At 40.1% G+C, this 515,558-nt stretch overlaps 6 protein-coding genes across 36 annotated transcripts; 3 read left to right on the forward strand and 3 right to left on the reverse strand.

The window, feature by feature from the left end:
• Nucleotides 1–106,512: 106,512 nt before the first annotated feature.
• On the reverse strand, nt 106,513–408,165 carry DST (dystonin). Of its 19 annotated transcripts, none has more exons than XM_035542995.2 (103): nt 407,695–408,165; nt 407,416–407,450; nt 392,380–392,568; nt 375,198–375,405; nt 313,670–313,731; nt 293,845–293,934; nt 290,932–291,009; nt 288,209–288,301; nt 270,198–270,364; nt 253,769–253,881; nt 253,531–253,637; nt 253,022–253,141; nt 252,347–252,442; nt 252,138–252,265; nt 249,349–249,442; nt 248,847–249,001; nt 247,519–247,981; nt 247,303–247,431; nt 247,020–247,097; nt 246,741–246,902; nt 246,529–246,633; nt 244,679–244,774; nt 243,249–243,374; nt 242,665–242,817; nt 242,258–242,412; nt 241,904–242,030; nt 240,586–240,769; nt 239,440–239,597; nt 239,172–239,350; nt 238,775–238,913; nt 237,820–238,013; nt 235,422–235,584; nt 234,675–234,758; nt 234,477–234,584; nt 234,142–234,240; nt 226,869–229,628; nt 222,855–222,989; nt 220,191–220,279; nt 219,048–219,183; nt 212,587–217,920; nt 212,233–212,379; nt 211,851–212,066; nt 211,528–211,674; nt 210,224–210,457; nt 208,243–208,395; nt 207,581–207,814; nt 207,038–207,319; nt 204,684–205,229; nt 203,031–203,207; nt 200,229–200,352; nt 198,118–198,326; nt 197,540–197,857; nt 197,201–197,367; nt 196,332–196,488; nt 195,192–195,318; nt 192,732–192,794; nt 191,616–191,851; nt 189,756–189,885; nt 187,965–188,164; nt 185,992–186,487; nt 183,523–184,997; nt 174,097–174,258; nt 172,802–172,972; nt 171,352–171,518; nt 169,239–169,398; nt 168,662–168,988; nt 168,403–168,487; nt 167,055–167,296; nt 165,853–166,059; nt 162,096–162,215; nt 161,816–161,923; nt 159,865–160,083; nt 156,651–156,854; nt 153,526–153,757; nt 152,954–153,180; nt 152,129–152,251; nt 151,387–151,488; nt 149,326–149,427; nt 148,237–148,410; nt 147,274–147,429; nt 144,687–144,884; nt 144,064–144,192; nt 140,739–140,909; nt 139,212–139,367; nt 138,782–138,988; nt 136,997–137,116; nt 132,463–132,632; nt 131,753–131,912; nt 130,089–130,283; nt 128,769–128,897; nt 125,131–125,274; nt 124,097–124,285; nt 123,203–123,332; nt 122,236–122,399; nt 121,765–121,927; nt 120,280–120,434; nt 120,032–120,106; nt 119,158–119,175; nt 115,997–116,114; nt 112,576–112,775; nt 112,016–112,126; nt 109,155–109,278; nt 106,513–107,761 (listed from the first exon to the last, which is right to left on the reverse strand). In XM_035542995.2, exons 1-103 carry the CDS (start codon nt 407,873–407,875, stop codon nt 107,496–107,498), a joined length of 25,890 nt encoding a protein of 8,629 aa, XP_035398888.1. In that variant the 5' UTR covers nt 407,876–408,165; the 3' UTR covers nt 106,513–107,495. The 19 variants fall into 19 exon arrangements, with proteins under 19 accessions (XP_035398888.1, XP_035398886.1, XP_035398892.1 ...); XM_035542993.2 differs by having other exon boundaries at nt 407,389–407,450; nt 407,695–408,124; XM_035542999.2 differs by lacking the exon at nt 226,869–229,628 and having other exon boundaries at nt 407,695–408,124.
• On the reverse strand, nt 230,876–234,006 carry LOC126913240 (uncharacterized). The gene has a single exon (XM_050709736.1). It carries the CDS (start codon nt 232,729–232,731, stop codon nt 230,890–230,892), a length of 1,842 nt encoding a protein of 613 aa, XP_050565693.1. The 5' UTR covers nt 232,732–234,006; the 3' UTR covers nt 230,876–230,889.
• Nucleotides 406,078–432,482, forward strand: BEND6 (BEN domain containing 6). 7 transcript variants are annotated; one of them, XM_035543015.2, is made up of 12 exons: nt 408,218–408,382; nt 410,351–410,523; nt 410,650–410,841; nt 412,673–412,826; nt 420,668–420,896; nt 420,992–421,137; nt 421,644–421,742; nt 422,077–422,254; nt 423,578–423,795; nt 425,034–425,226; nt 427,034–427,172; nt 429,879–432,482. In XM_035543015.2, the coding sequence occupies exons 5-12, from the start codon at nt 420,701–420,703 to the stop codon at nt 430,144–430,146; spliced, it is 1,437 nt and encodes a 478-aa protein (XP_035398908.1). In that variant the 5' UTR covers nt 408,218–408,382; nt 410,351–410,523; nt 410,650–410,841; nt 412,673–412,826; nt 420,668–420,700; the 3' UTR covers nt 430,147–432,482. The 7 variants fall into 7 exon arrangements, with proteins under 7 accessions (XP_035398907.1, XP_035398904.1, XP_035398910.1 ...); XM_035543014.2 differs by lacking the exons at nt 408,218–408,382; nt 412,673–412,826 and adding an exon at nt 406,078–406,954; XM_035543012.2 differs by lacking the exon at nt 412,673–412,826.
• Nucleotides 432,483–434,899: 2,417 nt separating this feature from the next.
• ZNF451 (zinc finger protein 451) lies at nt 434,900–476,895 on the forward strand. 3 transcript variants are annotated; one of them, XM_035542957.1, is made up of 16 exons: nt 435,080–435,188; nt 435,432–435,515; nt 441,136–441,219; nt 442,078–442,203; nt 449,104–449,215; nt 449,964–450,114; nt 452,288–452,414; nt 453,799–453,952; nt 455,932–456,079; nt 456,655–458,306; nt 459,424–459,558; nt 463,216–463,346; nt 464,464–464,650; nt 473,342–473,410; nt 475,061–475,110; nt 475,751–476,895. In XM_035542957.1, exons 2-15 carry the CDS (start codon nt 435,435–435,437, stop codon nt 475,075–475,077), a joined length of 3,174 nt encoding a protein of 1,057 aa, XP_035398850.1. In that variant the 5' UTR covers nt 435,080–435,188; nt 435,432–435,434; the 3' UTR covers nt 475,078–475,110; nt 475,751–476,895. The 3 variants fall into 3 exon arrangements, with proteins under 3 accessions (XP_035398849.1, XP_035398848.1, XP_035398850.1); XM_035542956.1 differs by lacking the exons at nt 435,080–435,188; nt 475,061–475,110 and adding an exon at nt 434,900–435,014; XM_035542955.2 differs by lacking the exon at nt 475,061–475,110 and having other exon boundaries at nt 434,951–435,188.
• Nucleotides 476,896–483,287: 6,392 nt separating this feature from the next.
• BAG2 (BAG cochaperone 2) lies at nt 483,288–490,509 on the forward strand. The gene is made up of 3 exons (XM_035542954.2): nt 483,288–483,560; nt 488,681–488,790; nt 489,627–490,509. Exons 1-3 carry the CDS (start codon nt 483,394–483,396, stop codon nt 490,025–490,027), a joined length of 678 nt encoding a protein of 225 aa, XP_035398847.1. The 5' UTR covers nt 483,288–483,393; the 3' UTR covers nt 490,028–490,509.
• Nucleotides 490,510–496,304: 5,795 nt separating this feature from the next.
• Nucleotides 496,305–509,272, reverse strand: RAB23 (RAB23, member RAS oncogene family). Of its 5 annotated transcripts, XM_035543041.2 has the most exons (9): nt 509,120–509,269; nt 508,250–508,434; nt 508,087–508,162; nt 507,789–507,985; nt 506,892–506,977; nt 501,257–501,413; nt 499,701–499,783; nt 498,291–498,383; nt 496,305–497,421 (listed from the first exon to the last, which is right to left on the reverse strand). In XM_035543041.2, the coding sequence occupies exons 4-9, from the start codon at nt 507,941–507,943 to the stop codon at nt 497,282–497,284; spliced, it is 714 nt and encodes a 237-aa protein (XP_035398934.1). In that variant the 5' UTR covers nt 507,944–507,985; nt 508,087–508,162; nt 508,250–508,434; nt 509,120–509,269; the 3' UTR covers nt 496,305–497,281. The 5 variants fall into 5 exon arrangements, with proteins under 5 accessions (XP_035398934.1, XP_035398935.1, XP_035398933.1 ...); XM_035543042.2 differs by lacking the exon at nt 508,250–508,434 and having other exon boundaries at nt 509,124–509,265; XM_035543040.2 differs by lacking the exon at nt 508,250–508,434 and having other exon boundaries at nt 509,120–509,256.
• Between the last annotated feature and the right edge of the window lie 6,286 nt (nt 509,273–515,558).

Below are 515,558 nucleotides of genomic sequence, written 5' to 3' on the forward strand. Positions count from 1 at the left end.
TAATTTTGAACTCTTCAGGGTAGGCAAGGTGTCTACCATATTACTAGTAAAAAGGTGTGTTCTGAAACTTCTGTATGCTGGAAAATACTGTTCTCCAAATATACACCAAAACAAAATTCAGCATACCTAATGGAAGTGCCTCTTAGGAGAAGAAATAAGTAAATTGAAATAAGTAATCATCTGGATTTTTAGTCAGCTTCTTTGCTTTTCCCACTGCTTATAAACCATTCATCCCATTAAGATAAAAAAATATCCACAATCTCAAGGAATGTACAAAATCAATTTCAAGGAAACGCAACTGATACCTAGTATAACCCCCAAAAAATTAATAATGCAAAAAACATGATTATGCTATTAAATATCACATTCAGATCATGGATAATTACAATGTAACACCATACTTTGTTTTTCATATTACCTTACGATAGAATGAGTGAGAAACCAGATGTACTTTGAGATCTATGGGATAGGATATACGATGCACTGCTCCAATGATGCTATACAAATACTGGGATGTCAACTTCATTTAAATAGACTAAGTAGCAATTTCTTGTCCCAGCTATTGGAAAAAGGATCTGTTTAAACTATGAATTGCATGTATAAATACTAAGATTTTCTCACGTATTACATGCCTACTATAGTGTAAGTGGACAATTTGCATTTTTCAGACTTGATGATTTGTAAGTTTCATAATTTTAAAATCACTTTCAGCCTTTTCAGCAGCACATGTTTACTGAAGGGTAAGATGCACCAAATTGAGCAATACCAAAAAAGAACATATGAAATGAAATCTATGTGGGAATTTGACTAGCAGGTCACTATCACTAAGAAGCATAACTGTATTCTTTATCAGAAAAATATTAGCCTATAACTGAAATTAAAAAAACAAAACAAAACAAAACAAAACACCAAAAAACAGACTACTTTGCATTGATACGTATCAAAACAACACAATGTTGGCCCCAAAGAACTACAGAATCCCACAGATTCCTCCCACCAATACCCCAACAGAAAAAAGTCTAAAAAAATACTATGGAACAGCTTTGAAAAAGAAGATTGAGTATCACAACAGTATCACAACAGTACAATAACAAATTTCTGTTATTTGTCATCTCTGTGGTTGTCTAAATGGTTACTTACATAAAATACACAAAATTTATGCAAAAGGAAGATGATACTACAGCAATAAAAAAGAAGGGACTTCAATGTATCTTGACCAAAAACAGTACAGTGACTGCTAATATTTCACCTCTTTTTGAAAATAAAATAGCACAAAATCTACAAAATTATTTTAACAAGACACTCCCCACAACACAAAACTTGTACGTGCTCCCTGCCACAAGTGAAGGCATTTCGGGTTGCACAGGAATGTCAGGATGCTGCTCGCTTCCATAAACCCCTGAAGAAGCCATTAATGCCTTCCTTAAACTGCAACGCCCCCTTTCATCGCTGCTTATCTCTCCCCAAACATTTACCCACTGATCCCTTGAGAGATGAAGACCCCAGTTCAGCAGGAACAAGAGAAGCTACAGGAAGGAGGAAGATGCTCAGAGCCTTCAGCACCACGAGAAGAGTTGGCCTGGTGGGAGAGAAAAGAGCAGCTCTGAAGCCCTGCTCACAGCTCCTGTGCTCCTGAGGAAGGACCTTCAGACTCTCTAGCATTTCACCACGGAAGAGGTATGTGTGAAAGCAGCAATTACTGGCTGCTCTGGTGTACAGGGACGGTCAGGGAGTCTGGTTTAGGAGCAGAAGGAAAGGTCTTGTCAAAACCCCTGCAAATAGGAGATGAGGGATGTTACAGGGGAACTAGACGTAAGGAAAGGAAAATTCTCGGAGATGTGCTGTGGTGTGTCCCAGTCACACACCAAACAGAAATATGTTGTTCCCTGATTTTTTCAGTTCTGTGTTCTCCTTCTTGCTCCTTTCATTCATGGATGTATTTTAAACAGGCAAAACCTAACGGCGCAGCCCTCATACTATCCCGCTGTTCAGCTCTCATCAAGTTGTCCTTGTCCTATGCAAAACAAAAGTCCCAGCAGAAAAAAAAAACGAACAGTAGAACAAGAAAGCAAAAACATTAACAAGGTCCTCCTGGCCTCAGCCCCATGCACCCAAACAGCAAGAACTTTTGTTCACCATGCAGCCATGGCCTCTAAAAGTGGGGCATATCCGACCTCCTTGCTCCACCGATGAAAGAAACAATGCTGCAAATGCTTCACAAGCTATCAGGCATCGGTGTGGGAAGCACGGGAGGGAATTACAAGGCATGCATAATATACATCTCAATTCTCACACTGAAGAAATTTCCTTTCTTCACTGGTGAATGCTACAGCAGCCTTCAGGTTAAGTGTTTAACCTTGAAAGACATTAAAATAATTAAACTATTACATTAGAAGAAGATTTCTCTTGGTGAAAACCATTCTCCAACTCATGATATTTCTTAAAAAGAGTCATTAAAATAATTTGCAAAACAGGCTTATCTGATTTGCAGAATTAAATTGTATTCCCTTAGTGGATCAAATTTTCCATCTATTTGTGACAGTCCTTCTGTATTTCATTTACAACAAAACCTGAAAAATATGAGATACTGAACTTGAGAAGTTCATTATAAGTACAAAGCCAAATAAGTACATGGTAGTCCAAAACAGACTTACTAATAGAAACCAAAATTAAAAGGATAAACCCAAGACTTAAGCAACCACCCAATGAGGATTCCAGGAACTATCCAGCATTCAATTTATCTAAAGAAAATAATAATATAGCACTGCACTTTTAATAGTCAAAAGAGATGCCAAACCAACAACTCTAGAGACCAAACTTCTGTGTCTTGTCAACACAGTAATTACAGCACAGGCTACAGAACTGTACTTGAAATCACTTACAGAAAATTCTTGCCAAAGTACCTCACTGCTACCATGGAGAGGCCACCATTAATATCAGCCTAGGACCTCTCCACTGACATTGCCAAAAGACAAAATTAATCCCTGCTGATCGTGTCCTTTCCATCTTTCTCTTTTGGAAGAGAAACAGCAAGTTGCCTTTCTGAAAGGTGGTCCATGGAAGTGCTCCCTGCTTTCTTCTGTGCCCTGAGAGAGCTCTATCAGCCGCTGGGAGACGTCAGGGTCCTTGTGCCAACTTGCTGCTGCTGGAGCTTAGAAGCTGCCTCAGACCGCGTGGGGAAGCACTGAGGGGTGCTAAATGAGCCCCAGCCCTGCACAGGCAGAGGGACAAGGGACTGATTCTTGTTTGCTCCTTATCTTCTCTGTATCTGCAGGGAGCCAAACAGTAGGCAGGCATAGCTCAATGTATTACAGTGAACTAAGTGAAAAATTTAAACAAAAATTTGTTTTAATCTGTTTAACAGAAAAGAATATTTAAAATAAAAATTTTAGCCTTTCTACAAATTATCTGTTCACGAGTAAATTTGTGGTTTTGCCAAATGTAACCAGGAAAACATATTTATCATTTTTTCTTCCTACCTCTTTATTATACCAAACCAGTTTTAGTATATGGGAGATCGTGAAACAGCATTCTATACAGGACTGCTAAATAAATACACAGACATCGCATCCAGCTGAAGTAAAGGTTTGGGCACTGGGATTAGTAGTATTAGTAGAGAAGTATCATATACGTTACCATGCTTTCCAAAGCATCCCCCCCCCATGTCTCTTTCATTTTTCCACCGTAAGAGGGACAGTGTACCACACCCAGAGGCTTTGCAATTCTAGTGATGCACAGGGCAGCAGAAGCAAGCCCTTGGCTATCTCCCAGCTCCAGAAACCTGTTTAATTCAAAGCCACAAGGGCCTATCAGACATTAACTGAGAGAGGATACTGGGCTGAGTGGACATTTAGTGTGACTCAGTATGACCATTCTGTTCTTCACTGTAAGCTTTTTATCTTGTTTATTTTTGAGGTTGTTGTTTTCCGTTGCCTCTTTGATAGCAAAAGGGATGTTTAGAGTGAGTGAAAACAAGTTCCCTGGTGTAAAACAGACTGTCTTGCACAGAGAGATCCCAAACATCTTATGACAAGGCCTCTGCTCTGTGTTCGGATGGCAAAAGCAAAAGCATGCAACTCTCAAAACATCTTTGCTACACAAAAGTGCATAGAGGGAGGCTCAGACAATAGCATCTTCTGTATGCATACACAGCAGAAGAATTTCACATTGAAATTAAGTTTTCGGCAGGAAATTTAGGTGGCTAAGCAGGTTAGGCACGATTTCCACTCTGTATTTAAGGTGCCTAAAAGCAACACCTTCTGTGTCTTGAAAGGCAGCCTACTGATGCAGTCTTTCCACAGTAGCTTTCCAGTGCCCAGATAAGTATATCACTCTACTCTAGGAATACTTTCTGAAAAAACTTTCCATTTAGAGAAATTTGGAATCTTCCAGAATCAAAAATATTTGCTCTTCAGTGCAGTTTTGTCACTATTCAAACTGGGGAACAGAGAGAGAGATTTCCTTTCTCTGAAACCCTGGCTTCCCTGCCACATAAAGATTTCTTGCTCGAGAACTGTTACAGAGGAGTAATGCCTTTCTTCACTTCTTCCCATTGCTAGTTACTGCCTAAGAAAGAAGCCGTGAAGGGTATGATTTTAACCTTTTCCAGCATTCCAGGAAAATAATCAGACTAAAGGTTATGTACATTATCTCATCTTCCAAGTATAAATTAACACTTCTCTCATATTACATCACTGCACAAACATCTCTTAATTCAACTAGGGATCGTTAGGTTTGGCCTACAAAGGTACAAAGATTAAAACATTACAATAACAATGATTAAAAGGACATACTGGAGATTTTTTGTATTTCCAAAACTTATGTAATAACATAGAAATTGTACAGTGAGAGAAAAGCCCTGAAAATCCTGATTCATACGCATTAAATAATGTGGAAAAGTAATGCAGTATTGTATCACCTTCTTTTTATACACAGTCTGGGTTTTCAAAATTCATGGGTCTTACAAATAAAATGCTGGGGCAATTTCTATTTAACTGTTTATTCTTATTCCTAATATTATTAGTCCTAGGCATTCAAAAAGTCAATGAGGTCATTCCAAGTCAGTTACTTTTTAACAAATAAAACATCTGAATCTCTATATATTTCCACTTGGATTTCGGTCCCATTCTGCATTCATATTTTCCACATTGCTCCTCTACATTTATTTTTCGGGGGGGGGGGGGGGGGGGGGGGGGGGGCCACAACTGATGAGGTTATTATATTACAATCATTTAAAAGAAAAACAGCTTTGCCTGGGGAGGGTGAGGCTGTTACCACGATTTAGGCTCAGTTTAAACATAAATAGAAGTACGTAAATGCAAGACTGTACATCAATAGATAAAATCTCTTACAGTAAAAAAGTACATCAGTACTCCCATACCATTTCTTTCTATGTTGGAATGAACTATTTTGGTACAATCACTGGTATAATTACATTCATACTAGGACTGTTCCACAGCACTGAATACATGATTACAGAGTAATTCAGATGAGTTTTTACTAAGAGGGGTCAAGAAAGAGAATTGTGTGTGTAAGTTATATATACTGTGAGTTTTCTATATTGTTATTATAGTTAATTCTACTGCAACAAGAATGAAAAGTAGTTGTATAATGGCTTTTTTTCTGGCTAAGCAGTATTTATACTTATTTATATTATTGCTGTTATACAGACACATGCAGTTATAGTACACAGAAACATTTTATTTCCTAATCCTGAAATCAAGCAGAAAGCATTGGATGGACTCTCTTAACACACAGGTGAATGGAGATTTTATTTGGGCCCTTCCCCACGTTCCTACTTATCTTTCTTTTTACAATAGTGACAAGGGTATGAGGTGACTGCTTTGTTCCCCCTCTGTAGAAAAGCCTACCTGGTAAATAAACTAAAGAACAGAAGCAGAGCTGGAGAGACACATGAAAGAAGAAGCAAGGAGAGATGCAGACAAAAAAAGCCTACTGCAGCTGAGTACATCAAGTCCACGGCTGAAGCAGAAGGAGCTGTGCAGTGACAATGGCAAAGCGACCTGGTTAGCTGAAGGTGAATGTCCAAGCACCTGCAGAAAGTGAACAAATATTGGAGAGGTTGGATAAACTGCAGCAGACCATTCAGAAAGGTGAGTGAAGCCATTGTGCAGCAGGAAGGCTACGACTTGGTTGCCATCACGGAGACGTGGTGGGACCGCTCCCATGACTGGAGTGCTGCAATGCCTGGCTATCGGCTCTTCAGGAGGGACAGGCAGCACAGAGGGGGTGGTGGCGTGGCTCTCTACATTAGAGAATCTTTTGATGTTGTGGAACTCCAGGCTGGGAATGATAAGGTTGAATCCCTGTGGGTTAGGATCCGTGGGAAGGCCGGCAAGGCTAGCGTCCTGGTCGGGGTCTGTTATAGACCGCCGAACCAGGATGAGGAGACGGATGAGGAGTTTTATAGGCAACTGACAGAAGTTGCAAAATCGTCGGCGCTTGTCCTCGTGGGGGACTTCAACTTCCCGGATATATCCTGGAAACACAACACGGCACGGAGAAAGCAGTCTAGGAGGTTTCTGGAGAGCGTGGGAGATAGCTTCCTGACGCAGCTGGTCAGTGAACCCACCAGGGGTGGTGCCCCGCTAGACCTTCTCTTCACAAACAGAGAAGGACTGGTGGGAGATGTGGTGGTCGGAAACTGTCTTGGACAGAGTGACCATGAAATGGTAAAGTTCTCTATTCTTGGCGAGGCCAGGAAGGGGACCAGTAAAACTGCTGTATTGGACTTCCGGAGGGCTGACTTTGAGCTGCTCAGGACGCTGGTTGGCCGAGTCCCTTGGGAGGCGGTTCTGAAGGGCAGAGGAGTCCAGGAAGGCTGGGCGCTCCTCAAGAAGGAAATCTTAACGGCACAGGAGCGGTCTGTCCCCACGTGCCCAAAGACGAGCCGGCGTGGAAGAAGACCGGCCTGGCTCAACAGAGAGTTGCGGCTTGTGCTTAGCAGAAAAAAGAGGGTTTATAATCTTTGGAAAAAAGGGCGGGCCGCTGAGGAGGACTACAAGGATGTAGCGAGGCTGTGCAGGGAGAAAATTAGAAAGGCCAAAGCTCATCTGGAGCTCAACCTGGCTACTGCCGTTAAAGACAACAAAAAATCCTTTTACAAATATATCAATGCGAAACGGAGGACTAAGGAGAATCTCCATCCTTTACTGGATGCGAGGGGAAACCTAGTTACTAAGGATGAAGAAAAGGCTGAGGTGCTTAATGCCGCCTTTGCCTCAGTCTTTAGCGGCAATACCGGTTGTTCTCTGGATACCCAGTGCCCTGAGCTGGCGGAAGGGGATGGGGAGCAGGATGTGGCCTTTGCTATTCATGAGGAAATGGTTGGCGACCTGCTAAGGAGCTTGGATGTGCGCAAGTCGATGGGGCCGGATGGGATGCACCCGAGGGTACTGAAAGAACTGGCGGAGGAGCTGGCCGAGCCGCTTTCCATCATTTATCGGCAGTCCTGGCTATCGGGGGAGGTCCCAGTTGACTGGCGGCTAGCCAATGTGACGCCCATCTATAAGAAGGGCCGGAGGGCAGACCCGGGTAACTATAGGCCTGTCAGTTTGACCTCAGTGCCAGGAAAGCTCATGGAGCAGATTATCTTGAGGGTCATCACGCGGCACTTGCAGGGCGAGCAGGCGATCAGGCCCAGTCAGCATGGGTTTATGAAAGGCAGGTCCTGCTTGACGAACCTGATCTCCTTCTATGACAAAGTGACGCGCTTGGTGGATGAGGGAAGGGCTGTGGATGTGGTTTACCTTGACCTCAGTAAGGCTTTTGACACCGTTCCCCACAACATTCTCCTCAAGAAACTGGCTGCTCGGGGCTTGGACTGGCGTACGCTTCGCTGGGTTAGAAACTGGCTGGATAGCCGGGCCCAGAGAGTTGTGGTGAATGGAGTCAAATCTGGTTGGAGGCCGGTCACAAGTGGTGTCCCCCAGGGCTCGGTACTGGGGCCGGTCCTCTTTAATATCTTTATCGATGATCTGGATGAGGGCGTCCAGTGCACCCTCAGTAAGTTTGCAGATGACACCAAGCTAAGTGCGTGTGTCGATCTGCCCGAGGGAAGGAAGGCTCTGCAGGAGGATCTGGATAGGCTGGAGCGATGGGCTGAGGTCAACTGTATGAAGTTCAACAAGGCCAAGTGCCGGGTCCTGCACCTGGGGCGCAACAACCCCAAGCAGAGCTACAGGCTGGGAGATGAGTGGCTGGAAAGCTGCCTGGCCGAGAAGGACCTGGGAGTATTGGTTGATAGTCGGCTGAATATGAGCCAGCAGTGTGCTCAGGTGGCCAAGAAGGCCAACAGCATCCTGGCCTGTATAAGAAGCAGTGTGGCCAGCAGGTCTAGGGAGGTGATTGTCCCCCTGTACTCGGCTCTGGTGAGGCCACACCTCGAGTACTGTGTTCAGTTTTGGGCCCCTCGCTACAGGAAGGACATGGACGTGCTCGAGCGAGTCCAGAGAAGGGCGACCAAGCTGGTGAGGGGTCTGGAGAACAAGTCTTACGAGGAGCGGCTGAGGGAGCTGGGCTTGTTCAGCCTGGAGAAGAGGAGGCTCAGGGGAGACCTTATCGCTCTCTACAGTTACCTTAAAGGAAGCTGTAGTGAGGTGGGGGTTGGTCTGTTCTCCCACGTGCCTGGTGACAGGACGAGGGGGAATGGGCGAAAGTTGCGACAGGGGAGTTTTAGGTTGGATGTTAGGAAGTACTTCTTTACCGAAAGGGTTATTAAACATTGGAACGGGCTGCCCAGGGAGGTGGTGGAGTCGCCATCCCTGGAGGTCTTTAAAAGACGTTTAGATGTACAGCTTAGTGATATGGTTTAGTGGAGTACTTAGTGTTAGGTCGGAGGTTGGACTCGATGATCTTGAGGTCTCTTCCAACCTAGAAATCTGTGTGTCTGTGTCTGAAGTGGGTGTGCACCCACATCAGCAAGCACTGCTGCAGGACTTCTGCAAGCCTTAAGGTGACTAGCACTCCCAAGGCTACAAAAGGCTCACAAACACACAAGTTCCACACTGTAAAATTATTCCATTTTCTTCCCCCACATGGGATATCTCCTGAAATACCAAATGTGCCACAGTAACATCACATCTCATCTGCATTCTCACACATCATATGCTTCTGTGGTCCCTCGAGCACCCGCTAGCATGATCTGTTCAACATTTGCTGCTGCTCAAATGTTATTTTGGATTTCTTGCCCATGGCTCAGAAAAGGCACTAACAACTATTTCACGTTTATGTTTGATGTTTCATTCACCTATGCCACAGGTGAACGTATGCTACTGCCACATATTTTAATCCAAGCAAAAACAAATATTCCTGAAAGCTAAACAGTCCTCTTAAGTGGGATGGGCTGACTGTTCTTTTTCATATGCTTCAGCAAAGCACAGCAATCACACAGTCTCCTCCAGTTTACAGCAGAGAAAGTTTGTATTCACGTTCCAACATCTGAAATCACAGAAGGGTTGCATTTTAAAATCCATTTTTTTTCTGGCATTTTGCACTTGGCTTGATTTGCTCCCACTCCAAGATGACGCTGTGCCATGTTACAGAGATTAGTTATTATGGGTTAAAGAAAAAAGAAGTTTTACCACAGCACTTGAGCTGCTTGATTGATACACAACTGATTGAAAACAATATAGGATGGGCAACTTATGTAAGCAACCACCACTGGCAGCTCAGCATCCTGGCTGCAACAAATGAATTTGAGGTCTCCCTGGAAATCATGATGTCATCCTGCCTGTGAAAGCCCATGCTGTTTTCTCTCTCTTTATCAAGCAACTTGAGATTCCACAGAATTTTCCCTCCTTGGACAGATCCAAAGGAAACAAAACAGCTAATCAATAGGATAAAATCTGACACTCAAACTGTACAGTTGAAACTAAAGTCGGATATGATAGTAAGATTCTGTGTAAGAAATAGTTGAACTTACTCCTACTGGAAATCCAAAATTTCTAATTGTAAGTGTACATATGTATATGCATGTTTAAAAAAAATAAATAGAAAATTAATCCAAATGACAATTTAATCCTGGAACAATAGCCTGGGAGACAATTCTGTCTGCACTGAGGAATGCAGAACTTAATTGGGCCAACAAGTGTTGATAAAGGAAGGAAAATAGTCACTGGGGCACATAGGGCAATAACTCAAAATTATAAATAGTTTGGTAATGAAACCACTAGAGAAATTGGCTGAAGTCTGACAGAAAGGTACAACAATCTGTAATGAATGTTGATAGAAAGACGCATAATGGTAACATAAAAACTGAACCAATGCAAGTAAGAACTTCTAACGCAATTTAAAGACTAATTAGGATTATACCCAGTGAACTAGAGATACACAGAACTGTTCATCCACTACTGCCACGTTCTCAAAGTCTGCATAAAGCAAGCCAGCAAAGGATTCAGAAACATTGCCACTGCTGCCAAATTCAGCTGGGTCCTGATATGCCAGAGAAACATTTCTGCTTCACTCCTTCCTTTTCCCCATACTTTTTTTTCTTGTTTGGCCATCTTTTTGTTTTTGTTCTCTACTTTCTAAAAAGAGAGCTTAGGGTTGGCTTAGTTAAGACCCATTATTTGCAATGTGATGACTGCAATATTTTCAGTGAAATCAAGGAAGTAGCAGTAGGAAATACACAACAGGTGATTTAAAACAAGTTTGCTATGCAAAGAAAAGATTAAGTCTATGAGCTCTGTCTGTCTCTTTCAAGTAAGAGCATCAGAAGTAGGAGTTACATTTTCTGTCTTCCTGTCTTTTCCTTCTCCTATTCATTTGTTTTGTTTATCCCTCAAGCAGGTTTGGATTCCAACATCAAGCACAACAGATCCAACCCTTTACAGTTATTCGTCATCTTCTAGTTAACAGCATTCTGTGTCAAGTACTGTCAAATGTGGGAGGGGTAAAAATGACAACACAGAACTCTGCTTTAGCTGAAGGTTTCAAAACTTTATTTGAAATCTTAGCCCTTTCCGATTCTTTCACAGTCTTCCCTCTTTTCCCTCATTTCTGGCAGCATTCCATTAAAGGTAAAACAAATTGCCGTTTTGCTTTTTTTATTAATAGCAGTACATAGCCATGGGAAAAGCTGGCTAAAGTCTCAAGCTTCAGAACCTGATTTTTTTTGTTTTATTAAATGAAAGCCATTGTTAACATCTTTGTCTTTTCGGGACTTTTCATTCCACTGAACTTAGTACAACAGCCTTTAGACTACACAGAAAGGTATCGTGGAATAGATTGGCCTTTAAAACATTTTATTATATTTTAACATTTTGCCAATAATATGTAACTCACAAACATCAAAGCAAGAAGAATCATATGAGCTAAACAGACAAAAAAGAATTCTAGCTTTTCTAGTTCTGGTTCTTAAACTACAGTGGGTTTTCATTCATTTGTTTTAGCCTAGCCTTTTTCTTACTGAAAATAATGACAAGTCATCCAAAGGAGGCTGTGATTGCTGAAGGAATGGAAATAGTAGCAATTCTAGAACTATCAAACTTGAAATAACTCATTCTCTTCAGTGGAGCTAAGTCAGACCCTCTACATTTTAAACATTTTTTTGAGGAAGAAAAATTTAGCACATTCATGCTTAAAGAGGATAACATCTTTATAACATAAATATTTATTCTTTCTAGTATATCCAAAATTTGGTGCTTTAATAAACTCTTGCAGGTCCAAATACACTATGACCCCAGGCAAATCTTAAAACATGCAAGATTTACATGCTTAGCTACCTTCCACCTGCAAAAAGACTAAAGATACTCCAGTAAATATTTAAGCTCACTTTCTTTAAAATGTGATGACTTTTACAGCCTGTTATGTGAAGATAATCATTTTGATTACATTTATGAAGTTTAAGACTCCTTCCTGGTCCTTACCATATGTCTTTCAGTCCACCAGACAACTGAGGACACAGCAGCTGCGGAGTTGGATAAATAATGAATGGAAAACGCACACCAATAAGGTTTTGCAAAGGTGTAGGGTAAGGGGAAGGAAGGCCAGTGCCATCCAGTCCTATATGAACAGTGTTTCTGGGTAGCCCCTTCCCAGGAAACTCTTGTGTATCCCCCTCTGCTCTCAGCTTTGTTTCATACAGGTAAACAGCATTATGAAAAAAACATTCAGTACAAACCATACAAACCTCACCCTAGATGTCATAAATCACTTTCTGACAACACAAAAAAACAGTGTTTCCCAACAGCCCAGATGGGTTCCTGAGCAAGAAGCTGTTTTAAGTTGCACAAAGCACACACATTTAGTAGAGAAATGCTGTTTTAACACCCATACAGTTAAGTGAAAGTTCATCTTCTTTCTCAAAGCCGTTGTGTGATCTTGGGAAGGGAAAAGATCATCCAGGATATTTTTGTCACCTAGTTTGACCCCTATATGCATAAAGCTGTAGAAACTTTACAATAAACTGGATTAAAATGTGCTTTTTAGAAAATATATCTAATCTTTGTTTTAATGACTGAAGAGTGCATCCCCCCTTTCCCCACACCCCCCTTTTCTACTGTTGAACTACCCTCAATTTTAAGGCACGGCATCGTATTTTGAACACTTAAGAAACTGCACCATATTTCAACACTGAATTTGTCTGAACCCCCATCTGCTAGTTCTGTTTATGACTTTCTTAGCAAAACTAAAAGGTCCCCCTGCTTCCTTCTATCTACATGCATACACAATCCAAGCCACCACTCAGTCCTGTCCTTCATATACTTGACTCTCATAAGGTTCATACTGCAATGCTTGTTTTCCAAATGACTTCTCCTTTCTATTATTTTCCTTTGAGCTCTGTTTTTGACATCATATTTCTGAGGTGTTGACATAGAACAGGGTATAGTATTCTAACATACTTGCTATTGTAAGATCCCATAATTCACTGTTTCCACTCAAGTCTTGTACTTCACACGCTCAAACATACTGGTTTATTTTGCCCCAGCACTGTAGCAACAGCACACATTGAGGCAATTATCTACTGAACAGTAACAAAAAAAATAATCTCTGAAGTAACCTACAAAGAGTATACCTCTGACAAAGAATGATTATTAGGGATGATCTCAGACACATTATGAGGATACTACACTGTTCGTGTGTATCCCTCACTGTCTGCTAATCAACCTGTTTCTAATTATTTAAAGGACCTTATTTAAATGTCCTTTGCTGAACAAATGTAAGCAGTGTGGACGGAGGAGGGAAGAATGCTGCATAGCTACAAGTCTTTAAGAGTGAAATGATAGGAAAATAAGATCTCTGGGGGACTCCGTTGGAGTCTTGGGGCATGGGAAGCAGGGATGGGGAAGTTGCGTGCAGTCCTGGTAAATACTGTTCTGGGGCTGTGAGAGGCTAAATGAGAAATAGGAATAAAATTGGGGTATCTTTCTCTCTCTCCAGTCTGAATACAGAGAAAGAGGAGGGGAGATCTTAGTGCAGTCTGCAACTACCTAAAGGGAAGGCGTAGGGGAGATGGAGAGAGGCTCTCCCCAGAGCCAAGCAGTGGAAAGACAAGTGGAAACGGGATCATGCTGGAACAGAAGAAATGCCAACTGGATGCAAGGGAAACATTGGAAGAGGTGGCAAACTCTCCATCCTTGGGGTCATTCAAACCTGAACTGAATAAGGCCCAAGCCAGCCTATACCAAGTCTGCTTTAAGCAGGGCTAGGCTGGATGATCTCAGCAGGCCCAACCTCCATGTTCCTGTGTCTCTGCAATCCCTTTCCAGGGCCTCTCCTTCTCGCTCTTGAGTACAACATTCAGGCCACTTGCTCTTAAGCTGCATGACCCTCCATCCCTAAGGCACACTGCTCTTCTACAAGCCATTTGCTTTCCTGAGCTATTCAGTTTTAGGGCCTGTGAAGGTAAAAGAGCAGTGAGATGAAGAGCAGACAGGAGGAGGAAATGAAACAGGGTAAGGAAAGCAGACCCAGACAGCCCTGTTTCCCTGATGCCCCAGAGGGCAGAATTGGGCTCAGTAACCAGGAGACAAAGTTTGGCTATTCACTGAACACCATGCCGCAACACCTACACTATACCTTCCCCACCACATGCACAGAACATGCAGCCATATTCCTGAACATGAAGTGTTTACAAAACGTCTTCCAGTTTGACATCAGGAATGATAAAATAAACTTTTTAAAAACTATTATTATAATCACAGAATGGTTGAGGGTTGTGTTTCCAGTCCACAGTACCAGTCACAGCAACTCTCTAGCCTATACTTAGATCTTGTTCCCTTCTAGCGGTTTCATGTAGACTTCTGGCACGTTATTTTCCCTTCCTTAAACACGAAATAATTTCTTGATGTTAAATCCCATTATACAGGCCCAGCTCCCTAAGTCTTTCCTCATGTGAGAGTTGCTCCAGTCCCTTAATCATTTTAGAAGCCCTGCATTGGACTCACTCCAGTAGCTCCACGTTTCTCTTGTATTGGGGAGCCCAGAACTGGACACAGTACTCCAGGTGAGGCCTCACCATGGCTGAGTAGAGGGGGAGGATCACCTCCCTCGACCTGCTGGCAATGCTATTCCTAATGCAGCACAGGATGCCATTGGCCTTCTTGGCTACATGGGCACATTGCTGACCCATGGGCCATTACAGTACCTCAGAGATGGTCAAGAAGGAACTTATGTGCTCAAAGGCAATATGGGCCTTTTTAGCAGACTTCCACCAGCTTTAAACTTTCAAAGTGGCTTTTTATTGCCTGTGTTTTTTTAACAAGTAGTGGTGGCCTTCCTCCTTTCACAAGTATCTCCAGCTCTTGTCTTTTGCTTTTGAAAGGTCAGTGTTTGTATTCATGTGTGTTAAAGTCATTACATGTCTTTGTGCTGGATTTTTCTCAGGTGATAACTCCTAGTTGGCTCCTAGTTGGATACATAGTTCCACGTTCTTGTCTTATAATGAGCTATACCTTGGGGATGCTAGGGAGCGATTGCCCACTACCAATCTAGGAGAACCACAAATATCACCTCTCCCTGTGAAAGAGTCCCTGCACCCTGATATATCCATTTACCTCCACTAACTTTGCTTTCCCTTTTCTCTCACTCCAGACCATTCATGCTACTGGCCACTTGTTTAATCTTCAGACATTCAATAATGAGGATTTAATAGTACAATAGGAGCATATTTCCAAGTCACCAGGATACTGAGAAGAGACCTACCCTCACGTCAGAGGTGTTTACCATTACAACAGTGACAACAGTCAGGGCCACACAAGTTTGTTATGCACTTGGAAATTCTCAGAAATCTCAATGTTCAAAATTCTGGAAAATTCTTCCTCGGCTGCTGCAGACAATTCCCCACAAGCTGGCACTGCAAGGATGGAGCGGGGGTGGAAGGCAGCATCCTGTTCCATCTTGTCAGGTTACAGCACATGGGAAGAAGGCAAATTCCTTCCTCCCACTCTTTGTCTATGAAACAATCTTCAACATATGGGTCAGAGTCATCTAGGACCCGGAGATGATATTTCCTACCATACTCAGCAGTGATCCCAAAGAGTCATGAGCGCTTGTCATCTGCATAGGTTTCAACCAGGGACTTTTTTCTTCTTTTGAGCAATAATTGAATACGTTAAGCATCCTACCTCAAGCTATTCTGAAAGATTTTATCTAGTACAATATTATAGCCCATACAGTAACTAGCTGAAGAATTTCCTATTCTATCCCCTTCACACCTTTCCACTTGCATCTTTTCTGCTCAAAAGATCAGAACAAACAACTCTGCCCATTGTCTCCCTTTGGCATTATGTGGCTTAGAATTTGTTAATAATAAAGCTGTACTTCATACAGGAGCATCATATTTCTGAATCAGCTAGCTTGACTTAAATTAGCAACAGGTAAATTAAATGCCCCTAGAGGCTAGAGCAGTGTAGACAACTTTTTTATTTCAAAAGCACTCTCCAGAAATACTTTAGGAGTTCCTGTGTCCTTTTGAGAAGAGCTTGGTAAAATTATTAAAAGAAGGAGAATATAAAGAAACTAATGGCTCTCTCTGTCAGAACCATAGAAAGAAACTCTTTTATTTATCCCCAGAGCTCTCAACAGTACTTCTGAGCAACACTGAGAGGAACAGATTGTACCAAGGGACAAGGAATTTAACAAATTCTTTTAGGAAGATATCTCTCTGCTTTCCAGAAGAATGTTCACCCCTCCATTTCATATCTCACAGAATTAACCCATTTGTACTAACAAGATCCTTTTAACAACAAAATATAAGTACTCCCAGAAAAGTATAACGCTATGAATTTCTGCCATACAGTCTCAGAAATGTGCACAACATCCATCTTCAAACAATTTTTTGTTCATACCATACAGCTAATCACACAATAAACCTGGCTAAACAAGATGATGTTTCATAGTACCAATGTAGAATCATAGAATGGTTTCTGTTGGGAAGGACCTGAAAGATCATCTAGTTCCAATTCCCTGCCATGGCTAGGGACGCCTTCCACTAGACAAGGTTGCTCAAAGCCTTGGCCTTAAAACAATTCCAGGGACGGGGGGGCATCCACAGCCTCTCTGGGCAATTGGTTACAGTGCCTCACTACCCTCTGAGTAAATAATTTCTTCTGTATAAACAATCTAAATCTACCCTCTTTCAGTTTAAAACCATTTCTCTTTGTCCTATCACTACACGCCCTGACAAAGAGTCTCCTCCCATCTTTCCTGTAGGCCCGCTTTAGGAAGGCCACTATAAGGTCTCTCTGGAGCCTTTTCTTCTCCGGGCGGAAACACCCCAACTGCCTCAGCCTGTTTTCACAGGAGAGGTGCTCCAGCCCTCTGATCATCCTTGTAGACCTTCTCTCTGGATCCACTCTAACAGGTCCATGTCCTTCTTGTGCTGGAGGCCCCAGAGCTGGATGCAGTGCTCCAGGTGGGGTCTCACAAGAGCACAGTACAGGAGGACAATCACCTGCTGGCTATGCTTCTTTTGATATAAAATTTTATACTTAACTGACTCACAAACTGATGTGATCAACCGCTCAACTTTAACAACCTCATCTGAGAAGAAAAGAAAGAAAGAAGGAAAGAAGAAAACAGTCTCTAGGCTATTTCTACAGTATCCTGGATTGTATTATACAATATCTACAATATTCTACGATAAGTACCACATCCATTTTTCCACCTACATTAAGCAACTAGCTCTGATGACTTCACATACAAAGCAGTCCACATTAGAAGCTATTAGAATACAGTTGCAAAGTCACTTAATTCTTTTAGAGTTTAAATGAAGTGACCTAAATCAAGCAGTTTGTGAGACTATGTTAGATAAGAGTCTTACTATGGTGAATGAGTTAACTATAACCCTATCCTTCCCACAACACTGCATTTAGCAGCACTAACAGCACACCTCTCTCTTCATACTCTAGATTTAGACATTTTTCAAAACACTCTACTGCAGATTAATTTTCCCAAATCATTCACATACCTCAAAACAAACAAAACATATGTAACATTTTCTGTAGAGTCCACATCACCAAAGAAGGTTCCAAAAAAAGGATAAAACAACGTAGCCCACTTGCTAAGACCTATAACAAGTTGGTTACATAGCACATTGATGACACTGGATAGGCCTGAAGAGATTATACGTCATGCTTTCTTTTTTAGCAGTTATACAAGCAGGTATACAATACATTTCACAGATTAAAAGAGCAGTTTTTATATCTTCATAGATTCTAATATATGGTTTTCCAAAAAAGTGAAAGGAATTAAACATGGTATTATGCATGCCAGAAATTTGACATTTCTAAATAGGCCAGATGCATTTTCAGACATATTCCAGAGTTCATTCAAGTTCAGAAGGGCTTTCTTTTTTTTTTAATGTTATACTGATGCTCTTAGAAAAATGGTAAGAAAAAAAAAAAACAAAAACACACAAAATACTGAATACATATACAAGGGAGAATCCTAACATATTGTGTTCTCACTGCTCTCCAAGAACAAAAACTCCTGAGCATCACTTAGAGTGTTTCAGAGCAAAAAGTGTTTCCAAGGTTGATTCTGGCACTGGAAACTAAGGATTATACAGCTGGACAAAAACACTAAGCACGCAGTCTTAGTGACTTCATTTAAAGACTTGTGGAGATAAATTCATCTGTTAAATGTCAGTTCCAATTTTTATTTTTTACAGTAAATGGAAAGTCATGGTTTAAATGCATTACTAGCACAGATTCTTCAGACCATGGTGTTCCGCAGTCTCTCTTTTGGGAGTGATCCATTTTAACTATATCCAATCCTTAGCCTCCTGCAAGCATGTCTAAACAGTTTGGCCATTTATCACCAGAACACTACAGATGCTGGAGGTAACAATAGCAGGATGGTTTTGGTTTTTGTTGTTATCTTGGTATTGTTTTTTTGTTTTGTTTTTTTTTTACTTTTTTTTTGGCCCCAGTTAATATTTAAATACTTGGTATAAAGGAGTTAGTTACAAGAGGAAATGCTGCTGCTGCTTTTCATAGCAGAAAACAGAACCCAGACTCAGAGTTCAGTGCCTACATTTATGTCCTGGAATATTAACACAAAATCATGTCTTTGATTTGCTCTCTATGATGAACAAGATTTCTATTAATTTCTGTAGTGATATTAGAATATATCTATTAGCATGTTAATTGTTGGATTCATAAACTGTTATAACTATAGTAATCCAGTAGCATGAACACACAGTGTTACACACACACAGAACATGATAAAGAAGCAAAGAAAGAATGTTCTATACCCAACTTATCCAACAGAACACAATAAATAGTTTATTTTTGCCAACATACACAAATAGAGATCAAAACAGATCCAGGTAAAGAATTTCTAAACATATTCCATGTTATATCAAGTTCCCCATCCATGAAGTTCACTTCATAGTGAAAGTTTTAGTAGATTTAATTATTATGAATTAAAAAAAAAAAAGTTTAAAAATATATTAAAGCTTTATTTCTACATTACAGTCCTCTAACACTGTCCAGGCAAGAACAGGGTACTACTAATAGGTGTTGAAACCTCTAGCAGAAGGCAACCTTCTTCTTGTGAAAGGCAGTGTGGAGTCAGGCACAGCCTTTGCTGGGTAACTCTTGTCCAGCAGTGCTACAGAGCATCACTAAGTACGTGTCAGAGACACTTCTTCAATTTTGCTAAGAGATATTTTGAATAGAAAAATTCTAAAGAAGCTACCAAGCGTGTTCTTGTTTGTAGCAGTAGGAACAATGCATTCATGTATTTTACTTTTGCAAGTTTGTTCTTAGTACAGCCACCCCTGCCCCACGTCTGCCATTATCCTTAACAGAATCCTTAACTTTTCACATAGCTTTCATCTTTGCCTGGTAAGAAGCATAATCTCTACCATACATATATACACAGCTCATTTGGCCCAGTGTAAACGCAAATGCTTACTGAGTGATATGGCCTGCTTTCAAAGGTCTAACACCTAAAATGAATCAGAGTTCTCTGGCGTTGGCACATCTCTGTTATGCCACCAGAACCACTTTAGAAACTGAGAATACTGACACCTGTATTTATGGCTCTCTGCAGTGCTGGCAAAAAAGGTCTTGAAACATGTAATACCACCCATAACCCAGCCCTCACACCTCTCTTCTCCCATGCCACCTCTGGCCTGAAGCTCACCATTTAAACATTTGCCAGAAATGTTGAGGTAAATGGTTCAAACTGCTCCAGATAGATTGAGGAAGGAACTAAATCCAGGTCTTCTTTATTCTGGTTAATGCTCTAACTACATTAACTACATAGCATAAAGAATTAAAAAAAAAAAAAAAAAAAAAAAAAGAACACCTTTCTATTCAAGGAACTTGTTCGAAAAACAGGTCTTAAAAATTCCTGCTGGATCAGGATCCGCAGGTGAGACAGGGAATTTCTGCCTTGTAAATCTTTCTAGGAATCAGGCTTGTGTTACGTACCCTGCTACATGGTCTAGGCATGCCTACCATCAGACATGTAGGTGTGCAGGAATTTTTACTGACAGAAACTTAGGCATAGTGACGTCATTTACCTCTGGGGTTGAGTAGAAGCAAGAGTCTCTCTGTCATTTAAATGCTTGACCTAGGCACCCAAAATCAAAGTTACACATCTAAGTCCTTAGGTCTTTGGGGAATGATATTATCTAGACTCATTTCTGTACCTGAAGGCAATCCACAGGTAAGCCAAAACATACAAGTGATGCAGAATGCAGACGCTTTGCATTAGTTCTGTGCTTTGAAACAGAGAAGCAAAATCTAACTCAAGTGCTGCTTGCTGAAACTGCATTCCCAGAAATTCTCATTTCATGGAATAAACCTCCTCAGGTTCATTCTTACAATTGTTTCTGCGTTCCCATGTGTCCCACTGAAACCTGAAAAATCAAGTTTTTAACACTGTGACTTGGCAAATATCATTCATTTAACTTCAGATCCACCACTATGGCCCTCACTATCCACCCACATGTATGACCTGTTTGTAGAAGCTCACACAATCATTCACCCAAAGCACATAACTTATTTTAATTCTGTATGGATTTTGATAGTTCACTCATCAATGGTTCATTCATTACAACAAGCTAATAGTAATAATATCCCATATGCATCAAAACTTATAGAAAATTTTGTACAGAAATTAATACTAAGAGAAAGGTGGACAAACTCATTTTCAGTAAAGTTCAATGCATTTTTATACAGTAAAATATGTTATACTCTAAATTCTATGTTTAAATATTTAAAAAATATAAAATAAATAAGGCATTTAACCACAAGCTGCAAAACTAGCACCTGCTGGCTTAGACCAATCCAGTCATTATACATACACACAGTTTGCTCCCACAACTTAAAACGACTGCTGTTTCCACTCAAAAAGAATCCAGAATAAATTAATGATGATCTCATAAAATCTGCATCTGAACTGCAATTTGTTGTATTCAGGCATAAATTATTCCAATTGATTCAATGGGATTACCTACTAAATAAACACAGCACTGCCTGTACAACAGGACTTCTAAATAAAACAATTGAGGAAGTCATCAAACTAAGTGGACAAATTCATCAGCGATCAGTATTGGGATCAGCCCTGTTTAATATCTTTGTCAGTGACATAGCGAAATTGAGTGCACCCTCAGCAAGTCTGCCAATGACACCAAGCTGTGTGGTGCATTCGACAAGCTGGAGGGAAGGGATGCCATCCAGAGGGACCTGGACAGGCTGGAGAGGTGGGCCTGTGCGAACCTCATGAGGTTCAGCAAGGCCAAGTGCAAGGTCCTGCATCTGGGCTGGGGCAATCCAAAGCACAAACACAGGCTGGGTGGAGAATGGATTGAGAGCAGCGCTGAGGAGAAGGACCCAGGGGTTCTGGTTGATGAGAAGCTCGACATAAGCCGGCAACGTGCCCTTGCAGCCCAGGAAACCAACTCAATCCTGGGGTGCATCAAAACAAGTGTGGCCAGCAGGGTGATGGAGGTGATTCTTCCCCTCTACTCTGTTCTTGTGAGACCCCATTTGAAGTGCTGCATTCAACTTTGGGGCCCCCAGCACAAGAAGTACATGGATGTATTGGAACAAGTCCAGAGGAGGGCCATGAAGATAATCAAAGGGCTGGAGCACCTCTGCTATGAAGACAGGCTGAGAACTGGGGTTGTTCACCCTGGAAAAGAGAAGGCTCTGGGGAGACCTCATTGCAGCCTTCCAGTACCTAAAGAGGGTCTACCAGGAAGCAGAAGATGGACTCTTTGTCAGGGCATGTAGTGATAGGACAAAGAGAAATGGTTTTAAGCTGAAAGAGGGTAGGTTTACATTAGATATAAGGAAGAAATTATTTTCTCAGAGGGTGGTGAGGCACTGGAACAGGTTGCCCAGAGAGGCTGTGGATGCCCCATCCCTGGAAGTGTTCAAGGCCAGGCCAGACGGGGCTTTAAGCAACCTGATTTACTGGGAGATGTCCCTGCTCGTGGCAGGGGGTTGGAATTAGATGATCTTTAAAATCCGTTTCAACCCAAACCACTTCATGACTTTATGATTCCATTCTATAAACTGAAATTTTAAATAATGGCTATTCTATTTCCAGTTACAGAATGATATGCCAGGCCCTACCTTCCAGCTAATATTCCTTTCCATGGGAAGTACACAATCATAATTCAAGAAGTATTCTTTGATGTTCTATTCACCCCAGTTTTGCTACTACATTTACAAAATACAAAACTACTGACATTTAATACTATGAGAATACTGACTGAGTACCTCTAGGCATATTTTCAGAAACTATATTTGCCAGTGCAAAAAGGATGGTATTTAGAGGTACACAAGAGTTTAACAGTTATATAATTAGTTTGTGAATTCCAGATACTCTACACTATAAGCTAATTCGTAAGTTTCTTCATCACTTCAGAATCACTTTGCATAAAAATGTCTTCACCGTCAAAAGAATCAGATCTGAGGAATCTCTGATGTATAGTATCAACATCCAAATAAGTATGTTGAATATCATATACTGTTCTCTTAATTAAATAATAAATTGATCCACTGTTTGACTAAAATGTATTTTCACCCGAACTTTATTTCAAGATGTGCAATTATGTTCTCTGTATGGGCTGTGTAATGATTTACAATTAATTTACAAGTAACAGAATTTAGCTATAATAACAACTATATCATAATCCATAAGCCCTCAGCTTGGTGTCATCCGCAAACTTACTGAGGGTGCACTCACTTCCCCTGTCCATCTCACCAACAAAGATGATAGCATCCACATTTGAGTTCTATTTTGTTGTTAGTGCAATGGAGTTTCCAGAAACCACCATATAACAAAATTTTCAAATCATTTTGATTTCTGAGCAAGATTTCATTGTATGCAGTTGCCTATGAGGGCAGAACAATTTTTCAACGACGTCCTGTAAATACAGGAAACAAACTCAGAAGTGAATGTGGTCCAGTCTTGAGGAGCAGAGAGAATCATGTCTCCTGCAAAGTACAGAGACGTTTGCAAGTGAAATGCTCGGGACTGGACAGCTCCCAGGACAGTTTTGTCAGACGTCTTTTTCTTGCTACTGCCAGGTAGCATAAAAGCACAAACTACTCATTAACAGTAGTGATTACTTAGCATAAAGTACCTGTGCATTCACAAAATTAAAGTTCTCCTTTGCTGGTAATACTTCCTTTGATAGTAAATACTCTATTTGAATCCAGATCGAAAAAGAGAAAAATTGAATGCCTTTACTCATTAGGAAATCAAAATTAAGCTATTTTCTTGGTACTGCTTGATTTCCTCAAAGACAACTATGTGCTTCTGAAAAATTAGGTCCAGCTGTCCTCTCTTTTGAGCTCCTAAATGAAATCCTCTGCCTCCTAGCTTCCCTCCCCTTTTTGGCAAAACTTGTCAATGTTCATTTCAGCTGAGTCATGAGCACACCACGGCCATGTGGGCCTCTTTGCACAGCAAATGGACTTAATCACAGGGGCATACAATTACATTCCATCCTCCTCATTTCAAATTCATCAGGGAATAAGAAACATAAAACTCTATTGTCTAGGACCTTAAAAAAAAAAATCAATGCTATTCCTATTCAAGTCTTCCTCCCCTTCCCCACCCCTCATTCTTTTTCACAGTAGTAAAAAAGCAAAAAAAAAAAAAAATCCTTTATTGCTTTATCTTCTATTGTATTTCAGTTTATTTTTCAGCTTAATAGATTGCCAGCATTTTGATATATTATATCAACAACGATTTCTCATGATTTGTGTAAGTCTACATAGAATGTGGAGGATTCTCAATTTTACTTCTCAGGGATAGGAAGAATCACCTCCAACTCTCTTCTTGCCATTATTTCCCCATTGTTTTACTGTCAACTTCCAGCCAGAGCTATTCAAAATGTCATTTTATTTATTTGGCTGGTTTCCTTAGGGTTGCCATTTGATCCTCACTTTTCTCTGGATGTTCCTGAAGTACAGAAAGGACTCTGTTTCAGTAAGTGAAAGTTTTAGTTTCCTCTCAGTAAAGAAACATAATTCCCCACTATATAACACCTTTTAATTCTTGTATTTCCACCTAGTGGTTCTTTTGTTTTAAATTACTATGAAATAAGGGACTCCTCTCTTTACATAGCTCCATTTTCTTGGCTGCACTTTTCCACATGGTTTTGTTTCATGAGTTGACAGTTATGGTTTATCTCAAAATTTCTCTCACTTCTCTCATGGTTTATCTCAAAATTTCTCTCACTTCTCTCACTACCTGCCTAGATCTGCTCCCTCTGAATGGGAGGCCTTTTAAACAAAATGTGGTAACTCTGTGGAAACCATTTTTCTTGGTAAGGAACTTTTTCCAACATGCTGACACGCACTTCAATTCAGCTTCTATACCATCAAGAGTGATCTGCTTTATCTTGCAATCAAGTGCTATCAAGGCGAAGATTTTAAGAACGGGAGACTCCTGTGTCTGTCTCCCATAAGCAACCAATGCCTGGATTAAATGGAAGTGCAGTATTATATAACTTTCCCAAGGGTTTTTGACTTGGACATAAATTCTAATCTCAGACAGCCACTCCCCACAGAGTGCTTTTTTGTTTTGAAACACTTCCCACAGCTGAGAAAGGAATGAATCCGTGACCCTAACAATCCAACAATGGTCCACACTCATTTCTTCCAACTTCAAGCCATGTTTTCCAAAATTCACCCACCCTGTAAGTTATTGCACAGATGTGCCTTCCTCCTCTTCTCCACATATTACACTGTAGCTACACTTAGTATTTTCTCTTCTGCCTTTTTTTTTTAAATTGGGAATCTGATTCCATCTTCTTTACTTGCAGCGCAGAGAGGGGAAACAGTGGAAAACCAGGGTCAGAGTCCAAGTGCAAGAGGTAGGAACACGCTGAACTGGTCAAAGAGAGCCGCAACTAAAGGAAGAGATGTTCATTTTTGACAGCTGTGCTTACATCACTGTTTAATGGGAGTCTATCTGGGCCAGAGCTCCAAGGAGCCACACAGGACATCCCAGGTGGTTAAAAGACTAAGAAAAATAAATTATTACACTTGCAGACACTAAAGGCAGCACATCCTTTTCTAATTGCACCTATATTTGAACATTTTAAGTGTCTGATATCAGGAAAGGAATTAAAGTACCACTTTGTACATCTGCCTTCAAATGTACTCATTACACTTATGGTCTAGAAGGCTCATTGTAGGATCAAGTGGTCCTTTCCTGGCGTTCTGCGAATTTCACCAAAGTTCACACAATTTTGCACACCTGAGCAAAGCAAGGGTTATGCCACAACATTTTACACTGAGATCAATAATCTGGTATTTTAATAAATCATAATGTTTTTACAACTATGTAGTGTTATCTTGACCTCTCTACATATGATACCACAGGCTGTTGTGGAATTAGGGAAGCAATACTCAAAGGTGATAGGAATTGCAGTTACCTACTGAGATGAACAGAAGCACAAGGTATTCTTGATAATAGGCAGCTGGGAAGTCTTTGTGAAAGACTGAACCTATGGATACTTCCATTATTGCAGCAACTACAGCACCCTTCTCTTACATGTCTTCAAATCACCTTAAGTGGGCTCAGCAAATACAAAATAAAAATGCTGCAACAGCTTGGACTAAAAATAAAACTTTTGGAAATCGTTAACTCTGCTTAATGAAGAAAGTACAGATTGTTATAAAATAATTCGGAAAATACAAGCTGGCATGCTTTAAAAAATGTTGGCTTACTCTCGATCTAGAGCTTGGGGTTTTTTTCCAACTTTCTGTTGATGTAGGATATAAATCATTTCAGGCAAGTTAAAACATGTTTTATCATCAACATGGCTCTAAAGATTTACACAAAAGAAAGGGGAAAGTAATCAAGACATTGAATAACGCAACTCAATATTGTAAATTTGATAAATTGGACTAAACACAAAAAAAAAGACAGAGCTTTGGTTATTTTAAATGCTCTTTAAAATATACAAAAATGTTCTGAGCTAACCAAATATCAGTGTTAATGTACGCTTTAACCACAGAAGTTGGAACACTCTTCATACCAGCAACTCAATTTCTTCCCTTCAAAAGCAGCTTGGGTAAATATGCATTTCTAGCACGTTCCACAGATAAAATCTTTTAAAAAAAAATCCCACGAGTTTTGTCACACCAGCAGATGTACAGTATTCTACAGCCGTCATGTTCCATGTTCAGACAGACATGTTCAGAGCTATCCTAGAAAATCTTAACTTCCAAATTAAAACGTACAAAAATCCAACACTCGCTTTTTTGTTCAGGGCCCTTCATAGCCATACATAAACCTGCCCACATATTAGCTACTAGAACATTACAATTGGCAGATTTTACCTATACCGAAGAAGATGGGGATGGCAGAGCTACATCCCACATCACTAATGAGCACCTCCTGGTCACACAGTCCCTAAGCACTTCTGCCACCACTGCTAAGGATGGGTATACATGAAGCATCATCAGGAACTGCCATACACCTCTCCCATACATCTCTCTCATGTCAAGCAGGATCACAAGAGAAGCAAGCCTTGCTCTTCAAAGTCACTGAAGTGCTTCATCGCTGCACAGTCCCCATATCCTACCTCCTTTCATTGCCATCCCAACAGACAGAACAAGTGGTGCTAAAACCTTAAACCTCTTCCCAAAGTCTGGTAGGGGGGAAAGAATCACAGGGGCCAGTGAACAGAGAAAGGAAAACTGTTAGCTTCAGGAAAAAAATGTATGGCTGCAAAGGTACTGAGAGGCACCCACAACACGGGACAGTGGAGAAGACTTGACGTTAAACGACTTGCCATTAAAAGCTTGACAGGAGCCAGCAGTGTGCCTTTGCAGCCCAGAAGGCCAACTGCATCCTGGGCTGCACCAACAGAGGGGTGGCCAGCAGGTTGAGGGAGGTGATTGTGCCCCTCTGCTCTGCCCTTGTGAGGCCCCACCTGGAGTGCTGCGTCCAGGTCTGGGGCCCCCGGCACAAGAAGGATGTGGGGCTGTTGAAGCGGGTCCAGAGGAGGGCCGCAAAGATGATCAGAGGGCTGGAGCACCTCTGCTGTGAAGAAAGGCTGAGAGAGCCGTGGCTGTTCAGCCTGAAGAAGAGAAGGCTCCAGGATGACCTCACTGCAGCTTTATAATACTTAAAGGGGGCTTATAAAAAAGATGGAGAGCAACTTTTTGCTTAATCAGACAGTGACAGGACAAAGGGGAATGGTTTTAAACTAAAAGAGGGGAGATTTAGATTTGATGTTAGAAGGCAATTATTCATTAAGAGGGTGGTGAGGCACTGCAGCAGGTTGCCCGGAGAACCTGTGGATGCCCCAACCCTGGAGGTGTTCAAGACCAGATGGACAAGGCCTTGGCCAACCTGATCTAGTGGGTGGCGTCCCTGCCTATGTCAGGGGGGTTGGAACTAGGTGATCTTTAACATCCCTTCCCACCTGAGCCATTCTATGATTCTATGAAGTCGATGAGGAAGGCTAGTCTGAATGAAATGCATGAGGGAACAAGAGAGATCCTGCTGTCACAATGCTCCTACAAACCCTTCCTAAAAGCATCCCAAGCCCTCCTCGTATCTCTGTCCCCTTGTCAGAACCCAGAAGACTCCTGCTCCCCAGTCCCACACCCAAAGCCAGGTGGTCCTTCCAGCTGCCTCTCAACCCCTCCTGCCCCAATTCTTCCCAGCCCCTCCTTCTCTCCCTCCCCCCCCCCGAACCTCCAGAACCCACTCATTTTTACCACATCACTATTTATTTCTGTTTACATTGCTAAGAAGCTTCCAGCTTCTCTTTGTTATTAGTGCAGTGTCTCATGCCTCTAACCAAAGCTTCAGACCAAGCTACTGGAACTAATCATGGGAGAGAGAAAAATCTTGGAATGTAAAAGTCTGAATTATGAAGAGGCCTTAAAGTACTAACATACAAGGAGGAAATTTAGATTTCCTACGTGCTAATGCAGCACTCTTTAAAGGCTTACTTTGAACTTACAGAGAATTCAAGGAAAAATGTAAATCTCTCACTGGCATGAAAGGTAGTTTTATTCTTCACCACACCAAGTTCAAACAAACTTCCCTGCAATTTTTGCACGTTCTTTGTTAGAGAGAACATACCTCATTCCAGTGCCTGTGTGTTTTACTTAGAGCAACTATTAACTTCTCACTATTTAAACCCTGTTTTATTACAGCATAAAACACGCTGATAAAAAGATCAATTATTCAATCCAACTTTGAAACAAAATAAATCACACAAAATTCCAAAAGGTTGACATATGTTTACTTTGTACTCCTATTTCCATTCATAATATTATTCAGTGTGATCAACACTGCTCATCTCCCTGGTTTCTATCTGCTGTTAATCACCACTAGCGTGCCTGACATCTCCCCTGGAAAGCCAAATCAATCAGCACTGCTTTAAAACAATGTCTGTGCAGATCAAGGGCGACTTAGAACTAAGTTGCTTTATAAATCTCACAGTACCCTACTACCACAGAAACTAGAGAGAGGAAAAAAATCATAGAATCATAGAATATCCCGAGTTGGAAAGGACCCATAAGGATCATCAAGTCCAACTCCTGGACTCCTGGACAAAGCCTCTCAAGTCATTTTGTCTATGTCCACACCAGTTAAGTTTTCTCCTACCATATATTGTTTTTTTCCACAGCCAGTGCAGTTCTAAACGAAGCAACGTGAAGCAAGGCTCACCCTATTTTCCCACTCATGGGCAGTGAAGAAATGCCAAGTCTTGATTATTTTTTATTTAACAAGGCAGTACACATGGTAACAATCCAATAATCTCCTCAATTTTCTGCTTGTCCCTAAATTTCACCAGCAGAGCTGGCCACTCACCAGCCACAGCGCATGGCCACCACTGGTGCCTGAGGAGGTGCACTGGATCCTCCCTGGCACGGGATACACGGGGACCGTAACATCCCACATGCTACAGCATGGGCAAGCCAGGGCCGTGCTGAACCACAGATCTAGACCATATAAAACACTTGTAGAGGGTTTGTGTAGTGGGGGGAGATAAACTCTCTGGTGTTCTCCTTGTGACTCTAACCCTGGGATGGATGGCAACATTGCCTTCCAGTCTCTGTAGGCTCCCTAAAGACCACAACTTCAGATAGTGTGCTAATGGGTAAATTTCACGTTTCCAACACAAAACTTGGATCAGTGAAGCTTTGAAACGCATCAGGGCCTTCACAGCACTCACAGGACTTTACCGGCCTCTTCCCACAGCCCAGGGCCCCATGTCTGGGGCTCTCAGCCTCTGCCTCAGCAAGGCTGGGCTTCAGCTCCCCACAGCCTGGCCCTGCCCGGCCACAGGCCTTGATGGGCCAGGCCCCCAAAAAGGCCCATGTCATGGTCCAGCCTTGGGCTGTCCCCATCCGCAGCAGGGTGCCTGGGCTGCCCAGGTGCCCCCCGGCTGCCCTGGCTAGGGCAATGAGACTCGGGTGGTCCTGTCCTGACAGCCCCGGGGAGCCCCTGCTGCTCCCAGCCCTGACAAAACTTGTGATTCAGAGAAACTCAGACAACGCACACAACAGCAAACTGAAATTGGGAAAGCTAAAAGCAAGACAATGCATTTTATAAGCCATATTTTGATCTCTTCCAGCATTTTGAACTAATGCTACCCAGTGTCACCGGCTGCTCCCTCAGTGCGGATATGATGAAAAGCAAAGGGAGCAGCAAAACAGGAAACAGTAGAAAACCCTGCATAAATAGTGGCTCTTCTACAGGATTACCGGTTCAGCTCTGGTCATGCCAGCTCAAAGAAGATAAAAAATACATCTTGAAAATACAGATGACTAAGAGCATAAAAAAAGTCCTGTCTTATAAAGAGACACTGGGAAGATTAGTTTTATTCAATGCTTCTCTAAAGCAGTATGAGCAAAACACAGATGCATAAAGTAATGAATAACCTAGAAAGAAGGATTAGGCCTTGTCTGCTCTCATTCTCTTTCAAGAAAAAAAAAGTTATCCTTTTTTTGGTCCATGAAGCTAATTTCACAGGCCACCAGTAGAAGCAAAAGAATGCAGTAGAATTTTAACCAAAACTAATATGTAAGCTGATAACAACAACACAGTAAAAAAATAAAACTTGAGCAAAATAGAAAAAACCTCAAGGTACAGGAGGTAAGGGAAGAAAAACACAAAGAGAAATCCCTTTTCAGCTAGCTATTTCCATAATTAGTTGGGCTAAATTAATTGGACTGGGTAAAAAATCTTGTTGAATTCAGCAGGACAAACTACACTTTTCAAGTATGTTTTAAGAACTGAATTATAATGCAAGTAATTTCAAAAAGATTGCGATAAATTGAACCAAAGTACTTAAGTTTTGTCATGTAGACTTGCCAGAAACATGCTTGTGTTACCAAGGACCTGAAGGGAGCGATGCAATACAGTTTACAGAACTGTACTCTGGAATTGAGCTCAAATTTCCTAAACATTTACCAGTAAGCCAATTTACTGGTTGATGGTGCCAAACCAAGATGTTCTTTAGCAGATCATCCACCACTGTTCTTAGACCTCAGCTGGAAATGCGGTTTGAGCAGAAGGAAAAAGGATCACAAAACCTAGTATAATAGTTAGGCATGTGGGTGAAATACAATAAGCGGATTACCGAGTAGTGTTTACCTTATTAAGCTGCCTCTTAGAAATGCATGATTGTCACCAAAAGTGTGGGTTCACAGGCTTGCCTTCTGGTAGTCTCTGCCACGCCAGGAGCCTGTAAAGCTCCTGTAGAGGTCATGTAGTGTGTCTCTCAACCCTTGCCATGGTCACCCTTGCATTCAGCATTTCTAGTAAACATTTATTAGATCAGATCATAAAAACCTCCAGTGAAGAAGATTCCACACCCTATCAGGACAATCCAATGCTCAATTACCTGTGCAGTTAGAGAGGACTTTCCCTGCTATTTACCTAATCTCTCTTGCTACAGTTTAGCATGCTGGTTCTTGTTACAACTTCATTAGGTGTGAAGAGCAGTTTATTTCCCTCCACTCTGCAGCAACCAATTACACATCTGAAGATCGTTATCACATCTCTCATCAGTCTTTGCTTCCCTAGACTATAAAAATCCAGCTCTTTTGCTATTTTCTCATGGGTTGTTTTCTAGATCTCCTGACTAAACTGCCTGCTGGAGCTGTGGTGTCCAAAATCACATACCGTGCAGACACCAGACACTGAAGCTGTAACTAACTTAAGATGACATCATATGTCTACAACACGCTAGTTCAGCATCCCAGAATGATGCTTGTCTTGATTTTTGTTTAAATATAAACGCATATACAATTTGTAGGTTTCTTACTGACTGCTGCTCAGTTTCTGATCAGCAGCAACTCCTCAGTCCTTCCACAGAAACTCCGCTTTGCCAGTCTCTGTCACCTCATGCTCGGACATCACGTTTTGCACGTATCTGTAATATACCGTATCCTATCAGAGTCTTCCTGGTTGAAAACTACATTTCTTAAGGAATATACTTAGCACAATTTTCACAATTCTTCAAATACATATCTTGTGCCCATTCTTTAGTTCAGTACTATGTATTTGCAAGACATAAAATAAGCATCCCCACAATCAGTAAGGACTGGGGAAAACTTTTAGGTAAGCTTATTAAGCAAGTCTAATAAACCCACAATGTTTTCTCAGGCGCATGAAAGTCCGAAGACTTTCAGAATCAACCAGTGACTGGTTTTCCGGCCCGTGACATCCCTGAATCAGAGACCAGATCCTTTCAGCACTGTAAGTACCATGTACATCTAAGCATTACACAACTGTACAGGAGTAATCGGAAGTGGCCCACGGAGCAAATTTCTCCTTCTAGCTACAGAAATGAATATAATTGCAGTTATTACGAACACCTCTACTCTGCTCGTTATTGTAATGCCTGAACTCCCGTGCCACAAACTATCAAAGGAGCTTAAGTACATATACGTAAAGCCAGCAATCCATTTCACCCCTGTATCAGGATAAGGCAGATTTCTGTATGACACAGAACGATATAAGGTAACGTAAATGATTTCATCTTGTCCCAACTAGATGAGCAAGGGTATCAAGCCAGCACAACCTGCCCACAAGCACTGAAATCACACCGCGAACAAGCACACTAACACCACACCATCGACGCATTCCGCTCGCAGCTCCCTGTCAAAAAGAAGGCACGACACTTCATTATGTCAGCCCCACGGCTCGCTGCCTCCCACCAGCCCGCACTGCAGCGGGAGCAGCTGCCTCCCACCCCACCCCACCCCACCCTGTCTCCCCCCAACTCCACCGCGACCCCCGAGCCGAGGCAGCCCCGCGGGGGCTCCGGACTCGCCCCTGCCTCCCGAAGGGGAACCTCGCAGCTCCCCCCTCGGCCCCAGCCGGCCGGTGCCGGCCGCGCTGCCCCACCTGAGGCAGGCTCGGCTCGCTGCGGCGTGGCTCTGCCCCACGAGAGCTCGGCGGCAGCCCCGTCCCCGCGCCGCCGCCGCAGCCGGCCCGGCCCGCCCCGCCCGCTGCACCGCCCCTGCCCGCCTCCCGCCCGCCCGCCCCGGGGGCTGCAGGGGCCCGACACGGCCCGGAGAGCGGCCTCCGAGCTGCAGGGGCGCACCGGTTGCTGGAGGCAGCCTGGTGATGGCGCACCTCCTGTTTCAACAAGCGGGGAGTGTGGGGGGATGGCGGAGGGCTGGGTGGCCAGGGCCACGGAGAGCTTCAGCTTTCTGCAGTGCAGCTGTCCCACAGACCGCCTGTGATCGCCACGCTGCCCTTTCCTCAGTCCGTGGTACTGCCAGAGCTCAGATGAGAAGCCTTTTTTTCTGTTCATGCAAAACTATTGGCGCTTGTTACCCAAACGCCTCCTTCCCTCTTGGCCTCCTGTGCAACACACAGAACCGCAGAACGGCTGAGGTGGGAAGGGACCTCTGGAGCCCATCAGGTCCAGCCCCTGCCCAAGCAGGGCCACATGGGCAGGCTGCCAAGGACCACGTCCAGGTGGCTTTTTAAGATCTCTAAGGAGGAGATTCCACAGCCCCTCTGAGCAGCCTGTGCCAGTGCTCAGTCACCTGCACAGTAAAGATGTGCTTCCTGATGTTCAGGTGGCACCTCCTGTGCCCCAATTTATGCTCTTCCCCCAGATCTTTCAGGCTTGCCTAAAACCCGTGCCTGTGTACAAGTTTGTGTTCGTGCAGTTCAGCCAGGAGACAAATCTAGGTTCAAACACAACCTCGGGTGTGCTCTGAGATGTAGGCTGTTTTGAGGATCACTGAACAGCAGCATTTTTTGTGGATGAACAAGGCACTAAGTGTCCATGTTATACACCCTCATACACAGAGACACAGTCCACAAAAACATCTCCACATTTGGTAGACAGAGCTATCACCTTCCAGTTAACTGCAAATAGAAAAAAATAAAAAAATAAAAATAACAAATAAAAATCAACACTCTTGTCGTCTGGCTATCCAGACACAGCAAAGAAGCAAAAGATGAGTTTCATTCTAAATCTTACCCCAGAAATGCATCATTTAGGCACCTGGGAGGTACATCTTTGGCAGCAGCTCCTTGTTTCCTATTCTCACTCTGACCACACATTGAGAAAACTGATATACATTGCTTCATTTCTGAGCATATCTCAATTTGTGATCATGCAGTTTGATTGTTCTCAATGAACTCATTCAATTATATGCATATACATATCTACCTAAACACACACACGTCTTTTGTGTATATGTTTTTCATATTGAAAAGAAGAGCCATGAGAAGACAGATGTTTAAGAAATTCTGCATGTGAAATATCATAGAGTAGACAATACCTATTTTAGCTAAAAATGTTGAAAAATAAAAATAAATAACAACTATACCACTGACAGAGAACATAACAGCAAATGCCATCTCTAAGAGGGCTTAAATCTAACCAAATCAATATTTTTCAACATGTTGCACCTCTGGGCTGTTGTTCGTAGTAAGAGAACATCTCTACTGACATCATTAACATTTTCCACCCTGCCCTCAAAACCAATATATTGTGAACCCTTAAACATGAATCAATTGCAAATTTTTTGGTGTTCTGTTTAACAAATATGTTTCCTGGGAATTTATTTTGAAACATTGTAACACTATATGCATAAACTTTGCCTTTAACAGAATCTACAATGAAGCCTGAAAAATTATAGCAGTGGTCCCAACTACAATTAGCCATCATATGACTTAAATCCAGCAGTGATAACCCAGATTTCACTAATGATTTTGTTTTTAACTTAAAACAGTGAGATAGGAAAGTAAGTTATGCACAAAAGTGGATGTGAACATAGCCCCCAGTAGATTACTGTCATGCCATTACAATGTTTTTTCACCCATTAAGACTCTCCTACTGTTAAATTACGAAAATGGTGAATTTTGGCTGATTATTTATCAATAATATTTGATATTTAAAAGGGAAAAGAATAACATTGTCATGTAAAGCATAAAAAAGGTATGGTGTCCAATGGGATCATATGAAATAGAAATGAAATGAAAATCCAGTCTGAAATCTAAGCATGAACTGTGCACAAATTAGTCATTTTGAGGTCCCTGCTACATTCCCATCTTGCTTCGGGCAATCAGAAATTGTGTCATCCTCCTCCCACACTGTGAAAGTTCTCGATGTCTTTCTTTGTGTCAGGTTTCTGTGGTTTCAAATTAAGTTTCTGGTTATTCTACAAACAAGTTACAGTAGCCAAGTCTATGTCAACAGAAAACTTTCCTTGTGGAAATTCTCAAGAGTTATACTAAACCCATAATACCTAAATATATTTAAGATTCAAGTTTTACTCACTGAAATTAAGACAACTACATTTAAAAACCTTTTCTCACGTCTGTGTATCTCCTCCTGAAAAACGAATCACATTCTGCAGCCCTTATTCTTCCTTGCTAAAGCAATATTTTAATTTTGCTACTTTTTCCTCAGTGAAGTTTGAAAGGACAGAATATTACAAGTGAAACAGAAACATAGCTTTGCGGTTTTAACTGAAATGCTTGGAAAAGATAAAATATGCATTAATGTACAGTTCTTTATTGCATAGGTCTGCTTCTGTAACAGCTTGTACAGGAGTAGCTTTACTCAAAAGATGGCACGGTGTATTGGTGTGTGTATTAGTGTTTGCAGGGAATAGTCCTAAGGATGTGAGTAATGGGGGTAGCGTGACTCATCCATGTAGAAATCTTATGAAGGTCAATTCTCCCAAGACCCATCTCACCAACCACAAGTTCTCCACCTCCTTTTCTCACAGCAGCAACACAGGGTCCTCTCCCATGCCCTTTGGTGTGGGACTAACTGGTTGCATGACACGGTGGGGCAGGAAAGACTGGTTCATGAAATAGCATCTTTTAAATTCATCAACTGTCCTGTTCAATAGTTAAAAAATGTATCCGTTTAGATTATTTCCAAAGTAATACAGTGTTCAGGTAATTTGAAAGATTTACATAAACTTCTGCATTTGTTACTAGTAAGTACGTGTAAAACAGTGACATTTCAGTGTATTACAGAATACTAGGCTGGTATCAATTGTACATTCAAGCGTAAGGATATTTTCTACTGGTTTCAAATGTAATTTCTAGTTTTCAGATGTAGCCAGCACAAACTTTCTCTGTCAATGATTTCTTTACTTTTGGCCAGACTTACAACCAGCCAATAAATAGTAGGAAGCCAGCCAGGAACCAGTAGGCCCAGAGATAAGTGCTGATGCTGAACCAGCCAAATTTACAATTGCATATGATAATTTTCATGGGACCAATACTTCTGTTGACCTCAGCAGATACCTAATGAATAAAGAGCACTACACTCCTCATAAACATACGCTTGCCTGTGAATGGCAATATTTAGTAAGTGTTTAGGCTGCACAGGATCACACCTTGCATCCTAATGATGTCCACTGCATTTTAGACAGATATAACTTTAAACTGTATATGAAATCACAGTAAATTCACGAGTTGCAGTAATCACACTGCTTAGAATTTACACTATAGAAAACTAGCAATGCAAGACATTTACTTAACTCTGCTGTCAGCAACCACACCACATTCTTTAAATCATCTCTGCACGATCAGATTATTTTTTAAGGGACAGAAGCTTGAGAACTTGATTGCATACCAGCGGTTCTGTATTTTGCATTACCTCTCCAATAAATATACTTTGGTTTACCACATAGGCACAGCCAAGACTCTGAAATGAATTCTGCATTATCATGATGAGAGCAGGGGCTGGGGCTGGGAAAAGAGAAACTAGAGTTAATGCATGAGAAATAAACAACTGGAAAATAGTAGTTGGAGCTGAGGATTTGCAAAACAGAAGTTTCCACAATCTCTGTCATTTAAGCCATTGCTTAAAAAAGCTTGATGTTTGGAAATTTGTATTTCCATAGTTAAAGTGATAGCCCTTCACAGTTTAATGATGATAATGTAGGCAATATGGGCAATAGATACAAACACTTGAATTCGGTGCCCACTTAAAGAGCCCTGGCTCCCTACAAAAACACTGAGATTTCTGCAGTAGATGACAAAGAACATTTGCATTAAGTCTTTATCCTTCATTAGTACTACAAATTTAAGATGAAGTTACGTAAGGTGAGTAACCCTCATGGATTAAATAGCTCTTTTCAAAAAAAGAGGTAATACATTTGATTTTTAGTAAGTGTAGTCATTAACACAGAAGAAGGCAAGTATTTAAAATGCACAGAAACTTAAACTTGGAAAAAAATTTAGTCTTTGCCCTTAAGGCCTTGGCACATTTTACAGAAATCTTAGAGATTTCCATTCACAAAGGAAAAAAAAAAAAAAAGAGCTAGGCTCCCCTCTCCTCTCTCCCTTCTCCCCTCTCCCCTCTCCCCACTGCATAATATTGTATTAAATCAGTAGGCCCGTGTAAATCTTTAAAACTTTTCAGAGTACAACTCTCAGCATGATTTAGAATACAGACTCTGGTCCCAGGTATATAATTTTTGTATAGCCGTGATGTACAGAAAGTTCCCCCAGTTAAAATCACTCTGATTTGCCATTAAAAAAAAAAAAAAAAAAAAAAAAGTAACACTCACCATGGATAGAAGGCTACACATATTATACTCCACTACTTTACGTAGAGTAGGGAACTTCCAGCTTCAAAAGCTGTTCTGTAACTTAGGCATCCTGTAAACCACACCATGAGCTATTTTATCCTCTTGTGGATTAATGTAATCCATATTGACCAGCTGAAGCTCAGGTCTGAATTTAGACCTGCTGTAGGCAAAAAGTGTTTCCAATATATTTGCACTGGCTAAAACACAAAATTTTGCCTGTGATGTGATCATTAACGTAACAGCAGCTCAATAGCATGCTGGCCCCAAATCTGATTTTGATGTAAGAAGAATCATCCTAGGAAGCACCTCCACAAGGAAGTGCTTCGTTTTAGCAGTGGATTTCTATGTTGATGCTTTGGATATAAGGGGAAGAAAGCTCAGTCCTGCATCAGAATGCTAGCCTGCCATTCACAGTAGTTCTGGCTGGTGACTTCTGTACATAAAAAGCAATCACCAGCAAGTCAGACAAGCCCAGGATTTCTGACCTAGCATATTCCAGAACTGAAGAACAGGGTAGAGTTTAGAAAATACTGTACATAAAAAGTGTGTTTAAAAATTAGTCCTTTTCAATATTATTTTATAGGCAATTCTCAAAGTGAAAAGCCTGTAAGTTTAAAAAATTGCCTGGCTTGCCATTATTATTTTAAACAGAAGAAAGGATGAGCAATTCCTGTATCATTCCGCTTAAGAGATGACCTGAGTGTGGTTGAAACTGCTGCGTTGCCTGTGGTACCAGTAATTCAGAGGGCAACCTGCGCCCGGGAACTCCAAAGCCTGAGTGAAAATTAACTTTGTAAATGGCTTGGCAATAATTTTACAGTGAACAAAGAGAACGCGGTGCATGTGATGATAGCTCCAAGCAACAAATAGAAACTGTCACATAAAACTTCACAGGTTTCTTGTTTGTTTCTTCAGGGATAAAACAAGAAAGATTGCTAATGAAATTAGAAAATACTGAAGGACTTCAAGGTGCACGGACCAGAAGAATGAGAAAATTTGTTTTCTTAGCTGGCCCCAATCTACATGATGTTTACAGACAAAGTAGACTTCAGAGGCATTGGATGGAAGAACAGCCAATACTGAGGGGAGCCAGCTTACAGGAGAAGAAAATCTGGTGTCACTGTAAGACTGGTGACAGATTTTGGAAGGACCTTGGCAACCCTAGAGCTTCTTTCTGAGTTTCCTGTAGCACCGGAGACATCCATGGTTGGGAAGTGGCAGAGATGTTACACAGGTTGCTGACGTGCCAGAAAGAAACGGCGCTCAGGGGGGTTGGGCTGAAGAAATTGTGCTTAATACTAACCCTCTGCCACAGCAGATGAGAAGAGAAATGCAGCTTACTTTGCATGCTTCCTTTCACAACTGATTTGTGTGTATGTGTTGTTACGGTACTAACATTTCTAATCAAGATGTTTGGGTAAGGGATTTCATCCAAGTCATAAGATTCCCCAGAGCACTAATGAAACGAGCTTGCTTCTGGATAACATTTGAGCGCTCAAAGTCAATAAAAAGAAGTGTGACCTCCTTAAGCAATGGGCTTGCCTGCAGGGTAAAGAGAAAGAAATTCTCCCATTACTCTCGTTCTGAGGAATGGGTCAGAATGGAATTAGAAAGACAATAACTCATCATGTAAATACATCTGTAAGGTTAAGAACCGCTCTTTGAAATTGGGGCTGCTCTTTTCCAGAACTTTCATTCAAGCTAGATGAAGAATTTGAGACCTGAGAGAAAGGAATGGCCAGGAGCTAAAGGAAGATACAGCCACGGGGAGAGTACACAACAGAGTTGGTGGTTCAGAGCCACTTAGAAAGACTGAACTCAAAACTGGTGGGGAAACCCAGGAGTGAAAAAAGTCTGGGAACAGACCCAGCGGAAATGTCCATGGAAAGTAATGAAAGGAAGTGAACAGAGCAATTATTTTGTACCTTGTCTTCTCCAAGTATAATGAAGAGCTGAACAGATATGATGAGAATAGCAATGAAGCATAATTCATGGAATAGGAGCCCCACCCCCTCTGAATTTTCTGGTGTATCACATAGTAGTTAAAAAGAAAATAAATTTCATGCTGGAGGATGGCTAGAAGCAACAATCACCATGATCTTCCATGGTCACAATTGTATTAAACATCTGATACAGACATGAAGGGACATAAAGATTTCTGTTTACGGAAGTCTTAATTCACAGAGACATAGAGATCACCCACTTTATTCTACAAGAGACACTTTGGATAAAAGATAAGGACCAAAATATAGTTTTCATTTACCCAATACGTGGATATTCTTCAAAGTGGGGGAGGAGAGAGGATAAAAACAATTGTTATAGATAACCTATGGATTGTTTCAGTGATACAGACTGCCTTTTAGACTCTTGAAAGCACTAGGGACATTTCAGATGTTTGTAAAGAGTATAACTCAAGTCCCGAGGATCAAAAAACATCCTCACATCCTCAAATGACTTCATTTGTTCCCATAAAACATGGGTGGAACATCTGGTAGGAGTGGAAAGTACTCCACAACTTTTTAAAAGCCAGGGTTTAAATTTGTAAGAAATAATGCTCATTTACAAAAGATCTCACAGTTTTCCTGAGACAAAAAGTCAGCAATGGTGGGCTGGAGCCTTGTGTCCAAAAATATGGAAGAGTAAAATAATAGAAAGTTCCTACAGATGTGGGGAGGGTGCAGAGACTTCTACAGGGGCTTCATATGAAATTTTTACAGAGCAGAAAATACAAGCTACTCTTTTGGACTGGGAAACAGTCAGAAGATTAATCCTGAAGAATGAAGGGGCTTCAGAAGTATGCTGTGCTAGAACCATTCTAACTACTTGACATAAACCTGTGATAACTCAAAGGTTTTTGTTAAGTTTATACTTAAAAAAAAAAAAAAGTTCAATGGGCACAGAACAAACACTGTGAAAGCAAAAAATTAAAAAGAGCCATGAAAGTTCATTTATTTAGTTACTACGGCGATCCCCCATTTTTGTCATAAACTTGCTGGGTATAGAACTGACAGGTACATAGGCCTGGGATTCCTGCAGTGCCTCTTAGGACGCCTGTGAATTCACAAGCTGTCTAAATAAGCATTCAAATAACACTACAAGGCTAGAAAGTGAAAAGTAGTTATATAGATATTCAGCTACAAACGTAGTGAGAATAACTTCACCATGAAGTTGGGATGACTTCTAAGAACTTTGTGAAGTTACCTTGCAAAGTAGCCTTTCAGTGACACCAGAGAAGGCTTTTAGCTGACCTAGACAGAGGTACTACCTGAGCAGTCGTATTCTGTCTCCTCTAAGGAAAAGTCCACGAAGCAGATGGAAACATTCAAAGAATTTCAAGCTAGATCACATCAGTCTCAGTCCCACTACAGGCTAAACCTATAATCAAATACTGAACCCAACTCAGCAGATGACTGTGGCTGCTTGTGCCAGATGGAAGACTCTGTAGATTCCTAAGGGTTACAGAAAAAAAAAATCTGAAAAATAATTTTACATCAGTTATTAAAATGGTTAGTGAAAGTCAGTAAAAGTCATTCATTACTATTCATTCTTTAAAATGGTAGCTTAAGGCAAGATGAAGGCATGTAAATTAATGAATTATAAACGAGGGGGGAAAAAAAAAAGCTGTCAAGGAACCTCAGAAAATCATAGTTCCAGTCCTAAATGATTTCTACAAGGTGTTGGCCTAATTTGTTCTTATCTAGCATTATTTATTTACTTATTATTGCATGTTATGTCCACAACTCTTATTTTATCCACCTTGGACTTAAAGAGATCCATCTAGATAATTTTTTTTTTAATTTCCCAATTTTAAGAGCAATCAAATAGCCCTGTTTACTACACGCCTTCACAAATATCAAGTCAAAAGTCCATTTAACACTTTAAGAACCATATATTTTTCATATTAATTATAAATTAATAATATTTAAGTTCTTATAAATTATGTGTCCCTGTCCTTGAAACTACAGAAGCCAATGTGAGTAACGGCAAAGTCAGACATTGAAAAACACTGCATCTGTGCTAGAGAAAGAATTTATAAGAGTGAGATCTGGTCCTGTTTAAAATCTGTGACGGAACTGCCGTAGGTTTCCTTAGGGCTAGCACTTGAGACTGGGAGATACATCTCAGTGTCAGTAACTTGATTTAAATATAGGTCATATAGGTCCACTTTCTTTCCTACTTCTCCCTCTCTCTCTCTTTTTTGTTCGTTTGTTTTTTTAAGACTCAGAATCATAGAATATCCCAAGTTGGAAGGGACCCATAAGAATCATCGAGTCCAACTCCTGACACCACACAGGTCTACCCAGAAATTCAGACCATATGACTAAGAGCACAATCCAAACGATTCTTAAACTCCAGCAGGTTCGGTGCCGTAACTATGTCCCTGGGGAGCCTGTTCCAGCGTGCGACCACCCTCTCAGTGAAGAACTTCTTCCTGATGTCCAGCCTGAACCTCCCCTGTCACAGCTTGACACCATTCCCGCGGGTCCTATCACTGGTCACTAAACAGAATAGATCGGTGCCTGTCCCTCCACTCTCCCTTGCGAGGAAGTTGTAGACTGCGATGAGGTCTCCCCTCAGTCTCCTCTTTTCCAGGCTGAACAGGCCAAGTGACCTCAGCTACTCCTCATATGTCTTCCCCTCTAGTCCCTTCACCATCTTTGTAGCCCTTCTCTGGACGCTCTCCAACAGTTTCACATCCTTGTTGTACCGTGGTGCCCAGACTGCACACAGTACTCGAGGTGAGGCCGCACCAGCGCAGAGTAGAGCGGGACAATCACTTCCCTCGACTGACTAGCAATGCTGTGCTTGATGCACCCCAGGATGCGGTTGGCCCTCCTGGCTGCCAGGGCACACTGCTGGCTCATATTCAACTTGCTGTCAACCACAACCCCCAGATCCCTCTCTGCGGGGCTGCTCTCCAGCGTCTCATCACCCAGTCTGTACGTATAGCCAGGGTTGCCCCGTCCCAGGTGCAGGACCCGGCACTTGCTTTTGTTAAACTTCATGTGGTTGGTGATCGCCCAGCTCTCCAATCTGTCCAGATCTCTCTGCAAGGCCTTTCCACCCTCATCCAAGTCCACAACTCCTCCCAGTTTGGTATCATCAGCAAATTTGCTCAAAACACCTTCTAGTCCTACATCCAAATTGTTTATAAAAACGTTGTAGAGAACTGGCCCTAAAATGGAGCCTTGGAGGACCCCACTGGTGACCAGCTGCCAGCCTGATGCAACTCCATTTGTCATAACCCTTCGATCCCTACCCATCAGCCAATTGCTCACCCATTGTATGATGTTTTTGTCTAGCTGTATGCTGGACATTTTGTCCAGTAGGATCCTATGGGAAACCGTGTCAAAAGCTTTACTGAAATCCAAAAAGATTACATCAGCTGGTTTCCCTGGATCGACTAGATGGGCGATCTTATCATAAAAGGAAATCAAATTTGTTAAACAGTTAAGGAGTTCAATTTTTATGTTGTTGTTGTTGTTTTTGTGGGTTGTAAGTGAATGGATATATAAAATTAAGGAGCACATTGCTAACTAAGTAAACTTATTTCATATTCTAGCCTCCCACATAGAAGTCCTGTATTTACTAAAGTATAATAGAAGTTTGTGAGAAGTACTCCCATTGCATCGTACTTTGTCAGATTGTTCAAGATATTATATATTTACTTTCTAACGAAAATCCATTTATATCCATAAGTGCATATAAAATAAAAATCATGATTTCCAGTATTATAAATGACAGTGCTGGGAATTATTCAAGGTTTGCAATGTTTTTCCAGGAGCATATTTTACAACTAACACACACGCTTTTTATTTTTATTCCATTATTTTAATACTGCATATGTAAGCACCCAGATTTTATCATGCTCCTCCTGACAGCTCCAAGAAGCAGCCACCATAAGTTAATTTTATACTGAATACTAAATCCTAACAATGTCAACCACTTACTTACTTAATTACCTGAGCATGAAGACAGCTGTCAAAGTGTGATAAACAAAAGAATAACTTTATTACAGAAATTAGATAACAGAGATTTTTGTCAAAGGCCGTTATACATTTAAGTTAATCAGAAATATTCAAGAGGGGTCTACGATTCAATGGGTATTTTCAACACAGATACCTGGAACAATTCCATGGTAGCATACTTATGGAATCTCCAGAACTGTTAATTTTTCCCTCTTAGGTTGCCTAACACACACAAGTTCCCAGTAAGTAAATGGATTATTCCTCTACTTCTCTTTCAAAAGCTAAAATATCATCACAGAGCCAGGAAAACATGGAAAGCATGGAAAAAGGTAGGGGAAAAAAATCAGGAAAAAGTAAATAAAATTGAATTGCATTTGAGGAAATATACACTCCTGAAATGACATGCTGACTCAGTGCTGGAAGGCTTCTCTGGCTCCCTGGTGGCTTGCTGCAATGTCTCAATGATTTTCTGACTTCTTTTCAAGTCTTCTGGACCCTGGGTATTCCAGAGAACAGGCATGAATTTTCTTTCCAATTCTGTAATTTTAAGTGCTACTGCTCTAAGTATAATCGAGTCCATCCTGTTATTACTCAAGGTTAGGCAATAAACTGCTGCAATAAAATTGTGACTGCAGCATGAAAGCTGATCCCAGTGTCTTTAGGGACTTGATTTCTGGAAACTTAGCAAGTGGAAGGACAATTATACTTTCCTTAAAGATCAACAGATATTAACATTCTTCTCATCATTGCTGGGTACTGCCCTTTGGCACAGAGGAAAAAGATGACAGAGTATGTTTTGTGTGGCACTGAGCTGGTTTTGCCTGGTAGTTTTGGTTTTGTTTACAAGTATCATGGTAAACTGGAATCAAATAATTAAAAGGATGACAGCTGAGAAATAAAAACTCATTTAAAGAAACTTCAAAAAAAATGTTAGAATGGACCTTAGAGAAGAAAAGAAATGATTATGAGCTTCTTTTTATAAGGGTTTAGTTTAACGTTGCAATACACTGAATTCTACCGAAAGCCAAGAAAAGTGAAGGGATGGTTTTGCATATGAGCTAGGAAAAAAATAAAAGAAAAACAAAATAAACTAAAGGAAGAAATAAACAAAACACAAAATGCTGTTATGAATAAGCCAAATGAAGACGACTGTCATTACAACCTCTCAGCAGCCCCAAAGGGAGGGAGGAAAGACAAGGTGGTGAGGTGGGACTGCAGAATGAGTCATTCCAGGGTTGGTTTCTGAAAGGTCAGTGGGGAATGGGACAGGGACCAATCAGCATTAGTCAATTGCTCTGTGAGTTAACATTTCCCCCGCCCTGGCTTTTTTCTCGGGTTCCAGGATGTCCTTCCACTCAACATTTTTTATTTGGAAAATTTGGACTATTTCATTGGAAAACGTATATGCTTAGAGTGGATAGAAGCAGTTTTGTAAACCACTGCACTTCCAAAGCCCATGTCAGCATCATGCAATGTCACTAAAGCCATAACTTCTCCTGGACTAACAGCATTAGCCCATGAGTATTCTCTCCATTTTTTGTATAAGTTAATGATGTTCCTGTTTGGTTATACTTTGTGTTAAGTTGTTGTTTATTTAAATAGACAAAGGAATAACAACAACAAAATAGCACAAGCAAAAGATAATAATTCTGTGTTTTCTCTAAATAAAAAAATATTTCCGTCTCAATAGCTGAGTGTAGTGTGTCTTCAATTCCATTTTTCCTTAATACAAAAAGCAAGGATGAAAAATAAACATACTTGACAATGTGACAGCATTTGAATACAGTACAGCACTCCAAGTGTCCCTCGCAATATGTTCAAAATTCAACCCCCCACTAGGGTTTGAAACTTCCAACCACCAGCCCTACAGAGCTCAATGGAATATGAAGATGCATTCCCAGATCAAATTCTGACAAAATCAAATATTTTATAAAATGAAACTAATATCAAGCTCGTGTCTATGCTTCCCACCCCCCGACACCACCACCCCCCCCACCCCAAAAAAAAAAAAAAATTGTTAATTTCTGGATCCTCTATACTCTCTCAAAGGGAGAGAGTATCAAAATGGCATGGTAAGGGGACACAACTGACAAATACACCCTATTCTAGCATCTCTTCTGCAGCTGAGGAATCAAAAATCCATGTGAACTCATATGGATTTTTATATTTATTCATTTCTTCTTCCTCAGCCTCAGTTTTGGAAATTTGTTTTTTGTCCTAAACATAATTTTTTTTTTAAAGTATTATCATTCACCTGTTCAGCTTTTCCTTGCTAAAAATACAAATTGTGGATCCAGTAGAGATGCTGGTTTGGATGAAGGCTGACGTGAAAACACATACCAGGAAATAGACTCAGTGGGACCCTGCTCTAACAGGGCTGAACACTGCTGTGGTCCCCCTGTGCCACCGCCCCCAGAACTGAGGCTGACTGGGAGAATTGAGTCTGTCCAGTGCATTTGGACCTGATTAATGCGCAAGCCTTCGTTGAATGTGCCCAGAAAACTACCTTTCTTATTTTATTATCTTGCATAAAAATATATACACAATTGGAAAATATCATTTTCTAACCCTTACCGTTCTTGTCTGTTAGTACTAGAATGAGTACTGCTCAGTTTTTTAAAAAATAAAAAGCAACACTATTTACAGCTATCATAGCTGTTTGCAGAGAGCTTATTTTATTTACCAACTTCTACTGATCATCAAATATAGATAAATCAAGTTGAGCATAAAATTGCATATAGAATATAAATTTTTGTGTATTCTTCCATGCAGCTTCAGCAGTATCATATCTTCAGATTTAAACTCAAAGATTAGGTAAAATTTAGGTATAAGTTGTTTTCCCTAAAACTATATGCCAATGTGGTATACAACTTACAACAGTTATAAATACTTACATTTTCACAATGTTGTGTATATTTAGCAGGGGTATTCAAAGTGGAATAATAGAGCTAGAAGAAATTAGTTTAAAAAAGGGAGTAGGAGTCACGCCAGTGCAAGATTCAACAGTTTGTTTCCTTCATCCAATTCTTTGCAGAGATTTCGGTGTGCTGTTGAATAGCTTGGGCCTGATATAGATGACCTCATTTTAGTTATTATGATTTGGCATTCGTTGTCCTCTAAAGAAAGAATTCTAGAAATATGCTATTGGGAACTATCCTCACACTCTGAGAGGGTAAAATAAAAGCATTCCAGATCAGTCACCCCACATACAGTTAAAGGTAATCCTCCAGATGCTGAGTATGACCCGTTCCACCACATACTCTGCCCACCTGCAAGGCTGTTTTTTCAAGGGGCCGCTATCCTCACAGCCTCAGAATAAAAAAACACATAATAAAGAAGTTCTTGAACATTGATTTTAATAGGACAAAAACATTTGTGGGGACTAACCGTACTGGTTACTGCACCTTATGCTGGCCAGGCAGTGGAAGAAATCAGGACTGCCAGAGAGAGTAGAGAAGGAACAGAGGGAGATTTGAAGCAGGGTTATTTGGACAGCAGATGTAAAGGACAAATTTTGGCAACAAGGCTAAATCCACTGTAAAAAAATAAAAATAAAAATGGTGACAACAGTGGTTCTATTTCTTCCTTGCACATTTTATAGAGAAAGCATTTAAAAACAAAACAAATTCACAAGAACAAAAAATAAAATAAAAAAGAACACAGGAGGTGAACCAAAATATTATATCCTTTTAAACCCCCTGGATCTTTTGGGTGAGCCCTAGGCTTTCTGGGATTTACAGTGGATGGATTACTTATTCCAAATTATTTTCCAAAGAGGAATTATGTTCAGATGCCATAACAGGAGGTGTACAGACATGAGAAGCATACTGGATCGCAATCTTATCTTAGGCTGGTCTGCTTCTGACAGAATTACACGTACACAGGGAACCATGTAGACTGAAACATATATCTAGCAGAAAAAAATTAAAGATGAAAACTTAGCTCTTAGGTCTTGGTCACCTTCAAAGCCAACTAGTCCATACAAGCTCTGTCCCCTTTATCTCCATTTTCACTATGGTCACCCAAAATCCAATGAATACAGTTGCGGAAACTAACCATACCAGGTGGTTTTAATTACTATGAAAATCATCACCTGCCCTCTAAGTCTCTTAACTACTCAACCACTGTATTATAAGTGGTGCAACTCCTCCCTGGAGCTGGCAAACCTGCCTTGAGTTACAAACCCAGCAAAACAAAGGGACAGCGACTGGGTAAAAACAACCAAACCAAGGACCTGGATTACCTGGGAACATGTACTTTGGAAAAGGATCTGCATATCCTCAATACAGACATACAAGGTTTTTTTTAACTATAGCAACACTGAGAAGGTAGAAGACATACATCCTCATCACATCTCTTCCTGTTCAAAGAAGAAGCAAGACAACAGCAGCTGGGGCAGTGGGCCCAGTGAAGTCTCCAGCTTCAGCACCAGTGCTCATCCTCCAAAAGGTGCAGGAAGAAATGCATGAGATGACAAAGCAGCCCAGGTCCTTTCCCTCTCTGAAAATGCTCAGAGGAGGAGAATAAAAAGAAAGAAGGGACAAAAATACGAGCATGCAGAAGCTTCCTTCTGTTTATATATGGAAAGGGAAAAAGAGTTAAAAAACTTTCCTGTTTATTATCTCTTCAGATATGTTATTTTCAAATGCATTCAGTTCAGGTGGAAAATTCAAGTAGTGTTGCTAAACAATAGTTTAAATGTTGTCTAAACTAATCTGTCCATATGCTTCTATGATATGTTTGAGTATGTTTTTTTTCTGATGTACTTCTGCCACCCAGTGGATTACTCATATGAAAACTCCCCTTAGGGTTTATTTCAAAAGATTTCCTAGAAAAACCTGTTTTTTTGTATGATTTTGAGCAGGTAGCTAATGCGAGGTCTTCAGTGAGCAGCCACTAAGTGTGAGCTTCCTAGTGTGAGCAGCAGATTAAAGGGCTGATTGGTAGACCACGGAAAAGAGACCATATAAAGTTAAGTACTTTGGAACATAAATTTCAGGTTTCTGTTTCTTTTTTTTTTCCCCACCACAGTTCCCTTGTTCCTCAGTTTCACATCTATGAAGGAGACATGAAAATATTCCTTTGCCATATAATGTCCCATCAAATCAAACTGGCTCATCTTTGAGAAACATAGAAGCTACTCCAGCAACACCTGCCTGACAAAAGTCCTTTGGAAAGTAAACGATTTTTTTTTTCTAGTAGCAGCTCAAATATCATGAATTAAGAAAGCCTATACCCACTGACTGAAGTCAGCAGAAGATTGAAAACGTGTTCCTAAGGGAGCATCATCTATTCTGTACTCTGAGCAATAAACTGAAGCAAAGTTGTGTTATAAGAAATGTAATCAGGCTTGAACTGAGCTTTTCCTAACACTGGAAAATTTGATATTCCAACACTGAAAATAAAGGAAATTTTGCTGTAAAATAGCAATTAAATTCATTTTCCACTAAAAGGCTTCCTAAAGCTTGTTAAAACTCATGTAAATAAAAAGAATGGAAGAATCCTAGCCTTTGCTTTATCTTCAACAACAAATACCAGATGTAAAAAGGGAAAGCTTTACAGAAGACTCTGAACAAGGTCATGCTATGAAGTCATCACCTAACGCTGCAAAGCTTTACATATAACTAGCCATAACAGTTGTGCACACAACTTAGTGTTTACAAGAGTAGAACTCACAAGAGAGTTTATTACAAGTCTCTCAAATATTCACCCTTTACACAGGGATAGAGGCCAATCTATGGGATGATTTTTTCCTCACTGAAATAGAGAAATTGGAAATGTTAAACACTAATATTAAATTAAAGTATAAATACCTGTCCCTCTCACTCCAGTTCCCCTAAATGATTAATAGAGGACAGAACTTCTAGGAGAAATCATTGATAAACCTCATTGCATATTGTCATTTTGTTTATGTACATATAGATTCCTACAAAAGCTGAACCACACACAACACAATCTCTGACAGAGATTTCAGCTCACATCTCCTAAGCAGCCTGCCTGAAGAACCAGTTCAAAGTGAGGGGACAAGGATAAATTTCACCCGTGGAATGTGTTACAGGGAATTTTCTGACAAGAAGCTCAGTACCAAAACCACTGCCAGCATTCACAGGCATACTTACTCTGGAAACAGATATTGAGCATTGCTGACCCCTTGCCTCTCAACCCACATCAAGACTTCCTCACCACAGAGAACTGGAACAGCTGGCAATGATGACTGAAGCATCCACCCAGATTTCCAGCATGTTAAAAGGCAAATTAGTCTTGTTTATTGCACCAGTTTCCAAATTAATGCAATTTCATTTTCACTGGGTGTTCATCATTGGTTAGTTGAACAGGTTGTGATACCTTCGCAGAAAACAATAGTTACACTGCACACCTTGAAGTGCATTATACATCCATGTTAACAAGTAATTTTCTTCTTATTTTCTTCAGCCAACAATCACATCAGTCAGTTTAACTCATTTGTAACTTTTGCCTCCAAAGTGAAAGGAAATGTTTCTGCAGTATTGCTGAGGTGAGGTTAAAACCATGAAATACACTATTCCTGGGAAAAAAAAAAATAATAATAATTTAAAAAAAAAAATCGTTCTTAAGCAGTGGTAGCACACACAGTGGTTCAGGTAAGCTCTTATTAGTTGCTTCTCTGACTTCTGCTTGACCCAGAAATAAAAAAACCACAGAACAGAAAACACGTAACTTGTAATATATATATATATAGTTATATATATATATATATCTCCTGACCTGCCTCATTAAAGCAGCTTTAAAACACCTGCGCTCACCACCAGCCTGTCCCCTCTGCTGTACCTCCCTGAACCAGCCCATTGCCCATTTGCTCCTGTCCTCATAACTCAGTCACACATCACTTGCAGAAATGTGTCTCTGATTTGCCTTACAGACCTCAGGGGGAAGGTTGGGCATGGTTGTTATACTCAGCTTCCTCTCTCCCTTGACTTTCTTTCTGAGGATGTTAATAAGACCAGAACAGAGGGTTATCTGCTGGCAGCTAAAAGGGATTAAAGCCCCAATTTCCCTTTGTCCAGTAGCTTTAAGCTTATGCTTCATCCGGGAAAACCTTAACCCAAGGTGGGGAGAGAGATGTAGAGAATTAATTATCTCAGCAATTATTTTCACAGCAGACAAAGTAGTGAATGGAGGCTGGAGACCAGCCCCATGGAAAGGAATCTGGGGGTTCTGACTGACAGCAAGTTGAATGTGAGCCAGCAGTGTGCCCGGGCAGCCCAAAGGGCCAGACATGTCTTGGGGTACATCACATTGTACTGTGTGCAGTTTGAGGCACCACAACATAAGAAGGACATAAAACTATTAGAGAGTGTCCAAAGGAGGGCTGTGAAGATGGTGAGGGGTCTAGAGAGCAAGATGTATGAGTAGCAGCTGAGGTCCCTTGGTTTGTTCAGCCCAGAGCAGAGCAGGCTGAGGGGAGGCCTCATGGCGGCCTGCAGCTCCCTCACGAGGGGAGCAGAGGGGCAGGCGCTGAGCTCTGCTCTCTGGGGACAGTGACAGGACCTGAGGGAACAGCATGGAGCTGGGACAGGGGAGGGTCAGGCTGGGTGTTAGGGAAAGGTTCTGCACCCAGAGAGTGGTTGGGCACTGGGACAGGCTCCCCAGGGCCTGCTGGAGTTCAAGAAGTGTTTGAACAACACTCTCAGACACACAGTCTGATTTTTGCGTGGTTCCATGGAGTCAGGAGTTGGACTCAATGATCCTTGTGGATCCCTTCCAACTCAGCATATTCGATGATTCTATTTTATGAAGTAGCCTCAGCTATATGATCTTAACCCTTCCTGAGGCCTGTGACCCCAATGGCCCTGTTTCTTCAGATCAATCTGTATTACATTAACAAGCAGAAAGTGTGTCTTGTTCGGCTTTTACCTAGCAGGAGATGTTGTGGAGGGAGGAGGAAGTTTGGTGCACCTTGCAATGAAGCAATGACGTTTTCTTTTGCGTTTGCCTTGTTCCACACCAGGATTGTGGCAATTAGGCTGCTCATGTTTTCAAAGACCAATGGGAAGAACAGCTTTGATATTTTAACAGTGGTAAACAGTAAGGAAAAGGAAAAGGAAAAGGAAAAGGAAAAGGAAAAGGAAAAGGAAAAGGAAAAGGAAAAGGAAAAGGAAACGGAAAAGGAAAAGGAAACGGAAAAGGAAACGGAAAAGGAAACGGAAAAGGAAACGGAAAAGGAAACGGAAAAGGAAACGGAAAAGGAAACGGAAAAGGAAACGGAAAAGGGAGAGAGAGAGCAAAAAAGGAAGGGAGGGGAGAGGGAGGGAGGGAAAGAAAGAGAGAAGGAAGGAAGGAAGGAAGGAAGGAAGAAAATTCCAATATGAATGAACTCTAGCCAATGAATACAAAGTGGAGACAGGGTTAGAATGGTCCTTCTAGAGAAGCATGAACATTACAGTGAATAAGTACATATACTCCTGAATATGTGTACTTTCCTTACAGATGTAACTGAGAGAGAAAAGATTATAGAAGCGTTGAGGGAAAACAATCATTACACATTTTTATATTCTTTCTCCTTTAAAAATTTGTAGGAATGTAGTTCATAAACTTCATCTTATAGATAAGAAAATGGAGACCAGGATCTGGTAACAACTTGCCTAATGCTGTAATTTGCTGTATCATATCTGGTAAATGATAACCAGGAATGTTAACAGATCTTCTGCTTTCCAGTCCCACATTACAGGCTATAAAACATCCCCAAGATGCCTCCTTTCTGCTTCAATACATAGGTTGTTCCTCTCCTAGGTACACATCACCAGGAGGGACTTCTGAGGCCAGGGTCCTGTGAATAGCTTTGTGACCATTCCCAGGATTTGCAGGCGGAGCTGGGGGCTTGCAGCTGCTGTGGAGAACCAAAAACCGATTGGGGCTGAAAACAGTAAACTGTTTTATTCAAGGATGCAAGGGTACAAAAACTGCACTACATAAGCAGTGGAATTAACTGTTCATATATATATGTCCCATTACTCATCTAAATGCTCCAATCCAGTGCATAAGCTTTTTATTTTGTTGTTACTGGAATTCATCAGAGAGAAAATATATTCTTGTAGAAAATAAATGATCCGGCAAACAAATGCAAGTAGCCTTGTGAGATGAAATTGCTGTAAAAGTTAGAATAAGCCTGTTGCAGAGCAACCTCCTGGAGTTTATCTGGGCCATGTTTGCATGGAAAGCAGCACTTGCTGCTTTCACCCGTGAAAATAAGTATTACAAGCAAGAAAGAAAATCTCTGTCCTAGGACATCATGAAGTAAATAGTGCAAATGGTCACCTGAATGGTCAATATTGCTGTTGATTCCACCCCAGTATCCCAGGCAAAGAAATACTAAGGATCATCTGGGAAGCTGAGAACAAAGAATACCAAAAGTATGTATGCTTACCGTGGTCTCTTCATATTTATACTTAATGGCAGTTCTGTGTTATGGTTTAATTGGGGGGGAAAAATAAAGGAACCTGGCTTTGCTGGAAGAAAAAAGAGAAAGAAAAATCCTTTTTTTTTTTATGAACCCACTTGTTATTATTACCTTTAAATGTAAATGTGTTTTGTTCTTTGCATGTACGTGTACGTATTCTGATGTTATTTTCATGTCATCTTAGAAAATATTTTGCAAAGCAAAAAAAAATTTATTGTTGTTAGCCACTTAATCATCAAATTTCAAGAACAAAACTCTTGGGCCTTGGTTGTCTACGAAACCAACTAGTCCAAAACCTCTGATGCCTTTATCTCAATTTTCACCATGCTCATCTAAAAGTTAATGAGTACAACAATTTACACTCAAGGGGAAGACAGTCCATTGCTCATAAACTTTCAACTTGGAATTAATTGAGCAAAAGACAATGTTAAAAAAACTTTGAAGATATTCTACCCTTTCGTCCCTGTTTTCCAGGATAACCAAAACCACCATAAAATCCTTCTGGTCTACATTCCCCACCTCAGATACCTGTAAAACTTTATAAGGAAACTTCCTAGCATGGTTCAATATGTGTATTGAAGCCAGAGCACCAACAGATGCCTGCTTTACTAGGAGCAGTGCTTAAACTGTAACAGTTGAGAGTTGGCTGACCATGGTCTATTGTGTTGTGGATGAGGACAAGTCCCACAGGCAGCAATGGTCTGCATCCCCTCCAACAACTGCGTGTGAGCACATTATTTAATAGTTTTATTTCTGAACAGCGATGACGTGAAGCCAGTAGGGAAGCTGTTAAAGGATTCCCTGTTGTACTTGTAACTCCAAGTCAAAAAGGGAAGTTAGGAGGAGGTTGGAGATATAGGGAGAGACTTCTCCCTGCAGAGGAATGAAGCGGAAAATGCACAGCCGCAAAAGGTAGAGAGACAACACTAAAAACAGCTAAGGAGAAATTAAGGGATTAGGAAGACAAAGAATGTTTAGAGCAAGGAAATAACAGAATAAAGCCATTTAACATTTGTTCACAAGGGCAAAGCCAATAAAACCGAACGAACAACAACAAAATCCCAGATGTTTAACTGTGTGGCAAGAAAACTGAGATAACATTGTTTGCTTTCAGTTTGGCATTGTGGTCTGCACATACCAAAATGTGTTAGTGGGAATCAGTGCCATGAGGGAAGAAGTGTTAAAGGTAGATGAGCACTTCAAGCCTTAAAAAACCATTTTCTATACAGTTAGGTCATTAACATGTTATGTCTCTATATGAGGTGGTGTATGTCTATGAGGTGGCAACCCAAAATTTGCAAAGTGAAACAAACTTATTTTTACCTTTTTTCCAAATCTGCCATGCAATCCCTTACAATTTCATTCTACTCTCAGAAGAGTATTTTGTTTATTCTTGGAAAGCATCACTAAGAATACCTCATTGCAGCCATGGTATTTAACTTCTGATTCGTAAAATAAATCTTTTTCGTCTAAGGTTCATGGCACAGTAGGTAGTGGTCATCAGCAGAATAACAAAGATGTACAAAAAACTGTGAAAACAAGAAGAAATAGTCCAGACATTTTTGCTGCTGACTTTTTAAAATCTCCCCCTTCTTTTAGATAATGCAGTAAGGTTTTTGGCAGCAGCACAGCAACGAACATAACAACTCCAGTAAAAGAATTGCTTTGGAACTTACTCTTCTCTGGTATTCGTTGCTGTAGGTACCAGAAAATACCAATCAACTATACCTAATGAAATTATGATCCCTCACAGGTCCCTCAAGTAAGGGAAAGGCAAATTATGGTCCCTCAAGACCCTGCCCTTTTAGAGCAGTGGGAGATGAATGCTGTGGTTATGAGTCACAGTTTGCTTTCAGAGTTGTTGAAAATAATGATACAATTAAAGTTTTAAAACTGTTTCATATCATTTGGGGGTAGTTTTTAGAAAAAAAAATGTTTATTAAATTATTGCTCAGTTTGTAATAGCATTAAAGTGGATTTATCAAATCTTTTACTGTAACTTCATTGCATGTTTCTCTAAGCTAAAATTAACAGTAAAAATCTCAAGTTCTTGGTTTGGGCATTTTATTTTGTTTTGCAGCCTTCTAATTTCTTCCATAGCTATTCTCTATTTGTTTTCCCTGCAGGAAAGCAAATTCCCCTGTTTCATACTGAAGTCAGTGGAAAACTCACTTTGGCTTTGGTTCAGCAAGAACAAAATCAAGTATAATACTACACTAAAGAAAGTCTTTTCTGTTCCTTGTATGTCACGTTTCATGTCATTCAGTGCTCAACTACACTTGGATTTGCGAAGTGGGCCTATTTTTCTCTCCCACTACACTTACCTCTTGCCAAAGGTATCCAGGAATACCCTGACATCCTGGAGAACCAGGGGGTACGTTTCCACAGAGGGGATATATGCTGGCACATTTCTTCCTCAGACTGTCTGCAAAAGGTAAGATTTGTTCTAAGAATATTCTTTTACACAGTCCTGTCACATGAGTTGCTGGAAAAGGTAGTCCCTGTAGTTAAAGAGCATTAGAAACGTTAGGAAAATAAAGTAGAAGCAGTGGAAAGAACACTTCCATTAATAGCAAATCCCACCAAAACGCCTCCCAAATTTCCTGTGATTATCTGGTTAACAATGTTTGGCTGTACTGCCCTCTTCTAGCATCCAGCTAAGGCAAAAATGGTATTTGTAGACCAAATATTCAAGCACAATTATTTTTAAACATGGCTCTTCCAAAACTAAGGGATAAAATAGAAGAAAATGTCTGCACTCCTATCAGTTTGGATTAATTTCCTTGTAAAGTTAAATTCAGATTCGGTGAGCCAGAAATCTTCCCTAATGCATTTGCACTGACCTGAGGAATAACTATTTGCCCATTTTGTTCCCATTCTGATCCTTTTGCTGTGTTCATTACAATGATTTCCTTCTGTGTCAGCTCAGTTCTGTGTATCTTCTCCTTACCCTAAATATTTGGTATCAGACTGCCAGCTCCAGCAGCGCCTTTCTCCCCCGTCTGACCTTGGCATCCAGCCCTCCCTTTTCTGTTTCACCAATAGCATCTTCAAGCCCTTGCAGTCCTTTGCCTCCTTTCCTAAACAAATAGCTCACTTTTAGTAGCACTTTGTAAATTACGCCTTGCTGTAACACCATTGGAATAGTTATTTCCTGGCTTTATTCAATTGTTTTTTGCAAGGAGTTCAGACAGAAGATGAGTGCAACAGAAGGAGGGAGAAAGGAACAAGTGGATCAAAAATATTCCTTTACTTACAGTTCCTTCCAGTCCTTTAACACCTTTTTATCCCTTTAAAATAAATTATTAAAATTATTATTAAAATAAATTATATTATATATAAATAAATATAAATGCTGATATTGCATCTAATTTCACAAACTAATTACTTCCCCTCTGGTTTACATACCAGCTTTCAGTATGCAGAGTCGATATTTTACAGTTTATTAGCATCTTCATTCAGACTCAAGCAATCTACAAATTATCGATCCTGATGATGAAGGTGGGGGAGCTATGTTGGTGCCAGAATAATATAGGAAAACAATGAGTGTGAAAAGTTAATAAAAATCATGAACATGCAAAGAGATAAAACAATATTTTGCAAGTTGTATTTCTTTACAAACACGTAACAAACTATCATTTCATCTCTTTTACCATGTGTACCTGTAAGGCTAAATTCTCCCTTAAAGCTGGAAGAAAAATTCTTGCATATAAAACATTTAGAAATCTCCACAAATGCCCAATTATTTATTTCCGATATAATTAAAATCTTAATTATTCTGGTCATTTCCACTTTGAATGATAACGTTTCTTCATCCTTTTTCTAATAATAACTATCCTGATGGCATTTATTCAGTAGGATTCTTGAAAACAATACTTTCTTAACAGTTTACAAAACAAGGAAACTAGCTCTTAATGGACAACTTTAATTTATTAAAGTCATAACACTTTAACCTGTGCTATATTTACATATTTATTTCTATTATTCAATATATCCTGATGTATTTGATACCTTTCTTCCTATTACACATCTGAGAATAACAGATCACAAAATGTATTGTGTTTCAGATTTATTCTTAATTAGTGCTGTGTGCCAGAGATGAAGAATTCTTTAGGTCTGGTCCGCGTTTGTTAGGCTACAGACAGATTTCAATGGGTCATTTTCAAAGGGCAAGTGCTGAGAGTGGGCGTTAGTGGACTACAAATAGAATTAAACAGGCTGTTAAGTATTCGCAATTATATTACTCAAAACCAAGAGGTATCATTCAGACTCAGGCAGAAGATTCACACACTAAATGAAGGTGTTGCAAGTGTATCTAAGTCACCAATCCAATAATTATCTCTACAGTATTTTGACTCTTTTCACCTTATTCTCAAGTCTTGCCTTCATGCACTGCCAAAAATATCAGAAGCTGGCTGTCTGCACGTGTGTGCGCTAACAGGAAGGCATAGGTGTCTCTTGCTTGTTACTCATGCAATTACCAGATTTTCTGGAGGAAAAAAAAAAAAAAGAACATGGACATTGTGAATGCGCAGAGAACTGGGCCTCTCTGAACTTCTGTTTCACTTCTTGGTAAATAATAAAGTTTTCCAGTGATTTACAGCCAGGTTCTACATGATGCCCACACATCTCTGTCCAGCAATTGAAGTCAGGTTTCCTCTCAGCCGGCCCGCAGAAGAGCCAGGAAAACACAGACTTGGTGTATGTGTACCCCTTCTGCTCCACAGAAGCACTTAACACCGTAAAGGGGGTGAAGTACCTCAGTAGGACCTCAGACCATTGCCTCTGCTGACCTGCTCATCACCAGGCACCATCAAAAGACGTGGCAGTGAGCACACCCACCTTTTCTGCATGTCAGGGAGCACCGTGTTTGCAGAAGAATATATGCCAGAGCACTTTGGTATGGCTTGCTCATAAACAGTGCAAAATAATCACAGCAGCACTGAAAGATTTTTTCTCTAAAGGGGTGAAATAAAGAAAAATGTCTTTGCTACTATCTTGGGTATTTTATGGTTGTTGGTTTTGTTTGTTTGTTTGTTTCTTGCCACATTCACACATATTTACACTTAGAATTTGGAGTTGTTTCCAGCTAGCTGCTGATTTGTTTTCCATATCTGTTTACCTCTGAAATATATTTCCTCTCCGCTTTAACCCTAATTGCCCTGAGCTGACTATATCATAATAAAAATCAAATAAATTACTAATCATCAGTTTAAAGGAAAGCCTCATGACTAACTACATCTCTCGGTACCTTATTTTGGTGACTTCCCGGTACCTCTGCATAACATTGTAGAAAGCAGGAAAAGAAAGTGATGATCATTGTATTTCTTAGCTACTTGATGGCTATCCGTGTTAAGCTAAATCCCAAGTCTCACAGCTATTTGTGTTGATTACAAAACTGACTGACTTCTGTTGCAGTAATTAGTGACAATTCAAACTCCAACAGCCCCAGGGAGACCAGCCAGGCCTGGGCTTCCAGGAATTGCTGCAGTTCCTTTAGGGCCACTTGCTCCCTGTTCACATTTCGTATTTGTGAATCTGTCTCACTCCTGTGACCATCAGCTACCAAAGGAAGAAAACGGGCAAGTTTTGCTTAAGCAATGTTTCCTGTGACTCCCCCAGCGTATTTGTTTCATGTGGACTTTGTGGTACATCTCACAGTGCCAGCCAGTGTGCAAAGAAGAGGTAGCATCTGGTTTTGTCCACTCTTCTCCCTATTTCTCATAGAGCACATTCAGCTCTAAGAACTGCCCCAAGAGCTCTGTCTGAAGCCAGTGGCCATCTCCCCATCCAGAGAATGATTTTAGCCTGGTCTACAAAAATCCCAGCCAGACAGCTAATTACTCTGTATCAAGCACATATATAAAAATTGCAACATTCGTAATCATATCATGCACATTTAATCCCTATTTCATTTGTTATATGTTACACCGCCTACCAGTTAGAATGATTTCAGGTCAAAAAAACTAAAGTAGTCTTGCACAGATTTTTGGATAAGGAAGCTAAGATTCACTGAAAATTCATGTCTAGACTAAAAGAAAAAGCATACACCAATTCATGACTTCTGTGAAAATGAGACAGACTTCATTCCAGAAGAGACAATTCAGAACAGATCACAGAGCAAAACATCTCAAGAATCTGTTACTTTTGTCACGTTTGAAAAAAAAAAAAGTAAAGAAGTGTGACCATCTGCTCAAGAAAGATGAGCAACAAACAGATGACAAGTGAAAATTACTTCTTCCTCGAGCTGCCCAAGAAGCTGATTCTATCCAGAGTATTTGCAGACCAGCAGCCCTCTGCCATGAGCAACAAGTAAGGGCCCCCCACTGCAATGTCCAGTGGGAATTTTCAGCTTGTAGGGTAAAAGTAACCAGGGCTTGTTTACTAATGAGAAGGATGCATAACTTATTTATGATCCTGAAAAGCTGGGTGGAAGTAAAGATGCAGTTATGTCTAGATTTTCTATCCGTGTGAATCAGAGCTCCATAGGGAAGGACTGCTTTTCTTCTGCCATTGTGTTTGTAGACTCCAAACTGAAATGATGGACATGTTCTGAACTGCTTTCCAACATACATTAGTGATGGAAAATGCTTTGGCTCTTTCGCAAGCTATCAGAATAAATTTTAAGAGAAGAGTTTAACTCATAATCAAATATGGAAAAGTTGACTCAGAGAAAAATCCCAAAGACTGGGTAATCTAGGCTTAGTCACTGAAAGCTGTTTCTGGGCTTCTTTAGCATTTGCACATCCTTAGCATGGATGTGCACATCCATGGATGTGGAAATAGGTTTGCACATCCTAGAGAGCTACACTCCTTCCTAGTAACTCAGAGCTCTGTGAGTCAGCACATACTGACTTCTACTTTGTGAGTAATTTTCAGCCATACTTGGTATTTTCATCCTGCCAGCAGGCTACTGAAGCCTTTCTCCTGTCTTTCTGCTTGTGGCATGCAAGCAACCTTCTTTCCAGTGGCACAGCTCCAGCCTCAAACACAGAAAACGATGCAGATCTGTTGCCCTCTAGAAAGGAGGAAGGGAGCAGCAATGCTCTTGCAACAGTTTTTCTTCTTCGCATGACCACAAGATTATGAAATGAGAAAGTCCCAAATAATCCATAGGATGGTCTAATGTCTGCAGCTGTGATAGCCAGATCCCTGATTTCAAATCCATCCCCTAATTTGAGGTCTATAACAATGATGGCTACTAAGGAAAAAACCAAGCCAGAAGGCATGCCTCCATCCACTTGGTTTCCCTCCCTCGTGAATCAATGTCTTTTCCTCTGGACCTTCCAGCACAACCCTAAACCCACCACCCTTTGCCTCACTTTCCCTCCCTCAGATCTATTCCTCACTCACGAGCTGTAGCAAACACATCCTGAAGCATCCATCCCGGAGGTGAGCACCCACTCCCTGCCCTCCTCTCTGCCCTTCCCAGTCCCACTGCCTCCCAGAGAAGCCAACTTTGTGTCAGGCTTACACAAAGCATTAAAAAGGTGGATGCCCTACAGATATAAACAGAGTTAACTTCATCACACATCACACTTCTATCAACTACAGTAAATAAAATTGCAAGTAGATACAGAGCATGTCAGACCACACCAGAAGCACCAGTGGTGTACTGCATGTTGATACTGCTAGCAACAATGTCCCTTGGAGAAGATGCAACCTCAGGCCCTGGTCTTTAACTCCTACCCCACCAAGAGTATCACGGCCCATTGCAATGAAGAACCACACAATGTATTTTGGGTCACAAACTCTTGAACGAGGACATATCCAAGCTGGTAAATCCACCTGGCACAGTGTTGGCCTGCACAGATTTAACTCTGGTTCACAACCAGAAATCTGAGCCATACAGTGCTGCCTCCAGCCCAACAGATGCTTTTGTCTACAAACCCATCAATCACTTTGCATGCAGCCAGCTCACCTATCACTTCTAATTTCAGAATTAACATGAATGAACTTCAGATAGCTCTGCGCTGCTCCATAGCTACATCCACACTCTGCATTCCCTCGGTGCTGTAATTGTGAAAGCTTGCTTCCACTGTTAGGCACAGGGGCCATATATTAGCAACTAGAACTGGATTAGTTGAGAGTATACTGGATTTTGAGCTGTCCTATTTCTGTCTAGGATTTTCCTGATGGAAACACACATCACATATGTGATGTGTATATGTGTATATACATATGCACAAAGAAATGAGGAATGCATGCACATATATGTATGCTGTCTGCATGGGTAAACCCCAAACTTGTGGGCAGCATGAACCTACCAGTGCAGACAGACTCTGATCTGTGACTTCTCTGCTCATGCAGCCCAGTTCTGATGCTTCTTATATGCACAGTGCAAAGTGATCTGGCCTCACAACAGAGGAGATGCAATGACTTTGCAGAAGCTTTGACTGAGCTGCAGGAGTCAAAAAATCCCAGAAAAAAAAATGTTAAAAAAAAAAAGAAAATCTTAATTCTGAGTACACTTCCTTGAAAAAGGAAGATATGACTGAATGAACCTGAATATTATTTGCTCTGCTTGAGAGTTATTCTTTGTGTATGGATTTAATGATACCTATGATACATATTAAAATATTTATAGTACTGCCGGAAGGATGTCATCAACTTTTAGTATATCTTATTGCTTTGTAGTGAACATTGCACATTTTAGTATAAAATTTTAGTACCTTTATAGCTTGGAATCCCCAAACTCCCATAAACTCAAATACCCTTGATCTCCCTTACAGATTGAATAACAACTATCAATATTAGACACAGATGTGTTAACCTTCCCTAGAAATCTACACCAGTAGTGTAGCACACTGCTTTAAAGACCTCAATGCAACTCACATGTCTTTACCTTCCTACACTGCTTCCCATGTTACTTGTCTGGCATCTGCAGATTCACATACATGCACAAAATGCAGCCATGGTTGGAATAACCAGCAATACAGTACAGCAGCTCTGGGGAAGGAATGAAAAATGCTTCTATATCTAAAGAAAGAGAAAATTTTGGTCAGAATAAGCTGATTCAAGCCTCAATTGAGACAGAAAAGCAGATAATTAAAAACAACAAAAACAACAAAGAATGCAAGTAACCCCAGAGAAGTTTCCGAATTTCATCAGAAAAGGGGCACCAAGGTATCATTCTGTAAAATCCTGTAACACCAGTTCAGTATTAACTCAACAAGAAGAGAGCTGTCCTGATTCATTGGCACCACCACGTGCACACTGGGGCTTTTCCTACCATAATATTAGAACGCTGAAATTCATTTCTCAGTTTTGAAATCACTACTAGTGCCCCTTGCATTGGCAAGGAGACTTGCATTTTACTTTCTAACAGTTCAATTACAAATGAGCTGCAAAATTAAGGATTGTTGATTATGTTGTAACCTCTGATCATCACACATCCCCACTTTAAAGAACTATCTGGCCCTTATTTTCCTTCCCTGCTTTCTACCAACATTTTCATGATTTGGCACACAGGAAAAAGCAGCACAAGCAGCTGGCCCAGACCCCTATGTGGCATACTGGGCATCTGCTGCCTGACCAGCAGAACAGAGGGTGAATTCTCCTGATCTTTCCAAAAACATGGAGTGCAAACTACAGCCCTCTTCTGTATTTAGCCATCACTTTTCACAGAGCTTGTAAGAGCTTGTTAACTCTGAGATGTGTAGCTCTTTTCACGTTTTGTTGGAATTGGCCAATGGGACATGGAAAGATGACAAGAGTGACACAAAATCCTGATGTAGGAGACAAGTTGTACGATCAACCTTCTCTCCTTTCGCTCCAGGTTGTCATTATCCTCTGTTTCCAAGTATTCCAGATACTCCCTAAAGGGGAAGAAAGTCATTTATATTAACAGCTGCTTTCATTGATAACAATTTTATGGCTCTATTGTAACTGAAGACGATGACATTATGTTACATGTATTTCAACTCTGGACTCTAATAATGCACTTAAACTACAGGAGACACACAAAGCTATTGCTGGGAGAATTTACGACAGTCAAAGAACTCAACCCCTTTGAAAGAGAAACGTATTCATAACACGGAAAATGCTGGAGCATTAATCTGCCTGTCAGCCAAATTGCCATTTTTTATTTTGCTGATTTCGTATCATTTTCCATCCAATTACGTAACTTCAAGCCATAAGGAAATCATGCAGACTGAGTTCCTTATGCTAAGGTGTATTTTAAAATGTGTGTTTTAAAGAAGCTGTGCAAGGGATGTGTCTAAGGATATAGCTTTATATTATTGATAAAAGAGGTTTATGCACCTCTCTCAAGCTTATATATTTACCATTTACAGATAAAATATATTCATAAAGATTTAGGTGAAATAATGACATAGTGCCTTCTCGAGGTACACATTTTTTCTCTAAAAGTTAACATAAAAATATACCAAAAGAATATTTAGCATGCTTGGTTTTCCCACTTGTCAGGTCCTTAAAATACACAGCACAGAAAGCAAAAACTCCATCCATTATGCAACCTTCTCAGACCTTTCTCACCTTCAACAACTACTTTTCCCTAAAGAAAAAAATGTTGTTCTCATTAAGGAAATCAAAACAAAAGTTAGGCAGATAGCACTTGAAAACAAAAATCTATTAAAATTGTACAATTGTGCCAGGCCTCTGACATTTCCACAGCCTCCTGGGTCACCCAGAACTCCGCAAACAATTGCATCGTTTCACACTAAGTGAATTTTACTATTGCTGAATATTTTTCAGTGACTGCCCCAGAATGCAGTGTTTTCCATTCACCTTCTAGTTACACATAGAACATCTTCCTGGTTTACTCCTTTGCTCAATGCAGACATGAGGTGCTGTGCAAACAGGAACCATGGCACTTGCTCTGTTACTAACCCCTGCAGCAGCTCCAGCAAATATCCAAGCTAATAGTAAGGACTGAAACTAGAGAATCCGGCAAGCATGACAGCGAAGCATGAGAAACCTCCACATCATGAGTGTGCAAAATGTAACAGCACAGACAAGGTCACACAATGAGCCAGAGCCTACCATGACAGCAATGATTAAAACCTCTCAGCTTCCTCCCTGTGCTTTTTGATTTGGCTGCTAGGATGACAGCTCACACATAGTGACACCAGGAAGATTCAGCTTGGGATTTATTTTTTTCCCCTCAGAGAATCGAAGCATATATATTTTTTAATGAATAGTTAAAATCTCAAACCCCACAAGAGCAATCCTCAACAGGCTGTGGTGTTTGCTTCCTCCCCACCAAGAGGAGCCAAGCAAGGCCTAAAGAGGGCCAAGTCTCTAGAACCCTGGTGCTTTTCCACAGCCGGAGGGCAGAGGTGTGGGGAACTGTTTATAGTTTAATGTGGAACAACAGTGTACAGGCAATCCAAAAATTGTGCTGACTGACAGATTTTTACTTTTAAAGGGAGCAGCAAACCTGCGCTGGAGCCCAACACAGATGGACAGAGGAGCCTAAGCCCTGGTGTTATAGCTGTCTGCCCACCATACTCACCTCACATCTGGCTTGGTAGCAGAGAGCTAGTCACTCAGACCATGTGAGTGACAATATCTTGTTTTAATATCAGAATCAAAGCATATGGCTATAATATTTTTAATTCTGTCAGACTGTCCTTTCTGCCCTTGGTAGCTGCATTACAAGAAAAACGATTTGGAGGGGAATCAGCAGCACTTCCACGCAGACACAAAAAGCTTCTCAAGGACAGCAAGTCATGTTTTCCAGGCTACCTGGTGGCCTGGTGCTCCACGTCCACCCAGTCTCCCACCAACACACTCACATGCTGGGTTTCCAGCAACACTGAGCCCAGCGCTTCCTTCAGCCTGGCCACAGACACATTATTTACTTTCTGAATCATAAAAGGGAAATCCAAAGGCAGAGCTTTGCTGGCAAACGAGTTTCTGCAACTCTGAAGGCAGGAAAAGGAGAAGCAGAGAAGAACTGGCAGGTCTTCACTCCTCAGCATCTGGGAAGAAGGTTTCCAGGACAAAGGGTGGGCAGGCAGGGAGGAGGCGGGGAGGAGAGAAGAGCAGCCCCCAGCTGTGCCAAGCACAGGCAGACAGCTGGGGTTCGGCAACGAGCTCTCGGGAACTGGACTGGGTCCTGGGTTTGATTTGGATTTCTCTGTGCGTGGAATTGCAAAGCCTCTTTCTCCCAGAGGGCGTTAGAAAGGCTGGAAAGTCGTACAGCAGAGCTGCCTTTTGGCAAACACAGGGAGTGCAGTCACACAAACATCCCGGGGCTCTGATAACTTCTACATCAAGCAGGACCTCCTCCGTTACCACTGGCTGGGCACCCACACAGCCCTCGGGAGGTGACCCACATACCACCAGGCTAGCCCACAGGCCCAGAAGGTCTGCTCCATTCCCTCCAGGCAATCCCCTTCTGAACCCTGCCCAAAGGCAGCATGCACTTTGAACACCAGCCTCCTCTCAAAATATTGAGAAAAAAACATCTTAGTTTCCAAACGCCCTCACCTCATATGCTGTGTGAGTGGAGCCTGGAGCTTGCTCTTTCTGTATGTAATCTCATTTCAGCTGTGCAGTCGATAAGGAAGCTGGATGCTCTCAGACAGTGCAGAAAATTAAGAGGACCTGGAAAGCTAATATTAAGTAATCATCGGTGAAAGCAGTCATAGTGCTGGGAAGAGAGCGCAGATGTGCTGTGCAGGGAAGCACACAGCATCCTTCCAAGCAGGCTTTTTCTGCGTTACAGTGTATTTCAAGTTGCTTTAAGAGTATCTGGAGACACATAAAAGAATGCCTTTTAACTAGGAACAGGATGGCACCAATTAATAAACAAATACAGGAATCAAGCACAAAACAGATTGCTAAGCCTGTTCTGATCCTGTGCATGCAATATTTCAGCTCCTGTGGAGACGTTGCAAAGTCTTCTAATCAAATACCGAATATGAGGCAATTACATCTCTGCTAATCTCATTTTTTCAGCAGTAAATAAAAATCTCAATTGTAAAAGAAAATTGCAGTCAAACACTCACTGTCTGCAGCTTTGTCAGGGATGACACTTTTAAAAATCCACCGCCTAATTTTCATCTAACTAGTGTCTCTCCCTCTTAATTTCTTCCATTCTAGGAAGAAAAACATTAAAATTAGCACAGTAAAATACTTCAGAAGTGCTGGTTTTGGTTAGTAGCCACAGTACTGCATTTAGATACAGGAAGTCTGTCAGCACTGCACAGAATTCTGTAACCTGTCAGGGTGAAGCACTCAAGCAGGAAATCCTCTTTCCTTTTTGAACCCTGTGATTACCACTAGAGGGAGATGTTGATTAAATAATAGTTAGGTGTCATTAGGGGAAAAAAATAAAAAAATAAAAAGCTCTTACAAGATATAGTTACATAACAAGAAAGAGGAAAAACAAGTTTCCTACAAATAAAAAGCTCTATTATTTTGCCTCTAAAATAAAAAGTTTTTTTTTTTGTTGTTGTTTTTTTAATCTGATATCTGAAAGGTCAATAAATAAGGAAAAGAAAATAATCTACCTGGAGAGTAAAGGAGAAAAGCATAAACATAAAGAGTTTTTTGACACACAAATGAAAAACAGAGTACTGAATGTAACAAAAAAAGAGTGTATGCTTTAAGACATTACATGAGGAACAGTTAACATCAGAGATGATGGGAATATCTACGATTGTAAAAAAGCTTACTTTAGTAAGTAGTCCACTTGTGAGTGTCACCAGTGAGGCTTGCTGGTCAAGCCAGTCAGCGTCACCCAGCATGGGACACGGGGAGGAAGCCGCCTGGCTGAGGTGCTTACCCAACCCGAAGACTCATCAACCGATGGTTTCAGTTGCAAAATGTATTAATTTCTGTAAGCACTGATCTCCTTATGCATTGAGATAAAACTCACCTCCTGGCATGCAAGCAATAACTTTGCATTAGTTTCTCTCACGCTCAGTGCTGTCTTGTGCCAAGAACCATCAAAAGCTTTGTTCCAATGATGATGGCCATGAGCATGAGAGTTTTATCTGGAGTGGCATAGAAGAGACACAGAAATTGCCTGTCTGTCAGGACACAAATGATGATATGGTCTTTGCCATCAAGAATCACTAACTAGCCATAAATTTGTGGACGGCCATTCACAACCTCAAATGTCGCAACAATGGAGTACTCTGGTGGAAAGCCATTTGGGTGAGCCACACTGTATGAAAAATACAAGCAAGGCCTGTCAGAGCCTGCCTGCTGGCAAATACAGAAACGATCCATTCTGTAAATCACATTTCTAATGATTTTCACATAGCTATTTTGATGGTACTGTAATGCAGCAGAGAGACCCACATCAAGAGATGTTGAGAAATAAATTTTAAGATCAGTATTTAAAGGATTTGGCTCCATGAAGCTTCCTGATTCTAATTAGCCATGTGTCTGGGGACTTCAAAGAAGAAAAGGCCACTATCTGTGTTTTTATCTCAGGCAAACTTCTGCTGAAAACACCAGAGTAGCTCTTCCTGTGGGTCTGTGCAGCATCCAGCAGTGCTCTGCCAGCCACAAAGGTGACCAGGGTGAGGCCACTAAGAGCAGGTTGTACATCTCCCTGATCCTTTGAGGTGGGCTGCCTTCCAACACAACCAGGGGAGTGATCCTGAGGTGCTTTTATGTGTATTGACTGCACTAAACACCCTCCCACCCACCCAGGATGTAGGCCGTGGAAAGCACTTGGCACTATATCATTGTCTACCAAGACATTTTGATTAATACCAGTACTGTTTAAACCTCCTCACCTTCTCTTTTTAACAGTGATTTATTTATTTAGCAGTATCTCAACTCTCAATAATAATAATAAAAACAATGACAACAACAAAAAACACAGAGATCTTAATTTATAGGTTACCCAGAGCTTCTCCTACACTGCATGGTAGGATTTTGGGGATGGACTTATGTCCCTGAGTTTGATTCTTCAGCTATGCTTATCTCATTTCCTTCAGACTATCTGAAATCCTGAAGAAGCTCAAACACTGCAATTTGGGAAATACTTCTATTATTTTCATTTGTTTGATATGGAACCACAAAAATTAGCACTTGGTAGAATTTTTGGCCCATCTGTTTGACCTCAGTGGCCGAGTTGCTCTCTGGAGGAAGTTGCTATCTAGAAATGCTGCCAACAGAAAATTTATTTGTTGTGGTTATTTCCAGGCCTGTATCTTAAAATTATCAGGTTTGGCAACTCAAAGGAGTGAAGATACTGCTCTTCTTTCAAAGCTGGCCTGGATGCCAAGGGCATGCAGAGCCCTGGCAATGCCCACAGGGGTATTAGCTGCCCCAGAGGAAGTCCAACAAAGACACTGTTATCAACCTGTTTCCTGATCACCTACTAAATTTGGGAGTTTACGATGATTTGGAAAGGAGAAGGCAATCCCAGCTCCCCACAAGTTCTGAAGCTGCACCTAAATCATGTCTGATTTCTCCTTTGGGAAAGCTCAGTGAGATCTTTAAAAATTCCCTTGTTTTGGCTACCTGATGCACTCTATAGTAAATGTGCTCTCAAAACGAAAGACTAGTTGGAAGGTATGAGACATTTCCTTCCCCTGCTCTAACAATGACTTCTCGCCCTGGGAAAAAAACAATCTGCTCTTCACAATTGCTTATTTCATAGGTAATCAGAAGTAAAAAGGGAATGTTTTCTCAGGAAATGTGTTTCTTACCCAGCCACGTGAAATACAATTGCATCCACTTGGTTACTTTACAAGCAGGCTTCAGTTTTGTAAGCTTGGCTGGAGTGCCTCACTGCTGTTAGCTTTCAGACTATGGACTGTGACAGCACTGGATCTGTTGCAGACCCAGTCGAAGATGGACAAATGTATTTAGTGGATTGCTTTATAAAATAGCATAATCTTTAGATGCAGCACTCATATTTTTTTCTGTTCATTTTTGCCAGACAGAAAAGTAATTTAAGCTAAACTGTATCCCAAATGAAGGTTGTTCAGGGGTTCTTCTAATTTTGTATATGCACAAATGAAATAAATACACAGAATCACATTTGTAACTTTAAAAAAAAAAAAAAAACCTATTAAAAGTTTCTATCAAAAAGAAAAAAAAAGAAAAAAATTGTCATTTAGGTCTACTTTAGGTGTTCATTAACACCTTTAATGTTATTAATTTGTTGGACTATTTCCATTTCAAAATATCACATTCAAGTAATGAAGAAAAAGCATTGTTACTCCTCTTTGTTCTTCACTGTAACATATCTGTGTAACAAACAAAAGTATTTTCAGTCAACTCCAAATTAGAATTTATCAGCTATGAGGAGAAAAAGGTTCAGAGAGAACACAATTACGTTCACATATTGGCTAAGTGCAGGCACAGTGAAGTACTGAAGAGAATCACCAGGAGGACTAAAACAACCTGAAATTGCATTGTATGACCTTCAGTACATGTATCTATGAAAGAAACCTTTAACAGTTAATTCTGATCACTGTTGATGATAGTCCACTGCTAACAATCTCTTAAGCACTAGGCTTGCAGTGATTTCTATACCAAAAAGAATACATGTATGAACATAAAAAAAATAGCAGATATCCTTATAGATGCTCTTATTTAACATGCACTGAATCTCACTCTAAAGATGCTCTACCTCTACACTGAACAAAAAATACATAAGTCCTAAGAATATAAATATCCTTTCACTATATAAATTCAGTCTAGAAATATACTCAGCAATTCTTTCGAAAATTGAAGAATCATCCACCGTAAGAAAGCAGTAAGTAACATCTTCCATAGCTAGATTTTTAATGTTGTTAAACTCCTTGTAATTGTTGGAAAAGTAACAGAATTTCAACTCACTTGTACTTAGAACATTCCAGACAGCACACGGGATTAGTACAATTCAACCCTCCTTTGGTTGAAGTAAAGTTAAATATTGAAGGTGTCACTTAGAGTTTACTGTAAAATTCTGTTTTAAAAATTTAGCTTTCTGCTTTTCTATAGATCCTTACTGGATGATCAATGTAGTTATTTATTTATTTATTTCACATTGATGGTTTTCTCTTCCCCATATCTTGAATTTAATTATACAGACATTAGCCATAATTTTACATGGAAAGTTATGGTATTAAACAGATTTACTTCTTATCATTCTCACTGTAAGATCCAGCCCTAAAGCTACTGATGTCAGAGGAATTTTGTTCTCAACTTCACTTTAAAAAGATAAGACTCAAAATTACTCACAGAAAAACACATCTTGATTTATTATATCCTCCCACCCAGGCCTCCTACTTGCAAAGCAAACTTTTGCTTCCTTTAGGACTGTAGAGAGGTAGGGATCAGGCCCCTGGCAAGAACATGCAAGCTTCAATGAATAACCCAGATTCAGGCTCTCAAACTCAACGCGTTTCCCCGAGCCCCCTGATCAATTCCTTCTGTTTCTAAACTCTGTTAATGTCAGTCTGCAACCATCCATTGACAGACTTGCAGTGTTGTTTTTATGATGAGATCCCCACCACAAACGGCTACTGCTTCTACATACGTACATAAAGTTTGTATATGGACGTAGCTGTTGAAGACCAAAAGGAAGACTGATCGATGAGCTTTACAAACCCCCTCCAAAGCCTGTCGATAGAAACAGATCCTTCTGACGCTGAGACATGTTGGAGTGCTTCCAACTGGGTGATGCAAACTCTGCATCTGAGCCCAGCTGTAACCTGTTTAGCATCAAGCCTGCAATTGCTGGGTCTGGCAGCAGCCAACCTGCATTATCATCTTCCCCCATCAGCCCATCCCTGGCCATGAACAGAAAAAAAAAAGCAGAATAAGGGGATATGTGTGTACTGATATACACAAATACTTATCAAGGACAAGGACAGGAATATTAATATGCTGGTAGGATGTTGCAACAATAATAATAATATGCATAGTGCTTTAAATACTGATATTCAAATAAATAACACCACTGCAGCCATAGAAATCACTTCCTTAAATAAGGATCAAAGGACTGGGTCTCAAGTGCCATCTTTCAAAACCTTGCTGTTAATGTTCTATTAGTACATTCACTTACTTTTATGTACCTATATACTTAATACAGGGAGATGTTTATTGTATCACCTCAAAGCTACTAAAAAAAAAAAATCACTGTTAAATTATATGTAAATTTACATTAAAATAGAGCCCATTGCAGTACCTACAAACTCTGCTTTCTTGCAGGAACATGGGACTCCTAGGTTTTTGCTTCTCTTTGGAAGGTTCTTCTCCAAATGGGGTTGCCTGGAAAGTTTTATCAAGGCTGAAGGATATTTCTGGATTGCTTTTCTCCCATCTGCCCAATAGCTTTCAGATATATGAATATTTACTGGGAGGGCAGTGTAACTTAGCTTTGGTTAGTAGGTAAAAACTGCTCAACCATCCTCAAGGCTCCAGATTTCACACTTACTGAGTCTTCCTTAGAAGATTTTCATCTCCTCATTTTACCTGTTTGTAGTTTTGTAATGTTTCAGCAAGTCACTTACAGTCCAGTAGTAAAAAATATCTGTTGAACTAAAATCTAACAAAATATTTCTAGCTGCTACTTATATCTACTATAGAATTTATGGCTGTCTATTACTTAACACAAGAGTTAATAAAAGTCTTAAATCATTACAATAAATCCGATTGTTGCTGATAATTTTAAGGCATAAGTAAACACAACAACTATTCTCCTTATTGGAGGCAATTCTGTTCACACATGTAAGATTCTGCTGGACCCAATGAGACATTTTATAGTAACAAAGATGCAATGTTTTACAAGGACTTGGTAGGTCTGAGACAAATACATCAGCTGCAGATAGAATGGATTTTGGAGGTTTTTCTTCCAGCTGGTTCTCTTTGACTTCTACAGATACCAAACAAAAAAAGAAACAATTAGTGTCATAGCTGAGTGGCCCATCAGCAACCATTTATCTGTTTCTCCCTCTTATCCCACCTTAAGGAGTCTCCAGGGCAATGTACATGTTAGGCTATCCTGGGACATCAGGACAGAAGAATGGGACACACTATGTCTGACACCAGAAAGAACCCCAAAACAGGCCATTTGTGTCCGTCTCGGTGCCCCAGAAACCCCAACAAATGCTTGGTATTTTATTTACATGAGTATAAGAAAACTGAACAGTTGCCAGTAACCCAAAACATCATTTTTTGGGTGTTCCCTGGGTTATATTTTGTCTGCCTGGGGAACTAACTGCAGCACCAGGGCACCAGGTAACTCTCACCAGTACTTGGCTGTATCTCCTCACTCAACATCATAATAATTCCCAGAGAATACATGTGGTAGTCATTACCGTCAGCTTCCATCAAGACTTAAAATGCTCAAAAATTCATTTCTTCCTGGTAGACCAGATACTTTAGCATGTGATGTCCAAGCCTGTGCTTTCTGTGATAGCTGCCCATCCCTCCAAAAGGAAGAAAACAGCATTCGATCACGTGGTTCATCAGAAGCTCCCCATTCTCTCATCCAGGGCAGAAATCTCCCTCTTATTTTAACCAAATTTAGTGATAATGAACTTCTATCATACACCATCTACATCAAAACATAAAATCATTACAGAAAACAGAGAATTATTATGTTTAAAAAAAATAATACTTCCCTGATACTCCTGATTTACAGGCTTGAACTGAGTGCTTGCTGCATGTTGCACTCTCAGCAGTTACAAAGCTACAATGTAATATTCGCCAATTTCTTGACTTAAAACACTACAATTAATGACCTTTTTCTTTCATAGCATATTTGTCCATAGGTTTGAGGACTGTTATTTTGTCTCCTGTACCTCTTTAATGAAGAGAGAGAGATCTATTCTTCTTAAAATTATCAGTAAAGAGTACAACACATTTCCACAGATTACTTGTTATCTCAGGGAGAACTCCTTGCAAAAAGTTAGCAAAATATATCATTTGGAGAAGCAGTGAAGTAAAAATTGAATCAGACTATTGGCATGCCTTGGTCTAATTGTCAACTGAGATAAATCCAACACAGCAGCTATTAAGCAGCCTTCAAGCTAAAACTTTAGCTGAAACCTGTTCAGTAGTAACCCTTCCAGTTACAATACTCAGATAACAAATGCAAATCACATGAACATTTGAAAAAACCTTGGGACATCCACACATGAATAACTACCACCAGGTTTCAGGCTCTTCAGGCTTTGATCATCATGTGGTCAGTTTTTGTTGCCTGCTAAGAACCACACCTCATTTCTTTGGCTGTAAACAAACAGATTAATGTTTCTCATTCTTGCTTCCACATCCTCTGTTTCATACTGAAATGTCAGAATAAAATCTTCAGAATAAAATGTTCACCGCCAAACACCAAAACTGCCCCTTGCAGCCATGGTTCATCTGTATCTGTGTTCTGCATGATAAGGATGGAAACCTAATGAGTTTTGTAGTACTAAGGTTCCCGAGGAGGTCTTGTACACAATTTTCTTAAACTAGAAAATTTGCTGCACTATACATGGTGAATATCTCTTCCAACCATCTTAGCAAGCTGGTCCTCACGAATTCTGTTTACCACGTCCATGCTAGCCTGTTACTAGTTTGCGAGCCTTAGTTACTACTTCTCTTCTTTGCAAATACACAATCCTTCAACAGTTGTCCTTCCTCCACTTCTTATGAATTTTTTCCCCTTCATCTCCAGTGGCTGCCTCAATCTCCTATTTTGATAAAGTGACTCAAACTCACTACGGGAAACCATATCCAACCTCAGGGCTGCCTCATTTGCCTCATTTCAAAACTGAATTAAGCAATGGTCCCCCTCACCCCACAAGCTCCTCAAGCTGCTTTCTCCACTGAATCCGAGAAACCTGACTTCTAACAGAGCAAACCTAACTTCTTCAGGTAAAATATGGTGACTCAAATATGTTTGAAGTAAAAGGACCTCACTTCTCTGTGGCACATGTATTAGCAGGGGATTTTCTCTTATTGGTCCAGTGGAGGGCAGCAAAATATTTTCTAAAGAGATTCCTCATTTAATAGCTTAATCACTGAGCTGTCCCAACAATAGGTTTCACAAAAACCTTGAAAACTTTCGGTACTTCTTTGTTTGACTTATAATATCTTACATATTTGTTTATTTTAGTTGGAAGTTAAGCTTTTAGACTGTTTGAGACTATTTTTCACATCAGAGATCGTGCCTTAAAACAAACAACGCTTCCTGTATAAATAACTCTGTGGTGCTCCCATTCTTTCCAGGGCTAATGACATCCGCACTGGGAGAAGGAGGGTAGCAATGCTCTGCCTCGCAGCCGGCTAGTCCGCTCTCCTCTGGAAAGCTTGCATAAATTTACCAGTGGTTTAAATCCAACTTCGTATCTCCAGCACAGCAGTATTGGCACACTGATCATCTTGCATCATTCATTTGCTATGAGCGCACGTTATCTCAGCTCTTAGTTTAATATAAAGGGGAGTCAGCAGTACTAATGGAATAGCTTGGAGTCTGTGTCCTAAGCTGGAAGCCGAATTCAAAAAGGAAAATATTTTAATGTGCCTGTTAATGGATTTTATACAATTCTCTTTAGTAAAATCTGAATATCAAATATATTAATTTTACAGTGATGTTTCATGAAAAGTTACTGATAATAGTCTTCCACGTAGGAACAGATTGACTGCGGAAAGATTGCTGATAAGAAAATACAGAATGTCTAAAAGTCTTCAGTCTAAATCACAGGAGCTGTAAAAGGTCTTTAACTAAGGAGTGCGCAAGTGTTTTATAGGCCATAAACTATTCACTCTCTTTACCAAATGTTTCGGGCATTCTCCTGGAAATGAGATTTCCTACTGACTTTTACAATGACAATAAGGCAGAAGGCAGAACAAAGAAGCACAACATAATGATATGAAGTCAGGAAGGGAGCAAAGGAGGCTGTGCTATGCCTCCAGCATCTGCTCGTTCCCTACACGGAGCTGGCGATACCTGTGCCACAGAGCGGCTCCAGCTCTGGAGGTCACTCTGGCGGGAGCAGGGAGCAGATGCCAGTGTCCGAAGGGTGACAACTGTTGTACTTCTGGTGCTGTGTGCTCAGCAGTCAGCTCAAGAGCTCATGCTGCAGCACTGAGGAGCACAAAGGAGCACACATTGGGAATGGTGCAAACATTACAGTGAGAAATTCGAATCCTGCAGGTCATCTTTTTCCTGGCAAAATCCAGTGTACAACTTTAAAAGTGTATAACTATCACTTTTAGCACTTTTTAGCTATCAGGTAGCTGGGCGCAGGTATATACTGAGTGCTTAGACAATAGATTACACTGGAGAACCCCAGAAAATGGGCTGTAGGGAAAACATGATGACATTATTTCCAGTTATACCACAGGAAAATCAGAACAGGGTAGCCTATGCAAATCTAGCAACTGTCAGAAACAGAAAGGGTTTTGCTGTGTTTCTCACAAAGGTATCATCAGCTCCTGGTACAGGCAGACACTTGTCTGCAGGCAGTGAAAGCAAAGAAAATCATCATACAGCAGAAGTGCAGTTTGAACTGCAAAGAGCAAGGACAGCAGCTGAGGGATGCAGCAAGCTACCAAGGCTGTCCTGCAGGGTCATCATGCAGTAAACTCCAGATTATTTGCAGCAGGCTCTTTTGGGCAGGTAAAATTCTTTACAGCTCAGGGAAAATATAAATTAGACAGGAGATCTCTTATTGAGACATGTGATTTCAAACAGGAAAAGGGAAAGCACTGATGGAGGGCAGAATTTTATGCAGCATTATTCCTAAATTAATAAACTTCTGAGGTAGGATATTTCAATATAAAGCCAATTTGCAACTTCCTCTTGGAGCTGGATGACCTATCTGTAATAAATACTTATTGGATAGGATGTAACTGTATGTAGTACATCATGACTCACAACTATGCACAAAGTATCTGCATGTACGTATAAATTCTACTTTATGCTCACACTTGGCTTGTTAAGCTATTTTCATTGATACATGCTGTAGTAAATGTAATTACAGAAAACACAGTGCTCATAAAGCAAACCTTGGCACCAGAATGGAAATCTTGCAAAAGAAAACTGCTCTGCTGTACTGTATGCAAAGACTGACAGACTAACTGACACAGATCATGCAGCTTTCAGAAGACGGCAGAGGTCTGCTGAAGACCAAGAGTACAATCAGTGCAAGTTTCATCCAATGCAGTTGTTCTAAACTGGAAAACATTGATATTATTTCTAAAGCATATGGAGCTGTCTTAAGTAGTTGTTTACAGTAGTATTAATTGTTGTGGAGCCTGATCAGATGGAGATGTTGAAAGGAACAAAGCCGGAAAAGTGAAACAATAGCAAAGAGAAGGAGTGGTCCCATGCACACAATAAGCAGGTTCACAGCTGCTAAAAAGCCTCCCATGGAGCCTGCTCCCTGGGACTGAACTGTTTGGCCAACGTTGTCCAAGAGACACCAATGCAAACACTTGAGATGGTCTTTCCTTTCCAGGTTTGTTGGCTTCCCATCAGGTCTGGAGGAAACGCCCTGTCCTGCTCACAGCATGCATGTTCTCTCTAGCTTCTGTTGTGAGGTTCTTCCGAACTTCCAGCATTAGCTCCCAGGTGGCCCATCTCTGCTTGCTTACATCTAGTGCCTTTTTAGCACCACACTCCACTGAAGGGTCAGCAGCTCCTTCCCATCCTTGACAAAACACAAAACATTTGTACTGCAAGGATGACAGCACAAGATTTCTTCACAGCTGGAAACCTGGCTGTTGTATATTGCGGTGTCTCTTGTGTTGGCTATTGCCTGGACTGGTTCCCTAACACCTTCCCTGTCTTAAAACCCTAAATTACCTCACCCTTTTGCAAAATATGGGCAAAAAAAGGTAATGCCTTTTACTGTTCTCCCTGTTACTTGGCTCCACCTCTGCAACTGACTTACACTCATTGCTTTTTTCTTATACGTATCTTTTTTTGCCCAATATTTTTGCCAGGACACATTTAGAGCAATAGTTCTGACCTGTGATATAGCAAACTGACTGTGTATGTGCTTTAAAGCTCATCAGGGAGCTCACAAGCAGGTCTGGCAGGCCCAGCACACATAAAGCAAATTCTAAAAGCGTTAGCTGCTGTGCATGATCAACCTCACATCACAAACTCACCTATCTTTCTACCTGGAAATTTCCAGGCACAAACACAGAATATCTGCTAAGAGTCTCTCAGATGTATTTATCCCTGTAACTGTGGTTGTAGACAACAGAACAAGAAATATTGTCAGAAGTAACATGAGGGTGATTTATACTGTTTTCCTGCAATGAGAGATTAATACCACTGGGGAAAAAAACACACTAGGTACAATTGTATTTTAATAAGCACCTCATGGAGAGCCCAGAGACAAGCAGTAAATAAGGGACAAATAAGATGCTTCTTGCATTCGTTGGATGCTTGGGCAATGTAGCACAGTCCTTTTTAGCGAAATTGCTTGTATGGCAAGGGAGGGTCCAGCATGGTCAAAAACAGCAAGGTCTCACCAGGAGGCGAGGGAGACAGAGCTACTGCCCTGGTGGAACAGCACCTTCCTGTTACGGGCTCCATTTCCTGAATTATAAGCAAGAGTGGCAAAAGCTGCAGCTGGGGAAAAGAAAAGCAGCTTGCCAAGCATGGGAGTGAATGATAGCTGGACAGGAGGCACCTTGCAGCTGGGACAAATAATGTGCGTATGTGCAGGAAAGCAAGAAACCCTGCAGAATGGTGAGCAGAGAAACAGCAGACAATGCCAGTTCCGCAGGGGGCACGCATGCTAAATTATTGCCCCAGCCTCAAGGAGGGAGGGAGATAGAGATGCCTATCTAACTGCTTTTGTACAGGCTTGCAATCCGAACTGCAGAATGGCTCCTTTGTCTAGCCCTCTGGCTGAGGCTAAAAGCCATGAGGCATGCAGCCAGATGGCCAGGGCAGACTCTCAGGAAAAGGAGGAAAGCTTAATTCCTTAAATTTGTACTGATCCCTGAGGCTTAGAGAACAAAACTCCATGGAGCATACAGCCTCAGGGGATGATTTACAGACTGAGGTTCTCAGACAGCTAGAAGATACTTGCAAGGAAGGAGCAGAGATGAGGATGTACCTACCTGACGTGACATATATAGTCTTAGCTGCTAAGATTTGTCTTATGAGATATGCATGATTTCATAGTGCAGCTGGTGAATGGGATCTCCGTTTGCTTAACATGCCATGTGCATGCCAGCAACAAATCTAGTTGTAAAGGAAAGTCCAATATCCTTACAGTCCCCAGAGAGCACTCACTCAGGGAAAATCCCAAAATAGAAACTATATAGTGGGTGCCAGAGGCAGTGAGGCAGCGTAACCAAGAAAATGGATGAAAAACAAGTGCTGAGCTACAAAGAGGTATTTTTGTATTAACCCTGCCAAATGGATTATTTATACCCTAATCATCTGCTGTAGGTATGACTGAGCTTTTTGAAGGAGAGCTTCAGCCAGCTTCTCCAGTTTATTCAATGAAGCAGATAAGCTCACACCTTCAAGCAGTTCTGCTAGCCTTTCACTGCCTTTCTGCACATATGGGTTTTAGGATAATTCTTTAGGAAAGCAGAAGGTGGCAGTTCACAAAGAGATATTCTGGTTATGATGGGACATCAAGAGTGTCTAGACTATAAAGAGACGTTAAGAAGCAAAACTACATCAAGCACTGCAAGCATGTACCTTCAAGAAAGATGTCCGTGTTATGAAATGTTGATTGGAGGGCACATGGCCTGAAAAGGGGTGGAGATTGCCCAAAAGACTGGCCCTTGCTGCCCAAGGGGTGCCAGTGCAAGCTGAAACGTGGGCAAGGAAATACACGTAAGCAGGACAGGGTGTTCCAGCAATAAGACCACTACTACAGTGTTTCTTATTACAGCCTTTTCCCATTTGTTTTCATATCTTTGGAGAACAAAAGAAAAGAGAAAGAAGCTGGACTCAAGAAGTCACCTTGCTCACGTCAAGGCAAGGTCATTTCTACCTTGAGCAGCAGCATCTGGCCTGCTGCACCCACAGAGTGGACACCTACCTGTGGCCCAAGGCCTGCCTCATTTCACAAAGGTCTAGAGCCCTTCTTCTGCATTACCACAAGGCAGGTGTTGCTCCCCCAGTGACTGAGAAGCACCTAGCATGAGACAATGAGACAAGGCCCTGCCTTTCCCTCGTTAGCTCTGTTTGTGTCATGGTGGAAGAACAGTCGTCCTCAAGTGTCTCCTTAAGAGACTATGCAGCTCACCACAGCTCATCGCTGAACTAAACCCTTCCGGTCAGACTTCGGATATTTATACATACAGCATGCATGTATGTGTGTATATATGTACAGACATTTATTTTACACAATTCTAATGAGGGGATCCTACCACCTCCCAATACTCCTTACAAGAACCTCCAGTACTTTGCTATCCTTACCATTAGAACATTTTATTTTTCCCTGAAATTTAAGAGAAAGTTCCCTCACTGCTAGTTAAGACCATTGTTCTTCTTGTGCTTTCCCCACTGAAACAAAGAATTTATTCCCTTCCTCCTTGGAACATCCTTTAAACTATTTTAACAAACACTGTTATCACACCTCCCCTCAGTCTTCTTTTCTCTAGTCTAAACAGCCCTAGTGCCTTCAGCTCATAGGGCATGATTTTTCATACCCTTGTCATTCTTGTTGTTTGCTAATGGACTCTGTCCAATTGGCCACATCTTGCTTGAAAGTGCAGTGTCTGCAGAATCACATCTGAAACTTCACCAGTATGTTAAATACCGAAGTAGTTACTCCAAAGATCTCATTATTCAGCACTCCTGACTTTGCATCTCAGTGCTGAACCTACGTTTTTAAACTTCTTTATTTTCAGGTCTTCCCCGGGAAAAATATAACTGGGGATGCTACTAAGGTAGTTGGGGACTGTAGCACAGATGCCCAAAGAAGAAAATCAATGGTCCCGTGTAGGAAAACGGGCTAGTGACCCACGTAGACTTAGGAGAAGAGATATTACCTCTTACTAGGTGATACAGACTTGACAGCAAATTTAAGTTTACTTAGAGTAATATGCACCATTGCTGTAGAGCAATTATTTCACTACATTACAAGTGGCAAATTAGAGTATTTCTGTTACCATTACAATGCTTTGGGGGTTGGGTTTTACTTCTTCCTATCTTGCCACTATACCATTTCTTGTCTTCTTTTTATAAATTATGCCAAGTGAAAATCTAAGGAGGAAGAAGTACAAATAAAATTACTTATACACATACAAGTGTATGCTGAAACAGATGCCTCACAGTTACTTCATGAGGAAAATATCAAGACTATTAAAAAACTGTCACCATAACTGTAACAGAGAATTAAATAATATAATAGTTGGTTTAAGACTGAAGTTTAGTTATTCACTTTGACCAATTATCTAGTTAACTCTGGCAAAATCCACAAAGAGTCTTCACCCAGTGATATTTCAGATACCTTTCTTCAGTACTGTGAACTGCAAAATTACTCCACAGCTTGCAATTCTTCTATTTCTTCCAGTTTGTCAAGAAATTTAGCATCCAATTGCACTTTTTAAGTTTGGCTTATGATTGCCTACCAAAACTTTTTTTTTTCTTTTTTTTTTTCCCCCCAGGGCAGTGTCTGATTCATACAATCTGGCATCATAGTCCCTCCACAACTGCATGCTTGTCTCAACCAGCTCATCTCCACGATAAAAGCTTTTAAGCTTTCTTCCTTTCTTGGTTCCTCCCCTTTTTCTGACCCATCTCCAAAACTTCATTTTCTGGGGTGTAAAGAGTGTGCAGAATCTACGTAGTAATACCTAAAAACCAACCTCACATTATATAGACTGTCAAAAATATCCACTGCTACCAATTCAGCAACACTCAGAAAATTACCTATGTTTCGCTTCCTAAAGTGTCTTCATTTGCCCTTATGAAAAGGCAGATCTCCAACTTGAACTACTTCCACTTGTCAGTAAATTTTTTAGAGAATTTGCACCAGAATTGTAAGCTTCTATATATTTTTTTTTCATTCACCTTATGTCTCCTTCCTTTTCGGTTCCTTCAATGTCTACACTGCTTTCTTTCTGGTCTTGTTCACACTTATGCTGGTCTTGATCACATTTCTAAGTGGAGATTAATGAGGAGCCCAAGTCGGAATTAGCAAACAGGTAGGTTAAGCACCGCTGAGGGAAGATCCTTGTGGGAGGGAGAGGTAGGTACCTGCATTAGTCATGCCATTAACATCAACAGTCTTTAACAACTAATTTGTACCAGACTACTCCAGGAGCGGGTTAGATTTCTGCTTTTAAATGATTGCATACCTTTGCACTCCAGATTTAGATCCTGGCACAGTTACAAGCTTTACAATCTCTCCTTCTAATATTAGCTGTTTCTTCCACATTTTAGAGAAATATGTGAAGTTCACACAAAGCATACAAAGATCTTTCAAAATCAGAACACACATTAGCCTGAAGGGAACACCGTAGTGGGAAAACCCACCTATGTCTTGACTTAATTCAGGAGACTTGCAATAATCCAGAAGTAGACACAAAGACTAGTGTTTTAAATTCTTGGACATAACCAATCCTACTAGATTCTAGCTAGTACCAAAATAAAAAGAAAATAAAACCAATTAAGTAAACAAAAAGCCCTCTTTTCCTTCAAATATAAAATTAAACATATACCGCACAGAGAAGTAAGCATCTATGTTGAACAGGCTGGAGATTAAACTTTCCATAGCCAGCACACAGTATCAAGTCTCCTCTGAGATTTTACATAATTAAAATAAACTTCACCTAAGGAAATGAGGGACTACTCAAAAGAATGAAAAACCTAAATAGTATACATCTAGGTAGAAGGAAGAAGGAAAAGGAACATGCTGCGCAGACACTGAAATGGCTTGTGGAGCTGGCTCCAGCTCAGCACTGGCTGTGATGAGCCCTGCCAGCTCCTCCAGCAGCACACGTGTGTGTGGCCAGCTCAAGGCTGGCAGTGCACCAAGGCTAACACACCCCGAGTACTAAAAGTGTGTTACCACAACACCTACCTGGCTCTGAGGGAAGCAGCTGAGGTATGGATGGAGTGATGAGTACTGCCTACAGAGGTGTGCATGTTTGGCATAAGCCTCAGCACCCTTTACACCTGTCCTGGTCTGGCTGGAGTTAATTTTCTTCATAGTAGCTTGTATGGTGCTATGTTTTGGATTTGTAATGAAATAGTGCTGATATACCAGTGTTTTAGTTGTTGCCGAGCAGTGCTTACACAAAGTCAAGCTCTCTTTTGTTTCTCAAACTGCCAGGGAGTGAGTGAGTGGTTGTGTGGTGCGTACGTGCCGACTGGGTTAAACCACACCACACCATTCCATCCAAAGCAGTGCCCAGGAAGCTCTGGCCTGCAGCCAGCACAGGGGTCGTTATCTTGTGTGGGCACAACAGAGAGAACTGACCTGCTTCTGGGCCAACAGAGATCCTGAAAGAAGCTGTTCGTGCCACTGTACCAAGCTTCTTCAAAGGTAGCAAGTGTATCAATAGCAAAAATTGAAACCCAGGATTGCGTGGACCACAGAGGATGCCAACAGCACCGTAGGATGTACAGTCAGGTCATGCCCCAGCTTGTAATTTAACATTTCTACCCAACTTGTAGAGTGTACGGCAGCCAGCGTAAGCACTGCTTCGCAAGAATTTTCAGTGGTTTAACATAAAGCAGTATTGCACTCAGTCCTGTGATCCAAATTTGTCGTTGTTCTTGGAAAACACAGCAGCATACCGTGGGAGCAGCTGTTCTAATTGCTTCCTTTTATTACCATCTATGGATTCTTCTGTCAAGCTAACCTCCTTTACTGACTGGGCTTCTTTACAGCTCTTGACCTTCAGCTTTGTGAGGGGGTTTGAGACACCAGCTACATTGTCCACTTCTGCCACAGTCTATTTTTTACCACCCTCTGCCCTGCCTGGTCATTCACATCAGTTACCCTTTTCCAGAGCTCACCATGTCACACAGCCTAAACTGCCATTTTCCTGAAGAATGGTCCACACAGTATATTTTCAGCTTCAAACTGGCTAGTAGCCATTATTTTTATTTGGTTTTCCATGGTTGTTTGTGTTTTTTGTTTGTTTGTTTTAATTTCTACAAGGAAGAATGCATCTTTGGTGTGGTAGACATGGCAGAGAAATCTCCAAGGCTGTAAGAGATTGCCACCTCCTCCCTCATTCCCAGTACTCCGACTTGTTTTTACCAGTAATCTGTACCTAAATAATGTTTAGCAGCATATCTATAACACTTGTGGTGGAAAATCACTCCCCATGAAATATCTTCAGAAAAAAATAGCAGCATTAATGCACAAATAGTGCAGCATTAAGTCATTTATTGAACTCAGAGCTGAGTTCAACCGGTACTGTTTTTCTAGACTTTGCAGTGGCCAATGGTTAATAATCAGCCATTGAAATTTGTGTAGTATAAATTTTCTTTCCCTTGAGCTCTATTTTTATTTTTTGACCCTAGAGAGTAGACTTGTTTCAGATCCTCAGTCCAACATCATGACCGGATTCCAGCAGAGAGGATACAGCAGTCCCATGAGCCAGTAGTGGTGACCCTTCAGCCTCACAGGACTGTTTTCTTGGGCCACCACCCCTCAGCTTCAGCAATTTCATCTTTGTCCTTTGGATGCCAAGAGAAAAGTGGCCAAGCCTTTCAAGGAGGCCAATTTCTCAGGTTCATCTGCAAAGCCAGTGAATATGGGCTCCGAAGATGCTTCTGACAGGAAAGCTGTCCTCCAGCTGCAACATCCACATATACAAACCTGGCATGGGGACAGAGGACGAGAGGGCCAGGGGCAAGCACACAAGGCCTGCACACAAGCACCATGGTCTCTCACCATCTCCACCTCCACACACTGCTGTGTGGTCCCCTCCCCTCTGTGCCAGATGCCCCTGCCAGAGGCACAGGGGCCAAGCAGTGGGGACGGAGCAGGGCTGGAGCCAGGTTTCTGTCATAACTGACAGGGTAAGTGGTGCCTGCAACATTGTTCGGCTGCTGTGTGCCTCCAGCACTCTGGTTCCTTAGGAGTCCATGTGCCCATTGCACAGTTTGTGTGCCAGGACTTTCCTGGAAGTGCTTTTGTTGTCTCGGTTGAGGTTTTGCAGAGATGATGGCAGGGAAAGTGCTTGCTTTTTTCACTTCTAAAATGGAAATGCGTCAGGACAGAGCACACCTGGGGCAGCACAGTGTTAGAGAGGCATCTGCAGGAAAGGTGTCTTACTAATAGCCAGGCTCCCTAAGGGAAGGAGACATGCACAATTCTTGAGGCTGTTGGTACCAGCTGCATCTGGTGAAAGAGCTGGGGTCTCACAGGCATGAAATTCCCACAAGTTTTGTAAGAAAGATTGAATGTAGTGGGAAATCAGTGGACAGATCGGGTCAGCAAGCTTGGCAGTGAACAAGGAGAGAACGGGCACTGCGGGTGACTGCTGCTCAGCAAGGACAGGTCCAGGTTGGTTGGAGGGCAGCAGCTTGCCTTGCTCTTCCTTTGTGCAGGCAGGCAGGTCCAGGCTGTCCATCTGGCTCTCAATTTACACAGACTCACGATGTACACCACTGCTGCTCACGAGCAGTTCTGGGACATGAAGCTATTGCCTTTGCTGTAATCCATCTGCTGTCCTTCCAGTCCACCAGAACATGCTGGACTTCACCCAGCACGTCTCTTTGCAAACATCTGTGTGGTGAACACCAAAGCTGACAAGCAGCTCTTGGAGTTTGATGTGGAGATTAGCCTCCACAGGGACCCACCTGTGTTTGCCTGCTGGGATTTAATGAGTTTCTCCAGCAGGTCATCAGGGACAGAGCTTCCAGTTTTGTAGTGCCTGGACATGCGCAGCAGTGGCTCCTTCTCCCACACCCAGCTCTCCAGCATCTTTGATGGTGCCTCAGCAAAGTTGCGCTCCACCTGTGTCCTGCTGAACTTGGCAAACTCTGCCTAGGAGACATCCAGACCATCAACACAGCCAGCTCAGAGTGGGGAATCACTTAACCCTACAGGGGAGCACAGCAGGTACATGACCCAGGCACGTAGTAGGCTCCGCTCCCACTGCCCCAACCCTCTTCCTTCATTTTGGCTTGCTCAAGGCCTCACCACAGCTACAGGTCCGGGTATAACTCGCTGACGGTCCCCCCACAGGAGGTGTCCTTCACTGTGTAAAGCTAGACATCCTCGTGCCAGACTTGAGCCTTCTCTTCCAAGTGGGAGGTGAGCCCCAGTACCTCATGGGAGATGGCCAGCACGCCCATGGTGACCACCTGCATGGGAAGTACTCCTTCAGCAGATTGTTGTCCACAATGTACTTGGTCTCCTCCACCTGATTCACGTGGTAGCACATGTTCCGGGCATTGATCCAACTGCTGAACTCCAGGCCTCTCTTCTCACAGTTTCTTTTTCAGGTCCAGGATCATATCCTGTTCCTTCTCCCTGAGAGATTTCAGCTTCTGAGCTAGCTCACCCTGGAAAGCCATGGGAGGCAGGTTAGTGCCCAGGGGAGAGAGCAGCACACCCAGTCCAGCCCCTGTTCCAAGGGCTTGCGTTTGCACTTAGCACCTGAAAGCAATAGCATGGCATTTTTATAAGGCTGGAACTTTTCCAGTTTAGATAGGAGCCACACCAGAACAAAGCAAGAAGATAGAGTGAAGGCATGAACTTAAAAATAGATATAACAAAAATAAATAAATAAATAAATAGATAGATAGATATTAAATCTATGTTTGTGAAGAAGTCCTGATCAGAAATACAATTTGTTAGTGATCTCATAAAACTCTATCTTCACGTTTTTCACATATTCAGCTAGACAGCAGGTTGCAAACAAATAGAGAATTCCTCTCATGTGGCAAACCAGAAAAATGAACTAAAAAGCAGAAGTTGAATTTGAATCATGAGCAAATAACCCCCAAAAGCAAAACCGTAAGATTCCTCCAGTCAAGTATTTCCATTGCTAAGCTTGTGGAAAATTGCTCTATAATTAGAAAAAAAAATATGCTTTTTTTTTTTTTTTTTTTTTACTATTTGTGTAGCAATACATCATTTTTCTGATAAGAGCATTGAAGAGACCTAAGAAGTTTTCGTTTTATTTATAGATTTGCAGAGTAAAGTAGCCCAACCAACAAAAAAGTATTATAAAACCAGACTATTTTAAAACACAAAAAAATAATATGCACGAAGCTGAAAAACTGGTCTACCTTGCAGAGTTTACACTCCAGCTGACAGCTTGAGGTGAGAGGTGACTGAGAGATCCATGAAAAGGACTATGTGGGCACTACATTATTTTTGGAGAAAAAAAATCATTTGCAATAATAGTCTGGCAGGTTGAAATGATTTGTATTACAGCAGTACCCAGAGGGTCTCTTAGACTATCTGATGTGTAACATACTACATAGTGTTGTTTTTCTTTTTTTCCGTGGATCTTAAGTTATGTACTGAACAGTAAACTGTCATTTTAGCAACACCAACTAACTCAGCAAGATGGTCAGGATATAAACATCATTAGCCAAAGCATCTGCTGTTGGCCAGTGACAGACAGGATATGAAAACAGACAAGTTTTGATTTTATATTGTAAGGCCAACGGCCTGCATAGAGATATTAGTTTGGGTCTCAGGGGTAGTTTAATGCTTCCAGATTGTCCATTAATCTTCTTCTTGGGCTGTACACACTGGCCAGGCACAGCCACATGGCTGCTCTTCTTCCCCTCTGCAGCCAGCACAAAATGTCCCTGCTCTTCTGGTGGGGGTCCAGCCCTTGGTGTCCTCCCACTGCAGCTATCCCTCATACTGCAGCATCAGCATGTGATGGAGGACAATTCAGGTCCATTAGCTGCTTGAGAAGGAGAGAAAAGATGCTTTGGGATATCTCTCTGGAGTTTAAATCTTGCTAAATTTAGGCAAGTGGTCTGGGTGGGAAGGACCTGCCTGTGAGTGCCTACGCAGGTAGCTGCTGCTTTCTGTTGTATGGAGCAGTTGTTGGAGGCCCCCTTGTAGGAAAAGCAGCCTTGGTAGGTGAGCTCATTCACTAGGCGACTGGGCAAAGGGTGCTGCAGGGAAAAAGACATGGGGAAAGAGTGAGAGAAAGTATCAGCACAGCTCGAAGACTTCTGTCTATTTTAAACACGTGAAGATCAGATGAAACTAAGGATTCTTCTGAAGAAAAAAAAAAGTCTCTCTAAAACTATTGGAAGTATAAATCAGTCAATGCACTATATTGGATCTATAAAACATTATGAATGTGAGTAGCACAGTCAGAAAAATGACATGAGCACAATAATGAACACAATCACTGTGTACAAGCACAGCATGAGGATGGGAGTGTTTATCCCAGTGCATCAGGGCAGAACTAAGGACTCTGTAATCAGACTGAACAACAGGGAAAAATCAACTGAAGAGACCAAGTACCAAATCCAAAACACATGTGGCCCCCAGCTGAGAACCACACGCATGCAGCTGGCACTGCTGGAGGAGAGCGAGGCACCTTACGTGGAGCAAGGAAACCGCGCCGATGAGCAAGGCGAGCAGCTACACGTGCAGACGAGCACTGCGCAGTGGCAGCTTTCAGGAGAAATCACTGTACAGAGATGGGGAAGAAAACAAGAGCCAAATGAACTCTAAGACTCTGAAGTATAAATAAGACTGCAAATAAACCATAGTGCACTTGGCTGCTTGTGGGAGATGTGCTGGGATTTTCTGAGATGTTCTTTGGAAGAAAAATAAGTAACCCATCACCCATCAGCTGTTGTAGGCTGCTACCCAGCAGCGTCCCCTGCATGACATGCTGAGCACTGGGCCTATGGCTGTATACTGGCCAGAACTGGGACTGTTCCCGACACAGCTGCCATAGAGCAGCTCCCAACCCTCCCACTAAAACAGCTCTCCAAAACAGAAGGCTGCATCCAAACCAGCTGTTAGCATAGGATGAAGACTGCCCCCAGCTCCCAAACTGTGACCAGGAATTGTTTACAAGGGTAAAAGTTATCTGAGGCCAAAACCACGCCAGAGACCTTCCCAACAGCTTAACACTATGGATGTGACTGGCTACTGGTTCTCAGGCACTGCATAACTCTGGTGTAAACACAGAGAGTGACTCTCAGCAGAAGTCTAATTCCTGCCATGCACTGTATATGCTATAGTTCACCTATATACTAAGCTATATGCAAAGATCATATAAATCTTTCTTGGGAACTGCTATATAGGGACTAAAACAGTTCCTTAGTGGTAACAACCAATTTCAGCTACTGCATGGAGCAGTTACATTAACAGAAAGAGGTGAACTGGCAAATTCAGGGTTAATTTTTAATAGGTCTGTGTGGCTTGAAGAATTTCTAACCAGTAAATTTGACCCCTGGATTTGAGAAATTGGTAGAAACTGCAGCAAGAACTAGAATCAGTGGACACACTGCCAAATACGATAGCCTGAGGAAGAGCGTTCCTAGAAAAGAGGGAAGTCATGCCTCAACAAACTCCTAGAGTTACTGCTGGGGCGATGTACTTGAAGCAGTTCTCTTGGATTTCCAGGCTGCTTTTAACAAGGTCCTTCACAAAGAGTCCTAATAAACCCAGATTGGCATTAAGGAAGAAGCGAGATCCTTTATGAATTATTATTATTTTTAGGGGATGGAGGAGAAAAGGTAGAAATGAAAAAACAGCTTTTGCAGTGGAGTTATATTCTTGTAGGGACATGTGCCTTTCAATGCATTTGTAAATGGTATAGAGAAAGAGGCAGCTGAGCACAAACAAAAGTAAAGAGTTGTGAGGATATCACATAACCCAGTGATGAGGCAATACAACGAAAGCTGAGGTTCAACACTGAACAGCCAGAGGATGTCAGGGACGCAGTTTCCCATGTGGCAAAGAGCTTACAATCAGCATGTCATGTTAAGCAGCATTGTGAGGCTGGTAACTGACTACTGAAAACCTGGATAAATCTTGTTATTTATGTCATTTCTGAGGGTACCATAGAAGAAGGCAACAGCACAAGGCAGTAGAGCAGATGATAGCCATGCCCTCAAATCTATGACTTTTCTGGGCAACTCTGTAAGGGTACAGCTGGAAAAAATAAAGCATTTATAAATCTGGCACCATAAATAATTCTATTTTTAGACTGTTGTCAAAATACAATGCTTAAAAACATTAGTAGTAATGGAAAGTTCTTTATGAAACCCACCTCTGCCCTTATTCATTAGCTATGTCATTGGCTGCAATACGATCATTTTTCATGGTTTTATTAGATTGAATTGACTTAGGATGGTGAGATTTTAATCCTTTTCCTCTCTACTCTTCTCTGGTAAGATCTATGACACGTCACATGCTCTCATCGCCTTATCTCCCCTTATGTTTCTGATCCTACTTTTCCAAACGTCAGTTTTCTTTCCCCAGTCTCCGTGCCCTGCTAATGACCAGTGCTACTTTTCCTTCTGTTACATCTCTACAAGAAGGGATGGATTTCATATTCACAGGAAACATGACTTCCTAGTGGAAAATGTTTTTCCCAGTCACACTTAAGTAACAAAGGTACACCACCTAGTCAGGCAAATATGTTCTCTTGCATTTAAAATGTCTACCATATAACATTTTCAAGCTAAGTGGATTTTGCAGATACATGGAAATACTAAGCATAGCATCCAAATGCAGAACCATTTCTGTAGCTATTATTTCTGTACTTGGTGAAATGCAGAACTTCATTGCCAGAAATTACCATTGCTCACATTGTAACCGTGGAATCAGAGCTGACCCAGTCTTGAATAATTTGCAGCGAGATCCCCTTGTTTTTACAAACAGCTGAATCCTTGTACCCACTGAACTCTGCAGAATTAAAGTACATCTAGGAAATGTGCATAATGTAAAGACAGCAGAAATGTAAAGCGTCACCTGTGGCATTTACCCAATTTATTTGCTTTTATCCCGTATTACTCGGTGCAAGGAGAGATGCGGTAGTTATCCAAGATTCACTTTGGTATCAGAAAGCATAGGAGTGTACATAAGGCAAATTGGAGTGGAAAAATAATATTTTCCATTAGCAAATCTGAAAACAAGTGCATCTTTTGTTTTCTGTTGGAATAGGATCCAGATCAGACTAGCTTATGTTACATTCCTGGAGGGAGCATGCTGTTGTAGCATGTCATATATCAGATCTAGGCATGAACCCATGAAAACTAACACTTGCCACAGGTGTTATAAATTCTGCATCTTTTGTGTTCCAAGGGATTCTTTTTCCAGCTTTTCTGGTAAATATTATCTGACAAAGCCTGAAATCTAAAATCCCGTGCTTGCAGAGGAATGACACCAAGGGTGGCTACATAAGCCCCAGCAATGTGAAGCCCTCCTCACCTCCAGCACTGCATGCCATACCCAGCTGGCTCCTGTCCTGGCAGCTGACCAGGCTGCCAAGCAGTGCTAATTGGCATTTTAGGTTTTGTCCTGCAGAACTCTGTACTAAAACCATTCAGCACAGAAGCACTGCCAGAGTAAGCACCCTATCTACTCTGTACTCATGCCTTTCCACCAAGGCTGAGGGGCACTTTAACCAGCACTCACTTCCTGAGCAATCCAGTTAGCTCAGGTAAATCTTCAGCATTCCAGGAAGACAAAACAAACAAACAAACAAACAAACATATCAGAAGAAGAGCAATCCTGCATGCTGGAGAAAGTACCATCTTCCCCTACTCTGCACCTCCAAAAGAACTGATCTAGGATTACAAAATGCCTCTGCATGTAGCAGCAAGACATGAGATGTGTGTCAAGCACATGAAAAATCATCACCAAAATTTGACATGACAGATAAACATAGGAGGCATTAACAATAGCCAGTTTTTTCATGGGCTGCTTAGATCCCTTGGATAAGTGCAGGCACAAGATTAACCTAAAATTCTAGCCAATAGCTGATGTTATTTCAGCATTTTTCAAATGCTTCAACCAGAACCTTGTCAAAATAAATGGTGGATTTGTGCTCTATGTGCTTATATGGCAAGGTTGATCCACGCTGATACTATTACAGTGTTGTAAAGCATAAAATCTAGTTAATGGTTTCTGCCAAACCATGAATCAGTTACAAAATAATGACCTGAAGTATGTTCTTTTTTCCATTCTCTAATATTTCTTCACAGCACAACCCAAACAATTGCTCATAATTAAACTGATTGGAGGAGCAGACACTGGCAGGAAATACAGTGCTGGCAGGGGTCCGATAGCACTTCATTGTACTGAATTTAGAACAATTACATCAGTTCCTTTCATTTTGCAGAAAAAGAGGAGGGGGGCTGTTTTTTTATCTTCTGCTCTTCACAAGCAAAATCAATGTTTATCAAATCTCCTGAAGCAGATTTGTATATTTTTAATGAACAGCGGAAGTGCATCCTTTGGTACCCTGATGCTTTTGACCATCGTTGCTTTGCATTATTAGTCATAATCCATCAGGGTGGGGATTTTTTGTTTTTGTTTTTGTTTTCTAGAAAAGCATGAGTAGATCAGCTTTTAATAGTGGAAAAACAGAAAATGAAACGTTGTGCAGTAAGCAAGCAAAAATATTGAGTGAAACTGAAGTTCACATTTAAAAATACATTGTGACTTGTGAATTCCTCTACATCTAAGGATCAGAAGTCATACATATGTATTATAAATCAGCATAATTTCCCACAGCAGTAAAGGGGAACTAAAGCCAAATTTTGCTCAAGTGGACATGTCAATTTCCAATTAAATTCAGAGACCAAAGAGTACACTGTCAGTCTATAGCACTTCATCTCTGCCACTCCCTCATGGTCACTCTGCCCCTGCTCCACGTGGGGTCCCTCCCACGGGATGCCGTCCTTCCGGAACTGAGCCTGCGGGGGCTGCCCACAGGCAGCAGCTCTTCAAGAACTGCTCCCACATGGCTCCGTACCATGGGGTCCATCCCCCAGGAGCAAACTGCTCCAGCATGGGTCCCCCACCTGTGGACGGCAGCTCCCCCCAGCCCCCCTGCTCCTGCGTGGGCTCCTCTCCACAGGCTGCAGCTCCGGCCTGGGGCCTGCTCCTGCGGGGGCTCTCCATGGACCGCAGCCTCCTCTAGGCCACATCCACCTGCTCCACCGGGGGCTCCTCCACAGGCTGCAGTGTGGAGATCTGCTCCATGTGGGACCCATGGGCTGCAGGGGGACAGCCTGCTCCACCAGGGGCCTCTCCACAGGCCGCAGGGGAACTTGTGCTGCGTGCCTGGAGCACCTCCTGCCTTCCTGTTGCACTGACCTTGGTGTCTGCAAGGCTGTTTCTCACTCTCTCTCTCTCCCAGCTGCTGTTCCCCAGCATTTTTTTTTTCCCCTGTCTTAAATATGCTCTCACAGAGGCACAAAATAACATCATTATTGGCCTGGCTCTGGCCAGCAGCAGGGCCCTTATCTAACATGGGGGCAGCTTCTAGATTCTTCTCATAGAATCCACCTCTGCGGCTCCCTGCTACCAAAACCTTGCCACATAAACCCACTACATACCTAGAGAGACAAATAGTCAAAAGAACTCTGTAAAGCCATGAATCTGTCACTTGCCTTTCACAGCAGTTTGGTGCCCCAGACTAATCTTAAACCCCAGTACTTTAGAAACTTTTCTTTCTTAAACAAATGTAAAGACATCCGACTCTATTTGAGTACCTACACCTCTGTACATACATAGAAGCTGTATTTAGGAGGTGCTTTAGCAGAATGAATGCTCTCTTATTACATGGAGCCTTGTTTTCAGTTCTCACGGCTACTTGTAGAGAGTAAGAGGACCAGATGGCCCAGCAGTGGCTTCTTGCTCCCAGCAGAACATGTCCAACTTTGGGCTTGAACAGAGGTCAGTCACAATCCGGCAGTCAGTCAGTTACTCATGCATTCAATTAGAGAGATTTTCTCTCACACATTCTTGGAGATGTAGCACTTCCCATGAGTGGCTGTGAATAGATCTTTGAAGAGGTTCTTGCAGCATGAATGTACCTCTGTTTCTGCAAGCGCTGAATAGAGGGCAAATTTGGTTCAGAAATATAATCTCTATTAGTATATTTATAACGAGTGAGATCTGTGCATTCATATCTCATTCGTTACCCATGCAGACCTTGAAACAAAACCCAGAGCATACTTTGAGGGGAAAATAAATGGTGTTGTGAATGGAGCACTGTGCAAGGAATAGGGAAGATAGGGCTTGCAGCTTACCTTCAGCAAATGATTTTTTTATTATTATTCTTTTTATAGTCCTAAGCCATGTCTACTTGACTGACAGCTCATTGGAAGCCATAACTGTAGCTAGTGCTCCTAGCTTTGGTATCATGATGAATATCAAATATTATTAAGAATATGATATTGTATGTTCTAAAATTGATGGTAAAATTCACAGAACCAGAGAACCTCTGAGGTTGGAAGAGATCTGTGAAGATCATCTGTCCCAACCACCCCTGCTCAGAGCATGGCCAGCTAGAGCAGATCACTCAGGACTACTTCCAGTCAGATTTTGAACGTCTCCAAGCATGGTGACTCCACAGCTTCTCTTGGCAACCTCCTCCTGTGTTCAGTCACCTTCACAGCAAAAAGTTCCTTCTAAGTATTCTTCCCGTATTTCAAATTGTGCCCCTTGTCCTTTCCCAGGATATCACTGAGGCAAATCTGCCTCCATCTTCTTTATCCCCATCATCTCTCAATCAGATATTTATAAACACTGATAAGATCCCCCCTGAGCCTTCTCTTATCAAGTCTAAACAGCCCCTTCTCTCTCAGGCTTTCCATGTATGCTGCAGTCCCTACATCATTGCAGCTCTTGGCTGAACTGTTACATCTATGTCTTATACTGGGGAACCCAGGCCTGGACACAGCACTCCAAGTGTGACCACACCAGTGCTGAGCAGAGCAGAAGGATCACCTCATTGACCTGCTGGCAATGCCCTTCCTTACACAGCTCAGGAGGTTGTTGGCTTTCTTTTCCATGAGGGGACATTGCTGGCTTACAGTCAGCCTGCTGTCCAGCAGGACACCCAGGTCTTTTTCTGCAAAGCTACTTCCCACCTGATCAGCGCCCAGCCTATCCTAGTGCCTGGGGTTATTCCTCTGCAAGTGCAAGATTTTGCCCTTCCCTTTGTTGAACTTCATGAGGTTCCTATCAGTCCATTTCCCCAGCCTGTCAAGGTCCCTGTGCATGGAAGCACAACCCTCTGGTGCATTAGCCACTCCTTCCAGTTTTGTATCATGTGCAGAGCACGTCCCAGAAACAAAGAGACGTGATGTGGATTATAGCACAGGAACAGAAGTACATTTTGACCTTACTAGTAGATTCTGCTTGTATGGTTTGCACAGCCACAAAGCTGGTGAGGCCACCTAGACTTTAAGATGAACCCATTTCTGTGGGCTAACCATCAGCTCACCCATCAGAGGCACGATGGGGCCACTGCACAGAAAGGCCATTTGTCTTGTTCATGCTGCACCATGCTGTTCTCAGTCAGGAAAATAAATCAATTACACGGGAAAATGAAGGAAAAATAACAGCTGTTTTTGAGCAGAAGTGTGGCAGCTCTGAGATACAAGTAAATGTCAGCATTTTTAATTGGATTTTTTCCATTTTGTGAACAATCTCCTTTTGGAGTCTATCTTTCTGTATAAGAAGGAGTGTGCCTACTTTCTATTTATAACTTTGCTGGGAAAGATTCAGTGTTTTGATTTTATTAGAACGCTATTAAAACAGAAACATTCCAGAGTCCCAAACTGAAAGATAAATTCATATTCATGTTTGTGTTCCCTTCTAGCCTGTGTTCCCTAGCAGAAACACTTGATGGGCACAGTGTAGTGTTACTGCTTGACTCGTACACTTGCACCTAGCACATCCAACGTCTTCTCTATCAGATAATCCTCTACAAGCAAACAGTGACTTTTTTTTTTTAAATTAAGTATAATTTAACTTTCCAGGTAACTGAGGATGTGTTTCCTGACATGGAAGACTTAACTTAGGTTTCTAAACAGACATATTAAGATTGTGTTGGAAAGAGAGGGATGTTCTTTGCAGATTGAAGACTCGATGAGGAGTAGTGTACCGAACCAGTTTCCTGATCTACCAGCAAGTTTCCTGAGTATTCCCAGGCAAATTGCTTAATCTGTTTCTCCATTTCCTATCTGCAAAAGCAGCATATTCCTACTTCCCTTCTTTCTACTCTTAAGCTATCTATCTTGGTTATAAAATGGTAAGAGAAGGCCAGTACTCTGCAGAGGTTAGAATTACTAAAATAAGAGACCAGCAGTGCCACAACGTTCAAAAACGCATATTGACAACACTTCTCATACGGACTGAGCAATTCTACCCTGTAGACAGTTTTGGCACATGCTAGCTTTTGCAAATGCTCAAAGATGATGTTGTTTCTCTTTGGGCCACATTTTTCAGATAGGTATTTTTCTCGTCTCATCTTCTTAATTTTAAATATAACTTCGGAGCAAAACTTAGATAACATGATATCTCCAGCATAAAAGAAAACTTGGAAATGCACTGAATACTTATTCCTTTCCAGATCAACCACCAATTGGTCTCACCAGACAAAAAATAAAAAGTACTTCAGTACAATTTAAATTCCATTCTCAAGTTGAACTTTGTTTGTGATGTACTGGGAAGACATATGTATGAACATGAAAAAATAACCTAAGGCATACTATTGAAGATTAAAATTAGATCTGCATTTATCTGGAGTTTTTCAAAGCACTTACATATATTGACTCATATTCTTACATAGAGTTTCATTTCTTGTTTTCACTCATTAAAGGGAGAAGAAGTACTAAATACTCACTACAATTTTTCTACCCAGAACCATGAAATCCAAGAACAAGAATAACAGCCCCCTATGAGCAAGAAATGTCCTTTCTATTCTTGCCAACTCTGCTAGTCACCACTGTAGACACAGCCTTCAGTTTAGAGAGAGAGGAACGGTGCTGGCAAAGTGCCGTAACCACTTCACCAGAGGAGACAACAAAGAGCTAGAGATTTGAGAGAACAGTCACCATCAGAAGCACTGCACACAGAGTGTGTTTTATTATATTAATGTTTGTTGGAAGCATAGCATCACCAAAGCATTTTTGAGGCAAACCAGTGCAAGCCAGGAAACTATCGCATACCATATTTTTCAGATTTCCAGTAATTTGCCATTTATTTAACTACAGAATTATCACCAATATAAGTACTTTATATTGGTGCCTTACTGCACATAAGAACTGCATCAAGAAATACCAACTCAAGAAATGTCCTGAGAACTTTCAGCCTGAAACACTAGCCTGTGTCTTTACACCATTCTGCAACATCACTGAGCAAAGAATCTCCTGATGCTGTATCAGCCTGAAGAAGCACTGTTCATCTTCTTTACTGCCAGAACAGATCCCTGCCAAGTAAGAGCTATTGCAAGATATGACATTAAATCTGAGGCTCCTTGTTTTCTTCTGGCCGTTGTCTCCTTCTGAAAGGCAGAAGGAAAATCTTGACAGAAAACACAACTAAACACTGACTTAAAAAAATATAAATGAAACTCGATTTTTAGCCATCTTTCTCCAGGCCTGATGAAGTCAAGCCCAAACTCACCCCCAACACACCCAAAACCTCAAAATCAAGAGCATCGCTTTGTGCTACAGTACTAGCAGCTCATGCTTTGACTGACAGGTTCTGTCAGTTATTTCTTCCTGAATTGCATGCTTATTTCAGCTGTGAATTAGAATTTATGCTTTAATATACTTTATCATCCTTCACAAGAGCATTTTTTCACTGTGATATAGCATTCTTGGACAGGATACAAACTAGGACAAAACTTTTTGTCTACAGGCACATGGATTTCAGCCTTACTTCTGCTATTCTAAGAGGTATGAATAAATTATACTATAATTTTCTCTGACATGCATTGTTCACTAAATCTCTTCAGCGATAGACACAGCTGGTGTTCCAGTCTGGGACTACATATGTGAGTTTACACAGTATAATTTACAGCAAAAATATTTCCTTGCAAGTTAATATCACAACAACAAAACTGTGTTCTCCTCTTGGATTTTAATCCAATTGATTTTTATCTCTAACTCTACCTTTCAAACCATGTACACAGCCAGGTGCTGGACTACAAATGACCTCACTCTGGTAATCACATGCACATGCGCTTAACCTGAAAAAAGCAACAACAACCCCCAAAACAGAACTTGACAAATCAAGGCTGCATTAATGCAGCTGCCTAAAATAATGCCCATTCAACAGGTGTTTCTAAATGTTTTCAGTACTTTAGCAATTGTGCCTATATAATTACTGCATAGTGATGTATTTTTTCAGGGTTTATTTATTTTTTTTAAAAACAGTTGAATGACATCACTCTGCCTGGACTCAGACTCTCTGGAAAACATTTAATTACTCCACTCAGTTGAAAATGTTTGCCTTTATTTATGTAGATTTGGAGGCCACATCTTATACCCTAGAGTTTAATAACAGAAAATAGCATTCAGGGCCAGAGGCAGACTACTAATATATAAAGACATAATATAAAAATACACTCCTGTATAGAACAAGCCACGTATCTAGGACAAGGAAAAGATTCCCATCTCTGACATTTTGACAGCAAAAAACTTAACTCCAGGCTGGTAATCCACCTTTTCATTTTGCATTGCTATTTAGGAAATTCCTGAGCAATATTCTAGTACTACCAGTGTTTCACTAGAAAAGCTTAAAATAAAACAGAGGAAAACTTAGGAAAACAAAAGCATAGGTCTGCACTGTATACGTGTCTTCTCTGCCGAAACTAGTTTAATTCAAATCATGGTTAATAAAATTACAACAGATGGTTCTGCTCTTTCCCATACAACGGCATTTTCTGAAAAAAAAAATAAAAAAATATCTTTTTCAAAGACAGCTTTTCAAGGAATTCCTTTTAAATTTGGGGCAGATTCTAAGAAGAAAGGAAAAAAATCAAAGAACATACTACCTTCCATTTGGAGAAAAAATGAATGCATCTTCAATAGTCCTTTCAATATAAAAATTAAGAAGCTTTGTGTATAAATAAACACTACTAAATCAAAAATCTTTACCACACATACAGTCTTGCCTTTGATGAAAGATTAAAAAAGAACAAGCCATATCCTACAGGGCTGAGTCCCATTACTCAGTCACTCCTACAAGGTAAGGTACACCTGGGTGTTTTGATTAACAGCAAGCTGAATCTGAGTTGGCAGCATGCCCTGGCAGCAAAAAGGTCCAACCATGTCCTGGGGTGCTTCAGGCACAGCACTGCTAGCTGGTTGAGGGAAGTGACTGTCCCACACTGCTCTGGGGCGGCCCCACATCCAGTACTGTGTGCAGTCTGGGGCACCAGAGTACAAAAAGGACATAAAACTATTAGAGAATATCCAAAGGAGGGCTGTGAAGATGGTGAGGGGTCTAAAGGGCAAGACGTATGAGGAGCAGCTGAGGTCCCTTGGTTTGTTCAGCCCAGAGCAGAGCAGGCTGAGGGGAGGCCTCATGGCGGCCTGCAGCTCCCTCACGAGGGGAGCAGAGGGGCAGGCGCTGAGCTCTGCTCTCTGGGGACAGCGACAGGACCCGAGGGAACGGCATGGAGCTGGGACAGGGGAGGGTCAGGCTGGGTGTGAGGAAAAGGTTCTGCACCCAGAGGGTGGTCAGGCACTGGGACAGGCTCCCCAGGGCCTGCTGGAGCTCAAGAAGTGTTTGAACAACACTCTCAGACACACGGTCTGATTTTTGGGTGGTCCCATGGAGTCAGGAGTTGGACTCAATGATCCTTGTGGATCCCTTCCAACTCAGCATATTCTGTGATTCTACAAAGTAGCACAAACCCTGGTCTACTTCCCTAAAACAGCAGGACACACGAGGTGATCGGATGGTCCTACTTTCATCTCTTCCGAGAGTAACCAGAGCTAAGGACTCGCTACACAGTCATACATGCGCGCCTTCAGGAGACAAGATGATTTTTCCCAAATTACCACCTCCTGTACTCTTTCAGAAAGCCTCTGTGGAGGACACAAAGAGAAGATCCTCAGAGGAAGCAGAAGAGTAGCCAATAGCCTATGACATTATTGATATCTAATCCTAACTAATTACGTAGCTCATTTTTTGCAGACTTTGGTAGTTGCTTGCTCTATAGATTGCAATCACTTAGTGGTACAGCGACTAGCTGAAAGAAGAAGCCAGCCCTGAGCCCAACAAATACAACTCATGGCATTTAAAAAAAAAAAAAAAAGAGGATGCAAGGATCCAACTTGTGCAGAAGTTTCCTAAGGTCTGGCCAGGGGAAATAGGACCTCATATTGCTGGGGGTGAGAATGCCCAAATATCTCAGAAGTCTTGCACCCATGAAACTGGGCCAACAAGAAGCTGCCTGGACTCACACCTCCCTGCAGAGCCACCAGGTCTACCCACCATACAACATTTCATTATCCTCTACCCCTGGGAGGACAAAGTTTCCACTTGGGCTGACCTAATGGCATGGCTTCTGCAACAGAGAGTGTGTTTGCTGGCCATAGCCTCCTGCCCCTGTAGCTGATACAGCCTAACTGAGGATTTGGGCCAACACTGACCAGGGCTATTTTATGGGATGAGATCACAGCAATATTTTTGGAGAGTTATATGCACATCGCTGGAAACAGAGTGGAAACTCAGAGGTGAAGAGGAGCTCTCTTGTGTGGAAAGTTTTAGAGGTACCAAATACTAAGTGCTCATATGGGGCTGAATTTTTCACCAGTAATTAAGAGCTTTACCATTAACGAGAGCTGCATTAAAATTCTTTTGCATCATTAAGAACAGTCCCCTCCCCTAAAATCTGGAAAGATTTAATAAGACCACATAAGCCAGGAAAAAAAAAAAAAGAAAGAAAGAAAAAGGGGGAAAAAAAGGGGAGGAGAACAGAATAAAGATTATTTCTTCACAATTTCATCTCCCCAGCCCCCATAATTAAACAGCAGGCAAATGCAGTATATAAGAGGTAAAAAAAAAAAAATGCTATAAAAAAAAAAAATCACACAGAAAAGCCTGTGCTGGTTAAGTGACCACATCAGCCGACTTTTCAGACTGAGAAGTGCTGTGGTCAAGCTGATGCTCTTCCCCAGTATCAGCAGAAATAATGAGCAATCTCCTCCCGACCGGCCGCTGCTTTCCACGCGGCCGGGCCTCCTGGGCTAGGAGGCAGCTGTGCCGGCAGCCTACGCAGGGACTATAATAGCATCATTCTGCACCGCGAGGTTCAGCCTGAGTTCAGGAGCCGCAGCTCACACACCCTCGTTGCCATCTGGCTGGGGAAAGCATCACTTATGCTTTTGTTGCAGAGCGACACATACGGGCTGGAAAATTCAGTTTGCTCATTTTAATAGGAAATGCTACAGGGTTGCCGTACGGTTCAAAACAACTCGAGCAAGTATTTGCAAATATACTCTGTGAGGAAAAAACACTAACACAATGAGTGGAAACAGAACGCACTGCTAGCATTTTGCCATCCTTTTGAAAAATAAAGGCACTGGATGACTAATTTATTTGTGGTTTGTTTACTGCATCTCATTGTATTTTTACAGAGCAAATTAAATCTGCTTTAAAACGAATGCCTATGCTTTGCCCCTAAGTTCAAACATACTAAACTGCACCCTGAATTCATTTCTAACTGAATGGAAAGCTATTCAAATAGTTTTAAGTAAATATTCATTACACCCAGAACTTAACAGTTATTTTTATTTTTCTTCCTTCCAGAGAGAGAAATTTATGAATGGCCACATTCAGTTGTGCTTATTCAAGATGCAAATAAAGAAAACAAAACACGCTAGAGTAATGAATAGCTCATGGCTTTTTGGGAAAATCCCATTCTGTTATCTTCCTCCAATGCATAGGACACTTAAAAGGAAGAGAAACACGCCACTGTGGTATTCTTGTCAATGACAAAATTTTAAGTGGCTTGGATCTTAAGGACGTGTGTGGCCTGCCAGCATCCCATGAAAGAAGTGTTTGTTTACTGTGTTGCACATGGATCTAAGAGCTCCTGGTACGATGAGTTATCAGGGAACCCAAAGGAAATAGGATTTGCCTGTGCCTTGCAGAGGATGCACAACTGGCAGCAATACAGAGTGGGGGGGGGGGAATATGCTTGCTCATCCCTGAGTTTGCTGCTGAAGGATCAAAGGAATGCTCCAAAGTTCCTAAAATATTTCAGAGCAATAACATGAGTGGATTCTCTGCCCCTCTTACACGTTTGCATTTCCTAAACGTGACTAGAAATGGGGCTAAATTTTGGGATGCTTCATGATTTGCATATCCCTAGAACACACGTAGTCCACCCAAAGGGTGCGTAAGCGATAAAAGCCAGCAGCAGACCTTCCAAACCATTTGTGAAAAATCCCATCCCCTGCTACACTTGGCTAGAAATAAACTCATTAATTTGGGGTGGGATTCGTTCTACCAAAAGTTAGTTGGCGAGGGCTGAGCTAGTCACTGCGGGACCCTGGTAGTCAGCGGAAAGCAATGCGCGCCTCCCGGGAGGCGAGATGAATCACAGAAAGGCAGCGATGCTTTTTTCCAGAGCACCCTTCCAACAATGTGTGCTTCAGGAACTTCTGAGCCAGCGCTTGTAGCTGTGTGTTAAAACCTGTCAAGGGCTCCACAGCAGGCCTCTTTTTTTTTTTATTTTTTTTCCTGTTAAAACTATTAAAATCGCTGTCTCCTACACGGTCTTTCCTAGCTTTTAGCATGCTATTTACCCTCGTTAAGACCTTTCTTCTGATCCCATAAGTGTTTGCTTCAAGAACTCGTGGTGAACAACCTTGCTGAATTTTTTGGGAAGCCATGTGGTCTATCTCAACCTTTGTCCTCACTAACTGAGCCTTTCAAAGGCTTCCCAGGCAGTTTGTAAGGCGTGACTTCTCTCTAGAAGTTAAACCAATTCTTCCACAGCATATTTATTCAGGTTTCCACCAATACATCATTTATTGTTGCTTCTAACACTTTTTTTTTCAAGCCCTGACTGATCAGCAGGTCCCCAGATCTTACCAGAACCTTTTAAGAAAAGAGCTGGTATTGCATGTTAGATGCTTTCCAAACCTCTCCTACCAAGTCTGTACAAAATGAGGACTCCAGACAGTAGCTCAGGTACTTCACCCTTCAGTTCCTTGCAGCAGCCTTTGGTGACTACTATCTACCCCTGATTATTACCTTGTTTCACTGCTTTATTCTATTACACTTCTACCAACCCAGGCCTGAAGCTCTTCTGATCCACAAATGTAGAGTTCCTTAGTATAAATACAAGCCTATTTTTTTCCTCCTCATTTTGAGCTCACTTGTTTCCTGTCTCATCCTTGGATCATTGGCTTTTAAATGAAGGGTTATTACTTTATCCTATAAACTCATTGCCTTCAAAAACAGCCCAGACAACGCAAACTCTTCCATAGGTCCCTAGATAACCATTACTCTGCCAATAAAAAAGGGATTTGGAAGTGCCATGATCAAGCCCAAAAAGAGAAGGGAGGGGGAAAAAAAAAAGAGAAGTGTTGGATATTTTTCTAACCATTGGAAAGAGTGTAATGACCCCCACAAAAAGCTTCAAGTCAGCTTCTCCTGCCAGGACAGAGCTATCACCACTCGGCTTGCCTCTTCCCGGAGGAACAAAAAGCACTGTGGATGTTGACAGGGCCTGATTTATGGTTTGGGGTTCTTACTCATATTCGATCATCCAAGTGTTAAGAACACATCTATTAACTTGCTTGTACTTACTCATCCAGGATGCCAGCTGAGTTACACAATTCACCTTCATCACTCCTTCCTTAAACCTTCAAATACAAAAACACAGATTTAGCACCACAAGCTGCAATTCAGACTATTTAAACTATCTCACTTCAGAAGAAATACTTAATTATGAAACTACATCCCCCAAGACTCTTTTAGCTTCAGGTCAGATACCGCTTCATCTGCGGCAGCCAAACTCTGAACAAGTCCTAACAGAAGGCCTTACATCTGCATTAAAAAAAAAAAAAACAAAAAAAAACACTCAACAGTATCAGCTACCAAGCATTTTCGTGCAAGTTACACATATCTTAAGCTGCTGCCTCATCCATTATTTCTGAACAGCTCCTTTTTCCTCTGCAATATTCCCCTTCTTAAAAAACATAACTTCCTTCTTTTTCTACGGAGATGACTAACCTATGGGCACTTAACCTCCTAACACTATTGTCTTACAAGAACACTACTACCAGGAAAAAAAAAAAGGCAAGCAAACAACCCAACCATCCCTCCCACCTCTGTGCCTGCAAACAGGTTATTCAAATTCAGCAAAGAGAGCAATTTTCGTTAGGAAAGCACCTTTTCTTTGTTTTGCAAAATCCCACTCAGCTTGTGTTGAGCTATAAACCTCCTAACACCACCACTCCCCACTCCAGCCCACAGCAAGAGCAAACATCCAGCTAAATACCACTACCCTAGCACGAGATCAGGTGCTAACACACAGCTTAAGAGCTGGAAACACCTGGGAGCTGTTGGGGTAGCTGCGCTGAGATGAGGCAGGCCAGGTTTGTATTCCCAAAATGCTTATTTTCCGTCCCTGTGGTTATTTGTGCAATAGCACAGAGGGTGCTCAGCAGTGTGTCCTCTTGCCACATGCTGTGACCAATCCCTGCGAGTGCTGTGGCTCCTCTCGCACATGAACTCTTGGCCATGGGTTGTGTTGCTGTTCCTACAGGGTGGATCACAGAATCACAGAATTGAAGGGGTTGGAAGGGACCTCAAGAGATCATCGGGTCCAACCCCCCTGCCAAAGCAGGTTCCCTGGAGCAGGCTGCCCAGGTAGGCATCCAGATGGGCCTTGAATATCTCCAGAGGAGACTCCACAACCTCCCTGGGCCGCCTGTTCCAGTGCTCCATCACCCTCACCGTGAAGAAGTTTTTTCACATGTTGGTGCGGAACTTCCTGTGCTCCATCTTGTGGCCATTACCCCTTGTCCTGTCCCCACAAACCACTGAAAAGAGGTTGGCCAAATCCCTCTGTCTCCCACACTTCAGGTATTTGTAAACATTGATAAGATCCAACATAAGGGTGTGGCAGAAGCAGACAGTGGTTGAAATGCTGCTGCTGAGTACAGCATAGCTGCTTGCACCAGAGTTTATTTTTAAGAAATGCATTAATTTTTAATTTAAGATCACACATAACCTCATCCCTGTGCTTTTGTAAAAGGATGTGCTGCAGGCAAAGCCTGAATTACTGTCATCCAGTACATTAGCATGTAATTAAGAGGCTCGCTGTACATCAACACCGAGCGAGCTGAAGCTGCCGAGGCCACAAGGCATGCCTAGTTCTTCCACAGGTGCTTTCTTACTTACAGGTTTCGTCTGTATGTTTTACAATATCCTGTAGACACTCTCCCTTTTTGAAGGCAGCAAAACAGAAATGCAGAAAGATAAAAGTAACTGGAAAAGTAAAGGGGCTAAGAACTGAGCCAACTTTTCAAAGCACTAAATAAGCCTCATTCAGCGGACAACGTGGATCTCACAGCCATTTGTCTTCCAACCCTTCTTTCCTCCCCATTACCTCCGTACCATCACTTTACTGAAGAATCACAGAATTTCTAGATACAAGAACCTAGGCCGTCCTAAAAGGTTGACTTCATGATCGGCTTCTGATATGGTTGTGGGGCTGATCCTTCCTGTATCATTTATATTGGGAACACAGAAATAACATTTTTGAATTACAGGAAGGTGGAAACAGAATAGCACTGCTTTCTTTACAAAGCAAGTTCAATAAAACTGTGCTATTTATCTCTTACTGTGGTTTGACAGCCCTTAAATACTGCTGGTAGTGTCTCCTACCACGGAGAACTTGCCTGTTAGCTGAGACCTTGCCAATTCCATTTTCTTCCTTTCATGATGGGACCCTGGCCACTAGGACAATGTTCAGATAATCCACGTTTCCATGCATTTTATTCTTAGTGAAAGACTAATAATTAAGCACGTTCCCAGAACACAGTGGTACCAAACCCTGGAGCAGGGCTTGTCACCCACAGCTGTTTGCAATAGGAGCCCCACTTCAGTGAACTGCTCAACCTACTTGGGACGCAGAGCCCCACACTGATGGGGACTCAATCAAATCCTGAAGTTTGTCTTTGCGTCACGAAAGTGCAGAGGATCCGATATTTATTTTCAGACTTCTGTCAATGTCATTTTTATAACAGGAAACACAGTTTTAGAAAGCCTCTAAGTTTGGGGAATTCTTACTATCAATCTAAAGCATTTAAATCTTTTTTTGGAAGAAGGTAATTATGTAAAGTACCAGATCTTAAGAAAGATTTGGGCTTTTAACAGGAGAATTCCTAATCCCATTTCATTTACTATTAATCAGGTTTCCAAACTGGAACGATTCTCAGAAATCCATAAATTAGCTCCTCCACTTTCCCAGCCCCAACCTCCATAGTTTTGCCATAGACAACAAGTTACAGAAAGCGAGTTGGTCGTTCTTTTAGTCTACGCTGAATTTCTCAGAATCTGGTCACAGCTTTACTATTTCTGTGAAGTTACAACGTAGCAACAAGTAAATTCCAGGTAGCTGCATATTTTGTGAAGTATTATAAACATGTTTAAAGCTAAGACCAGAATATACATAGAGGGTGTTTCAGGTATATGCCAACACTACCCCAAGAAGGCCAAGCTCAAAGAATCATAGAATCACAGAATATCCTGAGTTGGAAGGGATGCACAAGGATCAAGTCCAGCTGCTGGCTCCACACAGGACCACCCAAAAATCAGACCGTGTGTCTGAGAGCGTTGTCCAAGCACTTCTTGATCTCCAGCAGGCTCAGTGCCATGACCTCATCCCTGGAGAGCTTAGGGAGCTGCTCTGTCCCTTTGGGATACAACAACTACACACCTATACTTCCAAGGCAGCGATTCAGAGCTGCCATCCCTACCCTTTTCTCTAGCGGTTACAAAATGCACCGAGAATGTCACGTTGGGCACCACCCCTCCTCCAGCCAAGGCAGCCATGCAAGTGCCTACATTGGACTCTTCCCCTCCTTCCTACAGCTGGCAAGTAGAGATGCTTCGATGAGCACCTGTAAAATGCAGATTGCTTCTCTACCCAGGGGTGCTGCGGGGTTCCAAAATGCTCTGAAGTCACCCTCATTTACTTTAACGTTGTGGGAGAGCAATCGCTGGATGAACAGCAGGGAGAGGAGAGATGAAACACGGAAAGGTTACAGCAGAGACCGATGCTGTAACATGGGGTAAATGCATGTGCCTGCTCCCAAACCTGCTGCAGCAGGGCTTATACCCACGCTGCTTGCCCTGTGATAGAAGCTGCGCGTCCCTTCACTGCTGCCTCTCCCAGTCCAGGTACTGCTGGCAGGCAGGAGGTGCCCCTGGTGCAAACGGCTTCAAGAGGTGACTGGGGCTCAATCTGAACCACGCAGCAAAATCTGTCCTTCATACACCCAGCAGCGGCTAAGAAAGAGGTGAAGAGCAGTGCGATTTCTTTCCAAACCCCACCAGCTGCAATCTCACTCAGGATCCCATCAAACTGCACTTTTCCTTTTAGTTCTCAGTGGAATTTCCTGCCCGTTTTCCACAAACACTTGTACAGCTCCTGCGTGCACGTTGGGGGAAATCCTGACACAAGTGGATTTTGATTGATTGATCCATATTTTGAGAATTGTTTTTCAGTTTCGTATAAACCAACTCTGGATTCAACTTCCGTGTCTGCAGAAAGCTCTTGTGAAAACCCGGAAAAAATCATCTTCGTAATACTTGCAATGAGTGTTAGCAGAGAATGTGGATGTCACTGTTACCTACATGCAATCAACTGAACTTCTGCTTCATTTTTAGCACGCTAAGGGACCAATCCTAAACCAGCCTTCCCCTAAAATTCCCAGGTACGGCATTTTCTGGTATATCGACAGTCAGATCTAGATTATTTGGTCTGGCATATTGGCCAAATTTTAAGTGATTTTTCTGATATTATCAAACATTTTGCATTTCTAGGGATTCTGTTACTACAGCACCTACCTAGCTCTTCTGTAGCACTCCTATTTGAAACCACATCCTTGTCAAAAAAACCCACTATTATTAATCCTTTCAAAAGGATCCCTGAATGGCAAAAATATTTCACTGACAAAAAAGTAGCCAAATTACTCTTTATGCCTTTCATACATGGTATATAAATGTCACAGTTTAATATGGAGAAAATAATTGTCACCACACAATAATTACAGATAATTTCATATGATCTGATATGTGCAGTTTAGTGTTTTATTAAACAAATACAGTAGCTAACCAAAATCTGACTGCAGATAATTGGAAATTACATTAAAGTCTATGTTCCTATGGCAATTATTGGTCATTTGAAATAATATATGCCCTAAATCATAATGCAGAAAATGATCTTCCTGTGAAATAAGAAATACAATAGAAATAAAGTTAAGGGACATGTTTATTTCAGAGCTTTCTGCAAGCAAAATTGCTTTGATACAAAATGAGTTCAATGATACAGTGCTACCATCCACTCAAGCAAAAGAAAACCTCACATTTACATGAATGCACTTTATATTGATATTCTCACAGAATAACAGTTCGAATATCCAGAATGTGTCTGGCCTCATTGAAAGCAATGGCACAGAGATGCTGCAAGGTATTGGAGTATCATATCACTGGCGAGTGCTTAATTAACTCTGTGAGTTCTCTGAGAGATGCTGTATAAATAAGGGTACTGTGACTGTGGTTTTGTATTCCTTAGTAGTTCGGACATACATCCTTTAGTGTTTGTTTCGTTAGCTCAAAATGTGTAATTCTGTCTTTTGGCTTTTTAGTTATTCTTTTTTTTTTTCTTTTTTAAAGAAAAATCTTGAGGTATCCTTTACTGTTAACTAATGACATAGTGATAGGCCTATTTTATTCAGGTTGCAGAGACTTACACTGTACATTCAGTACACTGTACATTCGGTAATTATTTTTAGTGTACTTTCTACACATTACTGTGTACAACTGTTAGTTTACATTAGAACTCTTCCCCCTTCTCACAGGATATGGGATAAACAAAAACAAATCTGACAAAAATTATACACAAAATAAGAAGACAAATACACAAATAAGGCCATCTGCAGAATTAAAAATCCACCTCTTGCAATATTTCACAATAATTTCTACATAATATTTTACATCTTATGAACTTAAATACTTAATGCAAAAGAAAAAAAAAAACTTTACGTAGCCAATCTTATTATCTCTTCAAGGACTTGTCCAATTTGCTGGCTAGTGGCCTTCTCTGGGGAGTTGGAATTTTGGAAGGCTTGGCTGATCCTGGCCGAGAACCTGCTCGGGGTGTCGGTCTGCTTGTAGGTGGAACAGTCTCTGACATATCTGAGCATACAGACTGGATTTCTGAAATATCAAAGTCAGATGCATCACTGCCTCGGCGGCTACTTGACCTGCTGCCAGCCTTGCTTCCTGCTCGGCTCCCAGGTCTGCTTGGAGTTCTTCTGGTTTCTAGAAAGAGAAAAGATACCCAGCAGCATTAGGCATAAGGATGCAAAAGGTGTGCAGGCCTTTCCTAGGTCTTTGGCAATCCCAGACAACTCTCATTGCACAAACTAAACTTCAGACCCCTGTCAGATAAGCTAGACAACAATCGAAATTCCTCTTGATATTAACAAACAGCATAAAACAGTACCTCCCACTATATCTCCCCCTAAAAAGAAATAAAAGCGTTCACTAAACAGCTAGGTCCTTTCTTCCTTATGTCATTTTCTCAACAAACTCCAAGAATTAAATATCTTCCGTGAACTCCACGAGTTCAGTATCTGGCATCTTCACGTATTCAGGTTTTCTGAATATATAACTTGGAGATGCAGAAGACAACCCCAGTTTCTAAATGTGTGCTTCCTTTCCTCCCCGCCCCCCCACTTTTTTTTTTTCTCCATCAAAACCATAAAGTTCAAAGCTGCAAGTAAACAAGGGAAGAGTTTACATGTACACATTCTCCCAAACAAAGGACTGAGTAAATGAGCTCTCAGCAAGCCTGCTAAAGTGAAAGCTTGCCCAGGCAATGTGCTGTGAAGAAAAAACCACAACAAAGAATCTTAAACAGAAAAACATTAATGTGGTTTTCCATAATTTTCCAATTCTTATTGGATCTTTTTTGATCTTGACAAATCTGGATCCCTGTATGTGCAAAGAACACCAAGTTAAAACTGAAATCTTAGGTGGCTCATTTTTTCCAATCACCCATAACTTAAAAGACTTGTACTATTTGAACAGGATTTTCCAGTACTGCTCGGTCAGCTCTGAGGAGCTGAAGACCTGAGGGAAAGCCAGTGGTGCTATCTTCTGCTCTAAACACCCAACCCTCCCCCTCACACAGAGCTGCTCTGAGGATCCTGAAAGAGCACAGCGTCACCACTTTCTATTTTTATGTGCTGTTTTAAAAATGTCTATGGGATATTCCATTAATAAGGTCATATACAGCTGCTCGCTGCCGTTCTTCTTTCAAAAGAAATGGACAAGTCATGATGAAATGACCCCTTTGCTCTATCACAGTTGAGCATAACTTGGATACTGTGAAGTGAACCTTTTCTTTTTAAGCAGTACTGCTTCCCTACTTCCTCAGACACACTGAGAGAGCATTGTCAAGAAGCTTTCAGTCACGAATTGTGACGATTACACGAGCCCTGTAAATCCAGGGCTGAATGTACCTGCTGTGCAACCATGTGAGTGGAGGACAATTATCCTGATTACCTGCATCCTTGGCAATACTTATGTGGAGACAGCAGGACTCATCACTCCTTCCCACTCACCTTCCTCACATCCTAACATGACTCATAAGTATTCAGGTAGAAACCAAAGCACGTGATAGATCAAGCTCTAAGGCTGAGACACTCACCTGCAAACTGAGCTCTAACTCTGGTAGCTGCAGTGGACAGGATGCCACTGTCTTCTCCAGAGTGGAAACTCTTCCCTGATAGGTATCCTGGCAGTCTGAGTTTACTTCCTTGAATGGGTGTTCCCTATTGGGGAAAAAAGAGAAAAAAAAGAAAGAAAAAGGTTGTTTCAATTGTCACGATTGAAGATAAGGTCTGGTATCAGGTACGTAGCTTGGAATGTAATCATCTTAACATTCACTGTGAATCTGAAATGCTGGTTTGGTCAGTACGAGCATTATTCATGACGTAAAGTTTTGAACATTCCTTTAGCAGTTAGTTTTTGAAATAGTCTAAACATAAAAAAAGAACACTAACAAGCTGCTTGACAGTAACTTTTTTGTCTTTTCTCTGTGTATTTGAATGCATATATAGAAAGAAAAATACTACCTTCTTACAGTTAGTCAAACACATAAGATTAGTTGATGGTATGTGACTTCAATTAACGAAGACAAGTCGCTGAAGCTTTACGTCTACATTGCTTGAATTTCCACCATTCTGACTCTTGCTATAGGTGGTGAATGCATGTTTCAACTTTATAAATACTTGATGGCAAAACAAAACTACCTGATTTCAAAAAATTTTGCCGCAATACAGAAGAAAATATAAGACTAATTCAAGAAGTCCCTGTTGTCAATACATTGCCTGAAATATCTGTACTCCACAGCTTAACCTTGCCTTTCTCATTTCTGAAATAAAGTGAACCTTGATTTACAACCAGCCCCAAACAAGAAGATTTTTCAGTGCCACAAGAATTAAATCCTCAACTCTTAGATCTCCAAATGCACAAAACATACTCGATAGGAGGTGGAAGAAAACCACAGTATTCATATTAATTTAATCAACAGTAAATATCTGAAATGAAGACACAGTGCAGTGACAAATCTGGCCCTTCAGGTGGCCCAGATCCCAGGACGTGTGCTCCGTGCCTTTGATCCCCAGACAAAGGTGGGGTACTGAAAACCAGGCCCCAGCAGAGTGAGCTGGGAGCTGCCTCGGGCTAAGCACCGAGAGGGGCCCAGCAGGGGCTGCCTGGCAGCTGCTTCTGGCCCTCTGCCAGCGAGGACCACTTCTGGCACGTCTGAAAAGAAAGAGCATATGGATACTACGGAGCAGACCATCTGCTGGCTCCGGCAGCGATGGTCACAATATTAAACTCTCTTTAAAGCCAAGTATAAATGCTTAGCAGGCTGCAAGTGTCCATCCAGCCACACCTTGGAAACCTCTGCTGTACGGAGATTACTGGGGATGATTAACAGAAAGGGAAATCTCATTACCCTGCTGAAGCTGCTGCACTAGGAAAGGCCTTGGGATAGAATCTCTGAGGCAAGAACAAAAAGAGATCAACCTTGTTCTTCAGCTTAGCCCTAAGCCCAAAGCCAATCTATGTGTAAAGCACACAACTGCTCAGAAAACTGAAAACACACAACTGGTCAGAAAACGTTGCAGAATGCCTCAGAAATTCTCTACAACCTACCCCAACCCCACCCATTCCATCTATAATCTTAAACCACAGTGTTTTACATAAATGAAACTCACTGAAACTACTGACAGTTAAAAGAGCACGTGAGAAATATGGTGCTCCCATTTGAAATCAGTGCCATTTGCTTTCGCTTCATGCTAATTCAAAGAATACAAGACACTTTTCCATGTCTGTGAACACTGAATATTTCTCACAAATCTTTGAAGTACCATCAATTAATCTTATAATTTAGTTACCAGCTAAGAGATGAAAATACAAGAATCTATTAGAAGCTGATAATTTTGTGCTATTGTTAATCATTCTAAGCAGCAGTCTTGTGCACTCGAAGTGATGTATACATCCAGACGCCTGCAGTGTGCACAAATAATGCACCCAGTCGCACAGGAGGAAGTGAAAAGTTCATTACGCATCTTTGAGCAAAGCCACGCACAGGTCATGTAAACTTAGCACTGGAAGGTGTCAAATGAGTAGCAACAGACATCAAAGTGCAGACTTGTGAAAAGCAGATACAGCAGAAGTGAGGGCAGTGCAAGCTTCTCCACATTAAGCCCTCTATCTAAACCAGGGCAAGAATAACTCCTACAAGTGAAAAGTCAGTTTGCAGCCTGCTCCAGCTGCAGCCTTTTCACTGGCTGTAATGACACGAGAGAAGACACTGGCTCCAAGCCCATTCAAATTTTTGGTCATTCAGCTTGACTGCCAGCACAACCCTAATTGCTATACTAGCAGTCTCTGTGTAAGTCATGGGCTGGAAATAAGACCAAAGCTCATTTCCTGTAAGTCATCAAATAGCTATCTTATTAGAGCTGGTCGTTGCCCCCCTAAACAAAACTTTCAGCTATTGGAAAGATTTATATATTGCCGTCAGTCTTTTGTGCAGTCTTGTTCAGAGAGATTGGGTAGTTCTCTAGTGGTTTTTGCATGGGAGATAATTTATTAATCTAATTCCTGAAGTTCATGAATATTACAGTACATTACACACTCAAAGTAAACAACTTAAGGAAAGACAACCTGTGAAGTATATGAACAGCTATGATTAATGATTAATAAATTGTAACAGTATGCAATAAACTGGATGAGTATATGTGGAGTATATGTGGTTTCCCTTTCTTTTATAATCATTTGCACTTTAAAAATAAATTAATTGAGGCTGATTTTTTTCTAGAATTCAAAAAGTAACAGAGAACAACAAAAAAAGGAAATAATTTGCAAAGATCTAAAATAAAAATGCATTAATATGCAAGGGATGTTGCAGCACTGAAGCACTGAAACTAGTGGTTGTTAGTGAAGTGACAGTTTTAGTGAAAGATCATTAGACTAGAATCTCTGTCCTTACTGTACCTCTGCAGATGACCCTTGATAGTCTGAGGATTCTGCTGGCTTAGAAGGAGTTGACGTTTTGCTGTTTGTCAACCATGGCTTACCATAGTTGCGTGTTAAATGATGGGGTGTCTGTATGAAACAATGGTAAATCAAAATATGAAGGACAGTAGATGGAAAACAATGTCATGGAGAAGGATACCCAGGCTTTCACAAGCAGATCAAATTTCATAGTAGAAATACAAACTAAGCAGAAAGTGTTGATGAGAAATGTTCTGAAACAAAGAGATGGCAGAGCTTATTTTTTGTATGAAATAATTTTTTTTTTTCTCTTTCAGACCTTATTCCAAAATTTCCAGGTAGCTCATGCAGCACCTTAAATGTAAAGAAACCTTCTGTTCCCGTGTTGCAAACAAACAATAGAGGAAGAAGACTGAAAAGTCTTCTCAGATCCTCCCAGAATATGAAATAAAATTGAGATACTTCTTCCCTATCACCTAGGGAAAGTACCAATATTGTTGGACAACGAAAAATCTATACCCCATTTGTTAGCCCATGCATTTTTGTATGTTTCTTCTTACCTTCGGTGTACTTGTAGCAACTGCTTGTGGGACAGCTGCCTGGCCAGCCTGACTCGACAGAGAAGTAGATCTGTTGGGAGAAGCTCCCCTTGAAGAGGGTCGTGATCGACGGCCTCGTGGTCGGAAAGCTGCCATGCTCTGACTGGCACCGTCTGCCAAAATGAACTTCTCACGCAGCTCCACGTTTGTCCTCCCTTTAGCTGCAGCAAAGAAAGATGTCGATTTAGTCAGATATGAAAACCAGTCGCAAGGTTGCTGATTGTCATGTTTGCCATGCCAATTCCAACACATTTTTACAATAAATAAAATGCATTACTACGCAATGCATTTATTTTGGACACAAAAGAGTTATGTGCAGAACTTGCTTATTCTAATACTTTATGCCAGCAGGAATGAACCACTGTCAAAGGAAGTCAGCGTGATAATGGAATGCTCAACGTGCTAAGTCACTGTTAATCAATCAGCTTTCAATACAGAGACACAACCTGATGAGCAGTTTTGCTAACTCTACAGCTATTCATAATAAATAATACTTGCTTGGATGGCCAGGAGAAATCGCTAAATTCAAATTACAGGAAAGCAGCAAATATATTTATTCAAAACTATGAAATTATGTAGTTTGGCAACATGCAATGGTGAACACAAAATCCAAACTATGAGGTAATTGGTGGCTAAGCACTCACACACACACAAACAGATATGAGAGAACGTTCTGCAAGAATAGATGCAGGAAATGTTAGCATTTAACTGCGTCAATGTGAATGACAATTGGTTTTGAAACACTCTTCAAGCGTGTCAAAAAAAATCAGCTCGCAAAGCACCAGCCCATGTAGAAACACATTAAGCTAAAAATGACAGGTGAGGCTTATTGTTAAAAGTATATATATTAAAAACGTGGGAAGGAAATGAAGAGAAAGGAGAAGAGGAGGAGACAAAGAGAGGGATTTGCCAACCTATAGTAGGCTGAGTGGTAATTGAAGAGTTTGATTCCGAACGTAACATTTTACTCCCGTGATGATGAACTAGAAAAAATGACACAGGACATGGGTCACATTAAAGAAAATCGTTAGCAGGAGAAGAAATCAAGTATAGCAGCTGCATATGCAAGAGACTCAGAGCACCAGGCCAAAGGACAGGACTCAGAGCAAAAGCTGTCTCTCTAAGTGCTCTGAGGTGAGCTCTCAACGTTCTCCTAGGGAAAAGGAAATAGTGCTTGGATAGACTCAACTGCACTCCCCAGTATACTTGTGTAACAAAGGTATTTATCTGCTGACATAAAGAAGCAATATAAGCTAAAACTCTTTTACATAACTAGATCCAATACACTTTAAGCTGTTTATGACAACAGTTCTTTGAAATGCGACTTCTTTGAATACACAAGAAGCTCTTGGTGGAAATGCAGGTTTGCTAGGCCAAGTGCTGAAGGAAAGGTCTGAACCTGCACCACTAAGATCAACGTCCACTTCGCATCACTGACTTCAGCTCAGTCAGGATGATGCTCCAATGTACGACTTCCAGCATCTGACTGATTTTACAGAGATCAGTATTCTTTTACACTCACTGTGTTGACTTACACATCTGCTCATATACTTCCCGTGACATAGAGGCAAAGTACAATAGTAAATACTACAGAGGTACGTAAAATACAAGGTTTGTTAAACAAGAGGGGAAGGAAGGGCCAGTGACTAAAGTACCAAAGGACTCTTTATCTGAGGATAGAGTAATAAAGAAATCCAATAAATTAACTAGATATTAATTATTGTAGCTTTCAGCATCAACCCAAGTAGGAATTACAACAGTCTACCCGTCAATAGACGTGAGAAAAATGTTTGCTATACATCAAAACTGACCAAGTTAACCCCGTCATAAAGCCTGACATTTTGAGAGATATTCATTTTCCACAGCCTTGCATTTTTGATCTAAAAAGCCATAAAGTAAGGATGGCTCTGCAGGCATAAATGACTCTGTAATAGCAGCAGATGCAGAATCAAGTGCTAAATTTCAGTTAGGCATGTGGTCTACCACTAATAAATGTAATATAACTGCTACATTTCTTTAACAAACAATATATGCAATAGGCTGGTAAGCAAAATAACTATTCTTAATACTGCTGAAAAGCTCGCAGATGTCACCAGCCAGTTACAACAGCTCTTTTATGATGCTATGACCAGAAGTTTGATGGGTACCTTTTAAGCCTGTGGACAAAGGTTTCTAGGCCAGAGTGGCGTACAATATCAGCTCTCATGGCATTCTGTCGTAGCTTCTTTTTTGTTTTTACATCCTTGTCTTAACATGGCAATTGATACAAATACAAGTTGCACACCCTCTTAGGGTCTATGTTGAGCTGTTTAGAAATCTCAGCTCCCAAACTGAATTTGTGTCAGACGGCTGGCACTTTATCAAAGTCTGCAGGACAGTTAATCTCTGTCTTCACTACTTTGCTGTTCTCCCCCTCAAACTCATCTGTGCTGTTTTCATGCTGTTACAAACACTGATTGCAATTCTACAGACCCCCTGAGAGGTAAATTGGAGTAAATTTAATGCTGCTACTTAAGAGGATAGAATTACCTAGTTACACCAAGTTAGTTCAGTCTGAATGCTGTAATTTCAATATTCTCTGCAATTTTACCATTTTGGCTATTATTTAACTTACATCTGTTCCATTACCTTCAGAAATGGCTTCTTTCTTATCTCCCCTTATTCCTCCAAGACTGGTACCAGACAGCCTACTTTCCCACTACAGAAGCAGGTTTTCCAACAAACTAAGACACCATTAAGTTTCTGAGTACTAGTACAACAACCCATTCGATACAATGCCCTGGAGTGTTTGGTGATAGAGCACTCCCTGCTTCCTCAGAACACAAGGTTCTCCTGATCAGAGCAACTTCTACTTGCTGTGTAGAGTGCTCAGGGCTCTGATAAGTGGTGCTGGGGAGAACACCAACGAGAAGAGAGGGCTACAAAGGCAGAGCCTAAAAGTGTGGGTGCAGCCACCAGCCAGAGCCGTTTTTTGTTGTCGTATTCTTTTTGATTCAACTGCCTTATTTTGATTTATGGCCTTAACATTTGTCTCTTGCTGAGAAGCTTTAATTGGATGTTTCTGTGTGTTATTTCTGCCAAGTCATACAAGCAGCTTACAAGCATAAACTCTACTTGGGCTAGGCTCAATTCTTAATTACATCACTCTAACACTGGGGAACTGCACCAAAGACACCACAGTTATTCTAGACACACATCAGTGCAAGTGAAGAGATCTTAACCATGGGATTTAAAGTTTACAAAAACAGATCATTATGGGACGTTTAGTGAGATGTTGTTTACAGAACTGGCATTTTATACAATTCAATCTCCTTGAGACAATGACTGGTGGCTGTATCCGAATAATTATCTGCATGTCCATTTCAACAGTTTTGTTACATACCCCTGCAAGGATCATTTTTCACTAAGAACTCATCAAGTGCCATCCAGCCACCTCCAACACGCACCATGACCGTACTTCTTAGGATACGAACAAGGCGTAGTTGTTGAGAGTCACCAAACTGCAAGAAAACCAAACAACAATCTCAGGATCTCAGTCGTTCAGATACAGTTCAATGCTGATAGGTTAAAAATCAGACACTTTAAAAAGTTTATTTTGATATTTGATTATTAGTAAATGCCAAAAATTCAAGGTTTATTTATGCAGATTATTAAAGCTGTTAAGGTTTCAAATCAGATGCTGCTGCGTTAATCCAAAGGAGACGGCAAGGTGGTAAGAAAAGAATCTCTGGTTTTATTTTATGCTTGATTCTCAAATGTCTGATTTCATACAGGAAGCACAATTAGTAACATCTTATTTAATTGGTTACAACCTGCATTTGTGCAAATTAACAAAGACCTATTTGTGTTATTTTATTGTTAAAATCTTAAGCAAACTCTTCTGCAACAGTCTAGTTTTTAATGATATCAGCTGAAAGGAAGGCAGTATCACTTGAAATGATCAGTACATGGGCTGGGAATCCAATGCATTGTGAGCGTTGCACTGTTCCATCAATTGACTCGTTATAGGGATTTTTTCAGGTATAGCATCGACACTGCTCACCTATAGCTAGCTACATGTGAGGAAGGGAACATTAAAGGAGCACTGAGTCATCTTTAGGTATCACAACTGTCCTTGGCTATAAACTCTCAGTCCTCTGTCTGCACATCAAGGTTGTTCACAGTTCAGGGATGTACAAAAAGCCCATTCCATACTATCTCTTGTACTAGCTGATTCTTCCTTTGGGCTGATGGCCAGGCCTAAGGTATGTCCTGCTCTTTAAACCCGTATACCAAACCTGTATGCAGTATCGCAGTTCAAATCTGAATCAAAGAAAGTGTCCAAAATGTTGACCCCACAATCTCACGAAAATTAACCAGAAGAATTCAGTATTTTTTAGCCAACACCACTAAAACATTTCTTTTGGTATCAGATCATCAGGCCAAGTGTAGTGCTCTCACACGCAAACATGCAGCGTTCTCACTGAAACCAACAGGAGACAACTACACATTTTTGGGACAACCTTTGACCCTCAGAGAAGGCTGCCGCGTAGTTCAACTGTACCTACTTGCTCCAATAAGGAGACTGAAATTCTTTAAAATGTAAATTACAAAGATGTACTCTCTACTTGTTAAATGACTTCAGTTGTTTGGTACTACTTAAGCCAAGGAGAGGGAATAAGTTTAAAGGAATATTACTTTTAGGAACCAAACAAAAGCAAACTTTCTGTTTAATTCGATAACAAAAAAATTTGTTATAAATAAGAACATTCAAATGATAATTATCTGTAAAGGCTTTTTAATAATTAATTCAATATCTGCATAACAAAGAATTGTTTTAAAAATAAAGATTAAAGAAGAAATGGCATCCAAATTGATAATGTTTACTTTCATTGGCTTGTTTCTAAAGAGAGTATTTTCTAGTGGTTCTAAAAATCCTTTTCCTTTTCCATTCTCTTTTTCCCTTTTCAAATTAATTCTTCATTTAGTCCCTATCAGGCAACTGTACCAAGGGTCAGATGCCACATCCTTTGGAAATTGCCTAGGCTGTAATTAATTCAGACAGTGGGACTTCTGGAGAATACCAGAGGTGTCTCTCAAGGCATTTTTCCTAATAGTAACTCAGTCTATTTTCTTCTCAAAACAGCCTGGACACCAACTTTCCTTGAACAATATTTAGCATCATTTCACGTAACTGAAAATCAGAGGTAAAAAAACACGAGGATAAAAACTTAAAGGAAGTCAAGTTTAAGCTACAAAAACCCCTACTCTTGATAGTAGCCATATAACATCACTGCCACTAGAGAAATCTTGGCCAACTTGCGGTAGGTGCTTTTCACTGTAACACTACTTTGCACCAGTAAGAGTTAGATGCTCTCAAAAAATGCTGTATTTTTCTCAGTTCTGAGAATACAGATGGCAGATAGAGGATTAACATAATTTCAAATAATCTTTTCAAATCAAGGCATGTTCTGTATGTGGAAAACATTTTAAAGAATTACTTAGATATATTGCTTGAGGCACGTGGTAAGACTATCCACCGCTCTTTGTGCTTTCTTCCGTACTTCAACAAGCTTTGTCAATAAATAAGAATGCAACTAAGTTTTCTCAGCATCTCTAGATTTTAAATGACTAATGCTTTTAACACTAGGATATTCAGAATGGATTCCACACAGTATTACCTTAATAAAAACATAAAGAAGAGTCTAATGAGAGCAGATACTGAGTGCCTAAGGTATTTCCATTATTACCAGGCAAAGATGATTTAACAGTTTAAGAAGCTGTGTGTCAGTATGTGCCACAGGAGTAAGCACCAGTTAGTGCTCCCCCCCACACTGTACATATAGTGCCACTGCAACCTGACTCACTGATCACTCAACTGACAAGAAGTATTCTTAAAAATAGGCCCAATCATTGTAGATTTGCTCTTTGAAAACACTTTGCAAAAGGGAATAGCCTAAACTGGAATAGCAAGCTTATTTTGCCAGTTTCCAAAATATGTATTTAATAATTCACTTGCGTTAGTTTACAATATACCAGCAATCAATTAGGTTCTTAATCAGTCTGCTTGATTGCACAGGGGTTTTATTAAAAATGAAAGCACTTTTCACCTTGAGTTGCGATAAATAACTGATATCATAGTGGCATATGTGCTTACTGTGAATGGCTTTTAATCTGATAGCCTAAAAAAACAAAACAGAGAATTTTGAGGCATTCCACTGTAAAACTGGAAACTGATGAAATAATGTTATTCTAAACTTGCAGTTTAAAAGCCCAAGATTTTTAATACTTGAATTACTGGTAAGGACCATTATCTGGTTCCTTTAAAAGTAATCTCCTTAAAAAGGAAAATGGCCAAGGAAAGCAGATGGGGGGTGCTGAACAGAAGAGATCCTCTGACAAGGAATGATCCATAGCATCTAAAGAAATACCACAGCTGACCAGCAATGAAGTAGCTGAAGATGAAAGGATGAGAAGACTGACCATTGCAAGCTTAAATCACTATGCGTTAGAGGAAGGGGGAGGGGGGAAAGAAACTTCATAACACATTCCACTGGTTTATACCTGATTTCCCAGGAAGAACTGATAAGAAATGAAAAATGGAAGAAAGACACGATTAGTTTACAGGAAATTCTCTACATGACTCTAGAACACATGCAAACGAACACATTAGACATTCTAAATAAAGTTTCTAGTTCAGAGATGAGCAGGTAGCTAGCTATCCGGAGACTGAATACTGAAGAATATTCAAGGCCTTTGTTTCCTTCCCACTGCTGTTTCTGTGGTCTTTTAAAAATCACCTGCAAGCATTTTAGTATTTCTTAGCCAAATATTGCATCTTTCATCTGAAATTGTTCTGGTTATTGAATCTAGGGGTAGCAGATCTTTCTCTACAATGTGATACTTTTTTACTGTGATCTAAAATTGTTCAGTAGATATCTAACAGATTTCTTGTACTTCTTCAGACGTACAGTGTGCTCCGATAAAATGACAAGGGAGGGTAAAAGTGATCAAACACACTTTTGTTAAAGATTTTTGAAGTACAACACAATACCACAGGAAAATATCAGTCACTATTTTTATGACACTAATAGAAAACCAGCTACAGCGTAAACACTTTGGGTATCCAGACAAAAAGTTTGCACTTTCAGGAGCTGTCGTATGTATGTATATACATGTATGCAGAAATTCCCATACATTGAAAATAGTTTCTGTAGTTTCAGTGAAAAATACATATATGAAGCAGCATTTTCCGTATTTTTAGCCTATATGTTCTAATAAGAAAGAATCACATAAAATTGAGACAAACTTACAGTAAGAAAACATATAATTGTCATACAAAATTCCTTTATATGAATATAGTTTATATCCTTGCAGAACCATATCATAGGAAGAATCTTTAAGCTGAAAAAACTAAGAAGGTTCTTAGGAGACTTACCCTGTACTTGTTATCGCCAATCTGTTCCACTTGAAACCGTTTTGCACATTTACATTTAGCTACCTGCCTTGTAACCTGAAAAAGAACACCACTGGATGATTATTTTACCACTAATGTCACATTTTCAAATGATTTATATAACTGGTAAACTTCAAATTATATGGGGGGGAAGGGAAGAAATCAAATTAATTCTTAATGAATGTGACTCCATTAGAATAGACTGCAATCTATGAAAACAGAGAATGTACCTCATCTTCAATTTTGTCAGCATCTGTGAGAGGCTTGTAAGCATCCTTGTTTGGATGAAGAGCTGCTACAAACTCGTAATAGTCAATATACCCATCACCATCTCTATCAAAAATATCTGCAACAGCACTCATTTCAAGTCGGCTTGTTGGGAATTCTGTAATACAAAAACAACAACATAGATAAATTGGCTTTTCTATTCCAGTACAATGAATGGCTTTATCAAAAATCTTAACAGGTTTTCAGGTATTAGGTGACTTTCAAAAGAATAAAGGATTTTTTGCGAAAAAAGGCAGGATCTCCAATAGATTTTGGCTAAAAATGAATAGCATAGTCTGCCTTAAAGACAGAAACAGAAGAGAGTGCACAGATTAAACTACGCACTTCAACATTTCGACCTTCGAAGTGCATATAATACCCATAGATTAACAAGATAACCTGTTAGTGAGGAAAGGTCGAACGAGAATTTCAATGATAATTAAATTTGGGATGCAAGGCCTTCCCACTTCAGAAACATGCATAGTGTGTTGTGAAATCCTTCTTTAGATCAAGTTCACAGCAACAGATTATTAATCCATACAGAGATTCTCTATGAAATGGTCAAGAAAAATTTTAAGTTGGTAAACAGGAATTAAATCATGAGTATTTAGCAGAAACAAGATTGTATCAACTGAGTTAAGTAAGTAAACTGTTTAACCTCTTGGTCGTATCAGGTTTTTCCCCTCAACTTCTGGCAATCCATGCAAAACATCAAAAAGCACACATCAGGACAGTATTAGCGCATTTACCAAAGCAGGGAAAAAATGCATCTACTGCTGTATTCTCCTACCACATAACTTTAATGTGAGATGTTAAAAGCAGCCCAATTCTGAATCTTCACTGCTCAAAGCAAAAAGTCCCCATGATTTGAAGATAAAGGATAACGTTGAGTAGTAGCTCCTTATCTGTTATGAGTCAGGCATATGAACATGGCCATGGTTCATAGAAACACTAGTTTCAGAAATTACACGGTTTCCTTCCGTAATTGAAGCTATTCCATGTTGGCAAGTACTTTAATAAAAGTCATAAAATCACACGAACTGGTTTTGAAGTTATCTGTAGGTTTTATGAGGTATGTTTTACTATTCTGAATAATCAATGAAAAGTAACTATCTGTTCAAGATAGTTCAAGTAATCTGTTCAAGTAGCTAGTGCATTGTGGAAACGATTGTCAGAGTCCAATAAACCAGTAAATATTAATTAACCAATAGTATAAATGTGCCATTTGTAATCTGATTAAGAGAGAAGATTCCCTAGAACTTGAGTTTCTACAATCTAAAAATATTTTCAAGTAAAATAATTATAGTTTAAATTAATCATACCTAATGACTTCAAAAAGGAATCCTGACCTTCTGACATGATCAACCCCATAGTGTACACCATACAGACAATAAGTTTTAATTAGATGTTTCTTCTAAGTTCATCTTTAAATTAATTTCAAAACTTACTTGAAGAAAGAATTCCATCAATAAATTCCTGTCTCGTTATCTTTCCATCCTGATCTTTATCAATCCTTCTAAAGAAGTCCATCACACGAGACTTCTTATGGTTCATCCATCGCATGTACTTTTTCCTCCAAATATCAAAATCAAAGTTGGCAAATTCTCTCAGCTTCATTAAAAAAAAAAAGAGAGAGAGAAAACTTCTTACAGTTGAAATCAATTAATTCAGAAAAACAAGGAGAGAGAGAGAGACCATCTGCGTTCTTTTAGTTAGTTATTTAAAATGTTAGTGTAGGTCCTCAAAAATCTTACCTCCTCACATTTAAAATGAGAATGACAATCTTTAAAGCATGTGTCAATGTTTTCAGTTAGCTGTATCATGCAACAAATACGGATGGTTTAAAGTATTGCCAATTTAACCCAGGTTAAACAAAATTATACAAAGAATATGTGCATTCTGTGTAGTCCATTGCTGACCTCTTCAAGTCTGTCCAAAGCATCATTAAGTTTTCTTCTTCTTTCCAAGGCCAGAAGCCAGACTTGCTGCCATTTGCTGACTAAAAGGTTTACCCGTGGATTTTTGGTTTCAATTTGTGCCTGGGCTGCTGACGGATATATGCCTGGTGTGGGGGAACGCTTTCCTGTTGAAACACGATAAAAAGTGTAAGTCTTACCCAGTTAAAACAAAACAAACATTCACACAAAGGGTACTTGACCCTCCTAAAACCACTCCTCCTTGCCACAAATAACGAGCCCAAATCCTGATATGATTCCAGCTAATGAGGTTTTCTTTAACATTGCTGGGGAAGGACCAGGGTGGTTTAAGTATTCAGCTTTTCTCTAGCCCATAGCAACTAGTAGTTGCTGCACTACTGAAACTGCACAGACTAAATAAATTTTTTGCAAATCCTTTACAGAGATCTGCAAAGTAATCAAGCTATTTTTTGAAGTAGGTTCCATATAGGTACAGGCAAATATAAAATGCAAAGGGTAAGTATATCTAAAAATACAAAAACCAATTTCCTCATTTGAAGATTTGTTCTCCATTCAACTCCACTGAACAGAAGACTTTCTACTTAGTTCCATATAATTTCACAGACATTAAAAACAAAATTTTGTCTACCTTTATGTAAAATAATTTGTTTGCACTTTTAAATAATAGTAGGTTGGCAAAGACTCGCTGTGTGCACGCTCTTGGAAGTTTACAGGAAAGTCTGAACACTATAAAAATAAATACTCAAGAAGTATAGAGCAAAATTTAAAAACAGAAGTGTGCTATGAGAAGTTCCCTCACAGTGAAAAATACAAGGTAATTAGAAAAATCCACCCTATTTCATTAGAATGTTCCATTGCTAATCAAACTTATTAGGTTATTAGTAATCAGTTATCTTTGTAGACAGAGCGATGGTGTATATGACCTGCCCCAAAACACTTCATTACTTACTTCCTGCTCTCCCCTTATCAAGGACAGGAATATGAGATTGTACAGGAGTGGGTTCAAGTGCCTTTCTTTTATAGGTCTTTGTAACTTTATCCACATCAGGTTGTTTTCTGGTCATTTCCTCCATGAATGTCTGCAATCAGATAGAGGTGGTTTTAATTAACAATACACAGAAGTGACCACAAGAATGTAAAACACATACAAGAGCAGAACACCAAAGTTACAACAACAGCACAGAAAGACTCTAATAATGCAACCGAACAAAAAAGACGGATAAAATAGAGGTTTTGTAGGTAAAAAATAATAATAACAAAAAAACAGCAGTGTTAGGACCGCTATGCCCTGTCTGTTAAAGGAAGTCTAAATCTATAAACAGTTTGTCAAACTGTGTATAGTGAGATGGTGTACAACACTTTTAACTCAGGAGTACTCCTCTACTGTCCAGACTGCAGCTCACATAAGTGAGATACTGCTGTGCCTAAGCTGGGCTAAGCTTACAAGTATTCACTGCACCAGCAGCATGCTCTTCATAAATGTATTTTAGATAACCAATCAGTAAAGCCACACAGCAACACTACTCCTAAGCCAGCAGCACTATCACATATTTCACATGGTTACTACTATCCTTGTTCTTAGAAGGAGTTATAAGTTTGCTTTTGGAACAATACAGCACTAAATTTTTTATTGGTTGTTTTCTCACATCTGTGTTGAATAAGCTCCAAGCATATAGTATGTGTAGTGAAGACTCAACTGAGTGTTTGAAAAATGATTCAGTGATTAAGAGAGAAAACAGCTAAGGAGATTTGCACTTAATTATGAAGGCTAGCTGAACAAGAGCATCTGTTTGAATGTGTAGGACGAACGTGTAGGACATATATGTCACTTAACATGCCTTACCTGATGTTCAGCTATAAGTGCTTTAACTTCCTCGATCTCCTGGGGGATAACCTCTTTATCTTTTTCAGTGAGTGTAGTCTCTGCCCACTGCAACCAGGACAGCAAAGCTTCCAGCAGTTCCTGGTTAGCAATAAGTCCAGCCAGAGCTCCTGCCAGTCTTTGCTGATGTTGTTTAGCCCATGCTAATACCTTGATACAAGAACCAACACATCAATATCTGCACATCTGAAATTCTTCAAAATGTATTTAAAATTGCCCTGCTAACCGTAAACTCAAAGCTTCCTCCCAGTGCTGCTGATATTTCAATATCAAAGGTGCTAGGTGTAGTGGCTGACCACTAAATGTGCTAGGCAACTAGAATTTCCAGTTCAACCACATTTTTGCACGAATACTGAGGTCTATGTATGGAAATAACATGCAGGAAATAACACATTCTGGTAACAGACTAAGAACTTGATCAAACCATACTTATAAGTTGGTAAATCATATCGGATCTGGGGTCTGTCTTCCTCGTGAACACTCCTGAAGCCATACTTTGCTAGCAGCAGTATTTATAAAGTTTTTCTTTAAACTTAATGAACACACAAAAATGTACTTTAGCAACTAAGAGTTTGGTGCACCCTCTGAGACTTACTTGTAGCCACTTGAATGATTTGGAAATCTCCTAGATTAAGAACATGCTGTATTCAAATCCTCCTTTAATGCAATTAGAAAATGCTTCAAGTTTGCCTTGTATTTTTTTTCCCTTTGTAACTTTTAGATTTCTCTTCTCAGATAGGAAGTGTCAGGCACTATTTAATTTAATACATACAAACAAAGGAGCTTGACCATCTGCTTTAATTCTTAAAGGCCTATAAGTTTTAAAATAAAACCTGGGGAAGTATGGTATTCACATTCATCATTGTGGGTATTTTAAATGTTTAGTTCTTAACAGCTGGATCATTTCCTCCCAGTACAACTACCATGTTAGTAGTCAGCTATGTTCCAATCAAAGATGAACTGTTGCAAAGAAGATGGCTTGAGATAGTACTGACCTCTTCAAACCTGGCTCTGATGATTGTTATCCAGTGCTTAATGGTGGTGATGGAGTCTGGGTGGCAGATAGCCAGGATAGCTTCTCCCATACCTGTTGCTTTATTCAGTTCTGCCTTTTTCTCTTCCAGTTTCTTCATAAACTCCTAAATCAGAAGTAACAGTTTCAATTAGGTGTTGGCAAAAGTTGAACGAGAAATCTGAATAAATTCTGCATAATCTGAAAGGCTCTGGATCAATCAAAGCCTGAACAGATTCAACAGACAAGAGAAAGAAGAAAAAAAAAAAGTTTCGTTTCTTTGAGAAAAATTAAAAATTGCTCCAAAAGCCTATTCCACACAAAGTATTAAATGAAGCTTTAAAATCTTTACCCCATCTTGCCACTCCACCATACTGTAAGTACTTGAAATACACATGCCCTTATTAAAAAAGAAAGAAAATCACGGCACTTCAGAAGTGCTGTAAATCAGCCATGCAACGGTTAGAATCATTACTGGCAACATTTCAGAAGACTTAGTTTGTCTGTCAGTTACAGTAATTCTTGATAATAAACTATCAGGCTCCTAACAGAGGCTGGAAATGTCCAACTATAATTACATGCTCAGACAAGATGACAGAGGACTTCAGGAGCAGCTATACTAACACAAATATGAAAAACTCAGCAGCCAAAGGGGAGAGACAGAGAGAACAGAGACAGGGACTGTTAATTAACCAGCTGTTTTCAGAGGTTCTGCCATGTGGGAAAAATCTTGTAAAAGCAAAAGGATGTTTACAGCTCTGACCATCCAAGTTCATAGCCATTGATGTTCCAAGGAAGTCTGGCAGAAGAAAGGGTGGCAAGATCAGAACTGAAGTGAGGGGGGAAAAAAAAAAAAAAACTGAAACGTTTTCCATCCTTTCTATAGTTCACTTTTTTCTTATTATTACTACAGTGGTTTTACAATTCTGCCTACTTTGTTATGTCTAAACATTGCGTAAGTTTGCATGTCTTTGTGAGCACTGAAACTGCCAACTACTCTCAGTGCCTGTTGGAATTGTTCTTATTTATATTTTAAGATCTTTAATTAGGCTACAGAATAGAAGCATGTCTCTGAAAGTTTAACTTAACTCTCTTTCTCTCCCCCACTATGGGTTATTTTAGATTCCAGAAATTAATGATCAACCAAGGCAGATCTTAGAAAATTCAAAGTCACCAGAACATTGTAAAAACTGCTTCTGCAAGTCATAATTACATTATCCTCTGCCACTACAAATTAACTATGAAAATATCATGAAATAAAAGTGTAAAAAAATCTCTTGTACCTTGTTCTAAATGCCTGGAATAGGTAGGCTGTGTATACAGGGATTCATTACTAAGTAATTTTGAGTTAAGTTTAATGTCAGAGTTTAAGACTCAATCACAATAGCAGTCCTCTCATAAAACGCCGTGAGTTCTTACAGTATTTCAGCTCAAAATGGTTTTGAAAAAGTTGAGGTGGGCTGTCGTGACAGATTACCAAAATAAACAAGGGCCAGGAGGAAAGCAGGCAATAGCAACACTTGTTTTCCCTGCACAATTCAATCTCACAATCTGCAACACACGTTAAGCTCTCCCTTGGTAAAGGATACCAATTGTATCGAACTCTGTGGCAGTCCAGTGATACAGACACATTTACAGGAGAGGAGATGGGATCCTCCTTACTAACTAATGCAGGGCATTACCTCGCTACACCTTTCAGTCCCTGGAGACAATGGTGAGTGATTTATCTCACCGGCTGAGATAAGTAGAAATCATTAAATCATTTGCAGTGTTCAAGGAAAAAAACAAACACCACCAAGTAATGGGCATAAAGATAGACCATTTGGATAAAATATGTTAATGAAGAAGCCTTTCAAGAGGTAGCTGGATACAAATGCATTAAAACTATTTTCCAAAAATCACAGAGTAATAAAACGAAGATACATTTCATATCTAGGCAAACAATATCACAGTAATCTAGTCTATTTTTTAGATTAATACTACAGCATAATAATACAGACATGTAGTATGATACTGGTTTTAAACACCATTTTCCTTTTTGTTTCCTCCTTAAAAGCTAATGTTAATAAGCTTAAGAGCAGAGACCACACATTCAAGCAGGACTTTTCACATACATGCTTACTGAGTGGCAAAGAAGCAGTGCCACAATCTTTCTTAGATTGACAATTTCTGCATTTCTATTATTTGGCCTTTAAAAAAGAAAATGTGGTTGGCAGAACTTCTTCTAAAGTCTACCAGAAAATTTTAAGTAGCACGCGGTCACATCTAACGCTGAGGTTGATTGCGCTGTTCTAAGTGATTATTCTCCCCAGCTGGACAGGGTTTCTCAGAGACAAACTCTGCTTTGGTTTGAGGCTCAAAGTTAGGCTTCAGTTTTGGCAGCACGATTTCACGCTTTTGTACAGAAATATTTTGTTAATTAGTCTACATTGCAAAGGGAGAAATTTAACACTCCATTACCACTAATGTGTTTTTTTTTTTCTAATGTTTCAGTTTTCTAACTAAGATTTCATTCAACTTTTTCCTCTGTACTAAGACAACCAAAAAATGTAGCAATGTGGAGGAAAGGCAGCTAACAGACCAATTTAGTTGCATCAGAGAGCGCGTTGCTACTGCCAACTTCCCCACATGGGCATACACTGACATCTACATATGTTTGCCAGCTAAAGAGTAGCACCCAGTTTTCAGGGCCCTAAATTAAATCTGAAAACTTCTTCAAAACATATGCTACTGCAATCTGAATACCTTCAAAATTACCTATTAAGAACAGTTAGGCAGTCATATTCTGCGTGCGCTCAGTGTACTGCTGTTCCCAAACTCAAACTGAACAGGATGCTTTTCCACTCTTCATTCCCTAAGTTTATGATGGTTACAACTTTCTTCATGGCAATAACAAACAAATCCATTATTATTATAATATGGTCTGTAACATCGTATGCGATTTTATTTTTACTTTACATTCTTTGTATTATTACTACTGCACTTAAAAGGAAAAGTTTTGCATGAAAAATGCCTACGTGTAAGAGAGGGAAAATACGAACTCTCATTTCTTTAGTTAGGCTCCTGACTTAGCCATTTTCCCATTTCATTACTGCAAAATCAGTTTGGTGACCTGTAATCTAGTATCTGCAGTACCTAATGCACTGCAATATTTCAGTACCTAATGTACATGAGGCATGACAGCATGCTGTTTCACCGTGACAGGAGGTTAATGGATGACAACATCATTCTGCTGACATTTACAAATGACCTTGAAAGTATATGGTCTTCTTAGCTCAGTGGTGCTAAAACGACGGATACACTTTTGCTATTGTAACAGCCTGTGTTAGAATTGTCAGGCAGCACACATTCCAGAGGTTTTGAATTTATCTCTAAATGATTACAGCAACTTCCATAATGCCCATTATTTTCATAACAAGCGAATATGACTCAAACAACAGCCCAACACAAGAATGGGCACCAAACTGTCAAATTCATTCAATTTCTAACTTCTCAATAGAAAGAGTTGCAAAAACAAACCTTGGATGCTGGATATGATTACATGAGGTAAACTTTGCCTCCTTTCCTTTACATTCTAGTAGATTATTAGAACAAAGAGACCCTCTTCACTTTCTTACTTACCCTGTGCTGGTCTATCAGGGTACGCAAGGCCTCTTCATCATCTGGAAGGACGCCGTGGAAGCGAAGAGCCTGCTCAGCCTCTGCCAGCCACTCCAAGAGGACATGAACAACAGAGTGGAATTCCTCTGCCTGTTAAACACAAGAAGTCACGGTCACTGATGAGGGGACCTGACAGACACACTGCAGCTTACACAAGGAGACTGAGCCCAGATCTGGAGCCATTAATCATGCAGCAGTACTGGCACATTAACTTTCCATTAAAAAGTCAGTGATATACGGTACTACATTTTCATAACCGTAAAAATATCTCATGCTTCCCAAAAAATTATAGGAAGCCTAAAAGCCTGCTCATGCTTTTAGCTATCTGATTTATAGTGTATTTGCAGCTCAGTTGAGAATGTCATGCCTTTATGCTGACAAATTACATGGGACGTGCTTTCATGGACCAGCTGGAGAGATGAGAACTGTATTTTCTGCATAGCCTAAATCACTGGTTAAGCAAAATTAACCGAGAGCCTGTTGGTGACTGACCCTTTCAAGGCTGGAAAGAACAAGAAAGTCGCACCTTCGGGCACAGCCACATTCAGACACAATCAGTGTTTGACATAGCTCAGAGTTGTTCCTACTGAGATACCAGGCAGCCGGGCGAACACAGTACCCTGGGGAAAGCAGGGCAGGAAATTTATACACAGTGGATACATCACTGTTACTGGAACCCCAAGCTAGCATCAACCCAAGCTGTATGTCTGTGTGAGCAGTGCAGACATAGGATCTCAGGTCTGCAACCAATACAGACGGACCTATTCAGCTGGGACTGGTACCTGCCAATACTGACATGCATAGACCATTCTAGTTCTTGAGTGCACTCAGCACGGCTCAATTTCTTCTGTAATTGTGCCAATGTAAACATGTTTCTAGTATATAAATTTACTTCTTTCTAATAAGGTACAAAGGGCGTAAGTATGACTGCAATCTCCAGCTTCCTGTGAGGCGGTCATAGTTCTTAATCAAACGTCATGCTTGTCTGTAACTTCAGTGATTTCCTTAGATGGTAAGGTTCTTGAAACATTTGGTTTTTATTTGTGGTATAGACTACTACTAATAGTACTAATAAGTACTAACAGGTATTATTTATGTGTTGTGGTAAAGGGGCAAAGACAAGGTAAACAATGCATGAGCAAGAAAATGAATGTTTTCAAATGAAATTAAACGAAATGGAATGACATGAAGTGAAAATGAAATGAACTTTTTTCAAATACACTGTGCAGTATTGTCTCTGCTTCTCACACAGAAGACGTGGAATCAGCAGCACTCTTTTACCTGTCGGAGAGCCTGTTCCAGTCGCGTTTGCTTGGATACTGACAGGGCACAAACTGTCTCCCACCGAGTGCTTAGCTCCTGCATTTGGACTTTGACCCAGGAGGAGTCATCACGACTGCCTTCTATCAGCTCTCGGGCAGAGCGCTTCAGAGCCTGGACACTGCTCGTTCTTTTTCCCAGTTCCTTCTGGAAAACCTAGGACCACCAAATACATTTGGAATGTTTAAATCATTAATGTAATTATTATAGATAATAATAACAATTGTAGAAAATAACAAAAAAAACAGCCTACTGCTTATAAGAAGAAATCAAAATATGCATTTAGTTCAGTCCATGTACAAGTGACACAATGCACAAGTTCTGCTCATTATATTTCATATGAAGATATTTACACACTGGAATATAGTAGGGAAATGTCAGGCAGATCCTGGGAACAACGCATCCTGATGCAATGCATGGGAAATCTAGCCTTCTTACCACACTGGCTTTAAACTCTTTATCAAAGCAATTGATCTGACACAGTGATGAATGTGCAAGACTGCCACAGCACAAAAAGATCAGATAAAATGCTAACAATCAAGGAGAAGGTTGAAAAATCATAAAAACAGAAATAGAACCTCATCTGGGGGTCAGACTGTAGGGCTATAAATCTGTACATATTCATATATTTATGTGAGAGTATGCTCACATTCATGGCTGGAACAAGCTCCATTTTCACAAAGGAGCCTCTTAAAAGGAAATAAGACAATACATAAATTGCAAATATCGTACCACTGACTACGATGTAGTTATGGTATCCACTTGGACTTCAGAAGCAATTCCAGCACATTTCAGGCTAGTTTTTACAGATAAACTGCGTTTCCAAATACTTTCTTTCCTCACAAGAGACAAAGTTGTCTTCTCACCAAGTAGTGCTTGGATACTGGAAGTCACGGGTGGAAGAACAGGGGGACCTTCATCCTGTAAGCCTCCCAGACCCCAGAGCTCTGACTGTGTCAATACCAGTAACTTCAACAGCCGTTTCCTCTGACATACCGAACTGGAACTGCAGAACTGCGATTCAGAGGCGCAGTCCTGGATCCCCTGTATGCTCCCTTCTCCAAAGACACTTCACTGACAACATACTGCAGCCAATGTAGGTTTCCTGGGATGGAATCTGGTTGTGTATGCCCACGCAATGCTTAAGTTGTGCAACTGCTTTTCTCTGTGAATATACAGCAGCTCAGCAGGTTTGAAATGCTCACTGCTGCCTTTTCAGAAAGGCTGCTGGAGTCACAACAACTGCACTGGACATTTGGTTAGCAGATGTACTGAATAAAACCCTTTCTCTTCTTCCCCAAAAGATTTCCAGTAAAATCAATTTTGACACTTCTTTCCATATACACACGTTCATAAATGCACAGTTGTGCTTTCTGACATATTCATAAATATACAAGATAGCAGCATTAAATTGAGTATTTCAAAGCTAATTGGTGCCAATGAGTTATTAACAGGTTTTTTGCTTCCAAGTGTGTTTTATAGCATTTTCCATTGTCAACATGTTTATGTCATAAATATATTCCATATTTCTAAAATTACAGAATAGCCAAAAAATGAATTAGCATTAAAAGACTACACTTATGAGCAGTCTAGTAATTAAAAAAGGAGAGTATATTCGGAATTACCTTGTGATTGTCAATCAGGTTCATCACTAAATCAATGTCTCCATGTACCGGCTGATCTTCTGCTAGCTGGGGTTCAATTTTGTATAACCAATCAATGAGAGCTTGCAGAGCATCAGTAAATTGTCCCGAAAATAACAGGGCTTCCTCTAGTTTATTTTGTCTGGGAGGAAGAAACGAACACAACAAGAAGAATAAACTTAGTTAAAAATCATAAGGAGAAAAGTTTTAGCATAAAATGATAACAAACAAGAGCTTTAAATCAGTGTTTCCCCTTTTTAAATAGTGGGGGAAAAAAATGAAAGCTTAGGTCTGCAGTGGGATGAACACAGTGCTTCTCTGGGCTCTGAACTGTCATAGGCAATGTACACGTTCTGCTGTCTCCGAAAGAGGCAACATTCTCCTGGCTTCCCCATGCTACCCTCAGACACAGTGGCTCCTGAGGGAGACACGTAGGAGACACCGCTCAAGTGGGAATTTACCAATTAGGTTAATGGGGCTTTATCCAGTCTGCACTGACCAGCACAAAGCAGGTTCCTCAAACAGATGAGGAACTCTCATCTGTTCCTCTCCCCCTCCCTCCCACTCTTAATTATGAGACACGCTAGCCACTCTGGTTTTACTTTTGTGCAACAGAAGCCAAAACAGAAGCCAGAAGAATTCTTGTAAGCCTCATTCTTATCTGCCGAATAATTAGATTGGCTTTCATTTACCTTTCTACTGATTTTCCACAAATTGTGTCCCATTTATCCCTTAGCTCACTCAGCATATCATCAAGTTTCAGATTGTCATCAGCCAAAGTAGTTTTCTCTTTCAAGGAGCGTCCAGTCCTGTTTGTGGTATCATATACAGAGTGTTTGGCACCAAGAGATTTCTGGAATTCCTATAAATATGGAAGAAAAAGAAAACATCCATATAGCAACAACTGCTTACAGTCCACAGTTAATCAAATTTTGCCATATTATTTGCAATGTAAATAATAAATGTTGCTGCAAGAAAATGTTAAGCTTAATACAAAGTTCTTAGTTTGCTAGTGCCATAGTGCAGCTGAAATTATACAGAGCCTGATGCTAGCTGAGGCCATGCTTTTCATCCCTCTCTGGGAATAGAAACAGCTCTACACCTACAGGAACAACTCTAGGAAACTCCTCCCCTCCATGAGTGATTGTTCCTGTCTTACCATCATTCCTAAAACCTAAATTTCAGTAAGAGGCTGCCTTGGCTGTTCAGAAGAATGTGAAAGGACTTCTAGTCTGGGAACTATGAACTGAGCACTCTTCATACTAAATTTAGATATTTTAAGATTTCAAAGTAGTCTAGAGCACCCTGGAGGCTACAAACATTACTCTGTTTTATCTCAGTGTGGGCAAGACAAAATGGGGAACTTCTATCCACGAGCATTTAACCCTCCTAAGACTGAAGCCTCCTACAATTGGGAAGAATTGTATGCCAAAATTACACAGATTTAGGTACAATAAGCAGCCAGATGGCATCCCAAACAACACAGTTTGGGCTGGAAGTCATGATCACAAACAGGTTACTGTAATCCGGGAACTCTGGAAGAGTGATGGTGACACAGCAGCTGCATTTGCCTGCCTGCTCTGACAGCTCCTTCTGCACAGAGCTTCCAGAAGCTTTGCACAGGCACAGAGGAACACACAGAAACTTCTGATACCAGCAGAAAGTCAACAGAATGACAGAGTAAATAATGAAATAAATGAACACTACCAAAAGATAAAGCTCTACACAGTAGTTTTTGAACGGTAGTAATGCCTGAAGTGCTTTAATTCACACCTTCATGAACTGCTAGTAGGAAACCAGTATAGCAAAAAAATCCAAACATCACTTTAGGAACTTCATATATATAAAATTTAATTTTTTTTTTTTTACTTAAGAAAAACAACAACAAAAAAGGAACGAAAAAATACCAGGCCAAAAGAGTTTTTGCTCAATGTTTGCTAAAATGGATTTTCACCTGATTCTCAGAGCAATGTTTAATATCATAAAATCCAGCATGGAAAGATTACCACTTAAAACTCTCAGTAATTTCTAAGGGCACATAAAGATTGCAAAGACTTCACACGGTCACTGCCAGCACATGCACGACTGCTCATCTCCAACTTGCAAGCTGTTCCCAGCTGCTCTGCACCAGCCTGTGCTGTGGTAGCTCATGCCTCTTTCACCAGCTTTCCTATCTGCTCACACAGTCATCTACTCATTTTAGATGTGAATTCATGTCAGGGAAAGCTCAGGTGCAGTGGAGGTGTGGGAAGTATGAGTAGGTAGGCATTGGATTATGACACGGGGATGATATGCTAACTTTACCTAGGGTGATTCAAGGTTCCTTACTTAAATCTTACTCGATATTTTGCACTGCACTGTCCTGATTTTATGGTTATTTCAGGATCCAGAGGGAACTGAGGATTAGAATCTATCAAAAAAAAAAAATCAGCATTTGTTTTGTAATCGAGTATCTCCCTATTGTCCTTTAATTTTCCTCATATAAAACAAGGAATCGTGTTTTAAGAAAGAATACAGACACCACTGTCAACCTAGAACTACTATAAAAATAAAAAGCCTTTTCAAAATTAAAATAACCAGATTTTTATAAGAGTTTCTTCAAAACAAATGACGCACATGTTAGTGCTCCCATTGTTTGATGGGGTTCATTAACTACTTAAAGCTACACACACAATGTTTCTTGATTTGCACAAAGAAACACAATGAAATTGTTGTCAGAGGAGGAGCATACATTAAAAACAGATTTAAAGGTGAACAAAGGGTTGCAGTCACTTCACTTTTTGAGACACTGCACACTCTGTACCAAATCTACTTTCATTCGATTTCACAGAGGTATAACTGAGAGTAGATTTTGGTTTAAGACATTGCAGCTGCCAAGAGCAGACAGGTAAGATGAATGAAATCTCAATAATTAATTATTTACTTTCTTCTAATGAAGACAGGACCATACAGATAAAATTAGTTAGGTTCACATAAATGTACTGTAAGGAACATTCAGCATTAGCGTAGGAATGGATTGGCTAACCTAGTAAGGGATTTTCCACACTCCTGACTTCTAAAAATGAGGAAAAATTACAGATAAACAGACCATGAATAACCCCCCAAAAGTCCCTGGCAATGCACTAGATATGAGTGAGAGAGAAAACATATCTTGGCTTTTCTCTTTCAGGGCATTTTTTTTTTTTTTTTGGCAGTAACAACTGGCAAAGAGCAAGTCCAAATCATTGCTTACAGCACACACACAGCACACATTCAGTTTAGACAGTAAAATCACTAACTAAATGGAGCAAGGAAACCTTCAAGGCTGGACAGAAAAGACAAAGACAGACAAAAGAGGGCATATGTGGGAGTGGAAGGAAAGGATTCAAAATACAAGGAAGGACATTGCAGTGTTGGGAGGTTTGACAGCTCATTAAAAAACAATTGAGTTGATTTCTTGGGGGGGGGGGGGGGGGGGGGGGTGTTTGAAGTTTAAAGTCACAGAGTTCACCAAACTCCCTCTCATACACATTCATCTTTTTCCTCCGAATAACCAGTTTCAATCCTAATGCCCCCGTGCTACCTTCCAGCCCATTCCTTATAATGAAGGAGAGTCACGCAACTTAAGCAGCTATTCTCTGCAGGTATGCTATATGAAAAGAAGCTGGAGAAAATCTGTCACTGAGAGAACTGATGAATCTGACAGCCTGTTTGAGGAAGTTTGGGCTCATAAAATGTACTGCTGCAGGTACAGAGAACAAGTAGGCTATCAAGTTTAAAACTTCAGAAGAGAGGAGGAGAATTAAGACAGCGTGTCAATCCCCAGGGCCAAAAAGGACCTCAAAGCTAAGTCACAATGTGTTCACCATACTTGTGAGGAGTTTGAACTTTATATAAAGAAGGAAAAAAAATGAGTGGTAGGATTAAAAGATTGATATAGTCAGACAATACAAGAAAGAAGATCTTAATAGAGATTTTTCTAAATCCTCAGAGCTGACTTCAAGTTCTGGCAACACCACCTACCCCAGAACAAACTGAAATTGCAGAGTTAGCATAACAGAATGTTATTGCAGGTTTTATCTAAAAGTTTTAACACCAAATGTAGGTAAAACTATTTTTGTTTGACCTGCAGCCAACTTTCCCATATAAAGTAGAATATTATTATCCTGTTTGATGAAAAATACTTAAATCATCATGGAAGCTGAGAGATGATAAAAATGTGAAGCAGACTGATGCAGTAACCAATCATTAATGCTCAGAGCAAAAACTTATCAGAGATAAAAGCAATCATCAGAAACTACACACAGAGCGTGTAGAGAGCTGAGATGCAAAACCTTGGGTATATTGTGTAGAATGAAACAATAGGAATAAATGCAGTACACTACAGTCAACATGAAAAGTGAAAGTAAATATACGCCAAAATCCAGAAAAATAAGTGATCTTTCAATACTTTTCTCTGATGAAACTGCTCCAAGATAAATCTTTAGACACAGCCTGTCTCTGAAGATTCTAGAAGTCACCCACTTGATCCTCCCTAATATATTATTTTAGGCTGTTTACAAAAGTAAAAATGAAGTAAAGACCTTCTCTGTCCTTCATTTTTTTCTGTCTGCTATAACTGTAGAGCTTCCTTCACTTTTACATCAGCTTTATTTGTTTGAAAAGCCATGTCAATGGCAGAAATTTTTACACTTTCTCCTCAGTAGTTGGGTTTGTGGAAAGGTGGTCCCGGAATTTTTAATCCTATACAGAGAAACTACCTTTTCTACTAACAGTGTCACTGTACTTTCTGGAGGATTTCATTAATACTTTCACTTGACTTAAAAAGCAGCTGTCGATCAAAATACAAGATTGTTTTTTATTTTTGAGGTTGTCCTGTAGTATTAAGAGGAAAATACCAAACAAAGTAACTGGATGGTAAATTTGTGTTGTAAGGACTGAAAAAAAAGCCTATAACCTCTTCAGGGATTCCTCTTCTGAGAGAGTATTACTTTCTCTTTTTAAAGTTTCCCTGGTGCTGTATTTTTATGTCTTTCCTCTTCATCATTAACCATTCTACCACAGACCAGGTTCTGTTAAGAGCTTCGTTGACTCCCCACCTGTAACATGCCACCATTTAATTCAATGCTAATAAACTCTTCATTGTAGTGAGGCCATAAGTTTATTTCCTTTGCTGACTGAACAGTACAAGGTTGAGACTTACTTACATCTCAATGGGCATCTTGCATTTCATCAGTCGTGACTCACCTTATGCTGCGCAAGCTGCATCTTTATTTTGTCAGGGTCATTTGCAATTTCAAGATCAGAGTCCAGAGATTTTTCAGATTCTTCCAGCCACTCCATAAGTTTGTGCCAGGCTTCATGGAACTGCAGGGAAGTGAGATTTGCATAGATGTAAAAATGCAATGGTACATAAAATAGTTCATAAACATTAAACCCTGCCCAGTTCTTTACAGGCCAAACAAGTACCCTGAAGACTTGGGAAAGGCTTGGTGTGATTCTTCTCCCTGGCCTCTCAAAGAGGGACTGGCTCAACCATCGGCTCTACTAGACTTAGCCTCCTTTTGCCCAGGAAAATTAGCAACTTTTTATGTACATGATGTGTATGCCTAGTGTGCATCTTTCACAGACACACTGGTAACTTCTGTTGATGTGTTGGTCATTTTGATTCCTACATTTTTAGTAATGAATACAAAATACAGCAAGAATGGATTTAGCTATTGCCTGTATGGGACAAGAGCTGTAAATCACTGGGGAAAACTGCCTGGATGATTGCCCAAGATTTTCCCTGAGACATTCATAAATGCTCTCATTATATCAAGTACTATCTTGACGGGCACAGAACAGATTCTTGATCTTCCTTCCTTTCTCAACAACAACAGTGCTTCAGGGAAGGAAGCAGGGAAAGACTAAAGATTCAACCAGCTTTCACAAAGTGGCAGCCCGTTGGGACAGGATTTTTCTAAGCCTGTCATTTCTCTCTCCATGTCTCTTGAAAATTTTTCTTGCCTGGGCTGCCTACACATGAAAGTACAAGAAACCAGTTCAGAAAACTGTTAAGTCTCTATGACCCTGGTGTTCAGGGCTGTGGATCAGGCATAAGTATTCCTCCCCTGCTCTGCACAGATAGTTGTTATCCTAAATGAATAAAACTCATTGTATTCAGCTCTGTAAATGGATGCAGGGGTTTAATTTTCTCTACTGTCCATCTCATTGCAGAACGGCCACGTATGTGAATGCACAACAGAAACTGCCGGAAAATGAATAATGTTTGATTGGTTTATGGCCTAATTTATTGCCCAGAAGAGTTCTTATTCTATGATCTGAGTGGCAGTAACAGTGAACATGAGAATGTGGTTTGGCTGCAAACATTACCAAAGCTCCATGTGATTAAAAAAAGCTCGAACTTCCTATTGATGTTTCAATATATTACATTCCTGTCACACATTTCGCATCTTATCATTTATGTTCTTCAGTGAGGGAAACATGAATCTAAGGAAAAAATGAATGCTCCCTGCTGAGGAGAAGTCTGTAAAAACCTCTCTGGGTTTGTAAGGAGATAAATGCAGAAATCTTGCCACATTGAAGATAATGGTCTAGTAACTACCAAAAGAAATCGAGGAAGTGATGCGTATTAACTAGGGCAAAACGTAAACCCAAGAAGAAAATGCAAAGCAATATTCTCACAGACTACTAAAAGGGGTTTGACATGTTCTTTAATAGCTAAGGGGTTGATTGTGTAACTTCTTTTTGAGGACAGATGGCACTACTAATCTACATCTGGAAGCCACACTGTAACTTTCCTCTTTCAGACCATCCCGTACTGCAGACAGAAGTCACTGCTCAAGTTGAAAATGAAGCTTTCACCTTCCAAACGAAGTGCTCCATGATCGAATCACTGAAATTGCTCCACTAACCAAGAGTCTGTTACACTAACCCAGACTTACATGAAAGTGCTTTAAAGCACTTCAAGAGTCTGGTTGTAATTTCAGCTAAGTTCAAAGAATTGTACAACAGCTGTTGTTCGATTACCTGTTTGGCTCGTTTCCTTGCATCATCCAAAGCTCTTCCCCTTTCAACTAAGCGTTGGACTACTTTTTCCCATCTACTCTGTACACTAATCAGCAGATTCTTAATAAGGACAACATCCTGTTTCTGGCTGAAGTATTTCAAATGGGTTCCAGTTTTGTCCAGTTCTATGATCTGATCTCGATGAGAATTCACCTCTGTGGCAAAAACCTTGGGGAAAAAAGTAGAAAATTACTCTAAATATTATGTTGCTCATATGCTGGGTAAACACTGAAAAAACAGTCCGATAAAGAATGATGTAGCAAGACTATAAAATGCAATTTTAAGCAAAATAAATGTTTCTGAGTGCTAGTGTTACAGGATTCATTTGAACATTGTTAAAGTATCTCTGCAGAACTGGAGAAAAACATTACACATCTGTTTCTTTAAATACCTTGTGTTCATCAATTTGAAACAAGACAGTGTCCAAGATAAGACTTGGCCGAGAAGCTGCAGTTAGAGTTTGCTCTGCCTGAGTAAGCCAGTTGATGAAATCTTGAAGTGAGTTGTGGAACTCCATTGCTAAATTAAGAGCTTCTTCCAGTTTGGTCTGTAAAGATAGGTCATATTTTAATAGTGTTTGATATTGTGCAGGGGCTTCAGCCAAGTAAACTATTTTAGTTTAGCATTTTGGAGTAAACCATTTTAATTTAGCATTTAGTTTAACATTTTAAAGCATTTTCCCAACTCAAAGTTTCTGAGTTTTGTATTATAAAATAATAGCCTGTATTTGAGCATGTTAAAGGAGATAGAAAAGTAACAGTGAAACTATGTATGATAGATGAGTGTAAAATACAGCACCTAGTAGTAGGATAAATTTTCTATGTTAGAACATTTCATCTTCTAGTAGTTAATCATAATGGGACATGTGGATTTAAAATTTTGTATGCAAAACCAGCAGAATATCAGAAATCTAAGGTGGCAGTACACTTGGAAGAGCCTCAAAGAGGTCATCTGATTTTTTCTCTTGCACTAAAGAAAGAACAAGTTTGCCTAGACCACTTCTCTTTAACAATGCACAATTGTCATTGTGGTTGCCTGAACTGAGACTACTTTTGGATACAGGGTTTTTTGTTGACTATGAAAGAGCAGTCAGATTTTCAGTTGTACTGCTGGCTCAGCTGAGCACTCCAACCTTACACCTTCCTGCAAGAAGGCACTCATGTTATGCATTAGTTAGTCTGACACTCTTCCATTATACAGTTACCTTAGTAGACATCAGAACTCTCACTTTAAAATATGGCTAAGCTGTGAGTGAAATATTTGTGCTTTACAAACGTCAGGGAGGGCTGTATAGAGAGTTTGAGTTCCTCTGTTTGTAATTATTGACTTTCTTCGTTGTTTGACTGAGGTAGAACAAATGCACTATACTTCGTGAAGGAATGAAAGCAAAATGAAATTAATAATAAGAAAACGTATGCTGCACATCAGTGAAATCATGGTATTGATCTACATTAGAGCAGAAGGTAGTCACTTGAACTAAGTGGCAGAAGGCCAAGTGTTTGGGATTTTTAAGAAAAAAATGGATAAAAGCTAGAAAAATTAACACAGCAATTCAGTACAGAGAAGGAAATAAACTTGAATAATCAAATAATTTTATTCCTTCTCTCATGTCTATGATAACTGTAGTAAAAACCAGAAAAGCCCTCACCCTGTAAAGTGAGTATCATCAGTATCAGTTAACATATTTCTACGGAACAACCTTCTGCCCTTCTCACCTGCCCTCACCCCCAAAGAAGGATAATAAACTTCTTGAATCCCATTTTTTCCCAGTACTTGCTAAACATACCAATGAATTCTGCAAAAATGTCTCTACAATTTCAGATCTAAAAGACCAAGCAAGTATGCATGTGTAAAAGGACAAAACATTAGCAGTCCTAAATACATGATTTACACTTGTATTTTTATGTAAAAAACATACTTTTCTTTCACTGAGCTTTGTTTGTACTGATTCCCATTTTTCTTTTAAGTTATTTATGTCCTGCTCAACATTTGTTTCGGCAGACTCTGGGCATCTTGCAAGCATCTGCTGGCCTTTCTGCATTAGACACTTATATGTCTCTTCTTTGGCTTCAAAGGCAGCACAAAGTTCCTAAATTAAGAAACCAACAAAAAATAAGTCAGGTAGACATTCAATACTCTTTACAAATGTTAGCATAGTATCTATTCCTCCCCCAACATTTTGTGGGTATGATTAAGACTAATAGAGGAAACATATGTAATTCATAAAAAGCCAAATGAGCAAAGAAAGGGCCCAATTCTTCAGGAAATGAGAACTTGTATTGTCTGTCAGATGTTTTTTCTGAGATCCAAAGCTTGGCAAAGAAAGTACTACGCACTTATCTCATTGCACAAGATTTGCTATAACTCTCTTAAGTTTGCAGTCCATCTGCAGCTGAAACACAAAAAGTGTCAGCATTCGCAGTGCACTGAAAGCGCAGACCTACCCACGCACCTTTGAAAGCAGGTGGGACAACTTGGGAGGGCTGCTTTATTGTACATCGTCTCTTTTGTTTTGTCTGTATCTTCCCTCGCTCACTAGGCAAGAGCACTGAAGACATCTTATACATATACAGAGAGCTAGAAAAATAACAGTAATAACTGTTTTACCTGCTAACTATTTGACTCACTGTTCTCTTTTAACCATATTGAAGATGAGGTGGCATGAGAATTGGAGCTCACGTATGTCCTTCTGACTCAAAAAGTCATTTTCAAAATTTGTAACAGACCTTTCAAAATGCACCAACAAAGTTGGTACAGGCTCCCAAGTGAGGAACTTCTTCAAGGAGATGAGCAATAAGTGGCTTGCAGATGGGAGGAAAAGTACTTCTTCCTCTTACTCCCAAGAAAAGAGCGTAAAACCAACATTTACTCTAGGGTAAGAGATACTGGACAGAGGGTTGTATCTGATTACAGAGGAGGGCGGCAAAGCAGAAAGTAGGTTGAATCATGAGCTAAGGCCAGAAACCTTCCTTCCTTTCTTCCTGCAGACCATGAAAAACTGTTGTCACCCAGCCTGATTCTTCCTATGTTCCCAAACTCAAATATTTCTGGTTTCCCTAACTCCCCAGAGCACCTTATTCTACTGCAGTGCAGGAACCCCTCAGAAGTCAACATAGGGAGCACATCACAAGTGAGACACAACATGGCAAGAGTGGCCTCAAACACTGGGGCTGGGCTCAGTCTGAGATGGGAGGCCTCTTTTTAAGCCCCTTTTCTGTTGGTCTCCTTTAACATTGCTTCATCTCTCTTGTATTCCTGGAGCTGCCCTAGCTGGAAATGCTACCCATTCGCAACTCTGTTTGTGAACTGATTACATTTGAGGGCTCTCTTATTCAGAAATGTAGAAAGAGACCTTATACTCAAGATGATGATTCATAACGTTATTTCCAATGAGAAGGACAACGAAACATAGAGCAAAATTTTCTTTTCGGTTTCAGGTCACAAATGAACATGGTTTGTATCCCTTAAGAGCGATTTGAATTTGGAAGTTATGACAAATTGTTCTCAACCTGACAACAGGCCTCAGCATTTCAGCTGCCAAAAAGCCGGAGAATTCACACAGAACTGCACAGATGGACTGAGTTTAACTAAACTGAAATCAAATCCTATTTTTTAAAGGTTAAATACATTAAAAAATAACATGACTATGTTTGCAGTTGTATGACAATCCACAGCATGGTATTTATCTGTAAAACCGTACAGTTAGCAAACAATTGTACATATAGGTTACTATTACATTCATGCTTATTCTAACAATATTACATTCAGTTTTAAGATTCCTTAACTACTCAACCTGTAAATGCAAGAAATATAGAAAACGGCTTATTGATTTGCATAGTAGAAGAATATACCCTAAACACCCTGAACTTTTTCAGGGAAAAACTTTTGGTCTGATTGCCCAGAGAGGTTGTGGAGTCTCCTTCTCTGCAGATACTCAAAACCTGCCTGCATGCCACCCCATGCAACGTGCTCAAGGTGATCCTGCTTGGCAGGGGGGTTGGACTGGATGATCTTCACAGGTCCCTTCCAACCTCAGCCATCCTGCGACTGTGTGTGTGATTCCAGGCCCAGGATGAAAAATGGAAAGAACTCCACTGACTCCCACAGGTTCTTGATTAGACAGCCCCCACCCTTGCAGGAACAAAAACAGTTGGTTGTTTCTTTACTTTTTTGATTCTGTGGTGTTTTTTTTTTTTTCAAAACACAAAATTAGAAGGATTTGAGGGAAGAGGGATGTCAAAGAATCAATGTTATTTCTGTGTTTTGTGCTTGTTTCCTGTCATTAACTGATTCAAAAACTATAAGTAATGTCCCTTCTCAAAAATAGTTTCTGCTCAATTTTGAAAAAAATGCCCCACATTTGTGGGCAACGACCTTTAGCATCATTCCAAAATAAAATCTGATTTATGAAGCTGTGACAATGCAGTGTTTTAATGGAAACTGTGTCAGGCATGTTAGAGCTCAAGGACAGTTCAGAAAATATCACTATTACATCTGAGCCAGGAGGTCAGGAGTTCAGATCCCTGGGTTTGGGCTTGTATCCAGGCCTAGCAGCACAGCGTGTTTTTATATAAATGGAGCACCAGGAGCCACCTTCCTCTGAGTTACCTCAAAACTTCAAGTTAAGGCATCCTTTATCAAGCTCTATGGTTCTACAGGGGAAAAAAATCCATAGGGTTTTTCTTATAAAGGAAGGAAGTGAAGGAAGGGAATAATTCAGGCATCCTGATCAGATTTCCATTTCTAATTAAAGCAGAGTTTATGTGACCCATTAGTCCTTATTACATCTGTGCTAATGATGATTTCAATGCCAGCTTTGGTTAAATAAAGAATAAAGGATTGAGCCCCTTAATTCAAGGTCCAAATGAATGTGGATCACTTTTAGATTCATCTGTGTATCTGAGAAAGAACATCTATTCTAGTTATGGGAACAGAAGGGAAAAGAAGCATACGAATTACCAAAAAATCTGTAAACACTTTCTGTTTTTGTTTCTGAAACTGTGGATGAAAAAAACTTCTTTTATTGTCTCAACACTATTAATGGCTCTGCTTTGGGCACCTCCCAAATTACTACTTTCACTACACTGAAAATAACAGTGTTGTTTTGAAGGCTATTAAATTTTTTTAAGATACTGTACAGACATTGTGATATATAGAACATGCTCTGTATTTACCATAAACACTCATGAAAGATAGTTAGCCCTGAAATGCAATTTGCAAAGCATTCTAATACTGATACTTACCATATGGGTATTAAGCTGTTCTCTTGCTGTTTCTGGTAAGCCTCCAACAGGTTTTGATGCCAACAGCTGACGTTCAGTGTCTGTCAGCCATTGCTGCATATCTTCAACTTCACCATGGAAACCTTGGGCCTAAATTACACCATATCATTTTAGAGCTTACTTAAATGTTTTCTATTCTAAATACTAACTCATATGCAGAAGTATACTGGCAACAGATTCAATCAGGTATTTGCAATAATTGGAGGAAATGAAAGAAAAAAAAGCAAAAGAAAAACAAAATTTAAGCTAACTGCATTTATCGTAAACAATAAAACAAAAATTATGGAAATCCTGAAAGAAGGCTAAATGAGCAACTGTGAGATCAATGTTTTCCCTGAATAATATACCTACACAGAAATTTCACCCTTTAAAAATACATAGGTCAAAGCTGAAGTCTTGATGCAGCACTACAAAAGACAACGGCCAGCTGTGGAAGACACAGTTGGTTCCAAACTTTCTCCAAATTTAGGAGTGTCTGCATTATATTTTTTTTATTTAGGCAAACTTCTAATACATGCATCTATGTATTTCACGTAAAAAGACACTTTTTCTGAGTTATCTCTATTTGATCATTTCCCGTTCACCTGGATCAAGGCACTGTCCAGCTGCTGTTTCCTTTGTTCTGTTTTTTCCAACACATTTTGCCAGCGCTGATTCAGAAGTTCCAATTTGCTCCGTAAATTACTTGCTTCTTCAACAGCACTTGATTCAATCAGGTCACTTCCAGCTTTCTTAACTGCTTCCACTGTAGACTGGTGAGCTAAAACATCATTTTGTAGCACCTACAATTGTAACACACAGCACCTATGACTGGCCATGCCGGTAAGTTATGGAAGGAAGACAAACATAGTAAACAAACTAGTTCTAACCCAGTGACATGGCAATAGTTTAAAATCTGCACAAGTATTAGCAATTAAAGCTAATAACTAATCTTACTTTACTCAATAGCAATAACAGACCAATCTGCCAAAACCCTGTATTTTATTGTTATATATTTGAAAAAATAATGCATTCTTTATGAATAAATAACTTCCTGAAATTATGAAAGCCTTCCGGCACTGCTAGTGAAGAATCACTTCTGAGGCATCCAGTATCACCTCACTTTCCTTCATTTACTACATCCTTTTCTTTAATAGCACTTTTCTTTGGTTTTGAGGGCAAGGTGTGAAAACAATGCTATACCTACTATTGCTGATTACTCTTGGAGCAGTAGGCTAAGAAGAGAGAAGAGAGGGGAGCAAGAAGACAACAATCTTCTGATTGCCACTATGTCTTTTCAGGCCTTTCAGGTCTACAAACAATTTCGTGTTATTACAGGCTTGCAGGACACTTCAACTGTCCTAAGAGCTGGGGCACGACTGTAATACTAACATGATAAAATCTCCTCCATCTGTTTTAAAACCTGTTACCACCACCCACAGTAAAACCACCAAGGACAAAAAAGTACAATTGGGAAAAAGACACTGTTTTCAGACAGATTTCATTAAGATTAATGGAAGGCTTTGAAATACCAGGAATAAAGAACAGAAAAAGAAGATGTGTGAAAGGGTTAAGGGAATGAAAAACCCTACTTAAAAAGCCAAACTTTGTGACTGCTCTGTTCCAGGAGATCTGGTTCAAACTTATCTCCATCAAAATGCTAGCATTAAAAAATAAATAAATAAATAAATAAAGCTAAATACGGAAGGACTTTTAAATAAAACATACAAAGCACCTGATAAAAAAGCAAGTCACAAGTAGTCCTGGTATCACAAGGTGCACAAATGTGTATCACACTTGCTTTAATTCTTCTAAGCTAAGCACTAGAAGGTATTTTGTTTTATTTTCCGGACAGGAAAAAAAAGGGGATATTCACACAAGCAGATGAATCTTATCCCTTCCTTCCTACTGAGGCTCACTAGGAAAAAGGTTTATTCTGTCCAAAGTTATTCAGGAGATGGATGTTTTTCCAGACTACCACAGGATGCACTACTGTGTGAACTTTCTAACCTATAAACTCTGTTTTACGAAACGGAAGTAGATTGGCTCATGTGTTTGCTGAACCCCTTCAGTACTGAAGGCAGATGAAGTCATAAATGATGTCTGGATGCTTCTCCAGTAGTAAAACACATATAAAAGGTTCACGGAGTGGAAGCTGAGTTTGTAATTATTATTATTATTTTTTGAAGGGCTTGTTTCTATCAGTAGTCACACAGGGCATGCATATATTTTACTCTGCCCAAGTTCCAACTGACTACCCGAAAGGCTGCAGAAGCTGCATACTGGCACTGACATAGATAATGAAAATGCCTTAATTATCTGTGTACTGTCAATTTCAATTTATTCTCTCTAAGCCAAAAATTAACTGAATGAGAATGCTTTTCTCATCATATGCAAGCCAAAAACTAAACGGCAGGAGAGGATTTATGAGGTTAGCATGAAATCTTCAGGCTTACATAAAACACATCATCATGAACAGCACTGAGCCACACAAACAAGTAGAGAAGATCTCTTGCTCTTTATATATACTCTTCAAAATAAATGAATAATGGAAATATTCTTCCATGGGCTCCAAAGCCACATTAGCTAGTAAATATACTGAAAAAAACAAAACAAAACAAAACAAACAACCAAAAAAACAACTGTCATCACCAAAAAAAACCCTATGTTGTATGTAGCAAGGAGAAAAAGATGAAGACATGGATATCCCTAAAATTTGCTAAGAGATTCAGAGCAGCATTCTCTGTTTTAGTTAGACCCAACTAAGATACAATTTTGCAAACTTCAGAGCTAAAATTCAAAGTATTTTTTTCTGACAAGAAAGAACAAAGCTGTATAAAGGTGATGTGTGTTTTGTAAGACGTGGTCTAAACAACTAATCAAGAGTGTATTGCTTCAGGAAGAGTAACAGGTTCAATGACTTTGGAGCTCCCTGGATCAAAGGTGAACAAAGGGGGAGGCCAGGGTGCGCTGCTCTTTTTGGCTAAGACCTATGCCACTTGTGTGGTATATGCAAGGAAGAAGGAATATAGAAAAGTAAACGAAAAGATGTTAGTTATTCTAAGCCTGAATTTCAGCATCTTGAAAATCTCTACAGAGAATTATTTATCAAATGCGAAGTTTTACTACAAGACTCATCTCTAAGATAAACTTCAAAAAACATTTCAGTTCATATTCATTATAATTACATACATGATGTTTGGCAAGTTCAATTTCAATAGCCTTGGGGTCTCCACCCACAGGTTTCTGTTCATTCAGCAAGTCTTCTGTATGTGTCAGCCACGTCAGTAACTCATCCAGGGCATGCTGGAACTGCCCCAAGGCTAACAAGGCACCTTCCAGCTTGTGCTATAGTAAAAATAAAATAAATTAACAATAAAATGGTTTCATGATGCTATTGAATCAGCTTAAATTACCATTAGTCACCGTACTCTGGAGTGGAGTCCATGCATATGATAGCATAAAAAACAGAGACAAACAGTTATCCAACACAAGGAACTGCGTTATAGTTAGAGCTGAGCTAGCAATTCCCTTGTAAAGCCTGACATCCTAGGCTTAAATTCCTGACCTCTTAAGTTCCCATGTAACCAGAGCAGAGTTAAGATTGAAGCTCTTCTCATCAGAGATATGACAGAAGTTTTCATCATTTACAGTGTAATTTAAGTATAAATGCATCTTGGTGCATGGTCTTCTTAAAACTTTTTCTTTGCAGTTAAATGATTCAATTTAGGGGAAAAAACACACTTCAAAGCACTGCATCTTCAACTCTTTTTGACAACTTAATGTTGTGTAGAGTAGTGAAACAGTACTAAGGTTTTAAGAAAAAGTGCTTGGTTCAGCAGCTATTAATGGTTTTGCACATATAAACATGTTTTCAACTGCTACTTAAGATGTCATTAAATAGCCAAAATGAAATAATAATGATTCGACATGACACTGCCAACAGAAGAAGTGACAAAAAATACTAAGGGTTGAAAAAAAAAAACATAAAAGCAACTCAGTAAATTATGAAATTCAAATTCCACTATACATAGTTCTGTAATTTCCAAACCAAAAAGACTAAATATGTAAATTGACACAAACATTATGCATAAGGAAAAGCTTTTCTCATAAATCTAAGTCATGAATGAAGCCCCCACCTTCAGGTTTATTTACCTGTCTATTTATAATTTTTTCTTCTAGGCTATCCCACATCAGTTTGAGCTCTGAGAGAGGGTCTTGAACAGTGTGCTTGTCACTTTCCTGTGTTACTTTCTTCAGCAATAGTTCTGCTTGATGGTTCAGTCTTTCCATTTCTATCTGCTGCTGATAAGCTTCTGTTTTAAATTGCTATGGTAAATAGAAAAGAATACAAATAAACATATCAAAAGTAATGATCTTGAGTATAGCACAGTACAGCAATATTTACAGTAATAATGCATCACTGTCAACTTTCATAAATCTAGGGGTTTCTTTTCCTGGGTCAAAATGCATATAAGATACTGATAATCCACTTGGTTCCAGCGAAGTGAAAATATGCAACGTCTTACTATCCCACCAGATATTGCTAAGTGTGAGCAGAGGATGACAAAGATTTCCAATACGAAAGTCCTCTCCAATGATCTCTCTGGTTTGTATATAAAAAATATTGTACAATTCAGGAACAAAACCAAGGACATCCCCCCGGTTATTATACATCTCTGCTTTTTACTTAAAATTTGTAGAACAAACTACCAACATCAGGAGTGTACTTAGACATAGATCAATACAGACAGGTTTCTAAGCCTGAAATTTTGATTTACAGCTTGCTGGATGTATTGGGAATGATGTGATATGGTTAAACATTTAGAGAAAGTCAGCACTGACAGAAGTGAAGCTCTGGAGGCTCTCTCATAGAGCATCAAGGAAACTGTTTATGTTGGAAGCCAGAAAATTTAAATGTCACAGCAAAAGAACTGTCTTCATAACCTTACAGCCTTTGAAAGGCAAATAATGCCATTACAAGTATTTTTCAACTATCTGAACACAGTCACAGAATAAAACATAGTCTCATCAAAATCTACTCCAAAGCCTTGAGACACATATTTTAAAATGTAAACTTTGCAATGAAACGTTATTTGCAATTTTCATAGTTACTTTTTTTAAAAAAACTAAAAATTGAAAATGAAAATTGCTTCTCAGTCTTGAAGAATGCAGAAAACACTAAACAATGCAGGAAAATTCAGACGGATGAAAATACAAATGAAATAAATAGCTAAGTCATACCTTAAGTTCCTCTGTTTGCTGCTTCACTGTCTCCAGATCTGTTCCAACCGGTGACATAGATGCTAACTTGATGCCAGCAATGTCTACCCAGTCAAATATTGCCTGAAAATCATAGCATGAAATTCAAGTGTGAGCAGAGAGAAATAGTATCATGGTTAAAAGCTGCAGTAAGTAAAATACCAGAATTTGTTTGACTTCAGAACAGTATTGCTATGCTCTTTGAAATAAAATAGTTGCCTTTAATGCAACCTACAACCTTGACAAGGCAAGGGATCAAATAGTACTCCATGTAGTGGTTACAAGAATGTATGTACTGCCAAACTGAGCTTCTGTGAGCAGCAATATTCCACCAGTACTCATGCTAAGTAGCACTTTACTCCTTGACTAAGATCAGCAATTTTTATGCACACTCTGAGAAGTAAATACAAGATCAACTCCCAGTTCCATGTTCCATACTCTTTTGGAGCTAAGATGGCAAGTTGTGGCTGAACAATATAACATTTTCAACTATGATTATTAATCATCATTAAGAATCGAACTTTTATTGAAGAACAATGTTATCTGTGTAAGGAACATGGAAGGAGACCCATTAAGTACACATTTGGTAGTAAGAGCCACAACTCAGCTTGACTGAGTCTCTGTAGGATGACGCAGTTAAATTTTCAAACAATAAATGAAGTGCCCACAATTCTGAGGCTTTGTGGGTACTATTTTTTTTCCTGATACAACACAGAACAAGCTCAAGGATTGCCTACTTACACATTACCAACAGCTACATACATCTGGGTAATAGTATAGGGAAAAAACACCTCTGCTAGGTCCTTTTTCCCCTGCCTGTTAACCATGATCCATGATGGAGAAAGGCTTAGCAGTGCTTGTCAGAGCTGCCTATAGTTGCCTGAGAAAATGAGAACTGCCCTCACCCAACAAGCTCAATAAGATAAGGCAACTGCAGTACAGCTAACAATCTGTCCACAACACTTTTCAGATTGTCTACTGCAACGAGCACCAAAAGGCATTTAAATACAGTTCTTTCACAAAGTACCAAGCCTGTACAATGCTCAGCCAAAGAAAACAAAAAACACTTAAACCAATGGCAATGTTCCTAATATAACCCTTCATGTTAAGCCTCTGCACAGCATGAATATAAGAGTACTGGGAGAAAAATACATAATGAGGTGCACTGGAAAACAGGCACATTGCATTATTAGTAAGGAGTGTTCTGCTGCTAGATCTGCACTGAACACACAAACAACTTGCTCAGTGTCATGTGAAACTGTAATTTTATATTTCAAGGATTCAATGAACCAAGACAGACGTTAATTCCATTGAGAAAAACTAGTTTTGCAAAATTTGATTATGTTTGGAATCTTTTAAAATGTTTCAATCTTCTAGCCATCCACTGACAAAAGATGAGAGATGTCGCTAAGCCAAAACCTACAAAGAAACCTGCAACCAAATATATAGCACATATAGACAAAAGATATCTTTACCTACAGATTTAAAAAGTGAACATCTGAAGATTTGTGATTAGATAAACTATACTATGAATTACTATAATAGTCCAGCAATGTTTTTTTCCTTCAAATATTCAAACTTACGTATTTAATTGACTAACAGTAAAGACAAGTTCTTTAACTGTCCTCCATTCAAGAAGAATAGCCACAATGAGTTTATAGACCTATATTCTATTCCTTTCAGATCATGCAAATGTGTCACAACTTGCCTATCATGTGAATGGCCTATCACAAGAAAATATGAGCGGGATTACTGTGAACTCGTGTGGTATCAGTAAAACTCTGGTCTCGTCAATAAACAAGGAGATTTTATCTTGGAATCTAAACATTGTGCAATGTATGAACAACATGAAGAAAAGAAATCAACAGATTTCATGTCTAATTTAAAAAAAAATAAGTAAAGATACCTGCCTGCTGAAGAAAATAGTCACTATAATCAGAGTGATACATTACGTGTAACCTACAAAATCCCATCACATTTTTAATACAACCACATTAAATCCTATTAACTCAAGACTGGGTTAAGTATATCACACCAACTTACCTGCAGTCCATCTTGGTACTGAACAGCTGCCTGCATGGCTTCAGCAAGTTTGTCCACCCGCTCTTTCCATGTTTTGTTTAAGGCATCCCAGGCAGAGTTCAGCTGCAAATAAGTGCAATTTGCTCCAATGAACAAAAATCATTTTACTGCCATGTAATTTACATTCACTAAATAAAAAGTCACTGCCCAGTAGCACCAATAAATTAACGAAGAACATTTCATATTCATTCCATATTAAAACTCTTGTTCTCCCTATCACTGCATAGTTAGTTTCCTTCAGACCATACTACATGTTTTGTATTACAGAAGCTGTGTAATTCAACACTGACTATATTTTTATTGATATAGGGATTATAGTGAATACGGGAAATATTAAGAAGTCATTCGGAGTTGCATCATTACAATGAAGGTAGCTTAAAAGAAACTTACATTACTTAACATGAGAGAAATCAAAAGTCCTTTGTAGTCATGTGAACAGAATTGTCTCAGTTAAGATGTCTTACTTGGCACAAAGCAAATACACATGCAACTTATTCTAACATTACTTTTGCAAGAAATAGTCATCTATTGTATTAATCAGTAAATATTTTTTACCAAAAAAAAAGTCTTCTACAAAAAAATTGAATCCATAAAGTAATAAAAGGAATTTATTTTCAGAATTTGTTGGGGGGGGGCAGGGAATACTACTTTCAGCTGAACAAGCATCTAACGTAACAGATTTAAGCATCTGCATTTTCCATACCTCATCTATACTCTTGTTGACAATAGGTTTGTCAGGCTCCCCACAAGCAGCTCTAAGTTCAGAACCAAGGCTCACAACTGTTTCTAGTTCTTCTTGCAATCCATCAATTTCTTCTTTAACAGCCTACAAAGGAAAAAAAAAATCCAACACTGCCAATACTAAACTTAATAATCTATGTAGAGCTTGCTTTTAAGATAGACACACCAATATTTGACTTCTGTTTCTTTAAAGTTGCCCGGACTTACAATTGGATGCTTGTATTTTAAGCATCCTTAACCAGCCACTGACCTTTGCAGTGTCAAAGTGAAATCAACTGACATCAGTCTAAATTATAACAATGGATAATGATGTCATTTTGTATGAGATGGGAGAAATAAACAGGAAGTTTTAAATTAGATTTCTTTAATTAGAATGTTTTCTTTTTCAGAGGTTATCATTCAACTTTCAAATTTTTAGCTATCAGCATAAATAATTACAGACTTGGAGCATAATACACACGTCTGTATCCCTTTCATTTAGACATTAGGTTTAACTCGGAATCTAAAGTATGTGTAACTTTTAAAAGTCTCAGTGACATGCGTATTATACATGTTCATACACAGATATGTAAATATAATGACAAGCACAAGTTGTATGCTCATTGCAATTAAGCATTGATACATATCATTTGCCATATACTCTTGAGATATCATTATAGTAAATTTCTATGTAATTATCCCTCTTTGTCTCTAAAAAAAATCTCCTGCGGTATTCCATAGTAACTCCATCTCTTCCCTGCATAGTGTGAATAGAACATTTTAAATCAACAAAATACTTTGGACTGACCTCAGCAGCTTCTTGCTGTTGCTTGACTACAGATGGGTCAACTCCAGGTCCCTCCAGTTCTCGAATGAAGTCCTGAGTATCTTTAATAGTAGCTACAAGAGCCATATGATCGCACCAAAACTTTTCAGCTAGTTCCATTACGTCCAACAATTTGGCCTCCCTTTCCTCAGTCAAGGTCTGGATGTCTTGCCAAATGAGGACCATTTGGTCTAGTTTATCTTGAACAGCTAAACAACAAAGGAACAAAATTACTACCTTGGCAAACAATTCTTGGCCATAAATATCTCTACAGTTCTACAGCAGAAACATATGTGAACATTTTAAAATTTAGACTTTAAAACTGTTTCTTTACAGGACTTTTTAAGATGTTAAGTGGAAACAACCAACAAGGCATTTAAAATTAAAACAAAGGTCAGGTCCACAATTATTAAAACAATGCCTTGCTTTTTTATATCTTTCACAGCTTCTTCAGAAGAACACAATCCCCAGATTAGTGAGCATCAAAACTGAAGAGCTTTATGTGATGCAGCTTCCTGCATTTCCACTACACGAACCTTTCCTCAGTCTACTACCTTTAGCAGATATATCCTTGTCTGCTCCTTCTGAGCGAGCAATCATTTCCTCCCCTCGCTGTTTAAGTGTCTCATAGACCGGCTGAAGTTTTTCCAGATCCATTGACACATTCTTATTTTCACTAATTTGCTCTTTAATCTTCTCAACCTCTGCTGAGATTGAAGGCGGCTGCCTCAGACGTTCAACTATGCGTTTCAGACTCTCAAGAGTTGGATCTATCTTGTCATGAAACTGGGAGGGTGGTGAAGAACAGAAGGAAGGGATAGAAGAAAAACATTTGAAAAACTGCATCTGAAAGTTCTCTTGGAATAAAGTACTTTAAAATTGACATATTTAATATCTCTTGTTATATACATGCAACTTGCAATACACCCCGGTGGCTCTCCCCCTCTTTTAATATCTAAATTAAAAACATGACCTTGCAAAATGGTACTTCCTCTGTATTTTAGTATGAAGTCTGGGTTTAGTTCAGAGACACTCCATCTGAAAATGCTTTACACATGGCAGCATCTACCTGCATGTAGTCCTGCAGAGTTAGAGCATTACTTTCTATCTTATTTTGGTCAGTCATGGCTTTCGGATTTCATCATTTTAGAAATATATTCACCTTAATATTAAACGTGTATTTCCATATCAGGACCAACATATCTCATATAACCACTGATTAAAATTTGATATTTAAGGTCATTCAATAAGACATTTGCCTGGTGCCCATGTGGTGCTCATTAGTGAGGCAAATGTGCATTTCTTTCTGCAACTAAAAGCACACAACAGCAAGTATTGCCTTCACCCGTATTTGACTCAGGTCAAATATGACTTGAGCCCAGGTGCCCAGAAACTCAGCTACATCTTTGTTAATTAGCATGGTTCATCCGTACTGGCCCAAAGTTAAGTTCTAATACATGTCTTCGGATCCATACAGATTGCTAAAACCAGCTCACCACCATGCCCTTTCCAAGTCACAGAAATCGGTAACTTGTGGGTAGAACTACTGATCCAGCAGGATCTACAAAGAGCACTCTTGACTACTCTTGGGAACAGTGCTAGAAAAAGTACAGCAAAACAGGGTTACCTACCCTACACAAACAAATAGATACAGCCTTTGTTTTCAGAGGAATATGGGCAAAACAAATGTAATTGCTTATCCCCAGTGTACAACCCGCTTCAAATCTGACTCAGACTAGCGTTACAGACTCAGACTGATGCTACCTGTTTTCACCAGAAGTGTGAATATCACACAAGCTCTCAAAATGCAATAGTACGTAAAGGTAAGCAGATTTCTTCAAGATTTCTGTAAAACTGATTGTGGCAACAAAACCTTACAGAAGTGATTCAACCTGAAATTAAATTGGCAATATCCAGGTCTAATTCTAGGGCACATATATTGCATTTTTAAATTGTCAGTGCACTCAGTGGGCCTCACTTTACTCTTCAATGACTGAGACAAGGCGTTTTAGAACTTAAAAGGAAGAAAGGGAAGTCATTATAACCTCTCATTCTGGCTCCATAGTTCACATGCTGCCTTTGATACATAAGGCAATTTAACATAATTTGAAACCTGAAGATTTAACTAATTATTCTTCCAGGACTGTCTAGACAAACACTGACATATCCACCATGCTATAGAGTATGGTGATACATATTTAATAAAAAAGAGATTATATAAAATTACATTCTGGACATTCCAATGTTTTGCTTTCTCATCTGTGGATACATTTATGTACATGAAATACTTCAAGGTTCATTTTATAAGTAATTAAGTGTTCTTTCAACATCTGATTCTAGCTGTTACCAAAGAATGCACTTTTATTCTTGCTTTCTGTACCTAGCCTTCTGCGCTTCTCTGTACTTAAGCTCTTCATGTTAACGTCTATCACATACAAAACAACAGATCGAATACTGAACAACATCTTGGTTTTCAAACGTGCAGCTGCAAATGGGGGGAGGACTGAGCATGTATGACAAAGAAAAACACTGAATCTAAATAATCAGGCTTCTTTCAGAGGTGTGAATAAGGAGGCTGTTTAGAACTACTGAAAGTACAATATAATAATGTCTATAACCAGGTCGAAAATAGGATGACATCTGATGTCACCTTTTTCCCTTATCTTCTTAGATTTTGTCTATAGTGGTTAGGAATACAGTGTTAAGTACCATGACCTATGAAGACAATTATTTAGAATGCAGACTTGATGAGAACTTTAAGGTCTATTTCTTGATTTAGTATTTTAGACCTGAGCAGAAATATAGCACTTAATTTCCAGCCAACAAAACAAAAGGGGAAGTTATCATAAAACAGCAGTACAGAACACAGTATTTTTAGTCAGGTTTTTGTGTTCATGTACACAGTTTAATGAGGTTGTTTTTTTTTTTTCTGAATTTGTTGTCAAATGAAAGAATTTCAGTTAGGATATAATGACAATTAATCTAATATCTAGTAATCTAGGATCTGATACCTAACAATACTCTATCAAGGTTCATTCCACAGAGTGATGAACGTAAGATGCACAACGGTTAGGGACTTGATCTGAATTGTCTGCTTATGATGACATTTTGTGAAGTCTAACTTTGCTCACAACACTTTTATGTAACAGTTCAAGCATAAATTACATTAAGTTCCTGTAGGGTCTACAATAAAGAGCAAATGCTGTTACCGCTGAAGTACCCTCTAGTTCCATCGGTAAAGGACTGTAACTAAAGCTGCCAAGTCCTAGATATAACTTTATTTAAGCTAACTGATTAATAGTGACATCAATATCAACTAACAAAGCATCAGCTAGTAACAGACCTGTAAAAAGAAACAGAATAAACTGAAAATCCCACATTTTTAGACTAAATGTTCCTTTTTTCTTTTCTTTTTTTTTTAACTTTGAAATTGAGAAGCTGGAACATTTTCAACTGCAACAGAATCATCATAACAGTGACCAATATATAAAATTATAAACCCTCAAAAAAAATTAAAAAAATCAGTGCCATGAGCCCTGATATGAACATTCACAGGCCATTTAGTTGAAAAATCCAGATAAAACAGCAGTTTAGTCTTGATACATACATATAAGATGATAATGTCTGTGTATCTTTCCATTTGAATGAATCCAATTATACTTTAAACTTAAACTGATACCTGGGTACACTGAGAAATGGCTTCATCCAGCGCCAAAGCTCGCTTTTTGACATCTTCCTTAATTTTACTGTAAAGGGTGTCAGCTGCCACATATTTCTCTTGGATAGAAAAACCTTCTCCTGGGCTCAGCTCCAGCAATTGAGGCCCGGTTTTGTTCATCTTATCTATATGAGGCTTGTGTTCAGCAATCAGCTCACGCAGTTGCTATAACAAACGAAACAACTTATCAGTTTCTTACGCTTACACCACCACATTACAGCTGTCCACACTTCTAACACATCCAGCTGGCAAGAAATTCCAAACAAATACCCGTCATCTTAATGTAAAGCACAAATAGCATCAAATAAAGTTAATGACTGCTCCGCCAGTGATGGCGCCCTTTCCAACACCGAGCTAGCCAGCCGTGAAACATCACAATTACAGATGCACTGGCAAGGCCCAGTAGGGCATATCCCTCCTCCTGTAGGGCTATCATTACGTGTAGGATGCAAGGTGCCAGCTATGCACATGATGCTGGCAACAGGCACTCCTCGTCGTTTTTAGAAGCTATAATGACAGAAATGGCAACCATATTCCAAACATTTGCATAACACCACTATGTTTATACATTTTCATGTTGACATTTGCTACTTATCACGAAGTCTTCCATTGAAGAGCGTCAGAGAAAGAGGTATTGACATTACAGGAATATTAATGCAAATTGTCCTTGACTTAAGAACAGGAAACTAGCACAAAGAGGGGGTCAAAGAAACCAGTGAAAAGGACAGAGGACAATGAAGACGGATCAGCAGAGAACAGTCAACCAGGTTTAGCAGTCTCCCCTCTGGCCACCAGACCACTCTGTCTTCCCAACAGTGCTGTTACTTCAAGGACACAACGTTTAACAAGTAATTAATATGTACATTACATGTGATCTCATCTACCTACTCACTCTCATCGTCCACCCCCGAAATAAGTCAAAATTGCAGTAAACTGGGTAGAGACTGGTGGGCCTGAAAGGTCACAAGGTAACCGTTCTGTCTTCTGACTTGACTACTTATTTTGGTTTTGTTTGCTTGCAACCACAGATGTGACAAAAGGGAAAGATTTGGAGGGGGGAGTAGCCCAACCCTTCCCTCCAGTTTTATTTATTTGCTTAGCTCATCCTTTCCTTTTCTGAAAAATCCCACTGCCTGTTGAGGCACTGTCCCTCTCAGTGCTGTGAACTCCACGCATTTCTAGCCTAGAGCCACTGCGCAGGAACATGAGAGGCTGCAGCAGGCACATGCTCTGCTCCTCCTAGCTTAGGGTTTGTTTAAATTAATGAAGACACAGAAAAGGGCTTGTATCAGTCTCAGTGTAAATAAATCCTCTTCTCTTCAACTGAGGTCCTTCCCTTAAAAAGGAATCCTGTTACTGGCTTGCTTCCTTGCTCTTGCCTAGAAGAGGAGAGGTTGGGAAGGTTGAACAGACATTGACCATGACAAACCACTGTCTCCTGATGAAGAAATAGCAATGAAAATACAAAAAAAAAAATCTGACTCCAGATACTTACTGAGAATGGAATTCTACTTGTATGCCTTGCACCAAGAAAAATAATATTGCTTAGCACAAGAGGAAAAAGCTAAACTAAGAATAGTTGTAAAGTTTTTAGAAAATCATCTTACGTATTTTATGTTTGTGCACAAATAGATCCCCAGAGTCCCCATTTCTAGGTGCAAACCTTACGATGCTGGTACTGTCACTCTGCCAAAAGCTAAATTCAAACCAATTAACTGCATGATAATATAAATATAAGTGAATATATATGAAATATAAGGGAATATAGAAAACTATTCATATTCAGAACCCCCTTTTTTTTTTCAGTATTACTACAAATGATCTGGTCTTTGCCATGATCTATGATTGGGTAAACAATTCCAGTAAACAAGCATTTCAGATCAGATTACGTGTTAAAATTGCCAGACATTAATCTTCTACTTAACCAAATCTCTGCTAATGGCATAGCCCAGGGAAAATGCAAAAATACAAGCCCAGATGAAGGGCCTCTCAAGCAAGCAGAATGATTAAAGTAGATGGGGACCAAACCTATAAGTAAAGTAGTGTGATTTGGTTCATGGTGACTAATCAAGACAGTTTGTAAAGCTCATATTATATACCTAGTGTTTGCAGAGAATGTTTGTTCTTTGTGGACACAAACGAGTGAACCCCATGTTTACCAGTGTATCAAAGTGGCACATCTTCATTCACTGGTCTCAGAGTAAACACGAATTTGAAGCCAGGCTTCACCCTATCTAACTTGAGTCACTTAATTGAAACAGCTAAAATTAGAAAAACCCACAAGTAGTCACTCTGTGCTCTGCGAGGAGAGCCAGGTACCTCCAGTAGGAATATGGGCTTTGCATGTGCTAAAATCTGCAGGCTTTTAACACTGGTGGGATAAACCTGATGCCATGTAATACTAGTAGCCATCTATGAAGCATACAGATTTTTATCCCAGCTGACTGATTATTCCTCTGTGTAAGAAAGCCCATATGGAGGCCAGCCCACAACAACATTCCCTCTATTTTGCGATGTTATGTTAAACAATTATTTCTTTTCATTATTACATAACAAGCATACTTTATGTGAGAAATGGTTATGGGGCTGGCTGGAGCCAAAGCACTGAATTCTTGGGCCTAGAATTATCAGTCTTTAGTTCCCAGGATATCAACAAAACAAATGCCACTTTTCAAAATATGTACATGAGGTCAATATACATGCTTACTTGTATACAGATTGTACACACAGACGTTTCAGTTTCAGCAGGCTGACAGCAGGTACTCTAGTTCTTTCTGTAGTCTCCTATTACCTTTTCTTGGGTCTTCCTACATCATCCAATTTCTGTTCTTTCTGTTTATGGGTTCAGTTTGTTCCAATACTGCTTACTTTTAAATACACTTCTAAGCTATCAGCTTTTGTATGCTCAGATCTGTCGCTATAATGGCATTTTTTCCCCTTTAGCCCTCTTCTATGGTTACACATTGTTTGCTGCCTTCCCAGACAATCTTGTTTGTGTGCAGAGTTTGGGTAACAGTAGAGGCATTTACTATTATTATTTTAAATAACTTTCTTCAATAGAAGTATAACTGTCTGGGTTATACGTACTCATTAGAGTAACTCCACAGTTCTAAGCAGAATACAACTTAGCCTTTCACACTCTGTTTTATTTTTTTTTAAACAGCAAAATTCTTACCCGATGCTCTTCTTGTTGTTGCTTTAAAGTTTCATATTCAAGGGCTGGTGCAGGAAGCTGAGAGATGATCATTTCTGTTTCAGTTAACCACGGCCAAAGCTCTTCATAAGTCTCCCAGAACTGATTAACCAGAGACTGAGCCCGTTCCAGCTGGAGGTTTCTCTCAGAGTTCATTTGACAGACTGTATCATATTTCTGCAACAGGCTTTCCAGTTTTTTCTGTAAAATAATATTAACAAAAAAAAATAGCAATGTCTGTCTTTCCACATGTCTATTACCCTGATTTCTAAACAGTCTTTGATAATTATAGCACCAAACCGCAGCGAACCAAACCTTAGTTTTGACTGTATTTCTACAGGGCCAGAGTGTTTAGAGGAAAGAATCAATATCATGGGAGATCTGAATTTGGCAGGTTGCTTTCAAATTAATTAAAATACATTTAACAATATCTGATATTTACAAACAACACCATTCACAGGACTTCCAGTCAAGCTGCAGATTATCTGACTGCACGTTGTAGCCCCAGTTCCTTACAGAAGGCACCCATCTTCAGCAGCACTCGGCAGAAGCTAAGTTTTCCACAGCATTTCTGAATCAAAGCATCATGAACAGTGCACAAAAATCTGGCTTTTGAAAATCTGATAAGAGAATAGGGCATGCTGTCCTGCTTGTAGCTTACAAACTTTCCACAGAAACCACATTATTTTCCAGGTTATCATACATTAACTAATGAGGACGTGTTGCCATTAATAATATGATGGAACTACAAGGTTTAAACATTACAAACCTACTCTGTTTGGGGATATGATAACAAAAGTATCAACGAGCTATACGTTCTTCCTGTGGAGGACTGCCCATGTTATCATTTCCATGAAATATAACATGCAGCAATGCATGTAAATACTAGCCTTGGAAAAACTAAACATATAAATAAATCATTGAATGTGAAGCAAAAAATATTTTTTGGCAGAATAAACTATCGTTTCATTTGTTATGTCTTGCATGAAAATTATGTATAGAGATGCTATCCAAAGGACAAAACAGCCTAACAAACAGATACATGGTATTTTTGACTAATGCATATATTCAATAGGGGCCCACCTAAAATTGCTCTCCCTTATGACTACATTTTAATAGACTGAATATCTCATCTATTTTAAATTCACTTAAGAGCAAATCAAATTTATTCAGAGATGCTGCAGCAGAGCACAATTAGTGAAGTACTGTTGGTCACTGGAAGGACCCGATTCACATAACATATCCAGGCACATCATTCACATAACATATCCACAACTTAGCACCAAAAAAAAATAATCCATTATAAAATGCCAGTAGGAAAGATCTGCATGTGTGTATGCACATGTATAGATACGTTTATATGTTCTGTCAGCCCCCAACCTCAGGCTCTGTGTGTACATATAAACAAATGCATAAGAACGCCTTTCATAGGCTGTGTTAGTCAACAGGATGGAATATTCTTGGCAAACAAGAACAAGGCTCACACTGAAATCATCAGAAATGAAAGTAAAGATTCACACTGAGGTGCCAGCCATTGAATGGGGCACAGAAATACACACACCCAGCCAGAGCTTCACAGACCCAAGAGAAGCGAGGAAGATAAACAGCCAGATTCCACACGCATCACCCCAGCTGACTAATACCTACTCACTCAATCATCTCATTGGCTAAAACACTATTTACCACGCCAGAGACAAATGGGGCTACAAAGTAATGTCAGACAGTGAAGTAAGTACCCAGTGCTTGCTCTTTGAACATCCTGAAGGAAGAATAGAGATACACGACAGCATTTCTTCTAGTGTTACAAACCTCAGACTAAAAGTGGATGTAATTAATGCTGTTTCATTAGTATTTCAAAGGATACATAATAGGAATCTTCCTACTTATGTATTATCTTCACGTCCACTGTAGCTGCAAACTTATGGAACTTTACCTTTATGGTCTGTTTCTCTTCTTCAGTGCATGTGTTCATTATCTTATCCCCAGATTTAACAAGTGCATCTATAGTATCCTTGTGTCGCAAAATCTCCATGGTAAAAGCCTTGAAACACAATAAGAACTGGTCAGCAATAAAAAATAAGAGTACATGGAGCAAAAACTATTTTTGAAGTGCATTATGATGGACAGAAAATTTAATCACACTAGTACATTTTCTAGATGGAGAGCGTGCTGGCCAATAATTAACGTGACAGTTGGAAATGCATTTCTTTTACCTTTTGAACTTGTAGCTGAGCTGTGGTCTGGTCTTGCTCAAGCCTAATATCACCCAGAGACATCAGTTTCTTTTCTGTTTCTCCAATCCAGGCAAGCTCAGCATCAGCTGCTTGATCAAACTAAATGCGGGAGACATGAATTGGTTCGGTGATTCTATATACGTGAAATCAGAATGACTGTTTCAAAAATTTTAAAGGAGATTAAAAAGCATACTTTTGAATTGGTAGAAAGATGGCAGTTCACTTTCCATATGAGTTTTTTATATAAATTAAATACAAAGCCCAAAATGGTTCTGAGGGATTGTAATAAAATCAGCTTAATTCATAAGCATGACAAAGCAATGGAAGTGTATTTTTCCAAAGCCTACAGCTCTCTTAACAGACATACGAAAATTAAAAGGGTTATGATTTCATAATTTTAACTGAATTGTTTCTTTTTATTCAACTTTCATGTCTTTACCATCTCTATATTTATTATTACTGCTCCTGTTGTAATTACCCTAAGAAATAGCTGTTTGATGGTATCTTTTTAATCTTAAAAGCTGCCTTGATATTAAAAGATTAAGGTGAAACAATCACAATTCAACTAAGTCAATGAAAAAAACCCACTGAATTCAGAGAAGACAGGATTTCATCTAAATCTAGACCATGGATTAAATTTGAAAATACTTTGGGGCATTTGGGTGCAGCCAGTCCTTTCACTAAAAGATTAACTTCTGAATCCTGTTAGTCAACACTTCAATGTTTCAAAAATTACCTTGAAGCACTAAGGTAATTAGAGGATTTAGAGGATCTTTTTCTTACTAATTTGAAAAGGAGAGTAAGAGATCCTGAAAAGAAGTACCTGGGGATCCAATTCTGCTGAAAAGTAAGAATTTACTGAGAAAATTAATAAGCACATACATATTGTAGTACTCAAGAGAGGCAGCTCTGATCTTCAGCCATGTTATGCAGGATGGTCAGATACACAAAACAATCACAGAAACTAAGAACTAACTACTATTTTTTTCTAAAACGCTGATCCCTGCTGCAATTAGATGAAGATTATCATAGCTCTGAGTTATTCTGAAAGTCTGTTAGGACATTTTAGGTCAGAACTTGTTACTTGTGTTGTTGACTACCACGCTTTCTTCAGAAGTCTCTTTCTGACCACACTCAGTCCCTCTTGTCTTTTAAATCTGATGGTCTGTGCATTTGTGGCTATAGAACCATGACAGCGTTGCTCCTGGAACAGAGCTGGAGTTCGCTTTAGCCACTAAATCACTCTTGTCTTAGTGGTTAATTATGAGTCACACAAAAACAAAAGAAGCAGTTCTGAGATTTCTTTCTTTATGAGTCAATCTTTTTCAGCCTTATTTAATCCATTTGTTACATGAAAGAGAGCACAAACATTCTTTTTCACTATATGTCATTTCTCATTTAAAGTAAAAGAAAGTAAGTTTTGTCCTAAATATTGTGACTTCCCAATAGAAAGGTATGTTCCGAAACAATTAGCACTGTAAACATGTAAACATGCACCAATGGTGTTTAAACCCTGACTTTAGAAACTGCATTTCACAACCAAGCTCTTTGGAAGCCCATCTATTTATGACCCAAGTAAAGGAAATGAACGTGATGTCAAATGTGTTACAGGTACAAACTAACTGCAGTGTGATTTGCTGAGGCCAAATATTGATGGGCATCTCAGTAATATTGATCAAATATTGAATGGAAATAATAAAATCAAGGCACGGCACTGAAACGTCCAGATTCCATAGAAGTGAGGAAGGACTGGACTCTAAACTCCATTTGATGAGGGTACAGGTTTCAAATTTGTGATGTGCACATATAAATAACATTAAGGAACAAAATGTGCAAAATTGGTGCTCTCTGAATCCAAAATTCAAAGAGATTTTTTTCCATTATGCCTGGCAGAGCTATTTTTTGAGAGCCATGACTTCATTTAAGTCACTATAAAATCATCTATTTCATCCCTACAAAGTTTAACCAGCCATAGTTCATAGGAAAGGAAGGACTGTCTTGTGAATATGGCAGCATTGTGATTTGCTCTCTGAATGTTTCATAAAGCATTCTTTGTGGCTGCTTTAGAGTAAAAAACAAGTAAGGCAACTGCAGAATATGACCTTCTGTTTCCTTGCAGCACCCTTTGCGCTGGGGTAAGATACTGACCAGTACCTTTAGCACTGAGAAATAAGGATGAAAACATGCAGCTGAATTTCTCTCTTAGATAATTCTATCCATTTGGGAGGATCTGCATTGGTTTATTAAGCTTTCAAGCCTCTGCTTACAACATGAAACAATATGCTTAGCCATTCATATAGCTTACTGCGTTTGTCACCTTAGCCCAGTAATGTCTATCAGAAAAACCACGCTAGTTCCATTGAACCCTCATGTTCTCAGTGGCTTTGTCCTCCACCCAGAAATTTTTAACAGTATAGGTACTTCAAGTAGCTGCAGGGTAAGCTTACAAAGCATCAGCTTCTCCAAAAATGTTTTTTATTATGCGTGGTCAATCTCTGAGCGAAATGGAGAGCGGCTTGTCCTTCACTGGAAACATGTTAAGCCACTTAACCATGGGATGTAGTACATGGGAGTATACTGGGGTGGTGTGAGATGGGCTGAAGTGGAGGTTAGGGGGATGCAGCAGTAGGGTGCAAGATGCCCTCGCAACACCAGCTAGTGGAGCAGCAGCTCTGGACCTTTCCATGCCTGGATTTGAATCTGCTGAACTGGTGCTAGGGGATGCAACGTACTCACACTATTCAGTAAGGTTGAAGGAGAGCCAACATCCACTCTTCTATCTCACCTTATCACCCACCAGAAAATCACCCTTCATTTTTGAGGGTTTAGTTTAATGAGATGAGATAATATTCAGAGCATACCCCTTAAAAAGTTAAACACGAAGTTATTTTTAACCTCGATAATAAGGAGATCTGAGTTACTGCCAGCCTCTTTCAGTCGGCTTTCAACAAACTTTGGAAGTGTCACACATGCTTTCTCCTTGTCCCATTATAACTATTTACAGGAACTATTAGGAGAGAGAAAAATCTCCACCGATATTTTTGTCTGAACTGTAGGCAGACCCTTGGAAATTGTGTCTCCACAATGCTTTTATAAGCACGGAGCTTAAATATGGGTCTATTTAGTTATGAATTTAGAGTGTCAGTTTTCAAAGTGTACCATATATATACATCTGTGTGTGTTTAGAAACTTTCACGTATTTAATAACTCAATTTTTGTGTCCCAAAAAGAAAAGTGTTGTGGATATGAGTAAAAGCAATTGTTATTTAAATTCTCCTGTGCAGCTTGGGATAAGATGATCCAGCTTTTAATTGTCAAAAGTACCAAGGAGCTAGATAATCAACTGATGCTTGAAGGTATGGCAACATTAGTGATCTCAATGTTGCATCCAGGAAGATTTGCTGGGGAACTGGACCGTATTTTCCTTAACACAACCTGGTCTGTGAAAGATATGAGCCATTCAGTTCTTACTCAAGCAAACTCCCACTTAAGAAGCCACAGGATAGTTAGAGCAATATTAGCTACAGGACTGAGGTTTGTGTCAACGGAAGTCAGATGATTACACCAGCGTACATTCTGGCATGCATACCTTTACAGTGGAGTCACATTCCATTCAAACAGGCCTTTTGCTGCTCGAGCACAACAAATGTTTGGCAGCGCTATTAAAGGACATCTTTTGTTCAGGTACAAGTTGCCAGAGACAATTTATTATGGCTCAAACCCCAGTTTTCCGTACCTGCTGGGATCTCAGGATGGCAGCGTCAATCTCATCCACCTTCTGCGAGATCGTGTCGCTCACTAATCTGTATCGCTCGTTGTCCTCTGTTATCATCTTGTCGAGCCCCTCTCTGGCCCTCCATGGCACCAGCTCCAGGAAGGCACTGCCGACTTCATTCAGGGTGTCCACTAAGGCTTTGTTGTTCTTTGCTTCTTTTTTCAGCTCCTGAAAAAGGCCATTTGAAGTAAATGTGCCAGCACATGAGCTGAACACACACACAGCTTGCACATGGTTTTTATTCTCTCAACTACCGTGTTGAGAACTGAAATGTGTTCCAGGCACACCAAAGGGATAAATTAGCACAATTATTTTCAGCTCAATTTTATGAGCTTTTTGATACTTGTCAGTTGTTTGACAGAAAAGTGAGTGATGCTTGAAGGTTTCTATAGAATAATCCTAAAAACATTTCTCCAGTCAATACGATACTCTGAAATTCTCTGGAATTTATTAGAGTTGTTAGTACTTAATGAAGCAACCAAATAACATAAAACTAACACATATTCTTTGCACCCTGCAACTCCATAAAGAACTAAATCACCACCAGAAGTATGAAATGAAGCAAAATATGATGAATTCAAGCGATTCCTGAAATGAGCAATGACTGGATTACATTCCAGTCAAATCATCATACAATCCTTCAGGAATGACATTTTCCTTTACAGGAAACCCTATTGCTGATTCATTTATTTTCTTTATATAAATATATATATCGGATATCTAATGGATTTTTTTTTAGCTTTTTTCTCTCAAAACTATCCAGCTTATGCTACAATTAAAAAAAAAACACTTATTGATAAACAAATTAGTAATATATTTAAATGCTGTCTTCTTTATACTTTTTCGGATTTTATCCATGTCATAACTAAAGAACCAAAATAACTTTGTTTGACAATTTAAGAGTTTTCCCAGGATTAGGCAGCTGCTCGAACAAAAAGGAAATGTTGTGCTTCTGTGCTAAAAATAAACCTCAGCCCAGTTTCATAAGTGATTATAACAGATGACTCTGGAAAGTGAGTTCGATTCTTAACTACTGCTACATTTAGTCAGATGAACTGATGCCAAATTAGTTATTCACAAAACAACTTCCTGCCAAACAGAAGTTAACACAAAACCTAGTTGAATCATTCAGCAATAAATAATTCACAGGTTCTAAAACCTACTTTTTGTCTTTCTTGTGCTTGGCTTAATTCTTCACCCTGTGGTATTTGAGTTTCATATGACAGTAACTCCACTTCCACTTTATCGAGCCATTTGCAGAGCTCCTCATGGGTTGAGTGTAGTTGACCTGCAAGCTGCAGAGCCTGCTCTAAGGTCTTGGACACGTCAGAGCTCAATTTTGTAATGTCTTTGTACCTCGCTTTAATGCCTTCCAGTTTATCTTGAATTATTACAACTTCATCACCTAAAATATCAGAAGGATGTTATTTCCTGTGAACACAAATCCTTAAAAGAAAAAAAAATCCCAAACATCAACCCACACCTATTACAGCAATCTCAATAATTTAATTTATAAAATGACCCAAACAAGGTGACAGGGCAAATCCTCACCTCTTGTAAATTATTCTACTTCACTAAAAGTCTACAGAGCTACAAAGTTTACCTCAATTCAGGATCTAACCTTCTGTGGTTTTTTGCTTTACTAAAGTTTCAGAAAGTAAGGAATGTGACCCAAAATTTAATGCAGATGTTCTTTAGAAAATCACAATACTTCTTATAAAGCCCCCCCTCAAAAAAAAAAAAAAAAAAAAAACAGATTATAAAAGTCACTGAAAATACTAAGAAAAAAATTCAACCGAATATTAACTACAGTAATATTTTATATCATTCTTTAACATGTACACTCTTTACCATCTGTTCAAAACAACTCAAAAGGCTAAAATAAACGCAACCTCCTGAAATGTATTAGTATATATTCAGTTTTCATTACAGAATATGCATAATGTTTAAGTGTGGAATAAAAAAAGGATTCCCCTCCTTCGGCTGTGTCTTACAGAGTTCAAGAACTATAAAAGTACTGGAAAATCTGGACAGATGTTGATCTACAGAACAGACACGTTGTGTACAACTGGAATGCAACTTTTCCCACAATATTAGCTCCAGTGGTCAAAGCTTTCCTCTTGCAGTAAAAGGTAGTCTAATATCTCATTCATCTGTGAACGGCTCCAGGGAATTGACTGTGTCCACTGCCAAACAGCCCTCCATTCTGAGTAATGCTCGTAACTTCCTATTAGGAATGGAATGCAGGTTCACTAAAATAATTTTCCACTAAAAATAATAAGGAATTCAAGGGCCAAATTCCCTACAAGCATAAATGGACTTTTGCTCACATACATTTGGTCCAAAACATAACCTACCTTGACCTCAAACCTTTATTAAAATAGACAACTGCAACCGCTTTAAGCAGCAAGTATGGACTAATATTTACAAGTTTGACTTTAATCTTCTCATAAGCACTTTCAAGTACAAGAAAAAAAGCCTGGTGAATTGTAATTTTCTAAAAGCTCTCACCTGTTGTTTGCTTGAGAAGCTCTAAGCCATTTTGTATAGCCAAATCAACATTTTGTTTTCTAAGAAGAATCTCCTCCTGAAGATCCTAAGAGGAAATGCAATTTGTGTAAGCATGGACATAATAAATAATACTATTTTTATGTGGAGTAAGCATGTTTCCATTTTAAATAAAATATATTAATGAAAAATAAATAAAACATGGATATGTAAATCATATACAAAACCAAACTAAATAATAAATGAACAGAAATCAAAATACCAGTAGTTCAGAGTGCTGTTTCTCAATCAGCTCTGCGTTGCAATCTTGGACTGACAATTTGCTCAGTTTATCATGGACTTCATTCAGCCAGTTCATCAATTCAACTTCGTCCTCCCCAAAAATTTGAGCATTGCAGTAGGCTTGTTGGAGAAGTTCAGACCTGCTGTTGCTCTTCTCTTGAATCTCAATGTATCGGGCCTGAGAAGAATCTAGCTTTTCCTGCACCATATCTTTATCTTCCCTGGAGCTCATAGTCTTTAGAGACTGACCGATACTAATGGCCTGATGTAAACTCTTATTGTGAGCTAGAACATCATCTTCTAGAGCCTATATATTTTTTAAATAATGAAGAATAGTGGAAAAGAAAATGAGAAAAACATAAAAGAAACGTAAGTGGAACTAAATAAAAACTGAATAAAAAAAGGACATACTGCCAACACAAACATACAAAACTCAAATTACAGAAAAAAATCAGTATGGTAAAACAACGGTACACCACAACAGCTTTCCTTTGTGCTGTACTTTACAGATGAGTTTAGAAAGAATGGCACAAGCAAATTTGTGGTTTGTATCTTACTTTATGCTGAGCAATCTGCTGTTGCAGTTTGGAGGCCTGCGTTCCAATGGGTTCAGCATTTGCAAGCCTCTTCTCTGTGGCGGTCAGCCACTCCACCAGTGGCTCCAGAGCTTCATGAAACTGCTGTGCTACCACTGAGATGCCTTCCAACTGGCGGTTCCTAAAAACAAGTTTTGTTTTTTTTTTTGTGAGGAAGTATATATTAAACAGTTAAAAAAAACAACACTTGAATCTTTGGAAACAAACAAACAAAACCCACAATTCTGTCTTGTTGTAGGAACTACAATATGAAATAGAAATATATGAAAATGAAATAGAAATATATCCAAAATAACCAATAAAAAAGCAAGGTGAACTAAACCCAAACAAAACCCACCTCCAAAGCTGTTTGAAGTTCTTATAGCTGATACGTAAGTTTTATAAGTAAAAGGATTAGCGCTGTATTCATATACTTTTTTTCTAGCGCTCCATTCAGCAAAATATTGCTTGATACCCAATTACGGTAGTTCTCAACTTTTAGCTGTCTTTAAGCATTAAGTTACATCCCCCTATCACAAGTTTTAAAGTTACTCAAAGGCTTTATTGAACCAGAACACATTATCATGCTTACTCAGCATTGTAAAATACCTCTTAACATTTGTTCAGTGATGTGAGCAGAACTACTTGGCTCTACTCTGTATCTCTTGTTCTGGATAAAAGCTCCCAATGAAACTAATGAGACAATGTTAAAGCACAGAGACTTGACCTCCAAAAAAAAAAAAAAAAGCAGTATCTAAAACATTTCTGTTCCAGATTATTACATTTCAGAGAAGACTCTAAATTACAGGAATAGTCTTCTCTACCACCACTGGTGGTGAAGAAATCTCCCTCAAACACGCTTTTAAGAGAGATTTTTCCTACATGAAAAACATCACAATATTGTCTTTCAACAGGGGATCTTATTCCAGGTAAAAGCTATGTTTACACATGTTTCACAAGGCTTATAAACAAGGGAGACCTGACAGACCTGGCACAGTTAGCTACAGAATGCTCACAGAAATACTCTATCTAGTTTTCAAAATCATTGTCAGATCTCCTTTTCATTTTGAGAGACCAGCCAAAGAAAAATGGAGACAAGCTTCCAACTAATACATAGCTTAGAAAAAACTGCAATTTGATTTTTAATTAAATATCACCAGACTGGGAGAAGAATATTAAATTAAACATGACATTACCCAGCTAATGAGTCAGATACCTTCAATAAATTAAAAAAAAAAAAAAAAAGGAAATAATTGTCTATTAGCGGTTGACTCTACTAATTAAATAATTTTATTATTTGTATGAGGCAATTAAAGAGGCTCAGAGTAAAGGAACTACAGAGAGGCTACCAGAAGGAGTAGAAGACAACATAGGTGAGTTTAGACTCATAGACAAATCATAAAATACCTAAGTGTCTGTATATGTGGATATTGTGTCTTTTTTTTTAATTGGAACTTGAATTGGACTGCAATCTCTTTAAGAGTGTTTCTGCATTGCTAGAATATATCTGCATAACTCAGTGGTCCTTCTTTTCTTGAGAACTAAGGCAGCTCAGCACCCTGCGTAAGTACATCAGAAACTGACAGCATGAGGGTTACTAAATGGTAGAAACTGACGACATAGATGACATCAAACAGCAAAAGAGAGGAAGAGTTGAGTGCCCCCTCTGTAGCAGCATGTCAGAATTTTTAAGTTTTGAGGTAACATCGTTATTAAGTGTCAAGTATGCACTTGATTCTATGCAAAATAGATGTGTTTTTTTTTAATCAAGAAACTTCAATTTAAATGAACCAACAGAGATAAAATGTTCAGAGGATACACATGCAGTCAATCCTAGCAGATTGTCACACCTTAGGCTAAAACATTATTAAAACAAATTAAACATTTGTTAAAAGCTTTTGCTCTGTTCAAGGCATGTCTCTCCACTTTTTCTTCAGAGGACCTATTATATCAACATCGAAACACAATAATGTTATGTATGAACAAGAATGATAGCAGTTAAAAAGATTTCACATTAGAGTTCCACTTGCTGCTTCTAACCATCTATTACGTGCTATGTCTATATTTTTCAAAGCTATGAAAGACTTTCAAATACCTTGTTTCAGCTTTACTGAGCAATGCATCCCATCGACTGTCCAGGAAACTCAGCTGTTTCAAGATTTTCACTTTATCAGCAGGTTCTGCTGACTCTGCAATTTTCTCCCCTTCACGCTTGATTACCTCAACAGTAGGCTTGCGGTCATCCAGCAACCTCTGGAGAAGCTAGAGAGAAAGCAATCAGACAGCAGGTTATTAAGGAACATTGTAATATCACAAGTGTAAAAACAGAAGGAGCTGGACTTCCTGAAAACCTCTTACAGCAAAAAAAAAATAAAATAGCAATGCTATTTTGATGGAAGTGTGATGCTACATTGTGATGGTGTGAATAACGCTAATCAAAAAAGAGAGATGCTCCCCTCCTCCCCACCCCAGATGCTCATTTTATTCTCCGAACCGTTTTGAGACAAACAGCAGATTCTCCAAACCCAAAAGACCCCCTTGGTTTCTGTGAGGTGATAACATGCGGCAACCCTAAAGAGTGAACATACAAGGGAAAAAGTTACATCTAACACCACTGAGGGAAACATGCTATCTAAAGTCTTTGATGCATTTTGAACATTTATGAGAAAGCTGCATGCTCTTCTAGATTTGGCAAAACAAAGGTAATTCTCATAGATATAGATAGGTGAACAGAAATTTAAAAAAAAGTTAAAAAATTCTATAATCTGTTCATCACTTGCTTGACATATCATGGAGTTCATTGATCTAGTCTAATAAATTATCTTCTTCCTCAAGAAAAAAATCCACTTCTGCCTCAAGTCTTCTGTGCCACTTCTCTCCCCATTCTCTAGTAACCTTTGGTAACACGACCATTCTCTCCTCTGCAGGGATCCCAAAATGACAACCTGTTTTGGCCACAGATTTACGTTAAATATCTGCATGGGAGATGGCCACACAGTCCAACCGCATGGACAGTGTTTCATGAGCTAGTGTGCTTCTTTTTTGTGTGACCATTTTGAAAATTCACAGAAGGTGATAACTCTGCAAGTGTTTTTATATTAGCCCAGGCCATTCCCCAAGAACACTCCAAATAATTACCAACAATGATCAAATCACAACAGGATCAAGATCCAAGTATTTATGTCCATAGCCTGCAATATTACCTTGGACTTATTACAATGAAAAACTTTCTATGTTTTATTTCCTACTTTTGAAATTGCCAAAAACTGGATTTTACGTTGTCTCTTTTTCCAGTGGACCGTTAACATTTCTTTCCAGAGGGTGCTGATAATTCTAACTAGAGCTCAGATTGCAGTGTCATACACTGTCCTATCCTCCCAGAAGACGAGCCCTTCTCCCAACCCTGGGCAGACCCTGGAGTACCAATGGATGGCTGTCTTAACCACCTCGGTACACTTGAAAAGATTTCATGCTTTGACAAAGACTGGGAATTTATTTTCATTGCTCCAGTGAAAAGAGAGAGACTCTGAACGGATTTTACTTACTTTCTGTTCTTGTATTTGGGCCTTCACAACTTTGAATTCGGCAGATGGTGGCTTCTGATTAGCCACAAGTTCTTCTGTATCAATGAGCCAGCTAAGCAGAGATTCAAGGGCATCCTGAAATCTCCCACAGTGAAGGAGAGCTTCCTGCAATTGTGCAGCACGCTGGGCAACCTGACGAAAAAAAGAACATCTGACTGTACTCGCCTCTTTTTTTATTTCTGTGAAATAAGCAGCCAAAATCTGCTCGACACCTGGCAATATCATTAACTTGTGCTCTCATTTTCATAGCTATTTGTAGCAGCACTATGGCACAACGTACCATTAATCTCTACAGTCATCCAAGGAAGAGAGGTTGACTCTCAGTAAACTAGACTGCTCTGGTAGTCCATTACAAGAGATGCTCCTGTTTTATATAGCTACAGTATTATGAAGTACACTGACAGGATGTTTGTGTTTCAGATGGTCTTTATTTTCCTTATAAAAAGACTGAGCCAGGCACCCAAAGCAGCAATTAAGGGGCAATAAGCCCTTCAAAGGAAAGAAGAAATAGGAAAGGAGAGGACAAATAGTGAAAAGGTGAATTGCAAGTGTCTGTGGTCCTGCCACATCACCCCTTCAGGAAGACAGAGAGCAGAGGAAACCAAATGTGGTTTCCACTACCCACCCTTGCCATTTTCAACAGCAGCTACTTCAGGAAGAGAAGTCTTCAAAGCATCGGGAAAAAGAAAATCTACAGCAAGTTTTCCAAAGCAGTGGTACCTTCCAATGGCTCAGGCAACCCTTAAGGTATTACAAAGGAATTGTGCCGCTAGTCACACAAAGCTGGGCTGTAGCAGTGCTGCACTCCACAGGTATGACCAGTGCACACAAATACAACAGAGGGAAAAAGCATGTGAACGAAGACTGAAGAAGAACTACTCAAAAGCAGCTATCTACAAATGACATTGCTACTTTTCCCATGTATGTGTCAAAACTCCTGCCTCTTTCACTGGGTTATCAAACTTCTCTGCTTTGCTTAAGCAGAAAGGAACACACAGCCCTGGAGGAATCTTTCCTCAATGAAAAACCATGAAGGACCTACAGAAAGTTTGACAAAACCTTATAAATGACAGCAATACCTCTGGCAACAAGAGATATAAATCTTATCCTTAGAATTACTGTTGAAGGTATTGTGTAAAGCAACACAATTCATAGTCTCACTGAATATTTAATTTCCTGTGTTTTGAGAGACATCAGTAAGTAAGTAATCAAAATATAGGACACGACAAAAGCAGAATAGTATACAAAATAATAACCTTCTTATTAAGAGTCTTCCACCGGGTGTTAACGTCTTCAAGGTCATGTTCAAGGTTCTCTGTGTTGGTACTTTTAGCAGCACTTTGAATAAGGCCTTGGCCCAACCAATTTACCTCCTGTTGCTTAACTTGCAGGGGTTCAATTTCTTCTTTCTGGAATACCTGCAGTTGGAAAAACAAGACACACGTGACTGTTAACATGAAATGCATCTGGTGCTTACATCACATTATGCAATAAAAAAAAAGCTGAGTTTGCTGAGGTGGTACCTAAAAGAAAGGAAACCATTCCTCACCACCACCCTCCTAAAAATAAATCAATAAATCTAAACATAACTGACTTAATCTAAACAGAATAAATGTAGTACACCGTTGAGGTAAAATGATGTACATTTCCATGAGTAGTTCTAGACAGGAAGGAAAGGGAAAAAGGGAGAAAGAATCAAGGAAAACAACTGAAGACAAGGAATGCATCTATCTGTTTAACTATCTGTCTATAAACTCTACCAAAACATGGTGCAGAAGGACTGTAAATTGTCCTTAAACAAACAAACAAACACCAAGACAGACATTTTTTTCCAAATTAGGGCAAAGACAAAACTTTCAAGTTAAAGAAGCAGTGAAGGAAGAATGATTTCAAGGCAGGTTTTATGAGAACATAAAGGTAAAAAGTGAGGAGGCAGTACAGATGCTGCTGAAACAGTATCACAGCAGACACCCATGAGAATGGTTTTTAATTCTGAGAGATACTCTTGCAAATTGCCAGGGCTTTGACCATACCCAAAGAGCAATTTGAACAGTTTTCTGTTTGCTTTATTTTACTCTCTCAGGTATTTAAGGCTTTTCAGAGTCAGATTATTACCATTAGCAACAGCAGCGTAAATCTCCACTTGTATTCAACTGAATGAGGCTGAGCTGACACCAGTGTCAATGAGATCAGAAAATGGCCTGAAGCCCCTGAATTAATTACACAGGCCAGTGAAAAATAACCAATGAATAAACAATGCTAAAGAATGGTCAACTTTTGACCCTAAATCCTTCTATTTCTATAGCAGCATTCAGTAACAGTTTTGGTGTACATTTAGAGCATTCAAAGCAACCTTTCTCAGCATCCTGAAAAGCAGAAATCACTTCAAACATACCAATGACTCCTCTTTTGCACCAAACACAGTATGGCAAGTGATTTCTTTTAAAGAGGCAGCCCCCAGGTGGCTGAGCACACTTCCAGGAGCTTGACAAGTCAATCTAGAAGCTAGAGCAAATATACTGAGTGCGAGGGGTAAAAGCAATTAAGCATCCGTACGAATTTTGCTACTCTGGACCAAAAAAACCTGAAAACTGTAGGACTGTGGTTCCACAGAAACTCACAGAGCACAACCAGCTGGCTGCTCCCAGAAAAGGGAAAATGCCCGTCTTTTTCTTCACTTTAGGGTAGGGAGGAGCAGAATAATCTTTTTACTGAGAATCGATAACAAATTCTTCTTTTACGTCCCATAAAGCCTCATCTTTTGAAAGCAATGCCCTGCCACAGAGAGGACTGATCTCCATAATCTGCCCTTTACAAACACAAGCGTTCTTTGCAAGGAGAAGCTTAAAATAAATTACAATTATTGCTGAGGCCAAAGTTTACCAGAACAACTTAGCAACAAAGTTTGAAGTATCTCAGATTTCAACCAGAGTGGGAAAAAAAAAATTACAGACCTGACAAAACACCCTTTACTTATTACCAAGCTTCGCTTTTTACTTTCTTACCTCACCCACCACTCACAAAACATTGTGAGACCTGGTGCTTGTAAAACGCTGCCATGCCGTCAGATCGACTTTCTGGCACGCAAATGCAAAAGAAGGCTTTCAGAACATGCGGTGAGCCTTTAATCTACATGCCTTGGAAACCACAACAATCTGATACTGTTGCTTATACCTTTATGAGTAAGGCGGCTCAGCCTGAATAAATGGGCTGTAGCTGCCCTTGAATGGCATTGCCTTTAACCACAGCCTGTGTAAAAACTGAACACGAACATCGGCGCGCGGTGGAGGCTCTCCAAATCAAGGGTAACAGACACCATCTGGACAATAAATAACCATACACCCAACAGCTGGAAGTAATCAGCCCTGTCAGCGATTGCCCCTCGTGCATTTTCGGAGCTGACCATCTCACCTATTTTGGACGTCTTGGGTGCGCTACGCCAATGACACTGACTGCTACATCTGCTGAATTAATAAAATGTACAACTTTTCCAACGACAGCCAAGCTTAAAGACTTCTGTAAACAACTGTGCTTAAGGTTGCATTACAGCTATTTCACAAATGGATTTTTTTTTTAATTACCTTATTAGACAACAGGCCATTGCAGACTGTATCCAAGGTTTCCTGGATGCCTGTAGTCCAGATATTGCCTCTACTTCTCCCTGGGATAACTTTTGGACAGTTTACAGTGCTATCTAATTCAAGCTGTTGAACAGAAAACGCCATTTCACTTGAGGCTGTATGTGCTGTACTTGATTCCTCTGGATCAGATAAAACCTCGTATTTTGCTAAATCCACATCACCAGTATTTACAGCACCATTCGTATAATAAGCATCTAACTGATGAGGTGCATCATCCACATAATCCCTCTCCACTGTTGTGGCTTGCGTTTTATTCTTTTCATGAACGTCATATACATTTTCCACTTCGTTTTTGTTGAGGGAAACAATTCGTCCATCACCTTGAAGAGGATCTCCATGTGTCAGAGTTCTCTCTTTGAAACTTTGTAAGTAAGAGTATTTCTCCCCCATCTCTTCCTGATCACTCTCACATTTGTGTGGACTGCTTTGTTTTACTTTTCCAGAGGGCAAAATGTCACATGAAGTCAATCTGCAGCTTTCTTTGACAGGGATACTGCTGCTTGCAAGCACTGGGGCTTGCTGCTCTCTGCAAAGAGCAGGGAAAAACGGTCTGAGCTGACCAACTGCCTGGATTTCTTCTGCAGAAGAGAAACTCTGTATTTGGGTTTGCTCCCCTGCTAGGAGTGTATCTTGTTTTTCTTCCCTTTCTGTTGGAGGGCTGCACAAACCAGAATCATCCTCTTCCGAGGTAAGTGAATTCGTACCCCATTTGCATTTGCCTGATTTAGCTGTATCTGACATATCAGCAGTTTCATTAAACGAGCATTCGCTCTTATTCGTGTAATCTGAAAAGTTGGGCGGAACGAACATCCTCCACGAACGTCGATGCTCCTTCTTTTCTGTGTGAGACTTGGCTTTCGGCAATCCCCCTGTTCGAATTATGTCGCTGTTCAGCTTGAGAGCATCGAAGATCATTTTTTCATCCAACTTGTTAGCTTCACGACTTCTGAGCTCAAAAACACTGGAAGATGTCAGGGCACCGTTGGAGCACAGAGTGCTGATATCCAGCGTCCTGTGACTGTAAGGCAAGGTCCGGTCCGTGAAGTGCCTCGAGGAGAGGCTGCCCTTGGAGCCCGAATCGATCTGCTCATTGAGCCGCACGGTGTCATAGATGGACCTCTGGGGAACGTAACAGTCTTCGATGTTCAGATCTTCATCTTCCTCCCCTTTGCCTACACACGGAGGATTCTGACGTAAACAGTCTGGCCTGCTAAGTGGCTTCCCCATTTTGAAACTGTCCACACAAGGGTACCACTATGCCTCCGCTTTCAGAGATACAAGGGAAACATTTAAAAAACCACTATCAGTCCGAAGAACTACAGTAAACTTGCCCTTAGCATAGGATGCATAGATACAAAATACACATCATAACTTATGAGGTGGTTAAGGTCAGAATCAGTGCACCGGTTTAAATGCAACTTTACCTGGATATGAGTTAGTTACTTTTTTTTTTTTTCTCTCTCTAAAATATAAAGTGCTTCAGTAAGAAACGAACAGAAATCTTCCAATATCACAGGAAAACCAAGTATAGCAAACCCCAGCAGCGGCTCAACCACTTAAAGCCCTCCGTGGAACATTCCACTTATTTTTTTCAGGTCAGAATTTGTCTCTTAAATCTCCAGATTAAGCCTTCCAAACGAACAAGCCTTACAGGAGGGAGCACATTATCTTCTGTAGGTGCCTGATTAACTGTAATCCATTTAACCGGCGTGCAGAAATCCATCTCCTTTATAAATAAAACATGGTACGGCAGCCCCAAAGCTCAGGCTCCGCAGCGGCTGCGGACGGTTCAGACCAAAGGCACGGAGAAAATCTCGGAGGAAAAAATAAGTTAAATCCAGAACGGCAAGAAGCATCGAAGAGCCCTTTACTTTTTTGGCAGCAGCTGTAAATAAGCCCGGTCTGAGGGGCAGCTCATTCTCCCCTCGTCCCAAGCTCTTCGGCGGCGCTCCCAGGAGCCACACGGGCAAGCATCGCGTCCCAGAGGCACGGCCAAAAAAAACCCCGGGGCTGCAAGCGGGAGGTGCTGGGCTGAGCTTCCCGACACCGTCCCGGGGAGCTGCACCCCTTTCAAGGCAGCGGCGGAGGGGAGCAAACCCCAAAGCCCAGCCTCCCCCCTTCAAGGCACGGCAGGTTTCCAGCAGCTCGCCCGCCCCGCTACGGCCCCTTCGCCCTGAGGCGCGGCGGCGAGGCGGCGGCGGCGGCGGCAGCGGCCCGGGACGAGGGACCCGGGCAGGGCAGGACGAGGGCCGCCGCCATCCAGCGGAGCGGAGCGGAGCCCGGCAGCTCCCCGGCGGCTGCGGGGCGGCCTCCCGCAGCAACGCCCCTCCGCCTTCCTCTCAGGCACCGTCTGCCCCCGCCGCCCGCCCCGCCCGGCCTCCCCGCACCCGGCGGAGAGAGGCGGTGCCCGGCCACCTCCTCCCCGGCCCCCCGCCGCCTGCTGCCCCCCGACGGTGACACCGGGGCCGGCACGGCGACAGGGACGGTGGCACGGCTCGGCCGGCTCCCCCCGGGCGGTGTGTGCCCCCCTCGGGCCGGGGATCCCGCCCCTGCCCACCGAACACCTCAGGGACGAGGCACGAGGCAGCTGAGGGCTGACGGCGCCGTCGTTTGACTGTGAAAGTTAAATCGGACATCTTTACGGATCCGCCCCCAATTTCACTCTCTACGGATCCCCACCATCACCACCACCACCACCAATTTCACTTTAATGTTTTTGAGTTCTGTTGAATGTTTCACACAGTTTTGTTCCCATTCGCCTCCAGTGTGTGACTCACAGGCACCAGGCTACGGGCATCAGGGGTCCAGCCGCCCCTCTGACCCAGCTTTCACCAGGATAAAAGCAAAAATGAACAAGTAAAACTGCTTATATGTGGAAGATGATTTTTACCAGACTGGGAGCAGCACAAAAGCAGTGACACAGGACAGAGGATCGGGTTTTGGACATTTCCATCTCTTGAATACTGCTCAGCGTTTTGCACGTAGCTAATAATAATGTACGGGATGGGTTGGGAGACCCACAGGTAATTCGCCACTGGTACCCGAGAAGCAGCCTGCTCCACCAGTATAAACCATCCCTTCATGGCCAGAGGCCTCCCTGCCTTGGGAAAGGAGCTCTCGGTGCAGTCAGGGCTCGGAGCTCAGTTTAAGGACAGCATATGGCACTCGGAGTTAAAACTTGAGGCAGGGCATTAGCAACAATCAGCCGAAGCTTTCTGAGTTAAGCAGCGAGCAGGATGCATTTTATGCAAGACACACAAACGGACCACACTTTTTGTTTATTGATTTCTTTGATATAGTCAGCTACGCATCGAAATATTTAAGTTTCATGCGGCAAATTCTCTCTTGCCCCATCTCACAAATTCTGCCTGCTCCATGAGCAACCAAAACTTACCAAAATTACGTCAAACAGAAACTCTCCTCTGGGTTCTCTAGCTAAGAATCCATACTATAATAGTAAGGATGAGCAAAGCATTTGCGAGGGCCTGTCATCCGTACTTACTCTCACCCCAAACGGTCACAAACAGATCCTTATTCAGTGCAAAGGGTGCTGTATTGTTTTACAGGGGCAGTATATTTGAAATCCATACTTTTTGCATTGCAAAATTGTTTTATTAACATTTAAAAAATATTTTACCATTTTTCACCATATCCACTGAAGGCTTGCATGAGATGCACCAGTCACCTTCAAAAGCAATCCTTAAATTAAAACAGCTTTCTTTTGCCTTTGCTTTTTAACACAGACCCTGAAAGTAGTAAATTCTGTGGAAAGTTAGTAGCTTATTACAGTATTTGTAAACCAGCTCACGGGAAATGCAACACTTCCAGTTTCTTATTTGAGCATACAGAGAAACCTCAGATTATTTTTTCAACATTATCTGCCTTCAAAGTGAAAATCAGAGGACAGACACTCTCTACACAACTAACATAAGCCAATTAAACTCTTAGCTCAAGCTCATTGGCAGGAATACTCAGGCTAGCTAAAAATTCCTATAAAGTCAAATTAGAAGGCAACCTCTTTAACAGCTACATCTACACTTCTTCTGAAAATAAAAGCAAAAATCAAATGAACCATATACTGATGAAAGCTGTAAGAGCTCTGTGTAGTTTTTTTACTAAGAAGAATACCTCTTTATGGCAGTACAAGGAATTGTGCAAAGGTTTCGAGAAGAAAGTAATTCAGCTTCTGGGGTTCTTCTGTCTCTTTTGGAAAACCTAGCTGCAATACTGCTCCAAGTGCCAACATCCCAGCACTATGTAGCTACCCAAACGCAGGGCTCTCCGTTCAGCCCCATTTGCAGAATTCTTTTGTATTTCACTTTTCAAGAAGGGAGGCAGACTCAGTGTAACTGAGCAGACCTCATTTACTGAAATTTTCTTTACTACCAGTATCTGCGTTACACAAAGACTTTGGGGGAGGGAACTTCTAATAAAGCTGAATTAATCTGTAATTAATTTTGTGTGTTTTACATTAATTGAGACAAATTCTTTGACTGATTATACTCTTCCTGGTGTATTTTGTGAAGTAACAGTCTAATGAAGTCTACTTTCAAATGAACTCCACCGGGGATTTTCATTTACAGAAAGCAAGTTTTATATCTGCATTGTAAATAAATGCAGTTTAACACTGACAATAACTACTTTCGATTTAACATTCCATCCTGGCTAGAATAAGTGGATTACAAAGAAGGAATATAAGTAAAACAAATATGGATGTGTGTACATAACAATATATATATAAAATACTACTCAAAGTCTGTTTATTTTTTTAAATAACTATGCATTTTAATGTCATGCCAAGAAGACGCACAAAGCTCTACTCTTATACATAAAAACTAGTCAAACCACAAAAAACACCTCTGGCCCATTACACGAGATCCTTCCCTGAAGAGACTGAAGACATCATGTGAATAAATCTATCTACCAAAGAACATTTTGCTTTACTCCTGAGGAACAGAAGTTGCTTGTACTTGACCACAGGAGCTAAAGACATAAGGAGCTAGACTGGGGTTTCGTGGCCAGAGCCACATTTTCAGGTTGTGTGTGTCTGCCTACGTGCGCAAACGTGTGAGCAAGAGCACCACGAGTGGAGCAAGACTGATGGGAGCCTACAGTTTGCTGCCTCGGGTAAAACTGCTCTCTGGAAGGACAAGAAGTATGAAGAGGTGCAACACCTACTGTCATTTTGCTGCCATACATGCCAGTATTGCTCACAGATTAGGAGAGGGATCACTGACCCCACGCTCCTCCTCTCAGCATGCCTCTGGTACCTACCCTCACCCAGTAACACTCCCTATTCTGTTCTCCCTATTTCCACTCGTCAAACGCTCTGCTTTTTATTACCGCACTTGCTCTTCCCTTCTTTGAACAACCCCTTCACCTCTTCATCTTGTTTACCTCCTGTTTAATAGCATTGTGTTTTCACTCAGAAACAACGGCATGGCCTGAAACAGTTGTTTCAAACAAAGTACACTTCTAAGCTTACAAATATCTAATATAAATACAATCCTGGAGCACTCATATAAACACACTGCTATCGCTGCTTTCCTTTTCCCTCTTCATTTTTTTTGGTCTTTTTACCATACAAGCTCTTTGGTTACAGCGACAGTTTTCCTGCACAGGCCAGACAAGGATCTCACTCCTGAATTTTGCAACTGCTGTACATCTTTTCCATTGACCTTACAAAGTACAACACCAAGACAATGCATAGGAAACTGCACTGACTATGTTATTTTCCAATTTCCCAAGTGTTTTACTAACCACATACAAAGATAAGCCATTTGTTTCCCTTTTAGATTGCGATAGGTTGGCATACGAATTTAACAGTCACAATCTAATGGAATCTCTTAAAAATGTAACCATTTGTTCCAGATTTCTGTCTCTATGCACTCTAGAAGATCATTTCAACCGATAGGAACTTTCAGCTGAAACTCCCAGATTGAACCTTTAGTTTTTGGTTTGCCTCTCCAATATGGTTTAGTCTAAACAAGCAGAAGGCACCCTCTGTTGGGCCAAGCATGTCATTACCTTTTCTCCAAGGCTGTCTCTCCACCGACATGGTTTATCAAATCACGTTGTGGAGGCTGGTTTTAGGATTAACTGCGTACTAATTTACAAGTCACACAAACATTTGAATCAATATTAGATTGGAAGGACTCCAAAGCGGCACATGATACTGAGTGCTACTATACAGCCAGTGGGAGATCTATGAGCTTTTTCAAGCACTGCTTACACCTGTGTAATTTATAAAATCTTCTCAGCGAGCACTGCAAATTCATTTCTTGTAGCCTAAAATCTGCAAAGATCTGCATTTCATTTCAGCACTAAAGCACCATTACAGTTTACACCCATTATCGCCGCGATGTATTTTTCTGAGCTGGACAACAGTCGCCAACTGGCATATTAAAAAAGCTATGCACAGAAGCTACCAAGTGCATTTTGGATAAGGATGCTACAATAAACTCCTTCTGTAAAAGGAGTATCATTTAACCTGAATTCTTCTTATCAGTATATTTCTAGGTAAGGATAGGATTTGGTGAGGTAAAACTGGACAGTGGTAAGGTGTTAAACCTACAAACACTGCTGCCTATACCCATAAAAAAAAAAAAAAGCTATTCAGATAAGTGAAGTGAATACGGACTGTGGTATGTGAACACCAGAGCCTAAAACTCACACCACATAGAAGAGGAAGTTTGTGTGATACATGGACAGCGGAATAGAAACAATATGGAGCTCTCAAAAACAGGTAAGGCAGATGGATTGCACAAAGAAGTAAGACTGGGAAGAGAGGGAGACCTGGGTTAAAGGGACTGCAAAAATTGGGTTGCAAAGACACCAATGTCTAGCAATCAACAGCAGAGGAAAGCTCTGGAGCAAGAGAAGATATCCCATTTAAAATAGACAAAAGGTGTACAGGTAGAACTGGCTGATGTGAAAGACTTGTCCAAGGTCTCAAATGATTTTACCATTTTCACACTGATATTGAAAAAAAAAATTGCATTGTGGTAAAACATGATAGCAGTAAGAAAGAAACCTTCCTACCTTGAACGTATCCAGCTGCTGATTGATGGTTTCTGTTTCCATTCCAACAGGACCTTGTGATTCTTCGTGCTCTTCAGCTCTCCCAAGCAGACTGGAAAATTCTTTTAACTTACTGTAAAACTCCTCAACACGGCTAATTGTACCTTCCACTTGATCTTCCCTGGCTTTTGCTCTGTCTAGGAGCTTGTTGCACTGTTTATTTAATGCTTCCAAGTCCCGTTTTATACCAACAAGATCAGGAGAAGCTTCAGCTTCTGTGGCTAGCATCATTTTACAGTTTTTATTAGCATTTTCATTATTCATTATAAGATCTTCCAGTTTTTTCAGGAAACATTTTATATCCTCTCTCTGTGATTGCAGTACAACAAGATCTCTCCCCACTGGAGCCATGCTATCAAGTTCATCATCAAACTCTGCAAATTGAGAGAACATCTCTCTGATGCTGTTTTGGAAATGGCCAATTCCCTGAAGTTTTGTCTCCAAGAACGAGCACCTATCTTCAACCTGCTGGTTCACTGCATTGTATTCCTGCTCCAAAGATTCAGCTTGGAGCAAAAGGTCAGAAACACCGGCTGAATCAGAAGCTTCTACCACCAGGTCTTGGGCAAGCTTTTTTACTGAATCAACATGAGGCTTTAAAGTCTGTAAAGCTTTCTGCTGGGCCTGCATCATTGTCAGGTGTTTGTTACTGAATGACTGAGGTCCAAGTGAATCATGAGCTTCCAGATGCTCTTTGGCACTTTTAAGCTGTTTTTCTGTTTCCTTGGATGATTCCTGAAACTCTTTCAGCCTTTGTGCCATATTTTCCAAGCACTCTCTCTTCTTATGCAATTGTTCTGTGACCATATTCACTTTCTGATTCAGTGCCTTAGTTTCTTCTCTAACAATTTCTTTATCTGTTTCACTTGCACTGAGCAAACTTTCAGCAGTGTTATTTAATAGCTCCACCATCCCATGGTGTTTATCCAGGTCCTTCTGCCAGGCCCTCACCTGAACAACAGAATTCTCTATTTCTGCAGGGTTTATGCCAACTTTTAATTCAGACAGGTTGCTTTGGCATTTCTCTATCCACGGCTGCAAATTTTCTACATGCTGCTTGTATTTGAGGGCTTTCTCCAGACAGTCTGTTAATTTATCTTGCCTTTCTTTTACCTGCTTATCCATTTCATCCCAGTTACTTCTGAGTGTGGCAATTTGGGACTGTAATGCTGCTTTGTCAGCTCCTTGAGTCTTCTGTAAGATGCTTTCTCCTTCTGCAACAATTTTTTCATACGAACCGATTTCGTTGGTCAGAGTCTTCTTAAAATCTTTCTGTTCTTCAATTAGGGACTGCAAGGTATCAAGTTTGGCTGATATAGGACGAGCCTGGTTCAGCTCTTCTTTCTTTTTATCTAGCCAGGCCTGGAAGTCCTTAGACATTTGCTGGAACTGATGAGAAGTGGCATACGCTGACTGAAGCTGCTGAACATGGTTATCTACAGAGAAGAGAAGATAGCACAGTAGCTCATTACCAGAATCTCCTAGTATTCAGTGAAAAAATAGTAATATTGATTTTATTATGAATGATCTTCAATGTGAGGAAAGCAGGTGCTTAGTATGTAGTGCTTAACTTGCCGACAACCAAGCTTCTTGCCAGGTATAGTCTTGTATCTGCAGCACAGCAGAGCAGCGAAGGCATTTGGACATGAACCAAACCAGCTGAGCTCAGCCAGTTTGTGTCTACACGAATCCCATTCAGGCAGATTTGGGGGGTAAAAAGCACACAGTCATGTTTAATGGTATTATGAAGTATAAGCAGAGAATATCAAGTAATCTAGCCCAGCAGGGTCTAACTCAGCCTGCAGGCGATACATGTTTTTAGGGAGATCGTTTGAAGTTCCTTGTGACCAGAGGAAATGAACAAGCTAAAACTGAGGCTGTTAGGAAGAAAAATGTATGATAGTGCTTGCACTGCATTACTTGCTGAGCTCTGTTGTTCACAGGATAGGAAAGGCGGCACGCTACCAGCTCAGTCTTCTCACAGGCAGTTGTATATCACTTTTATACCACAGCTGTATATTGCCACTACTTTTTGCCAAGCCGATCACTGGCGCATGCCTAAAAGTCACAATTTTAGCTCCCCCTCTACATCTACACAGTTAAGTAGTTCAATGAATGGCACCCTCTGTTTTGGTATCCAAATTCAGTAAGGATGCACCTGAAGGCAGATATGAGAAAATTAGCACTTTTATCGTGTTTCAAATTCTCTTCCAGACTACTCACTAGAGATATAAGTATTGTTTTTGCCTTTTCAAGGTACGGCGACTCTCTACAAAATTCTAATGTGCAATTGGTTAGGGTTTGGACTGAATAAAGAGCTGGCATTAGGCTCAGCTTACTCAACATATCACTACTGACTATAAAGACAAACATGAAAATGATGCTTAATTTTATGCCTTTATTGCTATTTCTTTTTAAATAAATACTAACCTGATTTTTGCTCAATATCCTTAAACGATTTTAGGATGCCATCTAACTGTCTCGTAAGTTCCGCTTTCAAATACTCTTCTCCAACCAGTGTTGACAGCTCTTCACAAAGAGCTTGAGCTGCATTTATATTCTTCATTTCCCGTTCTATTTCCTCCTTCATTTCTTTAGCAATTTCCAGTTGTTGTTTCACAGCATCAGGTTGTGTGCTCACAGCCAGGCTGCTGCTCAGTTTGCTATCCAAGGCACTTAGCTTGTCAGACAGACTTCTGAGTAGGCTTTGGTACTCTGTGCTTTTCACAATGGCTTGGTCAATTCGGTCACATCTGTTACTCAGCTGGCCAGTTAGGTTGTCCCATTTTTGTGCCACAGCTGCCAGTTGCTCTTTCACAGTCTCATGAGAGGGAGGATGTTCACCAGGTCTCTTCAGGATCCCTTCACCAGCCATAGTTAACTGCTCGTACTGTGGCTTTCTGGTGTCGAATTCCTTGAGCAGAATCTGGGAAGAAAGAAAATTGTAAGAAGCATTTACCTCATGAAAAAGGAAGCAAAATGCTTCTGACAAAAACTATGTTGAATTTGGTGTAGCTAAGCTCCCTTACTGAGTAATCCATCTCTGGGTTTAAAAAGCCAGTGAAATAATTGCATCTTCTGCACATAAATTAAGTGTTGTCTCTGAGCGTTTACATCAAAGAACAACAACAACAAAAGATCATCTAATGGAAATTCAAACAGTAGACACAAGTAAACAATGAATTTTGTTAATATTACAGCAATTAAGGAACTGTACCAAGTAAAATAATCACTATTTAGTTTCAAGCAGTCTTCTTTCCTAGACAGTTTTCACAATTGTCTTAAGATAGAACTTCAAAGAAGGTGTATAGTGACATAATATTGCAATGTATTATTACAGCACAGAGAATATTTGGATGATTCACAAAATGACGGAATGTATACTGTAAGACCTTTAAAGTTTATATCACTGGTTCCCAGTACTTTATTTTTTGACAATAAGTCAAACGTGCCTGTAGAAAAAGGGACAAATATCATGGTTTTACTTTACAGAGCGTTCCAAACCCTTTCTTTTTAAGTCAATGAGGTTTAACTTCTAAGGACTGCTAAGTGATACATGATAGTCTTATGCCAGCTGTCTACATTTCTGAAACATTTACAAACCGATTTTAAGTCATTTTCACATAGTGTTAGAAAACAGTTCACGTTTTAAACACTTTATTTTAATCAATATGGATACACCAGCTTTAATACTACTTTTTCAAAATAAGAATGTTATTTCTTGTCACAGTTCAAATTAACTGGCAGCAATAGAAACGTTTGCAATTAAAATCTATAGTTTCTTCAACTTTGTCCGATTCAACTTTCGTTTCTTTTGTCTGTGGTTTGCTGTATTTCTGTAGGCAAACACTTCACTTTTTCTTTATGTTTTTCATCTATCCTTCATTCTCTTGGCTCCATATGTACTCAATACTACATTTCACTTGCTTTCTTATTTTTATTAGCTATTGGCACTGTCAAGTGAACGAAATCTCAAAAAACTACAGCATAGACTGCATATGAGAACTGACCGCAAAATGTTACATATACACACTCAAATTAATAAAACTTCAAAGGACTGCCTTCATTAGACTACAGAGAAATCGCAGGACAGTTAAAACAAAAAATACATCTGAGGATCAGTATCTCCTCAAGGGTAAGTCCTGAACATTTTTTTCTTTAGCTGTTCTGATCTCTCTTCATTCTCACGGTAATTTTTTCTTCTAACTGCTGTAGTCAACTATAACTTAAGCTGATATTTCCTGATAAACAGATAACATAGCTTCTATTAACTGGGCTGTACTCTAAATGCAAAATACTACTTTCCAATAGCAAAAAACAACAACAACAAACAATGCACAAACCAACCAACCAACCACAACAAAATCTTAAATCATTAATGCATGTTGGCAGTCCTTACTCACCTGAACCTGTTGCTTTTGAGTATTCAGCATATTTGGATCGATTGACAGGGGTCCCAACACACTGACCATTAGCTCCTTTTCTACAAGCCAGTGCTTTAGCTGAGCTTCTGCTGTCTGGAACTGGGTCAGGTAATTTGAAGACTCTTCCAGTTTTTGTTGTCTCTCAGATGTAACTTGATTGAGCTCTTTCCACTTGGAATCTAACAATGATAATGGTAACATATTGCATGCATGCTCTAGCAGATGGGCTGTCAGACAGCAGACTATATACGAAATGTAAACAGAGCACTCTAAGAAGGCTTCTTGCTGATTAACTCCAGATGCCTCGTTGCAGTGACTCGGCAAATACATCTTTTAACAGTCAGATCCATATACACTTGGATAAGGGTCTGCAGTTTAGCACTGCCACATGCAGCATTTTTAGAACAATGAATACACAACATGCAATAAAATTAGATCAGAATATTACTAGGTGAAATACCACCACATTTAGGCTTTGATTCCAAATGACATAAAAGCTGAAGGGCTGTACTCACTTATAAATTAGGTGCCTGACTTAGGTCGACTAGCCTTCCTTTTTAGTAAGTGGACACAAATAGATACCTTTCCCAGGGTGAATCTAAGCCATAATTTAGGTTTCTGCTCTGAAATGCCTCCTGAAGGACCACACCTCTTTCAAATGTCTGTATTAGACATATGCCTGTGGAGATTAACTGCTTTATTTAGACTTCAGAACCAGGTACTTATGACAGGCAATGAGGATACTTCTTTACACAGGTATTTCAAAAGCGCTGTGTGAACTTAGGTTCACCTAGGCCAAACTATGATCTCTTCCACTTGTAGCAAGTGGCTTTCAAGGCAGCCATTGAGTCTCATGGTCTTTTAAGTTCCCTCTTCCCTCTGTGATACTGTCAGTGCTTGGTGACTCAGCTCTGGTGTTTTGCTAATGCTCCCTGTCCTTGAATTTAATGTCTGTTTTTTCATTTTCTTGTGCCACTCCACCATCTTTGATTCCTGTTCATTCTGAATTAATTCTCTTTCAGCATTACTCACATTTTCTTTGAGAAGAAACGTGCTACCTAAACTGCTACCTGCTACCTAACCTTTTGGAAGTACACTTTTAAAAAAGACAGATTTACCTTTACAATTACTGTTGGTGCAGCTATTATTATTATTGGTGTATGCCTATTAGTATGAAACACTGACTGACCTATGATTTATTTAAAATATGACAAACCTAAGAAGAGTTTTTAAAAGCTCACAACAATTACACACCGTATTATCTCAAAATCTATTGTACAAACATGGCAATTCCCAATTTTTTTACGGCAAAATTTATGAAGTCAGCTTTAGAAAATGGCAGAAAGCCATCAAAACCACAAAATGACAAAAGCCCCTAGTGTGTGGGACAGGCATTACCAGCAACTCAAAGTGTTCTTTATATGAAAATAGTATTAACTTAATTTGTTTGTAGCACTTTTTGTAAGAACAACAACATATGTATCTGGAGCAATAGCTGACCTCTCAAGTCTTAGCCACACACTGTCTGAAAAAGGTAAAGTCCTCTAAAACATGCAGCCAAGCTATAGCCTCTCTTAATTGCACTGATATAAATTCAATGTCCACCAACTTCAGTGGAATTATGCCAGATCCACCCTCTTGTAAAGGGAATTATTACCACAGAATTTAAGGGGTAGGAGGGAGCAAGTGTGATTGCTAATACATTTTAAAAAAATGTAATAAAACAACTTCTAAATCAGTCTGAGTTATAATACAGCTTTACTGAAATACCTATTTTATCCAATGTTTGTCTCCATTTGGGTGCCTCGGCAGAGTCGGGGTTCTTCTCCAACAGCTCTGTCACTTTGTCCTTTAGTTCCTGCACTTTATTCTCACTTTGCTTTAATTCAGTTTCAAATAGCTGTAAAATCAAATGGTAAAAAAATAAATGTAACACTAAAGATAAACTGCAAAGTATTTTTGAAGTCCATAATTCTGAGATACCAAGCATGAAAGTAAACCATAAATATCTAGCACTTATATACTGCTTTTCTGCTATGAGCCTCAAAACCCTTTCTAATGGCATGTATTGGCTGGTCATATTTTTTTGGAAGAAGTGACCTCATCTATGTAAACGACATTAATATTAACAACTACTGTTTAATTTGAACAAACGAAAGGATTAGAATAATTCAGATAAATAGGATCCACTAAATCTCATCATACTTGCATATACCTGGAATCTGTTCTTGTACATAAGGCCAACTGACTAGTGCACAGTAAGGTTCAAAGCAGAAATTACCCAACTAAGCAACAATATATAAGAGCTCTGTGTGGACTCATTTACCTCGTTGATAGTTCTGCTGTCACAGACTGACTGCTTCTCGTAGATAATCTAGAACAGCCATTTAGAGAGCACCATAGCTTAAGTGCAGACTTAAGCTCAGGGGATTAAGATGCCCAAGCAGCTCCTTGAGAACACTTCACACAGCTCTTACAGATGGAAGTGGACAGTCTTATGCCCAGGAAAGGTCTCTTATATCAACATTCTGAAGTCACAGAATTTGCACTGAGGAGTTTCATTGTAACTATTCTCCAAAAAAACAACACTACACTAAAATAAGCACTGAACATATCTGTGCTTGGCTTAGAACTTTTAGTAAAAGGTCCAATTGCATCAAAAGGATGGCTCTTGCTTGAGTAATCACTCAGTTTTCCAACTGGCTAGGAACACTCTTCTGTTATTACACTGAGAGTAAGATGGTCTTGTTAGCTTTGAACAGTCTTTGTTACAAATGAAGGAAGAAGGGTTTTCCACATATAGTCTGAGTTCTGTGACCGAATATTAACCGAGTCTGAGGAAAGTCAAACTTAAGGAAAGTCAGAGGGTGTTTAATTTTTAAGGGTGAACCCCAAATGTGTAGACAAAAAAAAAGTACTTCAGCAGGATCAAATTCTGCCCTTGTTTATCCACAGTCACAGACAAGGAAAGAGTTTTCTCTTCAATAGCTTAGCTACCCATTACATTTCACTTTACATATAAACCTTTATATGTGTAAATGTTGTCCTTCATTGCGAGTAACATATCTCCTCAATGCTTAAGCAGGACAGAAGCTTACTCCTGATTCAGTGATTTTCTCATATCAATTAAAAAGAAGGGAGGAGACGTTTGTGCAGCTATATGACTTAACAAGCATGACATGGCTGCTGAAGAGAAACACTGCCTTGGAACAGACGTAAGCCTCTGCAGCTGCAGAGCTGGGGAGGTCTGTGGAGCATCAGTGAACCAGCAGCTGCAGAAACAGCTTTTGGATAGATACAGCTGTACAGATCTTATGAGCAATCCAGTAAATAGGTTTAAACAACTAAAGATATCAAAAAAGTAGACTGCACAATCAATATACTCTTACCTATTTAAATTGGCCATCAGAATTATTATTTTTTGACATGAAAAATTCATTCTCTCTGACCCAGTGCTCCTTTTACTGCACTGACACAGTTTGCCAGATTTGCTCTAAGCCTGACTGGCATGTTTACTGGATCATTTAAATACTCTCTGCAACATTAAGCTATGCTGAGACATCCATTGTTCAGATAGAATTCCCTCAGTAGTTGCAACAGATTTTTTTTTTTTCTGAAGACATGATGTACCTTATGTTGCTCAACTTGAGCTTTAACAGCTTCACTATCAGTTGGAGCAGCTTCCCAATCTGATGCAGTTTTGTCCATTTTTTGTAACCACTGCATCACTGAGGCTGATTCTTCCTGAATATTTTGCATTTTTGAAAGCATACTTTCTAGTTCTGAAATCTTTTCCTTCAATAAAACTCCCAAATCTTCATAACTATGATTTACATCAGACATGGCTTGTTGAACAGTTGTCAGTTCTGTAAAAGGAAAGATGAACAAAGACTACATTAGAGATTACATATACTTCAAACAATACTTAGACTTCAAGAAATTCTAAACAGTACTTCAAGTTACCATGGCTAATAGTTCCCCAAACCAGAAGCTGCTAAACACGTTAAGAATTATTTCTTGTTATTATTATTTCTATTATTTTCTATTATTTTATATTATTAATTATTAATTATTATTAATTATTTCTTAACAGTTACTAGTTTGACTGCCTAACCTTACTGCAGCAGTATCTTGCTCATAGTCAAGTACCATTATAAAGGTGTGTTATCAGCGAGGGAGCTGAGGAGGCAGTCAGTGTACAGGCTGTAATTTAGAAGAATGAACACTGCAGACTTAACACATAGTACATGGCTATCCCTAAGCATATATGAGTGCCTACATAAGGTCCTTTTTTTCTGAAAAGAAACTGGTCACATACAGCGATACAAATGTATGTAAAACGTGTGTCTTTGCATTACGTATCCATACATGTCTGTTCATGTTGTGTATGTTGGTTGGTGTTAAAAAGTTTCAAATCACATAAACATTAATAATTTTCTCAAAATCCGTATATCATATTAGAATAGCCCTCTCTATATATGTTTATAGAAGTACATATTGTTCAGAAAGCAAAGATTTGATCTGTTTTCAAAGGACATATTGAAGGCAGATATTTTTACAGTTGATTTTAATATCATCATAATAGTCAGTATAGTTTCCTGATGCAACAGTGACATGAAATCTGTCTAGAAAAGATTGTTGCAATCAGGTCTGTATACAGCACTTAAAAATATCAACATATTTAACAGTAGTTCACAAGCACATTTCTTTATCACATCCTGAATTTTTTACTTAGTGATTACTCACCTTTATTTTTCAGAAAATCCTGAGTTCCTGGAGCTCCTCCTTCACCATTTAACACTGTGCCACCTACAGCCCAAGAAAGACTAAGTCACATGCTTAGCTGGGCCTTTTCCCGCCAAAGCACCAGCATTACACTTCCTCTTTGAAACAACACGATGAATAGTTCTCATTATAACATTAAAGAAAAATGTGCATGCTAACCATGTAAAAACAAACATTTTATTTAGATGGTTTTATATATTTGGAGGTTGTTGTATGTTTTAACCTGTTCCAGCCAGCTACTACCGTAAGTGGGATCACATATGCATAGCATATGTAGAGTGTGGGGGGGTGAACACACGCACATATAGTATGCACGATGCATGAGCAGTCTTACAGTTTACAATATTACGCTAAAAAAATGAATATAGTGGACAAAGGTCTACGGCTTAGCTGTGAGGCCTCCTCATACCCATACGGCTAATGTCACTTCTTCCTCCCAAAAAGGAATCCGTTCCCTGCTGCCCACTGAGAACATTTTTACCCAACCATGTCTGGGCATTGGCCAGGAGAGTGGCAAACACTGAAACCATGAGGAAAGCACTGAACACCGAGCAGCAGAGAAACCCAAAGCGGTCATTGCAGACAACACAACCAAAGACACGGCTTGCTTAAGACTGTACCTCTGCACAAAAAATACCCTCTTGATATCAACAGGACATATCCCTTCCTATCTCATCATTAGCAAGACTTGACAATATGTTCCATGCTGTTTCAGGGATTGCAGTGTGGAATCCTTACTGTCACTCGGAGGCAGCCAAGAAGCCCTACTAATTAAACAGCATTTCAAAGCCTCTGGACTCAGGGCTACACGAACTTTGTGAAACACCATCAGAGCACAGAGCAGGGACACAGAGTCATGGCACAGAGAAGGGCCAGGAGAACCACCTCCCGCTCTCCTGCACATTCGTATTCCCAGGTGAGCAGTTAACAGGGAAAGATTAACGGTTGCCTTGGAGAAGGCCGTGCATCCAGCCCACGGTACCAGCTGGACGGTTAGGGCCACCTTAGTGGCAGCTGGAAGATGGCAAGAGAAAATAAACAGATAAGAGAAGTCACAGCCCCCAACCAGAGCCTTGTAAATCTTCATGCTCTTATTAGCCAGACTCTCTTTTTTTTTTTTTTTAACTGTGATTAAGTGATACACAGTACAGCTCTTGTCTAGGAGGGTGAATACTCTAGTCTGGAGGATTGTGACTGCTCTTATACGCTATTTATTTAATTATTTTTTTACCTGGATACATAGAAGTAGAGAAAGGAGCAGAGGCAGGTGCACAAATATCCTATATAAAGTTCCAGAATGTTCTTTGAAGATTTTTATTTAAAATTCAAACAAATGAAACCAGAAGTAGCTACTACCGAGAGATGTCAAAAAGAAAGTGATCTACTCTTGCCAGACAGGTATCCTCTAGAAGTCCCCATCCTTCCACTGTCCTTTGCAAATGACCACTGAAGGCCAGCACTTGAACTAACAAGGTCTGGAAATAAATTAAAGAACTGACTGAAAATGTGCTTATGGCCATCGAAACGCCCCAGGTACCACATGCTTTAAGTTATTGCTTCAATGATACTTAGCAGAATTACTAGATTCTGTAAAACAAATGAATGTTTAAACACGAGAGTACAAAAAGTCATGGAAATATATTTGTTTTTCTTTAAAATCAGATTATTGGTAAAGATAAGTCAGTCAAAGCTTCAGGCTGGAAGCACATTTTGGCCTAGGAAATTCATACTGGGATACAAAGTTGATTCCTTTTCATGTCACTTTAACTAAAATACTGACTAGCATTAATTATGCTGTCATCATTGGGATGAGCTAGTTAGTCTAGGCTCACTTTTTAGGTAAGTGATGTCCTCATCATCTTTCTAACAAAACCTTTGTGATTCTGCAATTATGTGCTTGTTTGAAGTCACACAGAATAGCCATGAAAAAGGTGTCTCTGTGAGCAAAGATGTGCAGGTGCATCAGTGTTTGCAAAAATAGGGTTTATATTTGTCCTACTTGCAGACTTGGCAGGTATACGAAGCACTGAACACCAATCAGATTGAGTCAATTTCTCATTATCAGAAGTTTCCTGGGATGAGATGAAAAAGACTGTGATACTGTTCATTTTATTCATTCTCTGGGAATTATGGACAGAAGTAACAGGTTTTAGGACTTGTCAAAGTCATTTACAAAGTGCTTTTACACTATTTTGGCAAAGTAAAGCAGTAAGAATTTGTACTGAATTATTAATGTAGTTAGACATAGCTGACATGAGAATCACAACAAACGATGGTCAGAGTAGACACGGCTAACTGACTTCTCATGCGCCATAATATTCAGAAACCTAATCACAGGATGCAATACATTATTTATTTATTTATTTAAGGACTTTAAAAACTCCTTAGATGTTAGATTTACCTGATTATATGAATGCATACCTGATTTTGCAACTGCTCTCAGTTTTGCAGGAGAAGTCACAGCAGTAATCAGATTACACAACAACGTTCCTCTGCTATTCATTTTCTGCACTTCAGTTGCTTTTAACGTCCATTCATCTTTTAAATTCTGGTTAAGAAAAAGAGACAGTTGTTCATTGCAAAACTGAGTTCAGACTTAAAATATTTAGTGTTGAGAACGGAACAACCTTGTTACTTGGGAATCCCTGGTAGTACTGAATTGGGTTTACGTGGCAGTTTTGGTAGGCTGGGAGCTGCAGGGGTGTTTTCTGGGAGAACAAACCAGAGGCTGCTCCATGTCAGACACAGCCAGTTCCAGCCAGCTCCAAAATGGCCTCGACTGAGCCCATCAGCGATGCTGATGGCACCTCAGTTATAACATATTTAAGAAAGGGCAAAAACCGTCTTGCAGATATCCAGAGTACAGCCCATGCCACAACAGGTGGATGTGCCCTGAAGGAAGCTGCAGACAAGGGAGAGCCCACGCAAGAGCTGGCTCCTGGCAGGAGCTGGGGCCTGTGGAGAGGAGACCACACAGGAGCAGGTTTTCTGGCAGGAACTGCAGCCCATGGAAGGACCCCACTCTGGAGCCAGGGAAGAGCATGAGGAGGAAGAAGTGGCAGAGACAAAGTGTTATGAACAACCCCTACTTCCCATACCCCTGTGCCACTTGGGGCAGGGGAGTGAGAATAGTCATAAGTGAAAGACTGAAGTTGAGCCTGGGAAGAAAGGAGGGATGGAGGGACAGTGTTTTGATTTAGTTTTTGTTTCTCAGTATCCTACACTGCTTTTAATTAGCAATCTTTTAATCTTTCCCAAGTTGAGCCTGTTTTGCCCATAACACCAATTGGTGAGCGATCTCCCTGCCCTTCGCTCAACCCAAGACCTGTATTTTCTCCCCCTGTCCTGCTGAGGGGAGGGAGTGAGAGAGTGGCTGGGTGGGTGCTTGGCAGCCAGCTAAGGTTAACCCACCACATATATCCAAACGTGCCAATGAAATGGGAATGTAAATGCAGACTGCAAGCTCCTTAGTCCCCATCACTGTGGCTGCCTATGCCTTATGTTTGTTCTTTGCCCTATTTCCTTTAGCTGTGTTTAGCTGCTTGTATCACAGTATCTTACCAAGGTATCTTCCAAAGGCTTCTTTAACTCCTCTGTATTCAGAGAGGGTTGTGCTGCTGGAATACGTTCTGTTGTCTCTTTTATCCATTTCTTTAAAGATTCCACAAGTAGCTCAAAAGTATCCATTTCTTGCTGACAAGATGATACGTCCTCTTCTCTAGAATATTAAAAACAAAATAAGTTCAGCACTGGATGTCAATAATTCTTCTGATAATTAAACCAATAGATGTTATCAATCCAATAATGCCATTCCTGAATTCACAGACAGCCTCAACGCTGGCTTCAAAGACTGCAGACACAGATCTGTGAGTTTTCTGTATGAAGAGAAAACATCCGTCTTTGTGGCATTTTGATAGAAGATGCATAGATGATTACAAAGTAGGTAGAAAACTAAGCTGTCTTGTGCTTATCCATCTAACTGGAGATGATAAAGTTACAGTGGTACCAAGGAGAGGCAAACTCTTGTCAGAGCACTTGTAACTTGTTTATCTTCTAACTGAACATGAATTGAACCTAAAGTGATATGTTGGTAGGGCTGGTGAACTAGGTATACTCAGTCCTGTGCAATAAAAGCAAAGACAGTATTTCAAATACCATCAGATCAACCCTAACTCAAGGAATTGCATGACTAGAACAAGTAGCAAAATAAATACAAAGAACGCTTAAGTGATGAAAGCAAAACAGGCTAGATAGACTAGCTACAGATGTATTTCCAAACAGTTGGGTTTTTTTTAAATGAAAAAGCCTCTCTACTCTGAAGTTAAGTGTACTCTCTTGAGATAGCACACAAGTGGATAGCAGTCAACATAACATTCACACAGTATTATCAGCCTAGGAGGTTGAAACACTTCAATAATTGTTTGACTTACTTTTCTTTTACGGTCTGCTCTACCTCTCTGAATTTTTTTGACAAAGCATTTACTTTTTCTGCTACCAATGCTTTATCCCCAGGAAGAGCGTGGAATGAAAGTTCTTCGAGAAGCTGCTGCAAAACTTCCAGATCTTTCTTATGTTGTGCCAATTCTACACTAGCCTCCTGCAAGACAGAATTAAAACAGAATTATATTCTTCATATTAGACTCGGCAATTTGCTGTTCAAAATTAAATGTGATTTTTGACAACCAACTGAAACTGTGAAATAAGCATGTCTTATTTATAGTTCAAACACGTAGATACACACATTGTATACAAATGGACTGGTACAGTACCTGCATATACTGAGATACTTCACTAACATCCTTTCTCGGAGCCTCAGTCTCACTGAGAGCCTGGTTTTTCTCATCTAGGAACGACTGAAGTTTTTCTGTCAGACCTTCAAATAACTCCACTTTAGTCTTCAACTCCTCCATTTTCATAAGCTTTTCTTTATGCTTCTTACTTGCTGTAGAAAACCGTCCTGCAAGTTCACTCATTTTAGCTTGCAGTGAGGATGCAGTGGATGGATCTGCCGTTTCCATGAACTTCTTCACTTTCTCATTCATAGTGTTTATACTGCTTTGGCGACCTGCAATGTCTTGTTCTAGCATCTGAAACAAGCAAAAGCCACTCTGTATTGCTTATAATTAAAATTCAAGAAGTGGAACTGGTCCACCATATGAAGTAATACAATAAATCAGTACAGCAGGACCATCAGTGTAGATCTATTCCAGCTACAGAAATCCTTATGCAGTTTCAGTTCATGTAACAGTCTTCTTTATTAAGTATTCTGAGCCCATTAAAGTAAGATTTTAATTCTTTCTGAAACTTTAACTTCAAACAAATATTTCTTTCAGAGTGTGATACTTACAATGCTTTTACTAATGATGTCCTGAATAGCAGCAGAATTCAAAGGCACTTGATCTTTTTCTTCAAGGCTCTTTTCAACACCTTCCATCCAATCCAGCATTTCATCCAAACCATCCTGCACACTTAGGGATCGTGTCAGAGTTATTTGGAGCTTCTCATTCCTTTCATTCACAGACTTTGATAAATTGTCATATCTCTCCACAATATCATCTGATAAAGAGAAAATACATTTCAAAGTTTCCTTTAGCCAAACTAAACTTTTAACTCATTTTATTATTTGTCACCAGGTTAAGTGTGAGTCAAAAATTGCCTGTATCAGAAGTAAGCAAAAACATCAGCTGTATTCAGTAAAAACACACAACACAACAAAAGAATGGAATCAGACACAGCCAAGAAGCCCATATGACAGGTGAAATGAGGGAGCAGCTTACAACTGTGCTCCCAAATTTTTAGAAGTTGGTTCCCATGCAGCTCTAGCTTCTGGCAGCTGTTGACTGTTCCCAAGAAATAAAATAGTAGGGTATTAAGAGAGCTACTCTACAGCTGTGTCTCTTAGAGCTGAATGGCTTTTCTAGACAGTTCATCAACACTTTGGGGATAACCCTCTGAAAGTTACAAGTTCCACATACCTCCTATGGAGTTTCATCACCAACTCCAAAGATGCAAGTTTTTTATGTTGTTGCTGAAAGTTACTTATGGGATTCCAGTAAGAGATAGAAATGTGATATACACACACAGTATTCAAGCCTCACACTGTGATGAATGCCATGCTGTACTAGTTCTCACAACTGACAGGAAAGAGTATTCAGTGTGGGTGGCAAGGTTTGGTAGCAGCAAGGTTTTGGGGGACTGGCCCATGATACAGCCAGTTCCAGCCAACTCCACAATGGACCTGCCACAGGACACAGCTGAGCCCATCAGCCACGCTGGTGGCACCTCTAGGAAAATGTATTTAAGAAAGAGCAAAACGCTGCCCAGGAGTGAGAAGTGAAGGAAACAAACAAACAAAAAAAACCAAAAACAAAACAAAAGAAAGAAAAAAGAAAACAAGTGGGAGAACAACCCTGCAGACACCAAGGCCGTAGAAGGAGAAGGAGGAGGTAGTCCAGGCACCCAAGCAGATTCCCCAGCATCCCAAGGGCCATGGTGGAGTGGGTATCTACACTGTAGCCCATGGAGGACCCCAAACGAGTGCAGGTGGACATTTCCTGAAAGAACTGAGGCCCATGGAGAGACCACACTGGAGCAGGTTTACCCTGAAGGACTATAGCCTGTGGAGAGGTCCCAGGTTGGAGCAGGGGAAAAGTGTGAGAACAGAGCAGCAGAGATGGAACTGTACGGACTGACCTCCCATTCCCTATCCCCCCCGCACGGCCTTGTGTCAGGGTGGAGGAATTGGAAATGTAGGGGTGAAACTGAGTCTGGGAACAAGGTGGGTGGTGGGAAGGTGTTTTAATTTTTTCACTTTGTCTCTCACTATCCAAATCTATTGCCTGTTTGGTGATAAATTTAATCCACTTTTTCCCAAGTTGAGTGTATTTTGCCTGTGACAGTAATTGGTAAGTGATCTCCTTGTCTTTATCTCAACCCATGAGCTTTTCCATAATAATCTTCCCCATTGTGTTGAGGAAGGAGAGTAACAGAGAGGCTGTGGGGGGCATCATGCAGCTGGCCAAGGACAACCTGCCACGGAAAGTTACTTGAAATCAGAAGAAAATAAGTTTGGCTAAGCAAACTTCAAATAATTGGTTGGAAACAGATAGCTGGAGTCACATTCCTTGAACCAGAACATATCCTTTCCCAGTGGTAAACTTATGATCCTAAGCAAATCCCTAACTCTGACATGCTCATCTGTAACATGGGAATTAAACATAATCCCTCCCTCTGAAAAAAACAAGTTAAAAATAAAATGACAGGTTTTAAGTGAAAAGCACATGATCAAACCTAGGAGACAGCACAACAAAGGATTTACCATGTCGTAACAGCTTATATCTCAACAAAACACAGACGTGAGCAGTGACACAGAGATGTGGAAACTCTGTATTTTGTCTCTTCTGGTACCTGCATGCCACAAGTGATAAAAATGGGTATTAAGAAAAGAAAGCATTTTACCCAGTGTTTTCTGAATCTCATCTTTGTCTGGTGTCAACTCTCCTCTTGTATCCAAAAGCACTTCAGCAGCTTTTTTAAGTTTTTCTACAGCAATTTGGTGGTTAGACACTTGTCCTTGAAGAACCTGCAAAATTCCACAATTGTCAATTATACTGTTCAGTATATCCAAAACATGTAAGGCTTGAAATATGCCACACAACCTAAACTTAGTGCTGGGAATAAACTAACTTAATTTGTGACCTCCCCACAAACATTCACCCCTGGTTTTGACTAGTCTTGGCCTTCTGACCCTTGTTTTAATTTATTCACCATCTTTTTATCTTCTGTCCTACAATACTCCTCTGACTCAACTGGTTTCTTGCATGTAACTTCAAAATGTATCTTTTGGTTAATTGTTTTTTAAAGACCATTTGTACTGACTCAAGTGTTATTCAAAAGAAAAATAAACTTATTTTTCAATTCAGCATCAGAGAACAGAGGGAAAAACATACAGTCAGCAGCAGTTACACACTAACCATCAGTTGTACTAACAAAGGATCAGGCTGATATTGTAGCACTAACATGAATACCTTGAAAAAATGGCATCATCTTTATAGCTTTTAAAACCTCCTGGAGCCAGCAACACTGAATTTTTCCTAGGTTTCTCCCTCTAACCAAGGAACACAGGTTTAGAGACTACCCCAGCTATAACTTGTTCCAGAGTCAACATAGAGAGACCGAATCAACTTCTGAAAGTGGCTTTCTCTCTCCAGTGTATAAAACCACTTTAGGGTGAACAGTCTCTAAACTACTTCAGGTCTCTGTGCTAGTGTGTATGACGTATCTTTGTCTTGATTCGCTTGAACTTTGCAGAAGTCCAAAATGAAGGGACCTCTCATTTTTTTCTGATACACACTAACGCTATGAACATACAATTCAATCCCATCTGCTATGCTGGGACAAAGAAGTCACGTCAGTGCATTCAGCACTGGTAGCCAGAGCATAACATTATGCCAGAACATAGTGTATCTTGCTACCCTCTTGACAAAATAAAATTCAGACAGACCTGAAGAGAACTTTTCCTTACACTAGTGAAATATACTGTACTTGTACAAAAGAAAAAGAAAGAAAAGAGGAAAAAAAAAAAGACATACCAAAAACGTTGCAATGCTGGCAGAAAGCAAGCAAACTTATGCCAGAGGCACTGAAGATTATTCTGAAGAACAGTTAATCCCCATAAAAAGATTAGACTCCACCATACTGCCAAGGCCTGTGTCTAGCTGGATTATCAGCTGCATGTGTTGGCTAGAAGGGACAGCTTTAACTTGCAACACCTGACTTCTTCAGAAATTCTCTTTGTTTTGCGTTCATTAATTGTCTTTCTTCAGCCTCCTGTTTTTTCTCTTCCTTTGAATCTTTTGAATCCTTGCATCTTTGTAGTCTCTCCCTTCTTCCCTGCTCATAGTCAGAGTGCTCTTTTGTGTGGCAAGTAATCCATGTAGGCATTTCATAAAAGACCCCTAATACTCACTCCTTTTGTATTACTTGCATGAAAATTGGCATTATACAGGACATAATTCGTTTTGGCATAAGAAACAAAAGTTTAAATGGAGCTTCAAATTGTAATTGGTGTTATTTCTACCTTTTTTGTGCTTGGAAGTACAAATGCACCTCAATTGTTCCAATGTCTTGGAGTCCAAAATTTACACTTCTATTTATGAAAGAACGGCTAATTTTCTTAAATCTTACATAATTACTGTATTTTTTTATTCCTGTGATGTGTCATATACCAAAGTGTTGAACAATTCCAGTGGCAGATTTGAAAGATACCGTGTAGTAAATGTATGACTTTCAGACTGTTTTAAGGGATATAGTTAAAGTATCCACTTTCCAAGAGACATTGATTACTGTTTGTCAATAGCAAACATACCAGACCTGCATAGAAACTCCACATAGCACAGATCAAACAGCAATGAGATGTCTGAACAATAACCTTGCTTACTGAGAAATAAAGAATTTGCATTTTAATTATAGTATAGATAATAGAATGTGTTTATGAAAATCCAAGAGACAGTTCTAAAATAACAGACTGTATGAAACTTTAAACAAGCCACTTTATACTTGGGTTCATAAAGCCTCCCATAAGCCTACCCTTTATGAGCCTAACTAGTGGTTTACCTTCGCAAGCTCCATCACTATCCTGTCTTGCCTACACTAGGATAGACATAAAGTTGTGAGTTACTTCCTCAGTGGAAAAACAAAAAAAAACCACACACCTGTTTTTCTGTGAAGTGCAAATTATTTTATATCTGCTTTTAGTGGGGCATGTAGTGTTGGTTACAACTGGAGAAAGTAAACTGACTAGAAAAACTGTGTACTGCTGATCCAGTACGATCCCTTACTGGAGATAATGCAGTAAACAAACGTGAATAGAAAAAAGTAAGAGTCACACAGAAAACAACATACGGTCTACTCCATCAGGGACCAGGTCACAAGCCCTACTGTGACAACAAACTGGAATCACTAAATCCTTTGTCAGTTCAAAAACTTTTCAGATTTCACCTACTATTCGCTAAGTGATATGAAACACATCTAGTTTTCATCGCTGCTAATGGCATCTTGGTCCCCCATTTTATTTTCACCCTAGTTCTTTTCAGATAACACACTAGACAGCTGAATTTGAGAACTATAAAAGTTGCATGCAGACTTGCAAGGCAAGAATTTGGCCTGCAGCCACTTGGATTATATTAGATTATCCAGTTTTTCTGACAGAAAGCAGTTCTTTTTAGGACAGAAGAACTTCTGCATTTTAAAGCTTTTTACCTTCGTTTCTTCCAGTTGTCTTTGGAGATTTTTGGGATCCACTGCAATTGGCTCAGATAGTTGTTTGTTAACAGCTATTTCAGAGGCCTGAAGACCCGACAAAAGTCCAGATGAGGCATCTTCATAATGCTGGTATTTATCTGCAAGGTCCTTAAGGTTATTTCCAAGGATGCTACACTAAAAGTAGAAAACAAAAAAGGAAATACTCAGGCATTGTACTGTGTGTTGTGTTTCATAACAATCTCACTGTTTTACTTTCATTTCCTGAAATACTGAATGATTTTTTTCCTGTCGTCATTCCACTGACTAATTGATTTTTGAACTCAGGTAAGACAGTTGGGTAAGCTAGACAGTTATTCCTAGTTTGTGCTTCTCAAGGACAATTTATGATCAGTTCAACAATACAGTCAGTAAACCAGAATTTAACCCATTGTACCAGAACAGGAAAAACTTTAGGAAGACTTTTTGATCCGCCAACCTAAATATTCTTTATCAGCACTCTGACAGCAAAAATCTAGCCAGTAGAAGCTAGAAATTTTCCAAAAAACAGAAGGTACGTGCATATTCGTTAAAATACAGAGAACAGATAATTGTTTTCATAAGTATCTGCCTAACAAATCCAAAGTGATATTGCTCCATAAGGCACATACGCTTTGTTTTGGTAACTTAAGGATGTCATCTAACCAAGTTCCTATTAGATCTATATGTTAGTATGCTCCCAAAATGAACACTGTGAATCATCACATGAAGAGGCCAGTAGAACTCTGTTTCGGTCTTTTCAGAGATGGTTTCACATAAAGAATCTGACTGTACCGAGTCCTAATATTTATAAACAATTATGTTAATAATATTTATAAAGTGTCTTTAAATATTTATATTTTGAACCTGAGATACACTGCATTTTAGTATTTACATTTGGTACTTCAGCTCCACCTGGTGGGCAAATATAGAATGCACTCAGTTATACAGCCAATTAACTAAGAACTGATTGGATTCTTTCAATACACAAGCCTATAAACCCATGTATGTGCACACAAATGCGTAAATATATATGTTACTATTAAATACATAATATATATGCAGTGTAAGTATATAATACATTAAATATTTTATTACAGACAACAAGCCTTTACAAAAGGCAAAAAAGTTCCTGCAAGCCTATCTACAACTTGGAAGATCTCGCTTTTTAAAAGTCTGCCCTTCAAGTTCTTGATTTAGTAAGACAAGTCTACTTTGTGTTGGTTTTGCTCTTCATAGTTAGGGTCAAATATTTAAGGTACCTCTATTATGTCTGCTAAATGTATATACGTAAAGGGTAGAATTTGGCAAATTGACCAAAGTGAGATCACAAATAAAGCTGCTCTAATAAAATTTTTATGGGGATATAACTAAGTTCTTTGAAAATTTTGCAATTAAATCTTTACATTCACACTCAAACTAAACACAAAGTAGAAAATTTAAACCATTCAGACTTTAGGTATTCTGGCACTCAACTAATGCAGACATTCTAGAAAAGCCTCTCGTTCTGTTATCTAACCTGAAGAAACAAAGAATTTACAACTTCCCACAGTAATTTTTTTAACCAATTAGCCCCTCTTTATACAAACTGCCTAAATCATAGCAGTCTTTCGTATTTGGTATAAATAAACTTACCTTAGTATAGAGAGATTTAAAACGATCTGAAGCACTATCCAGTTTATTTTGCACTTCAGCATAAGTAGCCGAAGTATCAATACCATCTTTGTCAACCTTGACACCATCTCTTTTGCTACATGACCTTGCTGCGTCCAAAACTCTTTGTCCAGAAATTGTAATATACCGTAAATCACCTTTGTGAGATATAACGTCTTCTGAAAAACTCTTTTGCCTTTTCAATTTGACCATAATACCACTGAAGTCAGAAGCACCAGCCTCCAAATTGTCGAGTTCTTGTTCTGCCTGCTGCAGCCAGGTTTCAAATTCACTATAATCTGTATCAAACTTCTCAAGTTCTTCCCTCAGAGAATGAGTCATCTTCATTTTCCGTTCAGATTCAGCTAAAGCAGTCTCATACTGAGCCTTCAGCTCTTTCATGTTCCTTTGCATCTTCTCCTTTTCTTCAGGGGAAAGGTAGTGGCCTTGCTTCTCAAGTAGTGCCTGAGCAGATTGAGTTGCTATTATGACAGCCTGCTGCTGTGAAATAATTTTCTCATGTTGAGCCTGCAAGAAAAAATAAAATAATTATGACCAGCACCTTCTCAGATGATTCCATTAGACAAGTACTGTCTTGAAATCTCTGCTGAATTCTGCTTAGAAATGACAAGTAAAAAAAAGTCCATCAAAATGATTAAAAGCTTTTAAAATTTTCCTGTTATTTATTAAAAACATTTTCTGACTAATTTAAGTGAAAGCTTGACTCCTGGTCAGCATATTTCTTTGCAGTTTCAAAATTTTAAGAAATATCTGATGGTAATTTTAACCAGATATACAGTCCATGACCAAATGGAGCATTCAAATACCACTGGATATATAATTACACAAACACTTCCTCCTATACCTCTAGAAGACAACTCTGTGTAGTTAAACTATACATTATCAATCTCTTTAGTTTTGTTTTTCTTCCTAAGAGAATTTATTTGCTTAATACTTAGGATGGTGTGCTTAATGTAATTATTTTTTTTCTGGTTCTCTGTCTCAAAATTTAATAAATTAAGTATCTGAAGGTAGGCAACTTTCTAAATCAGAAATGTTCTCCTTTCTGTAACATATACTGTAGCTAGCATTTCAAACCAACAAGCCAAAAGGAGTGAAAGCATCAAACTTTAACAACAATTCAGTTATCTCCTTCTGATATTCTGAGTGAACAAACATTCTTGTAATCTGATTAACAAACATATCCGAAGTTTTTTATTTTGTTTTTCAATTTCAAGAGCCGTGATTCTTATCTAATATATCCCTAAAACAGGGCCTTTTGACATTAAAGATCTAGCCATATTTTATGCATGTAAATTGTTTCAATATCATCAGAAAATAGTAAATCATAGAAACTAGAACCGTATGCTAACTAAAATCCATATTTTAGATTATGTCTTTCAAAAAAAAAATCTCTATTCTTGAAGGTCCTCAATTCCCATGTAAAATGGCTATGTAAAATAGCCTAGTATGCTTTTCTTCTGTATCTATACTGGACAATTATCCTGCCGGCATTAGATACAGACGAGAATTGTGAAACAAGTGAAAGTAAATTTGTTATGAAAACAAAATCAAGTTATTTCATTTCCTTCATTTTTTTTAATAAGAAAGGAAGACCAAAATAGTAACAGCTATCGGCATTACCAGTTTCAGCTACACTCCCATCAAACAACATATGGAAGTTTTTGGTTGCTCAACTGTAAGTAAACAAAGGCCATAAAATTGAGCTCTATTATTTTAAATGCCTCCAATTAACTTACCTGGAAAATCTGTTTTTAAAATGCTGCACTGTGGTTTTATGTAACTCATTCCTATGAAGCCCTGAAATAGTGCTTTCCAATGTGTTAAAGGGATAAGAAGTGAAGAGTACAATTTCAGCAAACTATTATCTGTAGCTATTTGTAATCAGTATTCACAGGGAATTGCAGGGGATTAAATTTGGCTACTACAAAGATTTTTGAAAAAATCTCATAAAGAGTATGAATTTATGGTGCTGCTTCTTGCATTTTATTACCTGTAATACTGATCAAAATGTGACTGCACTGCATTAATTTCTCACTATAAAACTTAAAAATAATAGACTCACCATCAGATTCTCAGAATTTGCCTTTGAAAATATGCTCTTTTCTTATTTTGCAGTAAATAACCACGGTAACATTGAAGAACTGACAAATTTGCAATACATTCTAACTACTGAAATTGCTATCACTGTGCATCACTAACTTCCTAGTGACCTTTCCAAAATCTATTACAGAAAGGATGTAATTGAATTCACTCAAGTTGTATGAAGACTGACAAGTTTAGCACATAAATGTAAATAAATGCAGTAATAGTACCTTGACTTTCTGATACTGCTGGTTCAGATTATCTTCTGTGCTTTTTACTAGTCCATCCACTTGACTTTCAATGTCTTGCTGAATATCCAACAGATTACCATTGACATCATCCTCCTCTCCTTCCAAAGCCTTCATATCTCCCTCTTCAAAGTGCGTTCCATTCTGTTCTATCGCCTGCTTAAATTTCCTACCGTGCTCTGCTTCTTTATCCACATTTGACAACCAATCCAAGAGATTTTCTATTGTATTTTTACTTTCTTCCAGCTGTTCTATGGCTGCAACCTACAACGAAATTATACACTTTTAGTTCGGAGATCTTTAGGCACTACGTAGTATCATATGCAAACAGACCATTTAAAATTAATTAACATTATAAATTGGCATATATATTGCTGTTTATTTTATAAAAAACAGAAAGCAGTTTATTAGTCACCCAAATTAAATACTTAATCTGTCCTCAGTATATCAATAACAAATTGCAAGACTAATCCCTTAAAACACATAAAAAGTTTGAATGAAAGTATGAAATGGTTGCCTAAGAACCTTTTCTGTTTCCTGCTTAATTGCTGTTGTCATAGCCTTATCCAGTTCTTTTTTGGACTCTTCTGCCTTCTGGCTAAGGAGCAAACACTTTGTCTTAGCTTCATTCAGTTTCTGTTCAAGAATAGCCTTGTCTTCTTGTGACAACTTCTCTCCATTTTCTTTCAAGAAGGTTTCAGTATTTTTCACAATCTCTGCCAATGTCTGGGCACTTGCTCTCATGTCTTTTTGTATCTCCTTTTGAGAAAAAAAGATTGCAAATAGAAGTAGGCAAATTATTCACCAGATCTTTCTGATTAACCTTGTTATAACTTCTGCTCTGGGAGCAAACACCTTTTTTTTTTTTTTGGTCTTTGTTCAGCAGCTCAATTATTTTTTCCCATGTACACAGTAAAAAATGTGCAGAAGATGATGCTAAAAGGCAAGGTCTCAATAGGAAAGCAAACAAACTGAAAGGACTCTGTTACATAAAGACACCAAGGAGAGTGAAAGTATTACTAGAAGAAAAGAAAAAGCACAGAATTGTAACCAACCCCTTGTGCAAAAACTCCTCAAAATGTTGTAAGCAGGTAAAAGCACTTCAGTCTTGTTATTCAACAAGGTAGTCTAGTCACTCTCCTCTGCACTTAGTCTTTTTTACTTTATGTAACTAGAATTGTACGTACCTCTTGTTTGGTCTGGTATTGTTCTAGCTCAGCCTTGCTGTCTCCAATAATGAGAGACTCTTGCTGTCCAATGAGTCGATTTTCAGTCTGTCTAAGCAAATCACATATTTCCTGCAGCTTCTCTTTGCATTCCTGCTGCCGTTCAGCCACATCCTATATTAGAGCCAAATACAATTGAACGATAAAACAAAAACTTCCCCACTATAAGAACTAACAGACACTCTAAGAGGAATTAACCTTTGAACACCAATATTGCAAAGCAATCTTTTTAAAAGTATGCTGTAAACATGATAGCAGTGGTACAAAGAGCAAGATGAACATATAGAAGTTATGGATAAACCTCAAATATGTTGTAAGTAAGAGAGACCATGTTTGATGGAATTGCCCAATAGAAGTCTGGCCATGCACATATGTGAAAGATGAAATCTCCAAACGGCAGGAGTGAAAATCCAGTCTCTTAACCGCTTGAAACCTGTGATAAACACTATTAATTCTGCAAAAAGGATATCAAAACAGAGGTTAGTTGTGATTGTGAGTTAGCTCTTGTTGGTATGCATAATATGTTACCTGAATAGAAAATGCTGACTTCTTAAGCAGTAGAAAAGAACAAAACATGCAAGAACATTACTGTTACTACATCCTATAAAAGTATCTATGTTTCTCCTCTATTTTACATTTCTTTGGCAAAGTATGATGGAAACAAACTTTCTTAGAATGGTAAAATAATACAAAGCCCTCAGAACATTGAAACACCTCTCATTATGCATAACTGGGGGATGAGGTGGCAACTCTGAAATTTCACTGTGCTTCTGTGACAGAAGAGGAGATGTAGTTACACAGCAGCATCTATCAGCCTTCTTTGACTATGAAGCTGGCCTGTTTGCCAGCTGCAGAGGTAACTGTACCAACTTGACTCATGGCGCTTCTCAATGCCCGTGCCTAGAATGACATATCTGATTTAATCATATTTCTGTCTCTCTAGCCTGTCTCAGTCAAAATGAGCTATGGTAGCAAAGATTTAAACAAATCTGGTACTCGCCTATGAAGACCTAAAAAAAAGATCACACAAGCCGATGACATGGCAAATCGAAGGAAAAGAAAATTGTCAGCAAGACAGAAGTGATAAGCAGTGGTGGAATAGTAAACTTGTTCATCAATATAGCTGCAGCCAGAAGAGGACGTGAGTTCAATGCTTTATTTAAACAATATTTAAAAGAACTGATTATAATGCCTGAAACTGTACCTGTCCATAATCTAATATGCTGTTTCTGTGACCTGTGATTGTACCAATGAAAGACAAAAATGACAATTCGCCAAACTTTACAGGATCATAGAATATCCTGAGTTGGCCGGGACCCACAAGGATCATCGAGTCCAGCTCCTGGCTCCTCACAGAAACACCCAAAAATCAAACCCAATGTATGAGAGCATTGTTAAAATGCTTCTTGAACTCCGTCAGGTTCAGTGCAGCAACCACTGCCCTGGTCACCATGTTCCAGTGCCTGACCAGTGAAGAACCTTTTCCTCACACCCAGCCTGACCCTCCCCTGTCCCAGCTCCATGCCGTTCCCTCGGGTCCTGTCGCTGTCCCCAGAGAGCAGAGCTCAGCGCCTGTCCCTCCGCTCCCCTCGTGAGGGAGCTGCAGGCTGCCATGAGGCCTCCCCTCAGCCTGCTCTGCTCTGGGCTGAACAAACCAAGGGACTTCAGCTTCTCCTCATATGTCTTCCTTTCTAGACCCTTCACCATCTTTGTCTTTTGGATGCTCTCTGAGGGTTTTATATGCTTCTTATATTGTGGACCTCAAAATAGCACACAGTACTGGAGGTGATGCCTCACCAGATCAATGCCATCTTTGCAGAATTATGAATGTATCTGCAGTGAAACCAAGAAGATAAGAATACACTTAATAGTGCATGCTGGTATTAAAATTCCTCATCCCTAGACAGAAACACTCAGCACACATTTACACAGAAAGGCAAACCTTCTGATCACCCAGCTCTTGTGCTGCCTGTAACTCAGTCTCTAAACTTTTCACTTGAGATGTTATTGCTTCCTGTACTTCCTGAAAAGATTTCTGGGTGGCATTTAAGAGTCTCAGAAGCTGTTTGCTCTGATTAGGAGAAAGATCTTGGGCGTGTTCAGAAATGAAGAACTGAATATCAAACGCAGTGGACTCCAGTTGCATTTTTGTACAGCCAAGCTCTGCAGCAGTGTTCTGTAAACAAAAGACAAGGAAATGGCTAGCAAGGAGGACAAATTCAGTACAAATAAAACATAAATACCACTATCTTCTGTACTTAGCCCTTGTTCCAAAATGCTTTTGAGAGACATTGTAGCCACAGTTAATAAAAATGCATAAGGATCATTCTGACACATTCCATTAAGGGTTTCTGAATTTGTGTATGGTTTGCCTCTGGTACAGTCCATGTGCAAGTAATAAATAAGATGATCTTGAAAATCACTGTTTCTTTGTTTTCTCATGGATGTCTGTGAACATGCTGACCTTCAACACTGAAGAATTTATGGCGAGCATGCGCTGACTGAAATGGCAGCTTTGGTTTAAGTTTTCTAGATTCTATATCTGAAGACCTAGAGATGGTAAAATATTTCCTTCAAAGTGTTCCCATTCTTAACTTCACAATGAGAAGCCCTATTTCCAGCAGCACGGCAAATTCTGCCCACAGTTACATCCTGTTCAGCCCCTACGACAATATAACACATACTGGAACACTATCAAAGCACAGTAAAATAATGCCATTTTTAACATTCATACACACCAAGGTAATACATACATACAGTAAAATACTGTATGAACACCACTAAAAACTTGATCTGATTTGTTTTTCATAACTCACTTCAATAAAGTGGGAAATGAAAAGGCTTTTTATCTTTCCCCATCTTCTCTTCTCACATGTAATTGATTTGGAAGGTAGCTAAACTTCAGTATAGAATCCAGATCTTTTTTTAAAGATTTAATTGTAATAATTAAAATATCTATAACATAAACTACATTTTCAAAAAAGGGTCACATTTATTACAACAAATATAAGGAGAACCAATAGCCTTCTCACTAAGCCAAACTTTATTAAAAAATTTAAGGAGAAAAACCAAATCAACAATACTTTATTAATGGATCATTGAGTAATTGTATTCTTAAGTAATGAGCTCCAAATGTCTGATTAAGCAATAGAGGTTAATGAGCAGCTATACAAAAACTAGCGATAAGTTCATAATAAGCAGTAACATTTGCCAGAAGCACCAACATCTGCTATAAAGAATACTTACTTTGAGCAGTTGTAAACTTTGCTTCATATCTTCTACGTCATTAGTATTCACTGTGAAGTCATTCATGATTTTACTGTGTTCTGTGATCCAGTCTGAAAATCTCTGGAGTTTGCTTAAAAGTTGCTGGTGTGATTCTGCAAGCTTAGACTAGAAAGGGAAATTGTATATTTATTTATGCCCCCAGAGTCCGGTCATATTTTCTATCATGTTAAACGGAATCAGATGTACTTTACGTTCAGATAAAACAAAACCCTTATTTTTTAGCTGAATTACCTTAAGAAAAGCAAGACAAAATATACAGATGTACAGTGATAAAAACATACCATTTCCGAGTCAATAGCACAGACTATTTGTTTTGCTCGTTTTGAAGATGTATCACAGACCACCAGAAATGCTTCCTGCAAATAGTCATAGCTTATCTTTAGCTCTTTAAGTTTCTCTTTGGGAACATCCTTGTGATTAAACTTTAAAAACTCTTCTGTCAACTTTGTGTCCTTTTTTAGGATAATTGCAAAGGTAGCCAATCCGGATTCAAATGACTACAAAGAGAATATATATAAAATGTATTAAGCTACTATGCAAGAAAGAAATTTAAATCTGATTTATTTTAATTATATTTGAAATCTCACTTTTTTTTTCCCCTCGTCTGAGGTCTTTTTCTAGCTCCCATCACTGAAGTGCTAGCATAAAGAACACTTTACTGACCTCTAGTTGTTCTAATTGTTCTTTTAGTATTTCCAGGTTGCTACTAATAGGTTTCTGGTTATCTAGGTGGCTTTTCATTTCTTGAAGCACCATCAAATGTTCTCTCATTTTCTCTGTTAACTTGAAACATTTCTGTACTCCATCGACCTAAAAATGGGTTTTAATAATAAGAAAAGGTTTTCCAAATTGGCAGACTGAAAATAAGCAATAAAAATCCTTCTTTTAATTTGTTTTAAATGTATTTATTTAATTTTGCAACCATTTTTCCAGTTTAATTATTCTCTCCAGCAATTAGGAAGATTCATGCAATTCCTTTAACACAGGAAACAGCACACACCAGCTGCTGATACTTACCATGCTAGTGAGGTTGCCATCCAGGACTGCTTCTTTGCTTTTGTAAGCAGGTTCAGTAATGCTTTTGGAAAGGCTGTCTGTCTTCTCATACTCCTGGTCACTTTTCCAAGCAACAGCTATGTCATCTGCCAATGTTTTCTCTTTAGGAATTTCATATCCAAACTCTGGTTGTTCTGTGGAGAAAAGAGTACAAAGCCCATCTACTTTGCCTTTACCTTCATGTCCTGTGGTGATGCCAGCAACCTGTGAGCTCGTAAGCAAACCACTTATCAGCTCCTCTAATTTGCTTGTACATTCATCTCCAGATGACATTTGAAAAATCTCCGTAATTTCAGAAGTCCTAAGTTTTGCAACAGGACCTTTCACCTCTTGGTCTATTTCACTCTTCGTTTCATTTGGATCATCCATCTTTTGCTTACAGGATTCCTGCTTCAGGATATCACGAAGAAGATCAGGACTCCTGCAATCAGGCCAGAGCAAGGAAAGAGCATCGCTGTCCTTTGGCTCTGTGCATGGTGCAGTAACCATTAATGCTGTTCTAGCAGTACTGCTTGTTTGACTAAGATTTGACTCACAAGACATGCTGCTTCCAGGCTGGGTGCTTCTAACCATTGCAAGTAAATTTTGCATCAGAGTTTTGGTATCAGAGTAACTTAGGGGTTCACCCTCTTCCTTGCAGTAAATATGTCCCACCTTCAATTTCCTTTGTAATATATTCTTTAAGTCTTCCATTAGTGTGTCAGACATTTCTGGTGACTGTGAAAAGCCCTTCTTTACTTGAAAATCTTTGCAAGGTCCTATTTCCGTTTGTAATGATTCCATGGACATTTGTTTTTTGAAACCATTTTCAAAGGAAGAAGTCTCACTGGCCAGGAATTCTTCTCCCTTTGTGTTTTTCAGTCCTTCATATTCTTTCTGGTCACCATTATTCGAGTCAGCCCCTATGCTGCTCAGAACTGCAGAAGAAGCATCAGTGGTATGTGCATGATTCCCAGAAGGTAGCACAATCCCATCCCCTGATTCTTTGGCGTCCTCAGTACTTCCTAAAGCACCTGCTTTTGTAAGGGTAAGTTCATTATCACTGCTGCTCCTGTTTTCTGAAATGTCTTTATGAATACTGTCAATACTTTGACAGACAACTGTCTCTCCAATGTCAGGCAAAATCTCACCAATATTTCCTTTATCTTTACTTGAAAGAGGAGTTCCTCTACCACCTTTAGTTGCTGATGCATCAAATATTTCCCCAAGACTTTCCATATGTATGGGACTTTTACTTAGCTCCGTAATATCACATTCCTTTATAATATTTACTCTATCTTTATTTTCTGCACGAATTTCAAAACCTTTTCCTATTTGATCATGCTTCCTATTGGTAATTGGATCTACCCGGTCATGAAGTGAGCTATCATCACTTGGATAAGGCACATCTGTGAGGAATTTACTGTCCTTTTGGGATGAACTTGCCTTTAGTTGTTCCATACCAGCCATGTCATTTAATATCTTTTTCTCTGCAAATACTGCTTCTTTTTGTCTTTGTCCACGACTTGAGTGTAATATTGGCACAGTATTATTGTTTTTGTTCATGCTATCAGTAAAGCATTCTGAGAGAAGCATATTCGTCTGAGTACTTTCATCATCACCATTAGGTTGCTTTCTAATTAGGAATGGTGTTACATTAATGTCAGATGTCATAGTATCATCAAGAATCTGTGTTCTATTGCTTTCTTCACTCTTACAGGACATCCATTTAGTGTCAAAGGTATTTTCAGACTGAATATGCTCTGTAGTATCTTGTGAAATGTGTTTACTTTCAACACAAATCCCATATTCGTTTTCTGTTTTCTGTTGTCTTTCTTCTTCGCTTGTACATGTAACACTGGCATACCTTTCCTCATAAACATCCGATGAAGTTTCACAGTTTCCCAAGGACAGTCTTCTATTTCCATGGTTAGACTGGAATTGCAAACTGTACCCTGTCTGGTGGCCTAAAGAATAGCAAAAGTCATCAATATTCTGATTATTTTTGTCACTATTTTGTATGTCTCCTACAGAAATTAACAGCTGCTCATCTTTGTTTTTACACTGATGGTGTGAGTAAAAAGTATCCATTTCTTCATCACTGTCAGAATCAGTATCAGAGTCATCGTAACTATCATAATCAATACAGTCATAATCATAATCTTCCTCCTCCTGTGTTCCTTCAGATTCATCCTCACTGGAGGTGCTTTCTGCTTTCATTTCATCTTCTTCATTTCTGTCTCGCTGTACTTTTGTTTCATACAAATTCAATAAAGAAGTGAGGCATCCCTCCTTTCTTCCTTCACTCTCCGGAGTAACTGGTAATTTTTGCTTCTCTCCAAAGCCCCCTGTTCTTTCCCTTTCCTCCTCAGGGACTGTTTCCAAGGTTTCAGCACTTGCAGAAGCTGTATTTATGCTGTCAGGTAGACCTATCAGATTTACATCCCTTAAGTAATGGACACTCTCTCCAGCACTAGTTGGAAGTTCTTGAAAAGAGCTGTTCTCTTCTCTCAGACCTATTAGACCACCCCCCTCCTCTGTTCCTAATGGAACATTCTCTGGCTCTGGTGTATCAACATCCCCTAACTGCAAGGTATCAAAATCATCATCACTTTGAGGGGTGTCATAGGACTCATCATCATCAATTTGTGGAGAACCATAGACATCACTGTCATCATCATCAACCTGAGGAGTTTCATAGGCATCATCGTCGTCATCATCTAACAGCGAGCTGTCCTCTTCAGAGGCTACCTCACCATATTCATGCTCCAAGTGGTTACTTTCAAACTGTGGGATGCTATCACTTCCTTCTAGTGATGAGTCAGAACTACTGTCACCCAGTAATAACCTGTCAAATTGCAGATCGCTTTCTTCTACTGCTAGACTTTGTGCTGTGCTGTTACTGTCCCCCACAGAAGGTCCATCGTGTGCAACAGTATTGCTTTCCAACAAAGGCATCCACTGTATGTCTCTACCATCTTCTAGACAAAGCTTACGCGGCAAATCAGTACAACCCTCCAGAGACAGCCTGCCATGTCTGTAAGGATAGTCCTCTACGGATGCCCTGTTATGCACATCAGTGTAGCCCTGTAGAGGTTGCTCACTATATCCATTATCATCAAACTGTAGCGTGTGACCACACCGACTACCTGATTCTTCTCGAAGTCTATATTCATTATCTGCACTGGCTGATGAACCAAAACTTCTCTGAAAGTCATCTTTCTTTCCATTGTCCAGTACCATTCCATAACTGTCAGCTTCTAGTATGTGAGGCTCATATTCCATGCACCTTTCCATGTCTCTCCAGATTTTATTATCTGACAAGTCATTCACACTCGAGGACTTTTGTAAGGTTTTATCATTAATGTTTTCCTTACACAGACTGTCTGCCAAAAGAATATCCTCTTTCCCTGTTTCTGAAATAAGATTTGGATTTGAGTCATTTAGAAGAAATCCTTCAATGTTTCCTGAATTTGCTTTCTGATCATTATGCTTACACAGCTCTACTTGCGTCCACTCAGAATCCTCCAGAAGACCTTTGAGCACATTTCTGTCTGTGGAATTTTGAGTGCTACTTTCTACATTTCTAAGTTCTGGAGGTTTAGTTAACAACATCTCCTGTGCATATTCTGATTGCTCAGTACCACTAGTATTGCAAACACCTGATCTACACACATAGAGATCTTTTCCCTGTAAACATTTATCATTCCCTAAATCATCAAACTGAATTAACTTTCTGTCATTAGAAGTGCTTTCAACACCTGAAAGATCACCTTGAACACTGCCTGCAACATTACTAAAATGGACATTGTCAGCTGACTTTTGATTAATTCCTATTGGGCTTATGTATTTGTTGCTAAACTCATTTTCATTAATATTGTACGTAGAACTACCCCCTTCCAGCAACATACTGATGGCTTCTTGCAGTTGTCCGTCATACAACAGAAGTCTTCTTCCAGTGTTTGCATCCATATAACTATTTACCATCAGATAAGATATGAATAACTTCTTAGCTTGATCTGTATTACGACATACAGGGTCTTGTGTTCCAGAATCTTCGTGTTCCTCCTCACAGTCATGAAATACAGATGGCAAGAGCTCATATGTTGATAACCATTTTGCAGCATTTTTACAAGGGGATTCTAACTCTTCTACACTGGGCATTTTATCTGGTAAAATCACACTGTTCAGAACAGACACAGTATTGATGTCTATTAACCCTGATTGTGCAGCCTGATCTAGACCGAGTACTTCACAAGTTTCTGGAATGTAAAGTGCAGCTATTTTCTGCCTATCATTTAGTATTTTGAATGCCAGCTCATTTGTTATCATCTCTTGGTGCAAAGAAGTTGATATTGGGAATATTTCACCCGTGTGAGGCCATATTAGTCCAACAAAGCCTCTCTGTGCTTCTAAAACCAGCAGTGCACTGGTAGATGATATTAAATTGCATTGTACAGCTTCATCAACAGTCAAGCGTTGGCCTGAATTTGGACAAAGGATTCCACCAGCCTGAACCTGATGCGTGAGGATCCCACAAGCGGTGTCCTGATCTATCATCCCTTGTCTCGTGGCCTCTTCCACAGTCAATCGCTTCCCTGAGTCAGGGTCAATTATACCTCCAGACATCATCTGAGCCCCCAGTAGCCTGAACATTGTTTCCCGGTCGATGAGTCCTTCATGGGCTGCCCTCAAAATAGTTATCTTCCTTCCACACTTGAATGTGATTCTACCTTTTTCTTGTGGTTTCACAGGTAGGAGTCTTAACCCTGTTTCTTCATGTATTATGCTTCTATGAACCATCTGTTCAAGGGAAATCTTTTCAGCACAGTTAGGGTCTATGAGATCTTTACAAGTGTCTTTTTCCAGAAGCTTTGCATATAATGTTGGAGAAATCAGGTTTCTCTGGAAAGCACTCTGCAAAGTCAGGTGCTCTCCAGTAGATGGCAAAATCAAGTGCCCACTTGAAAGCTGATTCTCAAGAATCTTAATAGCTAAAGATTCTGAAATTAGACCTTGTTCTAAAGCTGACACAACTGGAAGGTTTGATAATGATGATTCTGAAATAAGTTTCTTTGCATTATTTAATTCCTGCAGCTGCAACAGAGTCTGCTCATCAATTAAGGCACGAGCTTTAGCTTCTTCCAAATCATAACATACTCCTAATTCTGGAGAAATGATTCCAGTGAGGATCAGCTGATTTTCGAGCAATCTAACTCCAGTGTCATAGTCAATAAAACCTTTTAGAACAGACTGAAAAACTGAAAGGACTTCTCCAGTTGTTTGGTCAATGATACCAGCAATGACATTATTCACCTAAAAAGGAATATAAAAGAACAGCTATCACTATTTTTAGACAAATCTTAATTTTTTTTTTTTTTTTTTTTTGCTTTTGAATTCATGATAAGCATAAAAACGTGTACTTACCAGGACTGGATGAATGCTGTGAATGTTAGCAGCTCAAACGCGCAAGTGATCTATGTCAGTCATTGAACAGCACACGATGTGATAAAAGGTTTAAAATCAACATGCATCTGTGAATCGAAAACCTATGCTTTGCATACATAAATAGGGTTAGTGAAAGACAATAGAAGAGATGATTGCAGAGTGAGCAAACAGAACATGTACCTGAAAGGCAAATTGTCATGCTCTAAATGTCTGTGAAAGGTTAGAATATTCAGAAACAGTATGTGATTCAAAACAACCATGCTATTCATGTTTACAGCATACAGCACTTCTGTATATACGCTCAACAATATGGAATCAGATATTCTAGCACCAAATACTGCATTTAGTTTGCATGGAAAGTATGAAGTCAGTTTGGCAACATTATTAAACTAATTACACAGACGCTGCCCGTAAATGTATATGAGAATACTCATTTGCAACATTTTTTTGAGAATCCCATATTTATGATTGAGATCCATTAACACATATATTCGTAGATCCATTAACAAATGTATTTGCAGTGTCTCACAGTTATTAACATTATGCAGTCCCTTATTTATGTCCAGATAAATTTTAAGAAAAACTGAAAGTAGATCCCTTCTGGGACACTTCTGAGTGATATATTGGAAAGATTAACATGTTATTTTATGGTGTCCTTTTTGCAGCACACACACAGACTTATATAGCAGTCAGAGAATGGCTTTTAAGAGAAGAGTTAAGAGATGAATGATTTGTTTATCTTTCTTCATGCAAGGCACACGTTATTAAGACTCTTCACAAAAAAAAAAACCCTGATGAGCAGAATATTCATATGCGCAGGTAAGGTAATACACAGTATTTTACACCAAATACACAAAACCATCAGTCAGTTAAATCTCAAGTTCCTTTACACACAGGCAGTTAATTACAGCTTCATCTTTTGCTCATCATGTATGGTTCCACAACCATGCAGTAACACTCAAGAAAGCTTGAAATGTGAGTTTCCATCTTGTTACCTTTTCTTCCATCTTTTCATCATCCAAATACTGTGCTTCCTGCAGCTGCTTCAAAGCTTCATTGGATAATAAGCTGTAGCTCTCCTGGAGGGATCTGACTTGTTTTTCCATTTCATTCCTCTCTTCATCTGTCATTCTATTAAAACAGAAACAAAAAAGGGGAAAGGAGATCTCTTGATAACTTGTGACAGAATCACAGAATGGTTGAGATTGGAAGGGATCTCTGGAGACCATCTAGTCCAACCTGCCTCCTCAAGCAGGGTCCCCTAGAGCACAGTAATCAGGCTGAACAGGCCCAGGTCCCTCAGCTTTTCCTCATACAAGAGATGTTCCACTCCCTTAATCATTTTAATAGCCTTTCACTGGACTTGCTCCAGGGGCTCCATATTTCTCTTGTACCAGGGAGCCCAGAACCAGGCACAGTACTCCAGGTGAAGCCTCACTAAGGCTGAGCAGAAGGGGAGGATCACCTCCCTCGACCTACTGACAATGTTCTTCCTAATGCAGTACAGGATGCCATTGGCCTTAGCTGCAGGGAGTGATCTCGTTACCTTTTAAAAAAAAAGGGGGGGAGGAGGAGTAGATTGATAAAAGTAGTCTGAAAAAATATAGTTTAATTATGAGGATGTTCAAGATAGCTACGGTCCGCTTATAGCTACTCAGGAAAAGAGTTTAAAATCATCTACAATTTACTTTAAATGCCTTTGCTAAGGCATTTACCACTTGCATTTGCCTTTGTCTACTTATTACCAACGAAGACATGAATTATCCCAGCAATTTAGCAGCATCTTAAACAATATGATTTTAGATGCAAATGAAACAAAACTTGTGATATATAGTACTGATTTGTTAATTATTTTGACTTCAAATGAAAATTACAATCTAACATTTTTAAGCTGACCAGAGGGGCATAAATGTAATCAAATTCTTGAAATAAATAAAACCAAATCAAGCTTTTACCAGAATGGGAAGTCAAAATTATAAAACAAACAAGCAAACAACAACAACAAAAAACACATGTATTTCTACATATAGCACAATTGAAACTGTCACATGAGAATTTGGTTTCTTTTCAAGCAATCAGTATGTACTGATTATAGTAATTTACATTATTTGAAAAATAAAAGCATAGAAATGGCATACTTGTCACTGTGCTTAGCTAAAAATGCTTGAGTAGTCTGCAGAGCTTCAGCTATTTGTTCTTTCTTGGTTGATATTTCATCCAGGGAAATCTGAAAAATAAACAACCTATGTTTAAGACTTCACTATGCATATGCATAAAAAGAGAAATAACATAATATTTCAACGTGCAACAAAACTCAATAGCGTAGGAACTTGAAATTTTCATTAAAAATAGGGGCTATTCTTAGAACTAAGTTGTATCATATACATATGGATAAGTCATTACACTAAGCCTCTTGGTAAAATAACCTGTTGGAGTTGGAAGACTGTTCAGTGAGACAAACAGAATTTATTTTAAAATGTTATTGTTTGAAATTTAATCACTTAAAACCACTTAGTATTTGGTACAGTTTAAAGCAAATTTACAAAGATATGCATACAACAGTCACAATCAAGAAGTTGCACACCACCATAAGAAAGAGTAATTTAAAAAAAAACAACACAACCATAGCAGAAGGCCACAGACTTTCATGAAATTCAATGACAGAGACAAATGTAATATTACTTGGGAAAAATGAATTATTGAAATATTAAAAAATATGAAATATTTATTAAAAATATGAAATATGAAATATGAAATATTTATTAATACTCTCCTCTGTCATTTCTGTGTCATCCCCACTCAAGTACATACCCACTCAAGTTCCTCTGGCAGAGGAACTTGCAAGAATTTAATCTTTTAAGTTTTCTGAGAAACTGCCTGCAGTTCTTCAGACAAAAGCACTACCTTTGATTTTGGTTAAGCAAAGAGAAAGGAAGTACTGAGGGGTGTCCAGTAAGTTCAGTGCAGGTGTAAGTGAATGCTAGTAAGGCGCTTGGGTCCTGTTTTCACATGGGTTGGGACATAACTGATCTTCAACATAGCCTCCCTTTGCATTCAGTACCACTGACCCACAATGCCACTATTCATGCTGCTTGAACAAAAACACAGACAGAAAGCACAGTATGCATAATATGAGATTATATGAGCAGGATGAGGTAGCAGGTGGGGTCACTGGCTCCCCTTCCTTTCCTTGGGACACTGGCATCATGGCAGCTCCTGCTTGCGCTGTGCCACTACTGGCAGCAGCTTCCCCACCCACTTCATGGCTACACCCCATAGCCCCCAGGCATCTGTGCAAAATGTATTTCAGCTAACACTAGCTATCAAAACAAAACATAAAAAGATCAAAAATTAGTTATCAAGTTTTTACAAAACTTGTCTAGGCACCTGTACTAGGAGTGGAGACAAAACCAGGCGCCTTTGGAAGGTGCCTTCTACCTCACAGGCCGTAATGCAAATGCCCTCAGGAAATGGCTGCCACGCACAGGTAGAAGGAAGCCCAGGCTGCTAACTCATAGGTTATTTTCTGAGGGCTAAAGCTCAAGGAAGCTAAAGCTAAAGCTAAAGAAAGATGCCACCTGTAGTCACCGTGGCAGACTGAGATGCTCTAAGTTGCTGGACACTGGCCCAATGCTGACAAGTGGTTTTCATCAAAGCCATCAAAAGTATAAAAAGACCAGAATTGAATGTTTTCTGTCGCTAACAGAACAAGCACTGATGCCTCAAACAGGTCTGCACTTTGGTAGCAGAGTGAGCACAGCCTGTATGAACAAGCAGCACACTGGGACTGGTGGCAGGTGGGGACTGCAGAGCTGACATCCTGCCTGATGGCAAGCTTGACTCCTGTACACGCTGCCACTCTAACTGGCACCAGTGCCCATGACCAAAATAAAAACACAGAATAGGCAGCTTAAAAGACGGGCCAAAATCACGTTTGCATGACTACATATCCAGCCTACATCCGAGAGATGTGTAAAAGACAGTGCTTCATTTCTCTGCTGTGAAGTGGGCAGGTGGGCCTTCACTTGTGGAAATCCTTTTAGGTGTCACTAAGCTATTTTGTGTGACAAACCTGGCAGGGGAGCTGCTAGAAATGTTGTGAAACTTCACAGATGTAAATGCACGGTCAGAGTAACAACTGTGCACAACAACAGATCTACCAAATACAAAGAAAGCATGACAGGCCCCTCCAGCAGCCTGTGGACTACTAGCGTGGTAGCAAAAAGGGCCCAGCTGACACCCTCTGTATTCCCTAAGGCAGCAGATTCGAAGAGGAGTGTGCATCTGTTCAAAGACTTTCAACTACCATCTCATAAGCCAACCCATAAGAAGACCCCTCAAGATAACTTTTTAATAGCAAATAAAAACAAACCTGGCCCACAGGCCCCTCCTGCCAACTTTCTCCCTCCTGGTGCTAGGGTAGAAGTCACCAGGCTCATTCACTGAACCATGTCAGGACCAGGCAGCAGACCTACAAAGTGCCATCTTGCCAGGACACACTGTCCCTCTACAATAGCTGGATTATGGCATGCAGGGTATAGTTTCTCTAAATTGAGATTTTGTACTGTCAGAATATAACACACTCCAGGAGTGTGAAAGGCAGCTTGCAATTGTTCCTGAGTAATGTGTTTGTTTGAACATTTATCCAATCCTCCACTCACAACAAAATGTGAAATTACATCCTTAGTAAATTGTGGATGGTGATTTGGAGAAAAAAAGCATTTATGGAATATTTTATCATTTTAATCAATACAAAAAACTAAAAAGGGGAAGTGCTATTTTACCAAAAGACATCTATGTACCTGCTGCTTAGGCAAATCTGTCTTTTCAGCCTTTTCTCCTCCTTCTTTGCTGAGTGTCTTGCTGAGGTTTGACACCCATTTCAGCAAATCCCCAGCTTTCTCAACATGTTCCTTCTTTTCTTCTTCCATTGACTTCTGACGAGCACCACAGATTGTAAAAAACATGTAAATGTAAATTGTTGGAATATTTAATATTCACATCCATAGAAACACAATTCTACCACAATGGCAGTATCACATAACCGTAAAGCGATTTCTTTTTATTTATCACCACATGCATTATTGCAACACTTTGACGTAAGAACAAAAATGCCACATAATTATACACATTAAGAGAATAATTCCTCAAAAGATATGTAATTATGATTATAGTGCTTAATCATACACATGTACATTCATTATAAAATGATTGATATTAAAAAAATATATATAGCTTCCCAGCCACTACTCAGCAGATAAAATCTAAAAAACATTTGCATATAAACTATCTTTGAATTGCTGCCTTTGCATTACCCTCAGGTATGGATATCTAAAGCTAACACAGGATACTGGTATTGTATAATCTATGAACATGGATTACTAAATTACAGTTAGGAAGAATACATTGCTTCTATGTCTACAGAAACAAGGACAATAAAAGTAAAATGCTGACACATTTCATATTTTTCTGCATGGAAAAATACATATACATTTTAATAGTAACATGACCTGTTAGTAGTTTGAAATGTAATAGTACTTAGAAAACATATCTAAGCACTTCCATGTAAAAATGAAGTGCTTCCGCAAATAAAATGAAGACCTTGAAGAAGTAAAAATGAAGACATTCTATTTCAATGGTATTTTTATTAATTGGATATGTAATAGTAATTCATTTCCCTATTAAAGTTTTGAGAAAAATTATCAAAAAAGTTACCTAAGTGTGAAAAAAACTGGATATGCAATTTTGTGATATGAGTAGCCTTTTAAAATTAATTAAATACTATCATGGAAAAAGCTACTTATGCATTAAGTGCTTACTGGACTGCAGATTAGCCCTTGTATAGTACTTTTTCACCTTTGTACAATAAATTATAGTTGCAAAGTGATTTTTAATATTAAATGAAGTGCGTTGTATGAAATACTGCACTGTCTTCATTCACAAAATGGGCAATCTCTTTCAGTTTTTAATATAAAAATCTGATCCTCGTCTCACCTAAATATACGTATTTCACACTAATGTTAACTCCACCAACCTCGGTATAACTTCTCTTTTGTAACACCTGCACGTACGTTATGTCAGATATGGCCTTCAGGTGAACACTGAAGACAGTCTGCATTTTGAAATTATGAATTTACCTAAGTTTACCTAAAATTTTAAACTTTATGAAAAGTAATAGCTAATTACAGGTTACTGGTTTATACTAATTAGTGGTTTACACTAATTAGTTTTAAAGCAACTCATGACTACACTAGACAATACCGTCTGTAACTTTTCATAAAAATAATCATAGATCTTTTCCTTGACTTGAATTGACTTTAAATCAGGCCCCAAACGAGCACTAATATCTTATTCCATTACGAAGCATAATATAGACTAGAAATTCCCGTTTTCATGGGTTGAGCAGCTTCTAATAATCGTAGTCCAGTGTGGCAATCAAAAACAGCTCTCTCTAAAGCTTCTTTGTAGGTTAACTTCTTCTTTGTTTTGGGGCATGTTATAACTTTAACATACATTTTTTCATCTTTCATCTTCGTAGCTGTGACAGCATCAATAACACCACTCTTAATTGCATCTTCCATTGTTAATCTGGAGTGAGATTTTGGATCTATCAACCCACCAGTCAGGTACTGATACTCCAGGCAGCGCATACCCATTTCCTTGTCTAGGGCATTTACACTCATAGCTTCAACAGCTGACATAACTGTATTCCTTACAGGGTGAATGATCCCAGTAAAGATTAGTTCACATTGCTGAATTTGCTTGGCACAACCATCATCAATTAACTCCCTTTGCAAAGCTTCTGAAACACTGTACTTTTTCCCAGTAAATGGATCAATTATGCCTCCTGTACTAACCTGAGCTTCAAGACACCGGAGAGCAGTAACTCTATCTACCAGGTTTTTGCGCGAGGCTTTTAAAACTGGAATTCTTTCATTGGTTTCAGAAAGCCAAAATCCTGCAATAGGACTCTTTAAATCTTTATTTGGTTGTGAACTGGTAAGTAAAATATCTCCAAACTCATTAATTGTGATTAAACCCTCCTTATATTTATTGACTACTGCTCTGTCAATTCTACCCTGATTTAAGGTCTCCTCGATATTAAACTGTACACCAGTTTTAAGATCTGTAAGCAAAAGAAAAGAATTCCCATCTGAGTCAAAACACGTAGACTCCTTCCAATCAAATTCCTGTTTTGAAAGCTCAAGATATGTAGCTTTATCAACACATTTTTTCTGATAAGCCTCATAAGAAGACATTTCAGCTCCTGTTTTGATGTCTACTACAGAAATTTTATGACTTTTCTCTGCAGATGGGCTGCTTATTTTCCTTTCACCAACTGGAAGCAGAAAACATTTACTGCTTACACTGAATAAAGACATTTTCAGCAAATCACAGTAGTACATAGCTTTCCTGTTATTTGGATTGTGAAAGCATTTTGCATTACTAGAGGGCTCATGCAAAAATTTTAAAACTGTGTTACTAAGCAAGCCAAGCTGCACTGCAGTTTCCGGAGGTACACGAACACCTCTTATAGGATCAATGACCCCCCCACTTGCAATTTGAGCTTCAAGGATATTTTTACCTTTTTGTCTTTCTACAAGTCGAGCTTCCATAGCCTGATACACAGATAGCACTTTACCAGAACAGCAATAACCCAAAACAGCTTTCTCTGCCTCATGCAGTCTACTCCTGAATTCATTATCTGCCAGCTCCCTAACAACTGAATCATCAACAGAGAATTTCTGACCTGTTGTAGGATCAATGATGAAACCAGTAGCTGCTTGGGCCTCTAAAAATGCTAATGCCAATGCTTTCCCTATGATTCTTTTCTTTACCGCTAAAGCAAAAGAGAGTATTTCTTTGCTGGATTCAAGGTACAGCCCAGCTATAGCTGTAGGTTTAGTTAAAAATTTTTCAAGACTTTTCTGAACCTCATTAATAGTTTTCTGCCCAGAACGGAGCTCCTCAATTGTAACCCTGTCTAAAAGTTTAACTTCAGCCAGCTGTCTGGCAGTCACATCATGTCGGAGACCTTGAAATTTAATATCATCATATTCCTCTGTAAAATACTCCAACTGAGTATCATCAGCAGTTCTCAAAATCTCTTCCCCTAAGAAAGAATTCATCTTTGCAAAGTCTTCTCTCCTAAACCCTTCAGATGTTTTGTATCCCTCAAACATTCTGTCTTCGTTACCAAAAGTCTTGTCATTTTCTTGTTTTAATGTTGTAACTTCAACATGCATGTCATACTGCTTGTTCTTCACTATCTGTAAATAGGAATTTTGCACAGTGAGAAACAGATCTGCAGAACTATGCTGTACATAATTCACTCCTAAATCCACCACCAGAGCAACAAAAGGGAGAACTTGAGTATGTTGGAAAGGGGAGCTGCTATTAGCATTGGACAGCACAGAAATATAGGTAGCTAGAGTTTTAAAATGGATTCACTGTTTCAAATATTTATTCAACAACCAGAATAGGAGTAGACTAAGCAACACTTGTTGTTACTATGTGAACTTACCACTGTTAATCAAAGCTCATTTTGACCAGTAATGATAGAACGGTGTATGTGAATTCCTATTTCCAACAAGGCATGGAAAATGAAGTGTTTCACATATATTAACAAGCCTGCCGCAAAGATTTAATGAAAAGCTTGTGTAATGTGAAAATGAAGGGGTACCCTTCACCAAGGTAAGAACATAAGAAACATGAAAGAGAATACAGAATACTGTAAAGCATAACTAAAAAAAAATGAAATAGAATAGTAAAAAACAGTATTAGGAAGGCAAACCCTCACAAAATGTAGTGTATACCTCCAAGGGGTGCAGTTTTACTAATCCTAATTCATGTTTCATGTCTTCTCCAGGCCTAATAGTTTGTCTGGAACTGTGTAGGTTCCTGTTTCTTAATTTGTCTCTTTCAGATGTTCCACTGATTTCACTTCCTTTATCAAAAGTTATCTGGAACTGCGTACTTGTTTGAGAAACAAACTCTGTAAAAGATTGTGGGTTTCCATCTTCTAGTGATTGGTTTATTCTCGACATCTGGAACTGCACCTCCTTTGGTATCGTATCATCAGCACTCACGTACAGTGTATTTTCTTCTATTTGACCAGTCGTAAAGCCTGACCTCTCCTGTTTCTGCCTGAACAAAGGTGAATGAGGTTTTGCATGTGGAAGAAGTTGTTCAAATTCTCTAGCTGAGGTGTCATTCAAGTAATTCCCTCTTCTCTCACAGCTCAAGTTAAATCCACAATCTTTGAATTTATTATTTTGCTGAACTTCATTCTGAAACAAAAGAAATCTGTGTTCACTCTCCTTGACCTGCAAGTCCATTTTTTGTTTCAAGCCCTCAACCAAACGCTTCTGCACTTCCAACTCTTCCTCAAGTTTCCTGCACTTCTGGTGATAGTCCATTTCAGCATGCTTCCCTTGCTGCAGTTGCTCATGACATTTTTTAAGCCTTTCTTGCAGATCTTCAATCTGTATTTTGTACAACATGATGTTTTCCTCAGCCATATGCTTTTCCTGCTGAAGAGCAACACACTCTAGTTTTATGCCAGAAATGTCCTTTTCTGTGTTGCTATGAGATTCCAGTAATTTTTCCACTTTTTTCCTAAATTCCTCTGCAGAGTGTTTAAACTTGATTGATTCTTCCTGAAACAGAATCATTTTCTTGCGTGCCATTTGTTCATCCAGAGTCTTCTGGTGGAGTTCATCCTGTATTTTTTTTAATTTACTACTTAGTTCTTGTATATGAACTTCCTGTAGTTGTATTTTCTGTTCACTCACTTTCTTTTCTGTAGTTAAAGCACACACTTGGGCATTTAGATTTTTAATCTCCAGTTCAATGGTTAGGGTGGAAGCACTTTGTTTATCACATTTTTGTTTATATTCACTAGCTAAATCTTTTGTTTTTGCTAGATCATCTTCTAGACTTTTGATTTTACATAGGAATTCTTGCTCCATTATTGTTTGCTTGTGCAATTGTTCATTTGTTGTACGCAGCTGCTCTTTGAAACCATCTGCTAGGGTTTTTAATGCTTCATTTTTCCTCTGAATACTTTGTTTTTCCAAAGTCATCTTCTCTGATTCAGATTGAATTTGCTTCATTAGTAGTTTTGTTTCAGTGTTCCATTTATTAAGGTCCTCTATCTTTCGTTTCAATGTTTCTGACACCTGATTACTTTTGGCTAATTCATTCTTCAGCATCTGGATCTCCTGATGGTACTCCTTTTCTACTTTTGTTTTTTGAAGCAATTCTTCCTGTATTTTCTTATATTTGTCCTGAAGATTACTTGCTTCTCCTTTGCATGACTGTGTTCTGTGTTCAGCTGCCAGCTTCTCTTTTTGAAGAGAACTGATTTGTGAATTTAAATGTTTGATAGTGATTTCAGTTTTTGCCTGTGATCTAGTTAATTCTTCCACTTCTCTTTTTAGATGTGCCTTTTCCTGATGAACAGATTTCAGCTCCTCCTGATAGTTCATCTTAATTTTCTTAAGATCTATAGCTTCCTGCATCACCTCTTCAGCTTTACCTGTAGTTCTATGTAACTGCTTGTCCAGTTCTTTCAACTGTTGCAAATATCCCTGCTCTACTTGGTCTTTTTCCTCCAACTTAATTTTTAGACATTTAAGTTCACTATTGACTTCATCTAATTTTTCTTTTAATAAACGAGACTTTTCCTCTGTTGATGATTTTTGAAGCTCAATTTCATTCAGTTCATATTTGAGGTCTTTAATAGTTTTATCAGCTTTCTTGTTAGCAAGATTTAGTTCATCCACCTTCTGCTTTAGTTCTTCTACTATTTTTGCTTCTTGTTTCTTCTGGAAACTTGTAATTTCAGAATCAGTCTTACACTGGCTGCTTTGCCCAGCTGTGTAAGTTGGCAGGGAAGTTTCTCTAGTTACAGAGTACCTGCCTTCAACAACCTTCCTTCTGGCTTCAGTTTTCTCTTTTTCTTTCAGCTTTATTTCTGATAGATTCCCTTTACATTCAAGATCTTGCTCCATTTGCCTTATCAGTTTCATAAGTTTCTCTTCTCCTTCTGTTTTTTTCTTCAGCTCCTGCATAAGGGATTTTTTTTGTTGCTCTAAATCGTGAAGATTAGTATCCTTTCTTCTCAGATGTTCTTCAAGGTTTCTTCTGGTAAAGGTGCCTTCTTCTATTTGGTTTCGAAAAGCCCGGAGGTTTTCTTCCAGTATACTTCTTTGAGTCTCCGCCTGAAAAACAAGCTGCCTTACACACTCCAACTCCTGCTTTGCATCTGCTTTCTCTTTCTCAGTGCTCTCTAGATCTACACGACACTGCTTTGCCTCTTGCTCAGCCTTGGTCTTCTGAAGACAGATCTCTTCCATATCCTTTTGCTGCTTTTTCCGCTCATTTTCTGCAGCTTCCCTCAATTTGGGGAGCTCCTGCTCCACTTGGAATTTTTGCTTCTTCAGATCCTCCAACATCTCCTCAAGTGCTTTTACCTTTCCCATGAGTTTTCTGTTCTCATCAGTCGTGCTATTTTGCTGTGCCATTAGATCTGAATATGCCTCACGCACTGATGCCTCCTCCTTCCTTAATATCTGTAGAAAAATAAGACAAGTTATAATGTAGTTTTTCTAATACGGCGTATGAAACATTAAGCTCTTTTAAAAGCAAAGTGGAAAATACTTACTCATATTGCATGGTACATCCAGAAAGTAGAACGAGCAGTTCCCACCACCATCACCTTCTCTTGATACAGTAAGCTTCAGGAAGTTACCATTAGCCAAATATGAAACCCTTCATAAAGACATCCGCATAACGAAGAAGTCCTGAAGCCTCTCACTTCAGTCAGATGCCTCTTAGTGATTAGCAGAGTCAAACAGCTTGCACACGCTTTTTCTCCAAACAAATATGTAGAGCAAACAGTGAGCCAAACACTATGCACAAGAATTCCCAAGCAGAAACTACCGCTTTTGGATCAGTACAGCAGGAAACGGAGGAAGCTTTTTATGCTCACAAGCAAAAGTAACTCACAAGAAGTTTGGATGTCTCCAAGAAAAGAAACAGCATTTAGAGCTAGAGTCAAGATGCGTCAAGACCACAAAGGGAACTATCCCCCAATATATCTATGTTCTGTACTGTGCTCCACAGTATCAACACATCCACTGCCTCGGCTGGGGGACTAGGAGCACAGCTGCTCTGTGGTGTAGACACAGTTAGAACATAAACATGGTAGTTAGAAAAATCCTAGCAAAAACCAGACAGTAGTCTCCATATGTTGGCAGGTGAAGGCAAACTCTTAGAAGCAATGCATAAGAATATAGTTGAAACCATACATACCTTACCTTCAGTAGCACAATTATGGCATTAGGTACCTAGTGTGAGCTAACATGAGGTAAGAACACACCCATATTCCTACAATCATACAGATATGGCATGGAAGGAAATTATAGCAGTATTTTCAAATAAACAAAATGTTGTAGTTCAAATTTACCAGATTTACCTGATTCTTCACATGATATATGAAACTAATTTCCTAAAAGGCTAATGCAAAGGCAGCTTTTTCAATTTCACTCTGTACTTCCCCTGACCCTCCACACAGACAATTTTGAACAGATCCTAGCCAACACAAAACATTTACAGTGATTTCTTATCCGATCTCCTTTTATGCTCTTCTGGCACTAAACCTATGTATTATGCTTGAAACAAACTGAAAATACAGATTAGTCCCAAATTAAATTTTGTTAGCTTCCATTATTTCTAACTGGCATGGCTGAGCATCAGCTGGGTGGAGAAGAGGATGGCAATTAAATAGTAATATAAAATGAATATATGGATAAATTTATGAAAAACAAAAAATCAAAATAAAAAATCAAAATGCACAGTAATTAGTATATCATTAGTATATGCATTGTTTAAATTATATTGAATCAACTTTAAATCACTTGACCTTGACATATTTTCAGATTCAAACGTTGATTTGGATTGGTTTAGAATCATTCTTAATTTAACTTTTCTGTTTGCATTGCATAAAAACTCTGGTACCTCAGTTATAGTTGTGCTCCTTTTATCTTCATTACCACTGTCTTTTGTCTTTGTCTCCCTTCTCCTGTCAAGTGAGTTTTTGTTTCCTGTGTTTTCACAGAATGTTTTCTGTAGTCCAGTGGTTTTTCCAGGTACCTTTGTGTTATGACCTTTATCCTTGCTGTCCATTTCTGCTACTAGCAATAAATCTTTACATTTCTGATCCTGTTCTAACTTGTCCTCTCCACTCAGTTTCTTCCTGCTTATATTTATGTTGTCCAAACCATAATTTTTACCCTGCGATATTTTCTTCTCACTTACTTCCCCCTCGTGACTCAAAATCTTTTTTGCTAATCCATGTTCTGAAAATGGAAAATGATTATCTCCTCCAGAAATAATTTCTGAGAGGGAATTTAAATCACCTGCCTTTCTCAGCAATTCTGTACTGAAACTTGGATCACTCTCCACTGGTTGATTAGATTGAGAGACTTTTGTTGCATGCTGATTCTCTGAAATATTTCCTGATGAAAAAGCCAAAATTTCTTGTGTTGTACTCCTGGCTTCATTTCGATTTAGAGTTGATTTTTCTAGGGTTTCACTTTGTTTTATGAAGTAACTTTTACCCAGAGATGTTCTGTGCAGTTTGTTTGCGTCCCTTTCAATACTACCAGAAATGCCTGGATTACCCACAGACTGCAGACTTAACTTCATTTTTTCACTTCTGTTGTGCACTCCCAGTTCTCTGAAAGTAGATGCAACTTTCTCTAAAGGTACAGCATTCCTTAGACCTGATAAAGAGTCACCATCTTCACCACACACTTGAAACTCTTTGTCTTCAGAACTTACGGTATTGCTGCTACTGCTTTCTGTAAAGCAATGTTCTTTACTCTGACATTCAAAAAATGTTTCTGCTGAAAAATGTTGCTCTTTGTGAGGGCTGATGCTCTGGGCATGCTCTCCAGTTTTTGTAATAACTTCATCTTTCTTCATTGTTAGCTCAAAATTAGTTTCTGATTGCATCTCATATCCTTCCTTTGCTGGAACATTGCTCCCTGCCTTTCTTGAACAACCTTTTTCTTTATTTTCACGTATTATTTCCACTTCAGATAATTTTTTTGACACTCCCTCTATTTTCTGTCTCTCTCCATTAACGATTTGCTGACTTAACCTTTCACCAGGATAATTATTCGCACTCACAGAGATCTCAGCTGAAACAAAGGAATCTTTTCTATCATTTTTGTTTTCTTTACTTTGATTACCAAACCCCATTACATTATCTTGCTCCGTATGTAGCTTATTTTCTCTGTTGCCACTAATGCTACTTTCTTGATCATTGAGATTTACAACTTTTTTTAATGTTCTATCAACTTTGATTTTATCATCTCTGTGTAATTTTCTTCTGTGAATTTCCAGTGTATTTTCTGTTTGCTTAGCTTTATCCAAAGAGTTATCTTTTTGCATATATTCCACATCCATCATGCTTTCATTAGGTGCATTTTCCTCTCTGAATTCAACTGCTTCATTACACACCAACCGTTCAAAGACTTCAGTTGACTTCACAGGTTGCTGGAGTTCACTGTCATCTGGTAAGCTCTGAGCATGACAGTAACATGGATTAAACAGAGATATCATGGAAAGGATCTTATTTTTCTTTATTCTGTGCATTCTTAACGCCATTACTGAGAGTTAAGAAGAAAGACTGTCATGAAAGAAAATCTTGGAACAACCACAGATTTCAGAGGTCTGATCTGAGGAAAACATACTATTATTCCTCTTTTGAAACCTATTTAGGTTATCTTCGAAGAAGCTATCAGAAATTTAGAAGAATTCAGGAGCAGATCAGGGTTTGGATAGAGAGTATTTGATTTCCAAAAGAAAAAAAGCAGTCCTGGGGATTCAGAGCAGATGGAGACTCAGAAGCATTTAATAGATTCCATTTGTTCTTGAGGAACATGAAGCCTATCAGCATTCACAGGATTCTTGGTCCCCATTTCAATTCTTGTTCTTTGTTTCACTTTTTATCCATTATAAAGTTAGTATTGTTAGTTAGACTAAATACTCAGTTTCAGTGGCTACGTATCAAGAAGCTTATCTATTTCCATTTGCACACTCCACCACTTTAATGATGTACATTAGTGCAAAGATGCATTCTCTTAGCATTAGTGGTTTGTTCAAAAGGTATTCAAAAGCCAGAAAGGCAATAAAAACAAAGTCAGCACCAGAATTACGTAAAATTCGTTTAAGAACTCTGTGTGTTTTTTTTTCTGTAACAACATTAAAATTTATACTTCTGAATGTTTTCCAATTTTATGTAAGTTACACAGGACCAAATTTAATATGGGCACAATTAATCATAAGACTATAACAGGGCTTTATTTTAGAGATTTGAAGTGTATAGATTATATTAAAACACTATAGCCCTTAAGAAACTGAATTACTTTCCGAGAGAAACAGATTTATGAAGAAAGTGAAATTTTTCATTTTTTTTTCTCAATTATTTGGAATGGTATTTCTGCAGCAAGAATGTATTCTGACTAATCTGTCAGTTTAATTTCAGTAACCTACGCTTGTTAATAAGATTCAACACTAAACATGAATAAAATTCTATTTGACCCTAAGGAATCAATACAGTAGAAAGGTAGAAGGAAAAAAATCTAAACATGTCAAAAATAATTAAGAAATTTGAGAGGACACTGCATCTCCCTGTTTAATGGGCTCCTTTATATATTGTAAGTGGACCAGAATACATACTCAGCTTAATGTCGGCATATATCCCAAAGATCGAGCCCTAAAATACTGCAGTATTAAAATGTACTGTATGTAACTGCATCTCCAGCAGAAATTAGTAAGCCTTCCAACTGGATCCTTCCAACTGGAAGAACTGGTAAAACGTATGGATGATATGGTTTTGCTTATCTGAATGTTGTAATTTGATACTCCTACATTACTGTATAGAGCACAGTATATAAGGAATTCGGTCTTTTGTATCTGCTGCTAACTTTGTGAATAATTCCAGCAGATAGATAGATTGCTCTTTATTTGCTTAGCTGTTCTTTTTGTTCGGTTGTCTTTTAGCAGATGACCTACCTCTTCCTCTTCCAGTCTTTTCAGAGAATCACCTGCAAACTTTATGTACTGCGTCATCAGGGTCACTAGGGCAGTATAACGAGTCCGTAAATCCATGAACTGCAGAGAAACAAAATGGGAGGGCGGCAAGAGTGAAACTCACCCTGAATGCCACGTAATGTAAAAAGACAACTACCTAGAATTAACCTTTTAAGAAGTGATAAATACTTTTCTAGAACCTATCCCGACTTTGATTCCAATTTCATTTTCCTAATAAATCCTAAATCTCATTCTTTTGTTTACTCAGTTTAAAGCAAAGATGCATCAAGTTTTCCTATCATAAGAAATCCGTTTACCTCTTGAATAATGAAGTCTGATGAGCTTTGCATTCTTCGACGTTTCACTGGAGATTTTTGTTGGGAGTCAACCATAGCTCTGTATGTCATAGTCTGCAACTCGTAGTCCTATAAAAAACATAAAATACACAAAATAGTCAGCATTCCACATGATACTGACACTAATAAAAGGATTCTAAGTATACCAGTATTTATTACCTTCACAGCAGCTGAGTACTGTTCTGCATATTTCTGGCATTCATCTATTTTGCTTTGTTTCATCTCAATCTCAGAAACCAGCATCTGTAAAATATGAATCTACATCTTTATCTTAAAAAGTGATTCTTTTCTTATGGCTGTTGTTATTAGCATTTCTATTTTATCTAACAACATCAAATTACATAATACGCACATTTCCACATGTGTACAAGTAATTGCAAGCTCAAGCCCATTTCCTGGTTTTGCTTGGTTTACAGTACAAAAGTGGTGGAAAAAATCCTGCCAGGCTTAATACCTGGTGAGCAAAGCTCAAAAACAAATTAGGGTTATACCATTTCACACATATAATTTGTTACATGAAAATATTTTGTTATATAAATACATTATTGTTATAAATATATTTCTATGTCCATAATTACCAAGAGTAGCACTAAATAAAAAAGTGAGGTGATAAGCCAATAATTTTAGGCACTCTCTAAGGTTTTATGTTTGCAAATCTGAGGACCAAAACTGGTCTATAAAATAGTAATAATTAATGAGTGATATATTAAAAATGTTAGCTGCACATAACATATGTGAACATAAAAATATAAAAGCTGCTGACAATTTGGATTTTTACAATAAAGGCTGAGGGATATAAGCACCTCATGTCAAGAAATAAGACTGACATCATTGGGTTCAACTGATATTTTAATTCTTCTCCAGTCATCACAGCAGCAAATTCCTACAATGAGATCCCTTACGTACCTTATGCTGGTTCAGCTGTTTAGCCAGTGCTTTGCTATTTTCAGGATGAATTTCTTGAATCTTTCTCTGAGTATCTTCCACTTGTTGAATCCAAGTGTCCAATGAATTGTAAGTATCTTTGTAGTACTTCAGAGATTTATTAATACTTTCTAAGTCACGCAACCTGATTTTATGTTAGAAAATATATAAGGAGTAAAGATGAATATAAATGATAAAAACTACAATACTGAATACAGCCTTCAAGGCTTTGGACGTCTTAGCTCTGCTAAGCTAAGTATAGTATAGCATACTATAAACATTGTAAAATAGCACTAACTGAACAGTAAATTAACTTCTCAAACACTAAAATCCCCGGCTTGATGAAGCCTTTTCATTTGTCATAAACAACACCCAAGAGAGATTCTACTACAGAAAAAAAACTATGCATATATCCCTCATTAGTGAGCTAAATTGCTTGAAACTCCATGAGCACAGGAATCCCCAGGCACACTGTAAGAGGAAGGTCTCTGCAACAGTCATTAATTCTATGAAGTCGGAGAATTTCAAATGTGACTTATGTGAATTAAGAAGGCAAAAAGCTGAGCTGGAGTTATGCAGCGGTTCACCATACCCCATACCTCCCACAAAACAACAGCAGTTACACTTGCTATGCTAAAGCAAGTGATTTTGTTGACCATTAAAAAGTTCCTTTTAAAATTATGTTTTTGACCTGGCAAAAAGTACAATGTATTTCTTGAAAGTGGTTTCCAATACTCACCGTTATACTTTCATGATCCTTATACTGTTACTTCAAGTATCATACAAATACCACTCATCCAAAACACTGCATAATTACAGAGAAACTTACTCAACTGTGAATAAATACTTCGAATTGTGAATTGTCTGACTGTGAATAAATACTTTGAATTGCACTACTGTTGTTCTCAGGATGCCAAAAGGAGAGTAAAAAAGAGCAAGCAAAGGATAAACTATTTGTCAGGTTTCATACTTAAGCATAGTTTTACGCCAATAACCATGAAAGTAAGAAGGGATCGTGGTAACTGCAGCCAATATTTGTATATGCTTTCCATATAATGATCATCAGTGTCAAGCTGTTAGGAAGCAGCAGAGTGAACATTTGCAGAAAGCAGTTTGTTTACAGCTACATGCTGCAACCACCACAATCTGTCCTATTTACACTAGAAGTCACTTTGTATTAACAGCAACTTTTCAGTACATTCTATTCAGAACACAGAGCTGTAAGGAGATCATTTGGTTCGTGTTTGACCTATGAGGAAATAAGGACACTTCAATACCTCATAGAACTATTGTTTTATCATTTAATTTTTGTCACGCTATCAGATGATGAATCATCTGAGTTGATTTAAGGCTAGCCATTCTCCAGTCAGCTCTAAATCAGCCAGCTTTTGCCCATCTGCCTTTTAACTACTGGTGATGTTGAACAGAGCCAACTAAGTTAATTAATTGCAACCAAATAACTTCAGTATTACATCTGAGTGGACACTCATCCCTTAGAAAAGGAGGACAAAAATGTGAAAGGGTGTTGTGTGAAACTTTACATAAACAGCGCTGTATTTGATGCTCCTGTTCAAGTTATCTACAATGACAAATTAAAGTAGATTTTAAAGGAAATAAATTCAGACTGTGTACTACAGACTTCCTTAACTTCTCCATACTACAAAGGAAACAACACTAAATAGATGTATGGACATCTCCTTCAAAATTATTGACAGCCGTGTTCTGTGATATCTGTAAATCTGTAAAGGCATGTGCATTTGAGTAACACTCTCCAATATAGTCACAACAATAATACTGAAAGGCTTAAATTATAGCAACATTGCAATTGCTTAAGGAGACTGCATGAAACCAGTTGCACACCAAAAGAAAATACTGGCACTTCTCCAGAAGTTTTAATCTGGTAGCTATTGCAACAAAATTATCACAGAAGTCAATAGAAGCTAAGGGCTTCCAGACTTAGCACTTAAGTCATTAAAAGCAAGCAAACATGAAGCCAGTCATAACTGATCAATCAGCTCATGAGTTTTGCCTGTCAGAACAAATTATGTGGAGAAACAGATGGCATTTCCATAGGACAGCAAGCCATTTCTGTAGGCTTTTTTTGGAAAGTAAAAGGGCAGTTTCTCTCTACTGTGTCTCAGTAAGTTGTTAGAAATAAAACAAAGTTTCTCTATTTTGTTAATCTTTTGGTGTTCAACAGGCAGAGACAATCCCTGTAGAAACAACAGACAACAGTGTCAGCAGCACAGAAAAGATAAGAATCCCTGATCTTAGCGCATTTAGCAAATAGCTCATTAACATTCATTCTTGATTATTTTTCCACAGAAACAACAAGAACATCAAAAAACATGAACAGATTATAACAAAAAGCTATACAAACCTATTCTCAATTTGAGAATGAATATTTTGCCACCTCTCGGCTAACTGATCAACTTTTTCTTTATGCCAGTCGAAGTCAAGATCACGTTCCTTGTGCATTTTAAACATCTGATCACTGATCATCTTTGCCTTCTGCAGCTCATCCTCCAAGGCATGGAATACTTCTCTTTTCTCATCTACTTCAGATCTCCATTGCTAATGTATGATAAATTAAATATTTTAAATAATTCCTAAGTTATGACACTACTTATAAATGAATATTTTATATAAGCAATTACTTCTGGTTGCTCAAACACTAGAATGACACCAAAATGAGTTTGAAGCAACTAATTAGCTGTGAACTGCAAAATAGTTCTGAATAACAGCATCCCCCACAACACAAGCATCAAAACACAGCCAGCAAATCAACATCTTTATCTGATAAACTACAGCTTTCAAAAAATTAGGTAGGTGCCAATCACTAACAAAAAAGCATTACTTATCATTTGAGATATTGAAATAAGCTGTATGCAGAGTATTAAAAATGCTGAACTTCAGTTTTAGCCTTTCTGAAAGATAAATGCCAAACCTCCTAGGAAACCCCAGTTAGTATACCACAGCAGTAAGAGGAATCATACCGTGGACATGTTTACATAAGAATATATTTATGTTACCTTAAGCATGCATTACCTTTGCAGAGACAGAAAAATAAGTCTTAGTGAAGCATTAACAACTGGCATTCTTCGAAGTTCAGAAACTGCAAAGCATTACCTAATTGCAATTATACACATGCAAACTATCCAATTCTCAGTGTTTCAAAGTCTATTTTTGTTGAGGTATCAGTCCTAATGCAGACTTTCCTCCAAACACATACGCCAACTTTTGATAAACTATACAGTAAAGCATAACCAGAACAAATGTTACAAGATGGATCATTTCCCTTTTATTTATTTGTTCAGGCACCTGTAGACTCTTACCTTTAATGTACCCATAAGATTTTCAATATTATTTTTGTCAGCAGTTACTGCCTCTTCTTCACACAGCTTAGTTTCATAAAGTTTCACTAATGATTCTGCTCCTTGGGTGTTCTTCAACACCAAATTTACAGTTTTTAATCTGAAAAACAGTAATCTCCTGTTAACTGAACAAGCAATAAAAATACAGTAATCTCCTGTTAACTGAACAAGCAATAAAAATACTCAACACACTTGTGTTTTTCAGTCTTTTCATGTCACAGATACCCCTTTATACAGTGCTAAAATATTGTTAACTCCTCTTACTTGATCATTATTATTCATACTAATATTTTTAATTTATCTTGAAGAGAAAACTGTAAACTACAGTGTGTATGATGGGAGATGGCCTATTACATACTTATCTATGTAAATGGAAGACATAGAATAAACTTGGTTCATATTCTGAATGACAATATTTAGTTCGGAGCGCAGAGTAGGAACTGAAGGTGAACCAGCAGCTTGACTGAAAAACTCTTCACATTTATCTGTGATGCCTCCCAAGTCATCTTTCAGTCTATCCAACTCCTTCTTCAGTTTCTGTAAAAATGAACAGTGATTGACAGTGTTTTTATACTATATCAATCTGATGTGTACTCTAGGTAAAAGAGCCTTTCCCAAAGGCTTACCTCTTGCTCTGAAATCCTAAACACACTTTCATGTAGGTCATCCCTTTCCATTGGGGTTCGGATCTGTCGGATTAACCGCTCCTCACAGCTCTCCAGCCGAAGTCTGATATTTCTGACTTCTGAGATGTACAGGTTGTAAATAGACTCTTCCTGCTCCTCTGTTGAAAGAAACAAAGAACATTTTAGCAAACAAAGCCATTGTGACACTTTCACCATGTCTTCTCACAAAAGACTTTATAAAGTCACCATTCGACAGGTCTTTTCATGAATGACTGAAATCCCATCAATTTCCATAATTTTTACTACAAAACAAATTTTAGGAACCTTTAAATTTTAGCTATCATTAGACCACCTCCTCACACTGAAAATTAGCATATATCATCGATTGTCCATCCCACACACAGGCATCATCCCTTATGCAGACACTGCTAAATTCAGTAGCTGAATCTTTCAGCCAGATGATGTCAGGCACGATTCTCTAGGAAATCTCAAGGGATATTTTTTTTTGTAATTCTCCTTTGGAGGCACAAGGCAACACATCTTTCCTTAAGTATAGTGGACTATGCTAATGCAGTAATCAGCTTTGCACTACTGTACTCCTGTAAGTGATTAGCTACCTGACAGTATCAGAACAGTTATTTTAAGCTTTTTGTGCTTGTTGTATTTAAAAACAGAGTTAAGAGAACTGTAACTACAGGTATTCTGTGGAGCTACAAAAAAATCTAGGACACTTCTCTTGCATTAACAGTGTTAAAAAATTTAATATTGTTATGAACTCAACAAAGTACTGAAGCTGAATTCAAACATTCAGAAACAGCAAGGAAACACTGACTAAACAGTAATCTGTAGTGTACAGAAAAATTTGGGGGAGGGCTAATTTTTTTCTACCACTTTGTATATTAACAATATTTTTACATAGATTAATACACGCAAGCTTAAAAAAAAGGCTTTGATTTTTCATACAATATAATTGTGCAAAATGTTAAAATGACAGTTCTTTATCCATTCAGAGGAACTATAACATTAACCATATCAATATGATAAAATAGTAATTCACTAGAGCTTGAATTTATACAGAGAATACGTATTGAGAATTATAATCTCTCTTGCGAGGGCAGCTTTCTACTTTTCTCAGCAAAGCTTTACCTCTTTCTGCAGATTTCAGAAGCTCTTGATAGTATTGCTTGCAAATATTAACTTCCCTTTCCAGCTGTGCTGTATCAGAGCTTGTAAAGATTTTGGACTCCTGGCTGTCTTCCACAAAATCATCAAAGCGGGACTGCAAATTGCTTAGAACCTGCTGATGTTCACCTGGCAGCATTGTTTTTATCTGCAACAGATCATAAACCCAAGGTGCGGTCAGCAATGATGCAACACTCATGCAGTTACCTCTAACACTTTTTATTAAAAAACAGTACTGACCAATTACGAAGATAGCAAAGCCAAAAAATTGAGGTTCTGAAAGCTTGTTGTTCCTGGACTGGGGTTCACTTGACAGGTATCAGAGTAACACCAGATAGATTATATTCAAAATAAAATCCTTCTCCAACTTTAACACCAGTAATGGGCTGTGTTAAGCCAACCCCACATCAGACACCATTTCTCCATCTCCATCTATGCCTTGTAGCAACAAACAGGCACCCAGCAAGAGTCACAGGAGGAGGAACATTTCAGTATTATCTCAGATTCCTTCTTTCCAGTAACAACAGCGGGAAATTAGAACTTAACATGTCATTTTGGGTATTACAAAAAATTTTTGCAACTGTTTGAAGCCAGAGACACTCTGATGCTGTATAATAAACTCCTATACTAAATATCATTATGCTGTACATCCAACACTGGATAATTCAGTGATCTCATACATTGTTTTAGCTAGACAGAGTAGTATTTTGATCTCTATCTCTATTTTATTTCTGACAAATTTATCCTAATTATCTACTTAGCTTTTCAAATTACAGACATGCATGAGAAGAGGAATCAGCATTCATCTGCCTTCAGCTTGAAAAACTAAACGTAACTTTCACAGTCGTCCAACTGTTAGTAAGAAGTTGCAGCATAAGGAAATAATGGGGAGTTTCACTAACATTAACCTTAGCCTAGAGAAGCTAACCTCCCCAGACATCTTCAAGATAAATCCAAACCAAAATTCAGATTTAGTCACTGTTCAACTGCTTTCAAGAGATCCTGTCTCTCTGCTGACAACAAGAGACTAGAGAGATTAGCCCAAAAAGAGTACTGGTAGTTTTCATGATACAATCTCTCTGCTCTTTCCCCATGTACATCTGTGTAAGTTGCTCAGATAAAGGCAGAATATTGCACAGTGGTGCACTGCCAGCTATTTCCAGAAAATGAGGATAGCTGCAAAATGATTAATTATGCACTACCTCCGGGAAGTGTAGCCTATGCCTCTTAGCCTTACTTCCTAGGAAGTGGCTAGGAGGCCCTTGCTAGACATAGTACATACCGAGGCAACATTGCCAGCTCGAACGGCTTCAATTTCATTTGTAAGGTAATGCCAGGAAACCACACTCTTCATGTTCACATGTGACTCGTGCCAAAGGGCCAGTACATTCTGAAATTGCTGTTCAATCCTGAAACATAAAAAGAATCCAATTTAAGAAAAGAGAATGCTGTTTTACATTGCAGTAATGTATGAAAAAGGAAAAAAAATACATTTTAACCTGAGTTCCATATTAATGAATTTAAAAAAAAAATCTGCTTCCTTGTCCCTAACCCAAAGGAAATGTTTCTCTGTGTAAGAAAACAAAAATATTTATATAAAAAACATATTTTAAAGCTGTTTTTGTTTTGTCCCTACCTGTTGGCTGTATCTATTGCTTCTTTGTTTGGTGGAGGAACTGTAAAGCATACAGATGGAACCATGGCCTCATTACCACTTGGGCTAATGACTTTCCATTTAGCACGATGGGAGTTGTTTGCTAAAACACACTCATCATCCTTGTAAATAGTTATCTAGTATTAACAGAAAAGCAGAATAATTTAATGAGCTAAGCATTACAAAATAGTTGTACAAAGCTCTTTTGTAAATGGCGTCACCAAATAAGCAACAGAACAACAAAAACAATGTTCAACACAAGGATTTGCTCTTGTTTACTAGGGTGGAAGACATTTAGAGCCCAGCATTCTCCAGGAACATGGTAATTAACGAAACTTCAGCTGAATTCTCACGTCTGTAATTGATTTGAGGAAATTCAAGTTTCTAACCTCAATTTGTCTATAGTCACAGATGGCTTTAATTGGGATGGATGTTTTCAGTATACAGTCAGGGTTCCTTGGCTTCAGCTGAATTATTGCCTTTGCTCTCCCTACAAGGCCTGCTACTGTGCTCTTATACTGCAAGAGTTGTTCCTTTTCTTCCTAAAACAGTAAAGAAAAGAACAAAGAACACATCATGAGAAGTGGCCAGAATACAGTTCTGCTTCTTTGATCCTGTTAAGCTTTTCTTTTTCTGACTTCTTTTACTGTGTTTCTTAAAAGTAACACATTTTACAAGAACAATTTATCCTTCTGAAGTCACTGGTTTCCCACAACATCTGCTATTGTAAAGATAAAGAATAAATAATACTGTATTTTAAGGGTATGAAAAAGTCATTACATGTGGACGGATAAAAATATTTAATTATAACTTCTAAAATATCTAAAAATATATATAAATTCTAAAATATCAGTATTATTTTCTTATTTGCCTTTAAAAGAACAATTTTATAACATGGCTTTTATATCCAAGTATAATCTACACATATCTCGTTTAATTGTAGCTCACATTAACAGGATACTTGAATTCTTACCATAGACTCCTGGACAAGGTCTTCCAGCCTATGAAGGCTGCTTGTTCTATCACAACTGTATTTTCGGTATATGGCATCTTTCAAGTTCTTTAAATATTCCATGTCCTCTTTGGCATCACTGAAAAACTAGGAGGAGACGAATATCTGTGTTACTATTAAACAAGCTAAAAAACATATAAATAGCTACATCATGAAGGTTTTTTGAAGCATTATCTTCTTAAAGATCACCTTCCCTAGCAGTTCGAGGTGACCACTGTAGCACACAACAATATTCATGATCTCATGTTTGAATGTACGCTTAAGGGAGGCACATGTTGTAATGTCTTGGAACAGCAGTTGGTTTGGGTACTATCTAAATGCAAAACTGATTCAGCAGTTATTGAACGTTAGTTAATTATGGTTTCAGCTAACAGAAAAATTTCTGAATTCATTCTTGCTTCATAATTATGAAGCATTATTCTTGGATTCATAATTACTTTCACATATAAAGAACAGATAGAGCTTATGAACTGTAAGAAACTAGCTGCAGATTTAGCAAGCACACCGGAGTGAACATTTCGGAAGGAAGAGGAAGTGAGCAACCACACTTGGCAGCTCTGCCTCAATCTAGGGCGCTGGTTAAGAATGACTGGGAAGGGAAATGGCCTGTGATAACTGGCAACTCAATCCTCATTCCTCAAGTCCAGAGTTCTCCTTTTCTTACTGTTACCAGTAGGAGCCCAAACCACTCAACTTTGTCTTCTTCAGCATCCATTTCCTAACTTTGGGCTGTTGTTCTTCTCAATCAAAAGACATTTAATCCCAATAGCCTTCCTATTCAACTGCAAAACGCAGAAGACACTAAGGACTGCTATTTATAATTTAAATATAAAATAGGAGTAGAAAATGTTTTTTCTACAAAACAAAAATCCTTAAATCTTCAATCCTCATGCATATTTGATGGGTAAGTAAAAGGGTGATAATCAGAAAGATGTTTTGTTGGACATGTCTGCTGTCAGGGTGCTCTCTGCTCTGTTCTTTATTAATGGTGCCCATTCCATTTCTGTTTGTGTTCTCCTGGAACAACAACCTGGAATATGTTCTGCTTTGGCCATCATTAACCTCTACATCCAGCCACAAAAGCTTTATTGACTGCAGTTCTGTATGACATGGAGAGAACACGGCTTCTTTCTCAGATTCTCTGCTTGTTGTTACGGCATTGTTTAAAACCATCAGACCAGATTTTCATTTGTTCTGAACTAATGTAACTACAGGGAAGTCAATGCAGGTGTGGTAACACTGTGGGAGTACATCTCATCATCTAATAATTGTACATGATAAATTCCAATTCTACTACTACTGTGAGAGAGCAACTAGCATTTTCAGTCAAAATGGAACTTTTTGACTGTGGGCACAACTTAAAACATTTCACACTTATATTATTTCCTTACCTCAAAATATGCAGCATTTTCTCTCAAATGTTGTTCAACACAGTGACAGAGCTGAAGAATCCAGCTCCATTGTGTCTGCATCGCAGCTCTATATGCCTTTAAGGGAGACAGATTTTACAAAAGGAAATGAATATTAAAACATAGATACATTTACAGAATTTAGACAACATAAAAGTAATGTTGCAAACACAAGCATCTAAACTTGAACGCCTTATCCAAGAAAAGCAAGCTGCAACAAAGAAAATTCCTAACAAATGTGAGAAAAAACCCTGCTATTACAGCACAGTCATATATCAGAAAACCTTTCCTGAGGGACTGGGGAATCACCATCCTTGGGTGCATTCAAGATTCAGCCCTGACACTACTATAAGCAGGGACTGGACTAGATTTCCTGAGGTTCCCCTAGCCTAAACCAGTTTATGACTCCATCACTCTATTTACTTGTTTGAATAGCTGGACACCTGCCTCCATACAAATCAGATATTAAACCAACACTGAGTGCACAATAAAAATAATAATTCAGGACATGCTGCAATATGCAATTTTGTGCACGTGTTGTAAAGATTTTCAAGAATGCAGCCCTATTTGAATGGTGCCTCCTATACTGACTGCAGTGCTGTCACTACAGATGTACTCTTCTAATATTCACCAGCAGAGGGGACTCTTGACTCGGTAAAAGCAGCTGAAAGTCTCAGTTTGGGAATTCTGTATAATTCTCAGGGACTTCAAAGATTTTCCATTGGCTTCAATGAATCTCAAGTTGATCCATTAACGCATAAATTTTTCTGCACAGAAGGCATTAATTTAAGAATTGTTTTTTCATGTCCTAATATAGCATTATTGCAGACATCATAACCTACATACGTATTTTCACTGTGATGGCCTAGTTTCATAACATGCATCTTTAATATATTATGTATATTTATATACTGATTACCCATTAGTAACAGCATATACTTTTAAAGAATATAATTCTACAGATTAAATAAAAAATCATGCATTATAATAAAAGTAAACGCAGTGAGAAGGAAGAAAGGAAAAATTTTCTTCGTCTGTTTCCAGTTTACATTGATATAAACTCAATGAGGTGAAGAAACGTAAAAATCCATCCTCTCTGCCTTTTTTCATTCTTATATAATGCAACTGTTTTTTATTCTTTCCATTTTTACCACCCACTGTCTGCATTTATTCTTTTCTTGAAAATCTGTAGGGAACAGTATTCAACATTTTCCTGTGGAAACTTGTTATGTCCCTACAACAGCTAAAATAAATTTTCTGTAAACAGTTCACATATAGAGCTTAGTTCAAACCCGCAGTAATTCACATCACCTGGTCAGATTTTTAATATCCAAACACATTTCATAACTTACTAACAAGAAGGCTATGAAACCAACCCCAAACCATATCAGGAAGCAATACATACAATAAGTGACTGGAAATGCACTACTGAAACTCCTTTCAGTCCAACAGGAGAGAAACCATGTAAGGACTGTTCTGCGACCTCAGTCTACCAGTGCAGGTTGCATCAATAACTATAGAAGCTGCATGCATGCCCAGCAAGAGAAATGTCTGTACAGATACACTTCAGAAATTTTAATTTTAGACTTCGGTGGGATTTTATATAAGCAGTCCAAAACATAACCATAATTTTACAGAAATGTTTGTGCTTTTTGGAAACTGCAAGATGGAGTTAAAACAGAGGCACTGAAGAGGAAATAAAGGCCCCATTATTCAGAGTTTTGTTGCTTAACTTCCTATGAGCAAGCACTTTCCTTCTTTTCCTCCAAAATCTATGGTCTATTAAATCACAAAATTGTTTTCTTGTTTGTGTACTGTTTTTACTAACTTACCTCAATGGTTAGCCTAGCTGGGTGATTTTCAAGAAGCAACTGCTCTGCTATTTCTTGTACTGATTTAATTACTTCTTCTTTCTGATCAAGTTCTCTCATTAATTCCTTTTGCCAGACAAAAACAAAAAACAAACACAGAAACATTTTAGAAACCTGTTGAATTATTAAAGAAGACTGAATTTTTCCCTCTGGACTATACTAGTAATACATACTGCATGGTATTCCTTTTTTCTCGTTATATTGGGGTTTCTTTCACTCCAATCATACGCAACCTCTTCCTCTTCTTTTTCATTCAGCCATATCAGCTCTCTAGTAGCACGAGACACAAAATTGTGAAGAGTATCTAGATGCCTTTCCTGATTTCTTGATGTGTTCTTTATTAAAAAGGAAAAACAAATAAGATTAGGAAAAAACAGAATTTGAAACTCATCCCTTTTCATAGATGATGTATATGGAAAAGCTGAACCTCAAAGACATATTGAGAAACTTACCAAGAGTTTTGAATACTGACTCTCCAGTTTGTGCAATTTTTCTGCATAACTGAGTTTAAGAGGGGCAGTCATTTGGATCTGTATTTGGTATATGAGGTCAAAAGACAAGAAAACAGACATGATAAGTTACTCTCAACCATTAGACCTCCTGATTTCATGATACATCATTTAGAGATCACAACTAAAAATAAGTAAGACTGTGAAACCCAAACACAATTCTACAGCACTTTATGGGTCATTCAGTAAGAAAGTAACTGAAGAGATAAAGAATATGGTGCTATACCTCACTCATTTTAGCTTCTTTAAGGCTGGATTCAAATTCTTCAATAGCTTTGTGGACATTTTTGTGATTTTCTAAATGGCTTTCAACACTTGGTAAATCTGAACCCCATTCTGCCCGATCAAGTTGCACCTTACCAAGAAGAAGGAAAAATTAGCCATGATCTACAAGCAGTAAATATAACAATTAGAAGCAGACCATTTCTACGAAGATTGTTACCTGCATTTCTTCCACCCAGTTCAATAGGTCCTGGACAAATTTCATGTTCACCTCTTCTTCTGTTAAATTCTGATCCACAAAAGCTGATTTCATAAGAGGTTTTCTGATTTGCATCAGTTTGAGTGTTTGAAGAGTCCCGCTGTCTACTCCTGTCACATAGCTTTGGATTAACCGTGGTGGGATGCCGGGTGTGTAAGCAGGAGTGATGGCTGGTGTCAACCTGGAAGTAAGACCTGATGAGAGGCCAGATGTCAAGCTGGAAGAAGTCAAAGAAGGTGTTAAACCTTGGGTCATGGCAGCATTTAATTCAGGGGTTAGGTTTGTTGTAAATCCTGAGTTTAAGCTTTCAGTTATTCCTGATATCATCAGCTTTGTCTGCTCTGTTGTCAGTGCATGTCCCTTGCTGTACACGGAAGAACATTCAGTACGTATGGCCATCAGCTCATCACGAAGTCTTGCAACCCTATTAAAATAAAAAAAAATTTAAATAAAATAAAATGATTTCATTGAATGCTTATTATAGCTTCATCACGCTGAACTGAACAGCAATATGAATTCACATGATCTCATATACTTCAGTTGTACTTAAATATTTATAAATAAGCATTTGTATCAGAAAGTATAGGCTATGTCAGCTTTGACTTCTATGAATACAGATAGTAGGTGCAGAAGTCAGGCAATGACACAAAAAATCAGCATGGTATGGGCATTTGGGCGTACCATACACAATACCAGGGAACAATCACCCGAGCAGAAATTATACAAGATACTACATGTTGTGGTAGATAAAATTATTTGCAGTTTGCTGCTAAATAGCTGCTATGTACTTGATCTTACCCCGTCCAGAATGAACCTGACAAACTTTGGAGCTACTTCTTCATAAAACTGAACTATGCTGCTTAAACGTATCTTTCTCCTAAGACTGTACACACTGACACACGTAAGCTAATGCTACCCCTCTTACTACCTGCTAAGATACCTACAGCTATCGTGAGAAATCTCACCTCCATTTTTAAAGCCAAAGTTAGTGAATTCTAAAACCATTTTGTCTGCAATAAAACCAGCTAACATCTTTACACTCAGATATCAGGAAACTTTAACATTTAAGTCGTGGTGTTTTTGTGAATTACTTCATTTTCACAGATGATCACAAACAGTTCCTCATCTTCAACAAAGTTTGTGGGTGATGTAACCACCTGGAACATTTATTTGGGTACCAAGTGACAGACCGAAGCTTATCCACAGACATGAAGATTTGAAAATTATGTCCATAATGGGCATCCATATTTGGGAGATTTATTTATTGATATAAATATATTGTAAAGTACCTCTGCACGAGCTGGTCTGCCTGATAGTATTTTCCATCAATAAGAATTTGGGCATCAATCACTTGCTGGCGGAGAAGGTTCTCAGATTCAAGAAGATACCCAGCTATCTCTGCTTCATGTTGGAACTGAAGCCCTGACTCTAATCGCTTGGTGTCCTGAATGAACAAAAGAAAGCCGTTAAGCCCTGCAGCTAGACCAAAGAGAAATAAGCTGTAAGAAACCTAATTTTTTAAAACTTTTTTTCTATACTTAAAACAACTGTAAAGAACTTTATCTAACTACCAAGAAAAAATTTAACAGAACTCACTCTAGGTAATTTTCGGTATTTTCTTGCAGAAATGATAAACTAATGGTAACGGTATAACAAAAACAAAAGTATCAGTTATTAAGTATACACTTAAAAATCCTAAAGATTTTTATTTATTTATTTATTTATTTGAAGTAGCCATCCCATTACAGCAAGTTCATGAACACAGACAAGTAAAATCACTGACTGACTTACAGACTGCAGAGCATTCCGGGCAAGTATCAGTTTGTCCTCACAGCTCCGGCTGTCCCGCTGAATTCTGTTTGCAATCTGCTGCAGCATTTCCAACCTAGGTGATGCCAGGGAATTTTGGAAAAATAAGTATTAATGCTATTTATATTTACTATACATATATGACTTCAAACAAACAAAGAATAACAAAACCCAGCAACCACAGAGCACAGATATATATGCCAAGTTACCTGTTTCCTTCTAAGGTGGCATTACCAAAGCTTATACAAGATTTAATCAATGTGGGACCACAATTAACAGAAAGAAAATTCTCATTAGAGTCAACGCTGGTTCGAGCACTAGTACTGTTGCTAAACAGCGAATCGCTGCTATGATAGCTATAACTAGTGCTGTTCATTTTCACATCCAGACCACGGTCCTTCTGGCTGTTTACATTTGCTGAAAAATGGAAAAAATAAAACTCCTACAAAATGCACAGCTTCTAGGGATGAAATTTCACTACTGGCTTTTGAAACACCTAGCACTCCTTCTTTAAATAGGCTTCAGTAATACATATTCAAAACCCAGTAATTAATATTCTGCCAGCTCTTCAAAGTATTTTACCTGGGGCTATGTATGCTGCCTCACTTTTGGCTTCCCTTACCTTGCATTAAAGCTTTGCAAGTACAGACTAGGCAGTAACACTAGGGCGTCTCTAGGAAACAGACGCACCAAATATTTTATTTAAGTGTCACAAAATGTCTATAAGCCAAATAAGAATTTAAAGAAGTCTTTAAAGTGTTTCTCAGACTCTTGAATGAAAAGTTTGAAGAAGGACCAAAGTCAGAACTCCACGCTCCACTGCATGGTGTAGAAACTTCAGGCTGGGCTGATTCCTTTTGTTTCAAATTGAACTGCACAATAAAACTGCAGGAATATCACAGGTAATCAGCTCTTACCAAGTTAATTTTAGACACCTGTACACCATCCAACCCACCATCATTACTCCACTGTCCAAGTATGCATGTTTACTAACTGCCCTGTTCCACTAATCCATCCTCCTGCAAATTTCCCTTTAACTTCTTCCATACTCAGAGCTAATTGCTTCTTACTGTTTTGACCACAAAACAAATAAGAAAACTCTGATCACTGCCCTTAAGTTTATATTTTAACTTGGATTTGAGGGTTTGGGTAATTTCTTCAGTAATTCACCTCCTGCTTTTAGCACCTCCTAAAAACCTCACCCACAACATAGATGACTGCGTTCAAGCAGAAGAGCATGGCAAAGGCACAGACACACCCCTGTGGCAATTTCAAACCCTGCTAGTTTTGCAAACTGGAACTCAGTCCGGCACTCTCCTCACTGACATCGTATTAACTTCGATCCCACCCATCAGTCTGGCCACATGCTGTTTGTCTCTGTTGATACTTTTGGACGTATTCACCAGACATGGAGGTAAAGTTTTAGTGGCTCACCAAATTTCTTTATTAGCTAAGGTCACATTTTTGCTTGACTATCACTTTACAATCTGTCACTTTTAAGTGTGTTCACCAATCCTGAAATATGGGAAGGAGTTTATGTGCATTTATATTTATCTGTGTTCCACCTATCTGACTAGTAAATAAATAAACTAATGTCATTTATATACACTCCCAACTAAGATAATCCAGCTTTCTGCAATTATGAATAGAATTCCTTCTGGTGAAGGCAGGCACTAACTTTGCCATTGGCATGTTAGAACACATTAGCCTACAAGATCTAGCAGGCTGTATTTCCACCACTGCTTTCCAGTGTTCTGATCCACATGGTGGGGATAACTTTGAATTCCTCTATAGGAATCTCTTCGATAGCAGTTACCACAGGGATACTGTAAATCAGTACCTCCCATTGAATCTGCTGTTTCAGTCATGCTCCTGCTTTTGTAAGGAAGACACATTTTGTGAGCATGATCCGTATCTAATCAACTCCAACTGTCTTTGATATCTTCTCTTCTTAAAATCTGTCTTTCTGAGGACTTACTACACAGTGGTCTGGATTCTTCACACCTAACTACAGGTGCCCAAACCCTATTGTCACTCAAAAGTCAGTGCCAGATTTCTCTATAAAGTGATTTAGATCTTAGGTGTCTCCTTTGGATGCTTAAATTTAAGCAGAATGAACACAGAGCCAGGTAGGAGCCCAAAGAATCATTTAATTTAGGGTTAAATAAAATGATTTTTTGAATTAATGAATGGTAGCCTCTGTTTCTGCCACAGAACTCAAAAGAGGTACCATTAAAAAGCAGAAATGCTCTAAGGCTGCATTAAGATTTTAAACATGCTTGGTACGTTATTAATGATGTACAAAACAGCGTCACACATTCCTCTGCCATGGAAGACTACTATGCACTTTGCATGTCTGAACACTTTGTGTGTTTCTGAGTACAATCAGTGCAAGTGAATTACACATTTTTTGTAAAGAATGAGGGTGTTGCTTATATGAAATAGAGTCCAAGCGAGGCAATGAAGTGGTATCAACCTGGCCCTGACCATTTGTACAAAGAGGACAGTATATTTGTGTTTAAGTGCTTTGACGATCTGAGGCACATGTACTATTCACTACGACCTTCTGAGATCATCCAAGTATATCTGGACCCGCTTCTACAAAACACATAGAGACGTTCAGGCTTGAACAAAATCAGAATTATTCAACAGGAATAGAAATAGAAAAATAACGTGGATATTACAATGGAATAAAACATTCATGATTTTCAATACAGGGTAAAATAACAGAAGATATATTAACCAATCCCGTCAGATGTTCACTAGCATACCTCTCTACTTCAGGCCGAAGGGTCTTCTCTCTTTCCAGCATCGCAATAATAAGCTTTCCCCATTCTTTTTCTATATCATTTGGATGATAGCCTTGAGGAAGTTTGATGCGTCCAAATTCTATCCAGACCTTAAAAAATCATACATACTTGTTATTTTAAGCCTTCAAAAGGGAACTTTTCTATGTATTTCAATGCATGTTTAAACTTACCTCCAGCAGTTTATATAGACGTTTAATTTTTGATTTATCTATCTCCTTTGGTGGAATTTCTGTTTCTTTAAACTGTAAATATTGATTATAAAGTGCCTGCAGAAACAAACAAAAAAAAAATCAACTTTTACTTACAGTGAATATAACCTTACTCCCTAAACCCTCTTTATAAGGTTCTTTTATAAGATTCTTTATAAGCTTATGTTCTAATATTGTTCTACATAAGTTTTGTGAAAATGATCTGTGACAAGCTAAAGATTTGCTTTTGATCATTCATATATTAACAATGCTTTTATTGTCCTTTGAAAAGTTTAGGGAGTAGATTTTCAAGTGAGCTTCAGACAAGTGAACTTCTACATGATACCATTTTTCCTCTCTTATTCAAAAAAAAAATAAATCTAGCTTACAAAACTATCTAAGGAGATCTTAACAAGGGTTATAAAATCTATCTATAGACCCAGCCTATCCCATCTCTAACATTTTTAACATTGCATATCAGAAATCCTGCAAAGGTCACCTAAAAACTACTTAATAAAAAACTATATTGCTATGATGATCCTGTTCTACAGCTGATTTGATTGTATAAATCAACAGGCACTTCATTTGTTCAACCATGCTTTACGTAAGTATGATAAAGCGCCATTCCAATAAGGAGTCTAAGATGCCATATCTTACCTTCAACTCCACAGGATTGTTGGGAAACGTTCTGTCAGACATTATTGTAACATGGTGTCTGATCCACTGCATGAGGTAGTTCACCATATTCTGATACTCAACCCATTTGACTTCAACATCCTACCAAAGCACAACACAGATTACAGATCAGAAGAAAATCATCCAAGAACTCCACTTTGTTTAACCTTCGAAGTCTGAGGACTTCAAACACATAGAACAGAGATTTCTAAACCCCATAATTCTGAAACATGTACGTGCTCATTACACCTCACCTAAAGTTTCCAAATACCTCATTTGTACTATTCCATGTTAGTCCCAAATATTTCCACAGAAAACATATATTTTTGTTGTTTTCAAATTTGTAAGAATCAGAGAGGCACAACTTAGGTCTAAAAGTAGGACTGGAAAGTAAGAACGTGGACTATGGAAAATCCAGCTATCATTCTAGAGCTGAACCAAGAATCATTTATGATGCTGGCACACTGCACACGTATTTTTCTCCTACTTACATTTGCACCAATGCCTTCACCACCTTCTGGTACTTTGGGAAATGCATCATAAAGTGATGACACATAAGTTATTACTGATTTCTCATCAGGTGAGGAAACATCAACATCTAGAAGAGCAAGACAGAACAGTACTTTACAACATAGTTGTAAAGATGCCCACAAATGTGCAACAACCAGCAGTTTGGACTTTATTTTACTGCTAGGGTTTTAGCAACAAAGTCCTTTGCAGCTATCTTACCTTCAGGATCCAGAAGTCTGGCAACACCGAGTTTTTCTGCTACAAAAAAAGCATGTTCTAAATTTGCAAGGTTGCTTTGAACAGCAACGGTATTCATGTCTATCAGGTCCGGCCTGCCAAACAAAAACAGTAATACTTGATTACAACTCTTTTCCAGTTTTAAATCAGTGCAGCGTTAGTAATTCAATCCAAAACCATGGAAGGATACAGTAACACAGTGTTCACCAAAAAAGGATTTCATTAAAAATATGTGAACGAGCTGAGGTCAGAACTAAGTGATAAATACAAGCAGCAGACAACTACAATACTGTCAGTTCTTCCTTCCATCTACCAGCTGACCTTTCTAACCACCCTTTTTATGTATCCCTTATGTTCTTATTTATTCATATGCATTGTACTGTCTTGCCTTGTCCTTTCCACTCGTCTTGAGGAGGTTAAGCTCACTTTTCTCTTAGGACCCATCTATATGTAGAAGTTCAATTCTACTGCCTTTACAAGATTATAGGCGTTCTGCACCAAACTCTTCAGTGCACATTTCTGGTCAGAATCCATACGGAAATTAGCTCGGTCACAGTAACATCACTTTAACCTGGAGGCAAGTATTCTTACTGGGCTTTGATGAAGTCCTGTTCAAACTTCACCAAAGTCCTGCTTTCAGATAAATGTTGCTGCCAGTTCTCTTGTGGACAACCCTCAGCCCCACGCACTAGCACCTCCCCACCTTCCTCCTTCTGAACTCTACTGCCAGCCACAACACTTTTGTTTTAATGGGATACTTGTCCTAAGCAAAACCCACCTATACACAGTTTTAAGGTCTGTATATATTATCCTATACCAACATCACTACTTTAATATTTTAAATTGATGCAAAATTCAAATTAAATTAATTAAATATTAATACTATCCTTTAGGTTTGCTCTGTAATGCCAGGTTTTTAGATCTTGCAGTTCTCAGTGCAGACGGCGTTACTGTCTGCCTTCTGCACTAGCTGCAATCCTGTTAGCCACATCAAGTAAAAGGAAAAGGGGATTTTTGAAACATACTGAGCACAAAACTCATCCCACTTAAGCCAAACAGTCACAAGGCCCTGAAAACTTTGTTACTAAAATTCTAAGCTACTGAAAACCAGACCCACATTGGGGGAAAATAAAACCAACAACAAAACCCTAAAACAAAAGAAAAAAATATATATATAAACTTTAGTAATAAATAACTACTTTCTTCGTTTTACCTAGCAGAATCTTTAAATAATTGCAAAACAAGAGAGAGAAATAATCCTGTTAAAATAATTACATTTTTCAAAACTAACAATTACATTTCATTTGTCAATACCCCAGATTGCCTTGATCCCCAAATGGCATTAGCTTTAGAAAAATCAATACAAGCTTGTCTTTAAATTAACTGTAAGGGTACTGTAAGCAGAAATTTCTTTCCACACATTTAGAATCACTGCTGTCCTTGTGCTCTGTAGAAGACAGGTCTGTAAGACAGATACTAAAACTGCACCTATTCTTTTTTGAAAGAATGTTTAATTAATAATAAAACTTAAGCGGTGTAAAAAGAAATATAATCCCTCTAAACCAGCGGGAGTTTCCGCTTTCAATATGCTTAGCGGGAGCGTGATCAAGCTCATGCCATTATTCTCTGAATTTCATTGCAGTGAAAACAATGCCATGAAAACATTATTGTCTGTTAAACTTAGCAGTACCGAGAAGCCAGGAGAAATTAAAGACAACAGTAGAAAAGGAAATGGAGCAGTCCAGTCTCCTATTTCAGCAACATTAACAGAGATGGTACGAATAATAAAGGTTGCTTTCACAACATAGTTTTTATGAGATAAGCAGGTTTCTGTAAGCATACACTGTTGCCTTCATTATTTTTTTCACCTGCTTTCTTCACATTGGTTTCACGCTTGGTAGCAATGGCCCAGGCGTCATTTATGCTGCCTGTAAAATTGCCAACTCTCAGAACAAGAAAGGACAAGTTGCTGAAAAAGCCTCGTCTATTCCCAGAAAACAAGCCGCAAACTGCAAGCGCTCTGACATCAGAATCTCCATTGGAATAAAGCTTTAAATTAGATGAATAAGAGGTAAGGCTTTTCTCGCAGTGACACAGGTTAAAAAAAAAATCAAGAAAAAACCAACTGTCATCGGTTGTGTTAGACATCATTCTGGGTAGCTGCTGTGGCTTCACCCCAAACTTAACAACAGCATCCTCTGTGAGATGCCTCCCGTTTTAAACACTTTCCCATCCCTGCAACTCGCACCAGCCAGAGTTATTCAAGTTCCCCTTAAGAAACAATGGAAACTTGCAATGGATACCACACTATTTCCAGTTAATTATATACTTACCACAGAGCATTCTGACCTAGATTTACTAGTCTATATTTGACTCAAGTCTTGATCTACCAGAAAATACTATACAAGACAACATTTCTCTATGTCTTAGTAGCGTTTGCCTTTGAGTTTTGTGAAGCAGAAACAAGGCTCAACAGCTGGTTGGGAAGAAGCCCACTGATGGCATATAAAAAGGAAAGGACAGGTATGACTTAAATGCAAAACCACCTGGTACTTGCCAAAGAAAGTGCAAAGCATAGAGAAAAAGAGGAGGGTACCTCTTTTTTGTTTTTTTTTGTTCTGACCTCTCGGTAAAAGACTTTTTCTTAACCACTAAAAACTCATCCAAAATCAGGGCTTATGAAATCAAGAACTGCCACGTTGTTCATTTTGTTTAAGAGTGTTTTCTCACGATTTTAAATACCAACAACTGCTTTTTTTTCTGCTGGAAGCCTGCAGAGAGCTGTGCCCACTAACTCAGTGCCTGGGAACCTGCCTGTGAGCATGCTCGCAGGGATCTCAGTGCCGTGATCGCCGATGCCCATCCTCCTCTGAAGGATCGGTGTTACTGAGCACAGGTTGTGCACAGCAGTGCTGTGCTCTGTGGTGCTGCATTAGGAAGCCTCACAAATATTTTCCAGTATCTTCAATATTTCATTTCTCAGGTGAATTCTGAAATACTGCAAACTGCATTAATTGCAGGTATGGTGAGTAACCTAATACAATTTAATTGTATTAATTTAGTTGTCTTAATCGAGGTAAATACTAGATTTAATAGCATCACCCATCATGGAAAACATTTTAATTTTTAAGGCAAAAGAGAAAATAAGCAAGGTTTGTAGATGACTGTTATTTGTCATTTATTATAACTGAATTTTATATTAATTTGCATAGCCCAATTAGGTGGTTTTATATACAGTTAAGGACAAATTAAATCCTTTTCAAGTAAAAGACAGTGACTCTAACTTCTGTCATAATATTGTGAGTCATCTTACAGCAGATTTTTCAGCAGGCTGGGCCCTTGCCATCCAAAAGCACACATAAACATCCCAAACACAAGGAGACTTGGAACATTCCATGCAAAAGAGATGCTCCTGCTACGGCCCCACCTAAGTCAAGGTGTTTGCTTTCCACGCAGTGAGTCACTAATCGTTTAACTCATAAAATGTTTGGTGCCTGCCATTCCAGGTCTTAGAGTAGGTGTTAGAAATTAGACTTAATTTGTATTAGAACTGAGGAAAAAAAGGTGTGGTTAATGCCACTTCAACTAGGAAACTGACCAAATTCCAAACAATTCCAGAAAACATTATATAGCACCACAAACAGAAGCAAGTGATCACTATTTGCATAAGAGCATAAAAAACAAGGTTTGTTTTTTAATGAAAGAGCTACATGTATCATGTTTAAGCTTTCTACTCTGCAAATGCTCCTGGAAATGGAAGAGTTATGCATCATAAAGGAAGTTGGACACACAGATTTTCCCATAGTCAGAGCTTAGTACCAAGTTAAACAGTTCAAGATCCAAACTAGAAACTACAGAATTTGTCCGTTAAACCAAAAGGTCAGATTTGAATGAGATTTGATATTTCAAACTGGAAAAAGATAATTGGCTGAACTTTTACTTTCCCAGTCGATGATGAAAAAACTACATCCTTCTCTTCACTGTTCCCTGATGACACTTTCCCAATTAAAACGTTTAACTTTATTACTATAGATATACATCTGAGCAATATTCTACATGAAAATATGGTTAATGAGTTTAAAAGGATTTCTGACAATCCTGGAGCTATTTACATGAACAATCTAAACTGTTTAATCTGCACAACTTTGCTTTGTTCAAAAATCTGGATGGTGTCTGAGTAATGCTCAGTGTTAAAGGATGTTTCTTTCCTGGCTTACTGAGCGTAAAAATTAACACAGTAAGTTCCAAGCTGAACTCACAGAGAAAACAGGACTGAAGACGCAGAGTACAGATGTATGTGTTTCTGTAGCCTAGTTAGCTTCTCCATTGCTGTAATTAGAAAATGCCTATAAAAGTAAACAGATTCTTTGCTTCATTGTTCACAGACATTTGAAAGGGACACATACCAGAAAAAGGCATGCTTTTTTTCGGGGTTGGGAGAACTACTGAAACAAAGACCACACCAGAATACATAGCCATTTTAAAAAGCCCTTAAGAATAGAGAGACTTCTCAATCAGACAGGATTCACCACATGTTTTAGAAGGAACCAAAGAAATATATTATCTAGAGATTTTGATTCATAGCAGAAAGGTAGCAAACAAAGGAATTAGAAGATAAGTAATGTCTATGTAAAACAACTGAAATTTTAACTCTCTCTCTCTTAACGCATCTGTTACTTTCCCAGGAACTCCACAGATGAGATGATGAAGCAAAATATGTTTATTACTTATAGTAACTCCTTCCTATTCCTTAGGTTAGCTAGAAAACGGAACATGAAAGATACAACAGAGAGCCAAGTGTGATGGAGTATCTAAACAAAGAACTGGCTGCATCTATCCTTCAGAGCAAATAGGCGGTGAGAGGACAGACAGGTCTTTTAATCTCTAGTTACAACACTATGGGGTGGAGTTGCCCAGAAAGAAAGGCTTGTGCACAATAATGTACAGCCAGGTCTTACCATCAGTAATCAGCCTTGAACATTCACAAGATAAGTAATTGTAAAACATAATGTTTATGGGTACAGGTTTTGGTTCTTATTAAGTTTAACAAATTCACCCAGACATGACAAAAAAAGAGAAGGATTTGAAGGTACCCAGCTTTTATACTTGCCTAAGAGACCCCAAGATCTCCCTTATACGTATATGCAGATGAGGAAGGTGACAAGGAGTGGGATTCAGCTCCAGATCCAGACACCTAAATTCAGGTGTCTCCCTGCCAGTGTGCATACACATTTCGTTACAGTCAGCGATCAACAGATCCAGTACAACCTACCTAGCAAGCTATCCAGTATCTGAGTATTACTTGGAGGGATCCAAATCCACCTGTATACTCCATTGACTGTACTGAGTAGAAGTTCAGATAGTTGCAAAGCCCTCATGAAATGTTACGCCTCACTAAGCACGCATGTTTTGAGACTGACACATCTCAGAAACATAAGAAATAAAAAGCATGGCTATACTTTTGAAATGCAGAGACCAGCTCTCAGAGACTTCATAACAATGACTATTGAAGATTTGCTTATGACTTCTTGAAGAATTAATTTCTCATTCAATTAATGAAACAAAGTCAAAAAGGCTACCAAACATTTACCACCAAAATTAAATAGATGCATGATATGTCTTATCTAGTAGCTCATCTTTTAGCACTTTACTGGAAGTCTAAAGGTGAAAGCAGGTGAAAAGTACTCCATAAAATCCTTTGATATTGGTCAATTCACACAGACATTTTGAAGTGATTTACATAAATATTCTATTACTTATCAGAAATATCATGTTTTGGGGGGAAATATAGACAGTATTTCATGTAACCTCAAATGCAAGACTAACAAATGGCTCTTCAACCATAGACTTTACAAGATCCCCGGGACTCAATGATATACTGTGCTAACTTATTCACATAATCATTATGACTTGTATGCTTTTTTTTCTTTTTGTCTTCTCTTCTGTTGTCATGGCAGGAATGCCTGTACCATTCATTATTTTATGTGCCCCTACAGATTTCATTCAGTGCCTCTAAAGATGAACAATCATGTCTTTTTATGCCCTCAAGAGTTGTAAAATTCTCATGTGAGCTGGACCGTTCCACCCTCATTTGTGTATCTTTTTGTTAATTTTTGCTCTAAATTTTCAGGTATGTTGAATAATTATAAAAATAAATAAATAAAAATTCAACTGATGGTGACCTGTAAGTACTGTAATAAAGGGACACCACCAATACATTTCCTGTCTATTCCACAGATATCCCAGCGTGCTCTATCAAAACTTCTAATTGGAAAAGAATGTTTTAACTGCACCAAAAAGAAGGGCATGTGAGGACTGTTTTTCCTTATTTCCTAACTTAGTCTCCCTAACAATACATGCAGATAATTCAGATTATTCATTCTATTGTGTATGTCCTTAATTTGACAAGCACTAAGTTTAAAAAAAAATTTTAAAGTGAAAAAAATTGAAGCCTCATGCCCCACCTTTGTTAGCACAGCAAAACGTTACCCGTAACTTGTCATATCTACTGGTCTAGATAAAGACACAACTGAGGCATTGTAAGATCAAAGTCCTATTAGTTAAATGTGGAGCTCAGCTTTAGCAAAATGCCTAACAAAACGTGATCATAACTTGGCGGAAGGGTTGTGATGAAGGTTTCAAGATTGCTATATGCATGAATGAAACTAGAAAGGATCTTGTTCCTTCTTTTCACCATCTTTAAAGCCAGATTTTACATTCTCTTTGTAATATGAGATAAACATCATTACAGAAACCATACTGGTATAGCAAGTTTGCCAATTTTTTGCCTATGATAAAATTTAAATAGGAAAAAGCTCATAGCTTTTAACCTCAACCCACACTGTACAATCTACAGAAATAACCATAAATCACATACTTTTCCTTGGAGTGTCTGAATACCAAAAAGACGATGAAGAAACTCAACCAAATGATTTTTCTCTCCTGTTTGGTGAGAAAACTCCTTCCAGACCCTGATGGTGACTGTCTGACACATTAGTTTGCCAATGGGATTAATACAGTTATCAACACAGAAGAATGGTGAGTTACCGCAGTGAGTTCAAACCCAAGATTTTCCAGAGACTCCTTGTGCCATCCTGCCTTGGAAGCAACCATTTCTCCATGTGCCACAAGTTTGTCAAAAGCATTGCCAGAAGACCAAGACCTCTCCTGTTTTATTGTAAGTACATACACCATCACTGCTCAGACGCCATGCACTTTTGGACAAAGGCTTCTGACACCGTAAGTTGTCCTGGTCTTTACTGATCAAAGAGTAGGAGACATGAAACCTGAACCAGATATTGTCTTTTCAATCCAGAACTTTATTTTTCACTTTACTTCCATTTTGCCAAAATAAGAAAAAAGCTTTGACTTCATCCCGATATGACTTTTTTTCAGTTGCTGCAAAAATTAAACTGTTATCTTTCAGCTGCTGCTTCGCAGTAGGATCCAGCACAACATACAGAGGGATCATTTTAAGTGTCATTCTTAGTTAATCAACTCAACTGCCTGGAAGTCTTCCATCTAGTACCCATGAAGGCTAAACATCACCACAACACATGATGTTAAATTTGCAGGCTAGTTTCCAGTACTGTTTTAATACAACTTCTACCAGTAGCCATCCCAATTTTTTTCTGAGTACCTTTAATTAAATTGTAGCTGAGGTTACTTGATATTTCTAAAACCATTAGCTACGTGCACATGAATACTCAGGAAAATAACATTAAACAAACATCTCTTTGTCCATATCTTTAAGTATCCTAAATGCTGTTCATCTTTTCCCAAATTGCCAAGTCTTAATGCCAACTTAGTTTCTCCTATGTAACAAAAACCCTTAAAAACAGTAGCAGGCACATTTCTGAACAATGGTGGAGGGGCAAACACAACCAAACTGACATTTTCTATTTGTTAAAGGTGGGTAACAATAAATCACACTTTACAAAATGGCAAGCCAAAACTAGCAGAAGCAACTAATCTCTTTATTTAAAACATATCCCCTAGCATTTTAAGCCCTGATACTGTGTAATATTTAGTTTCTTTCACATTTATGCCCCCAGGGTGCTCAACATGTTACTGCAAATTGAGGTAGCACTATCCCTCCCCTTAAGGAATGTATTCATGTCAGTACCTGATCTGCTGCAACATGTTTTAACATCAGAGGGATGACATACCCGCTGCCATCCAGGGGCTTAGTGTTCACTTAGCTATACATACATGTCATATTGTCCCGTGTAAGGCTGAAAACAGCTTGTCCTAAACCAGAACAGTTGTTTCACACACAGGAATCTAGCTCACTCTGTGCTATGCCACATACTGATAAACATCCACTTCGTAATTTTCAAAGTATAGAGTTATTATTGTACTGTTTCCAAAGAAAATTGCTGTGATCATGCCAAATTAGCCTCTTACTTTATTTAGCATTTATGGAGCAGTCACACTGCTACTTCTTTTTGCGACACGCTGTTCAGTGCAGCTTGCATTCCTCCTTCTTCCACTACTGCTTCTTCCACAAGAAGTATCTGTTGCAATCTCTGTCTATGCAGCAATCACTGTTAGCCTCTGTTCCTTTTTTCATTTTGGGATAATAACCATTTCCTCTTCACTCTCTAAATCACATGCAACTTAGAAGCTTAGGCACAGGGTGGGGTTTTTTGGGTGGTCCTCTGGGGACACAGGAGTTGGACTAGATAATCCTTGTGTGTCCCTTCCAACTCTGTTATTCTATGATTCTGTGATTAAGATCTTGCATAAAGTTTACCATTACCAAAGGTCCCTTTCAATCAGATCCTTGCATTTCTCTAAAAAAAAAAGGAGTAAAAAACATTTTTCTTCTAACTTGTGCTCAAACTGCATCTCTTTAAACTACGTATCACTGCTTTCCTTCTCTTGGAGCTTATCTAATACTTAGCTGTTATGTTGTGGCAAAATTTGTAGACAACTGTATGAATGAGGTCTTTGTATAGAATTATATGAAATAACCTTGCTTTTTTATCGTCTCAAAACCTTTACGTGTGTGCTGCAAGCCTGTTCATCAGAATTGCTGCCTGCCCTAATCACCAAGTTTTAAGAATTCAGTTTATCCCTATCTTTTTCCTAATCAGTATCTTTTCATTTTGTATGGTTGTTGAAACTCATTTAAGAGCAAAAATGCAGACATAACTGGACATGTCTGCACTAAGAGCATAAAGAAGGCCAGATCAAGGGCCTGTAACCCTTGAATTCCTGGTCCTTCCCGTAGCATGACCCTGGCCTGTGCCAACATGCATTCTCCCGGGCAATACTTGGGCACAGTTCAAGGGACAACACTGACCCAGGACTCCATTTTAGGACCAGTTCTCTTTAATACTTTCATAAATGACTTGGTTGTAGGACTTAAAGGTATACTGAGTAAGTTTGCGGATGACACCAAACTGGGAGGAGGGGTTGACCCCATCATGGGTAGAGAGGTCTTGCAGAGAGATCTTGACAAATTAGAGAGCTGGGCAATCACCAGCAATATTAAGTTCAACAAGAGCAAGTGCCAGATTCTGCACCCAGAATGGGGCAACCCTAACTACACATACAGTTCTGGGGGTTCTGGTCAACAGCAAGTCGAATATGAGCCAGCAGTGTGACCTGGCAGCCAACAGGGACAGTCAAGTCATGGGGTGTATTAGGCACAGCACCACTAGCTGGTGGAGGGAAGTGACTGTCCCACACTGCTCTGGTGCAGCCTCACCTCCAGTACTGTGTGCAGTTTTGGGTGTCACGATATAAGAAGGACATAAAACTATTAGTGTCCAAAGGAGAACTACAGGTGGGGAAGAGTCTAGAAGGGAAGACCTATGAGGAGCAGCTGAGGTCCCTTGGTTTGTTCAGCCCAGAGCAGAGCAGGCTGAGGGGAGGCCTCATGGCGGCCTGCAGCTCCCTCACGAGGGGAGCGGAGGGGCAGGCACTGAGCTCTGCTCTCTGGGGACAGTGACAGGACCCGAGGGAACAGCATGGAGCTGGGACAGGGGCGGGTCAGGCTGGGTGTTAGTAAAATGTTCTTCACCCAGAGGGTGGTCGGACACCGGGACAGGCTCCCCAGGGCAGTGGGCACAGCGACAAACCTCTCAGAGCTCAAGAAGTGTTTGGACAACGCTCTCAGACACAGGGTTCAATTTTTAAGTGGTCCTGTCTGGAACCAGGAGCTGGACTCGATGATTCTTGAGTCCCAACTCAGGATATTCTGTGATCCTATGATTCTAGGACTGCTCTCAGGAGGTTGCTCCCTGTGTGGGTGTAGTGGAGAGAATTTGTAGCCATGTTGTATGATGCACCATTGGGTCAGACAGCATGGTCTGGACCCAATTTATTTGCTGGAACAAACCCAACACCTGAGACTAAAACTTAAAAACATAAAATATAGAAAGGAATGCATGGATTTTTACAAATATGGTGCATGCCTGACATTAAATCTTTTTTTCCAACCTGTGTACTTCATTTTTTTTCCTTAGAAAGTAATATGAACTGGTCTGTAACCATGTCAGTGTTTTCTGAGTACTGGTAGCTACCACTAACAAAGTGTCTATAGGTGCTATGGAGTATAAATTTCATATAATTCAGCTATTATTTTCGCTGTTTCTTAACTTCTTCTATTTTCAGACACTTTATAACAGAAATTGCCTGCAGTTTTTGTGCACCAGTGGCTCAGGTATGTCTGAGGTCAAAAAAAGCAGCTTGGTACTTTGATGTCACTGCTGGTGACTTTTCATTAGAATTTCATTTGCTTTATAACACACTTATCTTCAAAGTATAATGTAGATCTATAATTTAGATGATTAGCTCCAATCTGATATACAACTCGTAATGAAATAGGAGTATAGTTCATTCTCTACAGACACCAACTGTTTCTATGTATCTTAACAAGAAGGTACAGTTCTACAAAATGAGTATTTCTTCGTCCTGGGAGACAGGCACGTACACAAGAAAATGAAAACACAAATCAAGAGCATTTACCTAAAGCACAGTCTAGTGTCTAGATATGCAAGACCAAGATTCAAGTGTATACACAGCAGTATCTTTGGGAAAATCTGGGCAGTATGTGCTGATTAAAGTCAGCTTCAACTTTGAAGTCTGGTTTACAGGTTTTTGCTACGTATGATGAGATGGTATGAAAGAAACATCACGTACTTTTTAAACTGCCTGAAGTCAGATTTCTTCCAACACAATACACTGAAGCAAATAACACACGTCTTCAATGAAAAATTAAGCTATAAAAGGCCAATTACATAACAGATGAGACATACAGAATTTTCTTGAGTCTCTTGGGCTTATGTGTGACTTTTCCTAATGGACCTGATCACATCCAAAGAAAGCTGTGGAGGTTCAAAAAACAGCCTGAAAGCTGATACATTTAAATAAAAGCATATAATCAACAAACATCATATAGTTCAGTATTAAAACTATTTAGTTTGATAATTATGTTTGGTCTTTCTGTGTAAAAACAAATATTCACACAGAAGAAGAACATGAAAAGCAAAACCTAGGACCTGCAGTGGAGCTCTGAGGCAGTTCTTGAAGCCAGCCAGGAGCCCCATTCATTTCCCAGGGTTTTAATCACATACAGGATGTTTTAAAATGGAAGCTCTATATATTCTTCCAAAGTATAACTAACTCACGTGTGCGTGATCTGGCACATGCACACTGCCCACGTCCGCAGGCTCCTCATGGAAAGAAGAGCACTGCCGGCATGGCTGTGGGTGAGCACTGGGCAGGGAGAAGGAGGAATCCAGCTTGCCCAGCTGCAGCACATCAGCCTGCTGAATGCATCTGAGGTGCTGCAGAGGGAAGTTAGTCATGCCAGGGAAATGTCAGGCCTACCCTGCTTTTCCCATGCACTGTGGTGGAAGTAGGGAGCCATGGTAAATCCATGCATCATTTCCTGCATTTCTGCAACATGAATCTTAAATGATTTCTACCAAAAGGTGCCGGGATCCTCAGCTGGGAGGAAAAAAATGTAGACTGCTATCAGCAACCCAAACAAAACACTTCTCACTTTCCCTGAAGTGCTCTCAGCCCCACGGAGGGGAGACTCCCTGCCTGCTGGCAACTGATTCACAGCTCAGCTCCCTGCCCAGCCCTTGGCAGCGTTGGGAAGTACTGAAGCTGGTGCACACCTGAAATTTAAAAATTCACTTATGCCTAGACAGGAAATAATTCTAACCTGCCACTCCAGTTCCCTGTCGCCTAGAACTAGACAGCAACATCTCCTAACCTCATGGATGACCAACTGCAGTGATAATGTTGGAGCCATATGGTTCAGGTCCTCAAAAGCACATCCAGGAAAGGCCTCTCAGTGATGGCAGCAGGGCTCTGAACACAATCCCTGTCATATTCCTGCAGTCATATTCCTGCTGAGGAGCCCCATTCATCCAGCTGATTCATCCAGCGCCTGCTGTAAGCTGACATTCCTCCTAGCCCAGGGTGGGGCAGCTGCATACGGCAGAGGTATCTCCGGTGAGCACAGCATACCTGGCACAGGAGGAGCTGCCACGTTGCACTGTGGCTGATACACGTGCTCTCCAGGAGCACCCCATGCCCACAGGGAGCTCTGAGGTGTCAGCACCACAGCCTCACCCCACTGTCTGGAGCACAGAATCACAGAAGGGTTGAGGTTGGAAAGGACCTCTGGAAGTCATCTGGTCCAACCCCCTGCACAAGCAGAGACATCTACAGGAGGTTGCCCAGGACCATGACCATGTGGCCTTTGAATATCTCCAAAGAAAGAGACTCCGTAACCTCCCTGGGCAACCTGTTCCAGAACTCCATCACCCACACAGCGAAGAAGTGCTTCCTGATGTGCAGCCTGCAACTCCTGTGTTCCAGTTTATGCCCACTGCCCCTTGTCTTGGCACTGGCCACCACGGAAAAGAGCCTGGCTCCATCTCTTGGCACCTTCCCTTCAAGTATTTATAGTCATTGGTAAGGTCTCCCCCTTGAGCCTCCTCTAGATGGAACAGTCCCAGCTCTCTCAGCCTTTCCTCATAGCAGAGGTGCTCCAGGCCCTCCACCATCTTAGGGGACCTTCATTGGACTCTCCAAGAGCTCCAAGTTTCTCCTGCACTGGGCAGCCCAGAATTGGACACAGGACTGCAGAGGTGGCCTCACCAGCGCTGAGTAGAAGGAAGGATCACCACCCTCAAAACTGCTGGAAACCCTTTGCCTAATGCAGCCAAGGATACCACAAGCCTTCTCAGAAGCAAGGGCCCATTGCTGGCTCATGTTCAACTTGGTGTCCACCAGGACCCCCAGGTTCTTTCTGCAAAGCTGCTTTCCAGCCGCACAGCCCCCAGCACGTACTGGTGCCTGGAGCTTCTCTGCCCTGGCACGTGCCAGCCCCAGCCAGCAGCATCTGCAGAACACACAGCCTAACTCCTGAGACCACCTGTGATCTGCAAAACGGAGGCTGGGAGGTACTAAAACAGACAAAAAGAGCATATGGACAACCACAGCTAGAAATATGTGCATTTGTTAGCATTTAACCTACTTATCAATCTGAACATAAGCTAAGTTTATTTTTATTCTCTGGAATAAAACACTGTAGTTAAAAATACCAGGCGACTGTTTGGGAAGACCATTCCTATCTTGTGAGCAAGAGCTGGAAATTATTATCTCTATTTTAAAGACACAAAACTGCGAAGGAAAGAAACATAGAAGCTCAATGAAATCAGTGGAAGAATCTCATTGATTTCATCAACAAGAGGACTGAGTCCAAGGACTATAACCTCTCAGAGCAAAAAAGACATCAGATAAGGACTGTAAACATTCCTGTGAAGGACACACTATCCTTAGGTATAGAAGATATGTTTACAGGAACAGGAGAAACTAAATGGACACTGACACAGAAGGATGCAAAATGGGGACTCTTGCTCAAGAGACACTGAACCTCAGCCACTGAATTGTGTGCTTGATGCAAAGCACTTCTGTCAAAGGTGCCTGTTTTTCTCAGCTGAAAAGCTGTGAATGAACTCTCAGAGCACTGCCAAAAACAGTATTCCAGCAGAGCAACTGCAGGTAGTCAGTAATACCCTGAAGCATTAACATTTCTACAGCTGGAGGAAAGAATTCAAGGTTTTAATTATTTACTAATTGATCTGTACCACAACTACTAGTTGCTAAGCTGTAAGGGCTATGCTGCTCTGCATATGAAGACCTGGTACAAGTCTCTGAAGTTCTGGGAAATATTTTTTTCTTATCCCACCTTACTATGCTCTTTCCTTTTCCTCCCCTCTCTCTGTATCTTTCAAACTGTTTATTTTTTCAAGCAGTTGCCTGTGCTATGTTCATTCTTTTGGCTGCTCTGTCCTGAAGTAAAACAGCCCAGTCCCTTGCCAGTTATTTCCCTTTGTCTTGCCAATGTTACTAAAAGAAGACTTGCTTGTTGGCATGCATCTCCTCCCTCACTGGCTACCCAGAACAGAAGCATTAGTTAGAAAAACAATTGACTGATTCAGATGCAACTTCATATTGCCTAAAAGTTATGCACTGCCACAGCTACCTTCCCCGGGACTCAGAGCGTTATGTTATGCTTGCAGCCTCTCTACACAGTGCTTGGGGAATAGGACGCATCTGCTTGACTCATTTGTCTCCCATTTTACTTTAGTCTCTTAGTCCCGACACTGCATGCATGCTGGCTCTTCCTAGGCTTCCTACTGTGGTGAGCCAAGTGGTCCCACAACAGGAAATCTAAGAAACAAGTAAATCTGCACTAGAGAGAGCCAAATTTGATGTGTTTTATTTCGGACACTCCTTCAGCATTATACCAAGGAAATCCCATACTCTCAAGCTTAAGATATACCCAATCACATACTGCACAAACTCTTTACGCATGCTGTAATAAACCCCAGAAGTTGGAAGCCTTACAAGTGAGGGATGAATCTGTTCATGTTAATTAGCCCAGTGGCCAGAAGACTCTCCCCTGTGTGGTCCTTTAACACACAAACCTCCGAACCTCCTTGTTCAAGTCAGGAGCAAACAAATATACAAATACAGCATGATGCCACCAAGAGGAAGGAACGCTGAGCAAAGTTGCTTAAATCTTGTTGCTCTGCTGAGCTCTGATGCCAAAGTCAGCTTTAAGAAGAGACACCTGTTCTTACTTAGAATCCAGATGACACCTCCTCTCATCAGTAGACATCTTCAACTGGATTTTAAGTAAGTTGATTGTCCTGGTTTCAGGTAGGACAGAGTTAATTTTCCTCCTAGTAGCTGGTAGGGTGCTATGTTTTGGATTAGGAGGAGAAGAGCGCTGATAACATGCTGATGTTTTAATTGTTGTAGAGCAATGCTTACACCAAGCCAAGGACTTTTCAGCTTCTCACTCTGTCCTGCCAGCGGGCAGGCTAGGGGTGCAGCAGGAGCTGGGAGGGGACAGACCCAGGACAGCTGACCCAAACTGGCCAAAGGGGTATTCCATACCATCTGATGTCATGCTGAACAATATATAGGGGTGGCTAGCCGGGGTGGGGGGCCGGCTGCTCGAGGATAGGCTGGGCATCGGTCAGCGGGTGGTGAGCAATTGCATTGTGCATCACTTATTTCGTACACATTATTATTATTAATACTATTATTATTATTATTTTTCCTGTCTTAATAAACTGTCTTCACCTCAACTCACAGGCTTCACTTTCCCATTTCTCTCCCCCATCCCGGAGAGGGAGGGGGGAGGGTGAGCGAACGGCTGTGTGGTGTTTAGCTGCCAGCCGGGCTAAACCACAACATTGATTTAGTGTTTAAGTAAGTTGACCTAGCTTCTACCTGCAGCCACCAATGGTTTTACCAATACCTGTTTACAAGAACGGGGTCACAAAAGTATGGAAAGAGAGAGCAAGTAGCAGCACAATGCCCTTCTCAGACTGGGAGCATTCAAGCCAACTGGTCCCATTTTCCAGGAGAATGCCCTGCCATTTTCTAGGAGACTCATCTTAGAGTAACCTGAGCTCCAAGCAGAAACAGTGCAGAAGCACTCAGCTCCAGAGGAACAGTAGAGTCAAATGGAGAAGAACATGGGGAATTAAGACGTATCTCGTGTCATAAGGCATATCTCAGTAGTTTGAGGGCCTCCGTTAGCAGTGCAGTTTTGGCCTGCGGTGTTTAGCTCTGCCTTGACCCTGCCTGTACCTTGATGTTACAGTATGACCAAAGGGACACTCTGCTCAGTTGGAGGTGCCCCATGTAAGATGTGTAAGATTTGTGGGGGCTCACCTCTGAAGAATGAGGGACACCAAAGGGCTAATGAGGCATCTTTTGGCTGCTAGAAGCAAGGGACTGCCCAGGAAGGGACATCGCCATCTCCACAGCCACGGTGCTATTACAAGCAGAAACCACAGAGCTCTATGTACATTATAATATTGTAATTAATATTTCTCAAGAGAACAAATGGAGCACTTACCTGTATTTATGAATGATGGCATTAAATAATCTTCCATCACGCCAGCAGGTAGTGAAATTTTCACAACGGATTCCAGCATAACCCTCAGTTGTCTGCTGCGACCACAGGAGCAATCTCTCTTTAGCAGACATGTCCTCTGACTCACCAGTAACGTGGATATCAGATATCTAAAATACAATTAATGTAAGTATTACAGTTACATATAATACTCAATAGTATTTAAAGGATTGCAGAAAAACACTCTTCAGTAGTGAATATTTTTCTTTCTTTGGCATCTGCATATATCATCATAAATGAATATAATTATTCACATACTAAGTTAATATTATTTCTTATCATATCCCTATACACTCTTGGTGTCTTCATTATGAAACACAAAGGGTGTAGTATCACCATTCTCATCAGCCAATTCTCAGCCTCAATTTCTGGGGACACTATAATACTCTTACACAATGAGAAATACTTAAATATGTCTACTTTATGCTGATAATGTGAATAATAATCTATTTTTATATGTTATACCCATTATACATAAATGTTATATAATTACATAATACAATATGTGCTATATGTAGATAATCACACCTACATAATATCCATATTTATACCATACATATTATACGTATTTTATTTAGCTATAATAACTAACTGTTTCTCTCTTAATACAGGTTAAATTATATTCAGCAGTTCAGTGACAAAACAGTCATTAATATTAAAAATGACATGAATGATTTTAAGAAAACATTTTCCAAGAAACATTTTAGGAATGATTGAAAGATTCTAACTAAAAATTTTACCCCAGATATAGAGGATTTGGTTTTGTATTCTCTAAGTATTACCATCTTTGTGTCAGACAAAGCAGGAAAGCTGGAAAGTACCGGTAATTTTACATACAAATACTATTTTCTCGTAGATGGTCATAATGACGCTTCCTGGCCTCTGAATTCAAAGGTTTCTTCCATCTGGGATCTTCCTGGGGGAATTCAGACAGGCCAGGCTGCAAATTACAGTTTCCTTCTCCCATTAGAGCCACACAGGACCCAGTGGCAGGAACAAAGAGATGCAGCTTTCCTAGTGGTGCTACTCAACACCTACCAGGAGGTGGTGGGAAGCACTAGGAGGCAGGGGACAAAAGGAAGAGACCTGGAGATGTCAGGGCAATAAAGTTACCATGCTTGAACCACATTTCACACTTTCAGGGGATGATGAGCATTTACAGCCACCTGGTAAATTTTAAGTTTAATGTAGGGAACAAATTAACTTCAATTATTTTCTAACTAAGTATCAACAAAATCCCAAGTTGTGAAACCAGTTCTTCAGATACTTATCAAAGGCCATCATATCTACTGGCTCAAGGTAAGGGAAGGATACAGATAACCCCTGCTAGAAAGCAAAAATCTTAACTGTTAAACTAGCCCATAAATAGCCTCCAAATAAGCAAGAGCAGTTTTGCTTCCTAATGTCCACAGCTTCAACACTGACCATTTTTAAGAAAAATCAAAGGAAAAAAACCCTTTCTTTGTTTAAAACACTGAAGAGAAACACTTACAGCTGTGATTGTTCATAAATCTTTAGGTGTCGAAATGCTGCATGGAATATTTACTACATGAAATCACAGGAAGTATAGGATGTATGAGTCTTAAATCTGAAATCAACAGGGAAAGCAACGTGGCAAAAGACCAACTTAAAATCTCTTTGAAAATTTTCTTGTAGAACTCTATGAAATTCATCCTCAGTGTAAAAGTTCCTTTCTTTTGGTTACCTTTATTCCATGGTACTTCAAAGCAAGAAAGCAAACCAAATATTTTTTCAGTAGCTTTAGTTTCTATTCATGACAGAACAACCAGACCACAATGTAAATGAAGTCAAGCATTTACCACTTATCCGGCCAACGCTTCTGAAAGAGATGATGTCATCTGGAAGTGCCAGATGTCTAACAAAAAAATAAAAGCGATATTTTTTTCCTGTCTTTTTCAGAAAGCCCTCTGTGTGTAACCTTTAAGAATCACATTTTTCAATAAATTTTAACATAAGCAAGTGAGCAATGCAATTTGCTAATGGCCATTCCTTGCCGCTACGTTCAAACCTTTGGCCTCCTTCACGGTTAATTGAACTGTGTTGGCTATGTACATTTCCAACTGCAGAGTGCAAACACAGCATATTTGAGTGCATGTTAGATTCCTCCAGCAGAAAGTGATTTCAGATATCAAGGCAATTTCTGAAGGTCATGCTTGTATCTGTTATTACACGTAAACAGCATTTGTGGCTATGGTCACAGACAGAAGGAGAGCAGTTCTCCTGAAAGATACCCACTAAGCAAGTTTTCAGCCCAGGTTCTGGATGGCTAAAGCATGAATTTAGCTCATTACCCTAAGATCAATAGGATTTTGATCAAATATCCTCTGAGTTACCATTTCACAGCCTAGCTGGCCAGCTGAAGAAAAAGGAACAGACTACACTGGCTTCAAAAACTAAAGTTGTTTTATACTCACGGAAGTAGCCCCTCTCAACGCAGGTTAAGGAACACTAATATTATTAGCTTTAGATCTGTAACAACCTAAGAACTTCTGTTTCTTAATTAAAATATTTCAGATTCTAAGGCTAAGATTTCAGACTTGGTCATAAACACTGAATTCATATTTTAAAAGTGTAAAAATACAAAGGAGGGAAACAGTGAGTCAAAGAGCTGTATTTTCTTATGCTTACAAATAGGAGCTGTAGTTTGCAGGACACTCTGTTAACTCATAACACTTAACAAATAAAATACTACTCCCAGAAAATAGGGTATCAGAGAGAACACGTCTTCCCTTTCATACACAAATAATGACAGTATAGATATTTTTCTACTAGCTATGCAATATTTTATATTTATAGTATCATTTATCACAGGAAAGAAAAAGAAGTATTAAATTAAGGAATACTGGAACTGAAAATAGTTAGGGGCAATCAAATTTTTTATTGTACAAATTTCATTCAGATATCCCACAAACCTAGCAAACCAACCCACTACAATCCATTAGTAGAAGACATTTGTTCTTTGAGCATGGAACAAATTACTGAGTTTGCGTGGGCTTAAACAATTGCTTGCTGGGGATCCAGCTCTCCAAATTATCTCATAAAGCCTGTGAATTACAAGTTATACATGAAAAACTGTCAGAGGTAACTCTCTGGACAGCCCTAGTATCTCATGATCAGTCTTAAACGGCACCAAACACCTTATTTCTTGTTTCTAACTAATTAGTTCACCTCTGCCACTGCAAGTGTTTGTAGCTCTGCCTGTAAATTCTCTCTGCACCACACAGTACGCGAAATCTGTACACCAAAAAGCCTCACGATCAGAAGTTGCACTGATTTCAGTGATGCAGTTCTGAGTCCAAAGAAAAGAGTAGACTAGCATAAATTGCAAGGAGTATTTCCTCTGATTCCACCCTACTCCAAATATTTTGCAGTCTAAACTGAACATAATGGACTTAACTATACAAAAGTATAGAATCAGCTACAGATGATACACAGATGTGTGATGTAAAATGAATAAAATGTATTCAGATGTTAGCTAGCCCTAAAAGAGAAAAGTCTGAAGAATATAAAGAAACGAAAAAAAAATACATCAATTATGAAGACATTTCAGACTTTCAAGGCCAGGATGGATGGGGCTTTGAGCAACCTGATCTACTGGGTGGCATCCCTGCCCATGGCAGGGGGTTGGAACTAGGTGATCTTTAAGGTCCCTTCCAACCCAAACCATTCTGTGATTCTGTCATTTTAAAAAGCTTACTTGAACCAAAACATTCCTGACTATCAAACAGAAGGCGGGAATATTTATGCCCTATTTTCCATCTAAGTAGCTAAGTAGTTATGCGTTGTGTTTGAAAAGGATTGTTTGACAGCATGTTGAGGGAAGTGCAGTTATACGAATGGAATTTGAACTTGCATGTGATCACAAGAACTCATCTCCCCTGACGTTACTGTTGGACTTTGTGAATTTCCATTTGGCCATAAATGTAAATGCTTCTATTCAGCTCTATGCAAGTCTCTCTGGAGCCATGTGTCCAGCTTTGGACAACACCCTCAAAAATTTTTGGATCAGTTGGAGAAGACTGGAAGAGAAAAACAAGGAAGACAGAAATCTAAAAATGCATGGCCTGTTAGGAAAGATTGAAAAAATGTGTTTAGTTAGTCTAAAGCAGGGAAAACTGAGGAGAAATATGACAACAGTCTTCAAATATGTAAAAAGCTGTGTAAAAAAACACCAGTAATAAATCAAATCTTCTGGGAATAGGAAAAGAACTGATGAGTTTAAAATGGGCATAGGTGTTTTCAGCTTAAAAGCCTTTATAATACAAAAGACAGATAAGCACTAGAATTAATTACTCAGGAAGGATGTGAAACGAGCAGCATGGCAGTCACAGAAGAACAAGCTATGCATAACAGTCAGGAATGGTTTTCATGAAGTTGTCTTGCCTTCAGGTACAGAGATGACACAGATGACCTCTTCAGAACCTTTTCACTGCTAGTTTTGTAGTTCCATCAATTATAAATCTCCTTCATTCACCAGCACCAAAGGGGGATTGCATCTGCTTCATGTTTTACAAGGGAGCAAACAATGCCAATAAAGCAGAACTTCTGACTTTTGCACCCTTGCTCTGCAAATCACATTGCAGAACAACTGACATCTCTCCCTCCCTTAGCTGTACTACACGAAAACACCAGATTACATGATGGTGGGATGTAGTTGGAAGGTGTCTTGCTGTATTACAACTATTTGAAATGATAACTGAAATAATAAACAGATGACTACTTAACAAGAAGTATTTTACTGAATAAGCCGGTTACAAAAAAAAACATTTTTTTAAATTCCGAAGGGAAGTACATCACCTCTAACCTGATCCAAATACATTTTTCTTCTTGCAGATTATTATTAGTACCATAGAAAAGACATTCGCTCTTATTAGACACTGTAGGTAGCAAAAAGTTGTCTTGGCTGTAATCTCCTCAGCTAACAGTTGACTAGTGGAAGTAGGTTATTCTGTTTATATATTAGTTTAACCATATCCTTCCTAGAAAAAAATCACATTCATGAACTGTAACTGAACCTACCACAGATTAAGCTGGAAGAGTAACAGTGATGGCTGATGCTGTGATACAGAGAAGCCATTGGTTTCTACACAAGTTGACAACCATAAAAACTGGTGCTAACACCAGCTGGTAGCTATCTTTTGCTGATACTCATTGAAAGTCATGGCTTGTTTCAACACAGTGACTGTATCCTCTACAGAGAAGCCAAAACTAGAGACTTGGTTTCCTACTCTACCTGCACTTTGCTAAAACATCACTGACAAGGGGGCTGTCATAGGAAGCCTGTTTCAGTCTTGAGTGTCAACTTCTTGATCTTAGTGCAAGCTGCCATCTGCTCTAGAACAGCCCTAAGTTAGAACAGTATCAGAGAGAACAGTATCAGAGAATATCTTGCTTGTGGAAGTCAACCTCTCGTACTAGAAAAAAGGGCTGTAGAAACGAGGCCCAGGCAGAGCGTAAAAAAACTTATATCTCCATGTTCTCAGTGAACAGTCAAGAATGAACAGAACATCCCAGTTGCTTGAGTTTTGCAAATAGGAAAACAGAGCTAATGCAATAGAACATGTGTGAACACAAAATCATAATTGTGTCACATGCATAATAAGGAAAGACATATTAATGTGTCACAGAAAGAGGCTCTAAGGACAAGGACATATTCAACATATTCCAGTAGTGGTTATCATGCTGTTTCAGCAGATAAAATGTCAGACCTTTGCTACAGTGCAAATTAGCTCACTGCACTAATCAGTTTCCTCTAGTACATGCTTCTTGGTATGGCAAGCCAACATGCTTCCAAACATCAGGCACAGCTGCAGCACTGTGTAAGCTGAGCACACATTACGGCCTGAATAAGCTGACAAGGCGAGTGTGTGCCACTGACCTCTGCAATTATGGCAAAGCAAATGGTAAAACCAGTGAGACTGGTAACTGCAAACCTTGCGTATCAGCTCAGGCTGCTATCAGCAACTTTGTGGATTTGTATAAATAACAGCTTTACTGTTCTATACTAAAATACAAGATATTCAAATACCTGTTTAATTCTCAAAAGCAATCAAAGAGAAAATGGTCATGACTTTGTAAACTAAGCTCAAGTCTGAAATTTAGTTTTCTTCCTGGGTTTCTTTTCAGGTCAAAGCTAGGTGCTTTTAGAATTATTTGCATTCAGAATTCTGAATGGACAAAGGGAATTAAAGTGAAAACCAGACATTTCAGCAACTCAGGTGTTTAGCCTGCTGTGTCAGTAGTTTCCATATTCATATAATTAGGCAGTGTTTTACCAGTATCACCAGCACAAGCCTCAGTGTTGATGTAGGGCTCAAAAGAGGTCTGGTCTTTTTTTCCCCTTTTACTGTGGTATCAAGGAGTATATGCCTGGTTGGAGTAATAGCTGGAGTGATGCTAGAAGTTGTGTTACTCTGATTATACTGGAAAAAGTGGTCATGCTTGGCTGAACAGACATGGCCTCATACTCCTCTGCTCAGTAATGACATTTTGTTCAAATCAAAGAACATCCCTAAGCTGTTCCTGAATTCCAGTTAAGATTAAGAGGGCAAAGACCCCCATTAGAGTTCTGTATTAGAAGGTTATTTGTACAAGCATGCACTCTGTATTGTAATTGAGGGCATTATCTGTATTTAAAGCCTAAGCTTGGAAAAAGTATGATTTGTGTCATGTTACAAAAGTAAATTATATAAGCAACACATTTGCCCTTAGCTTTTTGCTGGGAAGAGCACCTTTGGCATACACCCCTTCTCTCTGTTCACACAACTCAAAGCTCAGATGTCCCTGTTCAGGAAGGGGAATCAGTTCTGCACCAGATCCTGGTACTGGCATTTGACCCACACTTACAGATTTCAGTTGTACTGAAGATGAGTGGGGCAGGATTGATATGGGCACCAACAAACAAAAATTTGCTTTCCTTCAGATATTCTGCAACTAAGCTTGCACTTCAGATATATTGTAAAGCAAAATTAATCCTACCCTCAGAGAAAGATGGAATTTGACTAATTAATATTAATAGAGCACATAATTTTGGAGGAAAGATCTTTTAAAAGTGCAGAGCATTATTAACGTGATTTACGTCCGCTTTTTCTATTTCAAGCTTCCTACATTTTTCTGTCATTCTTCAGTTCCTCTTGGTCATAACTAAAAAGAATTAGAAATATTCCCTTTATCTGATGCAAGACTAAAAAGTATTACAAGACTGTTAAGTGTTGATAAGAAAATCTACCACAGATATTAAAGGTGATCTAAAGCAACTCTCCAGAATTCACTCCACCTCCTAGATTTTTAACATCAAAATCTTTTTTTTTTTTTTTAAATTAGGAAAGAAATCTAACTACAGACAGCAAACAGCACAAGGATAAATCGATACTCCTGAAGTACAGAGGTACTGCTTAACCTATGAAAAAGATCAAGTATATATCCTGTCCTACGATTACCTGTAGCATCACAGCATGTGTTAACCGTTTACATACAGCACAGTGGAGGACATTTCTATAACACAACAAAAATACTGTTCCAGTACTTATTCTGAGCTAAATTGCAATGTTAATGTACGGTGCCAAAGTATTTACCTTGCTCCTGTTTGGTGAAATGCTATATAATGCTTTTTCTTTTGGCAATTGGGAAAACACATCATCAGAAGAATAAAACCTCTTTTGTTCAAGCAGTGGATCACTTTTGCTTTCAGGAAGAAAGTGACACAACTTTTCAGATTTATTGCTTTCTGGGACATCTTCAACAATTCTGCGAGAAGTTTTGTTAAACCCAGTTTCTTCATGCTGTCTGCCTAAAAGGTTGATAGCAGAATTCAAGCTAGCAGCTTTTTTGTAACAAAGACCACTTGCTTTCTTCTGAAATGCTAATTCTCTCTTGTTGTCACAGTCTGAATATTTCCTCTTCCAAGCACATCGTTCCTCTGAACTCCTCTTGTCTCGTTCATTTAACCATGCCTCTGTTTCATTAGACTGGGTGAGCCTCTGATTATCACCATGAAAACTGCCCCGACAGGGAGAATCACTGTTTGTTTCCCTCGGTAAAACTTCTGCTTTAATAAGTTCAGCCGAAAGGTCTGTACTCACGGGCAGAGCATTACCATCCACTGTTAGTCTCTGTGGGAAGGAATCAGCCAATCCCATACCCTTTGGAAGAATCTCGATGTTTTCTGAAATCCCCACTTCATATTGACTTCCTTCTTCATTTTCTTTAGGTGGTACAGAATCTGGTCTCCCGTCCACTGATTTCTTTCTCGATTTTCTTCTGAAATATTTTCTTCCAGGGGAATGTTTAGCTGGACTTAAGGGAGCTTTGGCAGGATCCAAGTACTGTTCTTCCTTTTCAGCCCTTACGCATCCACAGACATTCCCCATTTGGTGTTCAGGAACTCACAGACACACAGCCTCATTCATCCCAGTATATTTACATACACTTAAATCCTCCTCAGGACGTTAAGAACTGCAGTTTGCACCGTAATTCCTTCCAGGCTTCCCCTCCATCCTCCTCAGTACGTAGCCATTTTGCTTATGAGAAACGCACACGCAATAAATGTTGTGGCAGGGTGCCCAGGCAGGGCCTGTGTCTGATTAGACACTGTGGCTTATTTCTGGCCACCAATCCTCTTAAATAAACATCACCACGGCAGCATTAGGCTGGAAAGCTGATGGCCTTTCACAGAGATGACATAGCATTTATGAGCAAAAGAAAAATTCTTGAATACATTTAACTTCCTGTTTCATTCGGTAACTCAAACAAGATAAAGTAGGAAAATACGCAGCAACCTTTGAAACTATTAGCTTCACTCCAGATCCAAAGCAAGCAGGACAATAAATAGCTACAGCGATTTAGTTGGCAAATTTGTTTTTCCCTGCCTATGCTCTTATTATGTATCCAATGATCCACGGAAAGGAAGATTAAAGTAAACAATCAGAGATTGCTTTGGCAGCATGTCGGGGGTCAAGCTCCTATTTGTATGTGGAGATTTCATAGCAGCTTACGTGATTTTTACCGATCTGCCAGCTATAAATAACCTGCTGCTTCACCACTATCATAAGAGCTCAGGACAGTGGTGCTGTGTACTTGGGGCTGGAACCTTGCTGCCAATTTAAAACTTCTGGCAGAGAAAGGTGAAGCAAAATTGTAAGAGCCAGTCTGTCTAGAAAATTGTCTACAGTTACTGTAAAAAAAAAAAAAAGTAGCTATAATACGTCCAAATTAAACTCTACTGGTATTTTTAAAGTCAAGTTTTTTCCTCCTCCCATGCTCCTGTTCTGTAGCTCTGAAAATAATAGCCAAGAAATAGGAGCATATGTACGAAAACTAGATGGAAACGTAAACCATTAAAATGCAAGCATGTCTGATCACCAACATACTTTGTTTGGAAAATATCTGTATCTATTTATAAATTAAATAAAAATGCAAGCTTCTGCTTGTTTTTGTTACCAATATACAAAACCTACTAAAACAACACACATTGGCAGGGGTAATGTGTATGGTTCCTCACAGAGAGAGAACTACCAAGTAGCTTGCAAAGCATCATCAGGTATTGTCACTCAATTTCCCTCATTTATTTTAAAAGGAACTGCAATAACGAAACCCAGGGACTTTATCCCCCAGGGACAAGTTCCACCAAAATATTCTACAGTATTTCACAGATGGGAGCGAAAGCAATCATGTTAAGAAAGTGCTGTCAGCAAGCAAAGAATGCACAAGAATAGGAATGCTCATTTCTGACTATTCTCAAGGCACTGAGGTAAAATTTGCTCAGAAAATTTTATAGTATAACACTAACAGAGTATAAGGCTGTTAAAGAATGGTATGTACCAGTGCTAGATAAGCAGCTACATATTGGCACATTTCTCCTCCAAGCAGATGTTTATGCTATGACCACATCCTATTCCACAGCCTTGATTTCTATTTGCATTTGTAGTATGCTCAACATAAAGGTGCGGCTGTGACATTTGCTCCCTTTACTCACAGTAAAAAGCTGCTCTCTAGCCAGCTTAGAAACCTGCCTTCCTGCCAAGGCCCAGAGGACTCAGTGATATAAAACACACCTCCCCATGGGACTGAGTTGGGTCCTGACTTGGTCCTCCCCAACTAACACAAAAGCACATCAGAAAAATAAAAAGATAGTCCTTGTAAAGGGCACTGTTGTGTTTGTATAATCAAACAGCTTTTACACTTGAAAATATACCTCTCTTTCTCCTCTCTCATCAGGAAAGAAGATTGAGGACTTTGAAATGCAACTGACCAAGACTGACTTCATTTCACACAGATACAGCTTTTGGTTTAATAATATGTATATGTATATTTAATAATATGTATAATTATTATAATAATAATTTATTGTACAATATATCATAATATAATGAAATATTTCATTATGGACTCATTAAAAAAATGACTTATTATGACTATCCTCCTAAAACAGAAATTATGCAAAAGATTAAAGATAAGAGTCCATCATTTGTATGAACAATTACAAGTTTTCATGCCATATTAACTGTAATCAAAAGTGTACTTAATATAGCCTACCACAAATACACTGCCAATGTTCTTCCTCCACAAACTTTGTTTGTTTGAGTTAAGAAACTGCTTAGAAAAATTGCACATTTAAATTTTCCCATGCAAATACATATTTAAGTGAAGGCACATGAGGTTTCTAAACAGTAACTGTATTAGCTAACTGATTTTTAACGAACTGTGATTTACTGCATGTTTAATTTATACTGATTCAATTTGTTTAACAAGCAGTATGACACCACCTTCTTCCAAACAAAAACCATCCCTAAAGCATTATTCACTACTTCAAAACCCTCATTAGAATTGGTGGCACACTGACTGACATAAAAATGTCAGCATAAATTGATTTCAAGACAGGTCAGAAGAAACACATGGTTATTTTACAGCTGACAATCTGTGCTTTGTAATGTCAACAGTATTTTATAAAGTTTCTGATTTAGCATATCCCCATATATACCTTAAACTTTTTTTTTTTTCTTAGTAGTTTATTGGCTTTTTTGTAAAATGAGATGCCTCTGAAGTGCAACTAAAACTTGAGGCAGCAAAAATACAAGAATCAGTTCTGAAACACTGGTTACAAGCCCATCGCTTCCAACAATCCTGGCTTACCTCTGCGTGTTCCAGGCCAGTTTAGATGAATGCAGATGGCTTATCTGCAGCTATTCACAGAATTTATCTATTTCTCAATATTAGCTAGGAATAAATTCATTCCAAATATATCTGTACAGATTATTAGCAGCATTTTTTATCTCCCAGAAAAAGATAAGAAACATGTATTTTTGATACTTAGTCAATTTAACAATACTTACCAGCTGTTCCTTATTTAGAAGGCTATCACCTCTCTTAACAGTTCTTTCTACTGTTCCTTGCATTTTCTGAAGCAAAAAGTAAACTTTATGATCCCTCACTTATGTCCTCGAACCAAATAAAAGATCAAGGACAAAAAGGATTGAAAAACTGCACCTACATCAGTTGTTTTTTAAAAAAAACTAGTTTATGTAAAATCACATTCAGTGTTAAGCGAAGATGTTAAGTGGACATGCAAGCAACTAAGGACAAAATGACCACTTTCATCTAACAGAAATTTTGTTGAAATTCTTCCCAATGGAAGCTCAGCCTTGGCTGAGGCCAAAGAAACAGATAATCAAAGCTGTTAAAATACTTACATGGATTGCTCTGGTGTTAGGATTTTTTGTTTTGTTTTTGTTTGTTAAAGAAACACCCGGAGATCCAAATACCAGAATTTGGATCAACAATACCAGAAAGTTTTAAAGGGAGATTAGTGAAAGACTTTTTCTAGCACATAAACCCTTAAGAAGTATAACATGAATAAAGGATTAGACCAACACTTGTCTGCAATTTGATCTGTCTTAGAGGCTGCTTAATCACAAACAAGAGGTTAACATTAAGACATAGCAAACAAACAATTAACATCAAGGCATGAAATAGCTTGTGAAGAGGTGTATGTTTTGCGTGCATTTAACCATAGATTTCTGTAACTAATCAAATGTGGAGCTGTGAAATGTTCTTAACATTGAACAGGTGTATCACACATTAAGGTGGCAACGCTGCCAAAATAAACTAGAATCCACTGAAGGTAGTTTCAGATCTATGTTCCCTCCCCCTCTTTTTTTTTTTTTTTTAAAGCAACACACGAAAAGCAATAGAGCTTTTAGCATAAAGGTTACGTGTCATTTCATGGTACTAAAGCAGCATACCAGATAACCAGAAAGCGTTTTATTGCACAGCCCAAAGGTCACACGCAGAATGACAGAGAGACAAACTTAAGTCAAAGAGAAAGTGAAAATTAAAACACAACAAAAGATGGAGAACAAACCAAGAAATAAAGGCTTTCCAGCACAAACAAAAGGTTATATGCAGTTCTGTTTGAACTGTATAGACACTGCTCAAAATGTGAAAGAGCTGTTTAGCTACAAGGTACCACTGAGGTACCAAAAGTATCACCTGAACAGCAGATCTGGCAGGGGAGAGGTTTTATGTCCAGTGAGATGACTCTTAGCAAAGTGAGGAAAGAAGAATTTGTTCTTTGGTGGTGGTTTTATGGCATTAAGCGTGAACAGAATCAACTGAATGAGCTAACTGCTCCTAACTCTTATCCAGCTACAGATATCCCGCTATTATTAGATGTAAAGTATAAATATGATTCTGCAATGAGATTTAATGCTTCTCATCTCCGTGAATCAGATGAATCCCAGAAATTCCTAGAATTTCATGCTCATTTTCCTAACTGAGATTCAGCAATTTTCTTCAACTGCTGAAGAGTTCTGGAAGCGATAATTGGGAAGTCAGCTGAGGAATAAAATACTGGAAAAGCATATCACATCAGATAAGGAGTGACAGGTCTGCCACTGGGAATCTCAAGTCCCCGGTGGAATAGAGTTTATGACCACTGACAGTCGGAGATTATACAATTAGCCTCATAGCCCCATCTTTAAATCTTTGAGAAGATCAGACCTGGAACTGTTCTAGCTATTTTAAAGCAGAGGCAGATTAAATGTCCATCTTTGGGATCCAAGCCCCAGAGCTTGGACAGGGCCCAGAGGCCAACTCCAGATCCAGCTGCTCCTGGCAGACTAGAAATAGGTGGCATGAGAATGGCAAGTGAAGGTCAGACCCAACTCTCAATTCCATGTTGCCATCCCAGGAACAGAAAAATAGGCAACATGTCTCTTACCTGATGACTATTATCACGGATTTAACACCAGAGCAACTGAAACAGAGGAAGGTGCTGAGGTCCCAGAATATCTCATTATTCCTCTGCTTTTTACAAGTCATCTGCTGGAGTGGGCCACCCACCACCTCTAACTTGTCTCCTTCTCTGGCCACCTCTCAGACCCCAAATGAAGACCAAAGCCTTCATGACCAATGCAAGAGTGCTTCAAAATAATATTAATTGTACTGCAGCCTCCAAACACCTAACTGCAGTAAGAGGTATCAGGAACTTGAGAAAAGGTTGGATAGCTATCATCTATCTCCACCAAGTAACCTACAAAGAAATCCATGCTTCCTGCCTTTTTCTCCAACACAGGCATATATTTAACTGCTGACCCGCTAGCCCAAATGAACAGTCCCAGGACTGCTTTGTGGTGGACTGATAAAGAATGAATTTGGCTTGAAGGCTTACAGGGAACCAACAGCAAAAAAAATTTTGCTGGCTGACATCAGAAATGTTAAGAGGTAACACGTGCCCTAAGGAGGCCTGGGAAAAAGAGCCCATCTTCTCTAGAGGGGGCTGGACGGCAACGTAATGTCTGGACAAAAGCGTTACAGACTGGAGCCTTACAAGCAGCCTTTTGGAAAAAAGGCCTGATTGCAGGAAGATGGGGAGAGTGGAAGAAAGAGTGTTTCACAGGAGTTACTGAGCTGCAAAATGATGGTGAAACAGTAATAAATAAACAAACAAACCTACTGAGTCATGACTTGGAAGTTCCGGAAAATTGTGAAGGCCTGAATTCACAGAGGCCTTAAATTTAAGATGCTTAAAAGTTTCAGGTTTCAGTTTTTGCTTTGTTTTGTTTTCAAACAATTACAGATTACTCTAAAAGACTGTGAAATTAAAGAATGTTTGCAGTGGTTTGAAAAGAAATGATCACTGATTTTCACAAGAAATTATCCTACCGAAACGTAGTTAATTTCTGAGGTCCAGAATCTGCCGTTATCTATAGTTGCTCATCTCTAATGTCACCAGTGAAAATGTACTGGGTGTTGAAGAAAAAATCTTTTCAATTATTAAATTGGACATTTATACATGCAGCATATAATCATAAAAACAGTGCAATCTGATTTAGCAGGTTATAAAGATGCCACAAATAGTAACTATTGCATTATGAAACTGAAATAAAAAACAAACATATTACTAAAAGCTTGTGAAATGCATAATTGAAAGCTTGCCTAAATCCTAACAACGCGTCTCAGGGATTTTCCATATCTACAGGACAAATTATTTTCTAATATAATTAACTCAGTAAACTACTGGATTTCCTATTCTATCATTTCTGTATCTTATATACGATTACTTGGGCCACAGAAGAATGTACATTTTTTGGACTTGTGCAGCTGCAAAAGCCAGTGGTGTAATGCAGAACAAAGCTTACATTTATCTAATTGTGGGTACCGAGTCAGAAAGCCATAAACATCTCTAGACATAACTCAGATGCAAGAGAAACTTAATCCTCAAATGGTTATCATCTCGTTTTTGTTCATCATGTCCTTCCCCTAAATCATTTCTAAATTCATTCCAATACTCAGAAGGATTTTCGGTTTTGAGGAAATATTATCCCCCAGATAAGTGCCATGACTCTGAGAAACAAGAAACCACAAACAATAGGCAAAAGAATCCCTCACCTTTTGATTACATCCCAGGTAGCGATGGTGTTAAGATTACCAACAATGATGAAACAGAGGCAATAACATCACACAGCAAACAGACCCTTAGACTCGCTGAGAAACAACTACTTCTGCAAATGATCAGAAAATTTAAAGACACCTGGTGTAGGTGTCTTTGTACAGGTGTTTATATGCTGGCCAGGTCTCTAGAAGCCCATTTTATTCAGTTGAGGCGGTTTCCTAAAGACGGGCTTCTAGAGCCCTGTGAAATACCTTGCTATATCCCTGCTGGCCTCCAGCTGCAAGTCTAGAAGAACATAGGTCTCTCACAGATCTGGTGTCTCATCAGAGAACTCCACATGCACGTCCTAGATACTCTCATGAACCTCAAATGACACCTATCTTCATGCAACTGAATCAAGCCTGGCAGATCTAGTTAGTACAGTCATCAGACCTCTAGCAACAAGCTATCGTACCCTGAAGTAAAGACAAAAGGAGAAAGTCAATTGCCCACCTAGAACATCTGAGTCACTTAAAACCATCTAGGATATCTACATGGGGATAGCAGATGCAACAAAGGACCTAAGGAAACTCTCCTCCTAGCTGCATCTGCACCTACAGGTGAGGCAGGACACGATGCATCATCTCAGATCACAGCAAGAGCCTATGCTGGGCAACTAAATTGCTCAGTAGGTACTCTAAGCACCTACTACAGGAGTCATGTCAATTGCTCCACCAAGTTCCACCGGCTGTATTGACTGGGCCCCAGGTCTCAAATCTGTTGCTAAACATGTTTACTTCCATTTAAGATGTATCTTATCCTGCCTGATCTCAGTCTCTCCCCAGCTGACGGTGTGCTTCCCATAAAACCTGTCATGCTTTTCATACTTATGTGGGCGTCTCATAAATCTCCACCGAGAACAGATGTTTATGTTTAGTCAAATGGAAAGAGGCTTCAGAAGGTGGTTAGCTGAATCACTCTCCAGGCTATACCAGCTGTATAGACCAAACCTCTATCCCTCAGATTATCAGATTACAGGGAGAATTTAGAATTGAATCTCACCACAACTTTCCCAATATATATATAGGATTACTCCATGCATAAACACTCTTATTGTCACGAAGCTTCATCTCTTTCATTAAGACTCTGCTGTTAGACATTTCAATTCAGATTTTTCCCCCATTCAAAATCTGAGTGAAGACAAAAAACTGTTAAGTGTAAGTACGCACATTCTTCTGAATTTCCTTATGTATACTAAACCTGAATCTGACATACACAGGTGCCAACAACACCAAATTTCCAGATGCCTCAAAAGAAGTGGCATACAGGCAAATGCTAAGGTTGCACAGATTAGCACAGAGCACCCATCACCTTTCGAATCCCTTCTGCATTCAGTATAGATACTGCAGTTGTTACTACTAAAAAGACAGAAATAATTTTATAAAATCCTTTTCTTTGGTTACTTCATATGTATTAATGTGGTTTTAATATTCAGTCTAAGAACTATTCATTCTTAAAAATATTTTAACATAGATTTTTTAACAAATTATTTTGAAAAAATGAAATCTGACAGATTTACAAGACCTGAATTACACTGGTAGAGATTTACGTCATGGTTATTGAGGGTCAGTATAGAGTGAAGTAAGTGTTTCAGCTACAATTTAAATGGTCCTACATATTTCACACAGAGCTGGCTACCTTACAGCGGAAAATCTTTGTCACACCAGCTCGCCTAAATTAGACACTTTATGTTTTTCTTTCTTGACTTTTTTTTTCACAGGTGGAAATAGTAATGCTAGCTTTCATCACTTTCTATAAGCATCCAAAACCGTACCAGATGTCCCATGCATCAGTTAGCAAGAAAAAATAAAAATTTCATCCTGCAAAAACCTATTCATGAGGTTCAGAAAGATAAAACACACATCAGTTAAAAGTTTCATTACCACTATCTGCTTCTATCCATGTTTTTAATAATCTTTACTTCTTAAAACGCAGCAACATTCACCCATGGCTTATTCTATGGGTCATGCTCAAATATACTTACGCCCAGACTCCTTTCTCCATACACCATGTAGAAGTTAAGCTAAAGACTGAGATAACAGGGAGGTTGAGGGAACTTCAGGGCCTCGTAGATGTTGAAAAGTTAGATTCTCCTTTACCCTGTGCATTGGCCTTGGCTGAGCTGCCCGCCGTGGTTAGACCATTGCCACATTGGTCCTATTCGTGTCTTTTGTTCTTCTTACAATTTACAAGAAGGGAAACAAGACCCTAGCAGCTGTTTGTGTTTTTGTTTGTTTGTTTGTTTAAAAGGTGTTTTTTTCCAATCATAAGTCCAGTGCAGGGCATTCTTAAGTGAACCATGCTTTTTCTGTACAATCGTGTAATGTTTCGACCATTTAAAATGACTGCACAGCACCAAGTCTATTGCTAACAATGCTGCAGTCAGTAAATGGGAATTATCTGTCATCTGAATTACATCATCTACAGCCACAGGCATTGTGAGGGCCCCATTTTGAGGAGCAATTTAACACCACAGACTGTAAGGCTGCATTATACTGTACACAATCTGCCCAGTGTACAACAATTGGAGTGCCACCTAGTGTGACCCCGTGTTTCCATCACGTTTATTGTACTAAAAACAAATGCTGAACTGTTACCAACTGCTTGAAAATGCTGAAAGTAGTGCTTGCTACAATACTCATATCAGAAATTTAGATCCAGAATGAAACAAGATTTAAAACTCTTTATTTCAATATTCAACAAAATCAGTCAAAAACAGTAGAATAAAACAAGGCCTATTTATCCAAGTGCTGAAAGAAATACACCAATCTCTGTCTTAAATAATGTTCAAAAACCAAGGTATTTTCTATGACTGCACAGACAAGAAATTAGACAGCAAACTACACCTTAAGATTTAATTTATATCACCAAAACAGAATTATCAAAACCTTCAAATACACGTTAGAGGCATAATGTGTATTTTTGCACAGGCTATCTGGAGGTCCTAAATAAAGGTATGCAGGAATCTTAGTGAAAACATATTACCAAGCAAAACTAGACTTACCTGAAAGTGCAAAATTATGGTCCATATCAACCCCAAAGTCAACTTGGGATTCCCATCTGTTATGTCATCATTTCTAATGTTAACCAGTTTCACCTGCCAATGAAGGAAGAAAACACACAGAATTGAAATAAATATGCCAAGAATACATACCGCACTACATAGGCGCGACTATGAAGGAAGCATTACTCACTTCCTGAACCTACTCTGTTATTTTCTTTAGTTCTCACAAGCTGAAAGGAATTAAATTCTGGCTGCCTGTGGCCTGCCAGGAATCACCCTCTCCCACCCACGCTGACTTGAGGAGATCCCTCAGCTGTCACTATGCCAGCAAATCCGGTCCCTGTGCCAAATGCCCTTCATCTCAGCCTGTGTCAAAGGAGGAAGGTGTGATAGATGGGGAAAGGATAACAAGGACATGCTGATCTGTTACTGTGGTACATCAGTCTCAGGGCAATGCTGAATCTCCGGAAGTGATCACTGGCTTTCCCCATGCTCTCCCATATCAAAGACAGAATCCAGCAACAAGAGAACTCGCCTGTTAAAGCACAACGACCTAGCTCGATAAAACCAAGAATTTATTATCCCAAAAATGCCATAATAATGACAAAGGTTATTATCACCTCTGCTGTTTTACTCATTCACAATGCTGTAAACATGAAAAAGTTAACAGGGTTAAAACAAACGTTGGTATTTTTGACATTCCAATAAACTCATGTTCAGAGTAAATTTAATAATTCTATTTTCTTTGTTGTATTTTATTATTCCATTCAATTTCTCTCTGTCTTATTTATCCAGGTAGCCTAGCAATTAATGATGACTCAGATAAAAGGTATTTTATGCTTATGCTAGTAAAGCTACATGCATATGCTTTTTAACATATGCCCTGTTATCAACACTAAATAAGTAAAGGCATGTTCTCTTTTTGCTCTGCAGACATAATCTCAACTATTAGGAGAAAAAAAGAAGAAAAAAAAAGAAAAAAAGAAGAAAAAAGAAAGAAAGAAAAAAAAAAAGCACTCTCTCTGGAAAAAAGTGTATTCCCCAGTTCAAAAAAAGAAATGAAAGACATCCAAATGTTTTCCTCTCACTGCATATGAAAGCTGTTTGTGTTTGGCAAAGCTCTACATGATAGTCAAATATGCTTCCTCTTTATTTTTTTCTTTGTATTTTATTTTTTTCCCCCAAGTCAGGCTCCAGAATTATCCATATATAGACTCTTTCTAACCTAAGTAACAATAAAGCATTGTGTCTGGAGGTTATACATACACCCTGAGCAGGTTACCTCCTAAATATGGTTTAGAAAGAAATAACAAGAGTGCCACACCTCTTTAACTCTGCCTTTCCTTCCTGAGCTGAACCCCAGTCTCTGGAAAAGTCACTTTGCCTTCAAAACCTTTCACAGCTCTCACTCCAGGCTAGGACCCCCTCTATAAGAAGGGGAGGGGGAGCTGAAACTTTTACCCCAGAATGCCAACAGCATACGATTATTTTGTAAGCTAGGGTACAGCTTACACCTTCATGAAACTGCAAGGCTGAAGAAAGCACAAAAATTCTCAGATCACAATCAACAGCCACATGATGGAGGCCTGCTGTTCCCAGGGAGAGAGGTTGATCTGATTTTACACGTCCCGTGACATACACCTCAGGTCTGGCATACAGAAATAAGGCACGGTGCAGCACAAATCCAGAGGTCTCACTGCATAAAAATTCCCTTGTGCTCATCAGTTCAAGTAGCCTTTCATCTACTGAGTAGCATTTTTGTTCAATAGCCCACATAAGTTCCCTCTGAATTCAGGGAAGCAGGATTGAGTTCTTGGTGCACGAGTATCACCCCACAACCTAAAGTCTGTAACTACACTCACAATACGGAAAAGGCAATCTGCTTAAAAAATAAAAAATAAAAATTAAGTATCTGTTTATGTTTTTTCTACCTTATATTTTTTCACACTTTTCAAGCAGCAAAAAAAACACAAACCAAACCAATCAAAATCAACCAAAACAGCTCATTTCCAGTGTCAATTCATAAGGATGGGTTAGACAGAGATGTAGTTTTAATTTCCAAAAATTATTTTGACATTTTTGAATGCTGCCATTTTGCAAAAGGAAAAAGCGAGAATCCTAAATTTCTAAAAGAAATGTAAAAGAAATGTAAAAGCAGAAAGAAACTCATTCCACTGCAGTAGAAAACCACCAGGGAGTGAGTGCAGTTTTCAAGTGTTTGGTCCAAAGGTGAAATTAAACCCGAACCTTCTACATGAGTTCTGGTTTTAGCAGGAACAAGGCTTGAAAAGGGTTTTCCAAAAGAAGTATCATCAAAACAAGTGACTCCCATACAAAGTTCTAATTTCTCTGAATCTGCATTTTGCACTAAAAAAAGATTTTGCGAAAAAAATAATACATACCAGCTGGTGTTTGGACAGCTTGCGAGATTTTGAATCTATTATAAGCAATTCCTGTGGATCTTCCCCATAATTTTCTCCTCTTTAGTATCTTATACCACATGTGTTGATGTTATTGCTCAGAAAAGACTGGTGTTAAGCTACTTCTGACACATCCCTCTTTACTGTCTCAAGCACAAGATCAAGGCAGCCCTATACCAGCAGCTGTTATGTTACAGTGTGCATGAATGACCAAGGAGGATATTTTTTTTGTTATTGTTTTTATTTATTAGTTACTGGTTATGCAACTTTTGTTAACATCTTTTATTAAAATGTTCACCGTACCTGGCGTTTTTTCAAATAGTCAAGTGCAATTTGGACGTTCTGGAGTCTGTGAAAACGCATCCGACCTTTTTCTCGGGGCTAAAATTGTAAAACAATAATCGTGAGATTTCCTTTTCAGACAAAAGAACAAACAGTCTGGCTCAAAAAATACCACATAAAATGTTCTAGGCTCTACAGTTTTACTGAAGCCAATAGCCAAAGTCTTTGGTGGAAAAGTGTGCTTTAATGACTTTCCTTTTTTTAAGCTGTAGTTGAAATTTTTTAGTACAATGGATGGAAAGGAAGATCAGTGTGCCAAGGTGCAACTTTGCTCCATGCTGGCAGATAGCTGTTTCCCTGTAAAGTACTACTTTGGCCAAGAGAGCTAAAGAAAGGCCCCACGTAAATCTACAGAAACCAAACTACAATATGTAATTATTAAAGACTTACAGCATATTAAGCAAAGTAAAATATAAGTAATGTCATGGACGTTTATGTTGCTCTGGTAAACTGTAATGGAAAGCTTATCTCTGTACGCACTTTTATGATTTAACACCATTTATTTATGGTATGACTGCATAATCATTGTAACAGCAATACATATTTATTTAAAGGCATCTAATAAAGATAATACCTTCCTCCAAAAAGACATAATACAACATATACAGCCCTAGAGTGTAAATTTAAACTCTTGACTTGGGTAAACATTATAAAGCGTGAAAAAAACTAATCACTCTTCTCAAATCAAAAACATATGAGCAAGAATCTGTGAAATGAGTGGTGTGTTAATGGAAACATGGCAAAACTGCATGCAGTTAGTGTAAAATCACCAAGAAGAATCACACAGAAAAAGAATACTTTACTTAGCTGCCACAGATCAACAATGGGAAAGCAGTTAATTTTTTATCATCATATTATCCAAATCCTTATGTTCTTCTTCCTTATTTCAGATTTTTCACAAACTTTCACAGCAATAAATTGAAGCAAACTATAACTGCTAGGGCTCAGCCATGAATGAGAGTATTTCCTCAGACAATCGCTGTGAAACGCAAAGATAAACCCAAGCCTTCCTCACTTGACTTTTTTCCCCCCTGTGGAGTATCAGACGCTTGCCAAAACAAAACATGGGAAAATGGAGTTGAATAAGAAGCATAAACTGAAACACAAAAAACTTTAATTTCCATTGTAGAACCTTTGATTTAGCTCCTTCTTTTTCACACTAAGAGCCCAGGATCAGTCCCTGCAGCCCTTGCTACTGAATAACTTCCATGGATGCAATGAAGGACTGCAGACCTGGAACTTTGCTTTCCAAAACAGAGAGAGTAAAATAAATCCCAAACTGTCACAAAATAAAGGCTGAGGATCTCAGAGGGGAAATACTTTTTTTTTCTACCGTATAGCTAAAACGCAGCATTTTGAGGGATGTTATGCCTCTAGAGAAAAGCACACATATTCCACTGAAATCACAACTGCAGCACGACACACACAGAGCCAAGAACATAATTAGGCCCTATGACGACAAGCTGCTGTAGCAAACGCTGACAATGCAGGTTCTACAAAGGCATGGAATAGCTTCTTGGACTAACAAGAACTCAGCATTTTATCCTTCATAGGTAGATATTTCCCTTCTGGATGGTTGAAACACAGTGAAACAGTAATTCATCATCTGTTGCCAGAAAGATAAATCCTGCAAACCATCCATATACTTGGTAGCCCTACACACAGTTGTCACATAACTTCTACTTTGACTATCTGCTTTGAAAAAGTAACTATTACATTTGATAAATTCTAAGAAATAGATCTGCGCTTCTAAATTACCTCATTTCAAAATATTAACCAATATTACATCAAATACACTGTGGGTGAGGCTTCTAACTAAGACAAACCGATTTTCTGCCATCATTTTAAAGCCTTCAAGGCTTTTTCTGAATTAATTGTGAATTGGCAATAGAGATTGCATGTATAAAAGCTTGGTTTAATGGAATTTCTGGAACTACTGTAATTCCCTAACTGAAAAAAAGAAAAGTCCTATAGGATTTTGATAATGTTGCACCTTGGTTTTGTACAGCTTAGTGAAAGTAAACAGATACGTTAAACCTTAGCATTTTAGCTGTTCATAAAAAAGGCCAAATAAAAATTTGTCCTTACCATACCTCCATTTTAAACATACATGTCCTGGTTTACCAACATGAGTTCTTTTGTCCTTTCTATGGAACTACTGCAGAACACTGAACTAAAAATCGACTTTTACATTAGCAGACACCACACTTCAAACACTGTTAGTACAGTTATGGGGGTCGGCACCTACCCCCTTATCCTCATCCTCCACATCCTCATGCTGTTCATATGCGCATGCTTCTGTTGAACTCACCAACCGTAAGGTCTTCAAAAAATCTCGCTCTCTTGGCTAATGAATATAACAGACAGGAGACAGGACAGCAAAGACACAAGACAGACCACAAATGAAAAGAAGAGCATGAAAAGAAGAACATAACGAAGAGAACAAATACCAAGCAAAGGAAGTAATGCTCACAAAGAAAGGAAATGACATCTGAGGAGTGTGTTAGACAATTTCAGGGACATTTTACCCTTGCTATTTGTAAGTTACTCCCTCTAACGGGAAGGGATATTAAGCATCCAGTACTTGTTAAAAGAAAAATTATAAAGAAAAGGGAAGAGCAGAAAAACTAGTATATTACCCTATTAAGAAAAGAAGTCTCACTGACCACAAGAAATGAAGCAAACAGATTGCATTCTCCTACAGAATTCATGGTGCAATATTTTACCAACAGAAACATAACTTGTGTCTTTGGTATCAAGTCACAGGTTATGGGAAATACCAAAGAAGTTTCCAGCAGCCAATATCCTAAGAGTTAACAGAGTGTATGTATACATAACAAACTGGAACTCCTGCATTCTGATTTAAAAGCTTACCAAGGTGTCTCCAGAAAGGACTTCTAGAAGCGAGATTAAGTTATGTCCATCTCTTAGGTCTTCATATAGGTCATTCACATGTTTTCGAACCTGCACAGATAAATGCAAAAGTAAAATTTAAGCTCCCCTTTTATACCAAAGAATTCAGTCATATAAACAGTTATCTTTTAATATCCACGCATACACATACATCAACTTTCACTTTCATGACAAATTTACAAATCTAAATTCTTTATAATAACAGGCAAAATTCACACCCTTGTCTGCACTCATACTGTTCCATTGCATTTTATTTCATTTTATTGAAAAACAGTGTCAAGTTATATGCAACGAATGCATATAGCAACCAAAAATCAGTATCTGACAGTTTAAACGATACCAGATATTCACCTATTTTGACCTAAATCTTGATCGCTTACAGATGAGGCCAGCTAGACTCAGTGAACTGTGAAAAAATGTACAGAGCAAAATCCTGTCTTGGCACGTGTATTACCCTCAGCATGCACGTTCACTGTTGTCAGGCCAGAAGTCGATGCACATTCTGCCTTGAAACATATTACTAATCAAGCCATATGGCCCACCAATTAACAACATGTTTCCCAGTGCTGAGTGAGTTTTGTCAACAGCTCACACATCCTTTTACAACGTTCCAAAGAAATATGATGTTTAGTTGATCTGGGGAAGCCAAGGGCACACACAGCCCTTCCCACCAGCTGCAGAGGTTAACCCTCCTGACGGCTCTGCAGTGCTCTTCTGCCCGTGGTCACCGACCCGTTGGATCCACTTCCCCTATGCCCCCTAAGAGACAGCCAGCCTTTGCCACTTGACCTCTTTTGACTGAAACGGGTTGAAAAGAGCTGATAACCACCAGATCCTGGGAGGCCAGCCATGAGTGAGGGGGCAGAAGTAATGAGAAGAGAGTCAGCTGAAAGCCTTAACTTTTCTGATGGGAACAACAAAGCTGAAAGATGTCTGCCCACAGGCCAACTTCTTGGTTTTTAGCGTTAGCTTAGCTAGCTCAAGTATAACCTTATTTGAAATTGTTAAAAATTTCAGCCAGTCGCTCTTTAAAAGGGAAACAAAGGGCCTCACTTCTCAGATGCAGAGATTCTTGACACTGCCAGTCAGGGCAGAGGTTGAGGGCTTTTCAGATACAATTTAATGTTGATTCACTGATGTTTCCAGTAAGGCACCAGGTCAGAAACTTCCTAAGCTTCCAGATGATAAAATACAACATCAAAAGGTTCTTCTAAAGTTTTCACATCTACTAGAGACAAACTGTGCTTCCAATACAAGATCTGTAAGACGATCCCCTGACTGCCAGCATTTCTGTGTGCATGACGAGGACAGCAGGAATCAATCCAGACCTTTGGCCTTATGCAACAGTTCTGTTTACCTGACTTTCGGGAGGACTTCTAGATCCATCTTATTGATTAAATCACTGCCTCCATACTGGTGATCAGCTTGATAAATGTTTTTTAATTCAGGTTTTCTTACTCCAACTTCTAAACATGAAATTACCATGTGACCCATTTTTACAAAGACCATCATCTTAATTGGGAATAGTATCAGAGTATATTTACGTTCGTGTTGAAGACTAGCCAGAACAAGTCGTCTAGAAGATTGTTCCAGAAGGAATTACAACAGATAATGTTTTCCAAACCATTTATAAAGATTCTGCAGATGCAATCAAGGTACATGCACAATATCACTCTTATACATAGCTTTATAGACTCACACACATATACAATGTAATTTAATTTTAATCCCAACTGTGATTAAAAATCCAATGTGCAATTATTTTTTAAAAAATGACACATGAAAAAATCTCTGGGAATATGAACTGCTGTTAAGCTAAACAAAGAAACAAATGTTCTCCTAGTATATATGTGGCAGAAAAAAAGGAAAGCCTCAAAGATAACATGAAAACCCCTAATACTAGATTTTATTATGCTAAATGCTGAAAAAATGAAAAGCACAAGGGTCTTCGTTTTTTAACCCAAAACAACTGTGCCTTTTTAGTTTTCTATTCAAAGAACCATGGAAAACTGAGTGCTATACACTTTCCCACAAAAGCAGGCAATTTTTCTACAATAAAACCCTGTGAGAGGGTCCCCCTCCTCCTTGCCCCTCTGGCCAGGACGTGTCACTCTCCAGCTCCCTTAGGAGAACTGAATCCTAAGCCAGACCAGAGCCACAGTGCAGGCTGGCGACTACAGACAAGGGAGGACATCAAGTTAAGGACAGAGGAAAGGGGTGTACATCTAAAAGACACCGGACCAGTGCTGCTGAAGAACCATGGCAAGCACACAAGTCAATGTCTCCTCTCTTTTCAACACAAAACTCCTGACAATGGTAACGTGCAGAATCGTGAGTTAACAAAATTCAACAGTTTCTAATCTGTCCATTTTGTTTTCTCATCAGGTGCTGTATAATTCTGTGCCTTAAAGATGATTTATCCTCTGGCCTGTCTCTCACAATGTACATTTGTTTACCTTCGGTTTGTTTCTTATACTCTGACGTTTCCAAAGTATTTCAGAAACAACCATTTTCCCCAACTCATCTTTCTGGAAATCACAGATGTTTCAGAGACGAATCCATACGATTTATGAAGAAAGTGCCATAGAGGTCTCACAACAGGAAAACCAGCAATATGCCTTAGACTTCTTTCTTAGTTCCACCACTGACTGACAGTTATTGAGAAGATTAATCAATTAGGACATACTACTGTGACATGCTAGCTCATGATAACATAATACAGAATTTGTTCCAATGCCCTGAGCAGCAGATGTGTACCTAAAAAGATGTATTTGGGCAACTGACGTATAGCAAGTGTGTTCACTCAATGCAGGAGGCCACATCTAGAAGAAACACCTTGTGCTTCTCAAGAGATCCTACATTGCTACTTGAGGAAAAGCTCAAAAAACCTCTCTCAATCATCACTCAGGCAGGTTTTGCCTCTCAACACATATAATGAATTCTTAGATCTTTAAGCACACAAAAACCAAGTATTGTTTCACTGCTGTTTTCCTGACACACTCAGACTCCTTCAAATCGTGTCATACCACACGTATTCAGGTGGGAGTTCCCGGATGGATCCACGGGATTTGCAGACCCCCCTTGCATTTCATTAAGACTTCTTGTGGCTTTTCAATAAAACAGCAGAATTGTCAGCCCTGCGCTCTGCAAGGTCCACGTGCGAAGTAGGTTACATGCTGCCTCAGGCAGCTTTTTGCAATATACCCATGTGAGTGTGGGAGATTTGATAATTTGGGCATGACAAGGGATTCTTTAAGGAAGATGTGGGAGGTATTTAGTGGCTATGGGGCATATGACAAATGAGAAGCAAAATGGCTTCATCAGTCAAAAGGAGACAGAGAAGATTTAAGGTACTGTTTCAGAGATGATTCATCTTCTGATCTTCTTCTTCTGGCATGCATACTACAATGTTTGTGTCAAGTAAAGCTCCCCCCCCCTTGATATGAGCATGAGATATTTTTCATATCATATATTCCCAGTAAACTTAAGCTCTGCATTGAGGAACCTACGCTGCCACTAATAAAAACAGCTTTTAAAATTGGAGCAGACACAGAACTGTAATCCTGCCCCAGATCCCAGCACATTAGGCACTCTACAAATGAAGACCGTAAAGATGGTTGCTGCCTCCGAAAGCTAGTGAATTAATACTCCACATAACTTGCATAGCTTCATCATACTGTTCAGCTGACGCATTTGGTTGACCCTGCAATCGAGTTGTTATCAGTTACAACCCAGTAATCAGTACAATTCCCCTTCTGCAGTTAAAGGCCCTGAGCCACAGGGCTTGATTTCCTTTTCTGTAGGCTGGTGTCACAACAAACCTGACACCATTGCCTTCAGTCTGCCTGGTTCTCATTTCCAGTGACAGAAAATGAAGCCGTGATTCAGCTGCATGGGCACACACCTAAGACCATTTCATGTGCTGAGGGTTATGCCACTTGGCCCAAAGCTTCTTCTCCAGGATGAAGGTTTGCTGATGTCCGTCCAGTCCATCTCTCACAAACCTGTCCTGAATACCCTAACACACCACAACAGCCCTAGACATCTACACATCTGAACTGAATCTGCACACAGTGACCTCTGGTTTTGCCATGGGCCACAGCAAAGAACAAGCTACAGGCTGTGACTATAGGTCTTGGCAGTGAAGTCACCTAAAACCTCTTTCACTGATGCACTTCACGGAGCCACAGCCAGGTAGAGAATCTGACCACAACTGTACAAAAGAAAAAAAAAAAAAGAAAAAAGCGGGATGAAACTTACCCACTTCTTATTTTTTTTCTTGATATGTTTAGTTGTGCTGTGCTGATATTGGACAAAATCTGGCTGCTTATGCCTGTATGGATGAAATGGGAAAGTCTGTCCCTGCTCTATCTGCAAGCAAAATCTGCTTGGTGTTGAAAGGAAGGAGAGAACATGCACTGCTAAAACTCTGTGAAAACAAAACGATCTCTACCCTTTTTCTGCTTCAGAAGAAAATCTGGCAGGAAAATAGTGTTGTGGCCCTTTTTGTGTATAAAGGGGATGCACACCTGGCATGGAGACACCTCACAGACATTGGTTCAACAGCACAGCGTGCCTCAGCCCAGTACCTAAAATGCAAGGGATTACGTTCTCAATTGAAACAGTGTAGGAAGGAAAGGAAATAATGTGTTGCAGAATACTGAGGAGAAGGCAAAAGAGGCCAGAGAGAGAGAGCGTATGATCAGATAAGGCAGGAACAGGCAGCAGCTACTCCCATGTGCCAGAGGCAGCCAGGAACTCCCTCAAGGAAGTGAGGCAACTGCGCGACCCTGGGGCCACAGGCCTTGGAGCCAAGGCAGACTTTGTGCTCACACAGTTGCAATCGTTCCAGTTTGCACAGGCTGACGAAAGCAGACGATCGTAATCGGGTATCTTTCTTAAAATATTGGGATTTTTCTTATCTATGTTACAGGTAAGCTGAAGAGATCATTGAGAGAACAAGCCAAACCAGGCCTTTCCTTACATTTTTCAGAACTGGCAGTAGTCGAATCAAATCTGATTCCTGTTTTTGAGAAACTGAAGTTTTGCTGACAAGCCTTTATTAAAAAACAGCGTTATCCCCAGGCATCATCAAGAATTACAACACTACAGAGCCAAGAGAGGCCTTTCAGGCTACACAGCCTGGGAAAGTCTTTTCAAGTACCACTTTGTTCGCTTGGGGAAGTGAAGTTAATTAAATGCACAGCCCAGATACAAAGCACTACCAACTCCTCGGAAGGAAAATGGGATAGGACTCAAAAGTTAGAGCTGCAGTGGGTGTGTTTGGAAAAAAAAAGGTCAGGCCTTAATTACCACTGAGGTCACTGATAAATCCTGACTCAATGCCCGTAGAAAGATCATTTAAGACTCCCATTCACTTCGGTAAATTTTGGATCATGTGAAGGGCTTCAGATTTTTGGCTAGAGTAAAACATAAGATAACAGACACGGACGGTTAAAAGCTGCTGTAATTGTACCATTCCACAGAAAATGTCATCACTCAGACCACTGCAACATTGCTGTGGCCACTGCCTAAGATCCTGACATCTTCATGAGCTTCCCTAATTTTTCAGCTTCTTAAAAATGTATTGAAGATTGTTTCTAGAAGACAAATTGTACAACAAGCACTAGTGAGGAATGAGGAAAAAGCTTTCTGTAGGTTTTGAAAGTTTGTATCTTTCAGTCCTTTCACCTTTTGAATACAAAGGAAGCATACTGCCAGTTCCAACTGCATGGCAAATAAATGTAAGATATGAATAAAGAACTAAAAAAATCTTACACAAAGTTTTATTTTGTTTTTATGCAAAAATAAAGATTTACCATGCCAATACACACAAAGCATGATTTATGCCATTCTTCCTAAAAGCTCTGAACAGGCTGCAACAAGATCCTTGCGAAAATGCAGCGTGTAATTGTCAGAATATCGGATTTGTTGAAATTTTCCCATGTGACTGATTTGCCAAGCAAGGCTGCTTCCTCCAATGTCTTCAGTACTACTTATTTTGCTCTGCAGACTTCTTAGATTGCCCCGCACAGCATACACGAGTGTTGCTTGATACACCCCAAGGCCACTCCACCTCAGGTAATTCAGATCCCACCAGCCTGCTCAGCACAGCCAGGCTCTGAGCTGTGGTCCATCGCCAACCCAATGGCACCCCTAAAGATCAGGGAGCAGAAGCTGTTCTGTGCAGATCAATGTCCTCTCTCTGACTCTCTCTTATGTTCTTTAATCTCCTTATTTTTAACCAAAATTTTATTTGATAGAGATTCTGGGGAAACAACAAACTCCAAATACATATCCTGGTCATGATCTTTTGTACTGAAGCCTATACTAAGCTGAACACATTCTATTGAAAATAAGCAAACGCAAATTCTGGCATAATTTAATCACTGAGTAGCCCTGCAATATTAACCTTCAGGCGCAGCTTTTCCCCAGGGGACAGCAGTGGGTGCAGCCAGCACAAGCACTCAGCTGCAGATGGTGCTGTTCCTCCGTCTCTGTGTGAATGTGCTCGTGCTGGACATGCACCGCCAAGCAGACACTGACTTGCTTCCCCCTGGCCCAACCGCAAGTGGGTGGTAAGATGGCATAAAGGGAAAACTTGTGCTCAGTCTCTTCTTCATGCCTGTTCACTGCCAAGCAAACCCTGGTCAATCCACTTTTAGGTCCAGTTGTCAAAAACTCCCTTTCCCTTCATTCTTTTCCTCACCAGTCTGATAATCCATTGTACTGGAAACTTCTCTTGTAGCTACGCTGGAAATAAATCATTCTTTATTTCATACTCATAGTTTTCTAGCCATTTGTTTTTGTTCTGGATATTAATTTTCCCAAACAGCAGGCTCAGCTAATGGTACTCCATTTCATAAAATCCCTTTATGATTTCAAATTCTTTTACTAAGTTACTTTTAAACAAGTCTCCCACACAAAGCGAGTTCAATATCCCTGATCTTTATAACAGATATTTTAGAACAGAAGATTCATCCTTGGCTGCAGTCTTGGACTGATCCTTCACTTACTCATCTGGCCAACATTGTACACACTACTAGCATTGGTACTTTGTGATTTGAACACACTTAGTGTGTTCCACCCCTCTGAAACCCTGTCCTTGTACCTGAATTTGAATCAGTCAAAAAATAAAAATAATTTTTTTTACATTAACCTTCATGTCTCTTCCAGACATCTAGATTGCCTGATTAACCCACTGCTTTTGCATACTCTGTTTTGCATCTTATCCCCCACCTCCCATTGTTTCATATGTCTCTGGATAACTCTTAATAAAGCAACATAACTAGAAAAAAACAAAACACACAGTTGTATGACTTTAAGGTAAATATACTATTGTTCATATCAAAAAAAAAAAACAGGATATTGCTAAACCTTGTCCTTATATTTATCATGTTCCTATATTCGGTTTCACAAAATGCATTCTAATATTCTCCTAATCCCCAACTCAGCAAGTATGCAAGCATGTGCATAATCTTATGTATGTAGTAAGCAAGAACTAGGACACAAATATGCACATTTATGAGTTCTTTTCTGGATTTCAGTAGTTCTGTGATACCTCAAACAATTATTGCACAGGACAAGTTTAACCAAAAGTCTTAAGTCTTTTTTTTTTCCCCCAAATCCTTATTTCTGCCTATTGCAGAAAAATAAATCTTGTCTCCATTCCAACTCCCATCTCAGATCTTTCTGAGGTAAAGGACTACATCAATTAATATGGGTTGTCAGTACTAGAACCAAGGTCTGGCCATTAAAAATACCTCCACAGATCCCATTGCACTTAGTCATCATCTTTATCATGGCACTACCTCCACTGCTTGTAACACTTCCACAGTCTTGGTTGGCTGCAACTAACTTTGCATATTGGGATCAGCAAATACATCTGAATGGAGCCCATGTTGTACAGATTCACAAGCTCAGCAGAAATGGTTATCTGCTAACACAAAACAGACATCTACTCCGTTATTGCCACAATTTAAAGCCCAAAAATATTAAGTTACAGAGCTTTAGTACCTGTTTAGTACCTATTACTAGCTTTAGTACCACCGAAGTAACCTTCACCCTACGAACAGCTCCCAGTGAGCACGAAGGAGATGCCACACACTGCAAGTCAGGGGAGGTCCTGTGCAATGCCACACGTGCTCCCAGCTCATTAACAATTCTTGTACCAGTTGTGACTAATGCCCAGGATGTCCATCCCTCCCCTGTTTTGCACCTCAGTAGCCCTTTATGATTTTTCCTCAACGCCATGCTCCTTGTTCAGATGCTTTTGTGTATAAGACTATGTATAAATCTTAGAAAAATAAAAACATTAAAAGTGCATTATAAAACCCGCTCAAAATCTCTTATTTTCTGATTGTTATGAGATGCAGCCTCAGCATATATTACTGGTGATAACTAAAATGTGACTCACAACCTGCTTAAAGCCTAATTTGTAACTTTTGTTCTGTTCCCTTTTAAAAATATTTTACTTACAAATGCATTAATACCAAGTAATGAAGAATACAAAGCAAACATCATTAAGTTTCACATTATCTTCACGTTACTTTCACGTTGCCCACTGAAAGCGGGCATTCCCACTGAAACTGTAGGATTGATGCAGATTGAAATCACTAATTTAATGAAAATATAAGCTTCATAAAAAACTTGTCATTGGTCAGCTCTAAGACTCAAAGTTGAAAATTATTTTCATAACAGGGTTGGTCTATATTAGGCTTGTCACTATCCCAGAATAATACAAATGTGAGGCTAAAAAGGACTAAACAGATCATCTTATTCAATTCCACGGAGTGCAGCAGATTAAGTTTGGTGTAAATGCTCCAGAGATGCTTGTTTAATTTATTCTTGAAAATTCAAATGAAGGAAATTTTACAATATGATATGTACACTTCAATGTTTTACTATGATTACTATCCTTTGGGGGGGGGGTACTTTGCCTTGCTAATCTTCAAACTAAATCATCTGTAAACTAAGCCAAATTTTTTGTTTCTCCCTCCTTAGAGCCTGACTTTGGAAAAGACTTGTTCACCCCCACCTCTGCATAACCCCCTTTTTACATACTGAGGACATGCTATCATGTCTCTGTTCAGTTTTGTGTTTCAGACTCAATAAACACAGTTCCTCACAACCTGTCCTTGATTTTCCAAGAATACATATCTTCTTAGTGCTTTATTACAGATGGCTGCAAACTTCTTGCCATCATAATGATGAGGTGTAGCGCAGCCACATGGAGTTTCACAACCGCATGCCCACAAACGTACGGGAGAGCTACACGTGTCTACAAGAAGGCAGGGTTATGAGCTGTCTCCTTGTCTGTGCTGGCCCACAGAGAGCATGGGGAGTTAATCTGCAGCTATTGGAGCTTCCTAGGCATGAGCAAACTCAGCCCAGTAGAGGAGATGGACCCTGTAAGAAGCGTGGCAGGGTGAAGGCCGCACTTCCTATTGACAACGTGACACCAGGCCTGAGCCAGAGAAAGGTGCAGCCACAGTGTTACAGAAACAGGGTAAAATTGCAAGGATGAAGTGACAGAGCTTGAGTCCTCACTTGAGGATGCAGCACAGAAAGGTGTCCACACCCACCTTTGATGGAAAGGACAGTGGGTCCTTGCTCACTGCATGGCCCCCCCGAGGCAGAGGACGCTGTGGCAGCACCTGATGGCAGCCATGACGGCAGCCACAATGGAAGGCCATGGCTCTCGCTAGTGCCAGGTTTGGCTGCAGTCACAGCTGTTAATGATGACAATACCTAAGCAAATTATATCTCAGAACCTTTCATTCAAGCTTTCTGATAGTAACCTGCTAATGAGACTACATGTGGGAGCACGTCAAAAACTTGAGGTACACCACTCACACAGCATCCCCTGCATCTGCTTGCTTTCAAAGATCAGTCGTCCAGCCAAAGGTTGGATAGATGATAGTTCAATAATTTGCCTCACTGCCTTCCCACAGAGTGAATTACTCTGTAAGATCTGTAATTCCCCATTCTTTCCTTCTGTTTGGGAGACAGGTATTGTGCTTGCTATACTCCGGACTCCTAGGAGTCCTTTGTGAATTCTTAAATAAAATGATAAAATGCTATAAATGACTTCAATTAGTTTCTAACTGTTAGGTGAATAAAACTGCGCAATTAGAAAGCACATAACTTCTCTAAATGTTCTTTAAACTGACCTTTCCTTATCTTAATTTTACTCTAATCTTATTAAAATGTGTTTCATCAAGTCAGTGTTATGCAGTCTAAAAAGGATGGAGTACTTCAGCCTTCTCTACACCATTCAATAATACATCTCATTTTTTCGCCTCAGTAATGCATCTGTATTTCTCCTTTCTTCTTCATATTCTGACATAATCACAGAACCTTTCACTTGTGGACTTTTATGTCACTCTCTTACCATAACTCATTCTGGACCTTTGCTTGTCTGACTGTATCCCATCATGCTTTACTAACTCTTTTATACAAATCTTTAGTCCTATTACCTTTATTTCCATTTTTTGTACGGCCCGTTTTCATTCGACTCATCTCTTACAAGCAGCAATATATTCTATACTGTGCCTCCTATCTGCGCTGCCCGTCTGCAGCCTGTCTTTGTGTCTTCAACACAAGCGCGTTCAGCGACTGCCAGACCTCCTGCATTCCTTCCTCTCTTAGATTACCTCCCCAGGAGACCCTACCTATTGGTTTCCCGAGTTTGCAGAGTTTGGCTGCTTAGAAGCTCGCTGTCGGTTTTTTTCTTCTCACTTCTCTCTTTTCTTTGAAAGGTGAGCCTGCGATTTTGCAATCACTTGCTGTTAAGTTACATTCCCCTTTTATGTTTTGAAGCAGTGCTTCCCCACCAGTGGAGACCTAACTAACCAGCAGTTTTGCTAGAAACTTTCTTAACCTGCTAAAACAAGTGTTATTTCCAGCATGCTCTGACAGGCTGAAGGTCTGTCTCTGGGTGGCACTTATCCCACAACACACATGCCCACACCAGGGATAGGGGTAGCCACTCTCATTCCTGCAACAGGCCGGCAAAGAGCACACAGCGAGCCCCGACCTGTTGGGCACACCTAGCTGAGGATGAGCTGAGTTGTGCCACAGAAAACTCTTTTTTGCATAGGCTACAAAGGCCATGCAGACGACCAGTTTAAATGCAGATCTCTACACCTGTTTTTTCTGTCAGTTATGAGGATAAATGATTGCCACAAGGTCCTGTGCTTTGAATGCTAGATGGTGACCAAAAAAACATTGTTGACCTCCTTGTTCCAATTCAACACCTCGAATCAACAGCAGCCACAACCACCTTTTGTCTCATTTTATCTTTGGCCGGAGACATGCTTCTGCTTCACAGTGCAACCAGTTTTCTTCACCCTTCATCCTTCCAGTTTGCCCTCTCCCTTCCAGCCTTGGACCACATGCCACCAAATACACCTCATCATGGATGAATTGTTTAAAATATTGAAATGTAATGTTAATAGCATGTATCAAACCCAACCAATAAATCTGGCTTTCACAGCTTAAAACTACAAGGATACATTAACTCAGATGAAAGGCAATATACTCCACACCTGCCTAAAGCAGGTAAGAGGTAAGGTTGGCAGACTTAATATTCAGATTAGAATCCAGATTCTGTATCTCAGTAGGTAGATGAGGATTTCAAACATTACATTACTACTACCTTTAAATCTCCCTGTTCAAAGCACCAAAAACGTCTTTAACAGACAATACATGCTTCTTTACAGGAAAAAACTTGTTTACTCAGATGTATTCTTATGTCCCCATGCAGTCACACACCTATATTACCTCAGATCAAGCCTGGCATCCCAAAGCATACAAAATATTGTTGTAGAACAAAATATTTTGGAATGTTTATGACTGAATGTTTGCGATTGCTTACTGTCTGGAGTCCAGCTAGAGGGACAAACGTTACTCCCACTGGAGCCAATGGCACAGTTACACTGGCCCCATGGGGGCAAGATCAAGCCAGAGTATTTCTAAATTGGTATATAAATAATTATTAAATGTGGACACATCAAAAGTACATGGATAAAATATAATTCCATGCATAATTTAACAATTAATTAAAAAGCCAACACTTAATTGCAAATGGTAGAATTTTATCTCTTATGATCTCTAAGGATAAATAATTAAATATTGAATAAAATCTGTGCTGAGAGCTAATTGCAAACAATAAACCCACAAAAAGAGAATGAATTAATATATCAGTCTATTATAGGAAACATATTGGTTCTAGTGTTTCCAGTCTACCATAGAATAACCTCACAGTAGACTTAATTCTCCTTATACTCATCCTTTCTCATATAAGAACCTACATAAAACAATTTAAAATAAATAAATAAACAAAAAGGATCATAAAAACATACACTCAACTGTTCCAAAAGTGCTGCATGCCGTAAAAATACCAATGCACTTAAGCTATATTTCATGCATATTTAATTTACTGTTTTCAATTATTCTCTTTCCTACTCCCAATTAGTCATGAAGTCTGCATGCATTAAAGAGGATCAAATAAACTTGAAGTCTGTGGCACAGTTTTTATTGACTTGATTTATTTATTTGCTTGCAGAGAGATTCTGTGATGTGGTTTATCATCAGCCTCTAAAACTTTCACATTTTGTCACTGCCTCACCAACCCCTGGTTACCTTCCTCCTTTGTCTAAACTTCTCATAAACACCTAAAAAGTCCTGAGTTTGCTTGCTGATCTGCTTTGCAAACACCTATAGATTATACTAAGCAGGTCACAGATGCTGTGAGGTTTACTTGTCAGTAGAAGATTTTTGAAAAATTTGTATACGCCATGTGGTATGAGTCAATTATAATTGTACATATTTCCAGGGATAACAACAAAATCAAATATTTCTTTACAGCATTAACAGCTGACTTTTAAAAAAAATTTGTGAAGGAACAAATCTCAAAGGAAAAAATACTTCTGCTTAGGCATGATGTTTGAGTATAGTCCTGAACACAAAAGGTCAAAAATTTTTAGGAGAAAAAATGAAAGAGCCTATCTACCTAGACACAAATAGGTCCTGCTGAACACTGAAAAAATGAAATAGAGGAGGAAATCCTCATATCTCAGCCACACCCAAAGACTAAAGCAGTGAGCTCAACAAGCTGCATGCTGTGTTTGAAGTGGAGCTGTACAGGTTACAACAGCTGTCAGAAATAACCAGGAGGAACATGCAGAAGATTCATTTATATGCACTTGCACAGCAAGCAATCTTCTTACTATTTTTATTAACACAGAAAAAAAAAAAAACATGCTTTTTCAAAGTATATTTCAGATATGAAAGGCAGTAAAGCTCTTTAAAAAAAAAGTCAGCACAGTTAGACTAACACCAAGGATTTCACACCTTAAAACAAATAAAAATGTAGAGCTAAAAAGCATTCATTTCTAAAAGAAGAGGTGGGGAATGTTAAATAACAGATTAACTGCATGGCTAAGAAGAAGATATCGTAGAGTAGAGCTATCTCTAACGATAACCACTAGCGTCAGTGAAGTGCCAGCTTTCAGCAAGGGAATGACTGCATCGGATCAGAATGGCCCCTCTGCCATTAAATGCATACCTGAACGTTTCACGAAGGTATTGATGCAAGATGCCATTTGCAAACCATGAGCTGTCTGAAGGACTCACAGGAATCAATAACGCTGGGTTTCTATTATGAATTATGCATTTAGTCTTTGCACAACAAAAAGCACTTATTTCTACAATGTCCTACCAATGTATCACTGCAACACAGCATGCAATTTTGAACACAGCTTTAAAACAGTAGTTTTAAAAGCATTTTGTCCAGCTACTTCTAAAAGCCTTCTTGCCCATAATACCTTTACAAGTGACTTTTGGAGCAACTAATGACTGTGCAGGGATGCTGCCCACTGCTCCCATCGCCAGCACACTTCTTCCCAGGTCTCACCGGTTGAGGGTCCCAAGCCAACCCATGCTGCGGGGGGCAGCAGGTGGTGGTACACCCCGCAGTGCCATGGGCAGGACAGGCTCCCTCTCAAGGCAGCTGCTCAAGGCACCCCAGGGTCCCATACTGCTGCTGGAAGGTCTGTTAAGAGGTGCTCTACAACCCTTCCTTCAGCAAAAAAGGGAACCACTTTTGCCCACGAAAGTGGTGGCATCACCGTCCCTCGGGGTGTTTAAGGAAAGGCTGGACCTGGTGCTTAGGGACATGGTTTAGTGGGTGACATTGGTAGCAGGGGGATGGCTGGACCAGCTGATCTTGGAGGTTTCTTCCAACCTTAATGATTCTGTGATTCTATGAAAAGAGAAAAATCATTTTCCCTTTCCACCTTTCCCTAGGTGTCCATTAGGTATCTCTATTTCCCATCGGAGCACTGATCTAACCAGCCTCTGGTCACCTTGCCATTAATCCCATTTTCTGTACATGATTATTTCTGATAAAGAAACTAAGTACTTCAAAACATCTTGTTTAACCTGTCAAGACTAAGCTGTGGTGCTACAAAACAATTTTTTAAATTGATTTGAAAAACAAATTGAATGACAAAGACAAATTTGTCTGCTTTTACTCATTTTTCATCATTACCTTTTTCTTTTCCCTCTTTTATCTCATTTCGACTTATATTTCACACTTTTTTCATTCTTTTCTCGGGCTTCAGGGGATTCAAAGGAATTTAAGGAAAAATTTCTGGGCTTTAAGGGAAATCAGATTTCACTTCAGACTCTTTAACCATGTGTGAATGCTACACCAGAATGAAAATCTTTTTCTTTCATTAATTTAGCCAGTTTTGTTATGTCAGGTGCTACTTACTGCTATATCAAGTACTAGAATTTAACATACTATTTTGACAGCAGCAAAGTGAAACACTAGAAGCAGAGGCACATTGTGAGAAGTTAAAAGATGAGATCTCTACCCCATTGCCACCCTACACTGGAATGTGAGTTTCTTTCTGGAAGCTCATACCACAGCAGCAGGTAAGGCCAATATCTCACCTCTCCAGCCTGTATGTCAACAAAAAGTAAAAGATAGCGTATAAACCAGAGCCTAACCATCAGACATTAAACAGTAGCCTTAATGAGTGCAATACTCTTACCATCCCAATGAAAAATTATTAAAAATTATAAAGAAAATATCAGCATTTTTAAAAAATGTGGTGGCAGTCCCTTTGATCATGAACTGTGGTATACAAAGAACAGCTGAATTTTCTAAATAACTATTACTTATCTATCTCTAAACCTACATATCTAGAGATTGTTTGCAGGAAATATTTCTGCAATGACTGTGGCTCTAGTTTAGTAAAGTACACAAACACATGCTTAACTGGTCAGCTGAACTGCCAAGGGATTAATCTCACACACTGAGGTTCAGTATGCACTTCTGTGCCTTGAATCCAGTGCAACTAAAGATGGACAGCAGAGGGCAGAAGGGTAAATATTTCTCAGCCATGTTGTTGTTTGTGGTTACTCAGCGAGTCCCTTAAAAGCAGAATTTAATTAGAGGAATGACAGTAGGCTACCATGCCATCCGCCCAACAAATGATGGTAACCCAAAAAAGCATCATGCTGTTGACCTAGAAAAAACTCTTTTGAATATACTGCTATAGAGGAATTAAAAGTCCGGTACTTTCCCAAGGACATTAGGTTGCAAGAGAATAGAAGACTAATTAAAATGGGCAAAGAAAGAACTAAACAAGCAGGGAAAAAGTAAAAAGAGGCAAGAGGAAGAAAGAGGGGAAAAAACAGAGAAAAGAAAAACAAACAAGGAACAGGGGAGAGAGAAAAGGAAGCAGGGTAGATAAAAAGTAAAGAACGTACATAGGATGGAAAAAAGATTAAAGAAAAGTGCAATCCATCCCCATGTCTGTAGCAGGAGTTCTGTCCACACACATATTGTGGTCAAGCCTTCCACAGTCTCTCCTAATTTCTGTGATCACCTTTAACCTTTCCGCAGTCTCTCGTAACTTGTGTGACCACTTTTATCCTTCCCACTTCTTGTTGAACCATAGTTCAGTGACAGATAAAGCACACCGACCTGTTTCAGTCAGTGGACTGAAAGCACCTCTAGGACACAACTCATCTGCCCCTAAGGTACTTAGATCACCTACAGACAAGGTGGTCCAAGACACACAGATTGGTCTCTTCTCTCTGCTAACCATAAAAAAAAAAAAGTAATCTAGACAACTAGCTGAAATAAATCTAGTGAGATGCCTGAAACAGGTTAGTTCTCATTTTTTCTTTTTCCTCTGCAACAAGCTATCAGCAATCTGTGAGCATGTATGAGCTGCATGGATTTAATACAAAATACAAGGTAACAAAGCAGAAAGCTATGACCCAAATTCAATGCAATGTATAGACCAGGAGAGCTCTACTGACTCTGCCAAAAGTGCGTTCATTTATGGTGCTACTTTCCCTGCATTCCATCCATTATAGAGTATTTTCTAAATATGTCCTTGTGTCTTAAGAGAGAGCATCTGAAGGATTAATCTAATTTCCATGCAAGTCATGGTCCTAGAAATAATGCTGTAAGAACAGAAAATGGAGAACTGTATCATCAACTGCTTTCAGACTGAAAATTTCCAAAAGATAAAGTTGAGTTGCTACATAAATTCCCAGTTAATGGAAGAACCAGTGTCAAATTATTTTGTTTGTCAAAAAGCGTTAAGCCACTATCCATCATTTTGGCAGTTTAACATCTTTATCAGTGAGATGGACAGTGGGATTGAGTGCACTCTCAGCAAGTTGACACCCTCAGCAAGATGACACCAAGCCGTGTGGTGCAGTCAACACGCAGGAGGGAAGGGATGCCATCCAGAGGCTCCTGGACAGGCTGGAAAGGTGGGACTGTGAGAACCTCATGAGGTTCAACAAGGCCAAGTGCAAGGTCCTGCATGTGGGCCGGGGCAAGCCTAAGCACAACCACAGGCTGGGTGGAGAACGGATTGAGAGCAGCCCTGAGGAGAAGGACCTGCGGGTGATGGTTGAGGAGAAGCTCAACATAAGCCAGCAATGTGCGCTTGCAGCCCAGAAAATCAACCGTATCCTGGGCTGCATCAAAAGAAGCGTGGCCAGCAGGGTGAGGGAGGTGATTGTCCCCCTCTGCTCTGCTCTTATGAGACCCCACCTGGAGTGCTGCCTTCAGCTCTGGGGCCCCCAGCACAAGAAGGACGTGGAGGTATTAGAATAAGTCCAGAGGAGGGCCATGAGGATGATTGAAAGGTTGGAGCACCTCTCCTGTGAAGACAGGCTGAGGGAGTTGGGGTTGTTCAGCCTGGAGAAGAGAAGGCTCCGTGGAAACCTTATAGTGGCCTGCCAGTACCCAAAGAGGGCCTACAGGAAAGCTGAGGAGGGACTCTTTGTCAGGGAGTGCAGTGATAGGACAAGGGGGATAGGGCAAGGAGTAATGGCTTTAAATTTGAAAAGGGTAGATTTAGATTAGATATTAAGAAGAAATTATTTACTTTAAGGGTGGCTGGTGAGGCACTGGCACAGGTTGCCCAGAGAAGCTGTGGATGCCCCATCCCTGGAGGTGTTCAAGGCCAGGCTGGATGGGGCTTTGGGCAACCTGGTCTGGTGGGAGGTGTCCCTGCCCATGGCAGGGGGCGTGGAAATGGATCTTTAAGGTCCCTTCCAACCCAAACCATTCTGTGATTCTATGAAGTTGTATTTGTGTAAGTTAACAATCCTTTACTTGAATCCTAAAGTGAGCAATCTGAGATGAAAATCAAGGCCAGCAATACATATATATATATATATATATATATTTACCTCTAACATCACTCACACCAAGAACTATTTGAAGATGAAGGCCTAATGCCACTGACCTTGTCAAGCAAGTCAAAAGGATTTAGTATGAACTCTTCACCTGATTGCCTTACAGGTTTAGAGTCTAAATCCTTTCTAAGCTACTCCCAAGAGGCAAAATGTATGTCAACAATGACTGTGCATGTTTGGAAATTGTTGAAAATAATGGTGTGTATAAACGTAATATTCGTTACACTGCTCATCTGTTAAAACAGGCATTGTTTTAAACTGGTATTAAAGGATTGTTCTCCAAAAAAGCTTCAGATGGGGTTTTCCACATCCCACAGAAAATTAAACCTGCATCTTTAAAAGGCATCTTTAATACAGAAAAAGATCAGTAGCCCCTACAAACACAGTCACAATTATCTTCAATTATGAGGAGAAATGCATGATGGTTAATTTGGAGATTGCGTTTTGCTGCCAGACTAATGACAATCTTCTTCTGCGGGTTTTTTTTTTCTTTAAATCTAATTTGCCTGAAGTACTGTACAACAGATAAATTTGTTATGCTGTAAATCTGGAGTAAAATCCAGAAAACTCCCAGAAGGGAACAGAGCAGGTCGGCAGCCTCTTTGTCTTTTCTCATTAGCAAGAAGACTTCCACAAGAGCACGGGACCACTTGGGTATCCCAGGACCAGGGTGAGGAGGTGTCTAAATAGATGAGGTACTGGGAGCAGCTGTTTCGACACAGCACAATTCCTTTGGGCCTAGGAAACCCATAAAGGAAAACCTGTTGGTATGAGCAGTATTTAGTGCCATTCTGAGGCTCCAGACTCACCCTTCTCACAGAGAGGTTATGCAGAGCAGCTGCTCGGAGGCTGATGTCAGGACCAATCCTGATGGCTCAGTCATGGCAGCAAGAACTGAAACAGCACTTTGCAAGAGAAAGTTCTCTCTCTATTGCTAAGAAAAACGGGGAGCAACTTAATGTCTGGGCTTTGCTAGCCCACAAAGTCATGCCATTTCCAAGAGATACCCTGATTTCAAATGTTTAAAAGATGCAAAACTAGAATTCTGCACCTTCTAAAGATTTAAGGAGCCATAAAAGTTGATTTTAAACATCCCTGAAGAAATTCTGGTACGCTTCAGCATCCGATATTTATCAAGTAGCTACAAGCACAGCCACAAGAAACAAAGAGATAATTAAGTCACCCCCTTAAAAAATGCATTTTTCTCTACATATGAACACAAGCAAATCTTTCCAACAGTGTCTGAACATTATACTCATTAATTAAATCTCAACTCTGACAGCTTGCAGATACATTTTTATTAATGGGACTTCTACATGAATTCAACCTCTGAAAAGAAATCAAAGCCAGTTATGTTAAGTAATTATACAATCTGTTTCTCCAGAGAAATGTCTGAGCTCGACAGTTGGCGCTGAAACAGCAGATTAAATTTAGAACTGAAGGACCATGCAGTGAAGGTGAACTCACAGCCTTTAGTTCTGTGTTGACTAAAAGCTGTACATGTTGTTAAACTGATGTGCTCTGTCCCTGAGACCAAGTTCACTACTTATTCAAAAGAAAGATGTTGAAAAGTGACTTTCATCCCTAGAAAGTCTCTGTTTCTAATCCACAAGCAGCACACTGATGTCACTGGCTGATCTAGAGTTATTCTTCTCAAGGTCACTTCCCTCTCCTCAACACAGTACTTAAAAATTATTTTAACCTTTTTTTTTTTTTTTTAATTTGCCTTAGCTGTGTTGCTACAGCCATGGCAGTCTAATGCTAGAAAAAAAGCCAAGCACTGTAGAAAGAAATAGTGTCCCTTAAAACTTTGTCCCATTTTAACTTCAAGTGCAAGTATTCAAACAGATCACCCGGGGTTATCAGACAGCAGTATTTCAACTCCCTCATGACTCCTCAAAGACAGAAACCTTGAGATTTACATCTTGCTAGTTTGACTTCCTTACTATATGCAATGCAACTGCATACTGAAATCAAACATTTAATAAAATGCATGATCACTGCTGCAATAATCAATCATCCAGACATCGCAGAAATATCAACTGACCTTCATGAGATGTTGATTTATCCATTTTGTGAAGGTCTTCTTTTGTACTTTGTCCCGTTCATCTGCAGGTAAAAAGGAAAAAGAAAAGGGTTTTCAACAGCTCTACAAATGATGCAGAAGATTTTTTAATAACAGCTTTAAAAAATAGCATTCTAATAAGGTTTAAAAAGAGAATAGCTTGTAAAAGCTCTGAAATATCCAATTAAAATAATAGCATACAAATGTTTTTGGCGGGACATCGCAGAATGTTACGCAGAGGTTTCCTGAGCAGAAGTTCCAGGTGAACATCTCCAGGGCTACAGCCCTGCTGTTAGAATAGGAGCACTACTAACAGAAATGTAACTTCCTAAGAAAAGTTGACCATCCATAAGATGATTAAAAAGATCAAAGTACACTTTTAAGAGCTATAAATACCACTTCCAGTCTCTATAATCTGATAAATTATTACAGTATTTACCAATAGAAAATCCCTTACAATATGAAAGCTGACTTTCTCATCATTGTGCTTTTTGACCGGAACATGACCCTTGTTCCAACATGCTTTAGTCAGAGAAAGCACCTTGTTTCTTTTAAACCTCTATAACATAAACAGAGGGTTCGTTAACCTAGTGCTGAGGCCCAGCTACTGCCAACAGTTTGCTCCGTGGTGTGGCAGTTAGCATCAGTGATTGCCCACAAAATACCAAGAAGAAATAACAAGAGCAATAGGGCAAGGAAGCATCCCACCACGGACTGGATGTATGTACATGTATTGTACAGAGCCGTGCTAAAGAAACAGTGATACTACCCCAGCTCAGGAGTTCAGTTACCTCCACAAAGCCTCGCGTGGTCATTAGGTGGTACAACTGCTACGGAGCCGCCCGGTCCCAGAGCTCCCCAGAGCAGGAGCTGCAGTGCATTAGGACCGGGACCATCTGTGCAAGCCTAAAATAGCCAGATCCCTTAAGACCCTGTACAACAAAACTGCAGCTGTTTCATTGACTTGGGCTATTTGTAGCGTGGCTGAGGAGGAGCAACGAGCTCAGGTAGCCAAACAAGACCCTTTCTTCAGCTGTGGCCATCACTAGAAGATTGAATCACATCCTGAATTTTACATTAAAATATTGTTTTCATATTGGTCAAAGGTAACGGAAGTAAAATAGATAAATAAAAAATCATGGGAAGTGCACATCCATGGATGTTCGAGTCGCTGGTGTGGTACTGAGGTCTTTCAAAATGGCCTGCGATCACACACGAGTCCATCCTGGGCCATGAGGAGCATTGCTTGCTGCTCCTCACGCTCGTGAGGAAGGAGTTCTCAGGAACTAACTCAAAAACAAGGCAAGCAAAAGCCTGTGAAGCTTTCTACAAGCTTGTACACATCTTTCCATGTGAGATCCACAGATGATTTTTTTTTTTTGATCCTTTTATAACACCTCTAATTTCTGCATTCGCTATGGTGATGAGTTCTGCAGTTAGTCTGTGCAGTGTACTCGCACATTTGGCTCTGTACAGAGCAGGAACTGTTCCCAAAACACCTTTTCCATACCACTCATGATCTCTAAGTTTCTGGCATATTCTGTTTCCCTCTTCATAGCTCCACACACACTTATACTAGTCAATGACCCAAAAAGAGAATTAGGAGACCACCTAAGAGTAAAACAAGCATTGTGTGAGGGAAAAATCGGACAGAGTAAAAAACCTTTTTGCTATGTAGACATTTTCCTATAGCCTTCATCCAGGAAGGCAGCATTTCCAACATCAGTAATTTCTCCTAGTAAGGTAGAAGCCCTGGCTTGGCAGATGTAGAGAACAGAAAAACAGAGAAATGAAAGATCCAGAACTAATTTCCCTTACAACTGTTCCATTATGGGTAGCTGTTGTAAAAGGAACACAACTTTTCTGAACTGCAGAATTTAGTAGGTACCAGTCCACAAGCGTACAACATGCCTGTTTTCCTAAGGTAACCTTCATCTAGTTTTGACTAACCACCACGAAAGTCTACAGTTAGGAAAATGTTACTGGGACAACAGGAAAAAAATAATAATCCCCAAAATTCCATTCCATGCATCTTGTTAGAACATGTAGTGACTATTAATTTCAACCCTACCTTCAATTAAAATGCCAACAGAAGTAAAAAGTGATGTTTGCTCCTCATATTCCTTTTATATATGCACATCAATTACACTTTTCTACGCTTGTAGAAAAATTGTATAGCTATGACATATACAAATGTGTAACAAGGAAGAAAACTGCCACCTGTAATGCCGAGAAAAACACCAGAATAAAAACCACTTGTGGTTTTTAATCAAAAAACAAACACAGAAAAGAAAACGCTGATTAGGATGAAGGTGCAGTGCAATAGTATTTCATGTGCTCGACCTCCAAGTAGAGCACAGCGAAGCCAAGTGAAGGAACTAGCAAACAGGCAGCCTACTGCCAAAGTAAGGCACAGCTACGAAGCGAAAGCCATTCAAAGTCTCTGGTGAGAAGTTTTCCCCACGGAGAGCCCTGCTATCTACCAGACGTAGCTCTAATGCCCTTCCATTACAAAGCAAACCCGCTGCTGAAGCTGCAGAGCTCCCAGGCAGCGATGCCGCGCTACTGACCCATGCAGCACATGAGCTCCACCAGCTTTGCTCTCCGGTCCTTTTCATCTTTAGCAAACGGTCGCATTCTTCACTTCAAAACCTCACAGTTCCCTTTCAGGGAAAAGCAAGCCGAGCCCAGGGCTTCTCCTAGCTGTCAGAAAGTAGTAACTCCCCTTTAAAAAAAAAAAAAAAAAAAAAAAAAAAAAACACGAGCAAACAGCCCATCTGCTGTTACAGCACGGAAAAACTGCGAACCCTCTGGATTTAACTCACTACAGGCATTAAATGAAACATATATGCTTGTTTGTTCTGAACTTTGAGTGCAGTAAGGCACATTTGAGTACAAACGTTGAGCTTTTCAAACCAGGAAGTCTGTTTTGCCTCTGTCAACAGCGAGTGGCAAGGCAAGCACGTCATCACGAAATGCGTAGTGGCGGTGCCGCCTCAGCCAAGGCAGGGTACAGGTGAGGCGGCTGGAGAAAGACCGCACACCTTCTTGGATCATCTGATCTGTAGATCATAATATGAAGCCCTCGACGGTTAAGTAATCAACCGGAGCTTCTCCGCTTTACCTGTTATTGCAGACATGTATCAGACATACAAATTAGGTCTCCTATGCTTTATATGCCTGCGAAACTACCCCAACAAAACATCCGCGGTCTTAATAGGCTGACACCTACTTTACGGATCTACACCACAGCACAGGTCCAAGTTAGCACATCTGCGGGTAAAAAGCAGTTGTCAGAACTAAGGCATCTCATTGTGTGTTCCAGGACAACGCCCTTGGATATAACCCTTGGATATAACAACGCCCTTGGCTTAACCCTTAGCTTGCCCGGGGTGAAGCCAGGAGTTGGACTCGATGATCCTCACAGTCCCTTCCAGCTCAGGATATGCTACGCCTGTGATCGATCCAAATGCCAAATTCAGGGACCAGATCCTTCTGACACTGATGCCCCCTTCCACAAATCCTCTGTGCCTGCAAGGACTGCTGCACCTGCACATTAGAGCAGCTTCTCAGGATGGTTTTCCTACTGGAATTATGCCAAAGTCAACACCTGACCTTGATGACTCTTGCGATGCCTTCCTGGAGAGCAGCAGCCGAGCATTCCTCCATGCCTAAATGCAACCCAAACCCATCTTTATCTGTCAAAACCCCCAGTTTTCTAGATGTGCTCCAAATTTCTGTACTTGTTTCCTCTTTCCAACGGTGACAATATCAAAGTTGGGAGTTTCTCCACTACTGACAGACTTGAAAAAAAATTATCTCCTTGCTTAGGCAGCTTTTTGCATTGATAAGTTAAGTTTGCTTCTCTACTGACATTTTGTTTGCCTACATGAATGGCCAGATATGCAACAGGTTTGTCTACATTTATCCAGGTATTTACAAAAGCCCTGACATGAGTTATTTCTTACTTACGTATTAACACACTAATTTTTTTTGCACATATTGCTTCTATTTACAGTACTGACTTACATTAAAACTCAAAAAAACTGTGTTGAAAGAACATTGAACATTACTAAGGTTGCAAAACGAAGCACTCAAAAGTAGAGTGAAAATTGGAATTAAAACTGGCCTTAATAAAACCCTCTTGGGAATATGCACTATAACATTTAATTAAATGACCACTTACTTTTCACTAGACTACTGTCTAGTACATAGAAGGGACGCTATTAATTTAAGGACCAGTTATTCAATAATGTATTTCATGTTACTGTTGCATACAGAGCACCAAACCTTTTCACTGTTCACTCTTCAAGCCAGGAAGACAAAATTCGCTTCATTATAGGCTTTCCTCTGGTATTCCTAAGTATATTGATTGAATACACAGTACAGGACAATCTCTTGTTCAGAACTCCTAAGAAAGGAGGGAGATATTATTCCCATTTTGTAGAGAAAAGAAGAAAAGAAAAAGATATAAAACGCTGAGTACTGAGACACTAAATATCCAATTTTTCAGAGAAGTCTTCTGTTCAGAGGTTAGTTCTCATCAAGTTCTGTTGCTCAGCTCTTCCACAAACTAGCCCCTGCTATCTCAAATATTGCACTCTGAGCATAATTAATGAATCACCTCTTGAGAAAACACCTGTCTTATGATGCTCCCCCAGAATAACATAGCTACAAAAGACACAGGGGGGCAAATCCAGATCTCCAGGCAGTGCTGAAATGCTTCACCTAGGAGGCCTTCCTCTCTGCTCCTGCAAACTCAGTGTTACCTTCTCACATGCCTCCCAAGGCCTATACCAATTAGTCATTCTCCCTCAGGAATTAAGAGCCAGAGGGCACCCAACAAACCTATCAGAGTCGGGAGCAGTCTCCAGAAGGTAAAAATCTCAATTCAAGCATGTCGAGCTTGGAGCTTGGATAGTTTAAAAAAAAAGGGGGGAGGGGGTGGAATTTCTACAGGGAAGCGTTGAATAACCTTACTAATACACAATCTACCAGCTTTCACATCGTTTGTGGGTATTCCTAATTACAGCAGGTTTTTAAAGTACACATAACTCTAGGCCTTGTGTATCAACTTGGACTATCTGAAATAATAATTCAGCAAAACCTACCCCTGTTACAAAATCTGGGATTATCTTTGATCCTGTACAATATCCTGAACTAGATAAATTTAGGAATGAACTAGAGCTGTAACATATAATACATTGAAGTGTATGAGTACAGACCTAACACTATGAATTGTGTGCTACTGCACTACATTTTCATCAAGACATGCAGCATATAAAATCCCACCATAGTTTGACAATGATTTCTGATGATTAAAATATGTATATCCCTTCTGCTATAAAAATATCAAGGCAGAATTAGCATTCATGTCGCTAACAAACTGGCAACTATGGTGAGGTCTTGCTAAATTGCTAACAAGTTTCTGAAGAAGCAGCATTAGATGTCTCGTACAGGGATCTCTGCATATCCAACCTGAGACCAGAAGCACTGAGTCTGGAGGTGTCACAGTTCCAGGGCCTATTTTAATGGGGGCGACATCTACTATATGAAAAGAACTATAGGAAATCAGGGAACTCCCAAATTATTTTCAACAGTATCTATCTTTGAAAAAAAAAAAAAAAACAGACCTCTGTGAAATAATTAACAATTTAGTCACTCAGAACTGGAGTGGTAATAAAAATTCAGTGTTTGTCATGATAGAGTAACTCCTCAGCTAAAGGATCCCTAAGAAGTTCTTGTTACTTACCCAGGATTTGGGGAGGGGATAGATATGTCAGTTTTCTCAGAGTAATCAGCTCAGTTGGCAACCCAGCCTTCTATCAGTTATTTGCTTCCTTCACAAAGTATGCTTTGCTTCACAGTGTTTTAATTTTTATATTTCAGAAGGACTACCTCGTGAATTTTAATATAGAATGGTGTTGTTCTTACATCAGCTCATCCTGAAGTGCAGGAAATGTTTGTCAAGCTTAGAAGTAACATTTTATATTTTATCACCTTTATATTTTTTTTCCTTTTTTAACAGCTTCCCATTGGATTTATAAAATCAGCACTTATAACAGTCCTTGTTTATGCCTCTGTTGGTGTTCCCGTAGCAGGACGGCTTGGGGAGCAGCACTAGCTGTTTGCAGGAGTTTGCCTTGGCGACAGCATCACTTTACTGCTTTTTTTAGAAAGACTGAATGGAGGCCTTGTCAGCCAAATACAAAATAAGAGGATAAATGCTGACGGGCTGGTAAGGTATAGAGTTTAGATACTACAGAGGAAGCCAGAGAGTAAGGGCATGGAGCAAGGGAGAGACACGATCCGCATGTGAGAAAAAGAAATTAAAAAAAATAATAATTCATGAGTCTAGGCAAGGAAACTTGGATAGGAGCGTTGAGGATAGACATAATGATGGGATTTCACTCTGCTGGAAGAACAGTCAAAAAAAATTAAGCGACTGTAGGTCAGACAAAGATTCTTACACAATGGATATATCCTACAATTTAAGAAATACAAGCAAAAATGAATGCTGCTAGACATTCGTAAGGCACAAACGGCAGAAATGCATAGCCTACTTCAGATTCGCTTCTTAAAAATGATGAAAATCTAAAACCCTCTTAAAGTCTCATTTCATTCAGGCAAAGTAACTTCATTTCTCCTTCCCACTTACTGCTCATTGCCATCACTTCCTCCTCCGTGACAAGTTTACATTCCAACTCGCCTGGCCCGCAGATGCGAAGTTTCAGTTACTGAAGTGTCCCGCACATACACAAAGGTGCTTGAATAATGATACCACTGCTTATACACAAACGGAACTTTACAGAGAGAAGGACAAGGCACAAAGTGCTTCTGTCTCACTGTGTTACTCCCAAATGTTTATAAGCTAGAACCGATGCAATGGCACACAGAAAGTGAGGTTATGCAAGAAAAATACCTATCAGCAATCAGAAAAATCTAAGGGAAAGTGTACACACCCAAAATATCGAATATTTATGTTTAAACCCTAAGAGAAAAGCCTGTATTATGTGCTGGTGTTCCCACCGCTGTTATTCTCTAGCAGCCCCAAGCCACCTGAGGAAGCGAAAAGAACCACTGCCTCCTTCTCCTCCTTCTCCAAAGCATCCACTGCCAGCTGCTGCCAGCGAAGGGCACAGGGAAGACGAAACCCTGGGCTGCCCCAGTGAGGCTCACCAACAACTGCTCCCCACACAGAGAGATGCATTTGGCAATTGTCATCATCTGACCTGGGGGGTTTTGTGCGTTTTTTTCCCCTCCAGAAAATGTCTCCCACTCAGCTACCACCCACTCTGCCAAGGTGTGCATCCATGCAGCAGGATTCTTGCAAAAGTGGCTTCTCCTCCGCACCTTCCTGTCAGGCAAGGCAGTAACGAGGCTCCGTTTTGTATGCCACGTCAGATCATATATGCACGTAGTTATGGAAGTGATTCCAATTAACTTCTATCCTGAGGTTTGCATTGTTAATTTAAGTAGCAATAAAATATGAACCTCAGTTTAGATCTTATCCTAAACCTTCTGGTTGCTCCAATTACTCCGTTAAGAATTTATGCATCTCTCCACTTCAGTTTCTTCTCCTTGGAAAATCAATCAATTTTCTTACACTGTAGGGGGAAAGGTCACATATATAAGTTGGTCTCATTGCAAGGATGGATCAGGATAAAAGTTTTGCCTCGTTATTCTAAAAACCTGATGCTCTGCTTCATGCTCCGCTTCTACTAAACTGCACGGTCACTGCACTCAAGAGCTGAAGATGAGCTAGAAATTGTGTGTTGTTCCTGGAGCTACAGCCAAACAAAACTAAACCCTGACCCCACTGAAGCTAACAGTTAACCTTTCCTGAAATAAAGCCCCCATTGACTTCTATGTGATTAGTGTTCAGCCTTCACAACATAAAAGCAACCCATGTTTAGGATCTATGATATATTCTTCAAAAAGAATATTTTTATTTCTCTACCTTTCAAGAAAAAACATTATTTCAAATTAAATTTGTCAAATCATTTTTCTGGATATGCATTTAGCTATAAAAATGCACACGCTCTCTGAAAAAATGTTCTTTATGAAAAAATGAGGCATGTAATTTGTAGGCAGAATGTGAACTCAATTTGCTGACAGACATAAATGCACCGAAGACCGGGAAGTGCTCAAATACTACAAAAGTTGCAAGAAAAACCACACGAGAAAGCATGAAGACTGAAAATAAACTGGAGAGCTTCAGTATTTGATTTTGCATTACACTCAGTCATCCCTTAAGAGGGATTCCCAATGAAGTTATGTTGATTGCAACAGCTGCAAATAGCATCCAAAGATACCAGCCTTTCATCTGCGCTCTGCTTAATGCGTGTTTGCTCACTGAACTCCAGTGACCCACGTCAGCAGCTTCCCAGCCTTACAAGTGAAGCAACGAAACGTTAATACAGATTAATTGGTGGAGAGAAGACTAACACACATACTGCAGAAGTTAAAATGCTGGGATTTGGAACGACGATACCTGTCTTTGGAACTCTGCAATTCTTCGTAACTAAATACCAGTACAATGTGGTTTATTAGTATGTCTGTTTATTAAAACGGACAGAATAGACCACTAAGTTGGAAATTAATAGCTTGGATATAGCAATATATAGAATATAGTAATATATATATATACTATATATAGCAAGTATATAGCAATATACTGCCAAGGAAATTAAAGGACTTGGAAAAAAAAAAAAAAAAAGTCTTTAGTCACTTGTAGACTTGTATTTGCTTTGTCATCGGCTCTTGTATAGGCTCTGAAAGACACAGCTCTCTGTCTGCAAGGTCCATTGCTCCCCTGCTATAAAATGAAACTTAACACTTGGACATTTACATCCCCACTGCCATCTGTTAATGATTAGATGGGTTTATCAGGACTCAAACAGAGAGTCAACAACAAAACTGTAACTTCAGTTGCACCTTCCCCTCCAGCTGTACACACACAGGCTGTTCACGTATTGTTTCTTCCACAAAAGACCCAATTCCATGTGCAAACAAATAAGCACGGTCCCCCTGAATCGAGGCAAGACAAAGCTCCAGCACAACTCCATGAAAGGAGGAAGGGCTGGAAGGGACCCTGGGGAGAACAGGCTGCTCAGGGCACACCTGCCCCCCAGCCACGTGCTGAACATACTCGGGGCACCCTTAAATGAGCTACTTCGGGTAACCACAGGCAAATGGCAATGCCTGGGAGCACCACTGCACACCCTGGGCCATGGACACGTTTGTCAGCTCATGAAGACCTGGGCTGCTGTGGCTAAACTCTTACCAGCCTCCAAACTCCCAGATGTATCAGATGGTGCACGACAGCATGCGTTTCGACATGTTTAACTGTGACATCAATGTTCATAATCCAGACTGATATAGACTAAGAAATAGATTTGCTGGAACAGAAAGATATAAGGCATAAAATAGAATATTCTTCTCTGTTATCACTACAGTGTGCTAGAAACAAACTTTTGGATAATTCTGGAAGTCTGAGTTTAATCCTCCTTGCAGATAGAGGAGCAATTGTCAAACTCCCACTGATTTGGCAGAGCTATGACCATCTCAATAATCAAAGTAAAAACCGCATGCAGACAAAAACACACACACACAAATCCTAAAACAATGGCTCATCATTTGGGCTTGTGATATTCTGTAATGCACTGCACCCCAACCCTACAAATTCAGGAGAATATGAAATCACAATAGACCATATATGAATGCTTTGTGTCCTGAAAATATTCAAAAATTTGTTAATTGCACACCCATCTGGCTCAAAAAGAAACTGCACTCACAAAAATCCCAAATGAACCTGTTTTCTGCCACTGCTTTCCATTTATCCTTGAAGCAGAACAAAGAATTAACTGGTCTGTCCCTGAACCATGTGGGGACAACTCAACTGCTTAAAGCCGTGCGGGTGTGCCTGGGTTTACCATCCTACATAGAAAATGCTACATAAAACCTCAATGAGTGAAACGCAAACTACTTCTGATATGAACTGCGGGTATGTAAATTAAGAATAATCACACCTGATCACACCTGCATGGAAAAAATACTGTCATTTGAGTGTGTGCACACATCAAAATGAAGAGGAACCCCAAGGAATCACTTGGTAATTTTATTGTAGTAAGTACCTAACTTGGGTCTCATAAATGACACGTGAAATAAACTCAACAAATGTTATTTTGCTGTCTTCCAGTCCCAGCAATGAGTGGTATAAAGGGGTCAGAAACACAAACAAAATCCAGGTCCCAGCCTCCAAGAGTTTACAGCTGAAGTATAAAGCAAGGAATCAACAATGGGTACAAACAGCCCACAGAAGAAATACAAGAAAGTAATGGAATAACAGCAGTTGCTTGTAAGCCTGTTCCATTCAAGGGGGGGGGGAAAGTCAATAAAGCACACTGCTTCCTTATTCAGTAGCTAATTTGGTTCGTACTGTTCTCCTTTGTCTACGATCCCCATGCACTCCTACTTACATTATATAAATTCTCATCCAACTACACACCACACACGCTGTCAAGACTTGCGTCAGCAACGAATTCAGAATATCTTCCTCTACTGTTCCAAGTAGTACTCCTCTTTTTATTCAATTTCCCGCTTAAAAACCAGAAAACATGTGGAGGAGAAAACTAAAATAGCAGTTGACCTACATAACCAAAATCCTCTTGAAATGTAAACGTTAGTATATTTACTCATTGCAAACACTTGTTTTGTGCAGCCCTCTCCCCCAAGCCCTGTAGCAAGACAGATGCTGAATTTTAATTCAAAGAGCACAGCAAAGCAGAACTCCACGGATGGCAGTGAGCATTGCTGAAAAGCTGACAAATATCCCGTTTTCCAATTTGCTTCAGTTTTCAGTATTACTTGATTTCTGACTTTCATAGGCAAAAACACCCATGTCAAAATGCCACATCCAGCTGTCAAGACACGCACAAGCTGTACACAGCCTAAAAGAACATTTCAGTAGATGTCACTCTGCCCTGCGAGGCGTATCATAGCACTTCTCGGCTTCTGGCTGTATCACCTTTTTACATCACCACCTCAACCAGCATTTAAATTCATTTAAAAGACGAAAGTTTTATGTATTTATTTTAGTGAGATATCAGGAAGTGTTGATACAAATTAAAATCGGGTTTCTAGATTGCCAGTTTATATGTTTTAAAATGCCAAACTGTGTTTTAACTAAAATCCAATATTGGAAAGATCTGACTACTGCCCATTTCATTTGTGATAGTAAGCAGCATTGCACTATGAAAATCACTACCACCTTCCTCAGCCCTTCACAAGCCAGTGGAGATGTGCACCAGTTCTGGTTTGCCTTTTGTTCCAGCACACATCATGTCCTGCTCTGCTCACTGTGCCGTTCCTTGGAGGAAAAAACAGAGGAAAACATTCCAAAAGATCCACAGAAAGGTCCCGAGAGAAGACATTTATGGAGGGAGAACAGCAATGTTTGCATGTAACACAACAGAGCCTGTAAGCATCACAGTTTACATTGCCATTTCCTCGGGACAAGCTAAGGCCACGAAACTTACTGCAGTGTACACAGTGCACATGAACACACTCACAAGCAGAGTATGATTGTCACACACAACACTACACATAAAAAGGAGATTAATTCTGCTTGCACACAGCGTCAGGATAACCAGAACAAGAATCAGATTCACTTGACATTAAAAAAAAAATCATCTGCTGATGTTTACAGCACAGACATCTACAACGTTGCCCCTGCCTTCACCAGCACACTCACCCCTTGTTCTCCCTCTGGTCTCACGAACAATAACAGATTCTACTCGACAACAAAGAAACATAAAAAGAAATACTTGGATGCTTTCTGTGGCACAGGAAGGCGAAGGACACATGCACTCTGAAACTCCTATCAGCCTCGTATTCCAGCCAATTTCAGCTGAAGACTTGGCTTGAAAGAAACATTTAAGTATTTTTTTTAAATATGCCTATGATGATTTGGAAATTTCCTTGACCATTTTTCTTGATTGCTAGGCAAAACCAAAATAAACTCTGAGTTGAACCGGTTCAATTATATTTGCCATTTCACCAGGAATACCTATACTCTTAATCCACTTCACAAGGACTTATTAGCAAAGCAATCTTTACATCTAGTAAATCACGTAAATCAAGTAAACAAAAAGTACTTCATTGAACAGTCTTGTTAAAATGTGCAAAAAGACGTTGAGCGGAAAGCTATGTAAATTAACTGGACCAGTGAGATGTGACTGCTTTTCAACTGCAGTGTTGCCATACAGGACAAATAGCTGTACCTACCTCTGGAAAAGCAGTGGGAAGCACCTGGGAACTGCACGTGTGCTTAACTGCGTGCTGTGGGGAACACGTCTGCCCAGGCAGGCAGGCAGCCCTGATTATCAAGTTATCCTTCCCATCTTAAATTCCATCCTTCCTATCTTAAACTATCCTTCCCATCTTAAATTCTTCTAGATCCCTGAAAGCACGCAAACTTGCATTTACCAGCTTCTGGGTCTCCCCCATTTAACCAGCAGAGCAGACTTACCATACATATTCACGGTCTAAATAAGAATATACCTCTGCCTTTAATGTTCACAAAGAGATATGAAAGCTGTGTATGAGGTTTTGTACAGACACAGACACAGACACAGATTTCTAGGTTGGAAGAGACCTCAAGATCATCGAGTCCAACCTCCGACCTAACACTAAGTACTCCACTAAACCATATCGCTAAGCTCTACATCTAAACGTCTTTTAAAGACCTCCAGGGATGGTGACTCCACCACCTCCCTGGGCAGCCCGTTCCAATGCTTAATAACCCTTTCGGTAAAGAAGTACTTCCTAACATCCAACCTAAAACTCCCCTGTCGCAACTTTCGCCCATTCCCCCTCGTCCTGTCACCAGGCACGTGGGAGAACAGACCAACCCCCACCTCACTACAGCTTCCTTTAAGGTAACTGTAGAGAGCGATAAGGTCAAACACAAAATTCCTGGTCTTTAAGAAACACACACTCTACCTATGCTAATAAAAGAAGTAAACCACATAACTTCTTTATGTGGCTATGCTGGTGCTATGATATGTTAAATTTAAGAGCTGTGATCTCATGATGCAGAGAAAGGAATAACAGTGCTAATTTAATCACGTTAAAAATTATCCCAAAATAATTGTCACACTTTCTTAAAGTGAATTTCCACACCTAAGCGATCGATTAAAATGGCATATTTTCTTTCACAATCTGTTTCCTTCCCATACCCACAGCAGCACGTACAAAGAAAATACAGCATCATTTGAATTATCCGTGATAACGATACAAAAATGATTTATCAGGTCCTGCAGTAGTCCTAAAGCTTATTGAACAAAGGGTCAGAGGTGGCTGGGGGTGATGTGGAGAAGGGCTGGTACCCAACTCTTCACTACTCTTACTAACTGCAGAAATGCCCCCTCCTGTCTGATCTCACTGCACAGCCAGAACCAGCCTATATGGGATTTTAATTTGTGGTGCGGGCACCCAGATAGGACTGGAGGATCTGGGGCTCTGCCCTCCTGATCCCCTGGAGTTTGGGACCACTAAACCCACCCCAGCACATGTCCTCTCCTCCTCTACCCTTCCTCACGGGTCCGTGGACCTCCGATGGCTTCATCTGCACAGCAAGTATGCCAAGTAGATGAGAGAAGTGGCACCTTGGAAGGAGATTTTAAAGTCACTTCTGGGAAGGCATTGCCATGTACAATGAGCAGCTGAACAACAGGCAAAGGCAGTTTAGAAAATGGCACTGTTAGAAAGAAAAAAAAAGTTTAAGGAATGAAAAATGATACGGCAGAGAGGGTTGCGTGTGGTAGTGAAGACAAAGACAATAGGCTTGTACATATTACAGTTGGGTGAAGAGGATTCCAGTACAGCAACACAGAAAGATGATTATTTTAGTGAAAACACATGTTGAAATGACGGGTTAAGCGTGGCATCTGGAACAGCAGAAGGATGGATCTTACAGCAGTCAGTACAATGCTCAGACCTCTGGAGGACAGCTTACGCTGTATGGACAGAAAAAAAAAAAACATGTTTCAAAGAAAAAGAAAAGAACAGGAGAGGAAAGGGAGTGCAGTCACTTGCTTGAAAGTAGCCATGGAGGTCAAACAAGGTGAGGAAGGATTTAAAAAAGGAAAGTGGATACGAAGCCAAAACATTCCCTGGCATTAAACAAAACAGTCACACATACAGTCACTGCTAAATGCTGGATTCTCTGCAGGTGTTATTTAAATATGATATTTAGAAGATTTAATTTTTTTAAACAAAAAAGCTAATGAGTAGGAGCACGCTGTGCAATTGTTCTAATTTTCTTCCATTTGAAGATGGAAGGATCGCCACCTTTACATGTTATAATCAAACCAGGCATATAAGCAGAAAGCCGAAGCCTGGCATGTTCCAGTTGCAGCCAAAAGGTTTGTAATGACAAAGTTTTGCTTCACTAAAGCTCTTGAACTTGAATGATTTCTCCTGCCAGTAAGGCAGCCAAAGCTGCCTGTCCCTAGAACAAGCGATACATGGATTACCGCTGAGAGCACAGCTGGGTGCTGGTGAATGTGAGAGGTGTCACCACCACTGACGCTTCTGTCCTGGCGCTTCACAACTTCCCTCCAGGAAAAATTCTGGATCAGTAACACCGTTCACAGCTAACCCTGATGTAAGGCATAGACAGTCCAGTACTATCAAAACAAAAAAAAAGGAAAAAGGAAAAGAGGGAGAAAGATGCCATGACTGTTAGTAGAGGCTGATAATCTATGACCAAGTCATTTAACATGCTGTTTTACCTCTGAATTTACCTTCTTTGAGACTTGCGCATCCATTCAGGCTGCACCAATTTTGTAATGCCTATATCCAATAGTTACCACTCAGATTTAATGCAAATTATTTAACAACGGTTTACCTTAGGGAAGTGTTTTTATTCCTGAAATACATGCTGACACTTAATACTGTCAAAAAACTGTCAGAGCTCCCCCCCAGCATAACCAGCTACTGCAGAACTCAGGTGTGTCAGCACTCTGAAGGTGTGAATCCAGCACCTACACCTCCTCTGCCCGTGCTGCATATTACTAGGCCTGTCGACATCATTTTCAGAAATTCCTCCCTTCAGCTATTTTATTTACCTTTTTTTTTTCAGCATTTTGCAACTTCAAGCTGCACCACGAACAGGAGCATTTTCACACGTCCAGAAATAAAGCCAGTGGCATCTCCCAGCAACCGTGCAAAAATGTCATCTCTGTTACAAAGCTTGTTGGGAAAAAAAAAATAAAACAGCATATATATAAATCTTAGCCCACGAGTTAGCAACGACACTCATCTTGACTACTGAGAGGTCACAATTTTCTTCTTTCTTTAAGTAATTCTTACAAAGCAAAGCGGAAGTTACCAAAATGGTAGTCATATTGCTGATGCAACTGAAGAAGAAACATGGGGAGCGCTAGAACCTGAGGCAACCTGCTTAACAGAAGAGCTACCAATAAAAAAGAAGACATAAAACACATTTTAAAGTAATGGTATTATATGAATAATAACTGCAGGGCTCTCATGGTTTTCTGAAAGATTCAGAGAGTTTCAAACAAAGAGCAGAAATGAAAAAGTATTAGCAAAAGGTGCAACTGTATACTTGAGATATCCCTTCACACATGGCCGTGGTCTTCCTGCCAACTTAGTCCATGTCCTCATACGTGACCATACAAGCCTGCAAAAATCAAGTGCCAGGCTGACATTTTGCACTTTGAAATTTAATAAGGGAATTCCGGATCTCATTTGAGGTACTGTACCTTTCAGCAATAAATGAATACATCTAAAATAATCTTCAAAGTTATATTAATACCATTGGTCATAATTAGCCTCACCTCCAGTAGGCACAGAAAAATTAAAAAAAAAACAAAAACAAAAAAAGCCACGATTTTTCCCTCCTAAGACTATTCCTTAACACCTCTGCAATGGACCACTGCAAAAGTGGGAGCAACAGGACCACGATTCATCCCGCTTAACTGCGGATGTCTACTGTGTGGATGTGTCCAACTGAGTAACTCACAGTTAGATTTCTTTATAAGCGATGGAGGAAAAAATAGCCTTTTCAGGACCGTCTTCTCCCCACTAACCGCAAAAGGGACCTACACAGCTACCTCATATTAAAATACCTCCATTTGTTCTCATGAAGCCAACCATAAGCCCAAGAAATACTCCAGCTACTGAATTGGAAGGCAGAACCGAGTTAGGCAGCATCTCTGTACCAGCAGAGTCCAGCTGGTTCTCTGGCATGTAGCTGCCATATGCCAGGAAGTGCCTGTTTACATTTAGCAGCGGTACAGGAAGGAAACACTGCCCCCAGCGACAGAAACTGAGTTAGCCTGGAAATAAAACGCTTAAATCTTTACAGATTTTTGGTTTGGGAATTTGTACACTTAACATGGTTATCCATTTCATAACCTTTGTTCTTGTTAGATGTAAATTAAGTCAGTTGAACGTCTTCAGTAAAAGCAAAAATCAAAATCAATCAAATCTGATTTCCAAACACAACGTGTACAGATACTACATTTTTTCAGCTGTGAAGGAACTTCAGTTATCTGAGATGCTTGTGCACATAGGCTGGGCATCCATTAAGCCAGAGTTGGAAGGAGCTTCCAGCATCCTTCCGATCTGGAGACCTGAAAGCATATAAAAGGTCTGTTAATCTTGTCATACCTTTCCTCTGACAAATTCTGTTACAAATATTACTGGTACACCACCTAAGACAAGCTTGCTTCCCAAAAAGCACTGTACAAAAACAAAAAAACGAGCGCACTTGTGTAGTTCCTCTTTTCTGGAGGTGCCTGCATTCATTTATGAGCTCCACCCCCTCTTGCTCTGAAATAATTAAGCCTTTTGAGCCTTTCATCCCCAGAGGCTTCAAAAGATTTCTGTAGCCAATTTTCCAGCTACAGCCTTATTCCCATGTTTTAAAAGCCACCCTCTATATTCTCAACTCAGCATAACATAAATTATTCACTAAAACCTTGACGGCCGATTTCTGTTCTCATAGAGCTAAAAATGCACATATGCTGACTTCAGCGGTAGCTGATTTTCTTTACCCCCCCTAATTCCAATTTCTGTTATATTTATCTCATGGGAGGGGGATGGAACAAACAAGATGGGAAAGCACTGACAACTATCATTTTCTCTTGGAGCTCTGAAATATATAAAGCTGTACCTGAAGCTTACAGATAAAAACAATCTTGCAGGTAGAGAAAAATTGTGAAAAACTTAACTAAAATTCAAGTATTTCAGGAAATGCTAAGTATTGGCAAGAACACCAGTTCAGAACAGAGGCTGAGTGATAACTTGGTAACAAAAATCACCAGAAAATAGTCACTAAGATGATGTGATTTCCTATATGCCTGTCTCTCTCTCAATCTTTAAATACTGCTGATCAATAGGACGTTTGTGCTGTAAGGGAACATGAAATACAACCTCAAGAAGCCCACGTCCTCTGAGCCGGGGCGAGCCAGCACAGCAGACAGGATGACAGCAGCAGGGGCGGCCGGACTGACGGACGTGGCACCTGTCTGTTGCAGACGGAGGGATTGATTACTGCCCCTGGGGCTGCCAGGCCAAAACTTGCATCTCCGTCCAAGTTAGGCTATATTTTTAGTCTTCGCAAATATTACTGAACTATATATGGATTTTGTTCTAATAGCTTTTATAATAACACTTTATTATACGCCATGTAGAATTAGCAGTGCAGTCCTACAGAGAGGCTTAAAATCTTAAAAACAGGGATTTTACGCTGACTAAAAAGCATCACCAAAGATGATCGGTGTCACGGACCTGGGCAGAATTACCACTACGGGGGCACAGGGCAGCTGTTAGTCCATGACCCGAAGAGCTCGTGTACCGAAGCACATGAGACAAGTGCCCAGCCCAGGCAGGTCCGTAGCTCACAGACAGAACAACCACCACGAAGCAGGAAAGTTGCAGGAGCTCAGTATCTTGGGTGCTGGCAGAGGCTGTACAGCCGAACCGACTGAGTGAAAGCAGATGACAGAAACGAATGGGTTAGAGACAAGGGTCTCCCAGTAGAAGGAGCTGAGAACCTACCACAAGAAACAATAAGAAACTGAACCAAACATCCACCAAGAGAGCACATTTGCCTTTTTATTTCAGCTGTTGTCATTAACTGTTATTCCAACACCTAGGAAGGAAACGTGGTCCTACGACAGCAGGATGGAAAAGCCACCCACAGAGGAAGGGCCAGGTCCGCCCCCAAAATGAAGCATGAACTTCTGTGACAGTGAATAGCAAAAGGACTGGGTTGAATTAGGTCTGTTTTAGCTCCCTTCGTTATTTCCTCACTGTATTGAGGGACAAATCAAAGTCTTGTCCGGTACATGGGGCAACGTGTATAAGGAACACCACAGATGCATGGTCTGCCGGGCTAAAATATCTGTTTTGCAGCTCGCAGACATGGCCAGGGACAACCCAGCCGCAGGGGGTGAAGGTGTAAGGGAGGTCGGGTGGTGGCACCCTGCCACACGTCCACCACCGAGCACCACGCTCCCCAGCTGAGCCGTCATGTTATCCAAACCACCCCGCGAAAACGCTAGCTCCGGTGTCACCTAAGGGAGTGCCTGCCAGTCTCTCTGTCCTCTAAAAGGAGGAAAGCTTTTTTTTTTTTTTTTTAATAAACCAAGAGGCCAAAGCTTGGCTTGGAAGCCTCAAATAGTTACTGTCTGAGATAAAAGGATCAAATGAATTACTGTCTGAAATGACTGTAACGAAACAAGATACAGTCTGCCCAGTCACAAGACGCTGACAAGCTGTAAACTACTCAATTTTACAGTATTGCAGAAGCAGTGAGACTACAACTTTGGGGGAACATGAAAGAACAAATTTATTTTCAGCTGAGTGGGATTTTGTTAACAACTGACTTGTCTTAACGAATCGGATTTGTCCTACACTCACTGCAGCAAATTCACCCTCATAAAATCTGTACTCTTTCTTGTAAGGTAAAAGCTATACTAAAAATGATAGCCCTGATTAAATGATCCACTAGGAAATCAGCAAGATGTTCTGCTAATGAAAATTGAGATGGTATGAATGAACCTCAACTTTGACAAAGATGCTCCATCAACCGCACACAGACGTGATCCAGCAAAGCCCAAACACAGAGATCTGCAACTGGCCTGGTGCCAGAGTAAGACTGTATTTCGTCCACATAGATTACCACAAGCAGCATCAATTTCTATGAGCCTCATGGAGGAATACTAGATCCTCAGTTACGCAGACCATAAACCTTGTAAAACAAGGAGTAATTGGGGTAAGTGCTGCAGCAGTGGTCCACAACTGCCAAGTCGGTGAGCAGGACAAGATTTTTCAAGCAGAAGTCCAGGGCACTTGCACTAGAAGAGATTTTTGAAATGCTGCACTTTCATGACGAGAGAAGTAAATATTGCTGGATTTTAACAACTGACAGGTAAAGAGTAAAACTGAACAAAATGCAGGCCTGGCATTATTACTCTGCAGAGACCGATGTTTTATAGGCTAATGGCTTAGTGAGGTGGTTATACCATCACAAAAATAGAGTATTTATTAACATAAGGAAGTTTAAAGGCAGGATCAGAGCCCAGTCTCCCAGGCATATCAGTGGTTCAGTCTCCCCAGTGAACATCCGGGGCAAGTCAGCAGGACACTGGCTGTGTTTAAAAGCAGAATTTTGTCAGGTTGCAAGGATATTTTTTTGTATTTATTCACACAGCCCACAGCAGGGACATTCCTCGTTCTCAGGGATGCACAGACACTGTAGGTGTGATGGATTCTGTCTCCCCAAATCCCACCCAGAACAGCTGCACAAAGCCAACTGACTACTAAAGGGCAAGAATGTCACCCGACATCACCAGCTCCGATTACAACAAGATAATAGTGATTGTTCAAATATTCAATTTTAGGCAGCTTGCTGGGTTATAGATATATCAGCTAGACTTCCACGCTGATGGTAAATAAAGGGAAAAAAAATGTAGGAAAAAAAATAGCAACTTAGAAAAAATAAGAGAATCATGTAGGAGAAAAATACATTCACATTTGCAATGTTAAAAATAACATGGCTGAGTCATGGTTACCAACAGCAAACAGGAGCTCATGCCCTGTTGTTCTGTTCAAAGTGGCTAGTTCACACATCGTTCAGCAAGAAAAAAAAAAAAAGAGTATACAAACACACCCACACTCAAAATAAATAAAACCAAATCTGAAATTTAAATCAGAAATAAAGTGATGATAAATGAAAACCAGCAGCATCCCCATTGGTCCTTAGCTGTAAATATTTAGGAAACTACCAGTACAACCATACTGGCTTGTGGCCACATGAAATGTTTTATGGTATTTTGTGAATACGCTGCAAAATATCTAAGTTGCATCGAACACAGCTAAATAAATAGGTAGTTAAAACGAAGTATTTTTATATGAAAAGGAACAATACCAGACACCAAAACTATTCACATAGTTCCCCACAATGTGTCCTCCATTCACGCCTGTGTTCTGAGGGCTTAGCTGCATCTGTCCTCCTCACTGGAGCCTGTGCTTACACTACAGCATGAGCGGCATTTCACCCTTCTGTCTTCCCATAACTAAGTGGGGAGAGGGAAAGTTAGGAGAAAGACGGGAAGAGGATAATAATGTATTTGACTGTGTGTGTTTGTTTGTTTATACTGTGATAGTCACTGATTGTTCTCTACTGTGCTATGTGCTGCATAAACACAGGGATAGACAGCTATTGCAAATGTGCATGGGGCGGTTGTTATTATTTTTGTGAGTTTTTTTTTGCCATTAGGCAACCCTTCCAAACTGTTTTGAACCAAAGCCCCCATAGAAGAAAGGTTAAAGGAGGTAAATGGAAATAATCTTCCATCCCCATTCATACATCTCTTTGTACCACCCAATCCATCAGCAATGAACATCAAAAGCAAAGCAAGATGAAGTAACACGTCTGCACAACAGAAGATCACAGAACAACCTGAGTTGGAAGGGACCCAGAAGGATCCTTGAGTCCAACTCCTGGCTCCACACAGGAACACCCAAAAATCAGACCATATGTCCAAGAGAGTTGTTCAAATGCTTCTTGAACTTCAACAGGCTTAGTGCCGTAACCGCTGTACCTTGGGGAGCCTGTCCCAGTGCCCGACCACCCTCTGGGTGCAGAACCTTTCCCTCACACCCAGCCTGACCCTCCCCTGTCCCAGCTCCATGCCGTTCCCTCGGGTCCTGTCGCTGTCCCCACAGAGCAGAGCTCAGCGCCTGCTTCTCCACTCCCCTCGTGAGGGAGCTGCAGGCCGCCATGAGGCCTCCCCTCAGTCTCCTCTTCTCTGGGCTGAACAAACGCAGGGACCTCAGCCACTCCTCATACATCTTGCCCTCTAGACCCTTCACCATCTTCACAGCCCTCCTTTGGATATTCTTTAATAGTTTTATGCCCTTCTTATAAGAAGATGGTGCCCAAAACTGCACATAGTGCTTGAGGTGAGGCCGCACCAGTGCAGAACAGAGTGGGACAATTGCTTCCATCAACTAGCTAGCAATGCTGTGCTTGATGCATAGATATATAGATATAAATAAATATATACATTCTTTTACACACACACACATGTATATATGGTACAACAATTATAATCCCACATTTTCATGCAATGGAATCACAGGAGATAAATGTAAATCCAGACTGAAATAGCTAAAGCTATACTCCATAAAAAATCACAAAGAACCTCTCTCTCCAACATTTATTTTAGCGTAGCATTTTATACGTCTAGTAACAATAGTGCAAGGCCCATCAACAGGGAAAAAAAATGACTTGGGAAAGAACTGAGACAGAAAGCTCTGGCTCAGCCATATACCTACACATCCTCATTCGGAAGGCACCTACAGTATCCATGCTGCACAAGAGTCAGCTACAATCCCTCTGAACTAACTCTTAAGTGAGATTTCCATACTACTGGGAGCTTTGCTGTAACTTTTTAAAAGGCGCAATCTCAGAAATGCTATGTTTTTGTGTTTGTTTGGTTTTTGTTTGTTTTAATGATATGCCTAATTCTCACAGCTACAAAATAGGGAGCACTGGTTCCTGAAGTAGGCGATAAACAAAATAAATTTATATATATTTAAGCAAATCTCACCTAACCTGATGAATACCATCACCTTACGTAACTCCAGTCAAAAGTGAACTAGATTCCAATGGATTAAGATCAACAGAAATAAAAACATTCTTCTGGAAGCAGCCCCTCCACCCAAGGAATCCTGGAACTGCGTGTGTAGATAAATCCTTTAAATCCTGCAGTTAAATTTTAAAGGGTGCTATTAACACCTAGTTAGTCTGTTTTAAAGGCTTACTTATGTACTATTTTGGCCAGACCTAACTGTAAAAATCTTATCTCGGATTTGCAACTTCAATATTACCACTTCCCATTCCAACTCAGAGTGCTCAATTTTTTAATAATATTGTCTTTTAGCACAGACTTTAAAAAAAAAATGAAATAAATACAAAAAGAAAAAAAAGTTCTTTACAGACTGTGTCCTGTCTTTCCTACCACTTGTTTTATTAACCCAAATAATGAGAATAAGAAGACCCTTATCTTCTATACAGAACAGCCACTAAAGGAGCACGAAAGGACACACTCTTTCTGCAGTTTCTGTGTGTTTTTGAACAGAAAACTCATGTACAGACCAAGTATTCTTAGATTCTATCTTCCAGTGTGTTCTCCAAAACCCTTTCTTCACCTGCTACTCTTCTCATTCCTCTTCTGCAACTGTCTGGCCCTTTATGGCTCTTCTTCCTTTCCCCTGCCACACCCCATCTCCTCCTCCTAAATATCCTATTCTTTGTCTCCTGTTCTTCTCCACCCCACTGACTATTTCCCATTTTAGGTTTTTGCCAGTCAACACCCATTTCTTCTTTTTTTTTTCCATCCTGTCCATACACTCTCAATTTTGTCTCCCTCTCATTACTATATTAATCTCTCCATCCACTGCTCTGCTCAGCCTGTGTCCCTTTTCCTCCATGTTGCATGGAAGTCAGCAGAAGGAATTGATCCACAAGAGGCAATCTTGTTAGTGTAATGCAATCGATCAGCATCTAAGCATCATGGCTCCACCTATAAAATACATTTAACTGCATCTTCTAGGGATGTGTGTGAGAGTAGTCTTGCTCTGCCAAAGCCAACGGAGAAGCTCTCAGAGAAAGACATCACATCTTTGTCCTATGTTTTACAGACATGAAATAAAAAGTTAACTGTCTCAGAGTAATCCTTTTATTATCATTTTTAATTAGCTGCAGCACAAAGTTCCTTTGTTCTGACTTTGAGAGCCAGCGTCTTCCTATTATTTTGTAAATGGTTTACATATTTACTGTATGTTAACTTCAGATACTAATTTTAGTTCACTGTAACTGAGCATCATCTGGCTATTCATCACATGCTGTTATTAAAAATGACAGCAGCAGTGTTTGTTACTAGCAAAGAAACTGAATTGTTAATATTCCTTCTTTGTCACAAAAGCTTTGGTATAAATTATCATCAGTCAAGTCCCTCAAGTTCTCCAAACCCAGTTCTCCTACTTGCAGAACTGTCTAACACTACCTCTGTCTAACACTACTCTCACTACCAGGGAACTGGCCCTGTACTGATACGTGGCAGCCATAGCACGGCTCATCTCACTGCCAGCTACCATCTTCATTAAAAATCCAAATAAAAAGACAAATCAAACTAAGTCAAGGCAATTTTTTTTGCCAACATCACTTGATCTCAGCAGTTTTCGTTAAAGTACAGCATTCAGAATGAGACAGCACAGGTAATAGTATAATTAATAGAGATAGAGTAAGATAGTATAAGCAGCTGTTATTCAATGAATAACTACGCGGGCAGCTGATGTGAAATTAGCTTTAGTTATGCTAATAGGAAGCTGTAAGACAAGGAGCAGCAGGGACAAAGCAGCAGAACTGAGCTGGTGGGATTTGCATGGACGGGAAAACCAGAACAAGCCCTGGTGCAGAGCATGCAGCAGATAACAACTGTGATATATGGCCTGTTCCTGCACCATGTTAATAGTCAGGCTTTGCAGTGGCAGCGAATCTGCGCAAGCATCTGTACGTACTCCAATATCCTCCTTGAGCATGAGACTCCCAAAGCAAGATTTACGTTCATCTCTGAATCAAATCTATTGAGAGACTGATAACATACTACGTATAGTAAGGGTAGAAAAATCCGTCACTTAAACATACCACTAGAGTAACAGCAGGATGCAAATGTGCAGACAATTACTTTCAAAATTGTACTCAAAGAATTAAGCATTATCATGTATACTGTTTCCCATTCACGATAAGCCAGTGAGTAAGTATCAAGGATTCACCTGTATTCTTATGGATATATTTCAGGAAGTTGTTTTGCTAGGATTTATGGAATTGTGGCACTCAGAAAAAAAAGCACGTACTCTAGAAACTGGAAATCACTGAAAGTTACAGCAGAGATTACTTTTGCATAGATATATGTACTGTTGACATCATTTTCTACTCCTCTTAATCAAATCACATGGTGTTCAATCAGAAAGGGAAAAAAAAAAGGTGTGACAACTGCATTAACTGAGGATATCCAACATTCAAAACAACTAGGATTAAACACATAACACTTAGCAACCAGACACCTGTAACGAAATTAAATTCTAGCAAAAACTACTTTTACAGGTTTGCCTTGGACAGGCATGCTCAAAACATCATGGTTTTTGTTGTTGTTGTTGTGCTTTTTTTGGTGGTTTTTTGTTTGTTTGCTGGGGGGGTGGGGGCATATTTTCCCCCGATTGATGCTTATCACCTAATTAAGAGTTAATTCATAAGTGCAACAATACAGCCCTGGCCAAAATTGACGGTTACTTAAAAACATAAAATTAACTTTCAGGTTCAGCATTAACAAAAAGCTACATTAACAAAATGTTGTTAATTTGTTAATGTTCTACATTAACAATGTACAATTTGTTAATGTTAACAATGTACAATTTGTTAATGTTCTACATTAACAAAAAGCTGAAAACAAAAGGGAGATTCTCACAAAGAAAGGTGAGATGAAGCGAAGACAAACTGTGCATTTTCTGTAGAAAATAAAAAATAAAGAGCTGTCCTTACGAACAGGCCCAATGTTCTGTGTCGTGCTGCAAACCCTTGGGTTCAATTCCTTTCCCTGAAACAGTGCGCTGACCTTTTCATGTTGCCTAGCAGGAAGACTGAAACTTCCTCAGCTGACTTTCAATCAGGCATGGAAGAATCTGAACGTATGGCTCCATGCTGGAGACCAGCCAGGGAGAGGAAAAGTACCCACATTGTACAAAGATTGCCTTTTCACAATCATAAAGACTGTGTTAAAGAAAAAGAGTTTCCAGAAGAGCTGCACTGAGAAAAATGACTGTTCTCCCCATCCAGATAATTTTATTACATTTTCTAAGGCTTTCTGCTAGAGTTGGATGAGTGGTATTGAAACTTGATGTGAATGAACAATAAAAAGACAAGAAAGCTATCTAAGAAACGGTGCCTACATTTTTCCTGTATCTCACTCTGACAGTCTTCTGTTCACACATTTGAAATTTTAAGAAGTCACAAAGCATGAATGAAAAAAGGCTAAGAATTAATGTTTTCAAAGAAATAAAGATTATGAGAAAACAGCTTTATATTATTATATTTACATAATTTTTATGTGTGTCATCTTCTGGTCAACAAATCTTTTAATTTGGTGGTATCAGGCTGAAATCAGAACAGGCACTCATTGTAACAAATATGCAGAATTACAAGTAACAGTGGACACCAGAATGATATTGTGAATGTTTTTGGTTCTTGCTTCGGTTTTAAAAGAGATCTTATCTTGCAATTACTACTCAAATTTATCTCTGCACTGAATATTCTGAATGAGGTTGAAAAACTACAAAAAAATATAGTTTTTTTAGTTATACTGAAAAGCTCATTTAACAGTAAATGGAAAACAAAAACTGCCAGCTGGTTTTTAATTTATTACATTTTAATATTAAACAGTTTTTTAAGAAAAAAAAATCTTTCTTGAATTTTACATTAATTCCCATGCGCAAAGATGTTGTCTTTGGCTTTTGAGCTTCGTGGTTATTAAATACAAAACACAGGATTATGGAGAAAGAGTGTAGCCAGTGTACGAATAAATAAAAAGAAAAATTAACTTCAATTTATAATGCATGCAACCAGAAGATCTTACTTGATGAGGTAGGTCTTGTTCACTAGCAATATAGCTCTTGTAAAAGAGATTTTAAAGTAACAGATGAAACACGTGATGACCTACCACATCGGGCGGATATGAATTTTTGTATTAATAGTATGTATTCATCTTCTGTAACAATTAATCCCTATGGTAAACAATACTTATTTTTTTCCTCCACAAAGCTTACAGAAAAGAGAACATTTTCATGTGAAATGTACAGAGAAAGTAGACTTCAAACTTGTTAAAACAATGTATTTACTTTGTTTCCCTTAAAGAAAGGTGTCTTTGTTCAAAAACTGTATAAACAATATTTGCATATACTGTCTGTGTGCCTTACAGGACTAGCTTGCCAAATCTGCCCAGATCTCTTTTCACATTGTCTTTTTATCCCATTACTCCACCCATTTCTACGCCCTTTGTTTCCTTCATCCAGGACACAGATGCATCCTCACCTCCTACCTCTCCAAGTGGTACTGAAATGTAAAAACTTCTGGGATAACGATGGGCGAGTCTTGCATCCACACAGCTCTCATGTGGCAAAGTTAAGTCACCACTGAAACCGAGGGATTTGCATCGCTGCTGAACAGAGGTAAAACAACAACCAGCCAAGCCAAAAATGATGAAAAGAAACGGACTGTCACGTTCCAAGCACAACAGCTGCATTGCCCTCCGAGCTCTCACATAAAGTATTAGGAAGATTCATACATTTTTGAAGAATTTTCTGCTTTCAGTTGCACTTCTTCAGCTCTTTCATAAAACCAGGTCCTGCACGGGATCAGGTTCCTCCTCCCCATGTAATACACTCAGCGTTGTATAAGGAACACGCTGCATAGTCAGCTGTGTTCTCCCCCTTCTGTGGCAGGTCACAGCAATAATTTTGGATGATGTATGTAATACATCCATCATGTAGAGTAAGATGAAGCCATGTCGCAATGACTTTTGAACCGATCTTCCCTAAGTTGCTGAGCAGTAAGAGATTTGCCCAGCACAAAGGATACATCTTTACAGGCCATCACACTCAGTGCATCATTATTACAGTCCGGGAACGGTCTGAGACACGCCGAAGACTGAGAGCACGCATCCTTGTAAGACATTCCAGATTTAAAAGCATAACAGACATTTCTTCCAGGCGGCTGCTGCCAACTCCATTAACTGAGGTGTAACAACGAACATTACTTCAGGGCAGGGTTACAGACTGTAGCTGCAGTCTATCGAGCTGGTCAGAAAGAAAGAGTCTGACAGCATCCTCTGCTGCTGCAGCAAGTATACCAAAAGGCTTCTCTTCCTTTAAGTGAGAAAATAAACTACGATTGTTAATTTCCTTCTGTTTTTCAGCAACATCTTTAAAATATTACACTACAGCTTAGAAATTCAGAACACAGGTCATAAGACTGGTCCAGAGATCAGCAAGAGTTTCATCTCTTAATCTCTTTCCAATCATCTGTAATAAAAGTATGAAAAGCACCTCCAACAATCTGGTTTTTCCATCAAATTCCTAGCAACAAATGCCCTGAGTCTATTCCACAGTGCAGGCTATATAAAACCTCAGGCATCCCGTTATTCAAACTGTCTGCATAGTAAGAAGTCCACGTTTTAGATAAGATTAATAATAATAAAAAGAATCAAATTATCTTTCTGACTGTTTCTCATCCTTTCCAACACTACTGGTTTTAGTTATCTGCCACAAATGGGAAATGTAGGAAGTCCCCAAGTATGGTCCCCAAGTTATTGAAACAACACCTACCACTGCAAGTATTTTTGGCCTTACTTATCACCAACAATAAACACGCACTCTGCCAAGCCTCCCCAGTACATCTAGCCTTAGCTTTAAATTGTCATTACACAAAGACTCCATAGATACCCAGGGCAATCTCTTTTTGCAATTCAACCTGAACCTCCCAGCATCAGCTGCATTTTCGTATTTATTTTTTTTCTCCAGTAACTCAATTTAAGCCATTCCAACTGCCTGTGATCTGCAGCTCATCTAGCTTTTGACTTTCATAGTCCTTCTAGATTTTTAAGCTTTACCGATACCCAAAAATAAAAGAATCCTGGTTTAAAATTCAGAAGGTTCCCTTCCCCACACCCCCCTCCCAGCCTCTCTTCCCTTGGTTTCAGTTTTTGGATCTTTAGGATTCATATTACCAAAAATTCCTCTCACCCAAGTCAAAATCTTATTTGTACATATAAACTGGGATTCCTCTCTCCTATGAAGACAGGCTGAGGGAGTTGGGGTTGTTCAGCCTGGAGAAGAGAAGGCTCTGGGGAGGCCTTACAGCGGCCTGCCAGTACCTAAAGGGGGCCTACAGGAAAGTGCAGAGGGACTCCGTCAGGGAGCATAGAGATAGGGCAAGAGGGAATGGCTTTAGACTCAAAGAAGGCAGGTTTAGGTTAGATATTAGGAAGAAATTCTTTACTCTGAGGGCAGTGAGGCACTGGCACAGGTTGCCCAGAGAAGCTGTGGATGCCCCATCCCTGGAGGTGTTCAAGGCCAGGCTGGATGGGGCTTTGGGCAACCTGGTCTGGTGGGAGGTGTCCCTGCCCATGGCAGGGGGTTCGAACTGGGTGATTTTTAAGGTTCCTTCCAACCCAAACCATTCTGTGATTCTATGATTGTCATGAAATCATACAAATCCAGAAAGACAAGCTTTGCTACGGGCAGTCAGTGTTCTAAGGCACAAAATAAGGTGACCAGTGATAGCAATTTTTTATTTTATTTGAAGACATACTAGGAAAACCCCTAGAATTCTTATCTCAAAGGATGAAACAAGGAAGTATCACTTACTGCATTTATGTGACAAGTGCAATACAAACTGAACAATGGGATTCAAATCATCTCAATTAATACTAACATTAATATAACAATGAAATCCTTGTACATGTCTATCTCCTTAAAAGCCTGAAGTCCAAACAAAACCTCCTGCAATCAAATGCAAATACTTCCATTAACTTCAGTGACTGGGACTTTACTGTGCTATTTACAAAAACCACTGCCTGGGAAATGACTGTGACTCAAGAGGGAAGTAGCACCATCCGTGTAACAACAGCTGTGTGGCCACCAAGACTGAAATGCCCAGTGGCAAAACCCCACTCCCATGACCACAGTATGATGGGCATCCTAAAATGCTCTGGCATTTTCAAAAGTGCCACCAGCCCTAGAGATCTTTTTCTGATCAAAGAGAGAGAGTGACCAAGAGGGACAGAGTGAGAGGCCAAATGCCCAGCATCTGGCTTCAGTTGAATAAAACTGGGAAAACTGAAAGGTATGTTTTCAATTACAGCTATTGGGAAAGGCGGATTGTGAACAAGCAGTAATGCTTCAGAACTAGAGTCATATATAAAGTGAAAAATAATAGCATCAATTTTTAGTGGTGCCCTTTTCAAGTAACTAAGAAATGGAATGATGACTAAGACAAGAAAAAGCAGTGACAAGTATAAATCCACCACGGATTTCAATACTATATTTAAATTATATTTTTATGGCAGTGGAGTAATACTGATAAAAATGAAAATATTTTACATTGACAGCTGAGGAGCATGGCAAGTTTCTCTCTCTGATAATGAAAGTTAGCACCTAAGTCAGAAACCTGGAAGTTTCAAGTCCTTCAACTACCACTTCTCAAATGTGTCACATACACACCTGGTATCTCGGGAGATGAATGGTGAGGAGGCCAAAATGACAAAATGACTCTGACAAAGAGTTTTCCCTGCACAAGTACACTTCAACAGTAAACCTAGCAGAGAGAGATTTTCCAACTTAAGTATTTTTCAGAAGTTCATTTCTTTCTTTCTGTTAATTTGTGAATTATTTTTTACAGTGTATTATTCCAAAGTGCATTTTTCGATAAAAGCAGACCATTTGTCTTTGTGTACTATTAGGAAGTGGCATTTGTCTGAATATACAGTTTTCATACGCATTTATTAGAATGATAATGAAGATGAAGTAAAAATGAGAATAATCTACATTACCACTGCTCTCTTGGTGACAAATTCCTGTCAGAGAAAGCAAGGATTCGGAATTACGTAGGGAACCACTGTGAACCCTGGGTACCGAGTTGGCTAGCTCTATGGTATATCAAAGCTTAAAGACAGATATAATACAAGCAAGGGAGAAGAGGCTTGGGAACACACTGCTCAGTTGTTGAGTTTCTAATGAAAATATACCTGTTTTTATCTCCAATTAGGTAAAATGGAGGCATCCCAGTTTGATATAAAGAAGCAGAGTAGACATCAGCAAGAGGACATAAGCTACAGAGTCACCCATCCTCTGAAATAAAGCGTATAACCTTTCTAAAATCAAATGACAACAGATAAGCAACATAATTATATAGTCACCTGGTTCAGATCAACTACTAGTTCACACAAATCTACATTTTGGGATTAGAAGACAGGGAGAAAGCACCACATGATCTAATATCAAATGGTGTCCCACTATCACACAATTCATACACATGCTTCTGAGCACATAAACAGTTAACAGACAGACACAGTTAATAAACGTAGAGGAGACACATTTGGAATCCGCTGTGGCAGCCAAGAAGGAAATGGGATTTGAAAGCAATTTTGGAAGATTTAATATTCAAGATCTTAAAGCTTCTCTTTTGAATATCTAAAACCTGGGTGCCAAAGTAAGCACAATTAATTCAGCTTTTTTTTTTTCCTAAAGCAAAAAAATAAAGCAGCTACACTTTAATGTATCTTGTGTATCACCTTAATGCTTACATTTTAGAAAAGAAGCCCTAAAATACTTCTGTGATATGATGACAACACATTTCACAGAATCACAGAATCACAGAATCGTCTAGGTTGGAAGAGACCTCCAAGATCACCTAGTCCAACCTCTGACCTAACACTAACAAGACCTCCACTAAACCATATCACTAAGGACTACATCTAAACATCTCTTAAAGACCTCCAGGGATGGCGACTCAACCACTTCCCTGGGCAGCCCATTCCAATGCCTAACAACCCTTTCAGTAAAGAAGTTCTTCCTAATATCCAACCTAAACCTCCCCTGGTGCAACTTTAGCCCATTCCCCCTCGTCCTGTCACCAGGCACGTGGGAGAATAGACCAACCCCCACCTCTCTACAGCCTCCTTTAAGGTACATATAGAGAGCGATGAGGTCTCCCCTGAGGTTCCTCTTCTCCAGGCTGAACAACCCCAGCTCCCTCAGCCTCTCCTCGTAAGACTTGTTCTTCAGACCCCTCACCAGCTTCGTTGCCCTTCTCTGGACTCTCTCGAGCACCTCCATGTCCTTCTTGTAGTGAGGGGCCCAAAACTGAACACAGTACTCGAGGTGCAGCCTCACCAGAGCCGAGTACAGGGGGACAATCACCTCCCTAGACCTGCTGGCCACGCTGCTTCTTATACAAGCCAGGATGCTGTTGGCCTTCTTGGCCACCTGAGCACACTGCTGGCTCATATTCAGCTGACTATCAACCAGTACTCCCAGATCCTTCTCGGCCAGGCAGCTTTCCAACCACTCATCTCCCAGCCTGTAGCGCTGCTTGGGGTTGTTGCATCCCAGATGCAGGACCCAGCACTTGGCCTTGTTGAACTTCATACAGTTGACCTCAGCCCATCGGTCCAGCCTATCCAGATCCTCCTGCAGAGCCTTCCTTCCCTCGAGCAGATCGACACATGCACCTAACTTGGTGTCATCTGCAAACTTACTGAGGGTGCACTCGATCCCCTCATCCAGATCATCGATAAAGATATTAAAGAGGACTGGCCCCAGCACTGAGCCCTGGGGGACTCCACTAGTCACCGGCCTCCAACTGGATTTGGCTCCATTCACCACAACTCTTTGGGCCCTGCCATCCAGCCAGTTTTTAACCAACAAAGCGTACGCCAGTGCAAGCCACGAGCAGCCAGTTTCTTGAGGAGAATGTTGTGGGAAACGGTGTCAAAAGCCTTACTGAAGTCAAGGTAGATCACATCCACAGCCTTCCCCTCATCCACCAAGCGCGTCACTTGGTCATAGAAGGAGATCAGGTTCGTCAAGCAGGACCTACCTTTCATAAACCCATGCTGACTGGGCCTGATCGCCTGGTAGCCCTGCAAGTGCCGCATGATGACATTCAAGATAATCTGCTCCATGAGCTTCCCTGGCACCGATGTCAAACTAACAGGCCTATAGTTCCCCGGGTCTGCCCTCCGGCCCTTCTTGTAGATGGGTGTCATATTTGCTAGCCGCCAGTCGACTGGGACCTCTCCTGATAGCCAGGACTGCCAATAAATGATGGAAAGCGGCTTGGTCAGCTCCTCCGCCAGTTTGCTCAGTAGCCTTGGGTGGATCAACTGAATAAATTCACTTTCTCTTCTATCAATCTCAACACTGTTCATCTACTACATATTTCAAATTACTAGATATTGACTAACAAAATCCTAAAGTTTTCCTGTGAGGACAATTCAGTACACAGAGTGTTATTTCAGGAATTACTTCGTAATAATTTTTTAAAATTTGTTTTAAAAACAAAAACAAACACCTGAGCCTTCTGATAACCATTAACTATTACCATCTAATAACATGTTATACCACTCATAGTCTCTCATTTTCTGGAAATGATTTCCAAAAATACTGCTCAACATTTTTATTATAGAAAGCTGAGAAGTAGGGTTAATATTATTAGACTCGTCTATGTTTTAATCCAGCGGAAACCTGGCATTGATCTGATACAGTTCAGGATGATGGAAGGGATGCAGAAATAGCCAGAGAATGAGATTAATTCCATGTTCAGGAACCTGATCTGAGCTTCCTGAGCCATATGTGAAGTAGCAATGCCAGAAGGCAATAAGCACTCCCACCTAGAAAATGGATTCCACATATTTAAAAAAAAAAAAAAAAGCAAAGAGGTTAAAATGGCCAACTTCAACTTTTCTCTTCCAAGGATGAGAAACTGGAAAGTGCTGAGGGATTTTGTCTCATTACCTAACCACTTTTAGGAGGCATCCCATTACAGAGCTTCCAGAAGCAGAATTGGCATTGGGAGAGCAGTCTGCACAGGAGCCACATAGCTAGCGGCAGAAATCTTCCAGCTGTGCAGGATGAACAGGGTTGTGTTTTCCCAAGCTGGCCATCTTCCTAATTCAAATTTCCTCAAGCTTCACCCCTAGACCTTGAAGAGCACTATCCTAAAGAGTAGGGCAGGTGAAAGCAGGGACCACAGCTGAAAGTTTATGCTTTTTCTTTTGTTTTTATTTGTATTCATATTGCTTTCAAATAGTATTCAAATTAGTGTTCTAATTCAAATTGCCTAAAAGACCACCAGAGAGAAAGAATGTAAATGTTAGTGATTTAGTATTTCTACTGCTTCTCCTGAAGAAGGAGCATATCACAAAGCACCTGTGATAGGTTCAAGTGGTCTTCAATGAAAGTATGTTTCTAAGGACAAAACAAAAACAGGGAAAAAAATGCAGGCCTTTGCAATCACCATAAATGACGAATTACATTATGAAATAAATGACTGGGGAAACAATAGAATATTAAAGGTTTAATAGTTGCTGTAATTATGTGATTTTAGTTCTAAGATTATCTTTCATACAGGCTGATTCCCTCAGCTATCTGACTATCTGATCCCAGATACACTTTTTCATCATGTTTTTTACCCCTTAAATCTCCTGTCTACAGAATGACAGAGTAGTATCTTACCTCCTCCAGCCAATTTGGTCTCCCTGTTTTTCTGCCCCTCCAAATAAACTGGAAAAAATCTGATAGATAATAGCAATTACTTCATCAGTCATACACTCACACCGTACTTGCACTACAGCAATAGATACTAGGCTCTGCAAAAAGATTTTAAAAATACAGTGATATCATGAGATTAATAAAAGTATTTATAAGCTTAAAATGAACAAAACAGAACAAGCTCATGATACTGGTTTTGAACTTTTTGAAACTATTCTGCAATTGAGTTTCTGCTATTACCACAAGGCCTAAGAAGACCTCTTGCAAGGTATTCATCCAGAGCCAGATGCAAGGTGAGGAGCCAAGGTTCATTTGGGACATGTAGGTACCAAGGAAATGGAAAACAATAATTAAAATAAGGAAAAAGACTGAACTATAAAAAGACAAAATCCACTTTAAGCCTATATAATCATCAGACTTAGAACAAAAAAAGGATGTCTATCACTGATGGCTTGCTGTATCAATCTTATTTGTTGTGCCTTGGCCCAGGGTATAAATCAGTTGCAGAGACAGGAACATTCCAGTCTCCAGATTGATGGTAAAAGGCTGTAAACGATTTCCCAGATGCAATGAGAACGAAGTTTGTATCCCATCTAGACACACAGAGTGCTTTTTCCAAAGGTACGGGATAGGTCAACGCTCCTTGCCAGGAAGCTCTGTCTGGCAGTCTCTTTTCCAGCCTTCCTCTAGCCAACAGAAAGGCCAAAACAAATTTGTCATATTTACCTGCCAGCTTCTGCCTTCCAATTTTCCTACACTTTTCATTAGCAGATTGAAAATTCATTACTGCAGGCAGCATAATGGGAAATCAGAACGCCGGTGTCGTCCTCTTTACCCAGGAATACTTAGTCTCAATGTGCACCAGCAGGAAGCAGTGATCTTTGCCATTCTGCACTGGCACATTAACATGGTGTCTAATACTTAACATGTCGACTTCCAAAGTTATTCTGCCCATCAAAAACTATAGAAAATATAAATGCATAAAATATACATGTTTGTTTGTTTTTTTCTTAAGACAACCTGAGAATCAGAAGCACAGGGAATTGTTTACAGAAAGTTGGAAGAAGTTTTTTTCATGGGCATGAATGAATTGGGAAACATCTATATTCGATATTAATTAAACATTAAAATACTTTTCTATGAGCAAAACCTAGAGTCTTTTCCTCGCTAAGGAGGAAGAGAGAGCAGTCACGGACACGAATCAAACATCCCACATGACAAGGGGGGCTACCATGCTTATAAAAGTTAAAGGCACTTATTCCTAAAGAAGAAAAAATTACAGGTGGCCTGCAAGCCCCAATAACCCAGTCATTGAACAATACAACTACTGTTTCACCTTTTCCAGTTTTAAAAAGCCAGTCATTCTGTCAATCATTACTATTTTTCAAACTCCTGACTATCAAATACCATTAAAATGGTATTACTTTCCAACCATTTAAAAGAGTAAAAAAAGACCACAGCTTCTTGTAAATAGTCTTAGCAGAATTAAAGAGTATCATCCAGGATTATCACAGTCAGATGAAATACAGACTATATAGGACTATATAGGTCAGTGCAGTGTATTTGCTCTCTCTGCTCTACTGTACTCTATTTTTCACTATGAAGTTATCCTTCAAAACATAACCAATATTCTTTCAAAGTTTTCCCATTTCTTCTTTTCTAGAAAAAAAAAATAAAATCCCATTTTACCCTTTGGTGCCAAGTTTCTGTCCCTCTGTTAAACCACTAGAAAAAAACCCTCAATCAATGTGTTGAAAAAATCACCTTTCACAGTGAAACCCAAGTATTTAGAAGGTCAAATTTCAACGTCAAAGAAGGAAAATCATAACAGACCTTTGTAGTAGACAGAATGACCCAATCTATGTTTTTCCCCAGGACAATGGAGTTGCATTAGAACACAAGTGAGGTACATTATTATTTGGTAGGCTGCAAAAAAAATGGCTACTGGAAAATGACACTCTTTGATAGAGTTTGAATTTGAAACGATTTGTTCGTGTTTCACTAAGAAGGTTTCTCTCCTTTTTGCTTATATCAGTTTTCTTCTCTGCTTGGGACATTTGAGGTTGTTGTATTTTTTGTTTGTTTTTAATAAAATTTCTTTTAGGAAAATCAGATATAACTTTGGAACTAGATGACTAAGCTATTAGTCTCCGCATGAAACGCAACTGAAAATAGTTAAAGAAATAGACAATTAGGAGCATACTTTGTCCAAAGTCTGCTGAACACGTAACCATGAAAGGTATTGTAGAAGTAAAGGATCTTAGCCACTGATGTGTGTTTCTGAAACAGAATGCCATGGGACCCCATTAGATAAGTTTAAATGGAAACAACACATATGAAAATGGCTTTAAAAAAATCACATAATCACATGATAAACATTTGAGTACAGAAAATGTAAACTCTGTGGTAATAGAGATGTATAAATTAAGACAGCAAAATTCCAGATCATAATTAGCAAGAAGTACCTGATAGTGTGAAAGAGAAGCTGGGAACCTCCCAGCTTTGGTCCACTGGCCCTGAGGAACGCAAGGAAACAATTCTTGTCTACTTGCCCTGTCTAATGCCGAGCCTCCACTTAAACCATGCAAACATTTTTTGCATTTGGATGCTAAAATACATAACCTTTGAATTAAAAGTATTTGTGAACTCATATCACCTGCCAGATAAGAATCAAAAAAGTACGCAGCAAGTGGTTTCAGTGCAGACTAGCCTAAGTGACACATACATAAGGTCTCAAGAGGCCCTCCTCACCTGTGCATGTTGCAGTAAAATAAAACAAGGTTGTTTCCTGAAAGGTAACCTATTCCAGTATATCACAGAATCACAGAATTGTAAGGGTTGGAAGGGACCTCAAGAGACCATCGGGTCCAACCCCCTGCCAAAGCAGGTTCCCTAGAGCAGGCTGCCCAGGTAGGTGTCCAGATGGGCCTTGAGTATCTCCAGAGAAGATATCGTACTATTTGCATTAGTTATATTTTCTTCCATTTCAGAGTTGCCTACTTTAAGGTTTTACATTACTGAAATTCTCCTGGGACTTAATTCTGCACCCTCCAGGAATACAGGACCCTTTGTGATGGGGCACAGGCACGGCATCGTAAGCAAAGAAAAATCTGGAAGTTCTTAGTGGTATTCTAAATGTGCAAGTGGAAAACCCCAAACATACAGCTCCTTCCTTTGGAACTAGATTTTCCCAAATCACAAAAAAAAAATTCTGGTTGTCAAAATTCTTTCTGAGTTTGGTTATTGGAATAACTTTGCCTTGCTTCAAGATGGAAAAATCTAGTATTTTTGGATGTTAACTGAAGCAAGAGTTTTGTTCACAAAGCACATCTCTTCTACTAAGACACAATTATAAAAAATGAAAATAATACGTGCAACTCCGATCCTCAAGTTCTTGTTTTCTCCCTCTTAGAGTTTTCAGAGAAACCTGGTCTGTCATTATACTATTGATTTTTTTTTTTTTTTTTTTTTTTTACACAGATTGACATTTTTACCCCCTTAAAAAAATATATTATTGATTTTTTTTGCCTATTTACATGTTGTAGGGCATAGTCATATAATTTCTGTAATTGCATCCTACATTTTCTGTACTTGACATCACAGTGATGATGCTGGACTAAATAAAAGACAGACCAAATCCCTCCAGCAGTAACTTCTCTGCAAGTGCCCTGACTTTCATTGTGCTGAAGACAAAATGTAAACTCACCAGCTCTCAAATTCTCATCTTGCTTTTATTCTGAAGGAACTGATCAAAAATTTGGGGAAGAGAATGATGGACTTTCAAATGTTAGCTAATAATCTGCAAGAATATTTGGCAATTACAAGTTAAGTTGCAGCACTCAAAATTGCTATTGGTACTTAAAAATATAAAGGTTCTAAATAACATGAAATGCAAACCTTACAGAGATCTCTGGAAATATACTTCCTCATATAAAGGGAATACAAGTATGAAAAAACATATGTGCAAGTCAGAATGTCTGTCAGCCTGTAGAGAGATGTCATTCATAAGGACTAGTGGCAAAATTAGCAATTCAAGGTATTCAAATACTTTTCTCCCACGTGTATCTGCCACAATTATTAAAGCTACCATAGGAAAAATTTCCAAGAGTAGGCAGAGAAGTTAGTTCACAATTACAGGCAGACGTTTCCCAGGACAGAAGCAAAACCCAAACTGTTTAGGTTAGCAGAGAAACATCAGGTTTTCAGGGCTGAAATCTTCCATGCTGAAGACTTGCTTCTTCGTATTATGTTTCTATAATAAGCACCCTGATGGCCTTTGAACATCAGCTGCTTCCTGTGCTTAAAATTCACCATCACCACCTACTTCTACAGTCCTCCTCTTTATGTTCATCAGCCTCATGAAATATGTTTGGTAGACATCTGGTCTTGACCATCCTAACTGAAGCACAACCACGTTCTTATATTACCTCAAAAATAGCACGTGAGATCACTTCCTCAAAATAAAGATTTTGTTCTTCCATACTGACACCAGCAGACTAATAGCAAGTGCTGTTCAGCAGCCATTTCAAGGCTGAATCCACTGGTTCTATAATGGAAATGCACCCTAAAATTTAGGCACCACACATTCTGCAAGTGCATGGCTTTGCTAAACAGTGAAATAGAAAATTATTTTTTTTCCTCTGCCAAACTCATTGTATTTGCCTGCTATACCATCTTAGTCACCATCGTTCTCCATTTTCAGTGGAGATCTTGATGAGTGAGAAAGAATCAGCAGACATCCCTGTTTTTTAGGCTGTACCTGTGCTGCACAGTGCCTGTGTTCTGTGATGGGCTGTAAGATCATTCAGACTGAGGACCTGATCTGAGCACAGTATGGCTTTCTTTTACCTATATGCCCAGACTGCCTTTCATTGGAAAGCAGGGTTCAAGTTGAAGGGAGAAGAAAACGAAGAGGAAAAGAGTAGTGCTTGCCCAGGGCTCACCCCAACACTAAACGAGGACATGGACACGCTGACAGGCAGGGCCTGGGAAGTGCTCCTGAGTCCCAAAGTTCAAATATCGCCAAAAGAGGAGAACAGTCAGAAAGCAGAGAGAAAGGGGCACATCCAAAGAGTGGCTAAGAGTTTAGGTCCCACACTCCGCATGCTGACAGCTCAGTGAGGTGGGATTACTCTTGATCATGCCATCCCTGTCTTAACCCTCTGTATGGCTCTTGATATCATCATAAATGGGAAAGTGGAAGGGGATCTTTACAACAGCAAGCTCAAGAAGAAGCCCAAACACATCCATTTACCCAAGCGAAAGACAAAGCTATCAACAGAATGGAACATTTTAGAGATTAATATTTTAGAAAAGTCACAAACACTGACATCAGACATACCAAGGTCTTCAATTCTGGCTATAATTCTGGCTTTAATTCTGGCTACCTATACTGCTCAAAGTGGCATTCCCTAGCATTCTGCCAACAACACGTAGTTGAAGTATAAATACCCAAGCAACTTTTAAATACATTAAAACATGAATTAAATATCTTAAGAAAAAATTAATCTGCAACGAAGTGATTTAATATCAGTTCTTCTGTAACGAGTATCACAGATGTTTTTAAAATCCCATGTCTGAAACAGTGCTTATGTTTTTTTTTTTTCATTATTAATAAAGACCTTCAGAAATATACCTCTCAGCAGCACTATTTAACATACCTTCCTCTCAAAATGATTTATACAAAAAGGTCAATTACATTCTTCTACCAAAGAAAGTGTACATTATGGAGTATTCTTACCACTACTAGATATGAACAAAAAGAATTATTTGTTATCAGACAGAGCAAGAGCACTTTGGGGCACCTCAATCTTAAACTATGTATCACAGTAAGTCATTGAAAAGAGATTTCAAAGGCAAACAACAGTTTTAACTTGAGTTCAAATACCAACTATGTACACTAACTTCAAAACACTTCTCCAGAACGACTTCTCCTATGATACCTACAGGAAATCAGCCAACATTCAATGACTAGACAAGGGAAGTGAAGCAGTGTTATTGAAAGTCTTGAAATTTTCCCAAAATTCCTCATTTATTTATATAATTGCAAAGCCCTTTTAAAATATCTACCAAAAATATATCTATTTTTGTAGGTAGAAATGCACATTGTCATGATCTCACTCAGGAGAGAAGAAAGCACCTACCCTTCTGTAGCAGCAGTCCCTGGGCTGCCCTTTCTAGGACAGCCAACAAAGACCAGGTTCTCGACCCAGATGAGCTCGATTCTACAGAAAGGCTCCTTTTCCAAACCTGAGAGAGAAGGAGGAGGAGGGAAACACCTCCCTTTCCTCACCAGAAGAAAAGCAAAGCAAAATGGCTACTTTTACGAACCTTCCACATAATCTTCTCCCTCATTTGTGCAGCTGAACACTTGGGTTCTAGCTTTGCCTCACAATAAAACAATAAAAGCCTCTCTATATACATACCCATACGCATAATTTCATCCTCCCCATCTTTTAATTCTTGGTCAGTTGTAAACTCTTCATGTAAGGATTATATTTTTACCTTTACAAGACTTGCAGTAGCAGTACTATGACATTTCTCAAGGTCTCCAAGTGATGACTGAATTTAAACACCTCATGACAACAGGGATCTGTTCAGCCTGCAGTGTGGGAGCCATCTACACCACCTGATGATTACATACATCAGGAAGATATATTTAAGGAAGACATTCTTTTCTATGAGGGTGGTGAGGCACTGGCACAGGTTGCTCAGAGAAGCTGTGGATGCCCCATCCCTGGAAGTGCTTAAGGCCAGGCTGGATGGGGCCCAGGGGAACCTGGTCTGGTGGGAGGTGTCCCTGGCCATGGGAGGGGGGTTGGAGTTAGATGGTCTTTAAGGTTCCTTCCAACCCAAACCCATCTTTAATTCTATGATATATACTGATAGTGCATCTTTCACACCTCCTGTTAAAGCCAAGTATCAGATGAACAGGAAAAAAAAAAAAAAAAGCCTAAACTTACACAGAAACTCCCTCCTTCTGAAAGCACTCTCTCAGTTGTCCACATACGGGGCACAAGTGCTTAAAGAAATTCACAACTAGAAGTAAGGCTGAATAGACGTCTGTTCCAGTTTCAAAAATGAACCTCGTCTGCTTATTCCTTTAAAGATTCTAAAACCTTTTTATTTGAGAAACTACTGTGTTCCTTTTTAGAGCTTTCCTTCCCACAAACTCCTGGTTGCACGATTATTTACCTTCTCTTTATAAAGTCTTGATGAATCAAAGAACTGATGCTCAATTAATTTTTCCATTCCTTCTACAAACTTAATTCTATGCAGTGAACATGTCAAAGGTTTTTCAATTATGCAATGCAATTGTACATCCAACATGGTACAAGAGTCACAAAGAAAAGATTATTGTTTTAACAGATTTCTCCTACCCACTAAAGAGATAAGCTTTCCTCGAAGTGCCTGAATATCACTTTGCCACAAGTATCATGTCAACAGTTGGTTGCATGACGTCTTCGTCTTCAAGGGCTCGCTTACACAAACTCACATGCTTTCAGAGTTTTCCACCTTAGGAAGAGATTAATTGATCCTCCTGCTTCAAAAGGATAACCTAACCAACAAAATACAGTGGGGTATAAAAGGAAAGCATTGTGAGTTGTGTAAAGCAAGCACTGCCTTTGGTCTTACCTGCTACAAATTTAGCTACCCCGCATAACTTCTGGGAGCCTGTTCTGTGTTGTGGAGCAGAAGCAAGGTATTCATGTGAGGTCCATATTTCAGCTAGCAGGTGAGGTCTGCTGCTTGGTTCACAAAGGCATTTAATGCTCTTTCAGCTTGCAGAGAACTACTCAGCAAAAAAAAAAAAACTGATTAAAAAGATAAACAAGCAAAAATCTACAAATTTAAGATTCATGTTACTTCCTATTATGGTTAGATTTTCCTAGTCTGACACATTTCCAGTATGATTTCAAATGGCTGCATTCTTTTACTGCTACTACATACAGCTCTATAAGCATAACAAATACTTCAGAGTAAATATTAAGCTTTCCAGCATAGCGTGATATTCTGAGCTCAGATCTATTCACTCACGATAGCTTTCAGATCTTTGTTCTTCTGGTATTTTTAAATGGATCCTATTTTGCTGAAAAAGCAATTGTATTTGTGTATTCAGTACCACTTATCTACATTTTCATTTCCTGCTGATTTAGCTCCATCTTTAAATTGCTCACACAGTGCTGGCAATTCCAGCTAATTTAGGGCTTTCACTGCCTTGGAGTAGATTAGTGTAAAAATTTTCCCAAAGCCAGTAAATCCACCAGCAGCATCTAGAGCTGAAGAAATGGATGATTGTGCATTTGATCAGATAATACAAAGGTATCCAGAATCTGGATACATGCATTTGATGCACTCATAGCCAATATGCTCTTTGGTCATCTTTCTTTATCCCCCTGTCTCCACCACAGAATTAACTCATGTTGAAATCAGCGTTAACTCTAACTGACATCCTGTGCATTGAAACCGTTTCTTCTAAGGGCCTAATGCTTACTATTCAACTCATCTAATCTGTGAGAGGATACAGTGCAAACCAGTGCAACCCATTGGCTCCTGACTCAACACCTTCATGTAACAGTAAAAACAATACCTCTGAGCAGTAATCCAATTTCACCCTTCGTCTCTCCTACACTACTGTTTTCTTTGGCTGCTCTCATTTGAGCTAGGCTAACTTCTCACAAAGTAATGCGAGCAATTTAAGTTTTCTCTCAAGTTATAACTGGGAACCAATGTATAACCTGACTAGGACAAATTATATGTGGCCAAATGACAGGGTCAGAATGTAAAATTAGGTAATCAGAACAAAGTTAGGGTAAATAAAGTATTTCCTACACCTGAATGGCAATGATGTTACAAAGCGCCATACCACAGACCAGCTGCAAAGCAGAACAAGTAAATTTAATGGCTGAAATTCACGCACAAAATAGTTACTATTCACAACTAAAATAAGAAATTCCATCAATCAGGCCAAACACATACACCTGACAAATCAAGCTATGCTAAGCAGGTACAAAACCAACAACCATGGCACAGGGAGTGAACTCCTGTCTTAATGTATGTACACAGTACAATAAGAAAAAAAATCTAAACCTAAACATGAGAAGGGTCCTTCCAGATCCTTTTTGAGTTATGCCTAGAGAGCAACATTGGCTGCACTTCAGGTGTGCCTGTGCTCCCTACCATTCCTTGCAATCCAAGGCACATTCCCAGGTCCCTCTTCATGTCCCACCCAGCAACCGCTAATCCCTGAGTACCAGTGACATCCTGGTTGATATTTCTTTAACAATTTTATTATTAGGGTTTTTTTCAGCCTACAAATGCCATCTCAGGCATTTCAGCACAAACAAGTGCTCTCTGAAGGACCACTGAGGAAGCCTTAAATCACACTTATTCTGCTTTAAGCAGATAAAAGATTTTTAGAAAAAAATGGTTTTCCATTTTCCTCAATTTCGAGGAAACAAAATTCATTTCTTCCATACGAAAAAAGGCTACAAAAATCCTTCTTCCATAAAAATCACCGTTCTTTTAGGAGGTAATAAGCCTCTCAAAAAAAACCCAATGTTTTTCACACTTTGCAAACTCTGATTTGGAAAAACAATCAAGGAATACAACGCTCCATCAACACAACCAAGACAAAATTACTTCTGGATTTTTCATACCTAACCCTGCGAAAGGCAAGGGGACTGACCACGACAGACCTGCTGGTAACCATTTCACATCCTACCAATTTTTTGCTATGTTACAATTATGCAAACATTCATCATCTGCAAGGCCTGAACTTTTAACTCTAATACAGACTGCTAAGTATTCTCTTTTCCCCTCTAAACTATTAGGCATCTTTCCACTCCGCTAAGCTCACTCCAGTGTGTACTTAACATACTTCAACGTTAAAGCAACTCTTCTATTACTGGCAGCATCAAATTATATGTATGTAGGTACAGATGCTTGTGGCGCAGCCCTTTCCCACCGAACCTAAGTAGAAAGCCAGCACCTCTGTTCGGAGCAATCTCATGATCCTATGGCAATTCCTCAGGCGTGCACCCGGCTTCTTCAATGCTCGTTTATGACTTTCTCGACTACTTAAGCATTGCTTAGAAACTAACACTTGTCTGACAAATTAGAGTACTCACTTACAAAGCATCCATTTTTGCTCTGAATTTTTTCAGTCCTACCATCAGGAGTTCTCCTAAAAATATGACATCAGAATTTAGATTGCTTGCTTAACGTGAGTAGAAGCCAACGTTCAATAATGACACTAATTACAGTCTAATAATTCTGAAGAACTAAATTTGTAAAGTTCTTTTTAGGACAGCTCTCAGACTACATCTATCCTAGCAAACCTGCTTAAACTGTTCCTGGGCACTGGAATTAAATCCCCAATTCTAACAATTTTTTGCCAGCTTGCTTTCAGCCTATGCTGGCTGTTCATGCCCCAGACAATCCTCAGGCATTGTTCAGGCAGAGCGTGGGCCATGCATCATTCCCAAGAGAGCTTGCCTGCAGCCCAGACTGGAGAAAAATGGGATTTCAGAGTATGGATGCAGCCTCTTCCCTGCCAGTGGGCATCAGTAACACAGAATGGGCCTCATCCCATTAGTTTACTAGTATGGATATAACCACAGGACAAGTAACTTTTGCCTCAGCTTTTTAATCCAGGTTACAAAATACCTCAACGACTGTCCTCAAATCCTTACCTCTAATCCTTGCAAGTACCAGTCATATTCCTGCTGCATTCTGAAAAAGTAGAATATGCCTTCCCAAGGCAAGGAGGTTACTCTGACGTCAGGCGACAAAGGGACACTGAGCGTATCAGCTCCATTGGGGTTACTGTGAGGCAAATGCCAGCCCGTTCCTAAAAACACAGTCCTCGTTGAGAGAAGAGTAAATTAACCACATTTCACCACTGTGCATGTCCAACACACAAGGCCATTAATAGAGAATAGCTCACATGCTGTAAGCACTCATTTTATCTTACTTTAGAGCAACTCGCCCATTTTCCAACACCGTAGAGTAAATAAAGTCCCTTCAGACATGGCCAACAAGTGCATAAACCTGTAATGCTTGCGATGCTGGGTATTTCTGAACAGCACGCACACAGCAGAGGCAGACAACTATCACTTGGTCTCCTCAGAGCTTGAAGCCTGAGGATTATTGTACGCAGGGCTGGCCAGGTTCCCTAGAGCAGGTAAATGCAGCAGCCGCTCTCCCGGAGCGAGCCCTGATGTTCAGCTGGAGGAAAAGGTTACCAGACAGCTGCTACCTTGGCAAGATTAACTAGGTTGTCCATTTTAATATTCATCTGTGAAGACACAGCTGTGCCTTCTTAACTTCCAGACGCCATAATAAATAGATGAGGCAATAGGCGGTAAAAGAAATCAGAATCTAGGGAACGTTAAACCTGTTTCTATTTATTCTGTACTAAATGTGGTTCTAAAAAGCAGGGAAGTTTTACAGGAAAATCTATCATCCAGGAATGAACCATGAGGGACGTTCGTGGTCCTTGTGACATGATGTTACTTGGGAATTCAGGTAGAAATTTGCGGCTGAAATGACAGCTACCAAAATAGCTCCAGCGATATTTGATTCGGCGTAAGGTCACAAAGACAACATTCAGAGACACATGAGGGAAGACTCATAAATTTCATGATCACTGGATCCCAATCTGACCTCACATTAAAGGACTTTTTGATGGTTAAGAGAAGCTTTGCTATCATGAGATGAGTACAAGATGCAGAAAGTCTGTAGTATTGGGTAGCAAGCTGAAATCTAATAAAACTAAGAAAAAAAATTTACTATTTGCTTCAAGCAACAAATAGTCAAGGACTGTCAGTGACAAAGCCTACATTCAGGATGCCCTACATTAGACTGTGCAAGACCTTGAAAGAATCTCTTAGTTCAATCGCACATCTCACCTGCAACGAATCTTGTGAGTAGATAATCCCTTCTCTGAAGTAAAGCACCCTGGGCCTACACGCAGAGGTATCTGTCTGGAGTATTTAACCACCCAACGATCAATGCCAACTGCTCCAACAGTTGCTGCATCTACTCCAGGTCTTGCTGGAGTACCTCCCACGTTAGGATGGGACACCAGGTCACGACTGTCAAGGAGGCATATCAGGAGCCACAGAGACAGAACAAAAGCATTTTCTGTTCACTTCTGTCAGCCCTGATCAACTTGAGCCAACTAAATTTTTCTCTCCAAGCTGACAGGAAGCTGCAGAACGGTCTCAGGTCCTCTGTCCAAAGAACCTGTAACAAAATTGGAAATAACCACTCCATGGAGGGGAAAAAACAAACAAACAAGGACTTGGTATAGGGCAGGGGGGGAATGACATGCAGTCAGATTCATCAGTGAGGCATTTATTAGCCTGTGCTGAAGGGAAGCCGGCAATGGCACTATTGGAGACTACTCAGCTACGATAGCTCTGCAAGGGCCCTGGGCACATCCCCAGCAAACCAGGGGATCCGAACCGTCGACTGAACCTGGCTGTTATTCCCAGACCCACCCAGTGCCTTAAGGCTGTGGGGCCAGGCCCCAGTGGGCAGGGTCTGTGCCTCCGCCAGCCTTGTTATCACACCCGGCTCCCAGCCCTCTGCAGGGCAGTCAGCGCTTGCTGCTCCCTGACAAGCTGCTCAGAGTTTCCATCCTCTTATCTGGATGACAGATTAGAAGGTATTACGGAGAAGAAAAAACATGGTTATCTTCCAAATCCTCACTATTGTTTTTCTAGAAGTTCTCCAGCTGCCTGCCACAGCCTGATTCTGCTGGAATTTGTAGTTTCCCAGCACAGGTCACTATGTGATCCCCCTGCTCTCGAAGGAGCCCAGGACACTGTCAGTGCTTTTGATGAAGGTCTCTACCTGTTTGAATGGGATGTCCATGAACCTCTGTTGGTATTCCTGATGTTCACAGCAATGTTTTATACGAGTGGCCAATGTTGAATACATCAGTGGAATTTTCTTGCTTTAGTTCTTTGTGGAAGTGTTAACATACACTAGAGTTCAGTTCAGTGTTTCATCCTATTCTTTGAATTTTGTATGTATATAAACATCAACGAACAAAAAGCAATGACAGCCCTAGAAGCAAAGACCAGAACCGACACTTTCCTCTCTTCCATGCCCATCTAGAACTTGCTTTTCTTTCACCCTTCGTACTCCTACATGTTTGCATGGCTACTCAGTTTTAATAGAAAAACTGTATATTCCTACCCAAACATCCCAAAACTTGTAGCATTTTGGCTTAGACATAATCAAAACTCTTCAAGCTCAAAGAGGCCTGAAATTAGTTCCAATTCAGGAAAATGCTCAAATCACATATATTCTTATGCAAATGTACATAGAAATGTCACTGCAGCATTCAGTTTTGGCTCAGGTTTCCCTGGTTAGTAAACCAGAGAAAACATACAAGCAGCTTTTTATCTGATCCTTAGCATACAGTGAACCTTAGGCAGAAGATGAGAGCATAACCCCCGAGAATTCATTCTGTTTGAGAAGATACAGATACCCAAAGGCCTTTTGAGCCAAACACTGATGCTCAAAGCAAATTCAGATCCCTAAAAAATTTGGCAGCAGTGGAAAGCAGTTAACCTGGACTGTTGTATGGAACATCCCAATTTAGGATGGATTGGATTTAGGACCAGATTGTGCTCTTTGTCTTGTGTATGGTCAGGTTACAGCAGCCCTTACTGTTCAGCTTTGCTCCGTTTGCACTAAGGCTGTAATACCTCTCAGCCCTCATTTCTTGGTTACACTGGACAAAGGAGTTTTCTGTAGAGTGGGTGGTCTGAGGCCTGTGTATCAAATTAGCATAACAACACACTGCAGAGCATTTCTTCCAAGGATCACTGCATTCTCCAAACATTAACTAATTATTTTGCCAACTAGTGATACATATTCATGAAGAATGAGGCTGTCCTAGCTCCTGGGAGAGGTCTCTTCCTAGCTCCTTAGTGTCTGCTAAAGTTTCTTTCTCGGTAACTTTTAATTGGTGCAATGAACTTGCTCTACAACTCTTCCATCTCCATCACTGGTTGCTCAGGCTGAAGGCCGAAGTAATTAAGCTCTGCTAATAACAATAAAGGCATTATCTACAAGCACATGTTTGACTGATCTTCCTGTTAAGCCCTCACATGAAAGACAGCGCCCTTGTCTCAATTGTCTCACTCCCTTCTAAGGCTCTCATTGCTTCGTATTTTCCTAAACGATTCCGAGATCCCAAATGAAATATTTTACTGGTATTACCATTTAGTCTACTCAGAAACTGAAAGAAAAAATAATATAAAAAATTAAACACCAAAAATATTTAGTCTAATTTACTTCATGAATAATCCAAGAGTCACTACAGACACTTCATAACTATTCCCAGAGTACCAAAGACCAACAAGAGCCCCCCACTGCGGCCATGCTCCCTTCCACATCGCCCAGGAGAGCCATGAGAGCTGCTGACCACCGGGCCTGTCTGTGCACAGCGAACACTGAAGTCACAGATCAGCCCTAAAGCTGGACTTCTGCTACTCTTTTCTGACCAAAAACTCAAAAGAGCAAAGAGAAGGGAGAGGCCTATTTTTCTTCCCTCCTTTTCTTTTCCCCCAAAACATCCATAGTTCAGAAAGTACTATGTAGATACCTATCAGAAAAATTGAACCAAGCTTCACCAAGGCTGGATAAAGAAAATAATTTTATATCCACAGAAATTGCATCACCACCGCTGTCCCGACATCACTCAAATGGCCTATTTTCACAGAGCAGTTCCTCAGCCACACAATTTTTCCAGCTCCCAAATCATTTGCAGAATGGCAGGCATTAAGCAGGCCACGATATCACATAACTGGATCCAGCCGGCCAGGAGCGTACAGAAAGCCAAGCATGAACCACTCTCTTAATATGAAAAGTTGCCATGAACGTATCACGAGGCCAGGAGAGAAAACCACGTTACGAAGAAAGGAATTAAGAGTGAAAAGCCAAGTTAGAGAAGTGAAGCCAGGTGAAGCAAGCAGCGGGCCCCCACAGAACCATCACGGTGCGGCGGGGCTGTGAGGGCAGGGCCCGGCAGCAGGGCCCGTCCCAGTCCCACCAGGAGCAGGGCAGAGGGGGTACCGGGGCAGCCCCAGTCCCAGGCACCCCCTTGGGGCCAGGCTGAGGGTCCCTGGGTCGGCTCGGGCTGTGGGGAGCTGGAGCCCGGCCCTGCTGCGGTGTAACTGGGGCTGGCAGCCCTGGGCACTGAGCTAGGGTCCTGGGCAGGCAGGCATCCTTAATGCAGTTAAGGTTTCACAGGGTAAAACAGTGATGTTGGATTTCAAAGAGGCAAATATTAGTGTCTCTAAACTACTTTCATTAAAATTAACTGAGATTTTTTAGTAATAAACAGAATAAAGCATATAAGATAAACTATGTGCAGTGTTGATCCTTTTCCACGTGAACACTATGGACTACAATTTACTTTGGTACCAACAGGCTAGTAATCTAAATGTCCAATCCCAGCAAGTAAATGGGCACACCCTATAAAAGTTTACTATGCCAGAAAGGTTTGCTTAGCAGGACAGAAACCCTACCCAAGCAGTGGCTGGAAAATCAGGATAACAAACAAAACCAAAAAGCAAACAATATTTTTTAAACAAATAAGACCATAATGCACTTGCTCATGGATCATCAAAACCAGTGACACAGAACCACAGCATCAACTAGGTTGGAAAAGACCTTCAAGATCACCTAGTCCAGCCATCAACCTGACCTACCAAGTCCCATCATTAACCGTGTCCCTTAGTGCCACATCCAGGGGTGGGGATTCCAGTGCCCCGGGTAACAAGTTTCAATGCTCGACCATCCACTCCATGAAAAAAAAACTTCCTAATACCCAATCTAAACCTCCCCATTTAGTCCACTAAGCAAGCCATTACAATGGCTAAATATCTGAATAAACACTTCAATTAGCAAGGAGCCAGTCTTTAAGAAGATAATTTGCTCTTCCTTTTTCTCCACAGCATCCTTCACAGAAAAATTCCCATGTTCCATCACAAGAAGGAATCTCAAAGAAGAAATTATGGAGCAACACAAAAATCTAAACACAGCCACCTTTAAGCAGCTTACACAGACTGCCACAATCACCTTTATAAATTCAGAAAGAACCAAGATATCAAAGTGAAAGGCTGCTTATAAAAATAAACCCTTAAATATATCACTATCCTCCAGATTATTTTCAAGAAATAAATGAAGAAAGAAATCACTGATGTAGCTCATTCATTCCACAGGAAGTAACAGGAAAGCACAGCTTAAACCAAACCAAAAAACAACAACAAAATACTGGGAAAGACATTCAGAATATAACACCAAACTCCCATAATTTCTGCAATGACAAATCAAATTCCTCTGTAATTGTTTAGCCTTTCCTGAGTTAAAAACAAAAAGGTGTGTATATAACACACACACACAGGCACACACACACACACATATACAGTTTTATATAGAGAGAATGGACCAAAGGTTTTCCCAAAGGTTTTGGCAAGACTTTTATGAAAAAGCTAAATACAACTAAAAGCAACTCAGATATAGTGTGTGCGAATGACTTACAGAATAACTAACGTCTTGAATCTTGGCTGCCTCCCAGTTAAAGAGTGGTGTGGTTTTCCAGAAATCATCAACGCATTCTGTATTTATTAAAGATTTGGAGAAGGAAGCAAACAAAAAAATGGGATATTCTGTATGGGATGATACAAATGTTTTCTGACAGGATGAAGTCTAGAATTTAAAATCTTAAAAAACAGCCTATCAAATCTGAGAAGATTATTAGACAGAATGATAGGAAATGAAATATAATTTGAACAGAAAGTAAAGAAGTATTGGGGATAAAAAACAGAAGCTGAGCATTACTGAACTACCAAGGCCATCAGTGGAAAACTGTCCACTAAATGTAAAAAGATCAGTAAAACACTACCTGCAATATAGAACTATCTAAAAGAACCAAAAAAAATAAACCAGAGGGAATTCTTGCATACATATCAAAGACATGCAACATAAAACAGTAATGCAGCAATATACTACATACAATCACGCTGTTTCATCTCACAAGGTACATCAGTAGAAGGAGCATTAAAGTGCATGTACAGTTATTAAATGCTTGGCACTATGGCGTGGAGAGAATTTGCAACTGTAAAGAGACTGCAGATGAGATTTTTTTTTTTTTTAATCATGATGTACTGAACTAAAAGCCTTTTGATTGAAATACAGAAAATAAAAAGACCCAAAATGTTAATTAGCCTCTCTTTCTCTTATTTGCTAGCCCGACAAAACCAAATTGCAAAAATAATCCAGTATTTCCCATACCATCTAAGCCATTTGTCAACGTTAAGTGCCAAAACGATTCGGATAAATATTGTAACAGACTGTTTAGTTGCAAAGGAAAAAGAATAAGCAAATAAATAATCTCACAATTATTTATCTGCTGAGTCATTACACTAATACATGGCAAACAAGGCTTGGGCATTTAAAATGCAGATGCAGACGACCTTTCAGTGCACTGCATAATCAGTTGGCGTGGCTGCACACAGCAGGTAGGGAGCGCTTGCTTTCACTGGCACTGAGATACAAGCACAGAAACAGCAACTCTCATCCTAAAGAGCAATGCTCAGACATCCAGGTGTGGGTTAGGGTACTGAAACCAAGAGCAAAAGAAATACAACAACTTCAAAAGAAGTGGTGATGCTAACAGCATTCCCAGTCGTGCCTGTTGCCTGGATATTCCTCTCTCAGCACTTTCACTGCGAGGGATTAAACTCAAGACTTGAAATGCTCTCGCAGTAGGACACCAGCACGTCAGCACACAACCTGAGACTCAAGACCCAGCCAGGCTTTATTCCAGCTCTAGAAACTCGAATTCACGGCCGGAACTAGCACGTGGGCACATAACCTGAGAAGACTTGTCCCACATACGTGTATTTTTACATTAGATTAATGAAAGCTGAAACACAATTCAGGGAGCAGGCAGACTTCCAGCAGGAGCAAAGCCCGTGTTGCTCAGTCTCTTGGACTAGGACTAACACTACTGATCCCCACTCCAGCAGCAGGCAGGAGGGGACTAGAACAGAGGTTTCCTCTTTTTCCACCACAAGTGGGTGAAAAAGTCTGAGGAAGAAGTTCATTCCACTGTGAAGATGGTGCACAAGGAATCCAGCCCAAAACGTAACTTGAAAGGAACAGCACGAAAAAAGGAAAAGCAAGGGTAGAGTAATAGGAGTCAGATTGTATCTTTCATGAATATTATCTTGGAACAAAGCTTTTTTTTTTTTTTTTTTAAAAAAAAAGGGTATTTTTTTTACTAGGAAAACGGAAGAAGTATGCAACCTTCAATGAAGAAATATTCACTAAAGAAGGTGAAAGAGAGAAGACCAGAGGTAGGTGAACTCAACAGAGCATACCGGGTGGAGAAACACAAAGAAAAATTCCAACATCCAGCAGAAGCTATACAAAGACCTATCAATATTTTAGTCATGCATCTAAACCTCCAACAGACTACAAGAGACCATTCACAATGCTGCTCGCTGAAACGACTATGTGAATTCCAGACATCTACTTGTAGTACCAACTACAGAATACATTTCATGCTCAGAATAAAGATGATCCCCCATGATCAGAGATGATTCTAACGCTGTTTAATCAAATCCATACATTTGGTATTAAATTGCAAATTATTGTGGACATGCACATGCTCTCAAAGTGTAAACTTAATTCTTTAAATTCCCTTGAGTATTACACGGTTTACAAAGCCAAAAAATGCTTCAGTATGATAGCCAAAATATCAAGACACAAACATGTACTGTTTCTCGGACACAAATGTAATCTTTATAAACTAGATTAATGTAGATTAAAAGTCTTTGATGCTGCTCGGTGCTAATGTAAACCCACTTTGAACAGTATGTTGGACTGATTCAGTGACAAGACACTGAAGGAAAGCCATATCCGTGAGAAAGTGAAAATAAATGTACAATGTAAGTAAAAACACATACACTTCTACGAACCGACTTGATTTCATTTAACACACGTTGCAACAGAAAGGAGCAGCAAATTAGAATTTGGGTTCATATTCTCAGAGGTTGGCTAGATCTGGCCTCACAAGGAGTATATGGATTCCATTAACAAGGGCTTTATTCTAACAAATGGAAATAGAACAATGCAAAAGTATCCTGTTAAGCATGATAAAATTATAAGGTAATTTCATCAAGGGACCTAATCAACTTTGGCTTTCTTCCTGTAACTCATCTGCGTCTCTTCTTCTCTCCTTTAAAGGGATACTGAGCCAAATTCCATTTCGGCTCTACTGTAAATTGGAAGTCAACAAAAATTATCTGCAAAGAAGGGAAAAAATCTTTGCAATTGTTTTGTTAAAAACTGAATCAAAAGATAGAAGTCACAGAGCCTGAGAAAAATGTTTGCTCTACAATACAAAGGCAACATCAGCAGTAGTTTTGAAAATGTCATTTTATTTCTGAAATGAACTTTCTGAAAATTATGGTGAATTTACCTCCAGATTAAGATTTCATATTAAAATCCTTCCAAAAGCTGAGCTTTAGATGCAGAACTGATCCGTAACACAGGGTATTATGATTTGGTTTCAGGCACTAGGCTATAATCTGAACAATGCAGTCACTGGGAGAGATTTTCAAAGGCACAAACAGCAGCAAAGTGCCTAATTCCTATTAAAAGTCAGCGGGGCTAGGAATCTAACTGCAAGATCTGCTTTTTAGAATATGCTACACTGAAACCAGATCTTAGCAAAAATACCTTATTCCCAGAAGTTATGGACAACTACACAGTTGCAGCTTCTCCAGACAAATGCTTGAGTCATTTCCTAATTTCTAGGACATAATGTAAATCCTTTATCTCTAGATTAAAAATTTATCTAAAGGCAGGGTAATTTAAGGCATTAAATATTTATAAACGTCGATAGCTAAGTTCCTGACTCCTACCAAAATTAACAGAAGTTTTGTTTGAGTAAAAACCACAGCATCACAAGTGCTGTTTAGCTCTCAAAAAAAAGGCTCTTCTGCAAGAACTGCTCAGGATGCATTATTATATTATTGCTGTAAAATGTCTGTCCAAATTACTACACGCATTTTCTAATGCTGCTTCTGCTGTGCCTAAGAGACCGTGTCACATGAGGAACGCAGGGACTGTAACCTGAGCAGGCAGAGCAAAAGTCCGCGAGCAGAACGAAAGGATACCCTGCTCAGCATCCAGCAAAAGACTTTCGGGGTCTTCTCTGTTCACCCGTATTCTCAGCCGTACCTCCTCTGAAACGTCACTCCGGAAGATGTGCAAAGAGTCAGACTCCTACTCGTTTTGTGCCCTAAAACATGTATGCTTCCCTCTAATCCCAGTATAGAAGGGCTCTACTAATTTTAGATCCAAGTGGTGTAAAGTGTCATAGCTGTCAGATAGCTGGATACCTGAATCTCAGTCCAAAGTAACTTAGTTTTCCAACGCCATTCGACTTTTAACCCCACTTAACTGCTGACCTGTGTTTATATGAAGTTTAAATACATGAAATATAAATCTGTATTTATATTTATCTGCAGTAATTTTGAAACCAAACTATTAAAATATATGTAAGAGCCAACCAAGTTCAGCAGGGCCATGTGGCTATAATCAACAGCAGATTTTGGCCTATGCTACTGAAAAGCCCATCAGCGGCCTAATCCTCCTTGTCTTACAGAAATAGTTACACTAATTGTGTAATTGCAATGTGCAGAATTTAACCCTCGATATAGTTGCTCAGAATCTTTGTCCTTTCTCGGATTTATTTGCAGATATTGTTGGTGTAACTGTACTTGCTTAAAACGTACCCTAAAAAATAAAAAAGATGAAAAAGCTGATAGATGACATTCTGCAGCAAAATGACGTATACACAAGCGTAATAAAATTAAATCCGGAAACACGCTAACTTACTTTCATTGCAGCTAAGGCTAAAGTCTAATGTCCTAAGGGATAACTGACCTCAGCAAGAGTATGCCCTGTTAAAGACGGAGCTTTTACTCAGGCCCCGATCTTAGGAAAGGGCTTGTGTGGCTGGATCACCAAAACCCACAAAAGCACCGGCGTCTGCCTACACGGATCGACTTGTAAGATCTGGCTATTAACGTGCCCTTCAGGATCTGACCAGTGGACTGAGTTGTCTTTGTGAGCATTGTTTCACCTGTTTGAAAGCTGGGTTGACTACCAGCATTCAGCACATGAATATTTTCACCCACCACAGAAAAATCACGGCTTTGTTAAATTAAATGGCTTTAATGATGTTTTACAGAAAACATTTCAGGCATGCAGCAATAAGCCGCATTCACATTTGACATTTACAAAACTTTATTCTTTTAAGCCTGAACATATAAAATACTTGCACTTAACTTTAAGCATGTGAATAAGCCCATTTTTATTCAGTACAAAGCACTGAATTCTAAATACATGTTGAAGTTCTAGCAAAAAGGTGGAATAAATTCTTCAAAACAGGCACCTTTTAAATAGTGTAGAGGAAAAAAAAAAGAATGCATAATCTGGTTTTCATGCAAAAGATCACTAGAGATTAGCGAACTAGATCACAGCAAATAATTAATCCCCCCTTATCCAAAACCATAAACTGGGCCAAAACAAGCCTTTTAACACAGTGATGACTGAAATTTATTTTTTCCATGCTTCAACATCTGGTTTGGGCCAAAAAAAAAGCTTAATGGAATATTCCTGTGATTGCTATTTAAAAGGTGTTTCTGACTCAGTGGAAATTGGGAAGTACCAGAAAAGCAATACAACAGACCTTTACTGATCTCTGCCCCAATTCACGTACCAAAGATACTTGAACCGATGGCCAAATTCTGCCCGCCTTAGTCATCCAAGCAGGTATCTTTTAAAGCCAGAGAGACAGAACCACAGCTTACGTATACCATCCAACCCAACTTCAGAAACCACTGCCCAAACCTTGAGACCTCTACACAGACAAAGCCCTGCTGAATTGGCTAGCATTCAGGTTCTCAGTATTTTATTCCCCCAAAATCAAGACCCCTTCGACTTAATTGAAGTGAACACAACTCCACTCAGCAAGATCTGCTTCATATTTAGGATGAGATGCACTGAATAAAATCCTGTCTCTACACAGTATGAACCAAAACGTCAGCGAGAACTTGTTGCTTAAAGAAAAAGGAATGTTGAAACCAAGGAAAAGTGCATTCCTACATTTTTTACACGGTTTAATTTTGTCTGACTTCATAACACAAGCGCCATTAATTTCCATCCTTAATTGAACCAACTTTCTGTTGGCTCAAATTTGTTCTCAGGAGGCTGAACTGCTGTAGGACACGTGCAAGGAACAGGTGAAACTACGTCACCATGATGAAGACCTGGGCGGTGGCAAAGACAGGATTAGGTGATGTGCAGCCAGATAATCCACACGTACCCTGCACTGTGCAACAAAAGACCAATCCTATTTGTCCAAATAAAGAGGTGATAGGTTTCAAGGCTAGAAGCTAGCAGCACCTGAAACGAGGTGTGACAAAACCACTGGAGATGGAAATTCCTCATACACCCTACAAAACTAACACCTATATGCCACCAGTTTTTGTTAATGCCAAAGAAGAAAGAAAAGAAATTAAAAGCATCAAGTCAATTACTCACTCGAGTATTTCTGAATTCAAAATCAGGAGCCCTGAAGCAGAAGGTTTGATTAGTTCAGAGCCTGGAGCATAGAACGAGATTTCTGCTGGCTGTCGCTTAAGGCCCTTGAGTTCAGAGTATAAATAAGGAGTCTCAGCAGTTCACAGATTTCAGAATTAGGACTAAGTCTGATACTGAACACATTTAGGAGCCTCCACATTCCTGAAACACTGCAGCTTTTTGTTTTCAGACGTACAAAAAACTGTTCTGAGTAAATGGTCCCTTCCTGAATTCAGGTTTAATCCTGGTTAAAGGAGATGGATGACAAGCACCCCATTTTCAATCTGAATTCAAAAACCATCCCCACACAATGTCAGAACAGCTCTTCTTGAAGCTACCCTCAATCAAGCACTATGACAGGCAGATTGTGTTACCTCTGAACCCCTCACAGGCAACAAAGCACAACAGATCGCTTGCTAGCTCTTGCCCATCTCTGACTTGCTTCTCGGAGCACAGAAAACAGACCTGCTTGCTATGCTTCAGCTGAGTTCGTGGTGTGACAGATTTCTTCAAACCAAGAAACACCAATACTGAAACAGAAAACACATCTTAAACAACACAACCTGAGTTGTACCCAGTCCCAGACCTGCCCCCCTCCTGCAGCAAGCATTCTAAGGAAGCAGCGGTCAGGCATCCAACCTAAGGAAAACATTTATGTGATACCTTTCCTGTTGTCAACAGCTAGTTAGGCCAGTCCTATAGAGCCAAAATTCACAGCTGTAATAGGTCTGCATGGACCAGAAAGCCTTACATATTTTAAACTTCTATAGTTCATACAGTTGAAGAATATTCTTGAATAACTGTGATTTCTTTAATACTTAACACTATGAATTAGCTCTTTTTCAGAGACAGCAATCACAGGGTCATTATGAGGTGTTCCTATTTCAACAATGATGTCAAAGGGAGGCAACTTGATTGCATAATTGTTCAAAATTTTGCAGAAAAAGAGGGCTGTTACTACTCCAACTTAAGTATTTGCTACCTGCACTGAAAAATACAGTTTTGGAGGGGTTCTAAGTTTAATTCTTGGTGCATTATTTAAGATTTATGCCAGAGCAAATCTAATGAATGCACTGTACTTAAAGACTCTGATCTTTAAACTGCTGATCTTCAAACCTTTAATGCTCAAATCATGTTGGAATGCAACAAGGCATACCCTACCCCATCTGGTTGAGATGGCATCTAATATTTTTTAAATTAAATGTATACAAAATACTACTGGACATTTGCTTATCAAAAAGTCAAAGGGAGAAGCTATTTACCAGGAGCAGCTAACAATAATTTTATTAATTTTTGTTCCCAGGCAATGGTGGTATGACATACAAAGCACCAAGACTAATTTTTAAAGTTCATTACAACCTCCTGAGCAATAAAATAATAGTTTTTGAGACAAAGCTGAACTGTTAGTTATATTTGTGTTACTTCTCCTCTTCCTATCACAAACAAGATGTGAAATGTGTCAAATATTTCAGATGAAACATACCAGACATATCATTGCTCCTATCGCAATAGAAGCTTTGCCTCTGAATTTCTATAGATGCTACTGACAAAGCAGTGATTTTTGCCCTAAATATGTAACTTGATTCAACATGATTTCTGAATCATCTGAGATAACGTGACTTTTTTTTGCCTCCCCATCAAAATGCTTTGAAATACTGCCAGTGAGTTGCTATGCGAATCAAGAAGAAAAATATGATGGCCAGTGACTGAACTGACCAGGAATCAGAAAACAACGTTTTCTCCCATAGCAAACAGCTCCTCTGTGCTATCGCAGACCTAGCGAACAGTTGCCTGATTATTTACTGTCACAGCCAGGGATGTGGTCAGCAGCCAGAATTTGGAGACATACAAATATCCTGGTTTCGACAGTTAAAGCAACAACGTCCTTTGTTTTGCACAGCCTTCCTGACCTGCAGCCTACTTTGGCTGTAGAAAAAGATGGAGAGTAAAATCTGACTTCTCTACGTTTGAACAGGACTGTTATTTTTTTCCCTAAATCAAAAGGCCCACATGTCTTAATGATGAGGCATCATATGATTCCAAGCCTTCCAAGACAGGCAATGAATTTTGTACAGCTGACTCTGCTAGTTACAGTACTCAACAGCTGGGGCATAGATAATTTGGCACCCTGATAATGCCCCAGATGAATACAAGAGCATTCTGCAGACTGTAAAAAGGAAAAGGGAAAAAAATAAAGAAACATTAGCATTAATATTACTCATTGAAGCTCACCTTAAAACCCTAAAATCAACATGTTTTGCATTTGATTAAGAAAACAAATAAAGGTAGTGTTTACAAAACTGGGAAATTCAGAGAAATGGCACTCCCTCTTCAAAGCCTATATTGTAGCAATTCTTTTCTGATTAGATCAGCTCCCATAGCAAGTCGTCAGAACAACAATCACTGTAGTGAAGTCATACTACTGGGACTCGATGGGAAATCATGAGCGGCTTGGAAACACATTGTGAAAAATAATGCATTTTCCAGGCTTCCAATACATCATAATTAAAACAAGTCCAAACCTTTACCTTTGCTCCCAATGGCTGAATAAAGCATACCTCAAACAGCAAAATAAAGCACACTGATGCACTCAATATGACACTAAAAATTAAGACAGCAGAAACTGGATCCTTCTGAACAATTTCAGGATTTAGCTATAACCAAAACTAGCACGTTGACAGAGCTGACATGGCCCCCACAATATAAAAAAAGTCAAGTATTTCCCGAATTTATTTCTAATAAAAACATGAATGTGTTTTAGGAGTTTAATGTAACTAAAATCCATTTATCCACTAACACTTGAAAAACAAATGTTTCAGTCTCTACACAGACAAAACTCTCACTGAAATTGGGAAAATTAGGCCTAATATCTTTCCCAGATTTTTAAGCAAGTTGACAAACTGGTATGAGACCAAACCTTATTAAACCTGAGTACAGCAGCAAATCAAAAGTAATCTAAAGCAGAACAGCAGTGCTTTAAATTAGAACCAGGATAGAAAAACAAGTTTTCTCTGTTTTTTTTTTTTTAATTTACAATGTGAAGTCTACTTGCATTTTTTTTTTTGCAAAAATTAATTCAGCTTCATATGAAGTAATTGATAAAAAATAGGGACAGCATAGAATAAACATGTCCTTTTAAAGATGATCTGTTCCAAACCATAATTATTCCTCATCTAAAATGCACTAATGCATTTCAGTACTGAAATAGTGCACATGCTCCATAGCTGCATTGACACAATGGGCAACAGACACAAAGAAGTCATTAGTCAATACTGTTAATGACACACGAGATTGCAAGTGGCACAGGTATAAAGTACTCTCAGACCTGACAAGTTCCCATTTCACGACAACCATCTGTAGGTGTTTTTTTTTTTTTTCAAAATCTTACCAATGACAACCAGGATCAAATAAAATCCACTATCGATATCTTCGAATCAAGCTGTCTTAAACTGTGCCACTCCCATTCCCATCAGTGGGAACCATTTACCTAAAACCTTCAGAACTGCCTGGAAGCACACAGCTGAAAAACCACAATCCTTCAAAATACATGCTTCAGATATAAAATCCAACCAATCTTTTCCCCAAATATCGCAGAAGGACTCAGCACAGCAACTGTCAGCCGTGACATGCTGTGAAAACTATTTCTGGGACGCGGATCCAATCTGAACGGTAACTCCATACCTTTTTACTTTAATTAAAATCAGACCCGTAACACTTTTGAGAAAACGCTTTCAGATTCAGTGTTAGCGAATGTACTGCAAAACAGTCAGCCATCACGTCTCCTAAACCGCCTCCTCCATCCCAGTTAATTAAAAAAGCAATGTAATTTACATGTCTAATAGGATAGATTTAGTCGCATGCATCGATGTTGTGGCAAATATTTCTATTTTCCCCTATTTTTCCCCGCATTCAGCGATAACAGAAACCACCTCAGGTGCCATATAAACCAAGATCCTTCTTCACCCGACTACCAATGCAAGGTGAAAGATAAGCTCCAAAGATAAATGGCCACGGAGACGTAAAACACTGTCCGCGTTTCACTCGGGGGAAAAATCATCATCATCGCGTCTCAAGGCGAGGAGTCACACATACGTCGCCCACCAGAACTGGTTTGGTGTGGGACCCGCAGGGCACCTGCCGGTGTCCGTGTGTCTGTCGGTGTCCGTGGGGCCGCCCTACCTTTGTATCTCTCCAAGACATCCTCGTAGGCTTGCAGGTACTCCTGCTCCTCGGCGTAGAAGTACGCGCCGGGGGAGAGGTAGCCGGCCATGGCTGGGGGCTAGCGCGCACTGCCCGCTGCCCAGCTCGGCTCCAGACAGCGAGAAGGGAAAAAAAAAAATAGGAAAAAAAAAAAAAAAAAGAAGAAGAAGGGCGGGGGGGGGCTGCTAGCGGCAGGAGGAGGAGGAGGAGGCCGAGGAAACGCCCATGCCCCCGCCCGGCCGCGGCGCTCGGGTTTCAGCAGGGGGCGGCCGGGCTGGGGCTGGGGCTGGGGCTGAGGCCGGGCGGGGGCCGCCCCCTACTGCTCCCCTGGGGCCGCTCCTCGGTCCCGGCCCCGGCCCCTTCCCCTCCTCTCCTCGCCAGCCCCCGAGTGCCCTCCCCGGGCGGCTCAGCGCCTCCTCCCCGCGGCCGGCGCCGGCTATCGCCATGCCGGGCCGCTGCGCTGAGGGGGGACGCGCCCCGCGGCGAGGAAATGGCCGCCCCCGGGGGAACGAGGGGGCACGGGGGAGACACAGAGGGGGGCTTCGGGCTCGCCCCGCGCCTCGCCCGCTGCACCTGCGGGCATCCATCCATCCGTGAAGGCCGGGCAAAGAGCTTAGTCACCCCGCCTCGCTCCCCGGCTGTGTGGGGGTCCCCCCGCGCCCTGTCCCTCCCCGTCCCCCCCCTCGCCCCTTACCGGCGATGCGCAGCACGGCTCTCTCGGCGGGGTCCAGCACGGAGCCGCCCTGGATCTTGCGCTTGGACCGCTCGTGTTTGGGCAGGTTCCAGGGCAGGGTGTCCCCCGGAGCCGGCGACACCGTGCCGGACTTGTGGCTCGAGTCCTCCTCGTCGGAGAAATCGGCGGACGACGACATGGAGCAGCGGTGGGACGCGTGGCCGGAGCTCTGCGCGGGGAGACACACACACACACACGGGGGGGGGACGCTGCGGGGGCGGCCCCCGGGGTCCCCCCTCCTCGGGAGAGGAAAAGAGGCAAATAAAAATAATAACGATAATTATAACGAGGGCAGGGGACCGCCGCTCACCATCGCTGGGAACGTGGTGGTGATGGAGGGGTGCGTGCGAGGTGTGTGTGTCGTCCCCCCCCCCCAAAAAAAAAAAAAAAAAAAAAAAAAAAGCAGCCTCTAGGGGAAGCGCACTGGGGAGGGGGGATGCGGGAGCATCGTGGGCGACCGGCTGGCCAGCGGTCCTCCGGCTTCCCTCACAATGAAGCCAGCAGCAGCGACAACAACAAAAAAAAAAAACCTTCCGGGCTGCGAATCGGCAGCGTCTGGCTCCCCCGCCAGGACGAGGGAGGGCTGCGCACCCGCGCCTCCAGGCAGCTCCGCGGGCCCTCAGCACCTCCCTGGTGCTGCGCTGGGCGGGACGCTGGGGGCTGGGGGCTGCCCGCAGGGGTGCACACCTCACGGCACTCGGTTTTAGCAGTTTTTGCCCTCCTCCAACCCATCTGGGCTCCAGATTTTTTTTTTTTTAAACACTAAAGGTGCTAGGATTTTAAGGCTTCCCTTGTAGCGTAGCCCTTTTTTTAGGGGGGTGAGGGCACCTTAAAATTACAGAAGAAATTGTGTTGTGACTAGGATCTGGTAAAATTTACTCTTGCCGTCTGAACAGATCCACTGCTGCTTTTCATGGGATGCACAAATGAATCTTTATGGTTACCCTGGGGGTATTTCACCCTTAGAAAAATTGCATAACCCAGAGATACAACATGGTGCACGCTATGCTGCGCAGAAAACTGCCCGTGATATACTGTAAATAATCTGCTGAATAAGAGGGTCTCCCTTATCACTGGGTGCTCCTCCCCATGTCATTCATCTCCACGCTAATACTTTTTTCTCTTTTTACAGTGCTTGATGGTAAAGTTCAGAGGGGAGGGAGGCAGGGAAGGGATGCATAAAGACAACAGCTAAATTTCCATTCTGTACGGTGACAAAGGGAAAACAGGTAGCACAGATAAACAGGAACACGAGATGCCTGATCCCAGCCCCAACTATCTTTGCAATTAGTTCAAGGAGCCAGAAGCATTTTGCTGCCAGTTTATACAGGAAGGTGAAACTCTTCATCGAATCTCATAAATTGTGAGGGTCACAGGCAGGTGTCTTGCCGGCAGCCCGCTGTGGGGCAGGGAGGGCAGCTGGCTGTGCCGCTGGCGTAACGGGGCCTGCGATGTGCTTTGGCACGGATGAGGTTTCCTGGCGCCTGGCCATAGCTCCAGATTTTGCAATGAAAGAGAAAGTGTTCCCTTTAATCCCAGCGCTGAGCATCCTTCTCTTGGCTGCTCAGTAATCCTCAGTATTTTTGGGTCACACATGAAGACGGAGACAGATTTTGCCCTGCAATGTCTTCACGTTCTGCATTTCTAGCTTTTAACATGAAAACTATAAAGAGCCCAGACATGGTGTTGGGAGGGTTCTGGAGTGACACTTTGTTAGTATTTAGATAGCGGCTGGGAACATACAAGGACAAAGTAAAATACCAGTTGTTACTGAAGCTTCAGAGAAAGAAATCTCAACCCTATGTTTACTTTTAAAAGAACATGTTAATTTTTATCCAGTAAGTATCCCTTTTCTCAAAGGAGACCTTAATAGTCATTCTTGTTTGTTTAAATAACCAATTTTAAAGCTCTTTCTACCCTTAGAAACCAAAAGCACTGTCAAGGGACGGTTCCATACGTACCACTGAACGTGCCACACCCTCTATTGAGAGGTCAATTTTAGGAAAAAGGAGATTGTCCTTCTGGTCAGCTGTGCTGCAATAGTGGAAGATAAGCTCTGTGACAAGACCCAGCTCCCACATTTTTGAGAAACTAAACTCAGCAGGCAAAGGTAGAACAGTCTTTGGCATCCATGTGCATTCCAATTAGCTCTGCTCTTTTAAGTTGTCCTTCAACCTTACTTAATGCACGCACTAACAAAACTAATGAACAAAACCCAGTTTAGCTTACTAACTCTTCAGGAATCATGTTACCTCATTTTCTGCAAAAAAAAAGGTAGGATTCTTGGAAAGAAATTTTTCATAATAGGGAGGTCTGGCAAACTTGCATCTAAGAAGCCACGGTAATGCCAACTTTTAACTTAATTACAGTCTAAATTTTTTACTCAGCATGGAGATATTTCTGAGTAATGCATACACAGAGCTATTGAACACCTGAGTATTTTTAAGAATCTGGACTTTGCCATTACAAAGACGTTTATAATGAAGTTGAATAACTGCTTAGCTTTGCTTGAGTAAATTTATAGCTTTGATAAGAAGTCTGTAATTATTCTCTTTTGCACAGCCGCTGTTCAAAACATGCTTAACAGTCCTGCTGGATTGTTTGTTTCTAGCAAACACGTCTTCCATGCCATAGCAGTAAGACCTGAATAAGCATTCCATGATTACAGCAACATGTTCACCAATTAAAAAAAAAAGTAATTAGAAAACCTGTGATATCCTGAAAAGGGTTCCTGGCTAATTAGGATCGAACAAGAAAAAAATTGGTCATATTGTGTTAAAATCAAAATATGTAAGGCGCTTCTGTTATTTTTCTATAAAGCACATCGCTGTATGCAAGGGGAAAACATAACTGTTAGTAATACGTGGTGCATTTTTTGGTCACGGGTGAAGTGTCTTTTATAACCACCAAAATATTGATCAGGCACATCCTTACTTAGCCTACCCTGAGACTTAACAAGGGTCAGGGCTTGACCCTGCTTAGCTGGAAGGCCCGTAGGGTCACACTCCAGCTGCTATAGCTGCTTATTCTATGCCTCCGATTATGCATTCCTTCTGCTCATTAGACTAAGGATTTATCTGTAGCCTCCGTTGTTGGTCAGGGGGAACTAGTGAATTTGCATAATATTTATGCATCTAACAGCTTGTGCATTGAAGCCTGTTGGTCATACATAAGCAAATCTAAGATCAGTTTTGTCCGCATTAGAAGTACAGGATTAAATTTAATGCATCGCCTCACTGTTAGGGCCACAGGGGGGTGCAAAATGCACGCGGAGTCCTCGCTGCTGTGTTTCAGGAGGCAGAGCGGCTGGGGCCAGACAGCATTCAGGAGAGCAGCATTCGTTGCTGCCAGTATCTCGGTTTTTCTCTGAAATCAGGTGACTTGCAGCAGCTGAGAGTCAGGCCTGCTACTGTGCTATAAAAGCATGGCAGTTTCCAGTAATGGGGATGATTTCAAAGAAGCATCAGTATGCTTCTTGTAAAAGGGATTTGGCGAGGTATCAAGTCGTGATTTTCCTTTGAGGAGGGAAAGAAGGATCGTTTGTTGTAGGTAAGGCACTGCAGATGATCAAGTGGAAAACACATGAAAGATGGTGCAGCTGGAAAGCAGTGTAAGCTAACACACAGCACCATGTACCGGAGAAGCCACACCTACAGGATCTGATACCCTCCAGAACACCAGTGGGATTTGCACTGTCATTCCTCAAGGGGGAAACAGTAGCAGAGATTTACTTTAGCAGTTTTTGAATTCTGTCAAGCAATCGAGCTGGCAAAAGCAGCTAAGAGGCTGATACTGAATCATATTGGAAATGTTCTCCATCTTTATGACGTTGGAGATTGCGCTGCCAGCTGAATTCTGATAAAGCAGTAGGAGTTATAGGTATGCTGTACTTTCCCATCTTATCTTTAAGAAGGATTTCCACTGCAGTGGGTCCTTTCAGGCTGTTTTTTGGAAGCTGTTGGGAAGTACAGATCAACATTGCTTCGTGTTTCTGACTGAGATTAAATTCTCAGTTTAGTTAAGAGTTATTTGCACTTCATTCATACTAAACTATCTCAGAATTCCAGGAATACATTTTCGTTTCCTTCATCATGCTCATTGTGGACAATGAGTAAACATGAACAGATATAAAGAAACATGGTTTTACTGAATGTGTTTCAACAAAATCCCTCCTAATTTAGAATAACTTAGATATCAGTTGAGTATAACATGCTATTTTTGTCTTTTAACATCCCAGATTGAATGATATCAAAGTGGATCAACTTTTAAAGTGAAATTACTTAGTAAATTTAAGACAAAATCTAGGGCAACTGAATGTTCCCATTAGTAAATCTTTACCAGTTTAACCTGATTAGATGATAATGCCATGCAGAATACAAAACATCCAATGTATGTAATCAGGCTATGCAAGCCCCTTGGGACTGTAAGTTGTCAGAAATTATCAAAATTCAAAACAGACACAGAAATGAAAGTACAAACAAGGGCAATGTAAAACCAACTATGCTGACAGAGAAAGAAAGGAAGAGAGAAAGAGAAAGAAAATCCACCAGTGGGGACTCAGTTGTATTTAATAAGTATTTTCCTTCTAGTTCTGTGCCAGTCATTTAAGAGGACATCCATGTTTGAAAGTGCCTACACTACCGGGATGTGCAAACATAACTAGTTTCTGGCTTTGTATATAAAGTTATAAAGTAGAAAAGTGGAGGGCAAATACTCTAAATACCAACCTCCTAAGCATCAAAGGTCTGGTTCTCTGTTAAACTACCTTAGTGAACAGTTAGGTTTTTCATGAAGACAAATTATTGCTTTGTAGAGATAATTTACATTGTCTGTCTTTCTTAAAGGCAAGAGGAGACGGAAATAAGCATTCAGTGTTTATTCTATCACATGCATAATGTGTATTTTGAGCCTGTGATTGTATTTATAAAAGGAAATCCTGATACTTTCATAGGCTTTCAAAAAGAGAGGGGTTCTTTTCTAGATGCTTGTCAGTCAATTTCTACCATTCCCCCACTTTGAAAAAAAAATTAAGGAGGCAAGAAGAAAATAAGTGTGTTATTCAAGGACATGAAATTCCACGGTGCATAAAGGACTAGATCCACATACGTACTTGGATATTAAAACACATTTTTCTAACTTCAAGCTAATTGGATAACCACCGAAAACTCAAGTGATGCAAAACTGAGTTTTTTGGTCAGAACTAAGTAGTCAGAAAAATGTGCTCACCCAGGACAACACAGTACCTCATTCAAGAGTTCAAGACTTCTTGGCCCAGAAAGAGAAAGAGAAGAGTGCAGCGATCTGCATCAGAGCCATCAAGGCTCTCTGCGGGAAGAGGAAAGTGCTGGGTTATGATCCCTGCTCCCACAACTGCTTATGCAGTCTGCTTTAAGTAATAACTGGATAAAATACTGAAGTAGTCGCTGGATGAGACATGTGCAATGGAGGCAAAAGAAACCACAATGCAGCTTGTGTATCGCTTCTCTCTAGTACAGGGATACACTAGATATCAAGTACTTATGGTCTGAAGTGATACTGTCTTCTGTAACTTAACAAAATAACAATAAATTAGTGAATATTACGCCACAGAGAGTAGAGTTTCTGTTCCGTTTACTTCAGGTATTGGTGATCTCTTTCAGGAGCAACAAGTCGAGAGATGCTCCACATTTGTAATTCCCTGCTAACAGTGAGATGAGCTGAGGGTTCACATACTGCCACGGTAATCTCCACAGGTCTCAGCAATTTCTACCACTGACAATGGGCTAAGAGAAAAGTAAAGCAGAAACTTTTCTCTGAGTAAACTCTCTGGAGTTTAAAGTATGTTGCTGTGCAGGGAAAACCTGCTTGTTGTTTTTTTGTTTGCTGGTTTCTTTTCTTTTTCAAATTAATAGATTGGAAAGCAAGGCATACTTCATTCTAAGTAAGAAGATCTGTACACAAGTGGAGCCAAATATGTTCAGCCGAAAGTAGCCGCTTTGTGCCAAAGCCCAGTTCTCCTGAAGCACTGTTTAGTAAAACCGTGCTAATGAAAGTCTGGATTCTTTCTGAATGTAGCTTGAAAATTAATAATACCATCAGCAAGACAGCCTTGATGTATTCCATATTTAATCCATTCCCCTATTTCTCATCCAATTCTCTACTCAATTTTTCAATATGAATTGCAGAATTTAGTCCCAAAATAGTGTATCTACATTATAGAATTAGGTACTGAAAGGTACTGAAGATTTTGCAGATGGGAAAGAAATATTTAGAGCTCTGAGCATCTGGGAAGCACGTGGAATAGGTATTTTAGTTGCGTTTTACGCTAAAACCATCAGCAAGACAGGAGTGTTACTCCCATTAAAATTATCTTTTCAAAATCAATGCTTCATAGATATTAATATGGGAAGTACCTACAATGTCACAATTTCACAGCCTCAAAATTCAGTCTCATGTGAATTATTTTTGTAGAAGAAATGCATATACCGTAGATGACTGCTGTACACAGCTGTTGCAAAAAAAAACCTCTCATTTTCTAAAAATAAACTTTGTATTAACTTATACTTATATCTATCTTGCATTCATTCAGATCCTCCTAGTCTGCCAGAGACAAAAGAGAATAAAGTGACAGATAAGCTTATGGTCTGAGGAGGGCACACGTAATTTTATCTGCTTACTAAGCCCACAAGACTGACCGTGCAACAGACGAAGAGTCTGGAATAACAAATCACCTAGCCTCAAATGCTCTTCTCAGCCTTCTATACTTTTCACTGTAGATTATATATAACGCTTTAATAAAAAACAAATTACTCCAGCTGTAAAAGGTGGATCAGAGTATGAAAGCACTATGGACAGAAAAAAAAGCAAATTAAAGTTTTAAATGATTTTAGAATCTCTGATGGGCACAGGTTGTTTCAAGGGAAAAAAAAGGAAGGCTTAGAAGATTTTTTTTTTTAAATGACATAATGAAAATCTAAAATAATAGTATTGATATTCTGCTTTTAGTCATGAATGTTAAAATTCCTGACTGATAGGTTACCCTCCTCTTAGGATTAAACATTCATTTGTTCTTTTTAAGCTGTTTTAATCCAGTGTTTTAAAACAGTTTCATAACAGCATTCAATGAACATTTAACCATTTGAAAATATAAGTTCTTATATTACATAACAGTAGTAATACTGTTAATAATTATCAACTTGTTTTCTCTTGTAAAATCAATTTTCAGTTGCCTCATCTTATGTTTGGTTGAAAACATTCCTTGCCCAAAGCTGGATTTTCCCCAAAATTTTCAAAGGCTGACTCAGAAGCCTGAGAGCAGGACTGATGAAAATATCCGGGAGGTTTTCTGAGGACTCTGGGCTTCGGAACAGATTTCAAATCTCAATATTCTTCATGCTAGACACAGACCTTTTGTCCTCCTTCTTAAAGGCTTGTCTAAATTTGCCAGTGCTAAGTCTTTAAAATATAAATATCATCTGCTAGCCTTGGCATCAGGGAGTATAAAGTAAAGCTCTTGAAAGTTTGGGTTTGATCTCACTTCTCTGACTAGAAAGCTGATCCAGAACTTACTGTTCTCTTGATTAGATGTAATTTTCTTTCAGTTGCCCCCTGAAATTCATACCTGGTCTTTAGTTTTTGTGACAACAGTGTTCATTTGCTTAAATCTCTTTTTTGCTTCCCTATGCATTTGTAGCCTGCGCTGTACCTCCTCTCAGTGTTTTTTGTTTTTGCTGAGCAAGTCAACTTCTTTTGATCTCTTATCTGCTTGTCCCTGTCATCTAGTAGGCCTTCTCTGCAATGTTAAGTTTCACTATTCCTAGGGCTCAGGTGACTACCAGTGTGATTTTACCAGAACTTAAAAAAAAAAGAAAAAAAAAAGAAAAGCAAGGCCAAATTGCCAAATTTAACATTTAAATTTATCTATACAGCTAAAATCTCTTCAGGTTGGCACTCACTGAACAAAGACTCTGAAGACTCCTACAGCTGCCGGGCCAATGCCCCACCATCACGGCCTGACCACCAAGCAAAGTCCACCCTCGCAGCCCTTCCCTCCGATGTCAGGACACCTACCATCCTCGCTGAGGAGCTGAACGGGATCCTTCCAGCCTGGAGATATGGAGACAGAACTGATCTCTCCATCTAACAGCTGCCTGCTGCGGTTGCAGGCTGATGGCAGTGTGAGCAAGAAGCATGGAGAGCAAGGGAGGGCAGGCAGCAGACCTGACAGGCGGGAGGCTGTTTCTTTTATGCTCCCGGTGATTTGCTCAGCCGTGCTCAGGCAGCAAGAGGAAGAAGCTGTATGATCTGAGCGCAGGGAGGACAAACACCGGAACCAGCATGCTGGAGGAAAGGGCTGGAGAAATACACCAGCATTGACAGCCTGAGGGACAAACACTGAGACTGGCTGACTCCAGAAATGAAGTCTAGGAGCTGGAGCTGAAGAGAAAAAGTGTTCAAGGGCAAACAGGCTGGATAAAGACTAGAGGAGAAACGGAGACGTGAGACAACAGCTGGGACAAGTAACCAACAATGCTGGAGAGAAGGGACGAGGGAGAGCTCAGGATCTGATGTGCTGGAGTGAAACTGGTATTGCCTCAGCAAACGGCTCTGAACAAGGTTCTCTGAGGAACGAGGAAGGTAGGAACTGAGGAGAGGCAAACAAGAGCCAAGGAAGCTAACAAGGAGCATGCAGCCAGAGGCCACAGGGAGAGACAGAAAGCAAAGAGCTGGCTGAACAAGTAAGTGCCTCTGAGCATCCAGCTGACTGAGCAGGTGAGCCTGGGGATGTCACACGCAGAGGATGTGACACAGAGGAGTGATTCAAGGGCTGACAAGGCGACAGACAAGGGCTGAGGTTGGCAGAGGAGTAAGGACAGAGGAGCAAGACTGAACAAGGAGGAGAAAGGAGCCAGTGGTGGAACAGAGGCAGGTCAGGAGCAGGCTGGAGGGTACAGGATAGAAAAATAGAAGCTTGGGAAGAATGTGCACAAAAAAAAAAACCACGTTCCCCTAAGGGGCCTGTAGGAAAACTGGGATTTCACCTAACTCCACCACCTGAGAGCTCCTCTAGGAACATTACCTCCATCCCTTTGGTACGGATTCATGAGGAGGAGAAGAAATGTTGTCAGTCTCTGCCTGAGCTCCAATAGCAGAAATTTGTGGTGTAGTTCAAGCGTCAAAACCTGCTGATGAGCCACACAACAGAGCTTTCTTTTTAAGTTTACTTTTTTTTTTCCTTCAACAGTAAGGAATTAGACACAACGTTCCTGCTAAGGTACTGTTTTTAAGGTCAAGCACTAAAATGTTACCGCATCCCAGACTCAAGGTTCACCACGCAACCTTAATTCAGCCTTTTTTTTTTTTTCCTATCATGGTACAGTCATAATGATGTGGTCATATGCTATTACATCCGCAGTCTTTTTCTCCTATTTAGTACAAATAAAGAGTGATATTCACTCCATAAACAGGTGTTCAGTATTTTGTTTTGTCATCCTCTGTTCAAAGGGCAGCCCCTAAACTTATTTCACACTATTCAAATAATATGAAGAAAAAATGATTTCCTAGACTTTTTGTTGGGCTCATCACTACAGTAGTATCTCACTGCTTTGTAAGTATGAATGATCTTCCACATCACACAGGGCACAAACTGAAAGCAAGAAGACAGTTTTGATACCTAGGTCGAATTGAGATATCAGGGATCTCATTTTTAGGAGTTATTAGGATTAGGTATCAGTAACACACAGACCACAGCAAACGGGGAGTTCAGTGGTGAATGGCAGTTTGAGAACTTTACTAAACCCAACTACATGCTTTAAATCATGCCCTTAGAAAATGGAGAATAAAAAAATGTTTTAAGCCAGTTGTTTGGCAAGTTCTGAGTGACCTTGTGCCCATCCTTCACTCTTCAAGGCAGCACTCACTGCTTTTTATAGAAATAAAAGATCCTTTCTCTTCTCGCAATCTCCTGTTTTATTCATTTACACACTCTACAACTTCTGCAGTAGAACTCCTACACATAAGAGTCATCCTAAGAGCACTTCCATCCTGCAATGAATACAGAGTACATCCTGTGAAAAAACAGTATGCCATCATACATTTAAAGTCTATATGACAATGCAGATGCATAGTCGACCGAAGTAAAGCTGCATGGGTAGCCTTAATTCCAGCATTTCCTAACATTTGAATACTTGCCTTTGCCAAACTATTCTTTTAGCATAATACCCATGTGCAATGTTATATATAAATACTAATGGATAAGGGAGTCCCTTGCTATATAAAGATGCAGTGTTTATGTGCCACAGTAGGATGTTGTACAATAGAACTCTGAAGACTGACTCCTGAGGCAGCGAAGGAAGAGGAAACATCTGCATTTAGACTTTATAATTACTAGGCATCTGAGAGACAATTACTGGTCATTTTTAGTCGTGCAAACAACACCATCATAACAAAATCATAGCTGATTAATGGTTTTTTTAACCTGCCTTCTGCTACTGTACAGAATTTAATATTTGTGATCATCTACATAAAACCCTTTTTGGTACTACTAAGACCACTAGCATATTTTAGCAGCTTGGGTTTACATTACCATCTTGTAAGGAAAGACACTAGGATTTAAAAAAGAAAAATTCTGAACAGTTAAAAATTTAATTTCTCAGTGAGGCTACACTGCATACATGTAATGTAATTTCACCATTGAACATAAAATCCCAGTTGCTATAAATCACGGCAAAAAATAACAGTGGCAAAAAAAGTATTAGATGTTTTTCAAGCAAAGATTTTACAGCTCTATTTCTTTGATACAACAGTTGAAGAATATTTTATCTCATTCACTTCTAATTTAGTAGAAAGTTAGCTTCAGCTCCAAGGACCAACTCTGAAAGCAATATAATGCAAAGCCAAGTTTATCATGAAGCTATTGCAATTTCAACAAAAATATAATCTATATTTTAGAAAGGGCAAACCACCATACCGGTGAGTGATATCTGACAGGTGTTAATCTGACAGTAAGCACTATTTTCTATTTTTATATCAAAAGAACGTGATTGGCTATGCTGCTTTTTTCTTTTTTTTTTTTTCCCTCTCCTCCAAGACTGGCTATGCTGCTTTCATTTTAATACAATTGTAAAAAAGAGAACAGAACACAGTCACATCCTACAACAAAGATTGCTGTCTTAGCTTCATGCTTATGGTGCACTTTGACCCTCTTTCAACACCTCAGATCAAGCAGAGACTTGGTTTAAGTTCTCATGCCATTTTCACTAAATAAGAATTTGCCTTGGGAATGAAAATTGATACAGACAAAATGAAAATTGTATGGAACCAATTCAGCTATCAAGAAAATAACTGTCATAATATAGGACTTTGCCCAGTAATGCAGGATGATTTGAAGCTGTGTATAGAAAATTAATATAGATTTGATGCTATTTTCAACCACAGAAGAATAAATTTAAGTAAATATACTCCAGACAAGCATGATCATGCCACCATAGTGGACAATTAATTCAAATGACCTTAACTTTCTGAATAAGAGTTAGCACCGAAGAGACAATTCAGGTACTCTAAATGTGGAGTTGCACAGTTACTGCTATCACTACACTTATGTCTATGAATTTTTACATACATGTATCATCAATAACTATTTTATTTCTATGTATTTTTACATACATGTATCATCAATAATTATTTGCATTACTGCAGCTAAATACTACTTTTGCACTATGTTTAATAGATGTAATAACTCATGCATAGATGAAAATCATTAGAAAAGGAATAATCACTTCAAAACTCAAGTCTAATTCTTAACACTTTACCATTGTGTTTTAACAAAAAATATTTTTCACTTTGTAAAGTCAAAACCTTCCTGGCATACAGAAACCCACCGCAACATGCCTTTAAGAAATCCCTTCAAAACCCTAAAATACGTAGGAACTGGGCAGAAGGAACGGAAGAAACAGGCAGTTGCTAGCATGCAACAGATGAGCTGCAGGGTGGAGATGGAAAAGCAGCCAAGAGGAAATCAGGAGCAAGCAACATGAGAGGAGATCACAGAAACTAGCAGAACAGTGGGGAAATAAAGGCTTTGCGCAAAAGTGTTTCAAGAGAAGACTTTATCAGTGTGGATATTTATTTGCTGTAAGAAAAGCAATAAAACGCAACAGTCCAAGAAACAGATGCGAACACTCTCTTGGTAGACATGTATATGTTTGGAACAAGAAGAGGGACCTTTAAAGTCAACCTAATGCCCACTGAAGGCTTTTGATTCATTTCAGAGAAGACTGGACTTTTACATTTACAGTCATATACGCAAAGATCCTACGCACTTAAAATAGGGGCCTAGAGGTATGTTTAAAGATGCTTAAGATGACCAGACACTTAAGTCTTGTTAAAATCTTTCCAAATCAATCCCCCAATAAACCCTCTCAGGTTCTTTTCAAAATCAACTTCAATATTCTTTAGGTATTGAAGCAAAAAATAGTCACTGCTTCATCTTCACACATTCGGTGCATTTCTTCATTGTGGCTGCACTCAAATTATCCTGAGAGAGAACACGTGTGTGTGTGCGCTGTGTAACTCAGATTTGTCATACGTTCTGAGAACATTAATATAATGTTAATACAAATGCCGAAGGTGAAAGATGATATGATTATGCTCTGCCATATTTGCTTCTAAATGTGATTCACAAGAGACACAATCCAACACAAGCAGATGTCTGCAAAAGAAAGCTATGAATGTAATCTACAGATTAAATAGCTAATACTTGGAATTAACCAAATCTTGTGCAGGGTAATGAGTAATTTTTGTATGATGTCTGTGTTAGGTCACTCAAAATGACAAGTAAAGTACATCGTGATATTGGAAAAACAGTAAATAACATCAGATTAAGAACAAGTGGAAACTAGTGAAATCAGATGGACATTATTCAATGATACTTAAAAAACCACCACGTAAAGAGCCCTTCAGAACAATTTTACCCACATGAAATATTTCATCTCAAGTAACCCAAGTGTCAATTAATATAGAGACTTCTATGAATGATTTTGTATCAGACGTTTAAAAAAAATCATGTTTTTCTTAGAATATTTTAATACTGTTTTTTTCTCATAAATTTGAAGGCTTAAACACATAAAAGCAAAAATCAGGATAGCTGAATAAGACTAGATACAACAGCTCACAGTTTCAGATACATTATAAACTGATTAACTTTGCGTTCAAGTTTGTATAATCAGACTTTTTACAGTATAAGCTTCACTTCAGTCACGGGAGTCTCAGTGGAGCCAAATGAGGCTGCTTACATCAGTAGACTTTTTATATGTGCATCTGAAAGTGGAGGCACCAGGCTTATTTATGCCCCAGGCTCCATAGTCTCGTCTGCCACTTGTAGCAATACTGTTATGACATATGCAAGTGCAAATTTTGGTACTACATCTCAACATCTTAAATAATCTGGGTGGCTGCATGAGTCAGGCAATTTAGAAGCCCTTCAAACTGTTTAACAATGAAGATGCCAAAAGACACTGCTTTGACAGCATCTCATTTCAGCTATGTACTTAGAAACACAGGTGAGATTAGAACTGGCAGAAGTGTATGTCTGACTGACCTCACAGCACAGAAGCCAGGTATCTTTACACAAACTCGGGGTCATTGTTTGGTTCCAGGCCATCACAGGCAAAAAAAAAAAAAAAAGTATTAACAATTTACAGAGTTTTACACTCTTGCTTCAGATTGGGCCATTATGTAAAATACAGATAATATTTGCAAAACATAATAAAACCCCACCCTTTTAACAGTTTAAAATTTGCCCTGGAGAAGTATTGCTAGACAGCAAGGATCTTTTTTGTACATCCTTCTGCACCTTCAGAAAATTTAACTACCATACAGAATCAGCTACCTGTATGTATGGCTCCTTTGACTTCCCTGAAGTCACGCTAATTTAAAGATCACAGTCGTGCTTCTCAAGAGTCCTCCATTGTGTTCAAAAATTCAAAGCACATTTCAGTAATAGATATCTGTACTCTCCCTGGTGTGAAGTTGACATAAAGTGTCACCTATACGGAATGTCAGCACAAATAACGCAGCTACCAACGAGGAGAAGACCTACAGGGCATGAGATTTAACACCGTGTCATAGAAGAGGTAAGCTACACAACATTATGCTGATGTTGCACTGCAGTAAGATGAATGAAATGAAGTTGGAAGGGTATGAACTCTGTCTTGTAAGGATCACTTTTTGGCCAAAATGTATTTAACAGCTTCATTAATGTCCTGGAAAGTATAAAAAATAATAAGAATTTCAGAAGAAACTAATGCTCTATTTCTGCAAGCATCTGCTCACGTAGATTTTCAAAGAGAAAATTGTATTCAGTGGGATTACTCCCATACACACAATTACACCTAGTTTAGTTCTGACACAATACTGGAAAGATCTGATTACTACGCAGGAAGTGAGAAATAATCCAGGCAAATTGAGATAATTATAGTCATGGCTAGGAAACTGCAAAAACAAGATTTAGATACAATAATATCAAGTAAATACAAAATAGCCTGAAATAGCAGGAATACCTAGCATCTAAACATCCAACAAAAAAAATTAAAGAAATATCTGAAAAATGTTTAAGTGTATATCTTAACACAGCAGCAAAACAGGCTAACATACTTTAAGGCTAATTAAGCAAAAATTTCCTGGACTAAAGAAACATCTTCCCATAAGGCTGTTTCATAATTGCTTTGGAAATACCCTTCTCTCTCTGCAAAATATAGGGATGAAAAAGCAGAAATAGACAAAAAGCAACACAATCAGAAAGATAAATGTTTTCTGAAGAGAAATTATATCTTTTGATTAGCAGACATCATACATCATTTTTTCAAGCAATGACTAAGCAGGATATAGCCATATCTGCCTACAAGTAGTTCCATAGTGTAAACATCAAGGCAACAGATGATTTATTTAAAGTGGCTCAAGTGGGTAGAGCTAGGAATAACAGGAAAAAATAATGGGGAAAAATATGCAGGCTAACAAGAGCATTTCTGGCACTGAGTCACATAAAACTGTGCAAAGGCAAGGGCCAAAAGTCTCATATTCGAGATGTCAAGACAAAGCTGAACAAAGCTGTGCTGAACTGAGGGATGGATGACATTGTGATTCTGAGAAACTTTGCAATGCTGCAGAGATTTGTCATGGCATGAACCTTACTCACACTATCACCATGACGTTAATAATACATTGAGAATAACTTAAAATGTCCATAAGGAATGAAATCAGTAACTTATGCTTTCTGGATCATAGTCTAATAAAGATAATGATATATTCTTTTTTGTATGATGTGAGTTCATTAAGGCTTTAGAACGAAACACTATCAGAAGAACTGTATAACACTGCGTAAGAGATGTACTGCAAAAGCAATTTCCAGATAGTGACATAACGCTGACAGCTCTGAGAGAAGTTTTCTCTAAACCTGGGTTTTATTATTGTTTCGGTGCTAGGTCTTGTCAAATACAGCGTAGACCCATGAATCAATATGAAACTGAAGTTATACAGTAACTTTCCAGGCTTTCTGTTCTTTATCTTTGCCGGTCCTGAAGTCTCCGACATGTTTGATTTAGGGGAAAAGCAGGGCTTTGTTAGCCTCACTAAGCCACTCTTCAGAGCCTGTTCTGCTGCCTAAACCATTTCCACAGTTTTAGCTCTGTAATTTAGCACCACTTGTTGCTTTTTTTCCCCATTCTGGTAGTCAGCAGCAGCTGGAAATAACCGCAGCAGGTACAGGTGAGCCTACCTTCAGCACCTGCCTACTATGGAAGAAAATTAAGAAGAATCACACAAAAAAGAGAATGCAAAAAACAGGGGTGGAGTGGAAAATAGTAAAGGAGATGGAAGAGAGGAAAGAAGGACAACAAAGGAAAGGATGATAAGCAAGTAATGAACAGACAAGAGCATAGTTAGAGGCTGGAGGCCTAACAAGAACAACGGAGTCAGACAAAGCAGTCTGGAGAGCAAGGTCGGATGGGAGTGAAAGGACACAGCAAAGAGGCAAAGGAACATGTTTTAAGAAGAGGAGAAGACAAATCAGCCAGATCAAACTGCACAATAAGAACAGCAGCTGAGTAAAACAAATAACGGAGAAGCAGAAGCATGAGAGAACAGAGAAAACTGGGGAGCAGCAAAGTGAAAGCAGAAAAACTAAGTGCATCAGGTAACAGGTAACAATTCTGGCTGGCGTCTGCAGCTCTGGCTTTCTTTTCTAGGCAGAAGTTTCTTGCTCTCGCAGACAACGTATTTCCACCAGGGAATGCTCTTTTTCAAACCAACTTCAGACCTTACTGATAATTCTTGGTGCTGAGTTAACAGAAACCCGGGAAGGTTCAGTTAGGCTGGTGCAACCTTGAGACAATCTTTATTATGGTATGCTCAATGGTTACCTTTTTAATAATACTGGCTTAAAGTAGTAGTAGCAGTAGTTCTTGAAGCAGTACTTGAAGTAGTTCAAGCCCCTTAACATTGGTACAGATAGGTTAGTCAGCAAATGCATCAAAGCGGTGAACTCTCATTAAAAAGAGAAATGCATTATGTCAGCAGGAAGTAACTTTATATGCATTCACATTATGAACTGTACAAATGTTTCAATGAATAGTCATATTTCGTCACTAAAAGTAGGACGTCAATATTAAAAGAACTGTGTATATATAGATCTAGCTGAAGAGCAAAGAGCAATTACGATTCAATTCTTGTTGAGCAGAAAGATTGTAAAGACTGTATAAAGCAGAAGAGATCTCAAAAATTGTATGCAGTAATGAGATTTAATATAAATTGGGTTCAGTACATAGAATCTCTGATAAATCTGGGTGAAGAATTTCAATAATGTGCTATAAAAATCTGTTAAATACTATCAGTGTAAAACTATCAAATGAAATATATGAATATTGACTATTGACTGAACGTTAAATCAAAATCAAAGTTGAAAAAACCCTCTTCAAAATTGGATTTTTAGAGTTACAAATCAATGTTAAATATAGCCTAACCCACTTATATCTAGATTCACTGAATATGAAAACTGAAAAGCTTTTTAAAATTGAGGAACAGCATATGGATGGCCCAAAAATCAGAATTACATTACATGCCTCTATAATATACTTTCAGTGCTATTTATCCCTAAAGGTAGAATACTTACAGGTTTTCGAGTTGGGGTAACTTGAACAGAATGATAGAATTCTGGTTGTACTCGGCTGCTTTTCTTGATTTTCCTTTTTCTTACAGAGGTTTCCTGCTCGCTTAGGTGGTGAGCTTCCACTAGAGGTTGTGTTCCCTCAAGGCGAGGTGCTACACGTCTTCTGGCATGACGAGGACTTGATCTAAAGCCCTGTAACCAAAAAAGCAATCATCGTGTTTGACACCTCACAGAATGGAGCCACGTAACAACAGAGAAATCACAGAGGACCTTAACAATTACAAGGACTTGAGGTACAAGCATGCTCATCTTAAATTAGTATAATACCCATATATACTGCATGTAACAATAAAGAGATGGTGTCAAGTGCTGCAAATGACACATTTATTTTATACTTCTCAGTTATGTATATTATTGACACAGCTAGTAGCAGTAACTCCTGTGGCTTTTCTTTATAAGCCCACACTTTTAGTTAGTTGTAACTGAATAGTTATAATCTAAAATTTATAATTAAAATTTTCCAGGTTCATTCACTGCCTCAAGAGAAATTGTTTTAGGGAGTGTGAGCAGAAAATACCCATTTTCTTTTCTGAGAATTAAAGTGAAGAAAAATCAGTAGCTAGCAACACAACGATGACTAACTGTTCCTGTTAAGAGTCCTGATGCTGCTAGATCTGGGGGGAGACCTTGCCATTTGGAATAAAATAATTAAGAGAGACATCTGTCTTTTGCTATTGTCTGGGAAATACATGTATAGTTGGCCAAAATAATAATCTCAGGAAAAGCTGCCCTTCACAAATGCTTTATAGAGGTTTGCTGTGAAAACCTTTGAACATCATCCAGAACCTCTCAGCCTTACAGAATTTCATTTACTTAATGGCAACAAGTACAATGCACGCCCTGTATTGCTACCTGCAGAGCATTTACACAGAGCATTTTCTCATTTCACTAGGTTCCCTCTGCACCAATCACCATGAGCATGCAGGAGCCTGCCATGCGTCATCTGTACTGAACGCAATGTTGGTTGATATTAAACCTGGCCAGGTTGTAAATAAGAGTTTCATTTTCTTGGTCCTATCAGCTTTCAGAATAAATGGGCCAAATCTACGTCAGTCTGCAGTTCAAGGGCTCCATTCCCTTTCAAAATCAAGAATAGATGCAACAGTTCCTATTTTTCTACTTTCTTTTTCCTTCCACTAAAATATTTCCACCAAAGTCCATTTTCAGCAAACCCAGCACTCAGAAATGACTGGTCCATATAAACAATGCAACTGCTACAAATAGGGATTTTAGCTAAAACTGAAGCCATCTATGCTGTGAATTTCAATGTCCTGAGCTCCAGCCAGCTGAAAACTAGGGGAAGCAATACATTTCCTTGTAAACCTGATGGTTTTTTTTCCTCCTTCCTTATTTTTTAATTAGGAAATCGGCATAGAAAAACTATGCTCAAATGTTGTTATGGTCATAGATTGAAGTAATGAAAAGTCAGCTGCCTAGCTCCCTGTGCAAATTGGATTTATTCGTCTAATATTCATGCCACTGCAAGGGGAGAGAGATGCAGTCTATTCTGGGCACTACAAGAGACAGGCAGTTGGTTTAGTTCTTTAAAGGTATGCTCCATCAAGTAACAGCCAAAACACACAAACACATTTACGTACACATGCTAGTAGCTACTACAGATGTATATAGCATGCAACATGACGTGAAAAGACTGAAGTGCCAAGATGAAGCATCAGAGCTTGTATGCTGATCTAACTTCTTGTAGCAACCTTCTGCTCCTGGACAGGAATCGAGTCCAGCTCTACTTAGTCCATACCAGAGGTTAAGTTCATACATGTGCCGAATCAAGGCTATGAAACACACATGATGAAAAGATACAACCAAAATTTCCTGTATCCTGATATACAATCCCTCCTTATACCACTGAAGCAAGAGAGCTGTTCAGGCTGTATGTAGGACCCAACTTTGATTCCCAGTATCCTTCATGGATGAAGGACCTTGCCCATATCAGCCAAGACAAGCAGCAGGAAAGCTCCTGCACCCAACAGACCTGCGGAAGATCTAGGAACATCTCTAAACATTCAAAGATGTAAATCTGTGAGATGCTCCATCATACTACTGCAATGGGAAAAGCTGTTGCTCCTTTTTCTCTACACACTGTGAACAGATACTCACAGTGCATATCCATGGTACCAAGACATTCAGGATAGCAGGGAAAAATACAACTACTCTTACGGAGCTTACTTGTTGCAAAAAAAAAAAAAAAAAAATCTGAAAAAATGTTAGTGTGCATCAGGGATTATTCCATAGTAAAAGAAAATCCTCTTTAAGAGACCAAAATACCCAGCAAATCTATTTTGATTTTCTAAATGTTAAACAGATTGTGATTCATTCACAGATAATGGCTACTGGGTGAAGCCTGGTTACATATGTGACACTTCAGACGCTCCCCTACCACACTCCCATCCCCATTAGCTAGATAAAACTCTTTGGGAAAGTATGTTTACGTAACAGAAGAATTTGGTAGAAGCTAAGCAGCTCTAAAAGTGCTTAGAGACACATGCCAAATAGGGATTTAAGTATGTGGGTCTCTCACTGAATGACTTCACTCCAAAATACTTCAGGGTTTACTAATTGAGTATTGTGCTTCAGTTCTAAAAAGTCACTTGTGACTTCCAGAAAAGTCTGTTTATGGACAGTACTTCTCCGTTGTATTTTCTAGATTTTGTTCTGTTTTGCTGTTTATTACTAGCGAGAAAATGGGATCTTTATCTCTTTAAGAGCTCATCTGCTTCTACTGCTGCAGCTTATTCTTTACTTGAAGTCATAATCTGTCTGCAGTATCACAAATGGTCGCTCTGGAGAGGATTATAATGCGATAAAGGCCGAGGATCATGATTTCAGGTGGAAAATTAATTCCTTATCAACAAAGATGATGTTACGAGGGCAGAGTCCTTAGGCCAAAACCTGAAATGCTTACTCATTTCTGCAATGAGACTTTGCCAGAGCAAAAACCCAAATCTGGAAGATTTCAAAATCTGGCAATCAAAAATGCAGAAATGACTCAAAAATGATGTAATGCATGGGAGCCGCTACTCCCAGGCTCAGTGCAAAACCAGAGCAGCCAGTGATGTCTTCAACAGCTAAACGAACAGATGCTCAGCACGTCACCTGCATTTCTTACCCTTCAGTTGAACCCAAAGTTGAAAATAGTTGAAAACTTGTCATACTAACATAGCAATCAAAATTAAAAAAAATAAAAATACAGTGAAAATAACAAAAGTATCTGTGCAGTAAGACAGAGCTCACACAGGAGAGCAGAAATGTAATACAAAATATTCAGGGGGACACACAGTACACCATCTGACACCAAATCACTGAGGAAATGCTAGAGATCTTAAGATCAACCAGGCAATACGAGGCTGCTGTAACACCGATAAGCAATTGGTAGTTTCGGGTGTCGTGTGAATGCTGTGTCACTGGACAGTGACAAACCTTTTCTCGTTCTTTGCGTTGAGAGTGAGCTGTTCCTAGACCCTGCTGCCTGACTCATTTTTTATCCCTACAAAATTACGACACAACAAACCAAACAAGTACAACTTCAAATTCACGTTTGTGTTTTTTTTTAACTCTCCTTTCTTCTAAATACTAAAATAACCACACAAAGGGCATGGATTTACACCCCAGGATATTCTTCCTTAAAGAACTCAAATGACCACCAGAACCAGTTTTAGGTATCATAGAGGGAGACAAGAAACAAGAACGATTTGGGATTATCTTCTCTCCAAAATCACTCATGCTCATCCTTCTGGTTAACTCCCTCAAGGGAGCATTTCTGCCTCTGGAAGGAGGCTAGGAAGATCTGCCTTTTAGCTGAACTTTGTGAATTAATCCTTTTATGTCTTCTCTACAAGTTGTTTTTTTTCTGGAATGAAGTATGGTAATATTGAATAGACCTTTTGTGCCCGTCTTTTCATCCTACCCAGTGATGAATGCTCCAAATCTGGGCACCGTGTTCCAGCGTGCACAACCGACTGGTTGTGTAAAATGAATTCCACAGCAAGATGCTCAGTTTAAAAAAAATAAATAAATAAATCTTATCCTGCCAAATTTTAGCTTCACACCTCTGATTCAGTGCCTGACTTGTGTACAGAAACACACTGTGGGATCCCTCTCAGCAGAGCTCCGCGGGCTCCCTTTGGAGCCAGCAGGTCAGAAGAACGGCGACGGCTCCCCTCCGCTGGCCATAAAGGCAGCCCAGGCTGACTGCTTCGCTCTCAGACAATCGATGCTGCAAGTGTCCAAAATTAGACAGGATGGATCTGACCTATGATGATCACACGAAGGGTGCAGTCTGCCTTCTGTACGATATTCATCTTCTCATATATTTTTCCTCTCTCTACATGAAATAATTCCACTCCCTTGCACCGCTTTTTTTGTCTGAGATTTTTACACGTACTTATTCACAGACATAATCCTTGCTGGATCCCCATTCAGCACTGTGTTCTTATAAATTAGTATTACTGATGTAAATATAATAGTATTGTGTGATTTTCTATTGTTTAAATATTTCCCATTCCATCTTGTTTTTTGATCAAGCTATACATCCAACAAAGCTCATCACTGAATTATCAAGAGTAATTCAAAAGGCTCTTTCTGGAGACCATAAACTTAAAACTTTATTATAAAGTGTATGCATCACTTTTTCCTGTAATATGCCCAGCATCCCATTTATTAACATTGAACAGCACATGTATTCATTTGTCCTGTTCTTCAGAATTTCTTTGGTGTGGTCTGGTGTTTGATAGCCAAGTACGTGACACGCTGCAGGCTTTGTCAGGTCACTGCCTATTCCCCCTATTTCCATTACAAGACCATTAATACAGAAAAAAAAGTAATTGAAACTTTCTAAACAACTTGTTTAATGTTTGCTTTTATTTATATTTATTTACAGATGGGGACATTTTGGATAATGTGGTAAACCTTTTTCTTTTCCTTTCTCTTTATTTTTCTGTATCTCTTTTTAGTTCTTCAGCTGCTACTTTAATAGAGCCATATGAACACAGCAGTGCTATCTCATGAGTGCATTATTGCTTTGGTGACTTGAATCTTTGACTGCTCCATTCCTTTCATGTGCTATTCTGTAATTCACCAGATGCTTTTTCCCTCTATTCTAGTTGTTGTTTTTTTTTTTTACTATCCCTACTGCTTTTATCATGTTATCTACTATTTTTATGCTTGATAAAACAAAATTACTGATCCTTCATTTTTTCCCAATCTGTACTTTATGCAAAATATATCAAGAGTCTGAGTTCTTGTAACCCCATCTTTCCAACAGGTATGTGTTTTCAGAGTCACCAGGCATTAAGAGAAATCCGAGTGCTTTACAGGAAGTCCAGCTGCGTTACCTTCAGCAGACACTGGACTGTGACCCAGTTTACCTTCTGGCAGAGCTTCGGTAAACTGCAGAAAAACTGCCAGTCAGCAGTAAGCAGCTTTTCACAGCAGGAATGACAACGCAACTCAACTGTATTGGCAAATGCCTTTACAGATTTTTAAGTGAGTTCCTTAGATAAATGCACTTTAGCAAGTACACTAATGAACATCAAAACCAAAGGAAGCTCAGATAGGATATCCAACCTTGAGTGCTTGCTTTTTTTTTTTTTTGACAGCGGCTGTGTGTGCATGAGAATTGTCATCTACTACCCTTGTCAATTAATGGCCTCAGGAAACAGTCTTTGAATTGTCAGTTACCGTCTGCTTAAAGCTTGGAAACTTTCATGTATATGCAACCTCCAACATCTCGCGGCCTGGAGACATCAGTATGCACAGCACCAGAGCCCCTCTCAAGATGCCAGAGTTTTGAGCTGTTTGCAGACAGGCTAAAATAGAACCCAACCCTATAGCTGACCTGGCTACTGGAACTCAAAAAGCAGGTTTAATTAAACATTAAATCAATTTATTGTATTAAATTCCCCTGCAGGCTGAGAGAGCGAGCTTTGGAGAGTATTTCTGCTTCACCTACATACGTATGTTTATACGCATCTGTGTTGTAAGACCACCTTTAACTTTGAAAGTGACCAAGACCGTGTTATTTCCCTTCTTCTCCCATGGTTACTTCCATGTCAAATATCCTCAGTTTACAAACTAATAAAGAAACAAAACAGAACAACAACAACAAAAAGGGTAACTATTTAATTGCCAGTCCTGAAAATTCAACTGAAAATCCAGGATTCAAACTAAGTCCTCCAAACTAGTAACACATCTTGTCTAACAATAAAAACTGCTAATTAAGGCTGGGTCTTAGTTTTCTATAGCAGGAAGACTGCCTGCTTTCACTCAGCATATTACCTCAGAAACACACACAGAGGGAGCAACGGTATTTGCTCTTTCTTGGTTCTAACAGCTCTCAAAAAATACAATGCAATTAAAAAAAATTTTTTTTGATGCTTCTATTGACCTTTTTCTTTAATCTTAGCTCAGGGTTATCCCTATAAAGACCTGAATCAAGAGTTAAAACATTAAATGCAAGATTTCACGTTCAGTTTCCACTCCCTGATTAACAAGCTTTCACTGATGCTTCTTTGCATGTATTCAATTTATTTTAGGAGATATTATTCTTATCCTCTAAAGCCTAAATTCCAAACACTGCAGGAACTATTTCTCGAATATTGAAGACTATGATTTGGCATGTGTCATATAATATTCAATTTTCCAAGATAAACCCAAACATTCAAAGGGGATTACGAGCTATTGTCTTTTACGTAACCTGAGCAAGATTACTTTTCAAACTGGGTTCATGAAATACAATACCAATAACCTGCTTTCCAGCTCCTAAATGGGCCCCCAAGTGTATACATAAAAGCCTTTGTTTGATCCCAGGGTTTAAATGTGAATTGAGAATGTAACTTTTAATAACCCCTGCTGTATCACACTGCTGTTTCACATGTTTTGTTGTTGTTGTTTGTTTAATCACGGGGTTAGGATTCCTACCAGAGCAAGTAAGATTTGATAGAAAAACTTGATGTTGTGTAAGCAAATAACCAGTGTCCCAGTCATGCCTCAAGATACCCTTTAAATACTCTTTCCTGTCTAAATCTATAAACCACAGAAGCTGGCCTGTTCTCTCAGATTCCCTAACAAGAAGGCTTGCAACCCTCCACTGCTGTCTTGCCTTTGTGATAGCTTGTCCCAGTTCCTTCCCTATTACCTCGGGGCACCACAAGCCTACAGGAGGAACAGAACAATTCTCTAAGAACAAAAATAAATCAGAGTACTGCTTGATCAGTGGTCTGCAAGGGCCAATGGCATTTAGAATATACCAGCACATTTCCCAAGCATGTCCCTTTTCCCCTTCTGCTTTCTCTCTTTTCCACCTCATCGTTTCTCCTCAGCTTGGATGGTATATATCCTGAGCCTACCAGGAGCAATTAACTAGGAAAATGACCTTTTAAATATCAAAAATGCAGTAAGAAGGAGAGTAAGAAGTAACACAGATTGCTAAATCACACAATGGCTGCACAACATCTAATAGAAAGAAATCACTCATCTGTCCAGTGCACTTGTTTGGAGCGCAAACTGGAGAGAGAATTTATGCCACCTCAGCACGTGAAGACAGGTGTCAAGTGTAAAACAGATGCATGACAAATGAGAGATTTAATAGGCATACATATATATATGTATGAAAATAAAGATAGCTGGGGAGGAATTTGGGTATCTATTAAGATACCTAGATGCAGATACCAACATTTTCTCCTGGAGCTAGTCTAAGATCCTACTACAGCCAATGAAAAATTCAGTCAACAGAGTCAGTGAGGCTTGAAGTCCTATTCAGCTTCTCCTAAGGCCAGCACCTACACCGGGTCAGCTGAACAGCTCTGCAGACTGTAAGCTGTAAATGCTTACAGGGAGCTTATCCCGCTGTGTAAGAGGATGCTGTTCTTGCAAAGTCACTTTCCGACTCCAGCTGCACTTTACACGCATGAAGGTGGCAGCGGCAGATCAGAAGGGAACGATGCCTTGACCTAGTTGTATCATTTTGTTCTCTCTAGAACAAAGGAGGAGGATAAATATAATACCTCAATCTGACATGATTGTGCATTTCAGCGTAGTTTAGATATCCATAAATTAAGCTCCGTAAGATCTGTGCTTCCCTTCCCGTTTGCACTACTGAAGCTGAGCGCTGTCGTTCAAACCGCTGAGTGGACGGGGGCGATAAGGACGTTGGCACGAGCTGCGAGAAACGTGTCTTTGCCCAAATGTCAGCCGCAGTTAGTTCCTGTAGCTGACATGGTATTTTCACCCTTCAGCCGTAACTCGTGTTTCACGGCTGCTGACGAGTCAGGAAGAGCCAGCCACTGCCTCTCCTTGATGCAGGGCCGGAGGGCACAAGGGAGCACAGCTGGGGCTCGGAGCCTTTGGACAGAAGAAGCACCGAGATAACAGGCACCCAGGCACACAGCTCCCAGGTGAACGACAAGCATGAGGAATCAACTCAAATATGACCGGGCAAGCTAGCGCTAGGTCAAGATGAGCCGTATAAGCAGTGGGTGTGAAGACCAGCTCAAGCATCTCTGCAACACAGTGCTAAGTCCTCGTCCAGGAAACATGGAGGAGCCTGAGCACTCCTCCTCGAGCCAGGGCTGGGGCCCGATATGCCCTCCGCACCACGCAGCATGGGGGCAGGTTGGGAAGCCGCAGCTCTGGATCTGTTCACTTTTGGCATGGCTGAGCCTAACAAGCCAAGCTCAACTGAACCTGCTTCTGCATGAGAAGAGCAAAGTGACCCTACCCTCAGCATGGTCTTCCATAGCACATCCATGGGGCCTCTCTTTCAAAAAGCCCACAGGTGGCATTTCCATACCCTAGGAAAACGCGTACAATAGTCCAGGAGCTGGAACAGCCCCGAGGGTAGTGCTACCCTGTCCATGCACTGCTTTCTTTCATCGGATAGCCTCAGCCTCAGCTCAGTACTGAGCTATTTCTGAAAGTGCGTCCACAACCCGACCTGTCGCTCTTACAATCTAACCACAGTAACCGAGAATTGGTGTAGATGGTTAGGCTTTTCTGAGCGGCATGTGGTCTGTGGACCCCTGCACGATCCTTTCTGTCTGTACAAGAAGAGTCATTTCTCCAGCTGATGTGGTAATACGCGTGGTCACCACAGGTATGGCCTCAGCTATTTTAATTCACAGTTTCAGTGTGAAGATAGCTTCAGCCAGAAGATGACAGTTCCCATTCAGCACACGGGTACAGACAGACACAGACAAGCCGTGCTCCACCTGCAGCCCCTTAAAACCAGGGCTCTGCTTGCTTGCAAGCAGCTGCTTGCGTGCACCAGGACTGTCAACTGCAAACTGGCATACAACATACCTGAAGCTGCAACCGCCACTAAAACCTACATTTGCAGAGAGAGCAGGGGACGCCAAGCCCTAACCTAAGTATGTGAATACCTACATGACAGCTAGGAGGCTGTTGATACGGCTGTATTAATGGGAAATTAAATAAGAAGAACTTTGATTACGCAGCAGATCTTTATGCAGTGGTTATCCCTGTCCTGTCAGAGCTGTGAGGATGTGCTCACTTGAATGCAGGTCCCAATACGCAGCGCGTTGAGACCATGTCTTACCCATGGATGCAGACTGTGACACGATGTCAGTACTCTATCAAGTGATTGATGGAGCTGAGAAGAGATCCCCTCAGCATTTCAATGCTCTGCCTACCGTCAGAAGCTTCAATAGAGCTGCAGGAAACCAGGTAGCTACAGAAACATATAGGGCATTTCTATACTATGCTGTAATGCAGAGTAAAGGCACCTGAGTTACCTCGTGCAGAGTTAGTTTGGGAACCCAAGTGACCTCGCTGCAGCAGCCGGGGAGTTGCCGCCTAATTTGTGATAGGACTGCCAAGCAGGCTGCTTCACAGCTCAGCCCAGCATCAGTCCAAGTACAGTTCTGCCGTCAATAAAACCAACAAACAGTAATGGACAGACAACGTACAATAACAGAAACTCAGTGGTAAAAGCTGACACATAGCTGCTATGTGATAGCACAGTGTGACTTATTCTGTTTGGGGCATGTTATGAAAAACGGATAGGAGGACTTGTCCTTATACAGTACAACCTGCATTCATAGACCTCCATTCATTCCCATACATGTGCATTCATACATCTAAGAAAACCATTTCTTTTTGTCTCCAATTTATTGTCACTCAAACTTGTTCCTTAACTCTTAAGAGAACTAATGGAAAAACACTTTAGATAACCTGGGGGAAAAACATGTCAAACACAAAGGTAAAACATTTTCAGACTGATGCAGCTCTGCAAAGACAAAGAGACAGCCTTTGAATAGGTGAATTAATGTATTTTTCTGGACAGCCCTGTATGTTTCTGTAGCTCTTTGAATGCACTTCCTCCAAACAAACAGAAAAGGAAAATTAGAGGCTTAGACCCATCTTCGAGGGTCTGCTGATTTCTCTTTTCAGTGGAGCAGAGCATATCTGGAGCAGTTTATAAATAACTCTACAATGCTCATGATGAATTATAGCACAAGTCTTCAAAGACCACTCATTATTGTTTTGTAAGATATCAAGAACTGTATTTTTAGGCAATTGTCTCACAATCAGCCTGAGAAGAAGGGACAATTATGACAAAGCTATGCTTAAGGATAAATACACGAACACCTTTTCTGGGCATCCATTGTTGGCAAAGTCAATACATGCATTTACTGGAAATTGTTATGCTGTAGCTTATTTATTGTATGACAATAGATGAGTTAGCAAATTTGTTTGCTCTTAAAAATCGTCATTGGACTTGGCTGACCTACGAAATCTTGTAGCGACTATTCAGTAGTCTACATAGAAAACAGGAGGTCTGCAAAACCCAAATGACAAAATGTTATTCCTTTGCTACAGCTGGGGTTAATATATGCTGCCATCCCTCCCCAGAGCCTTTTCATAAAGGGTCAACTCCTGTTTGGTTTCCTCATGTGACTAGTCCCACCTGGCATGCACCTGTTTTAAGCGAAGTCGCGATTTACAGCAGACTGTAAAACTTGTATGGATTTGCTTCCTAGCAGGATTATACCTGCAGGTCCCAGAGGAACCATTCACATAAAGCTCGCCCAAAATATACGAGTCAAAATAAAATAAATAGAAAAAGATACCATAGTGTTCCTGACTGCCCACAGACACTGAGACCTTCTGGTCCTGACATTGTCGTATTTCTAATTTAAAAGGTGAGATAAGGGAAAACTGTAAAGCTGAGAGAGAATTTCAGGCTAAAGATTTCTACATCTATTGGATGTTTTCCCAATAATATGATAACCATCAGCAACTGGTTTAGCAATTAGCACAATTATCCCTTAACAATCCCATAAAAAGCCAACTACTTAAAAATCCTGAATGAGAACCTACCCATTCACGAATTCTTGCCCTTGAATAATGAAGTTTTAAGAATTGTACCATTTGTATTAATTCTATTAGCCAGACATTTGCAGCAGGCTAGTCTTCTAAAAGCTTGTGAGAAGCTTCTGACCTGCGTACGTTCAAGATCTCTCTGCAAGCAAAAGAGCTAGAAGCTTACTTCTTTTTTTAATTGAAAGGTAAAAATCTCACATAATCCCATGACTTCAGAGGCTTAGAAAATAAGGGAAACTCATTCAGGAAGGAACTGAAATCACAAGAAGTGGCAACACAAGCACATTAAACAATGCTTTTAAATTGTAAAGTACAGAAAACATTCAAACCTCTCTGTAAAGTAGAAGCTGGTAAACACTTAAACCCCCAAAGTACTCAGAGAAAATTCCTATACTTCATGAAGAAACAAACTCCTACAGAGAACAAGGGAAGCACAAAGTAACTGGATCACTAATATCAAATTTTTCAATATGCAAGGAATTTAAAAAAGGATCGTAGTCCTTATTTTGGCAACGCTCTCACTGAGTTAGTTGTTATTTTGGTGTGGTTTTGGTACAGCACAGACATTAAAATCTGCAATTGATTCTCAAAATAAAGAAGGGAGAGAATAGTTCAAATAGCTACATCAAAGTCTGATTTGTCATGTAAGCAATGAATATTTCTCCTGGAAATTTACTTGTTTTCTTCTTTACAGCTCTGGCATAACTAGGTCTACCTCAGATTAGAAACATTAACTATTCTGGGTGCGATTCTTGTCTTAGTTCAGGGAATATCTCTAATGCCTGAGAAATGGAGGGGAATCCTAAAAGCAGTTATAGTCACAAAGAACTTAAAGGACTGAAACAAAGAATACATAAAAAACAGGTCTGACAAACTTCAGATGGTAGGAAATTAATATTAGTGGGGAGGTGGAGACACAACTGTGCTATCTTGTAAACTCTTGCATCTTCTTGCTAGTTAATTCTGCTGTTATGAAGCACCTTTAACAAAGCCAGACTTTAACCTACTTGATATTCATAAAAACGCAATGCAAATTTACCTCCTTTTGAGGCAGGGGGTCAAGTGTTTCAAGTTCCTTCTACAGTAAGGAATATCTGCATAGACTTTTGCGGTATAATAATGAGACAGGTTTCGCAGAGGCACTCAAAACCAAGACTCACAAAAATGGGCAAAGTAATGGTGGATTAAATGCCCAGTGGCATATAAAACTCAAAACAGGATATCTGATAAGGCTCATACATGCATTTTCAAATATAGTATTTACTCTTCCATGGTCTTTTTACTATTTTTATTTTTTTTTATGTGGGGTTCAGGACTAACGTGATTAAATATAGTTCTCTGCTGTAGACAGACAAAGACAATGTAGGCATGCACCACAACAGCTATGGCTCTGGCAAGGAACTTGAACATAAATTTGCTACACATCTATTTTTCCAAATATAAGGCTTTCCTGGCTTGCAGCCAATCATGCAGGAATTGCCAACCGCTCTGTAGACAGCGCAATTATAATTCTCTGTGCAGTGCCACTAGACCACCTGCACGTTCATGTGCGATGCAAGTCGTATTTGAACACAGCTCTCAGGAGATGAATGCCAACCCACTGCTATTTACCACCAAACTCTTTTTCATCACCTTTTATCATCATCAAGGAACACCATTTATAATTGCACCTGACAAACAGCTAAGCGTAGTGGAAGCTAGCAGCTGGACCTTGTGCTATAAAATTTGGAGTTGGGATGCTATGTTTATTTTTGGAGGAAAAATAAAAAACCTAGGCAAAGCCCACATTTTCATGTATCGTGCTTTGCTTTCATTAACATCCTATTGGAGTTGGAAGCGCATAATATTTTGTGCTGATATAGAACGAGAATGTCAAATTCTGTTTCAAATAATGTTGCCAATATTTTCATGAGAGCATGCCTGTAATTTGTTATTAATCAATTCAATCAGATTCATTAAAATAAGGTTTTACTTGAAAAAAAACAACTGGAAAATGAAAATTTAATGATGTCAAATGAGTCATCGTTTTCTCTTAAGAATAAAAAGCTTATGATCAGATAATGATTGGGAAAACAGCTCCACCACTTACTTAAACGGGCAGCTTAGACCATTAGCAGTGGCGCTACTCTGTTTAAAGATAATGTAGAAAATTATGAAGGAATCCAATAGTTCTTTTTGGTCTGTATGGTCTAGTATGGTTCAGTAAATGGAAATATCTAGGAAATATTTTGAATGCGTCTGCTTTTTATTGCGTGATAGACAAGTAACCGCACACTGGATTACTAAAAATGAATTAGTCACTTTGCAAACTTCCCTTTTAAGAGTCAGCATTCAGGACCGCACATATCTCAAAACAGAGCAACGCATCAACCTTAATCTCTGTCCAGGCTCAATGGCAAAATAATCTTACATGGAAGCCATGTACTTCATATTGGAAGTACTGAACCATGAAGAAATTTCTTGACTTCTGGAAGGTCATGTTTGTTAGCTTGCTTTACTGCAGCACTAATCGTTCAGTCATAAAATCAACAGAAACAGACTTCTCAGGGTTTAAAGACATGAGGCCTCTCCAATGACTACGCTCCCTGCATCATCTTGCTGCAATAACGCGTACATATTTCGAAACAGTTAGGAGTTCCAACCGATTTCCAATAGAAACTACATCACAAAAAAGTACCACATGCACGGTTTTGAAAACATTACTCATAATCAGGTAATTTTCTCACCCACAACTGGGTAAGGAAAAATGCAAATAATTTAAAACAAAAGATCATTTTAGTGCAAAACTCTCTAAATGCTTCCAGGATTGCAGTCAGCAGCATGAAGACATGCCTTAAATGAATAGCAGGAAGCCAGGCAGGAGAAATATCTAGGCAGGAGCTCTACAGAGCAGCATGGAAGCAGAGTAGGGGCTAAGACAAATATTATTTTCCATGTTTTCCCAGCAATTACGCTCCTCATTCAGAACCACTTAGGAGGTGGCTGGGTTTTGTGTTGCTCTTCTACCTCTGGTATGCAAGACCTTTGACTCCCCTGACCTCTGAGGCCAGAGTTGTGCAATGAGGTGTCTGCCAAGTGATCTGGGGCTCTGGATCCCTCCAGGATCTCCCGCAGCAGCACTCGAGTGAGGCGGGCAACTTTCCTTCCTGACAGAGACACGCAGGTGAGGGCTGAGGGCAAAGCAAACGCGAGCTCTGCAGCTGCACAAGGTACCAGCTCTGCACATCCTTGCAATGTGGTCAGGAACGAGGCTCGGGGATGCTTTTTGGGTTCTTTGCGGTGAGGTGAGGAAAGGGGCTGGGGGGTGCTTTTTGGGCGGAGGTAGGTCTGGCACGTAGAGCGAGCGTAGCTCCTCTGGAAGTGGCCGATTGCTTTGGAAATAGCACGGATCAGCAGGCCGGCCGGGATGGTGCAAGTGAAGAGCTCGCGTTTGGTGGCGTGGAGCGTTTTATTTGAGACGCAGACATGAAATAAAAACCAAAAGATGAGGGCATTGTGTCGCTCGTGCAAAACGAAAAGCGTGCTACGCGGTTTAAAAATAACACAGAACACACGACGATAACGGTAAGTACTCGGGTAAAAAGAACAACTTCTGACCTTGAAATTGCGTGCTAAATAAATTACCTCAGAGCGAAAGTGATGGGTTCTCATGACAGCATCTGGAAGGGAAGCAGAAAGAGGGGGCTGCACCCGGCTGCACCTCGGGCTGGCCCCGGGCTACGCCGCCGCCGCCGCGCCGCCGGGCTCGGGCTCCCCCCGGGGTTTTATTCATATTTAATTCCCCGGCACGAAGTTGAGCACAAAGTTGCGCTGTAGTGGAGACACCGGGGGGGGTTCCCGGCCCCCTCGCTCCCCTCCCGGCAGCCGGGGCCCCCCTGTCAGCCCCCCTCCCCGGCCCCTCACCTCGGCTCCTGGAGCGCCCCGAGAAGACGGATTTGATGGGGTGCCTCCCCTTTTGCAGCCGGCGGTGCCAGCAGCAGAAGAACACAATGGTAGCGATGGTCCCCAGCAGGAGCAGGAGCAAGAAGAGGGCGCACTGGATGCTGTAGGGTCTCAGCAGCACCAGGAAAGCGGCGGCGATCATGGCTCAGGCGTGCGGCTGCCCCTGTGCGAGCGAGGCGCTGCGGCGAGCCGCGGGGGGCCGGGCAGCGTCTCCCTCCGGCAGCGGAGCGGGCATCGCCGCCGGCAGCCGGGCGGGAGGAGGAGGAGGAGGATGAGGAGGAGGAGATGGAGGAGGAGGACGAGGAGGAGGAGGAGGGGCCCGAAATTCGGGCCGTGACTCAGCAGCCGACCGTTGCGGCGGGGTTCCCCCTGCGCGGCTCCGCGCAGCGGGCGCGGCGGGATGGGCGCCCGCGGGTACCGGCGGGGCGGGGCGGACGGCCCCCGCCGCGCAGCGCCGCATGGCAGCCGGCAGCAGCAGGAGGAGGAGGAAGAGGAGGAGGAGGAGGGTGCCTGCAGGGAGGGAGGAGGAGGAGGAGGAAGGGGGCACTTCGCAGCCCCGCCGGCGCGGCTGGGACTCGGGGCCGGGGCCGGCCGCTGACATCACGCGCTGGAGCCGCTGCAGAGGGAGGCGGAAAATGGCCGCGGCGAGGTACCGGGGGGGGGGGGGGGGCGGCTTCACACCAGCTTGGTTTCACCTCGGCTTCGCCCCGGCTTCAGCCCGGCCCTCGGTGGGGAGAGGGGAGCCCCCGGCCCTCCTCCGTGAGGGGAAGGAGCCGCCACGAACAGGTGATGGCGTGCTGAGGGCTGCCTGTGCCGGGTTTCCCCGCGGGCTGGCTGCGAGGTGCCCCCTGGTGAGGCGCTGGGGTCTCTGGATATCCCTCTGCTTGGGGCTGGGGTTTCGGCAGCAGGCCCCTCGGTGTCCCCCTAACCCCCCTCCTTCCCCGGGGGAACCCCCCGAGTCGTCCCCCCTTGCCCCCGTCGGCTTTCGGAAGAAGACGGGGTCCCCCTCGTCGCGCTGCTCCCTGAAAAAAAAATGAAAAAAAATAAAATTTTTACACGCTGAAAGCGTCTCCGGGGAATGTTCTGCACTACGACGGTGCAAATAATAATAATAATAAAAAAAAGTTAGGATTGATTTGTGGCAAAATCCATGCACCTTTCGTGCCTCTTGGATGGGAGCGCGGGAGGAACGGATCTGAAGCTCGACAGAAATAATAAAAATCTCTGTGTAAACATTGGAATGACATTGGGATGTTTCTGCTTTATAGGATGGCTGTAAAACATACATGGAAGCATATGGGATAACATTGGGATGTTTCTGCTTTATAGGACATCCATAAAACATGTATGGAAGCATATATCAGAATTTAAATTGCGAAATACGCAAGCAGGAAGGACAGGGAGAGAGGGATGCGCATCTGTGGTAGCTTAAATAAGAATGGGAAATGAATGATCTGTGTATTGCTAAATTTCACTTATCGCTGAAGGAATATCACTGACTCGTTACCCTTAATGTCAGGGAAAGACTTTTTGGGGGGCAGATTCCCTTGATACCAGCTCTGGTGGCTACTTTAAGAAAGAAACAAAACAGCCTTGTTTTTAGGTCTGCAATGTTTTATTCCAGGAATCTTGTCCCATTTTATAGCATATATCGACATATTGAGACGAAACAGTCTGTCATCTGACTTGGTAGCATGGGAAGTTGCTATATGGCAGCTTTTGATTTAAAGCTTTCCTTCACTACCCAGGAGCTGACAAATGCTGTGAGGTTGTGTTTTGTCATGTGATGCGATACTGAAATCTCCTAATACCGCAGTACACTGCAGTAAAATGGTTTTAATGCAGATTACCTGGAGATTATTAAACCGCTTCGTGTCACCTCGCTGTAACATGAAGTGAATCAGAGTGATCTTCCCAGCAACACGGAGCCTTGCTGCAGTGTTTCACTGCAGTCTATTGCAGGGACAAGAAACTTTTCAGCACCTTTCGCTCTGCACCGAATTATATTATTTCGTAAGGGGGTATTCCAGGAAACATAGCATAGAGGTGGCTGCATAGTAAACTGCAGAGAACTCGGGGAATTTTCTGCAGAATTCACGTTTTCTATGCAGTTATCCAAGAACAACGTTTAGACTAATGACAGATCTCTAATTAGTCACCCTGCTTGTTTAAGGTTTACAGCTTTTCCTTTCTGAGACTTAAGGCGCACTGGTGTCCGGAGGATAAAATTTTGCCAAAAGGCTATGATAAATTACTTGACAACAGCTTAATTTTTTTCAGATTCTGAAGAGAATACAGTTTAGTACAAGAAATGCTGACGTGTGATTTTTTCAGAGAGCCACTGCTCTAGGCTTCTGAGTCAACAATCTCTTGCATATGAAACTGCTGCTATGGTTTTCTTTATGCTCATTGCTACTCTTTTTTTTATAAATGCTGTGGGTATGGGCAGTGTGGTTAAAATGTTACTTCAATGGTGAATACAGTTTAAGTAGATTAAGTGATTTCATGTTAAAAATAAGCAAACAGTATGCAGCTAGCTTATTCCAAATAGTAATAAAGAGAAATTACAGTAAGTTTTATATGTACGGTGTTTTTTTTAATATAAGCTTCTTTATAGAATGTTTTTCAGGGAACTTTTTATAAATCTTAAGAATGAGAAACAGAGAAGAGAAAAGGAATGAAGAGAAAAGGTGAATAGAAAGCCATCAGCTCTCAGCTGAGATTTGACCTCAGAAGGAGAATCCCGGAGGTGAATAGGAAGCTATTTCGGAGAAGAGGAAGTGAAAGAAGGTAACCAAATATTTAAGACTATCTGTGTCAAGAATATGTGGTGAGGAAAGGCAGGTCAGAAAAGAGATCTGAGTTGTTGAGAGTCTGAAGGGGTCTTACAAACTTTGACCCTGAAATCTTTTGCAGAGATGCGAGAAGATGGGAGGTAGCATCCTGTGGACGCCTGTTTTGATAGGGCTCATGGAGCAGCTGAGCAGCCACAAAGTCACGAGCACAGCTGCAGTTTGCAGCAGGCAGCTTGGAAGAAACCTTTCATATGAGCAGCACTGAGGGAGGAAGCAGCGATACGTGCTTGGGCAGCAGAGGCTCCACAAAGAGGTGACCCACAAACATTTGCAGTGAAAGGGGACAGGGCAGTACAGGAGGATGTTCCTCAGGTTGCAGTTGCTCCTCAGTGCAGCTTCTTACCTTATTTTACAAAGTTGTGTAAAGCAGGGGAGCAACAACCTGTACATCAAAGTTCTCCAGTATAATGGAAAAGTTGAACAGGGAACGTGATGCAGCAACAGCAGCCTTCCTGCAGGAAAACAAGTCAGTGTTGACCTAAAATATTCTCTCACTCATGATAGCCTCTTCTGACTTAGCAGTCTTGCTAAGGCTGAAGGCAGGGATATTTTCTTCTCCCACCCTTGCCCGGTATGCAGAATTGCAATGCAATCTATGGACTAGTACATATTCCTCAATAATTTACATAAGGTTCAGCAGCTCTTAGAAAGAAACTAAAAATCATAGCTGAGTACAATGGGTTAGGCTGAAAGGAGAAAAAAAAATGAAAAAGAAAATATCAGAGCATTTTGAATGGAGAACCCACATCAACAAAGATCTGACCTCCTGCAATGTGAGCTGTGGAGTTCAAGGGCACTCAACAACTCTGAGAAGGCACCTCTCTGCTCCTGCAGGTTCAGGCTGTGTGGACCTCATTTTACAATTACAAGACTCCCTGTATCAGTGAGCCAAAGGAAAGTCGCATGTTAGATCTGGTGGTATGGACCTAAGAATAGGAGTTTATACAAGATACAATTTTGGAAGAGTAGCAAAAAAGTAAAAATTTTATCTGAGTAAGTAAGTGAAAGAGTGAGATCGTTTCCTTTCACCGGTATGTAGATGTGCTTTAAAGACTGTGTTTCTACTACTTAATTATAATTAAGTAAAATATTCTGCTTAAATGACTACTTAACTGGTTAGAAGGATTCTGTAATCATGTAATACTTCTTAACAAAATATTTAGTTTTTTCCTAATCAAGCAGGAACCTAGAAGCAACCTAAGTAAATAAAGAAAGTACTGTAGTGTCTGGGTGTTAGCAACTTAATTCAAAGACGTAATTGACATTTCCTCTCAATATTGTAGTTCTCGGGTCACATACTGTCCTTAGTGTGCTGTCTGTCAGTTTTAGTATGATGTTTGAGAATATGTTGTGGGAGTTTCTGGTGGGTGATTAAATCTTATAAAATACATTGTTCATCAACAATCTCTAGCTTGATTTAAGCATCAGGTTTCAAAAATCTGTTACATGAAATGATATGTTCTAAGGTCATCAAGGGTATTGCAAATATTTGTTCTGCCAAACAGGTTAAATTGTTTGCTCCATGCAGTGCTTCATATATTTGGATGGCACATCAGTTAATTCTTGCAATATCCTCGAAAGTTAGGTAAATACGTATTATTGCTTCAAATCCTTTGAAAAGAGAAACTAAACTGCAAAGGTTATATGGTCCACACAAGACCAAGCTGTTTGATTCAAGTGCTGCAGATTAGACCCCAGACATGACTGGAAAATTTTGCAGTTTTAGGTGTTTCAGGTGACGATGGAAAACCAAATACCTTTCTCCTTTATATATGCTGAGATAATTGTTCTTCTTTTGTAGGTTCATTAGCTCACACAATATTTTGATTCCCTCTGTTTATTGGACTGAATGTAAATCACGTGGTGTAGGAGCCATGCAGTTGTGAACTCACAGCATAGAGCATTGCTGGAAAAATGCTGGCAGGAATTCTCTGGGCATAAATTGACTTTGCAGACAGACAAGCTGATCTTGAGCCTAGATGGAAATATACTGCTAAAGCTCCTATGGCTTTTCTTTTTTTATTACAGCAGTGGTTTGCCCCTTTGTCCTTGGTTAAAATTTGTTCTCTGTTCATTTTTGGCAGTGTCTAATGTAGCAGTTGTCAATCTGAATATGGCCTTGCATCCCAGAGGGAATTGCACTTCATTAGTATTATGTATATAATTGGAAGTTGCTTAAGGATTTCTTCAGACCAATATACAGTATTGGTCTTTCAGCTGTTGCCTTAATTTCTAAAGGTAGGTTGAACTGGGAATGCCAAAACGACGTTTAATTTTACAGGAGGGGAAAAAATAGGTATAAGAAGGTCTGAGGTTTTTATCCTCGCAGGGAAAATACCTCCCCATAAATTCTCCTAAGTGCATTCAGAACTAATCTTGGTTGCAGCAATATTCCCTGGAGTAAGAGGACAACATATATGTCTCTTGTTCTAGCTCATGACCTTTAATAGCAATAAGGATTTATTTTTTTAACAGGAGATTATCAAGTTCATTCCCTCCTACCAGTACGTAGCAAAACCAGAGGGAGTGAGTAAGAGCTTTGGAGTAAAACAGCAACTATTTTGAGTATTATCAGGCGTGACTTCTAATCTATCATCAATCGCCTATGACAGCCAATAAAGATGTATGAGTAGAGATAGTTAAGATGCCACTGGATTATTAAATACTGACCCAAGATCAGGCTTGGAATTTCTAGATGTTTTTTCACTTCTGTGCCCTTATAGTTGAAGGGAGAATGCCATTGATAGTAATGCTTTGGGGCAGCACGGTTTATCAAAAGATACAAGATAGCTTATGCCACCAAAAAAGTGAGATGCCTCCTCTTACAAACTCTCACACTGGATTACCAGTGGGTTTCTTTGAACAAATCCAATTTGAAACTGCATTAGTTGCATATGAAAAGTACTTCTGATATTTTTTTCAGCCTTTTACACATCTCTTAAGAATACATTAAGAAAATAGTATTTGCCTGCTTGGTTGTTACACGGAGCAAGTGCACAATTTTTGCACCTCAGCACAGATCTGCGTGTGGTCAGACTTCCCCTGATGACATCGGCTTCCTGTAAATGTATTTAGACAAAATAAGTAAATGCATTGCTCCTCTTTAACCTTCATCATTTGGGAGCTGTTAAGATGCATTGTGTTGAATTACCCAAGCCAAATCACAACGAGAAAGGCCAGCTGTTGAACTCTATAGATCCGTGCTGATTTGTTTCTCCTCCCAGACTAATTACTACATCTAAGAGTTTGGATATATTAACTTGCATGGAGAGAGCTTTCACGCGACTACTCAAATTCCAGTAGCTTAGGTATCTCCTCCAGTTCAATAAATAGACTATTTTTGGTTGGTCTGTATATGAGTACATTTTGTTGTGCGTGGTGTTTGTGAACAAGCAAGTGAAAGTGGGTATTAGTTTTCCATCTGTCAGCTGTCTAATAAAAGATACTAATCCATGATGGAGAATTAAGGCAACTTCCTGCATCTTATTTGGCATCTTGCTGTCTTTATGTGGATCTTTCATGGATGGGGAGATTCAGTTCAAGAAGCAGCTACAGGCATGTGAGGTATCTGAGCTCCTGTTTAAACTTGGCTCAATCAGTGAATCCCAGAGCATAATTCTTTTCCCTAAATTTTTACATTTAATGCCATTTGAGATACCTGGAGTTAGTAACCATCCTCATGAGCCTGGCCCTATGTGAGGAATGTGCCGATAAGAAGGGGCATTCAGAGGACAGGCATAACAATTTGTGATCCCTTAGCACCATACATTTATTTTTAGGCAACTGACTTGGGCCTTAGAGCATCTGAAATGAGCTGAATTGCCGTCCATATGGCTTTGATTGTATTCGCTAGGGTCTTGACTCTTCTGACTGATGGAGGTGCTCTGCGCTGAGGCATCTACAAAGGGATGGCAGTTGTGATGAGAGACCTATGGGAGATTTGCACAGCTGGAGTAGCTGCTGAAGGCCAAGCAGAACAGCACATGACACTGGCACTAGACACCTATGTTTAGGCAGCCAAATTGATCCCTAAATATCCACAGATTACAATGAAAACTTAGATACCCAGTGCACCCGTAACTACACACGTCAGCAACTGAATCCTGTCCTAAAAGCCCAATAATGATCTCAGGTTGCTATCTTGAAATTTAATAAAATCAACACCATGTTTCAGTGTTAGCTGAGGAAATTATTAGTTAGAACTAAAGTTAGGTATTCCTAGAGATATTAAATATATCTGTTCACTGAATTTATTATTCTTCCTTTACTGTCACTCAGTATTACACAACAAAAGTACATGATTTGGTGTGGAAATTAGAGCATTTCCAATCAATTTCTACAAACTTGTAATTTAAGCCACAGTCCTGTGAAGATCTTTGGCATATTTGGGCATTGATATTATTTTATAGAACTTCTAGGTTGCTAAAGCTCACAGCATGAAGGACACTACTGTGAAAAATAATAATTGCTTCATGAATTCTGTGGGCCAAACCCGTGGATTTTAGCATCTGGGACAAGATATGGGCCAAATTCTGCATGTAACTGTGTGGATTGCAAGTGCTGATGCGGCTTTGAAGTCAATTAGACAAGCTATGTAAATAAGGCCAGAAGATGTTGCTGAACTATGAATACCATCACTTCTTAGAAAAGTATCTGAGGTTATTCCTTGGCTTGTTTTACAAGGGTAATGATCTATAGGCAGGAAGTGAGCTGTTAGTACTAAGAATCATGTAGTTTTATCCTTCCTGTTAGTGGAAGACAAGTGGGGTCATTTCCGTACACTTACAAACTTGAAAGCTACGGCAGTGTTCCTATAGATGCTCCCCAAGATTTCTAGCTCAATTTGGAACAGAGTAATATTGATGACAAGAAAAGTAGACGTGTGTGGTGCCAGGAGTTGGACTCGATGATCCTTATGGGTCCCTTCCAACTCGGGATGTTCTATGATTCTGATGATTCTATGATCTGTACTCTGTATTTGTGCTTTTAAGTCATACTTTCCCCTGAAATGACCAAGATACCACAGTTGAAATATTTTGAGCAATAAAAACACTTCTGCATTTTTCTGACGCTGTCTGATTCTACTGAAATCTTCCATTGGTTTCAGGGGAATAAGACCAGAACCTCCAAAAGGGCATATAACGTATTTAAATAAGGTAATATTTTCCATCATAAATTTGTAACGGAGAACCAGGAATTCTGACACGTTAGTGTAACCCAAGAGTTTTGCACCAGCATTGTGTTTAATGTCCTAGCAAGTTCAGCATGAAATGAAGTAATCAAAGTAACTCAAACCAAATTTAATACTGCTACTAATCGTGCTGAAGTAAAATAAATAATTTTGCATGATGGATGATTTTCTAGTCCAGTAAAGAGTTGTGCTGTTCTTTTTTTTTTATTCCCTAAGAAAAACTGGGATTGTTAAAGGGTGAACTTAGAGGGTAGACAATATAAAATGTCAGAACTTTATTATGGAACCGTGTTTGCACAGTTGTGGTACAGTTCCTTGTTTTGCTAAAATTAGTGGCAAAGCTTTTATTTTAAGCTACAGCAGAATCAGAGCCATTGAGTAGGCCTACAATCTCATGGTGTAAATTTGTAATACTTTACACTGCATTTACTGAAAGGAAAGAGAAATAATGATCTCAGCATGCCATCTGCCAACTCTCAAACTGAATGGAACAGACTATGTCAGTCAAAGGGTGAGATATGTCTTTAAATGACTCTTGTGGGTATTTTTGTTGTTGTTCTGGCTTTTTGGGTTGCTTAGCAATAATATCCTGTGTGCAAATTTGTAGCATCTGTGCCGAATGTGAGATATTAACATGTTTGTAAAAATTAAGTCCAATTAATGTTTCATCTGCAGAGCTCTAAAATTAAATGGCTTCTTCCTTTTTCTTTTTCCTTCTACAAATTACTTGGTTTTAGAAAAAGTGAAGTCAGATTTACGTCTTAGAACAGTGATAAATCAGAAGTTGGTATTTCAGTACTTCTCAGATAAGTAGCTGGCGTTTTCAACTGGAGAATACAGCAGAATTAGGCAACTTAAACATAAGTGGCTTTCAAAGGTCATGTAATTCTATCTCTGTGGTTAGCAGCGCAGTGCACTGGGTGAACAATTGTCTGTGAACGATTATGTATCTTCCAATTAAACCGCTGAACAAAGCGCTCAGTGTCAAATCTTACTCGATGACTTGTAGAACTGTGTAAGAAGGATTTAAGAGAGAACCAGATACACTTCAGCAGACTTCATTCTTCATCCTCGTAGCTCCATATATCAGGAGTTCTACCAGAATCTATCCTGCAGCTTCAAAAGTAGAAAAAGCTAATATAGGAGGGGTTGGACCCAACCAGCTTCTGTAAGGAGACATAGCATGGTCACTGAATGGTCAGCGGAGAGGAATGGGCTCCCACAGACAGTAAGTCATCTGCTCTCTGAGATGTGTCTTAGGGCGAGATGAATCACCTCTCTTTCTGCAGTGACAGAAGAGAGCCAAGCATGGCTAGACAACCTCTCATTTTCAAGGTAGTAAAAGTTCAGTAAGATTAATCCCACTCCACAGATTTTTTTGATTTTTTTTCCGTGGCGATACAGTATATATTGCTTTTGGTCTGTTTTGGCAAAGAACGTGTTTTAGAGGGAGGCATCTGCAGCAGTCCTTACCCAGGGAAGGTTCACATTGACTCCAATGAGAGGACAGGGTGAGAAAACACTGCCGGACTTCTCCAGTAAGTGATGTATTTTACTGTTCCTTTCCTTCATTAGAGACATTTGTTCTACCTTTCCATTCCCTTTAATCACAGGCTGGAGATGATGCCAGCAGACTGTTAGATATTATCCCTAGGGCCCATGAGTTGTCACAATAAATTCTGGGAGAAGACATAGTTTGATCAATGTATATTGAGGCAGCTGAAGCCATGGCTTCATCACAGAAAAATACTAACAACCAACTATTGTTCTCTGCTCCTTCTATTTGGCAATATAGTAGCTTTGTTATTTTATGTGTCAGGTAAGCAGTTGAGCTGATGCCCAGCAGGGCCGCAGCAGAGGAGAGAAGGCCTGGCCAGCCTGTTGCTCCCCACATCTGCTCTCCTACTGTAGCCTCTCCAAATGCAGCAAGAACAACAGGTCTGAGCAGAAGCCTCATAAAGGTGCTGGGAAGTTTTCTGACTCCTTTCAGGAGCTACAGGGATGGATCAGTCCCATCCCTCTTCCCATGACTCTGTGAAATCCATTCCTAGTTTCTCTCAGCATCGTATGTAGCTTATATTTTAACTTGGCAGCTGTTAAGACTTCTAGTGAAATCAGTTTAGCTGTTTACTAGTACACCCTCCCACCACAGGCAAGAATCTTGACAGCTCAGAAGAGCTTTATAGATCATGTAGACAAACCGCTGAGCTCTGAGTCCTGCAATGACCGTGGTAAAACTTCTCCCTAGCTTTGACTAGTGGGCTGGATTTGTCAGCTCTTCCTGTTTGTCTTGCCATCATGCCCTGGAGCTCTGTTCATGGATCCAGATGCTTGAGGGCCATGCATACCTCTTTCTTTTCCCCCACCTTGGATAGCTTGTCTGGTGTAAAGACTGACAGGGATTTTACTGGCCATGTGCCTCACGGTGTCTACCAGCCACCCCATGCTGCTGTTGTGGGCTCTGAACATCCGGAAGTGGACATATCCATTGACCCTAAGCTGTATAACATACATAAGTCCAATACCTCCTGAAAACTGTTAGACTTCCTACCAACGTGCTCAGTAGTCAGTGTGTGTGTGAATAGCTCCAGGGCTTTGGGGGAATCATCACTGGTCTTCCATGCTCTGAATCCCTTGTGTGTTTGGTGCTTATCTGACTGACTTGGTAACCAGCACATACACAGACCACAAACAACAGAGGGTGTTGGGCTGAGTACAAAATGAGGGACACCATACAGACACAGCCTGTTGAAGGACAGCAGGGAAATGTTAAAAAATACAGGTTAGCAGATTAACATCAGCTGTTAATCTTAGCACATTGGCAGCACTAACTTTGTTACAACTCTGTTAGTATTATGTGGGCTTCTAGGAGAGCAGTGAAGTAGCTCAGGACTGTCAAGGGCCAAACAGGAAAGCTCAAAGTGTTTCATTTGAAAATTGAAGAGCTGGGTAATGGGGATTGTTGTGCCAGGTTGATCAGGGGTAAAAGTCTATCAGCTGAGTCTGCCCTGTGATTCTAGAAGTCAACATCTTCATGCTGGATAAGCAGTTTGAGACAGAAGGAAAAATACTGATGTTCAATGTGATTGCATATATGGGTTGTTTTAAATCCGGAATATTGTTGTTTGAACAAACATGCCATTTCGTTTTGGATCTTACCTATTGAAGTCAGTGCTGGAACTTCTCTTCCTTTGGCTCCTGCTGCGTCTGTGCATTTATTCATTTGAATGATTCCTTTCTGTGGGGCGAGGATCCACCCAGCATGGATAAGTGGCAGAATTAGGCCTCCAGTGATTCATGCTAAGCATAGATATTCAGGCTGTCTCCCCTCCAGTATTTACATGGGATGGATTTTTTCTTTAAAGAAAATTAATGTGAATTCCTGCAAACAGTCTCCTTTTTTAGCAGTTCAGTACTTAACAATCCTACCACAATCGTACTCAACACATTCTGCAGAAAAGCAAGATTTAATATTCTCCTTTTTAGTGGCAATTTCTTATGCTGCTTACCTCATTGTATCAGTAAACATGCTGACGAGCACAGTTGTCTTGTGCAAATTAACAAGTTCACCTCTGTGAAAAGCCAGCTTTTTGGAGGCTTAGCACAGACATGGTGAATAGTGGTAAGCTGGGCTTCTACAGATGAATTGACATTGCTTCCTTCAGCACTGCAGCCAGATTTTCTCACTTTGACATAACAGCCCCATGTAATTCTCCTCTCCTAGCTCCGAGTTACCTTTTTGACAGCCTCTGCATGAGGCACTAGATTTGCTTCCGACTGATTGAGGCCAAGTAAATCACAAATCCCACTGTCACATCTGGGAATTCATGAGTTTGATGCTCTATAAAATTAGTTCACCCCTATGAACTGACAGGCCAAATAATATGTTTGTTGGAAAGAAGGCCAAGGCTTGACAAAATCCGTTTTTCTATTTATTGGTTTTATCCATTTTAAGAATTTTCAAGTAGCAAATATCTTCTCCGAGTATAATGGAAGCACTTATACGAACTGATTACATGTTCAGTAGCGTTTAATAACGTATATTAAGTTTCACACTTCTGTGTAAAGCATATCAGCTTAATTAGAAAAATAAAACATACAGTATTACTTGTTTCCTTCTCCCTGTGTACAATTTCATTGCTTTAAAAAGTCTTAAAGTGGTCCTTTGCTGCTTTACAATATTGTTTCACATAAGCAAAGGCTTTATCTGTGTATTTGGGTCTGGGTTTTCTTTGTTGCTGTTACTCTTCATGAAGCAGCCCAGCTCACTTCCAGTCCTCAGCCTGTCATTTCTTCTGTACATCAAGTTTTCCACTGCCAGAATGTGTCATCCCTCATCCAGTCAGTTGTCCTGGGTTGTTCTGGGCTGTTTTTTATGGGGCCGCAATTGTAGATCTCAGTGCCCGCAGGATGATTAATACAGTCCTGGAAGTCACGCATCTCTTTTAATAGCACATAGAGTGAGTGCTTTCCCTCATTCTGGGTGAAGTTTTTATCATACCTGTATCTCTTAGTCTGAGGCTAAGGGTTCACTGGCTCTGAAAACTTGTGGGGGCAAATGTGGTAATAGAGATCATGGGCAGGAGATGGATTAGACATGGTAGTATTATGGAAATAATTGTTCCGTGAGTAAAAGATGTTTTCTCTGCATTTTTTGGGAGATAATTATTTTACTTATGTTAATGTATTGAGCAGACCATCTCCCATCTTTCAGGGAAGATAAAACATGCCGCTTGGCTAGCTTTCACTTCCTTATCCAAGATATTTTCATACAAGATAAGTATCAAAATCCAGGAATAAGTGGGTTTGGGGAGGCTTTTTAACGTATTCTTCTAACACTCCTGTGGGATGACACAGTAACAGCTGTTTTTCCTATGATGTCCTGCAGGTTGTGTCTGTGTGACAAGAAAACCATTTAACAATGAAAAAATTCACACTGTTTGATTTTGTAAATGACAACTCGCTCCAAATTGGAGAGACTTCGTGGATTCAGGATCTTCCCAGTGATGACAGTGAACTGGAAAGACTTCTGAAACGAAATGAGCACGTGCTAGTAAACTGGCCTGTGGGAGAAAGAAAGACAGAAAAGCACCTAGTAAAAGTTGTGTACATGAGTGGTAAGTGCTATTTGAGTGATAGGAGATTTTAACCTAGTTGTAAAGTATTGCTACATTATTTTCTGTGCTTTGGCCTTTTTTTAACTTTGCTTCAGATGACCCCCAAGAGTTGGTGGAAATGATGCAAAAGATATTACAAGCAGATGAAATTACAAAAATACAAGTCGTTGGAAAAGGCAAGAGGAAGAGAATAGAAATGATATTCTCAGAAAGTGAAGATAGTGACCTGGATAAAGAACAGGTGAGTTTCTGCCTTTGTGTGCCTGAAATTGGTATGCTCGTCATGTAATGAAATAGACGGTAAATATTGATTCTTCATAGTATAATGCACTAAATGCCAATAGTATAATGCACTAAATGCCAATAGTAATGGTAGGAATAAAGGCAGTCTTCATGTGATACCTCAGCATGATAACCTGTCAGATTAATCAGGCCAATAGATTTTCTTTTTTGCTTTTCAACAAGAAAAGTTTTATTCAAGTCTCCGGGTGCTGCATTTTCTCCCAGGGGATGGATGTCTGACGTAAGAAAAGTAGGGACCAGGTTTTGCATTGTCCTGAGATCTACAGTGACAAAATATGGGAAAAGAAAGCACATATTATTAACTTTTTGTTGGGATTTATTTTTCCGTAAATACTGTCAATGTTACATGCAGAGTGAATAGAAGTTTATAGTATGCCTTGAGATACTACAATGAAAGTCTCCATACAAATGCAAAGATGCTATTTATTACACTCTTGTTTACAGGAGAAGATGATGAAGCATATAAAAAGAAAGAAATCATTTCAGGCATCTGCCCCTGCCAACATCCTCAGTCAACTTGAAACATCTTTAATTAACAAACAGGTAAACATCTCATCTTCAGCAGTTTTAATCTATTAAGCAAAAGCAAACGGAAATGTTTTAGTAAAGTTAATGGTTCTAAAACCATGTTAGAAAATTGGTGAATAGAGAACATAGAAGTACATAACAGTTATGTATTGCTTTGACATTTCATTTTGAATTTTAATAGGAATGGTAATATCTATGTTCAGTAACAGTTATGATTACAATGCACCAAGTCTGTTTATACATTCTGAGTACAAATGGAATATTCTGTTTTAGGTAGATATTTTAATGGTAGGTTTAATGCTTTATTTTTGTTGTTGTTGCTGTAGATAGCACGTTCTGTTTCTTTCAGAGAGAACCATATTCAGGAAGCAACTTTCTGTACAGTGAAAGTAGCAGTGATGATGAAGAGCCTTTATTTCAACTATCCAAGGTAGAACTGTGTGCCAAAATAAAAAGTCTCAAGAGGAAGCTGACAGACACCATGAGAGAAAACTGCCGCCTGAGGCAGTCCCTGGTAATGCTTCAAGGTAAAGTCAGGGGAAATTTTTTGATGAAGAGGAAAGCCTGAAGGTCATGAAAAGCTTGATTTATAGGAGGCTATTTGGGTGGGAATTATGGATGCTCAAGCTCCTGACATGATCAAGGCCTACCATTATCACCACAGTCTTTGATACGTAGCAACATTCAATTCCAGCAGCACTTAGAAAAAACTGCCCTGTGTGGAGGCCATGCAATTATAGAGTTAGAAATGGAAAAATGTAACTCCTGTCAGTTGTTGCCAAGAGGACCTTTCTGTGTGCCATGTATAGCCATCATCTAAGCTCAAATACTCCACTGACCACTCCAACTATCATTTATTAAGGAATTTTTATTGGTCTCCTGAGATTTTCTTTATTCTGGAATGATATCATTTCAAATTACATTGGTAATTCCTCTGAGTTCATTCTAGGTACAAAAAATTGTGTCCTAACTCCCAGAGTTGAGCCATTTTGTCTTTTTATAAATGAACCCTTAATCACTTGGTGATCATATCTGAAGCACCTATTACTTGTTCCTGTCCCTTACTCTAGGACAGCAAAGACAGACTCTGAAGTTTCAAACCGTTAGTGGGTGAATAAAGTTTAAAGCGGGCTTTCTGCTTCCCGTGTCACTGAATTATAGCATCCTTAGACTGCCTAATATCTCTCTTCTTTTTTTATTTGTCATACAATTTTCTAAGTGCTTATCAGTTTCATTGCCCACCTGACTCTGTTGCATGTTATTCACCTTGACTTGAATCATTCCTCTCCACTTTTCTGAATATTAAGTATTTTATCAACATCTGACAACTTTCCTTTCATATTTATACCATTTCCTTTGCATCTTAAACAGTTATGTTAGTCTTTTACAATCTTAAAATAATTCTTAATAATAATTACAGTGATTCTGTATCTTGCTGATTCTTTATCCCTTGCATCCTTTTTGCTTTGCTGAATTGATTCTTCTTAATTAACTAAATAAAAGTTTCTATTTAAAAATAAATATTATTCAGAGAAAGGGCTACTTAAAATCTATTTTCTATAGAATATAAGAGGGAAAAATGTCTACACGACTCCTTTGAAACAAGCAAGCAAATATTAGGTATAACGTTTTGTAGCCTATATTCAGTAGCTTTACAGACTTGTAGAGATTGTAAACAAAAAGGGAAAAAAAATATCAAGCTTAGTGCCCTGATGGAAATAAACTAATGATTCCTCTCAGCCTTGCAGAGAACAGGTCAATCATATTCTAAAAGCAGAGGCCAGATATTCATGGGTGGGGGCTGAAAGCTTTAATTACTATTTTACCCATCACTTTCCATTTGATTTCAGTGTTGCCACAGGCAGTCACCCATTTTGAGGAACTGGTAGGAATGGCTGAAGCACTGCTCAAAGGGGGAGTGACAACATCTACATCTAGTCTTCATTCACATGCTGTTTGGAAAGCGTCTAACAGCTCTCTAGCAGATACATATGCAGCTATGCATAGTAACTCCAGCTCACCAATAACTTTGAATGGAGAAGATGAGGAACAACAGACTGAAAAACAGGTCAGTTAAAAAATAATTTCAGGCATAAAAAATAAGTCTCAATATAGTACAAACTTTACTGTTACAGTATAACAAAAATAAGCATCAGTAACAGTCATTTTATCATGATCCAGGTGATGACATAACTAATGAGTTCCTTTTGTACAGAAGGCTCTTTCCAAGAGAAACATTAGGCTTAATTCAGCATGCTGGTACACTCTCAAACTGATTTCAGTGGCTTTGCACATATGTGGATTCATGAGTTAAATACTGAGATCCTGGGGTAACTTCCACACTAATGTTTTGGATTCCAAAAGGGAACAGTAGTATTTCAGAGGTAATCTAAGAAAAATGCTAGCAATCTGTTTAAACTGTTAATAAGCAAATGGAGAATCATATGTTTCTGTTCTTGTTCCCGAAGCTGGCCAGCAGTTAAGCAGAAATACATATATACATAGTTTCTGAATGAAGATGTTCCCTTGTTCTCCATAATTATAACAGAGCATAACTGAGAAATCCGAGGCCAGAGGCTGTACAGGAAAAATATAAAGACCCAGTCAAAAGAATAGTTATTGGGGTCTCAGAAAACCGAAGTATTCTATTAAGAATTATCAAGATATGATGCTTTGACTAGATATTGCAATACACAAAATCTGACCTAACCAAAGAAATATAAAGACCAGTCTTTCTAAGCAACCAAGCGTTACCTTGGTAGGGGTGACTCAAAATTGCACATTAGAAGAGTTCAAATACTTTGGATGTAGAACTGTAGTGTGCAGAAATCACTCTCAAAGCCTAGGACCAGATGTCACGGTTCTTAGGGCATGTCTGCTCAGAGGCAGAAATATTAGTTTAGGCATATTGCCGTGCTCCTGAGGCTATACAAATTCCAGGACAGAACTGGACCACATCCAGCCTGCGTGGAGTGCAAGCAGGATTTAGGTATGTCTGAAAATGGCCTGTCTCTACTAGTGAGTAATAAGGACTGCTTGGTGAAGTGTTTGCTAGTGTGAATAGGGGTCCTTAGCCTGCTCCACGCTGCCTTCTGAAAAATAAATAAAAATCAATATGTGTGTACAGTTCCAAACAATGAATGGTATGCAAGTTTAAAAATTGATCTCAAGTGCACAGCTGCAGGGATTGCTTCTGAAATTGTGTGAAAGAAAGAAAATACACTTTAAAAATATTTCAGAGATAATACTATATAATATTTCTAGTGAACTGCAAAAGTTATGTCTATGACCAATTTTGTTTTCCAGTTCAAGATCGAAAAGTGGCAGATTGCACTTTGTAACAAGAGCAAACCTCAAAAGTTTATAAATGACTTGATGCAAGCACTTTACACACATGAGTACATGGCTACGCACAGCCTGACAGGTGCAAAATCCTCCTCTTCAAAGGATAAAGCAGCGAAACCAGCTATGAATCAGAATGAAGTTCAGGAAATCATAGGTGATAACTTATTAACATTACTCAATATGGCACTGATTTGACAGAGGGCTTTCTCTGAGGGAGGGGCACTAATACTTAACAGCTGGTCTACTCAGGTTGTGTTCTGTTTTATATTTTCTTCTTCGTCTCCATGTTTGTTTTTTAACCCATCGGTTACAAATCCTGACAGTGAAATACTAAGTTCTAGTATTTCTGTTGTGTGAGTTTTGTGTTTTAAGTGACCATTCAGGAACAGTAATATAACTTTTTAGATTTTGAAGAGCTAATCTGCAGTGATCAAACGTGGAGCATGGTGATAACATAAGGAGGGAAGGCAGAGAGGACACACTTGGATCAAATTTAAAACAATGTTTGCTATATTCTGAAGTTATCGAACGTTATAAATTTTGACATTTTAAATAGTGCTTGGGGCAAAATGAGACACTAAGTATAGGAGACAGGAACAGTGATGAAAGAAGCAAACAAAATTTGTTTTATGCTGAGGTTTAAGGCAGAAGATGTTTGGTGAATAGGAAAGAATCGTCTCAAATGTAAGTAGCAGCCTTAAAGAAAACTGGTTTGTGAACACACGAAGCCTGACTTTTATTGGATTCACACCCGTAGCTTAATACCTTAACAACATAGCTCAAACTCCTGTACCAGAATCTCTCCCCCGTGGTAATTCCCTTGGACTACCCCAGTTCTCTGTTTCCTTCCCAACTTGGTTTTAGTTCATGAACCTTCATCTAGTTTTGTTGAAGTTAACCAGCTATCAGTAGGGTTATCAATATCAAGTTATCAATAGGGTATTGATGTTACAGTTGTGTAAACCTCTTTTTCGTAAGAACCTACCCAGAGAAAAAGTCCCAAAGGCAAAATAAAAAAAAGAAAGAGTGTGTAAGATGGTGAAAATATTGAGGAGTTAAGATGAGACAATTTCAGAACGTAGTATGAGAAGAATGAAAAAGATTTATTGGGATGAGAAGATCTACTAGTGACTTTTCTAAAGGTGGATTCTGGGGAAGGGTCTAAGCAAAACTGAGGAGAGAAACAGAGAATATAGTCAGACCATTGAATACAGCATGCTGCAAGAGAGTTCAGTGAAAAAGGGGAGCTTAATAGAGAAGTCAAAGAAATTTGTTAGGTTCCCCTAACAAATTCCCCTAATGAGAACCCTCCTGAATTCAAACAGGAAAGTGTCAACATTATAGGGGAGAAGAAGAAAAACAAGGAATGTCTGGGAATTCTAGGACTGTAGAAAAAGACTTAGCTGATGAGATTAGTTAAAGAAGATGGAAACCGTAAAACTTCAAAACTAAATGAAAGGAAAAAAAATCAAGGGAAGCGAGGGTAATGGAGGAGAGCAGAAATTTCATTCCTGATGTTAAATCCTGTTAACATTGCATTCAAAAAATTTAACCATGCAGCTAGAGGAAAAACAGAAGGGAAATTTTAGGGGAAGGAGACGTTATCTGCAAATGCAAAATTAATGAACAAAGCCTGTAAGATTCAGAAGCATGAGAACTCACATGGATATGAACAGGTTTCTCTGATCAAAAACAGAACAACGGAGAAGATAAACACACTTACTGCAGGAGTCTCTCCTGGAGTTCTCTTTGAGTATGCCAAGAACAGGCATAACATACAGAAGGCAGAGAAAAAAGCAAGGGCTGACAAAATTAATGAAGTAGTGAGTAAAGACAGAAAAGTAATGAGCTGAAGCAGAAGTAGCTGGAAATTTCAAAGATGCGATGAGTGCATTTTAGATCATGCCTCTGTGGTCTCCCTGATGTGGAGGCCTCATATATGTCATCTCTTTGTTTTGCAGGCATCACAAAACAGTTGTTTCCAAACACAGATGATGCTTTAATTAGGCGAATGATGGGACAAAAACTGAACAATTGCACCAAGAAGCCAATTTTAGGCAAAGATCTTAACTCAGGTGCTTTTCAGAAGCATGGCTTTTGGTAAGTCTTAAAATATATATACAAAAGTTGTAGCCTGCAATGTGGAATTCTATATGCTACCTGGTAATAACAAAAACTGAAAGCATTCTTAAAATTATGAAGATGCATGTTCACGTATGCATTGCCAAATAAGTAAGTATTTTCATAGCCTTGTACAAAGAGTACGTGATAAAGAAGCAGTGCAGCTTGGCATTACAGCACAAAAAAAAGTTTTTCATTCTGTGCAAAGAAGCACAGGGCTAGTAAGTTACGGGAGGAGAAGACAGAAGTAAATGTGTGGGTTTACTATGATCAGTATGTCCGTTTCAGATTTGACATTATCTACTTTTTTTACTATTTTCTGTAGTCTCTCCAGAGACCAGGTAATTCCATTTTCTTGTCAGCTGTTGTGCCTCAATTAACCCACAAGTAAAGATAAAGAAAGTCATACCTCTTTACTTCATACTGATAAAACTACTGTAGGAGAGCTAGATTAGCATTCTTTTACCAACAGAAGAGTCTAAATTATTGGGGTAAGGAATTATTAAATAACGTCTCTCTTGTTATGGGCATGCTTCACCTTGCAAACAAGACTAGTCTAAAACTGCTCAATTTATCCTTCACTGTCAGGGAGGTCAGCTATTAGCATAGTACTGTTTCCATGTATATGAAACATACATAAAATAATTGGAGTTCGAAGGGACCTCTGGAGATTTTTTCAGTCAAACCGCTGCTCCTCAATGCAGGGTTGCCTAGGACAGGTTGTTAGGAGCTGTCTGCAGTTGGGCTTTGAATATATGCCCAAGGTGCTCCACCACCACTCTGGGCAACCTCTGCCAGTGCTCAGTCACCCCTCACAGTGAAAAACTGTTCAGACAGAACCTCCTCTGATTCAGTTTGTGGCTGTTGCCTCTTGTTCTGTCACTGGGCACCACTGAGAAGAGGCTCCATCTTCTTTACACCCTCCCATCAGATACAGAGAGAGCTCAGGGTGATCCTGTCCATCTAGGCTGAGCAATCCCAGCTCTCTCAGTCTCTCCTTGTACTAGAGATGCTCCAGCCCCTTAAGCATATATTCACTAGTTTAAAAACTTCATACTGAAATATGATGGTGCACATCTTAAGCCTCTACAGAGAAGAATATCCTGTATATGTTATATTGTGTATATATAATTCCATGTGTGTATGTGTATGTATGGTGTGTATATATACAACAGAGTGTAGAGAGTTCTTCTGGGAATGCTGGGAAGAACAGAAAAAGAGAAGAAAATCAGTGAGACATCAGGGAGAACAGATTTGTTCTTTCTTAGACTTTCCATGCCAAAGTAATATATTACTTTTTCCTAGTTTAGTTATAACATCTGTTTCAAATATATACTGTACTGTAATACACTGCATAACAAAACACAAGATATTTGACTGTTACAAACACCATCGTTTGATAAGTAGCAGTGCTTCACTATTAGAATTCCTCTCTAAGCCACCTGGAAGTACTCCATGGACTTGAATTACTACTATGGTCTTTTTTTTTGGAATTACTACTATGGTCTATGAATTACTACTTGAGAAATACTCGGATCGTATCTATAGGAAGAATCTACACACACAGGTTTTCTTATCTGGAAACAATAAACAAATGCACCAGCCTGGCTAGAATAAGTTTAGTGTGTTAATGTTTTTCTTCTAGACCTTACAAAACAAAGGCCCTCTGCATTTGTAACATACAGTGTGCATTGATTCACTGTAGTACTTTTCCCTGTCCTTGACACGGGTGGTAAAAATAACAGCATAGAAAGACAGCCTTGGTCTTCTCTGATAATATTGAATGTTAAATATATTATATATACAATCTTTTTCCTCATCAGATGAATCCATGACTTTTGCTAATTCCTGAGTCTCATGCTGCACAGGCACAGTATTCCTGTAGTCCTGGCAGGAGGATCTTGAGCTAGCACAAATACAGTTCTGGGTTGCTGTTCCATACTGCCTGAAGACCTTTCAGCTTAAACGTAGTATCTTAAAATAGAAATGTCTTTGTCTGTCATTGATACGTGCTTCTGTAAAATTCAGCCCAACATCCACTGAAACCAATGTGAATATTGTTTGCACAGTCTCTCTTGAATGGACTTTTATTAGAATGCATTTATAATAGATTAGTTTCATACGTGTTCAGAATTTCCTCACTGTAAAAGCATTTAAACACTGTAAGTAATCATCCCCAAGGTAATGGTGGCGTTTCCTTTAACTCAGATGACACAGGTTTCCTCTGCAAGAAAATTAGGAAAATTTAAAAGTGCTTCACAATGTCACAGTTCCACCTTTGGTTCACCTCAAGAAAAAAATCCTGTTGTGCAGGACCTTAGTAACAACTTTTTTAATTTAACAAACTTTTTTAACTTTAAGTTAATAACAAATCGATTATAAACTATCGAAACCTGGTGATGCGGCAGTTACGATCTCTGTTGTGGCTTCACCTCTTCTACCTTTCCCCGGAACACAGGTATGATTCAAGAGAAGGAATTAGGATTAAAATCCGAGACAGACAAATCATCGTTTCAGATTCATTAGGCTGAGGTGAAACAAGGAAAAAGGGAATGTGTAAATGAAGCTAACTGGTTAACTAACTAAGCAGAGTTTATACTCTGCTGCTCAGAAACTAAGAACAGTCAGTAGTCATTGCACGTTCAATGTTAACATCGCAAGCTTAGTTGTAAACTGTCTCAACAGTGGTTCAACAGCTGCTCCTCAGGGCATCATCCCTTCAGCTGTTCCTCCCCGCACCCAAGACCAGCAGGATGATGATTCACCAGCTGCTACTGCACAAATTCAGCAAAGCCACAGCCGTCTGACTCCACCACCTCCCAGCACACAAGGTCAGCAGGAGTGTTCCAAATCCTCTTCTTCTAAGGTGGAGTCTCATCTCTCCAGCAGCTCACCAGCGCCCTCTGCCAACCAGGGTTGCAGACAGGACCTCAGGAATTCAGATAAGGAGTAACAGGATGTGCTTCGTACCAGTTCTTCGATGGAGACGAAGGAGTAGTACAAAATTAAAATGAAATAATATTTATGGGGCCTAGCAACAGTGAACAGAGGTACTGCAAGAAGAATAGAAGCCTGGGAACCTTTTTCTCAAATGAGTGAAAATCCCACAGCATAGAAAAAAATGAAGGCATATTAATATCTTTGTCTTTAAGATATTACTAAATATATGCATGTTATACTGTATGTCAGAAAATATAAACTTGATCCAAAGAATACAAGAAGAGTTCCCCTTAGTTAGAAAAACACTATATTATTTAAAGTAACACCAAAAGAATTTATAAGAGGAACCTTAATTCCCTTGCTTTCACCTTGACAGCTGATGGCAAACTGCTTTACCCGTTAGAGAAAGCTATTGCATACTAATACAAAAGAGCTACAGAGATATAAAAACAGCAGAAAAAAAAACCTAATGAATGAAAACTACGACCAGCACAGGGTTGGAAAACACAGGGCCACGTGAACAGAGAAGTAGTAGTACAATAGGTATTTAAGGATGCTGTTAACTTAAAAAGAAGAAAATGTTTTCAGGGCAGTGAAACTGTGCCTCCCAAGATGTCTGCAAGAAAGAAGCAGCTCCTTTTTAACCTCCGGAAGGTGGAAAGACGATGAAAAAAGGCACGTTCCTTCTTAGCTCAGGGAAGAGTCCTCCAGGATAGCCTGTGGAGGCCATGGCTTCTCTCCCAGACCTTTTGCTGCTACTCTGGTTTGGCAGCTGTCGCTCTCTTCCCTGAACATCAGGTCCTGAGGTTAAGGGTGACAGATCCCTCCAGTCAAGGGATGGAGGATTATCTCTTGGAAGCAACTAGTAAGGGACAGAGGTGCCAGCTCCTGCTCCCTCTGTTTAGATTTTGGTATGCTGCGGTTTGGTTAGACAGTGGGTGGTTGGGCAGAGCATTCCTCGTGGGGTTGGTACCAGAAATCCCCCAGCAGCTGGGCAATTTCTCTTGAGCTCTCTGACACCACTTGTTCCAGGGGCACAACTGGAAGTCATGCACCCTGTAATTGCCTGTGGAGGAGGAGTGGTACTTTTTTCCTCCTTGTTGACTGATTCCAGTTTTACAGTGTCCTGTTAGCATGGGAAGGAGAGAACATTCGGATTATAGCTTTCACGCTTGAGGATATTTCTCCCAGAACAGAGAGTACTAACAGTTAAATCTATTTCGTACTTGGCAAACAAGCAACTAATGAATCAAGATGGAGGGAAAAAAAAAACAACTTGATTTGAGGAGGATTTCTAGAATTAGAAATAGGGTAAATGCCAGTAAAAAAAAATCTGAAGACAAGTTTTGCAGCTGAATACTTCTGAAGGGAAGTGCTGCAAACTACCTTTATTAGAATAATGCACTAATCAAATGCACTGTAGAGAAGACTTCTGGATGGGATGGGGTATGACTGAAGAGATCTGCTAGCCTTTTTCATCTCTCATGTCCATCAGTTCCTTGTAGATAGGATTAAGATGAAAGCAGGTATGACAATATGATGTAAGTTCTATCTCACGTTATTAACTATCATCCATAAAATGTAACAGGAGGATGTTTGCTATTATGTATATTTTGTATATGTACCTGTATGTACAGCATATAAGGATGTATATAGTTAATCATATTTTTGAAGCAACTTTCTATCAAATAAAATGAAATATTACTATCTCTTAGTTTGTTTTGTTTTTAACCAAAGGGTAAAGAGGGAGCAAGCTGCTAAGAGTCGGTTCCTATCTCTCCTTCAAAGTATGTGACTGATGCCCCACCACACACAACAAGATAAATACCTTTTTACAAGTACATGGGTAACAGAAATGCTATAGCTAGTGCAGTGTGACTGAAAAGGAAGTATGAATGTTCTTCCAAAATGATGCAGACAAACTTGGAGAAGACAAAATTGAACACCTAATAATTACAGATTAGAAACTACAGAAGTAAGAGAATGGGAGAGAGAGCAGAACGGTCTAATGCTGCTTCTCCCAAATTTTGCAGTAAAATCAAAATTGGTGATGTGTCATAGTGTAAAATTTTTCTGATATGTGTGATAGAGGACGCATCTGCATCAGAGAAGGCTGACAGCTAGTGCAGAAAAGCGTAATAGCTATATAACTGCACAGCATATAGAGACTACGGGAGATTCAGTACTGAAAACAAAGCAATACTAAAGCCAATCATTTGAACAATTTGCTTTTATTGCTGCATTTTAGATTGAATTTGAAGATTACAACAGCAAAGAATTTGGATATTGTTATGAACTGCTCATTAAAAACACCTGCTGTCTAAGGAGGGAAGATACTAAGATATATGAAGAATGAGATAAACTTTGTGAAAAAATACACTATTGAATAAGTAGTGTTTTCAGTGTATTTTTCATGCATGTCAAGTTCACTTATAGTATGTAGATGAGAGTCAAAAAAAGACATCCACATTTTCTAGGTCAAGAGTAGGTGGTAGCATGCAATGGTAATACAAGAAGGAAATCAATGGTTAAAAAAGGCAATGTTTCACTTTAAGAAGCAAGGATCTTTTTAAATTCTATAAAAGAAAATAATTGTTTTAAAGGCATATAATGAGTATGCGGAGTTGGCTGACAGTGTTACTGAGTCTATGTGAGAAGATCTTCTCAGAAACAGCTTCCAAATCCTATGTAGTCCCCAGACATGGCTTGGAGGTTTGGACTTGGAGACTTTAACTCATCAGCAGACCGTGATTACCCCCTGCTCTCCTAGGTTTGTCTGCTGCTACCTTTGGCAAAAAAAAAAAATAAAAAAATCACAAAACGAGACAGTGAATCTACATTGCAGTTGGTCCACCAGCCAAGTCCAGCGGGCTGCATTTTTTCTCTTCTGCATGAAAAAAAAATCTGTATAAGAGCTGTCCAAAACTTGCCCAACAACCTAAGAAGCCTGTGCTTTCCCAGATATTACCTAAAATACTGTTATTTTGGAATTCAGAGTTTCATTAGCATACTGTCAATGTTGACATGATTACATGTATCAATTCTCTTGCTATTCTTTTTTTTTTTTTTCCTTAATTGTTTGCATAGCTGGAGGATGTTTGGATGGGTCACTGCAATAGCAAACATGCTTCGTTTACTTGAGTTACTGCTGAAAATTTCATATTCAAATTAATGTCATTTTCATAGAGGAGCAGTTTCAAAAAGTAGTGCCACCTTGTTCTATTAACCCATTACTATTGCACAGCAGATTGTTTATCCTCAAGAATAAAAAGTAATTAAGTGCAAATACAAGCTACAAACAGAATGGCTGCTATCAACGTTCTATTAGCACATATAAGTTACAAATGCAAAATACGAAATTTTAGGCATCGACAAGGACTTGAATTTTCTAAGCGGTAGTAGTTTAGTTTTGTTTATACACCTCAACAGTGATTAAGTTGTACAAATTTGTTACCTAGTATATTTTAATTAGTAGTCAAACGATAAAAAAGAAACAAGGATTGCATCTCAGAGAAGGGGCTAATTCTGAGTTCACACAACATCAAACCCAGAAAATCTGTACAAAAATATTTCAGCCGTTTTTTTGTTTTTTTTTTTTTGCCATTCAGCATCTCAGTATGTCTACCAGACAGTTGTGTTTTCATTCACACATGAAATGAGGCTTAAAACTAACAGTATAGTAACTTGTGTACAAGAAAAGTAAGTGCACTAAATTAATGCTGACATTAAGTACCCTGTGATGTGTTATTTCTTTCACAAAGCTTCCAGATCATCAGAACTTAACGTACTATCCTCAAAACTTTACATGCTATCCTCAGTTCTTTCTTGGGTATACAGAATTTAGTAAGAAGGAATAGTGACGTGCTTTGTGTGCATTTAGGTCTTTCACGTAGACACACAACTCAAATGTGTCATTACACGTTCCTATTTACCCAATATTAATGTATTGAGCAAAGGCAATTCATACGTACTTGGGGTGGCTCAAAGTAACTGTGGGATGAAGGGAGGAGAGAAGTAGCATATAAACAGCAAGAAAACAGGTTGAAAAAAAGAAAAACACAACAAGGATTTACCTTAGCTGTGTCATTTTATTTCAGGATCTCATCATTTAAAGTTACAGGTGTCCAACACGTTAACATTTCATTCATTAACGTTCATGAGACCATTTATTTTCCCTCTGAGCATTTTTTAGCAGCAGAGCCCACCACAGATGATCTCATCGCCCACCCTTCCCCACCACAGAGCCTGGTTGCTGCAGTGCATTCCCCAGCCAGGAAACTCAAATTTTAATGGAAAGGTGGTCGCAGATCCCCAGATTAATGCTCCTTTTAAGTCTTCCCACATGCTCTAAATAGCCTGGTGCATGAGCTTTCACCACAGATGCTCTTTGGACAAGCAGCACCAGGAGAGCAGAGAGCAAGGGCCATGCCCCAAGCATGCCAGCCCTACAAGAAGCCACCAGAGACGAGGCCTGCAGGTTACCGCACACAGCTCCAACCCCCTGCCACCACCTGCCTGAGACATGGAGCAAGCCGGGCAGGGAAGGAAGGGGGCTTGAGGAGGGAGCCCCCGGGTGGGGGGGGGGGGGGGTTCACACGTTTTGCCCCCCACCCCTCCCTCAGAACCGAAGCCTCTTTCAAGCAGGGCGGTAACAACGTTCCCCGCCCGGCTACCAGTGCCGGGCCAACGGTGCCCCCGGGGGCGAGCAGGGCACGGGAGGCAGCGCGGAGCCCAGCCCAGCCCCACCGCCTCAGCGCGGCGCCACCGCCCGGCCCCGCGGCCTCCTGCTGCTGCTGCTGCTCCCGCCTCCGCGCCCTGGCCGCCGCCCGCCGCCATGGCCGGCCCCGGCCCTGGTCCCGGCCCCGGCTCCGGCACCACCGCGTGGGTCCCCCGGCTTCGTGCACGGCCAGCAGGGAGGGGATGGAGAAGGGGAGCGGGGCGAAGGCGGGTGGCGACTACAAGTCCCGGCAAGCCGCGCTGCCGCTCCGCCTCTCCCCCTTCCCCGCCGCCCCCGGGGGAAGAGGAAGCGGCGCTGCGGCGGGCAGCGGCCTGAGGGTGGGTGTTGGGGGCAGCGGGGCCGGGCGGCCCCTCGGGGCGGCCCCCGGGGCCATGCCGAGCCCCTCGGGGTGATGCCGAGCCCCCAGGGGTGCTCTGCCCCCGGGGGAGGCTGGCACTGGGGCGCTGCCTGGGTTAGGCCGCGGTTTGGGAATGGGAGGGCTGGAAAGGTGAATTCCCGATAAAACTGAAAGCGCCGCAAGCGTGGATGATGAAGCGTGTTTTGGGTTTGTTTCTCCCTAGGTAATGGAGTCTTACGACTCTGCCACCGTTTCCGAGAGCAAGTCGTCGGTTTCCGAAAGCGAGGATGAGATTGAGTTTGTTGGAGTAAGTAGATCCCGAGCCTGGAAGCGGGTTCTCAGCATGCTCGCAGTGAAACAGGGGGTTTGGGTTCTGCGTTGGGTCAGAAAACTAACGTGTGCCTTTCAAACGTAACCACGATCATCAAAAATTGCTTCATCTGGAAGCTGTTAGCTTTAAGATAACAAGTTTGTCTTAAACAGATAACAAGCTTATCTTAAAGGGACGTTCATTGGGAGGGCGGTAGGTGATGCCAGTTGGTCCTACAGAGAGAACCTAGAGCTGAGCATCCCAGCAGGTGAGTGGGGGATGCGAAGTGGTCGGGGAGGTACACGACAAGGTCATTCGTTGTCAGTTGCATGGCATTTTGCTTAATGAGTAGCCTCATTGAAGGTAACAAAGTAAAGCACTGCTCGCTCTGCAGAACGCCGTCAAAACCATTATACGCTGTCTAAAACTGGAAGGCCTTAGGCAGCCTTCTCAAATTGTGAAGCAGTGTGTCATAGCTACAGTACAGCACCTGACATGTGGCTTATGTGCGAGTAACCTTAAGATACTTATATCTGTTAAATACCCAAGAAAAACAGGATGTTTTTCATGCTGCCAGTGCTCTAGCCTCAATCCATCATCAGTCAAATGGTGCTGGATGGCAGGCGCATGTGCGAGAACAGAAAGATGATTTCTCCTAAAGCAGAAGTCACACAAATAAGAAAGAAGCTGTTAATTGATGCTAGGACTGAAAATGGGTGGCTTCCTATGGATTTGTCTTATTTTTAATGCTAAAAAGTAACTGGCAGTAGATTTCTTCCTGTTTTTCATGATGTTTGATGAGTCTAAATTCAGTGTACACCTTTCTGCACAGGTATTTAGGTGCTGAGGTATAAGGGGCATATACATATTTTTGCTAAACCTGTAAGTACTTGATCATCTCTGAGACTTCTTGATCTCTTAGTTGAATTTTACCAGAATTGACTAATGAGTTCATAGTTCTTTAAATAAACAGGCAAGCGTTCATGTGTAGCATGGTTGTATAAGCTTCACTTTCTTAAAATGCTGGGCAAAGAATGAGGAAGTTAATATAGCTTTGGGCGTGTAATGATTGAAGGGCTGGTGTAGAACCGAGAACACCAACTGAAAGAAAAGAAACCTATAAAAACAGTGGTTCTGCTACCTTTTTTTTCTTGTTTTTGCACGTGCAAAGCACAGACGCTTTGTGGTCCAGTGATGACTGATTTGAGACAGTCTGGCCTGTATGGGAGGAGGACTGCTTAGGCTTGTTTGTGCAGGGTTGGTGTCCTGGGGTGAGGAGGTTGCTGTGGTCAGTGATGAATACAAGGGGAAGGGTGTCTGACACTGGCTGCATCCTCACGTCAGCTGTGCTCCCTCTTCTCAGGTCACTACCACACGTCCCTGTAGTAAACGTGCACCTTTCAGAAGGATTTCTAATTTATTTGCCTAGCTTTTAGATCAGTGTTTCCATATAATAATGTGTATGGTTAGATGTGTAGGGGCTTCGTAAACATTGTGTATGAATGCTACCTGATCTTTTAAGTACTGCATGTCTCAAGGAGACAGTGCACCAAGTGGTACTGCATAAATTGGGTTGGAGAAGCCCACTGAATATCTCAGCATGTTCATATTCCAGTTGAAAACAAGTACTTGTAGGTCACCTGGTCTCTCTTTTTCTTCCTTTTTCTTGAAAGTTGTGATTTTGTGTACATGTGTGGTATATTTCATTTATTTTCATTCCATAAACCTATAGGAAGCTGCCTGGACATGGTCCTGGGCAGCCTGCTCTGGGTGGCCCTGCTTGAGCAGGGGGTTGGACCAGATGACCTCCACAGGTCCCTGCCAACCTCAACCTGTCTGATTCTGTGATTTAGGAAAACTAATACAATTTTTTTTTTTGTGGAGATCTAGAGAAGGGGTGTGGTATAACTGCATAAAACTATCTTGCCTAAAACACTTGGGGGCGACCTACATATTTCCAGTTACTGTTTGAACTTAATTCAAAGTCATTATTAGTCATAATTCAAGTGGTATAGACGCAGAAGAGTGTCCTATGGAGTGAAAGGGTTGGGAATGCATGACATGAAACATACCGAGGGAAGTGAGCAGGAACTGCGAGGAACCAGCAATACTAGAAAAACTGATACATCAAAAACAATTGGAATTCTTTGAATCCCTACAGAGGTTTTAAGGAGCCCATAAATCTCTTGCAGTGATGGAGTCCTCAGGGTTGGTGCTGTCTTTGCACTGTGCTACTATTTAGTTTAACCAGTTGGGGAAAAAAAAGGAAGTAATTTTCATAATGATAATGTTAAATATGGGACTAGATAGCTGCTGAGGTGAGCCAACAGAGCAAAAGCTAAATTCCTGCTGTTCAGACCTCTCCCTCCATAATTAATACTCCTGGAGTATTAATTGGGCATGTTTACTGGTGGTGCCTGCTCTGTCCCTGTAAAAAGGCCATGTTGCACCTGGCACCGCCTCTCCAAGCAGGATAATAAAAGGAAAAAGTCCATGTGAAGCTACTGCGTGCATGAAATTCTCAGAAGGCCTCTGTGAACATTTAAGGAAGGAGTCGTCCTAGAGTCAGTCTCCCTCCACGAGTACGATTTCAGTCCAGGGCCACTGAATTAAGAGGCTTTGACCTTCACTTTCCGTTGTGGTGTCAGCATCCTCTTGGTGGAGAGGAGCAAGGCTGTAGGGATGAGCCTGGGCTGCAGCCACTGGCGCTCTTGGAGAAGTGTTGGAGTCACTTCTGTGAGAGAGGATGGATCTAACCCAGGCTCTGACGTTTGATGACAGCTTTCAGTCAAGGGTTCTCATATGTCAACCTCAGCAGCAGCCAGGTAGATGTGCTCGGGACAGAATTTCCCCGATTTCCCTGATTTTTACGCTTTCTCAAGGTATCTGTTTTAGTCCAGTTGAGTTGTTGATCTGACCCAGGACGGTAGTTCTTTTCAGTATTTGTTTTTTATCCTAGTTGGTGGCTTAACCTTTAGGTCAATGCAACACAAACTAGCCTAAGTGCTACATTTGAGATTTGCATTATTATTCAAGAGTGTATACAGGCAGATAGATTTTTTTTTTTCCTTTTTTTTTCTTATTTTTCCCTTTTCCACAAAAAAAAGGGGGGGGGGAGGAAATAAGGATTTATATCTTTGAGAAGTATTTAAAAAAAAAAAGTCGTATCACATTTGTATTCAAGTTGGAATGCAAACTAACAAATACATAAAAATTGTTTAGTAAAAGGTACAAAATGCAGAAGGAAAAATAATGTTTTGTTCATGCAAACAACACTAAAAAAGTGAAATACTACTGGTAATTAATTGAATTTACTATTCTGATTGTTAGGCTTGAAAGCAGGTTGTTATTCTGCCTTTCAGTTGTCAGTTTCCTAACTTTTGAGTAGTTGGTTGCTGAGCTGAACCAAGGGAATCAAATAAAGAGAAATAAGGAAAATCTTTGCATTTGAGGAAGCCACAGCTGTCAGAATCAGACTTGAACATTTCAAAACACCCTGCTGAACTGATGAGACGGTCAGATGGTCTGATTGCATCTTTGAACTGTAACATGCTAGCACCTGTTGTTTCTTCTGAGGATTTAATTTCTTACAGATTTATAGAGGCTGTCATTTTTTACAAAAAATAATCCATTGTGGATTTTTCAGATTTAGTTTAGAAAATCATATTCTCCTTATTTAATTGTTAGAATTTAAGCACTCTTTAGGGGTAATGTGAGTCCTGCAGCTGAATTCATATAAATTTTGTCCTTTGTCCAAGGTCTCATCCCTGTTCCTTCCCGGTGAGAGACAGTGAGGGCTGTTTGTGCCTGCCCAGCTCAGCAGCTTTACGGCCTTGAAAGGTGGAAGAATGGAAAGAATGAGATGCAGTAAACACAGTGGAGAGAACTGCATGCTGCTGCAGTTTTCTCTGCTACTTCTCATGAGGCAGTAAATCTGCGTAGCCTGCCCTACTTGGTTGATTTTTAAGACGTTCAGGACACTGCCAAATACCTGACAGAGGTAGTGGGTATGGTACTGCGTCTCTTCAAGAAATCACTAAATTGTTGACTGTCTTGAATTCCTTCTTCTGCCTGGAAAGTTTAGCTTTTAACAATAAGGAATATCTCTGGAGTTATTAACAGTTGTGTGGCATCTGCAGCAGCATTGACAGACAAATAGGTAACACTACAGCTTAGTCAAAACCTCTGTCACATGGCGTAGATGGAATTGCATGTACAGATTTAAAAGAAAAAAAAACAAAAGCTTAAACTATCTTTAATTTTGTTTATTGTCTTTGAGGTTAGATAATAGCTTTCAGAATCTAGCAGGATTGGGATTAGGGTGTAATAAATTTGGATGGGAAGCTTTTTGTAGCGTGTGGAGATTTTTAGTTAACTTTGCCTCTCTTCTGTGCATAATTGTCATAAAAATGAGGCCAATGTAAATACCAGGGAAGATGTGTATGTACCTAGGCAGTGACTAGGGTGTGAGTTAGAGTAGCTAGGCATACTTCTGTTTGGTGTATGTAGGCTTACTTTTCCTATTGCAAATCCATTGTACTGATTAGCTAGTTGAGATGTGATGATGTTGTAGCATGATACCTTGTTTGTTGCTGTTGGTTTGTTTGGTTTTGTGTGTGTGTGACATCAGACTGTGGACGTAGTGCTTCTTTTTGCCTTTATAATTGAAAGACTCATCACAGTGGATGTGCAGGGAGCTCGAGACGTTGTATTGTGTGTCTTCTCCAAAAATACAGGACCTGATTGCTTATTAGAATCTCATTAGTTAAAGCATAAAAGTATGATTTGTTTTTTGTTTGCTTTTTCATGTTTGTGACGATGTTCTGTTATCTACCCAGTAGCACCAGACAGAATGTAAACATGGAGGGATTTGAGGGCCTGTAAATCATCAGGTGTTGATAATATCTAGACCAGCAGGTCATTGAGGTCACAGACAATCAGTGTGAAGTTTCTCAAGATGCTTATATCAGGAAACATTCAAGGACAACATCCTTAGAAAGTAGTAGACTTCAGGATATAAATGTGTATGAAACTATTTCTCACTTTCATAATATCTGAAGTTCCTTAGGAGTTTAATTTCCTTTGGAGTCAGAATTTAATTTAATCTGTGTCTTCTTATAAACAAACCAAAAAAAAAAACCAAAAAACAAAAGTGATTCTGTGAAAAAACTACCACCATTTAGTTGTGTTTAGTAAAATCTAAAACTATTCCTTTCTTGGTGATAGTCTGATACCCTAGTACCATTGAAGTAACAGCACAAGTTGAGCATTTCCAACCAGAAATGTAGATTTTAAGTTGATTGAGGAGGTGAAGAGCATAAGGCTATTAAGCAGGCCAAGATTGTTCATTTTATTTTTGGTAGTTGATGTTTATAGGTTAAGTTGATACTTGAAGTATTTGTGAATATTGCATATATGTGCGTGTTTTACCAATTTTGTGCACAAGTCTGTTAAGTTGTCCTTCAGGAATTTTGTTAATATACTCTCTTGGAACCTTGGTGAAATTCCCCTTAAAATATTCTTAGTGCTATCAATGTTCTCTAATGCGAGCAATATTTTACCTTCAAGGAAAACAATTTAATGCTTTTGTATGTGTGTGTTTTTAACACTTTTTCAGGAAGGACCCTTAAGACCTGTACTTGAATGCATTGATCTGGTCAGTAGTGAAGATGAAGAACCTAACAGCAGTTCTTACGATCATGTGAGTATGTTGTAACATATCTTGGGACTTCTCAGTTAAAAGAAAAAATAATTTAAAAAATTAGTCTCTTGTATTTTTCCCATCATCTACTCTTCATGAAAAACTTGTTAGAGGTAATTTAACAAGTAATTAATGAATGAGCTACTATTTAAGTCTTCTGGTTTTTTTACCTAATGTTGAATAATTAGGAGAAGTATGCTAACACTTCATTTTTTCCAGAGACATTTTCTGCCTTCTTGTAATGAATTTGGAGCCTTTATTTGTCTTTCGGTGTTTTTGACAAGCATAGTGAAGAAAAGGGAAGGAAAATGTCACTTTAAAAGTGACTTCAGAAGTTAGTTTGCAGTCTGGAGCCTGCAAATGTATCTGCCTGCTCTGAGACCTTTTCCTTCTACAAGGACTTTTTAAGAGGAGTGGTTAGGCTGTAGGATCTTACTCTGTCAGCCTGGTCCTAACTCATCTTCATTCTTTGTAAAGAATGTTTGGATTTGAGTCAGAAGCAAGCTGGTCAAGTCAATTCATGTATCCCCCAAGTTTCTTGTGTCCACTCTGTGGGACCTTCGAGAGGGACAGTGACTGAGAGCGAGCTACTGCTGTTGTTTTTGTCAGCAGTGGCCGCCTCTTGACTTCTGATAACCGGTGTTGCAGTAGAGGATGTGTGCAATAAACCTGGGTCATAAGGAAAGGCAGATCTTCTGTACGTGCACTGGCTCACTCCCTTGTGATGATTGTGGAACTTAAGATCAAACTGTCTGTACTGAATTATGTCCTGATTGCTTGGGCATTGCTTTTTACTGTATTAAGATCTGTTACTAACATAATAATTACCAAATAAAAGTTTTAACTTTTTAATTGTAGAGAAACGCTAGGCGTAAAGATCACATTGACTATCAGAAAGAAAGAGTTGCATCAACACTGGATCGTCTGGCACGCCACGTTGAAGTAGAGAAACAGCAAAAGGAAGAGAAAAACAAAGCCTTTAAGGTATTGGATGTGTTCTTGTTTCAGTAGAAGTGCATAGTACAGTAGTCACAACTGTGTTTTCATTACTAAGTAAATAAACAATTGGTGAGCCTGACCTGGAACTGACACCTAGATTTTTGTTTCTGGGGCGTTGTTTGAAATACAATATGGACTTTCTCTCTTCAGTGGCCTTTAGGTGATGATTTTGGTAGTGTTATTGCATTCTTAAGAGGAAAAAACACTATCTTCATGCAAATGGCAAAAACTAGTTCACTTGTTTGTGTGTATAGCAGAGGGACCATTGTATCAGTTATTCTGCTTAAATAATCAAAGAATACCAGTTATCACAAAACACCATGTGGCAAATCTAGTGAAATACTTGCTTTTGTCTGAGATTTTTAGTATGCTGTTTGCCACATTAATTGTCTGTATCAGGTATTATTTTGTAATGAGACAACACTTTGTAAATTAAAGGCACAACTGCAGAGCCAAATCTTATTAATTGTATAGTGCAGTCATATGGAAGGCATGGACTTTTCGTGTTTGTAGTACCAGCTAGGAAGTGCAGTCAGTAGGCTCAGTGGCAGGGCTGCTCTCAGGCAGACGTGGACAACTGGAAGGAATGGACTGACAAGAACCTCATGAAATTCAACAAGGATAAGCGCAGAAGTCCTGCACTTGGGACAGAGTAACTCCCTCCACTGATACAGGCTGAGGACTGACTGCCTGAGGAGCAGCTTGTGGACAAGTACCCAAGTGTCCTTGTGGGTGGTAGGCTCAAAATGCAGACAGCATGCCCTGGTAGCAAAGGGTTACAACGGGATCATGAGCAATATGATCAGGAGCACAGTACGTGGATGGAGGAGAAGGGATTGATTATTGCCCTTGGCACTCATTTGACCACATGTGGGTGGAATGCTATAACTAGATTTGGGCCCCGTGGTACAAGAAAAACATTGATAAATAGGGCAAGTCTATCAGATGGTCAGAGGCTGGAGCACTTCCCTGTGAGGAGAGGCTGAGGGAGCTGGACTTGGTCAGCAAGGAGAAGAGGCAGCTTCGGGGGGACCTAACAGCAACACCCGGTGCCTACAGGCAGATTATCAAGGACACAAAGCCAGGCTTTTTATTTACGTGTGTGGCAGAGGAACATAAGACAGCGGTCATAAATTGAAAAAGGAAAAGTTCTGTCTGGGTATCTGGTAGAGAGGAAGAGAACTGAATGTGAGGATAATGAAGTACTGGAATAGGTTTCCCAGAGGGGTTGTGCAGACAGTGCTTGGTGTTAAAGACCCAAGTGGATAAAGCCCTGAGCAACCTGGCCTGCCCCATAGCTGACCCGCAATTTCAGCACAAGGTTGGACTAATTCCTCCTGATATCCCTTCCCAACCTGAAGGAGTTGATAACTTAATGAAATATTATGGAATAATTTCATGAACCAAAAGTTTTTCAAATTGCTTTCCATAAAGGTGCTGCCTCTCTAGCCCAGTTTTCTGAACACTGTTAATGGCTTTTAAAGCCCCCCAATTATACTACAGTTACAAGGGCTATTATAGTCCACTACAGACTCTGCAACTGTAATGCAACAGAGTAAAAGTCTGTTGGATGTAGTCTAAGGTAGCTTTGATGAGCAGAGGCCTACATTCCTCTCCTGCCTCCTCCACGTAGAATGTGGCAATTTGTTAATGTCTCCACATACAGTTTTTGAGCTATAAAGTGGAGTCAGTGATAGCTGTGTAGCTTTGAAATAGTCTGAGAGTGAAGGATAGGAAACCCTTTCATGATGATGAATATTTTCCTGCTGGGTGGCAACACGTAATGCAATCTGCAGAGTTACAATTACTTTTCACAGTGAAACTTGCCCTTTTTTGTTTTTATTTTTTGGCTTGGCAGTGGAGCAAGCTGACTGGTTTCAGGGACCATTTTCTGTTCCATTTTTATTTATTTTTAATTCTTTCTTTTTTTTTCTAGTCAAACTTTCTGGCTGCTCTGGTGACATGAGGAATTACCAGGATTCTGAGTCTCTGTTAATCTGCTGTTTCTAGCACAGAACATCTTGTATGACCCTCCTCTGCATCATGGTCAAAGCTGCAGAAAGGGCTGTGCATAAATCTTCAGGCACCTTTGAGCTGAGCCTTGAGTCTGAGCTAAGGGCGTTCCCACCGCCCCAGAGCTTTGTTAGCAGCACCGTGCCTCTTACCTCTGGCAGGGAGACTGAGCTAAGGTTGTGGGGTTTTTCCACAGGAAGAAGAACCCCTTGTAGCCATCTGCCAATGATTTTGCCAGACATGTGCTGATTTTGGTTCTCCAACAGACATTTGTATCTTCAGGCGTTGGAAAACACAGCCATTTGAATTACTGAGCTCTAGTAGAGGATTCTTTTCCTTCTCTGTCCCTTCTCTTGAAAGCATGTCTGTTGCTAAATCTGGCCATTGAAGCAGAACATCTTACTGTCAAGATGCACATAAGGAAGAAATCTTCGGAATCATCAGAAATGTCAGAACATTTTTTTTCATTTTGCATATATTTTTATATATGAAGAAACAAAATATAGGAAACAAGAATAAATCTAAAATTTATTTATCAAAACAAAATACTTTTATTTACCGGAAGCACTGCTTCCTTAAAACATTGGTTTCAGGATATTTTAAAAATTGCTTTTTATTAGTCATGAAATATACTACAAAATGGGAAACGCTGTTGCAGTCCCAGCCTGGCATTCATTTAATGCTGTGTCAGGCTGCACTGTAATGGGAATTACCTCTTTGCGAGCTTGTGAGCCAGGTTTAACTGTGGAGCTAAAGTTATCTAGCTTTAGGAGATGAGGGGAATTGTGTGTATAACCACGTATCTGTCTTCTTCAAAGAGCGAACTGTATGGCCCTCACAGATACACGAGTGTGTGGTTTGTGGGAGATAAGGCATCCTTTTCATGCTCACAGCTGATATGGTATTTGATCACTGATCAAATGACCAAATTTGATCATTTGATTTGATCACTGTGCAAATACCTGCATGCTGCAGGGGAAAGAAGGGAGTCCGTTTGGGTTCCTGGAGCCATGGAGTAGGTTCTTCCCTACATATACCAGAACATGTTCTGTGAAAAGGTTTCCATCCCAGTCTTGGTAACTTTGATTCTGTCTGTAAGAGAGGTATTCTGTGCTTACCACAGAAAAACCACAGTCCAAACCAGAAATAACAAAAGCTATCTCTTGAGGTAGGTTGCCTTTAGCCACCTTGCACATACATGTTTTTTGGTTCTTGTTTGCTTTGGGTTTTGTTTGCTCTAGAACTCTTCCTAAGAACCTCAAAGCAAGCTAGCAGTTTTTCTAAAGATGAAGAATAATTTTGCTCTGAGAGGAACACGTGCATTAGGTGCTAATGGTATGCTGTAAAGCAATGTAGTTTGTTCAAGCTATTAATGTAATATCTGTCATGGCTTTTTAAATTGACTAACAGAGATTTATATATTTGTTTTTGTGAAAGTGAATTTAACTGAAGTTAGTAGTAAGAGAAGTTGACCTTAACACTGATAATCAATTGCTAGAGGGGTGTAGTTGCTGAAGAGATTGAAAAACCATTTTTGAGGGATGTGCTGGGTGTGCAAAATTTATTCTTGATCTGACCAGGAACATAGCTGAACTCACCTTGAAAGTGCACACCGTGGTCATTGAATAGGGAGAGATGCTGTTAACAGAAGATTGTGTTGAATAAGAATTTTAATCATTAGGATAGATTTTCCAGTGTAAGATAAATTATTCCAAACTGTTATTTTAAAATGTTGTGTCTGGTCTAGGTGAGGTTTGCAATAGGTCCTGGCTTTACTAAGTAACTTGAGAAAATGTACTGCTAGAGTGAGTATATAGTGACTGAATTAAGCTGACACTACTTTGAAGCATTCTTTCTGCGTAGGAGATACCTAAACAGTAAATATTTGAAGGTGCTGCAGAGCATTGGATATTTTCAGAGTTTCTTATGATATGCTTGGGGGATCTTTACTGTCATTTTGAAGAATTCTTGCGATGTGGGATTGGAAGTGATGATAGAAAAATCTTACGTGATCTGCAAATCCTTGTCTTTGTGCCATGCCGTGCCTTTTTGAAAGAGCTGAAGGGTAGCAGAACTTGGGGAGTTGTGAGCAGCCAACTTGTGCAAATGAACAAGACGAAAAGGCAGCACGCTGTTAAGTGGAGAAACGTAGTCATTGCCTTGAGATGCTTTTGTATGAGACTGCTCAGGCTGCATCCCTCTAATTTTTTCAAATATAAGATGGCTCTTTGTAAAGAAACTGTCATGTCTTGTAATATTTGGCACAAACATTGTTTCTTCTTGAAAAAAGAATCAAAACTGGTGTCACATCAGAGGAGGCCTGCTCTTAAAATATATGTGAAGAAACAGGACTGTCTACTCTGTCATGTGGCTGTTGCCTAAAATCAGTGAAGAGAAAAGGAAGTTGTGCTCTTGCTTGCTAAAAGGTAGTAGGGTTTATCTCTTGTTTTTCAGAGTGAAAGATTGCACGTAACACCCTCTTCATTACCTGTGGCATTTAATTCTTGTCTTTAAAAATCTATACTTCTTGTGATTTATTGGGAAAGTGGTCCTTCACAATAACATCTGTTGAGGAGTACTGGGTGGACTACTCCTTATCCTCTTGTGCCCTCCAAACAACATTTTCATCCATCTCTCCTTTCCTGAATGACCACATTCTCTACAAGAATTTCCCCCGCTCTCCTTTTACTTCCCGAGCAGCCAGGTGTTCAGCGCCTTACCTGTAGCCAGCAAGTAAAGCCCTTAGAATACAAAAGTTGATGTGTTCGTGTTGTGGGCATATGGCAGAGGCAACTTATTTTTTTTCAGCACGTAAAGCCCTCTTTTCCTACATTTTGAAATGTGTCTCTTAGTCTCTGTGTAACATAAGAAGTAGATTTTTCAGTCAATTGCTGTACCATCAGGTAACATTGTCTTCATTTATACTGATGTTGAAGAAGGTGTGAAGGTTAGAATTTGAGATATAAACACCATCTTTGCAAAGGAAAAAGTGATCGCTATTTGGTTACCATTACTAGTAATCAAATTCTGGAAGATGTTGTACTGATACAAATTGCCCAAAAAGCAGAAAGTGCTCTCCTCAGTCCGATGATTTGCTGTTAATCCGGTATGGTACCAGCCAGGAGATAACTAGAGCAGAGGATGAATAATGTGATGTGCACATTGCTATGGGAAAGGACTTAATATGCTGCAGCCTGCAAGCCAGGCTGAACACTGGAAGTATTAGCTGTCATTTGCAAATGCACAGTAAGTTTTCACCTCAGATACAGGAGGCTGCTGGCAGTACAGCCCTGTGCAACACCCAAATATTTGTAAGTGCAGTGCTTGAAATTTGAGATGTTTACAAATGTTGCTGTTGTGTACTTTCAGGTGTTCTTTCTGATGTCTTCTCAGGAACAACAGTGTAATAAGCCCTATAATTCTGTGATTGTTAAGGCAGTGGTTGGACTGTAGCTTAACAGCCCTGGCCACTAACAGATAGCATACTGTGTTTTTGCTATAGCAGTAAGTATTTTTTCAAGTGAGACACATTTTTTCCTGCCATTTCCTGCCAACCTCACGCTGTAGCGAGGTAGGGGTTGGTCTGTTCTGCCATGTGCCTGGTGACAGGACGAGTGGGAATGGGCTAAAGTTGCGCCAGGGGAGGTTTAGGTTGGATATTAGGAAGAACTTCTTTACTGAAAGGGTTGTTAGGCGTTGGAATGGGCTACCCAGGGAAGTGGTTGAGTCGCCATCCCTGGAGGTCTTTAAGAGACGTTTAGATGTAGTCCTTAGTGATATGGTTTAGTGGAGGACTTGTTAGTGTTAGGTCAGAGGTTGGACTGGGTGATCTTGGAGGTCTCTTCCAACCTAGACGATTCTGTGATATAATGGTATGCCATCAGATAACTGGTATCTGGAAAACACACACATGCCTCTGTAGAAACAAGACCAGTGGGTAGAATGGGATGTAGCTGAGTCAGGCTGGCATATTTTGTTCGGTATCTGGAATTACCTTAGGATAATAAGCTGTCATAGTTAGCTTTAACCCATCTAAGAAACTAAAGAAGTTTTAGTAACTCATAGAACTTGAGAAACCTTTCTGTTTGTGGTTTTCAGCGCAGTTTCCTTTTTTCAAGCAAATACATAAAGTCTTATGTCATCAAGGGTGCTAGGAAAAGCTTTTTCTTATTTATTTTTCATTCTATTATTTGTTTGTACAATCTTCTTGGTTATGGATATACTTCACAAACTTAAGTAAGTGTGGGAGAAGTAAGTTAATTGACTTTTTTCTCCTACAAAGGAATTATATTTTGTGAATAGTTGCTAAATAAAAGCAACTATTAGTTGATTTTTCTTAGGTAGAATGTGGTATTCCTGTGGGCCATATGAAAACATGAGCTGCTCTTGTTATTATTCTTGAATTTATATGAAAAGAAAACTATTTCTTTAAATTCCAATTTGGCCAGTCTGGTCAAGTTTTATTAGCTGTATTTCTTGAAAGATACTCAGTACAGGAATATGTTTTAATTGATTGTGATATTAGTGTAGATTTTCTTTTCTGTATTGTCAGAATTAATACTAATAATGAACAGGGAAAAGATCAATATTTAAACTTTTTCACTTAGTTATTTTCAGCAAGCATATTGCAAGAGCTGTAGCCTTTATTTGGGGCACAAAAATTAACACTCTTCTCGTGTTATTTTATTGCTGTTATATTCCACCTTTGTGTTATATAGAAATGAGTCAAATCATTCTAAGTTTTTTCTTTATTTTTTTTTTGAAATGTAGAGAGCCACATGTAAGTTTTTAAAGTCTAACTTGATATACATATTTCATTTTGAATTAAAATATATATATTTACTACCTTGCCTTACATATTTTCACCTTCAGGAGAAAGTTGATTCCCAGTATGCTCACGGGTTGCAGGAACTAGAATTTATTCGGGAACACAGTGACACAGAAGCCGCAAGACTATGCGTGGACCAGTGGTTAAAAATGCCAGGTAAGAATAGGAATGATGGGGCTTCAAATACTTAATAAGGTACCAAAGATTAATAGTGAATACATAATAGGAGTAATCAGCATTTATTCGGGTACCTTGAAACTAGGTTTTGGTGATATGTTTTCTAAGTCACTGCTTATTCACTTAGTAGTGATTATTTCTAAGTGCTGCATTGCAGAATAGAAATCTGATAATTGCGTTAAGCAATACTGACAGTGAGCTTGCAGGCACCTCTTACGCATAACCAGATCTTAGAATCTGAACTTTGTAATAGTTTCCACAAAAACTATTCTTCTAATGTTTTATTGCTTAGAAAAATAAATATAAGTATAAAAGCCATTAAGGCAGCGCTAACAACTTTTACCACGAAGTTGTTGGAAGGAAAACATTTATTGAACGGTTGCTCAGGAAAGTATGCCTACATAAGTAAGTATAACTTCAGTTTAAAATTTTTTTTTAGATTTCAATTTTAAAATATTTCCTGCAAGACCTGGAGGAAGTATGTCGAAGTGTTAGAGAAGTAATCTAACTGGGGATTGAAGAGCCAGATTTTTCAACTGAAACGGGAGACTTTTTGTAGTAGGATTGCTAGCATGCTTCAAGAATTGAAGTAACCTGATTTCTAAATGCTTTAGGTTTTGTGGTTTTGGTTATGTTGTTTTTGTGTTTTTTTTGTGTTCCTTTTCTTTTTTTAAAAAAAAGCCTCTATAGTTGAGATTGTGGTTAAGTGTTTTGTTTTCTAACACAGGTCTCAAACCAGGCACCGTTAACAGTGGAAGAAAGGGTGCTTATCAGAGAGGAGGTCAGACTCAAGTCAACAGCAGTCCCATTTCTTGTCCTGTGATGCATTGCAACAGAAATTTTGATAATGGGCATCTTCTCCTAGGTCATCTGAAAAGGTAAGGGCATAATGCAAGAAGTAGTGGTGAAACTATGCTCAAACTTATGACATATACATCAAATCTACTTTAAACTGCCTATAGTGACAAAAACTCATTTGGAGGGTAGGTTAATGTGTTGCAGATTTTATACAGATGTTGTGATAAACTTCCTAGTTGGTTGTTCTTTTGTAGTTGTTTTTGTTTTGTTTTTCATTCAAAATTTATTTCTTCTGCTTGCTAAGCATTTTTAATATCTGGTTTTCTGAGAAACAACATTTCTGTGCTCTAGTTATATTACTTCTTCATCCAAACTTGAAAAAGAGCAAAAGGTTAACACATTAAAAACATAGAAGTTAGAACTGTAGAATCATTAAGGTTGAAAAGGACCTCCAAGATCATCTGGTCCAACCATCCCCCTACCAGTATCACCCACTAAACCATGTCCCTAAGCACCACGTCCAACCCTTCCTTGAACACCCCCAGGGACGGTGACTCCACCACCTCCCTGGGCAACCCATCCCAATGCCTGACTGCTCTTTCTGAGAAGAAATGTCTCCTCATTTCCAACCTGAACCACCCGTGGCGCAACTTGAGGCCATTCCCTCTAGTCCTGTCACTGGTTATCTGCGAGAAGAGGCTGACCCCCAGCTCCCCACACCTTCCTTTCACGTAGTTGCAGAGGTCTCCCCTGAGCCTCCTCTTCTCCAGACTAAACAACCCCAGTTCCCTCAGCTGCTCCTCATAAGACCCATGGTCCAGACCCCTTACCAGCTTTGTAGCCTTTCCCTGGACATGCTCGAGCACCTCCATGTCCTTCTTGTAGTGAGGGGCCCAAAGCTGAACACAGTACTCAAGGTGCAGCCTCACCAGAGCAGAGTACAGGGGGACAATCACCTCCCTGGTCCTGCTGGCTACACAATTTCTGATACAAGCCAGGATGCCGTTGGCCTTCTTAGCCACCTGGGCACACTGCCGGCTCATGTTCAGGCAAGCATCAATGAGCACCCCCAGATCCTTTTCCTCTGCACAGCTTTCCTGCCACTCTGCCCCAAGCCTGTAGCGCTGCATGGGGTTGGTGTGGCCGAAGTGCAGGTTGTAACAAAGTTGATGGTAGGATAAAAAAGATGCTCTTAATGAAAATAAAGATAAGCAAAGAGTAGCTATAGATGTCTGTTCGTAGCTGATTGTTGCTAGTCACCACTCGTTATATTTCTGGTCAATTCCAGCATATACTGTGTTTCAGCTAATGGTAGTGTCATGGGGAAGCTGGTAAGGGGAAAAACTAAGGGGGAGTGTTGTGGGTTAACCCCAGCAGGCAGCTAAGCACCACACAGCCACTTGCTTACCCTCCTCCCTACACTGGGAAGGGGAAGAAAATCGGAAAGGTAAAAGAGACCTCATAGATGCAGATAAAGGCAGCTTAGTAGGTAAAGCAAAAGCTGTACCCACACACAAAGCAAAACAAGGAATTCATTCACTACTTCCCATCAGCAGGCAGATGTTCAGCCTTTCCAGGAGAGCAGGGCGCCATCACACATAATGGTTACTTAGGAACACAAATACCATAACTCTGAGCATCCCCCCCGCCTTATTCCTTCTTTCCCCCAGCTGTTACTGCTGAGCATGACACCACATGGTGTGGGACATCCCTCTGGCCAGCCTGGGCCAGCTGTCCTGGCTGTGTCCCCTCCCAGTTCCTGGTGTACCCCCAGCCTCCTCGCTGGCAGGGCAGCACCAGGAGCTGAAAAGTCCTTGGCTCTGTGTGAGCACTGCTCTGCAACAGCTAAAACATCAGTGTGTTATCACCACTGTTTTGGTCATGGGTCCAAAACACGGCACCATGCAAGTTATTGTATGGAAAATTAACTCTATCCCAGACAAAAACAATACAGGGAGGTTAAAAAAGAGTCTTTAGGAAATGTAGATTTGATTAGTTCTCTCACTCTCAAAAACAGTATAATTCCTCTAGCAATAGATCATTATAACTGGTAAGCTGCAGAGAGAATTGGCTCTGCATGGGATACTTCAGCTGATACAGCTAATGACAGGTGAGGAATTTTGCAGATCAGGTTGATTTGATAGGTTGTTGTCCAGTAGCTTCAAAAGACCTAAATTTTCCTATTAAAAAAAAAAAAAACATTTTTTTGCTGTTGAGAGGGGCCTAGTTTGTTAATTATTTCTTCCTCTCTAGGTTTGATCACTCTCCTTGTGACCCAACAGTCACATTGCATGGACCCCCAAATAATGCTGTTGCCTGTGTGATATGCTGCAAAAGATTTTCAACCTTACAGCAGTACACTGATCATCTGTTATCTAAGGCAAGATCATAAGGATAAGTAACTCACCTGACTGAACATAATAGAGGGTTATCAAGATACATAATTATGCATTGGTTTTTTTGTCCTTTAAACCCTCTTCCACCCCACCTCCGTTGATTTAGTCTTCCAAATAGTTTTTGTTATTCTGCTGTGTTTCAAACACGTGGTGTATCCTGACAGCACTGCCATTAAATCTGACCATTACGTTGTACTCTGTGGTGTACTTCCAAGAGGACTGTAGATCTGTCTTGAACCTTTTGTCCTTGTTGGTGCTGTCAAAAGGTATTCCCGTTTTTGGTGTCTCCAAAACTACAAAAGATGAAGGCACGAGGTTAGGGTGAAGTAAGGGGAGGTAAAGAGAAGCAGCAGAGAAGAGCTCAGAAATAAAGGCAACAGGAGGAGAAAAGAAACGTGAGTGACTCAGGTGCAATGGTTTCTTCCCTGTCTTTAGTCTCTCCATTGATAAATGTGTTTACCATTACTTAGTAGTTAACTTATGGAAGAGAACAGGATAATCTAGCATTTGAGTTTTGATTCGAATATGAGCTAATAGTACTTGCTTTTTATGTTGTTGTTCCTTGCCTCCTTTCTTTTCCCTTCTTTCTTTTCTGATGTCCTCTGACTTTCCCTTCAGTTCAGTGACAGATGCTCAGCTGTTACCTTCAGGGTGCCTGGTTTTATTTAAGCAATCTGGTGTTGAATTGGATACCAGATAGCATCTTCAAAGATGCTTTAATAACAAATATGGTTATGTCCAGGAACATTAGCAGGAGTTAGAGACAAGTTTGGTGAAAGGAAGTGACTCTTGCAGCAGGTGTAAGGATAGGATTATTTTGGTGTGAAAGGAAGGGGAGATAGAAAAGTGAGTTATCACTTTCTAAACAAAGTTTTGGAAGAAAGCATAAACATGTCACGCAGATTCTTTGGGGAGACAGAAGAAAAGAGTAAGCAAAAACATCATAAGCAGAATTAAAGGACCTTTGCCCTGAAAGCAGAGATTTGAAGTTGTGTAGAAGGCAAAGAGTGTGGAAAGAGTTGATTTTAAGAGTCACAGGTTGGTCAGGAGCTTTTTTGTGAGAGCCGGATAAAGGACTTGTTAAGAATTGATGGAAGGGAGTTGCTACCAGTGGTGCAAGAAGGGAATGGAAAAGTTGCCAGTGCAGTAAGGATGAGTTTACTACAATGGCAGTTTGGCCATTCCCTTGTGTCTTACAAGCTGAGGCACATAGCCTGTACATACACGTGGCATCTGAAAACCTAAAAATAAAAATATTGCTGGGCAGAGGGGGGAGGCGGGGCGGGGGGGGAATGAAGGGACATGAGGAGAAATGGAACTGCTTTGTTGGCTTAGTGTTTTTCCTCATCGGATGATTTTATTTTCCAGCTAAATGAAAATGATGGACATAAAAAAGATCTCCCTCCACAGCATATTCAGTGTTTTGCGTGCCCACAATGTTTCTTCCTCTTCACCAAAAGAGACGAATGCTTGCAGCATATGTCAGGAAAGAAGCACTTCCTCCAGGTTTATAAATTGCTCGGTACGTTGCTACTAAGTGTACTTTGTGTGCTTTTCATTCCTTGTGATAATTTCTCCTTACAATGTGAAATGATTTAAGCTTTTTACACAGCAGAAAAATCTAAGGCTTTTAAGTTTGTTTTTAATTAATTCTTATTTTTCTTTTAAGGCGTTACATATTCTGTAAGGTGTTACAAGTTCTGTAAGAGAAGACGCTTTGAAGTTTACATTATTTCTGTAGAAGTGATTCCTCAGTCCTGTCATACAAGCTTCTAATCCTCCAGTGACCCTGTATTAAATTGACACTGTCTTAAACAGGTTTACATTTAATGTATTGATAGAAACCTGGACCAAAACACATACAGGTCTTTTTCAGTCCAGTCAGGCTGTGATGTTCCTGCCCCCTACTGTGCTGTCTGAAATCTGCTGGAGATTTTTTTCTTGTCTGTGTCCTTGGCACACCTGATGAGGGAAAAAAAAAAAAACTCTGAAAGTTCCTTCTCCACATAACTGCAGATTTCATCACCTTAGCTGGAACAGTGCAGCAGGGCTGGTGCCTTGCACTGGCAGTGTTGCTACTGAAGGCTAAGCTACTGGTTATGTTGTGAGCTGGTAACATCCTGGGCCATGCTTTCTAGATTCCACAGATGTCTGAATAATCATGCTCTTGGGAACAGGGTCGGTGACCTGTGAGACGGGGTTACCAGCCATCAGATCTGTACTGACTTCTCAGCTTTGACATATGCAATAGGCATTAAAGCATTTACTCTAACATTAGGTAAGTGGCTGAGGTAGATGACACACAGATGGAGTTGACTTCTTATTCAAGAAGCTGCCCTGTTTTAGATAGTGTAGCTTTCAGGGTAAGTCTACATGGTCAAAAGGACCAATACAATTTCTCATCCTTGTAAACATATCTACCCTTTGTGGCCTACCCCAGTGTGGCTGCAGGATTTACACAGTAAAGAGAGGCTTTGAAGGAATCTTCCTGCAGGCTGCATCGGTTCTTCCATCTGCATGGAAGTGTCTGTCAGCTGCACTCTTTGGAGTTCTCTTGCATTTTGTAAATCTAACGTACTTGTATTCTCAAATAAGTTATTAATCATGAACGTGCTGACTTGTGTTGAAAACCATGTTGTAGGTTTAAAATAAAATTTACTGGTAACCTGTTGCTTTGGAAAGATTAATAGCACAGAATAGAGAGATGGATAGCACTTAGCTCAGAACAAAAATGCTCCTTTTTTTTTTTCCTTTGCATTGGTAGGTCTTTGATTATTATTGTCAACATGGTCTGTGAGATCTGTTTAGTTGAAAGGCCCAAACTCAAATTACTTTCTACTGTTCATTACATCTTACTAAGCAGAAAATTAAACTAGAGTTTGCCTCCTAAGATCCAGAACATTGACAGCACTGTGCAGTTCGTAAGCCATTTACCATTCTCTTTTCGACAGAATATTTTTTGTACTCGGCTAGTACCTGGAGTTATCCATGGATCATGCTCAGAACAGCAAAAAATTCTAAGAATACAAGGAAAAGTAACAGTAAGAACGGGAAAGAGAGAGATGATCAAACTTGTTAATGAGTTGCATTATTTTTTTTTCTTTTTTAAATGCACCGTGGCTTTAAGTAAAAGCGTATGTAGTAAGAGCAGACAGGTGGTGATAGATTAAGGTGAAGCAAGTCAGTAAGAACCTTCCTGGGAGAGATAGCTGACCTGAACTTGTAGAAGGACAAAAAGGGAAACAGTCAGTCACTGAATATGAAAAAAACAAGATGCTAAAGATGCAGATATGAGATTGTTACGGAAGTTTAACATATTCATGCAGTTTTAACTTTTAAAACTTTTATTGCACAAATACTGGGGATCAGCTGACACATGGTAACTCAATTTCTGAACCCTGTGACAAACAAACACAACTGTAGAAACCTTGTCAGAAGGCTGAAATATTATGAAAGAACTCTTTAATGTATGGTTGCATTTTCTGCCATTCTGCGTTACAGAAGAAACGAAGGATGGCCTTCCTCTACCTTTCCCGTCATATGCAAAGAAACTGCTGATATCTCTCTGCAAAGAGGTCCCCTTCCAAGTGAAGTGTATATCCTGCTCCCAGATACTACGCTCACATATGGAATTAACAGCTCACTTCAGGTGTGTGAGGGGAGGCTGTCTTTGTAATGCGAATATCCATGTGCTGATAACTGGTGTGCTTGTATAACCTACACAGATGTATCTTGTACTGGTGCTAGTCGATTTCACGGCATCTAGGACCATCTGAATGTTGACTTAATGGGTAAACTATCCCAAAAAATACTTAATTTCCATGTCTTTTACCCCCCCCTTACTCTATGCAATCCACTGCAGAATGCTGATCCTATCCTTTTTGTTTATATTCTTCTTGTAACAGAGAACAACAGAACTTTATTGGTCTCAGTTCCACTGTTTCTAAGTTGGCAACATTTGCTTTCTAAAATGTACCTTCTCAAAAACATAAGTGCTAGTGTTAGAAATTAACATCTAGCTTCTGCACCTTAAACAGAATTAGCTAAGCATTGCATAGTCCTGTTGACAAACTAGTAAGTCAGTTGAAGTAGACAGAGGACACTACTTCAACACACTAATTGCTTAGCTACTAGGAAAAATTTCAAAGTACATCTGAAGGTTTAAAAAAAAAAGTTTCAGGCTGTGATACAATGCCTTAATTGTGCTTTTTTAATCCATTCTAGAACACGTTGTCGTAATTCTGGCCCCGTGACACTGTCCAAGAAGAGCATCTCCCAGATTGCAGAGGTATTTAAGACAAAAGGTCACTGTGAGAGCTGTGATAAGCTGCTTGCTGATGAGAAGCAGATCGCCCAGCATAAGCAGAGCACTCAGCATAATGTTAAAGTTCATACTACAATGGAAGAGTCCATCTTGATGTTCTGTCACGTCAATGAAAAAAATAAAGACTCATCTCATTTGAGCCATACCATGGATCGATCAAGAACATTGCTCAAGAGACATTTGACATCGAATGAATCAACCAATGAAAGTGGTTCTCCTTCAAAACGGAAGAGTGAACTACAAGATAAGAACGAAGATCACGTAGGAAACCAAAGTCAAGGTAATGCTAGCAAGGTAAAAGCCTGGTTTTGTGAATGCCTTCAAAAGTTTTTTACAGAAGAGGCAGTAGAAAATCACATTTTGTCAGCAAATAGAATCTGTTACAAGTGTGCCGTGTGTGGAAAGCTTGCTGAAAATTCAAGCATTATCCACCTGCATATGAGCCGATTCCATGGGGGAGCACACTTGACTAACTTTCTTTTCTGGTGCAGAGCATGCTCTGTAGATCTCCTCAAAGAAAAGGATATTATGAGGCATGTGACTGAATGTCATGGTGGACATAGTTACTATTACGAGCAAGAAGCTCTAGCGGATGAACCTATGCCATCAGTTTCTGACACCGCATGCATTTACACGGGTGAAAGGAAAGACCGCACTCCTAGCCCTATGGAGCTCTCCCCTGAAAAAAGTCCTATTCTGGGAAAATGGCAATGCCGCATTTGCGAGGAGATGTTTGAATCTGAAGACAGCGTTAGACAGCATTGCATGTCCCTAGAAAGCCACGCGTTTCACAGGTATTGCTGTGGGTTATGCAAAAGCCACTTTCGGAAAGTAGGAACGCTGCAGCGACACTTCCAAGAGCATCATAAGGAAGAAATACAAATTAAATTTTTCTGTGGCCTTTGTGGTAATCTCTTCTTTGACAAAGAGGAAGAATTTCTAATCCATTATAAAGAGCTTCATAGCATGGACTATGCGTTTGTGCCTGAACAGATGGAAATATCAATAAAAGAAGATGACGACTTCCTCCCAGTAGAAAAAGGAGACCGTTTAACCTGTGGCTGCCGGACCAGTTACGTCTCCAAAATAAACAGGAGGAACGACTATGTGAATTGTCAGAAAGCCATGCTGCAAAAAGGAAACTTATGGTTTCGCTGTTGTTTCTGTTCCAAAACTGCACAGAACGTTGCCGATCTGAACAGTCATCTCAACTGCCACACGTCAGTGAAAAGTAAGCAAGAGATGTATGTTGTTAGATGTGCTGCGTGCAACAAAAACTTTGATGATCTTCAGAGCGCACATCAACACTATCACATGAAACACTGCTTCTTGCAGAAACCTGATATATCAGGTCTAACACCGGAATTGGAAAGTACAGTATTCAAGTTCACAGCAAGTGGGGCTTGCGTGGACAAAAAGCCTCACGAAGCAAAATTGCATGCATATCCATCCAAGACTCAGGAAAAACCACAGTCTCCTCCTCTGCAGGGACCATTCCATGTAAAGAAAGAAAAAAAAGAAAACTCTGCACACTGTGAAGAGCCTGGTGAAGGTATGTAGAAATCGAGAGGTTTTTACATTAGAAGAATATTGCTATCTTTAACACACTCTGTTTGAATGTCAATATAAGTATGTAACATATCATTTGCCTATATCCAGTCTATAAATCAGTTCAGAATTTAATTTGTTATTTCTCAAAGTTGCACATTGAATTCGTGAGATTTAAGTTGCCAGAACTTGAACTCTGCATTTTATTGACATATACCTCATGCATGAAGTCTTGAAAAACAAAAAGGCAGACAAATGTTTCAGTCCAAAGGCGCTCTCGTTTAATTTTTCAAATTGCTTGGGAGCCTAATCTGGTGATTAAAGGAGGAGGACAATTAATGACTCCAGGTGGAGATCAAATGCCTAGAAATGCAAAATGGACTGGAAATATACACACACACTCAAAGGAAACTTTTCCTCCTTTGTATGTATGCATATTTGTGAGGCTGATAGTGCTTTCTGTGTGGGCAGTTCTATTATAACATCAGCTTCTCAATTGTACTTAGCTTGCCAAAAAAACTGTGGCTGAGAATTTCTGTTCTCAATATGTGTTGGGTTGGCTTTGCCTAAAAAATCCAATTGTGTTTTTTTTAATTCTTGTTACTTCTAAGAATGACGTAAAGAATGCCAAAGGTGTGTCTTATGAGTTCTTGGAAGTATTTTTTAATTACTCATGATGTCATTTTTTGATTTAAAGGTTGACATTTCTGTTAGATATACAGCAAAAAGTATGTTTCTAAACATTTTATGTGCTTTTATGCATGTAATTAAATGTCACAGACTCCCCGTAGTAGGGGGGTGTATAGTTGAATGTGTTGTTAAAAGCATCAGTGTCTCAGTGAATGACAATGGCTCTGTGCCTACCACATCTATCCAGCTCTTCACCGTCATACTGCTAGATTCTGCTGTCTTTAATCTAATTTTTGCATTACTAAATGCTACTTTAGTTGATGTAAAAACACTGCTGAAACAACGCAGCCCCCAAATAGCATCATGTTTTGTTACTGTCAGTTTATGGAATTCTTCAATACTTGAATTTTAAAAGCGTGTCTGAGTTGATGTATGTTGGTTGACCAGAAAGTCAGGTGAACTTAAAATGCCTTCTTTTTATCCCCTTGAAGACAGTGAACTTCCTGATCTTGACTACCTGAGTACCATGACTCACATTGTGTTGGTGGATCTGGACAACTGGGGAAGCTTATTCACACAGCTGCCAGCTAACCTGAACCAAGGGACGTTTATCTGGGGCTTTCAAGGTAAGAAGTGGTCGAGGGAAACAAGAAGAGAAGATTAATGAGTCCACACAAGTACTCAAGCAGCAATTCTTTGAGAGAACAAGCAGCCACTAGGGTCTCAAGTCACAATATCACAGGCACCATGAGTAGAAATGTCCTTGAGCTTTTCTAACTCAGTCTTCAGGTCTGCTGCTCCTACTGTTCCTTGTAGACTGTCCTGTAGACAGAGTCACTAAATGGTTTAGGAGTCTTTTTAGCTTCCCTGCTCAAGCTGCTTAGGCAGTATCATACTAGTTTTTCGTAGTTATCAGGACATCCATAATACTCACAGATTATATTCTTTCTAGCTAGTTTCTGGCTGCCAAGTCCTTGTCATAATGTTTTTCGGTTTTAGTTCCAGAAGAAATGATTTTACATGCTTATAATCGAATTTTGTTCAGTCTCTGGCTTACCTCTTGGGGAGGTTCCTGGTCATCCTGCACATCACTAGGTGTCTCACATCTGGAAGACATTAGCAGTGGTACCAGGTGATAGGCAGAACTCACATTGTTACGGGTTTGTAAGAAAACTTCTTGGGAAGCCTACCGATAGCATCCCATTAACTCAATACTTTCTTGTCCAGCTTGTGGCTTTTCTACTGATTTTCTTTGTATCTGCCTTCAATTATTTCCCTTGCAGCAGGTATGTCTGTTAGCATGAGTTCTTCAAACAGTCAACAGTGCTCCTGGACCTGTGGTCTAATGTTTTGTAGCTTCGGAATTCTGGGGAGGAAACCTCTGGTCTTCGTGATCAAAGCAGGTTATGCTCCTCACTTTTGTGTTCTGCTCAGCCATTGCTTCTCTGTCATTCTCTCTCTTGTCATTATTTAGCCCTTGGTCTCCCTGTGCGGTAACAGGTCTCTGTGTACAGCAAAAGTCTTCTTGCATGTGTGTGCATACGCCACAGGGCCACAGAAAATATCGACTTTTGGGGATTTTAGATTATGCCAAATTATCCTTGGTTTCTTTTTCATTCTCACTGCCTTGCCGCTGCATTGTTTTTCCATTTATAGTCTCTTTTCTATATGGCTGAACAACCTATTTTTCTTCTCATTATCACAGAATCATAGAACATCCCGAGTTGGAAGAGACCCATAAGGATCATTGAGTCCAACTCCTCTCTGTTGTAAGGCTTTGCCCTCACTGACTTCTGGTCAAATTTCCCTTTACTTCCGCACCCCTTGATTTCTAAGGCTGCTGTGAATGGGGGTGGCAGGGCCTTGATGCAGTTGTGAAGGTCGTTTGTTGATTTCTAGTTATTCAATAGGCTTGGCCTTGGAACAACATTTTATTTTTCTACAGATTAAAATAAGAAATTATTAGGAATCTGACTTGAAGAAACGTCCGGCCTGGCTCACATCTAAAATCAGGGTTACTCTGTCTGGGTTTTATAAAAAATTCCTTAGTAAATATTTTTTCACAGTTAAGTGAAATTTTACCCACTTGAATTCTGACCTTTGCTTTCAGTCATACTTTGCTTGCTACTCTGCTTAAACTGGTTTGTCATTGATTGACCCAAGCTTGTATCTTATGGCAAGGTCTTCTGTGCTGTTACCTCTTTCCAAGGTTAAATGCCCTGGTTCGATTCAGTAAGGAAAGGATTGATTGAGCCTGTCTGAACTGTATTCTTGTCAGAAACGTTTCTTCTCTGACCTGAGAAATAATCCATAGTACAGTCTTAGTGCTACTAATCTGTTGTTAGGAACCTCTGTTGGTAGGGTAAGCTAGTTAAGACAGCGTGCCCAGGGATGCTTTGAATCCTCAGGCCTGCTGGCCCTGAACAGTCCGTGCCAGTGCGCTAAATTTCTTGTTTTCCAAATGGGGTTGCTGCATCCAGGCTGCCTGGTGGGAATGGTTACTGGAGGATTTGAACTGAAAAACCTTGCTGAAGAGTTAGTGGTCATTAAAATGGGCCAAATCTGTATCAGAGAACATTTTAACAGTTTCTCAGTGTCAGAAGGATTGTTACAGAGCCTGGGAACAGTAAGGCTCTAGGAGATGTGGGAGACATCAATAACACGTGGAGATGTTGTTGATGCTCTCATAGAAGTGGTTTACAGAGTTACATAGTGCATGCTATTCTTGTGTTTGTTTAGCCTTTAAAAATAGCAACATCCCTGTCTCTTGGTTTTTTTTGCACTTCCAAACAGCATCTCTGACTATTTTTTAGTGATACGTATTGCATTATGTCTACTATTCCTGTTGTCAATACAGCCCTAGCTTTTCTTTGAGGTTCCTCCATTGTGTTGCTCAGGTTCTATATTGTTTCTGTTTTCAGATTTTCAGTTTTCCTTCACCTGTTCTGTAGTCTAGCTCCACTAGAGTAAATACAGCTCTGCCAGCTGTTACGTCAAAACTTCATGTTGTACATTTATGCTACCAAAAAGCAGGGTTGATGATTACAAGTCTTCTCCAAATGGCAGTGGCCAAGGCTGTCACAGCAGATGAGAACAACTCAAAGATCATTTTGCTCATGGACAGGTACCTCTAGATCTTTTCTGTATAGTTTGTTACTATATCCTTGAGTTTTCTGATCATTTTTGATAGTCTTTTATAGCCATTAGGGTGAAAAGAAAACAAAACCAGGAGGAATCTGCTGAAGACTGCTTCTACTTCTTTGTCAGATTCAGGGAGGATGCGCAGTCCTTCATGGCCAGTTCATGCGAGTCTTAGTTTCACAGGTCCTCATATGAAGTGCAATCAACGACTGGTTTCACTTTCCAGTCAAAATCCTTTCTTATGCCCAACCATTATATCACCCAGCAGATCAAGCAGCGTTTTTTCTCCTCCCTGTTGCAGACCCATTATTTCTTAGCAAGTGGGAATGTCGTGAAATTCTTATTCACTCCCTTCACATTGTCCTTCCATTTGTTTTTCTTTTTATGTTGTCATAGTAACTGCAACCTCCTCTGGTTTTCCCTTTTTTTCTTGAGACAGTTGCTATTCCTTTCCTTTCCCTTGCAACCTGTTTCAGCCTTTCTTTTTATCTGTAGCAAGCCATTTGCTCAGCTCTTCCCTGTTATCCAGCTGTGTTCTCAGCTAGTAACTACATGTTTTAGGTTACCATTGTTGAGAAAATCCCTTCATGTTGTGTGCTGGTGGTTTTTTTGTTGTTGTTTTGTTTTTGTTTTTAAATGTAGCCTCATTTTACTTATCCTTGACTGCATCCAAGTTTGTGTCAGGAAACTACAGATTCTGCTGGAAACAATCTCTGGCACTGCATTAGTGTAGGGTTCCCTAAGAAAAGCATTTCTGTTATTGTACTGCTTTCCCAGAGCACCTCTGTTTCTGTAGATTGGCCACTAACTGTGTATAAAGCTGGAAAAGATATGTTACTATATCCAAACACATGTGATTTCTGGAAAATAATTTTTTTTCAGAATTAATAGAAAAATGCATACAAAATAGAATGAGAGGCTTTGTGCAGGATCAGGCTAGCTCCTTTCCAATTTTTTTGTTTTCTAACCCACAAACAAGGGCTATGGGGGTTTTAGAGTAATGTATTATTATTTTTATTTTTTTTAGCTTTTACATCGGTCAAAATAAATTTTGTCTTTAAAGCCAGTCGTACCTTTACTTTTGCCTTTCATTGTTAATTCATGGTGACGGTGCTATGCATTTCTTTTCTTTGACTGCTTAGGAGGACACAGCAACTGGAAACCTCCAGTGCAGTGCAGAATTTATAATTATCTTAAGAGGATTGGATGCTTCTTCCTTCATCCACGTTGCGGTACCAGAAGAGAGGCAGCAGACTTTGCTCTCTGTGTTCATGTAAGTTAGTGCACAATGTCTTTGTTGTTGTTTCTGCACCTAGAGAAGGGTGGCCAGGTGATGTCTGACATTGGTGTTAAGTACTAATTGCATGTGAGATTCTTAGGTTCTCTTCACACAACTTCTGTGTCCACTAAAAAGAACAATAAAACCTGTCATTGAATTGGGTAGAGACAGCCTGTTGAGAAGTGATTTTTGAAGCACTCCTCCTACACGTTTGGATAAACCTGAATATTATACATTTACTTTTTTTCTGTGTGAATTGAATTGTGTATTGCATGAAGATCATACAGCATAACTTGGTAAATATAGTACATTTAGGTATCATTATCACTTTGCCCTATGCTTTGCTTCTTTTCCATCTTTCTTTTGGAATGAAAATGTTATCCCATGTAGGATATCAGTCTGTTGTGAAGGGATGGGAGGCTGGTTAGGGAATGAAGACTTTTTTTAAAGAGTTCTTAGAGTTTCTGCTTCAGAATGAAGTGTAACTTTTGCCTCTCCCTTCAAGTGGCCCAAATCTGGAGCTAACTATAAGATGGAGTTGGATGGGTGTCAGTTTCAGAGACCCTGCTGAGCTGACAAAGAGCAGTGCCCATGTTCAGTACCGTGTTGAGTAGACCTAGGGCTTTGGGCTGGGAGAAGTGCAGGAGAAGGACAGGAATCTGGGGTCTTTTGGGGACTCATCTTATTAATACAGTGTTTTATCAGTTAGATAAAACCTACCTGAGGTTGTAATTGTAAGTTTTATAAATGTGTTTTGCAACAGCGTTTATATGTTGCCTTACTTTTTTTTTTTAATGGTTCTTAAAATGCTCTGCACATACAGCTTGTTTGTAGTGGAGATGGTTCTGAAATGCTGGTTTTTAAGAATTCTTCCATACTGTATCTGTGCTGTTCTGGTAGCCATTCCCTATATCTATTACCTTATTTATAGAATAAATGCAGTGTCAAAATAACACCTTTTGCAGTCGTATAACTTGCATCTGATGATAAAAGTGGAGGTAAGCTGCTGTAGAAGGCTTTCCTATGAAGAGCTGCCTTACAGAAAGCTAGCCAAACTCCACAAGGTAAAACTACGATCTCAGTTCAACACCTGTCCTTTGTTTCCGTGCAGGCTGGTCGTCTGGATGAGCACCTGCCCAAGCAAATTCCTTTCACTATACTTTCCGGAGACAAAAGCTTCCTGGAACTGGAAACTCAGTTTAAGATGACTCAGCGGTCAGCTCGCATCCTAAATCCCCACCACATTGAAGGAGACATGATGTGTGCCTTGCTAAACAGCATTTCAGATACCACAAAAGGTAGAAAGTCAACATTAAGCGCAATCTTTCCAGTAGACTAGTAGTCTTCTCAATAAAAGAACTGACCACTTTTGCTGATAAAACAAGTTGGTACTTGGTGCTTCTTGTAGTGTACTTGCATTTCGATGAAATATGGCTCAGAAGATCAGTTTGCTTGGGACTAGTTTTGAAACCAGACTTAACTGCACATTTTTGTTCTACCTAACAAATCTGTCCTATGTTTTATGTTACAGCATGCGACAAACAGTTATTTTAGTCCTTTCTGGTTAAAGAAAAGATGTTTAGAGCACTCTAGCATGCATATTTATTGACTTGTGTTCCAATCTGCTTTGTCTGATTTGTGCTGGGTCTGAAACAGATATGACCCTGCTAAATTCGTTGTTATTTCCCAAAATATCTGTCTATTTTAGCTCCAGTTGTCCTGGCCGCTTCCAGTCACTTGATATTTGTCTTTACTGACACATGACTCACACCTCTGTTAGGAGGAAAAATGTCAATGAAACTTTTAATGCCATCCTCTAGTTAATGGCATGCTGAAATGATCACACTTTTTTATATAGAATAATCAGAGGTTTGAGCAGTCTCATTTTCATGCAAAGGATATTGGAGCTGAGATGATTTTAAATACTTTTCAGTATTTTAAAACAACTTGAGGTAAAGTTTTCGTAGAAGACAATGCATTTCCAGTTGTTTTGTTGTGGCTTTTGGGCGTGTAAGTTGAGTGGATGTTACAGAAAGCTGTTTCTGAAGTAGCCCTAAACTATTTTGAGAAAAATACCCTACTAGTATGCAGGTATAGGAGAACTATCCTGTGTTGCTCCTGTACTATCAGGAAGATCGAAGTGGTGTGCTAGCACTGAATAGTAAATTGGCACTGATCGATTAAAGTAGGGAAAAATAGATGGGATAATGAAATGGTTGGATCTGTGGTCAGCTGGAATTGATCTGTGTGTTTCTGACACAGAAGAGGTGCTTATAGATTTTTCTGGCCATGCTGGACTAGATTTGTCAACTAGATTATGGAGATGTCATTTCCATCCGGAAGTAGCCACACCAGTAAAATTTCTTCTTGTAGCTGGCTAGAGAACCGTGATTTTTCGCTAGCATAGTCCCCTTTGCTTAAGGAGGAAGATGACTTTTCTTCTCAGTTATCCATAAAGCTACACATTGTGTCATTACGTTCCCACTATTAACGTTTTCTTTTAGAGCGTACTGAAACCCCTAGTTTGATAGAGCTGTTCTGATGTAATTATAGCTATAACTGCATATATTAATTGGGAAGATGGTTTTGCTTTCGTTTCAGAGAAGGAAATATTGGAAGAGAACTGTAGCTTCCACGCATTCAGTTTAAGTTGTCTTATATGTAGAGACTTCCTTTCACATGTGGTTTGTTGTGTGACCTACCAGTACCAGATGGTGAGAAGAGGGGAATGACTGTTGCTCCATAAGGGTATTCTAGCTCCCTTTTGGGTGGTTTTGCTGGTATAGCTTCATTCACCTGGGTATTCTGGCTAAGAATGATGAGTTTGAGCTAACCGAAACCTTAATTTGCTGGCTGTTTGGTCATTGTGCATCCCACTGAAGTTATGCGTGTGGTCATTACCAAAAATATGTGTGTATATATATGTTTTAAGCAGGAAGTTGCTGGAATCATGCTTGTGTCCTGTTCTCAGGCAAACTCATACTGAACAGAATCATCTTGAAAACTCGGTTTTGATGACAGGACTATGTTCTCTGGGTAGTGGGTTGATGTCACTGCCAAAGGGCTATCAAGGTCTTTTAAAAAAGACATAGCCATCTCAGAATACGTGCTTCACTGGTCAGGAGCATCAGCAAGCATTCACAAATCTTACTATAGGAAGGCCAGTATCAGGAGGGCTGAGGTGGAAAGTTGTGCTATGTATTGTAGGCTGGTAAAACCTGTTGTCCTGTTACAGAAACACAGTTGAATATAAGGAAATAGAAATGAGATTTTCTTGACTTCCAACAGTCTCAAACCTGGGGGCAGTATTCTAGAGGGAAAAATAGGTGAAAAACAACAACAAAAAAAGTTGTGTTGAAAAACAAAAGACAGTTTTTGGGACTGAATGAGCTTCAAAACGAAGAAGCAGTGTCTCTGAAGCAGTGTCTCTGAATCATCCTCACAAAGCTATCATTAGCTTGTGAGCACGTGGTGGCAATCTCTGACTGTTGCATCTTGTGAACTGTTTTACCATTTCAGCAGAACTGCTGTGGCAATTGTACTATACGTATTTAAAAAAAAAAAGGGGGAAAAAAGAAGTTACTGCATATATTGGAGCAGGCTATCAACTATATGTTACATTAGGAGACCATGAATTTCCTCTGAGGTATGAAAAGAGTAGGCAAGACGTTTATGCTTATTTCTTCTGCTGCTTTTAAACCTGAGTTCATAAATACAAGAGTTTTAATTTCATGCTGAAGGCACAACACATGATGGAAGATTCATGCATGTTGATAGAGTGGTTTGAGAAGGGTAAAATGAATTTTTCCTTTACAAAGAAGGGTTTGTCGCGTGCAGAAAAACAGCACAATCTCTTGTCTGTATCTCGACACCTGATATCTCAGAATGCCAGCACTGCTACAAATTACACTTCTAATGAACGCTGGACAATATTGAGGGCATGCTGACACCAGTATGAATGCCACCACTTCTCAGTTGACAAAAGTGATTCTTGTATAAAATGAGGGCTTTAGCTTAACTGTATTTCTCAGAAACTCATGTTGTAATGAGATCCTTAATTGACTTAGCTCTCAAGTAAAAGAGTTTTTTGATAAGAAGACGACCAAAAGGAGACTTTCTTCTCCTTTCTTTAAAGAGCCAGGCTGCCTCATGAGACTGTCAAAATCAATGGCACAATGATGCACGATGCTTTTTCTGAACTTTCAGCTAACACAAGTGTCAGACTGCAAGCAACTGAAGACAGGTCACAGCCTCCAGCCCCTCACGTCCAAAGAGGTTGAACATGAAGGGCATAACCGTCTGCAGTGTGATGCACACTGGCTGCACCACGAATGAACTACGGGAAGCATTTGTTCCTTTATGTACACAGCTCTTACAATGGCCACAGTCAGCTGCAGGAGGGAGTAAGAAGAAAGTCAGCCTTGAGTTGTAGCCGTGTGTTTAGCTACAACAGGAAGTTATTGGCTTTGGTATGTCGGTGACATCTGTGTGTACGTTTGAATATATGTATGTATGCCCTAGGCAGAAAGCCCTTAGGTATATTAAGACCTCAGATAATGAGCCTTAACAAAAATTCTAGCCAAGTGGATGAACTGGGAAGACCTCACCACCCAGATCACGCCAAAAAAAAAAATCTTCAAGGTTTAATTTAACCTGGTTGTGATTTTTTTGAATTTTTTTAGAGAGATATCTAAGGTGAAGGTTAAATGAAAGTCTGAGTGAAATTCATGGTATTATCCATGTTATCCAGTTTCCAAAAAAATGCAGTTGGAGCAGAGTCTGGGATTAAGAGCTTTATTTGTGTTCATGCTACACTTGAATGCACGGATGAGGGAACATCTGCAGGGAGAGATAATATAGAATGAGGCTTTGGTTTGCATGGAGGAAGAGATGGTCTTCTGTATTTGTGAAACCTCGACAGGGAGTAGCTGCATGTGCATTTACAGATGATATTGCCTAATGAAGAAATAGACAGCCGAGCAGTAAGTACTGGGGAGGAGTGTATGGGGAAGAACCTCCAGGGACTTAGTGAAGAAGGAATCAAGGAAGGGATTGTGGAAGCCAAGGAACAGTATTTTAAAGGCAGCATGATCACACGCAGTGAAGAGGATTGATAAGGATGGGGTGCTGATCTTAGGTTTTTGGCTAAGTAGTCATTAGGATCCTGAAGGAGGTGATTTCAATAGTACCCTCAAGGGAATGTAGCACTAAAACTTCAGACGTCAACTGTAAGAAGGGAAAGTGGCTGGAGAGAGAGTGAGTTAAGTGTGATAGTTCTGTGACTGTGCATTGGGATGGTAAAGAGGCAGATGATCCTGGGAGTCACTGAGACTAAGAGTGTCATAGGAGAGGGAAGCGAAGGTAGGGTGCAAGACTGCTCAATGTGTGAAGCAGTCCAGAGGTGCGTTAACAAGTTTTATGACAAGGCAAGGGAGAGAGGGACTAAGGCCAAGAGAGGGCAATCATCAAGTCTTCAGTGTGACTGAGCAGCCAGACACCTGACAGGAGCTATTAAGGTGATAGTAGTAACTGGGGAGGTTGCAGAAGAAGAATAGCGTCAGGTAGAAGAGGGGATTTAATTATTCTGAGATGCATGGGTCACTAATCCAAATTCCATCTGACACTTGGATGTCAGGACAGTGGGTGGCGCTTGCATTCTGTGCAAGCTTAACAGTTTCCAGAGCAGGTTTCTGAGACTGGGGAAATATTGCTGTACGATGTCTCTCAAGGAAAGTTACTGCATTTATTCCCGTCTCTAGGGTTAACCTTCCTAATCACCGAGCTCTGTTCTCATACAGAATTTGCATTCCTGTTTTATTCCTTCCAGCAGGAACTTGGCAATATGTGAGGACAACAGAGAGCAGCAGGATTTCTTTGAGAGAATAGGTACAAACAGAGTTTCTTAGCTGTTGTTTATCTAACAAAATGTACTAGAGAAGAGGCTATATCTTAAGATGCTCTGGCTGAGAAATAGGGCAATTGCTGCTTCTCTGTGACCCCAGAGGAGCTGGGAGCTACAGAGTGTGCTAAGCGTTTTTAACAAGAAAAAACAGGACATGCCTGATTTCTCCAAGTCATGTGTTTTCATTTACCCTACATCTTCAGAAGATGCCAGCAGCACCAAAAGTATATGCTGATGAAGTAAGTACAGGCTGAGGAAGTGTGGGCTGGATGAGTGGACTGCGGGCTGGATTAAAAACCGTCTGAATGGCCAAACCCAGGTGATCAGTGGCGTGAAGGCCAGTAACTATGGGTGTACCCCGTGGGTCAGTGCTGGGCCCAATGCTGTTTAACATCTTCATTAATGGCTGTGATGAGGAGGCAGTGTGTGCTGATACCACAAACCTGGGAGGAGTGGCTGTTACACCAGAGGGTCACGCTGCCATCCAGAGGAACATCCACCTCCTGGGCAGGCTGGAGAAATGGGCTGACAGGAACTTCCTGAAATTCAGCCAAGAAGTGCGAAGTCCTGCACCTGGGGAGGAGCGACCCCAGGCACCAGTAAAAGCTGAGGGTCAACCAGCTGGAAAGCAGCTTTCCAGAAGAGGACCTAGAGGTCCTCGTGGACAACCAATTGACCGTGAGCCAGCAATGTCCTCCTGAAGCAAAGCAGGCCACCAGTCTCCTGGGCTGCGACCTGTGGGCTGAGGACTGTGCCAGCAGGCTGAGGGAGGAGATCCATCCTCTTTACTCAGCACTGGTGAGGCTACACCCATCCAGTTCTGGGCTCCCCAGTACAATATCTGGAGATACTCCAAAGCCATCTGGACCTGGGTCTGGGCAGCTGTGGCTCTAGGTGACCCTGCTTGAGCAGGGGGGTGGACGAGATGACCTCCAGAGGTCTCTCCCAACCTCAGCCATTTTGTAGTTCTGTGATACTGGTGTGGGGCACGTTAACTAGAATCCAAGATCTTCAAAGCGGAGTTCAGCCACAGGATACAGGCACACCACAAGCAACGTTAGGTCAAGCACAATGGCCTGTCCAGCGTGGGAAGTCAGCCTGGTCTCTTCTGACTTAAAAGCGCATCTGTTCAATCCATTGGCCCTTCCTTCTCCTTGGCTGACAAGTGATGACTTCCATGCTTAATTATTGCTGCCTGGCCCGTAAGGCAAGCTGAGTTCCTGCTCCTCACCCCTTTATTTGTTGAAACATTTATATTAAGATTTTTGCCTACAGACAGTCTTTATTCTGATTGTTAGTCTTATTCCTGATTCCCACAGAGCCGTATCAGAATATCTTACAATTTTCTGATCCGAAAACTTTACTCCTTTTGTGCCTACCTCACCAGATACTCAACGTGACACCTTTAATCTTTGCTTTGTGTAGGTTTAGGGGCAGAGGGCAGTATTGTGGACAAGTGTTATCATGCTTTTGGTTTTGCATGGGAAAAGTCAGTTCAGTTTGAGATACTGACAAGCCTTTGCCCAAAAAAAAAAAAAGTAAAAAAAAAATTCTAGATTAGATTTTGTGGCTTCTTAATAGGTTAGCTTTTACCAACTCAAAGATTTACAAGAATCCAGCAACTGCCCGTGTGGGAAGTTGAACATGCATTAATATAGTTAGGTAGAGGGGGGAGAAGTCTTGCAAATAATGACCAAACTTGAGATCAGTGGAGGCAGAGTGTAGCTTGTGAGACTTCTCGTGCTTTGGAACGACATTTGACTCTGAGGTGAGGTTTTCCTCTCTAACTAGGCAGAATATGATCTGTACTAATTGTTTTCAAGTTTCATAGTTTCTCTGAGCTCTTCTGGCTCAATTTATCTTAGCCATTGCTGACTTGGTATCAGTGTATTATATTAATTGAGATACAATATGTGGAATGCCCAGTCTGTAGGACACAACTGGATACCTACTACTTACTGTGTATGAACTGTGCTTTCATTTCCAGAGGCTTGCAAACTATATGCCCTAATAAAATAGGCTTGCTTACAGGTGTAGGTAGTGGAATGGTGTTTCTTCAACTGTGCTTCAGGCAAACCTGCTCTCTGTGCTGTAACTATTGAGCAGTGTTCTGCTATTGCATATAAGTAGCATGATAAATCATGAGACAGGCAACTGGTTTTTAAAACATTTAAATGTTTTGCATGCCAGTTTGCACATACCTCTGTTCCAATATGGACGTGTATCCCATGTTATTACAGTGGGGTAATTAAAGTGGTGTGACTGGTAAAACATTTTGGTAAGATGAGGCCTGAATTAATACGTAAGATGAATCCTTAATTTTCTTAATGAACTAAAATAGTAACTCATCTACAGATTCTTTTCAAATATTCATAACTATCCTAGTTGACAGTAAAATCCACTTTAGCTAAGGATCTGTATTCTGAAAAACTGAATCTCAGGCAAGCCAATTGCCTGGGCCAGAGAAGCCAGGAGTAAGCAGAAAAGTGCTGTGCACATCATACAAGTGGGCTGCCATCGTGGTTCTTTGTGTGGTAAATACTGACTGATTGTACAACCAGTTCCAGGAAAGCTGACTTTTTAGCTAATATCTGAAAGAAGCTGCTGAACTTCTGACTGCTCCTGTCCTCTGCTGTTTAGCTGTCTATGCAGGTTGCAATCTGAAGAATTTTGCCTTTCCCATTTGCCAACATCTTCTGTCAAGTTGCCTGGAAAAAAAAAAACACCTCCAGGAAAGAGCTCTCGATGCACTTTTATTTGAAATGGCAGCAAACCAGAGAATCTCTTGTACTTTGCCTTGCTACTTACTGGTCTCGAGATCTCAATTCTTCCATTGTCCTTATGCCAAGAAATGAGTTAGGGAGTGATTGCTTCAGCTGTTACATCTCTAACAGGTACAACACTTTAGAGCAGTCAGATACATCTTCCAGGCTGGAAGATTAAAATGGTCATTGACAAGGGGGAGGCCACTTGTGCAAAGCCTTTTCTTTGCACTTTTTCTGTCATAAGTGATTTAAATGACATTTGTTTGGGGTTTGTCTGGGTTTTTGTTACTTATATTTTGTTTGCTTTGGATGGTGATATACAGGGCGGTGTATCTTCTACCCAGAGATAGTAGGCAGCTCCAAAAAGGATGCACAGGCAATCAGCTAAGCGGCTGGAGAAAGACCTTTCTAACTTTAGTACGTATTCAGAAGTCTCTGGCATCTTTGTGGGCTCCTGAGTTCTACTTGATACCAGCTGTTGGTGTTTGTATTCCTGGAGTCAGGAGAGTCAGTAATGCTGCTATTCAAACAAGGTGTGTGTGACAGAGGCTTGAGGACAAATCTTATAACGTGTATTTGTCACTTCAAATACTTAAATCATTTAAAATGCCTAAAGTCATACAGTTAGTAATTTAGATGTCCATATCAGAATCTTCCTTGCCTCTAAACATAACCAGAATTTCATTTATGTACTAGTAAGTGAACTGGTTTTAAAGGGAAGTGCTTCTGTTGCTGTGACCGTAGGAGACCTAGTTCACTGTCAATATTATACAACCTCATTACAGAGACCATCTCCCAAAACAGCACCAGCCTCTAGCGGGAGAGCGAATACGTGATGTGACTAATCGACTTCTTTGGGTTTTAACCTGTAATTTTCTGAGTCTCCATTTAAAACAAGTGGGGGGAAAAAAAGTTTAGGTCCACCAACCCCTACTAGACATTTCAAAATACAGCCGTCATTCTGGAGCTGGAAACCAGCCTTGTGAAGAGCATTACTTAGAAAGGAAGTGGTGGTAGGATTTTGGCTGGGCTTGGCTATGACAAATTAACAGATCAAACTAAGCATTTCTGCTGGTTTCTGTGAGATTTGAACAACATCTGCTGAATTGTATTGTTCAATTGACGCATTGCACTGCTGAGTTTAGCTGTAGCAGTCTGTTGCTCAGATGGAGTATTTAGGCAAGAAAACATAGCTAAGATCACGTGTAATTCTTAAAATCCAACCGGCAATGTTATTATAGTAAGATAAGTGTAAGAGGTGGCTGACTTATTTCTTAGAAGCAATGTGTAATTTACGTTTAATCTATGCAATTATTTTTCAGATAGTGAAGAGGATGAAGATATGGAACTGACATTGAAAAGGAGCTTAGAAGAAAAAAAGAAACAGGAAGGTCTGTTTTAATTTTTACTTCTCTATTTTCAGGATTGCTGTTAGTTACAGAAGATACAGAAACTCAAAATCATTTTTCTGGCAAGTGACATCTTAAGAATAAAATATTCTGGGGAATTATGAGTAGTTGAGAATATTGTGAGTTAAAAAGAAAAAAGAACGTCCTAGGCTGAAAAGTATGCCAGCAGACTTGAAATCTATTTTTATTGGTGCACCACTGGGCATTGTGCTATTTAAGATGTGACTGAGCTCGCTTCATACCAGTTTAATATGACTCTGACTGCGAGTAGAACTACTGAATAAATAGTTGAACTTCTGAATAAATGATTCAGAATTAGGTATTATATCTCAACCAAGCCCTCTTGTCTCCTAAAAGTGAGCTGTAGATTTATGCACAAGTTTGAATCAGCAGTACAACTATCTGCTCGCATCATATCTTACCTTATTTGAAATTGTTTTCAACCTTTTGCTGCTGTGCTTAGGGGTGACATTCGTACAATGTAGTTACTTAATTTTAGGGACAGACTGCAATGCATTTGAAATAATGTTCTGTTTAAAGACTTGACTCTTCCCCTTCCCACTTCTAAAAAGAACAAAAATATTAATAAATACTTTGTACAAATGCAGTGATAAAACTAAGGTAACGATCTTCCCAGAATGTATTCAGTGATAAATTTAACAACTCATGCTAAATAGTTATTAAAAATACATTCGTCTACAGTCCTGAAATTTTGCCATGCTCAGGTGCTGCTAAGCACTGGATGTTGCCATTAATGATAGCGGTGGCATTTGATGCGTGCAAGATGTCCTGGGTCCAGGTGTCTTCTCTACTGAGGCATCAGAACCAGCCTTATGAAGCAGCCTGGCTTCAGCTGCCTCGAGCTAGCTGTGTGCGTGGCTAACAATAGCCCTCGAAGCGGGTAAGAGGGAATGAGGAGGCAAAATCAACTCCAGAAATGGATAAAAATGAAAAAGCACCAGCAACTGCTGAAAGAGGACAAAACAAAAGCAAATGTTGGAGGCGGAAAAGGTTGCTTCAGCAGCTCCAGGGAATACAAGCCAATCCGGGCATCACTTTGGGAAGCTGTGTGCCACGAGCAGCAGTCATGGTTTGGAGCTTATTCTTGGTAGCTACGCAGACTTAGTGGTTTACTGACAACTTACATTAATGCAAGCAGTTGTCAATAAATGTGCCTTTCTGCTTTGTTTTAGCTTCAAAAATCCATCTTTGTTTCTGTGACCATGTAATGTTTTCCTTTCAGAAACTAACTTACCTCTTTGTCATTAGTATTGGCCATTGCAAGAAAGTCCAGCTGAATGCAAATGGCTTAGCAGACACGAGAGAACATTCATTGGTGTCATTTCTTTACAAAGCTAGGCCTTGCAGAAATCTCAGATGTGAACTTCAAATACAGCAATGGCCCAACAGTAATCAAAGTTTCAAAATCTGTTATGTTAGTGTGCGTATACATAGCTATTCACTTTCCTTTGTCATAAGAGTAGACCTAAACCAGTCAGCTTTTGTTGTAGACTGTGCTCCTGTCCTCCTAAAGCAGAAGATGAACTGCTTAGGAATTATAGTGCACCTGAAGGCTTTTATAATTTTTCTAACTATGCCAATAGTATTAATACTGACCTTGTTTATCTTCAGGATGTTTAATTCACTAACCCCAAACAATTAGTGCCTAAGACAACCTAAAGGTAAGGCCGAAGCAGAGCTGCTGTTCTGAGAATTACGGGGGGTGTTTAAGAGACGTCGTTAACAAATCAGATGAGCATGGTGCAGCCTTTGCTCCCACCATCAAAAATATTACAGCCCTGAAGTGGGCTGCTCTTATGGTTAATATGACTTTATCATGATTTTATCTATGCTTCATGTCTTCCCAGTGGGAGTGACAACAGGGGTGCCAAGTCACAATTTAGGTACAGGAATATCTATTGACAAGGAACTGGAGTGAAAACACTGCTTGTTTTGTGTGTCTGTCTTTTTGTATTAAAGTTTTACTTATTTTTCTTGACGCATAGATATGGGTGCTAATCGTGGTTATTCGTTTGACTAATAAATATGCAGTTGCATTACAATCTTACACGAATCACCAGGCTGCCCCTAGTTAACACAGTGAAGGGTTGTGGAGGTTGTTTCTGTTTTGGAGTGTTTAAAAGGTGGCGTAAGATGTAAGAAGGGAAATAACTTTCTTTTTGGTTTTGTAACTTATTTTCAGTCTACTGGCATTGCCCACAGAAGTAATTTGTTGCTTTATGCGATAATAATAATGCAATTGTGTCTATGACTAGTTATCAACCGTAGTTTGAGATTATAATTTTTTTTGTATTCATACAGAGGAAGATGCAGAATTAGAAGAAGCTATCAAGAGAAGCCTTGAGGAGATGTAAATGAAGATACTTCCATACACTAACACCGTGTCATCAAAGCTGCTCACAAAAATGGAAGCTTGTTCATCTATTTACAAAGGTTTAGAAATACTGCTTCAAAAACATGTCTGTATCTTGAATTATTAGATTTATAATCTTACGTTCTCTGTCGTGCTGATGAACAGCTGGAGTTTATGGATATCTGCTGCAATATATTGTGTATGATAAGAATAAATTTTAAAGTCTTTTCATTTTCTGTTTCTGGTGGGTGATGACTAAGTCTCACCAGTCTAGCTGTATAAGTTGTTGCCTAATTAGTAGGCTGGTCTTACTATGAGTTTTGTTTTTGTTTTGTTTGTTTTTTAATTATTAATGGATTCTGGTATTTAATTCTTCTGTCACAAAATGTCATCGTCTTCATTTACTTTTCCATGTGGTCTTTGCAACAGATACAAGTAGTAAACTCCGATTATCTCAGACTGATTTGCCTAGCTGATCTTGTTATAAAGAGAAGCTTAGTCCCCAGCTTAAGAACTGAACATATGGTCTGACTCTTGTCTGTGGACAGTCTTGCCTGATCACAATTTTGTCTATGGACTGTTTGCTGTAAATGGCAAAATCAGGACCACGGACTGTACAGTTAGTCTCTGTTAACTTTATTTTTATAAATGTGTGTATTTTTCAATGATAGCATGGTAGAGTACTGGATTTGATGGCTTAAAGTTTGACAGGTTTGATACCTCTCCCTGGTTTAAGGAAGGAACAGATCTAAGTGGACAGAAGCTGAATAAAATTTCCAGTTCCTGTTTGAAATAGATGTGAAAGAATTTAAGACGAATCAATCCTATACACTGGTTGTCTTTGCTCCTTTCTGTTCATGAAGAGGTGGCCTTGGATAAAGTAATTGTGTTCATTATTTTTGTACTGTCCTTATTTTTAGGTGAATAATTCTTTCCATGTCTAAAATTAAGCTGTCTGTGCCACCTTTCTCATTTCCTTCTTTAAAAATACCTATGCAAGCTGTCCAGCTTTATGAGCTTATTCTACTCCAATGAATGATTGTTGTCAATCAGTAAGAAACCTTGATGTAATAAAATGCCAGCTTTTTTTTAATCATTAGCTTGTGAGTTTGCTTGCAACTGCTATAAATCTAAATACTTACTATGCAAAAGAATACTTATTTTTGGAGAGTGAAAAAAGGGGAAAGCTGGATTTTACTCGCTGCCAGCTCCAAAGAGTCAAACTAACTACAGCTGTGTGCCATCATGGTTAGAAAAGTTGGAAACTGATGCTGTTTTATTTCTGCTGCTTGCTGTCTCTCAGGCAAATAACTCACCAGATTCATTAATTTTATCTCAGAACTTGTTAGCAATCATCCAACTTGAAGAAACCATTCAAACCCCAGAAAATTGTTTGAATGCTTCCAGTTCATTGGCTCTGATACCAAAGTGCTACAGATTGAACAGAACCTTGTGAAGTTTTTCCACTCTGTCTGCTGCTTGCTTTTCTACTATAAATGTTGGGTTACTAGCACTCGTGTTCAAATTTGGGGGTGTAGTACCATACTGCTGCTGAAGAAGCACTATTCTAGAAGACTTTGAGTTGCCTTTAGCTAATGACTCAACCTAAATCGATTTCTGAATTTTTCACGCAAAGTTCTTCTAATATAAGGTGGAATGAGGCAGAAAACTTTCATCCTTGAAATCTTCTTAGCCCAAATTAGAGGTTTGTGGAAGTTTGTTTTTTTTTCAGCACAGGCAGTAAAGTTGCAAATTCTTTTCACAGAAAGAGATGCTTCAGCTTAAGAAAGTTCTTTGCTTAACTCAACAAATGTTTCAAACCTTGGTGGACAGTCTTCTCCTGAGTCTACTACATTCGGTTTTGAACATAAACTTTATTCCTCATAATATTTTATTCTGCCATAAAATTTAAGGTTGATTGTACCTGATAGGCCTTAACTTAATCATATGCATTAAAAAAGAAAAAGCCATGTGTGCACATAGATTCTCTGTCCTTGGAGCTCTAGGTATTAAAGCTAGGCATGTTGTGTTGGCCTCCTCATCTGCTTACCAAAATAAGTAGCAAATCCCAACTGCTACATCTGTGGCTGTTATAAAACCAGCTAGAGTTCTAGTCTCTGTATTCTTGCAGTAAAAGTGCTCTACAGAATTACCAATGTCTTGAAATTTGTCCTTTTTTTTTTTTTTTTTAGTCTCTTTGATGTTCTTACACTCTCTGAAATTTTTCTTCATGAAGTTTTCTGCTGACACAGGCCTCTAATCCCTTTGTTTCTAGAAGAGCAGAGAACGTGGATTCTTAAAACTCTGCGTGTACAGACAAGTGACTTGTTACTCACCAGCTTCTCATGGTACTGCACTTTGTTCTTCAGCTGAAAAAGATGTCTTGTAAACGGCCGTGTTTCAGAATCTAATGTTTCTGGCTGGAGAATCTTGTTTAACTGGCTGAAATCTTTGAGGTTTGCCCTGGATATTCTGAGATCTGTCTGCATTTACAAGCACAACTCACCTGCTAAAAGAAGTTTGCCGAGCATCCCTTTGCCCCAGAAGTCGTTTGTCTTGTCTGTTTTAAAGGTAGCTTGCTTCTGTGGTGATCTTTGAGTTCACCCTTTGTTACTATAAACTAACCAAATGGTGCTTTCTTGCATTTATCTATAATGAGGAAAAAGTCTTATCTCTACCCGGCTTTCCACCAGCAGTTTATTTTAATGCTCTTAGTTTCAATATGGTGCATGCCCAAGTTTAACAAAACTTACATTGTGGCAAGTCAAGATTAGCACAAGGTTTTTGAGTCTTTGGTGCTTTGTTTGCCATATTCTTTCAGATCAGATACCTTCTGTTTTGGTCATGTTCAGAGACAAGATGAGATACCAGATAAGTTGATGCAACTGTTATGAAAGACACTGTAGTCTTGAACTTCGTGCCTGCCTGGTTGCTTCTGTAGAGTTCAATAACAAAAACAAGAATAAGAGGGAATGAGATTAGCTTACTATAAACTTCTTGCTTTGTATAGATAGCAGGGGCATGGATTTGGGTGATGGCTTGATTTTCTTAGCTCTTCGAGATGTGCAGGCATGACCACTGCTGTTCCTGTAGCAGTCGTGGATTGCAAACCTTTACAGAATCCTTACCAAATAAGGTGAAGTTCACAGAGGTATGAAGTTACGCCGTCCTCTTTCTTAAAAGGAAAGTGCTCTACCCGCTTATGCTGTCCAAGCCATGTTTACAGTGACTGCTGTAAACTGGGAGGAGGTGAAGAGGACGGATGATGAACTGCTTCAAAATTAATTTAGAAGAAATGGTTGACAATAACAGCAAGATACATTCTGACAATTCTTTCCAGCTAAGTAGCCTTAATAAAGTCTGCAGATGCATGTTTCTTCGACACTTCTAAACTTCTTCAAATTTCCTCTAGGAATTTTAAGTCAAAAGGTTAGAGTTCAGTTGCAATGTCCTGGGTCAAATGATGTGGTCCAAGTCGTTACAAAAGTGGGTGTAAACAAGCCAGGAAATTTATGGTAAGCAGTGAGTATACACCAAGTGTGCACTCAGATGGCAAAGCTATGCATGCATGGAAATTTAGATATTAAATTCCCTTTGTAAATCTGTGGTGGTTTATTTTTGCTGACTGCAGAATCCCGTTTTCTGGGAGTCCTTCAGTTTGTTTTTTGCTCAGAGCTCCATTGAAAACTTTCGTAGTGTCTGTGGCTGTGCAGAATTTGCTGGCTCATTTGCTAAGCATTTTGCTAAGTATTGTTCCTCTCCATGAGAATGAAGTGCTGCATGCCCTGAAATGGTCATACCAGCTTGGAGATCAATCCTCAGATAGAGGACCTCGCTCAGACTTCTGACAGCCTTGGGACCTCTGGGCTTGCCTACACAGTGAAATGACTGCGACGTGTGTAGGCAAACATGGGGCTAGCTTTAATTAGCATCGGCAACAATAGCAGTAGACACGGTAGCACAGGTTCAGCCGGTGCTAAGTGAGGGGCCAGCCTCCTGTAATAGCCAGCATGTATTTTGATTGAAAACATACCCTAAAAAACCCTAAAAGTTGGCCTATCTTTGCTGCTGCTGTTACTGTGCTCAACGCTGCCTTTGGTTGGCTGGCCGAAGCCTTATGGAACGTATGGGAAGCGGTGTGTTTCCATTACATCTGCGGATAAAGAAGCTTCTTCGGATGAAGGGCCTGTAGGAGAAGGGAGGAGAAGAATCTGGCATGGCATTTCCATGGGTGTGGACTTGCTCTTTGATCCTCTTCCATGACAGCTCATAGGTAAGCGTTAGGGTATGTGACAAGGTATATATCAGGGTTTGGAATAAGGCAACGTTGGAATGGGACACTTTGTGCTGCTTTTGGGGTGGATCATCTCTCTGGCTCTGAACTTCTATAGATACGTCAGGTGCCTGAGTCCTGGGAAAGCTGCTTTCTGCTGCCTGAACAGATCTTGCGCGCGTGAATGAGAATCCTCTGCACGTTGCTCTGGTTTGCAAGTGGCATGCATTTTTTATGATGCTGTAGTTTACACAAAAGATGGCTGGCTACTTCACATTCAGATATGCACCTTCTTACAGGCTTCTCCCCGGTGCCTGCAGCCTGACTAGAGCTGTGTGGTCCAGTCACACAAACATAGCTGTGGATGAGATAAGGAGAGAGGGACAGTGAGAGGACTGCATGGCAGCAGTCTTGACCCAGCCATCACCTTTCTTCACCACAGGCCGTAAGGAGTGTGAAGTCTGTGCTTTGTTTCAGACATGAGGAACCTTCCTCATCCCATTGTCTGTGGCCCTGAGGGACCTAATTGCTTCCTTCCTTGTGCCCTGACTTCTTGTCCCAGTTCAGCCGTGAGCCACTTCCCTTCCTCCAGAGACTGGCCCCTACCTCTTCAGCCCAGCCACCTATTATTTTGGAAAAGTGGTGACCACATTCCCTTTACATATTTCATTGAAGCATAGAATGGCTTGGGTTGGAAGGGACCTTAAAGATCACCTAGTTCCAACCCCCCTGCCATGGGCAGGGACACCTCCCACCAGACCAGGTTGCCCAGGGCCCCATCCGACCTGGCCTTGAACACTTCCAGGGATGGGGAGCTTCTCACAAGCTTCCACAGAAGCTTCCACAGAACTTCTCAGAAGCTTCCACAGAAGCTTCCACAGCTTCTGTGGGCAACCTGTTCCAGTGCCTCACCACCCTCTGAGTGAAGAATTTCCTCCTGACACCTAATCTAAATCTCCTCTCTTTTAGGTTAAAACCATTCACCCTTATCTTATCACTGTCTGCCCATTTAAGTCCCATTTAAGTACTGAAAAGCTGTGATGAGGTCTCCCTGGAGCCTTCTCTTCTTCAGGCTGAACAGCCCCAGCCATCTCTCAGCCTTTCTTCACAGGAGAGGTGCTCCAGCCCTCTGATTGTCTTTGTGGCCCTCCTCTGGACCTGTTCTAACAGCCCCACATCCTTCTTGTGCTTGGCCCCAGACCTGGACACAGTACTGCAGGTGGGGCCTCACAAGGGCAGGGCAGAGGGGGACAATCACCTCCCTCAACCTGCTGGCCATGCTTCATTTGATGCAGTCCATGATGCAGTTGGCCTTCTGGGCTGATCTCACCAAGAAATAGAGCACCTGAGGTGAAAAGGGGCCATCTATCCCTCTAGAGAGCAGGAAGAGAAATTTCCATGGTCCTTCCAGGTTTCTAAATGGGAAAACACTCTAGGCTACCCAGACGGTAATGATGCAGTCAGTCCAAAAGACCAGTTTTGCTTTTAACATGCATTTTGGTTCCATTGGTTGTGTTACTCTCACTTCTAGGGTAGAAGAACATTTTGCCATCAGAGGATAAAGTCATATAGGTTTCATTTGTACACGACTAACAACTGTTCCATACCTGCATAGTCTTAAACCCCTATGCAAGGAAAAAGAAAGTCCATTATAATTCAGCTACTAGCTATTTGATTTCTGCTTTTTAAACACAACCTGACTGATATGTAATAAATTGGCATGGAAACAATGGCAGGATCCTAGGAAAAAATGGTTACAGAGTGTGCCATGGCTACAAAGGCTTTCTGTTTGTATATGTTTGGGGTGGGAAGTGGTATTTAATCACCTTCTACAAAGACTGTAGCGAGATGGATGGAACAGTTGTTCAAATGAAGTTATTTCCATGAGCTCACAGGCAATGAGCCTTACTTATCCATCTACGTAAAACAAAGGAAACTCAGGCAATTAATTTAACAAGAGGGCTTGGGACATGATATCATTCTGAATGGACGAGCCTGAGAAAACAGCTATTTTGAATCATGGCCGGGGAAGCGTACAAAACAATATCCCATGCAACAAAATCCCTCTCAACTGGGTGCCAGAAATCGGTCTGCTGGAGCCATGCAGTATTTGCCCAAACCTGGAATTAGGGATAAGCAAATTCCTTTTCAAACAGTCACAGAAATGGCAAGTAAAGCCCAAGTACAACTTGAGTTGCTGGAAGCGACGCAGGTTTCTGCAGGAGCCGCTGCCTCAGCCCGATGGGCCCCCATGGGATGGGCACCACTGGCCCGGGCAGGAAAGTGAAAGGAGGGCTCTGAACACAGCGCTGCCAGCTGTGGTTCCCCTCGCTTCTGACCCTTGAGGCATTTTAACTAGCACAGGCTGGCCTGCTAGGGTGTTCCCCTGGTTTAACATCTGCTTTTGGTACCATAGGTGTGGCAGAAGTGCAGAAAGCTTTCATCTTCGGAGATCACCCATCCCCACTCCATCTATCGTTTAATTGATGGATGGCATTAGGCAGTCATAGATGCCACCAATACTCATAAGTTTTAGCAAATTGCTTGACCAGCCCTTTGTTCACTCAGCAATACAGAGTAAGCATCTTTTCCTCACAAGGGGAGCGGAGGGGCAGGCGCTGAGCTCTGCTCTCTGGGGACAGCGACAGGACCCGAGGGAACGGCATGGAGCTGGGACAGGGGAGGGTCAGGCTGGGTGTGAGGAAAAGGTTCTGCACCCAGAGGGTGGTCGGGCACTGGGAGAGGCTCCCCGGGGCAGTGGGCACAGCACTGAGCCTGCTGGAGCTCAAGAAGCATTTGGACAATGCTCTCAGACACATGGTCTGATTTTTTGGGTGGTCCTGTGAGGAGCCAGGAGCTGGACTTGATGATCCTTGTGGGTCCCTTCCAACTGGGGATACCGTATGATTCTGTGTTTAAACACTTTTCTCTCCATTAAGCCTTCTATTTGGGGGGTTATTAGCTTGGACACAGGCGGTTAACAGGGCCGCCCCGCGCCCAGGAGGGGCTGACCCTGAGGGGCTGTCCCTGAGGCACCGCCATGGCGGCGCGGGGCTGCCGGCCGCCCCGGGGCCACCCTTTGGGCTCCCAGTACGGGACAAGCCCACCTCGGCGTGGCTCGAGGGGCAGCCCAGCGCCCCGAACCCCCCCGGCGGCCCCGCTCCGTGAGGCGGGGCGCGGAGGAGGCGGGGTGGCCGCGGGGGCAGGCGGCGGGCGGGCTCCATCTTTGGCCATGAGCGGGGCGCTGGCAGTCGGCTGCCGTCGCCGCCTGCGGGACGCGGGGAGGGAGCCGCCGCCCGCTCGCCGCCGGCGACTGCCATGGCCCAGGCCAAGATCAGCGCCAAGGCGAGCGAGGGGCAGCAGCAGCAGCAACAGCAGCAGCAGCAGCAGTCGGCAGGGCAGCTCCGGGGCCGCTTCTACCGCTCCACCTCCATGGCGGACCGGTCCAGCCGCCTGCTGGAGAACCTGGACCAGCTGGAGCTCAGGTGTGCCGAGGGGGGACGTGGCGGGGAGCTGAGGGGAGCTGAGGGGAGCGGCGCGGCGGGGAGGCTGGGGGGCGCGCCCGCCTAAAAACGGGCTTTTTTCAGGGAAAGCGCCGCCGCCTGGATGGGGTTTTTCCAGTCAGGAAGGGTCAGGAGGGGGACCTGACGGTGCCCAGGCGCTTTGGGGTGGCGCTGGGTGCCGGGGTGAGGTGATCAGCCTCACAGACCTGCCCAGCTCCAGCCGTGGACGCAGGTGTGAGCAGCACTGTGAGGGCTCCCACCTCAGAAACCGAGAAATCTGTGGGCTACGATGCTGACAGCGCTGCCCTCTGCGGCTTAGTTATGGTTTTTCCTATGGTTTTTAGTTACGGTTTCCTCAATGCGGACAAATAGGGGCCGCATTTCATCACTGCACCGTGCCTCGTCTCCTCTTCTTGCAGGACGTTCTCCAAGCGACCCATTTCATTTTATTTTTCTTTCCCCATCCCTAGTTTGGCCGTGTGAGAGATGATTCTGTGCCTTTAATCATCTTCCTCGTCCTCCCAGCTCTCCCTAATTACACCGTGTCCCTTTTGAGGTGGATTGCTGCCTCGGTAATGTGGGTGCACCCCTGATTCACCTCGTGGCGTTGCTGTTTCAACACACCCTTTCTTCATTACAGCTGCATATTGATCAGTGGCTTTCACAGAGCCACCCAGGACGTTTCTAGGCCTTTCCTATAATTAAAGGAGCTCTGGGAGATCTAGGAGCTGTGTTTTCCCCTTTCTGCCTGCATCACTTTGCATTATTCAAGAGCGGACTCCATGTAGTAGTCTATTACCCTTTCGCTTAGCTTGATTAAATCTCCTTGAAGTCCTTCACAGACTTCTCCGAATTTGCCTAAACAAAGTGACTGTCTGCAAACAAGCCTTGCTGCTCGCATCCAGACCTGGTGCGTGAATGTATGATTACAAAACGCTGAACCAAATAAGCAGTAGACTATGCAAAAACGTGTTTTAAATTTGCCGAGCAGCTCTGAAACAAAGCAGACAGATGGGTTAACCAGAAACTAAGCCCGAAATTCAACTTTCCAGTTTGCTGTGGGTCTTTCAAACAGGCGTATTTCTAAACGTGGAATGATGGCAAAAAAGAGTCAAGCCGCTTTGATTAAAGTCACTCAGGTTTTATTTCTTTCTGCGTGTATCTAATCTAGATGCCTAATCTGAAAGCTAATTTGGATGCTAGGAGGAAGAGCTTCCATGCTTCTTCCTTCTCCAGCTGGTTCAGTTTGGCTATAATCCCTTGAGATGTGACTTGTAAATACAATAAGTGATATTTTTTTTCAAAGTGTACTACAGGATCATCGAGGGCTTTAATTAAAAAGACTCAGCCATCGAGTTGCTTGAGGTCGGCTGAACCCCTCGGCAGCCCTCTCCCCTTTGGGAAGTGCTCTGCTTTGAGGAGCCTTCCCTTTCCTCCCCTTCCTCCCACCATGAAAGCCAGAAACCACGGCTGGAGTGGGACTGCAGCCCCTTGAACACCCCTTCTCCGTAGATCAGTGCTTGCTTCTTTTGCTCTGGGGCAGAATTGCAGTTTCAGAGTTTTGTTCTTAATCCCCAGGCAGGTTTCTCCAGCACAGGGACGGGCTTCCCAGCGGTGGGAGCAGGAGCAGGAGAGGTGCTGCTGGGTGAAGCTCTGGGGCTGCCGGGCAGCAGGAGCCCAGCAGCGGGGCCGGTCTGTAGTTTGCGAAGGCTCGGACTTTTCTGGTGCCCCCACTGCCCGTATTTGCCCTGCATTGCCAGGAAGTCTCAGCAGCAGTTGGAAGCGGGACCAGAGTTTCTGTTCATGAGTCACCGTGCCCCGGTGGCTGTGTTATGAACGTGGAGTTCTAGGTATAGTGACACATACAGTAGAAACGCACACTCCTGCTTTTCTTTTCCTTTTATCCCATTCTTAATTTTATTTTTCCCCTTCTGTTCCCCATCAGGACAACCCTTTTCCCCCTCATTCGTTCCCGTGTTTATGGGACAGCTCAGTTCAAGCAGCTGAGGATGGCAGGGTGAAAAATCCTGCTTTGTCTTAGCACAATGTGTTTAGCTCTGTTTCGGGGGGAAAAAAAAGCTGCACCATCTTTAGCCGTTTCTCATTTCCTTTGAAAATTTACCTTCACCTCCAGCACACCAGCCTTAATAAGCTATTTAAGTAAGCCCGTAGCTTACCACGCCGCGTTATTGCAGCTGTCTCAAGAAAGCGGGTATCGGATTTCTTGCCTGGAAACAAAAGCACAGGCTGGTCCACCTGTTCCTCAGGGGAATGCTCTCCTCATGTAAATGGTATGTAGGGAAAAAAGGCCCTGCACGTCTAATTGCTCACAGACCAAGGCAAATCAGAAGTACGGAGTGGGTTTTTTTTTTTCAGTCTTAGGCGATCGATGGAATACTGAGTTGATGTTCAAAGCAAGAAATGCGCTCCAAGTGAAACTGCGACTGGGTGTTTCCCTCTGGTAGGAAAAAGACGGCGTGGACCTGATGGTCTTGCAGTGCGTAAGGGGAGGAAGGCTGCCTGCGCCGGGGTCTTTCTCGGATGTGGTGCGGGAGCTGGAGCGAGTGGCGATCCCTCAACTTGATACCTTCTCGTGACCTTTTCTGGTCTCCATTCGGCGTGGCTAAAGATTATACGTTGCCAGTTTAGGTTATATTGATGTATGGTGGGGTTTTCCTTCCTTTTTTAAAAAAAAAGGAAACTGATCACTGAGATAACTTGCACTAGGAATTCAAAATCTTACCTTGATTCAAGCCTGCCCAGCATCCTCTCTGCGCGTAGCACTGTCTTCCTGACTGCCTAGGCTTTGGTTTTCTCTTTTGTCCTCGAGCACAGGTATCTGAAACCATCCTGCCCTGCCCAAGACCAAGGTCCCCAGTAGCTACAGCTGCTCAATTCCTCCAGTCTTGCCTTTCTCAGCCCGTTTCCCTCCATCTTCTGTCAGACCACAGCACTGGGACGCTGCTGCGCTCAAGAAGTCATCCCTCCCAGCTTCTGAATGAATTTTCACAGGTTTTGACGCCCCTGCGGTAACGCTGGATGGTAATTCCATCAGCAGTAGTGCTGGAAACCAAGCGAGGATCCAAGTCGCACAGGGCCGTGAGGGTGAGGCCCCTATTAGCTGCTGTGGGAACCAAAATCCTCCTCTTCGCCAGAAAACCCACGCGCCAGGGTGTGCCGTGCTGCCACACGGTGCCTCCATCTTGCCCTCCAGGGGTCTGCCAAAGTTGAGTTTATTTTTTAAGTTTTTTTTTTTTTTTAGCCTGGCACGCTGCTAACAACTGGCCAAACTGGACATGTTTGGAAGGGATAATGTAGGACTGGGGGAGTGTGAGGAGCTGCTTTCTTGTCCATTTCCTCTGGCAGGAGCTGGTGCATCCCTTGCCAGGGTAAGCATTCATTTTGGCCATTGTTTATGGAAGCAAATGCACCAGAAAAAAAAAATAATAAAAATCCCAGGGGCACTCTGTACTGCAGTTAAAGTGGTTAAAATAATTCCCAAGAAGTAATTGTTGCAAATAAAGCAGTTCTCAAGATTTGCTTGTATGAGCTTTATAAAGTAATGTCAATCAAAGCTCGAACTGCTGTGGGTTTTTTTTCCGTAGTATATTTGACTGCGCAGCTTTTCACATTCTTTATAGGACCCATTAAAGCCTGTGGAAATCACGGCTCGATCCGTTCCCCGAAGGCAGACCTTTAGTTTTCTAGTCAGGGCAGTGACATACCTGAGCCGATGTAAAAACTCTGTTAAAATTGAAATTCTGCACTTTCAAACTTTACGCTTTCTGGGGACCGAAATGGATTTTCCAAGTTGTGAAAATACAGTGGTATTTTTAAGGGCACGGCAAGGCCTTTATGAAAATATCGCTAGGCTCCTTAAATTATAAAGTGCAGACGTCTGAGGCACGGGGTGACTCCACCTGCCTCATTGCTCTTACTAAGCCGTCCAAAATAATAATTACAAGTATTCCTTCTTGGCAAGGACTCGCTTCGCATTAACTATTCCCACTCCTCCGTAGAGTTAACATTAAAGGAGAGGCCCGGAGCGCGTGCTTTCACTGAGCGAAGCAGAGCAAGTGTTTGGTAAAACAGAGCCACGAACGTGGGGCCTGTGACGTGCGACTCCTTGCATCCGTGTTATCACTTCTGCCTGCCTTTGCCCTCTCTTCTGGCCGCTGGTGTTCCCTGCTGCCAGCCCGTCTTTGAGGAGGTCACGCTGGCTCCATCCTGATGCCAATGGATCTGCTGGTGGCCGTGGGTGGGCCGTCACCATCCCATGGTGCCCGGGAAGTGTGGGGCTGGGAGGAGCGAGTCGCCGCGCGCCGGTGCTCCGTTGTGTTCCCAAGCATTAGGATGAACCAGAAGCTTTGGTTGGTGCGGTGGCTCTGTGAAAGCACGCGGGAGGGAGGAACCGAAGAGGATTTGGCTTGGACTTGGGCTGAGGAAGGAGCCCGATTTCGGGAGGGACAGCCATGGTGGTGCTTTCCTGCCAGCCCAGAAATAGGAGCTGATCAGCCGAGAGCTTCATCCCGTGTGAATCACCGAGCCTCCTCCTGCCAGTTCGCTGCATCACTTCACGGAAAGAAAACCCCAGTGGCTGCGCGGGCAGGCGGTCCCGCGTGTTCCCTTAACAAAAAAGGCGTGCCGCTGAGCAGGGAAAGCCTTATAAAGTTAACAGGACGTGGCAGCCTTTCGGTCTCTCCCATTCTCCTCGCCATACAAAGGGGTCGCTGGGTCACAAGTCCCATAGCTCTTGGCGCTTTGCAGGCGGGTGGCAGCGATCCCCAAGGCTCTGCACGTCCAGGCTCACCGTGGAGGGGGACAGAGCCGCGCTGTCAGGAAAACAAAAGATTTAAGTCGGAGCAAATTAGTGTGGTGCTTTCTTTTTAGTTTTATTTTTTGCTTGCTTCATTTTTTTTAAATTATATTGTGTCTTGAAAACCAAAGATATGGGAGAAGGTCGTGAAGTCAGACTGTACTTCTTGAACTGAAGGTTGGTTTTGTTATTTTTGTGTTTGTTTTTTATATTTTGTTTTTAAAAAGGACTTTGAATAATAAAATACATGTTCACCTAAGATTTTATTTGCTTTAACCACGTTCAGGGTAGAGGCTTTCCGTGACGCGGCGTCTGCTATGGAACAGGAGAAGGAAACCCTGCTGGAAATGATCCACAACATACAGAACAGCCAGGACATGAGGCACATCAGCGAAGGTGAGCAGCTGCTTTGCCATCCTCTCCGGACTGACCCCAGCTGGAAATAGCCCGTGCCTTCAGTGCCGTGGCACCGGCACCAGCTGAGGTTCCTGAGGGGCCTGCCTGTACCTGGGGCGCCCTTCTGAATCAAAGCGTTTTCATGGCTTTGATTGCTGGACAGGCATGAGTGTGACAAGGTTTGTGTGGCCTCCAAGAACCTGATGATTGAGGTATTTGTCATGGGTGTGTGATAGACGGCTTTAAATGTAGTCCCTAACTCTATATCTTTTATATTCGGTGCCTTAAATTGGAAGTTTATTGGTTCTGCAAGGGCTTACATGTAAAATAGGTTGTTGTAATCTGTATTTCAGGAGGAAAAAAAAAATCACAAAATAGAAATCCATTTTTTTACTAACCCCTAATTGCACCTCGTAGTCAGGAACCAGTTTCCTCTTTGTGGCCTTTCAGGGTGCCGTGTAAATCTCTCGTGGCTTAGCTCCTTAATTTGCCTGGTTTGTTACTGGATAATGTTTCCTGATGGTATCACATGCTTACTTCAGTGTGACAGAGCAAGCATTCTAGCAGCAGTGCAAAAGGATTGCTTACATTTCTAGTGAAGCTTACTGCCTCACTGCAAATCATAAGACATTGGGTTTTTTTTAATTTATCTGCCTAAATCCTATTTACTTCACAGAATCTAACCTCTGGCTCCTGGTAATCTCACAGATTGTCACTTGTTATTAAAACAAACACTTTTTTTTGTTGCAAAATTGTAGTAGTTTGATTGTCTCGATGTAATTTGCCCTGGGAAGTACCAGCCTGTAATGCAGACCGCTTTCTTTTTTCCACTTGAGGTGAGAGAGAAGAACTGAATTTGACCGCCAATCGCCTGATGGGCCGAACCCTCACTGTGGAGGTGTCTGTGGAAACCATCCGGAACGCGCAGCAGCAGGAATCCCTGCTGCACGCCACCAAGATGATCGACGAAATTGTCAATAAACTTCTGGATGATTTGGAAGACGCCAAAATCCGACTAATGTCGCTTTACGGCGCGTGCACGTCTGACGTGCCGGCAGGACCCATCGATCAGAAATTTCAGTCCGTTGTGATTGGGTGTGCGATCGAGGATCAGAAGAAAATCAAGCGAAGGCTAGAGACTCTGCTCCGAAACCTGGAGAATTCTGAGAAGTCCATCACGTTGTTGGAGCACCAGAAGTCGTCCATTCGGCAGTCGTGCAACAACAAACAGGATTAAGCTGTCCTCGGGGCCGCTTCTGGCAAACCACAGCGTGGCGGAGTCCCCGCGAAAAGCCCACGGAAGCTGAGACCGATTCCTGTTTACGAGTACACGCGCATATAGACGCCGCGCACGCGCACCGACGTATCCTTGGTTGCGAGGTGCAGGCATTTAATGGGTTTTGGTATTTTAGTATGGTATTTGGCATTTTAGTTCGGCAATAAAGAACGCTGTCAGGATTTCTTCTGTAGAGTTGACGTTGCTCTGTTGCAAATTGTAACGTGCTTCTGCTGAACTGTCAGAAACCATCAAAGTCTCGCCTTTCCTTCATTCTCCTCTTTTTTAAAAAAAAAAAAAAACAACTAAATTTGTTTTGTCATATACTGAGATTTCAGCTTTTCTCTGCTGTATACATAGCGTGTGAAATGGACTTTGGGGGAAAAAAGACAAATTATGGCAATAAACCAAAAAAAATGAATAAACTGTATATTGTATTTTCATAGGCAGTGCAATGTCCTGCTCCTTACCAGTTGTCCTGCTCCTTACCCTGAGGAAGTTCAGAGCAACAAACCTATCTGGGGGTTACAGACGGGACTAGGACTAGGCTCCAGCTCTGGCGCTGTGCCACTCCGCGCCTGCCTAGCGAACCGTCCTGCCTCCCACGATTTGTGGTAGTTCGTGGCTTTGTTTTAAAGCTAATAGAAGGGGGATCTGTATTTTATCAGCTACTGCTCATCATCGTCTGTGGATCAACAGAGCCAAGCGTTTCATTTCTCAGCTGGCAGATGTTGTTACGTGCAGGAGGATGTAACGTTTAACGTAGCTTACTCCTTGAGGAAATGGTGTTCTTTCTATGTTTGTTTTTGCCTCCTGCTCTCCCACTATTTCACCAAGGGGCACCATTCCCTTGGGGAATGCGGGGGCTCTGCTGCTTGCCCCTGACCCCGGGCTTCTGGGCTGCTGCTCGGAGACACGGCCTCCGGGAGGATGCCGAGGGCCAGAGCTGTGCCCACAAGTGCGGCTCCCTTGGTGTGTGGAGCTTCTGCTGCTACACGGGCGGTGTTCCTGCAGCTCATCTGCAGAAATGGTGCTCCTCCAGGTGGGTGCTTCCAAAACAACCACGCTTTCGGCTTGGACTGTAACTATTCCCTGAAAGTAATTAATTTTATAATCGTATTTCAGAAATTACTTTTGGTTTCGATGCCTGCAAATTTTACCAAGAGAAGTAAAGTTGTTGACTAGTTAACAGCATTAAAGCCCTTAATAATAATGTATATGTAAGGCTCTCAGAAACCACACTGGAATAGTTGAGTTGAAAATAGAGTTTCGATGCTTAAAATAGTTCTTCAATTTTTTTTTTTTTTAGAGTCCATTACAAGGTTAGGCCAGGAGGGATTTTTTTTTTTCTTCTTTTCCTGTTTCTGTAATCCTCTTCACTGTATCAAGAGCTGGAAGTATTTTTATAGCACTCACTAGTACAACTGTGATTTTGCTCTCAAGGACAGAGTGAAGTAAGCCATCACGATCTGCAGATCAACAGATGAGGTATTAGTGTAGGCTCAGATTGGCCTGTTACTGGTTAATTTTTAAAATTCTTTGTTTGCCACTTCCCTAAAGCCTGCATCATCTGACCCACAGGAGGGCTGCAATGCAGCCATTGTTACCGTCTTCAGTGCTGGGTAAGAAGCCACGCTGCATCCATTAAGGATCCCCTAGATCAAAACAATCTAGTTTTAAAAACAGTGATAGTTTCTTCCATACATACAACTGTAAGACACAGGAAAAAAAAAAAAAGAGACTACTAGACTACGGGGCATTTTGCTGCAGTTTCATACTGACTCTTTAAAATCCCACTGTTAAAATAACTCCAAATAGCTAACCATAGTTGGCATCCCACAGATGATCAAATCAAGAACAGGTTATAAAAAAAGAAAGACTTCCAAGCGCTGTCTGTTGTAAAAAAAAAATAAAAATATCGGAACACAGCAGACAAGGTTCTGCGGGCATAAGGCAGCTGGGACAAGACACTGAGCTGCAGGTAACCACTTACCTGACCTAAAAATTCTGACCATAAAAATGTGAGTTTTCTCACATTTCAAGTTCTCGCTTCCCTAAAACATCGCTAATTAATTCCTGTTTGGGTGTTAAGGAAGCAAATTGTTTGTCTGTGTGCTAAATTGCATGGAAGAGGAAGAAGCAGTGCATTACTTTCCAGATTCCTGAGACGCCTGGGTAAGAGGAAGACCCAGATGCCATGAGTTCTATTTTAGTTTAAAGAAAAAATTAGAAAAATAAAAGAGAAATCAGCAGACTGGTTGCCTGTTTCTTTTCAGAAAATGCATCAGGCCCTTGCATGGGCTGTTGATTTAAGCCCTGTCATCGTATGAGCCACATTAATTGTGATTATTTTTGATTAAATGACCACAAGGAGCAGAACAGAATCCGTATTTTCTCTGCAGTGAAGAAACTGAGAGGCAAGAGCTCAGAAAAATGTGTTAGTTGGATTGGGATGCCCACACTTACTCCATGGAGGGTACCTCAGCGGGCGCTGCCTCGAATCCCACTGTTAGCAGCACACGAACTGGAGTCTGGCACGCACACGCTCCTGGGCGGAGTCAGGTCGCACAGCTACAGGGTTACAGCAATTTCTTGCTGTTTAATATGGTGACAATTTAATATAACCACAAAAATAGTGACCTGCAATCAGACCAAATAGTAATCAAAGAAACGCGCTTAAGTCGCATGATATAAGTAATGTCACTGACGAGAGACCAGCAGAACTAACTTGTAGGAATTGTACAGGAACACCATACACACAATATTCATTTTTAAACGTTTATTTGTCCACTTGAGGATTTACTGTAAGTTATATTGACTTTTTCTAAAAATATAATACATTTACTTGAGTTCATGAAGGTGATAAAAACAGTTATGTGTATATATATAATATTTTAACCATTTAGAGTCACGGGAACTTGCCAATAAGAGTAAGTCACTTCTTAGTAACAACACATCTTTAGCTTTGCAATGACAACGGTTTTTCTCCTGGTCCTATTTTTATTTTTTTGAGCAACTTTAGTTGGTTCTGCTGAACCACATGTGCGTCAGGAAGAGGAAACAAGAACACTCACTCCACGAGTTAGTTATCAGCATTCCCCTTCGGCTGCAAACCTGAGGATGAGGCTCGTGCAGCACTAGGACTCGCCTGGCTTTGAGGTGACTCGTCCAGAACCCCTCTTTGACATGGAACTGCTTCAAAGTTTCTCTTAGTTTACCATAGCACCTTTCATCTTAAATTTAATAATTCCTGCATTTTTTCCTTTATGACTTTGATTACCTTTTAGGATGCCATATTTAAGTGAAAAGTATTTTCTTCTGTTAAATGCCACTTGAGCATGAAAAAAGAAAGATTTGCACAACTGTTACTTTCTACAGAAGTACAGTGCGGTGGTTTTGATGAAATCAAGCCTCTTGGGCCGTGGTTGCTCTGTTTGATGGACACCTCGTGCTCAGGAACTACAACTTTAGCCAGAGGTTTATGATTAGATTTAGAAAAACAGGAGCGGCTTAGGAACCGCCGCTGGAATCCAAAGCATATTTGTCAGTTTGGTGTGTGACTGAGTTCTCCCAAGAGGGTCCAGCAGTGCAAATAATTAATTGCATTAGTCTGTTAACTGGTAGCTATACACTTGACTAATGAATTAACAGCATCAAAGTGCACGTTCACCAGGTATGTGCGTATACCCAGGCATAACCTCAAAGCAGTGCATGTCCAGCTACTCAATTCCCTCCAGTACAACGTACAGCTACAGAAGTGATGCAGAGAAAAACTACATCAGATGTGCTATAGCCCAACAATGAAAAAAAAGACAATTTTTACTGAAGTATAAAAAAATTAATCAGGAAGTGACACTGACGGTATGGTAATTTGTGCATTTTGACCAAAAAAGGTAAGCGTTGCCTTAAGAAACACTGAAAATAAGAAAGCTCCAAAAACGTCTTATGTGGAATGCCCTGTTTTTCTTTTAATTAACCACAGCCACAAGCACAAAAATCTTAGCATGACCAGTCTTACAACCTTGAGGTCTGTTATTTCCAGTTGGAAATACATCCCTAGCACTACTGCTCCGCACCAAACGATGCCCCACTTGCTGGGAGAACACCCATTCACTGAATGGATACGACACGGGAGCAACAGATGCTTGAGAGCTGTACTCTTGAGTGAATGCTTACTTCACTAAGGCATTAAGTTACTGAAGTTTTCTACTAACTTTATCAGCTTTATCAGCTGAAAGCAAAGAATTCTGGCAAAATTTAAATCGTGTATCCAATGAGCTACTCAAGAGACATTAGCAGATGTCAGAGGAGCGCAGCTCGCTCAGTCTCACGGAAGGAAACTGCGGTAGGTGCAGAACTGCACCCTCTGCCACCACGCAGTCAGCAGGAGCACGAGAAGGGTGACTGCAATGTGGTATTTTAGTGAGAACATGGAGTGAAGAATGGGGGTGATGTTTATAATAGTAAAAAAAAACAGAAAGGACAATGTGAGCGCTGGAAGTGCAGGCACCTCTCTTCATTCAAAAGTCAGGAGTTACTCCCGCAGAGCAGTGCTATGAATACCTAAGGATTCCTGCAGTATGCAACTCGTCTGGTTCACATCTGTAATTTTTATCCCCCTGATTTTAGTTTACATTTTCAAGCAGAGCACATGCAGAGTGCTCCCCAGAAAAATGCTAATTTGGACAATCTCCATCTTGGTCGTACTGGAGATTAAGCACTGCACAACAAAGAAAGAGCCACTTTAGATTTAAGATGGGAATGAAATTAAAACTCACTGTTGCCTGGTCCTGCAAATATATGTTCCTAGATTAAAGCACATACATACGACATTTCAATGTATCCTAAATTTAGCAGGTCTGTCAAGTCTCCACCTATGAAAATTTCTATTGAGTTTTCAGTCCTTAACATAGTGGTTTATAGTGACAAGACCTCAAACGCAAATGGCTTCTGTAATAACACAATGTCTGCTGTAAAATACGTAACAGTACAAATGGTCGTTACACATCAGAAAGATTTTTCTGTACTCTGTACAAAGTTGAACAAGGCAAGAAGGATGCTTCAGACACTTTGCGGGCTTTTTCAAGAAAAAATAATAAAAAAATGTTAAACTGGCAGACAGACAATGAAATGTAAAAGTTTCCATGTTAAAAACAGTTGTCGAAATTCTTCACGCGTACCCTCTATCCTACATCCTGACGCTGTAAGATGGCCCCATTGCGTACAATCATAGGTCTCTGTTACCAAATCCTAAGTACCTTACTTCTTAAATTGTTAAGACAGGTGGGACTCGACTCTGTTTATACATACATACATACATACATACGTGATTAAATGCACTTGTTAAAAAATAAAGGCATCTATCCAAGAGAGAATACAGGAAACATGACAGTGAAGGACACAGTTTTGCTGCAACAGCAAAGGGGCCCGAGCGGCTTCTTGCCGCCACCAGGCGATGCTGTGACAGCTTGTCAAAGAAACAACGGTACTCAGTAGAAAGTCTAACACAGTAAACATCAAACGCAGAGTTCAGAGATCTACACTGCTTGTGCATAACTTGCCACCCACTTCTCTCCCTGCAGACAGCAGGACAAGAGGACATTTCAGTTTCCATACTCATTGACTTAGAAACAAAATAAGTCAGGCTTCCTATAGGAATTCACACAGTGAAAAGTCCTTCCTCCAAAAATATACAGGATCAGGCGAGTCGCTTTCACTCTCATACACTGTTTAAAAAACTATTAAAATTCTACATTTTCTTCAAGCAGCATATTTTGCATTTGTCACTGGCAGGTTTGTTGTAGAAATCCTAGAAAGTTAAAATTATATCATACCATACAAAAACATGTAAACAAAATGGATATTTTTAAAAGGCATGCATGCTCTTGAAGAGGATTAAAAAGTGTTTATTTTTGGTAAATTAGATATCTTGCTTAGCAGTTTTAAAAGCACCTTAGTGATTTAGGAGCCTAAACCCAAATACCTTTAATTTAGATTTGGGCTCCTAAATGTTTAAATCAGTTCTGTAAAATTATTTATGTACTTGATTTTTTTTGCCATGTCTCTGATCTTGCAGAATTAGATTTTCTGTAACTGTCAGCTAATTTTGAGTCGGTGACAACATTAAGGAATGCCTCATTAATGTAATTCAGTTATTAGCTGTGGTTTTTGGATCCTCCATAACCTAGTTTATAGTACCTACGAAAAATTTCTCCAAAGAAGATAAATATTTTGTGACGCCATTTTGCAAGTTCCTTTTTCATAGATAACACAGGACACAGCAATCAAACTTGGACAGGAATATGATTACGTTATGTGTTCCATCTGGATATCTATTAGTGTTAAAGACTTACTTGTTCGACCTGTTAAGACTGAGGAAAAACAAACTTACAAAAACATCTGTAGCACAGCATTAGGTAAAAGAGGAACGTTTTTGGCACCATCCATTTTTAAATCTAAGCTTTTAGGCCCAAGTATAGCAAGTTAAACATACACAGCAGCAGCTGGCAAAGCCTCATCAGAAACGTTAATGTTTTTAAAGGAAAACTGTTTCTGAAAATGCTATTTTATAATCATTAGCTGATCTCCAAGTAATGTATACACTGGAATTTAGCCTAAATATTCATACCAAATGTTTACATATATACCGTAACAACCATATATAGAACACAAGTATATTGCACCGACAGAACTGCCAGAATCCACGTTAGTACAGTCAGGCATAAAACGTCACATCTTCATTCTGCTCTTCATTTAATTTCATTAATGAAGAATTTCATTTCCGTTAGTGTCCTGGCTAATCAAGTCTAACATTTCCTTTGAAATTGAGTTGCGAGGTTGCTACTGTACCTTGGGCCATAAGGTTATGGTCTGTACCTATACTTGTAAGTATTATCCCTACATTAAATGTACTTCACAATTCAGCAAAACCTAGTTCAGAGCTCTGTAAATAATTCATTCAAAAAGATGCTTATTTTTTTAAAAGAGTGCACAGGGACAGACATGGTTCTGTGTTTTGCCACCAGGTGTCTCACTCTACATACCAAAACCCACTGCATCAGCAATTTTAGACAAACCCATCATCTATCAAGGATCCCATAGGCACAAGATTCGCTAAAGCACTGGTAAAATACCTCTAAAGCTGGCTTTTTATTCTGTATTCAACTGCGCAACTTCATCCAATTCACTGTTACTCTTTTTTCCTCCAGAAGTGGTCTAAGGTATGCTGCAGTTGCTGAAAGGACTTCTGCTCTTCTTGGTCCTCTGTTTATTTGGTTTAAGGTTGATGACATCTCCCCCGTTGAGAGTGCTAGAATTTTGGTTGGGGTGACTTCCAGCAGCTGTGTTAAAAACACCTACAGAATTTAAAGACAAGAAAATATTTATATTTCTTCACTTCCTGCAGTGTAATACATTAACACTTAAGATGCAACAGTTACTAACTCACAGTACTGGAAAAAAACCAACAACAACAACAACAACACCTTTTATCTACTTTGGGGACAATATTACAGCTAAATTTGATGCAGAGCCAGCTGGAATTACTAGGCAGGCAGTATTTAAAGCCAGTATACAACAGCTATGTAATTGAAGGGTAGCAGATTCACTCCTCCGAGTATGTGTACGCTACTAATTGCACAGTAACAAAATTATGGTTTGTTGAGTAATGCAGTAAAAGAAAAACACGAAAATTTTAAAGTTAGAAACTCTGCAGAGAGAAAAGTATGGAAGAAGAGTGAACACAACCCAAGTGCTTTAAGGAAAATTAAAAAAACAGACTCAGGATTGCTTTAAAGAAGGGCTCCAAAAGTTCAGTGTTCCCTCACAAAAGGCAAAGTTTACAAAGACTTTATTGCGTGCCAGATTCTTTCACAGTGAGTACATCTGCACTAAGATGAGTAACGCTAATACTAATTACATTAAAACCACCACCAAGCATCCCTTCTCAAGCCCTTACACAATGTTTTAAAGAATTTAATAAAAGGGCACTCGGCAAACATTAGCCAGAAACTTCAGTACATCAATTTGACAATCTTGTAACTTTAGATAGTCACCAAGTTATTTTACAGAAGGAAAGGACACATCCTACCATAGCAAGGTAAAAATTACACCCCGTTCACCAGCTATTAACTCCGTAAGGCAACAGATGGGACCAGAAGCTTTGATGGCACAAGATACTCTCTTCTGTTTTTATTATTATTATTGTTTATTACAGCATACGTACCAATCTTGTTACTGCTTGTATGTACTAGCTCTGGTTCTTCAGCTGTTTGTTGCTTGAGCCTTTGAAGGTATTTGTCAGCCAAATACTTGAAAACTGGAATGTTAAAAAGAGAAAAGGCACATCAGGGTATGCTTAAAGATAGTATTCAGATCAATAATAAAGCCTTCATATCCAGTTTTGGTTGGTGACAAAAGCACATTTGACATGATAGGTTTAACACAGTCTAGCAAGTGATTCTCCCTTGGCAGGCTGTGTACCTGACCAGAATCCAAATTATTCCCATGCCAACCAGATCTTACAGGCTGCAGTACTACGGTCTTGGTCTTGCATGGCAGACAAAAACATCTCAATACTCCTGTAAGAAAGCTGGCATATAAACATTGCCAAATGTTCCAATTCATGCAACTTGAAATTTGTAAAGTTGTGTAGGAATTATTATAACTATATTATTTTTTTTGCAAGAAGTTTTAGAATAATAACAGTCATATAAATCAAGGCTATTAATATAACTTGGAAAGAACACTTTTCTAATTAACTAATGCCACCCTCATTTGTATAAAGGTATAAAACGTCTATCTAAGACACTGAAAACCCTACAACTATAGGCAAATTTTCATTTGCAATTAATAACTCATTTAAAGATGATACAGAAAATTTTTACAGTTTTTATGGTACAAATTTTATGTTCCAAGGTGAAAGTTTGGGAAGTTGCTAATGGAGGAGAGGCAATTAGTTTACTTTTAAGTTTGCCTGATTAAACAAACAAAAGTTAGCAGAGACTATAATTCATGTTTATTCAAACTTAGCCCTGAAAAGACAGTGCCTGAATTGTATAATGATATTCATATTAAATATATGCATTAAAGGTGAACTTGGGAACTACTAAGGTATCACCAGCAGACAAAAGGCTGCAACAGATGTAATTGTTAAATGTACTTTATTTAACTAAACTACGAAATAATTTATACCAATTATTTCTTAACTATTAACAATTGTGAATTAAACTCTTCAACAATTTCTATATTGTAATAATTGAACTTCTACATCTACACTTTAAAAGCCCAGTGCTTACTGACAGTCAATAGGACGAAGAAGCCCCCAAAATGCTGGCACTTCTAAATCCTGAAGCTACACACCATTTGTGGGAAAGAAAGGAAAGATGTACACAAATAAAAAACAGGCATAGCACGCTGATACCAGGCAATAATAGCTATGTTTAAAGCGTGCTGCTAAGAAATATAAGAAGGCTTGCCAAGAGAATGCAAAAGCAATGGTATATACATATGATATACAGCCATGGTATATACACACGATATACAGCCATGGTATGTATATATGATACACAGCCATGGTATGTATACGATATACATCAGAGGGCAGGACGGACACCTACTGTGTTGTATCTCATACCTTCACTTACGTTTAGGTCTTCCTTCACCGATGCTCGGTAGAACCGTAGTTTTAGCTTTTTTGCCAGTGCTTCTGCCTCTTCACTGCACAGTAGAAAAAGACTTTTAAACACTAATTTCTATAATTTGTCAGCATTTATCAATTCTTACAGACAAAACGCTTTGCGGTAAGTTAAACATAGCAAGGCGGGCAGACAGTCAAAAACCACCAGATCCTTCATTTCTTTACAGTATCTCTACTATGGCAACAAAGTATTTCACATGCAGTTTCTTTATGAACAAAAAAAATTGCTTTTCAATATTTATTGACTTCATTAACTAAAATTTCCCAAGGTTTCTACGACAGGTGTCAGTGAAACCAAAAGGAAGGAGGTTGTAATTAATGGAGCTTCAGAATCAGAACAGTTACCACTGTAAAGTCAAAACAACCAAAAAACGTATTTCTTAACTCTATTTTAATAAAGCAGTAGATGATGCAATCAGATGAGTTCGAGAATTATTTTCTTTTTGGTGAAAGAGAATTTGTGCTAAATGTTAAGGAAAAGCTGAGAAAACATGAGAATTTCACCAAGAGAAATCATGTCATTAGAAAGATGAAATTACTGTGGCAGATGGAGTATTCAGAGAACAAACCTAAGTGACATACCATAAATAAAGGGGGAGTTCAAATGCAATTTTGCTTTTCCTTTGAAGAATACTCAGTATTCTTGGCAGAGGGAATACAAGCTGATTTATGCCATCAATGAGAGCAAACACAGAAAAAAGAAAGCCAGTGTAGGAAACAAGAAAAAGACAAAAACTCCAATCTCCCAGGAAGGTGGTAGAAATAAAGTAGTGGAGAATGATCAAACTAATCATGCATCACTTTCCGCACTGCGGTAAACAGGAGTTAACATTTGTTAAACTGATTTTATAGCAGGAATGAAAACAGGCATGTACACAAAGGCAGAATAAACTGACAGTAAAATCTATGAAGTAAAATATAATAAAGAAGGATCAGCAATGTGCAGATACAGGTTTCTATAGTTACAATGTTTTGATAAAAATGAGCAATAAAAACAAACTGAAGAAAAGGGAAGCAAAGAATATGAAGATACTTTTTCAAACAACCTGTTTACTATGTCCTAGCCACTCTAGCAAGCCTTTGGTAACTAAACTGGGCAATGCCCAGCAGTTTAACAGTAACTGTAAATTTGTATCAGGAGGGCAAATTTACAGTTTTACAATCTCTGATTAAAAAATAAATATCATGGCAGAACCAAACTCTTGATGCTATTCCTCCATTTTTTAGGCTGATACTTCAGAAGAAGGCATGAAGCTAACAGAGTTTTTAGCCTGGCAAACACATCTGCCCAAGCAGCTACGCTCCTGCAGTAATGCCAGAACCCTGTGCTTCTAGGGCATGTTTTGATGCAGAGCCTAAGTTTGATAACCTAGATATCAGAATTCTTCACCAAAACCTCCCATTTTTGTTTGTTTGCCTTTTTTTTTTTTTTTTAGCAAGTGTATAAAGGGGACATTAATTGTTCTTCAGAAACATTAAGATAAAACTCTTACTTCTTTATACAAGAGTCATCAAGAAGATCAATCTTATTCTGCACCAGAACTGTGGGAATGTCTCCAACTTCAGTCACCACTTTTTCCTTCCAGGTAGGGATTGCTTTGAAGGACTCTCTGTCAGTTGTAGAAAACACAAGAACACAAGCCTGGGCTCCTAAATATACAAAAAAACAATTACAAATGCATACAAATCAACCAACAAACCAATATAATAATAATAAAAAACAATAATATTGAATATATTTCAAGCGTGAGGGGTTTTTCCTGGTTTCTTCCATAAAAGCACACTTTTACCACCAGCTTGTGACAAACGAATGTTAGAAAATTCCCCAAATGAAAAGGAATAGATTGGCATATTATTTCAACCATTATACCAATTCTTCCTGATGGCTGAGTCTGGTACTTTTCAAATCATCTCCAGCAAGGTGTACATTAGCAAAGGAAGGAATAGGAAGGGCCGTGGAAAAGACTGGAAAAAGGGCAAGTGAAGTTTGCTTATTGCGCACTGCTTTTCAGACAGCTTAACTGGAAGCCAAAAGGCAACTGTGTTTCATGATTCAGTACCTGTAAGACATAATTCACATTATTCTTTAAAGTACAGTAATTGGGATTTTGAAAAGCAGAGAAATAACCACAACTTTTTCTAAAAATTTTAAGTAAATTGTTTAGTAGCTCTTTAGAGAAATTTCATGCTCATTTGGTCTCAGCACTTTGATATCCACACACACACAGAAAATGTTTTGTAATATTTTTGTCATGGCTTTATAACAGCCTTAGCAAGTAACAGTAAACCCATAATCATTAGTGAAAACCCATGGATTCAAAAAGTACTTCAATAGTTAAAATATTAGTGAGTAGTCTTTTGACTGTCCAGTAGCCCTTTGTTATCCTCCAAAACCTACTTGTCTTTGCACATAAACACATGAAGAAATGCTGTTACTTATATGCCTTAAATATATTCGTTATTTAATAGGATTTTGCCTGCTTGTAAAAGGATTAGATAGCTAATGTTTTGGAGAGTCTAGCGGTATCTTGTGGCACACATCCCAATCTACTTACATGTAGCATGAAAAAAATATTTCATCAGTGTGATTTTTCTTTTATCCATGAGTTTCATCAAGTATCCCTGTATTGTTTGCCCTTATACTTCTCTGACACAAAACCTTCAAGTACTTTTATTAAATTTCCTTTTATTTATCTTTTCAAAGCCAAGTTCAGTCTACCAAAGTTTTCCTACGCTCTTTAAGCATTCTTTCACCTGCCTTTAAGACTCCTCTGATATGGTTTTATACAGAGTAATAAGAACTGCCCTCAGAAATTAAGCTCTACCAATAAAGTAGTAGCAATGTAGCCTTTCATAATCCTCCCTATCTTATTACTTGTGTTCTAAAATTCTGTTTGTTTTCCCTAATGTCCACATCATGTTCTAACCTGATGTACTTAACATCCTATGAGGTATGTATAAATCTAATTATTCTTTCCAAGGCAGGTTACCTTGCATCTGTCAATGCTGAATTTAACCCATCATCTTGCCATCTAGCCTAATAAAGCCTCTCTTAAGTTCTTTGATCTGCTGGAGTGGGAACGTGTACAAGGCTCTCACCATCTGCAAACATCATCTCGCTCGGTTTTAAGACTAAGGAATCCATTGCGAAATTTCCACTCTAAGGAACTTTCACTTCATCTCTCTTTCCACCCATTCCTTCTGAATGCTAAAACAGAGATAAGTTGGCAACAGTAAGCATAGAGGGAAAAGTTCTAGCATGTTAGCAAGTCAAAAGAGGGTGGCTTACAACAGCAGGTTTATTTATTCAATTTAGATGCAATACTTCTGTAACACGGTGGACAGGGACAGTAAAAACAATGGTCAGCTTGGCAATACTGCTTTTAAAGGAATTATATAACAGTCTCTAATCAAAGTGAGATATTTTTGAGGGCCTTCCAGATTCTGGTATTTGAAGGTTCCTACCAGGAAGTTATTAAAACAAACAACAGTAAATGGAAGTGTCTTTCGTCATCAACAATGTCTATCAACAATGACAAATTATACACACTTATGTGACTGTGTACTTCCAAGCTTCTGCTGAAGGTTTTGATCACTGGCTTGTAAGAAATACCAGAGAACACAAAAGGAGTATTCTTCTCAAGCTCGATTCAAAACATCAAATACAATCTTTCTGAAAGGATGCTTCATTACAGTGCAAAAGTTAATGTGGCATCAGAGTGCGCTAAAAGATGCTGCCGGACAGGTATCTTACAAGGCAGATTATTTTCATCTTCTAAGAATACTGCTAAATACTCAATATTTTTGCTGATAGTATAGACAAGTTTAAGAAACCATAATATCCCTGGAGGAGTTCCCCCCCAAAAAAAAGACAAAACCCAGGATTTAGGCACATAAACACCTCTCTGTAGTGAATGACAGTATTTAAGAGAGTCAGTAACATCAGTACCTCACTCACCCAATCCTGATGGAGTCCTGCACTACCTCTGTCACACAACTGATTGTGTACAACAGGCACCAGCAGCAAAGGCACAGGGCAACACCAGACAGGAACACAACAACTAAAGCCAACAGGCTCTCTGTGAATGTTTGAAATGAGATTTCTTTTGTAAGATGTTTTGCAAAGTGACTCTAAGCTATTAAGGAAAAGGATACTGGATTTTTTTGGGTGTGATTGCTGCTTTGATAATCCCTATACTGTCCCGACTGACTACAGAATCACTGAATTGATATCCACACCTAGATTAATTCAGAAAAAAATTAACAGTAGTGCTGGCATCTCTAGTTGATTCAAGTAGAGCATGAGCTTGGCAGCTGAGTAGGTCTCAAAGACCCTCAGCAAGCTGTCCCATCCTCAGAGGCTGTGTAACTGTATTTTCTCCTTTCATAAGGACAAAATGCCTGTATAATAGAAATCAGGTAAAGAAATTCCTTGCCACGGGTCGACTCCCACAGGGCTTTATACCTCACACCTCTTCATTCTTCTGTTCTTGCCCTCAGCTTTTTCAGGCTATGACAAAACCACATTCACTACAAAATTGACGGTGGCCTGTTCGACCTTAAACTGAGATCAAAATCCGAGGTCAATGATATCATCATCCAGAAGTTCTTGTTAATGTTGATGGTCTACCTGCTGTGGATCCTCGCTACCTTGAGTACACTTCTAACTTGACAAACAGGACATCTAGCTACTGGGCTACAAAATGAGGAGCCCGGTAATTTGATGCATCAGCGACTGAACAACAGACTAATGAGCAGAAGGTGTCTTTTCCGTCAACAAACTAACTCAAGACAACAGTGGTAGTGTTTGGAGGGAGATGCAAGCACTAAGAAGCGATCAAACACTGCGTTGCAAGAGCTGTAACGTGAACAGAAGGCATGGGGCTGCTAATGACAGCCACTCGCGTATTTGCTTAGCTTACAAATGAAGTACCTAGCTGCGTAGAGAATGCATGACTTACAGGATAGAAAAGGAGATGCATGATACGATGTAAAAAAAAGAAACCAATACATATAAAGCTTCCTTCAATTATTTGAATTTAGGCTGCTGGACAGTTTGACTCATCGTGTTGTATGATGATGGGAACGCAGCTACCCTGGCTGCACATATTCACCTGTGCAGAGAAAAATACATGACAAGTCCACTGACAGCTCCAATTTTGTTTCTCTGCAAGGCTGAATGAATTTGGTCCCCGGACAAAGGCTCAGAAACAGACTCTGAAGCATTCATTGTGCCATCACGGATGAGCAACTGATCCCTGAAGAACTGACAACGCACAGTGTTCCAGGACAGCACGCAATCCCTGGTGTAATGACAGTGGTCAGCGTGACAGTGATCTGCAGGAGGTGCAGGACTGGAAGAAACAGCCCCTCCCTTGGAGGCATCTTTCCCTTATCAGCAATAATTCTCATTGAAATCCTTGCATTTATAAAGTAACCTTGACCTTTTGCTCTATATAAATGTGCTTGCAGACCTGATGCTAAACCAAAATTGCATTCCAGCCTCCTAAAATCTCCCTCATCCTTCAAAGTCTAGTGCAGAACAGTCACTGTGTCTAACAGCTCGTGCTGTTAGGAGAACGATCACGTTGTCCACACTGGGCATCCACAGGATGCTGCCGTTCTGCTCCACAGCAACCCCTTCAGTATAAAGATCCTGAGGGCAGAGCTCTAACTGTGCTACGCGGGGCATGAGTCATGAGCAAGATACCAAGATTCTCATGCTGATTATTTTTTAAACCACCAGGTTTGATGGTAAGCGAGGACAGTAAGTGTACTGCAAAGTTCTGGACGCTCTGTGCTTTGGCATAACAGTCCCAGTAATGAGGAGAAAAAGGCTTTGGCTTGAAACACCTAGGGACTGCAAGGCACACAAGAGAACTAAGGGCAGGAAGAGTAAAAGAGCTCAGAGATAATAAAGAGCTACCTTCTAAAATTCATGTGCTCAACTCGTTAGCTGTAAAATAACAGAATGATCTATTTCCACATGAGGGTAAAAAGAAATAGGAAAAGAAGTATCTTTTGCCAAAGAAATGGCAACCATCAATTACAAGGGACAACCAGAAATATTACTAAAAAAATACTAGTTATCAGAACTATCATGAAATATAAAAAGCTCAGAGAACTGAAACACCCTGAAACGTCAAGGCATAACTTAGTAATGAGATAATATTTCTAAGATTTTACATCATAGCAATATACTTTTCCCAGCCATCAGGTAATTTTGACAAGAAGTGAATGACATAATTTCTTAAGTCATTTGTATCTCTTGTTAAAAAAAAAAAAAGGAGGGGAAATATTCACAACCACTGTTAAATTATATGCAAAGAAAACATGCAATTTGTAACTGGCTAAATAGATAGGCTGCCTTTACATGGCTGAATAATATAGTTTCTATTCTATGAAGTAAATACACTTTCCTTATTACTCTATTATGTTAACGTGTTCAAAGCAGTCAGTACCAGCATGAGAATTACTGTGCTTAATAAACTATCTTTCCAGGATAACTGGTGGATTTTTTCTCCCTTGGATTAACTTGTAAGCGCCTCAGACAGGTTTTGGAACATTTACAAAGGCACTTCTTACAGAATTAAGGCAATACTTTTAGGGGGAAAACACAACTACAGAAAAGCTAGCAAATACAAATCAAAATGAAGAAACAAATTTCTGAACTCTGATTCTAGTTTTCCCAGACCTTTTCCTTATTTCTATTATTGGCAGTTGTTATGCAGTATCATGATCAGAGTTCCCACCTGAAACTTCAGAACTGCCTTAAAATATATTAACAGTGTATATTGGATTATAAATACATCACTGACATATAAAACAAATTAAGTTTGATTTTGAGTTAGACTGTTTGAACAGCTCCATAAGAGTTTCTGTGCAGATACTTGCCTTATGTTCTGTTTTTTCAAAGGGTGCTACTGAGCATAATGCATAAAGTGGCACTTAATTAAGACAAGGATCTTACATGAAGGGGAAAACATTCAAGAACTGAAAAAAATAAGCTAGACATGCTTTGCCCACACATGAAATAATTAAAATTCTTAATCGAGAGATAGAAAAATATCTTAAAGATGTGCAGACCAAAACCACCCAACCACCAAATAATAAACATGGTATTTTCACCTCTGTAGTAGGCCTTAGTTATGGCATCAAATTCTTCTTGACCTGCAGTGTCCCATAACATTAGCCTGACGTCTTCATCGTTAACTCTGAAATAAACGACACCGTTCTGCGATTAATACAGAACAACCAACGTAGAAACATTTCCATCTCTACAATATAAGAGTAATTCAATTCAAATTTAACTTGATGTAAATATCATGGAACTTAGTATTGATAATGGTTCACCCCCGTACCATACTACGGCAATAGAGCCTCAATTACATTAGTGCTCCTTCTTGACAACCTGTATTTTATTTTCCTTTTCCTTTCCTCTTCTCCCTCTATATTTCTCTCCATGAAGAGAAATAACAAGAAATCAAAACAAAACTTAGGTGGCTGAATAATGGTCTTTTTGTCTTTTTAATCAGCTTACAGAATGTATAGATTTTTCTTTATTATTACCATCGTATTTTCCATTTTATCAAACATTATTGGGTATTACCTGCTTATATTACATAAAGACTAAGTCTATAGTGTATTTAACTATTTTTCCCAGTTATTTAATCTATATTAGCTCCTTAACTTGTGCAATTGTTTAATCACAAGCACTTTTACTTTAAACAAGAAATCACAAAATATCAGCAGGTGGTAGAATACATAGGAAACTTGTTAAGAAAACTCAGAATGTCAGAGGTTCCAACTTTTATTTTGCTTTTGATTTATAATTCTAAATCTTGATTAGAAATTAGAGTGATATAATTTTAGCCCTCAGTGCAAAAGAGAAAACAGCTCCCTTTACTTAGATTCAGAGACTGCAAGCCTTGTGTTTCAAGTCTTTGCATATCTTTAGATTTCGACAGAACAAAGAAACAGAAGGAAAGGTAAAAATGGATAGCACGACATCTGTTTAATACATACTGGATTTGTCTTTCCAGGAAATCTACACCAATAGTTTTCTTGTAGTCTTTTGTAAAAATCCCCTTGCAATATCGCTGAATCATACTGGACTTCCCAACAGCTCCGTTTCCTACTACTACCACCTTGATGGCCACCTCCATATCTTCTTCCAGCATCTCTGCAGCTCAGGTGACTCTCTAGCTTATTCACGACCAATTCTGTAAATAAAGTAAATACCTATGTTCATAAAAGCACTGTGAACAGAAAGCAAGAAGAAAGACGATTTCACGTTAGGATTCACAAAGACTGTACCACTTACTTCCAGCTCTTCCACAGACTGCTTAGGTGACCTCGGGCAAATTATTTCATCAGTCAGCACTTCAATTTGCCACTTACTAATTGGACACAAACAAAACTGTTCATAACATTGTCCTTTCACTGTATGAACGTATGGTATGTCAGTTGTATGCCTGATGCTCTACCTTTGATGTGCAAAATGCCCAAGTGACCAGTCCAACGCGTACCATGGGTCTGAGGCACACAAGGTTCACTTCAGCCCCTGCTCCTGTACCTGCCTCAGGTGCCGTCACCTCACAGCAGCAGTGATGCTGCCTAACCCAGTGACCACATCCCTTGCTCCACTTCTTGAGAATTTGTCTAAATTTGTCTGAAGAAGTGGACAAAGAATCATCATCAAATAAGTCTGTGCGCTATTATGACTAATTTAGGTTTTGGCACGTGAATCAGAACATGAAAGGTATTAAGTATCACTGGGTAATTCAGAAGATGTTGCATTTTTCAAGAGTCTTTTTTAAAAAATTAAGAAACTGGATAACCCAACTGCCTTAAAACGTTATTTTTAACGTTTAAACCGTTAGATAGCTTCCGTATAAATGTTTAATGAGCAAGTTAAGCTAGGAAAGCCTGCACCCCAGGAGCGAGGTGTGTGAGCGGTGCCTGCCAGGGCTCGGCAGGGGCAGCAGCTGCCCTGCTCTCCCTGCGGCCGTACCCAGGCGAGGCTTTTACCCCAAAAATCCGGGGTGGAAAAAAAACCAAAACCACCCGCAACCCACTCTCAGCCGCAGGTTTTTCCCTCAGGCTTTCCGGGCTGCTCGGCGCCCGGCCCCGCGGGGCTGCCCGCCAGGAGCTCGCCTCACGGCGTCGCCGCCTCGGGGCGCGGAGACAGCCCCGGGGCTGGCGGGCAGGGCTCGGGGCCCCGCCGAGGAGGGACGAGGGGGGCGGGGGAGCCTCTCCCGGCCGCCCCCCGGCCCCTTTCCCCGCTGCCCCCCCGGGTCCCTTCTTCCCCGCCGCCTCCCGCCTCGGGTCGCCCCCGGCTCCCGCTCCCCTCTCACCGACCCCCCGCGGGCGGCGCTCCCTCGGAGGGCACGGCGGCGGCTCCGCCTCAGAGACAGCGAGGGAGGGAGGGAAGGAAGGAGGGATGGAGTAGGGAGGGAAGGATGGAAGGAGGGAGGAAGCCGCTCGTTGGGGCCGGCCCAACCCGGACGCACATCCCCGCTCCCCCGCCCGGAAACGCCGTCAGGGCCGCGGGGGCCGCTCAGGGAGGTGTCCGCCCGCTGCTGCCGCCGCCTCCGCTCTCCCGGCGCCCGGCAGGGGCTGGAGACCCTTCGCCGGGGTGTGGGGTCGGGGCTGGAGGTCCTTCACCCGGCTTTGGGGTCGGGGCTGCAGCCCCGTCGCTTGGGTTTGGGGTCGGGGCACGGCCCCGCTGGCCGCCCGCCGCCGAGGCTGGGGTGCGACCGGCAGGGTGGGGAGCCAGGGGGGCCCTGAGGAGAAGGCTGAGGGGGACCCGCGGGGCTCCCCAGTTTCCGTCCCCTCTCTGCTTCGCCTCTGTGCACAAGATGTCCTTGGACGTCATCGGCCTCCCTCAGGCTATCACAGTTTTGGGTAGTCCTCATGGGAGGCAGCTGGTGCTCCTGTGAGTGGTGCGCTGGGTATCACCCAGAATTTTGGCCAAATGTGTGAGACCTAGGGACTGGGGAATGGCTTGGGGTGGAGGGGACCTTAAAGACCACCTAATTGCACCTCGTTGCCATGGGCAGGGACACCTCCCACCAGACCAGGTTGCTCAAAGTCCCATCCAGCCTGGCTTTGAACACTTCCAGGGATGGGACATCCACAGCTTCTCTGGGCAACCTGTGCCAGTGCCTCACTGCCCTCTGAGTGAAGAATTTCTGCCTAACACCTTGTTTATATTTTGGTAGTGGCCGTTTCTTTAATATTTGGTATATTCACCAAGCCTAGTGCCTGTAATTCAGACATGAATTGAGCTTAGTTGGAAATATAGTGGGGAAACATGCTACTAAGCATAAGATAAACTCATTTTGTAACTGACTGTATGTTGAATTCTTGTTTTCAAAACATTATATAAATAAATACAATATGCTTTAGCAGAATTATTTACCTGATAGTCTTAAGATCTGAAAATGTTCCATTTTTTCAGCTAGACTACTGATGTTCCCTGACCTAAAATCCTTTTTCATTGTACTGCAAAGCCCATCGTGTTGACTGTAGAGGCCGCTCTCAATGCCCAGTCAGCACCTCCAGTTTTCAAGTATTTCCAAATAACACTCAGGTATTACCAGTTTAAAAGTTCCTTGCACAACTGAGGTCTCTTTATCCCTTCCCGAGGCTACATCTTCATTCTAGAGTGAGTTGATGTTGCGTATGCTTGAGTACATACCTTTTGGGTTAGCACATTTTGCAGCTGCACTTCAGAACAGCTAAGTTGTATGCCTTGTATTTTTTTGTGAAATTTATGCTTTTGTTTTGTTCATGCAGGTCCAGGCTGCTAGTCTCAGAGTCTTGTCTGATGCCAGAGCTTTTGTGTGCCAAAAGGCCTTGAATCAGAGAACCCTCCTGTTAACTCTTAGAGAAATCTGTTGCATGCCTAATACTAAAGTGATATGTGGTACACAGCTATGCCACATTAAGTTAAGACAGCTTCCTACCTTCTACCTTGTATTCCCCTTTACAGACCTCCGAAAGGTCATGTTGCCATACCATTTCACCAAGGTCACCTATTCAGACAGTTTTCTCCACATCCTCCTGTGATTACTGCTTTCCAAGGCAGTTTTTACATGAGCATATAACCCATAAACATTTTTTCCAGATGTATTATGTTGTACTTAGCTACAGTGAAATTATTTTGTTTGCAAGGCACATCAGATCAATCTACAACAGAAAAATAATGCCATCCTTTAATAAAGTCATCTGTTTGTTAATAGCAAGGTTTACATGACTATCACTGCCTGGATTCGCAATAAAAATGTTAAATAATCTTTCACTAAGAATCCTTGGGAGTCCCATTAGAGTCTTTAGTTGCTGATATCTCTGTCATTACAACTATGTTTTGAAATCTCTTAGTGAGCCAGTTCAATGCATCTGCTGTGTGCTGTTTTTCCAACAGAATGTATGCATTCCAGCCAATGCAATCCTGAAAAAACAACAGACAGCAACTTGATATAACTTGTTTTCTGTGAAAATGTAACGCAAGCTGTACTTTAAGCATTATATTTTTGTTAATGTGATGAGTATATTTCCACTAATCAACAAGATCATATCAATTTAGATGTGTTTCATCATTTTTTATGGCATTTTTTGTAATTCTAAACATCCTTTTTTAAAAACTGCAGGTATTAACGCATTGTTATGTAAATATTAAATATGCCCATCAAAACCAAACATGATATATGAGTGGAAGTTAATGAGTGTTGAGGTGTCCGCAGTGCTGAAAACATTTTTCATGCTAAAGGCAATCGTTTCTATGCTTAGTTACTGGGCTGTAAATAGGTTAAATAAAACAAGTTGCTGAAGGCAGTACATTCAGATGTGCAGCTGAATTACCGGCTGCAGGCAGCGTGTCATATGATGAGAAGGCAAAATTTATAAATACATTGTCTATTTCTATTTCTATTTTCTATGTCTATTTCCAATTTCTGTTAACATCAAAGCCTGATAAAAATAAAAATGCTTGATCTGTGTGCTGTATGTGAAGAAGAGAAAAAGAAATAAATGGGGACAACATCAGGATTGAAACACTAAATGTTAGTTAATTCAGTTATTTGCATTGAACAGTCATGTAGTTTGAATATTTTCTCTAGCTTACTTCATCTGGAAGTTAATTTGCCTGAAGAAAATGCTGGAAGTGTTTAAAGCTGTGTGTATCCTGAGTTTCTGATAGATCACTATTAGCAGTTTGCGCTAATGGACTTGCTTCTCTTTTCAGCTCTTGTTCCAGTAAGTATGTATTCAGGGAATGAAATGTAATGGCTGTCTGAGGAAGAAGGATTTGCCACTAAACAAGAAGGAAATTAAGACATTCCTTAATAGGGTAATAATTTGAAAATATTTCCCAGTAGCATGGAAAATGTTTACTAAACAGTTGACAAACAGCAGAGATATGAAGGCATAGGTAGCAAAGGAGGAAGAGGCTGAGTCAGAATTAGCAATAAAGAGCTTGAAATTAAGTATTTGTTATGGCATTAACCATATTCCCATGGAAAAGCAGGTTCTGAATACTGCTATCAATCTTTCATAAATGATGGATCTCCAACTGAAAATGTCAATGTCCAGGTGGCAAAAGGAGGAGCACTAGAGGTAGAAATCGTATGGGAATAAAAAAACGAACTAAACATCCTTCTGATTTGTATTTACTGCTGAGATATACTGAAGACTCACAGCTGGCCTGGAAATCAGTGGAGCTGGGTTCCAAGTAACCTGGAAAACTGCTGTCTGTATACATCCATACATAGACAATATAGGTACCTTACAGCACGTATGCAAAGGTTGACTGAAATATCTTGTGAAAATGCATGTTTTAGCTTTTGTGTATTTTGTGAAGAAACATTTTGACAGCATTTCTGGGGAGAATTAAGCAAGTAGAACAAAAATGAGAGGAAGGTGATAATGATCCTGGGAAATTAAAATCCAATTAACTAGTCTTTTAACTCTGTGAAATGTCTAATAGAAGTCATTTGAAATATTGGCAGCAATCATTTCTGTGGGGAAATTAGCTTGCTATTCAACAGGATAAAGTCAGAGGGCTAAGAAGGTCAGGGGAAAGCAGACACTTCCATTGCTCTAGTCCTGAGAGCTTGTTATGAAAATAAGTACAGTTAATTAAGAGAAACCTACCCAGAGTCCTAAGCTGTAAAGATTTTTTCTTGTTAGTCACTGTCATTTGTGAGTTCACTTGTGTTATTCAGACTTTCTGTAGTGCCGTATTTTAATCCTCCTGAATTTATAGGAAAATGTTCCTGTGAAGTGTGAGACCTTCCTAGCGACAGACCAACACCATTCAAGGGCTGCAGTCACCGGAACGTAGCAACTTACGGGTAGGTGAGGCAGTTCTCACAGGTAATTAAGGGTTTTACAGAGGTGGTAGGATGCTTTTCTTCGTAGAAACTTTGTCATTCGTCAACATTTAGTTTCTTCCATTTTTTTTTTCTGAGTTCTCCTTTGAGTCCCTGAAGGCTCCATAAGAAATCCTGGATTTGAGAAATGGCTTGTGTGACCTTTTCTCTCTTTTATGGCCTGATCTTGGCAGTCAGGAAGATGTACTTACCAGTGCAATAGCATTTGAAACTTGCATGGAGAAGGTTAGAAAAAAATAATTACACATGCAGATCCCTGTAGCTAGGCTTGTAATGCTCTTGCCTGGTTGCCAGAGTTTTATTACATGAGAAAATTTTCAAGGACTGGAGTAATTCACAGTTGTCACATTAGCACAAGCAGAAAAATTCAGCTTTGTCTATGAGTCGTATGTATGCAAACTTTTTTGAAATCAACATGCAGATAATCACCATCTGAATAAACCTGTGAAATATTTCACTACTGCTATCCAAAACAACCAAGTATTTGGGGAAAAAGTTGCCATGATCTACCACAGTCAGGAAGAGTGTATATATTTACCATATGTTACAAATTTGGCAACATGATATCTGATCTTGTTTCTACTGTGAAATGCCATCTGTTTTGTACTCAAGTTCTATGGCAGAGTGACTGCTGAACTCTGTAACTATGAGATTATGGATATATATTTTTTGAGATTAGTGCAGAGCTGAAGGTATTTTATATTATTAGCTTTATTTAGTTGTATAGACGTACAGTTCTTTTAGCAGAACAAAATGGAAGTAAAAATTATTAATGTGTTACCCTTTAAATATTTACAGTTAAAGGAGACCTGTGCGATACTCCTGATGCTGTGACCAGCTATGGGTAGGTTTGTGGGCGGCTGGTATCTAATCAGGTATTCCATCTGTAGTTGTGAATTAAACTTCATAATGTTTTGAGATAAAGGTGTCCTATCATCCGGTTTTATAGATGGGAATGTTTTCCAATAGGACACTTTTGGCAGAGTCAAAAATACTCTATTTACAATCTTACAGAAACGTGGATTTACTTTTTCCCATGGCTAAGCCAAAGAAATTGCAGTTGTGTAACGGTTTTGGTAATGGGAACTCCAGGAAGTTGTTTGCTGAAGTCTTTCAGGACTGAGTTTAGATTGTTTTTTAGATACTTTTGTATGTATATTTACAAAAATTTAAAAAATATGTTTAAAAATACTGAACTCCACTTAGAGCCCTTTTCTTTTCATAAACACAAAGGAGAGTGTTAAATAAAAATGAAGATGCTAAAAAGGATACTCTACAGAGTGAAATGGGTGCATTAGAGCACTCAGAAAACTCTCAGGCAGAATTTCTGGGAAAACCGGTGCAAGGATTATAGGCCAACTTGATATGAAATTTATATAATTTTATTTTAATTCATACTTACAGGCCTAAACTGAATATGCCTGCTGCAAATGAAATGAAACCTTGTATTTGATTAAGTGTACATGCAAATGAGTGCCAAGTGTTTTTACTTGAGACCTCCTTGCATCTTTTCAATACCTCAAGGGGGCTCAGAAGAAAGATGGAGAAATACTTTTTGGCAGAGCCTGTAGTCACAGGACAGGGGGTTAGGGCTTTGAACTGAAGGAGGGTAGATTTAGATTGGAGATAAAGACCTTTTTTTTTATCTGGTGGCAGGAAACTGGAACGGGTTGCCTGGAGAAGCTGTAGATGCTCCATCATTGGAAGTATTTTAATATCAGGTTGAATGGTGCTTTGAGCAACCAAATCTAGTAAAATATGTCCTTGCCCATGGCAGAGGCATTGAACTAGATGATCTTTAAAGGTCCCGTGCAACCCAAACCATCCTGTGAGTTTGTGCTTCTGCTGCAGACCAGATCTATCCACTACTGCAGTAACTACTAATGGAATCACAGCAAAATGTAGTCCTTGTATTTTCTGTGAATCCATGCAAAAAAAAAAGTCAGATTTTTTTTTCAGACTCACGCGACTAAACAATTTCTGTTTACCAGCAACAGATATGTTTTTCATCAATGACATCTTAGAAGAAAATACATGAATAGATCAAGTGATATCTTAGTAGGTCCTTTGAACCTCTTTATTTCTACACATTTCTTGAGACATTGCCTGTCAGGTGAATCTTTTTTTCTCATCTCTGCCAAAATTTGTTGTGAATACCTCATTAAGTTCAAATGAAGTAAAGGCCAGTGATGACAGCATTTCAAATTAAATAGAAAATTCCATATTAATCTAAACCTTGTTTCTAGAATAATATTACAATTTTATTAGAAAGTATGTCTGAAAAATGCAAATGTTAATTTCATCAGAATTATTGCCCATGTGCTCCAAGCTTAGGATTTTTATATATATGTATTTTTATTAAACTAAATTGTTTGGGACTAGAACTGCAGATTATAAGAAC

The sequence above is a fragment of the Cygnus atratus genome, chromosome 3 (genome assembly GCF_013377495.2).
Source record: "Cygnus atratus isolate AKBS03 ecotype Queensland, Australia chromosome 3, CAtr_DNAZoo_HiC_assembly, whole genome shotgun sequence".
Lineage (NCBI taxonomy): Eukaryota > Metazoa > Chordata > Aves > Anseriformes > Anatidae > Cygnus > Cygnus atratus.

Excerpts from the sequence above, each read along its gene's own strand:
- LOC126913240 (XM_050709736.1), bottom strand. The coding sequence starts at position 232,731 with ATGGCGTTAAGAATGCACAGAATAAAGAAAAATAAGATCCTTTCCATG.
- DST (XM_035542993.2), bottom strand. The coding sequence starts at position 407,875 with ATGATCGCCGCCGCTTTCCTGGTGCTGCTGAGACCCTACAGCATCCAG. Across the intron at positions 160,084-161,815 it reads AAGAGAAACAGACCATAAAG|AAAAAACTGGAAAGCCTGTT; the intron begins GTAAAGTTCCAT and ends ATTATTTTACAG. Across the intron at positions 148,411-149,325 it reads AGCAAACAGAGGAACTTAAG|CAATTTAAAACAGAAGCTTA; the intron begins GTATGACTTAGC and ends TATTTACCATAG.
- BEND6 (XM_035543014.2), top strand. The coding sequence starts at position 420,701 with ATGAAAAAATTCACACTGTTTGATTTTGTAAATGACAACTCGCTCCAA. Across the intron at positions 421,138-421,643 it reads GTGACCTGGATAAAGAACAG|GAGAAGATGATGAAGCATAT; the intron begins GTGAGTTTCTGC and ends TCTTGTTTACAG. Across the intron at positions 421,743-422,076 it reads CATCTTTAATTAACAAACAG|AGAGAACCATATTCAGGAAG; the intron begins GTAAACATCTCA and ends TGTTTCTTTCAG.
- ZNF451 (XM_035542955.2), top strand. The coding sequence starts at position 435,054 with ATGGAGAAGGGGAGCGGGGCGAAGGCGGGTGGCGACTACAAGTCCCGG. Across the intron at positions 441,220-442,077 it reads ACAGCAGTTCTTACGATCAT|AGAAACGCTAGGCGTAAAGA; the intron begins GTGAGTATGTTG and ends TTTTAATTGTAG. Across the intron at positions 458,307-459,423 it reads CTGTGAAGAGCCTGGTGAAG|ACAGTGAACTTCCTGATCTT; the intron begins GTATGTAGAAAT and ends ATCCCCTTGAAG.
- BAG2 (XM_035542954.2), top strand. The coding sequence starts at position 483,394 with ATGGCCCAGGCCAAGATCAGCGCCAAGGCGAGCGAGGGGCAGCAGCAG. Across the intron at positions 483,561-488,680 it reads CTGGACCAGCTGGAGCTCAG|GGTAGAGGCTTTCCGTGACG; the intron begins GTGTGCCGAGGG and ends AACCACGTTCAG. Across the intron at positions 488,791-489,626 it reads CATGAGGCACATCAGCGAAG|GTGAGAGAGAAGAACTGAAT; the intron begins GTGAGCAGCTGC and ends TTTCCACTTGAG.
- RAB23 (XM_035543038.2), bottom strand. The coding sequence starts at position 507,943 with ATGCTGGAAGAAGATATGGAGGTGGCCATCAAGGTGGTAGTAGTAGGA. Across the intron at positions 501,414-506,891 it reads AACTAAGGCCTACTACAGAG|GAGCCCAGGCTTGTGTTCTT; the intron begins GTGAAAATACCA and ends TTGTATATTTAG. Across the intron at positions 497,422-498,290 it reads TACAAGCAGTAACAAGATTG|GTGTTTTTAACACAGCTGCT; the intron begins GTACGTATGCTG and ends TAAATTCTGTAG.